General features: G+C 39.7%; 7 protein-coding genes and 1 pseudogene across 13 annotated transcripts; 5 read left to right on the plus strand and 3 right to left on the minus strand.

Annotated features, from left to right (window-relative positions):
• Positions 1–4,714: 4,714 nt before the first annotated feature.
• Positions 4,715–6,740, plus strand: TTLL1B (Tubulin tyrosine ligase-like 1B). 3 transcript variants are annotated; one of them, XM_065228028.1, is made up of 5 exons: positions 4,715–4,873; positions 5,180–5,752; positions 5,895–6,096; positions 6,171–6,511; positions 6,563–6,740. In XM_065228028.1, the coding sequence occupies exons 1-5, from the start codon at positions 4,818–4,820 to the stop codon at positions 6,714–6,716; spliced, it is 1,326 nt and encodes a 441-aa protein (XP_065084100.1). In that variant the 5' UTR covers positions 4,715–4,817; the 3' UTR covers positions 6,717–6,740. The 3 variants fall into 3 exon arrangements, with proteins under 3 accessions (XP_065084100.1, XP_065084101.1, XP_065084102.1); XM_065228029.1 differs by having other exon boundaries at positions 6,578–6,740; XM_065228030.1 differs by lacking the exon at positions 4,715–4,873 and adding an exon at positions 4,890–5,136 and having other exon boundaries at positions 5,191–5,752; positions 6,578–6,740.
• Positions 6,741–19,214: 12,474 nt separating this feature from the next.
• LOC135706301 (protein kinase C-binding protein NELL2-like) lies at positions 19,215–408,209 on the minus strand. Of its 5 annotated transcripts, none has more exons than XM_065227890.1 (14): positions 405,491–408,209; positions 146,918–147,040; positions 87,705–87,855; positions 86,876–87,167; positions 73,399–73,554; positions 73,104–73,326; positions 70,966–71,142; positions 46,882–46,995; positions 46,179–46,442; positions 45,954–46,119; positions 45,423–45,888; positions 45,128–45,361; positions 36,136–36,185; positions 19,215–22,802 (listed from the first exon to the last, which is right to left on the minus strand). In XM_065227890.1, exons 1-14 carry the CDS (start codon positions 405,582–405,584, stop codon positions 22,280–22,282), a joined length of 3,033 nt encoding a protein of 1,010 aa, XP_065083962.1. In that variant the 5' UTR covers positions 405,585–408,209; the 3' UTR covers positions 19,215–22,279. The 5 variants fall into 5 exon arrangements, with proteins under 5 accessions (XP_065083962.1, XP_065083963.1, XP_065083961.1 ...); XM_065227891.1 differs by lacking the exon at positions 46,882–46,995 and adding an exon at positions 69,589–69,708 and having other exon boundaries at positions 36,165–36,185; XM_065227889.1 differs by lacking the exon at positions 46,882–46,995 and adding an exon at positions 69,589–69,708.
• On the plus strand, positions 110,629–113,103 carry LOC135706423 (UDP-glucosyltransferase 2-like). Its single transcript, XM_065228031.1, has 3 exons — positions 110,629–110,813; positions 110,914–112,083; positions 112,143–113,103. The coding sequence occupies exons 1-3, from the start codon at positions 110,689–110,691 to the stop codon at positions 112,402–112,404; spliced, it is 1,557 nt and encodes a 518-aa protein (XP_065084103.1). The 5' UTR covers positions 110,629–110,688; the 3' UTR covers positions 112,405–113,103.
• On the plus strand, positions 200,324–205,565 carry LOC135706368 (uncharacterized; annotated as a pseudogene).
• Positions 408,210–437,440: 29,231 nt separating the features above from the next.
• Positions 437,441–438,349, plus strand: LOC135706386 (uncharacterized). Its single transcript, XM_065227994.1, has one exon. It carries the CDS (start codon positions 437,441–437,443, stop codon positions 438,347–438,349), a length of 909 nt encoding a protein of 302 aa, XP_065084066.1.
• Positions 438,350–455,836: 17,487 nt separating this feature from the next.
• On the minus strand, positions 455,837–475,902 carry LOC135706387 (uncharacterized). Its single transcript, XM_065227995.1, has 6 exons — positions 475,808–475,902; positions 475,580–475,753; positions 475,198–475,276; positions 474,937–475,135; positions 474,798–474,876; positions 455,837–456,011 (listed from the first exon to the last, which is right to left on the minus strand). Exons 1-6 carry the CDS (start codon positions 475,900–475,902, stop codon positions 455,837–455,839), a joined length of 801 nt encoding a protein of 266 aa, XP_065084067.1.
• An 11,434-nt stretch (positions 475,903–487,336) lies between these two features.
• LOC135706424 (WW domain-binding protein 4) lies at positions 487,337–488,704 on the minus strand. Its single transcript, XM_065228032.1, has 4 exons — positions 488,627–488,704; positions 488,492–488,564; positions 487,608–488,419; positions 487,337–487,548 (listed from the first exon to the last, which is right to left on the minus strand). Coding segments are annotated over exons 1-4 (1,092 nt in total). The 5' UTR covers positions 488,629–488,704; the 3' UTR covers positions 487,337–487,343.
• Positions 488,705–495,028: 6,324 nt separating this feature from the next.
• On the plus strand, positions 495,029–496,738 carry LOC135706425 (uncharacterized). Its single transcript, XM_065228033.1, has 2 exons — positions 495,029–495,184; positions 495,243–496,738. The coding sequence occupies exons 1-2, from the start codon at positions 495,092–495,094 to the stop codon at positions 496,215–496,217; spliced, it is 1,068 nt and encodes a 355-aa protein (XP_065084105.1). The 5' UTR covers positions 495,029–495,091; the 3' UTR covers positions 496,218–496,738.
• The last annotated feature ends 21,074 nt before the right edge of the window (positions 496,739–517,812 follow it).

The raw sequence follows: 517,812 nt of genomic DNA on the forward strand, positions 1-517,812 counted from the left end.
TTCCCAACATCGGTGGGTAGAGTAGCGTACCTATTTGAGGCAGGTACCGAGCTACCCTCACCACTGTTTTTCTTCTCCGCTTGGTCACGAAGTCTGCTCCGGGAGCGCTGTCTTCCCATCACGCGATGCGACCGACACTACTGACGACGTGACGTGCAGTATATCCATAGAGGTAACTCTAAGACCACTGGGTCCCGAAGAAAATCATTATTATTTTTGGCTCACTCAGTACCAGAACAACGGTCCCAAGCAGTCCCAAGCTATTTCACTCACCCCTGCATGTTCTGCATGAATCCACACACCCCTGATGTTATCTGTCAAACTTTCATAGCGAATCAAAACAAACATAGTGTAGTAATAGAATTTCAACTAGAATAGGGTACGTTAATCGTTTGCTTGGGACCAATAGGCTACTAAAGTGGTGAGCCAATTTAAAATCGTTAGTTTCGTATTGATTGTTGATAGTACTATACGTACATTTAAAATTAACCATCAATCGCAGAAACTATACGAATTATCGCGTATCTCTGTTGTTCATTACATACCAAGTGAAAACCTAATCATATATTGTCGTGGAATGTTGGCAAACGTATAAGATACTTACTTTACTTTTGCTGGTCCGACGTCCCTCAAGATTTGACCTGTATAACAAAGTTGCGCCAACTAACTCGGTCCCTGACTGCTTGTCTCCAATTTCTCGAGCATCCCACACTTCCTACATCTTGCTCCACTTGGTCTAACCACCTAGCACGCTGTACTTTTCTGCGTCTTGTACCGGCCGGATTTGAGGAAAACACCATTTTTGCGGGATTGTTGTCCGGCATTCCTAAGCACGCGTCGTTCGAAAACTCCCAGTGTTCCTCGAGCATTGTACATTGTCATATTTTTCATGCACAATAATTTTGTTTATTATATATTTGCAGTTTGTCAATTAGGTAGAAGACTGGTAGCCCAAAACTTTCCGCATTTGTGGATCATCCCGATCCACGTCCAAAGTGTCATGCATTATTGACAAATTGGCACAGCGGGTCGATTTAAAGGGAGATCTGGAGGCGCAGCGATCTTATTGTCATGATTGTCTGGTAGTTCACTCAAAAATGCTATAACAATCGCCAAGCTCGCTGTAATGTCACCAAGTGCCTCGTCACCCATGAATAGGCGCCTATGTCAGTGGTCTAATAACTCTTAGCGCGCTAATGGCATAGTTCCCCTGCCGCATAGAGAGTTGCCGCAATGATATTTGGTTAGCTAAGGTCAGTTATCTGACTGGTGGGAAACGGGAGCTTCAGCATTGACTATTATGTACGCATTTTTATGATGTTATCTAACAACAATGGTGTGTAGTGTTTACACGATCATGTTTCTAATTCTAATGTGTTGTAAATATAATTGAAAGCATTTGAAAAGTAAGATTCTAGTGTTTTGTATATCTAAAAACATTAGTAAACATCTACATTTGAAAACATTCAAACAACGTTTACTTTAAACGTTTTGTACATCTGAAAACATCAGAGAACAACAAACACGAAGTACAATTGAAAACATCCGAACAACGTTTAGTTCTAACGTTGTGTACATCTGAAAACATCCAAAAAATGTTTGGTTCTAGCATCGGGAAACATCTACGTTAGAAAACATCAGAATACATTTACATATAAAAACATCCGAATAACGTTTAGTTCTAACGTTTTTTACATCCGAAAACAACCGAAAAACGTTTGATTCTAACATCAGGAAACATCTACATTAGAAAACATCAGAAAACGTTTACATTTAAAAACATCCGAACAACGTTTAGTTCTAACGTTTTTTACATCTGAAAACATCCTTAAAACGTTTGATTCTAATGTCAATAGATTGAAATTTTTGACGTCAGACCGACATTAGAATGGCAAAATTTTGTTCCAAAATTTCTGATGTATACACCATGTTACGTTGCTTAAATACAACTAAATCATAATGTTTTCTAATGTTTGACATCAGGCATACATTTGATTTCGATGCTGATGTAGACATCAAAATCAAACGTTGGGCTAATGTAAATTTCTATTCGGGTGGCGATGCTTGCTATTACTCGTCGTATAACGGGGCAAACGGTTATCGCTTGCCGTGCCTGAAAGCCGAGGGGCTCTGCGATAGGTAGCTAATGGCTACCATCTCTACTCGAGGGGTATTGATACCGCACACTAACCACTCACCTGAATATAATCATATAGGTCAACACCACGACCGGGTTAAGAGAATCATTTACTGGAAGCTGTTTTGAAACATTTAAAAGTATTTATGAAACGTAGGTTCCACCCATGCCAGAGAACGAAATCTTCATGAAACTTCACCATTTTTCTCCGTTTTTCATCATTGTCCTAGTTTTTGTCGTCAATAAAAAAAAGGGTCGCACAATCAGAATAACATTATCAATCGATGCTCACGTTTTTGCACTTGTTCCGGATTGATTCCACTACTTTTCCGGCGGAAACGCACTATTAAAAATGTAAAAAAGGCGGTAAATGAAGGTTCAGTGCTGGCCATGAAAAATGTCAGTATTTTTAACAGTTGAATAACTTTTCATTTAAAAAAATGCACTCTGAAAATTACACGTCAAAATTGAAAGAAGCACTTTCACATCAAAACATAACTTTAGATTTACATATTTTCATAGTTGACACTGCGAGTTTTGAGAAACTTTCAATTTGAAAATACAATATTTTTATTTGAGCAATTTTTGTTATTTGTGTGTAGGAACAACACTGTTCATCACAGAAAGCTCTATCATTTACATGCATTAGTTTGTGAAAATACTTCGTTGAATGATTGATCTCGAATTTCATAAAACTTTCAAGATCGTAGACTTAGACAAATTAGTAACAAGTTAATCGATTTAGGAAAGGCGTTGGACCCATGCGAATCGGATTGCCAAATATATTTTGCAGCATCGAAAAATGCGATATTTAAAAATTAACTTCCTGATAGGTTAGGTTTCGAGACTAGTAGGGTAGAGAAATACTTCGGTCTAATCGCCCATTTTGGGCCTATCGAGCAGAAAACTTCAAATAAATCCATGATTTCAGAGTTAACAAGTCAATCATGCGTTTGGTACGATACTTTAATAAAAAAGTGGAAGATAACCTTTTTTGCTGTTTTATTTAGCATTCCGCTAACAACCCAATTTCATTACTTCATTATGATGGCTACCAAGCCTTTGGGGATTTTCCTTATTAGAGAGTTGTATAGATTTGTCTCCTTTAGCTTACTTAAATCTTTGGTTTTTATTAGTTAGGTAGGTTCCGATTCAACACATTGTAGTTTCATTTTTATACCTATGATCTTGACTTTTTTACCTAGGGGATGAGTACTTAAGGGGGTTAGATTTAGATAAGTTCTTTAGTGGGAATGACACTGATGAAGACTGCACATTGTAGTCGAAATACGTATCTGTCATGGATACCAAAATTAATTAAGTGGAATTAAATGGAAGATAACCTTTTTTGCTGTTTTATTTAGCATTCCGCTAACAACCCAATTTCATTACTTCATCACGATACTTTAGTTAATAAGCTACCGAACGAAGTCAATGAGAACGCATGGTATGAAGGTTTGTACCCATTATTCCCAAAAACAAAAGAAGCGCTCCGACCGAATCTATTTTTATCTTCATCCGATAGGCCGAAGTGTATTCATTGGCGTTTCAATTGCGTTTCAATGCGTTAGGGCGAGTTTAAAATCCGTAGGCCGAGTTTGGCGTCAAGAAGCAGTGTTGGACTTTTGACAATATCTCAACGATTGGTTTCTCGTTTTCAAATCTTACGGTACGTACGGAAAGGTAAATAAATTTGGAAGCCATCAGTAAAAGTAACATTCCGTTTGGTGCTAAACTGAACGAGATTAAGAAAGACTAAGTGCGGGTTATGCTTAATAGGCCGGAAATGGGGTAGTTAACCCTATGTTTGATGATTTGGCTTTCTCAGTCTAGAGGTAATCCAAAAGGCCACAATAAACGTTGAACAATGCCGAATTGAGAAAGCTAAAATCGGAAATCTTCCTGATCGGCAGTAGACAATACGATAAACTTTTTTTAGCCGATAAAATTGCGATTAGCAGTATTTTTTGCTCTATTCCTACCCTTAAACCAACAAATTAAGTTCGCAATTGCGAAGTACCCAGGGAAAAACCGTATCGCCACTAACGAGTCATAACAAAGCATAACAACGAATCTGCGAGTCCACGTGGTAATCATAGTAACACTTGCCGCGACGCACGCTCACCTTTTCGTTCCTCAAACGCGTCGGTATGTAGATCGCTGTGGAGTGGTCGCCCTGGAAGCAGCACCATGCACCCGTAGATGTTTATTATTTGAACCCATCATAGTGGAAAAAATACGTGCAAAAACAACACCCACAGTTCGTTTCGCAGCCAAGTTCAAATCCTGTGGAAATTGATTGACAATTTGCATATGTGCATAAAATAGGAGCACAATTCTGGCGCAGACTATACATATAGTAGCACTTTCGCTTGGCAGCTGCTGTGGCTTTCGTGACCCGAACTGCATAAATAACTGGGACGACGTTCTAGTTATTGCCGTTGCTGTAAACCACCGCCAGACCGCCAGGGATAGTGAAGGTATGTTATTCCAATCCGATTTATTGTTTATGATGGCTATGCTATATGCACTATTGTGTATTGTTTCATCGGCTGACTGGTACCGGAAATTAGATCATTGCGTGACTCTCGCTTTCTTCTGGGCTTTGGAGGCTTTGAACCTGCCTACCTAGTGCGGTCGCTGTGTGGCGTGGGTTTCCATAGAGTTGCTCTAGCTGGGGATGTCAACTTCGGAACCGAAGCGGGTTTCAACCAATTTGGCCACCATGTACGGCAGGTAGGTGTATCGTTGTGGCATGTCCCGGGAATGGCGGTCGTATAGGCCATTTTATGTATTTTCAATTGGAATAACCGCATTCGCTGTCGCTGTTGCATAAGCATAACCCAGCCGCGGTTTTCGAATTGAGGTAGGTAGGTCTCAAGTTTGGGGATGGCATAATTTCGGGCACGCTTCAGTCGAAGGGTGCCATTCGAGTGAGATTGACCTACCCTGGATCGTGGATCGTTAGATGACTACGAGATTCAAGAAGATGCGACGCGGTAAATTTGCTCCTAACCTTGAATTGTTTTGCACTGACTTCAGAATCGCTGCAGGACACGAACGGATGAAGATATGCTTCTGCACGGATTTGGACAAGTCGGTGCTGATCAGCAACTTTGAGAAACGAGGATGGGTTCAGGTGTCCGCCGATGACGATTGGAACTTTTACTGGGCTGGAACGGGGACGTGTCGGAATATTTTCAGCGTCGACAGCGGCTATCGGATGCATGATAACCAGTTGATTAACCATTTCCCGAATCACTACGAGCTATCGCGGAAGGATTTGCTGGTAAAGAATATCAAGCGCTACAGGAAGGACCTGGAACGGGATGGAAATCCACTGGCGGAGAAGACGGAAGTGAACATTCCCGGAGGTTCGAAGTACTTGTACTTGGATTTCATTCCGGTGACGTTTGTGTTGCCTGCCGATTACAATATGTTTGTCGAGGAGTACCGTAAGAATCCCCAGAGTACGTGGATTATGAAGCCATGCGGGAAGTCACAAGGGGCTGGCATATTTTTGATCAATAAATTAAGCAAATTGAAACGGTGGTCGAGAGAGGCGAAGACGTCATTTCATCCGCAAATCGGGAAGGAGAGCTACGTCATTTCAAGGTGAGTGAAATTGTGTTCATGCGATGTTTGTTATAATAATTCGGCTTGATTGAATAAGTTCTGGATATGGTGGAAGGATTCTTATCTTCAATCGTTTGACAATCTTTTTCTATCATTATTGGTGATGGTGATCCAACCCCAGGTACATCGAGAACCCTCTGCTCATAGGCGGCAAAAAGTTTGACCTCCGCCTCTACGTTCTAGTAACATCGTTCCGACCACTCAAAGCATACATGTTCCGGTTGGGATTCTGCCGATTCTGTACGGTCAAATACGACACCAGCGTCACAGAGCTGGATAATATGTATGTTCACCTGACCAACGTCAGTGTTCAGAAACATGGCGTAAGTATCGTACCCTATTCCCTAAACCTTTTCAATTACCATCAAGTACAAAAATCACCAAACACTCCTTCCAGGGTGAATACAACAACCACCACGGTGGAAAGTGGAGCGTTCAGAACCTACGTCTTTTTCTGGAAGGCACTCGTGGCAAGGAGGTCACCGACAAACTATTCGGCTCCATTACCTGGTTGATCGTACACTCGCTCAAAGCCGTTTCCAGTGTGATGGCAAGCGATCGGCATTGCTTCGAGTGCTATGGCTACGACATCATCATCGACAACACACTGAAACCTTGGTTGGTTGAGGTCAACGCATCTCCGTCGCTCACATCTACGACCGCCAACGATCGGATACTGAAGTACAAACTGATCGACAATATTTTGAACATCGTTCTGCCACCGGATGGAATCCCAGAGTACGAGCTCGCCCCCCAAAAACAACAACATAAGTCATTCAATTTTAAAAGGGAAATTTCTTTCAGTGTCCGATGGAACAAAATCCCCAGCCCGGACATGCTCGGCAACTTTGATCTGCTGATCGACGAGGAAATCGCTGCCCAGGACGATGGTGTCCCCAGCAGCAACGGCAAAAGTAGATCCAACAACAACCGGTGGAAATGAGAGTAAATTTAAACGTGCGTACAATTGTTTTCGGTTTTTCATTTTATTTTCCTTCATTCAGCTTTAGTTGTCCACTATTTTCTTCGCTTTCTAAAATGGCTCGCTTTTGGCTCTCTATTGACAATCGGTTTGATTGGCTAGTTCTTGCCATTTTTTTCAGTTTCAAATTGATTGATTCAAATGCAAATGTGCCACGAAAATGACTGTGACTCGTGACTTCAATAATTACAATTTATTTACTCTAAAATCAAATTGGCTTAGTAGATTTAGTTTATCTTTTGTTAAATATTTTTGTCTCTTTATTTTATCTTCTGTTATATCTTTCTTTCTCGGTACTACTATAATTGTGCGAACGTTTTCTTATTTGTCATTATTTTCCAAAATCTAAGTCTCACTCCGGATAGATGTTAGTTCATACTTACCGTTCCGTCTGTCTTGTATGTGAGTGGTTTCGAAATTATTGGAAACGATGTAGCTAATCAAACAAAAGTTGTGAAACAGATGTGTCTGTGTTTGAAGTTGAAAAAAAAATATATAGGAAGGGAGTGACTTGGATAGTTTTAGAAAAAATAAACTTGCATAAAATAGCCATAATTATTAATGTTTTGACTGATTAGCCAACCAGCAGATGTATTTAAGGATTTCTGCAGAACAATTTGCACATAGCTCGTACTAAATGTTTGATTAATCGATATAAATTATGTTTCTCTGCACGAACACAAAAGTTTATTTTATTCAGATGACATTTGTTCAAAGTCTTCAATTGGGCTTAATATTTGAGTCAAGTGTGTTGTAAATGTTTGATGTGTATGTGAGCCATATTCATGTGGACAATGTGGTCGAGGAAATCATACCAATGTTTTATTTATTCACAACGTCGGTGGTGAAGTCGTTGACATTTTCTAAAAATTAAAAATCTCTGGTCACGCATATCTTCGGAAGGGAAATAAAGCTGACCGATAGTCCCAGCGCATGTTTTGATTGGTGAAATAAGCCCTCTGATGTCGTCCAATTGCGTGTGAAGAAGGGGGTGGAAATCAGCTCTCAAACTGAAACCACCGACAAACCGACATGAATGATCATACAAAGTATCATCAAATTTCTGATCAAAGCACAAAACTGATATCTGCCGCCGTGTTCGCGAAAAATGTGTATCCTAGCCACGAACACACATACTAAATGTATGAGTTGGTTCGTGTCTAATCTATTCCGGGCAAAATATTTTTATCTAGATAACAAATTTCTATGGTTTTGACAGATGGGATCGCTGCACATTTGAATCCGCCGTTATGGATTCTCGATCAAGAGTTAAGTTTTAGTTTCATGTCGGTTTGTCGGTGCTGAAACCATCGGTTATTTTCCATTGAGGGCTGTTCCGGTACACAGAAGTCATCTCCAGTTATTAATTTATTTTCAAACTAGTATTGGGGCTACATTTAGTCTGTTGTCGACGCCATTGGAAGCATACATTTTGGGAATGGTGAAAATCAAGTACACCCTTTGTTTTGCCTATTCAAATGGAAGTGCGAAGCTCACCATGAGCGAGATTGCCAATTTCGTAAAATAATTCGATATGAATCCTGTTGGATGTAACGTACAGGATTGCGGAGGAAAAGGCAATCTTCATCAAGTTCAAATCTGAAACAAGTATGCATTATGGCCTGATGCGTAACCCAGAGCAATCGTGCTGGTGGTGGCTTTCTGGAAGTGCATCGTTGGACAACAACGGCAAGCAGGCATGGAAAATCATTTGCATTCATTTCGTGCATTCATTTGGAAGCTTTTTTCATCAACAGAGTTCCGTAAAATGTATGAAGCTATTGTAAGGTTTGATATTATAACTTTTGTGAATAACTCAAATATGTATATTTTATGCATGATGAACCAGTGCGAACAGAACCCACCATTGTTTTTCAGTGAATGTAAATTACATTCACTGAAAAATAAAAACATGTTCTGTTCGCTCTAGTTCGTCATACATAAGAGACTCAGATTTTAGTTAATTACAAGTTTTTCTTAGATAATAAGAAAACCTTATAAGCATTACTTTACGTAATTTGGTTGATGAAGAAGTTAGAGGCAAATTAATGTAAATGAATGCACGAAATTAATGTAGATGATTTGCCATGCCTGACGGCAAGGAAGCTGTGGAAGAGGTGTTTGAAGACGAGAACAGTGGAGAGGTGAAAACTGATTTCCAGAAACAGTAGCCGTCTGCTTTCAAGCATAAGAATGAAGCGTATTATTTTTACAAATTCAGGATAGTGGACTATACCGAGAAGGAGCGGATAAATGACGTAGAGGAAGCCAAAGAAAAACGGTTGCAAGAAGAAAGGTAGTTGCGGGTAAAGAGCCTGAATTTTATAAAGAGACGACATGTCAAAATTGGAACAATCGATTGTCTGTCAAAGTCATAGGAAAAGTCATTCCAATAGAGCAGAAGACCTGTCAAATGGATAAGATATCTTCTCGTTATAAATTCAGGCTCTTTAGTTGCGGGTACGGCAGAAAGCCATAGCAAACCTCAAGAAAACCTTTACCTTCTTGGAATACTCTGATTAACCCATAAATAATGTTTCTATGATTTTTTTTTATTATTATTATGAAACTATTCACCATTTCTCGGCTTCGTACAGTCGTTTTGGACATATTTGATCCTTAATAAATAAACTAACTGAAAAAGTAACAGGTTGTATCCAAGACAGGACCGTAAATTTGACGTAGGATTACGTGCTCGGTATCAATATTCGGCGGCTGTGTCAGGGAGACCACTTTTCCCATCACGGAAACGGCTCGTTTCCTGATGACAAAATTACAAATTTTCGTGCACAAAACGCACGGAATTTTTGGTTTATTCAATGCATAATTAAAAAAAGGGAAAATTTATTGGAGGAATTTCTTGCTAAAATTTTCCAATAATATGAATTTGAAATTTGTTTGCTTTTTTCTAGTGTCCCGGAGAAAACCTTACCTTAATTCGAAGAGTTTCTAGTGGATTGACAAGGTCATGTGGTATTCGGTCATTGCGAGAATTTTTATGTACCACTTCAATACTGTTACGCATTTGACCACAAACGTTTGGTTGCTGGGTACATTGTCAAAGGGATTTGGGGATGATGAGGTTGGCAGCAAGGTGAGCAAACATTCAATGAAAAATAACTCTTAAACAACAATAATTTATGGGGGTCCTGAAAAGGACCGTTGAATTTTGTCGTGATGGTTGAGTAATGCTGAGCTATTAGGGTGTACAACACGGAAGAGGCTGGCGAGCTGTTAATAATTGGAACAGCGGTTCACAACGAGAAACTGAATCCGTTGCGGTGCGCCTTCTTCCTCTTTCTTCGGTGAATCGAGGGCTCTTGAGGGCAGCCTTGATAGCTAGCTGCTGGCGGAGAGCCTTTCATTGTGTATTGGATAAAAATGTACAACGCCACACGCCAAAAGCACTGCTGATGCTGCTGATGACGACTGTACACCACCACGCGCGGTCATGGAATAAACGCCGTTCGGCGAGACCGGATGGAATTCGATTTTGAAATCTGTGTTAGGGGAAGCGCAGGCAATCAGTGATAATTGATAAAGTCTTAATTTTAACAGACTCGTAGAAAAATTTCATATCCATCATCTCCGGATCAAAATCAGACCATTTTCATGCCGCGACCGACTTTGGTTTTTTGAAATGGCATCCCCTATGTTGCCTTAAAAATCATAGTATGTTAGATTTAAACTTATGGGAACTGACATCCGATTGATGACCTTGACAAATGTCCAGAAAATACTCTTAAGCAAATTTAAGGTGGTCCTGAAAAGGACCGTTTTGTCGTGATGGTTGAGTAATGCTGAGCTATTAGGGTGTTCAACACGGATGAGGCTGGCGAACTATATGTTGTTTGGAACGAGGGTGACGCGCTTGACATAGATGGCCCACAGCGACACACGAACAGCTGCTGAATCCAATCAGTAGCGATGCGACTTCTTCCTCCTTTTTCGGTGATTGGACGCTCATGTAAGCTGCAGCACGCTGCTTGCGGGCAGCCTTTCGTTGTGTACTGGAGAACAATGTTCAACGTCACACGCCGAAAGCACTGCTGCTGCTGCTGATGACGACCGACCGGATACCACCACACACGGTGATTGAATAAGCACCGTTCGGCGAGACGGGATGAAATTTAATTTTGAAATCTGTGTTAGGGAAAGTGATTTTGATCACCATTTCAACAGTTCGAAATTTGTGTAATTTTCAATAGTGGACTATTGAAAATTGATAAAGTGTTAATTTTAACAGATTTAAGAAAAAAAATCTAATCGATTGGCTTGTTTAGAATTAAAATCCATCCGCTATTGACAGAGTTAAAAGTGGTCAAAACCTGACCACTTTTCGTAACGCGGTCGATTTTGGTTTTTTTTTCAAATTGCACCCCCAATATGTTGCCGTAACACGCAATTATACGTCAAAAAAAAAAAAAACAAAAAAACACAGACGATGCCATTGCCATTGCATATAGGGCAAACAGACACAGATGGATCCCTTTTAAGTTTAAGATTGTTTATCTGGGCACGTTCCCACTGGAACTAGACGAATAGGTGCGCAATGGGCAAGGTGTAGTAATAGTATATAAATACTTCATGAGCTTCTGAAGAAGGCCTTGGTTAAACGAACGGAACGTTGAGTCTGGATTAGATAAGTAATCAATATATTCTCCAGTAGTTCTTTAAACTCCATCAGAAGATTTCTGGACTCCTTTGAAATTCTCTGAACTATTCCTGAACTCAAGTTCACTAATAGCATAGAGTTAACTCTAAGACTAGAAGCTCCCGAAGAAACGTGCTCAACTTTTTGGCTCAGCTCTGGTACTATCTTCGGTCCCATGCTAATTGATGCACCCCTCGAAACATAGAAAAATCCACGAGCCCCTCATTTTAACTTCTCTTGCACACGCCTTGAAGTTCTCCCAGAAGCTCTATTTGAATTAATCCAATGTTCTGTTTGAGCCTCTCCTGAAGTTCCCCTTGAACTTCGCATAAAATCTCATTGGACATGTCAGAAGATCTCTTTCAATTTATCCGGAGTTCTGACTGAACTTCTCCCGAAGTTCTTTATCAACTACTCATAAGAGATTTATCAGAAGTTCACTCAGAATTTCTTTCTGAATTTCTCAGGGCTTCCTCCTGAACTTCGTCATAAATTTGCTCTGAACTCCCCTTGAAGCTACTCGCAACTTTTCCTCAAGTTCTCTTAGATCTGTTACACAATTTCAGTTGAAATTACTCTTGAAGTTCTCTCTGAAATTATGTTAAAATTCCCTCAAAAATGCTCATAAGAGCACTCAAATCTGTCGGAAGATCCCTCGGAAGCTGCTCTCTTTACTTATCCGAAGTACTCCCTCCTAATTTCTCGAAGCTCTTTCTAAAGTTCTCCCAGTGATTTTTCAGAAGTTTTCTCAGTAATTCCCTCTGAACTTCACCTCTCTGAACCTCTGCACAACTTCTCCGTAGCACAAATAAACCGTCGCGGAAGACACTTCGTCCATTCGGTTCTTCTTTTCGCATTAATAAAAGTATTTTTCGTTAGTGCAAAATCATTCTTCTTGTGTCCGAAACGTGCAGACCCCGACGGGCGCGAACATTCTGAACTTTAGTTTCAACTTATTCCAAAATTTGTTTTGAGCTTCTCTCTGAACTTATAAAAAGTTCTTTCTGACCTTGCCAGGAGCTCTCTATGAACTTCTCAGATATTTTCTCTGGAGTTCTTTCTGAAGTTCTCCTAAAATTGTTATATTATTATAAATTTATTAAAAACTTCTCTTCAAATCCACTTTGAACTGCTCCTCAAGTTCTGTATGAAATTTTCCTGTGTGAACTTCTCCTAAAGGTCTCTCTGAAATTATCAGAATGTTTTTTTTTCCTAAAATTATCCGAAGTTCTGACTAAACTTCACCAGAAGTTCTCTATGAGCTTCTCATAACTACTCATTAGATCACTCTTGGAATGGAAATGATGTTCAGAAATTGTCTCTGAACTTCTTCTGAAGTACTCTCTCAACTTTGTTTCAAGTTTTGTCTGATCCAGTTCTCAAGTTCTGTCTGAACTTTGCCCGAAGTCCTCTCAGATTATCCCTGAAGTTTTCTGAGACTTTCCTAACGTATCTCTTATATTTTTGAACTTCTACGTAGTTCTAACTGAACTTCACATCAAATCTCTCTGAACTTGTCAGAAAATCCATCGGAGGTTATTAATTGAGAGCTTTCAATGCCTGTGCCATTTTTGCATTATTATAATTGTACAACCCAAAAATTCCTAGACCGGTCCGAGAATCGAACCCAGCCACCTCCAGCTTGGTCTTGCTTTGTAGCTGCTCCTTTACCGACTGAGTTAAGGGAGGCCCCCAACTACTCATAAGATCACTCGAAACTCGTTGAAAGTTCATCTGTTAAGTTCCCTCTGAAGTCCTCTCTGAAATTATTTGAAGTCTGAATTTCTCCTGATTTCTTTCTGAACATCTACATCTCTTTCTCATCCGCTCCTTAAGTTCTGCCTGTACATTTATGAAGTTTTCTCTGCACTATTCTTGACGTTATCTCTAAATTTATTCAAAAGTTCGGACTAAACTAAAGGGTGGACTAAACATTTGACTAAACACTTGACGCATTTATTTTAATCGAGCATTTAAAATCCCGAACACCCCTCGTTTTGTAGGTGTGTGCGTGCCAGGGTCCTGGCTGGCGGCCATGTTTTTGATGCTTTCATCTGCTCTTTTCTTTCTGCTTACAACACAATTTTGCGTCCTTTTCCTTCGTGTACACGGATAGAAATCTCCTTATACCTTTTGGCAAATTTCTATTGCTGATTATTCATAAAATGTATTCCTGCTGATTATTCATAAAACTAATAAGCAGACGCCTTGCAAAAAGTTAATGAAGATCATGTGTCAAATGAAATGTATAAGCGGTCACACATACCTTTGATGCATTCTTATAGGACCTATGTGGTTTGTCTTATGGAATGCATAAGGCTGATGTTTTGGCAAAAATGTATAAATGAAACACATAAATAAAGTAATTGATTTTCGTTTCGTGTATATTTCAGGCGGGCCGTATTTAAATAAGGCCCGTGATCTTGCCTACTGTCAAACGTATAGGATTGATATGGGGTTGCCAGTCCCCTGGTGCGTGCAGAATGATGCCAATGAGATACAGAGAGAGGTGAAGCAGATCGTAAAATATTGTTATATTAGTAAACCAAAAAATCAACGTAAATGCAAGTAGTGACGTCACTAATTGCTTGTATCGTACATGGGTTTCACACAACTTAACCAATTGCTTCACCTCGGTAATCCAGCTCATTGGAATGATGCCTCTATTTTGATTTTGACATTTGGTTTTCAGTTATCGAAATGACGTCCAAGCAAGAGGAGTAATGCATCAAAATTTTGCACGCGTATGGCGAAAATCCGAACCACTTGCACACCGATTTAGCGAAGTTGACTTCAAACCGCTTCCTGGGCAGGAATTTTATACGGCAACCGGAAGGGGAAAGGTGGCAGACATTTTCAAGCATATGAAACTGTCGAGGTTTACTAAGAAATATCTGGTTGAACAGGCTATGTGTACCTGTGGCTTGAAAAGCGACATTTCTGACTGAACTTCTCCTGAAATTACTACCTACACTGAGATGAAAAACTACCCAAAATTAAGTACTTTTCCCTCAATTCTGGGGTTCAGCCCAATACCCCAAATTTGAGTAAATTGCGTATAGTAGTTTCCATTCAACACCAGCAAAAAAATTACCTACTCTTAAGTATATTCTACCCAAAATTAAGTTTAATTCACGTAAAATTGAGAATATGCAATTTACTCAAAAGTAACTTATTGGGCTGAACTATATCGTTGGGTCGAATCTCTCGTTCCTTTTTTGACAACAATAACGAGTGTAAGTGAGAGGCTGAAGTCAATATTAAGTAAAAAGAACTCAAATTTTGGGTAGTATTTTTTCTCAATGTAGTTAAACGACCACGCTGAACTTATCCAAAGTTTTCACTGCAGTTCATTTAACAATTCTCCCAAAATTGTTTCTGAATTTTCACAAAAGGTTTAATGTCTCTAATGGCCGTGTTAGTGTGCCTAATATTGAGCCCATCCATTTCGAAGGAAAGTATTTTTTTGACAATGTTTCATTAGCAACTAAAAATATCCATTTGTATTGCCCAGATGACGCATTGTTCTACGAAAAATTGAAGAACAGGAGGTTGGTTGGTTGTCTTTATTAAGGAGATTTTCAGCCAGATGCTGGTTCATCCCTGAGCGAAGAACAGGAGATTTTTATCAATAGGCCCAATCTTTACAACCATATGCCAACATTGGAGCCATTTTCCCAAATAATGAATTTCATCCATGATACTAAGCGAAATTTAGAAATATTTGAATTGTGCAAAGAAAGTGAATAAACTCAGGCACTAGCAAGGCGGCAAGGCGTGGTGAAACGAGCTACCCAGCAACCCGCTCGAATCTCCACCAACGTTGGGGACGCATTTACCCCATAGAATCCCACGCGCGAGTTCCGTGTTGGTCACCAGATCGGCTCAAGATCATCCGACGAGGGAGCCGCTGGATACAGGAAAATGAGGTTAGAGCTTTCTTTATGATACGATTGCGCAACGTATGAAGATTTGCTAGGGCTTAAATTAATTTTGTTCAAACTGCTAAATACCGTTAGCTAGAACGTGAAGTCACTGGTCAGTAGCCAGTAGTTAGTAGGATTGGTTTGACGTTAATGCATGGCATGAGAATGAGCATTCATGACCGTAAAATTCGTAGTTACTACCCCACGATTGACCAGATCTAGCCGGTGGTGTAATGGTAAGCATGATTACCTCTCACTCCAAAAAGCCTGGGTTCAAACCCAGTAGGCGCCGTCGGGATTTTCTTGAGACCTAAGTAAAGCCGTTGGTCCCCGACCCATGATTTAATGGGTCGATAGGTAGGGTCCAGGTGTGGAAGTTGGCCACGTCCTTACAACCATCTGAGAGAAGAGGGTTGTGTCGTGACTGGACCGAGGTTTCCAGCCTCAGTCACGGTTCCGCGAATCTGCTGCTCCATCTGTTGGTCCGCTAGTGCCTCTATCCCTTCTGCTGGTGCTCCTTTGCTGGTCGTCCGCTCTCTCTACAGTCTGTCATAAGAAAACCGTCAACGAGCTTAGCTACCTCATATTTATACCTATAGCCCTATAGCTATATCAAAATTCCCGAACCAATCAGATTCTGTTTACATACGGTCTATCACGCTTCACGCTCACTCGATTCTACTCATTTCGATTCCACACTAATTCTAACTTCTACATTCTTCCCTTCTCCTACTCTCTTTAATTGAGGATCGGGCGCAATTTATCAACCCTCTCGAGGGAATTTCTTCTACTTTCTCGGGGAATTTTATCAACCCTCTCGGAGGAATGTCTTCTACCTTCTCGGAGGAATTTCTATTACTCGCTCGGAGGAATTTCTTCTAACTTCTCGGAGAAATTTTGTCTACCTTCTTGGAGGAATTTCCTCTACATTCTCGGAGGAATTTCTTCTACCTTCTCGGAGAAATTCCTTCTACCCTGTCAGGGGAATTTCTTCTACTCTCACGGGGAAATTTCATCTACCTTCTCGGGAGAATGTCATCTACGCTCTCAGGGGAATTTGAACTGCCATCTTAGGGAGCACCAGTAGCATCCTCGCAAGAAAGAGGATGGTTCTCACTTACCGAGTTGCGCCATTGTCGTGACTGGACCGAGCTGGGTCAGCTGGTTGTTCGATGTAGTAACCGGACCGAGGTTTCCAGCCTCAGTCACGGTTCCGCGAATCTGCTGCTCCCTCTGTTGGTCCACTAGTGCACCTATCCCTTCTGCTGGTGCTCTTTTGCTGGTCGTCCGTCATTAGAATGCCGTCAACGAGTTAGTTTAAATGATCTTTATTTCAGTTTAACTTGGACGATTACCATATAAATTTTTTTTTTTACTAAGTGATTTAATTGCTTTCTTCATCTTTAGGTATGGGCAAAATTCAAAATTTGTTTTACAGAATTAGTCCTAGACTTAGTACACGGTCGACCACCTTGGTGGGATTGGTTTGAGCCGTCAACGAGCTTAGGTACCTCATATTTATACCTATAGCTATATCAAAATTCCCGAAACAATCAGATTCTGTTTACATACGGTCTATCACGCTTCACGCACACTCGATTCTACTCATTTCGATTCCACACTAACTCTAAAGGCCGGCGCACAATAGATACGTTTTCAGGTTTTTTTGACAGTTAGCCCATGCATTATCTGTCAAAAAACCCGAAAACATATGCAATGGGCGCCGGCCTTAACTACTACATCCGTTTCGACATCCGTTTTTACTAGAGACCGAGTATACCTCTGCATCTCAACGGTTTTCACGAGAAGGACATTTTTTGTTAGTTGTAATAGTGAATTAAATCTGTGTATCAATCAGTGATGGTATAATCATTAGCAAATTGATATTTTTCTGCTCTCAATATCATGCGTGATAATGCCATGATATTTTGCTCCATTATCATAATGGAGAAAAATATCATGCTTGATATTGATTATACAAGCTCCTTTGATATTGCGAGACTATTCACAACGTGTAAATTTAAAACTGAGAGTTGAATGGAGGCAAAAATGATTCCATTGCACATCGTTTATTTAGGAAGAGCAGGCTTAATAATGCTATCCCTTTTATCTGTTCACCGAAGCGACTGCTGCAACCTGTTATGGAAATTTCGGTTGCGTTCGGGTTTTTAGCAAAAATCATGAAACTCAATCTCACCACAGTTTGATGAGATTTGAAGGTGGTGAGTTTTGTTAGCTTGATATTCCGAGCTGCGATATCACAGCGTGATCTTGTTCTTTGGTGAGATTTGATTTTTTGATATTTTCCCAACATTGGTCTACACGTAACTTGAAAGAAGCGTCGATGGAATTTCAAATTGCTATTCGAGTTCCACGTGCCCTAGATTCACTTTGGAAAGCGATGCGATCTTTTATAGCATTGTAAGTGTTTAAAAATGTGCCCCGTAACGTGGGTAGATCACCTTTTCGTGGTACGTCACGGGATGTAAGCTCTACCACCGAAGCCTAGCACTGACTACTTCAAACTAGGGGAACAGAATTTTTCAGTAATCAAAGGAACGCATCTTAGTCCTTGTTACTTTTGATGCCTTGTTGATAGCGACAAGACTCGGCTTAGTCAACCGAAGATGAACTTGAAACAAGGAAAAAATGAGTTAGTTAGTCTTCATCTATGTGATTCCTAATCGTCTATTCGTTGTTCCCTAGTTTGAAGTGGTTAAGACTAGGATTCTGATGCATAGTCATTATCGGTGTTATTGTTTGATTTTGATGCAAATGAATCCGTTTTTGACTGACAAGAGGGTGCGGAGGGTGGAAGGTGTTTCAACACTCCGAAGGGTATGAATAGCGGGACCTTTCAATTAGAGTCGCATCCTTGCGATAAATGCAAGAATGACATTTGTAAAAAAAATCGAATACTTCATCATTTCTCAACAGTGATGGAGTAATACGACATGCACTAAACTAAGGGCACGGGATATAGTACAATAGATCAAATTAATGGTCGCAGGTCGCAGTGGTTTTAGGTCCCCAACAGAGGAAAAAAAGTGTTTGATACGGGGATATGACCCTATCAACTCAGTGGTTGTTAAAAAGGCTAGGGTTAGAACTCATGATCTTTTGCTCAGCTAGCAAAAACGGTCGCCACTAGGCCACTGAGCCTCATCACATCACAACAAACTACTGCGACCAAAACATGCTCAAGCTGACGACAATAAGCGACTGAAATCAATCCCCGACCCCGAAAGCCGTCATATTTCTTCCAAAAAAATCTTATATCGTGCCGTACCGGGTTCAGTAATCTATCTATTTTTAACGATATCCTCTACACTGGGCTTCTTGCATCACAAAACAAATCTACAGTCGATACCAATCGTTAAAGCCCAGTGACTTGAAGCTTCTTTCGCTTTTATTACACCCCCACTGGGATTTTACCCCAGCTGTCAGTTTAGTGTTTTTTGAGCACTGTCATAGTAGTTAATTGAGGGGTGGACACATAGTACCATTTGAGCACAACCATTTGTTCTTTGGTTACAAGTTCATTTATCAATTAAAGCTCATTGTGCTTCTTCCCTCTTGCTATACAAACCTTCTTTGTGATTACTAATCTTCTTTGATCACCATTTCGTTTTTTTAAGGAGTGAAGGTTCTTCCTTCTACAATATATATGATCACAAATGATTTAGTGCATATTTTAAAAATATGTCAAGACAATCACAAAAAAAAACAAAGCAAATCATCCACTCTCAAGTAAAAAAATAGATATTAGAAATCGAGGAGAGAAAGTGTGTGGGTGTGTCTTTGAAAGGGAAGGAAAAAAGCAACAAATATATAGGTACAGAATAGTCTTCAATGAAAAAGTCAGTCTGCTTCGTTGGATAATTGTTCATTTAATTGGCTTGTTTTTATTAAAAGAAATTGTTAAAATATATATTTAATATAAATATAAAGACCAAATAAAATTACAATTTTCTAACCACTATACACGGTTCTTTTTTGTTCATAATTGTTTCTTGTTTTTCGATTTTTTCTCCATTTTCTCAACATCTGTTGGATAGTATTTCTTTCGGTTTCGGTTCTCTGTGCCATCGAAAAACGGGTTGATTTCCTTCGGGTTTAGTTATTTCCTTTAAACCGATCCTGTTTGTTTTGCTCTTCTCGGTTTTCTAATATTTTGCTGGTTTTTCTTATATTTTTTTTTATTTTATTAACTAATATTTACAGGAATTTCTTTATACTCGCTAGGATTAGAAACTTAACTAGTGATAGTTACATGACAGTTAATAATTTATTTTTGTCCTACCATACAGTTTAGATCAATTTTTAGTGAAATTTTATTGTATGCTTTTCTTTATTACATTGTTTCATTATAGTTAATCTGTCGCTAAATACAACGCTAATTATCTCGCCAGCACTAATGCATTATCCTGCATCATCAAAAAGGCCAAAAACTTAGGAGAGTATTTTCAAATACACAGTCTAAAAACAGAGAGCATCGTCCATTGTTCTTTGCGTTGCAATCAATGCAAAAATCCACACCGGCACACGTGTGTGTGTTGTTTGTTGCTGTTAGTCAAAGCTTATTTTGCTCGGCAAAAAGGAAACCAATTAGAACACAGAACATTTACCATACTAGAGCTCGCGTACACTATTTACACGCACACCAAAAACGCAAATCGTGAGTCGAAAAGCGTGACGAAAGAAAAAAACGCTGCTGTCACACGAGACGAACACAAACAAACATCCTACACATAAATTTTGAGTAAATTGAGTTGGATTTCAGTTGTCTCTTTTCTCAGTTAGATTGGTTTGTTTTCGCTGGCATTTGACGAGCTTCACAATAAATTATATTATAGATTGTTTGTTGTTGTTTCTGAATTTTCTACATGCAACATTGCGCCTGGCTTCGCTAAAATACACACACAAACATACCGGTTCTTGTTTGCTTCGTTCACAACTGGTTCAAATTCTATACAATTGTTAAAACTACCAGTTATAACCAGTTTGAAATTTATACAGCATTTGCAATGTGGTACATCTGACAGAAGGAACTAATATTTTCTTTCTCCAATTTCTTATTTGTTTACCTTTTTGTGTTCGAAAACAAACTGACCTACAGTAGTAATTGGTTGCTTGCTTTTACATCTAACAGTATTAATTCGTTCAGTGTGTATGGGTGTGTGTGTGAGGGATTCAACGCCTGCTGCGTCAGCAGCATGCATGCGTAAAAACGACCATCTTTTTCATTTATTGTTATGTCATATCTGAGGGTTTCGAAACGTCATTGTTGTGTTTTTTTCTTCTTTCTTCTCATCTGTCACTGATTGTTTACAGCTAGAATTTCGTTCTTACTTCAACGCGTTATTTCATCCCTACAAATAAAAATGCACTTTCTTACATTACTCAAAATACCTTCCCTTTCGTTACCTTCCTAGCGAATGTGTTTGATTGTTTCATGTTATTTTTTTTTGTTTTGTTTACTTCTCTATTTATGTTTTAACAGAATTAAATGTAAGTGGAGAAATAATATGTTTTGGTACCGAAAATAAGACTTGGTAATAAATAAGTTACACTTAACCATTAACTGAAATTGACTAGAATTGTGACAATCGACCGGTTTCGAAATAGCAATAGAACAATTTGCGTTTTACGTTCGATTATAGCATTTTTTTGTGTTTGCTCTCGTTAGATTAGGTTCAATTTGTGTATGAGTGTATGTGTGTTTGCTTTCAGTATCATCTGTTATTGTTTTGTAACTTTTGTTAGGGCAAGTAAATCAGGGTTACGCTTTAGCCACGATGTTGCTGTTTCGATGGAAACAATCGTTCACGTCTGCACTGTAATAAATAATAAAAATCTTACAAACAGGATTATTCGCCATTTCATATTGTGGTTTAGTATTTAGGGCTTTTTACAAACTATTCAACTACTATGTACACTTGTTCAACTGTTTTTAATCATACTTTTTTCGACATTTTTTTTCGGTTTTGCCTCACACGTCAAAGTTGCTTTTCCGTTTGGTTTTAATACTTTCAGCGTCAGTAAAATTTTCATGTTCAGTTTCTGCGTTCAGGAATGTATGCTTCTGGTTTTCGGTTCGATTTTGTGGAGGTAAACGTTTCAAACTGTGCATCCCAAGAACAGATTTTTTTTTCAATACAGTCGAGTGTGGTGGAACGAATCACAGTTGGAACAGTTTACCCCCAACACAAATTCGGATCTGTTGCTGCAATTAAAAAACCGTTTCTGCTATATAGCTTACAACACATGACCGGGTGCTTTTGATTTCGGTTTCATCATTCTTCAAGCGAACTTTCATTGTTAAATTTCCTAAGCGTTGTTTTGTTTGTTTGTTTTTGTTTTGTTTTATACTAATCGACTTTTACTTGATGCGCTTGGTTACATTTTTTTTTTCGTTTCTTGTTTTGTTATCTTTGTTCGGGAGAATTTTATTTAAAAGAGAGAGACAGAGCAAGAGTTTGTGAATAAATGTAGAGAGAAAATACGCGACGGTAGATTTTGGATTTGGATTGAATTTGGTATAAAGTATTGTGTATTTATTTTTTGTCGTTTTGGGCGTTGTCTTGTCATAACCGTATTTTAGTTTTCTTCTTTTTTGTTTGTTATTTGGAGTTAAAAACTGTAGTAATTTTAAATTTTCTAGCTTTCTCGTTTGTTTAAAACTTTCCTATGCATGTGATTTGTTTTTGTTTTTCAGAAACTTGTTCAACCGCTAGTTCAAATTACAAAAGAATTGTACATGTAACTACACAGGTAAAACAGGTCTTTACATAAACATCTTGGAGCGCTTTGTTTTGAGATTTTTCAAATGAGAGGGGGACGAAGATGGTACATGAAGTTCTGGATTTCTAGTTTTGTCGATGGATCTCGATGTGGGAGAGGAAAATGAGGGAAGGATGGGGGGAGCACGTGCGATTTCATCATCAGATGATCCACGTGGTCATCTCATTGCTCTTGATGAACTTAGTTACCAATATACCTTCGGAGAGGTGTTGCAAACGTTGTGGTCTGGAGGCTACCGGTCGCTTCGGATGGTAGCGATCGCTTGAGTAGCTTCTTTGCTGCGTTTGACGGATTTCGAGTGTGTAACTTCGGTTGAAGTTGTGCCTCCTGCTGCTGGGTAGCGCTACTGCTGGATGAACTTGGCTTTGGTATTGCTGCTGCTGTAGATGAAGCTGATGAGGTTGATTGTTCTGAAGTTGTCGTAGCTGTAGCTGAGAGGAGGTCTGTCGCGGGAGGTGGTGGGATCTTCGTGGCTGTCGTTGTTCCGATGCTACTGCTGTAGTCTGCTGCTGCTGTTTGCGGTGATGTCTTTGGGGTCGTTGTTTGCGATGATTTATTATTAGAAATACTACCCTTAACACTATCATTTGCAGGAGGCCCTTCAATCTTTCGTAGTTCATTGTCATCACAATGATCATCGTAACGACAGGTGATCTTACCGTCCTGTGTGGAGATGGTGGATGCGCCGTTGATTTCCAGATGATGCCGTATTATGCCGAGGAAGATAACAATGGAAGGCGCGTTCGATTTTTTGCGTTGGATTTAGCAGTGTTTGGTGTGTGGTTCGAGTGTGGCAAAGTGTTGGTGGATCATCGTTGCAATGTGGTGGAAGATAAATTACATGTGTAATAGTCGCAGTGTGGTGTGGTTGAACGCAAAAAAACAAAAAAGTTGGAGAGAAGAGAGTGAAAATTAAAACCTGTATTTTTTGTACAATGTATGGTTGTTTTTTTTTGGATACATGTACTGATTTACGGCAAAGTGTTCAAAGTGAGTCGTTGGTGCAGTGACTCACGTTGAGCGCAGGTGAGGAAGATGGACGCTTGCTGTAACGAAAATTATTTACATTAGGAAGTGAAGAGGTGTTTCCATATTATTTTGAAAATGTATTGTCTGTGGTAAACTAACGTGCGCAGGAGAAAATGACGAATGAATTCTGACCTGATACCAAAATTTGGTATTGACCAGCATGAATACCAAAAATACCAAAGAATAATACCAAAAAATTACATGCAAAATACTTTGTAAATACCAAAAATTGATATTTGGATACCAAAAGAATGCCAGTGTGGTATTGTTTTGGTATTTCATTTTCATAATTTGGCAATGGGATGGTATTGTGGGAACATTTTTTTGGTATTATTGTTTGGTATTTTACCTCTTATGTCAGGTTCATGCATACCAATTTAAGGTATCGAGATATTCGTTCCGGTAACTGACACCGTCTGCCATTTTGTAGCGCTCTTAACCCTGTCTATGCTTACCATAATAGAGTGCGTTAGGAGATGAAGAAAGCACACCCCAGAAGAATTGGCGCTGGCTTGTCTTTCTGTTGGATTTCGATTTTCAATCACATACTGGATGCGTTTTTTGTGTGGGGTGTGATGGCTTCGTTAATCGTTTTCGTTATTTATTGGTGCATTGCTGATGACAGTAACTCAACATTAAGTTGAATTTTGTGGGGTTACACATTGAAAGAGTAAATTTTTTCTTGATGTTCCTCAAAAATCGACTCAAATATGGAAAAAATCATGGAAAATTTGACTTAGTTTACGAATTTACTCAAAGACTGGTTAATTTTATTATCGATTGTCCTCTCATTCGAGCTGATTTTTTAGAAAAAATCCAGATTAATTTTATTGACTTACTGACTAATCCAGTTTTTTGCATTTTTAAGTCGAATTCGACTAATTTTGAATGGCTCTCATCGACCGTGAGTTTGACTTTCTTCTTTTCTCCGCTGCACTGAACGAAAAAATCCGCAACACTTCGAGCCCTTTAAGAATATGCTTTCGAATTTTGGTTGATTGCAAATAAATCTAAGAATTTCATAAGGCTCGACTTATGAAAGACACGTTCGAATTTCATAAGCGTGACCAGAGATGCAAAATATCATGACACTCACTCGACACTCGTCAACGCATCAACCGACTATCGCTGACAGAACGTTTTGTCAAGCAGTGAGAGGTAGAGCCATGGCAAACAACAATCACCAGTAATGGTTGCTGCTCACAGGCAAAACGTAACACTCGCAGCTGATGATGTAAAGCATAACGAAAATAGTAAAGACTTCTGCAGTACGATGATGAGAAAAAGGAAAACGATAGAACAAATTGAAAACAATGCCTACGCATTCCAAGTTCAACTCGGCACGCCACCAACACACTCACATAAGCAAGCAAAGCAGCAACTGCTTCAAAACGAGCACAAATGAGTGTCGTGATTGTCGGAAATGACCAGATCGGTGATGGATCAACACCGAAGGCGACATTCACCAGTTGCTTTTTACTTCTTTCGTCAACTTGATGGATGGTCATGGAGAGTGCTTCGACAAGCACATTGATAGGAATGTACTAAGCGTTACTACCATCAGCTGTTTGTGATAGGTCGCAACTCTGAGCGTGACTTATATGATTTTCGTTTATTATGATGTAGCTGTTATACAACTCAAGAGCCACATGTGAAAAGGGCATACAAGCTTTTTGTAAACAAACACTTTGTAGGCCCTTTTCTCGCCAACCGTGGGTCGCCCACGCAAACCAGCAATATCATCGGGAAGGGGAAAGTGTCCCCTACCCGGTGAAGTTAAAAGTTTGCGTTGGTGTCATATGGGTGGCGAGAAAAGGGCATAAAAAGGTTTGTTTACAAAAAGCTTGTATGCCCTTTTCACATGTTGTTCTGGAACTTTAATCATTTCATTTTTCAAAGCGTTGGAAGACTCCGTAATCTCAACGTCCATGGTTCGGTTCCAGCCTGTACTGTTTTATATTTTTCTAAGGCAAGTCAATGAAATTCATACCGATTTCTTGTGGCTCAAATTCATAAGTGATTCTTATGGAATTCTTACGTTCTTTTGCCTCAGTGTATGGTTGAATTCGTCAATCAGCATCCATATGACTGTCATTTAAATAAAGGATGATATTCATTTGAAAATTGGCTGTAAAACATACAGCGCTCGGGGGACAACAATTTAAGAATATGATGTCTTGCAAATGCTTTCAATTAGATTTATAATTCGATTGTTTGTATTTTCATACTGAATTTCCACGAACAGCCATTCCATTATGGATACAAAAATCATTTGTTGGTAGAAAAAACTTCCTCCACAACGAAACAGACAATCTTCGGTTTCCACGCTTTACCAATATTTGTACCACCTCTGGTAGCGATGACTGCACTAAACGAAAACATCCGCAATACTTCAACTGATTATTGTATTGATCGAGCCCTTTAACAATATGCTGTCGAATTTCGGATGATTTCCTTATGGTTTAATTCGTCTTCAACTGATGAGCATCCACAAGACTGTCCTCCAAATAAAGGATGATATTTATTTGGAAATTGGCTGTAAAACATACAGGGACCAGAGGACAACATATTAGGGATAAGATGACTTGCAAATGTTTTAGATTAGATTATTAATTCGATTGTTTACCTTTCCATATTGAGTAGCCATGAACAACCATTCATCATGGATACAACAATTTCTTATTGGTCGAGGAAACTTTCTCCTTCCTCTACGAAATAGACAATTTACGGTTTCCTTGATTTACCAATGTTTGCATTACCTCTGATAGCGATGGCTATGCTTCCACCTCGTTTGTCTGCTTAGAGCAGCAAATGATGTTCGATAGAATTATTCACATCGTCGTTTTGAATGATTTGCGTTAAGGGGCTGAACCAATACCAAATCTCGATAACTTTTTCAAAGGGACGTATCAGGTTTTGTAAGCAATGCATTTGATCGTCGATTTGGCGTAACTGGTAGCTCGATGTTTTGGTACAGTGTGCTTTATTTATCGGTACATTTGGCTTCCAGTGGTTCCATTGTATGGCAGTATCGCCAACGGGTGCAGAGCGCTTCCATTGCAGTAATGGATGCAAAACGTGGTCAGTACTTACACACTCTTCACGAAACGGTTGCTGATGAAGAACAATGAGGAGGACCACACAATGGTTGCTGCCTAAGAGGAATAGGAGACAATGAGGGGTCTTTTATGAACCAATTTTCTGTCAAACGCGAACCAGCGCCTGATTGGTCGGGCGAACGTATAAAAACGCGAGAATTTTTACAACAGGGAATCTATTTTCTTATATTTTGACAGTCGACTGCGTCGCCCATAATGAAATAGTTTTGCACGGTCGTTTATGCGAGAGGACCAGAACACGTCACAGACAAAATGGAACCAGTTGTCTCCTCTTCCTCTTAGGTTGCTGCCGAGTAAACAGACGATCGAGAGTCTAGGCACTTAATATAAAGGTGACACACAAGGAAGTTAGTGTTAGTTTGTTAACTAAAATGAACTTTGCCCATTTTGTTATAAGAAATGCTCTTCGTGTTTATTAGCAAAATTCACATTGATTGATTGATCGATTGATTAATTGCGTAGGAAAACAGTTTGGCACGGAATTTGCCTTTATTATTGGTTGTTTTCTGTGTTTGGTTTCACTGGTAGTAATACATATAAATGTAACGAAATGCCTCGAACTTTAAAAAACATCTCTGAACTTTAGCGAGTTTTCGTGAAATTAAATAATATTCTTGGAACTTGTATGAAGCTTCTTAGACAGTATAGTTTAAATACTCTTTCGAGAAATTCAGGTTTGGGCATTTTTTAACATCCCTGAATTTATACATAGTTCTTTGAACCTCTTAAAAGTTTCCAGAATTACTACCAAGTGTACTGAATTTCTATTATGTTTAGTGAACTTCTACGATGTTCCTGAAGTTTTACGAAATTCCTTGAGGTTAAGTAAAAATCTCCGCTCTTCAACGAAGTTCCTTGATTTTTTTTTTGCAAAATTCACTGAAGTCCTCTAAAGTTTGCTATTTAACAACAAAGTCTGAAGAAGCTTTACAAAGATCACTGAACTTTCACAGTTCTCAGCACTCCTACGGAGTTAACTGAATTTCTATAAAAAATTAGCTGAACATCTCTAATATTCACTGAAATTTAATAAAGTTTTCTTAAATTTTATAAAGTTCAATAAAATTATACAAAGTTTGAGAACTTTTTCAGAATTTACTACACTTCCTGTTTCCTGAACATTAACGAAATTATCTGAACTGCAATGAAGTTCGTTGAAGTTGTAAAACTTTCCCTGAACTTTTACAATGTTCCCCGAATTTCGCCAACAACAGAAACGGAGATTTTGCGATGTCTTCAACATCTGTGCCAAAACACAGCATGGCACACTGTGTGACACAAGAGCCATTTTGACACGTAAGACACAAACAATATAATATAAAACGGCATGACTGCTGAGTGTAGACGTTTTGCAAATCGTTGCTAAGGTTGACTACTCGGTTGAATACTTTGTTTACTCAAAAGTGAAGCTAGTGAGATAATTTTTTGTCACACATAAAACTGGTAAAACAACGATTCAATCAAGAATTTAAGAACGACAAGCTGGTTTCTAGGATCACACAAAAAAAAAATTTTGTAAGTATTTTCTGATTTCGTGAATCGCTTTAAATCTAGCAAAACTCAATCCAATTCACAGCAAAAATCCCAGTGGCTCGTGATTTCATCCACTACAGCTTCTATTCGGGCTTGACTTCAATCAAGTTCATCCACATCATGGCCGGTCGAGAGGGTCTTGTCGAAACGGCAGCCAAAACAGCTGCAGCTGCCAACTATAGCGGTCTCCACACCGAGATCGTCTCGCTGGATATATCGAAGGCCTTCAACAGGACGTGGACTCCCCTCGTCTTAGAGCAGCTTGTCAACTGGGGTCTGTGTGGACTTCATCAAAAATTTCCTGACCGATCGTTTTTTCAGAGTCGCAGTTGGCAACACGAGGTCCCAGCTTTTCAGAGAAGAGACGGGCGTCCCACAAGGTTCAGTTATCGCCGTTACCCTCTTCCTTGTGGCCATGAACGGAGTTTTCGGAGAACTGCCGAAAAATGTTTACATTTTCGTGTATGCTGACGATGTACTTATCGTACACACTTAGAAATACCTAATTTTACACGTGACGGAATCCATGTTTGACATAAAATATGAGACGTAAACAAACATGTAATGTAAAATTAAGTGCTCCGAGACTGAAAAGTTCGTTACTCGACGAAAGGAACGTTTGATTGAGTTGAATCTCACGTCTATTATGACTCAATTTTATGTCAAAATTGACGCTCGTATATGTCAGTCTCAGAGCACCTAAATTTACATGATTTTTTTTAAGTGTGTAACTACCGGCCCAACAGCAGCACGTAACAGGATCAAGGCCCAGGCAGCAGTTTCCGCTGTAGCCAGGTGGGCCAGCGCGGTAGGTTTCCAGCTTTCGGCCATCAAAAGCGTCAGGTGCCACGTGCGTCCATCCCGGCACCGTGTCAGCGGGCCACCTATCAAAGTTCAAAGCCAGCCCATGTCACTGAAGAAGACGGTTCGTATTCTGGGGGTACTTTTTGACCGAGAACGACTACCGCAGTAGGATCAACTTGATCCGCACCATCTCTCGCCCCCACCGGTCTAACAATCGCGACACTCGTTTCCGGGTTGCAAGAGCCGTCATCGATAGTCGCCTACTGTACGGTCTTGAGATGACGTGCATCGCAAACAAAAAGCTCGTGCAGATACTAGCACCAACGTTCAACACCTACGTTTGGATTGTCTCCGGTCTTCTTCCGTCAACGCCCGCTGATGCCGCATGCATCGAAGCGGCTATTCTGACCTTCCGCCATCGTATAACCATAGAGGTAACTCTAAGACCACTAGGTCCCGAAGAAAATCATTATTATTTTTGGCTCACTCAGTACCAGAACAACGGTACCAAGCAGTCCCAAGCTATTTCACTCACCCCTGCATGTTTTGCATGAATCCACACACCCCTGATGTTATCTGTCAAACTTTCATAGCGAATCAAAACAAACATAGTGTAGTAATAGAATTTCAACTAGAATAGGGTACGTTAATCGTTTGCTTGGGACCAATAGGCTACTAAAGTGGTGAGCCAATTTAAAGTCGTTAGTTTCGTATTGATTGTTGGTATAACCGCAGCAATTGCAACGAGAGCCGCTGACTTTACAGCAATGACCTCCGGAAATGAAAGGATCTTTCTCCTCGATGAGGGGAACAGACTCCATGACTGCCAATTCGGAGCTCCCCCCAGTGGCCAAGGTCCACTGGTACGCAGACAAAAGTTGGCGCATACCTCCGACAAAAGTTGAGAGTCGGATAAAGAGCAGGTTCAAAGCTGGAGATAACTCTGCAGCGCTGAGGAGAACAGTAGCCAAACTGATAGGCTCGGACTACCCAACCCATGCCCACATATACACGGACGGATCGCTTTCCCAAGCCGGGGTCGGAATTTCAGCACCGATGAGTAGCAGCCTACTGCCACAATGCTTGGTTTTCTCCGCCGAAGCTGCGGCCATCTCGGACCGGCCAATACTGGTGCTATCCGATTCGTACAACGTGACACAAGCCCTTACATCTGAGACCCCGACTCACCCCTGGATACAGGCCATTGTGGAGGCCACACCTCCGAACATGGTGTTTTCCTGGATCCCTGGGCACTGCGGTATCCCAGGAAATAGCGAAGCTGACAGTCTGGCAGGATCTGGACCAGCTGGCCCCCGTTACACCGACGAAGTGCCACTGCAGGACATAAAGCGATGGATAAAGGGTGATACGGTCAAAATTTGGTCAATATCAACTTGACGTATTTCTTTCAATTTTGCATTTAAAAAACCTGAACACCCCTCATTTTGAAGGTGTGTGTGTGTAGAATGTTGCTCCTATTTTGATTTTGGAATTCACTCTTCAGTTGTCAAAATGCCGTCCAAGCAAGAAGAGCAGCGTATCAAAATTTTGCTCGCGCATCGCGAAAATCCGAGCTACTCGCACGCAAAGTTGGCAAAATCGCTAAAAGTTGCCAAATCAACCGTTACAAATGTAATTAAAGTGTTTGGGGAACGTTTGTCAACAGCCAGGAAGTCTGGATCGGGGGGAAATCGAAAACCGGAAGCCGCTGAGACGACAAAGAGAGTTGCCGGTAGTTTCAAGCGAAACCCTAACCTCTCTCTCCGAGATGCCGCAAATAAGCTGGGTGTATCGTCTACAACCGTGCATCGAGCCAAAAAACGAGCCGGACTATCGACTTACAAGAAGGTAGTGACTCCAAATCGCGATGATAAACAAAATACGACGGCCAAAGCGCGATCCCGAAGGCTGTACACGACAATGCTGACGAAGTTTGACTGCGTGGTAATGGACGACGAAACCTACGTCAAAGCCGACTACAAGCAGCTTCCGGGACAGGAGTTTTATACGGCAAAAGGAAAGGGAAAGGTAGCAGATGTTTTCAAGCACATGAAACTGTCAAAGTTCGCAAAGAAATATCTGGTTTGGCAAGCCATCTGTACCTGTGGCTTGAAAAGCAGTATTTTCATAGCTTCCGGGACTGTCAACCAAGAAATTTACGTGAAAGAGTGTTTGAATAAACGTCTGCTGCCTTTCCTGAAGAAACACGGTTGTTCCGTACTGTTTTGGCAGGATTTGGCATCTTGCCATTACGGTAAAAAGGCCATGGAGTGGTACGCCGCCAACAACGTGCAGGTGGTTCCCAAGGACAAGAACCCTCCCAACACGCCAGAGCTCCGCCCAATTGAGAAAAATTGGCTATTGTCAAGCGGAACCTAAAGAAGACCAAAAAAACTGCTAAGGGCGAGCAGCAGTTCAAGGCAAACTGGCTTTCTGCGGCGAAGAATGTGGACAAGGTGGCTGTACACAATCTGATGGCAGGGGTCAAGCGTAAGGCCCGGCAATTCGGATTTGGAAAAGCGGAAGCCTAACTGAATATTTTTCCTGAATTTTATACTAATTGAACTTGAAAAAGAAATTTAATTTGATTTTTTAAATAAACGATTTCACCGATTTACACGCGTTTTCCCTTGACCAAATTTTGACCGTATCACCCTTTAGTGGTGCAAAATGTGGGTAGCCTGGGAAGCAGAGTGGTGCCAATCCCAATCCCTCTTCATCCGAAGAATCAAAGAAACGACGAGCAAGTGGACGGATATGTCGAAACTACGGGACCAGAAGGTACCGGATTGTGTTTTTTTTCTAATTGTCTGTATTATTAGTCTTTTTACTGGAATCTGTTTTTATTGGTTCTATTTGAGTACATGTGAATTGTAAGCCAACTCCGTAACAAAATTTGCAGTCAGAACTCCCCCCCCTCCTCTGGGGCCTCCTATTTTATAGAGATGAACTAGCCAACGGCTAAAAATCTCTCTAATAAAGCCAAAAAAAAAAAGCTGCAGCGGATGCCTCCAGTGACCGACGGTTGGTCAAAAGCTACCTATGTTACAAACTGGTTGGATCCCGTGATCATGAAAATACAATTTATGCACCTTCGCAGTTAGGACGCAAATAAATATTTTAAGTCGCCTGTGGAGGAAATTTTGAAGAAGTCTGTTATCGTATCATCTAGGAATTGAGTAGGAAATTGTTCGTATATCCGACAAATTTTGACTACGCTGAGGCTGGGTAATGTATTTTTGCTAAATATTTTGTCCCTCGAAGCGTACTCCGAAGGATCAGAGCATGATTTTCTGCGAGAGTTTAGGTACATTTACAAGTTTGTTATGCAGAATAATTAATCAATAAAAAACAGCTTATCATAGATGCCGGCCAGATTCGTATACCGGTCGTGCCAAGGATCATCCGGGATGGAAACTTTTAACATTTTCCCATGCGTTTTCCCTAGTATATCCTTGCCAGTCATTGGTCTCAATTGATATGGGATTCTATGGGATATCCACATCAAGCACACCCCTTCCTGTCATCAAATCCGGTAATTTTGCAGATGCATCTCAGTCATCATCCTTCTTTTGAACTAGCTCGTATCAACTGTAAGGCCTTCCTTTAAATTTGTTGAACCTCTTAACGGAATACCTTTATGAAGAGCTTTAAGTGGGTTGGTTTATTTCCTTTAAATTCCGTTTTAATTTCTTATCTTTTGACAGATACGCGGATTTCGTCTACTACTTGCAGACTTCATCAGTGCCAAGTACTCAAGTACTTCATCAGTGCCAAGTGCCAAGTGGTGTTGACTACTTGGCACTGATGAAGTCTGCAAGTAGTAGACGAAATACGCGTATCTGTCAAAAGATAAGAAATTATAACGGAATTTAAAGGAAATAAACCAACCCACTCAAAGCTCATCATGTAAGGCCTTGTTCATAGTATCGAGCCGGAATCTGGTGGACGGGTTGAACTCCGTACATATTTGATGGCATCCACTTCCTCTCCCACCTCCCGATCTGCAAACGCTCTTATGAGAATGAAGAGAAGCTGAATGCTTGCCTTGATCCATCGGAGAAATTAAGAATGTAAACGCAAAAGAGTCATAACTCATGGGGTTGCCAAACTCATGGAATAGTGACACATTGATAGGCACACTTGGATTGAAACCTTGTTCGGCACAGCCCTTGGAACAGCTCAATCACTCGGCATGGTTCAAGGTGTGCAGAATTGAATACCCCTTGACATTTTGTGTTATTTTTTTTTTTATAATTTGCTTTAACTTTTAAATGCAGATTACTAAATAAAATTTACCGTGCATATATTTTGTCAGGTTTCTAAAATGATTAAACGAAGATTCGACAACAAGCTAAACAACTAAATTTTACTACCGGGTTGCCATAAGAACCCTTCGTAGTACCTCGTTATACTATGCTCATAAATAAGTCGTGCGTATAGAATATAGTAATGGCTGTAAATCTTCATGTTGAAGATGAATGACAAAGATTTGAAATTACGGTTATGTGAAATTATTACAAGCTAAAAGTCTGATGCGTAGAGGGGCTGTCAAAATCAGGTCATTTCTATATAACCCAATGCCGATGATGTTAAGTTTTTTTTTCTTTCATCGAACAATATGCTTCCTGTAACTTGTAAATTACACAGCAATTTTTTTGTAAATTTACATGTGCCACATTGATGTATTTTTACATGAAAGTATTTAATAATACATTCATTTGCATTGAATTTTACATGCATGTGTATTTTTACATAGTAGTCAAAAGATAAATTGAAATTGATTAAATTTTCAACGAACGATATAAATTTACATTAAATTTTAAATTTCAGCGTTAATTAATCGAACTTTAGATTGTTAAACGTGTAATTTTAAACTTGAAAACCTGCTCCAGTTGGTAGTAGAAAATAATAAAATATTTTGATCTGTGTATCAAATATTGAAAAAGTTTAATGAGAGAGAGAAGGATTAGTATTTTCCATTTAATTCCACTACTTTATTTGCTTATCCTTGACAGATACGCGTATTTCATCTACAATGTACAGACTTCTTCAGTGTCTTGTACTAATACTCGACTTCTCGACTCAGATGCAAATAAAGTAGTGGAATTAAATGGAAAATACTAGTCCTTCTCTCTCTCATTATACAGGTATTCCACTAAGACGCCCACATTCATCAGGATCAGCGAATCCAAACATATAAAGCAACCAACGATACAGACAAAACGGTTGCTACGACTACCATGACAAACTCGCTCTATAACATAGCTCGATCCGAGTGGTAAAAGGATAATGATATAATGCTTGCCTGCTTTGTTGCAATATACACGGATGAGGACATAGCTTGATATGAATCGAGAAAAGACATAACAAAAAAAAATCCCATTAACCCACGTGTATCATCTTCGGCTCTACTTCGTGAAGCAGTTTGCCAACAATTTGCTCGTTTCCTTCTACCGCCCCGAGTGAGTTGTGTCGCACGGACTGCTTGTCATGAAAAAGAACGAAGAAGATTATATCATTATTGCTTTGAACTTCTGACATAGCGTTATTATTCGGTTCGTTGATCGCTTGTCATTTTGTAATTTGGAGATATTTTTGATTCCTTGATCAGGATTGAAAAAGTTTGTTTTCTGAACTTCTAAACCAAACATACATGGAAACACCTCAAACTTACCCGTGAATTTTTAGAAATTTCCTAGCATCATCAGCAAGCATCGTCCATCTTCTTCGCCTCTGCCTATCTACATAAAACAAATTTAAATTGTTAAGATCGTTGTGGAATAGTTACAATTATTCGTGTATCATAGTCACCCAATCACTCACGTAGATGTGATGTGAAAAGTGTGTGTATCCTTAAGCAAGTGTGTGTTTAACCATGGATGTGCATTTGAACGGTGAACGTTTCTAAGTATCTAATTCATGAATTTTGGATCCGATTTTTTTGCACAACGATATCTATGCTCTTGAAGTTGAATTGGGATCGATTGGTGTTAATTTAAATTAGTTTTATGCTAGTTGTTAAGTCACTAATAATCGGTGCTACTAGTCGTCTATCCTATATATTTACAAGCATGCGAATAAATTCAACTGAAGTTTTAGTAATATGCTACAAATACAAACGCAAAGTAGTAACCGAATTCGTTGGAAACACACAAACACGTACTAGAGAAAACCGAAAATTGATTTTAGAACGAAACAAATCAAATTTTTGTTTTTGGAAGGAGAATTGATTTTTCTTCGATTTTGACTGTGATGAGAAATGTTGTGTAATGGATGTGTAACAATTGAGGGGGGAAATGGATCTTCGGGGGAAACAGGAAGTAAGCTTTATTCCACCAATCGGGTTTTAATGTTTCTGGTTGCTGTTGAATGATGCTAGATGAAACTGATCACTGATTGTTGGGGAGTAGAAACTTGTAGGACAAGACCACACTCAACTTAGAAATGGAACGTAAATTCGAAACGATTCAACAATTGAATGGGAGGCAAGTGCTTGGGGGGAGAAACACATTTCAGCAAGAGATTTCGTTGGACATGCTAATAAAAGTGAAAAGGAATAAAACTAGGCAAGCTCAAAGAAACGGAACTGGCGTCTCGCTCCGGGAGTTCCGCGAGCGAAACTGGTGCTCATTTTGGTGCTGGTGCTGAGTGATTTTTTTTTGTTGTTGCAAGAAAACGACTTTGCTACATTGATTGATTATTTGAAAATTGATTGTTTGCGAGAAAGGGGTGGCTGATGTATTTGTTTGAAGTAAAATAATTGTAACGGGTAAACGAAACAAGTAACGGAACTCAGGAAACAGAAGATTGGTTCAGAACTAAGTCGTAAAGTTAACGAAACTAAAAGTTTAAAACCAGTGTGGATAGAGGAAGAAAGGTAGTTTCTATATATAGCAGATAATCTATGAAGGTGCAATTTAGACTCCTTGCTGCGAGAAGGGGTTTTCAGTTATGAGTCGGTGAAATGTGAGAGAAAATGGAGTCAGATGTGATCATTTGTTGATTTTTTCGAATCCAAATTGGAAATTTACACACGCTCCCAAAAAAAGTAAATGAATTCAAACGAGAGCGTGCTCTGTGATAAATACAAAACAGTTGTATTTACAATTTTCTAGTTGTGGAAAAAGGTGATTGTGGAATTGCTAGAAATACACAAACATTGCTCATTTATGAATAAAAAAAGTGAGGTGAAGAAATAGAAAAGTGTGTTTCTGTGATAGAAGAGGAATGGAACGAAAAATGAATCAACCGAAAAGGACCTTCCATCCAAATAGCAAATCCGGGGAAGTCGCACACTTACGTGGGCAACTTCATCCATCGGAATCGGATGCATCTAGCAGAAGGTGCAGTACATAATTTCAGAAACGAAAGAAGCATTTTAAGAACCAAAAAATACACATTTGGCGGGAACGGAAAATTCGTTCAAATGATAATAAAAACTAAACGAAGATATACCAAACCATAAGTTCAAAAACGAATGTTAGTGTAGTTAAAGAGTGATTTTTTACCGATGCACACAACACGCGGAATTGCTCACCAGTTGGGCACAGTAGGGGACCTGGAATGTAATTTGTTCGCAGGTTACAGTGTTATAGGTTAATATTTTTCGGTTGTTTTTTTTATGAAGATGAAATTTATTAATAGTAAGTAATGGTTAAATAGAAACATGTTTGTTTGGGAATTGTTGGCCTCGTTTGTAGTGATTTGTGATATGTTTTGGGTGTCTTGATGAATCCGCTCATTACCTATTATATGTCATTTTAGTATTGGTCATAGACCTTGATGGCTCACGCAATTCAGACATTTGTATTTGGAACAGGAATGTAAGCTTCAATAATAAACAAACTAATAATGAGCCAAACTACATCAGTTTTCAATGACTAATCAATTTGTAGTAATATTTAATCTTTAGAACCCCATTAAGCCACATTCGGAGATGTTCCAGATGCCCCCGGGGAAGTGGCCAGAACTTGAATAGTACCAAGACCGGTTTTGCGAATCAGAAAATTGCATCAGCAATCAATTACTATCGATTGGAAAGAACATTAGAACTCTGCAGCCACATTTATCATGTCCAGACTTGTTCTGTACACCCCAGTGGAATTGACCAGGACATAAAAAGGAATCAAAACAGGTAATTTGACGCATCAAGCTGCATCGGCATTATTGAATCTCTAGGAAATAGTTTTGTTTGAATTGAGAAATGTGATAACCTATCTAAGGCTCTGAACCATTTGAAGAATTTGTTTTTAACTTTTGGTTAAAATTTGACAGATGGAAAGTTATCGATTAACCCTGCTATCCGAGCATGGTTATTTCTGACAGACAAGAAGATAAATTTTGACAACCGTGGCTCGAAAACCGGTCGAACGACAGCACAGGGATTTTCGAACATAGAAAATAACTTTCGAAATGTCACTTTTAACCACGAGTTAAATTTAACTCGGCAAATGGTTCACAGCCTAAGTAGATGTTACACCAACAGTATCCTTCTTTTTGCCGCAACGGAGAAGATGGGCGTGGCCGGCAATCGTTAATATCATGTCTGTTAATGTCTGTTCTGAACTCTGATTGGAAAGCTATTCACTCCCAAATAGTTTTCCTTAAGCAATCAGAATAAGAACGTTAATACATGACAGTTACCGGTATGCAATCTACGAATTACTCCGTTACAAACGCAACGCAACGCAACACCACTTCACCTATGGTGAATTCAGAAGTTATTTATATCATAGAAACAAGATTATTTTCCTGGTACATCAATCAAATTCTCGATTTTTTCCAATTTTTCCTGGTGAAAATAAAATCCCAATTTTCCCCCGGTTTACCGGGTTTGCCTGGTTCACTTGCCACCCTGATAACATCTAATGATTTCATAATTCCGAAAAAAAATTTCTGAGTGGAGCTTGAGTTCCAACAAGCTTGCATTCAACTACCTTTTGGCAGTCGACTTAGGCTGTGTCCCAACTGTCCAGTTAAATTTAACTCTTTAACCACGAGTGACATTTTGAAAGTTATTTTCGATGTTCGAAAATCCCGGTGTTATCGATCGATCGGTTTTCAAACAGAACTCAGCCACGGTTGTCAAAATTTAACTTCAAATCTGTCAGAAAAATTGGTGGTACAGTAGAAGTTACTTATTTCCTCTCCTTGACATGTCAATTTCCTCACACTAATTAGTTATTTTTCTGACTGTTTCTGAAATTTCCGTTAGGGATATTTTCGCATATGAAACACTTGTCTTTAATCCTCCGGTATATTCCCCGTGCACACTTTAATGCCCATCTCATCTCCGTTGAACATTTGTTATGGATAACACGATTAACCAAACGCTTGATCGCAGTGGGATACCCCAAGTAACATTTTAGGTTTTATTGAGGTTTAAAAGTACTCTACAAGTCTAAATCATGGTCTACAGTACCCTCATAAAACCCTAATTGTTACTTGGGAGGTAACCAATGAGCCCGCTAATTTGGATTGATTTTGTTATATAAAGTGAACATACGACTAATACAGGGCTTTGGCGCATTATTAGTCGGATTATTACTACACACTTAGAAAAATTAAAATTAATTAAATTTAGGTGCTCTGAGAGTTACATATACGAGCGTCAATTTTGACATAAATTTAAGTCATAACAGACGCGAAATATAGCTTAATCAAACGTACTTTTCATCGAGCAACGAACTTTTCAGTCTCGGAGCACTTAATATTACATTACATGTTTGTTTACGTCTTAGCTTTTATGTCAAAGATGGATTCCGTCACATGTAAAATTAGTTATTTCTAAGTGTGTAAGCAGGCTTGTTGGTTACTTGGGATTGCCCCCTCACTTTCTTTCCATCAGCATAATCGAAAATTTCATATTCAGAGTTGTGCTTTCACAAAATTAGAAAGTTTGGTCCATGTTCAATATTTAATCATAATTTGCTACGTCAGGCAATCAAAAATTCGTACATCCAAGCAGGATCATAATTTTATATGTTCATTGGATAGCTTAACGTCCGAATTTATCCGCCTCTTAAGCACATAATGGGGAACTAGAACTAAAATATTCAAAAATATATCTCTTAACCTTTTGCCATTCTTGCATTTACGCAAAGACGTCCAACCCATTTTCAGAGGTTTAATTTTTGTTAATCCACTTGGTGCATGAATTTTGCAACAAACAATAATGTTAAACTCTGCTTAAACATGAGAATGAATTTTAACCGTCCTTTTGGATCCCGTTTCAACGCAGAGACAGCCCAAAATCATCAAAATTCAGTTCGCCAAGCAGAATCTCACGAACACTACCGTTTAAATTCATAGGAATTTGACAGCTCTTACATCAATGCATCTCTCATTTGTATACAACAGCCGAAGTCCCTATTTTTTATATATTCTGCACAGAAACTACTTTCTAAGCTCCGCCCCTGACAGGATTTCCCACCGTTTTTTTTTATCAATGGGGCGTGACAGAAAGTACTTTTGTGCAGAATATGTAATAAAGGATGAACTTCAGATGTAGATCTAATTGCATATAAAGAGGTAACAGACATGTTTACACTATTTGGAAGCTGTGAGAGGTACAGCATACATGACATGCAAATTTTCTCTCAATTTGAAATTTTTGGCTCTTTTGACGGGTGAAAAACTTAAAATCAATTCATTTTAGGTTTTCATTATAAGGAGGAAATGTAAAAATAATATTTGTCGCGTTTCATATTATTTGAACGTGACCGAAAACAGTCTTAATTACTCTTTTTGTAAAATATGTGTGGTCCTTAAATTTTTCGATCTCCACAAATTCCACATCCTCTCCACCCCATCGTTGGTTGTCATCAAAGTGATCACGCTGACTGCTGCCATTTTACCACAGCGTCCGTCCGATGCGAAAATTTCTCTAGCCTGACTGCGCTGTTGTTCAGCAGAGCCAGAGGGAAAAAATCCACCTTTTCCTGATTTGCTCTTGGTTCTGCTTGCCACGCCGCCCGAAGCTTTAATGAGCGGAGGAACGACAGCAGAGCTCTCATATAGTTTTACAGGTTCCAGCAAAACGATGCGCAACCAAATGGTACTCGATTATCGACGGCTTGCTTTGCGGAGCACGTTTATTTCATGGAAACAGTGATAAAATTATCACTTTTTAGGTGTACATTTTTCAACGATTTTTTTTAGAGAAAATTAGAAAAGCATTAATTGTAGCAGACTGTGAGAGTTATTTCCTATCGATTGGTGTATTTGGATTTTAATTTCGTCGATAAATGACAAAGTTATAGGCGTTCAAAATCTTACATATTTTCGTGACGGTCGCAATTTTAGATTTTCGATTTACCCCCAGTACCTTCCTGTAAAACGTAGTCTACGTCAAAAAACCACGCTCGGATAGCAGGGTTATTCGATAACTTTCCATCTGTCACTTTTATCCACGAGTTAAATTTAACTCGCCAATTGGAACACAGTCTTAGTAAGCTACGACTTGCTCTAAACGCAACGCCATTTTCAACAACATTGAATTCCCTAATTGGCCCTATCTTAGTTAAGAAAAAATATCAATTTTCACCAAATGTATTTTCATGCAGGGTTAGAACATAGATTTTGTCACATGTTGGGTCAAGCACTAGTGACAAAACTGACTCACTTACCCTAGTTGTTTAACTGAATGATAAAAGCTCGTACATATTTGGTAGTTCAAAGTTAGTGTGTTCCAAATTTTATACAGTAGAATTCAGGTAATGAGCGGATTTATGTTGTAGAATAAGTGTTATTGTATTAGGTTGGCATTTGTTTCCACTTGTTTATTATTCAGAAATCCATGATACAAAAAAGGCTCATTCTAACAGCTATCCCACTGTTTACAATCGGAGACGCTTGGAAGTTTACGATTGCTGCTAAATGAAAAAAAGCCCACTGAAGGCTGAAATCAGAAAAGACGACACGTCACAATTGTAACAACCCGAGCAGGAACGAATATCCGGAGAACTTCGAGATTAGGGCGTAATTGCTTTTGTAAACAAACACGTCATTTGCCGATTTCTCGCGAGTTAAAGCTAAATTTAAAAACTAATAACACAAACAGATAGAGAAATAGTTCCTCTATCATTTGGTATAGTCTGTTTGCAAGATTGATCTTTTATTCGTGAGAAATCGGCGATTGACGTGTTTGTTTACAAAAGCAATCACGCCCAAATCTCAAAGTTCTCCGGATATCTCGATCTCTTAAATTGGATTTGCCTTTCATAAGAGGTAAAATAACAAAGAATAATATCAACAGAATGTTCCGACAATATCATTCCAATACCAAATTAAGTATGTAAATGCAATACCAAAACGATACCACACAGGCATTCTTTTGGTATCCAAATATCAATTTTTATTATTTTGAAAGTCAGGATCAACACTAAATTTTAGAGTTGGTTGGAAATGCTAACATGAAGCTTTAGTGTGATAATTTATTAGCTAGAGAATGATCTTTTTAGAAGAGAGTAGGTGGATAGTTCCGTTAGAGTACGGCAGTATGAAAATTGAATAGAAGTTGAAAATGAGCGAAGGGCCATTAATGCGACAGTTTTTTAAAGATAGACGCACATCTTTTGCCTAAACCGTACGATGTACGCGGAGACTTGAAGTATGTCTCCAAGTCTACAGGCAAAAAATGTGCGTCCCTCTTTTGCTCATAAACTGACTGCGGCTGTGGAATAGTTCTAGCGACGTTTTCATCACTACATACTTCAAGTCTCCGCGTACATCGTACGGGTTAGGCAAAAGATGTGCGTCTATCTTCAAAAAAAAACTGTCGCATTAATGGCCCTTCGCTCATTTTCAACTTCTATTCAATTTTCATACTGCCGTACTCTAACGGAACTATCCACCTACTCTCTTCTAAAAAGATCATTCTCTAGCTAATAAATTATCACACTAAAGCTTCATGTTAGCATTTCCAACCAACTCTGAAAATCGCTAACTTCGCGTATAAAGTAACATAAAACACTTTGAACTAAATTTTAGTTTCAGGAACAGAATTAGGTATTCATAGGTTATATTATCCTGCTCGGGAAGCGGTTGCCATCTGTCACAGCGTTAAGAAAATTCATTCAAATCCACCAGACAACCTGTTAAATGGATTACAAGTCGACTCTTTATCCAATTTAGCCTCGTTATGAGCGACCATGTTGCTCCACCGAAAAGAGCGATATCATGGGTTACTAGATTTTTGTCGACTGAGGAAACAAATACCATCCGGAACCGATAACTGTAATCAATCAGGTTTTTGCTTCAAACGGCTGTCAATTTTGGGGTCAATGTTCAGTGAAGCCTCATCTGCTCCACCTCTTTGCGTTTTCAAAGGCACAACATCTCACCGTCCAGTTGCAGTGCAGAATTGATAATTTCTAGACCAACAATTGAAATAGGCGGAACAACCAAACGTAAACAATGGCTTTAAATGCAAATTTCTCGAGAATCAAAACACATTCACGCAATCTAACATCAGCATCTGAAAGCGGACACTTCCTTTATCGAATGGCTTTGTTAATTTACGTGGGTGTATTTTGAACGTCGAGAAATTTCCGTTTAAAGCCATTGTTTACGTTTGGTTGTTCCGCCTATTTCAATTGTTGGGCTAAATTTAACTCGTAGCTTGCTTGTCTGCATCAAACAATAAGCATTTTCAACTTTGTACAGTAGATCTGCAAAATATCGTCAATACATGGCGATATTGACAAAACAGATTTGGGCGCTCATCTTTAAGGGAAGTGAACAACATGTGCAATTTTAGTAATAAGTTAAATTTGTAACGAGATTAAATTAATTATGTAAAACAATTCCATGGAGCCATTGAGGTGATAGATCTAGAAACCCGGGCTCTGATGCCACTTCGAATTTTCCAGGTGAGAATTATCTGCTATCGGAAAACATACGATCCAGCTTTCCATCCTCGGTAATGGTGGCCTGTTTGTATTAATAAATCGACTGTGAGCATGCATAAGGGCCTATACGCGATGATCGATTCTCTTCGTCGATTTTCTCTTTTGTTAATAACTCGCTAGATTTAATGTTTCTCGGTGCGTTTGCTGTTGCTTTTGATAGCCAATACATCTTGTTACTACTCTGCATTGAACAAATTCTAGAAAATTGTTTCGCTTAGCTGTAGCAATGCAAAGAGAAAATCGATGAAGAGAATCGATCATCGCGTATTCGCCCTTATGCATGCTCATGGTCGAAATGTATCCTTCACTGTGCTTTTTGACACTATCTGGATGTTCGAATGTTTACCCCTCCCTTTCCACTTTCCCAGGAACAGAAGAAAATGGAACAACATACGCCCTCCAGTTAGGCTGTGTTCCATTTGGTGAATTTTCACTTAAATTTGACACTTCGAAAATAAATTATGATGTTTGAAAATCCCTCTGTTGTTGATCTTCCTATTTTCGAGAAGGTGTTTGTCAAAATTGATTCCTGGTCTGTCAGAAATAAGTCTGGTACAATAGCAGGTTTATTTGAAAATTTTCCATCTGTCAAATTTAAGTGAAAATTCACCAAATGGAACACAGCCTTAGTGTCAAAAAGCACAATGAAGGATACATTTATTCATACAAACAGGTCGCCATAACCGAGCATGGAAAGTTGGATAACAAAACTGCTTCAAAGGCAATGATTTAATGCCTGAAATCGCAATAGTGTCTGAAATCGAGGTGGCAATGCGAGTGCATATGAAAGTGAACAAGTATCTACGTCCGTGACTGCCTGAATAACAGTAATGTGACACAGAATGCACGAAATTACCTTTTTGTTACCAGATGATTCTTTGTCATTGACGTAAAAATGAATGATATTTTGACGATTCTAGTGACGATGTCAAAGCTAAATTTATCAATATCGCGTGAAGCCTTAAAATGACAATGACAAATCTCAGAACTGGTCAGTTGTGTGCCCGAGAAAATGCAAAGCGGTGTGCACGGCCGTTGAATCTGACTCATTTTTTGAGTTCCGTTTTATCGAGTTCGCAAAAACGCAAAGCTGAATAAGTTTTCCTCGATTTTCATCATAAGTTGGCGCGTAGGGGAAGATTGGGCCCAACGCAAAAAATCTGCTATTTATCAATTTTATCTAGATGAACGTGTCATTGGGACGGTACTAATGGATATTTTTGGTCGCTATTGAAAATTTAGTCGATTACTGAATTTATGTATGGGCCCAAATTAGGGACATTTAGGCCCACATTACACCCATTACCCCTATATGATTAAAATCGAGGAACATTTTAATTGGTCTATGAATATACTCGTAGAACGAGTAAAATTTTGCTAGATTTCCCTCATAATCACGCAGATATTTGAGGAAAATCGAACGCAAACCTGCGTTTTTGCGAATTTGAGTAAACTGCACTCAAATTGGAGTCGGATTCATGTGCATGGACGAGTGCACTGATGGATTTGAGTTCACTCACTCGAGGAAACAGTCACACAAGCTGCGGGCAATGTTTACTAATAATGAACACTAAATGTTCATGAATAATGAATAATGAACATTTATTGTTCATGATTAGTAAACATTGCCCGCAGATTGTGTCACTTTTTGTCGAGCGAGTGAACTCAAATCCATCGGTGCACTCGTCCATAGTATGAGCAATGGCTGCTGTGATCCGCGTCTTTAAAGTATCACATGTTTTATGAAAAGCGCCTTAAACCGTTCGGTGCATGCAACTTTCGCGCTGGTGGTGATGTGAAATAGCAGTGATAGAATTAGCCATTCCTTTCGATAATCCTTTGAAGGGGATGTTTGATTACAATTCTGTCAGTTGATCTTCGTAACTTTCCAATACGAAGGCGTGTGCGTTGTGAATGTTGTTTATCATTGATGCTGCTGATGTAGTAAATGTGTAGGTATTTGCAAAAATCTCCTGCACTTTTAACGCTAAGCTCGATAGAATATTAGATACTGGAAACAATAATCACTAGCGATAGCTTTCCGTTCGTTGGAAAAAAAAACATGAGCGACGGAAATAGAAACGGAAATTTGTATGGCTGCGACTTGACAAAACATAAGTGTGGAGACAGAACACATGGCTAAACATCAGCAACAGGAAATTGTTAGCGAAAGGGCGTTAGCGATACACATCCGATTGATTATCGTTTATTCGGTTGGGTTCGATTCAATAGCAGTAATTAATATTTTTGGGGCTGGAAATTAATCGGAAGCTCAAAATTAGAAGCACAGCGAAAAAAAAACATGCCATTATTGGTTGATTAGTTGTTTTTTTTAGCCGATTAGTTGATCAGTTTTTGATGAGTTCAATGACGATAACGATGAACAGGAAACCGATAGAGCAAATCAATCCTAATCAACAACATTGACTTCAGTTTATGGAACGGAACGTAAGAAACGAACGAAAGAACTCAAAACGCTTTTCTGTTCTAGGAAGTTTGATTACTGAATGTTGGCTTTCCCGAGAAGAGAGGTTTTCTTATGGCTAGGATATGGGCGTTTGTTCGATGAAGCAACAAACAATCAACTCACCTTACAGGAACAGGTGGCACACTCTCTGGACGAGAACGACTGCCCAGAGGCGTAGATGTGCTGCCCGTACAGGCAGGTGCTCCCGGAGCCTCCGGTGATCCCGTTGGTGGTGGCGTTGTCGAGGCCGCACATGTCGTCCGGACATCGCGGGCAGCAATCGCCCGGTCCCAGTGGGAGTGGATTATCACAAGTCAGCGGTGGACACTCGAGCTTCCAGCAGTCGAATTCACCGTACTGTAAAGGGTAAGATTGTGAAGTGGACGAGTTCCGATTGGGTGGATTAGCGTTTACTTACCAGACACTCGCACGTCTGACACTGGTAAATCCACTGCTCTCCGCTGCGGAATGTCACATGCTTCAGCTCCTGGTGCTGGCAGGACTCTTTGGGATCACACTGCGGACAGCACAGGTCTCGCCCGCTGCCCCTCCGCCAGGACGAACAGTTGCACGGTGGTTCCAAGCAGCTGATTACCCCATTGGAGCAGGTGCAAACCTTGCACGGTTGATTCCGGGGCGAAATTTGGCCACCGTTCGGAATTTCACTGTCCTCGAACATACAACTTAACCTACACTCGCTGGCGCTGGATAGCACCATCCCGCTGGCACGTTCCTCAGCCGACGGACACACACACTCGAAATGTCCCTGCGTGTTCACGCACCGGGCCGTCGGATGACAGCTGTGCGTGTTCAGATAGCACTCATCTATATCTACACAATCTTTTCCTTTGGTTTCAAATCCAGGCTTGCATTTGCAAAAGTACCTGCAATGGAGGAGCATTCCGCGGTTAGTGACCTAATCTTGGGGCCTCAGATCAATCGACCTTACCATCCTGGCATGTTAACACAGTTCGTTGTCTCCTTACACCGGTGCACACCGGTCGCACATTCATCCAGATCCTTCTCGCAAGATTCGCCCATGTAGCCGGCACGGCACGTACACACTCCGGGCGCCCGGCATTCGCCCCCATTCAGACAAGTTTGATTGCACACCGCTAGATGGATGGATGAATTGTTCAGTTACCGTTTGTAACGGAGATCCCGATATACTCACGTTTACAGTCATACCCGTCGCCCTCGTAGCCAGCCTTGCAACGGCAGTGATACGAGCCGGCCGTATTGGTGCAGTCCGCATGCTGGTGGCAACTGTGCATGTCCGGCGACTTGCACTCGTCCACCTCGACGCAGTTGAACTTGTCCAGCTGCCGGTAGCCGGGCAGACACTCGCACACGTACGAACCGAACGTGTTGACGCAGCGCGTGTTCAAATGGCAGTGATTACCATCAGAACCACCTTGCTGAGCGCATTCGTCGATGTCTGCCGGACGGCGTGTGGTGGGAAAAAGAAATATATGTTAGCGATTCTTCGCCCGATTTGTCATTTGGCGCCACCGCCGAATTGATGACACCCGCGCACTCGCTCGCTTGCTCGCTCGCTGGAAGGATCATGGGCAACTTTCTTCGCTGACACAAAATTGCTAATCTCTTCCAGCTGCCCATGTTCCGTGGGAGCAATCGACGAGACGAGACGCGGCATGTTTCTCGGGTCGGTCGCGCCAAACTTAATTGGAGCTGATGTTTCGGGTTAGTATCACATCGTGTTGACAACGAGAAATCTCACATATTAAAATAAAATATGAACATTTTTTTTCGGGTTTATGGGGGAAAACGGTTCCGATGGGGGGTTAGGGTGGACACGTTTTTTTTTTGTTTATGAAAATGAGCAAGTATCATAAAACGCATTCATATATCTTCACCTTCTTTCGACTGAACCACTTCGTTTTTCTTTTTCTGTGAGTGTTTATTTTTGTGGTGTTGACGTCTGCCGTTCGTACCTCGTCGTCGTACTTTTTTACGCCTATGTGGAGTATCTAAATTATTGAATTATTTATTGAATTTTCTTAATTTATTAGATGCTTTTTAGAGCTGTGGCTTGTGTGTTTACTTATTTAAATATATTTTAAGGGGCGTCAGGAGGAGAGAGTGGAGCAGTATAATTGTTTATCGAGGAGCAGCAGCGGCAGTACCTATCACTTGTTATATTTACGATGAGCATATTAAATGAGGAAAGGATCTTGGTAAACGTCATAGGTAAAAATATCGTTCGAGGTGCTAGTCCTGAACACGCTCCTTAACTCGACATTGACGGGATTATTGAGTTGGGGACGTATATTTGAGAAACTTGTGCATACTAAGAGAATGAAGTCTCCTGGGTTGAGTGATGGCAAGTTGGCTGTGGAAGACTCTGTTGAGTCTGTAGAACTCCAAGCACTTTAAGAAGCCTATTATATTTTGATAATACGTCGTAAGTCACACATGATGTAATGAAATGATATTCCACGAATTTCCTGGGATTCATTTAATAAATCAGGATAGCGTACACGACTTTGTGTGCATGTTGAACATCAAGAGCTTAACTTCAGGATAATTTGGAGAACCCGAAATACTTTGTCTATACAACTATATATCCCGAATGACAGTTCACTCGCGTCGTTCGTCGGGAACGATTGTCTTGAGTCAAAGAGTCTGGATTTTGTTTTGTTTTGTGTCTTCAAGATTTTCTATCGGTTCTGCTTTCAATTGTGTGCCGAAATTATTTATCAAGTCTGTTTTTCATTGTTAATCAAATTATCGAGTGAAATATTAGAATTATTAATAATGGTTTATGCTAGAGTAGAGTGAATGAACATGAAAAAAGAGCAGCACAGTGTTAATTTTGTTTGATCTGACTAAGTGCATGGACAGGATGGAGAGCTGTTCATAAAATTAAGTTGTGGATTGTGCTTTCAAATCATTTTCATGAAGAAAGTTGTGAAAATTATTGAAATTGTGTTTTCATTGACGAATAAAAGCGCATATCGTGGAGCTAGGTTGTATTGGTGAGAAGAAGAGTAATCGGTGTGCAACATGAAATGTAAACGATAAAAGCATTATGAAAGATGTCGCACACGTACGTGGAACGAGACACTCACACTGCATAGCTGAAAATTCTCAACGTCTAGAGAGAAGATTGAGGTAGCGCAAACCGAAGGAGTATTCCCGCTTTTACATAGATGTTGCCAGATTTAATGTGCGGATTAAAAGATAAGTAAATTGTTTTTGTTTGATCGGCATAATTATGTTAAAATATGAAGCTTTATTTATAAAAATGATTAATGAATTTGAATTTAGCAAACTAATCCATGTCCAGCAAGAAGTGGCACTACAACAAGCATCATCGTCACTGTTTTTATTTCAATATACAGCATTTTCAGAGCAGGTATTTCAGCAACGAGGATGTCGAAACACCAGCTTTTTAGGGACCAGCCATAAATGACGTAGCATAGTTATTACCAACTTTAGACACCCTCCCTCCTCGTAGCGTATTTTGCTATGCCTAATACGTGACCGGTCACAACTTCTGAAACTAAAAAAAACCGTTCCCCATAAAATGCTACGTGATTTATGGATGTTCCCGTACAGCGTTTCGAAATCAGTAACGAAATAAGTACTGTATGTGTGAGAGAGTATTCTCCGCAGATTGATTTCGCGCGGCACTTTTCAATGGATCCTGTCTGCATTGATCGGTTCTCTTCATCGACTTTCTCTTTGAATCGCCATGGCCATGTTAAGATATTTCCGGAGATTTTCGACACACAGTTCCATAGAAGAAACAACAATCTAGCAATTCATAAAACAAATACGACAGGGAACATTTTTGTATCCGAGTTATTTGCGAAAGAGACGGTAGATGAAGATAATCGTTAAATGTGGACTGGTCTATTGAGGGGAGATTTGATCTCCGAATGGTGTTTATTCTTAAGTGTATATGTGTTGGATGGCCCAACCGGGAGAGGCGCACCGCTCAATGAAGCTTTCAAGTATGACTTTTATGCGTGTGTGAGAGTACTCCAATGGAATAGAATAAGCGTGAATGCAAACTGCGCTGTAAAGTCAGAGATGCATATGCCGTGTTCCCAGTTCAACAGATGATATAGATTACTAGTATATTAAAAGGTACTTCCGTCTTTACGATTAGCTCAGATAAAAGGTCATATAATTTGAAGCTGCTTATAGTTCTACATTTCAATGAAGTACAACGAGCAAAGCATCTTGGATGATGCACCACCGAGCTTAGTAACTGGCAAATACCATTTGAATTTTGAGGATTTCACCGCAAGGCACACTTAATTCAATAAATGTAGGCAGATACATCATATGTTGTTTGGCATTATTTCACTATCTTTTTGCGTTTCTAGATTTCATAATCAAAATTGACAATGTTTTTTTTCGTATCTAATTTGCAGTTAATAATAAGAAATTATTATCTATTTTATATTTAGCATGATGAAAATATACGAAACACATGAGCGTCAATCGAAGAACATCCATGCAACTTTTAACATAAATTGTATAACCCCATTTTTTAAATTGTTTTAGTAGCATAGAACCTGTCTTAAAAGCCAACTCATAAAAGTATCGATATTGGTATAATGCGAAAACGAATACATTACATGAAATTATATTTATTTTGTTCAAAATAATTAATTAATTGTTCAAATATTTACAAACAGGATATAAAAACGTCTGGAAGTAAACAGCATAGCATCATTGGAGATAATTTCAAATTGCCTTAATATAACCTTACATTACAGTGTAATAACAAAATAATTTTACTCTTACAGGCTTTTCACTATATACAACCATTGTTGATTTATTCATTAGTATCCTTGCAAAAGTATTGTTTCATGTCCAAATAACCTAGATTTTTCGGTCTATTGATTCATTGCTAAAAATAGTATCGATATTTTCAAAATATAAAAAAAAGTACAATTGTAAAAATTTAAAATCTACGTTATTCGAACATTTTCATGCTTATTTTCTCTTATACTTTGCAATTCACTATATATTTAATAAACTTCAAATAATGCATGTTATATATTTAAAATTATATTGTAGACTCATAAAATGCGGGGACGGGAGGGAGCATCAGAGTATCATTGAAGTTGTAACTGGACAATGGAGTGGAGTGCCAGCCGGAGTCTAGGAGGAAATGTTCTGTCATTTTAGATAGTTGCATTTTACTCCAACAGTTGCAATGAATTTGACGCGCTCTTCTCAAACAAACCATCCCGTGGAAAGCTTATCATGTATTGCGAATTTCGTGGTTCGTTTTGTTGGATCATATTGCTGGAAGGAGATTCTTTTATTCCCGCGAGTGTCGTGTAAGTGTATCTGCTTACGGGCCCGCCCAATCCTTTTTGGCCCTTCATACAGCAATATGTTGAATTCAGAATGATTACGAAATTTGATCTTGCTGTTAAGTGGAGCCGCATGCAGGGCAAGACCCAAGCTAGGATGGTGGCTTCTTACATACATACATACATACAACTATATATCCCGAATGACATTATGGATCTCCAAAAAGATCGACGAGTTCATAAATTTAGTTGGAATGGGCCTTTGATCAATACCTCTTTGAAGTTATACAACAACAAGCTATGAACCTCAGGATGATTTGGAGAATCAAAGAAAGTTTGATTACACAATTGTAGGGTATACGTCCCTAACCTCGGTCTAATATGCAGCCATAGATTACGTTTTTAATCATAACTCATCAATTAATTTACCTGCAAACGATATTCTACTGCTAAATGGTATGCTTAGATATGCTTATCATGTCGTTTGCTATCAGGAACCGCAAAAAGTTGAAAAACTTACTTTTTTTAAGACAAAAACTCACCAGGGAAATGTATGTAATATCGGTCTATTGTCCCCAAATTGGGTCTATTTATGGATGCAACTTCGTCCTATCCTGTTTGATTCTCAAAAAAAACGCTCTTGGTAACGTTTTCTTATGTATTTTTTTTTTATCACTATCACTGTTAACTTAATACTCTTCATTCCTCAAAACATTTCTTAGAGAAAATTTTACGAAAACTACATTAAATCACTCAAGTTAAAAATTAAAAATTAAAAATTTCGCTTATCGTCTTTCGACCGCAGAATATCTAAATCAAAACATTGTGATGTTCATTATACAGATTTGGCAGAAAAAATCTCCCTTCCTGTTCGTTCCTTATCATCCAAATGCAAACCACATTGTTGACGTTACTCTTATTGCTATATGCTGTCAAATGAATTTCATGGGCCAAAGTTAGGAACATAGAAAAGAAATGTGTCCCTAAAGTTGGGTCCATGATTTACTTGTGAAAACGTTGTTAAACAATTAAAATAAACATAAAATATTCAAACAGTAACTGTGAGTTTTACGTCTAGTGTGTATTATCAGGTAATTCCATTCAATAAATGCCATAATCAGGCCATTTGATGATCGTCAGTGCAACCTTCCCATCTTAACCTTAGAAGTCATGGCGGCTAAAAACTCCGAACAGAGTGATATTCTCAACCAGTTTTATTACTTACGAGAGCTGAAAATGTATTGAAATGTTGTGATATAAATTGATTTGTGTGTGGTACACATTTATCAACCATCAGTGATCAATATTTTCCTTATTTTTTGTGTAATATTCCTTAATTAATTATTTATTTGCGTGATAGGCCGAATGAAAGGACTAGACCCACATTACATACCGTAACCCTATATCCCAACATGATCTTATGAGATCCGTTGAAGCTCAATGGATTTCTATTGATCGGTACAGGATCATATCAAACGGTACTATTTACATAGAGAAAACTCTCATTGAGCATGTAGAACTTCTGAACTATGTTGTATTTCATGTAACTCTACTTCCTCATCTTTGGCTATTTATTTGACAATTCCACAATTTTAATCCGTTTCGGTCCGACATAAAAGTTTAAGTCTAAAAAATCGCCATGTCCTTATTTTTTTGAGATAAGGTAAACGTCCCTAATATCGGTCCCTTTGCATAAATTTCGAAGGAAGCATTTTGACGTAGAACTACTTCTGTGATTTCTATATGGGGGTACACTTTGTGAAATCCGAAAATGGAACATGTAACAAAATTATGAAAGATTTTGAACGGTAATAATTCAGCTGCCCCTGGACCAATTCCAATAATTTTATCTACAAACGATCAAATATATTTTTATACTACGCATCTGTTAAATCTAAGACTTTATCATTTTCTAAAAATGCTACTATTGAAAATTTCACGAATGTGCAACTGTTGCTTTGATAATTAAAATTATCACCGATTGCCTGCGAAAAGCGATTTTCCTAACACAGATTTCAAAGTTGAATTCCATCAGGTCTCACCAAACGGTGTTTATTCAATCACCGCGTGGTGAGTGGTGGTGTTCTCCAGTACACAACGAAAGGCTCCCCTCAAGTAGCTAGCTACCAAGGCTGGCCTCAACCACTGATCGGATTCAGTTCCAATGACCGTTTGTGGTGGTGTCCGGTCGTCGGCATCAGCTGCAGTAGGCAATGCTCTCGGCGCGTATCGTTGAACATTGTTCTCCAGTACACAACGGAAGGCTGCCTTCAAGCCCTGAGCTGCAGCCCACATGAGCATTCATAGAAGGAGGAAGAAGTCGCACCGCTATTGATCTGAATGCCAAGCGCGTCACCCTCATTCCAAACAACATACAGCTCCCCAGCCTCATCTGTGTTTAACACCCTAATTGTTCAGCATTACCCAACCATCACAACAAAACGATCCTTTTCAGGACCACCGTAATTTTGTAAAAGAGTATGTTTTTGGACATTTCAGGGGAAACATGTCAGAAAGGTCTAACTCGAAACGTAAACAATGACTTGGATCGTCGGTTTCTTACGAATGGCAACACATCCACTCAAACTAACTAAATCATCTGACAGAACAATGCTTGTTCTATGAGCTGGTGAGTCAGATTCCGTGGGCGTGTAGTCATTCAAGAGAAATCGACGTTCAAAGTCATTGTTTACGTTTCGAGTTATACCCTTCTGATATGTTTCCCCTGATTTGTCAAGGTCATCAATCGGATGTCAGTTCCCATCCCAAGTAACATTGCAAGTTTTATAGTGGTTTTAAAGCATGCTACAAGTCTAAATCATGGTCTACAGAACCCTCATAAACCAAAATTGTTACTTGGGATAACAAGATAGAACTGGAATTATGGCGTTACAGCTTTTTTAAACAATAATGACTTCTTTCAATGATGTCTTGAAAGTCAAGGCTCGCTCACGCAAATCAACATCACCATCAGGTAGGGTAAGTCTTCCTTTACCCTACGGTTATGTTGGTTTGCGTGGGTGTGCCTTGAATTCCTAAAAATCATCGAGAGGAGTCATTGTTTACAAAAGCTGTTACGCCCTAATTCCAGCTCTATCTAGATGTGTTTAAATCTAACATACCATGTACTTTAAGGCAACATTAAGGGTGCGATTTCAAAAACCAAAGTCGGTCGCGGGTCTGATTTTGATCTAAAGATGATGGATTTTAATTCTTAATACGCCAATCGATAGGAACTTTTTCTACGAATCTGTTAAAATTAAGACTTTATCATTTTTCAAAATGTCACTATTGTACAACTTTTGCTATGATAATTAAAATTATCACCGATTGCCTTCGAAAAGCGATTTCCCTAACACAGATTTCAAAGTTGAATTCCATCCGGTCTCACCAAACGGTTTATTCAATCACCAGGTGATAAGTGGTGGTGTTCTCCAGTACACAAAGAAAGGCAGCCAGCAAGCAGCGAGCTGCAGTCCACATGAGCATCCATAGAAGGAGGAAGAAGCCACTCCGCTATTGATCGGAATCAGTAGCTCTTCGGGAGTTGCTGTGTGCCATCCATGTGAAGCGCTTCATACTAAAGTTGTATAAACAGAGAGAGCTTCGCTCAAATTCCTGTTCCTACACAAAACACAAGCTTCTACTGCAGTTAACAAATAAGATTTATTATATAAGACCACGAAGTCCTACGTCACCATTGCATACAACCCCATAGGGCTGTCCCTTGTATTGTTTTGACAATGTTTCACTAGCAACCAAAAATATCCATTGGTATTGTCCATATGACGAATTGTTCTAAGAAAAATTGAAGAACAGGAGATCTTTACCGATGGGCCAAATCTTTAGATCCATTGGCCAACATTAGAGCCAGTTTTCAGTGCAAATGGGGAATCTTGTCTAGTTTTAAAGAAACATATCAGATGGGCTGTTTGATATAAGGTGCAGGGCAATTCATTCAGGCAATTTATTCAGCATCAGCTTATTCAAAATGGAAGCATTTTGTTCGAATAATCTTCGTCAAACGATCACCAACAATGGAGCAGATGGCTCGCACGATTTCTTCAGAAACATCGTCCCAGGCTCTTTGTATGGCTACCATAAGAGCGTCCTTATTGCTTCTTGGCTTAGCATTAGTCACCCTTTCTATGATGCTACACATCCCGAAATCTAGCGGGTTAATATCCGGAGAAGAAGGAGGCCACATTTCCTCCGACCAAAAATAATCGAAGTTCTGTTGACATGACTGCTGCGTGGGCAGGTGCAGATTCTTGGGTGAAGCAAATATCTGTGCCTGTGAACTCCGACTGGCCCCACGGCAACAGCTTCTGTTGTAAACAGTCCAGATATACCTCCTGGTTTATTATTACCCCATCCAGAATGCGAAAAACAGCAGATTTCTTCCCATTCGATGCAACTGCTGCCCAAATCATCACCGAAACTTGTTTTTGCACTCTGTGGACTGTGTGAAGTTGAGATCAGCCTGCGTAGCACTCTGTCATTTTGACGGTTAAATTTACGGCCGACGTCAAATAGCTTCTCATCCGAATAAATCACCACGACTTCATGGTTATCCTCGAGCCACTTCTTCAGGATTTTGCTTCTTTCCAGCCGCTTCTTCTTTGCTGCTTCTGAAAGAAGTTGACGTTGTTGCAGTTTGGAAGGATGGAGGCCAAGATCCTTTTAAACCACGGTTTGCATCGTCATACGCGACAAGTGATAGTCCTTTGATTCATAGACCTTACCGGATTCCAACGAATTTTGTTGGCCACCGCCAGGCATGACAAATCATTTAAATTCATTTTGTGCATTAATTTACATTCATTTCCTCTAACTTTTTCCATCAACAGAATTCCGGAAAATGATGAATGAAGCTTTTGTAGATTTTGATATTAGCCACAACTCTTGTGAGAAACTTAAATCTGCACCTCTTATGCATGACGAAATAGAGTAGGCAGAACTTGTTATTGTTTTTCAGTGAAAAGCAATAGTGGGTTCTGTTCGCTCTGGTTCATCAGGCACAAGAAATACAGATTTGATTTCTGAACAAAATAATATTAAATCCTCCAAAAGCTTCATACATCATTTTACGGAATTCTGTCGATAAAGAAAGTCATACCCCGTTCACATTACAGCCTATATCACGTAATAACGGGTGTTCAATAAAAAATGAGAATGATTTCAGTGCCGTCCAGCGCTCTTGTGAGAGCATCGCGACTAAGTTGCGTCGTATGGCTGACTAGGGCCCCTTCTCCAGTATTCATTGACGTTTTTTTGAAGAATAAACATTGAGTTTTCAATAAAAAATACTGAATCCGTTGAAAAAAATTTTTTTTTTACTAGTTATGACTGAAAAAATTCTCATTTTTTATTGAACACCCGTTATAGGCTTTAATGTGAACGGGGTATTAGAGGTAAATGAATGTTAATGAATATTCAAACTTAATGTAAATGATTTGCCATGCCTATCCACCGCCTTACTCAACGCCCGTGTCCAAATAGAACGGGGTCTTCCTGACCCAGGTCTTCTTAAAGCTCCACTTCCATCCTCCAATCGTTCTTTGGATCTCCGGATAAACTTTCGATTCACACCAAGCAGCTTGGTTATCTCACCGACCGACTTCTGTGTCTCCAGCAGCTTGAAAACTGCGAGACGCTTCGATTCCCAGTCCATATTTCTGTAATAAAGTCTGGAACGCGCAAAAAATGGTCGACTTTAAATTGGTGTATTTCTGTTGAAAATGTATAAAAAACCTGAAATGCTGCATTTGGAAGTTGAGTGTATACACAATGGTTGCTATGATGAGTTTTCACCGTTTGCTCTCCAGTTTTCAAAATGACGTCCAAGCAAGAGGAGCAGCGTGTCAAAATTTTGCTCGAGCAGCAAGAGAATCCGACGTTCTCACATGCCAAGTTGCCAAAATTGCTGGATGTGGCCGAATCGACCGTGAAAGACGTTTTAAAAGTGTTTGGGGACCGTCTGTCGACCGCCAAGAAGCCTGGAAGCGGCGGTAATCGTATTCCAGACGTGCAGCAACGACGAAGAAGGTGGCGGTGAAATAAAAGCGGAATCCTAACCTCTCCATCCGGGACGTCACTAGCAAGCTCAATGTCTCCCATACTACTGTGCAGCGGGCCAAGAAACGAGCCGGGCAAAACACGTCGGCAAAGCAGCGGTCCCGAAAGCTGTATACGAATCTGCTCACAAAGTTCGACTGTTTCGTCATGGACGACGAAACTTATGTGAAGGCGGATTTCAAGCAGCTTCCGGGACAGTAGTTTTATACCGCATCAGGAAAAGGGAAGGTGGCTGAAATTTTCAAAACCATCGAACTATCGAAGTTCCCGAAAAAATATCTCGCCTGGCAGGCCATATGCACGTGTGGTCTATAAAGCGGCATTTTCATTACTACGGGAACCATCAATCAAGAGATCTACGTCCAGGAGTGCCTGAAAAAGCGGCTGCTACCATTTCTAAAGCAACATAATAGACTTGTGCTGTTCTGGCCGGACTTGGCGAGCTGCCACTATGGGAAAATAGACGATCGAGTGATACGATGCGAACAACGTGATTGTGGTACCCAAAGACCACAACCCTCCCAACACAGCCCAGAACTCCACCCTATCGAACGGTATTGGGACTTGGTCAAACGGAATCTCAAAAATAAACTAATAAATCCATGGAAAACGAGCAGCAGTTTAAGTTTAACTGGCGTTCGGCGGTGAATAAGGTCGATGAGACCACTGTGCAAAATTTAATGGAAGGGGTTAAGCGGAAGGCACGGCAGTTCGGATTTTTTCAAACCAAAAGAATGAACGAACATTTTTCCTTTAAATATATGAATTGAACTACCAAAAGAAAAATAAGAAGATTGTTTTGATATGAATTTTGACTGAAAGAAACGATTTTTTGTCGACCAATTTTTGCGCGTTCCAGTCTTTATCACAATATCAAGAAACTTTTATCACGCTGATTACTTCCCAGGGAAACGGCTTTACACTTACGTTGAGAATCAGATACGGGCTCGAGTTTGTTTACAAATTTTTAACAGTTCAAACCAAGGGGACCGTTTGATTCAGCTACCGCTGACAATAGTTTGGAACTGATTCACATAAATGTCGTGGATCTGTTTGGGGATATTTCGATACTACAGACATTGTCCAAGTCTGGTTGATCTAGTAGAACAAATAATCTGAACTCCAGGACGATTTGGAGAACCTAGAACACATGGTATTCATGTGATTGTATTGCAAGTGGTGTTTATTGGTTCTATGAATCTACTTGGAAATTTTTCGAAACTACATATTTTACGCTATCCTTGGTTGATCTACACACTTAGAAAAAAATCATTAGGTGTTCTGAGAGAGACATATACGAGCGTAAATTTTGACATAAAGTTGAGTCATAACATACGCGAAATATAACTCAATCAAACATACTTTTCGTCGAGCAACGAACTTTTCAGTCTCGGAGCACTTAATATTACATTACATGCTTGTTTACGTCTCATCTTTTATGTCAAAGGTGGTATCCATCGTGTAAGCAGTGTAAAATTACTTATTTTTAAGTGTGTATTTCATGATCTGATTTGAGCTCCAGGTCGATTTGGAGAACTCAGAACATCTTGTATACATGACAATAAGTCGGGCATGATTCACATAAATACGATGAATCTGTTTGGACATATTTCGATACAATAGAGATTGTCCTACACACTTAGAAAAAGTGATGTAAATTTAGGTGCTCTAAGACTGACATATACGAGCGTCAAGCAGACCACTTTTTACCCTACCTGGCCTAGAAATCCACCGGTACAACTCTGACCATAGGGACAAAACAGCGCATATGACATTTTTCTATTAACCCATTAACGCCCAGTGGGAGATTCAGCAGACTGCGCAGAGTGAGCTTCACATTACTTTAGTGAATTCCGAAGAGTTCGGAGGAAAACTTTAAATAAGTTCTGCAACTCTCATGGGCAATCTAATAGTCCATTAAGTCAGCGGAAATTTCATCTTAATCAAGCTATGTTTTGTAAAATTAACATTCAAAGATGATACTGTTGGCAGGTCAGATCAAATAAGTAAATCAATTCAAAATCGAACGGCCTAAACTGAAAGGAATTTATTTTTTGATCATTACATTTTCAGATTGAATCTCAACACGCTGTTTTTATCAATAAACATTCCCGGCGACGTTCCCCCAAATACAGCAAACATCGGAACACGGGAACCCACCTACGGGCCGGTGCAAATCAAAATTAATTCACTCGCAAACACCTTGTTATTAGGCAACCAAATCCTGCCCGCACTTGGTTTCCGTCATCCACCGACCGCCGCCGATCGGCACCAAACTTTGTCACCCCAAAAATAGTTTATCTCACGTCGTGTGCGGTTTCCCCTGCTAATTATCCCGCACCGTCGTCATCTTCTTGGAAAGCCTGCCGGCGGTGGTGGCGTGATGTGATTCCCACGACAGACACGTTTCGCAAATAATCTCTTAATAATTCCGCCAAATAAATAAAATCACACCGAGCTCACCAGCACCGACCGAGGAGGTGGAGGTTAAGTGTAACGGTCGTGGTCAGATTTTTGGCAAACTTCGGCCGTGGTTTTTGCGACTGTTTCGTTTAATATTTGGTGGTGGCGTCTGATGGGAAAGTATAGCGCCAACAACAACGACTCACGGGTGACGCTATATCATGGGGTGCAAGTGTGTTGACTGGGTGACTTAATAAATGAGCTTGCTCAATTAGGTGAGACGTGAAATACCGACTCATTAATTTGTCAGAAATCACCGGGAAATCCGGTGCATATAAATTACCACGGATGTATGCATATGCGGTGGAAAAAAAATTGATGGGATAGATAAATATGGAGGGCCTAGACCGTGTCAAGTTAAATTTGGCGCGATCAAAGACTAACAAATGGGCAGCGTTGGATTGAATTATCATCACTCATTACTGGATGATTCGCGATCGAATTTGAAAACTGTTTTTTGAAATTTTGTATCAGTTTGTAGAACGTTACAGGCAAAAATTAGCCATTTTTTCTGTGTAAGCTAATCTGGAGCTAAAATTATTAGTTGGGCAAAGTTCAACTATGCAGGAAGGGGAAATTTACTCTACACTGGTTCGAATATGCGAGTTTCAGTTCCCAGGACAAGGGTATTACAAGTTTTTTACTTACAAAAGCTGATAGGCTCTTTTCCTATCCTAGTTTACATTATAAATGATGTAAAGTTCTGAGACATTTAGCGTTACATACTTAGAAATAACTAATTTTACCCGTGACGGAATCCATCTTTGATATAAAGGATCAAACGTAAACAAATATTTCATGTTAAATTATGAAAAATACGTTTGATTGAGTTGAATTTCACGTCTGTTATGACTCAATTTTATGTCAAAATTTACGCTCGTATATGTCAGTCTCAGAGCATCTAAATTTACATGATTTTTTCTAAGTGTGTAACTAAACACTTAGAAATAATCAACTAGGACTAGGAATCCATCTTTGACATAAAGGATAAGATGTAAACAATCATGAAGTAAAACTAAATATTTCTAAACTGAAAAGATCGTTGCTCGACAAAAAAGTACGTTCGATTGAGCTGAATTTCACATCGGTTATGACTCAATTTATGTCAAAATTTACGCTCGTATTTGTCGGTCTAAGAGCACCTAAATTTATATGAATTTGTATTAGTGTGTACGTGTGCACTATAAACAACAGAAATTTGCATTATTTTTAAAACGGTGTGTTTCTGGCGTTTTTCAAGGTTAATTTTCACGTTTGTGGCTAGCCCAGAAACCAATATTATCTTTTACGAATGTTAGAAGATACTGAGAGGTAAGCACATATCATCGGTAAAAGACGTGTGGGTGAGAAAATTTGCGAAAAAATTTACGGGAACCGGTGGGAACCGAACCCACAATTTTCCATTCAGTACACATGCATTAAAACGGTGGACTGGTCTACGGATGTATTTGGCTAATGACATTTTAGTTTCGAATCCGTTTCCCTCCATAGTCTTTTTGCGTTAGCGTTCTCCAATACTCAACAATGGTTTATTGTCGACGACCACTCAATATCTGTCGATGTGAACAAACACACCTTCGTAGAGCTTCAGAGAATTTTGGTGCTTTTTTTAAAAATTCGGGAAAACTATGAAGAACTGGGGGTTTGGGAAACTTCGTTAAAGTTATGGGAACTTTATTTTATTTGAATAAACTTCAGAAAAGTTCTATTTCTATATTCAGGGCACTTTTAAGACTTATAATAGATCTAATGTATGATGGGGAAATGGATCTAATATCGGCCTAAATGCCTCTAATTTGGGCCCATACATAAATTCAGCAACGACTAAATTTTCAATAGCGACCACAATATCTATTACTACCGTCCCAATGACGCGTTCATCTAGATAAAATTGATAAATAGCAGATTTTTAGCGATGAGCCCAATCTTAGATCCATAGGCCAACATTAAAGCCATTTCCCCTATCTAATAGAAACTACTTAAGACTTAAAATAGATCAGGAAATTCCGCAGAAATTCAGGGAATTTGCAGAAAATCAACGAAATCCTAAAGGGTTCATGGAACTTTTCAGAAGTGCAGTAAATTTCAATTAAATTCTGAGAACTTTGTAGAAGTCAAACGTATTACGTAGCAGTTCGACGAGCTTCGTAAAACTTGGTAAAAGTGCTGGGATTTTTTTTTTAAGTTCAAGGAACTCTGTAGGAGTTCAGCCAAAATTGTAGAAGCTGAAGCTCAGGGAGTAATGTAGAAATTCAGCATACTTCTTAGACCTTCAGGGATTGATTTGGAAATGTTGGGAACTTAGCTTTGTCCAGATGTTTAGGGAAATTCGTAGAAAAAGTGAAAGGTCCTTCTTGATGTTTGGAAAAGGTCATGGATGTTCTGAGATCTTGGTCGAATTGAAAGAACTTGGAAAAAATCATTATGGAACTTGGAAAAAGTTAATAAAGCTTCGTAGAAGTTGAGAAAATTTTCAAGAAGTAAAGATTAGGGAACATTTCAAGGAACATTAGAGCAATTTTTTCGCTCCTCAGTAATAAGTTGAACCTGCTGATCCTAAGTAACATTGATAGATTTTCTTCATGAATATATCCAGGCCAAAATGAAAAAAAAAAAAAAATTCAGACTTGACCTTCTCTGATCTGTATGAAACTTTGCATGATTGTATCTTATGGTCAATCATTCAAATTTGACTTAAATTTCAGCCGTTTTGACCTTGCATCGTAACTCGAAAACGTCACTTCCACTCGAATTGACGTTCGAGACAAATTCAAGGAATTTTAGGTACACAAAGTTTAAAATTTTAATAGCAAAAATTATCCTCGTAAATATTTTTATTAGTAAACTTATTAAATATGCAAACATCTGCAAAATTTTCAAGCCACTTAAAAATAGGCGAAAATCATAGAACAACAACTTTTGGACCAATTGTTGAACTATTTTTACACAATTGTTTGTATACTTTTGCTCAGAAAACAATTATTTTGACTTTTAAAATAGTTTTCTGGGCAAAAGTTTAAAAAACATTGTGTAAATGAAATATTTAAAAATTTGCTCAAGTCTCCAACTTAAAAATTTCGTGGAAGCTACCATTTTACATGAGCTTGTAATAAAAAAAAATCGAAAAATATTAAATTTGGGTTATTCAATATTATTCAAGTTGTAAACACTTTTTTAAATATTTTACGAAAACTTAGTTTCATTTAGATTGGAATTGACGTTACGTCGAATAAGTTATTTTGAATGTTTTTTGCATGATTCAAAATGGCCAACTGTCAATTAGACTGATGTAAAATTTTAAATTTTAGCTTCACAGTGCTCAAACGGTTAAAAATTGGGTCCTGAATAGCCTTCCAAAAATTTAACTCATTTAGTAAGAAACTAACATGGCACAAACCATTTGAAGTTTATATGGAAATTACTATGGGAAAACTATTTAATAGTCCATATCTGTCTCACAATTCACTACATTGCTCTGGATTAAATAATGATAGCTGAACTTGTAGGATATTTTTTCAGCTACAACTTTGTTCAAGACCACTTTTCGATTAAATGTAAGGAACAAAAGCACTAATATCTTATGATTATGCTCAATCAACTGTTCAGCAGGCAACATTGGTGTTTCTGGCGCGTAAAATAGAGCACAAAAATCATGGCCACACGGTGACTGAGAACGACTCCAATTTGAGTTTAGTTCACTCATAATCGCTAAAAGTGCAGGAACTCAGCGATGAGCAAATTTGTCTCATGGTTTCCTGTGGAAAACCTTAAAAATCTGCCGGAAAATGAGGAAATTGACGAAAATTTTATTCAGTCTCGGAGTAGTACCAAAAGACTGAGTGAATCCAATCTTTTCTTTTCTCAAATTCGGGAATTTTTCCCTGGAAAATCCTGGAACAACCTGTGAAAACATGAGACAAATTTTACTCATCGCTGAGTTCCTGCACTTTTGGCGATTATGAGTGAACTAAACTCAAATTTTGGTCGTTCTCATTCGTCGTGTACTTTGTAACACTGCTGAATACAGTGTTGCGCACAAAACAGCTGCTTGATCATGCTTATAACATTATCAGTCTGTTAAATATAATAACTATTTAAACTGACGTTTGGCTGAAAATCGATTTCTGCAAGTTGTAGCTGAGACAATTTTCCTTAAGAATAGTTATAAAACTTTTCAACAGAGTAATATGGAAAAGGCTAGAAGTCAATGAACAAAAAGTATAGTTTTCGCATAATAATTTCCATACAAACTTTGTTTGTGTCCAATCAGTTTCTTACCAAATGATTCCAAATATTAAGAGGCTTATCAAGACCCAATTTGAATCCACTTGAGCATTGTGGAGAGTAAATTTCAAAATTTGTATCAGTCTGCTTGTCAATTGTGCAAAGTTTCATACAAATCGGAGAAGGTTGCAAAAATGGTCGTGAATGAGACAATGAGAATCAATGAGAATTCAATGAATTCAATGAGAAAATAGCCCAAGATAATCTGTCAATATTCCCTACACGGCGAATGAGAACGACTCAAATTTGAGTTTAGTTCACTCAAGTCATAATCGTCAAAAGTGCAGGAACTCAGCGATGAGTAATATTACAAGGAAAATTGACGAAAATTTTACTCAGTTTAGGAGTAGAACCAATAGATTGACCGAATCTAATCTTTACTTTTCTCTTATTCGGGAAGTTTTCGTGGAAAAACCTGGAAAAACATGAGCGTTCCTGAGTATCTGAACTATATGTGATTTATTAGTTCATTTAAACTCAAATTTGGGTCGTTCTCATTCGCCGTGTAGGACCCTATGCATTGTTCTGCTTGAATTGCGTTGGTTTTGAAAAACATCGCTGAACCGTACGAGTGAAATTACCGAATGAGTACATTATCCATCGAGGAAAAAGCGTTTGTAGAGGTTCACCAACGTTTGAGTTTCCAATCTAACATTGTCAGTTTATCAAAAGTAAAAAGAAAAATCATTTGTGCCACTGGGAAACAGCAACAAACCGAGGTCCTACACGCCCGATCATCAGATTGAGGTTACAAAAAAAAAACATGCAGCTGTTTATTGTTCATATCGTCCAATTTTCATTCTCCAAAGGTCATTGAAATGTATTGAATGAATCTTACTTCGTTGGTATTTTGCTACATATTTGTTTCAAATGTTGTATATTAAAACTTTTCCTAAGGTTGCAACATTTTCGAAAATTCATGATTCTCCAAAATTATGGCCAAATTTTGAAATGAAAGTAAAACTCTTATTCTATGTCCATACAGAAAATGTAGTGAACATTTGGTAGAAAACAAATAGGAAATATTCACTACTACCACTATCATGTTGAAATTTGGCCGACGCAATTCTGAGAAAATCAGTCATGAATATTCAGTGTGAATTTTGAAAAATGTTGTAACTTTAAGTAAAGCTTTAGTAAACAGATTATGAAAATATATTGAGGCAAGTACCTACGAATGTTTATTCAATACCTTTAAAGTGACCATTAGAAAATGAAAATTGGACGTAAAATGGTCGGGATATAAACAATAAACATACTTCAAATCTCCTCGTACATCGTACGGGTTAGGCAAAAAAGTGTACGTTTGACTTGTACTGTCACATTAATGACCCTTCGCTCATTTTCAACTCCTATTCAATTTTCATACTGCCGTACTATAACGGAACTATCTACCTACCCTCTTCATAGACCATTCTCTACACACTTAGAAAAAATAATGTAAATTTAGGTGCTCTGAGACTGACATATACGAGCGTCAATTTTGACATAAAATTGAGTCATAATAGACGTGAAATTCAGCTCAATCAAACATTTTTTTCGTCGAGTAACGATCTTTTCAGTCTCGGAGCACTTAATTTTACATGACATATTTGTTTACGTCTCATCCTTTATGTCAAAGATGGATTCCGTCACGTGTAGCTAATGAATTATCACTCTAAAGCTTCATGTTAGATAGCATTTCCAACCAACTATGAACATTTGCATGTTTTTTTGGGGTGACCTCAAACTTTTGATCGGGAGTGCTCGCCAAATTCATTTTTTGGACTCTAATTTGAAATGGTTTTTCTCGTTCTAATTTTCTGATATATGTAGGAGAGGTGTATTAATCTGAGCGGATAGAAAAACTGCTAGAAGGTCGATTTAGACAAAAATGTGAATTGTCATGTACAAGTCATGTACATGTTGGCGCCCTGAGACCAACTCATGCACACTCAAACATATTACAAAACGAATATAGATTAAATTTTATGCATAAAATGCATAATGGTTTTTCAAAATTTATACATTGGTTCGATTAAAATTTTTGCCAAAACTATACTAACTCCGAATAACGGAGTGGAATTCAATCAGTTTTTACTAACATGATAGGAAAAAAGAACATTTGGATTCTCTTCGGAGCTTCGTCCCGGCGGATTTCTACTGAGCTTGTGATCAACTGGGCAGCTAGACCAACCGGTGAACACTCGTGTTTATTTCAGTTACCATGGAGACGTAATTTGTGATTAGCCCCGGTCCCTTTCAAATTGTATCATTATTTATGAACGGCATTATATTTGAAATGACGTTTCACATTCATCTAGTGATGTCCGATTTTCATTCGAATAATCGTTTAATCGATTAACGAACCGAAAAGTAAACTATTTATAATCGGTTAGATCATGCCGATATAAGCATTAACATCTCCACAGGATCATCACCGATCGTTTCAAACATGTGCTGCACTCTCATTGGTGGAAAAATGGCAGCACAGCGAACAAAAAATAATCGATTAGTTGTTAATCGAGTAATTAAAAAATGGGACATCTCTGATTTTGGTGTGATTGTTTTGATAAAAATGAGCGCAAAATTTCATCTCTTCCGAGGGGGCAGCAAAACCACAAAATTACCTTGAATACGGGAGGTTCTCATTGGATGAAAGGGACCGTGGAAGAGGACACTAAAATAGAAAATTTTTCTTCCGACAGTTTCATCTTAGTATTCATCTTTGGCTAGACTGCGTGAGCACGAGTTCATCCTAATGTACATCGAAAGTGTAAGTATTTTTAAATAATATCATAAAAATAAAATTATTAAAAAACCTTCCTGAGACAATTTTAATTTTTATTTGAAAACAATAATATTTACCATAAACAAAATAAAGAAGCGAAAAATACATTCTCTCGAATAAACCGTGTCTAAGTATATTTCGATTTTATACTATGGCACGCATAAACCATTTTTATAATAAGTTTGCATTCTCACCTTTGCGTCGGCACGGAGAGTTGCGATTTAGCGTAACATTTTTTCTATTTAGATTTCAATATTTTTTTAGTGCAGACAAAAGAATTAGTTGAAAGAATCGATAATATCGATTCAATAAAATACACTCGTGTTGCGATTCGGAACGTTTAATTTTACATGACATACTTGATTATGTTCGATAAATTACGTCAAAGATGCAATACGTCACGTGTAATAAATAGTTTTTTCTAAGTGTGATGAGTTGTTTCTAGCTTAAAAATGAAAAAAAGTCATGTTTAAAATACACATTTTTAACGATACAACACGCAATAAATAGCAAGCAAAATAAACCATATTACTGATCATGTCTTAGGTTGGTTTATCTTTTAAAATTGCCTTGATTTCAGCTTATTTGAGTATTTTTTTGTCGCATCCAGTGTCTGTTTTTTATCATTTACCATCACACGCAAGGAGTATCGCTTCAACCCAGTGTAGATGAATTCCGTTTCTTTTGAAAATTTTCGCTGTTCCGTACAAGCGAAATTAACAAATGTGTTCATTATACATCGACGAATATGCGTTTGTTGATATTCTCCAGTGCTTGATTATCCAACCCAAAATTATCAAAATCAGAAATGATCCTCAAAAGCAAAATAATCAAATTCATTTTGGGCAAAATGATTATTTAGAATATTGTCGACTCCAGAGCCTAAAACCGGGATTTTTTCATCAGTTCAGCTTGAGGCGAAAATTGCCATCGTTTGGTATGTTAAAACTAACACGGCACGTCCTTCAGCGCTATATTTGAGTAAAATGAAAATAATCATTTTGCATTTGATCCTCAAAATCATCCCCATCAAGATGAAGACGAATATTAATATTGACAACAACGGAAGCGATAATGAACATCCAGCCACGAATGAGCTGGAATTAGGGCGTAACAGCTTTTGTAAACAGTGACTTCTCTTGATGATTTCTTGGAAGCCATGACTCTCCCTGGCAAATCGACGACACAAATAGTAGAGGAAGACTTCTCCTACCCGATTGATATGATGGTTTGTCTTGGCGTGCCTTGAATTCTGAGAAATCAATAAGAGAAGTCATTGTTTACAAAGGCTGTTACGCCCTAATTCCAGCTCTATCTAGAAATGTAGACAACAATTCTCAGAGGTTGCCTTGATAAAGAGAATGTTGTTATGTCAAAATTCAGATTCATGCAGGTAGTTGGTCTATCTGTTAAGGTTGTCTTCATTTTCAGCTATGTTGAGTGTAGAAGGAATGATTTTTATCAGCACTGGTCGCATCACTTCAGATCGCTATGAAAAGTCATGATCGTATTGGCGTTGACGGCACCGTCGAAAAATCGTCTCTTCTAGAAAAGATTGACATTTTCTTATGGGATTTTTCGGTGGAGTGAAAGGATAGTACGAAGTCCGCCATGTTTCACGCACAGTCTGACGTTTGTTTATGGATTTTACCATAGGAGTAAAGAGCCACAGATTTGCCGTCAACCCAATTCCTCGTGTAATTTTTCTAAAGGGGAAACAGTGATGTCAGATTCCTTTGCGGTTAATTCTGTAGATGTCAACATTTTTGCAAGTGATGAGTAGGTGTGGGAATTTGGCAAGGGGCCATCTGTATAATTGGCTACGGATCTAAGGATAATTATTTAGATTTGGAATCGCTTGAGGGTTATACATCTTTGATAAGCATAGCATTAGGTATACGAAAAACGGGACGAAAGGGCGAAGAGGGGCAACTTTTCCATGCCCATTTCAATGTTAAATGAGAGTTTTAGCGTTTATACGACAATGTATGCGCTTCTAAGGTCACTTTGATGATTTTAGGCTGATTTTGGATTGCCATTCTGACATTTTATGGCAAGTTTGAAGTTTACACAGCAAAAAAATAATTTTGATATCACATCAAAGTGGATGCACTACAATCATGTCGAAAATTTCATGTAATTTTTATGACCACATAAATAAACAAATGCAGTAAAAGCAGCGTAATGTCAGTTCATGCATTGTATTAATGATAATTTTGTCCTTTTTAGCAAGTAATATTACACCATATTTTCGACATGATTGTAGTGCATCCACTTTGACGTGATATCAAAATTATTTTTTTGCTGTGTAAGTACATTTATCAAATCAGTTTTTTTCGATTCTAGCGCTGTTTTTGAATTTACAAGATTCTGCAGATTTGCTGAGCAGTCGGCTTTTGAGATCGTTTTCCAGTTTCCGAAGGTAGTTTAGCGTTTTTAAATCATTTTTATACCACTTAGCCACCGAAACTTTTTCTTCCCATGGAGAAAATGAAAATGTTAGGGGAAAATCACAAGTTTGCTGCGAAACACTTGAACTTGAATCATGAGTAATCAGGCGCCTCCATAAGTTTTCTAGGGTGACATTCTGAGCCGATTCTGGAAAATATGCTAACGAAGCTGAGTTTACTCTGTTCAAACGAATTGATTCAATTCAACCATGATTGACAGGGTTGTTGATGCAGCTAAAGGGAACGGTAAGGGAATATGCAAAAATGACGTAGCATTAAATTCAGACGTTGTGACCGGCCCTGTATAGCATAGAGCAAAATACGCAACGAGGGGGGTCAATAATATGTTCCATCATTAATGGATGGTCTCTAACGCGTAAATGGCCGCCTAATTACTACCATTTCCCGCCCGTTAGTGTCGTGGGTCGGGCAACCACTTTGGTGCGGAGCAGAACGAGAGAGTTACACGTTGAAATGATCCCGTGTCTGTATATGTATGAAAAGTGTGGTGGTAAGTGGGTTTGTAAGTGGCTTTCCATAGGAGTCGGGAGATGGTTATTAGAATTCCATGTTAACCCAATTTTCCCACTCTGCCTTTGATTGTGGTTACAATGATGATGGCGATGATGGCGTTCTTTCTGCTGTGCGCGCAGGTGAGTTGGGTGATGTTGAGGTTTCAGGGGTGAACTTTTCCATTTCGTTAATAATATGCTGTTCTCCCGTAGCTCTGGTATTATTTTTGGTAGAGTGTTAAAGAAGCATTTCACTCCACGAGTCCGGAGAGGGAAGGAGCTGAAGAGATTATGATTATTATGATGATTGTGGCTTTATTCTTTTTTTTTTAGTTGGTGGAGTTGATTGGTTACAATGGTGTTGATTAGAATGCAATACCTGGTGTGTTGGTTGGTAGGTGTTTGTGAGTGTGTAATGTGTGTTTGTTTAATGTGGTTCAGTTTAGTGTTGTTGACCCCCGACCTGGAGGTGTATTTTCGGGGCACGAGACTCAACGGTTAGAAGTGTTTCCTGTGTGTCACCTGAGTTATCGTTTTGTGTGTTCATCGAAAAAGCCCAATATGAGAAGGTTCTGTATCTCACCCGGATTAGATAATGAATGCGTTTTATAGGTTAAAGTTCACTGATGAGACTCTAATTAGGAATGATTTTGGTTTACGATAAAGGAGAAAAAAAAATAACAAATGAGATTTATTGTAGTTGATAAGATTATGAGTAAGCACTTACCAGAGCAATCATACCCATCTCCGTGGAAGCCCGAGCGACAGGTACACGTGTACTTGGTGTTAAGATTAAGACACGTAGCGTTAGTATGACATGCGTGACCCTTTGAGCAATAGTCCACTCCTGGAATTTCGATAGTTATCAGGCCGAAAGCGTTGAAATAGTAGCGGAGGTTCATTCAACCCCGGAGATTTGGCCGAAAGGGTCATGGTTATGTGGCGCGTTGGTTGTTTGTTAGTCCAAGATGATGGGAAGATTGTTTTGACGATGTTAGGTTTAGCAAGTAGTACATAGCCCAATTGGCGTTGATTTGTTATTATTTACGAAAGCACAGCACGCACAGCCAATTTTGCGGGATGATGAATTCACGATGGGATGGAATCGTTTCGTTGGAATGGAAGTGGCCAAGACAAACATTCAGCAGGGTAGCAGGGTGGTAGCAGAAGAAGCACGTCGTAAGGTACCGATTTTGTGTTTTGTGGTCCCGTTTAGGAGGACATAGTTTTTGAAGAAAGCAAGTTTATTTTGGAGGGAAAAGAGCAGAAACAAAACGGAAATCGATTAATATTAGTATACGAAACCTGTGAAAAGATTAAGAAGCTTCTTGGAGGTATTATTTCATGGAGCAGTTTGTTAGCATCCAGCAATAGGTCACAAATTAATCAAAGCGTTTAGGAACAAATTTTGGAATGATCTGTTTGAGATTCAGAATAGATTGTAACATCTTCTAACAAGCAAAAGTTGCACAATGCAGGAAGAGAAAAGAAGAGAAACGAGAAGAAATGAGAGACAATGTTAAAATACATTATACCAAGTACAGTGAGACCTGATTGAGAACTATATGAATCAACAGGGTAGGATTCAATGCAACGTATCTCTTCCGCGGGAATATTAGAAATTTCCTAATCAATTGAAACGTGTAACAATAACAATTTCTAATGGGACAGCATGTGGGCTATCGATCGTCCCGATCTTCAACAAATTTGGTATCGAAACTGGCCTCTCTCAGCTCGTCCTGCTCGACTTCATTGACCTCGACCTCATCGAGTAGTTCGAGTTGGTCTTGTTCAAATTGACGCTGGTTCGTTTCCCCTATGGCGAAACCAAACGATTCATGACTATTGCTGTTGCCGTTTACATCGGGTTGGCCAAGGATAGCGACACTGGATCGGAGCTGGTCCGATTCTAGGATAAGCAGTCGCCTCTGTCCCTGCTCCTGCTCCTCTTCCTCCTCCTGCTCCTCCGCCTCAACTTCCGTCTGTAGCTCCTCGTCAGTGCCAGTGCGAGCCAGCGTCGATGCTGGCCAGAATGAACCGTCGGCGTTGACCCTGACGGGATCCGGATAGTACTGACGGGGATACTGACTGTCGCCGACCATACCTTGACAATATTTACAGCAATCGTCCGGCACCGATATTCGCTGCTCCGTCGGGCACTTGGGCTCCGGACACTCCAGTCTTTCACACATCATATTGCCGTTTATGCACGAGCAGTTTCGACAGCCTAGGATCTGCTTCTCGCCGTGTTCATAGTCTTTCTTATTAATATAACAATTTTCTGGAAAGAGGAAGGTAAGTATGAAAAACTCGTTATTGAATGAAATGCATAAGCAAAAATCGCTTGATTTGTTGGGGTATGGTACGGTACCAGCGATTGGATGTCGATGATAAAGCTAATTGGGTTCTTTAATTTTGAAAAATATATCGGTTTCTGTACATCATCATACAAAGTACCACCGAGGGGCGCTAAGATGGTGATTGTTGCTTATGTAATCACACTTATTTAAAACAGTTCCAGCGTTCCAAAATTGATGGAATTTTGGATTTCGGTTCCATTTGTGATGCAGATTACGAATTTCCAATTACCTTAAACCCCCTAAAGAACCCAATTTGCCGATTTTCATAATCAGGTTTTATCTAACTCTTAAAGATACTATTTCGTTGTTCTGTTACGTTTTCGAAATAATGGTACACGTGGACAACATTTCACACACGGCCTTTGAATCTAACTCATATTTGATTTACGTCACTCATAGGACCGATTAAAATTGAACTCATATATGAGTGAAATTTACTCATATGAGTGTCTATGAGTGACCTATGAATTTGCGAATTTTAGTGAACTCAATCCAAATATAAGTTTTATTCAGTGACCGTGCAATCAATATTCCGTTGAACAAAACGTCAAAGAATAGTCGAAAGCAATTTCCGGAGGAGCTTGAATAATTTTAAGTCACTTCCTGGGTAATCCAGATGAACCATTGAGGAGGTCGGATGAGTATTCTGGTGGAAGTCAGATGAAACTATGCTTCAGAACATCCCGGCGGCGCCGACTGGGATTGAACCCAGGCCAGCTGACGATTTTCTTGAAAAGTAGTTTAGAATTTGGAAATTTTGCAATGTATCTTCTTATCAAATCGGGTGCTTATTAAAATTGATGGCATTATAGTTTTCTCGTTATATCCCAACGCCTTTTTTCTTCATTGTCTCAATTCAACATTCCTCACTTATCTTCCAACAGAATCAGCACTTTCCTCGGAATTGATACCGTACCATATATTCCACCCAACCAACTGTAAATCAGCAATAGTCATGCCGTTACGTTTCTCAGGAAATCTACGCTGGACTATTAATTCTCATTACCGAAACCCATCAAGCTCAATGCCAAAACCATTTCCTCCGTCGTCGTTCGCCGCCTTTGGGGGTGTCGTTGTATTATATCCAGGTAATCAGAAGTCCAACCGAACCAAATGACAGGTAGTTTCTAATGTCTCACTTAAAACAACAGCGACGACGAGGACGACGGTATCCGTCGCTCCCAAGAATGGGTTCCTGCTAAGTACCTTTACCGACCGATACCGAACTGGCCGCGCGATGATGACGATGTGAAATGCAAAATTCAAACCTCATCTCTCCGGACGACGAGTGGGATGCGTGCGGAGCGAGGAGGAGCACCGTAACGAGCGTATGACAATTTATTGACAGGTACACGATAGTTACGTGGGGGGGGGGGGGGGGGGGAGTAGCCCGGCTCCTGGCGGTGTATAGTAATGGAAGTTTATTGTGTTTGTGTGTGGGGCCGTAAAACTTTGAAATGCACGTACGATCGTAAAAGATGGTAGTATTTCATTCGCGTGTGCATTTACTCCCGGTGGAGGTTTATTAAGAGATATAAAATAATCTAGAGGTAATAAAACGAACTCGTACGGTGTGTGGGGGATCGAAGATCTACACGAGCGGGACCCATTCGGAGACTGTCGTCGTTGTCGTAGACGAACAACGCAGCACAATGAATTGTTAATTAATTGAGGCATCGTAAAATAAAGGATTAGTGTTTAGTCGTTTGATAATGATCGATTTGCAGTATCGTCGCCTTGCAGTGAATGCAGATGAAATTGGAAATCTTGTGCTGTAAACGAGGACAGAGTGCTAACGGTGTGAAATATGGTTCGGGAAATTGAATCTTGATGGGTGGTGACGAGAAAGGCTTATTCTACGATACATGGGAAGGATACTTACTTAAACACTTATGACAACATTCACCCTCCTCTAATACTGGATGTTTACACTTAACCTCTGGACATGGTCTTGGACCACACGTGACTTCACCACGCTCACATTTACACTGACTGCAACCTATATCCCATATATCACCATCGTTTTTACTTGTACCATTAATTAGGCATGATTTTTTACAATCACATTCCTCTATACTCGAAACGCGTTGCTCTGCAGCCACTAGCTAATGGAGAATGCACATAGGTTAGTCAAATGGTTTACAAAATCAAACAACAGTAGCGGATCCAATACTCACCCTTCTTGATAAATGCGTAATCATTTCTTTTAAATCTAGTAAAGCATTCTCTAACTCTAAGTACTGCCCACAGGTGGGGCATTGTGCATCCATTAGTTCACATTGTGATAAATAACCGTACGGGCCGGTGATAATACGTAAATCTTTTAAATCACCCTGTTGTTGCCATTGGTCGTCGTCGTTGTTGATGTTGATGGTCATGGTACAGCCAGCGAGTGTTTATGTTTTCGGATTGGTGGAAGAAACAGAAAACAAGAGTCCAGTTGGAAAACCGGAAACGATTAGAGACGGGCTGGAATTTTTGCAACATTATTTGGATTCGGTGGTGGAGCGAGGTTCGACGTCAGTAGGGTTACCGAACTAGCTTCTTATGTAACTTAAATTAGTAGGTTCTGAAATGGGTTTTTGTTTGTTTTTAAACTTCGGAGGTTACATGCTTTGGTGGAAGTTTGGTTGGTAACCCTACCGACCCGCTATGGTTTAAAACGTAAAATTTCACGACGAAAATCGATAACACAAAAACCACAAGCTCTAGGGGTTAGGTATCTTTAGGAGGGATTATTTAATAGAAAGGATTTATTTTCTTTAGAGTTTATGGTTTTTAAATAATCGATTTAGACCTCGAAATGTGGCGTCTTCGGCCATAACGCAACCCGCAGACTAATGTAGGTACAGTGCGAAAAATCATCTAAATGTCATTTGTTCCTATAATTTGAAACGCCTTTGCTAGTAAAGGTTAAACTCGAAAAAAATCCGGACACGAAAATCTCGTTGGGGTTCAAAAATGCTTTTTAAGGGGGTAGTCCACTCTGGCGGCATGTAAAATAGGTCATTTTCACGAATTTTTTTTGAGGGTAAATAACGATCAATTCAAAAAAAGAAATGCATGGTTTTGTCAATTGAAATGTCCTCTTTAATTGAGATTTTTTTTTTTTGGCGCGATTGGATGTCTCCTGTAGTCGCTGCACCAGGTTCCCCAGGAGACCTCCCGTCTGAGTCGTCGCAGGGTGGGACGTCTGGCGGTCACACCACTAGAGTCCACCAGTCTTGTATGTAGCCGTTTTTGATTTGGTTGAAAAATAAAAATTTGGCTACGTTTTGAAAAAAAAAAAACAGTCCGTTTTTGTACCCTAAAATTGGAGATAAAAGCTTGCACCAAAAATCCATTTTTGATTCTTTTGAAAATCGGCTACGCACAAGACTAGAAAAAAAGGTACTTAACTCGAAAATTCAATCGCCGTTTAAATCGAATGAGCCGTTTCTAAAATACAGCGTACGCTAATTTTGAAAACATCGTTTAGAGATAATCGCGGCAGCAGTTGGAACTACTAAGACACGCCGTTTCGCCGGTAACGGGCGGGTACTCCGAGCGCTCACCTGAGCGCGCTTGGAGCGTCTGGACACGAGTCCACTAATCGGCCTATAACTTTGGAACGATGTCACTTGCGGACTTGCGGTCAAGTCTATGTCAACGTAGACATTCCAAAGTATTATTTAAGCAAAAAAAAAGATTTTTTGAAATTTCCAGAGTGGACTACCCCCTTAATGTTCATAGTTCATTAGTAGGTATTATGTTTTTTGTAAGACCATTGTCTTCCTTCTTACCATAAGCCATTGCTCGATCTTTTTTTTTTTTTTTTTTTCTTTGATTTGTTTTCCGTCGATCTTGTTTTCCGTGCTGAGCACCAATGCTACCGACGCCAGGGAGGCAGCTCCCACACCTGGACCCTACCTATCGACTCATCAACTCATGAACCGGGGACCAACGGCTTTACTTCCCATCCGAAGGAAGGCGTGATCAGAGATATTATGCCTCAGAACATCCCGGCGGCGCCGACTGGGATTGAACCCAGGCCTGCTGGGGTGAGAATTGCTCGATCTTTTCTTCGTACATGCCCCATCATATTTTGCACGAGCCCTGTTCCCACTTATTTGGCTGCCAAATTTCATTTGCACTTGAAATCCTTCAGGTCAATTGCAGTTCCACCTTTTTTTCTTCAATATGTGCTTCAAAATTGACCAGTATCCCACAATTGGCCTTAGTTCCGGAGTATTGACCAAATTCATCTCCTTGGGAACCACTGTGACGCCATGTTTGCTGTACCACTGTTTGGTGAAATTTGAGTAGTGACAGCTTGCCAAGTCCGGCCAGAACAGGCAATCCACGTCATGCTGCTCCAGAGAAGGGAGTAGTTTTTTTTTTCGTAGACACTCATCCTGGTAAATTTGCTGGTTCATGGTCCCAGAAGTAACGAAAGTTTGGCTTTTCAACCCAAAACTGTAGATTGGTTGCCAGACAAGGAACTTTTTGGGGAATTTCCGGGGCACTCTTGCGGTCAACCGAGGTATAAAATTCCTGTCCAAGACATTTGATCTAAAACTGCCAGGCAATAGGTTTCGTTGATTTTCATTTCGAGCGTACAGGATCGAATCGTAACATGCCTTCTCCGGTGAAGCCATGATGTAAACAAATGAACTTATCCTGACAACCAATGCCTACTGTGATTATATAAACTCCTAGGTTGATTCGGTGAAATTTAGAAAAGAATTACTAAAAAATGCCGTAATGGCAGCGTTTTCAATGTGTCCGGATTTTTTTTCGTATTCAACCTTTAAGTGATAAAATAAGAAACTATTTATTTGTCTTAAATATATTTATATATTTAAATGGCCAGTGCCCTATTCCAAGTATCTTTTTTGTTTCATTATTATCCTGTCTTGGTTCAAACTTTTTGCTGATTTATTGACAGATTTAATAAAACACAATATATTTATCGATTCCACGTTGAAAACTTAAATAACTAAAAAAGTACATTTTTAAGATTTTTAACCTTATGATCAAAGTTCAACCTTAACCTGGAAAAATAAACGAATTATTAAAAAAAAAGTTCAATCTTTGTTCTAATAGCTGATGTTCTACGATTTTGGTAAATTTTGAAGTGTCCATTGTGTCCATTTCAGACAAGTTTGCATTTTTGATAATTGAAAGCTTAAAACTGTTGAAAATGTACCATTTTTTTAAAGTTGTAGTTTTCAACAGTTTATGTAAATTTTTGTTTCAGTATGTATTTTTGTCTGAAAAGTTCCAGTTTCCTCACTGATAAAATTTCAAAGATTGTTTTTATGTGTCCTACACATGATTTTTTGCAATGTGATCAACAAATGATATCTATGTGTCGGACAATACTTAATATGTGTACACATAAAAGCCATGTGTAATCACATATATTATTCATTTGACTCATAAATTTCATGTGTGCTTCTGGGTGGATTCTGTTTATGTGTAGTCACATGAAAATCATGTGGAATTTTACATGGAAATCGGTCAATAAAAATGTGTGGAATTCTATTAGTGTACAACTTTGTCTCAGACGTTATTTCGATGAGATGAACCTAGGGGGAATGACATATCCTCCATCATCAGAAAATTTCAAGTTTCCATTTTTTTTCTATTCCAGGCATTCCTTTTCGGTAGAGGAGAGTAGGTTGTGCGTGTGTTCGAACCTGACGTTTGTTTTTTTTTCCGTGGAGTTTTATATATATCTATAATCGGTTACTGATCTGGCCGTAACCAGGCCCAGGAGACAATTTCTAGTTCATCATTCTAGGTCCCTACTATTTGCCGCTGAGAAGCTGTTTCGAAGCTGTTTCGAAGCTAAGTAGAACCTCCACGAGGCGTTCCATCATTAGTTCCATCATTAGTTCCATCATTGGTTGAGTCGCAGCGTTGAACCAGACTTTTGGCCACGAAAAGGTTTGCCAATCCACATCAAAAATCGACTACATACATCCGAACATTTGTTTATTTCAAATCGAAGGAAGACATTCCGCGCAACTACCATAAACCGGCTAACCAAACTACGTTTACAATTTGGGCTTCTACATCAACACATGTCAGGCAGCCTTCAGGTTCAATTGGCTAAACTTGGTGAGTTCGTTCCATTTTGTGAATTTTTATCTCTTCAAACCAGTAACGTTGGGAGATCACCTTTTTGTGGGGCGTTATTGGTATAAGATCTACCACCGAACCCTAGTCGTGACAACTTCAATCTAGGGAATCAGTGTTTTCCAGTAATCAAAGGATCACATTCTAGTCCTTGTTACTTTTTATGACTTAATAATAGTGACAAGACTCGGGTAGTGATCAACGCGCCGTTATGCATTTATATATTGTATATTTCAAATCAAAAATATTGTTCATGCTCATAGATCCTTATCCTTTTCCTTTCTCTCTTCTCTTTTCAGAAAGCGAGTAATGGCGCTATAGCCATAAATCATAAAAGGCTAGGACAAGAGTTAGTGCTCATAACCCAACCGTCAAAAGAAACTGGAGCATCACTTAAGCATCACCAACCAATCATATAAATACCAAAATCGGAACGTACGGTACGAGATGTTCACGTTTCATCCATTTATTGGATTCTGAAGCATCGTGTTTAAATCTTTGATTTAAACAGGCCCGATGTTTTCTGAATCAGCTTGCCCCTTAAATGCTGCACAGTAGGCTCGACCATTTTGATATGTGTGACGCATGTTCGATGTGAAACATATATCAAATAGACAAGAAAAATGATGTAGGTATATGTATCATTTTCCAGAATGCTTTCAAGAACTGGCTGTGTTGGTGTTAGATTAGATTAGATTAGATTAGATTAGATTAGATTAGATTTTTACTATCCCAAGCATTCCTTTTCTAATTTTATGCAGCCCTGTCTATTTTTTGCAAGATATCCTGAACATCCCTGTTTATCCTTCTGTCTATTCCAGTCTATTATTTCTATCCTGCTTGCATGCCATAGCAGTGCTGCCTAGTCTCTTTTGAAATAAAATGCATATGAATGAGTGTCGTTCCCCCTGTTTGAATCATTTTCGTGCTATGATTTATTGAAAAACATCGAAAACGCAATTTTGAAAAATTAAGCGTGAGTCAAAATGGTCGGATTCTGACGCAAACGTGGTTCATTGCTCTAAGTGAACAATTATGCAAAGTTTCATGGAATTCGGAGAGGGAAAACTAAAATCCATTCGCCCGTTGCTACCAGCCGGACCGCATCCGCTTACTACATCGAGGTGTGGTAAAGAGTGACGTAAAATAAATGATTTGCTTGACATATGTTCGGTTTACAGGTATGTTCAGTGCTTTTGTGGACTTCTGATTCGTTCAAAGAACTTTAAATTTTTATAACGACCTTAGCTACTTTCAGATCGTCTACCTCACCAGTGACAGTTCAGATTATTAGAAGGCTAATAATCATATATCCGTCGACGAGTTTGCTAGTGCTGTTCAAGGAATCCTCTACAACAGTGTTTCTCAATCTATGAGTCTCGTCTCACCGGTGGGTCATCGGTGGCTGTCCGTAGGTGGGTCTAGACTTCAATTTTTTTTTAATTATTCTGGATTGAAAATTTTAAATCTAGGGATATTTTGGGTGATTTGAATACATTTTGGCGATTTTAGGCCTTGTGACGGTTGTTGGGCCAGTTATGATGCTTTCAAGATTCGCTGTTCTAATAAGTAGACTGATGCAAAATTTGAAATTTTCGCTCCACAGTGCTCAAACGGTTCCAAATCGGGCCCTGATTAGCCTCCCAAAACTTGAACTCATTTAGTGAGAAACTGACTTGGCACAAACCATTTGAAGTTTATATGGAAATTACGATGGGAAAACAAAACTTTTTGTTCATTGTCTTCTAGCCTTCTTACATATTGTAAACGTAAAATAGTTATTAATTGTTTAAGATATTGATAATCTTATGGCAAGATTAAGAAACTGTATTGTGGGCAACACTGTATTATGCAGTGTGACATAGTAGCCATGATTTTTGTCCTCTATTCTACGCGCTATAAACGCTTCAAATGGTTTGTGCCAAGTCAGTTTCTCACTATATGAGTTCGAGTTTTGGGAAGCTAATCAGGGCCCAATTTGGAACCGTTTGAGTACTGTGGAGCGAAAATTTCAAATTTTGCATCAGTCTACTAACCAGTCTTGTAAGCGGTCGCGGTAGTCGACACATTTTCTGTAACAATTGACTTTCTTTGATTCCGACACTTGCAAAACAAGCTATCGAATTACAGTACCAAACTAAAATGTCATATGACAGGCTCTGTCATACGACACTGTCGCCGAAGGCCGTCACGAATGTATGTATTTTAGATTTTGCTTATAATAACAGCTGTTGTGCTTGTGTGAATTCTGAATATAGCAAGCAACGATGTCTTAGTAATCACATTTCTGATCAGAAATGGTTTAATTTACACCAAATTGAGGAATTAGAACGAAATCATACATGTCATATGAAAGTTATTTGATAATTTTCTTTTTGCTCGAATGTTGTTCTACCGTTTGCGCTGTGTAAGAGGGACGACGATAGAGCATGAGAGTACGAATACAAACAGACTGTCACACATGACAACGAAGCGAGTGTAGTAAAAAAAAACGTCAACAGTTTCAACCCCTGATTCTAACGCTAGGTCATTGGCATTGATTTCTAAAGACATCTTTAACGTTTTATTTATAAATCTTTTTAGACGAATCTAAGTAATATTGGCGTTTCTACAACCATTTTGAGGCTATCAAAGTTATTTTACATAGGGGTAATGGCTCTAATGTTGGCCTACGGATGTGAGATTGGGCCCATCGCTTAAAAATCGGCTATTCATCAATTTTATCTACATGAACGAGTCATTGAGACGGTACTAATGGAAACTTTAGTCGATTACTGAATTTATGTATGGGCCCAAATTAGGGGCATTTAGGCCGACATTATATTGATTTCCCCTATCAATTATGGAGTTTCAAGGCCATTTTGGCAATTCTAAGACCATTTTTGGTCATTTGATGCCAATTAATAATGGACGCATTGGTGTAGCTAATGGTGGCGCCAAGAGGGCAAGGCCCCTTCTAGAATGTTCTAGCCCCGCCCCCAGAATTTTGTGTGGTTTTTTTTTGACTCACCAGTATTTTGCAAAGTTTGTCAAGTTCGATGTTACTATTTAACAGCGATTTATAAAATTGGACCATAAACAACGATTTTTTTTAAAGTCCTTTGTATCGACTACTCTGTACTAGAAGAAGCAATTTTGAGAAATTATATTATATCGACATATAATTGACAGCATAATAAGACGTCTTAAGGCTCTACAAATTCGCCCAGGGGGTTTTCTTTAACTCCTGCGAACTTCGTAAAACTTCAAGGAAAATCAAAGAAAAACGTAGAAGTGCAGCAAACTTTTTAGAAGTGTAGCAAAATTTGTAGAAGTTTTGCGAATTTAGTAGCATTTTGAGGAGCTACGTGAACCTTCATATATTTTGTAAGGGATTTTGAAAAAAATGAGGTATTTTTGTAGAGGATCTTAAAATAGTTCTATAAACTTCTAAGAACTTCAGAGATTCTCGCTTTAGTGGGTTGTTGTTCTACCTGCAGTTTGACAGGAGGCTTTGGGAACTTCGTTAAATTTCAAGGATCTTTCCAAATGTTCAAGAATATTTTAATCATAGGCGTAGCCAGAGGGAGGCTTTGGGAGGACAACTGCCCCCTCCCTAAACTCAGCTACACAAAGGCTTTCGGTGAAATGGCATTCGGCCAAATTTACCATAGTCATTTTTTTTCGCCCCTTCCTAGCTCAAAACCTGGCTACGCCCTTATTTTTGAAGATTATAGGTATCTTTCCAAAAGTGCAAAGATATTCAGAATCCTTCGTAGAATTAAGAACGTTTGAAAAAAAATAAATGGAATTTGGAATAAATTCAGGAAAATTTTGTAAAACTTAAGAGAGTTTTGAAAATGTTCAGGAAACGTTGCATAAGTTACAGGATATTCTTTCATATATCCTTCCTAGACAGCAGGAAATTTTTAAAAAGATCTCCATATAGGGGAAACGCTCCTATAGTTGCGGTACGTTAGAAACGTTAGTTTCCTATAGTTGTGTATGGAGACTCAATACACAACTATAGGAACCTAATGCTTCTAACGTACCACAACTATAGGAGCGTTTACCCTAGACAATATTAATTTCTCTGGATATTTAAAAAAAAAACTTCAGATTGATCAAGTTCTGAGGAACCAACTGTTTAAAAATTCAATGTTCTTTCAAGACTGTAGGTTGTTCCCGAAGTATTCAAAAGTTTTCCAGCTAATTGGAATCTTTAATGATGAATCTTATGGACATGTTTTTAAATTCTCTATATGAAAGATCCTTGTCTTGGTTAATTACCTATATTTTCAAGAATTAGCACTCCAGAAGCTGAATGCCGGGCATACATTTCAAAGAACGGCATCTTTCTTTTCGATGAAATGTATGCTCCAAACTCAGCTTCAGGATAGTTTGAATGCCTTAGCATATAATTAATTAAAAACACTGAAAAAGCTAGTGGTAATAACAAATTGGTATCGAATGGGTTTAACCAAAACTAACTTCATTTTAAATCATTAAAATCCTAATGCTGTTTTAAAAATAAATTTAATTATTTATTTATTATCTTATTAAATCCTCTCAACAATATTTAAAAAATTTGAAACGATGGGGAATATTAAAGGTCATTAAGGGTTGCTTCCGAGAAATTCAGTTCAGTTCATAGATGACGGTCAGAGAGAACTTCATGACAGTTACATTAACTGCAATAAAATTACATGAACTTTACAAGACCTTCAACAAGCATTTTGTTGTAGTTTCATGAACATCCGGAAAATTGTGAAAAATTGAGGGAATTTCCACAAACTTCCGGAAAATTCTGAGAACTTCAGGTGCGTTCGTTAAACTTCATAATAATTGCAGGAACTTTACAGGTGTTCCAAGAACAACGTCCAAAAAACTTCAATGAAGTTAAGAGTCCCATGGGGAAAAATTGCGGGAAGTTAAATGAAGTTTTAAGAACTTTTGGAAAATTTCGAAAACTTTACGTAAGTTCCATGAACAACAGAAATATTGCCCAGAACGTTCAGAACAGCATGGAAATATGAAGATCTTTAGGGTATGTTTCGATAACTTCAATAGATAGTTAGGACAGTTTCGAGAACTTCAGTGAAGACCCAAGAGCTTCAGAGAACATTGCCGGAACTTCAGGAGCTTAAGCTGCCAAAACTTCAAATGAGTTAAAGATCTTAAGGAAAGTTACTAAGATTTAGGTTAGCGACTGACAGTCAATTTTTATTTGTTATATGCGACAGTTAGAAGATACTGAGAGGTTAGCACATATCATCGGCAAGAGACGTGCGTGTGAGAAAATTTGCGAAAAAATCTAAGGGCACCGGTGGGATTCGAACCCACAATTCCCATTCAGAACACGGGTGCATTGCCAATTATACAACGGTGGACCTATGGTCTACGGATGTATTTGGCTAATGACATATGAGTTTCGAATCCGTTTCCCTCCCTTAGTCTTTTTGCGCAAGCGTTCTCAATAAACAACAATCGTCTATTACCGACGATATGTGCTTGTACCGCAACCACTCAGTATCGGTCGATGTGAACAAACACAACTCGTCTCTGTTCTACATCACACACAGTGATGGAATTCTCACCAAAATATCATTTTCGCTTGCGATACGTTTTCTCTTGGGAACTTTCCCTCACTAGTTTCACACTCCAATATTTCCTGAGCGAACTTTCTGGGATGAGAGAATGAGATATCGCGAACTTTTTTAACTCGAATCACCAACGTGAGGATACGAAAAATATCAGATCATTTTTTCTCTCTATCTCTTTACACCACATTCGTTCTTGAAAATTGCACTGCACATTTCACAAGGGAAAGATTATAGACAGAAAGCTATCCCGAGTAAATCAATACAATCTCTAAAGACTGATAAGTCTGGTACCTGGCTGTCTACTGGCGCCTGTTGTTTAAAGTAGCCGTTATCAGGATGATGTGAACAGTTTTGTGCAACTGATTGATTGGTGCATTGGTTTCTGGCAAAAAAAAATGAATGAATCAGCACAAGTGTCAACGCGACATTAACGAGGAACGGGGAGGGTAGTGTAAGATTTTGTGACTAGCAATTTTTATATTAAAACCGTTCCTCAGGATAGGGGGTTGCGGAAGGAGGAGCGCCTAATGTATCCTAATTTTCACGAAATACAGTTAATGCATGGCTCCTCTCATCACTAGTGTTCGTAATATCGTTCCTGTAAGCTCTTATGCAATAATTATATGCAGGGGGATGGTTGGGAATATAGGTGGTGGTGAACTTTTTCACTGTGCTATTACCAGTGCTGTAAATTCTCAAAATCATTTGAACATTTTTGATGAAAATGAGAAAAGTAGCTATTCGCTATCAAAGGGGACCTCCTCCGAATGGGTGATATCAGTTGTTTAGTCATTTGACGAAGGCATGGATCATTCTCATTTGAGAAACGCTATATATCATTCGATTGAGTGTAACCTACACACAAACGGAGCTCTGGTCGACATTCCGGCGAAAAAACTAAGCCAACCCGACACCAACCTAACTTCTATCAAACCCCAACCCGATGTTGACCCGACATTGACCCGACATAAACCCAAAATTGACCCGACATTAACACGACATTGGGTCGACATCGACCTTAAATTAGCCTTACATTGATCCGACATCGGGTCGACTTGTCTGTTCGGGACAATTTTCCTGGATTTCTTCCATACTCCACTGTCGTATATCAAATGATACTTATAGCGAATTTGTTTATTATTCAGTTCCAACCTGGATCGGGTATCAAGATCGGGTCTGCTTGTTTTCTTGCAAACGTCAGTTTGATCGTTTGTTTTTAAAACCTAGCTCAGGTTGAGGTTCGCACTGACAAAAAGTTCGGTTTCGCACTGGGTTGGAACTGGTTCCAACCCCGATAATAAACAAATTCGCTATTAGTGACTCAATTGACAGTGACAATGAGCTTCGAATGAGAAAGGGGCTCTTCAAATTATGGTAATGTGAGAATTCTGTGAGGGGATATTTGGTTGGTTCGAATCACGAGTACGTGTGAAATGATGTGAGATGGAGAGACGAAAGATCTTTCGCGATACGAAATGAAAATTTCTCTCGCTCTACGCTTTCATGAACTTTTTATCATCTCTCGTTCGCGAACTTTTTGTGAGAAGTTCCTTTGGGATTTATCTCTGCAATGAGCTGTGATAGAACTTTTTTTGAAAATGATTTTTCCAACACTGATCACACATGTTGGATACGGGATGTCCAATGCAGTATGAATAGAGCAATGAGCTGCTGGCCTCACCTCCGACCACCGGGCCATAGTGATGATTTATCATCAAATTAATTTTCGATTTAGGTTAGCGACTGAAAGTCAATTTTTATTTGTTATATGCGACAGTTAGAAGATACTGAGAGGTTAGCACATATCATCGGCAAGAATCGGAAAATTTTCTCACACGCACGTCTCTTGCCGATGATATGTGCTAACCTCTCAGTATCTTCTAACTGTCGCATATAACGAAAGTTACTAAGGTTCGGGTAGGTATGAAAATTCAGGGCGGCTTCATGATTATGCAGATAATCATGGGAACTTCAGGAAAATTCCGAAAACTTCAGGGAAATTCCGAAAACTTCAGTGAAGTTCCTAGAGCTTCAGGTCAATTTTGAGTACTTTAGTGCAGTCCTATTAAATTCAAGAAAATATCAAGAATCTTCAAGAAGCTTAAAAAATTAATGACAGTCTAGAGAACATGAGGAAGTTTAGAGAACAAGAAATATATTGGAAACTTCACAGAAAGAAAAGACAATCACGGTACTGAAGAAAACGTCGCGAAGTTTAGAGTTAGTTTCAGGGCAATTCCTGTAACATCAGAATAATAGTTAGAACTCAAGGAACGATAAAAGAATTTCAGGGCACTCGACAAAAATATAGGAACTTTGAATAACTGCTGAGGAATGAAAGGAAATACCAAGGATTTAGAAGAAGTTTCATGAACAGACTGCGTGATAGTAAGAAAACTTTTGTATCGTTTCGGGCACATCAGGTAAGCTTCGATAACTTTAAGGTGGTTTCATCTGCTTCAGGGTGATATCCAGAGAGCTTCAGGAAAGCGAAGAAAACGTCAGAGAATTTCAGAAAATTTGAGGAAAATTGTGAACACTTTAGAGAAGTTCCAAGAACCTCCCGGAAGATAGGTCTAGAAATTATCAGGGTACCCAGAGATTTAAGGGCTGTAATTTGAAAGTTGCTTAAACTTGAAAGAGCCAGAAATTTGCCATCCAAAGAACTCAGATCGCCAATATAAATCTGAAACCTACTTGAAATTTCTTCAAAAAATTTCTTGTGCAATTCCTATATTAAAAAAAAACTATAGCGTTCCATTAATTACTTCAAATTGGAAATTCAGACTTAGCAGCTTACCAGCACAGCATTTTTTGCGAGCTTGCTCAACAGTGCTCAGGTCAACTTAACAACTCCTTACTCTTCACAACTCTTTCGATTCGTATTGAGGTTCCCAACAACTGTGCCAAATTTGAACGGCTTTGGTTACGATCTGGATTTGCAGGAGAGCATTTTAATTTGGATGGGAAACGGTCCAAAACTGTTCAATTGCTTGTCAAAATTCAAAAAAAAATCTCAATTTTTACTAAATATGGGACTTAGATTGAAAAAAACCATACAGAAAAAATTCGTTCAAGACTGCAAAAAGTTATATTTTTTTTTATTCATGACCATATGATCCGCGCACCAACTGGGGGGCATTTAAGCTTGTATGCACATTTTTGCACAGAAGTCGAATCGATTTGCAGTTTTGGACGAAGTTGTTTTGTATAGTTTTCTCAATCTAAGTCTCAAGTTTGGTAAAAATTGAGCGATTTTTGAATTTTTGACAAGCCATTGAACAGTTTCGGACCGTTTGGCATACATTTTCCCATGCATATTTTAAAGTTCTCCTGCAAATCCATATCGTAACCGAATTCATTCAACTTTGGCACAGTTGATTGGGACCTCAATACAAATGTGGGGAGCCGGATGTTATGATCCGCCATATAAAGTTGACCCACCCTAGTGCAATTTTTTTCAGACATCTCATCGAAAGTTTTGTTTGTTTGCTGAGATTCAATGAATTTTTTTTTCGGAGGCTCATCAACCAAACATCACTTTTGCTGTGATATTAGAGACATTTACTTTCTGGGACCTCAGCTGTATTTATCTCGGAAAAAAAAACCCTACTCCTCAATTTTGCTGGAAAAAATATTTCATTGTCATTGTAACATCTGGAAGACAACCTGTTCCTATAGTTGCGGTAGTGGCTAACTTTGGTTCCTATAAAAGTGGAGTTTCTAATCGATTCCACTGTCATTGGAGGACTACCTCAACTGTAGGTGGTCAAAGGCTAGGCAAAGAAGTCAGTTTAATCAATTTCCGTTATCATGTGAGAAAATTAACCGGTTCAAATGTGCAATTCTGCCATTACTGGAACACCTACCATATGACATTTAGAATGATTTTTCGACCACTGTGCATCGTTTATAGTTAGGTAGTATTAATCGGGATCTGCGGGCTCACCTTAAATAAATAATGACTATTTGAGTTTCTTTGTCCGACGAATAATTGCATATTGGAAGCACTAAAATTTCTATCTGGTAAAAAATGTGTCACTCGTTTATACAGTGGATGGCAGTCGATGTACAGCTGCACCTCGGTGCCGCTGACCGTTAGCGCCACCTTGTGCTCGGCGTCGTCCGCGAGTCGATACGGAAAGGACTCGGTGTGCATCTGCGACACGCCCGCTGCTGTTATGTGTGTGTAATGAAAACGTATTTCGTCACGTCTTCCACTTGATTGTAATTCTAAATACCTTAACATTAATATTAATTATTACATTGTTTCGATTAGGATTAGAAAATAGATAGATTTCGATAGATTGATGCGATGTGAAGGCAAAGTAAGTGTTGGAAGGTAGAGCGAGGGAGGGACGGAGAAAGGACACATAATTGCAATAATCGTTGGCCTGTCCTGTGGGATTTGGACCAACGATTATTGCCATGATTGCTGGCAATCGCTGGATGGTGGGAAGAAAACATTAAAAATGGAAAAGAAATGGGGGATCACAAACGAATAAGTGAATAAGGAGCTAATGACGCTGGTGGCAGTTTTTATTGCAATGATTCTTCATTACCGAGTCCCCCTGGGGAAACGTTAACGAGGGGAAGCTTTTCTTCCGTTTTGTGCTGACAGTTGAAAATTTATTGACACCAACGTCTTTCGTTGCTGGGGGGACGAATGCCAGTAATGAAAGGGAACAGGGGTTTGTTGAAAGAAGGAAATGAGGGGTGGGTGGGCTGAAAGTTGGAAATGGAACATCAAACGATATCGAATTGAACGAGAAACCTACCTATTGTTTCCGTTTGAAAAGGAAACGATGGTCCCAGAGTTAGCTTGCTCCTGCTTCAGGACGACGGCAAACGTGAAATCTGGCGTCCGCTTCATCTGGTCCACGGCCCGGTGAAAAACCGACGTCGGAAGGACTAGATTTCGATCGCCACCTGGAATCATCGAGAAAGAAAACACATCGAAATGGATTTAAAAGCAAGAGTTCGTTGCGATAGATTCTAGGGCTGAAATGTATTTACAATCATCAAATGGGACAGTTCGCAGGGCAAAAACGTTGATAGCAATCGGCATGCGATGTGTGCTACTTTTGGAGCAGCGATGAATAAATTATCGGTTGCATGCTGGACTTCATTTAGGACGGTCTCCGCCTAATTCCCGGTTCTCTTCCGCGCACTATCTTGTGCAAAGTGCACCCGAACGCATGTTCACACGCGATATAATTTATTGCACCGGGGTGGAAATGAAAAATGTCACAACATCACATATCTGATGTTTTCACACCTAGATTTCAGCGGCCTAGAAAGACCGTTGAATGCGGGGAAAACATAACAAATTATTTCAATTTCAATTTTCTGACACATGTCGAGATAGAATTAAAGCTGAGATAACTCATTTGAATGGTTGCTTAATGGCTTAATCCCTGGAGCAACCTATTGTGAATCGAACCCACAGCTAGTGTCAAACCGCAGCACTTTAATAGGTAATCAATAAAAATGCAAAAAAAGCACAACCGCAATTGTACAAACCTATATATCCATGCGTGCATCGCAGGGAACTGTATGCAGTGTGGAGGCGTTATTAGTACTTAGATGACAAATGACCACACGTCCCGGTTGTAATGAGTATAGTTTTCGCCTTCTAGCAGCTCGAACGAAAGCGAAAAGGTAATTTGAATTTTATTGAGGTGATTTTTCACGCATTGAATTAAACAAGCTCGGCAATTCATTCACACTCGTGGCACCACCGCCGGTATACCGGAGCGATGTTGGAGCAACCTACAACTTTGTTTGGCTGCGGGGGAAACGACAATCGTGAAAGTCAAGTAAATTGTTGGTAATGAGTAGGAACAACTGTAAATCCAACCGGTCAATATCGATGAGTTTACATCAATAGGAAAAGTTATTGCAGTTCTTCGTTTGTTCGGATGGAGTTACGGGGTAGTTGAGAAAAGAAAGTGAATCGGCGTACTTGAATGCAGGATTGACACTGATAGAAAGTTCATGCTGAAATTATTCAAAGCAATAAGGAATGAACATTACCGACAACCAAATATGTAGTGATAACATTCGCCGCACAGTTTGTTTCAGCAGAGCAGCATGTGGCATGATGGAAAAATTCAAAAATATTCCTAAAGCTTGATGTTTTATGATTTTAATCAATATTTAAAATTTACTTTTTGTTATTGAAGTTTTTAACAGCTTTTGACAGAAATTTGTGATATTTTTTTCAGTGTGTATTTTTTATGAAAAGGATATCCAATTGGGTTCTTTAAGGGTATTGAGGTAAATGCATATTCGTAATCTGTATTAAAAATGGAACCCAAACCCAAAATTTCATCAATTTTGGTACACTGGAACTATTTTAAATAAGTACGATTACATTTGCAAAAATCACCTTATTAGCGCCCCTTAGTGTCACTTTGTATGGGAGCGAGCTGTCAGTTTGTCAGTTTAGTGTCAAACAGTGAAGTTATTTTTTTGCTTTAAATCTTGATTTAAAAATCGAGATGAAAGTGTGTGGATTCGAAAAAAATACATAGCTGTGCTCAGAAAACGAAGCTCTTTCAGATGATATATAAAAACAGATATATTTTTCAAAATTAAAGAACCCAATTGTCTACAGCTTTATGTCGGGCGGTTATGTGCTACGATTTATTAAAAATATCGAATACGCCATTTTGAATAATTAGGCTTAATTCCATCAGAAACTTAATTCAATGTCCCTAGCAAACAGTTATGTGAAGCTTCATGGAAGTCAGATTGTAAAATCATAAATTCGTTTATTTTTCGCTATTCGCCGTGGATTTGCTCTGCTACAACCTTCAGTAGCGAGGACTCAATTCAGTGTAGCGAATAATCGGTGTGTGTACAGAATCTTTGACAAAAGGTCGAAAGCTAAAAGGTTGAAAAGAGAGAAGGTCTAAAGACAAAAGTTCGGAAGGACAGTAGCTCGAGAGGACATGACCTAAGGGACAGATGTTCGAATGGACAAAAAGTCGAATCCATTTTTAAGAATGAGAAGGGTATATTGACGCATTGTCCAGCATGTCCATTTTTCCGTATTGGGTACTACGTTCACCATCAAATCCTATATACAGTGTATCGCAAAATTGAGCATACACCCTAGTGGACAATTTTTTGAAACATGGTGAATAGATATATTTTTTTAAATCTCGGCTTGTGGTTGAATAGATGTTTATTGATTTATCGCTATGGTTAGATTTAGGTTAGTAAGACGTTCGATTTTCAACTATTTACCTGGTGGAAGAATTTTAGTAAAATTAGTGGCAAATGATTGATCTTTAATATGATTAAAGAAGAGCACAATTTCTTAAAGTTAGGTTCATTTAATTTCATGAAAATAAAGAATATCAAGAAAAAAGCTTTTTCTTAAATAGCTCTAACTTTTATAAACTCAACCGAAAATAACCAATACTTTACCAATAATTGATAAATGTATGATGACTTAGCAGCCAAAAATGTAGAGACGTATCTTTACACCTTGTGCTTTTAGAGCCGTTTTTCTAAAATTAAACGACAGCTGTACGCTAAATTTTAAGATACACTGTATATCGTCTGACCAGTGGTGGATAAATCCGTTTTGCAGTAGACCGATTCCAGACAAATTCTCAAATCCATTAATTTTCGTATTTCTTTTTATGGCTGAAATTTTTTAGAAACGTTCCTCGTGACCAAAAATGCCTTAATTTTGAAAAGGGCATATAGAAAAATGTTAAGCTTATCTTCAGAAACTGTTACTCGAAAAATGTTTGTCCAATCGGTTGGGTACCTTCAGAAATGTTTTAGGGAACATCTGGAACTACTTAAAAATAATATCACTCTACAAAAAAATCACTACTTCTTTAAATTTAAAATAAAAACTTAAAAATCATTTTTCTCAAAAACAAGAGAATTTTTAGCCTCAGGGCCCGAGGAAAACAACCTTTGCAGCCCGTTAGAGACATCTTGGCGAGCCGAGATCTCGATTATTTTAATTTAATTTATGTGTTTTTAAACGGATCGATCTCAAGTTGTTAGGTCCCCATCGGTGTAACTCCATGTTCGTCTTTTTCTCCAGTATGTTGCGTAGTTCTAGATCAAGAGCACATTGCTAGAAAAAAACCTTGTGCTCTCAATCCCTACCCTGCCATCGGTTTGTTACAATTTGTTACCCCTAACCTCGAGATAGCCGCGAGTTATCGGCCCCCGCTTTACTAACGTTAGTTTTAAGTAATTTTGTAACCCAAACGATGAATATCGGCTCCGCAAAGCTCCGCAAACATTTTTCGAGTAACAGTTTTCTGAAGATAAGCTTATCGTTTTCTATATGCCCTTTTCAAAATTAAAGCTTGATTTAAAATAGTGATCCGAACATGCTAAATGACAAAAAATAATACGAAAATTAATGGACTGCGAATTCACCTGGAATCGCTCAGATATTTTCGAGAAACAGATAATTTGGTCCACATTCTTCTAAGACTAGGGAATCAAAATCAACGATTCAGATAAAGATAATGGCATTCTCATTTTGGTTACACGCATGATTAGTACAAATCCATAAATCACAATGGACAGTTCTGGAAACGATAATGCAATTATCATTGGTGTACCAGATCATGATAATATGAAATAGCGATAATCTCAGATCATCATCATCAGCTCTCGTCACTGAAAATTCCCCATTTAAAACAAGGCTAATCAAATACCCTATAATATGTGAATTTTCGGAATGAGGATGACGTAAAGAGATCGAAAATCGATGTTTGCCGCCATTATGAAATCCAAGATGGTGACCATCGATTTAAGAAAAACTGTCGAAAATTGATGTCCGCCACCATTTGGAAATGCAAGATTACCCTGCAATGTGGGTATTTTCCGAACAGGGATAGCATGCAGATGTAGAAAATTAATATCTGCCGCTATTTGGGAATCCAAGATTGCGGTTATTGATTTTAGAAACAACTTTTCCCTACAATGTGGGCATTTTTGGAACCGGAATGACGTGTAGATGACTAAAATTGATGTCGGCCGTCATGTTGACTAGTGTATTTGTCAGTTCTATTTAAAACCAAAGGCCGCCAAATTGGCGGTTGACATCGATTTTCAACATCTACACATTATTCCAGTTCCAGAAATACTCATATTGTAGGGTATTTAACAGTTTTTTTTTCCGAAACCAACGGCCGAGATGACGGATTTCAAAATGGCGACCTATATTGATTTTCAAAATATATGTGTCATCCCGATTCCAAAAATATCCGTATTGTAGGGTATTTTACCTCTAGAACAACTTTTCCGAAGGCAGCAAGTTCCTAGATTTTTAGATACATTACAAAGTGGTTGTTATCATATCAGTAGATCATCGTTTTTGTTGCTGATCATGATGTGTAACACAAATGATAATCCATGATCTTACTGTACACTGATCATGATTCCGATAACTAGTATTTTTATCGTCGGTAAGCATCGGAAGATAGCATTTTATTGATTCCCTGGACCCGTCATTGAAGCAAATTGATAATAGTTAGGAATGCTGCCGTTAGGTTTCATAGGTTAAACATAGCATTCGATTGCAATAAAACTGTTTATTTGGAATGAATAGAACGATATTGGCTATTTCTCGAGCCCTAAATTATGCGATATGAGGCGATAAAATATCGCATAAATTAAATTTAAAGTGAATTTCCAAGATTTTAATTGCGTAGATAGGGGAAATGTCTCCATTGTTGGCCTATGGATCTAAGATTGACCCCATCGTTAAAAATCTGCTATTTATCAATTTTATCTAGATGAACGCGTTATTGGGACGTTACTAATGGATATTTTTGGTTGCTATTGAAAATTTAGTCGATTGCTGAATTTATGTATGGACCCAAATTAGGGACACTTAGGCCGACATTACCTGCATTTCCCCTATATGGTAAAATATATGTTCTTGTAATGAATGAAAAAAATGTGAAAATTAAGAAAGGTCTAATTAGAGTACCACTAGGGTCAACAACTGTCCTAGTTGCACCGTTGAAAGTTAGTTTCAATTTGTAAAGAATTTCTACATTTTGTCCCTTACAGCAATAGCGATGTTGTGCAAAAATTTAATCTTTGACAAAAGGTCGAAGGACGAAAGGTCCAATGGACAAAAGGTCGAATGGACGAAAGGTTAAAGTGCACTTTGAGGGACACATTTTCGAAGGAACAAAAGGTCGAATGGACAAAAGGTCGAAATGGACAAAAAGTCGGCGCCGGTGGTGTAGTGGTAAGCGTGACTGCTTTCTAACACCCCAATGGGTCTGGGTTCAATCCCAGCCGAGGTCGGTGGGATTTTTCTGAGGCATAAAAATCTCTGGTCACGTCTTCCTTCGGAAGGGAAGTAAAGCCGTTGGTCCCGGCCCAAGTATGGTTGTGAATGGGTGCGATATCCTACGCAGGTGTGGAAGCTGCTTTCCTGCACATTCGGTTGCCGTCAATGGATGGCAATCGATGTCCGTCGGTGATTGGCACTAGATTGCGGAACAGAGACCGACGTTAAATAAATAAAAAGAAGAAAAGGAAGAAGAAGAAATGGGCAAAAGTTCAAAAAACCAAAAATTGACAAAATATTGTTAAGAAAATGTTCGCTCGGAGTTTAAAAAAACTGAACAAAAACACATCCCGTCATGATTCAAACAAACTTTTTAGAGAAAGGCAATTATTTTCCTCTTAAGTTGCCGTGACACGCACTGTAGCTCCCAACGATATGAGACAAAGGGTCGAAAGACAAAACGACGAATGACAAAACGTCGAATGACAGAACGTCGAAATAGCGGTGCCGCTGGTGTAGTGGTAAGCGTGATTGCCTCTCACCCCAAAGGGCCTGGGTTCGATCCTAGTACGCGCCACTTGGGATTTTCTGAGGCATACAATCTCTGATCACCTCTGAAGTAAAGCCGTTGGTCCCTGTTCAACGCATGATGTGTCGATAGGTAGGGTCCCCTAGCAGCACACTTGTCATTTAACTGTTGTGGTTACTTGTATGCACCTTATTTCAGTCACAATCAAGTTGCAGGACAACAGGTCGAATGCTTTCGGCAACGTGAAAGACAAAAGGTCGAGTGGAATAAGAAGCGAGACAAAAGGTTGAGCGAATAAATGGTTGAATGGTCCAAAGAGGACAAAAGGTCGAATGAACAAAAGCTCGAATGGACAAAAGCTCGAATTGACAAAAGCTCGAATTGACAAAAGCTCGAATTGACAAAAGCTCGAATTGACAAAAGCTTGAATGGCAGAAAATATCCTCTAATATAATCCGAGATGAACTAGCCTATGGGTAAAAATCTCACATAGATATCTAAAGAAAAAAGTAGAAAATAATATTTCTTACAAACAAACACAGTTCTTTCGAATAATAATGATTGTTATGGTTTATGCTACTGGGTATTAAGATGCTATTATCATTAAATTTCCTTCTTTTTACTACTCATTCTTTCTTATATATTTTGTTGAATCTTTCGGAACAGTATTCGTATTGGAAGGACTTTGTTATGTTTATTTTTTACAAGATGATTCAATCGGTTTACAAGTTTATTGCAGATTGTATAGTTTTAGTTTTAGTTACACTGATACTGAAAGGCTAGGATTGCACTATCAATATGTTGCCATCTTTTCATCACTGTTTGTTCTTTCATATAACCTTAAAATGTATCTATTTTGATGATTATTCATTTAATATTAAATGTAACAGTGTCTTGAGACTCATAGAGGCTCTGTGCCTACGGGAGAAGTCGTAGAAAAATTACATAATTCTTTCCATTTAATTAGCTATTGGTGTGACAAAGATGGTGAGTTCACCATGTTATATCTTCATTTTATTTCAGCAACCTTATCTTCCAGCTGACATAATTCCTAAATTCTCGAGACATTTATTAGGGGTCGTAGAGTTCTCTGCATCTCTCTTAAGTAAATGTACATACCTTTCCTATCCCTACCAGTTGTAAGGACGTGGCCAGGAAAATCCTTAACTGTTGGAGCGGGATACTATCTGTCCAGTAATAGATATCCGTCTTGTTCTTAATAGTTTTGAATTCGTACCACCTACGATATTGTGAAAATTGTTCGATGCTAATGCTAATGCTAATATTAAATGTAACAGCGTCTTAAGTCTGGCAAGTATTCTTTCCACTATTTGCCATCTGGTGAAGTTCGCTTCACAACAAAATGTACCGCCTCTTTGAATTAATCAGCGTTTTTCCCCTCTTTGAATCATTCGATGTTTTTTTCGATTCGACCTTTGTCTCCTTTTTCATAATTCGACCTTTTGCCCATTAGAAAATTGTCTCCCTTCTCATCACTCGACATTTTGTCCCTCTTTTCATCATTCGACCTTGTGTGCACTCGACCTTTTGTCCTCCTTTTCATCATTCGACCTTTTTTACATTCGACCTTTTGTCCCTTCAACATTTGCCCATTCAACCTTTTGTCTATTCAACCTTTTGTCCCTCTTCTCATAATTCGACCTTTTGACCATTCGACTTTTTGTACCTTCGACCTTTTGTTCTTTCGATATTTTGTCATTTGATGTTTTGTCATTCGACCTTTTGTCATTCGACCTTTTGTCATTCGACCTTTTGTCATACAACCCACAAGTAACCATTGGCATTGGATGGTTATTTTGCCTTTTTGGCTGAGCAGTGTTTGTAAGTTCTGATCGAGGGGTGTGACTCTATCTACAATGCAGTAAAGATTTTGTTTTGCTGTGGTTAGCTGCGCGCACGCTGAGTGGATAGAAAGAAGATTGATGACGATTCTGAAGATTTCCTGCAAAAAGATGATGCACGATGCAAGTAGATGCGAGAAATGAAAAAAATGATTCGATAGTGTGAGATTTTTCGGTCATCTAGAATTGAGATTTAAATATGACGCCCCCTCCCCTCGGTCCTGATGAGGGTCGTATAAGACATTTATATCGCCTATTGGTTATGGTTCAAAGATGGAAACATATTTGAGAGTTAGCCACCCATTTTATCCTCCAATAACTTGACCAGTTTATCCACCTTTCGTCAATATTGACTTTTTGTCCATTATGACCTTTTGTTCCTTCTACATTTTGTCCATTTAGACTTTTTGTCCCTATGAGTTCAATTCACTCTTTTGTCCCTTCGACCTTTTATTCTTCGATCGTTAGTCCTACAACTGAAAAAAAAAATATACATCCCACAACGACGAAGATGTATACTTATACAATATTCGATTAAACGTCCCACTTCACCTAATGACGTTTTACCTAATCGCATTCCGTCTAATGACCCATCATCCTTAAATGACTTAGCTGTGATAACCATACGGCACCATACCATAGCGGAATCGGTTCAGTTTTTTTTTCGGGAAAGAAACTCGAGCCCGTAACTATCTAGGTCTATTCACCAATGACACAATTCCTCATTTTTCCGTAGGTGCTGTATTCTGCCGTGATTTGGCGTTCGAACAAGTGACATTCTAGCCAATCAGTTCACGCCATCACATCGCTGCCCGTGCACGAGGAAATCTTCCGCCTATCGGTGGTGGTGGTGCTGCTGCTGCTGCTGATGGTAGCACAAAACATATGCAGTGTTGCAGTTTCGCCGCCCTTCTGCTTGTCGAGCGCTTCCTACCGCACACACATAGACAGCGCATGCAATATGCAAATTAGTGGATTAGTGACAGTGATAAATTGTGTTGCACCGAGATCGGAATAGTTTCTGCGACTAGTATCCTAGCAGCAACCGCAGCAGATCTAGAGTAGATGGCGCTCTAAGCCAAAACTCACCGCGGGTGGCATACAAGCAAGCGCCACTTGTAGCAAATCCGTGGCTGCTTCTGTTGTTCTGCATGTATGTGTGTGTGTGTGTCCGCGCGCGCTCCATGTGCATGGAGGAGGGATTTAATGGAAATTAGAATCACTTTTATGAATCACTTATATCGGAGTGTTCGTCCAGCTAACCAATCTATCTAGTCTATTCCCTCGAGCTGGCAAACGGTGACCATTGTGATGAACCTCGCCTTCCTCCATCCATTGCTGGCTTCACCGAGAATATTGAGACATCATTTTCAGGAAATTAAAACAAGCAGATTTATTACGGAATATGACAACCACGGGACAGAACCACCGCCGGTCGGTCGATCCGGGTGGCGCCGATTCTGAGAATGTCAGCCAGGGTGTTTAATGGATTTCGAATGGTGCCGTTTGTTTTCATTTACGGCTGTGGTAGTTGGCGGCTCGCAAAGACGTTTATAGATTCGGTTATGATATATGGCTCGTCAGATTGCATTGAAAGCGCACTTTGAGGATTTGTAAAGGTCTCAATTTATTGAATAATTCATTTCGAATTTATATGCAAATCGGGAAGCACGTCAATTAAACAAGCAATATATTATTTCATGGGACCCACGCACCCACAAACAAATGCCACGAGAAAGCACCCGAACCACTTTAATTCCCATCAAATGATTTAATGCCATTTTTAAGAGACATCCAACTCTTTAATATACTCATCAAATTTTTCACTTAGTAAACAAATGTCCCATAACTCACAATAAATCACCATCATCATCGCTGCAGCCGCCGATGTCGTGAGTGTGTGAATGTTTGCCGGTCGGTAGGTCGGTCACGTCTTCGGTCTTGCCCCTGAAAAATCCGGTGTGTAGTAGGTATGTATCGCACAGCTGCCGTTTTTCACCATCGCCATGTACCATGAAGAGTCAAGAAGTGGCAAAAATCTCAAAACAAGGCGGACGTGCTCTCGGATCACGCATTCATGCACGGTCCCCCCCCCTTCCGAGAGAGCGATAGAGAGCCAAGCCAAGGAACGGACGGGATTTGTTTTCAGCCATAAATCACTCCGACGACAGTAACGGCCAATTTCACCATATTAAAGAGACATCATATCACTTTAAGGCAGCAACAACAACAAAACGGTGGTAGCCAGAGTTAGCGTGAGGGCAAGGGAAATAGGAATAGGTGGTATTCAGGGTTTCCTGTTTTGTAGAAATTTGACAAACAAGATCGTTCAGTCTGGTCAAAGGGCCTTTTTAAGATTAATGCTCCTCTCCCGATAGCCTAGTGGTTATGGCTCCCTGACAATTCTTCAATTTCCAACTAATGGTACACAATACCCATTAGTTTTAAATTTAAGAATTGTCAAAGAGCGGTAGTAACTAGCAACATTTGTTCAAAACTGTTCTACCAAAAAATAGTAAAAAATATAATAAAGTCATCTTGATTTCTATGAAGGAAGGATATCTGTTTATATTGTGATTCCAGGATTTTGGAAACATTTAAAATACTTCACCCAACCGGGAAATGTAAGGTTAGATTATAGATTTGCATGAAGAGTATGCAGAATTTGCATTGTTTCACGACATGAACGCTGCAGTCCATTACATCTGTTGTATGAAACATATGAATAGGATGTAATAAATCCATCCTTACGTTGAATTTAAGGGATTTTTTTTTTGTGTTTAGGTTCAGTTGTTCAAGTGACCAAGTTTTTCCCAAATGTGGTCAGATTACTTCAGCACTCTCTCACTACGTCGCGCTATTGTTCATGTGAATGCTATATATCGAAATCCTGCCTATGTAGGATACTGCTGTCTTCGGCAAAGATGCTCAGGTGACCAAGCCCTTCCGGATGAGGATCGGGATATTGGATTTTAAACTAAAATTGAGTATTACAATTCATGGACAGCGAATATGCATTTTAAATCATGCAATATGACTGTCTGTCGAAAGAACTTCTATGAGAAAATCTTTTTAAAAAATAGACGCTCATCATGGAGATCTAGGAAAAAAAAAATCTATAGGAATTCTGAAGAGTATTCAAAAGAAGAATTGAGAAGAGCTTACCGAAAAATCTAATAAACTGCTTTCAATGCAGTTGGTAGCCTAATGATTTCTGGTGAAACATAAAGAAAGTGCTGAGGAAATTGCGAGAAATCAAATGCATTTTAAAGGGTGTTGCAAGGTAGTTCTGAGAAGAATCTCAAAAGAATCCAGAAGAGAATTCTAGGAGCATTACAAGGGAATTCTAGGCAGTGTCTGTTTTCATCATTTACCATCACACATAAGGAGTAGCACTTTAACTCATTGTGGATGAATTGCGTTCGTTTGGAATATCTTCGCTGTCACGTACGAGCAAAATGAACAAATGAGTTCATTATACATCAACGAATACGCGTTTGTTGATATTCACCATTGCTTGATTATCCAACCCAAAATTGTCAATATCAGAAGCGATCCTCAAAAGCACAATAATCAAATTCATATTGGGCAAAATAATTATTTTGAATATTGTCGACTCCAGAGCCTAAAACCTCGATATTATCAACAATTCCGCATGAGGCAATAATTTTCCATCAATCTGTGCATAAAAACTAACACAACACGATCTACAGCTCTATATTAGTGTAATATGAAAATAATCATTTTGCATTTGATCCTCAAAATCATCCCCATCAAGATGAAGATGAATATTGATATTGACAACAACACAGGCGATAATAAACATCCAGCCACGAATGCATACACGGTAAGAAAAAAGTGACCCAAAATTGAGTTCCTTTCACTCATCACGTGGCTTCCGTGGGGCTAGGTAAAATTAAGTTAAAGAAGAAAACTCAATTTTGAGTAATCCTGGCGTTGACCAAGTTGACAAAAAAATAATAAAACGGAGCAGACTGGAACCGAACCATGGACGTTGAGATTACGGGGCCCGTGTGTTGACCACTCGTCTATCAACGCTTGTGAAAATGAAATGGTTAAAGGCGCATGTTGCTTTTATAATAAACTTATATTTGAGTTCATTTATTATTACTCAATAGTTGAGTAAATTTTAACCAACGCCGCTTTTCTGATTCACTCAACGGCGGACCTCAAATGATAGAACCCAACGTTGAGTTTTTTTTAACTTAATTTTGAGTATTTTTTCTTACCGTGTACAAACAAATTTTGACTTCGATACTCAGAGGTTGCCTTGATCAAGATGTCATGTCAAAATTCAAATTCATGCATCATGGTTGGTCTATCTGTTAATGTTGTCTTCATTTTCAGCTAAGTTGAGTGTAGAGGGAATGATTTTTATCAGTACTGATTCCAAGGAGAAATCTCACCGAAGATCGATGTATGACTTTATGGGAATTTAAGAAAAATATTTGGGAAATGTTAAGGGAATTGAATGGTAATTGTGAGCATAATTTAAGGAGAATTTTAATACTCCGAACATAATGCCTCCGGTAAAATGTGTAACGGCAAACTTGCAATGTTTGAAAAATCAGCTCAGCCAATTATTGACGAATTTCAAATCTAAAGCGTCATTTGAAACTACACACTTTAGAGCAAGGTTGCAAATACTCATTTCAGCTAAAAGAATTTTTATTTTTAATTATGAAATATTTAGATGCTATGATCATATTTTGAATTGGTAAGATACAAGAAGAGGTTGCAAAGAACGTGTTTGACCTGTGTATTTCCCTTCATGAGAGTCACAATCAGCGATTTTTCACACACTCACTCACTCACTCACTAACTCACTCACTCATTCACTCACTCACTCACTCACTCACTCACTCACTCACTCAGCGATTAGCAAATCGCTGATTGTGACTCATAGAAAGCAAAATTTACAGGTTTTATGTTTCAAACGCATACTTTGTAACCTCTTCTTGTAAGTTACAATTAAAACATGTCATCATACCATCTTTTGGTTTTATATATTAGCTGAGTATTTGCAACCTTGCTTTAGAGATTCATTCGGTATAAGAAGATTTAAAATCCATCGATAAATTGCAGACCACTGATTCTTCAAACATTGGCAAATTGGCACATAACACATTTTACCGGAGGTATCGTGTTCGGAGTATTAAGAAGAATTTCATTGGAATTCTCAAGAGAACCTCAAAGAGGCCTGACTAGAATTCCACGAGCATTATGAGGAGGATTCTAATTTCAATTAATTGAAAGTGCTTCAAGTATGTTTAAGGTAATTCCCAAGATGAGTAGAATTCATAGATAATTCAGAGGAGAACTCGATAAAAATTATTGAAGAAAAATCCAATAGAATTCCAAAGAAATGCAGAAGAGATTTCAAAGGGAATTTAAAGGAGAGCTTAAAGGAATTCAGTTACACAATTTCTAGGGAAATTCTGATGATGTATGGCCATTAGACCGACTACCATTAGGCCGAATGGGTCACTTGGAAAACGTACAATTGAGAATATTTTAAGACCTTTGTTTGGTTTATGACGCTTTAAACATTAGAAAATCTTGAGTAGAAAATGTTATCAAAGTTCTGGATTTTTTAACATTAAAATATTGCTCTTAGAAAAAAAAGTTAATATTTCTGTATTTCAATCAAAAAAAAAAAATATTAAGATCTCTTTCTAAGAAATATAAATGAAGATTTCAACGATAGTCCTGAGTTCAAGATCAGCAACTCGGAATTCCTTCTGGGACTTGGATAAGATTTAAGAACTAAAACTTGAAGGAAATTCCGTACACAGATTCGGTTGACCCGAATTAGATTTTTCTTTCTTTCAAATATGAGCAGTTTTTATGAGTTTGAAATTTTACGACTGAGAGCAAGGTTAAAATTTTTCATAGTAGGGTTTCTTTCATGTTTCAAGAGCGGTTCTTTGGTTTGGTTTAAATCTCAAACAATAGAGATGTCATTTAATAAAATGTGAACAAGTATTAATATTTCGGCGTAATGTCATTTGGCATAATGACCCATTCGGCTTAATGGCATGCAATGGCCCATCACTATTTTGAAGAGCATTTCAATTAATGGAAGAATACGTGTTATCGTAACCAGATTCACACTATAAAGACTCTTAATACCGACAAAACAAAAATTTAATTTCCAGATTTGAGCAAGTTCTATGAGTTTTTAGAGACTTCGAATAAAATGTGTGCATTCTTATGCTAAGAAGAGTGTTTAATATCTCAGTTCAGCAAATACTCGGATATTAAAAATGCCAGACTTTTTTAAATTTCTAAATTAAAAGAAATCAAATGTTGATGACAAAAGATTTGGGCATGTTCAAATTTTTAAAAATCTTGAGCTCTGGCAAATTATTAAAGCTTAAGGACATTATAATTTCTTAGATCTGTGATTTAACGTAATATGCAAAATTCTGTACTGAACACAAATAAAAAAATAGCCTTTAATTTTATTTTTTGAATTGAAAATGATTTATTAAAACAAATTTATCTTTTTTAAATTTAATGATCACTTCATGCGAGATTTTCTTCCATATATTTCGAAACCTGTTGCGTTTTAGATCAAAATTACCATTTTAAAGATGCTATTTGAAATGTGAAGTGGAATCTTATCTTGTAAAGATCTGTTAATAGTTATTAAAATATAAATATACTTTTATTCTTCAAATATCTTGAAAAATCTTGTCTGCAAAAACAGATATCTTCAAAATGAAGACATGTCTTCAAATATGACATCTCTGCTTTATAATGAGTTAAGTTTGGGTTATACTAACCGCCACCTTTTTATATAGTCAGGATTAGTACTGTGATCCGGGGGCAAATTGATCACTTAATAATGTAAATTTAGATATAAATTTCTACACTAAACGAATTTGACAACGATACGGTATTAAAATCAGGTCTCTATCGTTTCGGCTTGATTATTTATCCTATTATATCGAAATTGAAATTGAAATTGATGAACCCCTCAAGTTACTTTCGAGTAAATTTAACTTTTATTATGAAATTGGGGTTCCCTGAAATCGAACCTGATGTTAAAATCTTTAAGCGATGCGTGTTTTTGTCAGAATTTACAAAAAAATATTTTTAATGATGCATAGTTGCCCCTTAAGGTAGGCAATTTATTTAAAAATCACTGTAAATTTCACAGAAAACTATGGATTTATCAATATTTAAAAAATTTTACCGTAATTTTTCAATAATTAGTTTAATGAAAAATAATCCCTTCCAAGTTAGGGATAATTTCACAGAAAACTATGGATTTATCAATATTTAAAAATTTTACCGTAATTTTTCAATAATTAGTTTAATGAAAAATAAAACCTTCCAAGTTAGGGATAATAACCCTATGACCGTTTTTTGAATGCTGTGATTGAAATTTATGCAGTAAAATCAATTTTTTTTTGTAATGATTAACTCGTCAAAGCATCAACTGAAAACGCAACCCATTATGACCAATTTGCCTCCGGATTACAATATATACAAATAAACATTAGTTTTACTTACTATAGACCCTCGCTTATTCAACTATCAACTTTATCCAACACTATACTATTCGTTAAGATCAAAATCTTGAGATACAATATAAAACCATTTCCGATCAAAAATAAACACCATCTAAACAGGTTGTCACTCAACTAATCTACTTTGCCGAAAATAGAGGTATGTATGTATGTATGGTCAGGATCATTAGGATTGAGACAAAGCAATAGCTTGCTCACTAGTTCTACTTAGAGACACATTTTTGGTAAAAATTATCCACGATCTGAAAGGTCTCGCTAAACTGAACAGCTTTGCCAAAGACGAGAGCTTTCCATAAGCTCATGATCAGTAGAAATGTGCCAAAACAATATTCAGCTCACTAGTACCTCCTTGTGAGCTAATTTTGAACAAAAATTTGAAAGGCATCATTCCAATGAACAACTTTGTCCAAAACGGGAACTTGCTATGAGGTGAGGATCATGAAAAACAAGGCTCAAGACAATATTTCGCTCACTAGCGCACCTAGTGATACATTTTTGGTCAAAACTATCTACCATCTGACAGGCCTCATTAAACTGAACAACTTTGCCAAAGATAATAACTTTTCATATATTCAGGATCAACAGAAATAAGGCAGAACAACAGTTTGTTCACTAGTGCCATTTAGTGATACGTTTTCGTGTAAATCGCACCGTCGATTGTTCCGGAAGAGATGAAGGGAGCACTTATTTCACCACATCCGCAAATCGCCTGCCAGATCAGGAACTTCTTTGTAAATTTCGATAATTTCTTCTTTCGAACATCCACCGGAACATCGAACTTAGACTTGGCAACGAAATATTCTTGCCTAGGAAGTTGACGTAAGTTTCGTCATCCATCACAATGCAACACGATTTGGTGAGCAACTTCTTGTAAAGTTTCCGGGCGCGGGTTTTCGCAGTGATGTTTTGCTTTTCATTCCGGTTTGGGGCTTTTTGCACCTTGTAAACATGTAGCCCAGCACGCTTCATGGTTTTCGAAACAAAACCGACCGACACCTTGGACTTTTTAGCGACATCTAGAGTTGACACGTTTGGACGGTTTTTGAACTGTTGCACCACTTTCCTGGCCATTGGACCACTTTTACGACCACTCCCTACCTTCCTTGGGGCACTCAGATGCTCTTTGAAGGTTCTTATCACACGAGACACAGTTGTATTTGCAATTCCAAGCTTGTTAGCGATCCATCGGACGCCTACGGATTTTGATTGTAAATGCACAAAATTCAGGGACAATTTCTTGTTTCGACGACATGACTGGAACTAATGTATGAATATCTTTGCAGCTTGACAGATGTAAACAATACACTATGAATAAGATTTACTAAAATTTTCAGGTTTGTTACTCATACGGTTCAAAAGATACAGAAGATTTTCGGTGTGCCATTTTTATCGAATACACCCTTTATGTGTTCGATACATAAAACCTGGCAATTTTACTTTCTAAGGGTCACAATCAGCGATTCTATCATCGCTGAGTGAGTGAGTGAGGGAGTGAAAATTCATAAAATCGCTCTGAATGCTACTCTCAGGAAGCGAAATTTAAAGGTTTTATGTGTCAAACTTATACTTTGCAATGTCTAATTGTATCTTATAAAAAAATATGATCGTAGCGTCAAAGATTTTCCGATCATATTTCCGAAAAACATTTGATTTGGTTTGAAATGAGTATTTACAACTTTGGAAATTTTAAAATGTTTGTAGTGAGTAAATATTCTTGTGTCCTTTAAAATGATGACATATAAATATTCAAATCTTGTATCGTGAATTCAATCTTCTGACCATATGGATTCAGAGACTGTTTTAAATACTTCAACTCCAACTCCTACTTCAAATCGGACTCTGACTCCGACTCCAGCTCAGGATCCGAATTTGATTGTACGGTTCTTGTGAAATAAGATAAGTTTAAATCTAATTACATTTAAAGCGATGCCAATTTAGGATCGGTACACTTTGTTTTGTCCGGTACAGCGCTCCTAGTGGTCGGTTCTGGAATCTTTTGACAGAAATTTGTTTGCATTGTTTTTTCTTGAAATCCTGTGCAAAACATAAAAAAAAACTAGAATGTTTTTTTGAATTGCCACGCTATGAAAGAAAAATGAAGAGAATTAATTCTGCACACAAGATATGAAAACCCGACATGATCGGGTACGAGGATCTCAAAGGAGTTGAAAATGGCCAAAACCGCCATCTATGAGTGGTGAAACGTTTTAAGGAAGCAATCAAGGCGTCGAAGCGATACAGTGGAGAACGTCATAAAGGCTTTCAAAGTGAATCCAGGACTTTCGGACGTGGATGTGGCCAACCAACTCGGTGCTGTGCGCAGTATTTTGTCCCACCGAGGCCCCGTCAAGCTTTGGCCAGATTTGGCGACTTGCCACTACAGTAAGAATGCGCAACAGTGCACAGTGGGCAATAATTGACAAAACCGCGACTAAATTGAATATCTCGGCTGCCAAACCGTTTCAGTCAACATGTTATACATATTCTCAAAGGAAAAACTCTGCTGAATCGATTGGTGGTAGTCTCATTGACCGGAGACTACCGAGATAGAGGGCCGGGATCAACCCGAGTTCCCGGTAAAGGTATTGTGATACGTGTAAAATTAAAAGACTTATCTAGGCCCATCCAGGGCACAAGCGCCATAAATTTTGCAGGCCAAACCTTGCTTGAAAAATGTCTCGCGAGGCAAATTTATCAGATAGGATGTCAACGGCATTAGCATGGTCCTATCCGAAGTTATCGTATCTAACATACCACAATGAAGGTTCGAAAGTAGCATTTGGTAGTAAGGATGTGAAATACATGGAGAAAGTGGCACAATATTATATGGATAGCGGTGTAGAAGATGAAGGGGATCCAGATTATCCGGTCAATCCAGATTATCTCCAGAGTTAAATACGCTTCACCATTTTTATAATGTGGCTACTTTATCGGTCAATCCAGATTATCCGGAGAAACAAGATATGGCCACTTTACCCCAAAATTTAAATTCTTTATTAAATTCGCTTTGATCTCATGATTCTGAACAATATGGAATAAACCACAAGGTTCTAGGAGAATTTTTATAATGTGGGCACTTTATCGGTCAATCCAGATTATCCAGAGAACCAGAATATGGCCACTTTACCCCACTATAGTTTCCATATTAGATACGCTTTGATCTCTTGATTCTGAACAACACAGAAGAAATCACAAGGTGCTATGACATTTTTATAATGTGGCCACTTTATCGGTCGTTCCAGATCCTCTTTTAGGCCAGTAGAGTTTCCTTGAGGGCATATATGGTGTCTTTACACCATATATACTTAGTACTATCAATGTCCAGTAATATATGTTAAGTAAAGTGTAAAATTATGTCGATAGATAGTGGCATTTCCTACTTTACCGGGAACTCGGGATGATCCCGGCCCTCTATCTTGGTACGCAAAAGTCTCCGGCCAATGATACTACCACCAATCGATTCAGCAGAGTTTTGACGTAGGACTACGTCTTTGATTTCTATATGGGGGTACACTTTGTGAAAACCGAAAATAGAACATGTAACAAATTAAGAAAGATTTTGAACGTTATTAACTCAGCTGCCCCTGGTCCAATTCCAATAATTTTATCACCAATAGATCAGAAATATGGCTACGCATCGATAAAAATGCTTCCGAATGTTGATTTTCAACAAGAAACTATTGAAAAACTGGTAAATGTCCAGCATTGTCCAGAAGCGTCGAATAAACTAACAAATCCACCAATTACCTACATGCATATGCTGCTTCCCCAGCACAGTCGTCAGAGAGTAGTAAGTAGACGAAACAAGTCGAAGTGGCATTCGCCTCCGATCCTCGGGAGGATGGAATTGCGTAATATTTTGCACAGTCATCGCCATATTCAGAACCAAATGCAAATTCTTCGAGATAACCAACATCCGTCGTCTGGCTCGCCGTCACGGTGTCTGACGTATCTCCGGTCTGATTTACGAGGTGTGCTGAAGGTGTTCCTGAAAAATGAGATCCGTGATGCTGTCACCTACACTAAACACGCCAAGCGTAAGTGGCCATGGATGTCATCTACGTTTTGAAGTGACAGAGACGCACTCTGTTTGGTTTCGGAGGTTAAATTTGGTGATTATGGCTTTGGCAACAAAACGGAAGAGTAGGAATAGAATTCATCTGCCTGTTTGTCCATATTCAGAACCAACGACCACACAAAATGCTCATGTAATCAAACTGGAAGCAGGGCTACAAATTATTTTGATCAACCTTGAACTTTTAATCGTCACGGCCGGATATTTTCTATGGAAGAAGCAACAATCTAGCATCTAATTCGACGAGGACGACAGGAAACATTTGTAAAGCCGAGTTATTTACGGAAGAGAGTGTCGATGAAGAGAATCGATCAATGTAGATAGGACCTATTGAAAAGGGACGCGAGATTTGTTTTCCGTACTGAGCTCCAATGCTACCGACGCCAGGGAGGCAGCTCCCACACCTGGACCCTACCAATCGACCCATCAGCTCAACCGGGGAACAACGGCTTTTCTTCCCGAAGAAAGGCGTGATCAGAGATGTTATGCCTTAGAACATGCCGGTGGCGCTGACTGAGATTGGACCCAGGCCTGCTGGGGTGAGAGGTAATCACGCTAACCTCCGGCTCCGATATCTTTCAAGGTGATATCACGGCGAGTGAGAACGATCCAAATTTGAGTTTAGTTATCTCAGAAATAAGAAATAAAATGCAGGAACTCAGCGATGAGTAAATTTGCCTCATGTTTTCACAGGTTTTTCCAGGATTTTCCAGGGAAAAATTCCCGAATGTGAGAAAAGTAAAGATTGGATTCACTCAGTCTATTGGTAATACTCCGAGACTGATTAAAATTTTTGTCAATTTCCTCATTTTCTGGCAGATTTTTTAGGTTTTCCACAGGAAACCATGAGACAAATTTACTCATCGCTGAGTTCCTGCACTTTTGGCGATTATGAGTGAACTAAACTCAAATTTGGGTCGTTCTCATTCGCCGTGTACGCAAAAAGCCAGTGTCGCTACTTGATAGCAAACTACTCATAATGGGAGAAGTCTTTGTAGCTTTTATACCACTTGGTTGCACATCATTCTGCTTTAACCTGAAAAGATATAAAAGAGCGCTGCTGTATGGCATTAGCTCATTTTCGCTTCGGACGGCGTGATGAACAGCAATAGCAGCAGTAGGAAGGTGGTGGCTAGTCCACTCCTTCACACCTAACAAGCAACAATTGACTGGTCGTGGAAAAGGTCTGGTAAAGGAGGCACCAAGCGTCATCGCAAAGTTCTTCGAGATAACCGCCATCGGTCGTCTGGCTCGCCGTGGTGGGATAAAACGTATCTCCGGTCTGAAAATGAGGTCCGTAATGCTGTCACCTACACTAAACACGCCAAGCGTAAGTGGCCATGGATGTCCTCTTCAATAAAACGGCCCTTTTCAGGGCCATCAAGCTAACATCAGTAAAGAGTTGGAATAGAATTTATCTGTGCTTGTTTGTCCATATTCAGAACCACAAGCCCCCAACGACCACACAAAATGCTCTCCAGAGTTGTAATCTTGTAACCAAACTTGGAAGCAGGGGTGCAAGTGATATTGATTAATTCTCTTAATCAACTTTCTCTTTGAAAAAAATTACTACAAATTTGGTACGCCTAAAATTAAAAAAACGGAAAGAGTTGAGATAATGGATAATTGATCAAATAAAAGAACTAAATGCTCTTCACATTTATTCCGTCCACTAGCGGTCCTACGTCAAGCTTCCGTTCGTGCCCCTAGGCACAGACCCTTCTACTTTTTTTTTCCTTTGAGAATATATATAACATGTTGACTGAAACGGTTTGGCAGCCGAGATATTGAATTTAGCCGCGGTTTTGTCAATTTTTGCCCACTGTGCAGTGGTATCGTGATAATCAGGCAAGACAGTGACAAGGCCCATACCCAACAGTAGCGTTTGACAGTAGGCAGTATGTCCCGGGCTCAAATAATTTATTTTGCTTATAGTCGCTATATTCATAGTCTGGCGGATAGAATCTCGGGAACCAATTGACCTGTCAAATAGCGGAACCAATCGAGCAGATCACGAGCAACAACAGAAAAGAGCAATCAGCTATTGCGAACAAAACTTCGGAAACCGCTTTCTCGTGACTCAAGGCTCGCCTACGCAAACGAACACCATCTTTAGGTTGGGGAAAGTTTCCCCTATCCGATGATGCTGATAATTTACCTTCGATTGGCAACGAAAGAATAATCAACGTTTTGTTTATAAAAGTTGATAATACCATTTCAATTGTTGGTCTACAATATATTGAATTGGTTCCGCTTTTTGATGAATCGAAATTCTATCCGCCAGCCTATAAATATAGCGGCTATATTTGCTGTGCTGGGCCCGCTGTCACGGTATAACATGTTTATAATAGAGTAGACGTCATTGAGAAAGGGATGAACCCCCCAAACTGCCCGGATTTCCACCTTATCGAAACGTATTGGGGTATCATCAAAGCTAAACTGAAGAAGAGTGGAAAAATGGCTAAGGATGATATTTCAATGTGAAAAAGCAGCCGGTTAGGTTGATCAGCGACTTGGGCAGAAGTTGATGGCACGTATCAAGCTCAAAGTTCGAATTTTCATTCGAGAGGAATAAAAATCGCAAAATCCATATTGTATATTTAAACTACAATAAATACATAACATTTTCTTCCAACAACGTTTTATCCTAAACCAAACAGATCTAGAGATACATCCGATTCAAAGCGTAGCGATTCTAAATTGGCAGGGCTTTATATAACTGCTGGATATTTTTCGGAAGAAGAATCCTTTAAGATTCGTTAGATCTTCTGCTAAACTAAAAATCGTCATTACATATCAATACTTAATGTTGTTCTGACCAAGAAATGCTTGCATTTCCCATCATAATGCATGACGATTTATGCTCCAAGCGTTATCTAAAATTAAAAGGCCCTGATCCCGGAGACGACCCTGAACAACAGTACACAAATATCGCACCATCGTGCACCATCAATGCGCTGTCACGTTTGACCGTCGTGCTGACGATGATGATGGTATTGATGATGATGATGACGATTGAAGTGAAAGACGGGCTGACCTCCTGGTCGCCGGGTACGTTAATTTATTTTTATTGTTATTATTAAATTTGTTACATTTTGATAAACGCCACCGGCTCCGCTCACCGACGACGCTGGGCACGACTTCGGGGAGGAATATTTCACGTTTGGATGAATGCGTTCGGTGACAGCTGATGTCTAAGCAGCCGTCAACCACCCACCCCCGGATAGATAACAATTTAAATCAATTTGGCAGTTTCAAAGGTACAGGGGGTGGTGGAGACGCACGGTGGTCCTCCGCCAATTGATGCGAGCCATGGAGATTTATTTTTGTACCCGGCTCGGTCGGTTGGTCACGAGTGAGGTACTGCGCCGGCCGACGAATCATGCCACCATCGTCTGCTGCAGCAGTCTCGTGCCGTTTGCGAAAGGAAACTGTTCCGCATTATGGAAAGCGTGATATTATGGCCGGTGATGGTGATATTTCTCGTCGTCGGTCAGCTGGCAACGATCGGTCGGGGTGCGAATATTCTCTACATCAGCAGTGTCGCATCGCCGAGCCATTTTCTATGGTTGGTTGGTTGGTTTGGGGTCCCTGCGGGGGTGCCGTAGATTGGTGCTCTAAATGGCGTGTGTTGTTAATTTTAACGTATGGTGGAATTATTTTTGCAGGAGCCAACGGCTGTTCGAACGCCTGGCCGAGGATGGCCATAATGTGACGGTGGTAAATCTGTACAAACATGGCTTTATACGGGGAGTTCATTTGCTAAAATTGGATGGCGTTATCGCTGACCTTTCCGAGGAGGAGGAGGTTGATTACGTCGAGTTTGGACAAATGAATCCTTTCGAGATGCATGTGTCGTTTGCGGAGTTGGAACTGCAGGTGTGCGAGCTGGCTATTAGAAACAGCGAATTCAAACGATTGCTTGAATATCCAAGGAATTTCCGGTTCGATTTGGTGATACACGACCACCTAGCTGGGCCATGCTTGTTATCACTATTACCGGCATTCAACTACCCGCCTCTTGTTCTGGCTTCAGCACTTGATCGGCTATCAACCACATCGTCGTCACTGGGAACTTTCTTCTTCCCAGGATTCATCCCAAACCAAGCATATGACGTTGCTGGACCTATGAATTTCTACCAAAGAAGCGTGAATTTTGTGCTGTCCTATTGGGAGCACTTTTTCAAAGAATTTGTCTACTATCCGAAGTTAGACAACCTCATCAAAATGAATCTTAATCAAACTGACAGGGTATCATGCTTGGAGAAACGCACATTACTAGCACTGTTGAATTACAATTCTCTTCTGGAGCCACCTGAACCGATGCTTGCGAGTATAATACCTGTTGGTGGCCTGCATATAAAACCAACAAACCAGCTTCCTTCAGATTTAATCCAAATAATCGACAAGTCATCAAATGGATTCATTTTGTTCTCTCTCGGAACCAACGCTCGTAGTGATTTGCTGGATACCGCAATTCTCCTTGAGATTATAGCATCAATGACAACCCTATCATCCATCACATTTCTGTGGAAGCTGGACACTGAGGATCGTCTTCCTGCGAAGCTCCCGATCAACGTGATCACTTCGGCTTGGTTCCCGCAGAACGACCTATTGGCACATCCCAACGCACGACTCTTCATCACCCATGGTGGATTGCTGAGCACTCAGGAGGCAACTTGGCACGGAGTTCCGATTGTTGGGATCCCCATCTACGCGGATCAATTCGGGAACGTCGATCAGCTAGTTCGGAAGGGAGTTGGACAGCGTTTGTCTCTTATGCAGCTTACATCTCATCAGCTGATCGATTGCATAAAAGATGTCATTCAAAACGAAAGGTATCCGTTTCTGATTGTCAATCAACAAATGGGAAGTTAACATGTTTTCCTCATTTTAGCTACAGGAAAAATGCAATGCTGCTATCAAAGTTGCTTCGCGACAGGAGAGAACACCCTCTGGAAACAGCGGTTTGGTCAATCGAATGGGTACTGAGGAATGCCGAAACCAGCCATCAGTGGAACCAATCACTAGTCAACTACGGATTCTTGGAGAAATATTCCTTCGATGTCATCGTGGCGCTTGTTTGCATTACAATGCTAACATTTACTGCCATGGTGTTTACGATTGTAGCAGTTCCGTGTCGGTTGGCAAAGAATTAAACGAAAATTGAATAAGCAGCTAGGTAAAACCCCAAAGATACCGCCACAAACATTAATTTCCTGACAAACTATAGGGAATAAAGCCTGTACCTACGTTCCAGCGGAAACCCGGAAGCTATGTACACATTGAATCCATGGGGAAATCCTTCCCAACTTATCGCTCATTCGATCTTTTCTCCCTTGTATCCGTGATTTTCCGGACCTTTTACATCGTTGAATGGAACCAATGGAACGTTAAAAAAAATGTAAATAGTATCATATCGGCTGGCGTTGTCGTCGTCTGGGTGGTACGAGTGGGGTGCACTGTAGCTATAGATATGGATGCACGCCAGCATATGTGGAGTAATTGAAAATACACAACCATACCAAATAGTGGATAAGCAAACGATGCCGACGGTGGATGGCATTAAATTGCAATGGAAAATAAAACCACATAAATCCATGCGGTCAGTGGTTAGATTTTTGATTAAAAATCAATCGAGCCCAGGTTTTACCACATAGTATCTTATACAGGGGGTTTTTGATATTCTAGAAGGTAGATGAAAAAATAACGTAATGTGCTTTGGGTTAGCAATGAAGTCGCTTGATTGTGAATTACATGTATTCTGTTTGGATTTTGAACATTCATATTCTGAAGCTAAAATTGTTTGCTGGATAGATCACACACCGTTAGGTCAGACTAGTGTCGGTTGCACGGCCATTGAATCCCAAATTCGTAAGAGCCACGGGACTGAGTAAAATTTTCCCCGAGCCTATTTCAGATGTTTAACAAATTTGATATCCAACGGTCGTGTAGGTCATACGGACTATTTAACTATTTAACTCAAAAGGATTTCCCACCTTTGCAAAACAAAAGGCGTAGTTAGGCATCTATATTTTGCCGACTGCTATTAGGTCCAACGCAATAACACCTAAGATCCTACTAGGTCAAATCAAATTTTGAAACTTCATCCATTCGGAATTTTTCATAATTGAAATCAAAAAGATCACAATAGCTAAAAGAAAGCCCAATTATACGAATTAACGTATGTATAGTTCATGATGCCAAAGCTATTTCCCACCAATAATATTTCACTTATTCATATCATGTCTTTGAATTTTTAGTTTTTGCAAGTCTCAGACACTTGAATGGCATTTTGCATCAACATGGCACAGAATCATGATTTTTCCCACATTCTGGGTTTTGCAATTTTTCTATGTCTATAATTGATAGGAATCCATGGAAATTCTGTCAATTTCCTTCTGGTAATCGCTTCAAATTTTACCCTTACAAATCTTGGATTTTTCTGCAATCCATTCCAGGAATTTTCCCCAGAAAACTCTTAAAAAATTCACTCTACAATACTCTTCGAACTGTTTATCGATATTTATCACAATTGAATATTCGTCACTATAATACACTTGGTTGCATTAGAGTTCTCCCACGAATTCTTCTGGAATGTAATTCTTGGAATGTGGCTTAAAATTGTCATGGAACTCCGGTGCGGTGTTCTTATTAACAATAAGTTTCTTTGCCGATTTCTCGTGAATAAAGGTTAATCCTCCATGAGTATCCAGCTCTAAAAATCAATTATTATTATTATTATATCATTAACTATGTGCAGAAATATCAGTCTACATGCCGATAGGCTCCCAAATACATATAAAGGAATTTTAAAATGATTTTTTGTTTGGTTTTATATGCGCTCTTGAATATGAACAAATATTGCTATGCCCATCGTCATAAAAAATCATATAGAATAAAGTTCACCTTAAAATTTATTACAAAAATGTTCTGGGCTTATTAGATATAACATTTGTAGCACCCATCATGTACAGTTTAATTTGTTTGAGAAAAACTCCGCCAAATTAATAAAAAAAATGTTAATTACGTGAGACAACGTAATCCAAACATTTAAAGATATTTAAAAAGTGCTGCAGGAACTTTTAAATTTTTTTAAGAATTTCAAGTATGATACGAAAATTTAACGGTAGTCCCAAGAAAATCTTTGAAGGAGTTTAACTTAAAGTAAATTTTAGCAAAGTTCCGAAACGTTACCCAAGTAACAATTTTGGTTTTATAACGGTTCTGGAGATCATGATTTAGACTTGTAGCATGCTTTAAAACCACGATAAAACTTGAAATTTTACTTGGGTAGGGATGTTACATGAACATCAGAAAAAATGTTAGCACATTTTTTGAGAATCAAGAAAATCATTTTCATCTATCTAGAACTCGAGAGAAAATTAAAGATTCTTAAACGTAAGTACCGACAGATTCAGAACAATCCCAAAGATTTCAGTAGATTTCACTTCAGTGAAGATCAACGAAATTCAGAGCAGTTCCATTAACTTCAGGAAATCTGCAAAAGTTTTTCAGGAAACATCGAGGCACTTCTGAAAATTTTAGAACTGAATCATGAATATCAGGAAAATTACTGAAGCCTATCCTCGTTGATCGATTCTCTTCATCGACTGTTTCTTTGGTTCACAACGGCAGCATAAACGAAATCCTCTCTAAGCTCAGAGCTCAGTTTGGCTGAAAATGATGTTAGCTTGCGCTTGAAACAACATACTGAATGGGAAATTCATTTGCAGTCGAAAGAAAAAATCGATGAAGAGAATCTATCAACAATGATAGGCCCTTTTCTCGTGTTGCGCGAGTGTTCCATTAATTTCTGGTAAATATCGGAAACGTTAAGAAAAGTTCAAAAATATAAAGATAGCCCAAAGAACTTCAGGGATGTTTAGTGCACTAAAGACAAATTCCGAAAACTTCACTGTAGATCCAAGAAACTCACAACAACAGGGAAGTTCCATCAACTTTTGAGACGATTAGAGATCTTCAGAGCAGTATCATTAATTGGGCATGAAAGTAAATGTCTAGAATTTAAGGAAAGTTTCATAAACAAATTGTGGGAACATTAGGCAAGTTACGAAAACTTTTGGAATATTTCCACTTTCATGAAACCGTAAGCCACCATATTGGATTTCAAGATGGCGTCGAACATCGATTTAGGGTCTCTTTACATAACTTTGATTCAAAAATATAAATATTGAAAGGTATTTGACTGTATTTCCCACCTCTTCTGAAATCGGTAGCCACCATCTTTAATTTCAATATGGCATCGGACAGTGATATCGGGTCTCTAGACGTCATTTTGATTCCGAAAATACCCATATTTTGGAGTATTTGACAGTTGTTCCCACTTTTTCTGAAACCGGAAGCCATCATCTTGGATTTCAAAAAGACATTGGACATCAAATATTCTGATCTTTGGACGTCATCACAACTCCGAAAATATCCATATTGAAGGGTATTTGACAGAATTTCTCACTTTTTCTTAAACCGGAAGACGCCATCTTGGATTTGAAAATGGCGTGGGCAGGCATGGAAAATCATTTACGTTCATTTCATGCATTCATTTACATTCATTTGCCTCTAACTTTTTTCATCAACAGCATTCCGCAAAATGTTGTTTGGAGTTTTAGTAGGTTTTGTTATTAGCTACAACTTTTGCCCATAACTCAAATCTGTATCTCTTATGCATCACGAATTAGAGTGGGCAGAACGTGTTCCTGTTTTTCAGTGAATGTAAAATACATTCACTGAAAAACAGTAGTGGCTTCTGTTTGCTCTGGTGCGTCATGCTTAAGAGATACGGATTTGAGTTGTTAACAAAAGTTGTAGGTAATAGCAAAACCAACAAAAGTTTGATACATCATTTTGAGGAATTCTGTGGATGAAAAAAGTTAGGGGCAAATGAATGTAAAAATGCACAAAATGAATGCAAATGATTTTCCATGTCTGGGCGTCAGACAATGATATTTGGTCTCTTTACGTCACCCTGATTCCGAAAATACCTATATTGAAAGTTAGTTTACAGTATTACGTCATTTATATGAAATGGGAAGCCGCCATTTTGGATTCCAAGATGGAGCTGGACATCGATTTTCGGTTCCTGGATATCAGAAGATTTCGAAAATATCCATATTGAAGGGTATTTGGCAGTATTTCCCACTTTTTCTGAAACCGGAAGCCACCATCTTGGATTTCAAAAAGGCTTCGGACATAGATTTAGATTTAAAGAAGATAATCGCGACTGGATGGATTCTTGATTTTGTCGGCGATTCCAGTAGCTTCAGGAAAACTGCAGAAACTATAAAAAAAAGTTTAAGCACTTCAAGGGTACCCAAAGAATTTTGGAAAAGTCAAGAGAACGTCAGAAAAGTAGAGAGAACTTGAGGAAAAGCTTTCAAACTCTAAAGTACTTCAGAGAAACTAGGTCTAGATATATTTAGGGATTTTCAGAGATCCTAAGGGAAGTTCCAATGATTTCAGGAATGTTCTGACAGTTTCAGGCAAGTCATGATCTGTAAGGGTAAGTTTTGATAAATTCATGGCAGATCCATCAACTTTTGGAAAATTTTGAGAACTCTCAAGAAGTTCCAGAGATTTTAAGAAAACCCAGAAAATTCAAATGAACTTGAGAAAACATCAGTAATGTTTTGGAAGCTTCAGAGGTTTTCAGGACAGCTCTATTTAAGAACATACCAAAACTTCAGGGAAGCTCGAGAACATCAGGACAGATCAGACAACCTTTGGTCAGTTAAATTAATATCAATGAAATTACTGGATCTTTGAAGGAGTTTAACTTTAAGTAAACTTTAGCAAAGTTCCGAAACATTACCCAAGTAACAATTTTGGTTTTATAACGGTTCTGGAGACCATGATTTAGACTTGTAGCATGCTTTAAAACCACATTAAAACTTGAAATTTTACTTGGGTAGGGATGTTTCATGAACATCAGAAAAATATGAGAACTTTTTTTGAGAATTCCCTTGATTTTCATGACCGATAACTTTAAAAAAGTGAGATTTTTAGCGAAGATTTGAGAACTTCTATTAATTTCATGAAAATTGCCTTATTCCGAAATATTGTTTTTTTTTTTTTTTATATCTTTATTAGGGAGACTTTCAGCCGTTGGCTGGCTCGTCTCCGCCCGAAATATTTAAGAAAGTCCAGAGTCAAAGGAATTTTAAGATTTTTAAAAAGTTTCAGGGATATTTCAAGTAATTCGAGGAAGAATCGAGAACTTCAGAGCAGTCCCATCAGCTTCAGGAAAATTTCAGAAAAACTTTCAAGTAGTTCCGAGGAAATTTGGGATAGTTCAAAAATTTCAGGAAAATCGCGAAAAGTTCAGGACTATTTAAGTAAAGACTCTTCAGTTTTACCAGGAGACTATCAGGAAAGATAAGCTTCTTCAGAGAAGTTTAGGTGAAATAATAAATGTTGGGAGAAGTTCCGCGAGCCTCAAAGAAGTTTCCAAACATCAAGAAAATTACGGGAACTTTATTCTAAACAATTCAGAGAAGTCTAGAGAACTTAACGCATTTAAGATATCTTTCGGGCAGTTTCAATAACAACAGAAAAGCTTCTTCTTCTTCTTCCTCGTATTTCAAAATTATTGTTTATCGCATATTAGCTTATTGCGTGCTCTCAACTTAGTGTTCTAGATGCACTTCCACAGTTATTTCTTGAGAGCTTTCGATGCCTGTACCATTTTTGCATTAGTATAACTGTGTGGCAAGTACAATCATACTCTATGACCAGGGAAGCCGAGAAATTTTCCAACCCGAAAAATTCCTAGACCGAACCGGGAATCAAACCCAACCACCTCCAGCATGGTCTTGCTTTGTAGCTGCGCCTTTACCGACTGAGCTAAGGGAGGCACCATCATCAGCAAAGCGCGTTGAATATTAAATTCTTGAATTTTGGTGAAGTTTTAAGATGTTGAAAAAGTTTCGTTAATTGAATGGCAGTTCCATGAACTTCAGAAAAATTTCAAGAACATCATTGAAAATCATAGAACTACGTTAATAATTTCAGGAAAATAGCGGGAACCATCTGGAAACTTCCATAAATTTCAAGGAAGTCCAAAGATGTTCAGGGAAGTTCCAAATGTCAGGAAAACTTCCAGAAGTTCAGAGAACTTGCAGTTGCAGTAATTTCAGGGAAAAAGGGAACAATTTTGAGATTCCCAAATTTTCTAGGAATCCGGAGATCTGCAGAGACATTTAGAAAAGCTCAGAAAAAATTGGAGAACCTCACAGAAGCTCAGATATTTTTTAGGGAAGTTAAGGGATTTTTATAATAGTTCCATTGAGAAAACTCAGCAAACTTTCAAGGCGTTCTGAGACGTGCAGTGCAGTTTTGTGAACTTCAGAGAAGATTTTTTTCGGCAAGTTCTTTGAACTTAAGCGAAATTCTAAACTCCTGTAAAGTTCTGCAAACCTTAGGGGCATTCTGTGAACTTTAGGATATTTTTGGAAAAAAAATTAAACTTGAGAGAACATTTTACGTACTTCAGTGAAGGTCTCCGAACTCAAGGAAAATTTTATGAACTTCAATAATGTTCTGTGAACCCCAGGAAATTCGTACACACTCCAGAGAAACAGAGAAGTTCAACAACCTTCAGAGAAGTTCATTGAACTTCATAGAAGTTCTACACACTTCAGAAAAAATCTATGGACTTCAGGTACGTTTTGCGAGCTTCAGGGAAGTTCAATGTCCTCCTGGTAAGCTCAACGAGCTTTAATAAGTTATGTGTACTCTAGAAAAAAAAAACTATATGAACTTCAGAAGCTCTGTAAACTCCAGGAAAGATCATAAGAGAAGTTTTTCAACAGTCAGGAAAGTTCTGCAAACTTTGAAGATGTTCTGCGAACCGGAAACGTCCTTCAACTGCATTCTCAGGGAAAGTTCTTTGAACTTAAGCGAAAGGCTATACTCCAGTAAAGTTCTGCAAACCTTAGGGGCGTTCTACGAACTTCAGGATATGTTTTGCGAACTTCAAACTTGAGAGAATATTCTACGTACTTGAAGATCACTGAACTCAAGGAAAGTTTTATGAACTCCAATAATGTTCTGCAAACCCCAGGAAATTTTTGCACACTCCAGAGAAACAGAGAAGTTTATTGAACTTCATGGAAGTTCTACTAACTTCAGGAAAATTCTGCAAACTTTAAAAATGTGATTGTTCCAATTGATGATTCGAACTTCAGAATTCTTCAAATTTTAAGAAATTTTCTGAAAACTTCAGGAAAATACTTCGATTTTCAGAGAAGTTATACACTGTAAACTGTAAACTTCCGGGACGCTTCAGGGAAGTTCAATGTCCTCCTGGTAAGCTCAACGAGCTTCAATGAGTTATGTGAACTCTTGCAAAAATTATACGAACTTCAATGAAGCTCTGCAAACTCCAAGAAAGATCATAAAAGATGTTTTTCAAAAGTCAGGAAAGTTCTACAATTTTTAAAGACGTTCTGCGAACCGGGAACGTCCTTCAACTACACTTTTAGGGCAAGTTCTTTGAACTTAATTGCTTATCCTAAACTCCAGTAAAGTTCTGCAAACCTTAGGATATTTTTTGCCAACTTCAAACTTGAGCGAATATTCTACGTACTTCAATGAAGATCACCGAATTCAAGGAAAATTTTACGAATTTCAATAATGTTCTGCGAACCCCTGGAAGTTCTTGCACACTTCAGAGTAACAGAGAAATTCAACTACCTTCAGAGTAGTTCATTGAACTTTATGGAATATCTACTAACCTCTGGAAAATTCTGCAAACTTTTCAAATGTGATGGGAACTTCATAGTTCTTAAAACATTTAAAAATGTTCTGAACACTTCAGGAGAATACTTCAATCTTCAGAGAAGTTCTGCACACTTCAGGAAAATTCTATGAACTTCCGAAACGTTTTTGCGAGCTTCAGAGAAGTTCAAAGTCCTTTTGGTAAGCTCAACGAGATTCAATGAGTTTTGTGAACTCTAGCAAAAATTATATGAACTTCAATGCATTTCTGCAAACTTCAGGAAAAATCTACAAACATAAGAAAAGTTCTTCAAACGTTAGCAAGGTTCTGCATCTTTTAAGGACGTTATGCGAAAATTTAATAAAATTAGAGAAGTACTGTAAACTTTAAGAGAAGTTTGTGAATTTCAGGATGATCTGCGAACTTCAAAAAAAGGTTAGGTTTCTTTATAAAAGAGACTTTCAGCCATTGGCTAAAGTTCATCAAAGTTCTAAAAACACCAGGAAAGTTTAAAGAACTTTATCGAAGTTCTACAAAATGCAGGCACAATTTATGAGCAGGGATTTCTATTTGAGTTTAGCTTCTATGAGCTGTCTTTGGGCGTCGGTGGAACAAAATTGCGATATCTCTTTCTCTTTTAGGTAACCCTTATGGGATGTGATAAGGGCATGGTTAAAATGAGCAGGGGGAGGGCGCAAAAATAAGATCTCTAAAAAAATATCCTGAGCAGGCTTTTTGATCTAATTTCCGTCCTACTACGCTTTACCTCTCTTTCACGGGTACGGGAACGGGTTTTAACAAGAAATGAAATGTTTCTATCTAAATTTATTTCCCTTTCCATAAGTGCCGTTAAATTTGATAAAGAATCACACATTGTTGCGATATTGTTAAAAATCTAACACTGTTTCTTGATTCCAAAATCGTCCGACGAGTTTAAATTCCGTCCAAACGCATTGAAACACCATTGGATTTTCTTCGTCCTACGGATGAAGATAGAAAAAGCGAGCTCGCTAGGAGCGCTTCTTTTGTGTTGAGAACAATGAGTGTAAATATTCACACACTCTAATAGGCGTTGTAGCCTGTGAACTAATGCATCGGTACAAACGTATTATTGATTTGGGCACGGGGAAATCATTGATATTATTGATCGTTTCTGATCGATAGAACGAAAATAGGCGATTACGACGAAGTAGTGCTCTACCCTATTCTTCTCTTGGTATATTACATTACATTCATTTCTTTACATTACACCACATAATGCAGACGCAGGTATTCTATGCTACACTAAATGAAATATTTTCCGCCTTATTCACATTCTAACGTGGATCCCCTATCAAATAAGTCAAAGATAACATCAACATCCCCAAATCACACACATTCAGAATCTTCTGTTTTGATCAATCGATGCTCCGTCCACCGACGACCGACCCAGAGTCGCTATTATTGTCGATATCGTCGTCGTCGTCGTCGTCGTCGTCGTCGTCGTCGTCGTCGTCGTCGTCGTCTTGGTCGTCGGTGTTGATGTTTGACAGTTCTGATGTAGTACATAAAAACAACAGCCCGTTTCATGAATGGGTGTCGTGCGGCATTATCGTGAAGCAGTGGAATTGGTGAGGGGGAGACGGTGGAATGTCAGGAATCCGCATGCTGCTGCTGCTGCTGCTACCAACGTCTACCAACAACGGTGCACCAAAACCAAAAGAAATCAACCAGATTGAGGTGTTTTATATACTACCCTACAGCAGGTTTCTAACACGGGCCTCTCTCGTGTTCTCTCGTGCTGCTCCGTCGGAACCATTGAGGGAAATATGCTGTGAGCGAATGTGGTTTGTCTCGGCGGGCGGTGGGACAAACGGACGGACGACTGTTGTAGGATGGCTTGAGGACGAAGGTAAGTGTAGTCACATGTTCACATGGTGTTTTCTCATTATTGGTGTTTGCGAGAGAGCTGCGGCTTTTGCGACGGAAATGGGTTGTGTAGAAGAGGAAAAGTTTCTGCGAGTGTGTGCGTGTTTGTGGAGAACCTATGCTCGAGAGGATTTTCCATCGAGAGCATGAGAGTACAGCTGTTTTGGTGGAGAGTGGCCGTTTAGGATAACGCCGGGTGAATCGTTGGGTGGTAGACTCTCCGGTTTTCGCTCTCCCGAGCAACTAGACCAAGCAGCCGTTAAACGGCGGCAGCAGCAGCAGCAGCAGCAGCACAGCGAGACAAGTAGCTGCCAGATAGACGACTGCTGATACATGCTGTGCTGTATGCTTCCTGATTTTGGTGTTGCTCTATGTTGTGGAAGTGAAAAGAGGTCATTGCATTTCCATTGATCGATTTATGAGAATTTGCCGTGCCTGTCGTTGCTGTTGTTGTTGTTGTTATCGTCGTTGCCACTGTAAGAGGATGCGGTCGGTCGGTGTACTGATTGACTGTAGGATGGACAGCCGTGGGCTCAGCCACCCTTCAAAAGGGGGTTTGTGTGTATCGTACGTTGTAAGCGATACTAGAGTTGAAGGAAAATTTAAAAAATAGACGTGCCAGAGGGTGGTCATTTTACGATGCACACATGTACTTGTACATATCTAGTATCGAGTAAGTGATTGGAAATGTGCATGCCTGTTGGGGTATAGAACCGTCCGATTGACAGAGCCGCGTTTAATTGCCTTTTAATGTGTCTATCGAATTGCGGGTGTGTTTCTCGTATTCTCATGAAATTGATGGCACATCGGTTAAACGAGGTGGCTGGGGATGGAGGGGTATTGCATGGATCGTAAAAAAGGCCAACTGCAGCGAGTTATGAGCATAGCAGTGTCAATTTTTGCATAAACGATTTATTGCTGAATCGATTTATGGTGGCAGGTCTGTGAATCGCTGAAATTAGGCATGGGTTCTTGCTGGGGATAATTACTGGTGCTGGTGGTCACAGGCAGCTGAACAGTAGTTGGAAACTTTGACAACAGTATAATATGGCGTATTAAATATGGGTAATAAAAGCAATTGTGTTTGGTTATTTATATTGCATTAGTTATACCCACTAATGGTTCGTAATAATATAGAATTATTTATTGATCTGACGCTTGGAAGTATGAGTCACATATTATCTTAACACTCTGAGAGGGTTCTGAGCACTCTCGATCCCTACGTTCACTCGTTCCCCAATGTGATGCGAAAATTACAGCAAATTCGGAGTATCGAATGTACACACAGAATAAGTCGAAAGCTACTGCTCTCTCTCATACTAAAATAGTCCAACACTGCCCGTAAACGACCTATTGAAAAATTATTGGAAAGACTATGAAATTAACTATGGTTGCATTTTCCAATAAATGATGAATGTGAATTATTTCCGAATTTGTTTGTTGTCTCGAAATAGATAGCCCTTCCTTTGGTTATGAAAACCGTAAGGTGTAACACTAGGATTATCCGATCGAATATTCCAATTCAAGTCCAACTCCCTGTGCATCCCTCACAAGTTTTTGCAAGATCTTGAGCGATGCATTAGGATTAGTGTTTCCTACCCGGAATATTTATCTTGGATAAACCATTTCTGCGAAATTTACCAAAAATCACGTTTCCCAATGCACAGAAATTTGTTACAATTTCAAAAGAAACAACCTAAGATGTACTTTTGGATGAAAGTTACATGAGTAAGCAGCGATATTTGCATGACATGGGGCTTGGATAAATATAGATCACCTCAGATTAAACAAAAACATTAATTTTGAACTAAGATACAATTATTTTAGCATTCTGACACATTGAAGAATTGTCTGGAGAAATTTGATGTCATTGCCGAATAAGTTTAATTGAGGATTGTAGTCTTCTTCAATTCACTTTCTTTCAGAATTCAGAGGAGAATTGGAAAGGAGTTTGACTAGAAGTTACTGGTAAGAGACGACTATACATACGATTGATAATCTCTTAAAAGTTAATCAATCAATCAAGCCGTCAGATAACTCTGAGAGAGCTCCACTTGAGTACTGCAGAATTTCAAGCTAGTTTGAAGATAGTTTCAAGGATTTTCCAGTGAGATCTCTAGAGGAAATTGTAAGCATTCCTTCTAAGAAATTCTTAGGAGAGTTTCTTGAGAATTACAAGAAACCTCCAAGCCATTCTCCAACGCCATTTTAAGAAGAATTTCATGGGAATTCTGAGGAAAATTCTCATGCAATTCTGAGGTGAAATCCAAGGAAATTTCGGAAAAATAGTTTTTTAAGAGCATTTCAAAACAAAATTTGCACGGCGTCTCTGGTAGACAACATTATAACAGAATCGCTAAAACACCCACCAAACAAAATCTCAGATGCTCGTCTTGAGTATGAGCATGAGCATGATTGACCGCCCATGGTTGCTACTCTGTTATTGCCAGATCAGCTGCAATTACACTGAAAACCAACAGATGATGTTTGGGACTAAAGGGTGATACGGTCAAAATTTGGTCAAGGGAAAACGAGTGTAAATCGGTGAAATCGTTTATTTAAAAAATCAAATTAAATTTCTTTTTCAAGTTCAATTAGTATAAAATTCAGGAAAAATATTCAGTTAGGCTTCCGCTTTTCCAAATCCGAATTGCCGGGCCTTACGCTTGACCCCTGCCATCAGATTTTGTACAGCCACCTTGTCCACCTTCTTCGCCGCAGACAGCCAGTTTGCCTTGAACTGCTGCTCGCCCTTAGCAGTTTTTTTGGTCTTCTTTAGGTTCCGCTTGACAATAGCCCAGTATTTCTCAATTGGGCGGAGCTCTGGCGTGTTGGGAGGGTTCTTGTCCTTGGGAACCACCTGCACGTTGTTGGCGGCGTACCACTCCATGGCCTTTTTACCGTAATGGCAAGATGCCAAATCCGGCCAAAACAGTACGGAACAACCGTGTTTCTTCAGGAAAGGCAGCAGACGTTTATTCAAACACTCTTTCACGTAAATTTCTTGGTTGACAGTCCCGGAAGCTATGAAAATGCTGCTTTTCAAGCCACAGGTACAGATGGCTTGCCAAACCAGATATTTCTTTGCGAACTTTGACAGTTTCATGTGCTTGAAAACATCTGCTACCTTTCCCCTTCCTTTTGCCGTATAAAACTCCTGTCCCGGAAGCTGCTTGTAGTCGGCTTTGACGTAGGTTTCGTCGTCCATTACCACGCAGTCAAACTTCGTCAGCATCGTCGTGTACAGCCTCCGGGATCGCGCTTTGGCCGTCGTATTTTGTTTATCATCGCGATTTGGAGTCACTACCTTCTTGTAAGTCGATAGTCCGGCTCGTTTTTTGGCTCGATGCACGGTTGTAGACGATACACCCAGCTTATTTGCGGCATCTCGGAGAGAGAGGTTAGGGTTTCGCTTGAAACTACCGGCAACTCTCTTTGTCGTCTCAGCGGCTTCCAGTTTTCGATTTCCCCCCGATCCAGACTTCCTGGCTATCGACAAACGTTCCCCAAACACTTTAATTACATGTGTAACGGTTGATTTGGCAACTTTTAGCGATTTTGCCAACTTTGCGTGCGAGTAGCTCGGATTTTCGCGATGCGCGAGCAAAATTTTGATACGCTGCTCTTCTTGCTTGGACGGCATTTTGACAACTGAAGAGTGAATTCCAAAATCAAAATAGGAGCAACATTCTACACACACACACCTTCAAAATGAGGGGTGTTCATGTTTTTTAAATGCAAAATTGAAAGAAATACGTCAAGTTGTTATTGACCAAATTTTGACCGTATCACCCTTTAACATTTATCCTCAATGTGTAAAAACTGGAGATCTAATATTTAGCAATACCAGCGCTGGCCGTGTCTGAATGAAGGTCAAATAGGGAATGGGAAGGAATGTGTTGACGTTATACTCGCTGCGAAGGAAATCGAGAAGTCCTCTGCGCTTCCACGAGAAATCACTGGGATGTTGGATGAGGGGAAAGGTTTGCAGCAGGGATCGTTTTGGTAAATTAATGCTGATAATGACGTACCTTAAACACAAATGGATATGAAGTATAAATAGATAAAAAGAAAAGATCTTACCGAAGGAATCAAGTGAACCTGCAACAAGCTGCCTCATAGTGTTTTACCTACTGTCCTCAAATCAGCCTTCTTCTTGACGTAATAGTACCAGCCGTAGACGGTCCACGGGGATCAACATGAACTGGTCCAGACTCTTTAAGAATTTGAAATAACCCTACTTCACTTCTGATAAAGTTTCAACGTTCGTTGATTGACCATTATTGAAATTCGATTTTAGTGGCGATTCAGAAGCGAGAAATTGGTTCTTGAGCAATGTAGTGAACTGGTTTGAAGCTTTCGTGCTCTCCTTTGAAAACTTCTCCATCTGACACGGTGCCAATTTGCAGTAGCTCGTTCCGCTCGGCCAGCAAACGGGAATTCATTGTGACACCTGAAAGCAGCTCCCTTGTTCTTGACCTCTGCAACTCCAATGCCAAACTTCGTGCACAATTTGGAACTCAGGTTCAAGACACTATTAAAAGCACTTTTATGGAAAATCATGCAGGAAAAATTAAAACGTCTATTTTCAACCGCAGCCTACTGCGATCACTCCGAAATCTCAGGTGCTCGTCTTTCATTTATAGCTAGTTTCAAAATGTTGTACCTATCAGGAGTCATTTTTCCATACAGTTTTTGGGCTGAAATGGGCAAAAAATTATTGTTTGGATGTGATTTACACTAAAACATGCGACAAAAATCAAAATCGTTCTAGATCCTCGATTGAACATTTCGATAATTGTCTCATATGAAAGGGGCAAGTGCAATCTTTCGTTTGGAGGGTATTTCAGTGATTCTTATTTTTTTCAATAATAAGGTTTCAGAGATACCGTGTTTGGAGAGAAATTATAACGAATATGTGAATACGAATATAAATGTAGAGTCAATTTCCAATTCCTTCACTTCTGGAGGGAATCTCTAAAGCACAGAATTCCTAATCTGTTGTAGGTGGAGAAACTTTTTTAGGAAATATGGGAGATAATTATACAATTATTGAATGGAATCCTGGAAGTAACGCAGTAAAGTAGGGCATGAATAAAAAATCCATAATTTTTAAAGACATTTTGAAGTTATCCTAAGGAAATCTTTAAATTAATTAGGTATCGTGATATAAGTTCCGACGAAATAATTTAGTTAACTCCATTGAACAAGATCCCAAATTCCCGAAATTCGATTCTAAGATTATGACTGTTTTCAAGACTCAGAACCTTTGACTGGTATCAAAGATTGTTTAAAGAGCCTGAAAACTGGTCATGATTAGGAACCTGAAATTTTTGAAAAAGTGTAACAGTGAGAAGTATGAGATCTCGAGATCTCAAACTCGTAAAAATCTTCTATACGCCGTATGTAAATTCAATGTCCCAGACATGGATAAATTTTCTAGATTCTGTGATATGAAACATTTTCAATGTTCTAAAATCACCAAAAATATTCAAAATGTCTAACATCAGACATCGAATTTTTTTTAATATTGCAAAAATTAACAAAAATGCACTTGTCTGAGGCTTAGAAATCGATTAGGATTTTCACTGGAATCATTTAAGAACATCTTCGAGGATCTTGCTCGTGATAAATTTTGGAAACTCTGGGTCGTCGTAGTTTATTTTAGATCTCAGGTAAAGATTGGATTCTCTCAGTATATTGGTACTGCTCTTAGACTGAGAAAAATTTTCGTACATTTTCCTTATTGTCCGGCAGATTTTTTAGGTTTTCCACAGGAAAACATGACGCAAATTTGGGTTAATCTCATTGGCAGTGTACACAACGCCACAGAAAGACTTCATCACCGACATCAGTGAGAGGAAAAGTCTAAGCAAAGTGGAGAAGAGCGTATGGAATTCAAAACTGAGTGAAGTTGGAATTTTACTTTTCTCTGTTTCTGCTCTGAGGTGGGTCCATCCCTGTCAGTGGAGGTCCCGAAGATTGTTCCCGTAGTAATCGTTTGGTAATCGAAATCGTGGCGAAGAAGCTGATGGAAGCCCTGCAGGTACTGAGGAAAGAGAGAATTACCGATTGTCCAGAAGTCGGTGATACTCACCTACCTGCGGCGTTATTTTCACCATGTTGAGTCTATAATTTTGCATGTGGATTGTGGCTTCTCTACTCGAGCTGGAGAAAATAACTAATGAATACCTAATTCTGACCTGCTACCAACAATTGGTGTGGATCAGAGGTAAAATACCAAAGAATAATAACAAACAATTACACGAAAAATACTTTGTAAATACCTTGTTATGAAACGATACTAGAAGGTAAGAATATGTATTTATGAGTGAGATATTTTGCGAAAATGCTGTAAAAAATGCACTGCCTACAGGTGAGAATCGAACCCACACCTCCCAGTACGCTAGACGGGCGGTCTACCACTATGCTACCGTAGGGTAGCATCAAGTTACCTCCATCAATCTTACGAAGCGGTGATATGATAGAGACGTCCCTAGTAAGCGGGATGTGATTCATCATTCTAAATACGAAAAACTAATATTTGGATACCAAAAGAATACCTGTGTGGTATTATGCCGGGCTCATCCATACTAATTTAAGGTATTGAGATATTTGTTCCTGCTCGGGTACTACCGGAGAAATGCTTCGTTTTATTTGACAGTTGCCGTCGTCGGGTTGCCATCAACGGGTGTGAATGGCAAATAGTTAGAACAAATCGATCATAAATCGTGTGTTGAAATGAGAGGAGCTAGGTGGCCTAATGGAGACCATTTTTGCTTACTGAACAGAAGAAGGTTCAGTCACATAAAGACTGTATAATGTATGTTGTACCGTTGTTTTTTTGGTAACATGGTTTCATTAGTTCGATCCAGTGTATCTTCACCGTTCCACTGTGGGACGCCCGGTCATTTAAAAAATAATTATTTTCTAATATTCTTTTTTTCAGATTCGTCGATAGATTTTAGCTTCAAAAGCAAAATGTCAGGATAATCCAAAAAGAATTGAATTTTGTGCAAGGCCGCTATGATGATGAAAGTCCGTTCAAAAACCGTAAATTTCGACAATTTTGTCCAAGAAAGTCAAGGGAGTTTTGGTTGTATTGAGGAGCCACACAAGGTTATCGATTTTGTCTAGATTTACTACAATAGATCAATTTACTGGTCGCAGTAGTGTTAGGTCCCGAACAAAGGAAAAAAAAAAATTGTCTAGATTTAGATGATGATGGTGATGATATGGAACTGTCACTCATTGTAGCAAGACACCTGTGAGTAGCTGTGGGCTGTACTCGCTGTTCAACTTGATTAAGTTTAATAACCTCTAATTTTACTCATTAATCTCCTTAATAAAGGCAACCAACCAACCAATTTTACTCAATCTGCCATTTTATGAAGGGTCAAAAACGGATTGGGTAGATCCGTGAGCAACATCGCCCACGTCCATCCACGGGATGGTTGGGAATCTCTTTTCAGCAGCAAAATCCTACAACCGGCCAAAAAACAAGCCATGCAACAGGAGGATGCCCCAATGAGTGGGGAGAAGAGCCCGCCCTCTATAAATAAAATGTTAAAGACAGGGAGTTGGCATTCCCACTCCCCCCCGTCAATTTCGCTTAAATTGAGAGGTTATCGAATCTGTCTAGTCTTAGAGCGCTAAAATTTTTTTAATTTACTATAGAAAAATCCCTTAGTAAACATTTTAGAACCGCTTATTTTTCCAATACCTTTATTTTGAACGGTAAACATGAATTCAGGAGCATCACATTAATTCAAAGGTATGTTCGTTACGTTTTTAACCAAAAAAAAAAATATTTATGACCGGTTTTCATGTGGCTTAGCCAACAGGAGTACCTAGAACAATACCTTGAACGGTATACTTAAATCTGTATTGAAATACTTTAAATGATGTTTAAAAAATTTGGGAAGTGTTTAAACATGAGCATAAAGTAGAGGTAACAGCCCTTGATAAATGAAAACGAAATGATCAATAATGAATATTTCACTGAAAATGAGTTCCTTGTACTCATTACAAACTAGTTGTTGGAAAATGGTCTCAATATTTTAGCTTTAAAACAAGAAGTTTAAAGCAAAACGATTTTTAAGAATTTTGAAAAAGTTGTCATGTTCTGCGTGATTTGATCATATAATCTATGGACGAATGAAATTTCAAGTGAAATGACTCGTCCGGATTGGCGTTTGCGTGCCTTTTGAAAACCATACGTTCTACATATATTGAGAGCAAATTTGGCAAATTTATAGCATCATAAAAATGTTTTTTTTTGTTTTTTTTTTCAATTTGATCAATTATAACTACTTTTTCAATTGTGTCCATGCCACTTAAACAGCAGTAAATAATTTTGGCCAGGTTTTTGCACTAGTTACTCCTCTGTGCATCGTCTGGTTTTGAATGGTAATAATAACTACTCGATTATAATTGAGGCTCGGTGGCCAAATGGTGACCGTTTTGCACTTCAATCATGTCGAAATTCTCTTGTAATTTTTATGGTTACAAAAATAAACAAATGTAGTAAAAGCAGCGTAATGTCAGTTCATGCACTGTATTAATAATAAATTGGTCCTTTCTGGCAAGTAATATCACACCATATTTTCGACACAATTGTGCATCCTTTTTTTTTGTGATATCAAAATTAATTTTTTGTTGCGCTCCTTTATCTTTATTCATCAGCCTCAATCGTTTTTCGAGACCATCACAGGTGGCACGCACTGATTCCATGACATTTCATCCTCCCAAAGTGTCTTGATAACTGCCTTCAACTGATCCAAATTTGAGATTTTGTGATCCTTCAGTTTTGATAGCATGTAGAACCAAACGAAAAAAAAACCTATGATCGGAGCTACTACACCAAGCGTGACATAGCTGCTTGCAAGGGATTCAGTTGGACTGATTTGGTGAGATTGTTCCATTTTTCTACTTTTGTCTATTTAAACTTAATTTCTATGAATGCGTATCGTTTGGAATCATTTGATTCGGATGAGACTCTTAACTTTTATTTGTTTACATTGTGTTTCAATTGGTATTCTTAAGAACTTCATAAAATAAGGTTTCAATATTTAAATTGAGCAGATCGACTAGCCTGGTGGCTGCCGCTTTTGCTTACTGAGTCGGGGATCCACATTGTAAAGATTCCCTATTTTCAGCTTTTTTACAGGCTGGAGTTGTTGTTTGAACCATTTAGTTTATCAATTTAATTTATCTGTATAACAATTATTCACAAGCATTCTTCCAGGTGAATTCAAGAATAGTTTGATGATGATAAATCTTCCTAATATTCACATTACAGTTATGACCCGATCCTGTCAATCTCTCCGCGCATCAGACTGTTATTTTTCAATAATTCCACATAATTGTAAATTCATACCTTCCTCCTTCAAGATGAATGTTTAAGATACGCATACTTTGCTAGCTGACAAAATGGGGTCATTGCTGTATAATTATTCTCTTTTTGCAGCCTTCATTCAGACTGGATCTATTGATTTAAATTATTTGAGTTTTCTTCCAGCTCTTTGATGACGGAACATCACTAGATTTATACTGTAATGATTCACTCTTACAGCTTTCACCCTGGTTTTGTCTGTTGATTTGATTTGTTTGAATTGGTTTTCAGCTCCTTGGTGTTGGCAGTCGCGGGCGATCAATTTTGCTCATGCTCATGCTCTAAGTTCATTTTCAGCATTTCGATGATGGAACGTCTTCAGATTTATATTATAAGGGGGCTTATTACGGATGTCACATCACGGTGAAAAGTTGTCACTTGTCGTCACGGTGAAGTGATTCCCATTTGATTTGTACGGTAATCACGGCTCTTATTCTGAGTATCACTTTCTTATCACCGTGTAGTGACACCCGTAATAAGGCCCAATGATACACCATTTGGTTTTGGCTTCGGGCAAACCCAAGTATAATGCATGATAACACTGATTCATTTAAAACCATGGTCGCATCACTTATCAAGGTGAATCCTGATCCAACGAACCCAACTTACTAACAAAATCTCCTTTTCTGTGTCTTTTGTTGGAAATTTCAGGGTTACATCTTCCTTATTGGGAGCTGAGGAGACATAGAGCTGCATCATATTCTATGTAAAATAATTATTATTTTCATTGCGGAATACCAGTTTTTTTTATCCATATAAATGTATTTTCATTATTACGTATTTTAATGTTCTGATATATTTCATTTCTCCATTACTATGTTTACTATATATATAAATAAATACTGGGTTGGGAGGGAGCATCAGGGTATCATTTGACCTGAAACTGGACGATTGGAGTGGTATGACAACCGGAGTCTAGGAGGGAATAAACACTATCATTTTCTTTATCCTACCGATTCGATTGTGATGGTGTGAATTCTACTCCAACAGTTTCAGTGAGATTGACGCGCCCTTCTTAACAAACCATCCTGTAGGAAGCTTAATAAGTATTGCGAATTGCGTTATTCGATTTGTTGGATCGTATCGTTGGAAGGAGATTCTTAAATTCCCGTGGATTTCGCGTAAGTGTCTCTGCTTACGGGTCCACCCCACCGTTTTTGGCCCTTCATACAGCGATATTGTGAATTCAGATCGGTAGCTCAAATTGATCTTGCTATTAAGTGGAGCTGCATACAAGACAAGATCTACGAAGGGATGGTGGCTACCTTACATACATACATACATGTAGAACCAAACGAAAAAAAAACCAATGGAATCAAATCCGGAGAGCTGGGAGGCATTCAGTCTTCGCCAGGAAATCCGTCAAATTGTGCCTACACCAGGCCTGAGCAGATTTTGCTGTGTGAGTAATGATCTCCTCCATAGAGCTGTCGTAGGTTTGAGACAACAATTCTCTCCAAAGCTTCCGTTTTATAATACACGGCGTTAATTTTTACTTCTTTATCGATGAAAATCAATGGTAGATTAACTCGCTTACAAATTGCGCCCCAAACCATCACTGAAGCTGCACTTTGAAATCGAGGTACATATATTTATTTGAGACGCAGGAATATTTTCCTTAGCTGCTGCCCAGGCCCAGTTGAGGCTGCTCCAGGACAAGGAATTTCTCATCAGAAAAAATGAATCTCATGAAAAGAGTGCCGCGATATTATCACCTTAGCTCTATCCAGCCTCTTTTGCTCGGATGGTTCGGAAAAACCATGAACTTTACGGTTTTTAAAGCCTTGAATCCAAGATCATGTCGCGTCGCCAAGCATCATCTATTCCCTGTGTGATTACAGGTCAAGAGGATCTATTACTATTACAAACTCCGTATATTTTTATAGAAATCAGTAACAGAAGCTTACATTTCCGAGTTGGGTATATGTCTTAATCTGGAAATAGATTGGTTCGGAGGTTTAAGGGCAGTGCGCAAAACAGTCAGGCTCAATGAGTGATTTTCATATAAGTATGATCAGCCATCCGTCTCATCATTCACTGCCTCGTGAGAGTCTAAATGATTGGGAAGTAAACAAGTCACTGACAGTAGAGCACTCAGTTAGTAGCTCAGTCAGCACGTTTATTCTTTCGTGATGGTACCCAATCCTTGTTTTGAATGACTGAGCGTACATGAGCTGTTCATGAGTGAACGATGCTCTTCTGCTACTGTTGGGTACAAACAATTGAATAGTACAATGTTGACAGCACCGAGCGCCTGCTCAGCAAGCAGAAGATAATAAATTCAATCCTAAACCCGCTCAATTAAAAAAATTGTAACTTTTAAAAGTTGTCAAAACGCCATTCACATTTACCAAACGGTATCCTATAAACTTCCTTGCTTACAAATTCGCTCACACGTATAATATATTGTATTGCACACTTAGAAATAACTACTTTTACACGAGACGTAACCCATATTGGACGTAAATAATAGAACGTAAACAAACATTCCATGTAAAATTAAGTGTTCTCAAACCGAAACATCAGCTATTCGACGAAGAGAACGTTTGATTGAATTGATTTTCACGTTCCTTTCAACTGTCGGTCTCAGGGAACCAAAATTTACATCAGTGCCAACATTTCAAAGGGGCGTAATTGCATTTGTAATTAATGGCTTTAGCCGTCAATTTCTCGCAAATAAAAGCTCACTCATGAAAATTAATTGCACCAACAGGTAGAAGAATGTTTCCTCTACCAGCTAGCATTGTTCATTTGGAGGAGTGAGCTTTTATTTACGAGAAATCGACGGCTTCAGCCATTGTTTACAAAAGCAATTACGCCCCTTTAAAATGTTGGCACTGACATGACTATTTAGTAGTGTGTGTGCATCACTGAAATTTCCTCACTTGGAAAGAATGCTCTGAAAATTTAAATTTAATATTGAATCCTTCTTTCTTCGCGGATTTCTCAACTCCAAGAATGATATTTCAATCAGAACCAAATAAATACTGAAAGCTAATTTCTAGCTTTTTCAGTAGAAAATTTGCTCATTTAGTTGATTGAAACCTCGTTTCGCTGCTTATCAGTAAGAATAGTTCTTTTGAGTAGGCAATCTACAAAAAATATGACACTATCCAACCTTCAACCAAAAAAGCACGACAATTACTTGAGCGGATGCAGTTCCACCAACAGTGAACCGCGTTGGTTGCCAAGAGAGCTTCTGACCACGCTTCAAAGTAGAACAAAAACTCTTTCCTTCGTAACATATGTGCCTGCCGCGGCTGATGTATTCGCCATCGGCAGCACAATAAACAATCAACCCTCGCTTTTTTTATCCATCCTATCCCTGCTCAGAGCCAAGCGCCAGCAATGTTTGCTGCTTTAAAATTAATGTCCTAGGTCAGTGTTTATTATCGCGTACATACATACGAATGTACACTGGAACTGTACGTGTTTGTGGAATGTCTGATGGCTGGCATCCTACAAACACACCGAGCACCAGGCAGATGGGGACGACTGAAGCACTGCATGTTTCCTCGCTTTTCCACGTGATTTTCACTTCCGCTGCTGCCACCCCACTTAGGCGAAAGAAATTATGTCTCGAGATAATGAAAATTTTATTTCCGATTTCTATCGTCGTCTTCTCGTACGGTGATGTGAGGTTCTCTGCCGGATATCCGAGAAGAACTCAAAAAATTGCTGCAAGCCAGGCTTGGGCTTGGTGTTGATTTGTGCCAAGAGTTTGCATTTTCGGGGGGTCCTGCAAAAGCACGAAGACAGCGAAATCGATTTTTCTTAGCAACCAGTCCAGTCCAGTCCTGGAGGGGTTGTTTATGGGCCAGCATTATACCGGCACCGACCGAATTCTAGTTTTACGAGCCAAGTGAGTTTTTTTCATCATAATTACAAGTTCAACACGAAGAAGAATTTTCGTAAAGGTTGAAATTTTCACGAGCAAAAAAATACAAAGGAAAATGCAATGCACGATAAGGAATGCTAACGAGGCTCAGTGCAGAGGAAGATATGACCTATCAGGAAAGCTTGATTTGCATTTAAAAAAGGAAGATAAACGAGGATGCAGAATGATACGTTGAACTGTGCGGAAAGGTCGGCGCTACCCGATATGTAATGGTAAATGACAAACCCAACAAAAGTGTGACCTGGAAAGCCATACGGCAGAGCGGAAATTACCGCTATGATTTACGATACACACTGCTGTAAATCTGTTTCCTCCGAAAGGCGCTGCCCCGGCAGTTGATGCAAGCTTTCAGCAAGTCCGGGCGCTAAAAACCGGGCCAGTTGTTGGTATTGTAGGTACATACAAATTTGATGTGGCCTTCTCCCATTGCGATTGCGACGTGGCGATATGGAAATGGTCGCCGCGGTTGTCTGACTTGTGTATGGGTGCTGCAGTTTGCTCCAGTTTGTCAAGTCATAATTCATTTCAGCATTTTTTGACGATGAATGAATATTTATAATTGTGTGCTTTATGAAGTACTAAACAAATTATGGTTCTTTGAATTCGTCCCCCCAAAAGAAATTTGTTCTCTCCAATATGACGGAGTGGTGGCATTTGGGTGTATTGGTGGTTGATCGTAAAACCACTGGCAAGCTATATGTCATACCAACTGCCAGGTGTCCAAGCGTGAACGACCCGAGCGGGACAGGACTTCACCTCGTTGCTACGTTACGGACGGTTGATAAACAGTTTTGGTGCCACGTGCTGTAACGGTTCGGTGGTTTTTCATTCAACAACAGTGTGGGTGTGGGTATTATTTTTTATGTCTAGTCACTGCACGGCGGTAAATCATCTCGATGGGTGCCCGTTTTAGTTTTTCTTTGGGCAAGAGAAACAGGATGGATAAGGACAATCGAATTCTGTTCGAGATCACTTTTGGCACTACAGCATTGAATCTTATGTTTCAAGTGCTGAAGATCCTTGCTTTTTAAGTTCAGTTATCTTTGTGTACTCAAAAGCAATGGGTGTCCGTTTTGCCTTATTAGTCAGCATATTTCTTTCATCGTTTTGTTATTATTTTTTTTTCCTTGATTTGTTTTCCGTCGATCTTGTTTTCCAATGCTACCGAAGCCAGGGAGGAGCTCCCACACCTGGACCCTACCTATCGACCCATCAACTCATGAACCTTCCCCGGTTCTTGAGCCTTACTTTCACCGAGATTCCAACAGCCGAGTAGTTCTGAAATTTATTTTCCTGAGATTCGGTAAAACAGTTGCCAAGACTCAGCTAACAAATAAAATGTTGCTGAGATCTCAGCAAACAAACAGATTTTTTGCAGATATATCAGCAAAAGTAGATAATCCTTATTAGAATTGTTAAACTAATTTTGGGTAACAATTATCAGTTTAAAAAAAATCGTTTATGTCTGTATTTTTAAAAGATTATTTAAAGTTTAACTTTCGCATCTTAAAGTCTGGAACGCGTAAAAGTTGGTCAACTTCAAATTGGTGTATTTCTGTTAAAAATGCAAAAAACCTGAAATGCTGCATTTGTAAGTTGAGTGTATATCCAATGGTTGCTATGATGAGTTTTCACCGTTTGCTCTCCAGTTTTCAAAATGACGTTCAAGCAAGAGGAGCAGGGTGTCAAAATTTTTCTCGTTCTCACACGTCAAGTTGGCAAAATTGCAGGATGTGGCCAAATCGACCGTGACAAACGTGTTTAGGGAGCGTCTATCGACCGCCAGGAAGCCTGGAAGCGACGGCAATCGTAATCCGGACGTGGCAGCGACGACGAAGAAGATGGCGGAGAAATATAAGCGGAATCCTAACCTCTCCATCCGGAACGTCGTTGGCAAGCTCAATGTCTCCCATACTACTGTGCAGCGGGCCAAGAAACGAGTCGGGTTGTCGACGTTTAAGAAGGTGAAGGTCAATATTTAGAATTCGTTTTGCTGGTCCTATGTTGAATAGTACTAGTCGCAGACAATCCTTGAAAAATACCAAAAGATTCGTATTCTGAGGGAAAATTTATAATAAATTTTTGCGAAGTTTTCAAGAAAACTCCAAGAGATTTCTGAAGAGATTTGCTAAGAAGGATGTCGGAGGAGAGTGTGGACTACCCAGACAACCGAAAGTCGTATGTACATACAGTCTCGTAAATTGCTACAGTTTAAGTCAACATCGCATATCAGAATGACTTACATCACTTTATGTTTAAATTAAAATGTATAGAATTAAAATTTCTGACTTATTTCCGATGAATGAATTTCCGATGAATGAAATTTTTTCATCGAGCTGTATCACAAATTAAATCGGATTACCATTGGCCTAGCTAATGGGGTGCCAAGGGGGCCATGCCCCCTCTAGAATTATATAAGCCCCCCAGAACTTTTCGTAATTTGTTTTTATTCACCGGTATTTTACCAGCTTGTCAGGATCGATGCTACCAATCTTTTTTTAAAGTCCTTTATGATGACTAATTTTCTTATGATCTGCACTAGAAGAAGCAATTTTGAGAAATTATATTATATCGTTCAAAGTGTTTTTTTTATGTTACTTCATATGCGAAGTTTGCGATTTTGAGAGTTGGTTGGAAATGCTATCTAACATGAAGCTTTAGTGTGATAATTTATTAGCTAGAGAATGATCTTAGAAGAGTGTAGGTAGATAGTTCCGTTAGAGTACGGCAGTATGCAAATTGAAAATGAGCGAAGGGCCATTAATGCGACAGTGCAAGCCAAACACACACTCTTTGCCTAACCCGTACGATGTACGCGGAGATTTGAAGTATGTCTTCAAATCTACAGACATCGGTATTTAATCGATGGCATAATCAGACGTCTTCAGACTTTACAAATTGGCCATGAGACCATGGAATTTTCTTTATCTTCTGGGAACTTCGTAAAACTCCAAGGACTTCTAAGAAGTTCAGGGAACATCGTAGTAATTGACGAAACTTATTAAAAATTCTGGGAACTTCATAGATCTACAAAAAAAAAATCGTAGAAACAAGGAACTTGGAAAAGTTCTGAAAGCTGTGTAGAAGTGGACAATTTATTTAAGTTTGAGAAGCTACCAAAAGATTCGTATTCTGAGGGAAAATTTATAATAAATTTTTACGAAGTTTTCAAGAAAACTCCAAGAGATTTCTGAAGAGATTAGCTAAGAAGGATGTCGGAGGAGAGTGTTGACTACCCAGACAACCGAAAGTCGTATGTACATACAGTCTCGTAAATTGCTACAGTTTAAGTCAAATTTCTGACTTATTTCCGATTAATTCCGATGAATGAATTTCCGATGAATGAAATTTTTTCATCGAGCTGTATCACAAATTAAATCGGATTACCATTGGCCTAGCTAATGGGGTGCCAAGGGGGCCATGCCCCCTCTAGAATTATATAAGCCCCCCAGAACTTTTCGTAATTTGTTTTTATTCACCGGTATTTTACCAGCTTGTCAGGATCGATGCTACCAATCTTTTTTTAAAGTCCTTTATGATGACTAATTTTCTTATGATCTGCACTAGAAGAAGCAATTTTGAGAAATTATATTATATCGTTCAAAGTGTTTTTTTTTATGTTACTTCATATGCGAAGTTTGCGATTTTGAGAGTTGGTTGGAAATGCTATCTAACATGAAGCTTTAGTGTGATAATTTATTAGCTAGAGAATGATCTTAGAAGAGTGTAGGTAGATAGTTCCGTTAGAGTACGGCAGTATGCAAATTGAAAATGAGCGAAGGGCCATTAATGCGACAGTGCAAGCCAAACACACACTCTTTGCCTAACCCGTACGATGTACGCGGAGATTTGAAGTATGTCTTCAAATCTACAGACATCGGTATTTAATCGATGGCATAATCAGACGTCTTCAGACTTTACAAATTGGCCATGAGACCATGGAATTTTCTTTATCTTCTGGGAATCGTAAAATCCAAGGACTTCTAAGAAGTTCAGGGAACATCGTAGTAATTGACGAAACTTATTAAAAATTCTGGGAACTTCATAGATCTACAAAAAAAAAATCGTAGAAACAAGGAACTTGGAAAAGTTCTGAAAGCTGTGTAGAAGTGGACAATTTATTTAAGTTTGAGAAGCTACATAGAAGTTAAGGGAATATTATTTTATTTCAGGGAAGCTCATTTTTGATCGGGAACCTCTATATAATTTCAGGGCACTTTTTTGAAGCCTCTTGCACTAGAAATAGTTGTGGAAATTACGTACAAATTCAAGAAATTTCGTTCGTAGAACTTCGCGGAAAATCAACGAGAAAGGTAAAAGTACAGCAAACTTTGTAGAAGTTTTGCGGATTTCGTAGTATTTTGAGGAGCTGCGTAAAACTTCAAATAAGTGTAAGGAATTCCTTTTTTGATTTTGCTCTAAAGTGCCTACAGGGTGAGAAAAAATAACCCGTGTTTTTTCGCTCAGTGTATAGCTCGAATTTGACAGATGCTGAAATGAGCACACCTCTGCCAATTGAGACCTTGATACATAATAAACAAACGCTTGTAGTTAAGTTTGAATCGGTTCACGTGTATTGCCGTAATGAAGTCTAGGCCACTACGAGGTGCGGTAATTAAGCTTTACAAACAATCGCAAACAGTTCGGGATGGTATAAAACGATACCATGAAATCGGAAATTTGGAGGACCGTTCAGGAAGAGGCAGAAAAAGAAGTGCGAGGACCCCTCAGAACCGGAACATACTGCGTCTTAGGATTAATCGAGATTCTAGACGGTTCTATTCGAAAAATGGCGGAATCATTGAAAATCGACCCAAAGTCAGTACGAACTATTCTACGCAAGGATTTAGGATTGCATTCTGACAAATTTTCGAAGAACCGTTACCTAAAAGACAGGATGAAAAGGAATCGGTACCAAAAATCCATGATTTTATTGAAGGATTTCGGCAATGGATCATTGCAATGAATGAATGGGCATCGTACGATTTTATTCACCGTTGAGAAGATTTTCACTGTTGAGCAATACGCCAGCTATTGCCAAAGGGGTCTTCTAATCGTACGAATGCTGCCAGATCACATCATCCAGCTTCGGTGATGGTTTGGGCGGCTTCCGGTAAAACAGCCGTAATTTTTATCGAAAAAGGCGTCAAAATCAACCAACTAGTCTACCAGAAGTTGCTGACGGACACAGTTGCACCTTGGGCACGTACGCATTTCGGTAACAACGGTTGGACATTTCAACAGGATTGGGCACCATCGCATGCAGCGAAAAAGACACTGGAGCTTTGTAGCAAACTTTTTCCTAGATATTTGACAAAAGATGAATGGCCTTCAAACTCTTAAATCCAATGGACTATTCCGTCTGGTCTATTCTTAAGTCCAGAGCCTGTACTAGTCTGTGGAGGAACTAACGTCCATCGTCGATAATTTCCCTAAGAGGTTGAATGCGTGTGAGTCAAAGGAGCACATTTTGAGAAATTGTTGTGAATATCATAAACTATGTTGGTGTATCTACATTTTCCATTTATATGTTGTAATTCAGTACACAAGCAATACAGTTATGACTAAATCATTACACACGGATAATTATTCCTCACCCTGTAGTACTCCTTCTGGGCTACAACCCTGGATTTTCGAGATTTAAAACAAATCAACTTTCAGAAGAGATTACTCCACAACCAAATAAACTAAATTTATTCGTGACCTTAGAACGTCAATTTGAAGTTTTTTTTAATTATTATTATAGTAACAACAGTACACAGACTGATTACCGGCAGCTATCCAAATTGTCAAAAAACGGCATATTTTCACCATGGGCGGGATTTTTTATTTCTTAATATTTTGGGGTCAAATTTTCACCACACTTTGGAAAACTCTTCTACTTGATGTTTTTCCAAGGTCTAATAATTTTGACAAATACTTTTTGAGATACGACCAGATGAGTGAGAGGTAGTTTTGAGCTTTTCTGGTGAAAAATTATTATTTCTTGAATTCCTTCACTTCCAATATTTTTTTTTGTTGAAAGTTGATTTTTTTTTAAATCTCGAAAATCAAGGATTTTAGCAAAATTAAAAAAAGGGTTTATTCAGAATGCCAAACTAAGCGTTTTGGCCAAGTTTGACTCAAATCGGTGACATCGACCACATGTGTTGTACCGTCTTGAACTGGAATGACCCGTATGGAATTTGGAATAAATGCAGGGAACTTTGTAGAAGTTGAGGAAATTTAGTAAAACTTAAGGGAGTTTTGTAGATGTTCAGGAGACGTTGTATAAATTACAGGATATTCTTTCAGACATCCTTCCTAGACAGCAGGAAGCAGTCAAAAGATCTTCACAAATACGAAGAATTGATACCCTGACCCTAGGCGACCAGTCATCCGCGTACACGTCAGCCTCCGTCGCCGCCGCCATTGTTTTGGCTATTACTATTGTCAAGCCCTGTCCAGTGGCGCCCCCGCCGGCCAGCCGCCACAATAGCACGCCGTGGTCAAAGCGACCACCTTTGTGTGGGTCGCTACCGAGCTACGGACGAGAAATACCACTGGTCACTGCACCGAGAACCCCCTTTCCGGCGAAATCCGACTTGCTTCGCCGGCATTAAGAGATCGCCTGGTCGTGGTCATTGCCTCGGCCCATGTAGTGGCCGCCATTACATTCATCTCCACTTCCGAAGCAACTACCAGCAGGGACGGCGTCCTCTGGACCATCGTCACCCCCAGAGTCTCACCTGCACCGTTGCTATCGTCGCCCACCGCCCACACTGTACCGGCGCCCTCTGGACCAGCGACACCTCCGAAGTATCGCCCTCCGCCAAATCTAATAAACAGGTATTTAACCGTTTCTATAGTGTTGGTTGAGTTCTCCCGTGTCCGAAAAGTCTCCCACGCCTATACGCCATGAGACCCGGAACCTACAAGGGTCTTGAGTAGCCACCCTGGAAGCTGCCGTTGCTCAAGACCAGCAGCTTGGGGCTTTGGGGGGTTCCCTTCAGGAACTCAGCGGTTCCTTTGCTTATAAAGCAGTCTTATACCAGCTAATTGAACATGATGGAGTCTTAAATGATGAATCAAGATTTTATGGACATGTTTGTACATTCTCAATATGGAAGACCCGTGCCGTGGTGATTTAGCTTTATTGTCAAGAATTAGCACTCCAGCAGCTGATTTCCGGGCATGAATATTTTCGAAGAAATTTATGCCCGGAATTCAGCTGCAGGATAGTTTGAATGCCTTAGCACATAAAAAAATCCGCTCTTTTTGTGTATTTAGTGATCAAATAAATCAAGAACACTGAAAAAGCTCGTGTAAATAATTTATTGGTTCCGAATGGGTATGACCAAAGCTAACTAAAATCCCAATGCTTTTGTAAAAATAAGTTCAATTATTATATAGTTACAAACAGGGACACAATCATTCAGGTTTCGAGTTCATTCTTTTCGATTAGAATTAAAGTTAAATCTTGCTTGACTCCGAATGTTAATTAGTCCGATGCATCGAATAAAAAACTGTTCTGGATAAATGCCTTACTACTTTCTTATCTCTTTAAATATCAAAATCAAGACAAATTGTAACCTGAATTTTCATAATTTATCGTAAGATATCGTAATGAAACTGGCGAGTTACAGCGAATCAAGACCTATCGATTAGGAATGATTTATTAAGTTTGTGCGGGTTGCTATTTGTGGCAGATAAAAAGTGATATCTCCGTAAATACAGCCCCAAGTAACCAAAAGTTCCGCATTCAACGATAAAACTCACTTCCAAGTTCCATAAAGTTCCGACAGAACCGTCAAGTTCCATAAAGTTCAAATAAAGTTCCGACAGAACTTTCAAGTTCCTTAAAGTTCAAATAAAGTTCCGACAGTACTTTCTTTTCAACCAACCAAAAGTTCTGCATTCAACGATAAAGGGTGATACGGTCAAAATTTGGTCAAGGGAAAACGCGTGTAAATCGGTGAAATCGTTTATTTAAAAAATCAAATTAAATTTCTTTTTCAAGTTCAATTAGTATAAAATTCAGGAAAAATATTCAGTTAGGCTTCCGCTTTTCCAAATCCGAATTGCCGGGCCTTACGCTTGACCCCTGCCATCAGATTTTGTACAGCCACCTTGTCCACCTTCTTCGCCGCAGAAAGCCAGTTTGCCTTGAACTGCTGCTCGCCCTTAGCAGTTTTTTTGGTGTTCTTTAGGTTCCGCTTGACAATAGCCCAGTATTTCTCAATTGGGCGGAGCTCTGGCGTGTTGGGAGGGTTCTTGTCCTTGGGAACCACCTGCACGTTGTTGGCGGCGTACCACTCCATGGCCTTTTTACCGTAATGGCAAGATGCCAAATCCGGCCAAAACAGTACGGAACAACCGTGTTTCTTCAGGAAAGGCAGCAGACGTTTATTCAAACACTCTTTCACGTAAATTTCTTGGTTGACAGTCCCGGAAGCTATGAAAATGCTGCTTTTCAAGCCACAGGTACAGATGGCTTGCCAAACCAGATATTTCTTTGCGAACTTTGACAGTTTCATGTGCTTGAAAACATCTGCTACCTTTCCCCTTCCTTTTGCCGTATAAAACTCCTGTCCCGGAAGCTGCTTGTAGTCGGCTTTGACGTAGGTTTCGTCGTCCATTACCACGCAGTCAAACTTCGTCAGCATCGTCGTGTACAGCCTCCGGGATCGCGCTTAGGCCGTTGTATTTTGTTTATCATCGCGATTTGGAGTCACTACCTTCTTGTAAGTCGATAGTCCGGCTCGTTTTTTGGCTCGAGGCACGGTTGTAGACGATACACCAAGCTTATTTGCGGCATCTCGGAGAGAGAGGTTAGGGTTTCGCTTGAAACTACCGGCAACTATCTTTGTCGTCTCAGCGGCTTCCGGTTTTCGATTTCCCCCCGATCCAGACTTCCTGGCTGTCGACAAACGTTCCCCAAACACTTTAATTACATTTGTAACGGTTGATTTGATACCGTTTAAAATTTTTAAAATTTTGATACGCTGCTCTTCTTGCTTGGACGGCATTTTGACAACTGAAGAGTGAATTCCAAAATCAAAATAAGAGCAACATTCTACACACACACACCTTCAAAATGAGGGGTGTTCAGGTTTTTTAAATGCAAAATTGAAAGAAATACGTCAAGTTGATATTGACCAAATTTTGACCGTATCACCCTTTAAAACCCACTTTAAAGATCCATAAAAAGCATCTAAAGTTTCAACACAACTTTCTGGCTACTTTAGAAGCAATAGAAAGCACACGTGGAACTTCAGGCTCTTGATGTTCAAAAAAAGTTACTAAAAGCATCCCTAAGCACTTCTCAGGAACATCAGGCAAGGCTGAAAACATGGCCACAAGAAAGTTCCGAATAAGTTCCTAACGCAACTTCTTGGCAGCTTTAATTTATCTTAAAAGTTCCCTGTGGAGCTTCTTCGCAACTTGAAAGTTTCTAAAAAGGTCCATCATAGCCCACATGAAGCAATCCGCACAAGTCTTTTTAGGAACAAAAATTAATGTACGTAAATATGAAATGATTTTATATTTATGCAGTGCATCCATTCCATCCAAACATAAACAATAAAGTGCAATTTTCTGGATTCGAACCCGTGTATTTGGCATGGGATCTACGAACGCTAGCCACTGCTCCACAAGTGTGTTGGAATACAACGCGGACAAACATCAATTTACAATTCATCAAGGTTTTGTGTTTTGTATTCAAGTCAGTCAGCTGGCACTGACAACTCCAACAGTAGGCGGGACAACAGCTCACTTTAATATATCTCAGATGGTGTAGCGGTTCGTGCTGAGGCGCTCACGCAGAGAACGACTGGGTTTAATTCTTAAAACAGCTTCAATACTACGGATAAACCAATACACTTCATACTTGCCTTTAGAAATAACTTTCATAAAGACCTGACCTTCATAAAAGAGCGAACTTAAATATAAAATTGGTGTAGAGGACAAACATCTTTTTTAATTATTTTTTTAAAAGTTCCGTTCAATGCTCTTCAATTATGGTACCGGACCTTTCAAGTTCTTATAACGACTTAAAATGAGGCTGCTTAGAATTCTATAGACCACCTTCAACCTAGCTGTTTAAACCACAAATAACCTTTTTTTATCAGAACTATTGGTTACTTGGGGCCCTAATCGAGATTTTAGGGGTTTTGGATGTTAGAAATCTTAAAATGCATTTATCTCCGTTAATTCAGCCCTAATTGCGATTTCAGGGGTGTTTAGGTGTTTGAAATTGCATGATTTCGGTTAATGTTCCTAATGTCGGCCTAAGTGTCCCTAATTTAAAAGGTAAGCATTTTTTAACATTTTTTCAATAGCAACCTAAAATATCCATTTGTATTGTCCAGATGGCGAATTGATCCAAGAAAAATTTAAGACTGTAAGATTTTTATCGATCCAGAGACCAACCTTAGAGCAATTTCCCCTACTAACAAAGTGCTACACTCGTACACATCCTGTTTTGCGAAGAAACAACCTCTAATCATATTAAACCAGGTTCAACTTAGATTTGCTTTGCATACTCTGTTAAAGGGAACGCAACCTCGCTTCCTGCATGAACAGAATAAAAAAAAATCATGCTAATTGAATTTCACGCGATGGCACTACAGCTTTCACTCAAGCAGGCATGGATGTTCTACAAAAAGTTCGATAGGTCGTGATGCGGGTTTAAAAACAGCTACCACGGTCTAGACTCCAGACCCCGTCTAGACCGTGTCCTGAACGCTCCCAGCCCGACAAACTTAAACGCTCATCGAATGTCAATCACTTAGGACATACCACCTCGCTTAGACTCGCGCAAAACTCGCGCAAAACTCGCGCGGAAGTGGGGGTATGGTGGTAGTCAATATGACTGATCGTGGCGGGGGATTTTGCTGACCTTCAACCGAAAGCGCGTGAAAATGTGTGTTTGGGGAAACGACTAGACAGCAACGGCACGCAGGCAGACAACCTTTGGGAAAATGCTGCCCCACTCGACGACCACGGAATGATGAATGAGTGAACCCCCTCCCGGAGGAGAAGGACGCGACTAATTTGTCAAATTGTTAGCTCGGGAATTTGTATGCGGTCGGTCGGTCGGTTGGTCGGCCTCTTTTTCAAACGTCCGGATGGTCCTTGTTGATGTGGCTACTCATATGAAAGGTCTATGAGCTGTGGAATGAGAAATTGACGGCAGAGTAATCAAGTTAGTATGGTTGTCAAAATGCAGCAGCTGTTGATGAGTTTGGAAGCCGGGGGGTTTTCCGTCATGGTCAAGGATATTGCATTAGGTTTGGTGGAGTTTTAGATGTGAGCACCCCTCGATGCATAACACATATGGAATATGTGAGTAAACTCTTTTCCCTACGATAGTGTTTCGATCGTTTTGATTTGTTTAGCCATTAGTCGTCATTTATCTATTCTGCCTCTCTCGATGCACAGGGAACCAAGCATGTATATTTACAAGAGTACTAATTGATGTGTACGTTTGTCATTAGGCTGCAGCAACGGTTGTGGACGGTGGAGATTGAGGAATACGGGGAAGACTAATTACGGGATTGACGACTTACTTTCGTTCCGCGCAGAACAACCGTGGCGGAGTGTAGTTCTTGGGAGTGTTCCAATGAAAGTGACAATCTCATAAATTTGTTCTATAAATAGCCGTTGTCTACCGATTGTATCAACGTTTTGCACTGACGACGTTAACGTAACTGTGTTTAATATGTATGGTGATTACTGTAATAAATTGATTCTAACCTGACAAATGAAATACCCTTTGATGTTGATACTCTTGTGTGACTGTAACCCCTTGATATTGGGATAAATTTGTGTGTAAACTTAGCGCGTCGAGCAGGTCGATGCCAGGGTCCAGTGCGCCACCTGTGGAAGGAGAGAAGAGAATTTCGTTAGTTTGATATTTTTTTAAGGAAACACGAAAGTGATCTCTATAAACTTCGAAACTCAATTTATCAACATCTTTCGTGTACGGTTTTTGGATAAGAATAACAATTCGGTCAAGTTAAAAACAAAATCCATCCATTTGGTATTTCCATTACCCAGCATGGTATCACTTCGGATTTTAAGTGTATCATGATCAAACAACATGATGGACCTGTCAGCGCTCTGACAAGCGGATCAAGATTTACGGCCTGTGAAAACGACTTTTCCGCGCGCCATGGTGCGCGTGTGTCACATAACTAGTCTCAAACTCTGAAGCCAGCCGCGACGCGATCTCTTGTTGACAAAACAACGATCGTTAATCTGGTGTGAGAAGGACCGAACGCGTTGGCGGGAGTCTTTGTGAAACACGAAACATCAATTGCTACGGTCAGTACGGTGATGAGCGCGAGATGATCGGACCGTTTGACACCCGATGATAAGCGTGTCATAAATGCGTGGAAATTATGTGCCTCAAAAGTGTTTCGGTTCGACGTGGATCGGTAATATGAGGCCCAAGTGTCCATTTACGGACGATGGAAATAGTTTTAGAAACAGTTAATTCGCTTGTTTTATTGTAAGTGGTAGCAACCAATCATGATGCTGCTGAAAAGGTGGTCCCTTTAGCGAGAAACTGAGTGACTGGTGGATATCGAATGTCGATTGTTGAGTAAATTATGCGTGTTGGAGTTGAAACGACCCACATGGATGTAGTTCATTCATAAAACTGATTTTTGATGCGATGGGATCAAAGAGGCAAATCAGGAAACCGTAAAATGTGGAATGATCTTTTTTCTGTTATGCAGCGATTGCTCAAGCATTGATGGCGTCGTTTTGCGTATCATTTTCAATGATAAATCAAAACTTTGCCGAAGAAAGCAACCATGTGTTACTATCTGAATCTTGAGATTTGGCACGCTGACTTTTGAGATAGTTTCAAACTAAATAATCCAATATCTCTTGAGCTCTGCCACCTGGACATCTTTGCTGAAGACAGCAAGTTTCTGTCTGATGAGGATTATCAGGTTTAGATCTTATTGCAGCTTAGATAAAATTACCGTTTCACTGTACACTAGCAACATCTAGTGCGTCAGCTCCAAACTAATGATATCATTAATGGGGGAATTAATGAATTCTCGGCATCCAGAGAACCGCTAGAACTGTAGGTGCTTCAAAAACGATTGCTGCTGAAATCAATTAACTTGAGCTCAAGGAATATAACAGTAATTCCACAGAATTTCCACACACAAATTCACTCCACTCGCTTAGAATTCCCTGAACTCCAGGAATTTTCATTTCTCCTGAAACTTCTATTTCTAAATGTACTTGGAATCTCCAGTGCACATAAATTTACACATCTCTAAAACTTAAAAAAAACTCTAGGAACTGTTGAAACTCCTGGAGATCCAAAAATGTTTTATGGTATAGTATACATCACCTAGTTTGTCTGCCATATCCACGTTCGAAAGTCCTGGATTCGCTTTAAAAGCCTTCATGACGTTCTGACGCAGTTTCCGGTCCACTGTACCGCTTCGACGCCTTGATTGCATCTTCCAGGAAACTGAAAAACGTTTCTTGAAACGTTGCAGCACTGCGCAGACGGTGGTATTGGCCATTTTCAACTCCTTTGCGATCCTCGTACCTGACCATGTTGGGTTTTCATATCTTCCATCGCGTGGCAATTCAAGAAAACATATTTTTTTTTTTAATTTTTGCAGAGGATTTCAAGAGAAAGACAATGTAAGCAAAGATGTAAAGTGTCAAAAGATTCCAGAACCGACCACTAGGAACGCTGTGCTGGACAAAAAGAAGCGATCCGATTCTAAATTGGCAGGGCTTTATTTCAAATTTGAGTTACGCTCTAGGGCCATAAACTGGAGCAATTATGCCATAGCTCACTCACCCTATTTAATTTAATTTTTATTTCTTAGAACATTAATTCAACAAACACCTAGCCAATAATCGGTCGATGAACAACAGAACAGAATTTAATTTATTTTAGAAGCGTCGACTTTAAGAATTTTTTTACCAAATTTACAACAACCAGTGGCGGTTAGAAAATCAAATTCCAAAATTTTCAATTCAACAATTAAAAAAAAAAACTCCATTAGTTTTGTAACTCCAAGCAATTTTTCTGTCCTTCAGAAACGTTCTTCATCGTCTAGATGCACTTCCGCAGTTATTAATTGAGAAATTTCAATGCCAACCATGAATTTGTATATATTGTGGTATACATTTATTACACTCAAACAAAAAATCGTATTTTCCGATGTTTTGCGAAGATAACTTCAATTGTTAACCAAAGTATGATCACTCTACAATTGATTATCTTTGATGTTACACATCAAGATTATCGACAACAATGATAATTCACTGCTATGAAAACAATCACAGAGTTATATATGTTGAAATCCCGACCATCTACGAAGCTGTTGTCTATGGCAAAATTGATCAGAAATCTGACACCTTTAGAATGGTGAGAAGATAAGTTCAGAATTCTGCTATAATGTGACGCTAGTCTTCTTCTTCTAAGTACCATGAAATCAGCTGAAATGTTCAGTAAATCATTGTGTGCATTTGTGCATTTTTACTGAACATTTCAGCTGATTTCATAGTACTTATTAACCTTTCTACAGCAGCTTTTCCGATGATATATGGTACAATTACACTTCAAAATGGTGCAAAGCGATGCATACGAAGGAGCATTTTCAAATGCTTAATGTACAGTTTTCTCTATTTTAGGGAGCGTACTTTAAATATTTACTGTGCATTTTAAGATTTTTAACGTATTTTGATCAATCATTTAAGGAGATTTTTTTTAGTTATTAAGTTTATTTTCATCCGTTTTATTGAGCAAAAGTAGGGCTGCCGTTAAAAATCCCACCACTATGCTGTGCTGGTGTACATCTTAAGTTCTCAAGATTACTATATTTCGTGTTGTTGATTATCTGGAAAATTGCAGTCTTCGATAAGGTTGCTCAGTTTACCAAGGCCTTCTACATGGTGGCTAAGCTAGTATAAAATTCCCTCCCTATGCGGTGAAAACAAGTATACGAACTTCCATACCCAAGAAGATAGCATATGAATATCTTAATTAGGTATGATAGCTTATTTTGGTATGCTTGAGGTATCGTTATCGAGTCAGTTATCGAAATATTTAGCAAAAAAAAAATCAAATAAATAATAAATTAATAAAACGTGATCTTTCAGTTTTTTTTACAATAACTCCTAAACTATGGCCCACTTAGTAATGGAAAAAAAAAACTCTTGCTTATTTCAGCGCTCCTAGTGGACGTTTTCGGAAGCATTTGATGTCTATTTGTTGAAAACAACAATAATATTAACAGTGTACATAAAACGCTCTTGTTTTGGAGACAGTCACCATTAAGGGTCCTGTGCACCATCAGCGGTGCAAAGGGCCAACGTGAAAGACTTCCATCCTGGGCGGCTGCTCCCTTTTGCCTTGACCGGGGCCCAGGTCAGATTCCTATCGACTTGCTTAATTTCCTTATTGAGGCTCCGCCGCCATGAGCCCCTGGGTCTGCCTCTGCTGCGATGCCCTGCCGGATTCCAATCCAGCGCTTGCTTGCAGATTTCGTTTCCGCCCCGTCGAAGTATGTGGCTGACCCACCTCCACTTTCGCTCTCGAATTTCTGTTGCTATCGGCTTCTGATGACATCGAAGATGGAGCTCAGCATTCGCTGATACACACCACGTCTCGCTGGCGTATAACAACACATATTCCACGTTCGAGTTGAAAATTCGGATTTTGGTGCGTTGACTTATCTGGTTGGATCTCCATACGTTTCGTAAACTCGCAAAGGCAGCCCTAGCCTTCATGATTCGTGCACCTATGTCGCTCTTGGTCCCGCCGTCCGACGCTATTTGGCTGCCAAGATATGGGTTACTTTCGACCTTCTCCACTGCTTGCCCCGCTACCGTAAACTTGAAAGGGTTGCCCGTGTTGATATCCAACGATTTGGTCTTGTTGACGTTGATGGTGAGACCCGCCGCAGAGGAGCGTTCGGCTAGGTCATTGAGCTTACTCTGCATATCAGGGCGCCGTTGTGCTAGTAGAGCAACATCATCAGCCAAATCGAAGTCGTTGAGATGCTTCATGGTGATAGGCTGCCAAAGCAGCCCACGATTCGGTTCACGGTCAATTGCACGTACCATGATCTCGTCGATTACGATGAGAAATAGTAGCGGTGATAGTATGCATCCTTGTCTCACACTAGCGACTACCCGGATAGGGTCGGACAAGGCTCCGTTATGCAGAACTCTGCATTTGAAAGCCTCATACTGCGATTCGATGAGGTTGACGATTTTATCCGGGACTCCCTTGCGTCTCAGGGCGCCCCACAGATTCTCGTGATTGAGACGGTCGAAAGCTTTTTGGTAGTCAATGAATACCAAATAAAGGGACTCTTGGAATTCATTGACCTGCTCCAGGATGATGCGAAGCGTGACAATATGGTCCACACAAGATCTTCCGGCACGGAATCCTGCCTGCTGCCGTCGGAGAGGCGCGTCGATCTTCTCCTGTATCCGATTCACGATAACTTTGCACAGAACTTTGAGAACAATACACAGTAACTACTAGGACATCGTTGCTTGCTATTTTCAGAATTCACACAAGAACAACATCAGCATCTCTTATTATGAGAAAAACTAAAATACATACATTCGTGATGGTCTTCGGCAACAGTGTCGTATGACAGCGCCTGTCATATGACATTTTAATTTGGTACTGTAATTTGATAGCGGAAGCAGAGGCAGTCGATTATCACAGAAGATTACAAGACTGCTTACAGGCATACCGCGCCAGTAGGCAACCAAATCGATCACTCAAGCAAAATACCGTTGTTAGAACCTGTGCTCGAAAGCTGTATGACAACCTGCTAACCAAGTCCGGTGGGTGCATACTTATAGATCATGAAACATATGTAAAGGCCGACTTCGGACAGCTTCCAAGACCAACATTTTACAAGCCGGATTCGCACGCAAATATATGATCTGGCAGAGAATTTGCAGCTGTGGTTTTCGTCGCTGAGAAAACGATGAACTCGGAGGTTTACAAAACCGAATGTCTCCAGAAGCGAATTCTTCCCTTCATCCAGTCACATGATGGTCCGGTGACATTTTGGCACAATGGTACAATGACAACGGAGTCCAGTTGTTATCCGCCCAATTGCCTCCAGCAGGCATGGAAAATCATTTACATTCATTTAAAGCATTCATTTACATTAATTTGCCTCTAAATTTTCTCATCAACAGAATTCCGCAAAAAGATGTATAGAGCATTTGTAGGTTTTGTTATTAACTACAACTTTTGCCCATAACTTAAATATGTATCTCTTATGCATCACGAACTAGTGCGGGCACAACTTGTTACTGTTTTTCAGTGAATGTGAAATACATTCACTGAAAAACAGTAGTGGCTTCTGTTCGCTCTGGTTCGTCATGCATAAGAAATACGGATTTGAGTTGTTAACAAAAGTTGTAGTTAATAACAAAGCCTATAAAAACTCCATACATCATTTTGTGGAATTCTGTTGACGAAAAAAGTTAGGGACAAATGAATGTAAATGAATGCACGAAATGAATGCAAATGATTTTCCATACCTGGCCTCCAGTCCAGGCCCATTGAAAGCTACTGGGCAATAATGAAGAGGAAACTGAAGGTTAAAGGTACAGTCATCAAAACGGCATCTCTGATTTAAAAATAGGTTTGACAAAATCGCCAAAACCGTGGACGAGACCGTTGTGCGCCACTTGATGGGTCGTATATCGTTCACACTTGAGTGAGAACCGTTTTCAAATCCGTTCATTCAAATCCGAAATAGACCCAAATGATATTGTTCCATTACTAACTGGACCATGATTTAAAAGAGTTATTGGATTGGTATTGAGAGATCTATAAAAATCTGGTATCTGTAAATTACTGATTAGTTCGATATGCGTAAAATATTTTTGAGGTATTATTTTTGATATTCTATCTATTATGTAAAGCTCGTCAATACCATATTTGGGTTACCAGTTATGCTATTTCCATGCCTGAATTTGGTATTAATAAGTTATTTCTCCTGATCGGATAATGTCCTATATGTCCGGGAAATTGCTGTAGTCGGCAAAATGTTTTACCAAGGCCTTCTGGATGATGGATATTCAAGTATAAAATTCTCTCGCGTTGACCTAGTGCACATGTGAACTTATAGTATGTAGCTAATTCACCATATGGAAAATGTTGATTATCATAACAACTATTCCGACGACAGGAACTTCCTAGGTGTTAGAATCTCGAGATGTAGCACATTTTGGTAATTCATATGAATACTAGCGTCACGTAGTGAGTAAATTTTTATCTAACCTGTTCACTATGTAGTAGGTCTTGGTTACATGAAGAACTTTACCCAAGACAGCAACTTCCCAGATGGTCAGGATCTCGAGATAAAGCATAAACTGGAAACTTACATCTCAGCAAAAATTTTAAGCGGAATAAAAACATATTCAGATCGGCTGATGACAACTGTCGCTTGAAAGTGGTTTGCAAAAACCGTTTGAGGATACGTCATGAATCCATTGACTCCCTTAAATCGTTCTACGTTACGCCCTTTTCACAATGGACAGACAGAGGAAGAAATCATCGATTACCTGCGTGAAGTTACGAACACCGATACCTCAAGGATCAATTGTGTGAAGCTAGTGCCCCGCAACAAAAACATCGAAGAATTAACATCGTTCAAGCTCTCCGTATCTGACGTTTTGGCTTCTATCGTCGGCGTCGGTGACGCTTTCTACTGGCCAGACGGAGTAGAAGTTAGGGAATTCCGTCCAGAAAACGACAAAGTCCAGATCTCCACCAAACCGACATGAAAGTAATGAATACCGATGTACCTATTAACTGCCATTTTCCTAGTTTCACAAAATCCATTTATTGTTGATTCAATTTTTGAACTGACCGTAAAACATCACTATTTAAACTATGGAGATATCAAAACTATAGTTTCAAAACATTCGATAAACTTTATGAAGCTTGCTTTGCATAATGCTCGCAACCTCTGTAGTAACGTAGAAAATTATCGATTACTGTTCGAAAAGTCAGAATTGAATGTTTTGGGTTTGGTTGAAACATGGCTCAAACCTTCTGTCACCAACAAATACGTTGAATTGCAGGGTTATAGAATAATACGATCCGACCGGAAATGTACAAAACGGAATCGTGGAGGAGGCATGGCTTTCTGCTTGAAGAAAAATATTTGTGTGGAATTGTTTACAAACCACCCGAAGTAAACCTGAACAAAATGAAAACGGCGTTTGAATTCATCTCAGAAACACTGGCTACTGAGCCTAATGTTGTGTTAATGGGTGTTTTTAACGTAAATATTTTGATGTAAATTCTTCCAAATGTCGTAGTATGTTAGACCAATTGAATACTCTCTCTTTTAAAATAGTGAATCCGGCACCCACACGCCGTCATTTGTTACCGTGGTTAAGAAGTGACAGCTGTTTCTGTGCGTTGCAATTAGTTCGGGATTGTCCTTTATATCATCTTTATGTTGAATGTTCGGCATGATTTCCTGTCACCCCGACTGGTGGTACTTTGTGGCAGGGTTGACATGCTTAATCCTTTGCACAAGTCGTCATTCCGTTAACAATCCTGTACTCGCTTGTCAAAATAGTTTTGTGCGCTTTTGTTCCAAACGTAACATATTTTTTTACACATGATCCTTTTAGCTTTGGCATTTAAGTCAAAATTTGAAAAAAAAAAACTGCAATTTTCGCTGAAAATGACCAAGTTTAACGGACTCGCAACGGTAATAGTAAAGTGTAACTACAACAGCATATAATACCTCGTACAGACTATGGCTTATATCATGTAATATAGATTGTCTTGCAATGAGCTCTAACATATAGGATTTCCAGTGAAAACTAGATGTATGAGTGCTCATTGCAAGACAGCCTATATTACATAATATAGGCCATAGTCTGTACGGGGTACAAGGCAAAGCGGCTACAAAATCGCTATATAATAGTTCACATTACAGCGTATACAGGGACCTGGCTGGCGGCCATGTTTTTGATGCTTTCATGTGCTCTTGTCTTTCTGCTTACAATACGATTTTGCATCCCTTTCCTTCATGTATACGTCAGGCGGGCCGTATTTAAATAAGGCCCGTGATCTTGCCTACTGTCAAACGTATAGGATTGATATGGGATTGCCAGTCCCCTGAGCGTATATCACGTGATATACGCTGTCTTGCAATGAGCACTCATACATCTAGTTTTCACTGGAAATCCTATGCATGAGTGCTCATTGCAAGACAGCCTATATTACGTGATATAGGCTGTAATGTGAACGGTGTATAATGGAACGTTTCATCGATATTGTGCGCATATTTAACAAAGGTGGCCGACCACTTCGTGACATTCTGGGAAAGTGTGCCTCCCAGTTGGTGGCTAACTACGATCCTGTGCTGGAAAACTCTCGGCGGAAGGTGCCAAAAATTGCCAGTACACTAGTAACCGTATTTAAAATGACATGATTACGTCGTTGCACAATGTAATGTTGCGAAACATTGCGAAAACCTTGCGAGGAAAACCAGTACCAATCATTGCAGATGAGACGAGCGATTGTGGCCACCTCGAGCAGTTGGCGATTGTCATCAGGTATATTGATAATGATCGGCCGACGGTAACATTCGTGGGTGTGAGACGGGTGTTGAAAACAGACGCGACGACCATCTTCAATGGCATTTCTGAGGTCCTAACAGCGATGCAGATTTCTTGGGAGCAGTTGATGGCAGTATGTTTTGACAGTGCTAGCACAATGGCTAGCAGCACTGCTGGAGTACAAGCCAACAAGGGGGGAGGTGGCTGTCAAATACCAACAATCGTCACCTACCTCGCATAACTGGTTCCAAACGTAAACAAGCCATAAGAAACCTACAGGATTTGTTTACGTTTGGAACCAATTTCATACAAGAATGATCAGTAGGCTGATTTGACAGCACGTCCCACCCCAGCAAGCCAAGTGTAAGGACAAAAACAGCAATATACTTTTATGAAGAGCTTTGAGTGTGTTGGTTTATTTCCTTTTAATTCCGTTATAATTTCTTATCTTTTGACAGATACGAGTATTTCGTCTACTACTGCAGACTTCATTAGTGCCAAGTACTCAACACCACTGATCAAGATTGGATTGATCAAGAGCAATATACTGTTTGTTCACTGCTATGCGCACTATTTGAACCTTATACTTGTCGACGCAGTGTGCATGCGAAAGGAGAATGCGATTCTTATTGGGCATTTATGTCGGTTTGTTGGTGCTATCACCACCATCTGACGTGACTTCAGCTGAATCCAACCACCAAGGCAACAAAATTGCAGCAAATGTATCATTTCGGTTATTATTGCAACCATTTGACGAACCGATCATCATCGACATCGTCGATGGGATTAAATTGCCAATTCCATTGGCTGACTGAAAGCAGTTTGCATTGCAGAAGACGAACCACCACCGGAGGAGCAAAAAATTAATAAAATTAGCTAAATTGAACAGTAGGGAAACATTGGTGGATGGACAGCACCATCCACCACGCACTTTGGAGTACTCCCCATCCCCAGATTAAATGAACCATAGAAAAAAAGCCCCTCCTTAACAAGATTCCTGTGCACACTAGTGAATAATATTAAGCGACTCGGGTTAAAAGGTTCAAATACGAAAGTTGGTGGTGGTGATGTCACTGCTGATTAATTGAATTATTATTTTGTTTCATATTTTGCTCCATCATCGTTTATTGAAACTGAGCAATTTGATGAACTTTCTGCTAATTTTTTATTCAGAGGTATTACTAGTAACGATATTTTGGAAGAGTTTGCGTCTGCTTCATGTGAATTTAATCGAATCATATTTGGCTGGCCGATCACAGTATGTTGAATTTAATAACATGCAATCCAATTACGTGCATGTTCTGAGTGGGGTTCCTCAGGAATCCATCCTGGGACCCCTACTTTTTTCTATGTTCATCAATGATATGCCCAACGTTTTATTAAATTGTAAATTTCACTTATATGCAGATGACTGTCAACTATACATCTCTGGCAAATTGAATAATATTTCTGAAACTATATCATTATTAAATAGTGATATAAAAATATCTTAAAATAGAGTGAACCTAATGGTCTGACTTTGAACAGTGCAAAAACACAAACTATTATTTTTAGATCTTAACGAACTGGTATTCAGGATATCCCATTAGTTAAAGTGGGGGCTGATATCATTATGTATTCTGACACAATTAAACATCTTGGTTTTGTAATGGATTGTAACCTCAACTGGAATGCTCAAGTCAATGCTATGTGCAGCAAAATTTATTGTACGCTTCAATCCCTAGTTTTGTTACGTCACTACACGCCTCAACATATCAGACTTCAGCTGGCTAGATCCTTGATCGTTCCGTTATTTTTGTACGGGGATATTCTCTTTAGCTTAACTTCTAAAACAAATACAAAGAAATTGAACTTGGTATTTAATGCCGTTACCAGATATGTATACGATCTGCGGAAATACGATCACATTTCTAACTTCTCTTATTTATTACTCGGGTACGATTCCGTCAACTACATGAAACTTAGAATGTGTATTCAAACTTTTAAAACTTTAAACGAAAGTCTTCGAAAATCTTCGAAACTTCTTTATTAACTCACAATCTTCTAGGTCAAGTGTTTTAACTATTCCAAGATGCTCTACACAGCAGCAGCAGCAGCAGTGCTTTCGGCGTGTGGCGTTGAACATTGTTCTCCAGTACACAACGAAAGGCTGCCTGGAAGCAGCGAGCTGCAGCCCACATGAACATCCATAAAAGGAGGAAGAAGCCGCACCGCTCTTCGTGAGTCGCTGTGGGCCATCTATGTCAAGTGCGTCATACTCAAGAGTATAAACAGAGAGAACCCCGCCCAAATTCCTATTTCTACACAAAACACAAGCTCCTTCTGCAGTTAACAAATAAGATTTATTATATAAGACCACGTAGGCCTCCCAAGTAACAATTTTGGTTTTATGAGGGTTCTGTAGACCATGAATTGGACTTGTAGAACGCTTTAAAACCTTGATAAAACTTTAACCATAAAACTTAAACATGAGTGTAACCATAATAAAAGTAACATAATCTCTACCTGAATCGGTGATTTTCATTCTCCACTGCGTAATTTCACAAGTCACAAGTATTTTATTACTGTTAAGCTGAATGCACGTAGCTGAAACTAAAAGTGGTTGGTTTGCTGCCGAGAAGCAAGCAGTGACTGAAATTTAAAAATCTATAAACCTAGTGAATCTTGAGGTTAGGTTAGATTAGGTTAGCTTTGCTAACAGTCGGAACCCCAAGGGTGCAAAGTGCGTAGCGATGCTACGATCAAGCAACAAGCGTTTCTCGGCAATGGCAGTTATTACGTGAATCTGTGAAGTGTGCTGGGATAAAGAACTCTGCGCGGAAATACCTCCAGGTATGCACAACCCTTCAAGCATTCATATGCACCGAATCAATCCTCAATCACCCTAATCCCATGTCGGAATTTCAATCAGGCTCATTTCCCATATACACCCGTCAACAACATCAACATCGAGATTCCAAACAATCCCCTTTGACCCCAAGGCATTAATCGCTTTCGATGTGCCAATGATCGCTAGGCGCCACCAGCCAACACAGGAGCGTGAAAAAGGTGACATCGCCGCCCGGCTCCGCATGTGTATTGAAACAAAGCCATGAAAAATTACACATCCCCCGGTCTCCTTCACCCGCGCTTTCAATCCCACAGACCGACCGACGAGGAGCGCCTGTCGACTGAAAGTGGCCCGAAGACATGTAATAAATTACTTTTACACATGTAGTTTTCGCCTGTCTTGCGCCGCATAACGCGTCCTGCGGCAGTTTCTGCATGGGAACGACACCAGTGCAAAAAAAGCACTGCGCGCCGGTCGCCGCCGAATTGACAATGCAAATAAATTAAAACGATTATTGTTTCGGAATGGTTTCGGCGGCACTGTCGAAAATCGCGGGCGGCTTCAGGTTGTCTTGCAAAGCAAACACGCTGTCACACCGTTCCGTTGTCGGTCGAATTCTTTTCCCGCGAACCTGGACTGGATGGGAATCTGTGGAACTAACCAGCAGCAGCAGCAGAAGCGCGGGGCAGTTAACTAACAAATTGGCAGTCATTTTGTTCTGTCCAAAAGTTGCACTGTGGCCCGACGGGGTCGGAATTCTATTGATGTGGTTGATTTACGTGGGTAATCAGTCAGCAATGGAGAGAAGCGGATAATTGATAGCAGTCGCAATTTTTGTCACGTTCCTAATGGTCCAATGGGAAACAGATTATCGATTCCAGCGAGTGGCTCCCCTGGAGAATATTGAGCAAGCATCAGCTTTTAATGAGCTGCTAGTTTTTATGAGCGAACGTGAACGGCATAATGCTTCTAGTTGGGTGGCAAGCATGCCTCCTGCTCTATGAGCGGAAAGTTTTCTGGGGCTAGACCGTTATGCGATATTTGAACTATTCTAAATCGAAGTTTGACGTTTAAAATCTTCTCAATTTTCGGTCAAGTGACATTCGGTCAAACGATCCAGAGCAATAACTGTCCGCTCGGCTAGACTGCATAAATGATAATTGCTAGATTCTTCTTCCATATCCAAACCCTACATAGCTAAATAGCCGACATTTATTGTTTTCCTAGATAACACTATTTATGGTAATGTACCTCTTTTTCTTTGTAAACAGACACCTTGGACAAGCATAGTGAAAGGTGTTCCCCTGATGGAGACACCACATGAAGAAGGAAAAAAAAAACTCTTAGAAGCAATTGTTGGGTCTATAATGAGAAAACAGTCTAGACGGGTTGAAGCTCGCAATTTTCCTGCACCGAAGAGGTCTCCCGCTTTCAGCACGCATCACGACGATCGATCAACGTGATAAGGGGCTTGGGTGGCCAGGAAAGCGATAGGGATAAGAAAGTCGGAAAAATTGCCACCCACTCTCCACCCCAACCATGCAGTGCTGGGTGGGGTGGTCCGTTTCGTACGTAGGCGAATGAAAATAACATTATAAATTATTGCAAAGGAAAATTCCAGCAATAGTTTTCCTTAGCTAGCCTGTCTGCGATGGGGGCAGTAGTGTAGTAACAACGATTGTACACGATTGGGATTACATAAGTGTCGCGTGTTGAACGTTTTTTTTCCCAAGAATTTCGTGTGTAATAATGGCTATTAGAACCTTGAATGGAGTGTGACAAAATAGCACTTTTACAGTGTGGAAAGCATGAAAGCCGATCATTAAGTGTTGGATTGAATAGCGTTTCCCTAATGAGGAAAAGAAAAGGGTACAAAGTGTCTTAAATTCAGTTAAGCCAATGATTTGGTTGAACGAGTTACATAATTATGTCTTCGTTACCATAAGCTTGCGAAATGTAGTGCAGTACTCAGACCAATTTATATGCAAAAACTCAGCACTAAACCACATAACAAACAATGAATTATGAGTTATTCATGATGACCGAACGTCCCGGTCCCGGTCTTAAAAACAAAACCAAGGATGATAAGACCGAGAAAGCTTCTGCTACTGGCGGCTGTTGCTGGTGAACGAAGTGTGAAACGATGCATAATGCAGCCTGAATTACGGGTCTGCACATTTATCTGTCGCTGAGTATGCTCAAATTTCACACACCATTAGCGATGGATGGTTTGTATTGTGCTCGCCCGCGTTTCACTCCTACCTCCCTCGAGGTGCATCAAGGAGCCAATGCTTCGCTTCAGTCCCTCCTTCTATGCTACGTTTGTTCGTTTCCTTCCCATGAACTCTCAATTTGGTCCGAAAAAAAAAACCTTGCTTTGCGTTGCGGTGAGGTGTATAAATTACTTGTTTACTTAGCAAATATTTGCGCACACGGAACACGGGATAACGGAGGACAATTTCTGGCTTTATTCAGTTTTTTTTTAGCAGAGGGGAAAAAACAGGGAACGAACCGTCCCAATAAATGATCATTGTCGGCTCGGAAAGCGAAGGCGTTCAACTGCCATAAGGTTTGCGCTCCACGTCACCAGATATTTGAAACCACAGAACACCGTGTCTGAGCTTGGACGGGCGACGATCGGGCGGTGAAAGAATCAATAAGCAAATGTTTATTGCTTATTCACACTTTGCTCGGGTTTTTGAGTTGACATGCACTGTTATACCGACTATGCTGGGCCTGGTGCAAGTTATGTTCCACCTGAGAGAGCGAGGCATCTTGTACCTGCCTTTTTTGGGAAAACGATACCACGCGTCGGTCGGGTTGCACAAAAGAGAGCATCCACCGAATGGAACATTTGTTCGAAATTGGCTTTCGAAAGCAGTAAAATGGCACATGCAAATACGACTTTGTTGTGGACAGGCTTGCAGCTAAAACCGCACGAAAACCGCAAGGAATGGACTGAAACGATGAAACGCGGTGTTGAAATGTGGGTATACGATTTGTTTTTTTTTTTACGACATGTTGTGGGCAATCAGCTTGTGCCCTTTCGAGTTCACAGATCATTTGGATTGGCTATCTGCATAAGGTTTGATGATTTATGGTCACATCGCAAAATGTGGAACATTTGTGCATGGAAGACGTGGGAGGCTTCTGGAACTCATCGAAATTCAACCATGAAGTCCGTTTTTGGGGATTGGTTTGAAGTAAATCTTAGGTTATTATTATTTATCAATTTATTAGCAATACACATCACAACAGGAACTATTATCGTACCCTTAACTAGATGTTAGTTTTCTAAAATTTCACATTTATATAGTTTATACCCATAATAAAATTAGAACAAATCTTAAATGCTGACTACGATATAGTCCAGCAAGACACCCTATGAAGCGAAATGGATGGGGAGAGTGAAAATTTCTACTCCCTGTCTTTAACATTTCGTGAATAGAGGGCCGGCTCATCTCCCCATTCATTGAAATATCCTCCTGTGGGATGGCCTGTTTATTACCGGTTGTATGATCCTGTTGTTGGAAGTTACTCATTTATCCCACGCATTCACTCAAACCAAATGGTGAGTGACAATCTGGAAGGAGTGATATACCTAGCTCCGGTCCTCACAAGTTCCTACCTCACGCCTCCTCGAGTCATATGATCACAAAAGACTGCCAGCTGAAACATGGACACAGCTAGTTGGCGTAGCCTGGGCAATGTTGTCAATCCGACAATAGCAGAGTGAGGAGGTGCGACGCGAAAACTGGCGCGGTAACCATAGCACGGTGATAGAGGAAATGCTTCGCCAACCCGAGCGTCTGTTCACCATGGAGGTGCGGCTCAAACAGCGTGTGACTGGCATCCAGCGGCTGAATAAGAAATGCTCTTCCCCGGAAGCTACACCTAAGATGGCAGCCCCATCACGGCGGATAGGAGACCTTAGGCCAACCACCTACTGTCTCTGAAACCTTTACAATTGTTACAGAAACCAACAGAGAAAGACATCGAACTGATTTAACGGCAATGTCTTTTAGCGCAAAACAACGGACACGAATTGGATCATGGAATGTATTGACGTTAGCCCAGCTCCGGTATTCGAGGTGAAAACGCTCCCCGCCATCGTGGAGTTGGTCTCCTACTTAGCGTCCAGGCAAGTGCTGCGCTCATCAAGTGGGAGCCTGTTAATGAGAGGATAATCGTTGCCAGATTTAGAACACGGGTTCGTAACCTTACCATAATCCAATGTTATGCGCCAACCGATGCTGCCGAGCTACAGGACAAGGATAATTTTTAAAGTCAATTGAATGCCGTCGTGGATAAGGTTCCAAAGGGTGACATCAAGATCTACACTGGCGACTTCAATGCGAAGATCGGCTCTGACAACACGGACTATGAGCGTGTCATGGGACGCCATGGTCTCGGCAAAATTAGCGAGAACGGTGAGTTGTTTGCAGAATTTTGTGGCAATAACGACATGGTGATCGGGGGCTCGCTCTTCCCCCATTGGCCAGTGCACAAAGTCACGTGGGTTTCCTGTGATGGACATACCGAAAATCAGATCGACCACATCTGCATCAGCCGAAAATGGAGACGGAGCCTTCATGATGTCCGTAATAAACGCAGTGCCGACAACACGTCTGACCATCACCTTCTAATCGGCGAAATCCGCCTACGCATGGCGCGGATCCCGCGACGGGAGGAGAGACTCGGGCGGCGGTTCAACACACGCCGACTTGAAGATCCAGCGGTAAAAAGGTCTTTTGTTGAAGAACTTGAGACTCGAGCTGCGGACGTTCCAGAAGGTGGCAGCGTAGAAGAACAATGGACGGCCATCAAGAATGCCTTTATAGAAACAAGCGAGAACAACTTGGGTGAGCTGCGCACCCAGAGGAAAGAGTGGATCACAGATGAAACCTGGCGGAAAATTGAGCAGCGTAGAGAAGCAAAAGCCGCGATAGAGCGGGCGAGAACCAGAGGAGCCAAGAACGAAGCCCGTAAACGGTACTCGGCTCTAGAGAAGGAAGTCAAGCGCTCTTGCAGACGGGACAAGCGAGCGTGGGTGAACTCCCTGGCCGACGAAGGGGAGAAAGCCGCAAACACTGGCGATATACGCCTCCTCTACGATATCTCACAACGCCTTCACTGACATCCTCAGGATGATCCCGAGGATGCCAGTGAAGGACACGACTGGACAATTGCTTACCGACCCCACTGACCAGCTGAAACGCTGGTTTGAGCACTTCGAACAACTTCTTCAAGTTTCGACGACCAACCAGCCATCAACATCTCGGCATGATCCGCCTAGGGTGCGGCGCATCACTCGCGTCAATTCCGAGGCCCCATCACTGCAGGAGATTGAAGTAGCTATCCGAAGCATGAAATCCAACAAGGCTCCAGGGGTCGATCGCATATCAGCAGAGATGCTCAAAGCTGACCCCAGCCTATCCGCACAAATGTTGCATCAACTATTCTGTAATATCTGGGACAACGCGACTTTTCCGGCCGACTGGATGCAGGGCATTTTAGTGAAGGTCCCAAAGAAGGGGGATCTGATTGTGTGCGATAATTGGCGAGGCATCATGTTACTGTGTATTGTTCTCAAAGTTCTGTGCAAAGTTATCCTGAATCGGATACAGGAGAAGATCGACGCGACTCTCCGACGGTAGCAGGCAGGATTCCGTGCCGGAAGATCTTGTGTGGACCATATTGTCACGCTCCGCATCATCCTGGACCAGGTCAATGAATTCCAAGAGTCCCTTTATTTGGTATTCATTGACTACGAAAAAGCTTTCGACCGTCTCAATCACGAGAATCTGTGGGGCGCCCTGAGACGCAAGGGAGTCCCGGATAAAATCGTCAACCTCATCGAAGCGCAGTATGAGGCTTTCACGTGCAGAGTTCTGCATAACGGAACCTTGTCCGACCCTATCCGGGTAGTCGCTGGTGTGAGATAAGGATGTATACTATCACCGCTACTGTTTCTCATCGTAATCGACGAGATCATGGTAGGTGCAATTGACCGTGTACCGAACCGTGGGCTGCTTTGGCAGCCTATCACGATGCTGCATTTCAACGACTTCGATTTGGCTGATGATGTTGCTCGACTAGTACAACGGCGCTCTGATATGCCGAGTAAGCTCAATGACCTAACCGAACGCTCCTCTGCGGCGGGTCTCACCATCAATGTCAACAAGACCAAATCGTTGGATATCAACACGGGTAACCCTTCCAACTTTACGGTAGCGGGACAAGCAGTGGAGAAGGTCGAAAGTTTCCAATATCTTGGCAGCCAAATAGCGTCGGACGGCGGGACCAAGAGCGAATAGGTGCACGAATCAAGAAGGCTAGGGATGCCTTTGCGAGTTTACGAAACGTATGGAGATCCAACCAGATAAGTCAACGCACCAAACGGCGCCGGTGGTGTAGTGGTAAGCGTGATTACCTCTCACCCCAGCAAGCCTGGGTTCAATCCCAGTCGGCGCCGCCGGGATGTTCTGAGGCATAACATCTCTGATGGGAAGTAAAGCCGTTGGTCCCCGGTTCATGAGTTGATGGGTCGATAGGTAGGGTCCAAGTGTGGGAGCTGCCTTCCTGGCACGTCGGTAGCATTGGTGCTCAGCACGGAAAACAAGATCGATGGAAAAAACAAACCAAAGGAAAAAAAAAAAGGTCAACGCACCAAAATCCGAATTTTCAACTCGAATGTGAAATCTGTGTTGTTATACGCCAGCGAGACGTAGTGTGTATCAGCGGAGAACATTCAAAAGCTACAGGTCTTCATCAACCGATGTGCCTGCGGTATATCATTCGTGCCTGGTGGCCTCACAACTGGATCTCGAATGCCGAGAGTGTGTGGGTCGGCCACACACTTCGACGGGGCGGAAACGAAATCTGCAAGCAAGCGCTGGATTGGAATCCGGCAGGGCATCGCAGCAGAGGCAGACCCTCATGGCGGTGGACCCTCAATAAGGAAATTAAGCAAGTCGATAGGAATCTGACCAGGTCAAGGCAAAAGTTGCACCGCTGGTGGTGCACAGGACCCTTAAGTAATTAAGTATACAATGGAATGGTTTTTTTCAATTAAATTTGATTTAATAATAGTAGTTAAAAAAAGTAATTATGAGTAGTCTACAAAGGTTTAAGCCTTGCTCACGTATTACGGATATAAAGGACCGAATCTTACATTTGATTTAAATAAATATAGAATTTTGAAGCTTATCTAGAAGAAGCCTTGAATTAGTAGTAAGTTTTCTGGCTGAAGTACTAATGTAAAAGGATGCTTTGTTGATCTGAATACTTGTGAATATTTGAGGTAGACAACAACAACAAACATATGGTGAACAAAGAAGTGAACGCCTAAGCTTTTTCACATTTGTATCGCTGTGAAGCGACTATAATCTGTAGAGGAAAATTATATCTGTAACTGTAACCAGATTGTTTTTCTTTGCTAATCTGGTTAAGATGTCATAATTAAGTATGAAATCGCCCAGCTCAAACCTTTCAAACCAAATCATCATCATCAACTTCATCAAAAATAGAAAATTTCTCTTAGGGTATCGACCTGAGAAATCCATGATAGTCCATGCGAATCTTCCTTTTGATAGCAGCGATAACCCTTGGAACCCGAGCTAACCTCGGACGACCTGTGGCCACCTTCGCGGATAGTTGTCCTTTCTTTTCTTGGTCTAAAACCCTTTTGAAGGTCCACCGGGACACTCCCACGGCGATTGAAATGTCTTTTTGCGACATTTGCGCGTGGGAAAAATCACGAATACGCTGCCACTTCGTCATGGTGCAACTGTCACACTAGTAATTTGTTTTCTTTTATACACAGCCTACTACGGTATCAGCTATAAGTTACGTGCATGCAAAGAAAACCAAGGCATTGTATGCACAGGTGAAACGGGAACCTTATTTGTACGATGGTGCAAATATTATCACGCATACGGTACTTGTTTGGCTGCGGAGTAATCCTTATTCAAAGAAATACTTTTCAAAAATCTAGAAAAAAAACAAACAGGGTTGTATCCCAGAGGGTTCCGAGCACTTTAGAGCAAAATTCAAAAAGACGTTTTCTTAGAATGTCGATATAAGCATCTGGGCAAAGTTTGGTTGAAATAGGTGACATTGGTATGCAGAGTTACCAGGGTTTCCCAACTGGTGGTCCGCAGCCGCAAGAGGGCCACGAAGTCTGTTCAGAGGGACCGCGAAGGTCTTTGTTTGTTTGGTCTAAAAAATATATGTCAAAAGTGACATTTTTTTTAATCGAGTGGCTTACAGTGGGAAAAAGTAAGTGGAGTTAATACCGATGGTGCTCTAGTAATGCTTGGTAACAAATCAAGATTTCAGAAAGAGATTATAGAGCTTGCTCCATACGCTACAGGCATTCGATATGCTCTTGTCAGCAAAAGCAAGACTCTGCTGGAACTAATGTTAAAAGTACTTGATTCTGTCATCAAAATTGTTAACTATGTCAAATCTGGAGCTCTGGATACTCGTTTATTCAAAGAACTCTACAAGTTAATTAATTCAGATTACGTGCTTCTTTTTTTTTCTACACTGCTGGTTGTCCAAAGGCAATATTCTCAACCATGCTTTTGAATTGAAGGAAGAAATAAAAATGTTCTTGAAAGTTCAAGGGAAACATGATTTCATTGCTAATTTTTGGTGTGGAAGATTGGCACAAGCGTCTCGCTTGTTCAATAATTTTTTGTGAGTTTTTTAGCCGATGGCTAGTTCATCTCAGGGGGCTAGCAAACCCATCTAATTTACTTCCAAGACGATCTTCAAACATTCAAGCAAAACTGGCCCCGAAAGGTTAGTATTGGAAATGTTGCCATGTTCCATAGACTCTGAAGTATGACTGACATAGGAGCGAACGAGCTAAATTCGGATCTTTAATCAGAACTGGAGTATCGATGTGAGCTGAGTTTCCCTGAGCTGATACAAGAAGATGCTGATGTTGTCCGCAATCCGTTTTCTTCCTCAATGGATGTGGAAGTTTTGATGAAACGCAGGATGAATATTTGGACCTGAGAAATGATTCCTCATCTCGTGATTTGTTCCGTGAAAAAGATTTGAACCAGTTCCATCTTCGTACGCACGTACGAGAGCAGATTTTCAACTCTTCTCCACATTAAAACCATGACAAGAAACAGATTGAACGATGGCGAAGATATGAGATTGGCATGATCACAAACGCAGTATCGTAACTAGTTTTGAGATCTACTTAAATTGCACTGTATTTTGAAATAAAACGAATAACTAACAGATCAACAGAATCTCAGCGTAATTCATACAAGGTACTTTTCACGGGGCCGCGGAACACCCAATTGTTCACAAAGGGGGTCGCGGAGCTGAAAAGGTTGGAAACCATTGCTGTATACACTTGAGCTGGAATGACCCGTATGGAGAGTAGAATGCGAGCAATGGTCAATTTTGAGGTAGGGCTTAAACAATAAATAGTCACGTCGGTCATAGCAAATCGAAACATTGAACTTCGCGTGGAAGTGGAACTTAATGAAGGCCTAAGTAGTTTTTCGTAGATTTTAGTTTTCGGATTTGAAAGATCTTCGGTTGCAGTGGCTTGCTTACTGAGCAGAAAATCGCGGTCCCTCGTTTTTTCATATTAAAGAGATTTATGGTCAAATTGCTTGTTTATCGTGTATTTTGCGAAACTTGTCGTCATCATCGGTGCCGGATTTGAATGGTTACAACAACAACTCGAGTAACGGCATGATGTGATATGAGGGGCTCGGTAGCCGTAGAGTGACCGTTTTTTGCTTACTGACCAGAACATCATGACTTTAATCTCAGGCCGAAGATTCGTCAATCGTTATATTTCTTAATATGACTGCATGGTAATAACAGCAACTCGAAATAAGCTCAGGTGGCAAACGTTTTTGCTTGGTCTCAATCTCAAGCTCCTTCGCGTTATATGACCGTTAGGACATCAATTCAGCTTATCGTTTACCAAAACGAACAATGCTGTAAACACAACCCTCTTACCCAACATCCCAGTGATTCATCGTGGAAGTGCAGAGGACTCCTCCGCCCTCACGAAAGCGTGCGGTCACGTCAACACATTCCTACCCAATCCTTTCTTGAATTCTAGTCCTAAGCATCGTTTATTGGTTCTCTGTGTAATTATAGCTGATCTGGCAAGAATAGAGCGGCAACCGTAGGTGGTCAATTATGCTCATGCTCATGCTCTTACCTTAATTTTCTCTAAATGGTCTTATACTTGCCACACCACTAGTAACTACTTTTATGACTTTCTCTAGACTTGCCGCTAGGGAAAGATCCCATATTACATCTGAAACAATTGTTTTTATTCCCGTTATAAAATATATTCCTGTTCAGAGATGAACCTAACCATTTCACTAAAGACAACCAACCAATCCTTAATGTATTCCCTTTGCACATGTAGAGGCCCAGCCCCGTAGGAATTTTCTTCCGGATAACAAGCTTAACCAAACGCTACATTGTGTGGATTGTGACCGGATATCACCGATGGGAAATCTTTCACCAGCATGTAATCAATGACTATACTATTTTCTACATTGAAGAAATGGCTTTCACATAAACCTTGGTCAAAAGCTCATTGATTTTTTCGTCGTTTTTACTGATTACAAAATTTTTAATTTCATCCATTCTACTTAACATTATTGTTATGCACGCAGTTGAGAACGTAGATGCTTGTTCACTTTAACAACCCCATGGAATTGATTTGTTTGATTGATTTAATTTTGTTACAATTTCCGCAAATAAAAAAAACTGCACATGATTTTCACTGACAATTGACATTGAAGACCATGTTCAGCTCGAATGAGCGACGAAAGCTTTTTTGCCATTATCATAGTGTATGGTCAAAATTTTGCAGTACTCGTTAGTAGGCTAGTGCATGACTTGACATTGTGTACATCCCCCCCCCCCACTGTCGTTCCAACAGCATAATCGAAAATGTGATGTTCCGAATTATGGTACAATGTGGTTACAAGTTACAGTTACTATATGAAACCGTAATAGCTCCGACGATGGTGTGTGGCTCGCAAGCCACGGTTCTTACGAAGCGGTCTAGGAAATCTTTAAGAAGGTACCAAAAGCAAATCAACGGTCAAATTAAAACACTGTGTCAGGTGGAGGATAACTCGTCTTCAAATGATGGTCCCAGATCGATAACAAAGTGGATCCGGATTCTTCAGTTAAGGTATTGGGGACACATTATAAGAAGACCTGAGAATCATTTGCTCAAGCTGGCTGCGGAGTATAGATTACCACACAAAAAGAGAGATAGACCTGCTTTTACTTGGTGGGATACGATTGCTCAGAGTGGGCTTCGTGGTCGTGCGGTTAGTGGCGTCACCCGTCGTTCAGGCGTATTGTGAGTGCTACGAAGTGAGGGTTCGATTCCCGCTCCAGCCGGTGGAACTTTTCGCAACCCGGAAATTTCCCTACTGGTCTACTGGGTGTTGAGTGTTGTCCGTTGTCTAGTGTTAAGTATTCAGTCTGTACAATCTCTGGTTGAAGACGGTGTCAATTGTCCAGTTGAGGAATGGTACGAATTGGCGACGACAAAGAAAAACTGGATACGAAACTCAAAGAAATATACAATTTTCCCGAATCTGAAACAGATGACGAATGAGGATAGTCTCTATCTAACCACCAGCATATAAAACTCAACAGCATATTCATTATCTTTCGGAGAGTGCATCGCTAAGATTTTGGATTACAGCTCTTTCTGCATGATGGGTTTGACATTTTCGCTCCGCAGTGTTCGGTTGAATTTGAAATCGGTTGACCATTTTATTTTATTTTTACACAACATTACAGTTTAATTAACACCCTTATTTTAGGACAGCGATCGAGGTCTCAACCCTTCAAGTCTATTTATCTACTTGGTTTTGTTGGGTTAAAAGTTACACTATTGTAGAAGTATGCAAATATTAGCAAATTTGTTGCAGTAAAATTTGTATCTTTCAGATTACGGCCGATCGCGACGGAACCTTGAAGACACCTCAGCGGGAGTTCTGCCATGCCATCTATCGTACATGTTGATTCTATCATCTTGAATCTGTTAACTTTATTGCTTGCACTTGAAAAATGATTTATTGTTGAAATTTGTAATTGATTATGATTTAAGTTGAAAAAACATAGAGGTTTTGTGCCTACGGGAGAAGAGGGAGTTAAACTATTTTCACTCCCGCGGGTTTTCCCCGCTATCAATAAAAAAATATATACAACACATCATAATTCCTCATTATTCAGCTACTGATGTGACAACGATGGTGAGTTCACCATGTTATATCTTCATTTTATTCCAGCAGACAGCAATTTCAACATTTATAAAAAAAAAAATCTACATATGCCATCAGCACTGACTGGGTGTATCCTATGGATTACCTTCCCTACTAACATAATTCCTAAATTCCCGAGACATTTATGAAGGGTCGTAGAGTTCTCTGCATCTCTCTTAAGTAAATGTTGGACTAACATACCGTTCCTATCCCTACCAGGACAATCCTTAACTGTTGGAGCGGGATATGTCTTTATCTGGGAGATAGTAATGCGTCTTGCTCTTAAAAGTTTTGAATTCGTACCACCTACGATATTGTGCAACTTGTTCGATGCTAATGCTAATGCTAATGCTAATGTGGTTACAAGTTACAGTTATAATTTTTGACTTAGACTACGTCTTACGGGAAGGTACAGGAGGTAAATCGAATATACTAAATTACGACCGTCACAAAAAAGTGTTAGGTTTTGAACGCAAATAACATTGTCATTTATAGATGTAATTAAAATCAAAATACACCAATCGATAAGAAATAACTTTACAAATCTGCAGAAATAAATACTTTTCCAATTATTTATTTCAAAAGTTTTGAAAAATGTGCATATAAAAAGTAACAAATTTAACACTGTTTTCATGAAATAAACGCTTTCCCTAGCCCAGTCTTCATAATCGAGTACTTTCTGATTGCGCCTCGTTCTGCTTGAACCTATAAAGCTATAAAGCGGCAAGCAGTAGCAACATCATCGCCAGCGGTAAAAGGTGAAAATTTTCCATGTTTCTGCCGTTGTGCGATCGAACAATCAGTCCTTCTCAGGATCACACATTTGTACCGAAAGAGTTCAATTTCTGAGATAAATTGGCGGTATTGGTCGATTTTCAGTGAGACCACAATATTATTTCCCACTTGGTTCCCGTCTTGAATATTTATCTAAATGTAATTTTTATAAAACACCCACTCCCTATAGCGACACCGGTGGTGTAGTGGTATGCGTCACTGCCTCTCACTCCAAAGCGCCTGGGTTCAATCCATGGGAAGTAAAGCCGTTGGTCCCCGGTCCATGAGTTGATGGATCGATAGGGTCCAGGTGTGGGAGCTGCCTCCTTCGCGTCGATAGCATTAGTATTCAGTACGGAAAACAAGATCGACGAATTTCCCTATTGCAGATTTCAGTATAAGCACTGAAATTATCAGACGGTACTTCTATTTATGTAACAGCTTGCAATGCCCCGCCACCATCAGCAAAATATCCTGGAAATCATAATTGAGGCGGGGCATAGCAAGCCGTTCCATATAACAATTCTCCAAGTAGGAGGGACGTACAGTGCTAATCTAAAAGCATAAATAGAGGTACCTATCTGGTTTTTTTTTCTGTGCAAGTTAATGAAATTTGTAATCTGTGATAGGGAAATCACTTTTTCTTATGCAAAACGATGGATGAGCGTCCACAAATAGCAAAATAAGTAATTTTTTCCTTAATCGGTTGCTAAAAGATTTACCGATAATAGATTGGAGAGATTAATGGCTAAGATGTTATTCACGATTAATTGCGAAATTTAATTAAAAATAGGTGCACAATTTTACTTTTTTTTTGCCTCAGATAGCCATGTTGGTTAAGGTACGGTATTACCAAGCCAGAGGTTCTCGGTCCGCTCTAGGATTTTTTTCGGGTTGGAAAATTTCTTCACTTCCCTTGGCATGGATTATCATTGTGCTTGCCACATGATATACAATTTCATGTATTAGAAAAGAATTTTTATGAGGTCCTGAAATTGCAGATTTACTAAGTTGTTGACTCCAATATGTCCAAAATAATAAGTTCCTTCAACTGTATTTTAAATCAATATCAAGAAAAATGCACGAGAAGATCACAAATCAGCTTAACGTAGTCTACGTTAACCATGCGGTCGTGTCAATCCCACAAATTGTTTTATAAAACGGAGAATCAAACCGTTGTCGTTTCGAAATTCTTGATCCCACAATCAATCTCTGCAGGACAAAGAAACACTTGAGCGAACAAAGTCACATGCAAAACATTGCATTGAAGTTGACAGTACGGTTTATGACAGCTAACCGGCCTTGCTTCGTCCATCAACGGTCCAGCACCAAAGATCCACAGCAAAACTTTTCCTTCTTACACTCTCCGGCGCTTGATTTATGACTCTTTGGTCTACTGGCTTTCCAACTACTCTACTCCAGCTCCAGGCGGCCACCAGAAGGACGCGCTCGACAATAAGCGACAACCGTCTACGGGAAATAAAATATCTGTGTTTCGCTTAACGGACAAGAGCAACGCATAGTCAATGCGATTTGTTGCCTAGATAAATCCCACTATAAATTAATTTACGAGGAAGTTAAATAGTAATCTACATCACACAAAACGTGATTCGCTTTGGTCTCTTTTGGGCTCCCAGACTGTGTCGATTGGTCAAGTCCTGCAGCGGCGCGTGGTTCTTTCAAGTGTAAAACACCTTCATTAGGGTCGTTAAACCATAATCCGCGTACTATCGTTGTCCCCGAGAAAACATAATTATTACGTTATTGGCAAAAGTTTATTGGTATCCCCGATTGCCAGCCGCCAGACATCATTCGGGTTTACCAATAGGTAGTTCAAGAAGCGCATCGCCTTATCTTTACGACTGATCCGACTCGCTTTATGGACCCATAAACTCCCCTATTGTCGACATTCCTGACTGCTGCTCATTTGTCTGTCTCGCTGCTCTTAAGAGATGTCAATCAGCGACCAAGGCAAATTATCTCCCCCGCGCCGAAAGGGAAAGTTTCCAATCCCAGCAGAAAGACAAAGCATCCGGAACATCAACAACAGCTCGCTAATTGAATCCACACCAAGCGTGAGAAATCACAATGCGACTGGCAGAAGGAGAAGGCTATCAGTTTCAATTTCCGTCCTCAAGAGACCGAGACACCCTCTTGAGGATCCTTTGGGTTTTTTCGAAACCTGTCTCCGGTTCGGTGCTTTTCTCCCCTTTGAGATTTTCAAGTTTTCAAGAGCCGTACCGAAAAGGGATTTAGGGAGTGCGTTTTTCGAGGGCCGTCTGTTCTGGCAGAGCTTGCGGTTGCGACAAATCCCTGTAGAGTCACTTTCCTCCGATGGAGGTGGGAGTGAGCAATTGGAGACTTGAGAACAGGGAAGCAGCTCAAGTGCGTAAAGCAGTACACTCCTGCGAGTAAAAAGGACAAGATGTGGGTATTGTTCGAAAGTAAAATATTTGCAGGAGAGTTCTTCCGATGCTGGTTTCTTTAAGGTTTTTTCCTTTTCTTTAGATTTAGATAGGGGATGGAAGGAATGCTAAGTGCACTCATAAATCGTGTGGAAAAGACAGTTCACTTGGGAGGCTTGGTTTGGACAGATTTGAGTATATGTTTTGTAATTTTAATTGAGTGCTGTTTGATCTTGGTTCCGGTGGAGTAAGACAGTTTTTTTTTTGTTTGACGTAGAATTTATATTCTTTTCTGACAGGACAATTATAATCGATCATTTTCATATATCGGGGATGCATTTTAATTAACGTTGAGTACTGTTTACCAACCAATTCATCATTCCAATTAATGCTACTTCAGAAAGTGTATGGCCGTTTACCATTCGCCCGAAACTGAAACTGATATTTAAATGATCACAGATTTGAAAAGTTCAACGACTCTATGCTCCTTAATTACATTTTGCATATAATTGGAATTACTTAAACTAAATAATGCGATACTGACCAGATAAAAATATGCTGCCTCCGGCAAAATTGTTTCAGAACACGAATTATCATATGGGGTGATGAACAGTTTGGTTTGGATTACATAATCTGTCATGCAAATAGTAACTCAATTGCATGATGTGTCTCCAGATGCAAAGTTTTCATACCTGTTGAAATTGCCGTTTTCAACATACGTGTCCCTTTTCTCGAAGTGAGCAGAAATTTATCCGTTGCCATTGGTTTATCCATTTTGATTCCAACCTAGCCAATTAACCCCCATCAAAAACGTTAATCAGCTTCCTGCGAGCTTGTCCACCGTTAGCTCCAAACTAGCCGTATGAATTATTGGCCTCCCCCTCGTGGCTGTCAATAAATCATAATCTATTGCATATTATTCGATCCCTGTATGGGGGGGAAGACATTTACGACAGCCCCATAGGAAATTGCTTTGACAAATGAGATTTTAATGAAAAGCGGCCGGGTGATTCAAAAAAAAAAACCATGCGGCACCGAGGACACGGTGGTCATCGTGCGTGTGTTGCCATTTCCCAGCATGTGCTCGGGGCGTCTACAACCGCAATTTTCTAAATCCTCAGGGTCGGATTTGAATGCGAAATTTCCGAAACATTCCGCCGAAGCAGAAGTTTTAAAATGTGGTGAAAAATGATTCCGAAGAGATTAGAGGAATTCCGAACATTCAGTCTCCGGCTCTGCTTGCACCGAACGGCGAATATGCTTCTGAGAACCAGTTTTCGGTATCGAATCTGCCAATCGAACAGCTTCCAGCATCGATTTAACGACGACGATGACGCTACCAACAACAATCATCCTACAGCGCCGCCAGAGCAGCTCATTACCATAACAGAGAGCGTTCCTTTTCGCTCCAACGCACAGAAATCGATACCCGAACGATATGATTCCTCCGTTCAGTTCAAAGGAACTCCATTAGCATAACATTCCGATAAATATTGGAATTATCAACCGCGGTGAACAATAGGTATTAGATAAAAAAAAAAAACGAACGCCGATAAGATTTGGGCAAACTCTCGCACCGGGACCCGAGAAGAATTCGGATGAGATTTCATGTTCACCCAGACAATGATCGTTTCGGTTGGACTTATTGTCCGTTTCAATGAGCTGCTAATCGGTGACCCATGCTGGGCGCTCGCTCCCACCCACAATGAGTGTGACTAACGAAAATCTATACAGGGCTGTCCACAAACTACGTAAACCGTTTTTGAGAGTTTTTAAACCCGCCTCCTCCAGCGCAAACAATCGCCCATACTCATTTTTGGAGTGTCTTAGGTGCCTCCGTGGTTTATGAATAGCCCCCAAGGGCCTTGGACGACATCGGATTGATTCACGCCGATAATAGCTTCATATTCGCAGGTGTTTCGATGAGCTGATGAAATATTAATTTGATTGAACGGACTCCAGGTCAGGCACGGCCGAGAGCAGAGGAGAACATGGAGTATGTTGATATTTTTACGACTTTTTTCGACATTGGTGCGTGGTCGGATCGTAATTTGTCCGATTTACAGAGGATTTCAGCGAGTTGGGATTATTGATTTTCGAATTGAGAGAGAGAGGGGATAGGTTTGATTGGTGCTGCTTTGGTTAACAATAGTTGATGTGCCTCATCTGACAGCTATTATACCGATTTGAGTGGACATCTAAATTGATGTCGGTTTGTAGCATTTGTGAACGGGTTTTACGATGTGTCACTATTGATTTATACATTTTTATGACTTGTTTGTGAAAAGTGCTGTGTGTTTTATGTAAAGTTATACGATTTGCTTATTTGATGGAATCTGTCAAGGATTTTACGAGCATCTTTTTGGCTGACAAAATTTGAAATAGCTGTCTAGCAAACGGAAAATTTTGCGAAACATGCTATAATTTACATTCATTGAATGATAAGTGGTTTCTACAGGAGGTGTAGGGTAAATGCCGGCTTTGGCAATATCTCTTTACCCATTATCGTCAGGGGATAAATAAATTCCTTGATCACTCATTTTGTGCATCATACATCATGTTTCAGAGAATCGTTTAGCCAAAATTGAGCGCTGAAGGATTTTGATAATAGGTAAAGTTATTGCCAAAGCCGTCGTTTACTCTACCTCTTCTTGAATTTTTACTTGTACTGGAGAAGATGTAAGAACACCGAGAGCTTCGAAGCTGAAGGGTTTACGTGGATATCTCTCTCTTTTACACACTTTCTGGTTTACCAGATTCTTTCACTCAGCAAACTGAATTTAAAAATTAAATTCCCAGCTGCTCAACATATTTTCCCGGTTTCATATAAACAGCAAAATATGGTAAGAAAAGAAATACCAGCATGATTGATTTCAGCTACTTATATCACTGGGTAAAAAAAGTTGCGGTTTTTTTTTAAATGCAAAATCAATTGATAAATAAAATGAATTATCAGAATTTTGAAAAGGTAAAAAGGTAAATGAATCATTAAACAATGACGATGTTCCTTAATAAGTAAACGTTCAGTAAATCATTGTGTGCATTTTTACTGAACATTTCAGCTGATTTCATGTTACTTAGTAACCTTTCTACAGCAGCTTTTCCGATGATATATGGTACAATTACACTTCAAAATGGTGCAAAGCAGTGCATACTAAGGAGCATTTTCAAAAACTTAACAGGATTCTCTATTTTAGGAAGCGTACTTTAAATATTTACTGAGCATTTCTCGACTACTTTTTCGAAGGGACGTATCAGCTTTTGTAAACAATGCATTTGATCGTCGATTTGGCGTAACTGGTAGCTCGCCCACGCATTCTAACAGTACCATTAGATAGGGGAAAATTGTGGGAAAAAGTGGTGTTAGTATGCGTGAGTGAGCTACCAGTTACGCCAAATCGACGATCAAATGCATTGTTTACAAAAGCTGATACGTCCCTTCGAAAAAGTAGTTGAGATTTTAAGATTTGTTCGAATCACTCAGTTTTAAAAACTTGTTTCTGTGCTCAATCTTTATTCATCACTACACAATCGCACAACGGGGACATATGCACTATGGCGGGTAAGTTTCTTGAGGTTTTACTCTCTTTCTAGCCTTCGCGGGTAAAGTAAAGTATTTTACGATAATCTTAGTTGATTTATTTATCACTTCACTAACTTCAAATAACTTCTAACTTTATTACTAATTAATACAAATAATTCAACTTCAATTTTATTACTCTTCTCTACTGGTTCACTAGCGGGTACACTTGATGATAATGATGATGATGGGCGTCGTGTTGTCACTTTTACTGATTATCAAGAACAATCTTGCTTCTGCTTTTATAACAGGTCGTCTTCTGTTTGGTTCGCCGGAAGAGTTGAATCGCAAATTTCCGAAGGGAGCCATTGTCGATGAACGAGATGGTTGGTGCTGACATGCCGCAAATATTCACACCTAGATGCCGTGACGATGCTATTTTCGTGAAGCGAACATCCTGGCCCCTTCAGAAATTACATTTCTGATAGTTGAATCCTCGCGTCACTATTCAAATAGACCAATGTAACATATCCACCATTTTGAGAAAATCGAAGTTGAAGTTCGACAGATTATTATTTTAACTGTTTAAAAACAATACATTTTGCAATACTATTTTTAATGTAGTCAGTAACGTTGAAAATTAAGAAGAAACGGTATAATCACAATTTTACTTTGAATTTCATGCTACAACATAGAAAAAACCACATAGGACGTTTTGACAAGTCGAGTTGTACATCGGACATGTTACATTGGACGATTTTTCTCAATGACATAATCAATGAGTGTTACATTGGACGTTTTGTCTACAGGATACTAGATTCCCTTTCACAGATTTCAGAGTATAGTACCTAACTTTAGAATGGCCCCGCCTTTGGAAAATGAGCACCAATCATGTTAGGCAGTCCGAATGACCGAAGTAACAATTATATACCCATCATTTCAAACTGTACATTGGACAATTTTTGATCGATGATTTTCTTAAATAAATGAAAGTAAATTTGGATGGGTGTTTTTGTATCACATACAATGATAGAAGAGCAATAGCTTGAATCGCTTAACTAGATTTGTTTACATTTGTTACATTGGTGACGCGAGAATCCTCGATCGAATTGATTTGCTCACGTTCGTGTTGTGGTTCCCATTGAAGATGTGTGACAGCTGTCACCGGTCGACTCTTCTCGTCTTAATAGGTCTTAATGATTCTCGAAGATGACGACAATGACATTGATGATCATCAGCAGCAGTAGAATGTAAACATGAAAAGGAAGACCCGGTAGAGGGTTTCGTAAATTTTATAAATTTGGACAGGTTCTTACCTTGTCCCTTAATTCAAAGGGCCTTGTATTTCATTTTAGGTGATCCGGACGGCTACTATCAACAGGAACAAGGAATAGGCCAGCATCTTGTTGCAAACCGTGAAGTTGGAATCCTGATGTTGCACTTGGACGACGAGTTCATTGTTGTGTTGATTCGGTAGCTGCCTTTGATGGTGGATCGATGTTTACTTCTTATGTAGGTGGAATAGGCAGGATGCAATTTTTTGCAACGGGACGAGTAAAGCGGCCGGTTGGTGTCTGAACGGTCACTACCCGTGTGATGCCATCAGAACCCGGATGAACGTCGACGATTCTGCCCATAGGCCACGACATTGGAGACGAATTTTCGTCCTTGAGGAGAACCAATTGATTTTGCTTGATGGTGATCGGTGGACTGCACCATTTCGAACGGGATTGAAGTGTAGCCAAATATTCGGATTGCCATCGTTTCCAAACCAGTTGAAAAATCTTCTGTGTTTGCTCCCACTGTCGCAGACGGTTTAGCGGAACTTCGGTGACGTCGGTGTCAGGAATAGCCTTGAGAGCAGATTCCACTGGCTCGAAATCGGACGGATCTTCGCTGAGTGGAACGATGGGACGAGAATTCAGGCAAGATTCGATTTGAACTAATAGCGTCTCCATTTCATCATGTGCCAGAGTTCGAGTGCCGAGTACACGGATGAAATGCTTCAGTGCAGAACGAATCGCAGCTTCCCAAAGTCCACCGAAGTGTGAAGCCTTTGGTGGATTAAAATGCCAATGGATTCCTGTGCTGGTGCATTCTTGTGCGACGGCCTGACGATACTCCTTACTGCGGACCAATTTTCGCAGCTCGTTGGCAGCTCCGACAAAGTTGCAACCGTTGTCACTGTAGATATCGCTGCACAGACCTCGGCGAGATACGAAGCGACGTAGTGCTTGAAGAAATTTAGCCGTACTCAAGTCCACGACCAGTTCAATTTGTACGGAGCGTGTTGAAAAGCATATGAACACTGCCACGTAGGCCTTTCGAGGTGCTGCTCGACGGTGTATGAGTTGCAACGAGATGGGTCCCCAATAATCAATACCGGTCACGGAGAACGGTCGAGACGCTGTAACGCGTGGCGACGGTAGTTCAGCCATGAATTGTTCTAGAATTTGCGGACGTGCCCTAGAGCAAGTGACTCAGTTGCGGTAAATGAATTTGGCAAGACTTCTGGCCCCTATGATCTAGTACCGCAGACGCAAAATGGCAATGATGAGTTGTGGAGCAGCGTGTAAGTGTTTTTCGTGGCATGAACGAACCAATAGCTTTGAGAGAGGGTGAGAAGCTGGAATGATGATCTGGTGCTTGCTATCGTAAGGCTGTGGTGCTTGCACGAGACGGCCACCAATGCGAATCAGCCGATCGTCCGACACAAACGGATGAAACCAGCGCAAGCGAGACTTCGCCGAAACGTGCATGAATTTCTCGAGATCCTTCCACTCCTCAATGAAGGTTTGTTGCTGAACCAATCGAATAAGAGTGGCCTCTGCTTCTTTCTTCTCATCCGATGTGACGTAAGTTAAATGGTTGATTGCTGCGTTTTGGCGACATTTTTGGATGAATCGACGACAGTAAGCGGTTACTCTGAGCAAGTCGGAGAACTTTGTCGAGAGTTGATCGACGAATGTTGGTTCAGATGATGCTGTGCATACAGTTTTTCGCTGTCTACCTGCTTCTGCTAGTGCTTCGGTGTTGGGTGCGATTTCGTGCTCCTTGATCGGCCAAGACGTTTGAGCGAGTTGCAGCCATTTCGGCCCGTGCCACCAGAGTTGATTGTCCAAAATATCTTTTGCTGCAATTCCTCGTGATAGGAGATCTGCGGGATTCTCTTGCCCGGCGACGTGGTACCAGGAACAATTTTGCGTAGCTTGCTGAATTTTCGACACGTGATTCGCGATGAAGGTGGTCCACGTTGACGGCGTAGCATTCAACCAGCTGAGAACCGTCGTCGAATCAACCCAGAAGAATGTTGCACCGGGTAGTTCGAGTGATTTCGTGACTTTTTGATAGAGCTGGGCTGCAAGAAGTGCCCCACATAGTTCTAACCGAGGAATGCTTTGCTGCTGGAGAGGTGCTACTTTAGACTTGGCTGTGAGAAGGGCTACCTTGTACGATCCAGAGTTGTCTGCCGATCGGATGTAGCAGCACGCGCCGTATGCGTGCTGAGAAGCGTCCGAGAAGAAATGGTATTGAACGAATGCTGGTTTTGCTGAGAGGATATAGCGCGTGATCCGTAGGTCGTTCAGAAGCGGTAATTGCGATGTATAATTATGCCAACGGTCCTTCATTGGCATTGGAAGCTCTTCGTCCCAGCTCCAGCTTCTTCCGCTGTCATCCTTCAACGTCCAGAGGGCTTGCATAAACATTTTGGCGGAGATAACGACTGGACCTAGTAAACCAATGGGATCAAAGAGGCGAGCAATTTGTGATAATGCTTTTCGCTTAGTTAGTGATGCATCAAATGAATCAGGTGGCAGCTCAATGCGGTACTTCAGCTGATCTGACGCAGGTTCCCAATGAAGACCTAACGACTTGATTTTCTGGAGCGATACCTTCCAGAACAGCTTCTTCGTTAGATGCCCACTTTCGAAGTTCAAACCCGCCTTCAGCCAGGAGTGCTTCTAGCTGCTGACGGAGCTTAGTTGCTTCTTCGACGCTGTTTGCGCCCGAGTAAAGATCGTCCACGTAGAAGTCCTTACGTAAGACTTCGGCTGCCTCTGGAAAGCTGTCCTGTTCATCATCTGCAAGTTGCAGGAGAACACGAGTAGCGAGAAAGGGCGTGCTTGCAGTGCCATAAGTTACAGTTAGCAGCTCATAGGTGCTCAGTGGTACCTCCGATGATGTCGTCCAAACAATTCGTAGAAGCGGAGTGTCCCGTTCGTCTACGAGTACTTGTCGGTACATCTGCTTGGCGTCACCGATGACCATTATTCGACGGATTCGGGAGCGCATGATGATCTCTTGCTGCACGGTTGGACCTACCATGAGTGCGTCGTTGAGCGATGGTCCCTCCGGAGTCTTGCATGATGCATCGAAGACGTTAATCGTTTGCTTGGGTCCAATAGGCTAGTCAAGTAGTGAGCCAATTTAAAATCGTTAGTTTCGTATTGATTGTTGGTACAGCTGTCCGTACATTTCAGAAAAAAAAACAGCTGTACGAGCACAGCTTAAAATGATAGATTTCAAATTTTTTGGTTGCTGGCTCATCAACCATGAATTGGTTATCTGTATAGTATTAGGCTGAAATACAAGGAACCAAAAATATTGAAATTTTGCTAATCGGTAGTCATAATAAAGATCTTTAAAATACCGCTGATTTTACTAAAACCCACCTACTATGAAACAAATTGAAAATCGACCGTTTTACTTAAATTACCCAAACTTCCTACATGCTCTGCCAATAATGTCTAAAGCTATACTGATAAATCAATAAATAGTTGTTCAACCACTAGCCAAGATTTAAAAAATCTATCTACTCACAGTCTTTCAAAAATTGCCCATTCAGGTGTACGCTCAATTTAGAGATAAACTGTATATTATTTAATATTTTGGAAAACTTTTTACCCATAGGAATGCAGCCTGATCACAAGTAACACAAATTAATCGAATTATGTTGAGTAATCTGCTTTACAACCAAAACCAGTCATATATAGGCTATGTAAACTGTTTTAAAACATGTGTGTTATTTAAGTAAAATGTAAATTATTCTAAGGACACTAGGCCAAATTGATAGCTTGAGCATAGACATGATTTAAAAAAAAAAACAATAACAGAATAACATTTTAATTTCAGACTAAGCATTTTTTAGATACATGAGAAAACTTTCATGTTTTCAATGAATAATATTTGACAAATTTGGAGGAGAATGTCAATGTAAAAAATTATGGGAAAAATTTAAAGGGAATACCTGTGGTTACTTTGAGAATTTTTTGCTTAATTTCCAGGTAATTTCCTTAAAAAAAATTGAAGAATTGCTATTGGTTCTATTTAATTTTTAGGATTATTTTCCAAAGGGTAGCTTTAATAGAGAATTATGGAGAGCATAAAGGAACTATCGCTAGAATTATTGAGAATACCAGTCTTGTATCATCGACCAGTTTTGGGACGACCTTCTACCAGTGATTTTACGGAAATGAAACAATAAATTCCCGATTTTTCAAGCATATTACCAATCAGACCCTATTTTCTCGAGGTTGTAGAAGAAAACATATCAAAATATTGTTCCACGTTAAAGTTCAAGTGGTAGAAAACGTCATTTTAAACTGCTCGAATGATGTGATCCATTGTAGTGTGAATTCTAAGAATTTTCAAGAGGGTATTCTTTAAGAGGTAGAGGAAATGGATGTAATGTCTGCCTAAATGCCCCAATTTGGGCCCATACATAAATTCAGCAATCGACTAAATTTTTCATAGCTACCAAAAATCTCCATTACAGGGTGTCCATTCAAATTCCATCTTTCAATTCCTGGATTTTTCCCGTTTAAAAAAAATCTACCTTAACATGGCGTTCAAAAAGAGCCCTTTAGAGATAGCGATAAAATTTTGTTAGCAGATTTCCTCTACAATATGCAAGGCTGGTAGTGAGTTTTGACTACAATAACGAAAAAAGTGACCAAATAGTGACTTTAAAGCAATAAAAAAGTGACCAATAGTGACATTTATTGATCGGAAAGTTAAGATATGGATCTAATCTGTCGTTGAATGCGATCCGCTTTGATAAATATTATTAATTCCCAAACCACCATGAGCATTTTACAAGCTTTTTTTTTTAAATAAATCAAATGGTTGAAGGATCTTATAAATTTGTTTTCGTAAAATCAGTATTAATTGGATAATAAATAGGTTAATTTGTAACCTCCATTTCCTCACACAGTACTCATTTTCTGCCACGACTTTTTGTAAACCAACTTTTGAATGAGTTGAATTCAGATTCAGATCGCGAATTGGTTGAACGAACTTCTGTTAAACTTCAAACATAGTTAAATTTTCATATATCTGGAACCTAGACAAATATTCTGGATCGTATAAATAATTATCATTATTATGGAAGGAGGAAAATTTTCTCGAAAAATCTCGATCTTCAAAAAAGTTGTAAGATTCTTTAATACATTTTAGAGATATTGGACATTTTTTTGTTTAATGCTAGTACTTAGTAATTCGCGATCTTTAATTCAAACAAATTAAGAAAGCGTAGAATAATTTACGATATGTTAGAACGTAAGTTCACAGTCCGAGAAAAATTTAATGTTTCTAAAATGTAGAAAATATTTCATGATTTTAAACATAGAATTTATCTAAAATCTGGGATTGCAAATTTGTTGATTCTGGACTTATAGAAAATACAATTTGATGGGCTTAGAAAAGATCTTTAAAAAAAAAGAAGATGTACATGATTTTTCGACGTTTGCCAATACTAAAGCTTCCGGCCTTCTAAAATTTATCGAAATTCAGGTCTTTGAAAAAATCTCTAGCGCTTGGAAAGATTCTTAAACCATTTTTCAACATATTAGGCTTGGAAAACTCTCAAGAGGACAAAGATATATTGGAACCCCATTTTATTTTTTTTTCGAAACCTCAGAAAGTTTGTGATATCTCGAGATCCTAGACAATGGAAAAAAAAATTGGGTATCCTGATTTATCTTGAAGATAACGGACTTGAAACAAATGCACTCTGGCCATTCTATTTAATAATTTAAAAACCTGTTTTTTGGTTTTTTTTCCAGTTGTCTAATCTAGTTTTCCCAGTTTAATTGAAACAGTTAAATATGGTAAAATACCCCAAGTACCATCACAAGTTTTATCGCATGATAAAACCCAAATCCTTACTTGAAGCATAAATAATTATTTCGCTTAACTGTTGGCCCTAAAAAATACAGTATGTAATATGTAAAGGGTGTCCACGATGAAATTGCCACACACAAAATTGATTCGCAAAATTCGAGTTTTCATCCGATTGCCATCAAATTTTCAGGGATTGAGAAATAACTATTAAACTTCATTTTACCATTTTACTCGTATTTTATTTACAGTCCATACGCAAATGCCCGCACCTTGGCCTTAACCCCGGCCATAAGATTCTGCACAACCTGTGAATCAACCGTTTTTTGCATGTAAACCCATACTTTCTTCAGTTCCTCGACTGTCTTCACTACCTTAGGTCGTTTAAGAAGGTGCTGCTTCATAATCGCCCAGTACTTCTCGATGGGGCGGAGCTCCGGAGTGTTGGGAGGGTTGAACATTTTCGGCACGAAATTGACCTTATTGTCCGCATACCACTTCAGCACGTCCTTGGAGTAGTGGCATGAGGCCAAATCCGGCCAGAAGATTGTTGGGACGTTGTGGGCCTTCAGGAGAGGAAGCAGCTGCTTCTGGAGGCACTCTTTTATGTACACCTGTCCGTTCATCGTGTTCTGGGTCACGAAAGGTGCACTCCGCTTCCCGCACGTGCAGATGGCTTGCCAAACCAGGAATTTCTTCGCAAATTTGGACATCTTCTGAGTGCGGACATGCTCCGGAACGCTGAACTTATCCTTGGCCGTGAAAAACAGGTTGCCGGGGATCTGTTTGAAGTCGGCCTTCACATATGTTTCGTCGTCCATGATGCAGCATTCAACTTTCGTCAGCATGTTGAGGTACAACTTCCTGGCACGAGTTTTGGCGGACTTGTTCTGCTTCTCGTCACGATTAGGGGCCTTTTGTACCTTGAACGTTCGAAGCCCAGCCTTAGTTTTGGCCTTCTGGACAAAACTTCGGCTTAGGTGCAGCTTCTTAGCCACATCCCTAACGGAGGCGTTCGGATTTCGGTTGAAGGCCCCAACTACGCGGTTGTGATTTTTGGTGTTGTACGAAATACTTTTTCCTTCACTTCTGGGCTTCCGATCGGTGGTCAACCGTTCCTCGAACCGCCTAATCACTCGCGACACCGTGGAATTCGCGATTCCCAACGTTTTAGCGATGGAACGATGTGAGAGATCCTTGTTCTCGTGATGAATGCGCAAGATTTTATCACGAACGAGCTGTTCTTTCGACTCCATTTCAGCGAGTTTTGATCACAGGACTTTAAAACTTGCAGGATGTAAATAATGCACTATGAACTAAATCCACCCAAATTTTCATTAAATTGTACCCAACGGTTAAAAAGTTAGAGCAATTTTATAGTGTGGCAATTTCATCGTGGACACCCTTTAGCAAAATCAAAATATGTTATTTTCAATTGAGGATTGGAATTGAAAAGAGAAATGCAAGAAATACCAATGATGATTTTTGAAATAATCTCAAAAGAATCTTTGCAGATTCCAAGAGGATGATTTGAGAATGCTTAGAAAAATTTCAAGGAAAGTATTTTTTTATTTATAGTAATTTTTACACTCTTGGATCATTCGTGCTTTATCCGGGTGAGATTTTAACTCATGATTTTGGAGTGAGAAGTATGAATTCAGATCTTTATGTTTAGCGTTAGCGTTGTTATGGTATACTTCGTAGATTGGATACTAGCGACACTCACGTCTCTTCTGAAATCCTCAGTTAGACTTCTTTCAGGAATAATGCTGGGGAGTAAACATTGGTTCCAATCTAAACAAAAGTAACAGAAGCATGACTGTCGCTATTCCCGGCCACGCCCATCTTTACCATAACTAGGGATAGGGAAGGAAATGTTGATGTAGTACTTACTTAACGAGAGGCCACCGACTTAGCGACACCCTCATAAGTACTACGGAGTTGGAGGGTTGGGTAGGGTATTCGGTTAGGATTCACCTCAAGTTGGCGATGCAACCAAAAGTATGTATTGTTTATTTGTTGTTTGTTTAATCTCTCGATAGCCGGCTATCGAAAGAACATATTCATCACTAAACAAGATCATGGATTTTAAGAGTCATGACGGAGAGCTTGGGATTAAACCCATGATTTTCTGCTCAGTAAGCAAAAACGATCCCTCCAGGGTCATCGAGCATCTCAGAACTATAACGCTTAGCGACAATACAGGACTGCGTTTTCGCTTGATATGCAAATAGTTTCCGAGGTTAATGTTCATTATCAAATATACAAATGATGGTGGCGACTTATTGTGCTGTGGAAGAGCTTGGGGTTAAATCCATGATTTTCTGCTCAGTAAGCAAAATCGATCCCTCCAGGGTCATCGGGCATCTCATAATCCACAGCGCTTCGCGTCAAGGTACGAATATATGGATGAACTATCTATTATTGAATAACTATTATTTACCATAATTACATGAAAGAAATAAAATATAAACTACAAACAAAACGTGACTACTAAATCTCAAAAAGATATTCTCACAAATGTATTTCACGCAACCAGGAATCTCAAAACCATTAGACGCTATAATGATACTCTGCACATGTTAGACACAAGAAGACCAGAAAGCAAGCGTCCGACACACAAAACCCGCCAAATCCACTTGCAGTCACAATCAACGATTCTACGAATCGCGAGCGCTCACGAATCATAAAACCGCTGACTGCGACACTCTGAAAGCGAAATTGATAGGCTCTATGCGTCAAACACCCGCCCTTCAATCCCCTCCCGCATTCATTAACACAAATCTCCATTACAACATCTAACGAATTCAAAACTCTGAAAATCACTCATCTATAGCAAGTGAGTGGAAGCAATCCTGCATGCAACCATGAATTCAGATCTTTATCAATCCCAGTCGGCGCCGCCGGGATGTTCTGAGGCATAATATCTCTGATCACGCCTTCCTTCGGATGGGAAGTAAAGCCGTTGGTCCCCGGTTAATGAGTTGATGGGTCGATAGGTAGGGTCTAGGAGTGGGAGCTGCCTTCCTAGCACGTCGGTAGCATTGGTGCTCAGCACGGAAAACAAGATCAACGGAAAAAACAAACCAAAGAAAAAAAAAAAAAAATAATCTAAACTTGTATGATATATGACGCTCCATTTATGTGCGGAAATTTACACTACTTTTTTTAGCTGTGTATGACACCATATGTATTCCAATGACACCATATGAAATTCTATAAATTTAGCTATCGTAGTAGGAACAACGACAAAATCACCGCTTGATCCGGGTGCGAACAGATTGAAAGTGAGAGAAAAGAATAATATGGAAGTTGTAAGCAAGAGAATATAATTATGTATGTTATAGTACAGTTGATTGATTCCAAGTAACATTACATGTTTAAAGATTTAAAGGATTCTTCAAGACCAAATTATGGCCTACAAGATCATTCCCTGTGCAATTTTGGGTTTTCCCGCATTTTTACCCGGTAAAATCGAATTTTCGGTTTTTTCTGGTTTTCATGGCCATTAGTACCGTCCCAATGACGCGTTCATCCAGATAAAATTGATCAATAGCAGATTTCTAGCGATGGGCCTTATCTTACATCCATAGGCCAACATTAGAGCCATTTCCCCTATATAGAGAATTTCAAATGTTATTCTGGGCCAACATTGCAAGGGAATGCCGGATGGATTTTTTTTCTGATTTTAGGAGCTTCCATCAAAAGCACTATTATTCATTCCATCATCATCAAGCATTATTGACAACAGGCGTCCACTGATTGCCTGAACTAACCGACATTGCTTTAATTAGACTAAATCCGAGCAACATGTAAAACATAGGGAAATGGATGTTATGTCGGCCTAAATGCCCCCAATTTGGGCCCATACATAAATTCAACAATCGACAAAATTTTCAATAGTGACCAAAATATCAATTAGTACCGTTCCAATGACGCGATCATCTAGATAAAATTGATAAATAGTATCTTTTTAGCGATGGGCCCAATCTTAGACCCATAGGCCAACATTAGAGCCATTTCCCCTATCATACGATTTTTACCGATACTATGGGCCATTCGTTATTGAAAGGTTAATTCACCAGCTGCTTATCACTGTCACAATATTGAACTAACAAATGTTTTCCCAGTGCTGCTGCTGCTGTCATTATTGTCTCCCACAGGCCGAACAAATAAACGCCAGGTCCAGACGGTGCAATTGAAATATTTATTACCTGCCATACCCGGTGTACAAAATGCGGCCATTCCTTTCCGTTCAAAGGAACCATTCGGTTCGTGTCAGTTCTGCCACCCACTCCACACAATCACTGCCGGGGTGACTATCGGGTGTCACCGTGTTGTTCCAGCCAACGGACGACAATGGGCGACCAACTGAACCGTCACGGGTGGCAATCTTACATTTTAATTGAAACTGTCAGAAAACGACACGCTACTATTGCATTGATATGTTTATGGCACACACGGTTATCGGACGGTAATTCCTATAAAAGCACATTTAGCGGTTAGGTTCAAAGGTGCTATCGGGGGTTTACATCTTTGTATTTATTACAAATTTCAATAATTGATAAATCATATGAAATCTCCTCGCTGGAAGTCCAAGGCAACACAAACCGGTCGGGCACTGTTCTCATTTTCGTGGAACTGAGTTCGATGTTCGATTTTCTCAACCAATCAATAAATTATGATAATTAATTATTCGAAATTTGGAAATCTCCAGCATTAATGAATTTAATCCAAAAGTGTCAAATGGTTATCAGATCCTATCTCTGGCCAACCAAGATTAAAGAGTTTCAATATACTTAATCTTGAACTGAACACGCCGCAACGTGCTCGTGATAGATCGCCCAGCAAATGCAAACCAACTGCCAAACATGTGCTGCAGCCGGCCCTCGCACTGCTGCTGGCACCACCGGAACCTGCCCACCGCGATAATTAAAAGCTTCGTCGCGCTCGTTTAGAGAGATTTAATCCCACGTTCGCCAATTTATCATTCTTGCACTTTTCCGCAAAGTTTAATCTCGTTTGTCCCATCTAGCCCATATGAAAACGGCTTCATCTCATCGTCACCGCTGGCTGCTGATCTCTGAGACGAGATAAATGGCGCGTGATGGAGGTGTCGCTGCCGTTGGATGACCGACGACGACGACGACGACGACGAGTCGAACGGTCGCAACATAATTTAATTTTGATTTATTTATCACAGGTCATTTACTGCCATTAGCAAGTTGATTGTCTCTGTGCCGGGTGCTGATGCTGATGGTGAGCATCTTTTCTTTCAACAACATTGTTAAGAAACTAGGATTTTTATGACCGTCAACTGTTTGTGAAACGTCCAAATCTGACACTTTATTGTCACAACATTTGGACCAGTTGAGAAGTTATTAGATGCAGCTTGAAAATTTAAGAGAGATTTTCGGCTTATAAACAATAAATTTAAAGAATCCACCACATCAAAGTGACGGGGCAGTGTCTCTGAAGTGGCTGCTACCGACATGAGTACGTGTGAAAAATTAAAAGTCACTGTGCCAAAATGCAAACAACAACATAAACGCGAAACACCGTCATCGCCAGCATCGCCGCCGTCGGTCGGCGTCTAGCTAACAACTACTGTGTCTGCTAGACGGGACGTGGTGGTTTCTATTCTGCCAAGAGGAGAGGCGATTTCACGATAGACATTAGCCCAACGGGCAAACCGGCCTGCCTGTGGGTGTGAACATTTAATCAAGTCACACTTTCGAGATGTTTTCATTCGCGATCGCTGGTGATTAATTGAGCTGTTTATTTGAATAATCAGTCAGGGCGGTAGCTGAAAGGAACGCATCGAAAGAATGGGATGAGGGAAATTGCAGAAATGAAAATTTGTGTTTGCTCTTTTGGAGAGCTCTGGGCAGAAGTATACGACTCATATTAAATGAAAGTTAGAGTATTGTTACATGTGAGTCTGAATAAATATTTCAGGATTTTCTTTTTTATTTTCTTCCAAACTTGGTATTGACGAATTCACGAACTGATGATTTTTTTTTTATTCCTAAGGATCCATTGGTTTAGAAATGGTTTGGTTCCCAGACTTCGAATTACATCAGGATTTTCTAGCTCATTTTCATACAGTTATGTTTTATGTGGTTTTGATGCGAATATCGTATTTATAGATCAATTTAGGATTTTATGACGTCAATTGACGGTTGGCATGCCTTTTCTGATTTTGGGGACATTAGAAATTTGTTAATTTAATAGACTCAAATGCAGGGCTGTTACAAGATTTTCTAAATTTGATCCGCGAAATCCGCGATTTCTCAAAAGAAATCCGCGACTTCAAGTACTAATCCGCGACAAAAAAAAAAACTGTTTTCATTGTCGAAAAATAGCATTACAAGCTTAGTGCTTATAGCATATTAGATGTTTGCCTGCTCTAAACTTAGTGTTCTTTGAAGTACTTTCACATTTTAATTAAGAGCTTTCTATGCCTGTACCATCCTATGTAGTTAATTTTGCTCTAGTTTTCTCAATTTTTTTTTCCGATTCAAACCAAACACCCTGCACATAATCGAGAAATTACCAGAGATTCATAAGTCACACTTGTTGGTCACGTCGCGGTTGTGTATTTACACGGATATTCCTTGGGTTCTGTCCAATGGTGATACATTTTCATATTTTTTTTTTATTTCTAATACTAACCTAGCACTTTTCGGTGTCAAATCATATTCGAATCGTATATATGTGACTTTGTGGATCATGTACGACTTATTACTATGTACATATACCGGAAATTATAGGTTTTCCAAATCGTCCAGGACATCAGTTGATTTGTTCTACTAGATCAACCACGACTGCAATAATGTCTGTAGTATCGAAAAATGTCCAATCAGATACAAAGCGTCTATGTGGATCATACATGATCTATTTCCGAGTAATCCAGATGTTGTAGGTTCTTCAAATCGTCCTGGAGTTCAGATAATTTGATCTACTTGATCAACCCAGATTGGGACAATATCTTTAGTATCGAAATATTTCCAGACAGATGCACAGTGTCTATGTGGATCATTAGACTGATGCAAAATTTGAAATTTTCGCTCCACAGTGCTCAAATGGTTCCAAATTGGGTCCTGCTTAGCCTCACAAAATTTGAACTACTTTAGTAAGAAACTGACTTGGCACTAACCATTTCAAGTTTATATGGGAATTACTATGGGAAAACTTATGTTTTTTTCATATCTATCTAACAATTCACCACATCACTGTGCTTTTAAAAATAATAGCAGTGATTGTAGCAAATTTTATCAGCTACAACTTTGTTCAAAACTACCTTTCAATCAAATATAAGGAACAAAAGTTATTAATGATTCAAGTCACTAATGTCATATGATTATGCTCATTCAACTGTTCAGCAGGCAACATTGGTGTTTCTGGTAAGAAGAATAGAGCACAAATATCATGGCTACTATGTCACACTGCAGAATACAGTGTTGCTAACAGAACAGCTGCTTGATCATGCCATAAGATTATCAATCTCTTAAACAATTAATAACTATTTAATTTGACATTTGGCTGAAAAACGATATTGAGCAAAGTTGTAGCTTAGAAAAATTCCCATAAGAATAGTTATAGAGCTTTTCGAAAAAGCAATATGGAAAATGGGTAGAAGACAATGAACAAAAAGTTTGGTTCTCCCATAGTAATTTTTATATAAACTTCGAATGATTTGTGCCAAGTCAGTTTCTTACCATATGAGTTTAAATTTTGGGAGGCTAATCAGAACCTGATTTGAAGCCGTTTGAGTACTTTGGAGCGAAAATTTCAAATTTTGAATCAGTCTAGTGGATCATGCATGAACTATCGTCATGTATACCAGATGTTTTAGGTTCTCCAAATCGTTCTGGAGTTCAGATGATTTATTCTACTAGACCAACCATGACTGGGATAAAGTCTGTAGTATCGAAATATGTCCAAACAGATTCATAGTGTCTATATGGATAATGTTTAATTATTTCCACGTATACCAGATGAACAAGGTTCTCCAAATCTTCCTGCAGTTCAGATGATTTGTTTTACTAGATCAACAAAGACTAGGATAATATCTGTAGTATCGAAATATCGATTTGGAAATCCTAGAACATTTGGCATACACGGAAATAGGTTGGCATGATCCACATAGACACTGCAAATTTGTTAGGGCATATTTCGATACTACAGATATTGGATTAGTCTTGGGTGATCTAGTAGAAAAATAATCTGATCTCCAGAATGATTTCAGAACCTATAACATCTTGTATACGTAACACATAGACATTTTGAATCTGTTTGGACATATTTCGATACTACAGACATTATTGGAGTCTTGGTTGATCTAGTAGACCAAATCAACTGAACTCCAGGACGATTTGGAGAACCTAGAATATCCGGTATACATGGCAATTACTCGCATTTATACGATTCGTTTATGATTTGACAACGAAAATTGCTATGTTCATATTGGAAAAAAGGAAAATGTCTCACATTGGACAGACTTCAGGGAATTATAATCCGGGACGAAAAGGTTACAATGAATTCCACAATTTTTGTCAGCACATCAGTCCCTTCGCGATTTTCGCGACATCATTTAATGTTTCCGCGATTTTCGCGACTGAAAGTTCAAATCCGCGACAAATCCGCGAAAATCACGAAATCCACGAAATTCGCGAAATCCGCGCCTGTTGTAACAGCCCTGCAAATGTCATAAAAACAACTCGACGGTGCCAAGTAACAATCAATACAAAAAAATAAATTCAAGCATACATATTATTTTGAGTTTTTCTTCCTGGGCAGCGATTTGATGGTGGTTTTCACCCATGCTCACAACTTCCTCCTTTTCTGCATCATTTTCTGTTTCTACTCTTCTCTTCGTTGTTTTATCTTTCAATATATATTTAATTCCAGAGCCTTTGTATACAACTAATTATTCACGTACTTGAAGCGGCCTATTAGCTGCTCTTTCTGGACTTCATCTTCACTTACTTGTTCTCCGCTACTCTCCTCGGCAATCGGGGTCGTCGTGTCCCTTTCGATTACATCTTCATCGAGCATCTCTACCCCGTCTTCCGTTTCCTTGTCACTGTTGTCCAATGATGCACCTTCAACCACTGCTGCTTTTCTTCGTCCTGGTTTGCTTTTCTGATTCCTTCCGGGTCTTCCGCTTGCATTCTTCTAGTTTGGTTACTGGTTACTAGAAGCAACTCCCCGCAGTGTGCCAAAAACCGATTTGGCACAATTTGAGCACACCTGAGCTCAATTTTTGGCACTGTTTGACATTCATTGTTTGAAATTGTCATGATCTTTAAAATTCGTTTTTATGACGTTTAACGTCTGTTCAGTAAATATAAATTGTTTTTATGGAACAGTTAGATGCCTACTGAGGGTTAAGCACATTTCAGAGACGTGCGTGTGACGGTAAAGACATTTACTTGATTTTTTTTGTCGCAGTATATATCCATTTTTATTTAAGTTTATTTATGGATGATTTCTTCTTCAATCATAGTTTATATTTTACCAATATAATCAGAAGATCTGTCAAATACCTCATTAACTTCACTAAATCACTACAAGTGCATCTACTAGGCCGGTGAAAAAGGGAGTTCTTACTTTTATGCTCTTTCTGGATGTACACCCACCTCATACTGACGTTTACTAACTGACACACAGTCTGACCAACTGAGGGCACCGTCAATCATATCTTCTAGCAAAGATTTACAGGTTATGATGGAAATTTTTGGCTAAGTGTATGGAAAATACGAAATCCACCATGTTTCAAGCACAGACTACCGTTTGCTTATGAGATTTTACCATAGGAGTAAAGAGTTACAGAGTCACCGTCAACGTCAATTACAATCAATATTAAAGGTTATTTTAAAAGATGATTGGCATCGAAGATATTTCAAACCTTTGCGAGTTGCAGAAGCGAAGGTTGAATCACAGTTGAAATAACGTTTAAAATCTCATCGCTTGTTCTAAAATTGGCGACGGACTGCACTCCGATGCTTTGTTAGTCTTTAATCTAGAGGTTCCTTGAATAAGCCGGTTTTGATTTTGCTCAAACTTTTTTGAACTTGTACTTTCTGACATGTTTAATCAGTAGCCATTGCTTCCATCGAAACTAAGAACCATCCTCTGGCTGAAAGTCTCGCTAATAAAGATAACCTAACCTCCATCGAAACGGAAAGTTAACTTAAATTGTTGTTACCGTTTTAAATTGTTTACAGCATTTATTGAAAAAAAATGAAGGGTTCAGATTTAGCCACCAGTGTTGGCAAAATCATCAATCAAATGATATTTTCCACTCTCATACGCTCTCAATATCACGCGTCCTATTGGAACAAAATATGATGCTTGATATTGCTTTATGTAAAAATTAATCTGAGAGCTTACTCGACACAAAAATGATTCCGTTGCACATCGGTTTGTTAGAAAGAGAAAGTATAGTTTGCTATCTCTCTTTATATAACACCGATGGCAGGCACGAAGCTTCTGCCGCTGGTATTGATGGTATTTTCGGGTTGCGTTCGGATGTAAAGCAAAAATCATGAAACTCAAACTCACCACGGTTTCGTTAGAATTGTGGCTGGTGAGTATTGTTAGATTGATATTCGCAGAGGCTACACACTTAGTTTTTCTACCGAGCTCGGTTGTGCAAATCTCGGCAAAAAAAGTTTTACTGAGATTGGATCAGCACAGCCGAGCTCGGTAGAAAAAACTAAGCGTGTACGATATCACAGCTTGTAGCTTGCTTGCTTCTAGAATTCTATTTGTTCATAACTCGCTTGCACTCGGTAATATTTTTTAATTATTTTAAAATAAACGTGTTGCCTTATGCACCTTGCAGAATTCTCTTTGGTTCCATTTCTGGTTGATAGGCACCGGCAGAACGAACCTTCTTCGGTTACATTTTTTGGTGAGCCTGAATAATAAAATTGACAACCGCGTATTTGCTATGATGGCGGTGATTGTCGAAAGCCCTGAATGTAAAAAATAAATACGTTTTTAAAGAAATAAATTATGCTTTAAGCTGATATCACTTACGTTATTTGACGTTAAAACATATTTTCCCTTTAGAGTTCCATAGAGTTCATCACACTTTAAAAACACACGAACGAATGGCCGCCACGATAAGCGTTTTTCTTTTGCAATTGACAATAGTTAAAATATAAAGCAACCATAAGCACAACATGTAAGCGTTGTACACATTGTTTACAACTTTTACTCGTCATGTTTTATAACAGTTCAATATGGACCATACCAGAAAGTGTTACATTAGAAAGTAATGTTTATTTAAGGTTTATTACATTCCATGAATCATAGTATAACTATTTTGTATAAAGTTAACATTACTGGTAAGATATAAGTAATGTTTGAACTGTTCTAGAAATGGTTATTTTTTATGCGGGTAATTAAAACTACGATACTGGTAGACAAACAAGAGAACATGTAGTTGAGTGTGAAGCGAGAATGCTGAATCACATCCCGCGTACGAGGGGAGTTGGACCGTTAGCAAGTTTCTAATTCTTATGAAAATTTTTCGAATGAATTACTAGGCCAAAAATAAATCTGACAGGGTGTCAACTTTTTAAAGAACCAGAAAAACCTAGAATTCAACGAACATTTTACTATTGCTCATTTTCAATTCCTCTAACTAAACAAATGTTAAGAACAGAAGGAATTGAAGAACGTCATACGATCAACTTAGGAATTTAAAAAGATTGCATTGAATCTTCCTTGATTTTTACTCATTGACCTTAAAAGTTATGGAGAAGTTTCGGTAAATAAATAAATTTTGAAAATTGTGTGGCTGTAATTGTTTTTTTTTTTTTTGGCGCAATGATATTGTTTACAGATTTTTGTCTTAGACTTTTTTCCGGAATCCCAAACTTAAAATAATCATACTTGGAGATTTTCTTGAAGAATCTGAATGGAAGATGATTATTTCAAGGCATTGGACATATTAAATTTTCCAAGATCCCAGATCCATAGATCCAAAAAATACATGATTTAGATCCTTGCAATTGAATGCATTTGATGTGAATTTCTAAGGAATTATAGGGATAGCTTCAATGGAATTCAGAGGATTGATTTCAAGGTAGTTCTGTTGAAACCCAGCTTATAAGAAACATGTGGAAAATTCCATGGCCGGTCTGAGATGAATTTTAAGGGAGTCTTTTTTAGGACTCATAGGAAAATTTAATGAAAACTCGAACTGAGGCATGTTTCAAGAAATGTTTAACTCTTTATTTTTCTTCTTTTTGAAAATTTCTAAATGAATTAGAACTTCATGAAAATTAAGATCAAAGGACAGTTTTAATAAAATTCTGTGAAGAATTTCACGAAATGTCTGGGATCATAGAAAAGGAATCTTAGTCAAAATTCCATACGATTTTTCGGAGTATTCAGTATATGTTTAGGAAGATTACAACTGTGAAACTTCAAAGGAATTCGAAGGAGAACATCATAAAAGTGTGACTCGATTTTCAAACTCGATTTGAAGAGAATTCTAAGGAATTTGTGAGGAGAACTGCAAATGAATTCTAAGAGGTAGTTGGAAGTAGAAGATGAATAATCCGAAAACAATTTTGTTAATAATTCTGCCGAGAAGAATTCCAAAACGAATTTCAGGAGAATATAATATTTAAAAAAAAAAATGGAATTTTTCCCAGAATTTGTTTATAATAAACTCGAGAATTCTTCTACGATTCTCGTTGAGTTATATGGTATTCTGAAAATAATTAAATGCATCTAAATTTCAGCACAATTCTACAAACTTAGAGCAAAAATGTTGAATTCGCGGACGAAAAATACACAGCAAAAGAAAAACACGTCAGCTTTCAAGCACGGCCTACTGCGATCCATAAACATCGAAAGCAGAATTCAGGCAAAGATGAGCTTCTTCAGCTTAAAATAGGCAAATTGATGAAAATATACAGAAAAATAATCTGACTTTTAATTGTGATATAAACATCTATGCGTGAAAAAAACAACTTCCTTTTCACACTAAATTGATTGTTGAGCGGAATCTAGCAACTTGCAAGAAATGTTGCTTACAAAGATGGATGATCGCATACAATATATGGAATATTTCAAAGTTTTGAAAAATGTTTCAAACCATGGACACTGGAAACTGACAAAAATCGTAGAACGAGAAAAGAACTTCAAATGTGTGTGTGTGTGTGTGTGTGTTTTTTTTTTAAATTTTCGTTAATACGCTTTTTTGTGTAATTTTCACAGAAAATGATATCCCAAAGTTGTTTTACGTTTTTTTTTCAATTGTTTCTCTTTACATAAAACATTTCAAAAGTTTGCATTTTTCAAGAGATTTTTTTTTAAAGAAAAATTTCAATAATCGATCAATAAAATTTTGAAATATTTAGGTTTCTTACATGTTTTTTTAAATTTTTACTGGAAATTACTTAACAAATTTTACAAGCTACAAAATGGCCGAATTTTGTTGCAAAAAGGTGTTTTTTTTTGCGTTGCGGTAAGCTTCCCCTTAATTTCTACATAGTATTTATTCGAAAATTTTACGAGGTTTTTTGAAAATCTATTAGGTTTCTTGTACTTTTAGTACGTTCCCTTTACATTTAATAAGTTCTTCGCGCTTTTACGAAGTTCTCTTATATTCAATTATGTTCCCCAAAAGTTTAGGAATCGCCCTTAATTTCTGGGAATAGTCAGTTTCATAAATCTGTAATATTGAACTCCTTCTCTCACCCAAAATTTTTAAAAGCAGCGGTTAAGACATGTGAAAACATCTCGTCGATCTCGTTGAAGATTTTTTGTAAATCCTGGGCTGAATAACTTCCACTTCCAAGTTGAAGCGTCAGCCCCCCTTCGGTGTTCCACTATAGTCCGTTTTTTGTGTTTCGGGTTGTTCCGTTCGAGACACTGAGCACTTGTTAAACCACCACCATAGTGCAGTCCCAAAACTTGTGTTATCAGTCCTTAGGGCTTCATCCTTTTGTTTATCAATTGTTACCCTCAACCTCGAGAAAGTCACAAGTAATGGGTCCCCACTCTATTAATTTTAATTTTAAATAATTTAGGTAAACAAATAAACGAACTATATACAAAATACTTCCACTTCATGTCAGAGATAACAGATGTCATAGTGGGAATTTATCACGATATCTCCGTCTCTTTTACGTGACTACAGTATTGGCCCGATTTTGTCAGCCCCTTCACGTACCAGACTTTTATCTTTCAATAATTTCACATTTTCGTAATTCCAAATCTTTCCCATTCATCTTCAAGTATTTTTTAGTGTAATGCGACCACTGGACGAGGCATTCTTGTTGGGTTATTCTTATGGAACGTGATGAAGGCATCGTAATAGTGAAAGATCCAAAGAGAGGAGAGCAAAACTGAGAGTTCACCACCTAAACAAAAATCCTGAGTACCACAAGTAACATTGCACATTTTATTAAGGTTTTAAAGCACTCTATAAGTCTTAATCATGGTCTACAAAACCCTCATAAAACCAGAAATGTTACTTGGGACGGCTCTGCGGGGAGAAGGAAGGCAGTAAAACGCGTGGAAGCCGGGGTGGAAGACGACGTAGAAGGGACGAAACTCGACTAGCGCTTCCTGATCCAATCTAACTCCAAGGCACTATACATAGGAAACGAGAACATTTACAGGGATAAAGGACGTGGGATTCCTAGAATTTCTTGTAAATAAGATAACACTGTCAAAATGGTTGCTTGATAGGTTTTGCAACACGATCATTTAAGTCGGAAAAATCTTGGTAAAGTACTGTCCTATTTGTAGAACGCTGTCCATTTAAAACATCTGTCCTATTTTTAGGACGATGGGCGGATATGATTCAACCTTTACCAAAACCCAAAACCCTCTCGAACGTCTTGTGGGCGAATATGTTACAATGGTAGTACATAGTAACTGTTTGAATGTTCAATCTTCAAGCTCTTGACAATCGTTATCTTTGTAAAGATTGTACTCGAAAAAAAATGCAACACTTTCTTTTGTGTATAACTTTTTATTGCATGGGTAAAATTGATGAAATTTTGAATTAAACTGGTTTAGAGTGTATTATTTACATGTGCAAAATCTCGTCACAATCTGTCAACTGGTTATCAGGATGGCTTCCAAGCAAGAAGTGCTTTGACAAAAAATTATGGGAGCGGTCGTGGAAAATCCAGGCTAGTCCCACAGGTGGACTGCGGGGCAGTTTGGAATCGACAATTCAACCGTGTCCCGTGTGGTAAAATCATTCAAGGAGACCCAAACGACCCAGCGGTGAGCTGGCCGGGGAAGAAAAGCGGACCGACCCCTTGAATGCAAGGAAGGTGAGGGATTACTTCAAGCGCAATTCGAACCTTTCGATACGGGACGTGGTCAAGAAGGTCAATTCATCCGTCTGTTGCTTCCAGCAGACAATGAAGCAGGCCGGACTTGTCTTCAAGGTAAGGAAGGTGCTAAACCGAACCGATAAACAGCATACGGAGGCCAAATCCCGCGTCAGGAAGCTGTACCGCGAGTGGTTGATGCAGCCAAAATGGATCGTAATGGATGACGAGACGTACATTAAAGCGAACGCCAAGCAGATCCTCGGCCTGTAATTTTTAGTCGGCAAGTCCCACCTGGATGTTCCGGAAGAAGAAGGTCGACAAATTTGCCAAGAAGTACTTAGTGATGCAGGCGGTCTGTGGGTGCGGCAAATTCAGTAAGCCGTACATAACGATCGGTAACATCAACAACCAAATATATAAAGAAGAATACCTCCAGAAGCGCCTGCTGTCCCTCCTCCGTTCCCACGAAGGTGACACTCTGTTTTGGCCGGATTTGGCATCGTGCCATTACGCGAAACCAGTGATGGTGTGGTAAGAACCCAACGATGTTGTTTTTGTGTCGAAGGAGGCAAATCCGCCAAACTCGCCAGAACTTCACCCAATAGAAAAATTCTGGGCGATTATGAAGGGCAAGCTCCAGAAAACAGGGAAGATCTTCAAAAATGACAAGGATTTGAATAAAGAGTGGATGAAAGTGTGTAAGAAAGATGGCGCAGGTGCTGCACATGATTTGATGGGTAGCGTTAAGTCCAAGGTGCGGGCATTTAAGCTAGCAGAAGGGGTTGAAAAAACCTACTTTGCAAAAACATAGCTAATATGTGTTTATTTATTCCCTGAGAGTTTCAAAAATATCCGACTTCAAACTAAATTTTGGTGATCATTTTTGTCTGTTGCATTTTTTTTTTCGAGTACAGTCTTTATCATTACTCTCAGTGATGTATTTATCCATGTAAAATTCGCTGCCTTACTGAGATGATCAACCACGTTGAGTTGTAAGGTGAAGTATTGATGTTTTACCTGGAAGTAGAGAAGAAGAAAAGAATACTGTTAGTTTTTTTTTTAATATACTCAGTTGAAAAACAAAATGGGAAATTACTTTCTACGAAAAGTTCTACCAACTGGGGAAACTGTGAAACATAACGTAAACTTATACGATTGACAGCGCATACCACAAGGCTAAGTAGCAATTCGTTACTATTTTTTTGGATCATATTTGGTAATGATAATCAACTTTTAAAAGTGTCCGGATTTTGGTGCACTACGGTACCTATTTCATTTAGACATATTTAGACGTCTTCATTAGCTCAGCCATACTCTATCGATATACCAGCATACCAACATTCCAATTGCAGTGCTCATCGAACCTTCGCTTGGCGCACGGTCGAAAACACAAAAATTGATTTTAATTCAATCAAACTTCATTATGCAATTTTCCGCCATGTTCCAATCTACGCTGCTGAAGTGCTGACATTGATTTTTTGTTTTTTGCAGACTGTGTCCCCGACCGTGCTCTTGAAAGAACGCTGTGCAGTCCCAGCTTGACGACTCAGAACCGGCAGTCGTGTGCACTCCCGTTATGTTAGTTTTTTGTTTGTTTGTTCATGGAGTATACGTTGCTTCAGTCTGTCGTCGTCGTTTGATTTCGCCGAAAAGGGTCAAGGATCAGTGCCAATCAATTGGACCCATTATCTACTACACCACGGAACAGCGCGAACGCCGGCCGGCTAGGAGAAATGCATTCCAGAAAGCCTGCCTCTACTGATCGTGGGAATCCCATGACGTTTCGGATTCGAGGGGTCTAAGTAAACAAGACTAAATTAAAACTCAATTGGTCTTCGATCGCCGGTCAGTTAGCAGGTAGGCTAATTTTCGTCATACAGAGCACGACCAGCATTGTATTTTCCAAACGGTTTTGAACAAAACATGGATTGTTTAAAATTGATTTACCTTTGATAAAGAGTCACAAATTGATTTAGTTAAAAATCTAACACTGCTTCTTGATTCCAATTCCGTCCAAGCACACTGAAACGTCATTGGATTCACTTCGGCATATGGATGAAGGAAGAGAAAATTGATACGCTAGGATCGCTCCTTTTGCTATGTCACTTTTGAACTAACCTATCGTTCACGTCGAAATCATTCATATATTTGATGTTTCTGCTCGATATGATGCAAATGGGCGCCTGTGCCGAAGGAGTGCTCTACCCTACAGGGCGGTTCGTTTGTTCATCATGCGGCATCAAACAAAGTCATATTCCTCGAATGCATATCAACGATTATGACGGTGTGCATGTGTGTGATGCAACTGTGGCCATCAGTTCTGGGATCGGAATTTCTTGTTTCCCAGAAGGATCCCGGGTGGGTCAGTTATGTGCACGATCGGAGAAATGAGTGTTCTGCCAGAATCGTTCGATAACTGAAAACCGGTTCCAATTTGCAGTCGGTGCAGTTTTTGAATTTGGCGAATGAATGCCAAAGGAAGAGGAAAACACGCACTCAAGCGAAATAATGATCCAATTCTAACACAATGTCAGAACGAGAGGCGCGAGTTCCGTTGATAATTCAATCATGTTGACGGTTGCCTCGGTTTTCCTTTGTAGAATCTCCGAACAAGTTCTTGAATTGGCCATGTGTTTGATAGTTGCTTTCTTGCAGTTTTATTTGATTTATGAACTTGTTTGTGTATGTTTGGCATTTCTTCTCCGGATGCTTTCATCGTACGATCGAATTCTTCGATTTCGCGGTAATTGAGGAGTGGTGTCAGGCAGCGGATGGCGTTAGCCATTTGGGCAACCTTGAACATTTCGAGAATGTATGTTTGCGGGTTTTTGCCGGCTGCAGAGGTTCAGGAATTCTACTGCCAGTTTGGTATGCGCTAATTGAAAGGAATAAAAACCAATTGTGCCATTTCGTTGAATTCCTGTCAAATGATCAATTTAATTACGAATGAGGGAACTTGTTCTGAGTGGAATGTCTTATTTGGATGGGAAATCGTTCTCACTAACATAGCTCAATCATGATTCTATCATCTCACTTACTAATCCTAATTCTAAAATAGAAGACTTGTCTGATTGGCATCATGACTTTTGCTAGTTGAGCAGATAATTATGCTCGTTGTGTCTAGTTAGAACACCGCATCCAGACACGGCGGATTCGTGTTGGGACCAGCGCAGTTGAAAACGAAAGTGGATACATTGAGTGTCGTGCACAGATGAATGATCTTCGCAGCAGCAGTAGAGAGTAAGTAGTGTCCGCGTGTCACGCAAGTGTTGATGTGAAAATAAACAAATCACAAGGGAGGCATCGTTTGAAATCGAATCTTTAGCGGCCGACGCCGGCGAAGGGTGCTGGTGAAATGAGTGTGTGATACTAGGGCTGCTTACTGGCGTTGATGTAACGAGTGAGTAGCGTAGTGACAGTGACGAAGCAGAACATGTGTTACTTTGAGTTTACTGGTACGGTGTTTGCATGGGTGATATTGCTGATATATGATTTTTTTTAGCAGTGCCAATTAGTGTATACTAGTAACTACACGTCAGCGTGATTATAAAAGTGTTTTGGCCATCGTCCTGGTTTGAATTCAGGATCTGGACCTTCGATTGTGGCCTCAGATAGGCTAGTCAGTCGAGGCATAGTATTACCAAGCCAGAAGCGACAGCTTCAATTCCAGGTTCGGTCTAGCAGTTCGGTAATTATTTGCATAATACACAGCAAAAACCTAATTTTGATATCACATCAAGCTGGATGCACTTCAATCGTGTCGAAAATATGGTGTAGTATTACTTGCCAAAATGGGTAAAATTATCATTAATACAGTGCATGAACTGACATTAGGGTAGATGTTTCAGTAGTTATAAAACCATATGCGGGCAAAATTCAAAATGTTGGTGCATAAAATATATTTTCTGTTGGACAGTCCGAAAAGATACCACCGCTTAGGGAATTCGTTAAAAATTGTATAATTTTTACAGCAATATTTACACATTCATGGGCTTTCGAGTGGGTATATGTGGTAGCAGTATGAATGTTATGAATAATAATTATGTGATTAATTGAAAATATTAATAAAATTTCGTGTTTTTCTCATGAACATGCATCCTCCACAATAGGAACACTAAAAAGAGAATTGTTCCTATAATAGTGTTACAGTCGCACTGGACATTTGGAGGTTAGAATAGAAGTTCGATATTTGTAAAAAAGCTGCTTGTAATGTTTATTATTTTATTAGCGTGCGCTACGACGAGAAGCTTAGTGTTCGATATTTCAAGTTGCTGTTTCGGATTTTTTAGATTAACAGGGCCAGGGTGCAGGGTGAGAAAAAGAAGTTTGATCGAATCAACAGAAGTGTTAACCGAATTCATAGTCTTTCAGGATGGACCGAAAAAAGAAAACAAAACGCAGTCGTAAACCACATTTCTATGTGAAGATACGTTGCAGCAGTGCATGCAAAGCATCAAACACGGCGAAAAATCTATTTATGCTGCCTGCAAAGCCTACGGAATTCCAGAATCAACTGGGTGGTTTTGCCTAAGCGGCAAATGGAGCTAAAGAACGACAAAAGGCCCTTCCACAGTCCTTCTGCCGGCGGAAGAGGATGAAATCATTCTTTGGTTAAAGGAGATGGAGCGTAAGGGGTTTCCGGTTGTCAAACAAAGTCTTATGTTTAAAGTTAAAGAGTTCCTCGAGCGTCCAAACCTATTCAAGGATAACATGCCAGGTAAAACGTGAATTATTATTAATCAAAGGTGATCAAAACGTTTTGTGTTTTTTTAGGTCGAAAGTGGTTTTCTCGTTTTTTGGCACGACATGACAACATTGCGTTGCGGATTCCGGAATCAGTAACTGCCGCTAGTTCAAAAGTATCGGAATCAGATATTCGAGGCTGGTTTGTAAACGTATCGGAATATTTGACCAGGGCAGGATTTCTGGACGTTATCAAAGATCCTCGCAGGATTTATAACGGAGACGAAACGTCATTTTTCCTGCATCCAAAAACGAAAGCTGTGTTGCCTACCCCGGGAAGCAAAAATGTGTACGAGATAGAGCACGCAGATGGCCACACAAACTTAAAAGTTATGTTCTGTTTTGGAGCTGATGGGACGGTTGTACCTCCAGATGTGGTTCTTCCAGTGCAAAGAATCCGTCCGGAAATCCTACAACAGTTTTCTGGAGATTGGGGTGTAGGGAAAAAGTCCAAATGCTTGGATGAACGTGGAAAATGTCATGCTGTATATCCGAAAAATATTTTATCCATACCTACTGAAGAACTGTGGCACTTTATACCAATACAACACGGATTACACAGCCAGCTGACGTGGCAATATTTAAGCAATTGAAAAATGCCTGGAGGACAGCTGTTTCTTAATGGCGAATGGAAAATTGGGGAGACATGTTATGCTTAAAACATTTTCCCCCAGTTCTACAAAAAGCTATCGATCAAGGAATTCGAGTATCCAGTATCATCAATGGCTTTCGCATCTGTGGCCTTTATCCTTGGATCATTTACAAAGGATCCAATCTCCAGAAAAGCTGAATGATCAAGAGAAAGTCATACGATTATTATATACAAAACTTCTGGAACCAAAGATATCACTCCTAACACCGAGTAATAACATTAATTGTAGTCAATCTGGTTTGACCGACCGTGATGAATTTGCTGCCTGTGATGATGTGGTGTTTGCAGATGTGCAGGGCCAAAATGATTCGAACAACTGCGCAACTGATGAAACCACCGGAAATGCTGATGATAATCCAAATGAGGATGGCGAGTACTCTCAGGCCGACAAAGTTATTCCGTTAGAAGATTGCACCAATGCAGAAAACATCTTTGAAGATGAAATGCAGTCTTGTATTGGAACGGTTACTTCGTTCGTGGATTGTACAAATAAACAGAGAGACAGAAAGAAGAAGACTGGTGATTTAGAAGATTTGGTGCAAACTCCTCCAACACCTAAGTGAAGCAAACTCAATCGAAATTACAGTCGTAAGCAGGGCCCAAAAAAGTCACTTTCAATCAAAAATCGTCAAGCGACGACGGAGTCGTCAACATCAACTTCCATTGAAAGTCATTCTGTCTTCTCTTCGAGCAGATCCCCTTCAACATCAACAGAACCACTTCCGATCAATTTTCATGCTGTTTGATTTAACTTGACTCGTGTTCATTTCGTCTTTGATTGTCAAATGAACAATTTTCACATTGAGCGAAGCTGTTTGCTTCAAATTCGGGCAGTTTTTCTGACTTTTCTTGATTGTTCACCCGGTTCATTTAAGCGTATGCGTATCAATGACGTTTATATAAGGTTCGGGTCAACAGGCAGCTTGCTGGTGTTAGAAGCAAAAAGATTGTAAACATTCCTGAGCACTCAAGTGACGACGTCACTCAACTATAACATTCCATACTGCGAACAGTTAGATTTACGTCACTGCCAACAGCTGTTTCGTGTAAAAAGCTAAACATTGCAATTTATCATTGTCGGATGGATTCTTTGGGTATTTTTGGAATCGGGGTGACGTCTAGAGGTCTGACCCATTTATAAATCCATGATGGCGGCTTCCGAATTCAGAAAAATTGGATAATATTGACGCCGACCCATCAATATCTGGGGTGGGATGTGCTGTCAAATCAGCCTACTGATCATTCTTGTATGAAATTGGTTCCAAACGTAAACAAACCCTGTAGGTTTCTTATGGCTTGTTAACGTTTTGAACCAGTTATGCGAAGTAGGCGACGATTGTTCGTATTTGACAGCCACCTCCCCCCTTGATCAATATGCACGGTTAGAAAAAAGTACCCAAAATTAAGTTCTTTTCACTCATCTCGGCACTCTAGTGCAGGAACCCAAAAGTAGGTAAAGCTGGTCAAAGTAATTTTCATTTACTTGTGTGCAGTTCGTATGGAATTTTCCACTGGCTTTTTAACCAAAAGTAAGTTAGTTGTACCCAACAGTAGGTATATATGATTATACTCAACGTTGGGTTCCCACACTTTTTACCCTTGGGTGGTTTTGCTCCTCCGTTTTTGAAAACATTGGAAGGAGAAAAGGAGACAAACTAGTCAAAAGTAGGTAAAAGTTAACTTTCCGTTGGGTTACTTTTTTCTTACCGTGTGAAGATTTTGGAATCGGGGTGACGTCTATAGAACAAAAATCTTCCAGTTTATAAAAAGTGGGAAATACTGTCAAATACCCACTAATATAGGTATTTTTGGAATCGAGATGATGTATAGAGAATGAACATCGATATCCGACACCAATTTGAAATCCAAGATGTTGGTTTCAGATTTCAGAAAAAGTGGGAAATACTGACGCCAACCCATCAATATGGGTATTTTTGGACTAGGGGTAACGTCTAAAGATCGAAAATCGATATGCGACGCCATTTTGAAAACCAAGATGATGTCTTCCGGTTCAACACAATGTGGGAAATACTGACAAATACTCATCAGTAAGGGGGTGATGCACATATTATGTCACGCTCTCAAGATGTCATCTAGAGAATGGAAATCGATCACCGACGACATTAAGAAATCCAAGATGACGGCTTCCGGTTTAATAAAAGTGGGAACTACTGTCAAATACCCATCAATATGGGTATTTTTGGAATCGGGATGACGTCTGGAGAATGAAAATCGATATTCAACGTCATTTTGAAACACAAGAGGATGGATTTTTTCAGAAAATGTGTAGAATACTGTCAAATATCAGTCAATGTGGGTTGGTTTGGAATCGGGGTTATATCTAGAGACCGGAAATCGATGTCCGACGCCATCTTGACATTCAAGACGGTGGCTTCCGATATCAAAAGAAGTAACAAATACCCTACAAATGGCGTCGAATATCGATTTTCAGCATTTACGTGTCGTCCTCGTTCCAAAAATACCCATATCTTAGGGTGACATGTTTAATGAAAACCAATGGCCTCCATCTTGGATGGCAAAATGGCATCGAATTTTGATTTTCGGCATCCACGCGTCGTCCCCGCTTCGAAAATACTCTATTGTATTGAAGTAATGAAATTGGGTTGTTAGCGGAATGCTTAAATAAAACAGCAAAAAAAAAAGGTTATCTTCCATTATTCCCTATCGTATGATATTTGACACTTTTTATGAAGCCCGATGGCCTACATCTGGGATTCCAAAACGGCATCGAATATCGATTTTCGGCATCCACGCGTCGTCCCCACTTCGAAAATACTCATGATATTTGACACTTATTTTGAAAACCTATGGCCGCCATATCGGATTACAAAATGGCGTCGAATATCGATTTTCGGCACCTTCACGTAACCCCCGTTCCAAAACATCCGTATTGTAGTGTATTTGAGACCTCGGCAATCGATATTGTGCCAATACTAAAGGGTGATACGGTCAAAATTTGGTCAATATCAACTTGACGTATTTCTTTCAATTTTGCATTTAAAAAACCTGAACACCCCTCATTTTGAAGGTGTGTGTGTGTAGAATGTTGCTCTTATTTTGATTTTGGAATTCACTCTTCAGTTGTCAAAATGCCGTCCAAGCAAGAAGAGCAGCGTATCAAAATTTTGCTCGCGCATCGCGAAAATCCGAGCTACTCGCACGCAAAGTTGGCAAAATCGCTAAAAGTTGCCAAATCAACCGTTACAAATGTAATTAAAGTGTTTGGGGAACGTTTGTCGACAGCCAGGAAGTCTGGATCGGGGGGAAATCGAAAACCGGAAGCCGCTGAGACGACAAAGAGAGTTGCCGGTAGTTTCAAGCGAAACCCTAACCTCTCTCTCCGAGATGCCGCAAATAAGCTGGGTGTATCGTCTACAACCGTGCATCGAGCCAAAAAACGAGCCGGACTATCGACTTACAAGAAGGTAGTGACTCCAAATCGCGATGATAAACAAAACTACGACGGCCAAAGCGCGATCCCGGAGGCTGTACACGACGATGCTGACGAAGTTTGACTGCGTGGTAATGGACGACGAAACCTACGTCAAAGCCGACTACAAGCAGCTTCCGGGACAGGAGTTTTATACGGCAAAAGGAAGGGGAAAGGTAGCAGATGTTTTCAAGCACATGAAACTGTCAAAGTTCGCAAAGAAATATCTGGTTTCGCAAGCCATCTGTACCTGTGGCTTGAAAAGCAGCATTTTCATAGCTTCCGGGACTGTCAACCAAGAAATTTACGTGAAAGAGTGTTTGAATAAACGTCTGTTGCCTTTCCTGAAGAAACACGGTTGTTCCGTACTGTTTTGGCCGGATTTGGCATCTTGCCATTACGGTAAAAAGGCCATGGAGTGGTACGCCGCCAACAACGTGCAGGTGGTACCCAAGGACAAGAACCCTCCCAACACGCCAGAGCTCCGCCCAATTGAGAAATACTGGGCTATTGTCAAGCGGAACCTAAAGAAGACCAAAAAACTGCTAAGGGCGAGCAGCAGTTCAAGGCAAACTGGCTTTCTGCGGCGAAGAAGGTGGACAAGGTGGCTGTACAAAATCTGATGGCAGGGGTCAAGCGTAAGGCCCGGAAATTCGGATTTGGAAAAGCGGAAGCCTAACTGAATATTTTTCCTGAATTTTATACTAATTGAACTTGAAAAAGAAATTTAATTTGATTTTTTAAATAAACGATTTCACCGATTTACACGCGTTTTCCCTTGACCAAATTTTGACCGTATCACCCTTTATCCGGATACTATGTTTTGATGCCTGACGACGCGACGCGTGACGAATCGAATGAGCCCCGAATTGAAGAGAAAGTGGAAAAAACGAAGGAAGCAGTTTTCGAGTCATTCATTGCGTCAATTGAAACAAGTCGTTGCTGCAAATGAAATGAACTGATGATCTTGACGAAAGAAACAAGTGAGAGCCAAGTCATGTTGAACAGGAGGAATGTTTGTCGTGATTCGACATCAAGAAACACAATGTCTTACACGAAAACGATATTGCTAGAAATGAAGCGATTCTGCGGAGGGTTCATTTTCTTTTCTTTGTTTCGAAAATGCAGAACCCTGGTCGTAAGTTCTTCCCTGTTCTGACAGCAGAAGAAAGATTGAACGAGATTCGCCGTTTGGACCAAGAAAAGGAAGACGCATTACAACTAAAAATAGAAAAGGCTGAACAGAAAAAGAAGGACAAGCAGCGCACAGAAGCTTTGAAGGCCGAAAAAGCAACGCAGAGAGAAGCAACAAAGAAAGAAAAAGCTGATCTTCGTGAACGGAAGTTTCAGGAAGTTCTGCAGAGGAAGCAAGAGCGAGAAAACAAGCGAAAGATGAATAAATTGGAAGTTGAGAACATGAAAAAGCAAAAACTTGATCTCTGACCCTAATCTAATCCCTGATCCATGTCCACATTATCAAAACTATGACCTTCTATGCTACCGAAAACATTCTTGTGTTACGTTTTTCATTGCATCATTCTACGTGATTCTACAACCCATAATCTCATAACTGTCCCACAAAAATAGAAAATCTAGCAAAGATGGGAATGATATGCGATTATGAACAGTCTAGGTCCCGTTTTTCACAAAGAAATGTAGTTTTCAGTCAATTTGAGATTATTTAGGCCGCTAAGCAATGAAGAATATAAGTGAATTAGATTTACCACTATTATAGGAACACTTTGCACTATTATAGGAACATTGCCACAACTATAGGAACACAGGCTTTTATCGAAAAAAGTTCATTTTCTGGTTTTTAGCACACAGATTGACAGTTTTTTGGTATATTATCAAAGCCAACATTAAGAAACATCTTACGCACATATATTTTACCTGTAAACCGGTAAACAGAACTTCTAAATTCAAGAGCCACATGTGAAAAGGGCATACAAGCTTTTTGTAAACAAACCTGTGTAGGCCCTTTTCTCGCCTACCAAGGATCGCCCACGCAAAACAAAAAACAACACCGGGAAGGAGACAGTTTCCCCTACCGAGTGATGTTGATGGTTTTGGTGAATGTAATATGGGTAGCAAGAAAAGAGCATAAGAAGGTTTGTTTACAAAAAGCTTGTATGGACTTTTCACATGTTGTTCTTGAATTGTTTTTTATTATTATGCTGCAGCATAACTCCACTATTACTGGAACATCTACCCTACGCTGCTTTTACTGCATTTGTTTATTTTTGTGGCCATAAAAATTACATGAGATTTCCGACAGTGCATCATCCTCTTGGATGTAATATTAACATTTATTTTTTTTACTGTGTATAGCTTATTGCGTGCTCTCAAACTCAACTGACCGGACCGGGAATCGAACCCAGCCACCTTCAGCATATTCTTACTTTGTAGCTGCGCCTTTACCGAGTGAGCTAAGCCTGTCGAGCATTCCGCAAGCGTGTTGAGGCTGTAATTGTGGCAAATGTAAATTCTATCGATGATTAACACAGGTTTGAGTTCTTACAAACATATTCCTTTTGAATAAATGATATTTTTCCGTTCCGTAAAATTTCAGATTTTTTGTTTGTTTTCACAGTGTTTAATGGTGTAAACATTATCACGCATAAGATACCTTACAGTGCAAAATGTTGTAATCTGCATCATCGAGCCATTTTTGAAGATTCAAAGTTTATGTAAGGATTTTAGGATGATTTTTAGGATAGTAAGTAAGATTTTAAGTTAACCCTTCTTCCCCCTAAAATCTAAAGAATCCCTTAGTAAAGTGTGGTCTATGTAGAATCTGGATGCCCATGCCCATTTCTGAAGGGATGAGCGAGAGTAGTAAGTGATCGAGCTGTGCTGGTGGTTCTTGTGAAGAATTTATCTATTTTTCAACTCGACACGGTTTTTTGGACTGTAAGCTGCTTTATCAATTACCACTGAAGATCAAACATATGGAATTCTACGCTCTGGATTAGCCACAACACCACCTTTAAACGATCAATTTTTGGCGAAATTTGTGATTGGATTCTATCGACCGGTAGCCATTGCTGTTATTCGTTTCTCGGGTTTGGTTCATCCGTCGTTCGTGTTCGTATAGTTGGAACTCACAACGTGTTCATCTAGCCTTTATGTTAATCACGTCAGCAAAGTAAACCAATTCTATTATGGTGAAAGGCAAAACAAACTCTTTCCTTCCCCTGGGGAAAGGCAATGACGGAAATGTGCACAAACGATCGCGAGAGGACCTGGACAAAACTGAAGATCAAGTAGAAAACTTTAATGATCTTCTAGCCCGTATGCAGGACATGTTCGAGAACACCAACGCGAAAATTGATTCGTGCAAGAAGGATCTGCAAGTGGAAATTTCGACGCTACGTGAAGATGTTCAGCTGTTCAAGTCGGAGTGCACCAGTGAAATCAACAGGCTCTCTTCATCAGTTACCAAAATGCGCGCTGATGTCCGGCAGATCTACGACCGAATCCGAGCTGTTGAAAAGTGTAACGATCTGCTGCTAGCTGGTATTCCATACGCTGCAAACAAGGACGTGAATGAGATCTCAAGAAGGATTGCGGTCGCTCTTGGATATGGTGAACAAAGCATGCCATTGATCTACGCTAAACGTTTGGCCAGAGAACAAATCGTTATCGGTGCTACTCCTCCAATAGCACTGCAATCTGCTTTCAAGCTGGCTCGAGATGACTTTTTTCGTCGGTATTTCTCTGTGCGCAACCTATCATTGATTCACGTTGGGTTCAATGTTGATAGACGAATCTACCTCAATGAAGAAGCTCGGAAAATCAAGGGTAAAGCTATCAGTCTGCGACGTTCGGGAAAATTGCATGCCGTATTTACCAAGGATGGATGTGTGTTCGTCAAGCCTGCGGTGGATGCTGAGGCAGTTTTGGTGCGTTCATTGGAGGATCTGTCCGAGCTATCCTAAAAGTTACCTTTCCTTCAAAGCTTTTGTTTCTCCTTCCAAAACATTTTCTTGATTCCATTCCTATGTATATCCGTCTCTTCTTCCTTCCTAAAAGTCAAAAGGGGATGGGGGGGATTGTTGCTGTTATCACTGTTGCTGCTTGATCTGGTTCCTGGTTGCTGCGGATACTGCTGCTGATGCTGTGCTGTTATTGTTGTTGCTGCTGTTGCTACTGATGTTTCCGTGGTTTATACTTTTCTTCACCTGAACCACTTCATAGTAATCAATGGATTGAGATGTTTAAGATATCAATGAAATGTTATTCGAATGCTCTATTTAATTATTGATTCCTGTGGGTTGGGCTGTATGACGCATTCGTGCTGGATTTCACTTCCTTTGGTTTCACTTGATGTTGGGTAATGATTCCAACAATGCTCCTGCAAATAGTTGTATTCCTCGTGTTGTGATGAACTGTGCTCTCAGGTCAAATAATTTAAATGTGTGTCATATTAATATCCAAATTCTTTGTGCGCGTCAATTAAGTAAGTTTAATGAATTCAAAGAGTGCTTTTATAACAGCAAAATTGATATTATTTGTTTGAGCGAAACTTGGCTTACGGCAGATATAGGGTTAACTACCCCATTTCCGGCCTATTAAGCACAACCCGCACTTAGTCTTTCTTAATATAACGCAGTTTAGCACTAAACGGAATGTTATTATTACTGATGGCTTCCAAATTTATTTACCTTTCCGTACGTACCGTAAGATTTGATAAAGAGAAAACAATCGTTGAGATATTGTCCAAAATCTAACACTGCTTCTTGACGCCAAACTCGGCCTACGGATTCTAAACTCGGCCTAACGCATTGAAACGCCATTGAAACGCCACTGAATTCACTTCGGCCTATCGGATGAAGATAAAATTTGATTCGGTCGGAGTGCTTCTTTTGTTTTTGGGAATAATTGGTGCAAACCTTCATACCACGCGTTCTCATTGACTTCGTTCGGTAGCTTATTAACTGAAGTATCGTACCAAACGCATAATTGACTTGTTAACTTTGAAATCATGGATTTATTTGATGTTTTCTGCTCGATAGGCCCAAAATGGGCGATTAGGCCGAAGTAGTTATCTTCCCTACCTGATTCCCTTATAGCAATTGATGGTTACAACATTGTTAGAAATGATCGCAATTACAGCCGTGGTGGAGGCGTATGTGTATATTATAGAAGTTTCTTGAAAAGTAAATTACTCTCTGCTTCTGAAATATTCGTAGGAACTGGTAACATGTCTCGCACTGAATTCATGTTTTTAGAGATAATGCATAATACTGCCAAGTTTCTACTGGGAGTTTGTTATAACCCTCCTAGGACAGGCTGCTCTGAAATCCTATTTGATAAATTATCTGATCTATCATTGCAGTATCAAAATGTATTACTATTGGGCGATATCAACACTAACTTTAACACAACTGATAGCCGATCTGAAAGATTTTAAAGTTGTCTAGATTTTTATGGCTTAAAGTGCATGAATACAATGAACACTTAATTTTTTTTTCAGGAGGCAGTTCGTTAATTGATTTGTTTTTAACAAATAACCCAGAATTTGTTGAAAATTAGCCGAACTGATGATGAATAAATCCGTACATTCCGTGACTATCGTAATTTGAACGTGTCGTCTCTTATGGCAGCTTTTGATAGGATCAACTGGAATCTTATTTTCAGTATAACTGATGCTGATTTGGCTGTAAATTTTTTAAACAAACATTTACTTAACCTGTTCAATAATTTTGTTTCAGTTCGTGTTTCAAAGCCTTTAAAAAAAACCCTTGGTTTAGCGATGAAATTGCTCGTACAATTCTAGAGAGAAACATTGCTTATCGAATATGGATTTCTGATAGAACTCCTTCTAATCACCACCAATTTAAGCGTCTTCGCTTGAGCTTGAGCGTGCTTGAGCTTTATTGACCGCCCACGGTTGCTACTCTGTTACTGCCAGATCAGCTGTAATTACACAGAGAACCAATAGACGATGCTTGGGACTAGCAATCATCCTCAATGTGTAGAAACTGGTGATCTTAAATTAGACAATACCAGCGCCGACCGCGCCCGAACACAGGTCAAGAAAGGAATGGGAAGGATTGTGTTGACATGACACTCGCTTTGATGGAAGCCGAGAACACCTCTGCACTTCCACGAGGAATCACTGGGATGTTGGATAAGAGGGTTGGGTTTGCAGCAGGGTTCGTTTTGGTAAACGATAAGCTGAATTGATGTTCTAACGATCATATAACGCGAAGGAGCTTGGGACTAAACCCACGGTCTTCTGCTCAGTAAGCAAAAACGTTTGCCACTAGGCAGACGAGCACCTTTTTAATCACCGAGTTGCTGTTATTACCATGTAGTCATATTAACAAATAAAACGATTGACGAATCTTGAATGTGGATGGGCCTGAGATTAGACTCATGATGTTCTGCTCAGTAAGCAAAAACGGTTGCTCTAAGGCCACCGAGCCCTTCATATCACATAATACCGTTGCTCAAATTTGTGTATCCATTCAAACCCGGAACCAACGACAACAACGAGTTTCGCAAAATACACGATACACAAGCGATTTTACCATAAATCTCTTTGATATGTAAGGACCTGGGACCGCGTTTTTCTGCTCAGTAAGCAGGCCACTGTAACCGACGATCTTTCAAATCCGAAAACTAAAAACTACGAAAAAGTACTTAGGCCTTCCAGTTCCACTTTCACGCGGCGTTCAATGACAAGGTCCTATCCAGGATTACATCTGAAAAATCCAAATCTGGCCAACTCCCACCTAAACCTGTTCTAATCCACCTGAAATGACTAACGAATGGAAGACTTTGACTACCCAGCCATGCAATCGTCTCATTCCGTGCCTTATGGCAACTTGATGATTCTATTGCGCTCATCTTTTGGCACCACCCAGGGGAGACTTGGTCCTGTACCCAATGCTTAACTTATCTCCATTCCACTCAGCTACTCGTAATCGTAATCGAACAGTTTGATAATAGTCACGATGAAATCAATGGATATTTCAGTTCTAATTTTACTATTGACCATGAATTACCCCCTATTCCATTAGAAAATGAACATGGTTTTCAGTTCTCACCAATTTCTGATAATGACATTATTATAGCCGTAAATTCTATAAAATCGAACGCAGTTGGGTTAGATGAAATTCCATTAAAATTTATAAAGCTTTTATTTCCCAATATTTGTTCAATTTTATGTCATATATTTAACCTGATTATATCCTCTTCCAAATTTCCACAAGCTTGGAAATCGTCCAAAGTAATTCCCATCAAAAAGAAAGAAAGAAATGTTAATTTGTCTAATTTAAGGCCGATAAGTATTTTATGTGCCTTATCGAAGGTATTTGAAAGAATATTAAAAAACCAAATCCAAAGCCATATTGAAAGATACAATCTCATGCACCAGTTTCAATCTGGTTTTCGCCGTGGGCACAGTACAACTTCTGCCTTTCTGAAAGTGCACGATGATATTCATTCGGTCATTGATAAGAAAGGTGTAGCTAGGTGTCACACACCAAGCTTTTAAAAAAGTTTCTTTTCAATTTTCGATTGCTCGTTCAGCTGTTAGTTTGATTCATTCATACCTTTCAAAGCGAATGCAAGCTGTTTTTGTGAATGGGACGTACTCCAAACAAATTCCTATTATGTCTGGCGTACCTCAAGGTTCAATTTTGGGTCCTCTGTTGTTTTCTTGTTTCATCAATGATCTACCATCCGTTTTAAAGCACTGTAAGATTCATATGTTCGCTGATGATGTACAACTTTACTTAGCCTTGGAAGGCGTACCTATGTCAGTTATGTCTGGATTTATAAATTCTGATTTGTACCATATTTATCAATGGTCGAACACTAATTTTTTGCCAGTGAATGCTTCCAAAACAAAAGTTATGTACCTAAAGTTAATAATAGTATCTTACCATCTTTGTTCTTAGGTACCGAAACATTAGATTATATTTAAAAGACGCCCAATCTAGGATTTATCATCCAAAATAACCTTGAATGGGACAGTCACATTAATAGCCAGTGCAGTAAGGGTTTTGCTGGCTTACGACTTTTAAGGCTTTCATCCAGCATGCTATCTACTCCTGCAAAACTGCAACTGTTTAAGTAATTGCTCCTCCCTCATTTCATGTATGGTGATGTATTTCTATTAAATGCATCTGCGCGAGCAATTGATAGACTTAGAATTGCGTTAAATTGTTGTGTTCGATATGTTTACAATTTATCAAGATTTTCTCGAGTTTCACATTTGCAGCATACACTAATAGGCTGTCCTTTCTATGAATTTATAAAATTGCGATCATGCTTAACATTGTTTAAAATCATAAATTTTCGTTCCCCTTCATATTTGTTTCAAAAACTTACTGCTTTCCAGAATAATCGTAATAGAAACTTTGTGATACCACGATACAATTCTTCACATTACGCCAATACTTTGTTTGTCAGGGGCGTTGGGTTTTGGGATCAATTGCCTAATGAAATCAAGAATATCAATAGTGTGGGTGAATTTCAGCGAAAGTGTGTTAGATGGTTTAACAGGAGGAATCAACAAAATTGTTAGGACTTTGAATCAGGTTAAGAATTGCAAGTAGTGTAAGCAAACTGATGAATTCGATGAACTATAACTAAGTGTAGCACCTAAAAAGGAGAATTCCTTACGCTACAATGATTTGTTTCAATACATAAATAAAATAAATATATATATTATTTTAATTGATGTCATATTTTTTTTTTAAATAAACGACACTTCCATAGAAGAATGCAATATTTACCAACGCAAATTCTGTATGTCGTAAATTTAGTTCATTGGACTAAATTCATTTTTATGTAACAAATTCATTGGAAACACATTGGATGCTAGATTGTCATTTATAGTCACATAAATCACGCCCACAAAATTATCATTGCACTGTTATAAAATTTATCCTTCTTCCTCAAACATAAACTTTCATCCACATGAGCTATAAATTTGACTAATGGTATTTTAATGCCATTTTTCCTGCTTTCATATCCGAATCGCATTCCCCCCGTAAATCGGAATTTTCCATATTTGTTTATTGCCAACTTTATGCAAAGAATCCCGCTGGAAAAAAAAAAGTGTACAGCACAGTCGAAATGGCAATTTAATTGAACCATACGCCCTCACACAACATCCCGATTAAGTTTTTCCTCTCGATTGATTCGGCCAGTTCCTATTGGTTATGTCACCGCCGTCATACACGTAAACAAAAGTTGTGACGACGGCGGCGGACGTCGAGCCATCGTCTTTTATTCCAGCCATTATACGCAGAGAAAGCAAACGCGCGCGTGACACTCCTGTGTCTGGACCAGTTTTTCCTATTCTACGATTTTTTTTGCGTCGCTGTCTTCCGGATTTAATCAGCCGCTCTAAATGCGTCTTTTTTTCATATTTATCTATCCACACGGCGGGAGAGGAAGATGGCGTTGTTCCACCCGCAGACGCGCAATACTACCACGAATAAATCATAAAATGTTTTCTTGCCGGGCTAGGATCTAAGGATGGGGAGTGATGGCATCCTTCTACGTCGTCCCCGAACATGTCTGGAGGAACGGATCTTAACGGTCGGTTGTTTTCCGGAATTTCCCATGTGTTGTGTGTGTCTTGTGTTTAGCCGCATTAGTTTTTATCGCTCATGTCAGGGAGCTTGTTGCTCGTCGACCGCCGGTGCGGGGTGAATGTCAGGAAGTCTGGAAAGTTGTTGACTCTCGAGAGTATCGATTAAGCGATAAAATAGCGATCGGATCGTATCGCAATTGAAATTTATGACCTGCCTGCCGACCGGAGTCAGTGCAGGGAAATAGTTTTCACAGCGGTAGAGTTGACAAATGGACTCGACTTCATCGTGACAGGTCGATGGCTATTCTTTGCGATCGCTCAACAGTGAGGAAGAATTCGAGAAAATTTTGGCACGCTTCCACAGCTCGGAGCGAAAAAAGGCCAGCCCAAAGAAGACATCACGTGGTTTTTCTCATAGATGATAATTCGGACAAGAGATTTCATTTTCCCTTCCGCAACGATTAGGAATGGCAAAAAGTCTAGCAGGAAAGCCATCATCGATGGGAAAAGTTTTTCTCCATCCAAATGAAAATCAACCAGTAATCATATATTGGCGATGGTTGCTATCTCTGGTTGTCCACCCCAGACATCCGAACGAGGAAGAAAAATGTCTTTGGCAAAGTAAAAAAAAAGTTTCCTGAAGAGCATCGATTCCCCCGACTGAAATTTGCAAGTTTATCAAAACCGTACGCATCCACGTCTCGGTGTGTGGTTTGTTCGGATCTCGCCCGGGCCAGAAAGGGGTATACTAGCTATACAGACACTATAAATCTGTTTATAGTCGCCCAATGGGCGCCATTTGTGCTATTTCACGAACTTCCTTCCGCTTCCGTTGGTGAGACACACGGATGCTGCGTGCGAATTCGAGTAATGTGTCTCGCCTCCATCAGGCATTGGTTTTCTTCCGCGAACAGACGGAATTGAGAATATTTTTCCTTTTCGCTTTCAATATATGCGGAAGATGACTCGACTGAATAGTTCGCAGTAGGGCTCGGGCGAGGTCGCTTTGTATGGAAATGAAGTCTTTAACCTCGGCTGCGGGTGGTTGATCCTACAACTTTGGGAAATCTAGTTCGGAATTGCAAATTTAAATCGGCTGCCGCTTATAGCTTTTTACTAATCAACGAAAATGCCGAGTAGTGGCATTTCCAGGCAATGAACGATTCGATCCTGGAGCCAAGTAGACTCTGTATGGTTGAAGTTCGAAGTTGTTGCCTTTGATTCAATTACTAGCTACTGCTAATATTAGAAGATCCATAAATTTCAACAGATATATCGTAACTGATGTTTTATGCAAACATTTCCAGTGTAATACATATATTTAAACAAATGGATTGGATTTTGATCTGCACTGGTAAGAGACTATTATTTATCCAAAATTGATAATAGCATACAATCCCACGGACGTGCTGTTTTATGCATCAAAATGAACTTCTAACTAATCATGTTTGTATTACTGCATGCATTAAGTTAACGATTTACATAGTTGGAGATGGTTACCTTCAAATATCAGACTTAAAATGATTATTTTATACGATGGATGAGGAGATCTAGCCGGCGCCGGTGGTGTAGTGGTAAGCGTAACTGCTTTATAACACCCCAATGGGTCTGGGTTCAATCCCAGCCGAGGTCGGTGGGATTTTTCTGAGGCATAAAAATCTCTGGTCACGTCTTCCTTCGGAAGGGAAGTAAAGTCGTTGGTCCCGGCCCATGTGTGTTGAGTGAATGGGTGCGATATCCTACGCAGGTGTGGAAGCTGCCTTCCTGCACATTCGATTGCCGTCAATGGATGGCAATCAATGTCCGTCGGTGATTGGCACTAGATTGCGGAACAGAGACCGACGTTAAATAAAAAGAAAGAAAAGGATGAGGAGATGCAAGTATAGAGTTTATAGTTCCGTTGGAGCACGGCAGTGCACAGTGGTCTAAAAGTGCCAAAAACGTGCTTTTTTTTTGTTTATGCAAAAACCGTCCACTTAAACCATATAGTGTCTTGGGAAAAGTTTGTGCACTTAAAAAGCCCCTTCTTTTGAGCTTAGCCATTTCATGATCAACCCACCTAGCAGGGAGATGACAAATTTACTTTTTTTGTTTATCGAGATAGCAAAATGGTGTCTTGAGCAAAGTTTTATACAATATAAAAAAAAAACATTTTTGCTGAAGACGTCAACTCTCTATCTCCTATATTTACAGAGATATGTCATTTTTTTGGTATGAGCCTTCATAAAATCTATTTTTGCAAACAACTTTTCAGGAAGTAAGTTTGTTCTACACTAATGTTTATTTTTAAAAATACGCAATTTTGTCTTGGGAAGCAAGTCCCTATCTTCAATATTTCTTATGATATTCAAGGTTTGGATCCAAAATTACCACTAATGATCAAAAGCTCAAAGTTGGGCAAAATTGGGCAAACCAGGTTGATTACATTTGAAACTATATTTAAAATGCTGCCCAATGCATACCAAATCATTAGTCTTCTTTAGTATTCTCTCCTGATCTGCTTATTACCAAACTATAGTAAACCGTGTACAGATAATCGTTTTCTTGCATTTATACATATAGGCTCCTTCATACGTCACTTACTATTGGTGTTGAAGGAAGAAAATTCGAATTCGGTTAAGTCGAAGTAGGCATGCAAAAAAGAGTAGGCGTTGCAAAGCCACGTGTGGTGAAAGTTTTGATTCCAAATTCTAAATTGTAGTGAGCGGTTGACAGGACAAGAAAGTGATTCGTAGTGTCTATTGTAGTAATTGGTTGACTGAATAAACAGTGGTTCTTGTGGCAGGTGACTGAACTACGATTGGTCTCTGTTCCCCCCGGCAGGTGATTCACAGTGTCTGTAGTAGTGACCGATTGATTGAACGAACAGTGGTCCTTGTTCTTCCCGAAATGTGATTCTCGGTGTTTGTTGCAGTAACCGGTTAACTGAACGAACATTGCTCCTTGTTCCTCCCACTATTTAAGTCCCTGTGTCTGTAGCAATGTGTCATTGGCTTTCGTGAGTGGTTGTATATAATTACGATAATGAGCTCTGAAATATCTTTTTTGGTTGCTTCAGGTAAGTGCAATTTGTTTGATCACTATTTGAAACGTTTGAAAATATGTGTTTTATTTTAAATATTTAGAAACTATTGACAAACGTGAGTTGTTTAATATTTGGAGGAGAACCGCAGGGAACCAAAATAAAAATTGGGTTGCGTAGCTTCTTGTTTCATCTACCGATGCATGAACCGATGGTGAAACAGAAGTATGCGACAATTTTGAAAGTGACGAGGAAATGGGTAACGATTAATATTTTTTTTTTCTTTGATATTAAATGAAACGGTTGATGAAGTATGACTATATTCAAATATGGGTAGAAATCATTTGAGGTAGTACATAATGTTGTTTTTAATGTTCATAAAAAAACAAGAATAGCACAGTTATACGGGAAGTCGTGACCCTATAGTTTGGTAATAAGCAGGTCAGCAGAGAATACTAAAGAAGACTAATTATTTGGTATGCATTGGGCAGCATTTTAAGCATGCTTTCAAATGTAATCAAGCTGGTTTGTCCAATTTTGCCCAATTTTGCCCAACTTCGAGCTATTGACCTTGGAAATAGTGCTAATTTTGGAACAAAACCTTGAATATCATAAGAAATATTGAAGATAGGGACTTGCTTTCCAAGACAAATTGGCGTATTTTTTAAAAACAACATTAGTGTAGAACATACTAATGTCAAAAAATTGCTTCCTGAAAAGTTATTTGCAGAAACTGATTTTCTGAAGGCTCTTACCAAAAAATGACATATCTCTGTGAACATAAGAGATAGAGGGTTGACGTCTTCAGCAAAAATATTTTTTTTAATATTGTCTAAAACTTTGCTCAAGACACCATTTTGCTATCTAGACATACAAAATAAGTAAATTTTTCATCTTCCTGCTGGGTGTATTAATCATGAAATGGCTAAGCTCAAAAGAAGGGACTTTTTAAGTGCACAAACTTTTCCGAAGACACTATGTGGCTTAAATGAACATTTTTCGCATAAACTAAAAAAACGCACGTTTTGGCACTTTTAGACCACTATGCAGTGTGAAAATTGTATGTAGAGAGTAGAAAGCGAGCAAGGATCAATCTTGAAGAAGGCACGAATTGGGTTGATAATCTCCTTTACCAAACTCCCCTGTTGGGGAGGGAATGTGAGTGGTATCTCCCCCTGCTACCACTGGCAAAAGAACTGATAGCCGATTTGCTCACGTACCTTCGATGTGCGGAAATAGCTCTATCGATTGTTTCACACTCAAGTCGTCCTCTGATAAGCATCTCCAACTTTTATAGTGAGGTTATTGTTTAAAATTTACATTGATTTTATTGCAATCGAACACCCACTGTTGCTACCCAAGCACCCATTTTGATTAAATAAAACAGCAAAAAAGGGATTATCTTCCATTTAAGTCCACTTAATTAATTTTGGTATCCATGAAAGATACGTATTTCGACTACAATGTGCAGTCTTCATCAGTGTCATTCCCACTAAAGAACTTATAAAAATCTAACCCCCTTAAGTACTCATCTCCTAGGTAAAAAAGTCAAGATCACAGGTATAAAAATGAAACTACAATGTGTTGAATCGGAACCTACCTAACTAATAAAAATCAAAGATTTTAGTAAAGTAAAGGAGAAAAAATCTATACAACTCTCTAGTAAGGAAAATCCCAAAGGCTTGGTAGCCATCATAATGAAATAATGAAATTGGGTTGAGCGGAATGCTTGAATAAAACAGCAAAAAAGGGGCTATCTTCCATTTAATTCTACATAATTAATTTTGGTATCCATGGCAGATACGTATTTCGACTACAATGTGCAGTCTTGATAAGTTTTTAAGTGGGAATGACACTGATGAAGACTGCACATTGTAGTCGAAATACGTAACAACCCAATTTCATTACTTCACAACAATTATGGTCTTATTATGGGTTTGAAGTGGTTTAAGGCTTAGAATACACTTGAAGATCACAATAAAAACAAAAATGTTTCTTGGGGTGCAATCTTATAAAAAAATCCTCAGGAGGTGAATCATTCTTACGAAGAATTGTATTTTTTACCGAAATAAAACTTTACCATTCTTATACCGTTTACATATTACTGGCGAAGAATATCGGAAAACCGTTGTCAGATGGTGAAATTTATCATCGGCTACATACCACCATATCAAATAGAAAACTGTCCGACTCGTCCGATCATCCGATAACTGGTATGACCCAGGCAATAAGCATTCGTTCCCAGGATGATATTGTAGTTCAGAGTGCATTTCAAGCTTATTTATTATCGCATATTAGCTTATTGGGTGCTCTCAACTTAGTGTTCTAGATGCACTTCAACAATTATTAATTGATACAATTTTTCCAACCTGAAAAATTCCTAGACCGGACCGGGAATCGAACCCAGCTCCCTCCAGCATGGTCTTGTTTTGTAGCTGCATCTTTACCGATTGAGTTAAATGAGACCCAACGCACTGTTTGATTGATAGTTATCCTACAACTTTCACCGTGATGTTTATGGTGGTTAGAAAGTTATTTATTTATTCCACTTCCTTGCAGATTATATCATTATTGCTTTCCACTTCTGACATAGCGTTATTATTCGGTTCGTTGATCGCTTGTCATTTTGTCATTTGGAGATATTTTTGATTCTTTGGGCATGATGCCTAATCGGGCCAGATCAAAGGATTTTCTTTGTGGCTTTTGATGAAGCGTAGCAATCGCTTCTGCAGGCACTCTTTCTGGTAAATCTCCTTGTTGATTGCTGTAGTGACGAAAGATTTACTCTTTCAACCCCACGTGCAAATTGCTTGCCAATTAAGGTATTTTTTGGGAAATTTCGATGCCTTCTTCGTCCTGAAATACCCAGCTGTAGCATTTTTGGCCATAGCATAATAGAAAGCCAGCCCTGGAAGCTGTTTGAAATCCTCCAGGACATAAGCAAACGTTGAGCCCGTGATTTTGCTGTCAAATTATGTTTGTCGTTGCGATTTGAAACCCTTTTTTAATTTATACGACCTCATACCTAAACGCTGTTTTCATTTTTGGACAAAAACTGGTGACATTTCGTATTTTACGAGCTACCGTTCGAACGGAGAGATTCGGGGTTTCCTTCAATATCCTCTTTCGATCCATGCTAGGATCAGCACGTCCAATGATTTTATCACTTCTCGGTTTCCTCTCAACCGTCAAACTTCCGAAAATGATTTGAGCACACCGTGAACAGTGGATTTAGGTAAATCAAATTTCCCGTATTGACAAGTCATGATTTGGATTACGTCCGTACAAAATCCGCTGGCGCACGTGTCGTTTCATGTAAACACCAATCATAGTCTCAGTCATTTTTCATTCAATGACTCCCAGCTATACTCCCAGCAAAAAATTTCACTCCTACGTGTAATATTTCAAAAGATACAGTGATTTGAAGGTGTCCGGATTAATGTGGATACAGATTTCGGGAAATACCCTTTCAATTGAAGAGCTTTAGATCACTGGGCTTGAGCCATCGTTGACTGCAGTGGTTTTCTGAGATGTACGCGGCTTGACAACCTAGTGGCAACCGTTTCTGTTCACTGAGCATAAGATTTATGGGTTCAATACTATGCCCCTGTATAAATATAACTAACTTTATAGTCGTGTTTATTTGTTTATTAGGCTTGAAAAGATCTCATCACTTTCAAAAGCGATCTTTATTTGTTTATTTGTATATTGAAAAATTCAACTGACAATTATTGTCTAAATGAATAAAACTTAAACTAAATAGTTACGGTCAACGGTACGGAAAAGGCCAAGTAACCGATGACGAAACACGTCAGCTGATACATTGAAGTCGAACAAATAAAAGAAGTTGTAGAATTGCCGGCTGATTGCTCGAATTGGCTCGTGTTGTGTATAATTTCGGCGCCGTGGTTCCAAAAACAGAAAGTCACGTTGACGAAAAGGCCTCTCAGGGGCATACATATTTAGTTGATCCAGCAATGTCACCCGTAAGCAGCTTTCCAGCGAACAGAGCTTGAGCGACCGTCCATCTCCCCTCTAATGGTTCGATTCCCAGGAGACGGCAACGCTCCTCGTACGGTGGCAAGTTTGTTGGGTCACACCAGTTGAGGAAACGAAGAGCATATCTCCCAAACTTGCGTTGAACGGATTCAATTTCTAGCTATCCAGCTAGCATGGAAAGGGCACCAAACAACTAAACTTAACTCCAATAAGGATCGCACAAGCGAGCAGTAGAGTGACCTGAGGCATAGCGGGTCACGGAACTCGTCGGCAATTTTGAAAATGAAGCCCGATTGTCGATTAGCAGTCTAAGGTAACGCCGAGATCCTTTATGTACTCTACACGAGGAAGACAGCGTCCGTAGAGAACATAGTCAAACATGATTGGTTTGACTTTTCGGTGATAGGAAATAATGATACATTTTTCGATGCTTAGACTCATCAAATTTCTTGAGCACCAGTCAGCAAAAATATCTAAAATATTCTGGATATCCCAACAGTCCGAAAGACTTTTAATAATTTCGTTGGTTTTGTCGCATAGAAAACGCGGCATCCTGATGGTATCAGAAAGGCGACGTCGTTTAAAAAGATCGAAAACAGTAGCGGTCCTAGGTTACTGCCTTGCGGAACTCCCGAGTTGCTTGAGAAAAAATACGATTCCGACGCGCCAATCTTAACCCGTAAATAGCGATTCACCAAGTGAGATCTGAACCAATTCACAGCCGTTGAGAGACGCTTGGCAAGCAAGATATTATGGTCCACCGTGTCAAATGCAGCTTTTAGATCCATATACGCAGCATCGACTTGCCATCCTGAATCCATGCATCGCAAACAGTTAGAAGTAAACTGCACCAACTGCTGGGAGCATCATTTACGATAATCTCGAACAGTGTTGAACAGGGAGGTGATTCCACGATAGTTTGCGACATTCCGTTTATCTCCTTTTTTGTAGACTGGGAACAGACAAGGAAGTTTCCAGCGGCAGGGGAACTCACATTGCTGTGCCGAGAGATTGAATAGCCTTCGCAAGTGGAAGGCAGAGATTGGCTACACAACGTTTAGAACTGATGACGGAATGCCGTCAGGTCCGGCGGCGAACGAGAGCTTCAGTTTGCGTGTTGCAGCTATCACCATGTCTTCTGAAATGCGCTGAATATCGAAACTAAACGCATTACGTGGCATCCCAACTGTAGCATCCAGCACTTGTGCCGGCGAAGCGGAAAAATCGTGGAACACTTGCCTGAAATGACGAGCAAACAAGTCGCCTTCTTCTCTTTCGCTATTAGCCGAGTCATTCCCGAGAAACATGGAACAAGGCAACCCGGATTCCTTCCATTTGGAGTTGACAAACGACCAAAAACTTTTCGGATTCGTTCGAAGGTTCGCTTCCGTGCGTCTCACGTGTCGATTATACACAGCAAAAAAATAATTTTGATATCACATCAAAGTGGATGCACTACAATCATGTCGAAAATGTCATGTAATTTTTATGACCACATAAATAAACAAATGCAGTAAAAGTAGCGTAATGTCAGTTCCTGCATTGTATTAATGATAATATTGTCCTTTTTAGCAAGTAATATTACACCATATTTTCGACCTGATTGTAGTGCATCCACTTTGACGTGATATCAAAATTATTTTTTTGCTGTGTAGAGAAAACGATTGTAATTTCGATAAGTACGACTCGATCCTATTGTACCTTCCCATTTTTAAGCCCCGCAATATTCAAATATTTTCTAAATAAAGAAAATTTGCGTTTACGTCAGAGTCTCAAATCTAAGCCAGTGAATCGGTTCATGCAAATTGTAAACTTCTAATAGTCTTGAAAATCTTCCCAAGCCTCCACCATCTACCAGGGTAAAAATACTTTTTACAGATTCAGATTGACTCAGTTCGATAAGATCGTAAAATGTGTGTGCTCAGCAACGAGGCAAGGAAATGCTACGCCTTCAGCAAACCACGAAAACGACGGCCCTTTCCAAATTTATTAAATATTGCGCCGGTTTTCTAAGCAAAGGGTGGCATTTTGTTATTATTTTCAATATTTCTTCACTTCAAATTTGAATTTAAGCTTAGCTAGAGACATCCTTAATTTCTAAAACTGATTGGAGTTCACTTTAAAAATGCCTTGAAATAATCACATTCAGATTCCCTTCGAATTGTTTGTCAAAAATCACATGGAATTCCTGCCACGATTCTTTTGATAGTTTGTAAGAATTTCCAGAACTACTCTGGAATAATGATCAGAATTATTTTCAGCATTTTCGTCCAATCCTCAAAAGTTTCGCTTTATCCATGGAATTCTACTCATAACTACTATTTCTATAATCCATTGAATTCTCTTCAGGTTTTCAAAATAATGAAAGTAATTATGCTGTCAGAAAATTGATATTTTCATTTGAATTTATCCTCAGATTCAGTAACTCTTGGAATTCTCATCACAAGTTATCTCAATGAATTCATGGAATTTTTTTTTAAGTTCATGTCAACATTTTCTTAAAATTGTAGTCTGATTTCCTTTAGAGTTCAGAAATTCTCCTCTAAATTTTTGTTGGAGTTCTCTTAAACTTTTTTTTTTAATTATTGTCACTTTAACACATTTTAGATCACTCATCGACTCGTCCGATGAACTCGTGATCTTTCTAAAATTCCTCTCTATAGAATTCCCTTGGTATTTTCCCAATCCTCATCAAATATCTCTGAAAAGTTCGACACATAAAAATCACATGAGAAACAAGTTCAAATGCCTACTTCGTTCCCTACCTCACTTGATGGATGAGGAGTTTTTATGTATTTCCTCAAATCCACATGCAAGAGAGTGCGCGTTTGAGTGAACAGTTAGTTCCTGAAATTGATTGAAACTTCCCATCTCAGAGCATCATCTTGAATTATATTCGAAAACATCAACATGCCCAAATATCAAATTTCCAAAACATAAAACCTACGAGTTTCTGCCGAAAAGTATCAGCCCTAATGGCCCTAATCTCATAATTACCAATTTGTCATCATAAAGTTCTAAGCCAAGTTTGGAGATCTACAGCATCTTGAACTATAATTCACTACATCTTTAGTCTATGACACTCTAAAACATCTCAGCAAAACCCTAGCGAATGCTTTCAAACAAACCAGACGACAATGTCGTCGTCGCACTAATCAACGACGACGACGACGACGCTTGGGCACATTTCTATGAACGAAGTTCCAAAACCAGTTTCGTTAAGTCATTCATAAGCGCACGGAAATTAGTATAAATACCGTGTCTGCGTCGCGCCACTATAGCAGACTGTGACCAGTCAGTTGGAATCTTCCCTCGCCCTTTCCCCCTTCGCCGTTGAGATGGTAAGCCAAAGTCTTTTGATGTTGAACATTTTTTTTGAATGAAAATCGTACACAAACATGCAAATGTGTATCACGACCGATCTCCTTCCAATTCAAGGGTAGATCGCCTTGAATCGAACGCCCCGAAGCGAAGACCTTAAAGCCACAAAGTGTCCCACCGAGTGAGCGAGCGGGAAAGGCTGTTAATTAAGGTGCAAGATTAATTGTCCCGATAAGTGCCAGAAAGTTTTCGGAGGGGGTTGTAAAGCAACGCAATGATCTGTGTATGTGACAAAAGAAAGAATTTGGATGCAAGCTGTGGGGTTTTCTCCTAATTGAGGTTTCGGAGTCCTGAGTCTCGCCTTCCAACCGAACGGTACTTATCCGTGTAGCTTAATCAAAACTACCCATGAGCACACCACACTGACCGGACTGGGATCGACGAGGCGAGTGCGAGGTGTTTTCAAATCAAAACGTCATAAATTTCACGATATGGTTTAAATTATTTTCTTGTTTTTGTTTACGATGAGCAGGTTTCTCGCTGGACAGTCAGTGGTGCCGACAAAGTACGGATTGCCCTAGCCGTCAACACTTTTTCCAGCCGAGCAGGGGTCGCTTCGAGTAGTGGCTACATAGCAAGAAATGGAAGCTGCATCGCTCTCGGTGACGTTACTGCCATATGTTAAATATGTTGCTCCCATCCTACTGGTTCCGACGATGACGATCGGATCGGATGGCGGCGATCCTGGTCAGCGCAGCGAGCGTGGTTTTCTGCTCATGTTAGTTACACTGGTGATCTTGTTTCGGTGGAACTATAAAGGTCAGTCCGATATCAAGATCTTATCTTTATTAGACGACAGTCGAGAGCTGTGGGAAACTTGCGGAGTGCAGAATCATCCGATACATGGAGATGATGTTTTGATGATAAAATTCGAATATTGAGGACAAGTTGTTGATTTCTGATTCGCTACACTAATCAAAGAATTCAATGTCAATGTGGATTTAGGTTAGTGCAGTATTACGCCGCAGTTATTATGCTTTATGAAATCTGCAGTGTGGAAAAATATGTCACATTTAACGGCCAACCGCTGTGCGGCATGGTGACCTTTCACCGTGGTTGCTTGATATGTGTTATTAGAACAGTTCCGAACGTAACACTTACTAATAGCAACCATTTCGTCTGCAACATTAAAGCAAAATGCTACATTATTTGTCAATGACCTTTCTCCGGCGTTTTGTTCCTTCGGTCCACACCGGCCCAGCGGTTCATATATTGATGTGGATTATACCAAGGCTCCGACGGCCTTTCACCTAAAATTCTAGCAACAATGTGTACCCACCAACCTCCGTGAACTAGCCGAAATCGTGCATCTAATTTTTTCTCAACTGAAACACAATTTCGACAGCGAACGTTTATTGTCCCTAGTCACGAAATTACCCGGCTCTAGTAGAATCCTCTGGAGTATTTCACATGCGATTTCTACTCCCGGCACACTGACTGACTGACTGACTCGCTCGAAAGCAAGCACATTATCAGCTCTTCCACTCAAGGGTTGCTTCTAAAAATGAAAGCAGTTTTGAAAAATAGAAACATCAGTTGGACAATTTCACTGCAAAAACAGCCATCATCATCACCACCGGTTGAAAGTTCGCTTGGAATGGAAAGCTCACGAAGCTCATAAATTTTTCCATCTTCGATCCTAATGCTGCGTCGGGTAAGGAGAAGATGTCAAGGGTGATGAAGGATCACCACGAGCCACCGCTGCTGCTCCGCGAATGTGCCGTCGTCATCAGAGCTAGGGGAAAAGCGGTCGGGCACGAATCGATTCTCGTAAATAATAAATTTGTCATCAGCAAAAGTGCTCTGGGCTCCGGCTGCCGCCGCGTGCAGTTCACTACTTTTTGTGTCTGTCCCTTTGAGGGTGAGTGTTGAATGTTGCAGATGGTGGCGGTGCGAAAGCTTTCGGTGTAATATGCAAGGTATAGGATTTTCCATTTTTTGTTGGTCAATATTTCAAAATTTACCGGTCGTGCATTCATTTGTAAAAGAAGAATCTTTAATTTCTAAGAATAATCTTAAAAACATCAAAATTACCTTGCAGACGCCTTAATGGTTTTAAACCGTCCGAAATGATCTTAAAACTGTCAATACGTGAAAATTACTTCTACATCGCCAGGATGGGCTTATAGACTAAACAAAACACACACACCAAAAAAAGGTTGGGGGAAAAATCGGTTCCTAAAAATAATGCAGCAGGTCCATCTGAAATTATCTTCCTTATCTAGTAAAATATCATGTTGGCAGAATATAACCAGTGCATCTTCTCTCAGTCAATTTGTTTTTGCACAAAGCCTTTTGCAGTAATTTGTCTTTTTTGAATATTGAAGGATTAAATTTAAACTTATTTTTTTTATTATTTTAATAACCTGGGGATGAGATTTTAACAAGTGACCGCGACGTGATAGGTATGGATGACCACTACACCAGGGCTCTGATGAAAATTTGAAAACTTCACGACCGAAAACTTCAAGAAAACTTGAGGAACATTACAAAAAATTCAGGTATGTTGAAAGGTCTTTTCGAAAGACCCGAGAGCTTCGGTAAAGTTCTGAAAATTTCAGTCAAATTGCATGAACTTCCGAAAAATTATGAGTACTTTACAGAAATTTACAGAAGTTGTGAAAACCTCAGTTCGCGTTTGGCTTTCAACGTTAGCAGTTCAGCTCGTGCCGTGTTCTGTGTGTGCATTTTGTCTTCCCTTTGTTTGTGCGTGCTGGCGTTCCGCCTCCCGGATGAATGTTGTCATCGTCGTGTTAGTGCGTTGAGGTTGTGTTTCAGAAATGCAATCGAAGTGTGCTGTGGCCGCTATTGGACGCGTGGGTTTTCGGTCGCTGGAGTTTTTGGTTCTGATTTCGGCGTTGGTCGCGAGTTGACCATCCTGCAGGAAGCTTAATAAGTATTGCGAATTATGTTATTCGATTTGTTGGGTCGTATCGTTGGAAGGAGATTCTTAAATTCCCGTGGATTTCGTGTAAATGTCTCTGCCTACGGGTCCGCACCTCCGTTTTTGGCCCTTCATACAGCGATATTGTGAATTCAGATCGGTAGCTCAAATTGATCTTGCTATTAACTGGAGCAGCATACAAGACAAGATCTTTGAAGGGATGGTGGCTACCTTACATACTTACATACTTTACAGAAGTTGCGAAAAATTTAGGAAAATTATGGAAACTTCAGGACCGTTTAATTAACTTTGTAAAAATTGTCGGAATTTTACCCATTTGAAGCATATCCAGTAATCTTTATTGAATTTGGGAGTCCCATGAACGTCAGGAAAATTGCGGGAAATTTTATGAAGCTTCGAGAATTTCTGGAAAATTAAAAAAAAACTTATGTTATGTCCATTAGCATCTAAAACATTTTGGAAACCTTTAAGAAGTTGCGTATAAATTCCAAGAATTTCAAACGAATATCCGTAATTTTTTAGGGAGTTCCGAGATTTTCAAGAACGTTCAAAACTATAGAAAAGTTTGAATACCTTTTACGTATGGTTCAGAACAGCTTCAGAGCAGTTCCATATGTTTCAGTAAAATTTTGAAAACTTCACTCACGATCAAAGACTTCAGGGCAGATGTACTAACAACACAGAAGTTGCCAAAACATCAGTTGAGTTTAAAGAACTTATGGGAAGTTCTGAGAATTTCAGAGCAGTCCAAAGAATATCAGAAACATTTCGGGAACTTCCGGTTGTTATAAAGAACTTCAGGGCAGCACCAGTAGATTCAGGAAAATAGGGAGAACCTTCAAGATGTTCAAAAAATTTAAACTAGTGCAGGTAACACCAAATAGGTTGTACAAGCCAGTTGGCTGTAATTACTGGACCGAAGGTTTTTCTTCGCCGTCAAAACGGCTGCCACAAGGCACCACAAGGGCCAGTAGAATGGCTACACTAGCTTGCACTTATTTTTGCTATCCATGACCAATGTTGCTTTGGAGGTTGCTACCTACCAGATGGGTCTGAGGACAGGGGCGTTAATGGTCGCGAATTGAGGCACCTCTCAACCAGCGCTAGTAAGGTGAACATGTCCTCGTAGGCAAGATTCGTATTGCCAATTTCCTTGAGGAGGTGGGTCTTCGCGGACTTCACCGCAGCCTCCCAGAGTCCTCCAAAATAAGGCGCGCTCGTGGCGGAATGAACTTCCACCGGATCTCGGGGTTTGCGCACCAGGAAAGGATATGATTTCGGTCAGTGGCGTCCTGCTTCAGCATTTGGTACACTCGATGCAAGGCGTGTGAAGCTCCTTTGAAGGTCATGGCGTTATCGGAGTGCAGCACGGTAATCTTCCACCTTCGAGCTATTAAGCGACGCAGTGCGGTGACGAATGCGGCAGACGTAAGATCGCTCACGAGCTCAATGCGGACGGATCGTTTGGAAAAGCAGATGAACATTGCCACATACACCTTCGTTGGACCTCGCTTCCGGACTGCCGATTTGACATAGAACGGCCCACAGTAGTCTACGCCACAGACGGAGAAAGGACGCGTCGGAGTGACACGGGATGCTGGTAGATCTGCTACAGTTTGCTGAATCAATTTCAGCTTGCTACGGAAACAAGTGATGCATTGATGGTACGTGCGTCTGACGAGGTTTCATCCGCCCAGAATCCAAAATTTCTGTCGGAGGGTAGCCAGTATTAAATGCGGGCCAGCGTGAAGCATCGTTCTGACTAACGATTGTTTGGCGCTTAGGATAATAGGGTGCTTGGTAGACTCAGGTAGTTCGGCATTGTCGAGGCGTCCCCCGACGCGGATAAATTCGAATTCATCAACGTAGGGCTTCAACCACTTCAACGAACTCGATTTCGTTACGTTTGTACGAGCTACAAGATTGTTTCGCTCTTCCTGGAAGTTATCCAGCTGCGCTAGTCGACAGAGGAGTCGGTCAGCCGAGTGGAGTTCGTCGGAGTTGAGTGGCTGGCATGACTCAGTTGTATTTTTGGACACACCTGGATTGATTGCATTCGAACGACGAAGAATTGTACGGTAACGAAGAGCTTGAAGAAATCGCAACCACCATGCGACCATACGGCGAAGCTGGGAAAAGCTGGAGTATTTGGAAAACATGAGAATCTTACGGCATTCTTGGGACACTATGTTGTTTCTTTCGTTGGGAGCGCTCCAGCAGGTCAAAGTTCAGGTGGAAGCTTCAACCAGGATGGACCATTCCACCTTGTGGAGAAGTTCGGTTGGATCCAATCCTCTTGAGATGTCCTCAGCGGGATTGTCGGAACCAGCGACGTGATTCCACTTATCGACTGGGGTAGCAGATTGGATTTGGCTCACACGGTTGGCTACAAACGTTTTCCAACGTCCAGGTGTACTGTATCACGGTGACGAAGTGACTTTCTTGTACAGCTGCGTGGAAAGATGAGCTCCGCACAGCTCTTGCCGGACTATCGTATGGCGTGCTGCTAGGGGCGAAACCTTTGACTTGGAGACCAGCAGTTTCACGGATACTTCTTGGATAGATTGGGCACGAACATAGCCACACGTTTCGTAGGCCTTGTCTTACGCATCAGCGAAGAAATGAAGCTCGATGCTGACGGTGCCAGTGATGGAACCAAATCAAGGAACTCGAATCTCACGAAGCAGGTCGATGGTAGTGTGGAACTTTTTCCAATCTGGTTCCAGTTTTGGAGGCAAAGGTTAGTCTCAATCATAGCGTTCGTTATCAAAGAATTTCAACGCCCAGAGACATTGCATGAAGAGCTTCGCTTTCGTAACAGTGGGACCCACAAGTCCCAACGAATCCAAGATTTGAGTCACGTAGGACATGATCCTACGCTTGGTGAGAACTAGAGGTGGGCACATCAGCTCATCTGGGTGAGCGGATCAGACCCGTCCAGCTCACTAAGGAGAGCCAATTCTTTGGAACAGCTCTTCAGCTCACATTGAAATTATTGAAATTTATACACAAATTCAAAGTCGGAAAAGAAATAAGTAATTTTGGTGACCATAAACCAATAGAGCTATAGAAGCTTAAAACTACATAAAATCGTAAAAGTAGTCTAAACTAAAAAATCCGTATCTTACAACAAGCTCTACTTTTTAATTGATTACGCAAAACCTGAACAACCAAAATGCGCACAAATGGAGCTAACAACATATCAGTAAAAGCAAAAAGTGTATCCGATAGAGCTACATCTATAACACACGCGAGGATATAATTAACTTCGTGTCACACGATGTTACGCTTTTTCTCATATGCTGTGCAATCCAGCCTATATTGATGTTAATTCCCCAGCAGAAATGCCCTCAATATTCTCGACATCAGTTCCAGATCATCAGCATGATCCGGGGAGCTGAATCATAAAAAAAAACGAGAAAAAAGATCCGAAGAGCAGGACGGGTCGAAGGGTAGGACAGATCCATAGAGTTCGACGGGTTCGAGAGCTGGTATCCTAAACAGCTCCCACTGAATCATTCGGGTCGAAGATTCAGATCCAGAACTGAGCTGTGAAGTGGAAAGCTGCATTTTACTTTTCGGTTATTTCCTTTTGTGAGGATCTTCCACTCTCCCAGAGAATGATGGGAGGAGTAAGTGATGTAGGGGACAATTGTATGGCAGAACGCACCAGCTGACTTTCATTTGTGTTTTTCATGGCATTTACGTAACTGTTTTGTTGTTTTATCAAGCAGCACTTCTAACATAGCATCTGAACTCAAAATCCTGCATGATAAATCAAAGAATTGGATTAAAAACTCCAAGAAAAACTCAAAATAAAATGAAAAGGTGCGTCCTACCCGGGGGTGCGTTATGTACAGTTCTTCCCTACATATGTCTCTCTCTCTCAATCATCCGCTTGGAAGTTTCCTTTACCGTTGATCCTATCAATTAGTAGGCACATGTTGTATTATGCGCGTATCTTGGTTTACCCGGTGGCAGTTCAATGTGTAAGTCCTTTTTTTAAGTTTCGCTATAAGTGACGGATTGAATGGATAAAGACTTGCGATATCAGTGAGCTGACGAGCTGCTGTGCCTTAAAAATGAACCGCGGATCATCAGCGCACTTTAGTGAATCGGGTCTTTAGAACAGCTCAGGAGCGGATCGCCCATCTCTAGTGAGAACAGTGAGCAGCCGGAAGAGGTAACCTTGAACCGAAAGATGTCGGTCTCGGGTTTCCAGATTAGACCGAGAGTGCTGACGGATTGTGGATTTTGCAGGTCGTGCCATGGCTGGATATATCGATCCTCCGGTAGAATATCTTCAAGGACTTCGATGAAGGTCGAAGCCCGCTTCTTCATAAGGATTCCAGCAGAATCGAGCATCGCTGATACTTCACGTCGAATTTGAATGGCTGACATCATCGGCACCTGACAGAAAGTCATCGACGAACAAGTTCTTGGCCACTGGTCCGTAGCGGCAGAGAATAAGTGACCTGCATCACTCGCCAATTTTTGGAGAGTTTTGGAGACAAGATACGGGGCAGAAGCAGAAGCCGTAGGTCACGGTCTGCAACTCACAGGTAGCTATCGATTCGGATGCATCCTTGCGCCATTTGATCCTGTGGTACGGTCGGTCTGCCTTTTGGAGAAGCATCTGACGGTACATCTTCTCGACGTTAACGTTGAGGGCAATGGGGTAGAAGCAAAACCGCATGACGAGTGACAGTAAATCGTCTTGAACGGCTGGTCCGACAAGAAGTAGATCGTTGAAGGAATAGCCCGATGTTGTCTTACATAATGCATCAAACACTACTCTCGTCTTCATGGTGGTACTCGAGAGATTGAGCAGTGCGGCATCGTGTTGTTCACAGGTTCGTTGAGCCATACCATGTGTCCGAGACGCTCGTATTCCTCCATGAATTGGTGTTAAGAGCTTTTATTCGCGAGAAATCGGTGATTGACCTGTTTGTTTACAAATGCAATTACGCCCAAATCTCAAATCACTCCGGATTTGCAAAAATTCTTTCTCGTACACATCTTTGTTGATGGTGCCGGTAGAGATGAAACTTTTGGATTTCCGGCCGCAACTACATATATATATATATGGGCTGCCAAACCAAATACTTTGTGGAGAATTTGTCCGGAAACACTCGGCAACGGCATTCCTTTGCATGGCAGTATAAAAAGCCAAACTCGAAGGCTGTTAAAAGTCTTCGAGCACATATGTTTCGTCGTCCATTATGATACAAGTACAATGGTACTACTTGGTATGTTTGTCGAAGGTTTAAGTCTGTACGTTTTTTGTTCATAAGTATATTGTATGGTGCACATGATGATATTCTAATTAATTAATTAATTTATCTTTATTAGGGAGGCTTTCAGCCTGGGGCTGGATCGCCTCCAATGATATTCTATCCCCAGGAAAGGCAAGATATTTTCGAACTCAAAAAATTCTTAGACTGAACCGGGAATCGAACCCAGGTATCTTCAGAAAGGTCCCAGGTCGATCCGGTCGATACCAATTCACATAGAATTCGAAAAAAAAAATCAAATGAGAAAACAACAATCGCACTACCGTCCATTATGTCCAAGCCTTTATGTATAGCATAACGTATGCCAAATGTCCCGTGGCCTTTACGCCACAGTTCCCAAACCCACATATTGTACCGTAAATCACCTCAGCCTCCAATCGATTCCCGCGAAACTGCTGAACTCGCTCTCTCGCATTCTCATCCATGAATTATGGCTGTGATTTACCGAAAGTTATGCAAAATATGTAATCACTTAAGAAGCTGCCCTCGCTGCCCTAAAATGGTCCTTAATTTTGCGTCCCACCGTACACGGTCTGCGTAGCTTCCCGGTGTGAGCGCGATCGATGAAATATTTCCACCTTGGGATCGACCCGAAAACATTTTTCACGCCGAAATTGCCACTAAATATGCTTCTTATCGATTTCGTCCCCATGACATGTGTGTCCCGCGTGTGTATTTACGATTCTACACAACTGTGTGCTTCGATGATCGTCCACCTCGGAATCCATTGATCGTGTGACCGGCTGGCGCGCGGATCGGGGCAACCAGCAACGTAACAAGGTGCTTTATTGATATGGCATTTTTTTTTAACGTAGGCAGCAAAAGCGTGTGAGTTGGTCACAATAATGTATTCACGCACGGTTAGCTGGTCCCAGCAGGTAGAGCCCAGCTTCGGGTAGCCTGACACAGTACGTCAAACAACATCGTTGCGGTTTCGAACAAATGGGTTGCCTAGCCACAGGTGGTACCTACCAATCCCCAGAAAAGTGCGATGATCCGAAGATCGATGCGGTGTTGGAAATGTTTGAATATGGGCGTTCGCTCCTGAATGACTGAAGCGATCAGCTTGGTTCAGAAGAATATTAAGTAACCCGAATGTTTGAAATAAGCAATTAACAGGTGCTTAGTCAATCTATCACATTCTATTAATAGCATGAGAAAATGTTGCCTGTTTCCAGAATTGGTGAAACATAACTTGTCCCACTGTTATCTGAAACGAACCTGATTTTGAAGCACCATAAGCTGCCATTATTTCACCATTTCGGATAGCACCGTGCTCTTTTTCGGGTTTCAAAAAGTCCCGCTGGCGCCACCGATGTCACCAAGCCCCACCAACGGATCCTTAATTATGACTTCAGCAAAGCAAAGCAGCTTGGAAAGCTCCAAATCTAAAATCGCCGCGTCACGAACCGACACCTCCGTTTCCTTAAAAAATAAAACAGCCCGGCAATCATGCCCGTTTCAGCACAAACACCAACATTGGACATCGTTTTAATTTTGCCAATCGGGTTTTGTCTCCAAGGCAGAAACAACATTATTGCCAAATATGCAAAACGAAACCCGGCTCATCGGCAAAGTGATGATTCTGCTCATTTCACTCCCATGTACATTCACTAACGAAGCCGATCAAAGCGGCTGGCGTGGTGGGGCTTTATGAATGAATTCATTTTGGCTCGATTCAAAACTGTAAAAAGTGCAAGCTCGGAACTTATTGTCCCGGCTGCGGCGGCGACGGCGGCGGCATAGCCTCTCAACCACCCACCCACACCGGATCGGCAAAGTTTCCAAGTTTAAAATCTCATTAGGAGTAATCATTAAGCCATAAACGGCGAGGATTGCGCGCGGACGGCGAGTAAATAATATCGACCGAGATTCACGGAGCGGGTTTTGCGCGTTCGTTCTCGTGAAAATCGGCGACAAACTTTACGGCCATCAACCAACCCGTTTGGGTTCGAGTTTTTCTACTCTTTCTCGGCAAGTTGACAATATGGAGATTAGTCGTTTTTACGACTCGGAGACGACCGGGTGGAAAATACACACCGCCCGTCGACGCTCGCACACGCACTCACAAGAGGCGGAAGATTCAGAAGGACAAAAATCCAACTCAAGTGGACCGTGAGTATGGCACTTCACGCTGTTCCACTCGCTCCCTAGCTTGCGGAGCAAGTTAAGGTGCGTAGGTGTGTGCAGGGACGGAAGGGATGGATCATAAAACGGAATTTAATTAGAGGCATTTATTGGTTTTTGAAGCACAGTGCCGGAAGATCGTTTTGGATTATTGCGGGCAGCCAGCATGGTGGTTTGTCTGGTTTGGTTTCTTCCACATCGACGCAAGGCAGAAAGGACAGGAAGAAAGGAGGAGGATTTCATTCGGTCAAGTGGATAAGATTTTTAGCGAAATTGAAGAGTATTGATTGCTGATGGCTTTTGAAATGTGTCTTCCGTTTCATGGATTTTGGGACGTAACGACGATTAATGGTGGCTGGCGAGAATTTCTATTCGAATGAATGGTGTGGCTTCAGCCTGCATTTTGTGTCGATGTATTATTATTATTATCTCTATTTAGGAGAGTGTCGATGTATTTAAAACTTTTCGTGGTGATTGATATCGTTTTTCAACAGGATTTTTTTTAATATAATAGATTTACATACCGGTTACCTGCAGATACTGGAGACAAGCAGGCACAATCAGAGTTTGTACAGCTGGTCTAATCTTGAAGCACGTTGTACCAGCATAAGGAAAGTATGGCAAGGCAAATGTGTCTTATTGATGTGATGACGACTGCAAGCAGCTTTAGTCCGTGAGTAAGAAGGTGATAGCTCTATTTCAGATCCTATTTCAGAATATCTAGAGTGTCACGCCCAATTCGAGGTCACTTTCGCATACCCCGCATATAAACATTACTATTATCAGATGGACAAGGGTTCTGTAAACACACTACCAGATCTTGAAACTTCACGTATTTAGTAGTAGTATAAGCATTTGTAAATGATTTATAATTTGAATGCTCTCACCAAGCTCCGGTTTCCAACGCCTTGTTTCATCACTCGCGATAATCAAAAACACCTATCGCTAGGGTCAGCTAACGAAAATATTAACCAATATCAGTCGAAACGTGAAACAAAAACCGGTTCTCATTACATCTCTTCCACTGAATAATTGGTAACAACCAAAGGGCTATTTAACTCTGCACATCGTAATTTGTGCCGAAAGCTGTGAAAAGCACTGTGCCGAACGTGTCGAAGTAGGCCGAATTGTACCAATCAAGGTGTCAATATCTCATGAGTTTGGCAACACTGAAGTCATAAAGATTTGTGATTGTGTTTACATTTTCAATTTAATTGATGGTTTATGACAAACATTAAGCTTCATTCTTATTTGAACGCGAGTGGAGCGGGTATTGAACGAGTACTGGAATCTATCCAGGCTTTTCGGTGTTCTATCAAATTCAATCCGTTCAAAAGAAACGTGTTCATTATCGAACCTGATTGATGGTGGACGAAATTTCCTCACAAGAAAAAATCACGCACTTGTTTTTATTTTTTTTTTCCTTGATTTGTTTTCCGTCGATCTTGTTTTCCGTGCTGAGCACCAATGCTACCGACGCCAGGGAGGCAGCTCCCACACCTGGACCCTACCTATCGACTCATCAACTCATGAACCGGGGACCAACGGCTTTACTTCCCTTCCGAAGGAAGCCGTGATCAGAGATATTATACCTCAGAACATCCCGGTGGCGCCGACTGGGATCGAACCCAGGCCTGCTGGGGTGAGAGGCAATCACGCTTACCACTACACCACCGGCACAGCTACTCACTTGTGTCCATATTGCACTTGAAAATGAGAGAATTGTTTTACTGTCGCCATTTGTTGTTTGCAATTCTGCACACTATAATCTGTGCCGCGAGATTTAGTTGTGCCGAGAGCTGAGACAAGTTCTACGCCAAACGTGCCGAAGTTGGCCAAAGTAGGCCAAAGTGTACCAATCATGACCCTGAAGTTATAATGGCTTTTGTAATTGTATTAACATTTTCAATTTCTTAGATGGTTTATGGCAAACATTAAGCTTCATTTTCATTTGAACGTGACCGGGCAGGGGAAGAGTAACTCGATACCATCCAACCTATACGGCGTTTACGCAAATTCAACCCGTAAAAAAATGTGCAGAAACGAAGGTGTAACCTGATTGATGGTATACGAAATTTCCTCCAACTGCCATTTAAATGTTTCCCAATAAAATCAAATCCAGAAATCGAACGGGCGAAAGACTTATAAAGTTGTGCTCAACATTTCAAAGGGGCCTAATGTATGTTATTAACAATGTCTTTAGCCGTCGATTTCTCTCGAATAAAAGCTCACACATGAAACCTAATGACACCAACAGGTAGATGAATGTTTCTTCTATCAGCTAGCATTGTTAATTTGGAGGAGTGAACTTTTATTTGCGAGATATCCACTGGTCAAAGCAACTTACAGTAAACACTGAAATATCTTCCCACTCCAGATCAGTCATACTTTGGAAATTGTTTGTGATCCAGATTAGAAATACTCAGAGGGAGAGATGGGCGAAGAGAATGTTTTGAGCCAAATGAGCTGCCAAAATCTGAGCCAATCGAACCCAAGTAACATTGCAAGTTTTATCAAGGTTTTAAAGCGTTCTACAAGTCCAATTCATGTTCTACAGAACCCTCATAAAACCAAAATTGTTACTTGGGAATATTCCCATTAGATTTTTTCCAAGGATTTCTTATTCTTAGTAGATTATATTTGAGAGTAATGCAATCGAACAGAAATTCAATAACCTTTACTGCCGGTAATCGCAAGTCAGTCCCATCTGCATTTTAATCAATTTTGAGTTAACATCATTATTCAGTTTTTCTTTCTATGTTTTTTGAGATGTGCTATTGAAAAAAGGTGGTTTGTTCAAGAAAAATGAAAAACAATACCAAGTCAAATTGTCCCACACCGAAAAGTAACTGCAAGTCAGTCCCATTAGTAAAAATTTGTTGGAAATGTTAAACAACACATCGCATCATGAGATTTGTCTCAAGACAGATTTTGTCCACTTCCCCTAGGGTATCTGGAACATGTCCTGATGGGGCCAATATAGTTCTTACGATACTCAGTTTGACCGCCAATGGATATGGCTTTGAATTCTCATGTGATTTGATGTATCGCTTGATGGATTTTGATTTAAAAAGGATTTATCACTTCCCCGGGGATACCCGGAACATGTCCGGTTTCGCCAACATGGTGCTTCTCACTGATCATGACTCTTATCGATCTTATTTTTGAATTCTCATGTGAATTATGTGAATAATCAATTGATATGTCGCATGGTGGGTTTGCCACGTTTATGAAAAGCTCTGGTCTGATGAAGACCCATACTCACCGGAATACGTTCCGGCCATTGCTCTGGAACCAGCAAAACAAATCCAGAAACATTCAATAACGTTCTATGGGACCATGGTATCTTTCTACTGTTCAATACTGTGATAAACTAATGCAGCATCGTCATGGAATTGTGACTGACTTGCGGTTATTTTTCTCATTGACGTTAAATGTAATCGCAAGTCAGTCCCATTCAGATTTTGGCCATAAAATAAAAATATCTCGATATTTTTTTCAATATTTTATGGTAAACATAGATGCATTCTATCACATTGTACGTTTATTTTTAAATTTATCCCTCTAAAATAAGTGTCAACTCAGAAAACTTGTAAAATCTTTGAGCGCCGTTTTCTCATTTCCAGTTTTTTACAGATGGGACTGACTTGCGATTATGGGCAGTTTATGTTTCGTGTGCTTCTCAAATTCAACTAGTTTTTGGAATCAAAAACAATATTCTAACTCTATTGATTAATTGGTCTTAGTTGGTTTATTACTGGCACCAAGAAATGTGCAAAATATTACGATGCAATTAATTATTATTTTGCACGTAAACACAATCAAAAATAAAAGTCATGTGAAATGCTGGCTTCTAGCAAGGGTTGCAAAATAATTTAGGTACAAATCCCTGCTGCCAAATTGTATTTTGTTTCCTCCGCCCATCTCTCTCTCTGAGTATTTCTAGTTTTGAATTTCTTGTTTTGACGACATGACTGGAACTACTCTATGAATAACTATGAAATTTGACAGATGTAAATAATTCACTATTTTTGGAGGCGAACCAGCCCAAGGCTGAAAGCCTCCCTAATAAAGATAAATTAATTAATTAATAATTCATTATGAATAAGATTTACTCAAATTTTCAGGTTTTTAACTCATACGGTTCAAAAGTTACAGAAGATTTTCGGTGTGCCACTTTATCGGATACTAAGAATTAAAATCGTTGAATAACACTTGTTGAGCACCAAATTGCGAGGGGGACGACTCTATCTACGATGCAGAAAAGATTGTGTTTTGCTGTGGCTAGCTGCGCGCACGCACAGTAGATAGAAAGAAGATTGATGACGATTCTGAATATTTCCTGCAAAAAGATGATGCGTGATGCAAGTAGATGCGACAAATGAAAGAAGATTTTTCGAAGATTGATTCGCTAGTGTGAGATTTGTTGAGCATCTAAACTTGATATTTAGATGAGTCGCCCCCCTCGCCAAATTGTTACCTGGGAAGACATTCTTCAGTAAATTCCATAGTAAAGACTGTGCTCGAAAAAGTGAGACACATTGATTAGTTTGTATATATTTTACCGTGTGGGTAAAAATTGATGTAATTTTGACTTAAACTAGCTTAGAGTGTAATGTTTACGCTGGCAGAATTTCATCACAATCTGTCAAGTGGTTATTGTGATGGCATCGAAGCAAGAGCAGATCCCCCCAAAAATCTTGTACGCCGTCGTGGAAAATCCGACTGCGTTCCACATTTGGGAATCCATCATTCGAAGATTTCCCGGGTGGTGCAGTAATTCAAGGAGACCCAGACGATCCAGCGGTGGGCAGGCTGTGGCAGAAAACCGAAGACAGCTGACCCGGTGGAAGGAAGGTGTTGAGTGTGTTCAGGCCCACGCACATTAGATCCGGATCGGACGCGTTGCGGTAAAATAACAGCTAAATCTATTGTCTAACTGTCAAATAAACGTCAACGAAACGCAAACGGATCTAATGTGGGTGGCCCTTTCAAGCGTCGGCTGAATCTTCCGATGCGGCGAAGACGGTGGATGTTTACATCTGGTTTGTCCACAAAACGATGAAACGTGCTGGTATTAGCATTGGGCGATCTTGAGGTAAGAATCGATCTTAGTGAATCGATTAATTTTTTGAAAATAATCGATTCACCGATCATTTTGAATCGATACATTTTTCAAAATGGCACAAACATGTTTCAAATATAACGGATCATAGGAAAGTTGGTGCAAATTAAGCCAAGTTCAGCCTAGAGCTGATATTACGTCACATAAGCTATCTGTTTTTGACTTTTCACCTATAATAGTCATTTAGTGTGATGATTGATATCATTTAGAAATAAATGTACGCACTACGTACGTATTCGAATTTAAAGTAAACCATTTGATAGTGTAATAAAAATTAAGTAATTGCACGAGAAAGCTCAAAGTTAAAACATTAAATGACTCACTCATTATAATCAAACATAAAATCAGTGAAATAGGTGTTTTGCATAAAGCTATAGTATAGAAAGCTTGAAAATAAGCCTATAAGTTTTATAAGACTAATGACGCTTAGTAACCACTTTGCCCTCCATTGTTAAGTAGAACCTTGTTCAATCTTCTTGGCATTGACTCAACCAAGCACTGACGAGTTTCCTTTAGTATAGCATACCACTCTTTTTAAACTGTGTTCCATAGTTGATCCTTATTTGAAAATGCTTGACCAGATAACTTTCTTTTAAGCTCGTTCCATAAATTCGATGGGGTTGATGTCAGGAGAGTGGCTAGGTCATGAAATAACTTAGAAGTGTGTTTCGGATCGTTGTCTTGCTGAAATGCCATACAAGAGGCATGTTCTCTTCTGCATAACGGAGCATAACCTCCACCATGATTTCTGTATATTCAAATCTGGTCATGATGGAATTAATACGTAAAATGGGACCTACTCCATACCAAGAAGAATAGCCCCAAACCACGATGCTACCACCTCCATGCTTTACGGTCTTTACCGTGTACCGCGGATCGAACTCTTTACCGGATGGTCTACGTGAGAATATAGTAAATGACTATTTAGTTTTTGCTCAGCATACTTGATTAGGTACACACATAAGTGTTTGCTGATGATGGCTGTGCTACTACAAATAGAGAGTAGCAATTTCAAATTTGTATGTTTTGTGGAAGCTGACATTTGTGCCTTTGAAGTTTCACGCTAAGGCTTCCTTAGAGCATGCTTGGCATACACAGTTTTGGTCACGAACTGCTCATTTGCTAATAACTTTGCACACAGTTGACGGAACATAGTTATTTTTGAAGCAGTAGATAGAATAGAGTGTAAGCTTGTAATAGATATGTAAAATAAAGTAGATTTTAATGGTAGTAGTAAGTTGTAAAAATGAGGTGAGAAATGCTCACTACACATCTCGGAATTCAAGTGTTAAATTGATTAGTGTTGATTCAAATGTTAAGCTTTACCTAATCTTCGCATATCTATAGTAAATTTTGAGCCTAATCTATCAATTACTTTAAAGAAAAATAAATTTCAACATCTGAGTGAAAAGTTATTACCAAATGAGCAGTTGGTGTGTACAACTGTGCATGCCAAGCATGCATTAGAGTATCACCTTATTAGGTTATAATATTCGTTTTATTGATATTTAATGAACGATTTGAATAAACGAAAGATTAACATATGAAACAAAACGATTAGATGGTCGGAGTGTAAAAGCATCAAAGTACGGAAAGTTCTTATTTCAGATATCCCAAAACTCATCCGAGAGGGATCCCAAGAAAGCTAATTGAGCCATGCGTTTTTCATTGAGCCGATATCGATTCTGAGTGGTTTCACCAGTTTTGAAGAATAGCCTCTCTGACGGAACACTTGCTACCATTCTTGATAAATAGTCTCGAGTAATGGGGTATACTATACATGGAGTATACACTACGGATTTTCTCCCATGCTCGAAAAGGATCGACAGAACGTGATAAAACAGGCTGATGCAAGAAATTTTGTAATTCTGCCGATATGCCCCATGGTGATCCAGTTATGACATAGCAGAGGACTTGGTTTTGTTAGGCGCACAGATGTGTACAATCATCGTATACTTTTTCGGTACTATAGATCTGCTCAAACACAATTTTAACTGCCCGAACGTGAGCTGAAGACTACAGGTACAGGTCAATATTAAATTGCAAATGCAAATGCACTGAATTTTTTTTTGTTGGATCGAAACCAAAAATCGAATGAAAAGGATCAATTCAGTTGATATTTGTTGTGTTTGAGATCGATTCAAAAAATCGATTAATCGAACCAAAATAATCGATTTTCTACAATACACGGTGGCAATACAAACAATATATTTTTTTTTCCTTTGGTTTGTTTTTTCCGTCGATCTTGTTTTCCGTGCTGAGCACCAATGCTACCGACGTGCCAGGAAAGCAGCTCCCACACCTGCACCCTACCTATCGACCCATCAACTCATGAACCGGGGACCAACGGCTTTACTTCCCATCCGAAGGAACGCGTGATCAGAGATGTTATGCCTCAGAACATCCCGGCGGCGCCGACTGGGATTGAACCCAGGCCTGCTGGGGTGAGAGGTAATCACGCTTACCACTACACCACCGGCGCCGTTAATACAAACAATACACGGTGGTGAAAACCCGTGCCAAGAAGTTTTACCAGGAGTAGCTGGCGAAACCGAGGTGCGTCGTAATGAAGAAGAAGATGGACAAATTCGCCAAAAAGTTCTTAGTTTGGCAGGTCATCTGTGGATGCGGCAAGATGAGTAAGCCGTACATCACGACGGGTACCATAAACGGGAAAATCTACCGGGACGAGTGCCTCAGGAAACACCTCTTACCCTTCCTGCGGTCTCACGGAGGCAAAACGCTGTTTTGGCCAGATTTGGCATCCTGCCACTACGCGCGGTCGGTGTTAGACTGGTACAGAGACAACAATGTTGTTTTTGTACCAAAAGACGTCAACACCCGATCGAGAAGTTTTGGAGCTGGCTTTAAAGAAACAGTGGGTAAAAGTATTATCATAAGTCGGCCCCACCTTATGAGTGGTGTCAAGGGAAAGGTGCAGGCATTCGGTTATGGAGCGGAGATCCAGTAAACCAATGAAGTAGAAACTTAACCATAATGTTGCAGCAACCACTTCTGAGTGCGGTTCGAGGTGTGGCACGGAGCCCCATCTTGTTGAAATACAACATTTGGCTTCGAACCGTACTGTTCTTTGATCCACGGAAGAACATACTTACTTAAAATCCTGATGTAGACCTCCGTGTTGACCTTATCGCCTTCTGGAATGAACACCGGGTCCATTTTTTTGCCATCGGAAGCCACCAATCCAAACACCATAATGCTAGCAAGATGCTTGGTCAGATACACGTTCTTGTGCTCGTCGGCCACGTCTTTTACTGGAAGAGAACTAATATACCGGTCGGTTCTGGCATTTGATACGGGATCGACGGTAAACATGCTCTCGTCGGTGAACAGAATTATCGGATTTTTTCGCTTAAGGAAGTTCAAGATTTTCTTGCATCGTTCGACTCATAGCTCTCGGATGCGGTTGGTAATCATGTGATTTTTTTCCGTGCCCTCGACTTCGCCCCGCAATCTTCCTTTACGATCTTCCGTGCCGTAAAGTCACTGATCCCGTGTTCCTTTGCCATTTTCCTTATTGAACGCACTGGATTCACCCGAAGCTTTCTTTTGATAGCAGCGATAACCCTCGGAACCCGAGCTGACTTCGGCGGACCTGTGGCCACCTTCGCGGATAGTTGTCCATTCTTTTCTCGGTCTAAAACCCTTTTAAACTCCCACGGCGATTGAAATGTCTTTTTGCGACATTTGCGCGTGGGACAAATCACGAATTGGTCTCACACACAATCATGTAAAAAATATTGGGCTCCGCAAAGCTAACGTATTTGAGCCTTGACAAATAAATGGATTATAAAAAAAAAAAAAATCACGAATACGCTGCCACTTCGACATGGTGCAACTGTCAAAATAAGTCAATCATTTTCTTTTATACACAGCCTACTACGGTATGAGCTATAGGTTACGTGCATGCAAAGAAAATCAAGGCATTGTATGCACAGGTGAAACGGGAACCTTATTTGTACGATGCTGCAAACATTATCACGCATACGGTATTCCCTGAAATCCAAGTTAATGGGATTGAATGTTTAAGTAATGAGATATTTGGAAATCTATTTGCAAAATTCTAAACATAAGGTTTGACGTGAGTTGAACGAAGAATTTGCAATCATAACTTGACATGCTTAGAGTTCATATAATTAAAAGTAATAAGCTTGACATGTGACCATTTTAGAATAGCGTTTTACCCTTCTATCGAAATATTTATAACTTCTCATGGTACTAAAATTCAAGGAAAATCCCTCACACTAGCACACGTGGGTGTCATTGGTTTATAATTGTATCAGCACTTGAATTTCCCACAAACAAGTAACTTTGGTATACCAGTCCGATAATCCTCCGCTTACATCAGCTCTAGCACTGCTAGCTGCTCCCAATGCAAACATTTGATCAAGCGAGCAAGATAGAAAACAATTGATAAAAGTCGACCACGAACGTAAGGACTCCAACCCAACCAACCAACCGCGGTTTGTTTACGATGACGGGGGTGACCTAAAATATCGACTACGGGGCATGACATGCTGGATTTATGCTTACTCAGGGATAACGCTATGGTAATTCACAACGTTGGTGATCCTTATCCAGCGGGGAAACGGTCGTGGGCAGACAAGCTTGCATGTGGGTTGTTATTATTTTTATCCTGACGGTCATATGCTTGCTCCTCGCGACAAGTGGGTCGGAATTTGCGTCAGTCAGTGCATAAAGTAGGTAGGCAGGCAAGTTGAAGTCAACAATCAATTAACGGATTAATATTTAAAAGAACCACCACCACCACCGCCAACTTCTCCCACCATGCGGTTCTTCTCTGAGAAAATTGTCGATGTCATGAATGTAATTGGATTAAACTAGCTGATAAACTGAGCTCGATTTGCGGGTACACGTAATTAGCCATCTTGGAAGGTGGCGACGCGTGGTTGTTCGAAAAAAAAATGCCCGTAGACATAAAAGGAGGGAAATGCAAACGTAATCGAAACGCAGATGTAGATTTTAATCTCTATTTTATGACGTCTTTTGCACGTTTAATTGAACCTTGCGGCTAGAAGTGGTGAATTAAATGTTAAGTACATATAGTTTCCATAGCAAGACGAAAACTAGTGCGGAGCAGATTTTAATCCCATGATCAGAGATTGATAAAAATTGAGTTGAAAGAAAGCGCTATATCGAAATTGACCATTCTCTTTATTAAGTCGCCAAACCGTCGTGTTTGGGATTCAGTTCAAATGGGTCATATTTTTCCAAAAATCCCATCAATATATCACACGCAAAGAGGCATATTTATGAAATTAAGCTAATTTTACCGTTCAATCCACCTCGAACAACGGTTGCAAAATGAAGACATTAAACTTCCAGATTCCTTCCCATCCCATGCTTTAAAACTCTCTGACGCCGGACACCGACCGGTCGTAGTGTAATCCGCAAACCATTTTTCCGACAAAGCATCATATATTGAAGATTGATGACAGCAATCAGGGTGACTCCAGTTCCAGTTCATGCATCGGTTCACAATCCGGCGGCGGCGCGGCGTCGTGACTGAACTTTTTCCTTTAAGTAAGAAACCACGAAAGGTGTTCCAGCGGACGAGCAGCGCCACCACCGCCGCCGTGTTAATAGGACAACTCCACTCGCGGGGACGGCGTCGACGGTGATCTTCAAAGCCGTTGTTTGGTGGTTGATCCTGTTTCCTGGTCGCGGTACCGACTAACCCAAAGACACTTTGTGCATGAGTGTGAGTGTGCAAGTTGTTGCTCTCCGGGCCCATCTGTGGGTCCGGCCCGCTAATCGCTAAATATTAATGTTTATTTTTATGTTCACTTTGCTAACACGTTTTTAATGTTTGGGTTTTGCGGTTGCTCTTCTTGGTCGTCTTGTTTTGCATGCGCGATCACCTTCGGGGGACAGTTTCAGCAATACGTACTGGGGTGGTTCAAATTGTTAATGATTCCTAATCAAATCCTGATGATTATTTTAAGAATTAAAATTACTAGTTGTTTTCAAAGATACGAACAAATCCTTAGGAAGTTAATGGATTACCGTGTGCTGTTGATGTTGATCTATAAACTAGTGACAGCGTCGTTCTTGCTTCCAATGAGCCTGAAGTTAAAAAAAAATAGTACCAAATATGATCGGAAAAGTTTCTTATTTAGACAGACATGCGAATCAAATTTATTTAAAGGCTGGTCAGTAGACTGATGCAAAATTTGACTTTTTCGCTCCACAGTGCTTAAATGGTTTCAAATCGGGTCGTGATTAGCCTCCAAAAGTTACAACTCATTTGGTTAGAAACAGACTTCGCACAAACCATTTGAAGTTTACATGTAAATTACTATGGGAAATCTCAACTTTTTGTTGATTGTCTTCTAGTCTTTTTCCATATTGAGCTGCAAAACAGCTCGATAGCTATTCTTATAGAAAATTTTCTCAGCCTCAACTTTGCTGAAGATCGTTTCTATGTAAAACGAGACAGGAAATAGTTATTAATTATTTAAGAGATTGGTAAACTTATGACATGATCAAGCAGCTGCTCTGTAGGCAACACTGTATTTTGCAGTGGACATAGTAGCCATAATTTTTGTGTCCTATTCAACGCCCCAGAAACACCAATGTTGCCTGCTGAGCAGTTGATTGAGCATGATCATAAGACATCAGCGCATTGAACCATTAATAACTTTCGATCCTTGCATTTAATCAAAAAGTGATCTTGAGCAAAGTTGTAGCTGGGAAAATTTCCTACAAGTACAGTTGAAAGTTTTTGAAGCAGACCGATATGGTGAATTATTAGATAGACATGAACAAAAATCTTGGTTTTACCATAGTAATTCCCATACAAACTTCAAATGGTTTGTGCCATTTCAGTTTCTCACCAAATGGGTTCAAATTTCGAGAGGTTAGTCAGGATCCGATTTGGAATCGTTTAAGTATTGTGGAGCGGAAATTTCAAAATTTGCATCACTCTACTGGTCAGGCACCGATTTGGATTGATCATCCTTGGAACCACCCTAATGCAGATGTGCAGTGGAGAGTGCATGCCGAACCATTCGTCTGGACATTAAATATGTAATAAGTTTATTTTCTCTGCCACGTTTCATAATTTGCCTCTTTCGAGCAGCACACCTTGGTCGGCTCATGAGGTGGTTTTGTTTTTCTTCTATTTAAATATGTCCTCCGACTTGGCAATTGGCGTCGATGGCACAGCTGACTGCGAGGTGTTGTTTTCACCTCATGATGTGGTGGATTTGGTATAAACAAGTGGATTTGAATGGTAGCGGAAGCGGAGGGTAATTGCAATTAGTTATTCGAATTGATAATGAGCTTTTGGATGTGGGGTTGCTAGTTACTGCATGAAGTAACGATATGGGGGTTCGTAAAAGTTTTTTTTATTAAGTACCTACCTCCTTTATTAGAGCAAGTAACGATATTTCTATGTTGTGGTTCATTTTTCCGTAGATAAAAACAAAACAAAAACCTTTCCTTAGTTTCCTGTTCAATATTTGTTTGATCGCTTGTATAAAAAAAGTGGCGCTGCCCATCACGTGCGGCTCTAAGCCAATTGACCGCCAGCGTGACAAAGCTGGGTGCGATAAGGTCAGGGTCTTGGAAGAATGCAGCTCCAGTCACAGAGCACAGAGCACAACGTCCATAAAATTCTTAACATGCTCTTTTGCAACGAGTAGTGGACTCTGCAGGAAATTCAATCCGTGCGCACTCAAGTGTTTAGAGATGAAATAGTTATAATTCCCCAACCATGTTGACCAGTAGTAGCGGCGGAGGTTTTACGACTTCACCGGGACACCACCTGCTGAGTGTGTTGAAATATGTGGAGTCATTTGAGTCGCTGTTGATCTTACCGGTTAACTACGGGATACTTTTCCAGCCCCGGCTTCGGTTTGACCGCGTTCCTATGGCAACAGGCACTGCCGTCCGGTCGATCGGTCAGAATGTTATGCCTCGCGCCGTCGGTTGGCATGGGTAGAGTTATGAACCCTTGAACGCTCCGCACTGTCACGGGTTGTTTGTTGTCATAGCAGCCACCGGTGTGAGCCGGCACACCGGTTGAGTAATTTGAATTTTACTACCCTTTTTCCCGTGAGTTTATCGTGTCGTTTTAGTTCCATGATTTGCAGTGCGGCTCAATCGTGTTGAAAGTCAATCAGGGTATTTATTTTATTAGATTTTATTTCATTTTGATTAAACTATGTACTCGAGCTGGGTGAAGGTAAATATACAGGTACATGGGTGCAAATGTGGTTTTCATGGCACTCGGTGTAACAATCGGGCGTTGATTAGAATTGCATTGTTGAAGAAATTTATCGATCGTAAACAGCTTAAGCAGTACAAGTTTTTACAGCGCAAATCATTCGCTACGCAGGATTTACGAAGCAAAATGTTTTTTTTCCCCAACGGGTATGTGCATTTGATGGCTACCGGTTGGAATATGATCCGATTGGAAGAACATCCAGCTTTAAACATTCACCGAGGGGCATTGGCGTAGATAGAAAATTTATCTGGAGTGGGCCAAAGGGGGGCCTGCTGCACTTTTTTTAATTTTGCATAACTACGGTTTATTAAAAACTCACTCAAATTGCGTCCAAGGCAACTTATTTTTGGGTACATTTTTTTTCTGTGACCAATAATATGACATTGAGGCATACTATTATTTTAATGATGAAACAATAAATTTGACTATATTTATTCCATAAAAACGACTGGGACCTCTATTGGCCTTAAACGCTTACTGATTTTGAACAAGCAATGATCGTTTGTTCATGTTTTTAGTAATAAAATCACAGTCCTGATCATGTAAATGTAAGCACCTCTTACTTAAGAAAATTCTCAGGGTTAGGTTGTTTCATGAATTTTGTAACTTGATTTTTTTTTTATTTTGAATATATCACCATCAGTCAAATCTCAGCCATAGGAACCAAAATTAAATTCTAGGAGTTTGAATTTTATAATTTTAAAAATTTCTGGCTGTTTCAAGATAAAGTGCACACAGAATAAATTTAATACATTTAGGACGTAGGAAAGTGTTCAAGATGCACAATTTTTTGACGTAGGACTTCGTCGGTGATTTCTATATGGAGGGACACTTTGTGAAATCTGAAAATGGAACATGTAACGAAATTATGAAAGATTTTGAACGTTAATAACTCAGCTGCTCCTGGAACAATTTCAAAATTTTTATCACCAATCGATCAGAAATAATTCCATGCATCGTTAGCAATGCTGTTGATTTTCAACAAGAAATTATTTAAAAAATGGGAAATGTCAAGCATTGTTAAAATGCGTCGACATAACTAACAAATCCACTAATTACGTACATGCATATGCTGCAGATGCACAATTCTTAACATTGTTAATGTTAAAATAAAAATAGTTTTGTGATCCCAAACCCATATGTTTTCAAGATTTTGTAACTAATAAAAAAGGATATCTCTGATACAGATTATAATCATAAATTCTTCGACAACAAATGTTAATAAAAGTCAATGAATTAAGATCAATTTTAAGACTAAGATAAAAATGCAATATCCTTCCTGGACAGTCATTTCATCAAAATTCTAGTACATCAATATTAAAAACAAATAAGAATTTAAAAAATAATAATAATATTAATAACAATTATAATAATAATAGTATGTTTGACCTAATCAAAAGTTTCAAAAAAACTCCTTCATAATCAGCTTAGACAAGTTTTGAATCTCCTGGTCTTCAAAATTCGTAATTCAAGATCTTAGGAAACTTACCTAGATTCTGAGACTCACAACATTTATCGAGAGAAAAATTAAGTAAAAAAGTAAAAAAATAAAGAAAAAAAAAAGAAAAAAATAGGAATCAAAAATTTCAAAAAAATCTTGACATGTGGCAAAAACTGTGAATAATCAGGTTATAATTTAATTCATCAGGTTTTGAAGATACCGGATTTTGAATGTTATGATTCTGATATTTGAAGTAAAAAAAAAGTAATAAAGCATTTATCCAGAACATTTTTTTAATTTTAAAACTAACTAACAAAATCAAGATTAAACTATATTTCTAATCTAAAGGAATGAACTCGAAACTTGCATGATTGTGTTCCTGTCTATAACTAGATAGTAGTTTAACTAACTTTTGGGATGAAAATTTGGGATGTTTTTAATATTTTAAATTTAGTTAGTTGTGGTTAAACCCATTTGGTATCAATTTATTATTTACACGTACATTATACAGGAAAGAGCTTTTACAGTTAATTTATTTAATCAAATACACAGAAAAAGCACGGATTTTTTTTATCAAATTTTTGACAATATAGCTAAAACACTAAGGCACGGGTCTTCCCTTTAGAGAATGTACAAATATGGCCATTAAATAAAAATCCATTATTCAAGATTCCATCTGATTCCATTAGCTGGAAAACTTTTGAATACTTCCTGATCAACCTACAACCTATAAAATATCCAATGAACTTTACTAATATCTTGGACTATATGGAGATCTTTCGAATATTTCCTGATGTCTAGGAAAGATGTTTGAAAGAATATCCTGTAACTTATGCAACGTTTCCTGAACATCAACAAAACTTAGGTTTTACACAAAATTTCCTCATCTTCTACGAAATTCCCTGAATGTATTCCAAATTCCATTTCTTTAAATTCTACAAAGATCTCTGAACATCTTTGCACTTCTGAAAAGACACCTAAGACATCTACAAATATTCTTGAACACCTAGAAAGTTCCTTGAATTTAGCGAAGTTCTCAAAATCTCCAAGAAGTTCTTGGAGCTTTTTTGGAGTAAGATCCCTGAAAAACTGCAACGCGTTTCCCTTAACTGGAGCCAAGATCTCTGAAGTTCTTAGAAGTTTATTGAACTATTTTTAGATCTTTTAAAAAATTCCCTGAACTTTTCAAAATTCCTTACACTTATATGAAGTTTTACGCAGCTCGAAATTCAAAAATCTTCTACAAAGTTTGCTGTTGAATTTCCACAACTATTCCAAGTCCATGAGGCTAAAAAGACCTGAAATTATGTAGAGGTTCCCGATCAATAATGAGCTTCCCTAAAATAAAATAATGTTCCTTTAACTTCTACGAAGCTCCTCAAATTAAAATGAATTCTCTACTTCTACGCAGTTTTCAGAACTTTTCCAAAATCCTTTTTTCTACGAATTTTTCTGAAGGTCTATGAATTTCCCAGAATGTCTACCAAGTTTACTTAATTTCAACGATATTCCTTGAACTTCTATTTGAAGTTTTACGAAGTTTCCACAAATTAAAGAGAAATTCCTGGGCTCATGGCCAATTTGTAGAGCCTGAAGACGTCTTATTGCCATCGATTAGATATAATATAATTTCTCAAAATTGTTTCTTCTAGTCCAGAACATAACAAAAGTAATCAGCATAAAGAACTTTAAAAAATCTTTGTTGGTGGTCCAATTTTATAGTAGCATTGAACTTAACAAGCTTGACAAAATACCGGTGAGTCAAAAACAAACATCAAAAATTCTGAAGGGGGCCTAGATAACTCTGGAGGGGGCCTGGCCCCCTGGAACCCTCATTAGCTACGCCAATGCCGAGGGGTGATTCATCGGTGACATTTTTTTTTTTTTCTCTGTTCGGGACATAACACCACTGCGACCAGTAATTGACATTGACATTAGACACTTACCATTTTCATGACACAGTTGTGGAAGGCTTTGATTTATTAAATTGTTTTCAAAAGTGACAGATGAAAAAGGAACCATTTAGAGCAAGGAGGAAGTACCATAGGATCAGGAACAGGCCATGCCAGGAATATCATGACTACCAGAAGATGCTTGGACAGCAAAAAGAACGATTTGGGAATTGGTTCGAAGATTACAACGCTCGGAAGTTGAGACAGATTTGGGAAGCACAAATGGCGGCTCACGATCAACTGCGGACGCTCAACATGTGACTGGACGAGGTGATTAGGCGCCAGAATCGAACACTCGGACTGCTTTCGGTTCAGGGTGGAGGAGGTGCGCCACCACCGCACGTTACACAACAACATAACTGTAAACGGGTGGTGCACCCAAGATCGCTTCCGGAAGCACCAGTCAGCGACACGGAGTTCATCTCCTCTTGTTTTATGTTGAGCTATAGTTGGCATAAACGTCGAAATTGCTTACACGCTTGAATACAACATAGCTGATTTAAGCGGATAAGTTTATATAGTGATCCTTGAGCGATCCAGCTATTCTCAATAAGTTTGAAGCCGCCATCCAAGCCATCTAGCGGGTTATCCAAAAACAGTTCATGTTGTCCTTAAACGGGCAATAAACGATATTTTTGACTCTCAAACTTCCAAAGTATATTTCATGGTAAAATGCTTGACATTCGGGACGAACAGAGTTCTTTGATATCCGCAGAACCTCACATAAAAGGTTAGAAAATTAGGTTTAAGATCTTAATTTTATAAAAGTTTGAATTCTACAAGTATTTTGATAATATGTTTTTGTGTCAGTGTTTGGAATGTATGAAAGCTGCGGTTGTGTTTTCTTCTTGTTTCTGAAAAATCAATGAATGCTAAGATTTCTGTGAACTGGCAATAATGAAACTTTGCGTGAAATCGACTCAACCAAAATTGAAATCAGATTTGTTTTGCTTGCGCTGTCAAAGTTCACAAAATTTTCTTCAATCGTGGCCATGGCCATCTTGGTCTTTGCCATAATGGTAATCGTCATATGTCAGAGAGGGGTGCGCAGTGGTTGGAGAAGGTAAAATCACGTACTTTATTAAATTGTGTGTAAACTATTGACTAAATAAAAGAGGTGTCTTCAGCGGTATTGTTCACTTAAACATTGTCCACAATTCTACAATTTCAAAATAATTTCGTGGCCTACCATGAAAAAAATAATTAAAAACCTTACTTTTTCTCCTAAAGAGATAGAAGAATACTTTTGTGCGCAAAGTTGTAGAGCTACTCAAAATATGAAACATTGTTGAAAATAAAAATCTTCTATGTCTAACAGATTAAGTATTATGGACCGTTTTTTGTGATAACCCCAAGGGGTAAGTCACTCAGCACATTGTGCCGGAATTATATTCTACACAGCTTGGGCACATCCATTGGCACATTTTCGGCATACATTTGGCACAATCTCGTAGGCATTAGATTGTTGTAAATAAAACTGGAGCACTGCTGGACAACTGTCATTGACTGTTTGTCCAGGAACATCTTCCAATTGCATATACACGAGAAACTCAGACCAGTAGTTCACTTATAGATCTAAATACGAAATGTAGGTTCTAGAGTGGACTCAAGAGGAAGAGACAGCTAATCAGATCTCATTAATACCCTTAATTTAAATAACGCTGCAACTCACACAAAACAAACTAAAGAAGTCTATTCATTACTCTCTAAAGTCGGTCTCCAACAATACTCCCTACCGGTTCCAAATCTTTCCGGCCGAAAGGCTGTATTTCTGGTCTGCGTTTGAGGGCATTAAAAATACTAAAACACAGGACTTTTATTACCCTATGGATCACAAAACACCGAAATTTCGCACATCCGCCACTTCCCGCGTCATCCTCAATCCGATTTATCCTTGCGATTTCAATCCAAAACATTCAAGGTATCAGAAATACCGGGGTGCCGGGATGGATAGTTTACAAACAATCGCAGCTTGCTCTATGACCGGCATGTGACGATGAAAAAACAGGTCTTCTCACTATCACGAGACGAAACTACCTATCATTAGCGTTCGTGTCATTTTTCAATAATCAAGCACTCATGAGAATAATTCTTGTGCTGTTTTGGCATCAACATTTCTAACTGATTTAGATGAATTTAAGAAAACAGCCGTATGTGATCGGTAGAGAGAATATATTATTAAGATTTCCTCGGTACAAGTAACTTTAATAGCATTAAATGAGCTAGTAATTACGATGTTTATAACACTGTCACGTTCTGTCATGACAAAAAATTCGATGAGATTTTGAAGAAATTTTCTATCATCGGTTTCTCATCCTATAATAGTGACAGAAGTATCTATGTAAATATCGTGTGAGATCTTTCATTGAAAATTACATTTGCCAGCCCTGATCAGCCTACTTGCGGCACATTGACAGAAAATATGACCCAAAATTTGTGTGCGGAGTGACCTACCCCTTGGATAACCCTATTAAATTTAGATTTTTAGATTTATTATTAACTATTTTCTCAGTGTGCCGCAAGTGTGCCGCAGGTGTACCGATTCGGTCATAGAGCAAGCTGCGATTGTTTGGAAAATACGAATATTAGAGGTATATTTGGCAACCCGGTGTTTCTGACAACTTGAATATTTTGGTTTCAAATCGTAAGGATAACATCGGTCTAGCGCCAACCAATGTCGAAAAAAGAAAATATCAACACAAAATACTAGGAAGGAGCAACCACCATCTGACGTGCGTGATTTTTTTCTTGGATGTGGATGTGGTTACTACCTCATGGGAACTAAAGAGCCTAAATTTATAAAGAGGCGACATGTCAAAATTGGAACAATCGATTGTCTGTCAAAGTCATAGGAAAAGTCATTCCAATCGAGCAGAAGACCTGTCAAATGGATAAGATGTCGTCTCTTTATAAATTCAGGCTCTTTAATGGGAACCAGAGGCAGACCAGATACCTAGCATTTATTGATGTGAAACGAAATGGTCTATCAGCGACCGGAAAGAGTTGTAGCCGATGGGGAACATTTTTGGAGACCAAATATAGAGGCTGATGAGAATGACTTCTGTAATTTGTTGTTTGAGTTGCAGCATTATTTGAATTAATGCTACTAATGGGGTCTGATTAGCTGCCTCATTGTCTCGAACCTAAGCTAGAACCTACATTTTAGATTTAAATCTATAAGTGAACCGAGAATTGAACTGCTCGTCTGAGTATATTCAATTAGAGAATGTTCCTGGATATACAGTCAAAAAGCACGTAATGTTGTGAACAACTTCAAAGAAATTTGCCCAGCAGAGCGGTTCCATATCATTAAAGCAACGAGTAATTTTCATCTTTTTTGATTTGCATGAAACCTTGCATACAAGTTTTTGGGGAAGAAAAACGCCGTTTTGCATACTTGGTTCGCCATTTTGAATCTAGCCTTACTTATGAGAAGGGCATATGAAAAATGCACATGATATCTTCAAAAAATTGTATCTCGGAAACGGTTTGTCCGATTGGTTTGGTGTCTTGGGCGAAGTTTTAGACAATTGTTGGTGTTATATGGAGAAAATATGCACGGTAAAAAAAAAAGTTTGGTATTTGTGTTTTGAACTAAAATATAAATTTTCCCTTTAAAGTGACATGTCAATAATTTTTTTATTATCCTTATGTTATAGCTGACTGAAAATGCTATCTAGTGCACAGTAGGTTGTTCTGGAGAAAAATAGGTTACAATGAAAAAAATTGTTTTTTTTTAAAAAATACAATTTTCAAAAAAGCTATTAAGAAAAGTCAAAAAAGTTTGTCACCCTAATTTTATGAAAGTACATCAAATTTGCAAACAAAAAGTACTTCAGTAACATTTTTCTAAGATGCACCGTTTAGAAGATATTACTGATTTAATATTGTTTTTTTTTTGATAACTTAATAAGTTTTGGCCCTTTTCGGATGTACTCCGTGTTTTTCCAGTTTCAAAAGTATTTTTATTCGGAAAGATTGGAAAATTTTGAGTTAAAATGACACTGACAGCTTAAAGATTCGAGTGAAATTCTCTGCCTTAAAAGTATTTTGAAAAACAAGTTACAAAATCCCATTATCAGGAACAATGATTTCTTCAAGTGATTTTTGGTGCGTTGTGCTGAAAATGTGCATTCAACTCTTGCATATCCCCTAACAGTTTAATCCATTTAAACTGGATGTGTTTATACTGTGCATATTTTCTCTCTATTGCCGAACATCGCCACAGACATCAAACCGATGAGACAACTCGATTTCGAGATACACCTTTTTGAGAACTGCAAATGTAAGCTCCTCAATTAGCAAGATTCAAAAGAGCGAATTAAGCTTATTTTTCAGGGATGGTGATTGTGCGCAATAAAAAATAACATTATATGTTGGATATCATCAGTTTATTTTTATTCCTGTATTTTTATAAAATTATTGTTTACACAACTTTCTTAACAATATTGAATATTTTGGCATCATTGTCAGGACAGTTTGAATAAAGCTTTGCCTTTATTGTATTTTCTGATAGAGGAAGAAATGAGTGGAATTTTAGAGTTCCTTGAATTGTTTTTGCATTATTATATTGATTATTTAGCTGCAAAGACATATTTTTGTATTCTTCTGTAGTAGAATAACAAAATGACAACTTTGTAAGTTCTTCTTCTTTTCGTTTGTTTGCCCAATTAAACAACTCTCTTGCAGTCTTTATCGGGTGTTCGCGTTCTTTGGCTAAACTTGCTCTGGTAGCCATGCGTTTTATCGTACCTCCAATAGCATCGCATGGACCTTTTCCGTGCGATGTTGCGAAGAAATGCCATTCAGCGTCAATACCATACTTTGACTTAAATTTACAAAGGCTAGAAAAGTTTTTTCGGTTTTTATATTGTGAAGCAGCACCATCTGACATAAAATAAATTTTTTTTATGTTTTTATTTTGATCAATTTGTAAAAAGTTTATCATTTTATCAATAAACAAATTGACAGCGACTGAATCATGTATTAGTTCTTCAGAAATTATAATGAAGCTAAAATGTTTAATTTGCATATTTTCAGTATAATATATTACGAAAGGATGGATTGTGGCCTGTTGCACGTTCCAATGGTGTGATTGAACTTCATCCTGCAAAACGAAGCTGTAATTTTCCGAAAAGTCACAAATAGCTAAAAATTCACCATCTTGCAAGTTTTGTTTTGTAGTTTTCAAAAAATTGGATTGTTCGGTTTTTACAAAATCATGCGGAATCAAACTTTCTGATTTTGAGCTGAAAAATGAAACAAACTCATCGGTTTGCTTTACAATAGTTTCTAAATCACATCTGTCAGTGGTAACCCATTGTTCGAATGAAAGCTTTTCAACAAAGTTTTCTTCCAGTTGTTTCAATAAACTGTCATCATTAACAATCTTTTCTGAACAGCTAATCTCTTATTTCCTGTCTTTACGCTAACAAAATCTCTTTGGCCTGGCATTGCACGGCTTATATCATCGTCCTCAAAAAAAAATCAAAACCAGTTCTTTTGTTTCATTACTCAAAGCTTTTCCAGAGCTTGAACCTTGAGATGAATCAAATACATTATCTCTTTCCTTTCTTGCATCTGATGCCATATTTCTACTGGTTTTAAATTCGTCTACAATTTTTTGTACTGACCATGATTTTGGCAACAATGATAAAATTGATAGTTTTTCTTGCCTTGTGGCTGAATTTAAAAATTTAATTTTCATATTTTCTATGACTTCATCAAACTTGTTTGCTTTTTCTGTTTTAGCGTCTAATTTAAAAAGATTTCTTCGTACACCTTCGACGATTTCAGCGCACTTTTTTTTCAGGATAGTGAACATTTTTAACCTTACCTAAATCTATAGGCGAAACACGAATAGCTGCTATTCCTCGGTTGAATATTTCGACGTCTACAGGCATCGTGAAGTCTTCATTTGATTTAATTGTGCTTAGCGTTGACTCTGATGGTATCGTGACCAAACTTTCATAGCTTTGCGAATCAGGTACATCAGGTATGGTCGAACAGTTGGCATCCTTGAGCCGCCGGCTACGCTTTGTTCCTCGTTTTGGGTGAGGTGAGCTCTTGAATCAATATGTAGACGGCAAGACGAACAAACACGAAAATCCTTGGTGTTCAGTGTGGATACCTTGGAAAATCCAATTGATTTTAGTTTTTGGATGATACCATCCGTGAGATATCGCAGCTCTTTCGAACACTGAATGTCTTTGAATGGGCGAATACATCTTATTTTACTCATTTTGTAATCTGTAACATAGAAAATATTTTCCAATTGTTAGTTTTGTACGAAAATATCACAAAACATATAATTAAAATGTGTATTTAAAACTTACCTTTGCACCAAAACGTGTTACACTTTCCTTTACAATTATTATGTTATCAAACAACACTGGATCTCGTTCAAAAACACAGGATTATGAGCTGAAATTACTATAATCACTATGCTACTAGCAACCTTTCTGCATTTACTGTTTGGTTTTCCCTAGTAGATACTGGATGAATTCAGAACCGAGTCAGACATTATTATACAGCTCACGGGTAGAAATCATAGAATGCTGGGTAAAGACTGTTGGAAGATAGGTAGAGTTGAACGCTCAGGTATCGTCGAACCTTCAGGTACGAGTTTGGAGAGTTGGAGCGAGGTAGATTTGCTGGCGTAGGTATATTGTTATTGAAGAAGATTGTAAATTGTATATACCTGGAATGAATAAAGAGTGCGGCGGTTGTTGATTGAGGTATCAGTCGGCAGCCCTCTAGTTTGATGGAAGGTGACTACTGCGTTCTTTTTATTTATTATTAAGGAACGGTCAACGACGGAGCTAGCCTCGTTATGGCCAGCGTGGCCATGGTGGACTAGTTCCAACAAAGACCATGTTTACAATCACCAACTGTACGTAGTACAGCTAACTGGTATCTGATTACCTGTATCTAATACTTGTTAGCACGTTTTCAGCACAACGCACCAAAAATCATTTGAAGAAATCATTGTTCCTGATAGTGGGATTTTGTAACTTGTTTTTCAAAATACTTTTAAGGCAGAGAATTTCACTCGAATCTTTAAGCTGTCAGTGTCATTTTAACTCAAAATTTTCCAATCTTTCCGAAAAAATACTTTTGAAACTAGAAAAACACGGAGTACATCCGAAAAGGGCCAAAACTTATTAAGTTATCAAAAAAAAAAAACAATATTAAATCAGTAATATCTTCTAAACGGTGCATCTTAGAAAAATGTTATCGAAGTAGTTTTTGTTTGCAAATTTGATGTACTTTCATAAAATTAGGGTGACAAACTTTTTTGACTTTTCTTAATAGCTTTTTTGAAAATTGTATTTTTTTAAAAAACAATTTTTTTCATCGTAATCTATTTTTCTCCAGAACAACCTACTGTGCACTAGATAGCATTTTCAATCAGCTATAACATAAGAATAATAAAAAAATTATTGACATGTCACTTTAAAGGGAAAATTTATATTTTAGTTCAAAACACAAATACCAAACTTTTTTTTTACCGTGCATATTTTCTCCATATAACACCAACAATTGTCTAAAACTTCGCCCAAGACACTAAACCAATCGGACAAACCGTTTCCGAGATACAATTTTTTGAAGATATCATGTGCATTTTTCATAGGCCCTTCTCATAAGTAAGGCTAGATTCAAAATGGCGAACCAAGTATGCAAAACGGCGTTTTTATTCCCCAAAAACTTGTATGCAAGGTTTCATGCAAATCAAAAAATACAAAAAATAAAAACTGGAAAAATTTCCCACTTGTTCGTGGAACCGCTCAGCAGTGCTTCCATTTTGTTTAATGATCCACCCAATGCTTATGAGATTGTGGTGAAGGTGTGCCGATTGATGTGCCGATTGATGTGCCCAAGCTGTGCCAAATCTACTTTCTACTGGTGACAGAATTCTGAACTAAACCGTGCATCATCCAATAGGTCTTGGGCATCTGAACATCTCGGCCAAAGGTAGCAAGTCAGTTCGTACACTGGTGAAGAAATTTCCAACAAAACTGGTCACCATACAATACGTCTTATAAATCAGATCAACTTTGTCAAAAACAGCAACCATCTATCTAGGTGAGGTTTCAAGTTAATGCAAGTAATTATAAGTAAAATTGTTTAGGTTTTCCAAATTTTATCTGAAGATGATTTGCCAGTTTAGAAAATCGATGTTTTTTGAAGAATAGTTTTTCTTTTTATGGCCGAAAGAAGGTTTTTTCCAAGTGCATTTATGACCGGTATTCCGGTTACAAGTAGAGTCAGATTCGAAAAATAATTTGTGCAAGATTAGTTTGTGAGACCACCGAAGTTCCACTTTATTCAACCAGTTTTACCACTATTTGATCCGGAAAATAATTAGCAAAATTGAGTGGTTGTTCGGTAAGAAAAATTTTCTGGACGAGATGATGCGCAAGAACCAGCGGGCTCTGAATAAAGCGATGCGGGATTTGGATCGGGAGAAGATGCAAATGGAACAGCAGGAAAAGAAGATCATCGCCGACATCAAAAAGCTGGCCAAAGAAAATCACATGGATGCGATGGGTCCGGACGCGACGGACTAAACATAACCACGAGCAATGACGAGGAACTGCATTCCAAACCCCATGATAAACAAGGAGCGGATGCATCCAACGAAACTTTTAAGCGCAAAAACCATTACCAACATAGGAGAAAATTCGTTAAGATCCTTCTATTGGATTGCATCCACGCTTTCTTCCACCCCTGTAGATTCGAGAAATGTTCCCATTCATTTCCAAGAATCATCTTTGCGGCAAATACAACGCAGTAGGTCTGGCCGTATTGATGTTTATATCATATCTCAGATATGCTGTAAACATCAATTAGACAAGAAAAATGATTAGACCTCATCTAACCTAATCATTTTCCAGGATGCTTTCTCGTACTGGCTGCGTTTGTATTATATTAGATTAGATAAGATTAGTAATTATAAGTATACAATTTACTCGCTGAGCCTGGTATGAGAATTTAGAACTGAGCTTCTAGTCGAGAGATGTTGACTTAAGCAAACCATTAGTGGTTAGTTTTTTTTTTCAAGTGAGAATAACGTCTTATAATTCAGAACCAAGGGGAACGACTCCATCTACGATGCATGAAAAATTGTGTTTTGTTGTGGTTAGCCCACGCTTAGTAGATAGAAAATAGATTTAAGACGATTCTGAAGATTTCCTGCAAAAAGATGATGTGCAATGCAAGTAGACGCGAGAAATGAAAGAAGATTTTTCGAAGATTGATTCGCTAGTGTGAGATTTGTTGAGCATCTAGAATTGAGATTTAGATGTGTCATACCCCTCGTTCGAAACTGAAGACAGCAAACTTCTATAGTATCTAGTCGTATTGTCAAGTTAAAGCAAGTAATGTCAAATTGCACACTAGCGTCACATGGTGAGGGAATTCTGAGCTGAGTTATCCATCATCCAATAGTCCTTATTCATCAGAACAGCTTTGTGCAAGACGGCTACCTGCTATCTAGTCGAAAGTGAAAGCAATAAGCAGTGAAATGGTATGCTAGCAATAAGAAGTTAAAAAGTATATATACTAGTGTGATGTATAAAATCCAATAAGTCTCTTTCATTTAAAAAACTTTTCCAAAGACAGAAACCTTCCATCAAGTCAAGATGTCAAGTTAAGCAAATAATTTATTAGTGCTACCTGGAAGAAAAATTCTGAACTCAACTGTTCACCTTCCAATAAGTCTTATGCGTCTGAACAGCTTTGATGAAGACCGGAACCGAGTGATGTCATGGTAAATTTGAAACTGGCTACTCATTTAGTATTAGAAATCAAAGATCGTAGCACCATTACATAACAAATTTTGAATCAAAGGGTGTGAAAAGAATTTAAATTCATCAATAAATGGCCAAGTTATAAACGTTCAAAACCTAACACTATTTCGTTACACATTTTTTTGATTTGCACCCCAGTATAGTTCACAAAGACGTAGTTAGACGTAAGAAAAAAACAATCAGTAGAACAGTTGGGAAATTTCCTTGCAAGAAAAGTTTCTCTGATTGGAGTTTTTTTTTAATTTCGACAAGAAAGTACCACCGGTCAGATCAACAAATGCTCTCCTGACCACAGCTCCGTGGGAACTGCCGGCCACTAATAACACCGGGAACTGAACCGAAACGAAATACGGCCATTTAATTTATTGCATTTTAAACAGCAATAAATAGTAATTTATTATCTCTCACTGCACCAAAACCATTCTGGAAGCACACTCTCACTCTCGCCTCGTTGGCGTGTAGAATTTCTCGTGTTACACATTTCTTGGAGCTATTATTTTTCAGTCAAGACAGAGCAACTTGTTCCCCATGATGGGTAATAGGAATCTCGTATTGTTTGTTATGCAACACATGTGTCCCACGAGGCGGTGGTGGGAAGAGGGCGGAAGGTGCCTGTGGAGACATCCCCGCACCAATGAGCAGAAGAAGGAGCCGAGAATTACTTAATTGCATTCCTCCGGTTTCAACGGGCGAGCGATGAGGTGTGCACTGCCCATCAACAGCGGGTTTCATTTGGCCCATTTGGTGAGAGTTGTGGGTTCTGGGATGTACCATAACTCCAAGGCAATGGAGCAGAAGTGAGCGAAGGTTGCACCGACCAGCGGCAACAAGATGCTGGAATGCAGTTGTGCAGCCGGTGAAGACTAAAAGTGCAACGCGAGGAGCTGAGCAGGAGGAAAAGCAATTTGAACATGGCTTGCTCGCCGGTCGGTGTTTAGACATGTTCGAAATTCTTACCTCCACCGTTCGGAACAGTTTTCGCAAGACTCTCACGAACCCAAATGAGCTTTTAATTGATGTTTTGAGACGGTCATTTCTGTGAGCAAAACAAATTAGTGCAGGATGTGCTGTTGCATGAAATCTAGATCTATCTGAGGACTTTTTCAGCTTCAGTTGATGTGTGTGTGTGTGTATTTCACCACCACGGCCAACCACTTCAATATAGCTTATCTCGAATGACACGACCTGTCTCGATAATACTAGCCGTGGTTTTTGATGCGAGTAACGAACCTCTCGAGTCAATAAGCCGACTTACGTCGGAGTTAATTCGGCGTATAAATCCGAAACCACCCCTGCTTATCAAAGTTGGTTCAACAAATCCCGTCCAGACGAGAAACCGTATCAACATGTCAATATTAACGAACAACTAAACAACAAAATGAAGTCGTCTCGAGTCGCCTCACTTGATTGCCTGTGCTCGCATTGACACGCGGTCGGGGACTTAACACTTAAGCCGCAAGGCCCCGTCTCTTCCCTGTATGTACAATGTGTACAATCGCCCATGTTTACGGGTATGAATTACGGCTAGATAAAAGCCATTCAGTGTTGGAGATCCAACCAACGCCGGACCGGGCCGGCCTTTCGGCATATTTACCAATAAAAAACCTCAGTACAGCGGCTAGCAGTCTATCTCGTTCCATCACACTCGAATACTTCGAAGAGATTACACGACGACGGTGGCCTTTCTCCCGGCCTACCGACCGAGAATCCAATCACAACATACATCAACTCGTTGCTCGTCGTCTCGTCTAAAGCTGTGAAGCGCCCTTCCACGCAATCCGCACCTTAAACACGTCTGGACGGACGGGACGGACGGAATCCCCGCCACACACTTGTTTGTATCGACTACATTCCCCACTCGATTAGAAGCCATACCCCCTCACCGATGAAGACGACGACGACGACGACGACAACGACCGTGTAGTGTAACAACATAATGGAAGAGTCCACACATCTATCAAGCCTGTCAATCCAATGGAAGTGGTATAAATCAACGTAATTAAAGCTGCTCTCCGGTTTTTCCTTTGCTGGTCCCCTCTCCCAGTCGAACTGCAGCTTGTCGATTTAGCTTGATCGTTTGATTGGCCGGACTCTCGGCGATGGGTTGGCTAGTCGCCGTGGGATTGTTCTCCCGCAAGAAGCGTGCCCAGGATGCTGTGTGGCACGTGCTGTGAAGCTGAGCTATTGTGTAGCTAAATGGTCGTTGAATCTATAGGTGTGATCAAAATATATATTTTGATGGGTGTCCTTACCTCAATCTATCTGTTAAACAACTCTCAAAACGTATACTAATAAAACAATTTTGGTTCCAATGAAGACCCTGAGCCTTTTGAAATTGATTTGAATGTAAACATGACCCTAAATAACGTTTGAAAAATTGTTGAACCGGTAAAAAGATAAGTTACGCGACGCCACATTAACTTTCTCAATCATTTTGAAAATTAAATCGGTTGGATTTGCATTGACTGACGTTACCTCTGAAAATAAGTGGTCATTTTTCATGAAAACTGCTTATTTAAATTACCCAACATACACACTTGCAAAAGATTACTGAAGTCAGTGAAATTTTACTAAGTTTATGAATTGCGGATCACCCAGTTTTTTACCTACCTACCCAGTTTTACCTATCGACCCATCAAATTCATGAACCGGGGACCAACGGCTTTACTTCCCTATGTTATGCCTCAGAACATCCCGGCGGCGTCGATTGGGATTGAACTCAAGCCTGCTGGGGTGTGAAGCAATCACGCTTACCACTACACCACCGGCGCCGCTGTCGCCCTGTCGATGAATAACAAAACTGTTTGTGATTTCTTTATAAATTTTATGTACGATTTAATGTTTTCACCAGGACCAGGAATTTTTGTTTGACCTGACAATGCTTAACAGCCTTCTAACCAATTTCGCATCTACATTTTAACACATATGCTTCCCCGTGAAGATATCACTTTAAGGGCTGACTAACCGTAAATTGGTACGCACAAAAAGACCATTACTTCGTGATTCAAAGTTACAACATTAGATGGTTACATTTCTTTAAATCTCGAACCTTCCTCTTGATTGAGCCCATCAGCGCCCGCACAGTGGAAGCGGACACTTGACTGCCCCGCCGCTTCGTCGTAGTCGCTGCTTTGAAATTGCCCAGTATTTTTCGATTGGTCGAAATTCCGGGCAATTCGGAGGATTCATTAGCTCAAAATCGATCTTGTTGGCAGCATACCAATCCATATCCACCTTGGAGTAGTGGCAGCTGGCCAAATCGGGCCAAAAGATGAATTTGCCCCTATGCTTGCAGATGAACGGCAGCACACGCATTTTCAGGCATTCTTCGATGTAAACATGGGATGTCATCGTCGAGGATGTGACGAATGGTTCCGTTTTCAGGCCACAACTGCAAATTGCTTGCCAAATCATGGCCTTCTTTGCGAACTTGTCGGCAAACACGAACTTGAATGTTCCCGGCACATCCCCACGTCCAGTCGCTGATGTAAAACTTTTTACCGCGAAAATCGAGTTTGACGTATGTTTCGTCATCGATCAAAGTGTGTTTCGTCAAAACACGGTCGTACAAGAACCTTGCACGCTTTTTGCCAACGGAATTCTGGTTCATGTGCCGGTTCGGATATTTACTGGCTTTGTACGACTTGTATCCTTCCCTGGCAACGATGTTCCGCACCGTTTGAAAGTTGGAGTTATACCGTCTGGCCACATCTCGGATCGAAACACCGGGGTTGGCTCTAACACACCTCAACACCTTGCTGCGCAGCTGACGATCCTGGTTCCAGTTTTTTCGTAGGGCCACTGATTCCTTTCCACAATAAAAGTTTCTTCACCACTTTAGCCAGCTTGGAACCGGGCCAAATCCGCATTTTCCAGAGTGTTTGTGCACAATATTGTTTTTCTTCTTTCGAGTCCATCCATTTGACTATATTTCTGAACGCGATCGACTACTTTGATCAAACTTGCAAAACACTTTTGTAAACAAACCACTGTCAAAGATTTTCGATTCCCAACAGCGGCGTGCGAGGGGCGTACCAATTTACTTTTAAGTCAGCCTTTACTTCGCGTGAAAAGGTTCTCATAAACAATCAGTGCAAGATATATTTTGAGGATCGTCACGGTCAACCTGAAGCAGCAGCTAAATTGCTTGAGAATTTTTAATAATTTCTGAAATAAAGAGACTGTAATCACAAAGATGATTATAAATGGGCAATATTTCAGTAGTAATAATAGATCTAGTAGTTAGACCTTGGGGCAAGACAGCTTTCGATCATGAGTATAATCGGAGTTAATTTTGAGTAACTCTGAGTAACTCGCATTGTTCAACAACATTTACACATAGCAACCTGGTTGTTGTGTGGAAACCGATGCTGTCAAGCAAGGATAATTCAGTGGCAACATTTCAAAGGGGCGTAGTTGCATTTGTAAATTTGTAATACGTAGTTCAACATTTTAAGCGGTGACCTTTCAAACTAAAGCTTAACCGAGAAGATATTTCGGCAATTGCACTTTCGTATAGCACGCTGCGAAACATTAGCAACCACCTAATACGGATTCTGATGGACAATCACAAGAAGGATTCAGGACAGTCCCAGAGGGATTCTGGAGAATCCCTAGAAGACTTCGAACAATCTTTGGAAGGATTCCAGTCTATCGAAAAGGGGATTTATGACGGAGGGACTCTGAACTAACCTAGAGATGATTCCAGACAATTTAATTATCAGAAAAGATTTCATACACTATCAGTACGACTTCCGGAAAATATCAGAGGGGACTTCGGGCAAACCCGAAGGGATTCTGGACAGTCAAAAGGATGATTTCAGTAAAAATTGAGGGGCATTCATGACAGTCCAAAGAGGCTTCCAAACAATCTCAGAATGGATTCCGTACAATACCAGGGAGATTCCAGACAATCTTAGGGAGGACTACAGCCATCCCAAATGGAGGATTCTGAACAATTCTAAGTAGCATGACAAAAAAGAGATGAAGAAATTCTTGCATCCCTTCGACGATCGCTCCTGTAAGTGTCGGAATAGAATCAACTATGAAGTTGCCCAAAACTAATCTATTATGACTTGGGATGAACAGCTACATAAAAGACCGCATGTGCTGAATGTGGGTCATCACAACAACACCAGGCAATGAAAATTTAACCCGTTTCTGATCATAATTTTCAACTGTCTGTTTCTAAGAGTATCAGGGGAGACAACTGAAGTTTCTAATGACAGTTAACCATTACTCTGACTTTTTCTAGCGAAATTTTTTTCCAGAGATTTATATCGATCTTCCATTATGCATGCTTGTACATCTAATTTTGCAGGTCACTAAATAATTATTAATGTTGAGTTTCCTCATGCCACAAACTAATTCCACAGAACAAGAAGCCTCTTAGATCTATTTTGCGAGGTTTAGTATTAATGTTCATGAGCTAAAATAATCTTCTCATCAGGTCAAATTCACGAAAAACTTCCAAGATCATCAATCCCTAGAAAGCAAAAGAGGTCCCTGGCCTGGAAAAAATCAATGTAACTTGGATCTTTTAATAATGAAAACTCAATATTGCCGTTTCATGGACATCATGCTATATTAAAGTTGATAATCTAATGCCAAATGCTAAATTTTCTCTTAATTGAAAATATTTAAACAAAAAATTCTGTCAGACGGTGGTTGTTTCCAGAACTTCATGTGATGAAAAATACGAGGCTACTTTGTTCATTTTTGAGTAAATATGAGCAACTCAAATTTACTCGCAGCAAATATACACAGATAAAAATTCTGAATTTTAATTGTGATTCATTCACGTAGACTTGTATTTCGTTTCACGCAACCGAGCAACTTGCAAACAATGTTGTTTTCAAAGATGGGCTTTTGTATACAATATATATATATATAATGTAAACGTATATGATATGTGACGCTCCATTTATGTGCATCATATTGAACAGAAATTTACACTACTTCTTCGAACTGTGTATTTACTCTGAGTACAGGTGTCTTGCCCCTTGGGTTAGACACTAATTTTCTGTACCCATGATAATCAAAAATATTTATCAAGGACATCATTTGTCTTTTAAATATTAAAACAAATAGATATCGTGTATTTTCTTCCAAGAGAGACTTCTATTTTCCCTACAAATGTCATTTCGATTTGAAGTGAGGTTTCGGGCAACGATTTTTAAAAAAAGATGTCGAACGCGTCACTTTAAAGAAAAAAAAAAATACATCTATTTAAGATTCTAAATGGTCGAAATTTTAGCACTAATGTGTTTGAGTGCCACAACTAGCAATAATGCAAAGTTTCATGCAAATCAGAGAAGGCTGAACCAATTTGTTTTTGCTCTTTGGCTTGGAACTGCTCTTTTAGAAGCATCTTTTATATTTTAAATATTGATCGAAGTAGGTCGCGCTGCGAAAATGACATGTTTTTGTTTTGGTGCGTCGTTTTCGTTCTAGTGAAAATGTTATAAATTTACAATTTCATTTTTTCCCTTCGGAAGGGAAGTAAAGTCGTTGGTCCCCGGTTCATGAGTTGATGAGTCGATAGGTAGGGTCCAGGTGTGGAAACTGCCTCCCTGGCGTCGGTAACATTGGTGCTCAGCACGGAAAACAAGATCGACGGAAAGCAAATCAAGGAAAAAAAAATCTAGATAGAGCTGGAATTAGAGCGTAACAGCTTTTGTAAACAATGACTTCTCTCGATGATTTCTCAAAAGTCAAGGCTCGCCTATGCAAACCATGATCTTCATCGGATAGAGGAAGACTTACCCTACACGATGGTTTTGTTGGTTTGTGTGGGCGTTCCTTGAGTACATAGAAATCATCGCGAGAAGTCATTGTTTACAAAAGCTGTTCCGCCCTAATTCCAGCTCTATCTAGTAATAACCTTTTACACATCAGAATGAATTGTGCATATGTTAAGAATCAACAAACCTTTTCAGGCGCAAAGGAGCAACAGGATCGAGCTGATAACGTTTCTTAATTCCAAAATCTGAAGCCTTTTTTGAATAATATGTTTAGGTAATGGGCAACAACAACGGACAGATAAACTACTTAAAGCTTCTATTTATTAAATGCTTGATATAACGATTGCCAGCAACATCGGCTGACCGTATCCTACTAACGAAAATCCACCCTTCCCATGACACTTATGAGGGGTGGTAGAGTTCTCTGCATCTCTCTGAAGTAAGTATCGGACTAACATTCCTCCCCTTTCCCCACCAGATGCAAGGACGTGGCCAGGACAGCTCTGGTCTGTTTTAGGGAGACACATCCTATATGTAAGAGGTAGTAATTAATCACAAATAACTGTCTAACAGCAATGGATGAAGGTGGGTCTCCTTCTTAACAACAGTTTGGAGCTCGTACCACCTACGACATTGTGCAACCTGGTTGATGCTATGCTATGCTATGCTATCTTTTATATTTTTAATATTGAATGATCGAAGAGTGCTGTGCTTGTAGATGGAAGCAAACAAATTTCCTCCACTCAAATTTTTGGATTTTGTGACTTCCCTGATTTCTAGTTAGTTTTTATTGATGTTCTACTTACTTTAAATACTTTCGTGGAATGGCTTGAATAGTAAAGTGATATTGGTTGGAGTACAGAGAAAGAGTGAATTTGACATTCTATGCAAGCTATACCACAAACCGGATTGGTTCATGTCGGTCCCCGTGAAGTGATCCGTCTACAATAGGGACTTCTTCTCCAACACATCAAGGCAGCTTGTTTGGTCCACTTGGCCAGATTTGATGAGTTCGTTCAATTTTGTTCTTTTTAATCTTCTCATACCTAATTTCGGAGTACAAGTGATATCGGTGGAGAAATCTACTAACGTAATCCCTTAATTCCCGAGGCATTTATGAGTAGAGTCTCTCTTAAGCTGGGCTTATACAGAGCAAGTTGAATTCAACTGACTTGAACGCGAATTGAACGTGTAAACCATGCCATTCAACTGACTTGATCAACTCACTAGAATTGAAAAAAAAAAAGTTCAACCAGGCTCAACTTTTCAAGCCATTTAAATTCCACTGAGTTGATCATTTGACTTGCCCAGTCCAAACCCAGCTTTAAGTAAATGTTGGACTAACATTCGTTTCCTATTCCCATCAGTTACAAGGACGTGGCCAGGCAATTCTTTTGGAGAGAAATCTGAGAAATAGTAATCAGACTCGGTTTATTATGTGTTCAGCAATAGATATTCGTATTTCTCTTAACAACAGTTTGAAATTCGTACCACCTACGATATTGTGTAACTTGGTCAATGCTAATGCTAATCTTTTGTATTTTAAATATTGATGGTACCTAGGAAATAAAAAATGTACAAATAAATAAAAATGACAAGTGTCATTAAAATTTTTGGAATTTACCAATAAAATGAAGAAATGTTCCTTAAACTTAGACGATTTCTGTGGAATTTTTTTTAATTGAACATTTCAGTACTTTTAGGGAACATTTCATATTTTAGAAGCTTTTTTAAGACGCTTGCCTGTCACTCCACTCCTCTACCTAAAAAAACACAGGCAAGACAGTAAATCAACAAGAAAAAGATTAAATGTTCCCTAAAAAATATTGACAAGTTCCCGTAAAACTATGAAATGCACCAATAAAAAAAAATAAATATTCCATAAAAGTAAAGTTAAAAGAATATTTCATCTTTTGAATTTATAGGAGCAATTTTGCTTATTGATGATGTTTCTACCTTTTTTTTACTGCGCATTTCAACTTTAATATTGCCACATCTACCTGTTTTTTTTTTTTTTTATAAATTTTATTGAACTTAATGATTAAAAAATGGACATAAGATCATCCCAAGTAACCATTCACCAATCCATTTAGTTTAAATACTTCAATTCAAAGTGTAAAACATTCCTGCTTAGTAATTCAGCTTTTTGCTGCTTTAAAAACTTTTAAAAGTCTGGCGAGAAAGTCAAAAACTGTCTTGTTTTATAAATAAATTTAAAGCAGCTCTCAATCTGTCCATAAAACTGTTCAGCAATTCAATTATTTCCGGAGAACTTCGAGATTAGGGCGTAATTGCTTTTGTAAACAAACACGGCATTTGCTGATTTCTCGCGAATTAAAGCTCAATCTCAAAAACTACTAACACAAACCGGTAGAGGAATGGTTCCTCTACCATATGGTACAGTTTGTTTGCGAGATTGTTCTTTTATTCACGAGAAATCGGCGATGGACGTGTTTGCTTACAAAAGCAATTACGTCCAAATCTCAAAGTTATCCGGATTTATCAAACTTCATTGCCAATTGTTTATTAATGTCTTTATAAAATACCCTTTAACCATGTTCAATCATTATAAAAGCAAGCATAAAACCATTTAGTTTTGAATGAGAGCAAAAGGCATATTATGTTGCTTTTTAGGCTTTTTAAAACCCCTAATTATTCAAATTACAAATGGAACTTCAAATATGGATCCTCATAGTGAATACTCAATAATAGCCAAATTGTTGACAAGGAAATCTCGAAGGATAGATGAAGTAGGATGATACATTCAAGCGATACTAACGACATAAGGAAAACAGTGAAGTGAGCGTGGCCTTCGAATTCGAAAAACATTGTCGAAACCGTTTAAAAACAGACCAGTGCAGATCTTGCGAATAGATGACGATCGGAATAACGTGCAACATTACCGACAGCAAACCACTAAAACTATCAGTTAGCGGAGATAAGCTGGATTCCGATCCATAGCAGCAATTTTATTCGGCAAAAGGGTCAACTCTTCGAAAAATTTCATCGAGTGTGTAACAAGAGACGTACAGTCTTTGAACGATTCGTCGAAACATTTGAAGTGTTGACAAAATAAAAGTAAAAGGAGAGCAGCAAAATGAAGCACATGTGATACGACAATGGAGTGATGCTCTTTAAGAAAATACCTGGTGATGGGCAATGTCAATGTCGATGGGCAATGTCAGATATATTTATCAGAAATATGTACAACACATAGTGGCAGGTAAAGGGTGATACGGTCAAAATTTGGTCAAGGGAAAACGCGTGTAAATCGGTGAAATCGTTTATTTAAAAAATAAAATTAAATTTCTTTTTCAAGTTCAATTAGTATAAAATTCAGGAAAAATATTCAGTTAGGCTTCCGCTTTTCCAAATCCGAATTGCCGGGCCTGACGCTTGACCCCTGCCATCAGATTTTGTACAGCCACCTTGTCCACCTTCTTCGCCGCAGAAAGCCAGTTTGCCTTGAACTGCTGCTCGCCCTTAGCAGTTTTTTGGTCTTCTTTAGGTTTCGCTTGACAATAGCCCAGTATTTCTCAATTGGGCGGAGCTCTGGCGTGTTGGGAGGGTTCTTGTCCTTGGGAACCACCTGCACGTTGTTGGCGGCGTACCACTCCATGGCCTTTTTACCGTAATGGCAAGATGCCAAATCCGGCCAAAACAGTACGGAACAACCGTGTTTCTTCAGGAAAGGCAGCAGACGTTTATTCAAACACTCTTTCACGTAAATTTCTTGGTTGACAGTCCCGGAAGCTATGAAAATGCTGCTTTTCAAGCCACAGGTACAGATGGCTTGCCAAACCAGATATTTCTTTGCGAACTTTGACAGTTTCATGTGCTTGAAAACATCTGCTACCTTTCCCCTTCCTTTTGCCGTATAAAACTCCTGTCCCGGAAGCTGCTTGTAGTCGGCTTTGACGTAGGTTTCGTCGTCCATTACCACGCAGTCAAACTTCGTCAGCATCGTCGTGTACAGCCTCCGGGATCGCGCTTTGGCCGTCGTATTTTGTTTATCATCGCGATTTGGAGTCACTACCTTCTTGTAAGTCGATAGTCCGGCTCGTTTTTTGGCTCGATGCACGGTTGTAGACGATACACCCAGCTTATTTGCGGCATCTCGGAGAGAGAGAGGTTAGGGTTTCGCTTGAAACTACCGGCAACTCTCTTTGTCGTCTCAGCGGCTTCCGGTTTTCGATTTCCCCCCGATCCAGACTTCCTGGCTGTCGACAAACGTTCCCCAAACACTTTAATTACATTTGTAACGGTTGATTTGGCAACTTTTAGCGATTTTGCCAACTTTGCGTGCGAGTAGCTCGGATTTTCGCGATGCGCGAGCAAAATTTCGATACGCTGCTCTTCTTGCTTGGACGGCATTTTGACAACTGAAGAGTGAATTCCAAAATCAAAATAGGAGCAACATTCTACACACACACACCTTCAAAATGAGGGGTGTTCAGGTTTTTTAAATGCAAAATTGAAAGAAATACGTCAAGTTGATATTGACCAAATTTTGACCGTATCACCCTTTATTCGGAGAACACTTGAAATTTGTTACTGCAATTCGGCCTTACCCATTTATTTTATTTTATTCCGTGTTGTGCATGTTCATCACTGTGACCATTACTTTGATCTATTGTGATATATTTCCCATCTGTCAATGTGTTCGTTATTGTGTTAATCTAAACGCCCTTCGATGCATCACTAGTTCAAATGTACAGCCGTCCACTTTACCGACGACAGCAAGGCTTGGATGGCCTGTGTAACGTAGACTTCAACTGTAACGGTCATTTGTCGTGTCCCTTTTGAGCGCACTCTTCGGGGGATAGCTATATCATGTTGCTCGAATCGAGGATCGACTGCTATTAAAAAAAAAATCATATTGCAAATCGGTGTTCAGTTCATTTATTATAAAAGCTCGTACGCAGCGAGTCGGACGATTTATTACAGGTACCATTGCAGAACAAAACCCAACCTTGCCAGACAGATCATATCGCACACACGTAGATCACCGGTGAAGAAGCACTCACTTCCTTACAACTTAGACACTCATTCATTTATCACCTGCCCGGTTCTACTTTTCCATTCATAAATTTATTCTTTGTTTACTCAAGACATTCAATCGATTAACCCCTTCTGAGACTAAACCAATCAATCAGTCGATCGATCAGCCAATACACGGGTGGTGGCGGCTGCGACGGCGTCGCGATCATCAATCAATCAAGCGTGCTCCCATACCCCAAGGGGATCCATTACTCACCTGATGATCGTCAGAGAGGAACCCCTCGGCAAAACCACAACCAGCTGTAAGTTAATGTTCCTAAAAAAAATCCGCAATAAAACCACAATCTGGTCGAACAATCGGCTGGCGCAAAAATAAAAATAATCCGAAACGCAAAACTCACATCCCAGACGGTAGCGAAGCGTGAAGCTTTCGGTTTGGTTAGCACCTGACTAAATGGATCATAAATGTGATTTTATGGCAGGTTAATTTGACTCCTGGCTTCGATGGCGATGACTAAGGTGTGATGATGGTTAACGGGTAATAAACGGAGTCAATTAGAAGGTTTAATTAATCTAGGCAGTTTCTAGATTCGACCTTATCGATTCCGGGCAGAGAGTTTGGAAAGTAACAATTCGGGCACTCAGAAATTCCCTTTGAAAATGTGTACCAAATTTGGAATCAGGAGTAACGGACACATTCACTTCGTGTTCGCTTGTGCCTCCCCCGTTGGAGATGATTGATCCATAAATAACCCACTCACTCCATTCTTCAAGGATAAAAGGCACTCGTGGCCTACAATCGCCAAGTCAGCACTTTGCGGCACAAAGTAACTCCTGCACCAAACGATACATAACCTACAATACAAAGCGAGCTCGAAACTTTTATGCCAACGTAATCTTCTTGCGTATTTTGTCCCCGCTACGAAGGGCAACGAGTAGGTGTTTCGCCCGAGAAAAAAAAGAATCGTGTCGTAAATCTCAAAATCCTCCTTGTGGCGTGAAGAAAGTGCCACGGCTAATCACCACTGTGCTCACTTTGAAGGCGGTGTTGGTTTTTCGGATTTGGCAAAGAGGCAAATTTATGAAACTTTCAGTCATCCTAGAGCCGATTACTTTCAGATCAGTTGTGGGTAACTTCTTGGTTCGGCTGGGATTCGAGCTTACTGGTTTTCAATTAATAAGAAGCAGTGGCACACGGAGAGCGGTCCAATCTAAGCGTACACTAATAAAGTGACAAATTAAGACGGCTCAGCTGGAGGTAATCCTTTCGTCATCGTATATTTTATGAACGAGCTGCAACTTTGCAGCTTAAGATAAGACACTGCTGATGCTTGCCTTGAATTTGATTCACTTGCTTTGACTTTTCAAGGAGTAATAAACCCGAAGATTTGCAATCGTTTGTGTTTTAAGACCTCCGCAGATTTGTTTCGCTTTTCACGATTTAAGGACTTGCTATGGCATCGCTGCTCCAAGCTCTCAATTTGTATCCATTTCCTTTTTCAGGAAGTGTTACATAATTTACGACAAAGTGTCGCTCCGGCGAAAAACTCCATGAACTCAACCGCACGGCAGACAGTGCACCAGAAGAGAATCCGAATCGCCGTGAAGTCTAGACAGTTTAAAACATTTTCCCAGCCACAACTGTCAGCAGCGCATAAGCTAGCAGATACCAGAGCGGAACATAAAACCTGGCCGCAGATATCAGTGAGCGCCTGGCTCGTTAGCACAACAACCGCACACGCCAATAGAACCAAATTAAAACTGTCACCTCCTCGCAACCCCCCGTGGCATCCCTCTCGGATCCACCCCTCAATCTTCACCTCTCAGACATGCCAGCAATAAAACATAGCAATGCTTAAATCTCCCACTGATTTGAACTTTCACACCGTCGTCGCCGTCGTTCGTCGCACGCACATACCATACTCCTGGTAGCTAGACGAAGCTAAACGGACGACGACGACGACGACGCGACGCTTTCGGTTCTGGTCCGCTGGCTTGCAAGCAAGGCAGGTCATCTACAAATCAATTTTAATTGCTGCACACACACACACACCCGCTCTCGTAACCACACATGGCCAGTGAGCCCAGGCAAGTGGGATTGAATTCGGTTTTTGCGAAATCTAAATTGCTCTACATAGTCTGGCGCTAATAAGCCATCAACTGTGTGCACAGCGAGCTACGTACCCCACTTTGGTTGGGGGTGGGCTCTCGATTAGCTGGCAATTTTACTGCATTAGTATATTGAATTATTTATGGCGATGTTAATTGGTGTTACAAGGAGGCAGTAACGGGAGTAGACTGATGCTGTGTTAGCCAGTCAGTGGGCATTTGAGAACCTTTGTAAAACATTGTCTACTGGGTGGAGCTGCTGTTGGACGTAGTTTTGGCCTGGGCTCCGGCGAGTTGAATTGGAATGTTATTTTAATTTATCTTACAGACTTGTGACTTGTGGTCGTAATATAAGCATAAGCGGCGTGTTCACATTTTTCACAGCCAGATTCCTAGGTTCGTTGATGATGGCAGATTGTCATAAGTAGTGTTTCCTACTAAAATGAACATTTCCTGTTTGTTGACAGACCACAGCACCCGGGAAATTGACATACTTATTAAAGGGTGAGTCGATAATTATTGCGACACTTTCAAACTTGCCCAGTTTCTCTTTAGAGTGTATTGTTTTCATCCGCTCAATTGTGCAGTTGTCAGTGATATTCCGATCGAAATGGAAGAAAATCAGCAAACCGTTCGCGAAATGATTTTGTTCACCCACAAGCAAAATCCTGGGTTGTCGCATCGCGCCTTGGGAAAACTGATAAATATACATCATTCGTCCATCTCAAGGGTCCTCCAAGGATTCCAGGAACGGATGACAGTGAACCACAAGCCAAAAGCTATACGAAAACCAGGAGCAACGAGAGAGCGCTGAATGCTGATGCGGGACTTTGCCAAAAAAACTTGATGTTTCGCTAAGTTTCGTCCAGAGGACCGAGAAACGATCCGGATTGAAAACGTACAAGATGCAGAACTTCCCAAATTGAGACGAACGCCAGCAAAATATTGCCAAAACGTGCGCCCGGAAACTCTACACGAAGCTGCTAACGAAATACCGAAATACTGTGGATTTTGTGCCGAAAGACATGAACCCACCAAACTGTCCTGAACTCCGTCCGATCAAAACCTATTAGGCCACGATGAAACGCAAACTTCGGAAGACCAAAGGAGAGGCAACGGCAAGGGGCAATCAACTCTGCACACTGTGCCGAAACACATCGTAGCACACTGATCGGCACGTTAGGGCACTCGATGATAAGTATGAGATAGAATATAATATAAAATGGCATCACTGCTTTGAGTTGACATTTTGACAAGCGTTGCTAACGTAGTAAACGTTTGTTTACTTCAAAGTAAAGGGGAAGTTTTTTTTTCAGATAATTTTTGTTTTATTTTCCAGCGCTAGTATCCTCAATCGTAAAAAAAAGTTGCACAATCGGAAGTATTCATGTTTTGGGCCAGAATAGGCCTGCTTACGTATTAACCCCAGATGGCAAGAGGATACGGTAAATAGGTAAAATATTCACACCAATGACAGTATACTTATTCTAGACAAATTAACATAAAATACTCTTGAAATTGCACTTATTTCTAAAACGGGAAACATTGAAGTCAAATACATTGTAGCATCTGTTAAAGATGCGACACACTCTCCGCATGGGCTCATTCCATCCGTAGTTGGTTCGTGAAAGGCGGTTGTTCAGGAAAGCATGCGATCGTAGATTACGGCGGCGGGTATTGATGTCGATACTACTCAGCAGTGTAGAACAGTCAATGTTTCCCTGAAGAAGATCACCGACGAAGCTCGCCATTGCTACGTTACGTTTGGCATCCAAAAGCTCTAAGTTGATAAGCATACAACGGATTTCATAGCTAGGCAGATTTCTAGGGTCATTCCAGCGAAAATGTCTTAAAGCATACCGGATGAATTTTCGTTGAATAGCTTCAAAGTAGGTCGCACCAACGTGAGGAAGCTTTGGATACTACGTATGCAACATGATCCTTGAAACTGAGCTTGGAGTCGATTCACGTTTCAAAGTTATGCCCGTCAGGGTGTAGTCATGGTGAAGAAGCGAACGCTTGCGGCTAAAGGAAGTTACAGAGCAATTTGAGACATTCAGTGACATGCGATTAATACGACACCACTCAGCGAAGACTTCCAATTGTTGCTGCAAGAAAATGGCATCACTAGGTTGTTTTATCACGAAGTAGAGTTTCAAGTCGTCCGTATACGATAGTTTAAGGCATTTCAGGATGGTATTGACGTCATTCATGTACAACAGAAACAGAAATGACCCAAGATGGCTACCTTGGGGAACGCCGGATGTCACGTAGAAGGATAAAGACACATAGTCTCCAATCTTGACAGACATGTTTCGACCAGTCAGGTAGGAGTAGAGCCAAGTAAGCAGGCCATTGTGAACACCTATCCTGTCGTATTTAGCCAACGCAATGTCATGGTTCATTTTGTCAAATGCTGCGGAGAGGTCTGTGTAGATGGCATCTACTTGATGGCCACGTTCTACTTCACGAATGATGAACGAAGTGAACGTAACTAAATTAGACATGAAGCCATGCTGATCCGTTGAGATACATTGTGCAAAACTTTGAATCAATTTTTCGAGTAAATCATCTCAAAAAGTTTGGAGATAGCACTTAACGAAGCTATTCCACGGTAGTTTGAAACAGCCCTTTTGCAGCCTGGCTTGTGGATTGGGAACACGAAAGACTCTTTCCAGCAGCTGGGAAAACCCCAGACATCAAGGAGAGATTGAAAACGTTGGCTAGAGGTGTCGCGAGAGCAGTCAGGCAGCATTTGAGGACTAACGATGGTACGCCATCTGGACCGGAACCCGTTGAAGTTTTTAGCTGCTTTCCGGATGAAATAACCATTTCGCTGGTGATAGAAAATGGATGGCTGGAGAAGGTTGATGGAGAGACGTCACTAGACGCAGCAATTACATCCTGAGTGCTGAGTCGTTCGTCGTTGAAAACACTGCTGAATTGTTTGCGAATCACGATAGAATCCACTTCCACTACGCCGTTCGTCATACTTGAGGGTAGTCCGCTTTCCTTTCTTTGGGCATTCACATGGCGCCAAAAGTTCTTAGGATTTGATTTCAGACGACGCTGAAGCTGGTCTTGCCGTGCATGGCACAGTTGGTTGTTGAGTCGCTTGTAATCCGTGTTCGCTTTAGAATAACATGCTTTCCTGGAATCGGTTCGGTGTTTGCTGTGCTTACGACCCTTTTATTTTTTTCAATCGCTTAAGCTCTGAATTCAACCAGGTAGGTTTAACTCATTCGCTACTGATTCGCTTAGGTACGAATTGATCGATTGCGTACAAAAGAATGTTGGCTGTCGTCGAGGTTAGAATCACAGTCACGCAGTGCCTCTTCACAGTCGTTATTTGAGAGAAAATTATTCATTTCGCTGAGTTGGCTTCGCCAAAGCTATAGAGGACGCTATCTACAGTGTCTTTGAAATTACGATGAATGTTGAGCTTTATGCTCACCAGCAGAGGAGGATCAAGTCTACAGTTTTTAGCAAGCGCAGAGGGGGCTGATATGATGGAACAATAAGTGCACATCTCCTCACTTACGAAACAGAGATCGAGCATGCGGTTGTTATGATTTGGAATTCCATTCATCTGTCCGAGTCGAGCAGTGCAATAGGCATCCAGCAAATCACATGATGCCTGACCAACCGACGAACATCCCGCACAAGGAAAGTGAAATCCGCGAGCATTGCGCTTCCAGCAGACGTCGCGTAGGTTGAAGTCTCCCAGGATGATTAAGTTGTCATTGGCGCCCATGTGCGAAACGATCCAATCGAGTGACAGCAGGTGCTTTTCGATGAGAGTACCATCGTTTACACGATCCGGAGGAATGTACACCACGCAAATGTAGAGGGTAGAGTCACGAGAAGTAATTGACACCCACAATAGCTCAACGGACGAATTTTCAAGAGGTGAGTTGTAGCAGGAACGAACGGCTAAAAGAACACCACCACCAGTGTTTTTACTGCTGTTGGATGGCGACCGGTCTTGGCGGAAAACGGTGTATGTACGGTCGAACAACTGACATGATTATGTATTGCCATTGAGTAAAGTTTCGGTAAAAGCGGAGATATCATAGCAGGTGTCACTGCATGCAAGCTGGTACTCTGCCAGGGAGCTGTTGATTCCACCCAGGTTTTGATGATACAGCAAGACATCAGATGACACTTGGTTATCGTTTCGACGGACTGCCGCTTGAACTTGGCGAGACGATTGCTGCGTCGTACAGGTGGTGGGGGGTTCAGGAGCTTCCATAAAGTCAACGGCGGTGCGTCTCATTATCCGAAGTCTTCCATTTGCGTGACGCGTAGCGATAGAAGAGATAGACAACTGGCCATGCAGCGTTGATCGATTATGAAATGACGAACTAGAACCAAGCAATGACCAACCATGAATTATCAGGAGCGGGATCATACTTGCCAGAAACGACGGGTTAGAAGACCCTGTCGCCAGGCCCGCACACAGGACCGGGACGGCTGTAGATTGCTGGCTGGTAACCGCAGCAGTTTCTCCCACAGAACCACTCCATTCTATGGACTGAACGATCTCGGAGATTCGATTGACTGCGAAGGATGGTAGCATCAGTAGATCTTGTAGTAGCAACATTAAGAAGGATGCTGCTAACAGAATTGTGAAGGTAACTACACCGGAGGTAACGCAGCCCTCGACGGAGCCAATCTGAAGCGCGGTATTTATAAACGCGATCTGAACCGCCAGCAGGGGATAAGTATGCAATTCCGGCAAAACCAAGTAAGGACGTTGACAACCGGTATCTAGATCCTGGACCAGCATTTGTATGCTGATGAAAATTATTTGATGGACGATGAGGATAAACGGAATAAAAGTTAAAAGTTGAGAGCCATGAGAAAGAAGAGGAGCAGCACTATTTATTTTTGTGTTGTTAATGAACAATCTCAGTTATTTCCTGGGTCTGCTGTTTATTTATTAGGGCGTTCAAAAGTTCAAAACCATGGACGCAGTCGATTGACTCTCCCTCCAAAACATGTTTAGCAAACTTAGATGAATTCAGTACCCAAAAGTTAAGGCTAACACTAGGAAGCAACTGAAGGTCTATTGCTGCTTCTACTATCACCAGTGGGAATTTTAGGTTGAATCCTTCTTGATTTCTAGGTTGAAGCATTGTCCGAGTACCATGATGATAATGTAGAGGTAAATTTTCCACTTGCCGGGTGGGTCATAAGTACAGGTTTCGGTGAACGTCTACCAGAATGAGACACGGTAAAGAAATTTCTTGTCCTGGATGAACAGCTTCTGCTATCACTCACCCTTCTCCTTCTCGTTGAGTTGAACTTAATGGTTGGCAACGGTCAGCGTATATTAGCTAACAGTTCCAACAGTGGCCGACGATCTCGCGCTTTCCAATCTTATCACTCGTTTGGAATCGTTAAAGGGGTATTTACACTTATGGGGTGTTTACACTTATGCTATTTCACTAGCGGTAATGAGCTAGCTACTAGCAAAAAAGCTCACTAGCATAATGTAAAAAGGGCATCAGCGTCTACCAGCATGAGATTTCAGGAGCAACTGAAATACGTGCTAGTTGACTAGTACGCTAGCACAGCGCTAGAAAATTCGCACGGATGTAAACACCCCATAAAGCAAGAGGAATGAATATTGTACAAAGAAAAACTCACATTCGTGTTATTTGATGCACGTTAAAAAGTAAAACAGGACAGGCACAGTGATTACCCTCGTATATACTACGCAATATACACAGTTATAGCAACAATCAATACGTAACTATCGATTTGAAATTGGCTCACTACTTGACTAGCCTATTGGTCCCAAGCAAATCGATTAACGTACCCCATTCTAGTCAAAATTCTAGTACGGCACAATGTTTGTTTTGATTCGCTATGAAAGTTTGACAGATAAAATGAGGGGTTAGTGGAATTTCCTATGTTTCGAGGGGTGAATCGATTAGCTTGGGACCGAAGAGAGTACCAGAGCTGAGCCAAAAAGTAGAGCTCGTTTCTTAGGGACCTACTAGTCTTAGAGTTACCTCTATGGTTATAGCTCGTTTAACCATCCATGCGAGCATGGCAATGTAAACAAACAATCTCAAAAGTCATAACTGCAGGGTTGCCAAACTCATGGGATACTGAGATCGACAGCTCGATAGCCACACTTCGGCACACTCGGCTCAACGCTTGCCTTAGCTTACGGCACAGATAAAGTTCTCGGTACAGCTTGAGGTGTGCAGAGTTGAATACCCCTTGGGCAACGGACGAAAAGGAAATGATGAAGAAGTGGAGAAAAAACTGAGAAAAACATTCCGGAAACGACATGATGATGAAATGTCGAACAATTTACTCAAACTCATCCTAACATTTAACCGACCTTACAAACGACATAAATACATATACGGAACTACTGTAACTATTCGGTTTCATTTGGACAACTATAGCCGATTTACCAATCAATCTAAAGTGTCGCAATAATTATCGATTTATCCTTTAATTCAGGCGGAACATTTGATAAATTTTAGGGCCATTTACACGCGAACCGAAGTACGCTCACGCAAACCAACAACATCATCGGATAGGAGCAACTCTCACCTTTCCTAAAGTGGTATTGGTTTGCGTGGGCGTACTTTGGTTAGCGTGTAAAAGGCCTTAAAAAGTTTGTTTACAAATGCTTTTGTGCTGTTATCAAATGTTACGCCTGAATTATTCGCTGCATACACCGTACATATTTACGTTTTTTGACAAAACTCAGGTAATCATGACCGATTCTGACGGAGTAGGTCTCTCTTTTTTTAATTCGCGTTGTTTTCAAAGACCAAAATATCATGATTACCCAAGGGGTAGGTCACTCCGCACACTAATATTGGGTCATCTTTTTTTGTCAGTGTGCCGCAAGTGAGCCGCAGGTGTATCGATTGTGCCGATCATAGAGTAAGCTGCGATTGTTTGTAAAATACCCATCCCGGCAACCTGGTTTCTGACACCTTGAATGTTTTGGTTTGAAATTGGAATGAGGATGACGCGGAAAGTGGCGGGTGTGCGAAATGTTGGCGTTTTATGTTCATAGGATGATAAAAGTCATGTGTTTTAGGGTTTTATCATGCCCTCAAAGGTAGACCAGAAACCTAACATATCGTGCTGTGGAAAGCAACGGTCTATCAGTGGCCGGGAAGATATGGAACCGGTGGGGAACATTGTTGGAGACCGACTATAGAGGATGATGAATAGATTTCTGTAGTTTGTTTTGTGTGAGTTGCATCATTATTTGAATTAAGGGTGCTAATGGAGTCTGAATAACTGCCTCTTTCTCTTGAACCCACTCTACACAGCAAAAAAATAATTTTGATATCACGTCAAAGTGGATGCACTACAATCATGTCGAAAATATGGTGTAATATTACTTGCTAAAAAGGACAAAATTATCATTAATACAATGCATGAACTGACATTACGCTGCTTTTACTGCATTTGTTTATTTATGTGGTCATAAAAATTACATGAAATTTTCGACATGATTGTAGTGCATCCACTTTGATGTGATATCAAAATTATTTTTTTGCTGTGTAGAACCTATGTTTCGTATTTAGATCTATAATTGAACTGCTGGTCTGAGTTCCTCTGGTATATTCAATTAGAGGATGTTGTGAATAACTTCAATTACAGTTATCCAGCAGTGCTCCCATTTTATTTACAACATCCTAATGCCTATGAGATTGTACTGAAGATGTGCCCAAGCTGTGCCGAATCTAATTTTGGTATAATGTGCTGAGTGACTCACCCCTTGTGATTACCTGATGTCGTTTTCGTTTTTGCAGTGTAGCACCGAATAAGCGCGAGTCTTTGACAGCTCAGCATCATTTGTTTGTAAACAAAGGTGCATCCTATATCTACACCCTAAACTATTTCGGTGTACGGCAGTGTAGCACCGGTGTAGCTACACCGCAAAAAAGAAAAAGACATGAGATTTGTCAATGATTATATATATAAATATTTACATGTCGTGCATTGCAGAATTGAATAATTTATCTGTTGAACTAAACTTCCGGCAATAGCCGAATGCAATTCCAAGGAAACTAAGAAAAAGAATTTAAGACACTTCAAGGGGTAACCAGACGCACTTTTGAGGAAATCGGAAGAAACATCAAGGAGATGTCGGATGAGTTTTCCGGTGAAAGTCAGATTAAAGTTCTGAGGAAAACAGGTAACCAAATCCGAGAAAGTCAGAAGACACTTCCAGCTGTCGGAAGATTCTTCTAGGATGGAATTGTCGAATAAAATTGGATGAAAGTTGAAAGCAACTTTGGTACGAAGTCAGAAGAATATCCGGGGAAATCAGATACAGCTTCCAGTGGAAACCGGTAGAAACCTCCAGGCAAGGCGACAGGAATTTCAGTGGAAGTTGGAAGAGACTTCCAGCAAAAGTCGAAATAAATTACAGTGTGGAAGTCGAAAGACACTTCCAAAGAAAATCACAAAGACTTCTGGTAAGTTGGAAGAAAGTTCCAAAAGAGGTCAGAAGATTCTTCCGGTAGAAACCATAAAGAACTGCCGTGTGAAATAGGAAACAATTTTCACTTCCAGAGAAGCCAGAAGGAATCCTAGGAGAAGTTTGATGATACTTCCAGAGAAGATGGACAAATATTTCTGGACAAGTTAGAAGAAATGTCCAGGAGATGATGACAGAAATTTTCGTCAACTGGGTTAAAAATCATATGTGGTCAAAAACTCAACCTTTTCCGATTTGCATAAAATTTTGCGTGATTGTGTGTTATGGGCAATCATTCAAATTTTTACAAAAAATCGTCAATTTTGGTAGCTGCTAACTACTAACTAATTTTTATTCCTTTACATTGTCTATTTAACCTACGTTGTGTTGGAAACATTTCATCTACAAAACTTGCATGCAACATTTGCAGTGCAGTACTAGAACTGCCAGCACTGCCTGCCTTTATGGGCAACAATCAGTTTGAGAACTGTCAAACTTAAATATTTCAAAAAGTGTATCTCCGTACCTCGTAGGCTCCAGTTGACGATTTCCTACTTCTGATCAATCACGTAAGAGTAAAAAGCGTCCAAAAGATTGCTCTTCAATGATCTCTGTATTTACTTAAGGAGGCCATGAATTCTTAATTCTTCTTTAAAAAACACCGGCCCAAGAAACGAGAGGCTACTGGGATTGAAGTTTGGTCCGTTCTTCACTCAAACTGGTGGTGATCGGAATGGATCGAAGAGATGATGGTTTTAGAATCTGTCCAGAATACTTTTCATGTTATCGGTAAACTGTGACTATTGCAAAGTATTTTCATCAGTCTAGATTCGGTAAGTGCCGCCTAGGGCTCCAGTTTACGAATTGACGTGCTACCTTGGCATTCGCAGAAACGAATGTACAGTGATATTCACCGTCAATTACAGCACGGAAGTAGACGACACATGCATACGCTGTTCCATTGCCGTCCACAAAGATGTGCAGTTGTAAATCTTCAATATATTCACAAGAATGCGCCTGGGAAATATATGCGTGGTACCTGAACTTTCAAAGTTACCATTGACACGCTATCTCACCTTTTTGGCTATATACAGCTGATCAAAGACTTCTTTCCTTTATTTTTCCGTTAACATTAATTCCATTATTATATGAAATATTGTATGCTGGGTACGGTAGGGTCCACCAGGACCCCTGATTGAAGCAAAATGGATGGGGAGAGTGGAAATGCCAACTTTATCATTTCGTGATTAGATGGCGGGCTCTTCTCCCCACTCAATGGGACATCATCCTACGATCCTACGATCAAGATTTTGGAAGGAGATTCTCATTTATCCCGTGGATGCACGTGGCCGGTGTTGCCACGGATTAACCCAAACCGTTTTTGGCCCTTCATACTATGGCAGGTTGAGTACAATTAGAGGTTATTAAACTTGATCAAGTCGAACAGTGAGGATAGTCCACATCTACCGAAAGTTGTCTTGCTACAGTGAATGGTAGTTCCATATCCATGATCATATACACACACACTTAGCAATACCTAATCTTACACGTGACGGAATCCATCTTTGACATAAAGGATGAGACGTAAACAAACGTGTCACGTAAAATTAAGTGCTCCGAGACTGAAAAGTTCGAAAGTACGTTTGATTGAGCTGAATTTCGCGTCTATTATGACTCAATTTTATGTCAAAATTGACGCTCGTATATGCCACTCTCAGAGCACCTAAATTTACATCATTTTTTCTAAGAGTGCAGCTGAACGGCTAAATCAAAGTTTGTAAGTTCTGATGAGACCCGTATAAGGCAGAAAGGGCCACTTATTTGGCATATTGGCTACTTGGGTTCTCCTAGATGCTTGAATATTGCTGAACATCGCCATCCTTCTAAAATAATGGCATCTCGTCCCAGCTAGTACACCAGATCGTTCTAGCTCTGGTTAATATGTTTCGCTTTGTATGGGTTACTCCTTCCGGTTGCTCTGATAAGCTTCGCTGTAGATAAATCGGCATCCACGACTCGTTTAAAAACCACTGATGAGTTGCACAACCATTTTACAATTATGAATCCGCCTTGTCCATGGATTAGTTTGACCTCTTGTACAACATTGCACAAATTTCGAAGCTTGGCGAAAAATAATCGACGTAGTGACAAAGCTGGATCGCATTTCAACTGCTCTGCGTGCATTGCAGCAGCATTGAAATATTTACAAATTTCTTCGAGCAGGGTGAACACGTGGCCCGAAGGTAGGCACACGTTCTTTACGAAAGTCTTAATCTGTTACCTTGAAGTTTCATGCCAAAGAAACAGTTGGCTACAACGATTCGCTCGTCGCATCTTAAGTTGGTGGAACACGTCATTTACATCGCCTACGACAACAACTATTCGTTCCCGAAAACCGTATAGGACGTCTGGTAGTGGTTCCACTAGATCGAAAAGCATGCTGTTTGGCCAACCAGAAGTGGTCCTTGATGATGTGGGCTCATCCGCGCTAGTGAACCAGCAGTAATGTAGACCGGGCATAAATCACTTCCACAGCTGCAGCTGAATTTTAATCGTCGCATAAAATTCCCCATCGTTTAATTTTGTGCTATAAACGACGAAATTGTTTTCAAGCTTGAACATTACTGATGTATGTGATATCGCGCTTAAATTTACATGAAATATCGTGTCAATTTATGCCAAATCTAGCGTTCACTACGTGTGCGCTATATATCGCAGAAATTAACATGAATTTTTCTAACGGTGTACCTAACAAACAATTTAGCTGGTAAAAAGCTAAATAAACCTGAATCTAACTGCATAAGGAAATGTTTGGCTCTATAAGTTGCTCTGCAGCTTAATTTTTTTTCTGGGTGGTAGAGGTAAAAGGGGCATAATGAGCATCCCGCACTACAGTCCCAAACCTCTAATTATTCGAAACAAATTAATTGGTAGTGATTAATGACCAATTCATTTGTTTCGAACTATGCCCGCCTTCCCCTAACTGTTCAGAATAGACCATAGCACAAGCAGAATCGCTCAATCGATTGGGTAAACAATGCGAAAATTAGAACTCGAAAAATACCTCATTTAACAGTGTAAGTCATCCGAGAGTTAATAGTTCCAAGTTATCACTACTACAACCAGTGGTCTACACACGAATCTTTTGATGATAAGCGAAACGGTTTCGGTGTAATTGATCCCACAATTAGAATTTAAGGCAGTATTCCAGTTTGTACCATCGTAAAGTTTTACAGGCAACTCGAACCTAGCGAAGTCTTCAAGCACTAGAAACAGGAAAGCCTTAAAACCCCTGTTTTCTAGCCATCGAAAAAAAAGACAGAAGGAAAAGATATTTGCTGCTGCTGGGTTCATGGCCATTCGAAAAATTACGAAGATTATCATATCTTCAGTTTTTGCATGGGTTGTGCTGAATGTCCTCTGAATCAAAGTTATGATTTTCAAAGCCAAACCTGCCGAAATGGAAGAATAGAGCGATTTATTCAATAGAATCGAACGGAACGTTTTAATAAAACCACATGGCTAGTTTTAGGTGCCAAAGTCTACCAAACTCACAATTCATTCAAATTTCCATCGAGCCACATTGCGTATTAGGTAGACACATCGGAAAACAACACGAGTCAACAGAAAATTATGCGGTGTTTAACATTTCTACCACCGCGTGTGCGTGATACATGTGTCCCCCAAAAATAAAAATAAATAGTAGTTATGTGTGATCTGCATGTCTCCGTTCAGCGTACCGCCACACACTGTACGTGACGGGCTGATAAATGTCACTGATTAGCTTCGTTGTCTGATTGAATCATTCATTTCAGCTATGCTACACCTTAAAGGGTGATACGGTCAAAATTTGGTCAATATCAACTTGATGTATTTCTTTCAATTTTGCATTTAAAAAACCTGAACACCCCTCATTTTGAAGGTGTGTGTGTGTGTAGAATGTTGCTCCTATTTTGATTTTGGAATTCACTCTTCAGTTGTCAAAATGCCGTCCAAGCAAGAAGAGCAGCGTATCAAAATTTTGCTCGCGCATCGCGAAAATCCGAGCTACTCGCACGCAAAGTTGGCAAAATCGCTAAAAGTTGCCAAATCAACAGTTACAAATGTAATTAAAGTGTTTGGGGAACGTTTGTCGACAGCCAGGAAGTCTGGATCGGGGGGAAATCGAAAACCGGAAGCCGCTGAGACGACAAAGAGAGTTGCCGGTAGTTTCAAGCGAAACCCTAACCTCTCTCTCCGAGATGCCGCAAATAAGCTGGGTGTATCGTCTACAACCGTGCATCGAGCCAAAAAACGAGCCGGACTATCGACTTACAAGAAGGTAGGACTCCAAATCGCGATGATAAACAAAATACGACGGCCAAAGCGCGATCCCGAAGGCTGTACACGACGATGCTGACGAAGTTTGACTGCGTGGTAATGGACGACGAAACCTACGTCAAAGCCGACTACAAGCAGCTTCCGGGACAGGAGTTTTATACGGCAAAAGGAAGGGGAAAGGTAGCAGATGTTTTCAAGCACATGAAACTGTCAAAGTTCGCAAAGAAATATCTGGTTTGGCAAGCCATCTGTACCTGTGGCTTGAAAAGCAGCATTTTCATAGCTTCCGGGACTGTCAACCAAGAAATTTACGTGAAAGAGTGTTTGAATAAACGTCTGCTGCCTTTCTTGAAGAAACACGGTTGTTCCGTACTGTTTTGGCCGGATTTGGCATCTTGCCATTACGGTAAAAAGGCCATGGAGTGGTACGCCGCCAACAACGTGCAGGTGGTTCCCAAGGACAAGAACCCTCCCAACACGCCAGAGCTCCGCCCAATTGAGAAATACTGGGCTATTGTCAAGCGGAACCTAAAGAAGACCAAAAAAAACAGCTAAGGGTGAGCAGCAGTTCAAGGCAAACTGGCTTTCTGCGGCGAAAAAGGTGGACAAGGTGGCTGTACAAAATCTGATGGCAGGGGTCAAGCGTAAGGCCCGGCAATTCGGATTTGGAAAAGCGGAAGCCTAACTGAATATTTTTCCTGAATTTTATACTAATTGAACTTGAAAAAGAAATTTAATTTGATTTTTTAAATAAACGATTTCACCGATTTACACGCGTTTTCCCTTGACCAAATTTTGACCGTATCACCCTTTACACCCAATACTCAATACCTCCACCGGGGTTTCACTTTCGATCCCCAACTGAACTGGTGGAAGCAACGGTTCCAAAAGTCCAATGTTCAATTTACCAAGTTATGAAATCAGGTCGAATAAATTATCCGTATCGAACCTTACAAGTTCAACGTCCTGCGTTGTAGCAGGTGGCTTTCCTTTGGAAGCAGTTAAGACCGCTGATTAACACCTTTTCCTGATGCGTCCAGCATAATCAGGTGCCTCCTGCGCCCTCATGTTCACAATAAAACCACGACACACCTTCAACTTGCCGACGGCTCTGGGCACCATATAAATGACCCCCATTGACTTAATTAAGTTTGTGCATTACACAACTTCCCCAATCTATCTATGGGCGCGGCAACGGCGTAGTTCGACAACCTGTGACGAAATGGGATTAATGGAGAAATTATTCCCGATCTGATTGTTGATGATGTTTGAGAACCCATTAACGACCCGCCACCGACCCGATAGGAACCCCATTTAACTTCTAACGAGCGACTGATGGCCATTTCTGACCTTGGCCGCACACTGACACTGCTGTCTGGTTGGCTCGGGGAAGAACACTAATTGTCCAAGACGGGCCCAGTGAATAATTGGTTGTCGGGGAGGTTGTTCCAGTAGGTGCATACCTCTCGCAAGACGGAAAGCGAACCTCTGAGGAGAGTCGGACCGGAGCTAGAACAATCGATAAATTAACCCGGGAGACCGGACCCTCCCAGGCCCATATGTGAATGTCGGCAGTCGGTGGCGCAAGAATGCATCATGGTCCCGGCTGGGCTGCAGCAAAGGCGGCGATGGCGTGCAGACACTTGATTCAAAGAGGTCACCGGCAGCAGCAGCAGCAGCAGAACCCATCGGGCAGGTCCGCGCGCACTAATTTCTCATTAAAATTCTTTATTTACATAATTTATTCGATTCAGTTTTCTCGGTCCCATTTCACGACTCTCGGTTTCTTCGGCTGACCTCCTCCGCGCCGGGGAAAGGAATCCCTTTCCCATTCACTGCGCTAGTGCTGTTTGTTTATTACACACGGCCGCTTAAAACAACTCAAAGTTGAGTTTTGTTCACTCAAATCTGCAAAAATGTATGTTACTCATAGGCTGAGTAAAATAAAACTTTTCGAATATGAGGAAAATTGAGAGTGAATTTGCTACGATTTACCTCATATTCGAGCAGATTTTGAAAAGCGAGGAAAAAATTACTCAGTGTATAAGTAACCTACGTTTTTGCGATTTTGAGTGAAAAACCACTCAACTTTGAGTCGATCTCATCGGCCATGCAGCAATCCAACGAAGACTGTCGAAGATGGGTGGTTAACATTTGAACTTGGAAGAAATCGTTTCAGCCAGCAGCGGCATGAATTTTCTGCTGCAGTTGTGCTAAATCAATTTCCCACAATTACTGATTTCACCAGTTAGCAGCAGTAGCTGCTGCTGCTGCTGCTGCTGCGACTGACTGAGCTGAGGATGGAATGATGTCGGCGCCAACTGACCGGCCCATTGCAGTTCGCTTGCAGTAGAATGAAGAGAATATTATTTATGTGTATGCATGCGGTTAGCAATGCGGTAATTATCATATTAATCTGATATTTGTGTTTTTGAAATATTTGCCCCGACATTGGTGCAACTATGTTGCATTGCTGAAAGAAAGGGAACGAAAATTATGCATGAGGACACAGATCTACGACGATGTGGAACTTGATACATTAAGCTTATTTTGCCTTGTTTCGTACACGAAGACAAACGGTTTATTCAGTGTATCATAAGCTTTATAAGATGATTTTTTAGAAGGAAATAACATGAATTTTATATAGTTAATTGTGCCATCCTCCATCAGAAAAATCATAGATTCTCCGATCTGATGTATAGATAGATCTTATGCAAGCACCATTTCCCAAATATTGAATTGTGGGTTGCCAACCTGGAAATCACCATATTTTCTCACTTTACACTTTCAAAAACAACCCGAAGCTAACTTTTGAAATAGAGAGGCAGATATTTTATTTGTGATGGGAAATTAGGTTGAATGCAATTCGGCCGAAGAATTCACAAAATCAAATGGATTGGTAACTGAAACTTGAAATATCATCCATACTTTCGGAATTTTCCAAATAATAAAATTAATGGAAGTGGTGGAGGATCGACTGTATCGTAAAATATTTATTTGAACGGCTACGCAGTTTAACAAAGACTGCGTAGTCGTTCAATAAAATAAATAATGTAAATTGATAGAAGGCGTAAACCATGCACAGTGGTCCAGGAATGTATTCTAGCCCGAATCATAGCAGACATTGGCTCATGGTATCCATATGCAGTCCGATGGAATCTTGGTTGTAGTAAGTATGATTGCCGCAACATCCTTTGAGGAACACGAAAGTTTCTGAACACGTTCTATTTGGAGATTTCACAATCGCTCATATTGAGACCAGACCACAGATGCATTCTCAAGTATGGGCCGAACTAAAGAGCAAGATAGTGCCTTCAAGCAGTGAGGGTATTTGAAATCTCGTGCAATCTTTGACGATTCACCTTAGAGATGATCGAGGAATAGTGAAGATTGAAGGTCAAGTTTGGGTCCAAAAGAACACCAAGATCAGTCATACGTTCTACTCTACGAAGCGTTACATTGTCAATTGAAGAGCTTGAAGACGATGACAATCCTCAGTCGAGTGAACCATGACGTTTAGCTTAAGATCATCTGCATAAACGAGCTTGCATTTAACTCCCACCCGAGCAGGAACCGATCACTAACCGATAACATATGAATATATTAATGTGGTATGATACCTTATTTTGGTATGCTTGTGGTATAAAACCTTGTTTTGATATTATTCAGTTATCTAAATATGTTGTATAATATCTAATAAATATCAAAATAACAAAATGTGATCTTTCAGTTCTCATACAATAACACCTCGAAGAGTTATTGTATTGGTATTAGAAGACCTTTCGAATAGCAAGCTATGGTATTCTGGCATAAAAAGCGTCTGGTATCCGTCAGTTATTATAATAACTGAATAAGTTAAATTCATAAGGTATTTTCTCCTGCTCGGGCAACAAAGCTGCTACATCGTTGAAGAATAACTTAAACAAAAGTGGACCCAGGTTACTTCCCTGGGGTACTCCAGAGATGCTGGTAAACGTAGAAGAGACACAAGATCCTAGTCGTACTCAAAGTAGTTGGAATGTAACCGCGACCTAAGTTGCTCACACGCTCCTACACAGATTTAAACATTCATTCACGTAAACTTGTATTTCATTTCACGCAACCGAGCAACTTGCAAACAATGTTGTTTACAAATATGGGTTTTTGTATACACTATCTGCAACATTTCATGAAATATCTCAGAACTTTACACGATTTATAATGTAAACTTAAATGATATGTGACGCTTCTTTTATGTGCATCATATTGAACCGAAATTTACACAACTTTTCGAGCTGTGCACGTACTGGTGAAATCCAAAAGATTAGTAGGTACCGATCTACAGGGAATAAATCTATGCTGGTCAGTTGAAATGTAGTTCTTCGAGCGATTCAGGACAAATTCGCTCAAGATGATCTCAAACAGTTTCAAAGCTAGCGGCGCCGGTGGTGGACCCCAGCAGGTCTGGGTTCAATCTCAGTCGGCGCCACCGGGATGTTCTGAGCCATAACATCTCTTCACGCCTTCCTTCGGAAGGGAAGTAAAGATATTGGTCCCCGGTTAATGACTTGATGGTTCGATAGGTAGGGTCCAGGCGTGGGCGCTGCCTCTCTGGCGTCGGTAGCATTGGTGCTCAACACGGAAAACAAGAAATATAAAGTTTGGACGCTGCCGAAAGACTGGTGATACCTCGATAGTTCTTAATGTCCCGTTTATTGCCAGCTTTGAAAACGACTGCTTCCACAATGTTGGGAATTTTCCTTGCTCAAAAGATGCATTAAATATGGCTGCTAAACGTTCTGCTAAGGCAGCTGGGCAACGGCAGAACACCACTGCCGGAATTCCACCAGGAGAGAGTGAGGTTTTCAGTCTCCTAGCTGCTGAAAGTACCATATCCCGAGTTACTTCGAATGTGCTCAGTTCCACTAAGTCACTAGGCAGGCGTATCAGAGGCAGCAGATTCAGCTTCAATGTCACTTGTCACATTTTTTTCATCGAAGACAGATGCAAAGTGTTTAGCAAACATCTCACACGCTTCGCGAAGAGAAATGGACTCTTTCCCATCGAGTAGCATGTTAGACGATATACTCGCATCTTTCCTTTTGCTGTTGACAAAGCTCCAAAAATTTCGGGGGTTACCCCGCAGATTCCACTGGACTCTGAGGACGTGTGATTCGTATAAGGCACTGTTGAGTTTAATGTAAGCGAAACTGGCACGCTTGAAACCATGCTTCGTGTCAACTGTTCTGCGTTACGCTCACGCTTCAGTACTCTAAGCTGAGGAGTACTCCAAGCTGGGGAAATTGGTCGTCTTTTGAGAGGAACATTTGATTCCAACCAATGTTGAATAATGCTACAGAAACGCAAGTCTCATCCACATCAATGCATTCAAACACATCGGCTCAGTCTTGATCAAAAAGATACTGCAGTAATGAGACATTCTCAAGATAGGCAGAGTTGATTGTGTAACCTTTTCGTACCTAAGCTTTTTCGTCTAAATAATAAGATATATAACGTAATTTCTTAATATATTTTGAACAAACAGTTTTCAATAGATCAATCTAGTTTTAGATTTTGCGAATTATGTCAATAATTCCGGTCTTATTATGAAATAACTTGGAAATGCATTGGGGTCAGTACAGCTATTAAGTTATTAAGGGAAGTCGAGAAATTTTCCAACCTGAAAAATTCCTAGACTGGACCCAGAATTGAACCCAGTCACCTTCAGCATGGTCTTGTTTTGTAGTTGCGCCTTTACTGACTTAGCTAAGGTGGGCCATGGTAAAACATATAGTAAAGCGTTTTGTATTAATAATCAATAAACCATTTTTGTAGAAAGCAGCAACTCTCCAGAATGCATAATTAAAGTGTTACATTTGTAATATAAGTTTAGTGCAAGTGTAGTTCAATTATTTTTTAAAAAATGCAAAAACATTGCCCAAGACAAATAATGACTAAAATGACTTGTTTCGGAATTATTAATTTCGTTCCGCTAGATTGCATTCCTAAACCACTATACAAACAGAAATAATTCATGATGCCAATATTCATATCCAATCTTCCAGTTTGGGAGGGATTTTTAAAATACATGAATTCAAAAAATCTATGTTTTATTGAAATGCTATTGACATCCTGGGAATTAATTCCCGCCCATTTCTCCGAAAAAATCATGTTTCTCAATTGTGTGAAAATTCCAGGGAGAAATCGTCCGGTGTCAGTAAGAAGAATCTTTCAGAGAAAGTCTGGATAAAACTCCCAGTCGTTAGAACCTCATTTCAAAATTCCCGGGTTTTTCCCGGGTTTTTCAGATAAATCTTAAAAAATTCCGGTCAGTATCCAGCAAACTTGTGTTTAAGCTCGAGTCCTCTCATGATATAAATGCAACATAATTTAAACAGTAACAGGGTCATGGAATTTTAAGGTCACTCGGATAAAAATTCAAAGAAGATCTGAATGAAATTCAATGAAATTTCCAAGAGAGTTATGAGGAGAACTTCTAGGATAATTTTTTGGTAATTCTGAGATGAATTGTATCGGAATTGTTAGAAGGATAGTAGTTGAATTTTTGGAGCATCCAAAAAGATTTCTAATTAAAATTTAGAGGGTTTTCTTCGGATAATAAGACAGGTATACTGAGAAAGATATAGAAGAGAATTTCAAGGAAGTTGCTTGAAAAAATATATAGATCGTATTCTGAGGATAGTTATAAAAAATGAGGAGGAATTATTAAAAAAAAAATCCGAAAAAAATTCCCAAGGATATCCGAAGAGAGTTTTGCGAAAACATCAAAGAAAGCTTTGAAAATAATGTCAAAGAATTCTAATCCTCAGAATAGTTCCAACGAAAATCGGATTCAAAGGAAATTTTAAAAAATGGTTTCAATGGATGATTACGAGAAGAGTTCCAATAGAATTTCCTGATTAGTTTATCACGATAATTATAAGTAAAATTCAATGGAAATCCTGGATTTTTTTCCTTGATTTGTTTTCCGCCGATCTTTTTTTCGTGCTGAGCACCAATGCTACCGACGCCAGGAAGGCAGCTCCTACACCTGGACCCTACCCTATCGACCCATCAACTCATGAGCCGGGGACCAACGGCCTTACTTCCCTTCCGAAGGAAGGCGTGATCAAAAATGTTATGCCTCAGAACATCCCGGCGGCGCCGACTGGGATTGAACCCAGGCCTGCTGGGGTGAAAGGCTATCACGCTTACCACTACACCACCGGCGCCGCTGAAATTCTGGAATTAATACCATGAAAACTCTGGAAAAAAAAATGCAGAAACATGGAAGAAGTTGCTAGTCTATTTCCAAGAAAAATTCAAAATAAAATTCCGGGACAAATATGACCAGCCAGCAGTGTTGGCAAAATCAGCAATCAATTGATATTTTTCCGCTCTCATGCGTTCGCAATATCACGCGTAATTTTGGAACAAATTATCATGCTTGATATTGATTTTACAAGCTCCTTTGATATTGCGAGACTATTCACAACGTGCAAAAATCAAGCTGAGAGTTGTCTCGACACAAAAATGATTCTGTTGCACATCGTTTTCTTAGAAAGAGAAAGTATACCAGTTTGCTATCTCTTTTTACTCTTCACCGATGGCAGACACGAAGGGACTGCTGCCAGCCGTTATGGAAGTTTCGGTTGTGTTCGGGTGTAAAGCAAAAATCATGAGACTCAATCTCACCACAGTTTGTTGAGATTTGCAGCTGGTTAGTTTTGTTAGCTTGATATTCCGAGCTGCGATATCACAGCTTGCAAAATCAACCGCAGTTGTTTGCTTGTTGATTTTTGTCTACGAAAATCAAACGTGATCTTGGGCGTTGGTGAGATTTGATTTATTGACTGCCAGCCAGTATCAGAAGAACACAACTTTCATGTGGACCGTACACGATTGCGTTTATTGACAATAATCGTATTGTCAATACATTTTATATTGACGTCAATACATCGGTATTGACAATATTTCTGTATTCACATCATCAATATTATTGTCAATACTTGTAAGTATTGACAATATTTCTTACCGTGTGGGGTTCGCTTCAGGATAAGTTGCAAGAATCTTCCGGATGAAATCAAAATAAATATTTCTGGGGTATGTCAGAAGATTCTTTCAAAGGAAATCAAAAGATACATCCAGATATAGTTAAAAGACGCTTCTGAAGGAATGCAGTGCCTAGTCGTTTTTGGCATCACAACCAGGGCCTCTATATTTCTTTTTCTGTTAAAGTCGAACAGGTTTGAAGTATTCTAGAACGTCAATCGGCGGCTACAAACAAATTTTCAATCGCTTGTCTCACTTTCTCCCGTCGCTGTCTGTCAAGCTTCAGTGAATTGGACGGGTGAAAGAGCTCATGATTTTGATAGTTTCGTCTTTCATGAAACACATCAACAGAGATTTCGCGGCGTCTATGACGATAAATGAAAATATGTACCGTTCCGATTCAAATTTCGGACGATTCAAATTTCGGACACTTTCATTTTTAATTAAATATTACATCCAGTTAGAAACAAAGTAATAACGTTAGATGATCGTGGAGGGCACTAGTCAAAAAAATTTAAAATTTACAAGACATGTGGATCATATTCGACCGAGATAATTAACTTTTAAAAGTGTCCGAAATTCGAGTTTAAGTGTCCGAAATTTGAATCGGCACGGTATTTAAAGCATTTCTCACATGCAAATATCCACATATTAATCTAGAAAAAGGTAACGACCACGGAACATAACGCATATTAAACAAATTGAAATAGCGGTGATAGAATGTCGGTGAAAGGGGTTGAAAGGCAGAAGGAATGTGATGAGCAAAACAACGACGAAAAATTCAGCCTTTCGTTCTAAACGTGCTTCTTTTTCATTTCCGTTTCGTGCTGATAGTCCAACTAGGTGTTATAGAAATGATGCGCTGAACACGTTGTATGAAAGAGGCAGAACTCGAGTTCATTTTAGAACTTCGAAAATGTAGAGTCCTAAACACAACCCCATCAGCTATTACTTTCCTCAGATAGGTATGTACTAGTGCTTTCTGGACATATTTTCAAGAAATAACACAGATTTCTTTCCAGAATTCTTCTAAAATGAATTTGAAATTCTCTCTAGAAGTTTGAAAATTTCTCTATAACAGTCCTAAAATTTTCTGCAGAACATTCATCTGAAGCTTTCTTTAATAAGTAAACATTTTCAAAAAATAATTTTGAATAGAATGACTAAGAATATGAACTCGATCTTTGCAAATGAGCAGTTTGGATTTCACCATAGTCATTCAACTACTCATCATCTCTTAACCCGAGCAAAGTTTGAGATCAAATTGAAATCTAAATTTGATGTTGTGATTTCGCTGATAATGATTACAAAGGATGCTGTCGTTTTGGTCGTTTTAACGGTTAAAATATCAAAAACGAGAGCAAAAAAAATCTTCCTGTGACATCACATTGAAAACTATTTCTGCTAAAGGGTGATACGGTCAAAATTTGGTCAAGGGAAAACGCGTGTAAATCGGTGAAATCGTTTATTTAAAAAATCAAATTAAATTTTTTTTTTTCAAGTTCAATTAGTATAAAATTCAGGAAAAATATTCAGTTAGGCTTCCGCTTTTCCAAATCCGAATTGCCGGGCCTTACGCTTGACCCCTGCCATCAGATTTTGTACAGCCACCTTGTCCACCTTCTTCGCCGCAGAAAGCCAGTTTGCCTTGAACTGCTGCTCGCCCTTAGCAGTTTTTTTGGTCTTCTTTAGGTTCCGCTTGACAATAGCCCAGTATTTCTCAATTGGGCGGAGCTCTGGCGTGTTGGGAGGGTTCTTGTCCTTGGGAACCACCTGCACGTTGTTGGCGGCGTACCACTCCATGGCCTTTTTACCGTAATGGCAAGATGCCAAATCCGGCCAAAACAGTACGGAACAACCGTGTTTCTTCAGGAAAGGCAGCAGACGTTTATTCAAACACTCTTTCACGTAAATTTCTTGGTTGACAGTCCCGGAAGCTATAAAAATGCTGCTTTTCAAGCCACAGGTACAGATGGCTTGCCAAACCAGATATTTCTTTGCGAACTTTGACAGTTTCATGTGCTTGAAAACATCTGCTACCTTTCCCCTTCCTTTTGCCGTATAAAACTCCTGTCCCGGAAGCTGCTTGTAGTCGGCTTTGACGTAGGTTTCGTCGTCCATTACCACGCAGTCAAACTTCGTCAGCATCGTCGTGTACAGCCTCCGGGATCGCGCTTTGGCCGACGTATTTTGTTTATCATCGCGATTTGGAGTCACTACCTTCTTGTAAGTCGATAGTCCGGCTCGTTTTTTGGCTCGATGCACGGTTGTAGACGATACACCCAGCTTATTTGCGGCATCTCGGAGAGAGAGGTTAGGGTTTCGCTCGAAACTACCGGTAACTCTCTTTGTCGTCTCAGCGGCTTCCGGTTTTCGATTTCCTCCCGATCCAGACTTCCTGGCTGTCGACAAACGTTCCCCAAACACTTTAATTACATTTGTAACGGGTGATTTGGCAACTTTTAGCGATTTTGCCAACTTTGCGTGCGAGTAGCTCGGATTTTCGCGATGCGCGAGCAAAATTTTGATACGCTGCTCTTCTTGCTTGGACGGCATTTTGACAACTGAAGAGTGAATTCCAAAATCAAAATAGGAGCAACATTCTACACACACACACCTTCAAAATGAGGGGTGTTCAGGTTTTTTAAATGCAAAATTGAAAGAAATACGTCAAGTTGATATTGACCAAATTTTGACCGTATCACCCTTTATCAGTGAGAGCAAACTGAAAACTCAATTTGATATCAATTTTTCCTGTTGATAACAAAACAAGTATTCAATTTGATGTTATGCTAAGGCAATGAAAACAAACCCGCAACAACATATATTTGAAGAGAAATGTACAGCAAAATGAAAACAAAATTTGGTATCAAATTTGTCAATTGCTTAAACTGAAATCAAATTATGATTTCAGTTTGATGTTGATATCAAAACTTGAATTCAATTTGCGGGAAGAGCTCCCAATTTAATTCGTTCAAACAAATCGGCAGGCTGCTCAACTGGAGTTGCTCTTCTAGACAAAAAAAAAAAAAAAAAACGTTCGACAGTGTTTGGCATGTACGTTTGATTGCTGAATAGAAAAAGTTTAATTTTCCACTTTATATTATGACAGAGCTCTGCAGGTAAATTATCAAAATTCCAAATCTTAACGACTACCTGTTAGAGCTGGAGCTTCTCAGGGTAGCATTCTTGCATAACATTTTCACTTCGGACCTCCCTGATTTGCCACAGGGTTGCCAAAATCTTTATTCGCTGATGACGTAGGCATTTCAGTTAAAGAAAGAAGTCTTCGAGTTATTTGCAGCAGACTGCAGAAAACTTAAGATAATTTGCAGTTTTTTTTTTTATTCTCGGTTGGATGGACACCCTGATAATAATTGTTTTTAGCTGTTCCATTATTGTGGGGTCCTATCTTGGGAAAGATTTCAGATGAAAAAAATACATTCAGGGGGGTATTTTTTCGAGCTAATAAACATGTTGTCTATAGTCCGTTTGTAACTTTGTGACAACCTACTATAAACTTAGGAAGTCTTTTAGCGTGAGTTCAGGTGACTTCCAGGGTAGATTCTGCTGAAGAAATTTCTTGGTAAGTCTAGAAGCATCATCAGGTTTTTTAAGACTCTAACTCCAAAGAACAGCTAGGATAAGACCACAACTTCAAGGATATGTCCTTGCCGGGATTCCCTTGATGACCTGAATGTCAATCAGAAGAATAATGATTCTAGAGCATAACTTAAAAAAAGAGTGCACAATCCACAAAACTATCGACAAAATTGTGAAATGCTTTTCAATTGAGTAAATTTTCATGAAACGTAATCAAATTATGTAGATTTCATATACGGATATGTAAATCCGTAGAAATGATTTAATTCAGAAGGTACTGGTTGAAATAAATATATTTCGAGACGTCAATAATTCACCTGTAGCTCCATGAAAAATAATTGATCAACATTCAACCGAAACAATAAGCTTAACTTAGTACTCCTTTTGAAAATTTTCCAAACGATAAGATGACAGCTCAGAGATATGAGATTGTATGTCCAACTGGTATAACATAGTTCAATTCGAGACAGTGTTGAAGACGAAAAACGATGACAAATGAGTTAAAAATATGTCTTCATATACCATTTTGCAACCTGCTGTGAATCTGTAACAGATAAGAACCCTTAAGATTCAAAACAAGACTCTACCTCTACGACGGGCACTCAATTATGCGATTTTATTTATTTTTAAAATGTGACAGCACATTAATAGAGTCACCTGACCATTGTTGCTCACTATATGCGATGACCATCAGCTATAATGGACTATAATCCTCCATTTCAACAGATAAGCCATTTAAAGGAACAGGTGCACCCCATTTGAATCTTCCGATTTTCTCAAACTCCAAAGACACACCGCAAAATTTTCCCATACACAACAACCGTATGTAAATCTCGGAACATGTCATAAATTTAACACGTTCCGATTAATGTAAACCCAAACAGAGCGGTTTCGGCGGCGGCACCAGCTTCCATCTTCGACCCCCAAATGAAGACAGAATTTATACTAATTTAATTTTAATACCTCCGACACGCATCCCTCGAGTAAAAAAAAAACGGTGAATCGGTGCGTAGGTACCACCGAAAAGCAATTCATTAAACAGCGGGGTGTCGAGAAAACCCTTGCCCAACACGCCGGTTTCCCTTCTGATTGCCAGGCAATAAGTCTTGTGCCAGTCACACGCATAATTTTACCATCCTCATTCCTTTAATTATTATAACGACAACGCCCGCAAGGCATCATCATCATCATCTGCTGGGCGGGAGGGCAGTCGAATGGAGGCAACAACGGCAAGGAGTGAGATTCCAGGACCATATCATAATCATCGTCCCGCATCCACCCCACCCCCCAATTGGCTGCCGTCGCAAATAAGGGGTGAGGCCCGAGCTATCAACGTGCTAATTATCATTTTCAGCAAATTAAATGGGGTGATTAATTGATGATAAACATCCGATAAATTTATGCGCAATTTATCTACGTTTGGACAGCTGGGGAATGGGAGAGCCGCCTGGGATTGATCTGTCTGCAGAGCTTCCTGGAACCACACGGGCGCGTATGAGACAGAGCAGCAGCAGGGCCCGTCCGGGGACAATAGGTTTCAATTACTCACGTTATTTATCATTCATTACTCGGCACCTGGATGGCTTTTAATAGGATTAAAATTGTTGAGCTCTAGTCGAACTAGCGATCGCAGTCGTTTCAGAAGCAGTAGCAGCTTAGTTAGTTGACCAAACAACAGAAGCTCTCGGCTCGGTTGTGTAAATGTAATCACCGCCACGCGTTGATCCCTAGAGATATGGTCGAACGACGAACGACAGAGTTGTTTAAGGAAATGCAACATTTTCTCTCCCAGTTCCAGTTAATACGATTAAGTTCTTGTCCAGTCGGATCAATGTGAATGTGACAGCCACAGCCGGTCAGTGGCATATACTTCAAATGCAAATTGCTCTTGTGCAAATTACTCCACATTGCATTTGGAACGCCAACCATTTCGGCATTGACGCTTACCTAGGTGAGAATCCTGATGAGGCTGTTTTGTGTGCAATTCCTAATCGGACCCTCGCTTTGATTGAACGGTTCCCTGACCTGTTCCAGTGTAATCCGGCTTGGGCGACCACGTACAAATGTGTTTGTGTGTGTATGTGCGATTTCAAAACAATGTCAATCGAATAGTGCTATAAAGTGGGTCAGTTTATGGTTTTCCGTTTGTTTTCGATTGAAATTGATTCGAATCGCACAAGAAGCGAACATATATGGTGGGCAGTATTAAGATAAGCTAATGTTTAAGGTTTATCCGTAGGCTTAAGATTTCCGTTTTCGGTCATTAAATATCGGTTTATAAGTGTTTGTCTTGAATTGTGCCAGGAGGGAAAAGGAGTGGTATTGAGGGGTTTTAAACTTTGAAGTGATGGGCTGTGTGCCTAGTCGGTATTTGAAATCTCTGGAAGGGAATTGGTAAATTGATTGACGACTTGAGTGAAAGTGTTGAACGCAGCGTTTCTCAATCTATGAGTCGCGACCAGGGTTGTTCATCGATAACCGTCGATAACGTCTGCAATGCAAATTCATCTTTGCCGACGTTGACATTGACGTTATCGACGGTTCTCGATCATCAACCCTGGTCGACTTGTTTGAAAATAATCCACTGAGGGAACCCTAACAATTTTTCACACTTTTTTTTCATCCTACACATCACGTAGGGTAGCAACAGAAAAAAATAAAATGAAATAGGGGAAATGTCGGCTTCGTCAATACCTTAACCGATTATCGTCAGGGTGGTAAACAACGTCCTTGAGAGCTCAACAACAGCAGTGACATCTGATGGAACATGAATGCAGAAGCTTGACAAAATGATTAATTTAGAGGATAAATCCAAGAGTATTCTGAACAAAATTTTAATACAGTTCTGACGTGAATATCTTGGGACTTCATATGATTTGTTAATGGAATTATGGAAGGAAGCTTCAGTGAATTTCAAGAAAACAGCTTTAAAATTTGAAGAAAATCTATGAATAAATTTCATGATTTCTTTGGATTGATATGCAGAGAACTTCTGGGCTGCTTTATAGAAATTTAGAGAAATCTAGAGAGAATCTTAATCTTATTTTAGAAGAATTCTGAAATTAACAGCTGTGAAGAGAAATGATTCGAAAGGAGAATATTCCAATAACATCCTGTAGTTTTGAGTGAATTTTCAAGGTAGTTAAAAACATTATTTTTTCGACCCAGGAATGATGACATACATTCGACCCAGGAATGATGCTGCTGTCTTAGTAATGACGCGTTTAACCTAGTGATCCTGGGTTCGGATTTATGTTTACTTTTAATGTATAACGCACAACTGGGAACATTTTCCAGAATTCCAGGAAAAAAACCGGGAAATTGCTAACTGAAAAATCAGCTGATCAAATACGTCTCATAAAATGCTTTATTGGATTGAACCAAATAAGGATAAAAACAAGAGTAAATTAAGAAGTTGCTGTTTTCTTTCGCAAGCAATATTTATTTGTTTGCTACAGTTTGAATGTTCCCCAATAATAATAAAAAAACATAAGCCAGCTCAAATTAAAGAATTGTTCCAAAAATGGTTTTTATGATACTCGGAACATATGTATATGTGGCGTCATTGAGTACCAGTTGTCTCTCTCATACCACCGCGAATCCAGTTCCGTACGACGCAAGGTCGGTTTTGCCTGAAAACAGCTTAAAACCGGCTTCTCGGGAAGGGTGAAAAATCATAATCACAGAAGAAAAAATGCCGAAAAGAAAACGAAATTATCGGCTGTCACTACCGAAGAAAAGAAGAAATTATCATGGCTACTTTTCACGAGAGATTTTCTCTGCTTGAACAAAGTTCTCTCTCTGTACACGCAGGCAAAAGAACGTAAGAATTCCATAAGAAACACTTATGAATCTTATCCATAAGAAATGAGTGTGAATTTCATTGATTTGCCTTATGAAAAATATTGTTGACAAAAAAATAATAAATCGGAGCAGACTGGAACCGGAAAATGGACGTTGAGGTAAGGGATCCCGTGTGTTGACCACTCGTCTTTCAACGCTTGGGAAAATGAAATGGTTAAAGGCGTATAAGAGCTACCTCTTGTTACCCGAAAATTATTCGTCACGTTATAAGTCACGCTTATGAAGTTTATATATGTTGTTCATAAGTCGAGCCTTATGAAATTCTTAGGTCTATTTGCCTCGGTGTACGGGTAAAAAATACCGTTTCTCTTCTCACATCAGCGATAATTTCGATCTCTGCAGCAACCTTATCCTTAACTTCCTTACTCGTGGTTTTGCTAGAAAATTTCAAATGTAAATCAAGTTTACAATTGTTTGACGTAGGACTACGTCTTTGTGGACTATTTTCCCCATTTTGTTTTTTTTTATTAGCTGTATCAAGATGCCGTATCACTATTGTTAGGAGTGATCGCCATTGTTTGACTAATAGAATTACCCCAGGAAGGCATTACACTTCGAATAACCGAATAACTACCGTACTGGGAGTTATTCTCCAAATGACAAAGGATTCTTTCAGCCCTTTGTCAAAAAACTTACGCCTTTTATTGGAAATTGCCGGACAGTGGCATAGAAAATGTTGCGAGTCTTCCTTTTCTATGTCACAGAAGCGACATACATCATCTTGAAGTTTTCCAATCAGCTTCAAGTGATAAGATCTTTTTTAGAAAGTTCCAGGATTTTGCGGGTCACAGAAATGTTTCGATTAATGAATTGCTTCGACTGCCTAGCAATGTAAGTGTTCTTCCAGTTTTCCTCCACTTTTGAAGATTCTCACGCTTCTAAGAGATGCAGCCGATAAGCCACAGAAGGGCTCTGGTCCTATGAACTTATGAGAAAATTCGAGTCTTGCTAGCGCATCAGCTCTTTCATTTCCTTCAATCCCGCATTGACTAGAAACCCAATATAAGTTGACTTGATTATGACAAGACAATTTTTGAAGCGCTTAAACACTCTCCCAGATAAGTTTTGATGTACATGTCGCCGATTTTAAAGCATTTAGAGCAGCTTGACTGTTGGACATTATGCATATATTTGAAGTTTTATAGTTTCTACGCAAACATATAATAGAACACTCTAGAATTGCTTGGATTTCAGCTTGGAACACAGTTGGCCATCTGCCCATAGGAACCGATATGTCTATCCCTGGGCCAGTTACTCCTGCTCCCACTTGATTGTTCAATCTTGAACCTGCTGTATAAAAAACAATCGATCCTGGACGAAGAATCCGAACACCAAATTGCCATTTATTACGCCCTGAGTCAACTACTTGAAAAATTCGATTGAAATTGTATTTTTTTTCTCAATCCAGTCTTCGTTTTTCCTTACTAGAGAGTTGATACTAACAGTTTTTAGAATGCTAAGATGTCCTCTAACGTCTCCTTCAAAGAGTTTCACTGACCTTGTAATCCTTAGAGCACACTTTTCAGCTTCTAATTGTACAAATTGATGCAATGGTAGCATATAGAGCAAAGCACCCAATGCCTTCGATGGTGTACTTCTCATTGCACCTGTTATTGAAAGAGTTGCTTACCTTTCGTGCTTTTCTAACTTTCTCTGAGCAACACTCTCTTTTGTTTTTGGCCACCAGACCAATGCACCATAAGTAACCCTGGGTTTTTGCCGAGTAAATCCAATGTATCATTTTCGGTTTCAGTCCCCACTGTTTACCGAACGTTCTTTTGCATATCCATAAAGCATAAGTAGCTTTGTTTATTGCCTGCTCTAGATGTATGTTCCAATTAAGTTTACTATCAAGAATTACTCCAAGATATTTAACAGTATTAGAAAGTTCTAAAAGTGTGCCTTTCAATCTTATGCTGTCTACTGAAAATTTCTTCTTTCGCGTTAATGGAACAATTATGACTGTATCATCTGCGAAGTTAACTATTTCCCTTGGCTTATTAAATTTTTGGGAAGATCATCAACTATTAAAGACCGCAATAGAGCTGATAACACGCCTCCTAGCGGGCATCCTTTGGTTGCTCTTACACTGATGAGTGAGCTTTCAAGGTTTGCTGATATTTCTCTTTTTGATAACATCTCATTGATCCAATTTACAATGCTTTGATCGAAACCACGTTTACACGCTGTAGTCATTGAATCGTGAGATCAATTATCGAATGCACCTTCAATGTCAAGGAATGCAGCAAGTGACATTTATTTGGCTTCAAAATATCTTTCTAGTTTTGTAACAACCGTATGGAGTGCTGTTACAGATGACTGCGAACTGATTTTTACTCAGAGGATTTCTAACTACACACTTAGAAAAATTCATGTAAATTCAGGTGCTCTGAGAGTGACATATACCAGCGTCAATTTTGACATAAATGTGAGTCATAACAGAGCAACGAACTTTTCAGTCTCGGAGCACTTAATATTACATGACATGTTTTTTTACGTATCATATTTCATGTTGTCATGCGTAGAATTAGTTATTTCTAAGTGTGCAGATATGATGACTTTATGTGTTCATCTATTGCTTTTTTCCCATTATTTTTAGCATAATAGACGATAAGCTTATTGGCCTGAAGGATCTTGGTGAAGTTTTATCCTTTTTATTAGCCTTGGGAATAAAAATAACCCGCACTTCTTGCCACGCTGTCGGTAAATACACACTTAGAAATACCTAATCTTACACGTGACCGAATCCATATTTGACATAAATGATGAAACGTAAACAAACATGTCATGTAAAATTAAATGCTCCGAGACTGAAAAGTTTGAAAGTACGTTTGTTTGAGCTGAATTTCGCGTCTATGTCAAAATTGACGCTCGTATATGTCAGTCTCAGAGCACCTAAATTTACATTAATTTTTCTGAGTGTGTAGCTTAATATTAAGCTTGCTTGAAATAGCTTTGTTAGAATAGGCGTTAAAACCGCTTTTCCCTTCTGGAAAAAATTCCATCCCTACCTGGTGACTTGCAAGGTTCAAAGGAGTCATTCGCCCATTCAACTTTTATTTCAGTAAAGAATTTGTTGGCCAAAGTGCAAGCATCAGCTCTTGTTCTGTCTAACTCAGTCGTTTCATTCAATATTTCATGAATATTCGTCCTGGTTTCATCAATACCAATTGCTATTGTCGTTGCGTTTTGGTCTGCGTTTTAATTGATAATATAACATGGAAAATGCATTCTCATCATCAACTCTAACGTTTTATTTGTAGAAGTAGTTAATCCTCTTTTTTCAAAGTGCCCAGCCCATTGGAATGATCTCTAGCGAGTATTTTCTGCAACCTAGCAGTTGCTGGAGTATTTTCAATGTTATCACATGTATGCCTCCAGTGTACTCTCTTTGATCTTCGTATTTCCTGATTATAAGCGGTGAGGGATTCCTTATATTTTTTACCACTGCAGTGTTCGTTTAGCCCTATTGAAAAGCTTCCGGGACTTTTTACGAAGTTTCTGTAGCCTGTTGTTCCACCAACATACATCCCTGTTTGTAGAGCTTTCCTTTTCGATGAAACCCTCATAAAAGGCATGTTGGATCAATCTTGAAAGATGTATAGAACTATTCACAAATTCTTCACAAGTGTTTGAGCTAATTACTATCATGTCTCTTCCTGCCACTAGCTCTGAATAATATAACTCCCAGTCTGTTTCCTACGATCTCTAAAAGTTTGCGTGAGCTGTTGACCATCTCACATTCAAATAATATTTGCTTGTGATCAGACAAAGGTATTTCGTCTGATACATGCCAATTTGTAACATGCCATGTGTAACGAAATAGTGTTAGGTTTTAAACGATTGTAACTTGGCCATTTATTGATTAATTTAAATTATTTTCACATCCTTTGATTCATAATTGATGCAAGATTTGTTTGCTCTAAATACTATAGTAATTTATCATTAGTAAACCATTGAAAATTGATCAAAGTTTTACGCCGCAATCACCAATAACGTGCTTGCTTGCAAGGACTATCGACAGAACAGATAGAGAGAGACGACCGGTTGCGAGGTTTTAGCAGAGCTTGCCTGCACGTTTTGCTTCAGATTGTCTGAGAAAGTTGTCACATTGTTAGACGCCGTACACGGCCGATGAGACTAACACAAAATTCAGTAGGATTTCTCTCAAAAGAGTAGAAAGAGAGTAATTTCCTCAAAAATCTGCTTGAAAAAAGAAAAAAAAAACGTCTATGAGTCTATGAGTACACTAGTACAATGAGATTTATTTAAAATTGAGTCGAATTTGACTCCAAATTAAAAAAAGGTTACTTAGGGAATGAGAAAATTTTCCCTCGATCTTCGATTCACTCAGGTATTGAGTTTTATCGGCTGTGTGGACCGGGTCATTTTTCGTCATATTCGAGCAGAATTTTGAGGAAAATTTGACTCGCTCAGTGAGTAACCCCTCGATTTGAAGTGAAATTTTCAGTAATGTCATGGTGGAACTGGTGACCCTCCAGTAAATGAGCTTTTGAAAAAACGAACGATTTCGGAGAGTAGGCTGTGCGTGTGTTCGAACCTGACGTTTGTTTTTTCTGTGGAGTTTTTTTTATCCATAATCGGTTGCTGATCTGGCCATAACCAGGTCCAGGAGACAATTTCTAGGTCCCTATCATTTGCCGCTGAGAAGCTGTTCCGAAGCCGAATAGAACCCCCACGAGGCGTTCCATCATTCGTCCCATCATTAGTCCCATCATTCGTTGTGTCGCAGCGTTGAACCTGACTATTGGCCACGAAAAGGCTTGCCAATGCACATCAAAAATCGACTACATACATCCGAACATTTGTTTATCCTAAATCGAAGAAAGACATTCCGCGCAACAACCATAAACCGGACTAGTTTATGATGATCTTCGTCAAGCTTCGTCTACAATTTGGACTTCTACATCAACACATGTCAGGCAGCCTTCAGGTTCAATTGGCTAAACTTGGTGAGTTCGTTCCATTTGGTTAATTTTTATCTTTTCAAACCAGTAACATTCGAAGATCACCTTTTTGTGGTGCGTTACTGGTATAAGATCTACCACTGAACCCTAGTCTGACAACTTCAAACAAGGGAATCAAGATTTTCCAGTAATCAAAGGATCACATTTTAGTCCTTGTTACTTTTTATGACTTGATAATGGTGACAAGACTCGGGTTCTATATTTCTTTATTGTATATTTCAAATAAAAAATATTTTTTATGTTCATAGATTTTACATAACCATTTTCCCTTTGTCCTTCTCCTTTTCCTTTCCCTCTTTTCTTTTCAGAAAGCGAGTAATGGCGCTATAGCCATAAGTCATAAAAGGCTAGGACAAGAGTTAGTGCTCATGCCCCAACCGTCAGAAGAAAATGGAGTATCACTTAACCTTTCTAGTTTTGATGCTTCCAACGACCAACCAATCATATAATTACCAAAATCGGAACGTACGGTCCGAGATGTCCACGTTTCATCCATTTATTGGATTCTGAAGCATCGTGTCTTCTTAGATGTTTTCTGAATCATCTTGCCCCTTAAATGCTGAACAGTAGGCCTGGCCGTATTGATATGTGTGACGCATCTTCGATGTGAAACATATATCAAATAGACAAGAAAAATGATGCTTTCAAGAACTGCCTGTGTTGGTCTTAGATTAGATTAGATTAGATTTTGAAAAAACGAACGGTTTCGAGAAATGTTTTGTGCTTAGTCAAAACAGTAAATTATGAATTTTGGGTTGTTATGAAAGATGTATAGATATTAATATTAGAAACATATTCAAGATTCCAAACAGAATTTTTAATTTTTACGATCGTCACGCTCACAGGTGAAATGACATTACGCTTCAGTTTCCATTTGAAACTTATTTATATAGCCACGAAAATCCAGTTTTACCATTTTAAAACAAACCATACAGGAATCAAACCATTCAACTCCAGCTTGGTTATACTATACATACCTCACATGCAGAGCTGCATCCTCCCATAGAGCAGTCAAAGCAATTTATAAAAACCGCTGAAATGGACCCAAGAACAAAGATCCTTTGATCTTCTGCTTATCTAAATTGAATTTGGTAATACATTACTATTCGTGTCACATCAGAACCCACAGACAACGACGCTGGATGTATCAAACTGTGAAAAAAGCTCTTACGTTCTTCAGTGTTCCACCCGACTCACGCTCGGCATCAGCCCCATAGACACACACCATATGATCGTCACTACACCAGAAAATATCGATAAGACCCACTTCCCTATCTTAATTATGTCACAGGTTCATCGCCGTTTGTTTGTTTTCCCAGAACCGGTAAAATTTCCGGGCCATCTTCGGCTCCGCTGCCTTTAGCCATTGCTTAATAATGCACCTCGTTGGCTGAATCCATCCATTCGACGGGTCGCTTTTGATGATCGCTGCTGTTGCTGCTGCTGTGTTGGTCCACGGTGGTCGTAAAACTCCCATTTTTATTCTTATATCCCCGATCGGTTGACAAACGAAACTGTGTGATTAATTAAAATTCTTTTACCGACCGCACCGATCACAGGGAGGGAGGAAATAAATTAGTAGCATATGATATGTATGCAAATGTGTGCATCTTTCCAAAAGTTTAGAAAAGGGAAAATGTACAGCCGATTGGGACCTAACGGGTGTCTTGCCAGCTTCGGAAATGCCTACCTTTATCAGAAGTAAATTGTTGGGTGCTCTATTTTAATGGACCTTACTATCAGAGCTTCCTGGTAGCGATGTAATTGCAGACTGCGGGAGAGCGAAGGTAGAGCTGCAGAGTGGATTTATTGAAGCAATTTGTCCGAGGAAATTTGATAGGAGCTGGAAAATTTACTCCCATTTAGGTGAACCATATGGATGCGAAGGATGCAATTAAAATGGATCGTTTTCTGCACCACTGACTGGTCTATTGGGTGTTCTTTTCATGCAAGCATTTTCTTCCTCAGAAGATAGTTTAGCATATACACATACCAGCACTTTTTCTCTATCAGGGGTGCAGTTTGTGAGTAATGATTTTCAGTCACGTGATACCGATTTTTCTACCTTGGTACTCTGTTTTCAAAGTTGTTGAACTTTAGCAATGGATCTCCATTATACATTGTATGTTGGAACATAGTTTTTAATTATCAACTGATTATGCATATTTGCAACCGAGGACGACATGAGTCGCACTGTCGGTGCATCGAAACTAAATGCCCAATCAGCCGTAAAATGTATCGATTTCTGGGCTATTTAAATTTTAAAACTCATTTTCCACCTCACTTAGCAGCAGCAGCAGCAGGCAGCAGCGCACAAGGATACCTAACACCGGACATCATGGACCGGCACGTGCCACAACTGCTCTTTCTGCTCTTACGGCTTCCCACTTCTCCCTTGCTATCGCACGGTTCTTGGTTAGAGGTAGAGATACCTATGAGGCACACTTCGTCTACCGAACCCGTACCGGCCAGATGTTCTTCTTCCATCATAATAAGGCAACGAGGAAAAAAAAAAGGTTTATTTTTATTGCCTGGAAGCCCAAAAAATTAACTCACAGAAATTGTATCCGATGTCGCTCGCAGGAGAACCCCAAGTTAGTCAACACCGTCGCATCAGATCACACGCACTTTTTGTTACCCTTTTCGTTTCCCTGTCGGTTGCGTTAAAATCGAGACATTCGATTTTCGATCCTGTAATAGGACACCGAGAGCACTTTGCTTTCTCTCCCAGACCTTCCCAAGCTCACTTCTCGGTAATGATGATGTATGGTCGTGCGAGAAAAGACGGCACTTTTGACATCCTTTCCTTATCCAAACTGCGCTACTGCCTCAAATATGCGTCCTACGTATTACTTACATGCATATCTGGAAGTAATAAGTTTTCGCTCTCGGGGGACTAATTTTCGGTGACAGCTATTTTGAGTAATGCGAGGACTAAGTTGTAAATGACTCGCGCTACCACCACCATCGTTGCGAGGTGACGACTTCTGAAGACGACGCGACGACGCAAGGAAGTGAACTCACACACGGTTTAGCGTGATGATACATGGTAGCACTTGGTGACAAATTATCGCACCCGAAGTGTCGAATTACACATGTACACTATTGGTGCGTGGGAAGAGGATTGAGGAATTGAGTGAAATATGTCGGGATAATAACGGCACATCGCTTGTTCTACAACGAGAATGCATGTAAACCGGAGAAACATTTTTTATTCGAGTGTACATTGTGTCATTAACTGTTCGAGCACCAAACTGGAAATGAACTCGACACTATTTTCAAAATGATGGACCTCGGATACTGTGTATCTGTTCTTTAATGGTTCAATACCAATTATAATTTTTGACGTAGGATTACGTCTTTCGGTTACATATTGGGGGTGCAATAAAAAAAAAAAAACAAAATCGACCGCGTTACGAAAAGTGGTCAGGTTTTTACCACTTATAACTCTGTCCATAGCAGATGGATTTTAATTCAATACAACCCGCATAAACGCGAACCATAAATTGACCTTACCGATAATGGTTATAAATTGTTTATAATCCCTCCTTAACTTTAACTGAAATGGTTTTGGAACCTTACATGAACGTTTGTGTGAAAAAGTTTTAACCTTATGTATTATGGTTTTTAGGAAGCGGACCTTACAAATAATGGGTTGTTAAGAACCATTACCATTTCAAATTCTTGTTTTCTCCATACATTTTCGGAAAGAGAACTATATTAGAACGTTTTTACTTATGGTTTGAGAACATTAATGGTTATGGTTATGGTAGTCAGTAAGGCCCATGAATGGTTTTGTAACATCGATCAACTTTATGTGGAATATATCGCGAATTGGTTGCCTGTAAATTAATAATTATCAGTTCGCGATATATTCCACGTAAAGTTGAGCGATAATACAAAACGATTAATGGACCTTACTGACTACCATAACCATAATCATTAATGTTCTCAAACCATAAGTAAAAACGTTCTAATATAGTTCTCTTTCCGAAAATGTATGGAGAAAACAAGAATTTGGAATGGTAATGGTTCTTAACGACCCATTATTTGTAAGGTCCGCTTCCTTAAAACCATAATACATAAGGTTAAAACTTTATCACACAAACGTTCATGTAAGGTTACAAAACCATTTCAGTTAAAGTTTAGGAGGGATTATAAACTATTTATAACCATTATCGGTAAGGTCAAGTGATGGTTTGCGCTTATGCGGGAAGCCAATCGATTGGAAAATTTTCTACAGAGCTGTTAAAATAAACACTTTATCAATTTTCAATAGGTCGCTGTTACAATGGTGATCATAATCAGATTTAAAAATTGAAATCCATCCGTTCTCGCCAAATGGTGCTTATTCAATCACCGCGTGTGGAGGTGTCCGGTCAATCGTCATCATCATCAGCAGTAGCAGCAGTGCTTTCGGTGCGTGGCGTTGAATATTCTTCTCCAGTACACAACTAAAGGCTGCCTGCAAGCAGTGAGCCATCAAAGCTGCCCTCAAGAGCCCTCGATTCACCGGAGAAGGAGTAAGAAGCTTCGGATTCAGTTGCTTGTCATGAGCCACTGTGGGTCATCTATGCCATGCGCGTCACTCTTATTTCAAACAACATACAGCTTGCCAGCCTCATTCGTGTTGAACACAGGTTTTTTCAGGACCACCATAAATTATTGTTGTTAAAGAGTTAATTTTAATTGAACTTTTGCTCGACTAACTGCCAGCCTCATCACCCCAAAGCTCTTTGATGATATACCCAGCAACCAAACGTATGTGGTCAAATGCGTAACAGTATTGAAGTAGTACATAAACATTCTCGCAACGAACGAATACGAGGCGTTTCCGTGATGGGAAAAAGTGGTTTCCCTAACACAGTCGCCGAATATTTATACCGAGCATGTAATCCTACGTCAAATCTGCGGTCGTGTCTTGGATACAACCAATTACTTTTTTTTCAAAATTTTCAAGAGGCTAGTGCTCTTTCAGTGTTGCAATTAACATTTCAACCATTTAGCATTCTGCTGGATATTTGTATTAGCTTTCAGAGGAAAATATGCAAGGAGAAATCAATCAGTTTCAACTTGCTAAAACGGCTTGTCCTCCGACAGAAAAAACATTGCAAATCCTCAAACTAAACAATCATTCCAACCACCATGTGACCTAACCAATTACATGAATAAGAAATGGAATCTACTATATACCTTGCAATTAGATGAAAACATCAGAAATCCGTTGAAAATTACTAAAGAATATAGCATAAATAGTGATCAAAGTGATTTCAATTTCAATGTTATGGCAACTGAATTTTGATTTTAAAATTCCTGGTTTTTCCCAATTTCACTGGTCAAGGATTCGAAAATTTCCCTGAAAGTTGGAAATTTTTTATAAAAATATTTATATGCATCTAATAAATTTGATTGTAAAATTTATTTTAATATTCTATTAATTTGAAATGTTTTAAGAGGTGAACCAGCCCAAGACTGAAAATCTCTCTGATAAAGCAAAACAAAACTTAAAACATTGGGAAAATTTAAACGAATTTCCAATCAAATTGATAGAAGCATGTAAATATTATTTAAGGTTCAATTTACTTTGATGCATTTTTTAAAAAATCAAAATAAGTTTTTTTCGACGCATTATTTTAGATTGCAAAACGCTCGCGTCATTTTGTGTAAAATATCAAAAGGAATCGAATAGTGCGAGCTTTTTGCAATCTGAAATAATGCGTCGGAAAAAAACTGCTTTTGAAATTTTCCAAAAAGCATCAAAGTTAATTGAACCTTAAACAAATCTCAAATTATTAGTTAAAATCATGTTTTATAAAACCGGGAAATTTTCAAATCATGAACCAGAAAGTTCGGGATAAAACCAAGAATTTCAAACTATAAATTCAGTTGGCACCCTGCAAATCACATTGATCACTATTTGTGTAATATCTTCGGTAATTTTAAACGGATTTACGATGCTACATCTTATTGGAAGTTACATTAGTTCCCTTTTTAAGGTTCAATTTGTCATTTCACATGGTGATTGGTTCGATTGTTTAATTTAAGGATTTTCAGTTTTTTTCGTGTTGAAGGACATGCCTAAAAATAATTTGTTTTTCAATTCAAGCCCATTTACCTGACAAAAAAATAAAATAAAATCAAAATTTTGATCTCAGCTTGATTTTAAATTCAGATAATTTATACATAATGTTTCAAAATCAGTTCGGTTCAATGAAAGTTGAATGTTGAAACCTTGAACCTTTTCAAACCACTGCAATGCAAAATTATTATGATTCTGAATAATTACAGATTTTTGTATAAATTTTAAAAAGTTCCCCTGAATCTAGTTCCTACAAATAAATTTTGAAGTTTTAAAATTCATATAAATAGGGCCTCTTTAATTTTTGTTTTGATTCTGCATGTTTTTGTTTAAAAGGCTTCCACAATAAAAAAAAGGTGGAAATCAATGCAGTTCGTCTAGAGCAGTTTTTGTAAAAACAACTGTTGGATTTTTTTTTTTTCAATTTTCTCACAAATGATTGCACTAATTTAAACCTTCTAAAACTAAAACTAAAGAGAAAATATAGGTCAAAATTTCAAAAAATCTTGGTCCGTCTAAATTTTGGTTTTACCGAAAAATCATTTCAACCTATTTTGGGTGAACAAGAGTGATTTCAATTACCTGCAAAATAACCATGCTTCGATACTAAAAATGGCTCAACGAGCAGATGACTCTACATAGACGAGACGAAACATGGAGAAACTGAAGGAATACGAAAAACATTCTTACCGAGTGCAAACTTCAAAATGATAGGTTCAAATTCTATTCAGTTGGCTTCATTTTATTTGTTCAAACATTGTATCTACTTGTTGCAATATCAATACCCGTATTTATTCATTTAAAGTAATGCTATTGACATAAAATTAATTTACCAACCTCCAGTATTATCCTGTGGAATTTAATTAAAGCACTAGAATTTTTTGATTAAAGTGTGTCCCACATCAAATTGCATCACGGAAAAAAACGCTGTAGAAAATTACCTAGTTGACCGAACTTTCAAACAATAAAATGTAACCCATTAGTAAGCTTTTGGTATATTTATTTCATTCAACTTCAATACCATAACCGTACGCTCGCACCTTACGCTTAACTGCTCTCATTAGGTTCTGTACAACATCTGGTTGCAGCTTCTTCTGTACGGAAACCCACTTTTTCTTCATGTCTTTCTCAGATTTGACCCCCTTGGGATGCTTCCGTAGTGCCTGCTTCATAATAGCCTAGTATTGGGCCTTAGTTCCAGTGCGTTGGGGGGGGGGGGGGGGGGTATGTTCTTGGGTACGAAAGTGTTGACTTCGTACCACTCCAGGACAACATTTGAATAGTGACACGAAGCTAGATCCGGCCAGTAGATCGTAGGGCCCTGGTGTTGCTTCAACAGAGGAAGCAGATGCTTCTGTAGATACTCCTTCAGGTAGATCTCCCCGTTTACAGTCCCGGTAGTCACGAACGGCGCACTCCGTTTGCCACATGAGCAGATCGGTTGCCAAATCATGTATTTCTTGGCAAACTTGGAATGTTTCTGCTTCCTTACTTCTTCCGGAACATCAAATTTGTGCTGGGCGGTGAAGAATAACGGAAGTCCGCTTTCACGTAAGTCTCATCATCCATGATGAGAAATTGAGGCTTCGTCAACATTTGGGTGTACAGTTTTCGGACCCGTGACATTCCCACCGTATTTTGCCGTTCACCACGATTTGGAGCCTTCTGCACTTTGTACGTATGCAGTCCCTCCCGGTCCTTGGCTCTCTGAACAAAAGACTTGAACAGACTCAACTTGTTGGCCACATCCCTGACCGAAGCATTGGGATTCTTCGTACAAAAGAGTTTGGTAAAGGAGATGAACAACCCGATTTTTACCTTCCTCAAAGTTGTCCTTGCACCCTTTCTACTCACTATATACAATTTTGACACTACCGTACTCTAACGGAACTATCAGCTCTATACTTTCATCTCCTCATCTATCGTATAAAAATTGCCACTTTAGTCTGTTATTTGGAATTAGCATCTATGTAAATCGTTAACTTTACGCAGCAGTAATACAAAAAAATAGTTAAAGTAGGTTTAAATAAATTATAGATAGCAAATAAATTATTAGCTTAGATAAAAACCATAAAAAAGCTTTGAAATGTATTGTCACAATCCGTCCAAAAATGCGTTTGAATATACATTGCACAGTAGACCAGGAATTAAATCTAGCAGAAAAAAATAACGCTCTGGGATTGCACCCAAACGAATTGACGTTCAATGAATTAGTTAGGACTACAATTTGGTGGATAACAGTAGTTCATGTTTTGGCCGTAAAGATGGCGCAGCGATACAAACTTTTTTATTTCGCAAGGTAGACGTTTGCTGTCTGGAGTAAAGCTGTAGAACGCAAAATTTTATGAAAAGTTGCCCAAGACGTAAAAGCTGTATATCTTGAAACAACTGCACACTTAGAAATACCTAATTTTACACGTGACGGAATTCATATTTGACATAAAATATGAGACGTAAACAAACATGTAATGTAAAATTAAGTGCTCCGAGACTGAAAAGTTCGTTACTCGACGACAGGAACGTTTGATTGAGTTGAATTTCGCGTCTATTATGGCTCAATTTTATGTCAAAATTTACGCTCGTATATGTCAGTCTCAGAGCACCTAAATTTACATGATTTTTTTTTTAAGTGTGTGCGATATACGAAGTTTTATGAAATTTGCCTGAAATTCATGTTTTAGTATTATATTTTGAACAATCGTTCAAATAATACTTTAAGCATTTTTCCTCTATCGGTACTGATCAATTAAATCATTAACAGATCAACGCTATTAATTTTAGAGTACTGCCAAATATATATCACATGAAATTTGAAAAAAATACACGATTTTCTGAATGGATTTTCTAAAAAATGTGCAAACGAACGCAATATGTCATGAATTATTCAAAATACAGATCAAATAGACTTAAATTCCTTACAATATTTTAGAGATATATTGAGATTTATTTGAGATATTTTTATTTGAATCAAACTATATATGTATTGTATTTAAACAAACACAACAATACATTCTAAAAAAGTTGACGAAATCATTATGGACGCTTATTTTTTTCCTGGAAATTATTGTTAAACAAGCTACAATTAATTAAAAAATGTTTTGTTTTGTAAATTTATTAACCGTCCCCAGAGAGCAAAAACATTCAAATTTGAAAGAGAAAATTATCTCTCACGAGCTCAATCTCTCTACATGCCATGTATTTTCGTGACACTCGATTTGTGATTTTCCTCTCACAGATTACAAAATAGAGTACCGTACACTGCAAAACATGCCTGGTAGCTCTAAACAGCAAAAAATTAATTTTAACACTACATCCAAGAGGATGTACTTCAATAATGTCGAAAATCTCATTGTAATTTTTTAATTTAAACTTTGATGTGATATTAAAATTATTGTTTGCTGTGTGTAGGGGAAATGTTCGCATCAGCAATACCTCAACTTCGAAAGGACGGACTTCGAATGTTAATCTAAATGCATATAGGGGAAATGTTGGCTTCGGAAATACCTTAACCTATCATCGTCAGGGGGTAAACAACGTCCTTGAGAGCTCAATTTTGGTATGTGAATACATTGTGTTTGAGAGCATATATTGACCCAATTTGAGTGCTCTAGGACTTTGTTTACCCCCTGACGATAATAGGTTAAGGTATTGTTGAAGTCAAAATTTCCCCTATATGCATTTAGAAAACATTCGAAGTCCCTCCTTTTTTACATATTCTACACAAAAGATACTTTCGCCCCGCCCATTCATGAAAATGGTAGGAAATCCTGTCAGGAGTAGCATTGCCAGTATTCCAGATTTATCTGGATTTTCCAGATTTTCAGTTGTCTGTCTGTGTATCTGACAGATCACGTATGTTTCCAGATTTTTATATATGTTCCAGATTTTCCAAGATTTTTAAAATGTACCGCTTTAAAAATATCATTGCAATTGATGGACCCTCTAATCAAAAAATAAAAAGCCAAACTTAGTTATTAAAGGCCATCAACGTTGGACATTATCGCAACATTATACGTGGAATTGTTTGCAATGTGTTGCAGAATCATGAAAGTTGAGGCCTTTTTTAAAGATTATTGGCTGAAAAAATCTTAATTTTTTTTTTTAAATATCGAGCTAGGATTTGTTTTTTGTTTGGAGTTTTTGTTTAGATTTTGGCTATATTTTTTTTTTTATTGATGTATTTATAAAAATCAAAATTTCATTATGGAGGAATTTTCCTAATTTTGGAATTTAGAGAAATCGAAAACTGTTCAGGATTGAAGACAATAAATTGAGCTGTGGAAAATAAGCAAGACTTTTGAATTAAGACAACCCCCAGGACTTACAAGTATGTTCGTGATATTTTTTAATTTTTAATTAATAAGAATTTTAAGGAGAATTTTAAAGGCATCTGATAATTTTTATGTTAAGTACTTGTGAATATTGAGTTACCTTTGCAGTCTGAAATAGTTTAGAATTCTAAGTTGGCCTAGATTTCGAAATTTTAAGGTAATTTTGAAAATAGTCTACAGTTAAGTGTGAGTATGCAGTCTGTGCAACCTCTGGTTGAAGACGGCGTCAATTGTCTTTCAAAAACTCTGATGTCAATTGCATGGAGATTTTGTGAAGAAAGCAAATAGTTAGAATTCGAAAGAGAAATCATAGAAAATTCTTATGATGAATCTTAAGGGGAAGTTAACCACTAAAAAAAAAATTGAGTTTCTATTTTTCAAAATATATTGGAAAAAGATACCAAACATTTAAAAAAAATCACATTTTTTAATTTTTTTTATGAAATTTCACGTGCAAAAATATTTTATTGTAATTTACCATGGCATAAAGTTGGACTCAAAAGCTACAAAACATCAACTTTCTGCTGAGATTCCAATATTTTTACATGTAAATTTTCACAAGAGTCTACGGAAGAAACTGTTTTTTTTTGGGTTTTTGATAATTTTTTCCAATGTTTTTAGAGAAATAAAAACGTGCCAAAAATATTTTTTTTATTTTCGGGGCGGTAAAGTTCCCTGCGAATGCTGATACGAATCGTTAGAATAATTTCAATTGAATTCTGTCCAATGTTTCTGTGGAGACTCATTTTTATACAATTTTAAGAATTTCTGGGAGACTTTTAATACTATTTTGGCAAAGTACTTGAGTACTTAGGAAATAAAGAAGAGGATTTCAAAACAATTCTGACCTTACCTACAAAGCAGTTCAAAGGATAAGTCGGAGGAAAATGTGACGGTCATTCTGAAGAGTGTTTCAAAGAAATTGTTAAAAATATTCTGGTACTGCATCAAATAGTAAAGACTAAATCGACTATTAGTTTTAAAAAAAAACATCCCATCAAAGTTGCTTGATCTTTGCTGCGTCAGAATCCTAAAAATATTTTCTGCACTATTTTACGAACAATTTAACTCAATTTTTAAATGCTGCGTAATGGATATTGAAAATTTTGGGTACACTGTGACAATATTTTTCTTAACTTTTGGACGATTTTAGCAATTTTTAACAAGTTTGCTTTAAATATATATTTTTTTAAACATGGAATTCCTTAACATTCAGGTACTTTGAATAAATTCCAGATGATCATAATGACCGATTTTTACGGGAGATTGCACATCACTTTGATTTCGCCAGCATTATGTTAAAAGCAGGGTTTTTTAAGCATTCCAAAGATTTTTCCAGATTTTATATTTTACCTAGTCCAGATTTTTCTGAAAATGACCTGGCAACACTAGTCAGGAGCGGGGACATGCTTTGAACTGCACTTTCCTCTGTGAACAATTTGAAAGAGATTTGAATGGGCACTATGGCGTTTTGTTTATTGCTTAGATACAATCTTGTAGCAGACACGATCGAATCCGGCTGCAAGCTAGTTCCAATATGTGCAAGGGTTCTATTGACTAAGTTCATAGCATTCTCATTAGATTCGTACGGAATCCCTAACAAAACAGCATTATTCAATACTGCTTTACAATCGGATTTATCCACGTTTGCCTCCAATTGGTGAACAAAGTTTGTTAACTCAGTGTGAGACTTAGTTAACTCACTAATCTTATGCTTCAAGTTCTCGTTTTCATCTTTAAGCGTTTTAGATTCTGATACGATATCATCGAATTTAGCCGATAGAAATTCTTGTGACTTCTCAATTGCTACAGTTACTGAACACACCTCGGATTTCACATTGACCATTTGATCTGCAACGGCGCAAAAGACTGTCACTTTCAACTCTGCTACTAGTGAGCTGATCATTGAGGATCTACCATCCTGCATTTCGACAATACGCTTGTATATTTCTGAGCAATTAGCAGTGCACCAATAATATTTTTGCATTTGAAATGTGATGCGGAAAAACAATACATGCAGATGATGATTTTATTTGAGTCAGCCACAAACGACTACGTCATCCATGTTGATATTTAACAGCTGGTAGCTGGCAGAGAAACAGTTATTCAACAACAAAGCACATAACTATAGAACAGAGAGTTAACAAACTGCTACGCATAAACTGGATAATCAATTTCAGTATTGGGGACTATTGCCTATCGCAGAAACAGAATAGACCATCTGACTGTATCGTTTACTAGAAAAGAATGAGAAGCGCTCTGTGAAGTTATCATTCAAACAGTAATCCTACAGCACCTTTTGCACTACGTAGCGATCAACGAGCCTTCCGTTTGGTATTCACCAAATCAGTTGCTTTTCTAACCACAGTCGTATGCTATCTAAGCATAGCCATACACAGCGAAAACTGGCCCTTACCTGTCACGATCGAACCACAACAGTGGGCAAAGTGACGTACTAGAATGAGCAACAGAGATCAATAGCACAGTGGTTTACGTGCCACAAAATCAGTGAGAGAAGGGTCACCACGACAGAAGTAACAACACTATACAATCTTCGACAATACAACAACACCACTTCCAAAATGTCACCTCACTTTCAATAGATCGGTCACCAAGATTGAAACTTTTTTTTCTGCAGTTGATGTTCCACCTTACCGTTTTGTTTTATTTTTTAAACGTGAACAAATAATTGTTAGCAACAACAAAATATCACATGTGAGAATTAAGACACTAACTTCGCACAGCTTTTAATAAGAAATATTGAAGTTAATAACATTTTGCTCAAATGTCTAATGGAACAACAAAGTTCTGAATATTTTTTCCAATCTAAATCTTAGGATTGATCCAAAATGTTTTTATTTTTTTTTTGCAATAAATCTTTCTATCTAAGTTTTAAAGATCTCCCACAATGGTCATAACCTAATTCATTCAAATTTGGCACGGTTGATGACCTCAATTCAGATCTTAAGAACTATTCAAACTTGACTCACCTTAAATAAATAAAAGAATATTAAGAGCTGCATTTGTTTAAATAAAATATATTTTAAATAAGACGTTATCCCCTTCGGTATCATATTTATATAAAAAAAAAACTATGTAAGAAAGAAGTAGAATATTAACTATGTTGTGCGGGTGACATATATTTACTCATTTGAGGAAGCAATTGAAAGTAGTGTGGATGTCACCCATGTATTAAGGCGAATATGTGATAGCCAAAAGTTTGATTGTGTTCTCTCCTTAAAACTCTGTAACTTTTCACGATGTTGTCAGATGAATATCATTCCAGGAGGGGTTTTGCAGTGTAATCATATTCAAATATGTGCCAGTTTGGATCAAATATTTACAATACCTCTGAAGATACTCATTAGAACATATCAAATTCGTTAAAAAAACATGGAAAAGTTATAGCTAAAAACAGATGTTCATGGATCGTCCGTAATAACTACTCCATTGCTTTATTATGTGAATGGATACAGGACTGGTGTCTTCAAAAAAAATTGTTTGAATTGTCATTTACTGCAACTTTGCCGAAGACACCAACCCTCCACCTCAACTTGTCAAAACACTTGATTTTGTGTTTAACTTTTAGGGAAATTAATCAACAAATGGATACCGTCTGAAGATAGGACCAGAGTTGCGACCTATCACAATCACGATCGCCAAACAGCTGATGGTAGTAACGCTTTGTACATTCCTATCAATGTGCTCGTCGAAGCTCTCTCCATGACCATCCATCAAGTTGACGAAAGAAGTAAAAAGCAACTGGTGAATGTCGTCTTCTGTTGTGATCCATCACCAATCTGGTCATTCCCGACAATCACGACACTCATCTGTGCTCGTTTTGAAGCAGTTGCTGCTTTGCTGGCTTATTTGAGTGTGTTGGTGAGTAAGCCCAACAGCTTCCGTTTCTTTGTTTGTAACTCACACAGTCGCACCTGCCGAGACGAACTTGAAATGCGCAGGCATTGTTTTCATTTTCTTCTGTCGTTTCGCTTTTTCTCATAATCGTACTGCAGAAGTCTTCACTGTTTTCGTTGTGCTTTTCATCATCAGCAGCGAGTGTAGCGTTTTGCTTGGTTTTACTGGTGATTGTTGTTTGCCATGGCTCTAACTCTCACTGCGTGACAAAACGTAAGTGTCATGATATTTTGCATCACTGGATAGGGCTCCAAAGACACTATGCACCTAAAATGAAATATTTTGGAGTAATTCCACGCGATCACGTTTTTCACTGTGTGAAAGCGTGACCAATACCACTAGCGCCGTGGGTTTGCATCCAATAGATTTCCGGTCTTGTAGAAAGTTAGTATTAGTTTGCATATAAACCGCATAGGTGGCACTTGATTCTATCTTTCAAACGGAGCGTTCTAGAGGAATGGTTACTTGGGTAAAGTTGTTCATTAGATAGTGCTGAGAAATTTTGTACAAGACCATTGTATCACAGAATAACGCGATATCAGCCAATTAAGAAAATTTAATTAAGAAATGGTAGAACTAACCAAATTTTAACAAATTTTGGGAGTTATTGTACTTTGTTTTGAAAGTATTTACAAAATTTTGGCAAAATAGAGATGTATAAAAATACCAATTACTCCGAATTACGGAAGGGAAATGGAGGCTGGTCACCTTCTAGATAATGTGATTCCTCAGGATGCGTTGGTATTAGTATAATGTTGTCCTCGTCGATAATGCGGAGGGTTAAAATTATTTATTCAATTAATTTATGGAATTAAAAAGTAGAGGTACGTTCGTACGAAATATCTTGGGTGAATACAAAAAATAATCTAAACTCGTATTAATCCGGAAATTAAAAATAATGAAAATCTCGACGAGTCCTTCAATATGAAGATAAAGCGCATTAAAAACAGTTTTCCACTGATCATACATATATCCTGCTTTCAAATTCACGGTGGTTTGAGAAGTTGGATGACAGGATTCTTCAATAATTAACTTAACGATGGTGGTTTTATGATTACTCGTTGTCATCTCCGTCAAACACCTGTCATCATCGTGAGAACTTCTATCAGGAATTCTCTATTGCTTACCCTTCAACGTGCTTATCTCTCGACGCCACCCATCTGACAGCTGACACCGGTAATAACAGCCCTGTCAGCCAGCTCAAAGTGTCTTGCAAAAGTGGTATTTACCTGCAATATAAAAACAATAAAAAACAATTAGTAACCTATCAATCAGTAGCTCACGCTAAAGTGAGCAGAGATAGAAATCATTAAATCTTAACGACCCAAACGGGTAACTACATTAGCTCGATTTCATTTAGGTAGGAGTTCTAGTTTCAACCATAATTCACTTGTCGCCTTGGCTGTGTCCGGTAAAGTGCTGCTGCTATTAACAAAACCAGTCAGTAGTTCATGTGGCAGGCTGACAGTAATACGACATGCCCAGATCGGTTCGTGCTTTAAAGCCTTAATATGGTTATGATTGATTTATTGTGAAGCCTACGGGAGAAACTAATTTCCAAACAATGCACTTCGACTCACAGACAGACAATTCCATTAGGACCGAGACCCTAACTGACCACGTATTGTGTATTTGTGCGTATATACCCCCCCCCCCCTCTCGATCCGTAACAGCTGGATCGTTTATCATTTGTTGTTCTAAACTGGGTCCTTGCTCTGGTGGCGGATGATTTATGCACAATTGCACGGTGCGCGCATTTCTGTTTCAGCTACTCAACTGCCGGTTTATTTATATGGTAATTTATAACCATCAAACCAGCGAGGAACTGGCAGGCTGTGAGCAGACAGCTATTTAAATATCAAAATAGTAGGATTTAATCTACCAGGCGCCTCCATGGTATGTTGGCATCCGCCTTTCAGACTGCCGCGCAATGAATGCATGAAGATGACGTCCTAGTTGCAACAACTGACCAATAACTATAGAATTATGTATTTCTTATTTCCATCGCTCATCACAAATGCAGTCATCTGACAAGGCATAACTTAATTAAAATTACACGAGTCCCTCGGAGTTCCATAAAGCACCCACCTCACAGACAGACCTGAACGAATTCAAAGTAAATATCAACAAACGGCATTGCCCGATCGCAAAGTGGATTGGCGTTTCAAGAATCTCGAGTGTGCTTCTAGAAGCAGTTCTCATAAATAGCAGCCCTCGATTGCCCCAGTGACAGTAACAACATTATTAATCATCGATGGCGATGACAACGGCGACGCACGACGACGGCATGCGCTACTTGAAAAGTGATATGTCCCAGAGTGACACTCTCAAGCAGATGAATGAACGATCTTGGTGGACACACACTGCAACATAGGAGATACCCCGTTGATTAATTTGCGGAAGTGAATTATAGCTTACATTGGCCACACTTTTAAATTTTCCATAATAAATTAATATAATTGAAATCCGGTTCAATTAAGCCAGGCAATAAAACAACTCTCACCGAAGGAGAGCAGCATCTTGGGGCAGCGATGGATGGGACCATCAACAAAATTAATGACTTGGGAATTACTTCCTTTGTTTTGGAATCAATAAAAGGCCTTACTGAGTGTGAAACTGGAACGATTTCGATTGGGTTTATCGTATATTGAGGACCTGATGATATCAGCTCATTTGATTACATAAACACAGTGAGACTGTATAGTTATGGTCGACAAATTGGGATCGGTTGTAAATGAGCTATTTTCCCCCAGTTGAGGTTCAAGTGGGATCAGGTCAAATCTCTGTCAACCTTTTTTTATTTTCTTGTTGAGGCTGCTGCGATATTCTGCCAGATTCCATTCCACCGCTTGCTTTCAGATTTCCGACTCACCTTCACTTAAGTTCCCGAATTCCTGGTAATATTGGCTTCAGATGACATTGACAATGCAGCTCAATGTAACCAACATATCCCGGGTACACCAATTGGGTTCTTTAACTATGAAAATTTTATCGAAATGCAAGAATTGAGTCAGCTCCATCGACCCAAATGACGTCATATGAGCATATTTCATCATTAGGTCCATGCAGCTGACTCAATTCTTACCCTCACACTTAAGCATTCAAAGCTCTCTATGGAACGACACAATGATGAAATCGTTTCGAATTCTAGCACACTTTCCTTCCTTTTCCATTGAGGCGGAACCATCCATCTCTCTTTGAAAGAGCCCAGTTCGGAAGGGGTGGTACCTACAGCTACCGCAGCCATCAACATCTTCCAAGCAGCGAATGCTATTCTCAGTTATAATCGGCCAAAGAAAATGTGTACTTTATACCCCTCGGCGGTGGTTTTCTTTGGGCTTCACGATTTTTATTGCGCCACACAGACTCAGCAGTGCAGCAACCGGAGGATACGGTGATTGGAAACAATAGAGTGAAAGTGGTGACGAGGATGATGATGATGATGATGACGACGACGAGCTGATGATGATAATGGGGATGACTATGATGATGATGATGTGGTAGGGACGTGTCAGAGCGTATAGATTGAAAGAAATTGACGGGAGGATTTTGCAAGACGAAATTTGCACCGCGCACTTTCGAGACGAGAGGGTGGTTTTGCACAAACGATGAGTGCTGCTTCGGGGTCGATTGGGATTAAGTGCCATAGGAAAAAAGGGGGAAATTTCGTTCGATTGCCACATAAAAGCCAAAGCGAGGATGTGTGAGGCTACGGATCATATGATTTGCTTGAAACGAATCAGATGGAAAATCAATAATCCTTAAATCTGGTTCGAATAGAAATTGAGCAGCTTCGCTGCGGTTGGACGAGATTTGAACACTTGTTACGTCTTTCTGGTTGTGCACTTCGATTCGATCAATCGGCTGGGAAACCGGTCAGCTTCCAACCGGCAGCCATCACATTTCGAATTCACATTCCCATCAAGACCGCGCAGTCAACCGTCCACTCGCATATCACGGCCCGTGTCTGTCAATGAATAAATGCATTGCTGATTAGCTTTACCGGAGCAGTCTTTGATTAATTCCGCTCCTCTGACGAATGTTGTTGGCTGTGTGATTGCTACCTTCGCTCACGTTTTCTATCTCCATCCCTATCGCTCGCCGTCCGTCATTGATAGGTTAATCTACCTGTAGTGATATCTCCGCCTCTATTATCGAAACGATTATCGGGTAGTTCCCCATCAGCCAATCATATTGAAACGTACGTGCGCACCAACGCAGTGTGCGGAGCCATTTTGGAACGCAAACTAGTCGCACTCTACTAAATACCTACTTAGTTGTGTGTGGTCGCAAATCTAGGTGTAGGACTACCAACCGGATCAATTTCCATGACAACCACAAGCCAAATTCGTCGTCAATGTAGCGGACACGGGCCAGGCCTTAATCTGCTCCACGACGTCATTCACAAACAGTGGTACTAACATTTGCATATGACAGCAAATAAAAGCAAAAACGTCTTCGATAGTGTTGGTGAGAGGTTTCGTGTTGATTACGGGGCGGAAAAATGATAATGACCATCGCGATTTTTTATGTATACGCGAGCGAATTTTTGTCACCACTTGTTTTACGAGTTTTTAACTTCTTTGACATACCGAGGCCTGCGGGGAACGAACAGGTTTCCATTTGAATGGAGAGCGATTCGATGAATGGCAATTTCATCGGTGGACGACGGTTGTTAAATGGGACAAAACTTTTGATGTCATCCATTTAGGCATTACTGTTGATGACTGAAGTGAAACAACATATTCCCATCGATACTGGTCGACAGGAATTCTGTTTTTGCGAATCTGCCAAACATTTTATTTTCAATGACTAACTATGACTCAACATAAGCCTTGAAAACTCAATACAGGTATACCTTGATACATCGTAACTGTCACACTCAGTTTTCACTTCCATCGACGATTTCTCGCAAAGGTCCATTCAATCACGCAAAGTAAAAGCACTATTGAACAGATGGGATGATTTCCCATCTTTTTTTTTTTGATTTCGTAAAGAAGAATTGCATCGACTGGAAATGTTTTCGGCAACGTGGGGCACACTTTTTGCCTGTAGACTTGAACATACTTCAAGTCTCCGCGTACATCGTACGGGTTAGGCAAAAGGTGTGTGTTTGACTTTGTACTGTCGCATTAATGGCCCTTCGCTCATTTTCAACTTCTATTCAATTTTCATACTGCCGTACTCTAACGAAACTATCTACCTACCCTCTCCTAAAGACCATTCTCTAGCTAATAAATAATCACACTAAAGCTTCATGTTAGATAGCATTTCCAACCAACTCTGAAAATCGCAAACTTCGCGTATGAAGTAACATAAAATCACTTTGAATGTAACAATTTAAGGATAGGATGACTTGCAAAAGCTTTAGATTAGATCATTAAATTCGATTGTTTGCATTACCATATTGAATTGCCATGAACAGCCATTCATCGTGGATACAAAAATGTAGTGTTGGTAGAGGAAACTTTTTTTTTTTTTTTAATACTTTATTATAGAGGTTTATAGCCATAGGCTAGTTCATCTCTTAGGTAGAGGAAACTGCCTCCACCACGAAAAAGACAATTTACGGTTTCCACGCTTTAACCAATGTTCGTATCACCTTTGATAGCGATGGCTCTGCTTCCACCTTGTTTGTCTACTCAGAGCAGCGTTGCCAGATAGACCGATTTTCAAACTTTATACAGATATACAGATAAGATTTCTCAAAGTACCGATTTTTGCGTTTTAATAATGATTTATACCGATTTTTTTGATTAATAATCAAAAAGATTACTGCCTGGCCGCACTGAATAATCAGAGGAAACTATTGTGAGAGACTTTTATCTCTTTTAAAATTAAAATTTTTGAGCCTACCCTAAAAAAAAAACATCTTTAAATTTGCCTTTGCTTGATAATCTTTCGACTAATGCTTCCATTTTCTCGCCATTGCGCATTGTTGGTTACCAAAGAGTCGAAAAACAGCTGATGGCGAGCGTTGGCCTGAATTGAAAATACACTAATGAATCGCCCCTCGGCTGATGGCTCATCTCAGTAATTTCTAGAACCCGGGAAATACTTTTATTCAGTAGAAAAATAGGCCCATCAAAACGTTAATTTTTGAACTTCCTGAAATTTCTTTTATCTTCCTTTTGAAGTTTCTTCCAACTTTACCCAGGAATTTCCGTCCATCTTGCGCTGTAAGTTATTTTCCGATTCCTTCCGGAAAGCTATTTCAACCTCGATTTCGACTTCCCTTGGAAGTCCCGTCTTCTGGTTTCGCTCGAAAGGTTCTTCCGTCTCTTTCCGTCATTTTTTTCAACTTCAACGGAACTTCAGAAATGCTTCCAGAGTTTTATTGCGGTTTCCATTAGTTACAGGAAAACTTCTAGAACTTTTCAGAAGTTCTGAATCTTCAGAATAGTTCGGACTTTTGGGTAGGTTCCGATAAAATTATAGACAGTTTCATTAACATCTGTTCAAATCCAAGAACCCGGGAATCTCAGGAAAGCCCAGAGAACACCAATGAACTTAAGGAAACTGTAATATTTTGGAAATGTTCACAAGCTCAAAGAACTTCAAACAAATTTAATGGTTTTCAGAAAGTTCCATTTGTTTCAGGAGAATTGAGATAACTTTAAGGAAGCTCTGAGAACATCAGGACATATAAATTTAAGGAATTTTTTCAGGGAATTTCCGAAAACTTCAGTTAAGTTCCGAGAGGTTCATGAAAATTTTGGAAACGGAAGGGAAGTTACATGAACATTAGAAAATTATGAGAACATCTACAGTTTCGAGAACTTAAAAAAAATAAGATATAGGGAAGATCAGAAAACTTTAATGCTGCTGTTCATTAATTTAAAAAAAAACTGAAAGCGTTAAAGAAGATCCAGGGACTTTTAAAGAAAATAAGAGATTTTCCGGTAGTTCCATAATAATCAGGGAAGTTCAGAGTACTTCGAGGATGATCAGAGAACTTCAAAACAGCCCCATTAACTTTATGAAAATTGCAAGAACTTTCAAGGAGTTCCTAGGAATTATGAGATACTCCGAAGAAATGTTCCGAAAACTTCATGAATATCAGGAAAATTGCTGGATCAATAGAGCATGTGAGAAACTTCAAGATATATTGTGCTAACATCCACCAGAAATCTATTTCTTCCAGATATTTTCCCACCTTCTCCTTGAAGTATCTTTCTATTCCGCAAGCCCTCTGGCGTCCGATTTTTTTTTCAAGAAGTTTCTTCCAATCTACCTTAGGAAGTTTCTCCCAGTGTCTCCTGGAAGTTTCTTTCGTCTTCTCCAGGAAGTTCAATTAAAGTTCTACCGTATGTATCTAACGAGTTCTCCCAGAAATTTCTTTCGGCTTCCTCTGGAAGTTTCTCCATAAGTCAATCTACGTAGGTTTTTTTTTTTCGACTTATTGGAAGGTTTTCCCGAGCTTCCCTCTTTTCCCCCTGGAAATGGGTTCTCCGGGATTGATTTCCGATTTCCATACTTTTCTGGCTTCTGGATTTTTTCCGAAAGTTTCTAAAAAATTTTGCCAGAAGTTTCTCAATATTTGGCTTCGAAGATCCTCATCGGATGTTTTTCGACATCTTTTAGAACTTTTTTCAAACTTCCTCCACGAGATCTTCTTTATTCTTCCTGTGGAAGTTTTGGCATTACTAATTCAAATATTTCCCAGGAATTTCTTCCGACTTACATGGAAAGTACATCTTTCGATTTTAGTCCAAAAGTTTGAAAAAAATTTAAATTAATAAAAATAGTGAATACCGATAAATACCGATTTTTTAATCATTTGATACCGATAGTCATGAAAACAATCTGGCAACGCTGAGTCTCAGAGTAGCAAATGACGTTCGATCGAATTATTTACATCATCGTTTTGAATTATTTGCGTTAAGGGGCTGAACCAATACCAAATGCATTGCAATTTAAGATGACTATCATTCTGCAGAGAGCATTACGCATTCCAACTGAAGACCCTATCCCTTTTCATAACAATGTTCATCCTGTATTCGAGAGGAAAATCATCTGATTTCAAAACAACCGTCAAAATTGGGCAACTACGGTGGTCTGGGCATGTCGTAAGAATGCCGCACAACGACCCAGTGAAAATGGTTCTCGAAAGCGACCCAAAGGCGACCTGCGGACCCTTCGCAGACTACGGTGCTGGCAACCTGTGGCCATAGATCGAGTAGAGTGGATATGACTTCTTCGGACAGTAGAGGACATCAACGTCTTAGCCTGATTGGTAAGCTAAGTATATAAATCATGGCGTAATACAGTAATGACCCGATTTTGTCAGCAACCTTTTGAAAATCTTTTCTAGTACTCCAGAGAATACTTTAAATATTTATTTTGAAGATGAATAAGAAAGATTTGGAATTATTCTTGTGTGAAATTATTAAAATATAATGGTCTGATGAGCGGAGGGGCTGACAAAATCGGGTCATTACTGAATTTTACTTGTGTAACTTTTAAGCTAATCATGCCATAAACATCTCTTGTATGATTGCTAGAAAGTAGTGTAGGGGAATGCGAGGGATGACAGCCAATCGGAGTAAAACAGCTACCCTCTGCATTATTCAAACAATCAACTCTTGAAATAGTTAAATGCTGTGCAGTTCTTAAAAATATGACTTGAAAATTTGGAAGCATCACAAAATTTACATATATTTTGCTGAAATCATTAAAATCTTCTAGAAAAATAAAATATGAAGTAGGGGATATGGATCTAAGATTGGGCTCATCGTTAAAAATCAGCTATCAATCAATCAAAACTCAATTTTATCTAGATGAATGCGTCATTGAGACGGTACTTATGGTTAATTTGGTCGCTATTCAAAATTTAGTCGATTGCTGAATTTATGTATGGGCCCAAATTAGGGACATTTAGGCCGACACTACATCCATTTTCCCTACTTAGATTTGATATGTTAAAGCTCTCTAAATTTTCTTGAAATTCATGATGAACTTCTTCATCATCTTAGAACTTCTCTACAAGTCTAGACTTTTCTAGTGTTTTACGTATTTTACTGATGTTATTCGTATACGTATTTTACTGCCCGAAAGATTTCTGAACTTCTTGAAAGTTCTTTAGACTTTCAAAAAATGTTTATGTATTTTATTAAAGGTCCCACTATTTTTTAAAGTTAATTGAATTACCATGAAGTTCCTAGATCTTCCTCGAAGTTCCCTTAATTTTTCTGAAATTTGAAAACTTTGCTAAAGCTTCTCTAAATCTTTCCCTAATCTCACATGAACTTCTATCGACTTCCGTGAAGTTTTCGGTGCTTCTTTGAAGGTCCCTAAAGTTTCTAGGGAAATTTTCCTGATATTCATATAACGTCCCTGAAGATCCCGCAATGACACTGAAGTTATCGGAACATTCCTGAAATTCTCGGCATATTCCATAAATCTTCAGAACTTCTTGAAAGTTTCTACAATTTTCCTAAAGTTCATTGGACTGCTCTGGAGAAGTCCTCTGATAATCCTCGAAGTACTCGGTACTAGACTTTCTTATGGAGACTTCAGAACTTCCTAAAGACACTGGCAATTTTCATTAAATTAATGGAACTGTCTTGATGGTATCTGAAAGTCTCCGCTAAAGTCCCCGCATTTTTTTAAGTTCTCGAATCTACCATTAAAACACGGAACTTCCCCTTAAAAGCTCTCACATATTCCTTATGTTGATGTAACTTCCTGATCGTTTCCAAAATTATCATGAACTTTGCTGAAGTTTTCAATTAAAGTTCCAGTGGTTTCCATTAAACTGCGTATTGGACTGCCCTAATAATCTCCGATCTGTCCTGATTTTTTCGGAGCTTCCCTGTAGTTCTATTAAATCTCCTGAAGCTATTGATTCTTCTTCTTCTTCTTCTTCTTCTTCTTCTTCTTCTTCTTCTTCTTCTTCTTCTTCTTCTTCTTCTTCTTCTTCTTCTTCTTCTTCTTCTTCTTCTTCTAGAATTTTAACGCTTCTGTAGTGAGTGTTTTTCCGGCTCTTAGCATAGTGTTTACTTCCACAGTTATAAATAGAAAGCACTCTATGCCAGCCATTGCATTTGAATTTGTAGATTGAGCGGCAAGCCCAGGGAAGTCGAGACAATTTCCAACCCCTCGACCAGACCAGAAATCGAACCCGCCACCTGCGGCTTGGTAATACCACGCCTTTACTGATTACGCTACCTGAGGTATCTGAAGTTCTTGGTGCTGTCCTGAAATAATTGAAGCTGTCCTGAAAATTAAGCTCTATGGAGTTCGCTTGAGTTTTCTGAAATTACCGGAGCTTCTTTAGAAATGTTACAGAGGTTAATGGAACTGTATTTAATTTATCGGTACTAACCCATACAGATCTTCAAACTTACCAAAAACTCTGGACTTTCATAATGTTACTGGAACATCCCTGAAATTATTGGACCCACCTTTACGGTCTCTGTAGATCACTAAGAATCTCAAGACCTAGCTTCTCTGAGATGCATGGAACTTCTTTAATGTTTCAATAACTGTCCTCAAATTTTCTCTTCTCTGAAGTTCCCTTGATTTCCCTGAAGTTCTCAGAACTTCTTAACAGATCCTGCATTTTTCCTGGAGCTTTTGGAACCGCATTTTGATGCGCACCTTTTCTATAAAAGGAGCGCATATAGATCGACGTTTCTCCAGCACTGTGTGGACACAGCAATCGACTACGGTGTCCTACCGGAGTCGTTTGAAGAAGTCGATCGGTGTCTGCAAACCATCGAAGAGGTGATATTCCGTGCCAGGGAGCAACACGTACCAGCATCCAGACAGGTGAGTCATACTCTGAACCTTGAGAGGCTTACCAAAGATCTGATCAGGCTCCGTAACACCATTCGTAAGCAGAACAATGTCAATAGGCTAACCAAAATTATCCAGGCCAGGATGGTGGAACTCCGAAATAACGATTTTGTCAACAAGATTCGCTCTCTCCCAGATTGTGCAAAACCATTTTGGAAGATGACCAAAATTTTGAAAAATTAGTCGTCACCAATCCCTCCACTTTTCTCTGTTGACCAGAACTCGGACCCATCCCTACTCATAACCCCAGTTGAAAAGGTCAATGCTTTGTGATTTCACATAATCTTGGTCAAACCATGGTGAGCCCTCATGAGCCTCCCGTACTGGAGGCATTGTCCAGAGTCGCTGACACCCCCGTAGTAGTGCATGATGAGAGTAGAATATCGGCTGTTAGAAGCACTAAAAACATGAAGGCCGTGAGTATGGATGGTGTAGTCAACCTCGAGTTGAAAAACTTGAGTATTGACTTTTGACGTAGGACTACGTCTGTGATTTCTACACGGGGTACTCTATGTGAAAACCAAAAACGGAAAATCTAACGAAATTATGAAAGATTTTGAACGTTAATAACTCAGCTGCCCCTGGACCAATTTCAATAGTTTTATCCTCAATCGATCAGAAATTTGCTAACGCATCAAAAACTAATAAAAAGGGGTAAATATCAAGCATTGTCCAAAAACGTCGACATAACTAACAAATCCACCAATTACGTTCATGCATATGCTGCTTCTCCAACAGAGTCATCAGAGAATCGTTTCTAGACGAAACATGTCGATGTAGCATTGCTGCTTTCCCAACACAGTCCTCATAGAGTCGTTAGTAGACGAAACAAGTCGAAGTGGCATTCGCCTCCGATCTTCCGGCGTGTGCGAATAAGGAGGATGCAATTGCGTAACATTTTGCACACTCATCACCATATTCAGAACCACAATCCCCCAACGACCACACAAAATGCTCTTCAGAGTTGTTATCTTGTAACCAAACTCAGAAGTAGGGGTGCAAGTGATTTTGATCGATTCTCTTCATCGACTTTCTGCTTCGTTAATATGGGATTGTCTAGTCCGATTGGCTGATCCAGCTGCCTAAACATCATCATCATCTTCCAAAGGCTTTAAGCCTGTACTACCATCAAGCCACCAAGATTTTCGAAAAGACTTAAATTTCTGAACATGTCCCAACTAAAATTCATATCAAAAGGTTCTTTTCAGGGCAATCATTGTCATACTAAAAAAGTATAAACAGAGAGAACCCCGCTCAAATTCCTATTCCTACACAAAATACAAGCTCCTGCTGCAGTTCACAAACAAAGATGAACCAGCCGATGGCTGAAAGTCTCTTTAATAAAGAAAGATAAAGATAAAGACTTCACAAATAACATTTATTATATAAGACCACGTAGTCATACGTCACCATCGCGTACAACCCCATAGGGCTGTCCCTTGTAGTTTTTCAACCATCTTCCCGTTATCTCCAATAAATGTTTGGAGCATGGCTACTTCCCTGCATGCTGGAAGTTATTCAAAGTGATTCCAATACTAACCGACCAGTGCCAAAAGCTATCGCCCCATCAGCCTCTTGTCCTCCATTGTTCGAAAAGTTGATACTCAGCCGTTTTCTGGCGTTTTCAAAGGATAATAACATCTTTCTCAAAGAGCAATTCGGTTTTAGGAAATGCTACTCTACAATCCACCAACTCGCACGGGTTACTAACATCATCAAGCGGAACAAGTCCGTTTCCAATACATCTGTCATGGCATTGTTGGACGTCGAGAAGGCGTTCGACAATGTCTGGCATGATGGCCTAGTGTGCAAGCTGCATCGACACAACTTTTCGATCATTCCAGGTCTACTTGAAAATGTCTCCTCTGATACGTTCAACGTTGCTGCAGGGGTTCCCCAGAGGTGGTGGTTTCCTGTCAATGTTCACAGATGACACCTCCATCATCTATAAGGGTCAACTGACCCGTGCTCTGGCGAGTAAACTACAATCAGGTCTGGATGTTCTGTCCGACTATTTCAAGAGCTGGAAGATTTGTATCAATGCAGCTAAAACACTAACCATTCTGATTCCACACTCGAATTCACCTCGGCTTGTTCCACCTGCTAACATCAAGGACCATCTTGATAGCACACCCATTGAATGGTCGAGTGAAGTAGTCTACCTTGGTCTAACCCTCGATAGCAAATTGCTATTCCGATCCCATGTGGACAAGACATCCACCAAGTTTAACATCTTGATCAGGTCGCTCTACCCTCTGATAAACAGGAAGTCTACCCTGTCCCTCAAAAACAAGTTTGCTGTCTACAAGCAGATCATTCTGCTGGCTATTGAGTATGGTATGCCAATCTGGGAGAGTTGTGCTAAGTGCCACCACCTTAAGCTTCAGAGGATCCAAAACAAACAAAGAGAACTCGTAATTCTGAGATTCACCACCTGCCCGGTCTTCAAACACTCGATGAGCGACAGACTTCTACGCTGGAAAGGTTAAGAGTCGCCTGTCTGCGATCAAACCACCAGATCATTCGTGATTTGGCAACCTAGTTTAAGTAGTTAGGCAGGTTCCAGTGCTCAAGTAGGTAAGTTATCAAATTTTTAAATTCAAACGAAAGCAATCCCATAAAAGGGTATCCTGTAAATAAGCGCTAACCGCAATCATCACATTAGAATAACCAATTCACTAGAACAAAGATGAAGAGCCAAAGGCTAACCAATTGAAGTATTTAAACCAAATGTTGAAACATAAAATAACAGCAAATAAACGTAAATTTTACTACTACTACTCACCATTTCTGTTGCCAGTTAATATTTACTTAGGAAATAATATTATCAATAATAATCGGTTTTGGAAGCTGATTACTCATCAAGTATCCATGAGTAACTACCATGACAAGCCTGATTTGTTTATTTATTTATTTGTTTATTCGTTTATTTATTTGGTTCTACATCAACAGACTGGGTTTAGTCCTAATGATGGATTAAGCAATACTAGGAAATACAATATAGTCAAGAAGTAACAAGCTGCAAAGGCCGTGAAGTCCAACTTAATTCCTAATTCTTAAAAATATATCACAGAATCTCTGACGCAGCGTCTCGCGTGCCAAGTGAAAATCAAATAAGGAAGCAACACGATTGAAAACCCTTTGTAGACCATTGATAGCACCATACGAACTATAGTTTGTACGACGAAAAGGTATCCTCAGCATTGCATTTTAACGGCGTGCTCGATTTGTTGTAGAATTGAAGGACAATCGATTCTGCCCTGTAGAATGTCTTCCACAAACAGGGCCTTTGTCGTATCTCTTCGACTCCACAAAGGATCCAGGTGAATTAACTGGCACCGACTTTCGTAGCTTGGAAGGCGATGAAGATCCCTCCAAGGCAATCGTCGAAAGGCAAACCAGATGAATCGTCGTTGAATAGACTCTACTCTTTGTACACTGTTTTGGTAATTGGGATTCCATACAGGGCAGCAGTGTTCTAACACGACTTCAAACAGTAGATTTCCGTGAAACTTCTAGCTATCCTGAAAATGAAGCCGAGCGTTTTGGATGCCTTGTAGATCACGTACGAGATATGCTGGCTGTATGTGAGTTGACAATCTAAGATGACTCCCAGATCCTTAATGTGATTCACACGATGTACGTCAACGCCTTCTAGGATATAACTGAATGTAATTGGATGTTTCTTCCGTGAGAACGTGATTACTGAACATTTTGTTGGATTTACAACCATGCGGTTCAGTTGACACCAATTAGCAAAAGCGTTGAGTTGGAGTTCGAGAAGGTGGCAGTCAGCAATGGCTCTGCGAACGACAGTCGTGGACCGTCGAGGACGAAATTAACGTCGTTGAAATACACAAGAAATATCAACGGGCCGAGGTGGCTACCTTGCGGAATACCCGAAGTGGCGGGGAACGAAGGAAATCAGCAGTCGTCGATTGCAACTTCCAACTGACGATCAGATAGATAGGATCCGTGCCATCGTAGGAGACTGCCGTTTATACCGAGCCTATCCAGTTTGGCGATCGCTATAGGATGGTTCAACTTGTCGAAGGCGGCTGATAGGTCAGTGTAGATGACATCTGTTTGCATACCCAAATAACAATTTTGGTTTTATGAGGGTTCTGTAGACCATGATTTAGACTTGTAGCAAGCTTTAAAACCACTATAAAACTTCCAATGTTACTTGGGTATGGTCTGTCATACTCTCCGTAATGTGCTCCTCGAGTGTTTGAAGACTGACCAGGTGGTGATTCTCAGAATTACGAGTTCTCTTTGTTTGTTTTGGATCCTCTGAAGTTTTACGAGGTGAGAAACAGAAGGTTGGAAGTAGTCGACCGCCCTGCCATGAAACCATGCTTGTCTTCATTTATTTATTTGTCTGCATCAACAGACTGTGTATAGCCCCAATGATGATTTAAGTAACTTATATAGGTAAATCAAAAAATAAAAACTAAGAATAAAATACATAAATAAAACACACAATCATTCACGGTTAACTGTGCCAGAAAAGAACGATGAGAAGTATCTTCGTAGCAGCTGTCGAGACATATGGAAATCGAAGATGCCCGAGACTCGATTGAACACTCGTTGCAGCCCTCCTATTGCACCGTTCATGCCATAGTTTGTGCGCTGAAGTGGCAATCTCAGCATAACGTTGTTACGTAGCGCACGGGGTTGGACGTTAATGTTGACTTGCCACAAGATTGCACTGCAATCAATTCTACCTTGTAAAGTGTCCGCAATGAACAGGGCCCTAGAGGTGTCTCTTCTAGTTCGGAGAGGCTCCAAATCAATCAGCTGGCAACGAGTTTCATAGCTGGGCAGATGAAATGGGGCTCTCCAAGGCAGCTTCCGCAGAGCGAATCGAAGAAAACGATGTTGAACGGACTCAACTCTCTCAGCACCATTGTTGTAGTTTGGACTCCAGACCACAGAACAATATTCCAGAATGGATCGCACCAAGGAACAGTACAGTGACTTCAAACAGTAGATATCGGAGAAATTCTTTGCTATCCTGAAGATAAATCCCAATGTCCTAGACGCCTTGTCGACAACGTACGAGATGTGCTGCTTGTACGTAAGTTGAGAATCCAGAATAACACCCAGATCTTTCACATGGTTCACACGGTCGATTACAGTGCCGATAAGTTTGTATTCAAATGTGATTGGTTCTTTCTTCCGAGTAAAAGTGATCACTGAACACTTAGTGGGGTTAACCACCATTCGGTTCAAATTACACCAGCTGGCAAAGACTTCGAACTGACGTTGAAGGAAGTGACAGTCCTCAATCGAGCGGATTCGTAGGTAGATTTTAAGATCGTCTGCATACGATAGTCGTGGGCCTTCGATGACCAAGTTCACGTCATTGAAGTAGAGTAAGAAAATCAAAGGTCCCAGGTGACTTCCTTGAGGTATTCTTGACGTAGCTAGATAGATATTGGACCGGTTGTCACCAATGGCAACCATCAGTTGCCGATCAGTGAGATATGAACGAAACCATCGCAAGAGGTTGCCGCTGACCCCAAGTATATGCAACTTGGCAATCGCGATGGCATGGTTTAGCTTATCGAAGGCAGCTGACAAGTCGGTGTATATGACGTCTGTTTGAGTCCTCTCTGCCATGCTTTTCGTAAGATACGATGTCAAACACAGCAGATTTGTGGAAGTAGAACGACCGGAAGTGAAGCCGTGTTAATCACCACTTAGATACTGCTTACAATGAGAGAGTAGAGGCTCCATGATAACTAGCTCGAATAACTTCGAAACTGCACTCAACGACGTAATTCCACGATAATTGTCCACATCCCGTTTGCTGCCCTTTTTGTGGATAGGAAACAGATGTGCGAATTTCCAACAAGATGGAAATGTACCACTCGAGATGGACAATCGAAATAGGTGAAGCATGGGCATCAGCAAGCTGGCGATATGCTTTTTCAGGAATACGGATGGAACGCCATCGGGTCCTGGATTGAAGGACGACTTGAGTTGTGATGCGGCAGTGGAAATCATCTCGACGTTGACATCCATCGCACCCAGTGTTTGACCGTACAGTGGAACATTACTAGCTGCTAGGGTAACGTGTTCGCTCAAGTGCTACTTGAAGTAAGTTCCATAACGACCAACTCGAACAGTTTAGATATGGCACACAACGATGTGATGCCGCGATAGTTGTCGATGTTTCTTTTGGATCCCTTCTTATAGCTGATTTCCAGCAGGAAGGAAACACCCCACTGGAGAGGGACATTTCGACTAGAGGGCAGAGAGGAGCCACCAGGCTATCGATGTGTTGCTTGAGAAATACGGAAGGAACTCCGTCAGGTCCAGGCTTAAATGAAGACTTCAGTTGCGAAGCCGCCCTAGTTATCATAGCGAGGTCGATGTTGATAGATACTGGCTGCTAGAGAAACGTGCTCGTCAGGTAGGTTCTCATCCGAGAATACACTCGCAAACTTGGTTGCGAACAGACGGCAAATGTCCTGAGGGGATGAAGCTTCTTCGCCGTTCAGTACCATAGTCGATGGAAGGCCAGACTCCTTTCGTTGCTCATTCACATAATTCCGTTGAACATCTCGTTGATAACGCCGATAACATTGGCGACTGATTTGTTGATACGCATGACTGATCCTCGCATAATGGTCCTTGAGTTGTAGGGTGTGGTACTTGGTGTATTTTCTTAGCGCGGATCTTTTGGAAGACTTTAACATACGGAGTTCACTTGTTTGCCAAGGATGGTGATTACCTTGTTTATGAACTTTTTTCGGAACGTGTCGCTGGTTGTCCATGTGGATAATTTGATCTGAAATCTTTCCTAGTGTGTTTTTAGATATTGCAGAAGTGTGAGCGTTTGAGCTTCGACCAATCATGCAAAAACAGTAGTGTAATGTTACAAAATTCAGCCCAAAAACAATGTTGAATTACCTTTTGTTCGAAATTGTTGCAACTCGAAACTTAATTTGAACATCGTTTTTCACCCCCAGAAATTTCTATACTCGCAGTCAATAGCAATAGCTATTTCCGGAGCAACAAAACCCATAGCATAGCGCATCCTTCTATCGGCTGGCACAGAGAGCCTTCGCGTAATAGCATAAAATATTGCCCCTAACCCTTCACCCTATACACACACACACACACACAAAACCTCAAGTTTATTGCTCTATCAAGTTACCCTCGGTGGAACCGGAAAGCGGCAGAACCGGCTCCTTTCCAGGACACACTGCTCTAGCGGTGCCATACAGTCATCGTTTGTCGTCTTATCCTTTTTCCTTCATGAATCTTGCCGATATCACGTGGTTCTTTTACACTTTACCCCCTTCTACGGCTGCTCGGAAGACCAAACGACAAACAAGAGGGGGGTTGAGCAAATATAACTTCTATTACTTCCAACTATCAACATCAACAGCAGCAACAGCGGCAGTAGAACGAATGACGAGGTGACTCATCGAATGGGGTATAATATCGATATAACGGTGACCAAGGTTTCGCGAAGGAATCTGTCGATGGCACCTCTGGCTAACTTGCCAACCGACCAAACGACGAGACCGAAGCGGAACTTCTAAGGTTTTTTAGCTCGATTTTAAAGTCTAGGTTAAGGTCAGTTCTCTGCCGAGGATATCTTCTCTATCGACGAGTGCTTCCGTACCACACCGGGGAACATTTTATACTTCCGTTCCACGACGGGGCCGTATTTTGCAAGTACCCTGTGTTACGTCAGGACTAAGCGGAATAATTTATTTAATGACGTAGAAAATTTTAAATGTTCTCTTAACGCTCCACTGGGCAGTGTACCGTAATGAAAACCAGCGGCAGAGAAAAGCCGGCCCAGATATGGCAGCCAATTGTACACTCCTCCCAACGAACGTTGCTGAAAGGCTATATTTAAAGGCAATTTAAGTGGGGGCCCGGTCAAGGTCAGTGGAGTATTTCGTTCTTGCCCGGAGTGAGTGGGAAAACTCGCGAATTGAGTCCTTTGGTGCCCTATGGCCCCGACCCATTACGCAACCTTCTGTTGCTTCTTCGCCAACAACGGCTGCGACGACGACGACGGCGGAAGTGGTGGCTATCATCGTTCGGCAGCTTCGATGCCGGTTTGGAAAGTAGCTAGAAAAGAAAAGCCTTACTTGCGGAGTGTGAGCTGGGCGCTATGACTGGCACTTTTTCAAGAGTTCAGTTGCTCGAATGGATGGATTCGAAATTTAAACAGCATGAATGAACATCTAAGTCTCACATTCCTTAAAATAGGCATTCGAAGGCTATCGCCGCAGATGAATGGAACGTTTTCGCACGCAAAAATCGATTCAACGATTTATCGATCGCTCGTAAGCGACACCACAATTATTGACACTTTCCACCGAAACAAAATCAACATTCTCCGACTGCCCCCAAAAGTTCGATATCTCGTCCAATTCCTACAGCGGACACCACCACACCATATCGCCGTCGTCGTGAGTGAGCCAATAGATTATCGGATTAGTGGGAAAACTGAAAGAAGAGTCTGGATTAATTAAAATTTTACGATACAGTTTTCGGCCCAGTCGGGGTGCCTATTTTGGAACGAGGGACATTTGAATTTTTCGAGCCTTCTTCTTTCTTTTGGCTCGAAGCCTTTGCCTATCTGGGTGTTCGATCGTCGTCATTCACCGAGGCCACGCTACCGAAGACGTCGTCGTCGTCGTCGTCGACGACGGTGAATTCATTACAGAAACGAAACGTGTGCGTCGTGTCTTACGCGATGTCTTCTCCTCCATACTACACTGGAAGCTGCTGCTGCTGCTGCTGATGATGATGATGCCACGAGGTGGTGTGATTCGGGCACGTTTGTCTTTTCCAAAACCGTAACGAAACACAACATTCGAGAGATGGGCCTAGGCAGATGCGACTCGACTAATTTATATCAGCTGATAGCACCGAGATGGAAGATGGCTATTATGAAAATTAGTTCGCTTTCTGGGTGAGCTCTCTTCTGGTTGTTACAAGCTCCAGAAAGCGAACTCTGTTCCACCGAAAAGTTTATCGTAGAATGTGAACTATTTATTGGATCCATAAAAGCCACTTCCGAACTGCAATCGGATTTTTGAATATATGTAAATTGAATCAACTGTTCCCAGCAGACCCATTCAAAACCGCATAAAATGGAAAATTCTCTACCCCAGCTCCCCTCCGGAAACTAAAGGAGGGATGGTTCTCGCTGCATTTGACGGGAATACGCAGTAACATATCCAAACAACCGCATCGTTTACCCTCGGGTGACAGTAAGAGAATGAGCGTTTGCATATGTGACCCACTTTTATCCCCCCCGAAAAATATCCGAGATGTGTACAACACCCTCGTTGCGGAAGCAGCAAATGGAGGCAGAAATTTCCGGCATAAGCTCCATTCCATTCGGATTCACACTCGAAAAAAAAAACGGTGCTATTGTTTGTGCAAAACGAGGCATCCTCCTACCGACAGTTGCTGCTCTTAATTACTCGGATATTGCAAAAAATTTCAATTGACTCAATCAATTCCCGTAGCACTCGAAGCGGAATGAATTTAATGGCATTCGGATCACCACCGCCACTCGTGATGAAATCCTCAATCCAATTCAATCGAAACTGTGCACCCTCATCCGGATTGCCATTGCATCATCCGTTCTTCTTTCGTTCATTTGGTACTGGCTTTTTTATGATCACCATCAGAATCATCGTACGATGCTGCACAACGAGTGGCTCATAATCCTATTATGGCGTGCTTAAAAGATTGTCGATACTTTCGAAGAATAGGAAGGAACAATTTCCATTCTATGCAGTTGTGTTCCTTTTCCAATTATCGCTTTTGTGGGTGATATAACGAAATTTATGCAATTCACTGTTGATTGCGATTTATAAGTATTGGAGCAACTGTCATTTCACAAAAATTTCGGGAAGGTCGGAAGCAACGCATGAAAGATCTATCGATCTACCAACCGCATGTAAGGCATATCAGTATTTATTTACCAACATTTGAAGCGGATTGCAGTAGCAGTTATTAGCACTAGCTTCAAACCATCAGTATTTAAGTATATAAGGAACATATCCACATCTCCACATCAATCATGGGAAGGGGATTTATGTTATTGGTAAAGGTAGCAGATCAGAATTATGTGATTTGATCGTTTGTATACATTGTGACTCTAACAACTCTATAATACGAAGGAGCCTGGAATTGAACTCATGCTATTCTTCTGAATAAGCAAAAGCGGTCACCACTAGGCCATCAAGCCCCTTACAGTATAAAACATTTAAAATAGAGCTTCCGCCGAGTTTTCATTATTATCGCTCGATCCCAATGGTGGCTTCAACTACAACTGCGCCGATTGGCACGTGAATTCAGGCATTAGTAGGAAAACGCCAGCAAAAAAAGCCATTTCGATTGAATTACCAACTTGGCAGGAAGGTTTTTAGTACGCAGCAATTTCAGGTAAAATGGGGCATTAATTTCCGAGATGTGTGTAATTGAAAATTCGATGTGGAAGTGCATGTATAGCCTACGTGGCGACCATTTGTGGACTCTTCAAGGAATCACCTTAAACATTAAAACTTTACAACTTTGTGCTTTTCTACAGATCATATATTTTATCGAGGTTTTAAAGTGTTCTACAAGTCTAAAACACGGTCTTCAGAACCGTCATCAAACCAAAATTGTTACTTGAGATCTATGTTTCATGAATTGAGCAAAAGGTTATTAACAAATGATCAATTGGTGTAAAAAATGAGCAAGCCAACCCTGCTGGCAAGATTCAGTCATGATTTCCAACCAGCAATAACAATTATTTTACGAATCAGTTCCGACTGAATTATTTTACATAGGTGCTTGGGATTGAAGCAGACCCCCTTCACTCTTTGGAATTTATTGAGACAGATAACAGCTTTCATTTTTAATGCAGATTACGAATATGCATTTAACTCAATACCCAGAACCCAATTGGAAAGTAATGATTATTTTAACGTAATTTATTAATAGAATGCGTGCTGCGTTGGCCAAAGAAGACTGCATATTTGATAACGTTTAGCAATGATTTCAATACGTTGCAATTCCAGTGGCTGGGGTGTTGGAATTATTTTTTTGAAAGAGGGAATGTTTTTCCCATGTTTACTTCTATGCTTATTAAGATTATTTTGAGCAACAGCTCCGCAAATCATCAATTACTATTATAGATTTGCATCTTTCTGATACCGGTGGTATAAACATATTACAAGCACATCATGATGCGCGAATGTTTTCTCAAGTGTTTCTGTTTCGTATAAAGTGGTAATGATTGAAAATCTGAGCAATCACAAACAAGCAAGAAGCTTCCTACCGCAGTATAATGATGATGACATCGAGTATGATATCGTCCTCTTGGCGGGGAACTCCCAATAGTTTCAATGTGCACTCAACAGATGACACTGCGATCACATAAGGGTGATAATTATATGCCTTGTATGAGGAATTGATTAGTAGGATATCTTGTTAATTAGATATCTTTGATTGAAGCCACGATTCTCTGTTCAGTGAGCAGAAGTGGTCGCCACTAGGTCACTACGCCCCTCATATCTCAACACACCAATTATGATTGAGTTGCTGGTATTACCATTCAAATCCGCAGACCCCCTTCACTCTTTGGAATTTAAAGAGACAGATAACAGCGCCAATAGGTTTGTGTTGTATCGTCTGAACCAGTTGAACTGCAGCATTGGAAGAAAACAAGAACACCAACATCTATGCATGTACGAACCACTGAGCGGAGGGTACAGCGCAAATCAAAACACGAAGCGGTGTCATCACTCAACTTTGGAAGCTTCAGTTTACGCTTTCGCTGGCGTTGACAAATACCTTCTTTATAAAATAGGAAAGTAATCATTATTTCAACGAAATTTTTGAATAGAATGCGTGCAGCGTTGGCCAAGAAAGACGGCGTATTTTATTACGTTTGTTTAGCAATGATTTCGATACGTTGCGTTTTTCGAAGTATACTTCTATGCTTATAAAGATTATGTTGAGCAACAGATTCACAAATCATCAATTTTCGATTACTTTTTCGAGGGGATGTATCTGCTATTGTAAGTAATGCATATTACTGATACCGGTGGTGATATTGGAAACTCGTTCACTTGAAAGCAAACCATATTACAAGCCCAGCTTGGATGTGTACTTGTTTTCTCAAGCGTTTCTGTGGCGTATAACGTGGTTATGATTGAAAATCAATGCAATCATAACAAAGTGAGAATTTTGCTATGGAAATATAATGATGACATCGATCATCTTCTTCCCTCGGCTGGCATCTGTCATACTGACACCTGTCATTTATTGTGTCCTGGTGGTGAAGTTGGCGGGGGACTCCCAACAGTTTCAATGTGCACTCACTAGATGGCACTGCGATCACATCAGGGTGGTGTATCCATTGCCTTGTTCGAGGAATTGATTAGTGGGATATCTTGTTAATTAATCTTTGAAATCCGTCAATGATGACGATGACGGCAACCAGGGATGCCAGGTGTATTTTAAAACAATCATCAACGGGAACGACGAAATTGTATTGACAATTGCGGACGGTGGGGAATTTCTTTAAAGTCAAGGGCAACTCGTAAAAATAAAGAGAACATCATTTGATTTCAGAAAACAGAATCATTTGATTTCAGAAAAGAAGTCTAGCAAATAGGAGTTCAGTTAACTTTGTAGAAGCTCAAAAAACATCGCAGACCTTCAGTGAACTTCAGAGCAGTTACTCTTCAAATTTCAGGAAACATCGCCTAATTTACATAGTTGAAGATGCTAATTTCAAATAACAGACTGCAGTGGTAATTTTTATACGATAGATGGAGTAGATGAAAGCATAGAGTTGATAGTTCCGTTAGAGTACGGTAGTGTGAAGATTGCATATAGATATTAGAATAGCGACTTTTAAGGAAGGTACAAATCGGTTTTTTCATCTCTCTTTACCAAACTCCCTCTTTGGAGAGGGATGGTGAGGGGTGTACCCACCCCCCCCCCCCCGCCACCACTGGCCTAATTGTTCACTAGGAGCAGTTTGCGCCGGAAGTTCAAAATTTGTACTAATAGTCGATGTTCTACGATTTTGACCACTTTTGAAGCGTCATTGTTGTTATAATTTTTGATAAGATTTCAAATAAACGTAGGTAGGGAAAATGTATATAATGTCAGCCTAAATGCCCTTAATTTGGGCAAATACTTAAATTCATCAATCGACCAAATTTTCAATAAAGACCAAAAATATCCATGAGTACCGTCCCAATGACACGTTCATCTAAATAAAATTGTTAAATAGCAGATTTTTGGCGATGGGCCCAATCTTAGAGCAACTTCTCCTATGTTTTGAAATTTGAAAAATGTTCTTTTTTTGTAATTGAAGTTTTTTTTACCGATTATTAGATATATTTTTTAACAAAAATTTGCGATTTTTTCATTGCGATTAGATGAGCCGTTTTCGTGCTTTGATTTATTGAAAAATATCGAATACGCCATTTTGAAAAATTAGGCACGAGTCATTCAAATATTCAACTGTTCAATTAAATGGAAATGACGTCCCCAGACATTCCACTAAGATTGCTGATTGATTATCTTGTTAATCATTTGAAAGATCTCCATTATGAATTCTAACAAAGTGCTCTTGTTAATGTGCCAACACTCTTCAGGTTGATCAAAATGAAGATCTGATGATCTTCATCTATTCAAACATTCAAAGGGTGGCTTCCCATTCGTGGTTGATCAGGAAGTATTTGGAAGATCTTCAGATGTTCGAAGATTTCATGAAATTCCTCTACTTATTTTTTTCAAGACTTCAGGGAGTTCATTTTGAAGATCATAAACGGACCAAAAATTCGAATGACGTCCTCACATGCTCTCTCTTCATTGAAGATTGATCAGGAAGTATTTAGACTATTAAATGTTTCTCTTGATCAAGAAATTTTTCAAAATTATGCCGTCGTAGTTTCCTGCAGGGGACAACAAGTCGAAGGATTTAAAGTCGAAGGACAAAAGGTTGAAGGACAAAGGTCGAAGGACAAAAGGTCGAATGGAAAAAAAGTAGGACAAAAGTTCGAAGGAAAATTGTCGAATGGATTAAAGGTCGAAGGGACCAAAAATAGAATTGATTTTAGATAAACGAAAGGTCGAATGGACAAAAGGTCGAAGGGACCAAATGTTGAATAGAACTTAGATAGACAAAACGTCGAATGGACAAATTGTCGAATGAATGTAAAGGTCAAAAGGCAAAAGGTTGAAGCATGTTCACTTTTATGTAAATATATGGTAAGAATTGTCAAGAATTATTTTGAATTTATAATTTGTTTTGTCATCTATTTTTGTATTTCAATATTGATTATCGTTCACGTTATTTATTTACCAATAACATTTATTCATTTTGTGGAATAACTACACGTTCACTTAAGTTAAACTGAAATCACTATTACAAATGAAACGTATTGTAAATCCGCATAAAAACAAAACGCTTGCATACAAGCTGCCTTTTCATTTTTTTTTTTCAAAATTCATTTTTACCGCCACTGGAAACTTTCAATAGTTTGTGAGACTCGTTGTAAAGTCCAAGGTTCGAATCCGAACCATTCTCTCTCGTAATAAAAATCAATCGAACCATAAATAGATTGAAGCGAGACAGAGTATCAGGTCAAATCGTGATCATAGTCTTCGCGGCCGGAAGTACGTCAATTACCGAAGTAATTAACGACTTTTTTAAACGACAAATCTCATCCACTGCGATGTTGAGTCGATTGAAACTCTATCTCTTTCTCGCTCATACCGTTTGATTAATCCGTCTTGCTTCAATCTATTTCTGGTTCGATTGATTTTTTTACGAGAGAGAGAATGGTTCGGATTCGAACCTTGGACTTAAAAACGAGTCTCACAAACCAGTGAACGTTTCCAGTGGTGGTAAAAATGCAGTTTGAAAGGCAGCTTGTATGCAAGCAATTCGTTTTTATGCGGATATACAATACGTTTCATTTGTAATATGGATTTCAGTTTAACTTAAGTGAACGTGTAATTATTCTACAAAATGAATAAATGTTATTGGTAAATATATAACGTGAACGATAATTAATATTGAAATATAGAAAAGAAGGCAAAACAAATTATAAATTCAAAATAATACTTGGCAACTCTTAGCATATATTTACATAAAAGTGACCATGCTACAAGGTTGAATTTGCCCATTCAATCTTGTAGCAATGTTGAAATGGACAAAAGTTCGATGTGAATAAACTGGTATAATTAAAATAAAATGGGTGGCTTACTCTCAAATTTTTCCATATTTAAATCATGAGCTGTTCTTTGGAAAATTAAGAAAATAAATAGTTACTGTGCGTGTCACCGCCTTTCTCTAAAATGTATTCCTACAAATCATGAGCAGATGTTTGGAATTTGCATTGTATTTTTATAATGTTCTTTTAAACTCTTTTCGAGCATTTTCTAAACAATATTTTGTCAATTTTGATGTTGGTTTTTTGAACTTACGTTCACTTCAATTTTTGTCCTTTCTCGACTTTCTATCCATTCGACCTTTTACCTTTCTATGTTGAATTCGATCTCTAAGTTCAATTCGGTATTCGATATTTTGTCCATTCAACCTTTTGTCCTTCTAAATTGAATTCATCCTTTTGTCCATGCGACTATTTGTCCCTTCGACCTTTCGTCCAATCGAACTTTTGTCCTTCAACCTTTTATCCCTTCGACCTTTTGTTCAATTGACCTTTTGTTCAATCGACCTTTTGTTCAATCGACCTTTTGTCTTCCGACCTTTTGTCTTCCGACCTTTTGTCATAGATTCGCTAGTTTAAGGTTCAATATTGAACGTTTCATGGATCATTTAATTTTTTTCAACCCAATTGTGAAAATCAGGGTTTATATTACAGGGTGGCAAGTGAATTTCTGATTTTAAATTCCTGGTTTTTCCCGGTTTTCCTGGTTTCCTCTATAAAAAATCCTGGTTTTCGAACAAAGCTTTAAATCTATCAGTTTTGCAGATTTCCTTTAATTCTTCTACATAAGAGAAATGTCTTAAGTACATTATATATGAATTGTTATGTTGAAATACTCCGTACTTTCTCTTGTCAATCACGTGTCCAGCACCTAAAGCAAGATTTGCGATAGATCAGTGCACGTAGATGTCAAATTTGACAATTTCGAGTGGTTTGTTTCGGTTCACATTCGTAGTTATCTGTTGCCATCACTTTTACTCTGGTGTTAAATGAAAGGGAACCAACAAGACCAAATTGTGAGGTTAGGGACCGTGCAGTGGCATCGCGTCCATATGTGCAACCTGTGCACGACACAGGTGTCAATAATTGAAAAAATGCGTTTAGATTTTTATAGATTTTATGGTCACATTATAGCTGTACTTCTTGACTCCAGACCACAAGTGACCATGAATACACTATTTTATAGTGTGGTTCAATTAAACCTTCGACCTTGGCTTGCTTCAAAAAGGATTAAATTCAGTTCGGATGGTCTGCCTAATCCCTAATGCATTGATTTCTAAGCATGTCGATAACACTACAATGACAAAACTCGTTAAATAGTGCACCTTAAAGCGAGCTTTTTTGGGTGGCGGGTGACAAGTTTGTGAATGGTCAAATGTCTGATGTAAGCCAAGCAGACCTTCTATCACCTCTTGAAACATACCACAAATTTTCAACAATACATGGCGGTTTGCACCACTTGTTGTATTTGTAGATTTCAGCACTCACGCGTCAAACGGGAGTAACACGGAAACAGCAGTCTGGTACGCTTTGGACGTTATCACACTTGCAGACCGGTTTGAATGTGTGAGTTTAAATTAGAAGAACATTTGTGATGTATGGGTGCCCAAAGCGTGCATTTCTCGTTGTGCACTTGGATATCTGATTGCAGAAAAAGAGAGTAATGGAGAAAGAGAGCGCAAAAGCTCGCTCTCACTCTCTTGTCAGTTGTGAATCTCTTAATTACCGATAGTTGCGCCGGTGCGCCTGTCAAAACTTATGAGCTTCCTCTGGCTCATTCTGATTGTGTTGTTCTGATAAATAAAGAGTTGATTAATTCATGTTTGCTACCCAGGGGACTATGAATTTTCTCTAGATTTTGACACTGTTTTGGAATCGAAAAAAGGTTTTCGGGTGTGTTTGACGGATATTCTTTGTTACACTTCAGTCGAAAGAGTTAAGGGCCACCCACATTAGATCCGTTTGCGTTGCGTTGACGTAAATTTGACAGTTAGACAATAGATTTAGCTGTCACTTTGCCGCAACGCGTCCGATCCGGATCTAATGTGCGTGGGCCTTTTGATGTAAACGAGAATTCAAGCTGAACATTGCATTAGGTCCTAAGTGACAGATTCTCTCCGTTGACTTTCTCTGTGTATCTCCATGGCCATGTAAAGACATTCCCAGCTATCTTCAGCAAACAGATCGATAATGAAGAAATGGTTATGTACTCAAGTTATTAACGAAATAGAAAGTCGACGAAGAGAATCGATCAATATTACTTAGGACCTAATGCAATGTTCAGCTTGGATAAGTTAAGTTTTGCAATTCTTCCTCCTTCGGTTAGCGCGAAAAGGGTCATACAAGTTTTGTTTATACAAGATGATAGACCCTTCAAATGTTACGTTAGGTAGAGATTAATATAGTAATTGAGAATATGCCCCTCGAATTCATGGATCATTGAAAAATAAAACCAAAACTAATATGTGGTCGTAAAGTATAACGAACTAAGTTCGGTGCACAGATAAACAAATGAGGCACGCGACACCTCTGGGACCGTGCATTGATGTATATGAGCTTTCATCGTATTTGCACTGAGGCTGTGTTCCATTTGGTGAATTTTCACTGAAATTTGATAGAAGGAAATTTTTTAAATAAATCTGCTATTGTACCAGACTTATTTCTGGCAGACAAGGAATAAATTTTTACAAACAACTTCTCGAAAATAGGGAGGTCGACAACAGAGGGATTTTCGAACATCTTAATTTCTTTTCGAAGTGTCCAATTTAAGTGAAAATTCACCAATTGGAACACAGCCTGAGAACATAGAGCAAAGTTGCGTTGTCATGACACCAGCAACGAAAGCTCTGATGCTTTTCTGCTCGATTATCAAAGTGTATTGAATATTGCTGATTCACATATACCGTGCCGATTCAAATTTCGGACACTTAAACTCGAATTTCGGACACTTTTAAAAGTTGATTATCTCGGTCGAATATGATCCACATGTCTCGTAAATTTTAAATTTTTTTGACTAGTGCCCTCCACGAGCATCTAACATTATTACTTTGTTTCTAACTGGATGTAATATTTAATTAAAAATGAAAGTGTCCGAAATTTGAATCGGAACGGTATCTTAGCATGCATCGACAGTTCACAAATAAAAAGAAGCAACATCCGCAGCTGTCAAACATAAACACAACCGGATAATAATTATGCCGGCGCCGGTGGTGTAGTGGTAAACGTGACTGCTTTCTCACACCCCAATGGGTCTGGGTTCAATCCCAGCCGAGGTCGGTGGGATTTTTCTGAGGCATAAAAATCTCTGGTCACGTCTTCCTTCGGAAGGGAAGTAAAGCCGTTGGTCCCGGCCCATGTGTGTTGAATGGGTGCGATATCCTACGCAGGTGTGGAAGCTGCCTTCCTGCACATTCGATTGCCGTCAATGGATAGCAATCGATGTCCGTCGGTGATTGGCACTAGATCGCGGAACAGAGACCGACGTTAAATAAAGGAAAAAAGAAGATAATAACTATCATTCTTCGAAGCCTCGGTTGAAGACAGATCGATCCCTCTTGATGCAATCGACCCGATCCGCTGGATTATCAATTGTATCAATCAGGCTATACTGAAACCACATGTAACGCTAGAATCTACTAAGTAATTGTGGAGACGGTGTCCTCATGAAATGAAATAGTCCATAGGTTGGTTGGAGGATCTTCTTTTGCCAATGCACTGAAAAGCAGTTTTAATTTATTTTTCTATTTAAATATTTTAAACAGTGAAACTATAAGACCCTGTGCTTTTTGAAACTTTTTTGAATGTAAAAATGACTCTAAATAACGTCTTCAAAACTGTTGAACAGGTAAAAAGTGAGGCTACGCTACGCCACTGATTTTATGTGTTGTAATGCGAACAAGGTCTTCAACTCGGTCTTCAAGGAACGATTTTGGTTCAGTGTTCGAAAATCTCAAAAGCAGCTGTCAGTGACGATTGTCAATTTCGGTTGTCAAATTTGACGCCAAATACTAATTTATCTCTGAACTGGCAATATACAGATATATTATTTTGCACGCATCACACATACACGTCATCATTTCAAACCGACATGCATCTGTAAATTATTATTTTCCTGGTTTTGCTTAAAAATTCCTGGTTTTTCCTGGTAAAACAAAATTCCCGACATCTTCCTGGTTCACTTGCCACCCTGAATATTATGATCAACGTCGAACGGATTTATTTTAGGATTCCGTCAATTTGATCCACCGGGTGGCGTTTCGATTTTTCTTAAACGCGTCTTTTGTACGAAATTCCTTTGGTTGTAGAATCGAACGAACAATTGATCATATTGTCGGGCAGTTTTGGGAAGACCAGTGGTATATTTATGTTTATTCAGTTATATATTTATATTTATGAGTATTCGTACAATGTCAACAATTTCGTACAATCATTCTTTAGAAATTAAGCGTTACAATTTTATAATTGTTTTGCAAAAATTTTCAAAAAAATATGAATCATTATCACATTATAAGGAATTTTCATCGGAGTTTTATGGATCATTTGGATGTTTTTAACAAATATTTTTTTTCTATGATTTGTTTTTCGTCGATCTTGTTCTCCATGCTTAGAACCAATGCTCCCGACGCCAGGGAGGCAGCTCCCACACCTGGAGCCTACCTATCGACCCATCAACAGTATATGAATAGCTCCTAAGCTTAATTTCAAGAGGAACATTTCCAGGTCAATGATGACCAATCGTTTCATACACCTAGATGGTTACAAGAAGGAGCCTAATCTCATGTTCACTGTGCTCATAAAAATGTCGTACAACTGAAGCTCAAAGGACCGCCTAATTGCATAGAGGGCATGACTGTTCCGGAAAAGGATTGTAGGAGGAAACCACGAAACATGAACTACAATCAAAAGCAGTGACCCAAATTCTCTTTTGAGCCGCACTGGACTTGTAGAACAAGCACTGAATACCATTTCACATTCAAATACAGCATTGACAACCAGCCTAGGTCAATCGTCTTGGCAACCAACCCAAGATGAATAGTTCAATATCCCATATTTCACAACCAGCCCCAGCACTTCCTGGGACACATGATCACGTCGTAGACAAAATACTAAATTACCGGGCGCCACACTACCAATCGATGCAAATTTATTGAACAATAAATCCTCTCTAATCACCTTCAATTATTCGCACATCATCTAGCACAATCGGCTTCGTTCGGTCAACTTGAAAACGACTCTTCTTCAAGCCGGGTGGGTACCGTTCCAAATGGTTCGGGCCGAGAGGGTACAACCGAGCCTAAGTGAGTGTGTAACCATGCAGGTCCGTTCAACTTCAGCCAAGTGGTCAATAGACAATTGGACGCTAAACTAATGCCTGTTGAGGTCCAAATAGGTGAAGAATGGCATGTGCATAATGTGCAATCACTTCTTCAGACTGCAGCTCAGAAAAATGGCTACATCAATCAATCATCCGAGCACCAAGCACCACTGCATATTTCCTGATCCACTGGACAACCGGTCGCGGTCGTTCGGGCTGGCGTCTGCGCTGCAGTAAATGGTTATCATTTGTGTCAATCTGTCTCCAAGGAGAACTCATGTCTGGAACTGGAAGAGGTTGTGGACTATATGGATTTATGAGCTTGAACGGAAGGGACATGTGCTAAGAAATTCTGTTGCAAAGTATCGAACGAGTGCAACTTTGTCACTTGTCAACTGACGAACGCCTACACCGGAGCGATTGCGTGACTGGAAATCTTCAAACGTCACCCTTTCGGTCGAAACATGGAAAACAGATATTTTCTAAATGGTTGCTCAAAACCTACCATTACGGAGGTGTTGTGTCACTACAAGTACACACAGGGCTTGTTTGAAAGGCAAATGCAAATTTCGCTCTCTTCATACGCAATGCACTCTGTGAAAGGCTATTATCTCGTGTTATTTCAACCTGATTTTGTCCCTTTTGTCCATTTCGGTGGAGCCACCGCAAGGAGCAAGTGGTTTTCGCTCAAGTATCAAGTTACAATAGCACCAACAGCTTTCCATCAATCTTCTCCGGAGAAACAGCTTAGTAAGATTTGTTATTACAGCATTTCGCAATCACAATAAACAAACAGTAGTGGAAGAACGTTCAACTGCAGCAGGGGCCGTGTTAATGTGCCACAGTGAGATATGAACGAGAATGCTTAGAAGCGAGGAGGACAATCCATTTGAAAGGCGATACTCGAGCGTTGAGCCGAAGGCAAAACAGTCCATATTATTGATGGTGAATTGAGCCGTTTTCGCCATGTTGTGAAATAGGACAAGTTTTATGATCCCCTACTCATCTATTGAAATCGAAGAGGAATATCATCGATGGCAACAAATTTCGCCTTACAGGTAGGTATGCAAATTGAGCTCCGCCAGAAAGGTGTCAAGTGGTTCCGTGTGCCGACGACTTGACCATACTCAACACAGAACGTTTTGGTATTGTGTGTGCCGTGAATGGGATAGCAACAATTTCTAATGGAATTTGGCCTTTTGTGATGGTTTATGAACATCGACTTAATTTGAATGAATGATTTCTGAGAAACTCCTGCGTTAAGATATGGCATCCGTCCCATAGACAATAAAACAGCAAAGACGAAAAGCGTATACAGGGAATTGCTATCTGGCGGGAGATTTTCATCTGCAGGCTGCGTTAGTGAGCCTATCGGTTCGATGATACATAAGTTCATAGAAACCGACCAGAAAGGAATAGCTAAATTATATCATAATTTTATTAAATTTTGTTATTAATAATAAATATTGTTTCAGAGTCCCGGTTGAATGAAAATCATCTACACAATGGACACTAAATTATTACTTTTTCGCACACTGCTAGCACACTAGCGCTAGCAAATCCACATAGATGTAAACACCATATTGACCGCTGGCTTGCTTGCTGCAGGACCCAGTGCCTCGCCGTCCCAAGTGGTAATGATCAGAGGCTTTAGTTTAAATGATCTTTATTTCAGTTCAACTTGGATGATTACCATATACATTTTTCTAAGTGATTTAATTGCTTTCTTCATCTTTAGGTATGGGCAAAATTCAAAAATTTGTTTTACAGAATTAGTCCTAGACTTAGTACACGGTCGACCACCTTGATGGGATTGGTTTGCTTTGTTTTTAAAATTTGAAGAGAAACTACTTAATACTACTATTTACAGCTTAAAACTAACCTATTCTACTATATACACTTAACCTACTATGTACAAATTGCTTATTAAAGCACGTTCAGAAAGATTGCATTGAAGGAACATGATCGCTTGGGTTTTCGAGGCGTTGATTTTGATTTTCCACGTGATGGCATAATCAGTAAAGGTGTCAAGGCATCGTTGGAGCTTGTTCGTTATTTCACGAGGCATCCTACCCTTGACGGCTATCGCGGTGTCATCTGCGAACAGGAAGAACACGCAACCGTCTCCTAGAGGAGGGATGTCCGACGTGTAGATGCTGTAAAGCAGTGGTCCCAGCAGACTCCCTTGCGGAACACCTGCTGGGATCGGAAATTGTCCCGAAAGGGAACTATTCAACGACACCCTGAACGACCTTTGCTGGAGGTAGTTACGGGTGATTTTCACAAGGTATGGTGGAAAGTTAGAGTTACAAAGCTTGTATATAAGTCCGTCGTGCTAGACATGGTCAAACGCCTTTTCGACGTCTAACAAGACCATGGTTGTGGACTTGGATACAGCTTTGTTACTTCGGATGTTATTCATCACCCGCACTAGCTGATAATTGGTGGAATGCCCCTTGCGGAACCCGAACTGTTCCGGAAGAAGAATGTCATGTTCCTCCACAAACTTGTTCAGTCGGCTGAGGATCAATTTTTCGAACAGCTTGCTCAGCGCTGAGAGCAGGCTAATCGGTCTGTAGCTTGACGGTAGTGAAGGGTCTTTCCCAGGTTTGCGGATCGGGATGATTTTTGCCACCTTCTAGATGCTTGGAAAGTAGTGCAGCTCCAAGCATCTGTTGAGGATGGCAGCCAGCACCGAGTGCACCCTCGGGCTGAGATTTTTCAACTCTAGGTTGAATATTCCGTCAAACCCGGGAGCCTTCATGTTCTTACTGTATTTCAGCACTGAGCAAATTTGTTCCTCTGTAATCCGTAACCTGGTTCTCGAGTGGATTTGGGATTTTGGAGCCAAGCAAATGCGACTGGGCAATGTGCTCCTCAATCGCATTGGCCTTCTCTTCGTTGGTGACAAGCCGTTCGTCATTGACTCTAAGTGGTGGAATGGACTTGGGGTGAGACTTCAGCACCTTGGCAACCTTCCAGAATGGTCTGGAACGGTCGTCCAGGTTCTGAACGAGCCGCCCGAAACTCTCGTTCCGGATTGAGACCATTCTGGAAGCGATCTGCCGATTCAGATCGACCATTTCGTATTTACGCTGCAGATCCCCAGTCCACTGAAACTGGCGTCTACGAACATTTCTGAGCCGAATCAAGAGTTTGGTGTGGGAATCAATTGCTTGAAACTTACCCCTCACAGGAACTCGTCGAACGCACTCTTCGTCAGCCACCGATATGGCTTGATGGAGACCCTCCAGGGCCCGGTCGATGTCCTCCACTGTGTCGAGCGGTGGGTTGTCGTCGATGTGGCGGTCGACCACGCGCCGAAACTGGACCCAGTTAACTCGATGGTTAACTGATGATGGCAAGGTCGTTCTTGAACTGCTGTGCTGTACCATTGCTAACGGTACATTGCCGGGGGCAGTAGGCGGCGATGAACCGGACGTTTCCGGTCGATGTTTCCACCTCTACGGCAACGGCCTCGATGGTGGAAGTGCGGTAGTGGGATAGGGTGCAGTACTTGATGCCTTTCTTGATGATGACCGCGACACCGCCCCCCTGGAGCTGGTGCGATCAAGCCAGACAATGCTGTGGTCAGGCAGCGAGAAGCTGTCACTGGTCTTGAGGTGGGTCTCGGTGAAAAGGCCCACGTCGATGTCGTGCTTGCGGAGGAAGTCTGCATGCTCAATGTTTTTCGCCCCTACGGAGCGAGCGTTCCAGTTGGCGATCTTTATGGCTTCACGGTCCATAATTAGCGACGAAGGAGATGATAGCTTGGAGCTGTTGTGTTCTTGTAGCGCAGGTGCGCTTGATGATGATGGCCTGGACCAACAGTGTGACGATCTCATCCGTTGACAGCGGAGAATCGTCTGAAGCTTCGCCGGTTGTACCGGCCAATCCCGGAGCAGGGGGATCCGTCGATGGCCCGGAGGCTTGACCGGGTATTGCTGCGGCAGCCAACTGTGCAGCAGCCAACTGTTGGTTGAGCGGGAGCGGCGGCAACACTGGAATTGGCCGTGGTTGGACCGGTGATAACGGAGGAAAGTTCTGCGCGTTGTTTTCCGGAACCTTCTCGCGACCGGGCTGGTTGTTGGACGAGGCCTTCTTCCGGATCTCGGCGTATTCGGCCCGCTTCGGACAGGCCTTACTCGTGGCCATGGCACGTGGGCGGCACCGCAGTTGGCGCATGTGGGAGCGGCTTCCTCGATGCTGTCGCAGTCGTCGATCTTGTGGTTTTTGCAGCATTTGATGCAGCGGCTGGCCATGCGCAGTTCCTGGTGCCGTGCCCGAACAATAGGCAGTTCGAGCACTGAGTGACGCCACGGTGGGTCGGCTTATACCGCTCCCACTTCACTACGATGTGGAACAGTGTGCGTGTCGTCTGGAGATCCTTCACGGTTGTGGAGTTCTTCTCCAGATGGACCTGGTAGACCTGGTCACGATACTTGATGGCCTTGCTGCGGGTCATCTTGTGGATTTCGACTGGCTTGAGGCCGTTCGCCTTAAAGGGTGATACGGTCAAAATTTGGTCAATATCAACTTGACGTATTTCTTTCAATTTTGCATTTAAAAAACCTGAACACCCCTCATTTTGAAGGTGTGTGTGTGTAGAATGTTGCTCCTATTTTGATTTTGGAATTCACTCTTCAGTTGTCAAAATGCCGTCCAAGCAAGAAGAGCAGCGTATCAAAATTTTGCTCGCGCATCGCGAAAATCCGAGCTACTCGCACGCAAAGTTGGCAAAATCGCTAAAAGTTGCCAAATCAACCGTTACAAATGTAATTAAAGTGTTTGGGGAACGTTTGTCGACAGCCAGGAAGTCTGGATCGGGGGGAAATCGAAAACCGGAAGCCGCTGAGACGACAAAGAGAGTTGCCGGTAGTTTCAAGCGAAACCCTAACCTCTCTCTCCGAGATGCCGCAAATAAGCTGGGTGTATCGTCTACAACCGTGCATCGAGCCAAAAAACGAGCCGGACTATCGACTTACAAGAAGCTAGTGACTCCAAATTGCGATGATAAACAAAATACGACGGCCAAAGCGCGATCCCGGAGGCTGTACACGACGATGCTGACGAAGTTTGACTGCGTGGTAATGGACGACGAAACCTACGTCAAAGCCGACTACAAGCAGCTTCCGGGACAGGAGTTTTATACGGCAAAAGGAAGGGGAAAGGTAGCAGATGTTTTCAAGCACATGAAACTGTCAAAGTTCGCAAAGAAATATCTGGTTTGGCAAGCCATCTGTACCTGTGGCTTGAAAAGCAGCATTTTCATAGCTTCCGGGACTGTCAACCAAGAAATTTACGTGAAAGAGTGTTTGGATAAACGTCTGCTGCCTTTCCTGAAGAAACACGGTTGTTCCGTACTGTTTTGGCCGGATTTGGCATCTTGCCATTACGGTAAAAAGGCCATGGAGTGGTACGCCGCCAACAACGTGCAGGTGGTTCCCAAGGACAAGAACCCTCCCAACACGCCAGAGCTCCGCCCAATTGAGAAATACTGGGCTATTGTCAAGCGGAACCTGTACAAAATCTGATGGCAGGGGTCAAGCGTAAGGCCCGGCAATTCGGATTTGTAAAAGCGGAAGCCTAACTGAATATTTTTCCTGAATTTTATACTAATTGAACTTGAAAAAGAAATTTAATTTGATTTTTTTAAATAAACGATTTCACCGATTTACACGCGTTTTCCCTTGACCAAATTTTGACCGTATCACCCTTTAATCTCGTTCATTAAGGTTGTGGAGTCCATGTCGTGGAGCCCGCGCAGCACCACTTTCAGCGGCTTGGTGGCCTCGACGTCGTGGGAGAAGTACTCCAGCTTCATCCTGTCCAAAAGGGCCTGGACTACGTTGTAGTGTTTTTTGGCCGGGACCATCAGTTTGTAGCCTTCCGTGCACCGTTGAATGGTGCAACGAAGGCCCTCCTTAATGTAGTAATCCACATTTTTCAAAAGTTTTTTTATGAAAAATTAAAAAAGTTTTTATTTCAGCAGATTCGTTAAGTTATATTCTATCGATTGACGTATTTGGATTGTAATTTCATCTATTAATGACCAAGCTACAAGCGTTCAAAACCTAACACTTCTTCACCATACATATTTTTTTGATTTGCACCCTGCCAGCGCCAGTGGTGTAGTGGTAAGCGTTACTGATTTCTCACCCCAATGGGTCTGGGTTGAATCCCAGCCGAGGTCGGTGGGATTTTTCTGAGGCATAAAAATCTCTGGACACGTCTTCCTTCGGAGGGGAAGTAAAGCCGTTGGTCCCGGCCCATGTGTGTTTGAATGGGTGTGATATCTTACGCAGATGTGGAAGCTGCCTTCCTGCACATTCGATTGCCGTCAATGGATGACAATCGATGTCCTTCGGTAATTGGCACTAGATTGCGGAACAGAGACCGACGTTAAATAAAGGAAAGAAGAAGGAGAAGAAGGAGAAGAAGAAGAAGAAGAATATTTGCACCCCAGTATAGTCGACAAAGACGTAGTTATACGTCAAAATGCTCCCATATATGTGGTTAATACCTCATGGGAACTTATCGGACCAGAGTATTTTTCAATCTTATCGGTTCGCCAGCCCATTAAGGATGACGCGGGAGATGGTAGGCCTGCGAAATTTTCCTCATGCTCATAGGATAATAAAACTCGTGTGTATTAGGGATCTGTAATGCCCTCAAAAGCAGACCAGATACCCAACCCTTCGTGATGTTAAACGCAACGGTCTAACAGAGGCCGGAAAGAGTTGGAATCGATGGGGACATTGTTGAAGACTGAATATCACTGCATATCACAAAAATCTTCTTATTTTTCTTTTGGTACATCAATTCATATATTTAAAGGAAAAAAATGTTCGTTTATTGTTTTGGTTTGCCAAATCCGAACTCCCGTGCCTTCCGCTTAACCCCTTCCATTAAATTTTGCACAGTGGTCTCATCGACCTTATTCGCTACCGAACGCTAGTTATATTTAAACTGCTGCTCGTTTTCCATAGATTTATTAGGTTTTTTTTTAAGATTCTGTTTGACCAAGGCCCAATACCGTTCGATAGGGCGGAGTTTTGGGCTGTTGGGAGGGTTGTGGTCTTTGGGTACCACAACCACGTTGTTCGCATCGTACCACTCGATTGCCTTTTTCCCATAATGGCAGCTCGCCCAGTCCGGCCAGAACAGCACAGGTCTATTATGTTGCTTTAGGAATGGTAGCAGCCGCTTTTTCAGGCACTCCTGGACTTAGATCTCTTGATTAATGGTTCCCTTAGTAACGAAAATGCCGCTTTTTAGACCATACGTGCATATGGCCTGCCAGACGAGATGGTTTTGAAAATTTCAGCCACCTTCCCTTTTCCTGATGCAGTATAAAACTACTGTCCCGGAAGCTGCTTGAAATGCGCCTTCACATAAGTTTCGTCGTCCATGACGATACAGTCGAACTTTGTAAGCAAATTAACAAATATGATTTACAGTAATGTTCCATTACATGCTCAAAAATTTGCAGACAATCCATTTGGCGTTCAATGATGATTTCTAAGACACCAACAATGGGATGCGTGGAGAAAACTCCATTAAGAATTTGTCAAATTTAAGAGAATCATGTAAATTTAGTTTAAATAGATAAAATCAGATACGATCTCACCAAGTTTGTCCAAATAAATCCACAGGAAGCATCCGTGCTATTGTTGCATTGTAGTTCCAATCATAGATGGTTCGCTTGATGGGGATCAACATAAACTAGTCCCGTCCTATGTAGAACCAGATTGAAGTGTCCAAAAGTAGTGATCCTCCGGCTTGGGATAAAAGATAAAGTTGAACATTTGTGTTTATGTGGTTATAAATATATTTCTAAATAAAATAAATCCACTTTCTTGACCCAAATCAATACCGAACTTTATTTTTGGAGTCTCATACTACAATCAACTGATCATCTAACGTACCATCATAAACATGGTGAATTACTGTTCCATTCAAACTGGAGAAAATACTACACTTCCGATGTAACCGAAAACAGCGGAAACCCGTATCACAGCTCCAACGACCGAAATTCCGTTGAGAATATATCTGGAAATATCCTTAGCTGGGCCGTAAATTCCTGCACTCGCGAACTTTTCAAGAAAAATGTTATCAAGTGGCAAAGCGCCTCCGGCGGAAAATCAAAAAAATATAGGCAAACAAGTTGACAACAGAAAAAAAGAAACACGACCGTTTTAATGCAGGGCACACTTCGATTCTTTTGAAATGGGCATTCACATTTTTCTAAAACAAAGGCCATGTTGGATTTTTTTTTCAAAATGGCATATTTGATATGTTTCAAAAAATTGTACCACAAAAACGTCACTTGTTATCAAAATGACGTCTAAGACAAAGTTGTAGCGAAAAATAAAGTAGAAAAAATATACACGGTAAATTATGTTTCATAATTTTCAGTCAAAATTCCAAAAAAAGTGTTAAAACATAGTAGTAAAGTAGTTGCTATAATTTTGATATAATACAGATTTTCTGTTATTGGTTGGTTTTTTGACTGGTATTTTTACTGGCTTCTCAGTCTTGTGAGAATTGAAACGGTTTATTTTTTCATTACCCGACGTTTGGGCTCTTATTTATTTGGCCAATTGGCAAAAAACTAAGAAAGCCTGTCAAAATTCCAGCATTTTCTGTTATCTTAATTACATACAGGATCTAAATTGTAACAACCGTTGTTATAAACAATCTGTGGAACAAAATAACACAAGGTAGGGGAAATGGATGTAATGTCGGCCAAAGTGCCCCTAATTTGGGTCCATACATTCAGCAATCGACTAAATTTTTAATAGCGTCCAAAAATTACCATTAGTACCGTCCCAATGACGCGTTCATCTAGATAAAAATGATAAATAGCAGATTTTTAGCGATGGGGTCAATCTTGAATCCATAGGCCACTAGAGCCATTTCCCCTACAATACTTTTATTATTTCCTTCTGGTCGGGTAGGCCCTAACTCCTCGGGCGATCACATTTATCTTGCTTCATTCCCGAAAACTACGAGTTTGCTATTTGATAATTCAGCCACTTCATATAGTTTGATTAATGTAGATTATTTTTATTGATACCTTATTTTTTTTTTCGAAATATGACCAATTCACGTTTTGGTGCGAAATAATGACTTGCTTTTTTTCCACTCGTCAAGCTCTCTCTTTTGCTGCAAATGTTTTTCTCTGCGAGGAGAGTTCCTTTCGTGACATACATCGTTGGATAATCGGATACGACTGGCTATCAAGAACTCACAACAATAAACACCCCCCGTGGTCTTTCACCAATTGTGCTGATTCTAACGGTTGACGTTTTTCCCATCAAACAAAACATGAACGAAAACATTAGTAAATTGAAAACTTCCAGCAAACGCAAAACTTTCGATAGCAATCATCCGTGAAATGGAAATTTGCCTTTCGTGCTCCTACAGTTTCAGTTCTGGCCTCTGTTTCTGGCAGGTGGGTGCACGAGCAGTAGCAACAACACAAACTTACCCAATAAATTAGAATACCAAAAATCTGCAAACACACGCAATCGAAATTGGAGCCGATAAAATTCGAAGCTTAAGAGTGCTGCAGGTTTTATCGAAACGTGGGCCGACTAGTGGCCACCCAGTCAACATGTCCGTTCGGTTTGGCAATCGATTTATATTTTCGTAAGTTTAATATGAGCCTTTCGTACTCAGTAGCTGGAAGCCGTCGAAGAGTGTGAGAAATTGGCAGCACAAAATTAATAATTTTTAAACACACGACATCCAGTTTTCGACTCGTTTGCTTGCACTTTCATTTCGCCCATAGGACCGGGACATTTTTCATCGCTTTCATTATGAAACCAAAAAAATAAATAAATCGTGTTTGGTGAAGATTTGCGGCTGAAAAAAAAAACTGCCAGTAAGATTAATTTTCAGTTTCAGAAAATTGTCAACGCGCGGCTGCCACTTCAAACATACGCATAAATCTTCGACACGATTTTTTTTTTTTTTACTTTTGGGACACTGGTAGAGACTTTGGTCTTCGGTCTCGTTTCGAGATTATAGAGATGGAGTAGTGAAAAAAAATACGCAAATGAAAATCATCATCGAGAAGTCGCACGGATGCCGCGAAATCTGTGGCAGTTGTTTCCGACGAAGTTTGGTCGCGAGCGTCTCTGTCGCAGTCTGTATCGTTGTCGGAATACATTTGCATGCTAATTAATGGATTGGTTGGATTCTGCCAATTAGTCTCTTCCTCAGAAACGGACCCCCGATGTGACGCGGGGGCAAAACAAACGCGGTTAAGTTGTTTATTCAAACGCGTGTGTTGTGACGGGAGTCGGTTGACCTTTTTTGTCTAAGCCAAGGGCTCATCTGGAAGTTGCTTTCCAATTCGATTCAAATTCTGATGGATTGTTCCGTTGTCGTTCAACTCGGTCCGGCTAGGTTGAATCCTTAAAACATGCACACACAACTCCCCCCAGGTTGTTTCACCGATTATGAAAGCCGACTCATAAAACATATAACCAGCCAATTATAAACCGGCCACTTCAGGTTACACATCCAATATTAATACACAAACACACCCTTTGACAAACGAAAAGCGAGACCGAATCCTTCATACCAGAGGGGGAGAAGCGAGGGAGAAAACTAACCATCTGGATCGGGTGGTCGGGAAACCACACACATGCTTCCCCATCGACAGGTGAGCAGAAACCTGGAATATTCCCTGCAACTTCAGCAGACGATAGTCGGTCAGGCCGGGTACTCCACACGGAAGTAGCAAACTGTATATAGCAGTGTGAGCAGAGAGAGAGAGAGAGAGACCGCTGCACGTTCGCTAGCAGTGGCGCTTCTAATGTAAGGCTCGACTCGTTCAAGTCGAGTGCCTCTCAAGAACGGGTGTCCCTTTTTTGCCCGTAATTCCCGACATATCGTCATGTGTCAGCATAATATGCTGACCTCTTTGCCACCACTTCCCCCCAGCTCCTGGACGTCGTCGTCTTCGGCGTCGTTGCCGTTGAAACACGTCTCACACATACAGGGTTGGCAAATGCGTCCCAGCGTTGCCGGTATTCTGGATTTGTCTGGATATTCCAGATTTACACAGAGGGATGTTTTAACATGCTCCAATTTTTTAAAGTAATTATACAGCTCATGCTCATGCTTCATCATGTTTTTTTTTATGGCAATACCTTTTATAATTGGAGGATTGGGAAATTGACTAGTTCCTTTAATCAACCATGGCCGATTTAGTAATGGAAGAAACTCTTTTGTCACGTAGGAAAATTGAATTTTCCTAGAAAGACCGTATGACGCGTGCTCAAAACGTACAGGGAAACCTTGACGACGAATCGGAAGCCTCAAAGTAAACGGCAGAGTGGAACTGTCAGCTCCATGGAAAGGTCGTGAGGTCCATCAGAAGAAACCCAGGTATGTCCGAATGCGATTTTAGTAAAAGTATGAAGCCGCCCGTGGTACAGCGCAGCGAATTACAGGAATTACAACGCTAACAGGCCCGTACCGTGGGTAGATCACCTTTTCGTGGTACGTTACGGGATGTAAGATCTACCACCGATTCCTAGCTCTGACTACTTCAAAATAGGGGAACAGAATGTTTCAGTAATCCAAGGAACACATCTTAGTCCTTGTTACTTTTTATGCCTTGTTGATAGTGACAAGACTCGGTTTTGTCCACCGAGGATGATCTTAAAACAAGAAAAAAATTAGTTAGTCTTCATCTATGTAATTCCTAATCTTCTATTCGTTGTTCCCTAGGTTGAAGTGGTTAAGACTAGGGTTCTGATGCATGGTCATTATCGGTGTCATTCCTTAATTTTGTTGCTAAGAAATCCAATTTTGATTGACAAAGGGGCGCACCTTTGGAGGGTGTTTCAACACTCCGAAGGGTATAAATAGCAGGACCTTTCAATTAGAGTCATACTTATGGACAAGCTTGCAAATGCTCATTACAGCTAAAATTCTATTTTTCGGATTTATGAAGCTATGAGATATTGTAATGATAATTCTTATTTACAAGATGCAAGAACAGAAGGTGAAGTGTGTGTATGACATAAAACATGTCAATTTTGCTTTAAGAGGGTCACAATAGCGATTAGCTGTAACGATGAGCGACGCGATGAGCGAGCAATCAGCGATCATAAAATCGCTAGTTGTGACCTTCTGAAAGCAAAATTGACAAATTTTATGTGTCATATACAAACTTTACCACCTCTTCTTGCATCTTACAAATAAAAATTATCATTATAGTATCCCATTGTTTCATAGTAACGAAAAATAGCGTTTTAGCTGTAATAAGCAATTGCAAGCCTGCTTATGGATGATGAAACCTATGTAAAGGCCGACTTCGGACAGCAGCCTGGACCAAAATTTTACAAGGCGAAGGCTCTAGGAGGTGTCCCTGGCAGATTCAAATTTGTTTTTGCGGATAAACTCACACGCAAATATATGGTCTGGCAGGGAATTTTCAGCTGCGGCCATTAGACGAAGGTTTTCGTCGCTGAGAAAATGATGAACTCGGAGGTTTACAAAATCGAATGTCTCCAGAAGCGACTTCTGTCCTTCATCCAGTCATATGATGGTCCGGTGACATTTTGGCCGAATCTTGCGAGTTGTCCCTACAGCCGGGAAGTACAACGATAGTACAATCATTGTACTACAATGATAAAAGAGTCCAGTTTGTTCCGAAAACCCTCAATCCGCCCAATTGTCCCCAGTCCAGGCCCATTGAAAGCTACTGGGCAATTATGAAGAGGAAACTGAAGGTAAAAGATACAGTCATCAAAACGACAGCTCAGATGAAAAATTGGTGGGATAAAATCGCCAAAAACAGTGGACGAGACCGTTGTGCTCCGCTTGATGGAAAAGTTCGTGAATTCCTTCGAAATCGCGTGAATTCCTTCGAAATGCACTTGAGTGAAAACCGTTTTTAAATCCGTTTATTCAAATCCGAAAATGATGATGTTCCATTACTAAGAGGACCATGCTTTATTAGCATCTCCAGATTCAAGATTAGAAAATTGACCCGGAACTGGATGAACAGTATATCTCTCTCTTTCATCAGGAACTGCACATGCTGGAGCTTCATTTGATTTAACGATTTTTTCTCTTCATTTAACTGGAGTATCTTCAATTTTAAGCGTATCCACCGTATCAACACCATCATAGTTCTATAGTTCTATTGTAGTAATGAATATATTGCTTTAAAAATAAAATATCAATTAAATAATATAAATTGATTTGCCCTCTCATCAAAATCTACAATTCCACAATTAGTAAAGGCCATTAACGATCATTGGACACTATTGCAGCATCGTATATCATCAGGAATATCAAGTTAATTATTGTATGTTTTAGGCTGTTGCCTCCATTTACGTTCGAAACTAATTCATTTACAAAATTAATTTCAGCATTTTGATAATTTTTGTTACTTCCATGAAAATTTTATAAGCTTCAAGATTTCATCAAATTTTCCAAATTTCAGAATTTGGATCATTTTGACGTAGGACTACGTCTTTAATTTCTATCAAACAAAAAAAAAATCGAAATTCAGACATGTAACGAAAAATCCCAAACACGGACGTAACGATAGAGCGCAAATCGAACACACGACACATTGCGCATACACACATGAGTGAGCTCATCGCTCGGTTGACCGCTCAACATTTCACCAATGAATGGAAGGGAGTAGAAAAGCAGCGGTAATAAAAACGCTTGCCAAACAAGAAAGGCATCAAGTACTGCACCCTACCCCACTACCGCACTTCCATCATCGAGGCCGTCGGCGTTGAGGTGGAAACATCGACCGGAAACGTCCGGTTCATCGTTGTCTACTGCCCCCGGCAATGTACCGTTAGCAATGGTACAGCACAGCAGTTCAAGAACGACCTTGCCATCATAACCCGCACCAATGCCCGCTTCGTAATCGGAGGGGACCTGAACGCCCGGCACGAGGCCTGGTGGAACTACCAGCAGAACCAGAACGGCCGCCTGCTATTCGACCATTCCCAGCATGGTCTCTATTCCGTCTGGTTTCCGGACGAACCAACCTTCACATCACCGACGGGCAACCCATCGACGCTGGACCTGTTCTTGGCAAACACCAGATTAGCCAAGCCGGTTGCCGTCAACGACCTGAGTTCGGACCACCAACCGGTGCTGACCGAGCTGGGCTACAACGTGGCCCCTGCACCGTGCCAGCGGAAGGACTACCATCGAGTCAACTGGGTCCAGTTTCGACGCGTGGTCGACCGCCACATCGACGACAACCCACCGCTCGACACAGTGGAGGACATCGACCGGGCCCTGGAGGGTCTCCATCAAGCCATATCCATGGCTGACGAAGAGTGCGTTCGACGAGTTCCTGTGAGGGGTAAGTTTCAAGCAATTGATTCCCACACCAAACTCTTGATTCGGCTCAGAAATGTTCGTAGACGCCAGTTTCAGCGGACTGGGGATCTGCAGCGTAAATACGAAATGGTCGATCTGAATCGGCAGATCGCTTCGAGAATGGTCTCAATCCGGAACGAGAGTTTCGGGCGGCTCGTTCAGAACCTGGACGACCGTTCCAGACCATTCTGGAAGGTTGCCAAGGTGCTGAAGTCTCACCCCAAGCCCATTCCACCACTTAGAGTCAATGACGAACGGCTTATCACCAACGAAGAGAAGGCCAATGCAATTGGGGAGCACATTGCCCAGTCGCATTTGCTTGGCTCTACAATCCCAAGTCCACTCGAGAACCAGGTTGTGCAGTGCGTCCAGACGTTAGATGCCTCCCCTTGTGCCGTCCCTCCAGAAGAACGGATTACAGAGGAACAAATTTGCTCAGCGCTGAAACACAGTACGAACATGAAGGCTCCCGGGTTTGACGGAATATTCAACCTAGAGTTGAAAAATCTCAGCGCGAGGGTGCACTCGCTGCTGGCTGCCATCCTCAACAGATGCTTGGAGCTGCACTACTTTCCAAGCATCTGGAAGGTGGCAAAAATCATCCCGATCCGCAAACCTGGGAAAGACCCTTCACTACCGTCAAGCTACAGACCGATTAGCCTGCTCTCAGCGCTGAGCAAGCTGTTCGAAAAATTGATCCTCAGCCGACTAAACAAGTTTGTGGAGGAACATGACATTCTTCTTCCGGAACAGTTCGGGTTCCGCAAGGGGCATTCCACCAATCATCAGCTAATGCGGGTGATGAATAACATCCGAAGTAACAAAGCTGTATCCAAGTCAACAGCCATGGCCTTGTTAGACGTCGAAAAGGCGTTTGACAATGTCTGGCACGACGGACTTATATACAAGCTTTGTAACTCCAACTTTCCACCATACCTTGTGAAAATCACCCGTAACTATCTCCAGCAAAGGTCGTTCAGGGTGTCGTTGAATAGTTCCCTTTCGGGACAATTTCCGATCCCAGCAGGTGTTCCGCAAGGGAGTCTGCTGGGACCACTGCTTTACAGCATCTACACGTCGGACATCCCTCCTCTAGGAGACGGTTGCGTGTTCTTTCTGTTTGCAGATGACACCGCGATAGCCGTCAAGGGTAGGATGCCTCGTGAAATTACGAACAAGCTCCAACGATGCCTTGACACCTTTACTGATTATGCCACCACGTGGAAAATCAAAATCAACGCCTCGAAAACCCAAGCGATCATGTTCCTTCACAGACAATCGCCAAAACTTAAACCGTCTCCCTCCTGTACCGTAATAATGGATGGTACAAGGGTCGAGTGGTCCGCTGATGTTACTTATCTCGGGATGTTGTTCCATGAGAAGCTCCTGTTCCGCTCGCACATAGAGAAAACCCTAGTTAAGTGCTCCGCCTTGGTTAGGTGTTTGTATCCGCTCATTTGCCGCAGATCTCGCCTCTCAAGGCAAAACAAACTGGCTGTTTACAAACAGATCATAGCCCCCGCGATCTTCTATGCCGCCCCGGTGTGGGAATCGTGCGCTCAGACCCACAGGAACAAAATCCAGGTTGCACAGAATAGAGTGTTGAGGATGATCCTAGATCGTCCATTCGACACAAGAATAGCAGACCTCCATCAAGAGGCAGAAATTCCCAAAGTAGATTCCAAAATTGATGATATGACAACTAAATTTATTCAAAAATGCAATCTTTCTGAACATGCTTTAATAAGCAATTTGTACATAGTAGGTTAAGTGTATATAGTAGAGTAGGTTAGTTTTAAGCTGTCAATAGTAGTATTAAGTAGTTTCTCTTCAAATTCTAAAAACAAAGCAAACCAATCCCATCAAGGTGGTCGACCGTGTACTAAGTCTAGGACTAATTCTGTAAAACAAATTTTGAATTTTGCCCATACCTAAAGATGAAGAAAGCAATTAAATCACTTAGTAAAAATGTATATGGTAATCGTCCAAGTTAAACAAAAATAAAGATCATTTAAACTAAACTAACGCTTGCCAAATCGGGTTCTTCGTCATTTACTTTCGAGCAACGGACGGATAAGCGGCGAATACGACGTATGAGTGAAACAGCACGCATCGCATCAATACGAAAACGACGGCGAATGCACCCACATCGACAGGAGGAAAGGCTTCCCGCAATAGGCAGCATGACTGGGTAGCCGTTTCCCGGTCGGCATCGACTTGCACTGGTGTGAAAGAGTCAAGTAGCGCTAGTTGTTCTTTCACAACAATCCAATTCAATGCTGGTCGGAGCACGTCTTGGTCTGGTGTTAATGCTGCCATATACTTGCAACTAGGAACGCTCTGACGAAAAACACTCCAAAAGGGATGAGCCTTATTAGCTATTCTGCAAGTATAAAACAGACTGTAATTAACCATTTAATTCGAACAGTTGAAAATGACGTTTCCTACCACTCGAACTTCGAAATAACACAATATTTTGAGGGGTTTTCTTCTAGAGCCACGAGAAAAGTAGCCAAAAGTAGTGTGTTTCATAGTAAAATAGTGTTTTGCTGGCCCAATTTTGTGAAATCGCTGGTAGAAAGTCACGGTAAAACTGCTTGACAAAGTGGTCCATTCAGTGAACATGATCAGCTGCAATTCCATCAGCTGTGGCGACAGTCGTCACAACTAATTTGAAAAACCCAGAAAGTGGACGCGGACATCGGAATGAAAAGCATCTCCAACGGCAACGACATCCTTCGAACGATACACAGCTGAGTTTGACTACAATGATCACCTGCGTAATGCTGCTGCCATGAAAGCCAACTGAGCACACTGTCTCTGGAGATACCCAAGCACACCAGTTTGTTCGCTTCGATCCAAAATGACAGTTTCATTTGCGACGGGGATGGTCACTACAACTGTGGTAGGACCCTGAAGGTTGCGGACATCGGAGGCTTTCTGAGTAGCTTCACCATCTTCCGCACGTTCCACTGCCGTCGTTCGATTAGGCTGATTACAACATTGATCACCTGCAAAATTTTAACCGCTGTGCAATGGTGTAAGCACGCCATTCCAAAAGCACCAGCATGTAAATCTCTTGGATCCCAAATGGCCTTTTCAGGGCCACTATATTTCTACCACAGACAAGCAGACATAACACATTCAATGTTCCTCACTGTAAAACATCGCTAAAACTAAAACATTACCGCCATCTGTTGAATAAACTGTGGTGGGTAGTACGCTGAACAGATGGCGGTAGTGTGTAAACGTCAAACGCAAGGAAATTGACTATGTGCACCACAGGTGGCGGTACAACCAACTACGATACTTTGAAATTGACCGTTAAATGCTTGTTCGATGAACAACTTGCGAGCGTTATGTATGTTGTCTGTGTTTCTACGCTATAGAATTTCTTTTAAGATCTCTAGATGGTGGGTAAAATAGGTTTACAAAATTGAAATATTTTTGAGCTATGGAGAGAAATAACAGCAAAGAAGCCGTGTTCAGAAAACCAAAACTAAGAGCAAACACGTTCGTTCCGACCACTGACGGCTTTTGCGCTACATATTCCATATCTTGGATGTAAAGTATTCATCACCTATTTCTCTTACCATCAGCCTATACTTCTTCTTATTCGCATTTTCAAGCTCTCAACTTAGTGTTCTAAATGGACTTCCACAGTTATTAATTGAGAGCTTCCGATGCCAATACCAATGCATGAATTTATATATTGTGTGGCAAGCACAATGATATTCTATGCCCAGGAAAGTCGGGAAAATTTCTAACCCGAAAGATTCCCTCGATCGGACCGGGAATCGAACCTACACTTACTGATATAAGAAAGTTATAATATCATCATTCAGAATTTAATGTCACAAAAAAAAAATAAATTACAGGTATCAATAATCACTATTTCTCATCAGCTACACGGTAGCCGTCCCAAACGATCAAAAGGACACACAAAACAAATAACGGCCCTTCTCAGGAAACGGAAAGAGCTAAGATAATAGATTATCGATCAATTAAAAGAACTAAAGGCTCAACATATTTATTCAGTCCACTAGCGGTCCTACGTCAAGCTTCCGTTCATGCTCCTAGGCACAGACCATTCTACTTTTTTCAAAAGCTCAAGGCTCGACAGTATGCTGACGGCAAAACCTTTTAAAACCATTAATGTTTTGCAGAACTTTTATTAAAAAAATTAATTGAAAATATTGAAGATATACTTTTTGATATATTTCAATTTTCATCACTTTTTTGAAATTTGAAATTACCGTGTAATTTTTTTCCAGAAAAACTTTAGTTTCCAAAACAACTTTGTCGCATACGTCATTTCGATCAGAAGTGACCGTTTTGTTCTACAATTTTCTTAAAAAATGTTGAAGACGCCATTTTGAAAAAAAAAAACAAGATCCAAACTGACCGAATTTTTAAGGTCATACACAATTATACAAAGTTTTATGCAAATCTGAGAAAGTTGAGTCAACATTTTTATTTGTTATCCTACTTGGCCTGGAACTGGCACAAGTAGCTTGAAAAATAACTTGATCAGAAAAATGTCTTGTTCCTAAAACCCTCACTGGTTATTCTGATTATATTTCCAATCTATGTTTCGTTCAGTTGAAGTTTAGTCCTTACAGCGTTTGTCCTCTTGGATGTTCGACTTTGAAATGATTCGATTTTATATCCTTTCGACCTTTTGTCTCTTCAGGCCTTTTGACCTTCTGATTTGTTTTATATATTCGACCTTTTCTCGCTTCGTCTTTTTGGTCATTCGATTTTGTCCTACATATCCGAATAAATGGAGCAGGCATTTTTAGATGTCAATATTCACTAGGCACTTTCGAAGTGAAATAATGTTTGCTCCACGGCCCTAGTGATAAAAACAAACACTTCCTTATAAAAAAAGATAAAACACAAACACTGGAATAAAATCCTGCCAAATTAAAAACATTGACAACATTAAATATTGACCCAAGAAATTAGCAAGCAATTTATAAAACTTCAGGAATGCTTCAGAAACTGCAAGGAATTCCAAAAACTTTAGGTTATATCTGAAATATTCAGAGAAGTTTAAAAAACATCAGGCAAGTTTTGTGAACTTCAAGATAGTTTAGAACTTTGGAAACAGAAAGAGGTTGTATCCAAGACACGACTCTAGATTTGACGTAGGATTACGTGCTCGGTATCAATATTCGGTGACTGTGTAAGGGAAACCACTTTTTTGCAGGCAATCGGTGATAATTTTGATTACCATTGCAAAAGTTGGACATGTGTGTAATTTTCAACAGTGACCTGATGAAAATTGATATAATGTTCATTTTAGCAGATTTGTAGGAAAATTTCCAATCGATTGGCATGTTTAAATTTAAAATCCATCCGCTATTGACAGAGTTATAAGTGGCCAAAACCTGACCACTTTTCGTAACGCGGTCGATTTTGATTTTTTGAAATTGCACCTCGAATATGTTGCTGAAAGACGTAATCCTACGCCAAAAGTTTAAAGATCTTTAAGGGTAAGTTCTCCGAACTTCAGGGAAGTTCCATGAACTTCACGAAAATTTCTTGGATGAAGCAAGATGAAGATAAAAGAACTTCAGGACCATTGGCGTAGCTAATAGGGGTGCCTAGGGGGCCAGGCACCCTCCAGAATTATCTAGGCCCTCCCAGATTTTATTTTTTTGACTCGCCGGTATTTTGTCAAGCTTGTCAAGTTCACGATTAATAAAATTGGACTTCAAACAAAGATTTTTTTAACCTCCCTTAAGTTGACTACTTTTCCTATGTTCTGCACTAGAAGAATCAGTTTTGAAATTTATATAATATCTATATTTAAACGATGGCATAATAAGACGTCTTCAGGCTCTACAAATTGGCAATGAGCCCAGGGTATTTCCTTAAACTTCTGGGAACTTCGTAAAACTTCAAGGACTTCTAAGACGTTCAAGGAACATCGTAAAAATTGAAGAAACTTAGTAGAAATTCTGGGAACTTCATAGACCTTCAGAAAATAATCGGAGAAACAAGGAACTTAGAAAAGTTCTGCAAACTGCGTAGAAGTGGAAAATTTATTTAAGTTTGAGAAACTTGGTAGAAATTAATTTCAGAGCACTTTTTTGAAGTCTCAAGGGCATGGAATAGTTGTGGAAATTACGTATTTACAAATTCAAGTTTTGCTCGTGAATCTTTGTGGAAAATCAACAAGAAACGTAGCAGTGCAACAAACTTTGTAACTTCACATAAATGTAAGGAATTTTAAAAAGTTCAGGGAATTTTGTAGAAGATCTAAAAATAGTTCAATAAACTTCTAAGAACTTCAAGGATCCTCGCTTCAATTTGGAATCTTCGTTAGAGGTTGTCACAGATCCTACTTCAAAAAAGCTTTATGAACTTCTTGGAGGTTTTGGGAACTTCGTTAAATTTCAAGAAATTTTCCAGATGTTCAAGAATATTTGTAGATGATAGGTATATTTCCAAGGAGAACGAAAAAAAGAAAGTTCGTGCAGATCAGTGCACCCAGAAGACTAGTCAGCAAACAGAACGTTGAGATAAAAATAATGCAACTTATCAAATATGAGATAGACCTTTTTTTATATAAAAGTGGGAAGGGATCTAATTGTACATAACAGTCATCGGCCCAAACGGTGCCTTATAGGCGAGAGGGACTTATAAATAAAGGCAATAAAAAGGTATATTTCCAGAAGCGCAAAGATGTTCAGAGATCTTCGTAGGATTACGAGAGATGGAATAAATATGGAATTTGGAATAAATTCAGTGAACTTCGTAGAAGTTGAGGAACACGTGTAAAGGGAGTTTTATAGATGTTCAAGAAACGTTGCATAAGTTACAGGATATAGAATTATGAAAAGTGATCTAATTTAGTTGCCTTTTATTTGCATTTGTATTCGAAGAATTTTTGCCTACAATCTGTATTATTGATAACTATTTTTTAGTTACAAAATCTTGAAAATATATGGGTTTGAGATCTCAAAACTATTTTTAGTTTCACATTCAGAACTTTGGGAATTGTTCATCGACATAAATCTTGAACATTTTCCTAAGTCATAAATGTATGAAATTTATTATGTGTGCACTTTATGATGTTGAAACAATATTTTATAAAATTATAAAATTCAAACTTCTAGAATTTAATTTTGGCTCCTATGAATGTCTGAGATTTAATTGATGATGTAATATTAAAAATCTAAAAAAAAATGGTTCTAAATTCATGGAATTACCCGAGGGGGGCGACACATCTAAATCTCAATTCTAGATGCTCAAAAAATCTCACACTAGCGAATAAATCTTCGAAAAATCTTCTTTCATTTCTCGCATCTACTTGCATCGCTCATCATCTTGTTGCAGGAAATCTTCAAAATCATGATAAATCTTCTTTCTATCTACTCTGCGACTGTCTGCGTACGCGCAGCTAGCCACAGCAAAACACAATATTTCCTGCATCGTAGATAGAGTCGTCCCCCTCGGAATTACCTAGCTCTGAGAATTTTCTTAAGATTGAGATGCATAAATTTATGAGATCTGGACGCTATGTGATTTCAATACAAAAAGCATGAACAAACGATCATTGCTTGTTCAAAATCAGTAATCCTTAAAACTCCCACAATCGAGGTCCCAAACGTTGTCATCAAATAAATATAATCAAATTTGTTAAACCTTTTAAATAATAGTAAGCCTATCATCACAGATGCGAAAAATTCAACAGAGCACCCCCCCCCCCACCTAGGCCCCCTCCAGATATTTTTTCTAGCAACGCCAATGTTCATGACAGGTCCATTACCTTAATAAAAAATTCAAGTACTTTACAAGAACTTTACGAAACTCAAAAAAACTGCAGCTAACCTTAATGATCTTTATGAAGGGTCAGAGAGCTGCGGGAAAGTTCAGAGAACTTTAGGAATGTTCCAGGAAAGTTTTGAGAGCTTCAACCTCGATTAACTTCGGGAAAGTTCTAGGAGCTTCAGGGCATTCCATGAACATTCGAGAAATTGTGCGTCCTTTTTAGGAAAGTTCCGAAAACTTCAGAAACTACAAATTTAGCGATCAAAACCATAAGAGTCTAGCTGCGACGATCGATTCTTTTCATCGTTTTTCTCTTTTGGTAATAGCTCTTCTGGATTAATATTTCTTGGTTAGTTTGATGTTGCTTTTTCTAGTTATTTCAACCTTAACTGTATTGGAATAGTTTAGGAAAATTGGTTCACTTGACTGTAGTAATGCGAAGATAAAATCGAGGAAGAGAATTGATCATCGCAGTTAGGCCCTTATGATTTTAAATACTAGATATGTTCTAGGAACAAACTTCAGAAAACTTCAAAGAAGATAACAGGCCCATGTACGTCAGGAAAATTTTCGGAACTTTCTGTTAGTTCCGTTATCATCAGAAAAGTTGGGAGAAGCTCTGAAAATTCCAAGAATTTAAAGGAAGTCCCGAAAACTTCAGGGTAGTCCTGAAAAAGATCTATGGGGAAGATCAAAGTCCTTAATATTAGGTTCCGATAGCTTCAAGGTAGTTCTATTGACTTACACAAATTTCGAGAACTTTAGTGACGGTCAAAAGCTTCAGGGCAGTTACATTTAACGCAGAAAAATTGCAGTGGTTTTACAGAAGTTGCCAAAATTTTATTTGAGAAGCCAGTTTTGAGAAGCCAGAAAAGTTCCGAGAGCTTCAGATAAATTTCCATTACATTCCAAGGGTTGTTCCATACGAGTTGAATACCATATCGATGATACTGTTATTAGCAGAGTGGATCAAGTGACGGATCTTGGTGTCGTATTGGATTCGAAGCTTTCCTTTCATTCCCATTATGCATCGATTAGTTCCAAGGCTAATCGTCAACTTGGCTTCATCTCTAAGATTGCCAAGGATTTCACGGATCCACACTGTCTAAAAGCATTGTATTGTTCACTCGTAAGGCCGATCCTAGAAAATGCTTCAGTTGTATGGGCTAGAAATACTCAGAGGGAGAGATAGGCGGAGAAAACAATATACAATACGGCAGCAGGGATTTGTATCTAAATTATCTTGCAACACTTGCTAAAACTTAGCATTTCACATGACTTTTACTTTTTATTCGATTTACGTGTAAATGAATAATTGATTGCATCGCAATATTTTGCTCAATTTTTGGTGCCATTCATTAACCACCTAAGATCAATTAATCAATAGAGCTAGAATATTGCTTTTGATTCCAAAACCTAGTTGAATTTGAGAAGCACACGAAACATAAAGGTGATTGAATTTCTGTTCGATTGCAATACTCTCAAATTTAATCTAGTAAGAATAAGACATCCTCGGAAAAAGTCTAATGGGAATGTTCGTTTGGCTCAGATTTTGACAGTTCATTTGGCTCAAAACATTCTCTCCGCTCATCTCTCCTTCTAGTATTTCTAGTATGGGCTCCAAACGACGTATCATGGAATCTAAGAATCGAGCGTGTGCAAAAAAGATTCATACGACTTGCGCTCAGAAACCTACCGTGGCGTGATCCTTTGAACCTTCCAGCATATCCCGATAGATGCCGTATGCTTGACCTTGAAATGCTTGATCGAAGACGTAAGCTACAACAGACTACGTTTATAGCTAAATTACTCAACGGTGACGTCGATTGCTTTCATCTTCTGTCACTGCTTGACTTCCGTGCTTCAGGTAGGATGTTCCGTCAACAATCCCTGATGCAACCGAGCTTTCATCGTACTCTCTATGGCCACAACCAGCCTATTTGTGCAATGGTTCGTATGTTAATATCCATCGAGTCCGCGTTTGATTTTGATATGTCCACACCTCAATTTGTGAATAGAGTAAGAAGACTGAACCTTATTTAAAACGAATAGTTTATTCATTAGGACAACTATTTCAGATGACTTATTAAATAAATTAATAAATAAAATTAATTTCTTTCAGCAAGAGCCTTCAAAGAAATTCATAAAAAAATATATATCATCAGGAAAGTTTAGAAAGCTTAAGAAACAAATTCGGAAACTTCACAGAAACTTCGAGAAATTCAAGGAACAGCAGAGATCTCTGGGAAGTTCGTAGATTTTTAAGGCATTTTCAGGGAAATTCTAGGAACATTATCAAAAGAGTATCGAGGGCTGTTTAAAGAACTTCAGGGTGGTCCTCACAAATTTTGGGAACCATAAAGAAGTTCCGAAGAATGAAAGGAAATTATCGAGGTTTTTAGGCAAATTTCAAGCACAGATGGCGGAATAATCAGGGAGTTCCAACAACTTCTATACAATTTAGGGAACTTCAGGGAAGCTATGATCACTTGAAGATGGTTTCATCAGCTTCAGAAAAATTGCAGGAACTTTTAAGAACTTTTAAGATCTTAAGGAATACAGAGAGAACTGCATGGAAGTTTAGAAAACTTCGAAGTAGTTTAGAGAAGTTGAGAAAAATTATGAAAACTTTAAATTAATTCTAAAACCTTCGGGAAGTTAGGTCCAGAGATCTTCCTATAGAACCTCAAAGACCTTAACGGTAGTGTCAATTACTTCAGGAATATCCAGAATACCGGAAAATTTAAAGTTAATTGTGTAGTGGTTAGCGTGATTGCCTCTCACTCCAATAGGACCTATTGGCTTCTAAAGTACCGCAAAAATAGGATTAATAATAAAAGGATTTTAGACCATTCCTGATTTTTCCAGATATAATATTCTAACTGGACCTGATATTCCTGAAAAAGAACCTGGCAACGCTGATGCGTCCAGAGCGGGGTGAACGCGTGGAGGACAAGCATACTAGCAGTAGCAGACAGACAGGAGCAAGTAAGGAAATAGCCGTTCGCCGCGGTTCCTTCGCCGTGGTTCGGTTCGTGCTCAGTGAATGGAAAGGTTCGGAATAAGATGCGATGAAATGGGAACCCACAGGAACAGGCGACGTCGATTTCTCTTGTGTAATCTTTTTACGCCAATTCACTCGTTTTGCCCTTTCGCCATACCTACATAGGCCTGCACTCATCGATGTTTCAGAAGCGTCGCCGTGCTATGGATTTGCAATGCTCGCTGCCTTCAGGAATGGCGATACACCGCCGAGAGAGAGAGGGAGGGAGAAATTCGAAACTCACGCGTTGCGTCGTCGTTCTCAGGCAGCTCGCAGTAGCCGTTATCGTACGATCCGAACCGGGTAATATGCCTGCAACTCACGCAATATCTCACGTGGTCGAATAACGATCTTGTTCTGTGGGAAACGGTGTGTTAGTTGGGGAATTTTTGGTCAAATTGAGGAATTTTCAGTGGATTGGAATCATAAGCAACTTAAACGCCGTGGGGTATGAGATTATGTAACCAGTAAATCTAAATCTAAATCCCAGAAGAAGGCATTTGAAATCAAATAAGTTCGTTTAATCAGAAGTATTTCTGATTAAGTTCCAGGCTCCTTTACCATATCCTACCTTCAAGATCATAGTTAGTTTAGTTTTCTTTATCATCGACTTCAAGATCTCTAAAATAGGACAGTTTCACACAGCCTTCTTCATTTTGCATGAAACTTTGCATAATTAGTTATGGAAATTCGGTCATTTTGAATCTCGCACAAATACTTCATACTGGTGTATACGAAATTTTTCAACTGACGTTTAACACAAAGTTGTAGGAAATGTGCACGGTAAATAGTAAAAACACAAACTTAAATAACCAAAATTTACTCTTTTAATTAATTTTTGAACATTTTCCATTGAAAAGCTTATGAAAAAGACTTTCTTCTATGAAATTTTCAATGTACTAGGGGAAATGACGGCTTCGGCATGGCAGACTATTTTCGGCAACCCAAATTAATACACTATTTTCACTGGATTTTCTTATGAAAACACTTCGCTGAATGCTTGCAAACGATTCTTTATGCTTTCAGATTCAATTTGACTATATTTTTACCACTGAGTAAAAGCAATCTAGCAAGGTTTTCTTGAAATGCAACACACGCACTACAAATTGTAGCTGATTTCGAGTTGCCGATAATAGAACAGCAGATTTACATGCAGTTCAAATGGAACGGTTGCTGAAGAAAAACTGGTTGCCGACAATACTCGCTCTCACTAGAGAAGATTGGAGCTTTGTAAAAGCATTTCAAAACAGTTTTTGACAATTCTTTCGACTGAAATTGTTAGAGCAGCTGGCAGCAAGAGATTGTAAACAAACCAATACTGCATATGTGTGCGTTCCTTAGAGAAAAAGGCTATAGAAAGAAGGTCGCTGCTTAGGTTGCCGAGAATACGTAAATTCCCCTATGTAACTCAAATTGCAGGAAGCGCCATTTCTGAATTCGCAGGATTTTGAACTGATTCTTAATTCTGGAATTTATATTTTTTTCTGTGTTCCAGATCATCAATATCTTTGTTAGTTTGAATTTTCTTGGAACCCTTCATATTTTTCAAGAGTTGGAGTCATCCTACAATTTCATCTACTTCTTTTCTGAATTCCCCTCAAGCAATTCAAACTTTTTCAATAACATTCTAGGCGATCTCAGCAGATCATAATTAGTGCGCATTATCTCTTGAAATCTCTTAGAAATCACTCTACAATTCCATAATTCCCTCAAACTAGTTATAGTTCTCAACAATTCGCTTAATTCGAATATTGTTTATAATTTCCATGGTACACCCTACAGAATTTCCCAAGCCTACTCATCTCAGCCATATCTGATAATTCACTTTAAAACTGCTGTGGAGGTAAGGTCAGAATTATCTTGGAATTCTATTCAATATTTCATCAGTTTTCTATGAAAAATACCCAGAAATTGCTGGATTTTCTTCATCTCGATTTCAACATTCAGGTCAGAATGCCATTGTAATTATCCTCATGATTTCTTTATGGACTCTCTTCAGCATTCCCATTGAATTCTTCTCAGATTTCCTTGCAAATGCTCCCAGTAATTCCAAACACTGGCTCACTTCAGAAGCGTTTTGAATCACTTCTGAATGCACTTAATAACTTTAGAAACGTTTGGAATCACAAAGCTCGAAATCATTTCGGAAAGCACTGAATTCCATTGAAAACTTCGGAATCATTTATAATATAACTAAATCCCTTCTAATACTACTAAATCTAATATTACTAAATCTTTTCGAAAAGCACTGCCTCACTGCAGCAATGTTCTAAATCACTTCGAAAAGTACTTAATCACTTTTGAAATATTCGGAAACATTTCGAAATGTACGAAATCACTTCATAAATGTTCAGAATGTTTCCCCACATTTTTAAAAGTAAGTAAGTACTTTCTAAAATGAATCAGCATGCTAAGAATTGATTCCGAATATGTTTGGGATGATTCAATTCTTATAGATGGGATTTCAAATACGTATAAAATTATTCAGTACTTTTCAAAGATATTCAGAACATAACACACATAAGAAGTGATTCAGTATATTACGCAGTGACTCAGAATATTTATAATAAAATCTAGTACTTTCCTGAAAGATTTAAAACCTTTCGGATTTTTTTTTTATTATAGTCACTTTAACACACTTGGGTCATTCGTGACTTGTCCGGGGGTGAGATTTGAACTCGTGACTTTGGCGTGAGAGGTATGGATGTTAACCACTACGCCTTTCGGAAATGATTCAGTGCGTTCCGAAGTGATTCACTTCTTTTAGAAGTGATTTTGCATTTGTATAAAGTGATTCAGTACTTTCCTAAGTGACTTGGAACATTGCTGAAGTGGTTCAGATCTTTTCGAAGTGATTCCGATCGTTTTTGAAGTAATTCAGTATATTCCGAAAGGATTTTGAATTTTTTTAACTGAAATTCAGCACTTTCTGAAGTAATTTAGAATTTTTATGACGTGATTTAATGTTTTCCGAAGTGTGATTCTGAGGTGATTCAGTTCTTTCTGGAATGATCCCGAATTTTTCAAAAATAAGTCAATACTTTCCGAAGTGATTTGAAACTTTTTTAAACTGAATCAGTACTTTTCTAATTTATTCTGAATATTTATGGGATGATCCAGTTCTTTTAGAAGTGATTTCGAATTTTTATAAAGCGATTCAGTACTTCCGTAGTGATTCAGGACATTTCTGAATTGATTCAGTATTGTTGGAAGTGATTCAATTTTTTTAAGATGTGGGATGTGATTCAGTACTTTCTGGAGTTATTGAGAACATTGCTGAAGTGTTTCAGCACTTTTCGAAGTAATTTCGATCGTTTCTGAAGTGATTCAGTACTTTCCGAAGTGATTCCGAATTTTTCGAAAGTAATTCAGCACTTTCCGAAGAGATTTAGCACTTAGCAGTGATTCACACTTTGCGAAGTGATTCCAAACATTTTTGAACTGATTCAGTTCTCTTAGAAGTGATTCAGATCTCTTAGAAGTGATTCCGAATTTCTTTGAAGTGATTCAGTTCTCTCAGAAGTGATTCTAAATTTTTCGAAAGTAATTCAGTACTTTCCGAAGTGATTTAGAACTTTTTTTTAAAGTAATTCAATACTTTGCGAAGTGATTCTGAACATTTTTGAAGTGATTCTCTTCATTCAGTTCTCTTAGAAGTGATTCAGTTCTCTTAGAAGTGATTCAGATCTCTTAGAAGTGATTCAGTTCTCGTAGAAGTGATTCCGAATTTCTTTGAAGTGATTCAGTTCTCTCAGAAGTGATTTTGAATTTTTCGAAAGTAATTCAGCACTTTCCGAAGTGATTTAGAACATTTTGAAAAGTAAGTCAATACTTTGCGAAGTGATTCTGAACATTTTTGAAGTGATTCAGCTCTCTTAAAAGTGATTCAGTTCTCTTAGAAGTGATTCAGTTCTCTTAGAAGTGATTCCGAATTTCTTTGAAGTGATTCAGTTCTCTCAGAAGTGATTCTGAATTTTTCGAAAGTAATTCAGCACTTTCCGAAGTGATTAAGAACTTTTTTTTTTTTAAAGTTATTCAATACTTTGCGAAGTGATTCTGAACATTTTTGAAGTGATTCAATTCTCTTAGAAGTGATTCAGTTATCTTAGAAGTGATTCAGTTCTCTTAGAAGTGATTCCGTCTCTAAGAAGTGTTTCAGTTCTCTTAGAATTGATTTAGTTCTTTTAAAAGTGATTCCGAATTTCTTTGAAGTGATTCAGTTCTCTTAGAAGTGGTTCTGATTTTTTTGAAAGTAATTCAGTACTTTCCGAAGTGATTTAGAACTTTTTTTTTAAGTAATTCAATACTTTGCGAAGTGGTTCTGAACATTTTTTAAATGATTCAGTTCTCTTAGAAGTGATTCAGTTCTCTATGAAGTGATTTCGAATTATTCAAAAATAATTCAACACTTTTCGAAGTGATTTAAAACTTTTTTTTAAGTAATTCAATACTTTGCGAAGTGATTCCGAACATTTTTTAAGTGATTCAGTTCTCTTAGAAGTGATTCCGAATTTTTCGAAAGTAATTCAACACTTTCCAAAGTGATTTAGAACTTTTTTTCAAAATAATTGAATACTTGCGAAGTGGTTTTGAAAGTTTTTGAAGTGATTCAGTTCATTTAGAAGTGATTCAGTTCTTTCCGAAGTGATTCAGATCTCTTAGAAGTGATTCCGAATTTCTTTAAAGTGATTCAGTTCTCTCAGAAGTGATTCCGAATTTTTCGAAAATAATCCAGCACTTTCCGAAGCGATTTAGAACTTTTTTTTAAAAGTAATTCAATACTTTGTGAAGTGATTCTGAACATTTTTTAAATTATTCAGTTCTCTTGGAAGTGATTTAGTTCTCTTAGAAGTGATTCCGAATTTCTTTGAAGTGATTCAGTTCTCTTAGAAGCGATTCAGTTCTCTTAGAAGTAATTCAGTTCTCTTAGAAGTGATTCAGATCTTTTAGAAGTGATTCAGTTCTCTTAGAAGTGATTTCGAATTATTCAAAAGTAATTAAACACTTTCCGAAGTGATTTAAAACTTTTTTTCAAGTAATTCAATACTTTGCGAAGTGATTACGAAATTTTTTTAAGAGATTCAGTTCTCTTAGAAGTGATTCAGTTCTCGTAGAAGTAATTCAGTTCTCTTAGAAGTTATTCAGTTCTCTTAGAAGTGATTCCGAATTTCTTTGACGTGATTCAGTTCTCTTAGAAGTGATTCAGTTCTCTTAGAAGTGATTCAGTTCTCTTAGAAGTGATTCAATTCTCTTAGAAGTGATTTAGTTCTCTTAGAAGTGATTCCGAATTTCTTTGAAGTGATTCAGTTATCTCAGAAGTGATTCCGAATTTTTCGAAAGTAATTCGAACTTTCCGAAGTGATTTAGAATTCTTTTTTTAAAGTAATTCAATACTTTGCGAAGTGATTCTGAACATTTTTGAAGTGATTCAGTTCTCTTAGAAGTTATTCAGTTCTCTTAGAAGTGATTCCGAATTTCTTTGACGTGATTCAGTTCTCTTAGAAGTGATTCAGTTCTCTTAGAAGTGATTCAGTTCTCTTAAAAGTGATTCAGTTCTCTTAGAAGTGATTCCGAATTTCTTTGACGTGATTCAGTTCTCTTAGAAGTGATTCCGAATTTCTTTGACGTGATTCAGTTCTCTTAGAAGTGATTCAGTTCTCTTAGAAGTGATTCAGTTCTCTTAAAAGTGATTCAGTTCTCTTAGAAGTGATTCAGTTCTCTTAGAAGTGATTCCGAATTTATTTGAAGTGATTCAATTCTCTCAGAAGTGATTCTGAATTTTTCGAAAGTAATTTAACACTTTTCGAAGTGATTTAGAACTTTTTTTTTTAAGTAATTCAATACTTTGCGAAGTGATTCCGAACATTTTTGAAGTGATTCAGTTCTCTTAGAAGTGATTCAGTTCTCGTAGAAGTAATTCAGTTCTCTTAGAAGTGGTTCAGTTCTTTTAGAAGTGATTGAGTTCTCTTAGAAGTGATTCCGAACATATTTGGAATTATTCAGTTCTTTTAGATGTGATTCCGATTCTTTATTAAGTGATTCAGAACATTTCAGAGGTGATTCAGTACCTTCCGAAGTGACTCAGAATTTGTCTTAAGTGGTATAGTATTTTCTGAAGTGAGTCCAAACTTTTCTTAAGTGATTCCGATCAATTCTGAAGTGAATCAGTACTTTTTTCAAGTTCTAAAGACGCGAATTATATCATCCCCATGCGTATTCAGCAGGTTTCTCAGCTTTTTGAACGATTTTTAGGTGATGATAAACTTTTTGGGAGGTGATGCAATATGCAAATGACTGTTGGAATCCTTTTGTATGTGACTCCATAGGTAGTGTGGATCAAGTAAGTTGAAAGAAATCTCAAGGCCAAAGCAAGCATCCATCCAGAATGGAAGTCTTTCACGTTGGCCCTTGTGCGCAGAATACTTGATTTAAAAAGAACAAATAGCCTTCCGTTAGCCAAATTGCAACATGTGATCGGCAACCAGGATGCAGTCCAAATTGTGTCTAAAGGGTTATCCAGAATACTATAATTTTCGGCATAAACTACATCAATCTTATAAAGTATCAATTTAACAGCCATCATATCAAACTGTACATTGCAATAGTTCCTAAACATTAAGTAACATTGATCGATTCTCTTCGTCGATTTTCTCTTTCGTTAATAACTTAAGCACATAACCGTTTCTTGTTGTGTTTGTCGTATTAGATGCTAGATAAAAGATTCTTTTATCGATCCGTGTGCTGAAAATACCGAAGAATGTCTTTACATGGCCGTGGACATGCTTGGCATACACAGTTTTGCTCACGAACTGCTCATTTGCTAATAACTTTGCACAGAGTTGACGAAACATAGTTCTGTTTGAGGCAGTCGATAGAATAGATTTTAAGCTTTTTATAAGTATGTAAAAAAAAGAGATTTTATGTACAGTAATAAACTGTATTTGATTTTGCGTTGCAAAAATGAAGTGAGAAATGCTCGCTGCACATCTCAGACTTTAAGTGTAAAAATTCACTCTTTGCATGTCTACAGTAAACTATGATCCTAATCTATCAATTACTTTAAAGAAAACTAAATTTCAACAACTGAGTGAAAAGTTATTAACAAATGAGCAGTTGGTGTGTACAACTGTGTATGCCAAGGATGGCCGTGGGGATACAAAGAGAAAGTCGACGAAGAGAATCTGTCAACGTTACTTAGGACGCAATGCAATGTTCAGCTTGATATTAAGTTTGTCCAGTGAAGCTTAAAAAAATCTCTGTGAAACATTCAAAAGCCCCGAATGTCAATGATTATCGATTCGATTTTACAAACTCTTTAAATTCTTAAGAGCGAAAATTCCCAACACGATACATAATAGTGGGGTGACTGTACTCGAAAGGCGATCTTCCCTTCTCCCATTGTCAAGTGTCGTTCCACGCAAATTCCAGCCATCTACCGAGTTGATTTCCAAATCCTTCCGCGATAGCACACACATGTAATTAGAGGATCCGCTCCGGTATCGTATTACACGGTTCATCGCTGCTGTTCCCCCCACCCCCCCCCCCTCCCCCACTGCTTCTGTTCCCTCGATTCGCGCATTTATAATGACTTGCCGCGATGTGCGCAACGGGCCTTCCTCCACCCATCAGACGGAAGCAGCACCATCACCACCACGACTACAATTTCCTCTCACATCGACCAAAGACGAGGACGATCAAAGGCAGAGCAGAAATTCCTTTGCATATACAACCGTTCCGTTTTTGGGAAGACATAATTTATGATTGTTTAGCATACCCGATTCCCAAACAAGCCTCCAAGAACAAGTACACACGCACACACACACACACTCACACACACACACCCATACACTGTCGGTTTTGAGTCGCTTGGACTGTAGAGGTAAATGTGTGACGTGGAGGAAAAATTCGCAAAGGCATGCGAAAACCGAAACATGCTTCTGCTTTGCGCGGTTCGATAGGAACCTAGAAGGTTCACATGTGCGTATTAGGGTGCTTCATTAAAAAAAAATAGGTTTCTTATAGGCTAACCCTCAATTTTTATTCATAGCCCCAAAATTTGAGTCTTTGAAAAAAAACATCGCTCTAACTTTGATTTTAATAGTCCACACGCTGAAAAAGATTACCAGGTGGTTAACAAGCCTATTCATGTTGTGTTGAAATTGGTGTTGTTGTCGGGCACATATTCAACTATCAATTTACCCTATTTTGGATTTTAATCACGTTGCTATCGTTACTGAATTACTGCCAAACTAATCGCAACAGGCTTCTTGATCATTGTTATAGCAACCACATGTTATTTTCTTAATTCTTCGATAGTAATCTCTAAACCTTCATCAATATTTACAATTTGTTGCAAACTGGAGCGAGGCCTGTAAAAAATTTAACACATTTTTGTTTTTTCTCAAAATGAAGCACCCTAGTGCATATGCTCGCGCGCATGGTGGTTGCATTGCGGCGCGATTGTGAGTGATATGCTGAGCAGCACGGTTCGCCTGGTTCTCAGTCATCATTTAATGCTGTCTGCTTTTGTTTTAATTTTCGCCATACACGGCTACTGATTACACTTTAACCCGGAGGGCGGCGCGCACGCGGAATCGGCTGATGGGCTCAAGCTCCGGTGCAAGTGGAAAAGAATGTTAATTGAGACGCAGTCGACAACAGGAAGAAGAGGGAGACAACTAGGTAGGTACCTACTACGGCCAGCAGCAGCAGCAGCAAGGCATTGATGGTCTTGTTTGCTGTACGGAGAATAAGGAACGGGGATGGAGGTGATGGTCCCAGCAGCGCGCGGTGGAAAACGAAGGAATCGCGTGATGCAACACAATGCTCTGGATGAGGTTTTCTTGTTAGTTTTCTGGGTCTCTTGGTAGCAGATGAGGTAATTTCCTCCTCTGACACCGACTGATCGTGCGACGGCGGTGGTCGTTTGGATAGGAGCGCTGACAAAAATGCTTGCAGGTTAGCAGGTTGTGAACATTTTTTCGATAAACATGACAGAACGTTTCAAAACTTATTAGAATTCTATGTACCTAGTCGGTTACTTTGGTGACTAGTCACTCACTGATGTCTGATGAGTTCAGGAATCCCAATCATTTTGATGTTCTAGTACAAAATGCTAAGGAATACAAAAAATATTAAATTGGGCATGTAAATAGATTTGCCGGAGGGCAACATGGTTCAAGATCAGGTGTCAATGAGATCAATCGTTGAAAAGGTTTACTGAGGCTCTCACAGTCCGGGTTGATGATCATTTAATTCCCGGATCTCAATTTCCAAAAGTCATGTGGAAGGATCCATCTCCTTAAGATTTAAATTCTGTGTTGCTCCTATCGCCACTATAATTTAAACGTAGACAAAGGTTGACCGGTTGGTACTAGTGGTTTAACTACAACATCATCCGTCAAATAGCATTCTTTAACTTGACTTTGAACGTCAGCCCTTTTAACGTAAGTTATGGCGAATTTGTTTATTATCCAGGTTGGAACCAGTTCGAACTTTAACCCGAGCCAGGTTCCAAAAACAAACGTTCACACTGACGTTTGTTAGACAACAAGCAGACCCAATCTTGATACCCGATCTAGGTTGGAACTCAATCAAAAACAAATTCGCTATTAGATACTCAGTCATACAATCTTAATTGTAAACCCAAGTTACCCACACAAAAATCTATGTCCCACGATCTTCACTAATTTCACCTAAAGAATCTTGAATATTTTTCTTAGTCAATGTCTGTATGGTACTTTTTTTTTTAATTTTAAAGCCTGAGATCTCCAAAACATATCCAATTATCTGTCCTTCTGTAAAGATCTTGAATTTTTATCAAAGTGTGGGAACTTGGAAATTATGGTTTGTTCCAAAATCTCAAAAAGAGCAGTTCTAGGCTAAATAGAAAAACATAAGAGGTCTCAAGCTTAGAAAAGTGATGCTTCAAAAGTAAAATGATATTTTCTAAATAATAAGAAAAATCAATTTTCATCACTTTTCGAAGCTTGAGACCTCCTATGTTTGCAAAGCCCCAGAATTTACTAAGCAGCTGTGTCATGAAATATTGTTGTGGTCACTAGGTCGATAGCTATTGAGCTGAATGGGTCATTAGGTATAGAATGGCAAAGAGTGAGAGATTGAATTAATATATGGTTTAAGAAATCTATAACTTAATAAAAATGTTGGAGATCTCGGAGTAAGAAAATGTATGAACACTCCATAGCTTGTACTAGCTGAAGTCTTAAAAAGTTTGATTAAGAAAATTTGCAAGGAGTTAGGATCATTGATTTTTTAATTGAATTTTTTATTTATAAAAACTTCACGACCTTAAATTTTGAAAGCAATTAAAAAAATTGGTGAGGTTGTGTACAAGACACGACCACATGGTTGACGTAGACTACGTTAAACTGTGTTGTGAAATTCTCGTGCATTTTTCTAGATATTGATTTAAAATAAAGTAGAAGTAACCATATGATTTCGGTCCTATGTACATATTTTGGATTTCCTACTTAGTACAACTTGGTTAAATTCAGGGCCTCATAAAAATTCGAATACATATTCTATTACATTTGGTTCCTAAATTACAATCGGATATCAGGTGATTCATTGAAGCGTCCAACAATGACCGTCATGATGGCTGATATTCCCTATCACTTCAAGATTTCTAGGACACAAGGACACAAATCTTGGACGGTTGTGACATCACTCATGAAATTGAAACTCCTTGTGTGCTGGACTGCAACAAACGTGGAGTTCTAGTTTCTTTGTTATAAGTTTTGTGAGAGTTGATATCTGTACTCTTGAAATTTTTATGTGGTAATGAGATTGAGCAGAAATAAGGTTTTCATAGCGATTCAACTTCAATGCACACAAAAAAAAACAGAGTGCACAATTTTTCATCAATGCTATGTAACATTTCGTAGTTGTTCGGGAATACCTCGATTAGCCATAAATCCCTCCCAATAAGTTCTCGGTACACCTTTTATCTACCGATTTAGCAAAAACAAATTACTAAATATTGCTGCTTTTTTGAAGATTTCGTTCGCGTTTTGTAGACACACATGCATCATTTGACATAAGAACACTGGGCGTTTCTGTGGTGGAAAAAAGTGACTTCCATATCTATCACAGATTATAAATTCGACAGTGAGCATACCACGAAGTAACCACGATGAACGATTTTCTCTTTTGTTAAAATCGCTTGGATTAACATTTCTCGGTGCGTTTGCTGTTGCTTTTGATAGCCAATACAACCTGTTACAGCACTACATTGAAAAAAAAAACTCAGATAATATTCAGTCTGAACTTTGCATTAGGTCCTAAGTAACATTGATCGGTTCTCTTCGTCGCCTTTCTCTTTCGTTAATAACTGGAGCACATAACCATTTCTTGTTGTGTTTGTCGTATTAGATGCTAGATAAAAGCTTCTTTTATCGATATGTGTGCTGAAAATACCTGGGAATGTCTTTACATGGCTGAGTGGATACAAGGAGAAAGTCGACGAAGAGAATCTTGTCAATGTTACTTAGGACCTAATGCAATATTCAGCTTGAATTTTTCCGCTTAGCTGTAGCAATGTAAAGTAAAAATCGATGAAGAGAATCGATCACTGCAAGTAGGCCCTTTTGAACGCTCACTGTCGAATTTCAGTACCTAGGACTGAAAGAAAAAGACCCAACGGTACCTCTAGTTATGCTAAGAGAAAAGCATTATAAGTCCCTCCTACTTGGAGAATTATGCAATCGAACGCAATGCAAAAAATCTAGGATTTTATAAGCCGTTCTATAGCATAGTTTTCCAAGTAGAATGGACTTTCATAGCTTATCTAAAAGCATAAATAGAAGTACCGTCTGATAATTTAAGTGCTTGTAGTGTAATCTGTGCAGGGAAATACTTTTTTCCCACCACAGAAACACCCCGTTTTCTTATGCAAAATAATGGATGGGTGTGTTCACAAAACGCACGAAATCTTTAAAAAAAATAATAGGGGAATTTACATATTCTCGTCAATCTAAGCAGCGTCCGCACTTCTATTAGCATTTTTTCAGCGTCACGCACATATATGACGTGTCTGTTTGTTAACATTCATCTGCTGCTTGCTTCTCTATCCATTCCAATCGACATAATTGTTCAAAACGGTTTGAAAGCGTTTTTACAACGCTCCAAACTTCTCAGGTGAGTGTGACTATTGTCGGTAGCCTCTTTTTCTTCGGCAACCTTCCCATTAGAACTGCGTGTTAACCAGCTGTTCTATTATCGGCAACTCGAAATCAGCCCCTTTTTGCAGTGCGTATTCTTCATTTGAAGATAAATCTGGCATAATAGGATTGCTCGGTCGTACAAATATAATCATATTGAGGCTGAAAGACTAAAGAATCGTTTAGATACATTCAGGGAAGTGTGTTGATGGGAAAACATAGTGAAATTATCGTTTAAATTGTGGTTGCCGAAAACAGTCAATGGGTGCCGAAGCCGACATTTACCCTATTTAGTTTTTTTAATTCAATCAATAGATCAAAGATGTACCGAGAATTAAATGGAGAGATTTCAAGCTAAAATGTTCTGATCGCGAGATATTCATGATCAATACCGAAATTTCCCATAAATATTCAACCCGTTTTGTGTGTGTGCTGCTGATTTTCACTGTTGCCCAATGCCTAGGGAACTTGCATAAATAACGTAGTAGTTGAGGGGGGAGAGAGGTTTCAGAAGTTGTAACTTGCCATGTATTAGGTATAACAAAACACGCTACGAGGGGGAAGTAAAGCCCTACAGTAAAAGTATGGACGTCTGTCAAAAGTTGTTCCAATCGAACCGTCAAAATCCACCGCTTTGCTCGATTGGAACAGCTTTTTTCAGTTTTGTGGTGACAGTCGTCCATGCTTTAACTAGAGGGCTTTAGGGGGAATGGGGTAAAAAAAAATACGTCATATATAGATGGTCCCTAATTTTACTTCCAAGGCTGTGTCCCAATGGGCGAGTTAAATTTAACTCGTGGTTAAAAGTGACAAGTGAGTTATAGGATAACCCTGCTATCTGACCGACTAGAAGTTACATTTTGGCAACCGTGGCTGAGTTCTGTTTGAAAACCGATCAATTTCCTGGATTTTCGAACATTGAAATGTCACGTTTAACCACGAGTTAAATTTAACTCGGCAATTGGGACACAGCCCAAGATGTATTTCTCGATTACTTTTTTGAAGGAACGTATCAGCTTTTGTAAACGCATTTGATCGTCGATTTGGCGTAACTGGTAGCTTACCCACGCATCCTTACACTACCATTAGATAGGGGAAATTTTTTCGAGCTATCAGTTGCGCCAAACCGACGGTAAAATGCGTTGTTAAAAAGCCGATATGTCCTTTCGAAAAAGTAATTGAGATTTGTAGAGCGCGGGATCGATAACGATAACACTCAGACAAGGAGGTTGATTCACTTCGGAGCGCTTGCGCCATCAAGGCAACGGCGCTACCAGCAGCCAGTGATCTCGACGGGAACGACGCACAAGGTTCGAGGTGCAAACCGCTGCCTTCCTACTGCTGCTGCTGCTGCTACCTTCACACCCGCCTTCCGAAGCGAAAATGAGTTGAGGCACAAAAGTAGTGCTGTTTTATAACTTTTCAGATTCAAGCAGCACGATATGCAACCAAATGATACTCGATTATGATGACTGGGTTTGGGGAGAATGTTTATTTCATGAAAACAGTGATAAAATCATCATTGCACAATTTCAACAGTTTTTAGGGAAATTTGGTAAAGAATGTATTGTAGCAGATTTGGAAAGTTATTTCCTATTGATTGGTGTATTTGGATTTAAATTTTATCCATAAATGACAAAGTTATAAGCGTTCAAAACCTTACACCTTTTCGTGACGGTCGCTATTTTAGATTTTCGATTAACCCCCAGTACCTTCCCGTAAGACGTATTCTACGTAAAAAAAAAACTTTAGAATTCTGCGCATAATGCCCTAAAGGATTCCAAGATGAACTCTAAGGAATTTATGGGGTGAACAAAGGTTATTCTGAACAGAATTCCTAAGTAATTCTTAGAATAATTCCATGGAATGAAGTAATGAAATTGGGCTGTTAGCGGAATGTACAAATAAAACAGCAAAAAAGGTTATCTTTCATTTAATTCCACTTTACTAATTATGATATCCATGACAGATACGTATTTTGACCACAATGTGCATTTTTCATCAGTGTCATTCTCCCTCATACTTAAAAATATTTAATCCCCTTAACCCTTTGTCTGTACCTCTAAAATGAAACTAAGTTAATTGCGAAAATCCTTCAAAACGGGTATTAAATAAAATTCGAAATATGTCTCAACTAAGAGGCAGGCATATCAAGAAGACTTTAGCATGCAAGCATGTCAGAGAAAAAATCGTTTTGATGAATAATCAAGATTGCAACAATTTCCAAGGGTCATATTGACCCCAAGATACAGAAAAAGGTTATGCACTCATCCCTTAGGTAAAAATATCAAGATCACAGGTATAAAAACGTGTAGAATCGGAACCTACCTATCTAATAATTACCAAAGCTTTAAGTAAAGTAAAGGAGAAAAATCTGTACCACTCTCTAATATTAGAAAAAAATAGATGAAAACTTCCAGTCCGCATCGTGCTCTCTTGCCGTGCGGATCTATTTGCTTTTTGTTGAAGGAAGTGTTACTACTACCTAAACCTACAACAAATTTAAACAGTACTTTTCAGTGCTCAACCTGTAAATATTCTACCTTGTTCAACTCTTATTCCTCTTCGATCCTTGTTTGGACCCTACCCGAGGTAATCCTTCTTGGATATCGATTTGGAAAATTCCTCTTCGATCCTTCAGATTCTTATAGTAATCTGCTTGGAAGTCGATTTGGATAAAAATTTACTGCCGCCATGGCGCCTAAACGCAAAAGAAAGGGGCAAACTCTTGACCCCCCTTCTGATGAAATTAATTTGAGTAATCAATTTGATTTGCTCACGGATGATGAGAATGATCCATCATCCAAGAAAAATTCTAGTAAACTTTCCCGGCTTAATGCCAAGAAGGAAAAGATTCCTCCTATTGTGATAACCACTTCCGATTTCCATGCTCTTCGCATGGAACTTTTGAATTTCGTGAAAGTTAAGTTTTCACTACAAATTGGACGTCGGGGTGAATGCCGTGTATTGGCTGAAACCTTGGACGGATTTAAATGTCTTCTCAAGTATCTTACTGAGAAGAAGCACAAATTTTTTACTTACGACACCAAAACTGAACGTGTGTTCAAGGTTGTCATGAAAGGACTGTCCAGTGGTGAATCCCTGGATCAGATCAAAGATGAACTGGCAAAATTACTTGGAGTTGTGCCACTCCAAGTAATCAAAATGAAAATGAAATCCCGTCCTGGCGATTCACGCAACGGGATTTCTAATGATTTTTATTTAGTTCACTTCAAGTCTAGTGAACTAAACAATCTTAGGGCCTTAGAAAAAGCTAGCCTTATGCTCCATGTCCGAGTGAAGTGGGAACACTTCAGGAAGACTGGAGGAAATTTCCAAAACCTCACCCAGTGCCGTAAGTGCCAGGGATGGGGTCACGGAACTAAAAATTGCTACATGCCAGCTAAATGCATGAATTGTGGTGATTCCTCTGACGCAAAGGACGACTGTCCTGTGAAGGAAGATCCTAAGAAATTTAAATGTTCAAATTGTGGTGAAAACCACAAATCCAATTTTTGGGAATGTAAGACTCGCAAAGCGATCCTACAATCTCGTTCAAAGCGACAGCTAGGAAACGCTCCACGTTTTCGACCAGGTACAAATTCCTCTGCTACTTTTATAGTTTATAGTTTTTATCTCTGACTACTTTTATAGTTGAAGCAAGAGCTGCCTCAGTACCAAAATGCGAGGTTAAATTCGATTCAATTATAATAGACGACGATCTTCAGCTCTTGATCCGTCTTAAAAATGTCCGTAGGAGACAATATCAAAGAACACGCGATCCTGCCATGAAAGTTATCTGGCGGGATTTGCAAAAACTAATTAAAAAGCGATTCTCTGCCCTGAGGAACACAAATTTTGAAAATAATGTTTCTAAATTAGACCCGAGTTCCAAACCCTTTTGGAAACTCACAAAAATTTTGAAAAAATCTCAAAAGCCAATTCCAGCGCTTAAAGAAGGTGGTAAAATTTTGATCACAAATTTGGAAAAAGCTCAGAAACTTGCTAAGCAATTCGAGAGTTCCCATAATTTCAGTTTGGGTCTTACTAGTCCTATTGAGAATCAGGTTGCTCGGGATTATCTGAATATTTTCTCTCGGGAAAATATTTTTGATGATTCCTGGGGGACTGATTTGGACGAAGTAAGGTCTATAACTAAAAAGTTTCAAAATATGAAAGCTCCAGGTGATGATGGAATTTTCTATATCCTCATCAAAAAACTCCCAGAGAGTACCTTGTCTTTCTTGGAAAAATTATTTAACAGATGTTTTCATTTGGCATACTTTCCTGATAAATGGAAAAATGCAAAAGTTGTTCCAATTTTGAAGCCGGATAAAAATCCAGCTGAAGCTTCTAGCTGCCGTCCAATAAGTTTGCTTTCTTCAATAAGTAAACTTTTTGAAAAGATAATTTTGAATAGAATGATGCTTCACATCAATACGAACTCAATTTTTGCAGATGAGCAGTTTGGATTTCGCCATGGGCATTCAACTACTCATCAACTCTTAAGAGTTACCAATTTAATTCGTTCAAACAAATCTGAAGGCCACTCAACTGGAGTTGCTCTTCTAGACATAGAAAAAGCATTCGACAGTGTTTGGCATGAAGGTTTGATTGCTAAATTGAAAAAGTTTAATTTTCCACTTTATATTATGAAATTAGTTCAAAATTATTTAACTGACAGAACTCTGCAGGTAAATTATCAAAATTCCAAATCTAATCGACTATCTGTCAGAGCAGGAGTTCCTCAGGGTAGCATTCTTGGGCCTATATTGTATAATATTTTCACTTCGGACCTTCCTGATTTGCCTCAGGGTTGCCACAAATCTTTGTTCGCTGATGACACAGGCATTTCGCTAAAGGAAGAAGTCTTCGTGTTATTTGCAGCAGACTGCAGAAAAGTTTAGATATTTTCTCTTCTTATTTACAAAAATGGAAGATTTCTCCCAACGCTTCCAAAACTCAACTTATAATATTTCCACATAAGCCTAGAGCTTCCTTTTTGAAACCTAGTAGTAGTCACATAGTCACTATGAACGGAGTTCCAATTTCCTGGTCAAACCAAGTGAAATATCTTGGATTAATACTTGACCAAAAATTAACTTTTAAAGATCACATTGAGGGTATTCAAGCCAAATGTAACAAATATATAAAATGTTTGTATCCTCTTATAAACAGGAAATCCAAACTTTGCCTGACGAATAAACTTCTAATATTTAAACAAATTTTTAGACCGGCCATGCTTTACGCTGTGCCAATATGGTCTTGTTGTTGCACTACCAGGAAAAAAGCACTTCAAAGGATTCAGAACAAAGTTCTGAAAATGATTTTGAAGTTGCCTCCCTGGTACAGTACTACCGAGGTACATAGAATTTCGAATGTTGAGACTTTAGAACAAATGTCCAACAAAATAATTAATAATTTCAGGCAAAAATCGTTGCAATCCTCTTAGATAAGATTTATACCTTTATACTTAGATAAGATTTAGTTTTAGTTTTTAGTTTTAAGATATCAATTGTTATACTGACATGCAGGTTTAAAAACCTGTTTAAAATACTGAATTGCCAAGACAGGAATAATGTAAAAACACTTAGGTATATATCATAACAATTAAGGCTGGTAAGTTACTGTAGTAACTGGAGCACCTAGGTTAAAATGAAATGTAATTTATTTTGAATTTGAAACAAATAAAGAGTTAAAAAAAAGATGAATACTTGAGAGGGCTACCAAACAAAGTAACCATATAATCACAAAATAACTTTAAATGTAGGTTCAGAGTGAGACAATGTCACTGAGAAACGATATGGTTAGTTGGGTATTCAGATGAAACTATTACTTTAAAAAACTAATCCTGGTTGTGTCTCTTTTTCGATTGCATGTAACACTATTTGATATTACTAACCGCACCGAGCGTTCATTCCGGGTGCTGAGCGAACCTGAAGAAGATGAAGACGACTATACAGGATGAGTGGTACTATAGAGCCCCTTCTCGGAACGAGTATATTGTTAATGGACCTGGTCTACCTGGTTTAAAAGGTAAAGTAGCTAGCACCATCTTCATCGAAATGTAAGTATTATTGTCAATAATCATAACAATCGGCTTGCATAAGTGATGATTCATTATATAACATATACATAAACATTTAAATACAAAAACAAAAAGGGATAGGAGGGTTCACCAGGGCACCCGATTGAAGCAATTTGGACGTGGAGAGTGGGAATGCCAACTCCCTGTTGATAACATTTCGTGGATTAAGGGTGATAACGGCGCCGGTGGTGTAGTGGTAAGCGTGATTACCTCTCACCCCAGCAGGCCTGGGTTCAATCCCAGTCGGCGCCGCCGGGATGTTCTGAGGCATAACATCTCTGATCACGTCTTCCTTCGGATGGGAAGTAAAGCCGTTGGTCCCCGGTTCATGAGTTGATGGGTCGATAGGTAGGGTCCAGGTGTGGGAGCTGCCTTCCTGGCACGTCGGTAGCATTGGTGCTCAGCACGGAAAACAAGATTGACGGAAAAAACAAACCAAAGGAAAAAAAAAAAGGATTATGGGTGGGCCCTTGTCCCCACTCATTGGGCCATCTTCCTGTTTGGTGTCTTGTCTTTTTGACCAATTGTACGATCATGTTGCTGGAAAGAGATTCATTACTGTCCCGTAGATGATTATAGGCGACGTTGCCTATCGATCCACCCAATCCGTGTTTAGCCCATTATACAGCGACGATCAACCTTAATAACCTCTGATTGTCCTCAAAATCAGAGGTTATTAAGGTTGATCAAGGCAAGCAGAGAAGAGAGTCCACTGCTATCGGACTTAGTTTCCGTGCTACAATGGGTGGTAAACCACTATCATGCATCATGCATGTGACGATTGTTTTCGGTTTACTGACTTTTTCAGCTGTTTGAAATCCCAGTAAAAAATTACTGACCTTAGTGAAATAATAAATGGGTGATGGGTATTTTCTTGTGTGTTTAAGGAGAATCCCATGATTAATCTGAGTAGAGTAATTATGGATAAAAATGTTTGTTGATTTTAAATAGGTTAATATTGAAACATTTGAAAGGTAACATGGCTCAGAGATCATGGCGATTTCAGAAAACAATAATCACAAACTTTTTAATAAGATGATGAATAAAAAACACATCATCAGTTTTAATAAACTTGTAATTAACTCTGATTTATGATGGTTTTATAACGGCAATGAAAAATCCATTGAGTATAAATATAGCATTTCAAAGTGTAAAACATTCCTGCTTAGTAATTCAGCTTTTTGCTATTTTAAAAACCTTTTATAGTCTGGCAAGAAAGTCAAAAACTGTTTTGTTTTGAAAATAAATTTAAAGCAGTTCTCAATCCCTTCTTAAAACTGCTCTGTAATTCAAGCATAAAAGTCATTATCAATTGTTTATTAGTGTTTTGATAAAATACTTTATAAACGGGTTCTATCATTATAAAAGCAACCATAAACGCATTAGGTTTTGCATTAGAGCAAAAAGCATTTATTATTGCTTTTTAGGCTTTTTAAAGTGCATCATAAACTCCTCAATTACTCTGTTTACAAATTGAGCTTAAAAGATGGTTCCCCATAGTTAATAAAAGCCAAATTTATGACAAGGAAATCTCGAAGGATAGACGAAGTAGGATGAAAAATTCAAGTCGATTTCAGCAAAATTTACTTCTTTAGAAGAACCAGCACACCATCAACGACTGACCATCTGACGGAGAAAAGTAAAGTGAGCGGGCCCTCGAATTTATAAAACATTGTCGAAAGTTGAAAAACATACCAGCCAGATCCAGAACATCCAGATCTTACGAATAATTGACAATCGAAATAACAACCGATAGCAAACCACTGAAACTGTTAGTTAGGATAGAATAGCTGGTTTCCGATCCATAGCAGCGATTTTATTTGGCGAAAGAACCAACTCTTCGAAAATTTCATTCAAGCGTACATCCCTGCATCGTTGGATGGTGCACTTCTGTAACCATCCGGAAGAAGGGGATCTTTTTCGGGAACGATTGCGCTTCCAGCTGTTCGAAATGCGAAATGTTGCAAAACAGTATCGCAAACTATCTGAGTAACTGCTCCCAATCCATCGGTAGAAAAGCGCAAAATGGCTTTAGATAAATACAATTCAGCCTGCAAGTTTTCTTCACAAAAGCCATTATAAAACCTTATGTATTTGTTAAGGATTTCTTGAAAGCAAAACAACTTTTTCACAAATGACCCATGAAAATTAGCTTTTATGCCACCGCCATGTTGCAATTAATTTGCTTTTTTTTAACAATCTTCGATTTTCAATCTATAGTTCCTTGGATGTAACGATATTTTGGTAAATTTAGCAATGAGCAAACGTTTAAATGCTAAAATCATAAAAAAAATCTCGGTCTAGCAGGATTTGAAGAATTTTTTTTTCACTGTAAAATAATTAGTCAAATCGACGTTTTACGAGGGTGGACTTATTTTTTTCGATGTTTTCACGAACATTTAATAAGGCACTTAAAAGTAGACCACTTAATGAGAACTATTGTAATGAATTTGGATATTCAACAAGATTTTTATACCATCAGTTTCTATTTTAATTATTTTGATAAGATCGGATTCATAAATACTTTTCTATCTTGATTGATGCGTTCCTAGTGGATTTAGCAAGTAGCTAGGGGAAATGGCTTGGAAAGAGTTTTTATTGTTGCTAAATAGCTTTTGTTGTAGCTTTCAAATGGTTCTCAATACGTTCGTCATACAACCTTTTGCAGTAAATCAATCTTGAACAGCTTCGAGAATACACCCTTCAGTACCTTCTCCAGGGTGGGCCAACTAGACATATTCTAGTCTTAATGAGGTTTTGGTGGATGCATTAATGACAAAATAGCCTTGACCAGAGTTTTATGAATGCTGTTTCATAGTTGCTTAGTAGTATTTCATAAAACTTAAAATGTTTCTTGGGATAGAAGCTAAAAATTCGAAAAAATTAATTTAATTAATCATAAATTAAGGTGTATTGATTATTCCGGGTTCTCCGGTCGAGTCCCCAGTTTTCCCAGTTGTGGATAGTTCCTGGTTTGCTGGCCACCCTACTAAAACAACTGCTAATTTTTGTCACATTTGGCCTAATGTTAATTGACCTAATGAACTCGTTTATCTAAATGTGCTCCCTGAATGAAAAAGCAAGAAAATCTATGCTCTAAACGATAGCAACAGCCACTGTATATTTCATTCTTAAAAAAAAAAGAAATGGCAAAACCCTAAAAGAGCTGAATATATTTCCGAACATTGAACTTAATCTATATATGCCACAATCAGAAGTCAGTTTTGATGCTTCTCTAATATGGCAATAACTCAGTAATTAAGAAAAGACATATTAACTTGGTTTTTTAAACATTTGAAAATGCTTACTTTGTATTAAGCCACCATTGAATCTTTTTCTTCCTAAAATGCGTTTTAATTGCCGAACATTCAGCAAATGTAACACCCAAGACGATCGATTTGAATAGTGCAATTCAGCATAAATCAATCCAAGTATATCATCGCACTCACCTGGACCGGGCAACAGCAGGATGGTCAGGATCAGCGCCAGCAACGCCTGGACACATCCCCAGGATGTATCGCTATTCCAGAGATGCTTGTTCATGGCAGAGCTACACGAGTCGCGGCTGCCTCAGCCGGTCGGGCTCCTTACGATAGAAATCCTTCACGTAGAGCACCATCACAGTTCAACCGCGCCAGGGCAGGGCAGGGGATTCTCGCTGACCCACACACCGGTCGAACGCACGGCAGCGGCCACCCACCAAACAGAAGTAGGAATCACCAATCACCCCGATTCGCGGTTTATTAAAGATTGCAATTATGGTTTAGATTTGCTAGAACACCAAGAAGAACCCAATCTTCTGCACCGATTCCGAGCTCCAATCACTTTGCACTTTATCGCACTGCGCTCGTTCGAAAACTCCGGAACAGACTGTTTGTCTTCACTTCCCACAGTTTGAGTGTAAATTGTAATGCACTGAAAGCGTACAACACCGATAGGTAGATAGTTGCGAATGATGGCTTATATCCTACTAACACCAAACTGCGTCAAACTTTAGCTAACTAAGCACTGGCTATGAACACTAGGTTTAGCGAAAAACGGTCGTTGCTCCTGTTCCTCGCAGAAAAACTGTCACTCGTTGGGAGGTTGGAGAAAGAAACACTTATTCAATTATCAATTCGCACTGAAAAATTTCCTCTAATTGAACAAACAGAAAAACACTCAAAAATCAAGTTTATTCTTATATAATTAACGTCCCACTGCGGTACAGAAACTGATTCTTCGTACTGTTTTTTCCTCGCCTCTCCTTTCGCTTTTTTATGTACACACGGCAACTACAGAACACGGGGACTAAAAGAAATAACAAGAGTCTATATAACGTGGATGTAGGAAAAAACTTTGCACAACTACACACGTAAATTGATTTTCCTTTTGCTTTCGATCGGATTTTCCGTCTCCAAAAAATTTGCTCGCAACACCAACTGGGGTAAAAGTGCCCGATTACCTAATTGTTCTACACACCAGCCGGACTTGAAACTTTTGAAGAATTCTGATTCCCGAAACGCAAACTTGCTTCCTGGATCCGTGATCTCTGAGGAGTGTTCGCACGCGGTTCAGCAGTAGCCAACTACTAATGAGCAACCAACACCAGAGGCCAACGACGGGTGCAACCGGCGAAAAGACGATCCTTCCTTCCTGGTGGTTCCGTTCGGTGTGAGTGATTCCTCTCGTGGGGCCGCCGGATTTTCCTCTCCGTGTGCTGTGGGCCAAGAAAATCCGTGTTCGTTCTCAGCGCGTTTTCCCGAGCGGGTTCTCTTGCCGAAATGGGACTCTCGCACTCTCACGGGCGCTCCTGCCTACCATCTACTCATGTGACTCACTACTGCCGATAGTTGTCTGTTGGTCGGCCACGGTAGGCCTGTGCTGTGCGCTCTTCCTTCCGAGCCTCCACTGCTTTCTGCGATGCGGTTCGTGGCCACTTCTGTTCAACACACCGCCCCGTGTCGACTTGCGACGTTCTGCTGGTGGTTCTGCTGCTTCTATTTTATCGCTACGGTTCAAGCCAAAACGAAGAAAAATTCTGCAAACACACACACGCTCCTCGGTTCGCGGCTACTCTCTGGTGTACCGTTCACGCGGAAGAAGGAATTTTCACTTTCCTCCCGCCGCAGTCACTGCTGTCTTGTCTAGATTTTAATTGAATTAAACCTTTCACGTCCCGTACTGTTTTGCCACTGCTACTGCTGGGCAAACGCCTTTGGCCAGGCAGGATTCTCTCGCACTCGAACAGCGACAGCGACGACGTAGACTACCGACGGCGGCCTAGGTCAATCCATTTAACCCATTTTCCATTGCGGGGTAACACTCTTCTCTCATTGACAACATCGATGCCTGACTGCTGCTGCTGCTGCTGCTGCTACTGCTACTGTCGACTACGTAGGTATTCACGGGGACGTTGACGTTGTCGGTATGAATCGACACGACGGCGCTGGTGGCTCGAGACGGCAGGACACTCTATGACAACGCATCCGCAAAAAACGAGTCCCCGTGCTCGCCACTCTGCTGCAGTGGGTGATTCCACTTTTGGGGAGGACAACTTCCCAACCTGTTTTCCTGTTTTGCTTCGGTTCTCGGGTTATGAGGTGCCTCTCAGCTGTGTGTTGTCCGCCAATAAAAAAAATCTTTTCCAACCAGGAGAGTATGCCCGGTTTGCGAAGAGAAAAATCAATTAAATCAGATGTCGCAATTTCCCACACGCATAACTCGGTCGTGTGACTTCCTTGGAGGCACGTCCCGTACAAACCAATACCACAACTACTGCTTTACATAATCCTCACCGCACAGGATATATTTTCTCACATCGAAGAAAAAAAAACGTCCTTCGCCACAATCCGATCTTCTCCACTGAACCAAACACATCCAAATCAAATCCTTCCGCAATTATAAACACCTATCAAACTCAGCTAAAACGAAACGTGTTCTGACACTGCACCGCAAAATTCGCCTGCATCACACAGCCCGGGATGCCCAATCCCGAAAAAAAATCAGAAAACTCACTATCCTTCTTCCTTGCAAACGTTTTCACGAATTCTTCACGAAAAACTGTGTGACTGACACTTTCCACACACGGTTCCAGATATCACTCAAGAAAATCCAGATTTCAAAAAAACACACAACAATCCTCAAACTCGGAGTTGCTCCCGGAGAACACCGTTTGAACTTGACGAGTTTAGCTTTGCGACTGACAGTAAAATTCGATATCGAACCGAGAAGAAACCCCGAGCGACGACGATAATGCCTATGCCTATACTCCAAAAGTCTACACACACCGCTAAAACCTTCATCATGCAAGAGCCGACACGGACGGATCCACGGTCCTGCCTGGCATATGTATGGCCACCTATAGTAGCTCAGCGAGCCAGTAGCGGAAAAGGAGACGATTAGGAGCAATCAACGGACAAACGGGGTTCTCTCGCAACATGCATGGTTCCGAGCATGGCGTTTTCGAGAGCGCGCTGAGAGAATGCCTATCAGCAACGGTGGAAAAAAAACGGAGGAAACCGTCGTCGTTGAAGGAGAGCACCGCGTGGTTGAATGTGAAACATGGCCCCGTTAATGTTGCATCATACGATGATGTGGTCTTGGTATGGGACGACGGACGACGGCTCGCGCGAATATGCTGAGCTGCTTCTGATGTCGATATGTTCATCGGCGCGGCGCGGTGGGAGAAAGTAGGATGCATGCGATAAAATGTCTCTGAGGTTGTGGCGTGACATGAGAGATGGACCTTGCATAGAGCCTGCTGTGACAACCGGAGCTAATGCTGAAACTTGCGTGCAAGTTTTATCAGACGGCTATTCGCGGGTCGCGAATAGTTTGGTGTCAGCAAGGGCCGACTTCTTCACCTGTGCTAAATGCTTGAACCAGGGTAAACCTGGTTTTAAATTTATGGACAAGGAAATGTGATTATCAGAAATATTAACCTTGAAAACTTCATGAGGTTTTGGACATCAAGATCATCAATTAGCTAATCTAACGTCAACACAGCAAGTTCTTGAAAGTATCCTGGAAAATGATTGATATACCTCCATCATCTTTCTTGTCTGTTTGATTTATGCTTCACATCGAAGATGCGTCACACATACCAAAAGGGCCAGGCCTAATGTGCAGCATTTAAGGGGCAAGATGAATAAAAAAATATCGGGTCTGTTTAAATCGAAGATTTAAACACGATACTTCTAAATCCAAACAAATGGATGAAACGTGGACATCTAGTACCGTACGTTCCGTTTTTGGTAACTATATGATCGGTTCGTCGTTGGAAGCATCAAAGCTAGAAATGTTGAGTGGTGCTCCATTTTCCTCTGACGGTTCAGGCATGAGCACTAACTCTTGTCATAGCCTACCATTACTCGCTTTCTGAAAAGTAGAAAGAGAAAAGAAAAGAAAAGAAAATAAGAAGGACAAAGGGAAAGGATTATATATACTCTATGAACATACGGTCAATTTGCTCCCGGATTACGGTTTCAAATTAAATCAATCGACTTGTTTTGCACCTATCTTCTTAAAAATGTTAAATAATCAGCTTTTGAAAACATTTTTTTGTAACAGTTGAAATTTAATAACAATGTATCCTGATGAATGTGGGCGTCTTAGTGGAATACCTGTATAATGAGAAAGAGAAGGATTAGTAATAATAGTCGAGTATTAGTACAAGACACTGAAGAAGTCTGCGTATTGTAGACGAAATACGCGTATCTATCAAGGATAAGCAAATAAAGTAGTGGAATTAAATGGAAATTTATTAACCCTTCTCTCTCTCTCATTATAATATCAATGTTTTCTAGTATTCCAAAACTATGAAAATAACGGTCATAATATTTGTTTTGAAATAGATTGGACTAGAAATTGAGCACCGCTTGGACTGTTGAAAGTGTAGCAACAATATTTGATGTGATTAGCTTCATAGCAGCATATTCAGCCAAAAATACATATGTACTAAGCTTTAAATTGGCAACCTTGCTCTTAACCTTCATTGGGTGTTAACTTTTTGGTGACGTATAACGTGTCAAACAGTACACGGCAGTGCTGTCTTGGTAAATTGAGAGCTGGTTACCCGCTGAATTTTCATTTGTGTGCCTCCGACATTGGGTGCGGTAATGCGCCCCTTTCACGAAAGTCCACAATTGTAAAGGAGGAACGTATAAATACATGTAAGCACTATTAAGTTGCTTTTAATGAACACTGACGTATAGGTTATTTTGTTTTTAATTAACTTGCCATAAAAATTAAAAATACTTACAGGGAAAAGAGTAATTCATACAATGATGATGACGATGATGGTCCCACCTCTTACCCCTACAAAGGTTTGAGCTGGACGATTTATCTTTAAGATAATTAAATATGACATTTTAACCAGGTTGGCAAACAAAATCGAACTGGTTTCCGTTACAGATATAAATTCCCTCTAGAGTTTACAGTTGCTTCACAGCGATATAAATGTGGAAAAGCTCAGGCGTCCACCTCTTAGTTCGCCTTTTTGTCCTCCTAAAATATTCATAAGTATTACAAACAATCAACAGTTAGTGAACAATCAACAAAGCATCCGATTACACTAGCAACCCCGCAATCTGATGCTATCATAATTTTCAGCAATGTCAGGAATGCTCTCGAACCCCTAACATTTGCCAGAAAGCTTACTACTAACTCAAGGTATCTTCCAAATACGCCTTAAAATTGCTTTACTTTTTTTTTTAATTAATCTACTATTAAATCAAATATTAAAATTCCATCACCACCATCGTGGCGAACAGAAATAGTTTTTGCAGTGCTACAATAATTATTAAAAAAAAGTCGTTATGACAGCTATCCATATAAAATAATCCGTTAGAGATAACTTCGTCAAGATACATAATTTGTCAAATCACTGGATAACTGTTCAAAAGACAGTTTTAACGTGTGAAATGCAGTGTCTGTTAAATTCTGTAAGTGTCGCTGAACGTTTGATATGTCTAGGCATCGAATTGAAAACATTTATTACTTTATAATATAATTAATTTTGTGAAGCACAAGTCAAGAAATGTGGTGTTCTTATTTCAACCGCGTTTCTAGTATTATATCTATGGAAATCACTTCCTCTTTCAATTCGATCACACAAATATCGAGGCAGCAAACCGTTAACTACTTGAAAAATGAACACCATAGTCAAATATACAATTCTTTGCTTCACCGACAACCATTGTAAGGCGTCTAGCATCAAAGTTGAGGAAGTGAATCTATTACATCTCAAAATCAACCGCATTGTTTTATGCTGCAAGCGCTGTAATCTCGATATTTGTGTTGCATTGGCCAGAAATAAAATGGAAGGGCAAAAGTCAAGATGAGGAGAGATGATTAATTTGTATAGCTGTATTTTACTGGCAATAACTAAATCGTTTTTCAGTCGACATAGAATTCCATATATCTTGGAAATTTTCTTGATGACATTGTCAATGTGAGAGTTGAACTTAAGTGTGTCATCAATAATCACGCCAAGATATTTAATCTCCCGAACGCGATCAATAGTCTCCTCATCAATTACAACAGGGACGTTCTCATTTACTCGATTCCGCGAAATTAGCTTAAAATTAGTTTTACTTGAATTCAATTTCAACTGCTTATACTTCAACCATCTACTTAGAGAACGCAAATCTTCATTCAGGTGTAAAACGGCATCATCTAAATCCTTAGCTGCAATGAATAACACAGTATCATCTGCAAAAAGATTAATGTCGCAAAATCATAAAACACGTCACAAGTCATTAATATACATAATAAATAACAGGGGCCCTAATACACTTCCCTGGGGCACTCCAAGGTTATTCCCCACGGGACTGGAAACAGAATCATTAAAAACAGTCCGTTGAGTTCTGTCAGACAAATAGCTTTCAAACCATGTAAATGCAGTACTCGTAATTCCAAAGCGCGTGATTGATCTTAACAATAAGAGCCTGAAAATTGTTTCAAAAGCGCGTTTAAGATCAAAAAACAGCAACAATCGTATCTTTACACTCCAAGTTATTTTTCCACTTCGCTAATACCAAATTCAACGCGATCTCACAAGAATGACCTTCCCAATATCCTGATTGTTCTGGTATCAACAAACTATTACTATTTAAATACTCCAACAGCTGGCCTTTAACAACAAGTTCTAAAATTTTCTCTAATGTGTGCAACGAAACTCTTCGGCTTTAATCGTTCCAGCAACTTTTTGAATAGGAACCACTAAGGATTCCGCCAAATTTGTGGCACATGTCCAGTTTGCAATGATTCATTAATGAGGTCCAGCAAGATGTGGCAAATGACATGAAAGCAATCTTGAATAACTCTAGCATTAACATTGTCTACTCCAGCCGATTTTCCTAATGAAAACAAATAACTCTTAGTTGTATAATTGGGTGAAACTAGGTTTAAATAAAGATTTCAAAATTGTCCATAACTCTTTGCTGTTGTTTTGATGCTGATCAATCTTCCTTTGAACATATTCACAACGAGTTTTCTTTATCGATTGTGAATACTTATTACGCACGATTGTGTACCTATTCCAATGATTGTCATTATTTGATCTACAACACTTTTTGTACCATTTGTCCCTTTTCCGTTTAAGACGCAAAAGATCCAAATTGTACCAGCTGTTCGAGTTCTTCAAAGAAACAAACTTTTGCTCAACTAGTTGTTTAGTACACGTTTTCGAAACGTTATTAAGAACAGCTGTAGATTCAAGTTCTACTGTGCCTGGAAATACCCGTCATTTACCGTATATTCATTTTTTTTTTTTTTTTTCATTAAAAAACTCAGCTAAACGCTTCAAATGATTCGAATTATGGTTATCGCGCCAATTAATATTAATATATTTAATTTATATTATTATTTATATATTTATATTTATATATTTAATTTACTAGAATCAAGGAATGTCTCAAGCCAGTTCTCTAAAACTTCAACAAAATGCTGGTCACTCTGCACAATCCAAACAATTGCTAGCTTTAGATTGTTGAGACTTAAAAACCAGATTCTAACCTTGACAACCATTGTTATATCCCGACATGGTTGTTTTACGGGGCCAGATTGTTCTTAAACCCCTTATACGTCACATCAAATCACATGCCCATTGGAGACAATTTTCCCAAAAATTTTTGGAACTTCTCTAGGGTTCCCAATATCTTCCATATATTTATTGATTGGAATTAAATATCCCGTAATTTTCTGCAAATTCCCGAACATCGTGTAAATTCTGTAAAGATTTTTAAACTTTTTTTTTCAATTTGTATCGGCTTTTTTATGCTTTCTGTAGCTCTCTGGACCAGAGATGCAAGATTTCTTTTTCAGACGTCTGCGAAAAATGTCTGTGAATTTCAGAAATTGTCTTTAATTGGGCTGCATAAAATTAGCAAAAGTTTTGGGCAGGGTTGGTTGGGTTAATAAAAATATGCGAAATTTGAAATTCTAGTAAATTTGGAAGGAATTAAACCTAATTGGAGTTGGGAATGCACCCATTTACGCCGTATACGATAAAAGCCATTAATAAAAAGATGAATTACGATTGCACGACAAATAAGGTCTTATCAAATTTGACTCATATTCTTGAAAACGTAGTTAACTCATAGACTGAGTAAAACTTTCCGAGCTTTTACAGGAATTTGTTTTCTAATATGAGTAGCATCTCGATGCACATATGAAATAAGTCTAGAATGAGTAAATTTTTCGTCGATTTTTGTCATATTCGAAAAGATTTATGAGGCTCAGCCAGTTTTACTCAATCTACAAGTAAAATACGTTTTCTAGAGTTTGAGTAATTAAAACTTAAATTTGAGTCGATATTATATGCCAGGTAGGGTGAAAATCCGTTAGTTACTTAGTCCTATTGCACGCCAGCAGCGGGGGAACGAGCACATCTTAGTGAAAGATGCAACTTTCCACCACCTATATATGGAGAAATTGACAACCAAAAGAGCAATTAATAAGCTTATAAATACGATTCTAAACACGTTGTGCTCAAAAAGTGTTGATGAATCAGGATTAGGGTTGCTGAAACGATTCAAATAGGAAGGAATCATCGAGAAATGGAGAATACTGTACAACTAAGCCAAGTACTATGAATTGACGCTAAACACTAACACTGTTTTAACAAATCTCGTGCAACACGAGAAAAGCGCCTATCGTTGCTGATCGATTCTCTTCATCGGTTTTCTTTTTGGCGAATAACCCAACTGCAAACGAATTTTCTATTGAGTGTGTTGTTTCAGGCGCAAGCTAACATCATCTTCTGTAGAGCTGTGCAGCGAGCTTAGCGAGAAATTTCTTTATGTCTCCGTGCTAAACCAAAGAGAAAGTCGATGAAGAAAACTGATCAACGAGGACAGGCCCTTTTCAAATTTTACGCGAGAAATACGGTTTTAAAATAAGGTATATCAAGCAACATATTCATTACATTTCGCAAAATAATTACACACCTGGGGGAGAAAAACTTGGCTAAATATAACACAATATGCTGATACCAACCTTTTTTATCAAGGTTTTAAAGCATTCTGCAAGTCTAAATCATGGTCTTCAGAACTCTCATAAAACCAAATTGTTACTTGGATCGTACACTAAGGTGTACCGAAAGGCTATGATATCACTTGAAAAACACAATTTCGTTCCAAGATCCGGAGAAGCGAATGGCATATACCAAAAGACTATCTCAACGGGATCGGAAAATGTTTCTGTATGTGTGTATATATTAGACTGATGTAAAATTTAAATTTAAACGGTTCCAAATTGGGTCCTGCTTAGCCTCCCAAAATTTGAACTCGTTTGGTAAGAAACTGACTTGGAACAAACCATTTCAATTTTATATGGGAATTACTATAGGAAAACTTATGTTTTTGTTCATATCTATCTAACAATTCACCACATAACTATGCTTTTAAAAATGATAGCAGTGATTGTAGAAAATTATCCAGATTCCACTGGGGAATTCGCAAAAGATTGATATGTCAAAAACTCATCATGTGACACCTCAAATCACATTAGAATTTTACTATAAGATAAGATACTATGGTGGACATATTCAGACCCACAATGGCCTCTTTCAGATGTACCGGGTACCCCCGGGAAGTGGATAGATTCTGACATGCGCTGAAATGCATCGTGTGGTACCTCAATCACATGGAACTAAACATAATGATTACTGTAAGTACTTATATTGATTTTCATTAAAAACTAATTGAAATTTATTTATGGAAGAGACAAAGTGCGTAACGGCTGAAATCGAGAAAGGAGCGGTGGATCGACTTGGATCATCGACGGATTGATTTTGACCAGCGGTTTTGGATGAAGCATCGGAACGATTTGGCAGCGCCTACACAAATATAATACTGAGACTCAGAAATGAAACAAACATAACTTATCGCTTACCTGATCCTTTGAAAAAAAATTGTTATGGGGTTTCCTCTCGGGTTCCCTTTGATTTTTCTCGATTTTTTCCACGACTCTTATTCAGGTGCAAAACGGCGAAAAAGGCTGCTTCGTTCAGCACTAAAACTGCACCCGGGGGTGGGTGTTTCTCGAATAAAAAGATGGAAAAGGATGGAAACATACTGTCCGTTTCATTCACTTTTTCAGTGACAGTGACTATAGACAGTCAAGTTACAGACTGGCCAACGTGAGTTGACGTAACCAAACAAACCGTCAAATCGTATGGAAAATGTTTCCTTTTTAATACAACATGACAGCACATTGACAGGTCTATAACTATGACCTTCTATTAAAATGACAGCTCGTTTGTGTGGTGGTTTTGAAAACGCGCTAATTTCTAATGCAGGTTGCAAAATGCATCGCACTTGTAATTTGATTAAACATGTAAAACAGGGTAACCAAATAAATTTTAAAATTGGGGGCGACCCCGGCGTAGTGGTTAGCATCCATACCTCTCACGCCAAAGTCACGAGTTCAATTATCACCTCCGGACAAGTCACGAATGACCCAAGAGCGTTAAAGTGACTTTTTTAAAACAAATAAAAATTTTCCTTGATTACAAAAGTCTTTAAATATCTGTGAAAAAACTAAAAAGTCTGTAAATGTCTGTAACAAGAAAAATGTCTGTGAGAAAAATAAAAGTCTATAAATTCACAGACATGTCTGTAAATCTGGCATCTCTGCTCTGGACTTCCCAGAAATTCTCTGGACTTTCATTAATTCCCTGGACATTCCAAAAGTCCACAAAACATTTTATCTTCCCTGAAGTATGCTAGAAAATTTCCCTTAAAATCTCAAAACTTTTTTGAACTTCTTTGGATTTTTCTGATGTTTCCAAAATTTACTAGATGTTCTCGGAACTTCTATTAAGTTGCCATGATTTTTCTAATATTCATTAATCTTTTCTGACGCTCCCGTTATTTTTCTGTATTTCTCGAAATTTCTCTGGAGTTCTCTTAATTTAATTGGAATTCTCGGAACTTCTGTGAAGTACGTTGGACTTAGCGGCACCGGTGGTGTAGTGGTAAACGTAATTGCCTCTCACCCCAGCAGGCCTGGGTTCAGTCACAGTCGGCGTCACCGGGATGTTCTGAGGCATAACATCTCTGATCACGCCTTCCTTCGGAAGGGCAGCAAAGCCGTTGGTCCCCGGTTCATGAGTTGATGGGTCAGGCACAGAACAGAAGTGGAAGTGTGAACGAATCAGTGTATTAAAAAGTGAGAGCTTGTCGATGCGCGTCACACGGTTCTATGGACACTCACACCAACAAAACATGCTGCCCATATAAACTGCAAGCAAAGCTAGCCTTCTTCCGCTAGGTGCGCTAGTGTTCACAAACATATTATGGAGCCACTTTTGGATCCGAAGTTTCACTTCTGTTCTGTGGTCCAGGTGTGGGAGCTGCCTCCCTGGCGTTGGTAGCATTGGTACTCAGTACGGAAACAGGATCGACCGAAAAGAAATCAAGGAAAAAAAATCATTGACGAATTATCTTGGTTCTTGGTTTCTTGGACATTTACGAGTATTTCAATGAAAAATTAATTTTACGGAGAATATGATGAAATTCTGAAAAGAATTTAAAACATAAATACTGATTAAAAATCAAAACAAATGGTTAATAAAACAACAATTTAATTTTGAGGATATATTTCTGATGATAATTCCACGATAATTTAAAACAGAGCTCCAAATGTATTAATCATCCTATCGAGCAGTTTTACCTTCTACCAGCGATTTTAAAAATTAAAAAAGCTCGAGTGTTAAGTAGGACACGTCATTTTGAACTGCTCGAATGGTATGATTTATTCTGAAAGGAATTCCAACGAATCGAATTCCGAATTGAAATCAAATCGAGAGTCAAAATCCAGTTTCAGACTTCAATAAGGGGTCCGCTGCTGGCAGCGAGCACCGAAGTGGTGGTTGTTAAACTAGGCGGAAGAGTTCTGCCTCTTTGAAAAAAACCTAGTAAAGTCTGGAACGTGCAAAAATTGGTCAACTTCAAATTGGTGTATTTCTGTTAAAAATGCATAAACTAACTGAAATGCTGCATTTGGAAGTTGAGTGTATATACAATGGTTGCTAGGATGAGTTTTCATCGTTTGCTCTCTAGTTTTCAAAATGACGTCCAAGCAAGAGGAGCAGCGTGTCAGAATTTAGCTCGCGCAGCAAGTGAATTTGACGTTCTCACACGTCAAGTTGGCAAAATTACTGGATGTGGCCAAATCGACCGTGACAAAGGTTTTAAAAGTGTTCGGGAAGCGTCTGTCGACTGCCAGGAAGCCTGGAAGCAGCGGTAATCGTAATCCAGACGTGGCAGCGACGACGAAGAAGATGGCGGTGAAATATAAGCGGAATCCTAACCTCTCCATCCAGGACGTCGCTGGAAAGCTCAATGGCTCCCATACCACTGTGCAGTGGTACAAGAAACGAGCCGGGTTGTCGACGTTTAAGAAGGTGAAGGTGGCGAACCGAGATTACAAACAAAACACGTCGGCAAAGCAGCGGTCCCGAATACGAATCTGCTCACAAAGTTCGACTGTGTCGTCATGGACGACGAAACTTATGTGAAGGCGGATTTCAAGCAGCTTCCGGAACAGGAGTTTTATACCGCATCAGGAAAAGGGAACTATCAAACTATCGAAGTTCCCGAAAAAATATCTCGTCTGGCAGGCCATATGCACGTGTGGTCTAAAAAGTGGCATTTTCATTACTACGGGAACCATCAATCAAGAGATCTAAGTCCAGGAGTGCCTGGAAAAGCGGCTGCTACCATTCCTAAAGCAACATAATAGACCTGTACTGTTCTGGCTGGACTTGGCGAGCTGCCACTATGGGAAAAAGGCAATCGAGTGGTACGATGCGAACAACGTGGTTGTGCTACCCAAAGACCACAACCCTCCCAACGGCCCAGAACTCCGCCCTATCGAACGGTATTGGGCCTTGGTCAAACGGAAGCTCAAAAATACTAATAAATCTATGGAAAACGAGCAGCAGTTTAAACTGGCGTTCGGCGGCGAATAAGGTCGATGAGACCACTGTGCAAAATTTAATGGAAGGGGTTAAGCGGAAGGCACGGCAGTTCGGATTTGGCAAACCAAAAGAATAAACGAACATTTTTTTCCTTTAAATATATGAATTGAACTACCAAAAGAAAAACAAGAAGATTTTTCTGATATGAATTTTGACTGAAAGAAATGATTTTTTTGTCGACCAATTTTTGCGCGTTCCAGTCTTTAGATCTGGGGGCCGGGGATCCTTCAATTTGCCCGTGTCTCCTTTGATTTTCCTGATGAAGAGCTCACGGGAGTTAATCCAGTCCCTATTCCAGGCTTCCCAAGTGATGCTAAAAATGAGGTCTGGGCCAGGGACTTTACGCGTGTATAGGCACATATATCTACCGGAGGAGGCGAAGGACAAAAATCGTTAATACAGTGCATGTACTGACATTACGCTACTTTTGCTGCATATGTTTATTTTTGTGGCCATAAAAATTACATGAGATTTTTGACATGATTGAAGTGCATCCTCATGGATGTAATATTAAAATTTATTTTTTGCTGTGTAGTGCCAGGAGGATGGCCTGTATCCATGGGTGAATGCGGTGTTCGGCACCAATGGCGGCTAAAACACTGGCTGAGTCGGTGGAAAGGGCGGTTGATTTACTTGACGGAGTAGAGATGACAAAGGAAGCAGCGAAGACCTCAGCCGAGAACACGCTGCACTGGTCTTTTTTTTTTTGCAAGGAGGAAACCTTCAAAAAGCCATCGTGCCACCGCTTGACACCGCTTGACACAGTCGCGGTGACACGGTGTGCGGTATTCTTACCGCACTAAAACCTCCTTGGACGCCTTGTCCTTCTCCCCCGGAACCACTTGTCGTATTACTTCGGAGGGGGCCGTGCATTACGCACCTCACTTTACCTCAGCTAACTGGCGCTTCCAGGTCGCTGATCGTCTCTCCAATTTGTGAGCCATTTAGCTCCCAGCGTCACGTTCTACTCGGTTATCCCCGATGGTGGATTCAGCCTACTTTGACGGAGAGTTCTCCCGTTTTCGGCTTTCACTTCCCACTTGTGTGAGCACATTATACTACTTTCTAGCTGGTCTTCTCCTCATTTTCGCTGCAGCGCTGACAAGATCTGCGTTACTGCTCTGCTTACGGCGTCAAAGGTGCCCTCCTCTCGACACATTTTTTCGACGACGTTCTCCGCGCTAAGGGCGAGCATATCCTCTCGAAAAGCATCAAATTTAGGACATTCAAAGACCACGTGCTCTGGTGATTCTTCCACATTCCCACACTCCGGACAGAAGGGTGACGTTGTGTGTCCGAACCGATGCAGGTACTTGCTGAAGCAGCCATGACCAAACAGGAGCTGCGTGAAGTGGAAGTTGACTTCTCCATGCTTCCTATCCACCCAGGTCGAAAGAATCGGTATTAGCCTGTGTGTCCATCTACCGTTCTCTGCTGCATCCCAATCCTGCTGCCACTTAGCAATCGACCCCGTTCTCACCATTTTTCGTACTCCTCTGGTTTCTCTCGTCATATAGCACTCGTAGTCCTCCGCCAAGGTGATGCCGATTGGGATCATACCGGCGATAACGAATACTGCCTCCATCGAAATGGTTCTGTACGCACTCACGACTCGCATGGCCATGATCCGGAACGTACTGCTCAACTTCCTTTGGTTCTGCTTCGTTTTCAGCGCTTCACTCCAGGCTGGACCTCCGTACCTTAGTATCGATGAGGACACACTGGCCAGAATACGCCTCTTGCTGCAGCTTGGAACAGAATTGTTCGGCATGATTCTGGCTATTACGTTGATGACCTTCGCCACCTTCTCGCAAGCATATTCGAGGTGGCTGTTAAAGTTTAGCCGGTCATCGATCATCACTCCCAGATACTTCAGCACGCATTTCGAAACAATGGTGTGCTCTCCAACGCTGCACTGGTCTGGGAGGCGGTAGCAAACCCTATAGCTTCGGGGCTAGAGATCCCAATGCCGACTTTACCCTAGAAAAGTGATCTGTCAGAGTAACTCGAAGCTATATCCTTTGTATGGGTGTTCGATTAGGTTACGGTGGGTCTGGGTAACGGCAAGGGGGTTGGAACCGGCCTTGAACGTTTGTTACATTGTCTGATCGATGGCAATTTTGGGCAGGTTACAACCCTGGACACTGGGGTAAGGTCTGGTTGGCAGTTCTGATAAGGAGTTGGTTGGCCTCCTCGAGGAGGAACACACCTTCGCTAGAACCCGTAGTCTTCTCTAGTAATCCGATGGTCCGGTGGCAGATGGTCATATCGATAAGTCGGTCAAAGAGGAGTATGCCGCCCTCAACGCAAGCAGATGTACCAAGGATGGATGGAAGTAGACCGGAGGTGACGTGGATGGCCCTTTGATAGACAGTATATAGTTATTTAGGGTTTCTGAATCGAGCTAACTTTTAGAATGACTTGAATAAATTTCTTGAGAATATTCTTAAGAAAACCAGTGAAGTATTCAAATGAAATAATCAATGTATTTAAGACTCCTGATAAAGAACTAAATTTTTTTATGCTTGGACATTTTTTAGATCTCGGTTTTCTTAAAATCTGAACGATTTTTAAACTTAAACTTATTCGATATTCTGGATATAGTAAAATCTTATCTGAAATATGGATTTATTTTTTAAATACCGGATATAGAGCTTCCTAGAGCTTAAAGTATTTTATCTCGTAGATGTCACTCCTCCAAAGGTGACACCAGGGTCGAACCACCTCATCGCTCCTATCACACTACGCCCCTGCAATGGCAACTGAAATACATGTTTGTTGCTGCTTTAAGAAGATAACATTTCAAAAACCCCCATCATCTACCACTACCACAAACAAGCCATTAGTGAACCACACTGAATCACGCCACCTGCGCCTACAATTCCTTTTGGGGTGGCGCTGCCCCCGCTGATCAAAATAATACCAAACGCCGCTGACGACCATTTTTCAATCGGCGCACATCTCTAACCAGTGCGCCATTTGATTGTTTGAGCATTGTTTTATCTTAAAATTCCCGCTAAAGTTCGATGTCTTCGGTAATATTGTTCAGGTGAATAGAATTTGTTGGAGTGGGTAGGTATGCTAGTAGATATGAAGAGTGGTTTCAATTTCGAAACAAAAAATGATCTGGTGGACATGGATTATCGATAACTCAAACCTACGATCGCAGCAATTTGTCCCAAAATAGCAACACAAATGGAGACCAGATACCTGGCGCTAAACGAAACGTGTGCAAAATCCGCCTCCATCTATCGACGACGATCCGTTCCAACGTGATAGACAACTCAACTTTATTGATTTCTAAATGGCTGATGACAGTTCTCCGCATACTTAACAACTCATCGGCGAGGCGAAGGTGATTCTTTTTGTACCATTTTCCAGTAGTGATCGACCGTTTCTACGCTCAAGAAACGTTTGTTTATGCAGAGTGACTAAAATGATACAGTTCATCAACGCAACGTAACCTGTTTTCCACAAATAGTCGTCGAACGACTTCACACGTTGCCGAAACAGGTCCTCTAGAGGCAAATTCAAACTAAGTGGATGTAGACCATTGAGAAACATTTCCAAAATATATTCCCAACAATTTATAATAAATTCAGATTGATAATTGATTCCGATTGCTTGCCTCCCAGAAGGGGAACGTTTGACCGTAACATTAACAACTGCTATCACGTGGTGGAGGTCATCCTGTCAAACGCGGTGAGTCGTATTTTATATCGCACTCGGACACGTGCTCGGATCGACCGTCTATTCCTTGGAATGAATTCCAGGAGGATGAAGTCACTAGCTGATGACAAGAAACAACATATGGTGTACACACCAGGAAGTACCCGGTTCTTCCGGGAACGATACAGTCGCACGTGTACGTTCTGAAAATGAGAGTACCTGCTGACTTTTGCAACTGATCATCGATCTACATGTAATCAGCACATTAGGTACATAGGGATGCTGTGATCATTATAGATGTGATGATTATGTGACTGTGCGAGAAGGAAGTATGTGATAGCATATGGTGATTTCAAGGTTTCCTATGCGGTTGACTCGATTAAGACGACGGCGATGCATGGTTAGAAATTGGTGCATAAATTATCAAGTATTTTTTTCTTTTACTCGGACGGTGCTGGTGACCAAAACATATGTTCCCCAAACAAATTAGTTCACCTAACTGGGTGAGTGCAACTATCGCATGGCTTTGACATCACCCGAAAAAGTGCCTGTCTGCCGTTCGCCTCTGGGGAATCAACCGAATCGTGACATATTGATACACAACGTCGGACCGTGCAGTGTGGGTCATGAAATTTGATTAACTTTCTTCTCGCATCAGATAAACTCCACCGGCGACACAAACACACGCCGTTGTCTGCTGGTGTTCTAGAAGGTTGCAGTGAAGTAGAAAAATAAAATTACAACCCTAATGTATGCGACACATGTAATCGACCGGTGAATTTCCTTTTTCCGAGAAGGATAATGAGCCGTATGAGTATGCCACCATCGCATCGGCCGAGTTTGGTCCCGTGAGTAGCGGGCCTCTCTAACGAGCCTTCTTCAACTATTCTATTATAATGAAGGGACGAGAACGTGCGCTGGTCACGGTAAACTATATAACCGATCGTGCCTATCCTTGCACATATACGTCTGTGCAATCCGATTGTGTTACTACGAAATCCAATCCAATAGAGCGTAATTTACAACTGAGCAGCTAATGATGATGATGGGATGTAATGTAATGTCATTTTGCTTTTCTTTTGCTCACATGCTTTCATACACCCCCTCGACCCCTCGACCAACCAGCCAGCGCAGCGCAGCGCGGAGGATTTCGAAAAAGTGATATTGTGTCACGCTGCTGTTGTTAGAAGGGAAATTTCCCGAGACATTCCAAGCGTGACACCAGGTGCTCCGAAATTTGCGCTGACAGCCTTGAACTCGGTCTTCTTGCTAGAAGTATTTATTAAGAGCGACCCCATTGTAATTTCATGATGTACCTTCTATCAGCTACAGTTTGAATCTACTATTGCGATGCAGTGTTGAACTTTGCCTAGGTTGAAAATGCTGTACTAATCGGATTTGATTTCCCTTCCCGACCGAACATACGGCGATTCTGACTAAAGTTTTTCCCTGTTTCAGCTTTGGCATAGTTGTAGATCTGCATCTACCTACCTACATCGTGTAACGACAAATCGAAACCCGGCATCTGAGAGCAATTTCTATATGCAAGCTACCAATTGGGCAACGAACGGGGCAACAACTCGGGGCCATTCCAATATGGTTCGGAGAGACCGAAAGTCTGGAAAATTAATCTATAATGCATTCGGTACGACTTAAAAGTGCATCATCCTGCCTCTGGCATCAACTCAGCTAGGCTGGTACTAGTCACCGCCATGCCACCGGTTGTCGGAGATAAAAGGACGAAAAGCAGTAGCACTTGGAAACAGGCGTATTCGAAAGAATATAGGGGAATAAAAAACTGAGAAAAGGATGGGACGTGTTCGACCTGCATCACTCTTGGTGAATGATAAATCAATAATCAAAGTGGACTACTGGTCTCGCCAGTACCTACTAATGTCGAGCCTTCCAGCTTAAAATTGAATGCTTGTCAAGCTAGCTCCTTTCCCCAACAAGGAGGGTACACAAAATACACGTGTCTATCATGGATCTTCTTCTTATTATTTGCGTTTGAGGCTTCTTATGCGAGTAATTTGCCGGCTCTCAACTGAGTGTTCTATGAATTATTAATTTTAAGCTTTCTAATCCAATCAAATCATGAATTTATACGCAGAGAGATTTAAGATATCTTGTGTTTTGATTAGCCTTTGAATTTTTAGTGAACATTGTATTAAGATTCTACTTAAATCATTATATTTCAGCAAATGAAAACGAATTTTGAATTTTATGATTATTTCGCAAAACCATATGTAATCAAATTATGCGATATTAGACGACTCTGTTGTACTTATCTTCACTGGCGTGCACAGGGTGGGGCAAGGTGGGGCTTTTATAAATAAGATTTTTATTTTCATATTTACAAAATTATGATATAAAATAACTTGATTTCTTGATAACTTGATTTGAAGATATAATAACTAAATACCTTTTATTGCGTCAACTCCTTTGATATGGTGCCTGAAAATTGCACCACAAAGGCGTATGAAGGGACGGTCAAAAAATTGCACCACAGTGGTGCATACAAAAAAAATCTGGTGTTAATTTTTTTTTTCAAGGAGCTTCATGGAGGGTTAAAAGAAGACGGTAAATTTAAGGTTGAAAAAAATCACCTTCGCGGTGGTAAATAGAAGGGAAAGCTTTTTATTGGATATTTCTGGCGTAAAAATAACATCAAGGTGGTGCATGGAGGGACTAATCAAAACGAACATTGGAGAAAAATAAAATGAATCGCGCTAAAAATTTGGAGGAGCACATTTAACTGAAAATTTCTGGTGGAAAGTTCGCTACACTGTGGTGAATGTAGAAGCAAGGTTTATTCATTCATTAGTCCGCATCGTGCTCTCTTGCCGTGCGGATCTATTTGCTTTTTGCTGAAGGAAGTGTTACTACTACCTAAAGCTACAACAAATTTAAACAGCACTTTTCAGTGCTCAACCTGTAAAAATTTTCTTATTCCTCTTCGATCCTTGTTTGGACCCTACCCGAGGTAATCCTTCTTGGATATCGATTTGGAAAATTCCTCTTCGATCCTTCAGATTCTTATAGTAATCTGCTTGGAAGTCGATTTGGATAAAAATTTACTGCCGCCATGGCGCCTAAACGCAAAAGAAAGGGGCAAACTCTTGACCCCCCTTCTGATGAAATTAATTTGAATAATCAATTTGATTTGCTCACGGATGATGAGAATGATCCATCATCCAAGAAAAATTCTAGTAAACTTTCCCGGCTTAATGCCAAGAAGGAAAAGATTCCCCCTATTGTGATAACCACTACCGATTTCCATGCTCTTCGCATGGAACTTTTGAATTTCGTGAAAGTTAAGTTTTCACTACAAATTGGACGTCGGGGTGAATGCCGTGTATTGGCTGAAACCTTGGACGGATTTAAATGTCTTCTCAAGTATCTTACTGAGAAGAAGCACAAATTTTTTACTTACGACACCAAAACTGATCGTGTGTTCAAGGTTGTCATGAAAGGACTGCCCAGTGGTGAATCCCTGGATCAGATCAAAGATGAACTGGCAAAATTACTTGGAGTTGTGCCACTCCAAGTAATCAAAATGAAAATGAAATCCCGTCCTGGCGATTCGCGCAACGGGATTTCTAATGATTTTTATTTAGTTCACTTCAAGTCTAGTGAACTAAACAACCTTAAGGCCTTAGAAAAAGCTAGCCTTATGCTCCATGTCCGAGTGAAGTGGGAACACTTCAGGAAGACTGGAGGAAATTTCCAAAACCTCACCCAGTGCCGTAAGTGCCAGGGATGGGGTCACGGAACTAAAAATTGCTACATGCCAGCTAAATGCATGAATTGTGGTGATTCCTCTCACGCAAAGGACGACTGTCCTGTGAAGGAAGATCCTAAGAAATTTAAATGTTCAAATTGTGGTGAAAACCACAAATCCAATTTTTGGGAATGTAAGACTCGCAAAGCGATCCTACAATCTCGTTCTAACCGACAGGTAAGAAACGCTCCACGTTTCCGACCAGGTACAAATTCCTCTGCTGTTAACAACGGTCAGCGAGGAACAAATTCTACATTCGTACCCGTAGGTACAAATATCTCCCCTGCTTCAAATGTTTCATCTGTACCTAGTCCCCTCGCTGCTAACAATGTTCAGCGAGTTAATGGAGCTACCTATGCTGCTATTGCAGCGGGTAGAAATCAAAATACTAACCAACGTTCTAACGGAAATTTTGACAATTTTGACTTAGGAAGCATTACTGCCCCCAAAATGGAATTTTTACAGAATTCATTAATTGACATGATTTCTGATATGCTTAAATCTAACTCCATGTTTGATGCTATTCAAACTGGAGTAAAATTTGCAAATAATATTGTCATGACTTTAAAATTCAGTAATGGATTTTAAAGCATTAAATATTGTAAATTGGAATGCTCGATCTCTTAAAGATAATGAAGACGAGCTATTTAACTTTTTGATAGTTCATAACGTGCATATTGCCGTTATAACTGAAACGTTCCTTAAACCTGCCCATAAGGTTAAGAAGGACGCAAATTACTTGATTTATAGAAATGATCGTCTTGATGGACCCTGTGGTGGCGTTGCCATCATTATTCATAGACGAATCAAACATAAAATTATTTCTTCATTTGAAACCAAAGTTTTTGAAACTTGGGCGTTTCTGTTGAAACAAAATTTGGACAACTTACGTTTATAGCTGCCTATTTGCCATTCCAATGCGTAGGCCAGCAAAAGAATTTTCTCAAGGGTGACCTCCAGAAACTTACCCGTCATAGGTCTAAATTCTTCATTATTGGTGATTTTAATGCAAAACACCGCTCATGGAATAATGCTCAAAGCAATTCCAATGGTAATATTCTGTTTGATGATTGTTCTGCAGGTTATTACACTATTCAATATCCAAACAGCCCAACATGCTTTTCTTCTGCAAGAAATCCCTCCACTATTGATTTGGTCTTAACTGATTCATGTCAACTTTGTAACCAATTGGTTACCCATGCTGACTTCGGTTCTGATCACCTTCCAGTAACTTTTGAAATATCCCAAGAAATAATTTCTAATCCCAACAGCTTTACTTTCAATTACCATAGGGCTGATTGGGAGCAATATCGAACATTTATGGAATATAACTTCGATCCAAACATTCCTTTGCAAACCAAAGATGAAATTAATTATGCTCTTGAATCTCTGACTACTTCTATAGTTGAAGCAAGAGCTGCCTCAGTACCAAAATGCGAGGTTAAATTCGATTCAATTATAATAGACGATGATCTTCAGCTCTTGATCCGTCTTAAAAATGTCCGTAGGAGACAATATCAAAGAACACGCGATCCTGCCATGAAAGTTATCTGGCGGGATTTGCAAAAACAAATTAAAAAGCGATTCTCTGCCCTGAGGAACAAAACTTTTGAAAATAATATTTCTAAATTAGACCCGAGTTCCAAACCCTTTTGGAAACTCACAAAAATTTTGAAAAAACCTCAAAAGCCTATTCCAGCGCTTAAAGAAGGTGGTAAAATTTTGATCACAAATTTGGAAAAAGCTCAGAAACTTGCTAAGCAATTCGAGAGTTCCCATAATTTCAGTTTGGGTCTTACTAGTCCTATTGAGAATCAGGTTGCTGGGGATTTTCTGAATATTTTCTCTCGGAAAAATATTTTTGATGATTCCTGGGGGACTGATTTGGACGAAGTAAGGTCTATAACTAAAAAGTTTCAAAATATGAAAGCTCCAGGTGATGATGGAATTTTCTATATCCTCATCAAAAAACTCCCAGAGAGTACCTTGTCTTTCTTGGTAAAATTATTTAACAGATGTTTCCATTTGGCATACTTTCCTGATAAATGGAAAAATGCAAAAGTTGTTCCAATTTTGAAGCCGGATAAAAATCCAGCTGAAGCTTCTAGCTACCGTCCAATAAGTTTGCTTTCTTCAATAAGTAAACTTTTTGAAAAGATAATTTTGAATAGAATGATGCTTCACATCAATACGAACTCAATTTTTGCAGATGAGCAGTTTGGATTTCGCCATGGGCATTCAACTACTCATCAACTCTTAAGAGTGACCAAATTAATTCGTTCAAACAAATCTGAAGGCCACTCAACTGGAGTTGCTCTTCTAGACATAGAAAAAGCATTCGACAGTGTTTGGCATGAAGGTTTGATTGCTAAATTGAAAAAGTTTAATTTTCCACTTTATATTATGAAATTAGTTCAAAATTATTTAACTGACAGAACTCTTCAAGTAAATTATCAAAATTCCAAATCTAATCGACTACCTGTTAGAGCAGGAGTTCCTAGGGGTAGCATTCTTGGGCCTATATTGTATAACATTTTCACTTCGGACCTCCCTGATTTGCCTCAGGGTTGCCACAAATCTTTGTTCGCTGATGACACAGGCATTTCCGCTAAAAGAAGAAGTCTTCGTGTTATTTGCAGCAGACTGCAGAAAAGTTTAGATATTTTCTCTTCTTATTTACAAAAATGGAAGATTTCTCCCAACGCTTCCAAAACTCAACTTATAATATTTCCACATAAGCCTAGAGCTTCGTTTTTGAAACCAAGTAGTAGTCACATAGTCACTATGAACGGAGTTCCAATTTCCTGGTCAAACCAAGGGAAATATCTTGGATTAATACTTGACCAAAAATTAACTTTTAAAGATCACATTGAGGGCATTCAAGCCAAATGTAACAAATATATAAAATGTTTGTATCCTCTTATAAACAGGAAATCCAAACTTTGCCTGACGAATAAACTTCTAATATTTAAACAAGTTTTTAGACCGGCCATGCTTTACGCTGTGCCAATATGGTCTAGTTGCTGCACTACCAGGAAAAAAGCACTTCAAAGGATTCAGAACAAAATTCTGAAAATGATTTTGAAGTTGCCTCCCTGGTACAGTACTACCGAAGTACATAGAATTTCGAATGTTGAGACTTTAGCACAAATGTCCAACAAAATAATTAATAATTTCAGGCAAAAATCGTTGCAATCCTCAATTGCAACGATTAATTCCCTTTATACTTAGATAAGATTTAGTTTTAGTTTTTAGTTTTAAGATATCAATTGTTATACTGACATGCAGGTTAAAAAACCTGTTTAAAATACTGAATTGCCAAGACATGAACAATGTAAAAACACTTAGATATATATCATAACAATTAAGGCTGGTACGTTACTGCAGTAACTGGAGCACCTAGGTTAAAATGAAATGTAATTTATTTTGAATTTGGAACAAATAAAGAGTTAAAAAAAAAAAAAGGTTTATTCATTTTTCTGGTGCATAGTTTGCATCGTTCTGATGAATGCAAGTTTCATTGAAAATTCATGGAGGAAAATTTACAGCATTCTGGTACATGAAGATGCAAAGCCTGAAAATTTCACCACAAAGGTGCATGGTGAAACAAACTTCCCTGAAAAGTTTTGATGCACCGTTCTGGTGAATGGAGGAGCATGCTTTCTTGAAAATTTCTACTGCAAAATTTACTTCGCTCTGGTGTTTTTCTGGTGGAAAACTTGCACTGTTCTGGTAAATAAAGGCACAAACTTTGTTGAAAATTAAGCTATATTGAACATTTCTGGTGGGAAATTTGCACCGTTCTGGTGAACGGATGGGTAAGCTTTTTGGAAAAATTTTGGTCTTAAATTTGCATCCTTATGCTGAATGAAGAACCAAACTTTAATAATAATTACTGTTGTAAAATGTGCACCATTCTGATGATATGAGGGAAGCTCCTTTACTGAAAATTTATGATGAAAAATCTGAAAATAAGGGCAAGCTTTATTTGGTGGAAAACCTGCAACATTCTGATGATAGGTAAAGCAAGCTATATTGAAAATGTCTGGAGGAAAATGCAAAAAGGAAATGGGCAGGTACTTAAACTTGACTTCCGAAGAGAACCTCAAGGGTATTGAATTCTGAGGACAGTTAAAAAAGAAAAGATTTCTGGGGACGATTCCATAAAAATTCTGCTAATAATTTCTAGTGAATCCCGCAGATAGTTCCAAGATAATTTCGAAAAGAATACCAAGAGAATCAAATTTTGAATGCAATTCCAAAGGGATGTTGAGAAAAACTTCAAGGGAATTCCGAGGATAATTTCATGCTCATTCTGGGAAGAATTTCTGAAGAATGCAAAGGAAATTCTTCTGAAATTTTAGGGGAATTTCAGTTGCAAGGTGTTGTGAGAAAAAAAAAGTTTTAAAATGTTCCGAGAAGAACCTCAAGGATATTCAATTCTTATGACAGCTCCAAAATATTTCTGGGGAGAATTCAAAGAAAATTCTGTGGATAATTTCTAGATAGTTCCATCATATTCATAAAATCATATTTTGAGCTAAATTCCAAATGGATTTTAAGACAAATTTCAAGCGACTTCCGAGGATAATTTCTAGCTCATTCAGTTCCAAGGTGTTGTGAGAAAAAATCACAAAAAGTTCTAAATATAATTCCAGTGGACATCTGAGAAGAATTTCAAAAGAGCTCTTAGGAGAGTTCTAAACAAATTCGTGAAGAACCTCAAGGATATTGAATTCTGAGGACAGTTCCAAAGGATTTCTGGGGAGTATTCCAAGAAAATTCTGCGTATAATTTCTAATGAATCCTGCAGATAGTTCCAAGATAATTCCGAAAAGAATACCGAGAAAATTGAATTTTGAGTGAAATTCCAAAGGGATTTTGAAGAAAAATTGAAGGGAGTACCGATAATTTCTTTCTCATTCCAGGAAAAAAAAATTCGAGGAAATTATTCTGAAACTCTAAGGAAATTTCAGATCCAAGCTGTTCTGAGTAATAGTCAAGAAGAGTTCTAAAAATAATTCCAGAGGTCTTCTGAGAAGATTTAAATTTCCATAAAGACTTCAAATGGTTTGTGCCAATTCAGGTTCTTACTAAATGAGTTCAAATTTTGGGAGGCTAATCAGGATTCTATTTGGGACCGTTTGAGCACTGTGGAGTGAAAATTTCAAATTTTGCATCAGTTTAATGTCTATGGAAACTGAAACGCCCTTAATATCCAAAAATACTGAAGCCAATTGCTTCTTGTGCGCAAAGGCAGATAGATATCGACGTGCAGCAAAAATTTGCGCCTTCTTAAGATCTAAAAGTTATTTGAAGACACCTTTGCTAAGAAATTCGAAATAAGAAAACTAGAGCAAAACAACTGTTTTTTTTTTTATAGAGCCACCCTAACTCAATTCAATAAAATAGCTCTCAATCGGCTCTCAAAAGTTGCTTGAAATTAGCTCAGCTATAGCTTTGCCGAAGAATGTATAGTCTAAAGTTTCAATTTCAGGCTCAAAACATATCATTCCACCTAAATGTTCATTCTGGACCACTGTGCAATGTTTGATTTGGATAAAACTTTGCCTCAAGATAGGTTATTATGTTTACTACCAACCGTCCATACATCGTGAGATGGGGGGTTTTTCTTAAAAAAAAATTTCGTGTCTGAACTGATTTTTTTTTTTTAACGTTCCATTTTCACACAAAACTAAACCAGTGAAGCTCAAAATCATCTCAGAACCCAATGCAGCTCAATTTGTGATTCAATTTTGTCTAATCAGCAACTAATCACTTGGAATAATCGAGAATTCCACATGAAAAGGGCTTATATCATTAGAAAATGATATAATTGATTATATTGTCCACTACTGATACATCTATAGCAACTTAGCATTCTTAGCTAAAATTATCCATAAAGAATTAGGCATGAATAAAATTTAAATTGAGATCTTCTTTTGTATCAACAACGATTTGGGAAGTTAACCTATCGCATCATAATTCTATATGCCCTTCTGTTATTTATACCTAAACCATTAAAATTATATATCTACCACTTAATTCTACCTATGAGCACTATAAAACTAAGGTTGATTTTATACAAGCAGCAGTCAATCTGATAACGAAAGTTGTGACGACAAGTTTTAGTAACATTATTATCATGGAGTAGTAAATTAAGACTCATTTGAAGTTTATTATAAGAAAGACAATAAACTTGAAAATGTTAGCTTCATTATCATATCAGAAGCAATGACTTATTTTTTACTGCAACTGTATCGCAGTTCAGTTGTTCATCTAAAAAATGATAGATTTTATTAAACAATCGATAGATTTTTCTAAAATTACTTTTATGTCAGATGGGGCAGCATCACAATACAAAATTAAAAAAAAATTGCTAGTCTGTGTAGATTTCAGTCAAAGCATGGATTAGAAGCAGAATGGTATTTTTTTTGCAACGTCTCATGGAAAAGGTCCCTGTGTCCCATTGGTGGCACTCTCAAGCGAATGGCAAAGAGAGCTAGTCTTACTCGAGATTATGGAAACACCATAACAACTCCACGAGAATTTTATAACTGGTCAGTTGAACAAACAGATAAAAATATCACAAAACTACGCTTCGAGTACATATCCACTGAACAGTACATCGAAATGTCAGAAGAACTCGAAGAACTATATAATAGCACAAAGACAATTTTTTCCTTAAAAGTGTTTCTCTCGCGATGCATGGACGGTTAATAGTAAACATAATTACCTATATTGAGACAAAGTTTCGTCAATTTTTTCGATTTTTTCGATTTCTTTCAATGTAGGTCTCTAAAGAATTTTTTTTTCAGTATTTTTTTCAATAATTTGGACAATCTCCTAAAAGTCATCCATACAACACATTTTTGTAGGAGTTGTCATTTTCCAAAATATTTTTTTGAAAAAAATCGGCAAAAAAGTTTGGCCCTTCTCAAAGGTTAGTCTAGATAAATTTTGGAAAACTAAGTATATGCAAAATGGCTTATTTAGTCAAGGTCCACACATCCAGAAAGTTTCATTGAAATCTGAGAGGGTGCTGCCAGCACCGAATACGATTTGGCGCGAAATGCGTCAAAAGCGCTTTTCGCAGTAAATCGGTGATAATTTTCAAACAAGCAACAGTTGCACATTCGTGCAATTTTCAATAGTGACCTTTAAGAAATTGATAAAGTGTTCATTTCAGCAGAGTTTTACATGCCATTCCAATCGATTGGCTCGTTTAGGATTAATATCCATCCGCTATGGACAGAGCTATAAGTGGTCAAAACCTGACCACTTTTCGTAACGCGGTCGATTTTGGTTTTTTTTTAAATTGCACCCCCAATATGTTGCCGAAAGACGTAATACTACGTAAAAAAATAACAGCTTATGCTTTAAAGAAGCAGTCAGCAGCAAGATAATTTTTAACTGGAGTTTTCAAACTATTTTATCTGTCAAAGAACAGCTCATGCTGTTAAGAAGGAGTCAACTCCAATAGAAAAATTATATGTGATTAATTCAATAGAATTTTTTAACTATTTTATTTTTCAAAGAACTACTTAACATATAAAGAAGTAGTCAACTTAAAGAGAAAAATAATTTGTCTCAGATCTCACACAATAGACATGGAGTTCTAGTCATAACCCTCAGAGTTCATCCCAAAACTCATTGGGACTTTTAATTCACTGTAGGTCATTTGAAAAATTGTGACTATGGCATGACCAAAGACTCCCGGGTAACTAACTCAGTAGCATGAGACCCCTGAACTGTGTCGCAGGGCCGGCATGATACTAGGTATTCGGAGGGGCTACGCGCGCAAAGTATGAAAACAGGAATATTCACATTTTCTATAACATTTATTTGCCCTTTTTCTGTGGCGTGTGGATGTTGGTTTTCACATATTTGTGTGGCGTGTAAGCGAGAGTTACACTGTTTCAGCAGAATCTCCTTCGGCGTCGCGACGTTGGCGTTGGCCCACACGGCCGGAAACTTGCGGCGCGAGAATGGCGGATCTGGTGGCAAAACATCAGCCACATACGGCTCAGCAGGCGTTACTGCCTCGTTTGACTGACAGGCGTCTTCCATCGTTGACAACATCGGCTGACCGTGGCATGGCCACCTTGGTCGAGCCGAGACGGGACCCTCCTTGGCAGTTAAGTCCCTGATGGACGATTGAGGATCATTAACGATTAGGCTCGGAAGCCATCTTGACTTCCGAGCCGAGCAGTGTAAGACCGAGGTCCTGCGAATTATTACTATTCAGTCAGAGAAATTTCCATCAGGATAATAAAAATCAATTACCTGAACGAAGGCAGGCTTTGCAGCCCAAACCCCATAAGGTGGGGGGAGGGGGGGTTGTATTATATATGCACTGCACTTCACGCTCAACTGGTCTATATGGACGCCTCATTAGAAGGTATCGATAACAATGCTTCCGATTGTTGATTTTCAACAAGAAACTATTGAAAAAGTGGTAAAAGTTCAGCATTGCCCAAAAGCGTCGAATAAACTAATAAATCGACCAATTACGTACATGCTTATGCTGCTTTTCCAACACAGTCATCAGAGAATCATTCCCAGACAAAACTTGTCGATGTAGCATTACGATGAGGCTCGGTAGCTCAGTGGTTACCGTTTCTGCTTACTGAGCAGAAGGTCGGGGTTCAATCCCAGGCTCGTCCCCATCCTTGCAATTTTTCACTTTTCTTATCCAATCCCCAACAAGATTTAAATAAAAACAAATTCTGTTTTACCCGATCGCATCACTTACCACACAGCCGTGAAGATGTTGAGGAATTCTCGGTAGTAACAACCGTGCAAGTTGCTTAGTTCTGATCATTCACGGAGGAGCAACTAAGATGGTCGGATAACGTTAACTCGACGGCAAACTTTCATTAATACCATTGTTGTTGTGGATGATAGAAGAGAATAGCAGAAATAGGAAAGTGACGCCATGGTGATTATGTTTTTTTACGATTTACCAACGTTTGTAATTATTTAGCATTAAGTCACATTGAAATCAAACCAAAACAAACTTAAGTAGTTAAGTCTAACACAAATTTAAATAACAGAAAACACCAACCGTCACCACAATAATACACTACACTGTACGATCGACCCACAAGCTATTGTACACGCAGAGATACCAGGCTTATTTTGAAAAAAACTGGTACAATCCGAAAAAAATGTCTGGCTAAAATCTGGCACAGCAAATTAACATAGGAAGCTGCCAGATTTAAAAAAAAAATCTGTCTGTCAGAGCTTAACTTTCTCTGGCTGTGCCAGATAAATCTGGCAACCTGGCAACGCTGTGTACACGCAAAACCCATTCAATGAAAACAAAGCTACACAATCCCACAGTGATGGAAAAGTTCGCAAAAAATCACTATGACTCGCGAACTTTTCCCTTGGAGAACTTCGTGAAATATCGCGAACTTTTCCAACACTGCAATCCCATCAGTACAAAATATAAAGCCAAAGCAACCGGTAGCAAACTCAAGTCGTTCCCTTTATTCCGAGCAAATAAGGCAAACCCCCTCAGTGCAGTAAATTCGAGTGATCTTTCGAAGTCCGAACCTTATCTCGGTGTTATCCAAAGGTGACAATAAATCGATCACGGGATCGATTGAAATCGTGAATTTCGAACGTGATATTCACAGTGGGTGACTCGTGGTGAAGAAAACCCACCACGGTTATACAAGAAAGAGCATTGTGATACCAGTGAAGTGTGCTGCATTTGATAACGGCGCCAAATGTTGACCCCAGTACGGAATGTGATAGTACGTACTGTGTGAGGAACAAAGGTTTGCAAGAAGTTCAAAGGCGAAGAACGATCGAATCGTTTCTATCTGTAGGATAGGCGCAACGTAGAAGTTGTGTATTTATCAGCTGTAGTGGTACATAGGCTCGTTCAATTAGCCAATTTGTTAAATTGATAAATAGCTTTAGGTGTGCTTTACAGTGTCGCACACACTTTTTGGCACGGTGGAAAACCTACAAAATTGATAGACCTAAATTGATTTCAAGCTTCCTACGATTGTGCGGTGGCGTTCTAGCGGATCCACGAAACGTATTAAAGGAGACTCGTAATCGCGTCGGGAAGGATTATTCGATTATTCATTACTAATTTACGTGATCTCTTTCGGTCGTTCGTTCGGTGTCCGTGTAGAAGCACCACCTGTCGCGACGGGAAGGAGCTATACGTACGAATATCCGTGGTGTTTCCGTCGTAATTCGCGGTTGAGCAGCACAACGTGACGGGAAGGATATATCGTTCGATTTCTTGTGTTGTTCACGTCATGCGTGCTCGGAGAAGCACCAGCTGTTTCAATGTCAGACGTTTGCTAACCTACCTGTCATGCAGCGTCGTGAGTTGATATCGCAGCGAAGTCTATGTTGGAACTGTTTCCGCCCGAACCACCAAGCGAAGGTGTGCAAATCAAAGTTCTCATGCAGATCGTGTCACGCTAAACACCACACGTTGTTGCACGACCAAGCTGCACCTCCAAAGGTGTTACCGAATCCTGCACCCAAGGTTGCTACCGCCGGCTCGTCGAATACACCTACGCAGCAACCAATTCTAACCACGTCAGCGAACGTGGGGACCGTTGGATCATCGAGTCCACCCAAAACGAACCTCTCTGTCCAGTCAAGCAGAAGCACGGTCCTCTTGGAAACGGTTGTGCTCAACATCGTCGACAAGCACGGTAAATAAATATCTATTCGAGCTCTTCTCGATTCTGCTGCGATGTCAAACTTCAATACCAAGAAGCTGGCAAATGCACTTGCCACCCGTCAAGCCCCGGTCGATGTCGCAGTAGCCGGAATAGGAGAATCTGTGAAGCAAATCAAGCGGCAAATCGCAGCAACGATTAAATCACGAACCACGTCCTATTCCACCACACTCGAACTCTTGATCATGAAAAAGCCCACGGCCAATCTACCAACGATTGCCATCAATTCCGCATCGTGGAACATACCAAAGGTTCCACTGGCCGATCCAACCTTCAACGTTCCAGGCATGATCGACATTATCATCGGTGGAGAGTGTTATCATGAGATGCACACTGGTAACCGCCTGTCACTCGGTGACGGTTTACCTTTCCTAATCGACACCCTTTTTGGATGGACACAGTATTTGGAAAAACTGCCATCAATTCCGCTGTTTCCCCACCCGCCTGCTACTTATCGACTGTCGATCGATCGCTCGAAACAACGCTTCAGAGATTCTGGGAACTCGAAGCTGTCGATCATGGCCTGGCGTATTCCACCGAAGAAAAGCAATGTGAAGAAATCTATGCCAACACTACCACCCGAACTCACTCCGGAAGGTACGTCGTACGCCTTCCTCGGTCCGAAGATCCGCAAGTCACCCTCGGCGAATCTCGAGCAATTTCCACCCGTCGTTTCCACAGTCTCGAGCGACGCCTAGAGAAAGATTCCGCCTTAAAGCAAACCTACCACGAGTTTATCGACGAATATCTACGCCTTGGCCATATGCGGAAACTCACTATTGTTGACGACGATTTGCCACACTGTTACCTACCACACCACCCGGTGTTCAAGCAGAGTAGTACCACCACCAAGGTCCGTGTGGTGTTCGACGCCTCCTGCAAGACCTCTTCCGCAGTATCACTGAACGACACGCTTCTCGTCGATCCAGTTGTACAACAGCATCTCGTCAACATTACCATTCGCTTCCGCTTCCATGCTATCGCCTTCGTTGCCGGCGTGGAAAAGATGTATCGACAAGTTCTTCATTATCCCATTGATCAGCAGTTGTTGCGCATCCTGTTTCGTCGTAATCCGTCGGATCCACTCGACACATATGAACTCCTCACGGTCACGTACGGTACCGCATCAGCTCCATACTTGGCAACTCGAACCCTGCTACAGTTGGCCAAAGACGAAGGAGACAAGTATCCGGAAGCCGTTCAACCTGTCATCGAAGATTTTTATGGTGATGACCTTCTCTCCGGTGCAGACGACCTGGATGCTGCTATCGAAAAACGTCACCAAATTACGGATATGCTTGCATCAGCTGGATTCCCATTGAGAAAGTGGGCGTCCAACGTTCCGGAAGCTTTGACTGGAATACCACTCGAAGACTTGGCAATCAAACCCCTCTTCGATTTGCAAGGTGACCAATCAGTGTCCACGCTTGGACTTGTTTGGGATACAAGAACGGACATGTTGAGATTCAACGTCGAAATGCTACTTCCTGCAGCGGTGCTTACAAAGCGTAAGGTAATATCATGCATCGCTAGAATCTTCGATCCACTAGGCCTCGTCGGCCCGGTTATTGCTACTGCTAAGATGTTTATGCAACGGCTCTGGAAGCTAAAAGGCGAGGATAATCAACCCTACGAGTGGGACAGACCTCTTCCATCGAAACTGCAAGAATAATGGAAAAGATATCAGGCCACGCTGGACATCCTCTCGGAACTACGATTTCCTCGTTTCGTTTCTTTCGCCGATGCACCCAGAATTCAGCTTCATTTGTTCTCCGATGCGTCAGAGTTGGCATACGGCGCCTGTTGTTACGTTCGTTCTGAGAATGATGATCGTATCCACGTGCAACTCCTGACATCCAAGTCAAAGGTTGCTCCACTCGCCACTAAACATTCCATCGCTCGACTTGAGCTCAGCGCTGCTGTGCTATCCACCAGACTCTTCCAGAAGGTAGAACAATCGATACGAGCCACGTTTGATGTTTTCTTCTGGACAGATTCTACCATAGTTCTCCAATGGCTCAATTCTACACCGAATCGCTGGAAAACATTCGTGGCTAATCGAGTGTCAACAATCCAGTCAAACACAGAAGGATATTCCTGAAAGCACGTTCCCGGAAGTGACAATCCCGCTGATGAATTATCGCGAGGCTTGACGCCTATTGATCTCCGTAACCAATCTCGATGGTGGAACGGACCATCGTGGCTCTCACAACCTCCAAGTCATTGGCCACACGCAAGCCTACCAGATGAAGAATACCCATCGGTCGCCGAAGAAGCACGCAAGGTTACATTAGTGTTACAACTATGTTCCCGCTATTCTACGTACAGCAAACTCCGTCGTATTGTAGCGTACTGTATCAAATACATCCAATCACTCAAGGCTGCAGTGCATAAGTCCACCGAAAACCAAACACTACTTCTCTCAACAACCAATCTCGTAGATGCTGATCATGCATTAGCCCGTCTAGCACAACAACAAACGTTCTGTGATGAGTTAGCTGAACTTCAAACCTCCTCCGTTGTGAAAGGTGCTCCGTTAAAATGGTTGAATCCTCACTAGAGTGACGATGGACTCCTCCGTGTTGGAGGCAGGCTTGAGCATGCTTGTGTATCAGAAGCAAGCAAACATCCTATCATCTTGTCAGCTAAACATCCGTTGTCTCGTTTACTCTGCGAACATTACCACAAGATTCTCCTCCACGCTGGTCCCCAGTTGATGATATCTACCATACGCGCGAAGGACCACAATGTTCGATCGTGGAGATCAAATTCGGATACCGGAGGTATTACTACCCGCTATATCTGATAGCGACACACCAATTTTTTTTTTTTTAATTCACCACTGTAGCACACTTTACTGGTATCACAATGCTCTTTCTTGTATAACCGTGGTGGGTTTTCTTCACCACGAGTCACCCACTGTGAATATCACGTTCGAAATTCACGATTTCAATCGATCCCGTGATCGATTTATTGTCACCTTTGGATAACACCGAGATAAGGTTCGGACTTCGAAAGATCACTCGAATTTACTGCACTGAGGGGGTTTGCCTTACTTGCTCGGAATAAAGGGAACGACTTGAGTTTGCTACCGGTTGCTTTGGCTTTATATTTTGTACTGATGGGATTGTGTAACTTTGTTTTCATTGAATGGGTTTTGCGTGTACAATAGCTTGTGGGTCGATCGTACAGTGTAGTGTATTATTGTGGTGATGGTTGGTGATTTAAGTATGTTTTCTGTTATTTAAATTTGTGTTAGCTTAACTACTTTAGTAGTAACCAGGTTTGAATTCATTGTGACTTAATGCTAAATATTTACAAATGTTGGGTGATATTTACAGATATTTACATGTGACCGTATACTTATCAGTGATCACAATAGAGGAAATCGATAGAGAATCGGCTTTCACCCTTCTGCTTCTATGCCCCTTGCAGTCGTCGTCACAGCAATGAAAACTAGCATCGCACCACTTTTGGTTCTAGGGCACTTGCTGGTTGCAATTTTAAGATCAGGATTGAATGAATGAATGATGATGAATGATGATGAATGATGATGATGATGGTCCCACCTCTTACCCCTACAAAGGTTTGAGCTGGACGAGTTATCTTTAAGATAATTAAATATAAACATTTTAACCAGGTTTGCAAACAAAATCGAGCTGGTTACAATTACAGATATAAATGTCCTGTTAAATATGTTAAAGGCATCAACCAAAAACATTCAAAGGTGTAACTAGTTATCAAAAGTCCAAGTATAGTCCTCGACAATACTTCCATTTACACGTGACCTGGGATTTACACGTTTAAGCTTCCGCAGTGCCAGGACTATATCCAAGGAAATGACTTCCAGCCAATCCTCTACTAATTCAAGGCTTTTGCCACAATTTCCACGTATTAGTCATTTATACCTGTATTCCGCGCGCGAGGCTCAAACCATTGTAGACTACTCAAAGCTATTTTTACTATTACTAAAACAAAATCAAAAAACTAAAAATCCATCATCACCATCGAGGCAAACAATGTAGTTTTTTGTATATGCTACACAAATTACTAAAATGTCTTGATGACAGTCTCCATACAAAATAATCCGTTAGTGATAACTTTGTCAAGATACATGATTTATCCATTCATAAAAATTTAACTGCTCAATAAACAGCTTTTACATGTGAAATGCAGCGTCTCTTGAATTCTGTAAGTGTAGTTGCACGCTTGATGTGTCTAGGCATCGAATTGAAAACATTTATACCTTTGAAAAATAATGAATTTTGTGAAGCATTATTCAAAAGATGTGGTGTTCTTACTTCATCCGCGTTTCTAGTGTTATATCTATGAAAATCACTTCCTCTTTCAATCCGATCACACAAATATCGAGGCAGCAAACCGTTAACTACTTTAAAAATGAACACCATAGTCAAAAACACAATTCTTTGCTTCACTGACAGCCATTGCAAAGCGTCCAGCATAAAAGTTGAGGAAGTGAATCTATTACATCTTAAAATCAAACGCATTACTTTATTCTGCAAACGCTGTAATCTCGATATTTGTGTTTCATTGGCCAAAAATAAAATGGAAGGGCAAAAGTCTAGATGAGGGGAGATGATTGATTTGTATAACTGTATTTTACTACCAATAGTTAAATCGTTTTTCAAGCGACATAGGATTCCATACTTCTTGGCAATTTTCTTGATGACATTGTCAATATGAGAATTGAACTTGAGTTTGTCATCAATAATCACGCCAAGATATTTAATTTCCTGAACGCGATCAAGTGTCTCATCATCAATAACGACAGAGACATCATCATCTACACGATTCCGCGAAATTACCATGAATTTAGTTTTACTTATATTCAATTTCAATTGTTTATACTTCAACCATCTACTTAGAGAACGCAAATCTTCATTCAAGCGTGAAACGGCTTCTTCTAAATCTTTAGCTGCAATGAATAACACAGTATCGTCAGCAAAAAGATTAATATCACAAAACCGTAAAACTCGTCGCATGTCATTAATATACATAATAAATAAAAGGGGCCCTAATACACTTCCCTGAGGCACTCCAAGGTCATTGTTAACGGGACAAGATACAAAATCATTAAAAACAGTCCTTTGTGTTCTGTCAGATAAATAGCTTTCAAACCATTTGTATGCAGAACCCGAAATTCCAAAGCGCTTGATTGTTCTCAACAATAAGGGCCTAGAAATTGTCTCAAATGCGCGTTTTAGATCCAAAAACACAGCAACAATCGTATCTTTATGCTCCAAATTTTCTTTCCATTTAGCTAACACTAAGTTTAACGCGGTTTCACAAGAATGGCCTTCCCGGTATCCCGATTGTTCCGGTATCAACAAACAGTTACTATTTAAATATTCTAACAGCTGGCCTTTTACAACAAGTTCTAAAATTTTCTCTAATGTGTGCAACATGTTGATGGGACGAAACTCTTCGGCTTTAATCGTCCCAGCAACTTTTTGTATAGGAACAACTAAAGATTCTTTCCAAATATGCGGCACGTGCCCAGATTGCAATGATTGATTAATAAGGTCCCGCAGAGTGTGTCGAATGACATGAAAGCAATCTTGAATAACTCTAGCATTAACATTATCTACTCCAGCCGTTTTTCCTAATGAAAAGCAAATATTTTTAAGTTCATCTAATGTAATTGGGTGAAAACCATTAAATCTACAATTACTATTAATCGGCTGTTTTATTTCGTCCGGTTCATTGATCAGTTCAATAGATTGATTGATCAGTGAAACGCTCTCGACGAAATAGTTATTAAACTTAGAAGCAATTACTGGTTCTGACTGTTCTAATATGCCATCAAAAGTTATGGTCCGCGATTTACAATTACTAGGCTTCATCAAAGATTTCAAAATTTTCCATAACTCTTTGCTGTTGTTTTGATGCTGATCAATTTTCCTCTGAATATATCCACATCGAGTTTTCTTGATTGATTGTGAATATTTATTACGCGCGACCGTGTACCTATTCCAATGATTATCACTATTAGATCTACAAAACTTTTTGTACCATTTGTCCCTCTTACGTTTAAGACGCAAAAGATCCAAATTGTACCAGCTGTTCGAGTTTTTCAAAGAAACAAACTTTTGTTCAACTAATTTATTGGTACAAGTTTTCAAAACGTTAGTAAGAACAGCTGCATCTTCATCTAAAGTTCCGGTAACTAATTGAAAATCCACGCTTCTCTCAACAAGATTCGAAACAGCTTGCTTCGAATATTTCCTCCAGCACTTCAATTTTACAAAATTATCGTTATCGTTAACACTGTCTAAAACATTAATTACTAAAGTTTCATGATCGGTTATTTTCAAATCAGCTTGAGTAACTGAACTGACAGAATCAAAATTAGAATAAACATGGTCAATCAAAGTTCTACTGTGCCGGGAAATACGCGTACATTCACTTACTAATTGTTTTAAATTAAAGAAATCAGCTAATTGCTTCAGATGGTTCGAATTGCTAGTATCATGCCAATTAATGTTAAAATCACCCGCAAGTATATTTAATTTACTAGAATCTAAAAATGTCTCGAACCAGTTCTCTAAAATTTCAATAATTCACTGTGATGCGATCAGTGAAAGCAGCAGAAATTTCCTTCCCAACTCTCTCGTGGAATCTTTTAATGGCTCTGAAAAGGGCCAGTTTTGTTAGATTTCGACGGAGAAATTAAGAGCGTTCCACGAATACGAGCTAACTAAGTCGACTAAGACCACGTATTCCTACGTCAACATTGCGTACAACCCCATAGGGCTGTGCACTTGTCTTTTGCCGATCATTCTCCATTTATTGGCGTCTTGCAGTGAACAAGCTTTCGCCACCTACATTTCGAAGTGAGAACTACTAGAAGGCCAAGTTTCCAAATTTTCCAAGTAAAACAGACGATTTTTGGGGCAAATCGGTCCATAAAGAAAAACTAATAATTACCCGTGGAAAATTTTGCTTGAATCGTGTAAGAAAACGTGTTTGAAAACTATTTATTATTATTTCGGTATGGATTGGAGATGTTTTCATGGCAAATTATGCATAACAAGTATGCACCCACAGGGAGAGGCTACCTCCTGCGCAGCTGCATTTTTCAGAAAATGGTAATTCTGTTCGATTTTCACTAAGATGAAAGTGAAAATTAAGTGAATTTACTTAGGAAAGGTTGTATCATGCTGGTGGCAATACAGATTGGTTGTATAGGACGCCAATATTCAATAAATGTTCATTTTGGTCTTTTTTAAGCAAACATATTGATACTCACAATTTTCGACGGAAAACGCACCGGAACTTGATTTACTCAACACTCTAAATACTATAAAATGGTGCTAGATGGTCTTCAAAGTGATAACAAGATGGTAAATCATCTTTACTTTGAGTAATTGAGCAATTTACTTCTGTTTACCATCATATTTACGATGCAGCATTGATGGAGCCGTGAAATGAAATGAATATATCTTATGAAAGTTCACCTGGAAAAGTCAAAGATGCACATCAGTCTGATCGTAAAAACGTTTTCTTCTTCAATTCGAATGTTTATTTTTTTTTCCTTTATTTAACGTCGGTCTCTGTTCCGCAATCTAGTGCTAATCACCGACGGACATCGATTGCCATCCATTGACGGCAATCGAATGTGCAGGAAGGCAGCTTCCACACCTGCGTAGGATATCGCACCCATTTAACACATATGGGCCGGGACCAACGGCTTTACTTCCCTTCCGAAGGAAGACGTGACCAGAGATTTTATGCCTCAGAAAAATCCCACCGACCTCGGCTGGGATTGAACCCAAATCCATCGGGGTGTTAGAAAGCAGTCACGCTTACCACTACACCCCCGGCGCCGGCTGTTCGAATGTTATATTGGAAGGATTTCACGCAGGCTTGATGAAAATTATGATTTAATGTTAATTTTCACGAATTTTATATGCAGTCTGTCAACATTATCATCATCATGCAGTGGCGACATCTGCGTTGAGCTTTTGCGGCAATCTTCCAGTAGCTTAAGGCTACACGGTTAGAAAAAAATACCCAAAATTAAGTTCTTTTCACTCATCTCGGCACTATAGTGCAGGAACCCAAAATTAGGTAAAGTGGGTCAAAGTAATTTTCATTTACTTGTGTGCAGTTCGTATGGAATTTTCCACTGGCTTTTTAACCAAAAGTAAGTTAGTTGTACCCAACAGTAGGTAAATATGATTATACTCAACGTTGGGTTCCCACACTTTACTACCCCTGTTGGGTGGTTTTGCTCCTCCGTTTTTGACAACATTAGTAGGAGAAAAGGAGACAAACTAGTCAAAAGTAGGTAAAAGTGAACTGGCCGTTGGGTACTTTTTTCTTACCGTGTACGATTTTCCTCCTTTTAGCACAGAGAACAGACATGGAGGCTCGAACAAAATTTCTCTAAAAACTTGTGTAAAGATTCCTATTCGACTTAAGCGCCACTAACGGCGACTTCCCCACTTAAAAACCCTCTTTGACAACATGATGGCGCTGGCGTTGCACAAATTACACTAGACACTAAGTGCTAGTAGCGCCAAGTGGCAATTTTCAACAGATAATTTATCGATACTAGCGCCAAATTGGTCGAAAGTGGAAAATTTATAGAGAAAATCAGGAGATGCTAACACCACGTAACGGCGACGTTCCCACTTATTTTACACAAGTTTTTGACCGAACTTGAACGTCTGTTCTCTGTGCTTTTAGTAACGTTCGAGTGTTTTTGCAGCGGTACTATCCCTCTCGCTACTGTGTGTGCCTTCTGGGTTTGTTCTTAAAATATGTGAATTTTCCAAACAACAACAATTCATACAGACGAAAATCTACGGATTGTAACCAACTGGTAACAAAATATTGAACGAAACTTTCTTCGTTGGTATTTTGCAATATGATTGCATATAGTCTATAGATTGCTTCAGGAAATACCTACATCGTTTTGGACATGCAAGGTCCGGCCCGGGGTGGAAATGCAGAGTAAACTCAAGATATTTGTAGAGTAGAAGACACGTGGAATGCCGTCAACAGGATTGTAATACAAACATTGACAAAGCTGCCGACTAGCTGAGCTAAAAAGAGGTACATGAGCAAATGAAATTGATCTTCAAAAATCTTTCATTTCACTGTAAAATTAAACCAAACTTCTCAATGAAAGCAAGTCAATCGCTCTCAGATGAATAGTCGTCTTACGCCAAACAGATTACTTTCGCCTTGAAAGCAGTAGCAACACCTCCATAAATCCTCCAAATCCCATAATCCCCTGTGCACATCCATCATCGTCGTGCAACCTTTCTCGACTCACTACTACTGCATCAAGCACCCGTTTTCGATTTGAATTTAATAAAATGCCACTTGAAATAATGACTATTAACCATTTGACACCACGTCGTCGTCGGCCAATAATGCAGTGTCAATATCGGCAGAAATGATTAAATGGCTCTATGATAGACTGCGACGCGGCGACGTACCGGCCGTTCGATTTCCATTCTCAGGTACCAACTAATAAAAGACTTGCACTGCTGCGGGATAGGCGAAAAAAAATGAGTCAAGCAACTTGTTATGCTAATCATGCTCCAACCGAGGAAACGCAATAAATTAACGTCTAATAGGTGTCGATAGAATAATTGTAGATCTGCGTATGTTTGCCCGTGGCCTGTAAGATCAGATAGGATCTGCTTCCATGGCTTCCACCTTCTCTGTCTGCGCATAGTTCGAGGAGCTCACCGGAGCTTCAAATTAATTTCTTCAGCCTTCAGACTGTCCAAAGCATGGGAAACCCAGCAGGAGAGCACCCAAAGCGTCAACATGACTAATGGGATGCAATTGTACACGTCGTGTCCCCAAAAAGCAGGAAACTCGCAGCTGCATACATTGTTTTGCAACAATCAAACAAAAATGGAGATGTCTCCATCCATTGATGCATAGCGCATAATATTGAACCTAGTGTGATAGCAAAGCGGCAGCCAACCACACCAGACTGCCGACGGGTGGCGCATGAAATTAATTAAGACCTTCTCGGTGCAAAATTGGTGCTATTAATTTTTCGCCAACGTGGCCAAATGAGGCGAGTCCATCATCATCGCACCACTGCCGCCGCCGCCACCGCCGTCGTCAGTTGGGGAGGATCGAGTTTCCTTCCTGGCGCAACTCCCGATACGATGGCAGCAGCAGCAGCAAGGTTGAAGGTCCAACGTGGTCGAAATCGGTGAAAATTGAATCAAGCAAAAAAGCGCTCCATTGAGTGAAAATCGAACCCGGTCGTTAGGACCAGCGACGTAGCACAATTTGAGCGGCGGTTTATTTCATTGAACCGGGCCGAAAAATTGCATAACTGCCCGTTGGTAGAAGTATATTTTGAACATTACCCGCAACGGTGATTTGACCATTTCGATTTTTGTGGGAACAAAAACTATCGGAAATTTTTGTCGCACATTCAGCAGGTTGACCCCCAGCTGTTACCATGCGGCTGCTTTTTCGATACGGTACGCAATTTTGTACTTTTGCAAGGTGAACCTTGGACTGGCAGCTTGAAGCTAGTCAGTTGGAAGATTGAAACGAGTGAGTTGCTCTAGTGCTGATGGGAATGCACTAGGACTCAAAGGATACGCGTAGCTTTCTATGAACAAGAGGACAGTGCATCTGTCGTTAATTTGTAAATATTCAAACAAGACAGAAGTTTCATGTCTTCCGTGAACTTACATACTTTTCCGACGAAAAAGATTTGTTATGATGCCCTCACAGATAATTGTTGTGTAGCATCGAGTTAGTTCCATAGTACCCGCAAGACGCATTGGATCGATAAAACACACAAACCATTCTGATCCCGATTCATCCCTTCTATTGCTATTTTATCCTAGCACATTCAGTCGGCGTCTGTATTCCATCCCCTCCTGTTGCGTCGCGCCTTTATTCGTCGTGTTTTCAAGCATGTCTTATCAGAAAATCTCCTGTCACAATCTGCGATCGCAAAACATTCTCCCCTGCTGCAGCGATAGATGTTTTCTAACGTGTAAAAGTAACTGCAACCAATTGAATACCGCTGAAGACTCGGTGTGAGCGGTGAGTGCCAGGTTTGTACTTGTATCTTAATTATGCTCATTAATTTGCATAAATAATTGACCGTGAAGGTGTAAGGAACTCCATCCCCGGTGCGGCGTGCAGAGAGGCGGTCGGTCAGCTGAGTTATGGTGGTGTCATTCGATCATATCCCGAGGCACCGGCAAATGGAAGGGGAGTCGAGGCGATAGAGTAACAATCTGATAAACTGTGGTAATTGATTATTGATTGTAATGGCTACGCTTGAAGTAACGCAATACGATAGGAAGCCTGCCCCGGGTTAAAGTGTCTCGTGTCTCTTAAATAATTGAGGCAAATTAAGATTCAAGGCCCTTACCAGTAAGGCATCAGCCGGACAAGATAATAACTTTATTCTTTACGATGTCGTTTGTAATATGACTTGCTGCATCACCACAATCGTCGTAAGGTGAGAGACCTGAACTTCCACGCTCTCGTTCGATATGAGCCAAACGAAAAAGAACCCCAAAATATAGAGCAAATATTTGCGATGGTAAACAGTTCTAACATTGCGGCTTACCCGGAAAAGGCATTCAAAGCGGAAAGAAGCAGAGCGGTGAGACGATGTGATCCATTTACAGCTCGCAGTCTAGATGTTATTCGGAGAAAGATAAACAGAACAGAGTCCCGAAAAAAAGGTCGTTCCCATGAATGCATGCATTGTCGGTTGCTTTCATGCTGTACGTGTTATGCAGGTTTTATCGAGACACAATCGATAATAGTTGTGAATGAACAGAAATGAGAATCACTATTTTATCAAATGCATTTCTCACCTGTCATTGTTAGGGTGAAGAATCGCATCATTCAGCCTAGTGTTCCATAACGAGGGTTGCATTATCATAATATTTTGATAGCTCTGTCTGTTTCGACTGATTCACATCAATTATGCCGGTTTCCGTGGGCCACTACATCAGAAGCTAGAGCACGAGGGGAAGCTTCAAATCGAGAGCAAATTGTTTGGGCTACCGTTTCCCTGGGCTACGGAATTAACGAGGTTTTGGAAAGCAAGGCACGTGGTTGACTACCAATATTAAAAAAATTCTATCAATTCAGTATATTTATCATTATATTATCATGAAATGAATATCTTCTCATTCATATAGGTAAACTTTACTGGCGAGACAACTTCATAACGAGGAGAGTACATCAATGCTGAACCTTTTATGACCATCTTAGAAAAAAGGCTTGATGATCCTGATTTCAAAATTTGTCACGGTGTGGTACAGAATTGAAATTTTAAAATGCTTCTATTTCTAAATTAATGCATTTAAAGGTTGAACACGAAAAAATCCGTGCACGAAAATCTTGTTGGTGTCTAAAAATGCGTTTTATGTTTCATAGTTCAATGTAACATCTATACATTAATAGGTATTATGCTTATTGTAAGACCATTGTTTCAGTCTTCCTTCTTACCATAGGCCATTGCTTAAACTTTTCATCCCTGTTTCCACTTGTTTGGCTGCCAAATATTCCATTTCCGCTAGAAATCCTTCAGGTCAATTGCAGTTCCACCATTTTTCTGCACTATGTGCTTCACAATTGAACAGTATTCCTCAATTGGCCCTAGTTCCGGAGTATTGGTCGGGTTCATCTCCTTGGGAACCGCTGTGACGCCATTTTCACTGTACCACTGTTTGGTGGAGTTTGAGTAGTGGCAGCTTGCCAAATCCGGCCAAAATAGGCAATCCACCTCATGGTGCTCCAAAAAAAAAGGCTGTAGTCTCTTCCGTAGGCACTCCTCCTGGTAAATTTGCACTTACTTGGTCCCAGAAGTAGCGAAAGTTTGGCTTTTCAACCCACAACTACACACCAAATTTAAATCGCTGTAAATCAGCAAAATTTTGCTGATTTTAGACTTGATGATATATCAGCAAATTATCCAGCAAAATAATGCTGCTGATACTTCCAGCAAATTTGAACTTCTGTCAAAACTGCAACACTTTACTGAATCTTCAGTGAATTTGTATTTTGTTTGCTGAAGTTGCAGCATAAGAATAGATGACAGCTTTTAACTGATTTTCCAGTAATTTTCAGCAAAATTTTACTGAATCAACAGCAAATTTATTCATTTTCGTTGTTACTGATTCTTCAGCAATCTTCGGTTTTATTTTGCTCTCCCAGCATGATTTTTGTTTTCCATTTTATCAATAATATTATTGAAACACGGTATAACAAAGCATATACGTATTTTATTGGTTTATTGGTTTAAAAAAATAACTGGAGCATGTTTGTTTTGCCGCAAAGGAAACCTGTAAAACCATAACGTTTTTAATTAATAAAATAGCTTAACCAAATGATTCCATTCCTCTTCCGTGAGTTTATGGACAACAATTAACATTTCCAGTTCAATTTTTACACGAAACTTCATAGCTATCTATAATTATAAAAAATACACATCGTGTCTGGGATCGCGGGAATTAAACAAAAAACTTCAAAGACCAAGTTGAAGCTTGTTGTCAGATAGCGTAGACAAGTTTTGCGTGATCTGTCATTTAAGTGCTTGGCTTACTGATCATCAGCAAATAATCTGAAATTTGCCTGTTTTAGTGGATTTCGGCAATGTTAAAAATACTAATACTGAATTCCAGCAAAAACTTATTTTACTGAACACATTTCAGCAATTTTTTTTGCTGAAACTCAAAATCGAAATTTGGTGTGTACACACCAAATTTAAATCGCTGTAAATCAGCAAAATTTTGCTGATTTTAGACTTGATGATATATCAGCAAATTATCCAGCAAAATAATGCTGCTGATACTTCCAGCAAATTTGAACTTCTGTCAAAACTGCAACACTTTACTGAATCTTCAGTGAATTTGTATTTTGTTTGCTGAAGTTGCAGCATAAGAATAGATGACAGCTTTTAACTGATTTTCCAGTAATTTTCAGCAAAATTTTACTGAATCAACAGCAAATTTATTCATTTTCGTTGTTACTGATTCTTCAGCAATCTTCGGTTTTATTTTGCTCTCCCAGCATGATTTTTGTTTTCCATTTTATCAATAATATTATTGAAACACGGTATAACAAAGCATATACGTATTTTATTGGTTTATTGGTTTAAAAAAATAACTGGAGCATGTTTGTTTTGCCGCAAAGGAAACCTGTAAAACCATAACGTTTTTAATTAATAAAATAGCTTAACCAAATGATTCCATTCCTCTTCCGTGAGTTTATGGACAACAATTAACATTTCCAGTTCAATTTTTACACGAAACTTCATAGCTATCTATAATTATAAAAAATACACATCGTGTCTGGGATCGCGGGAATTAAACAAAAAACTTCAAAGACCAAGTTGAAGCTTGTTGTCAGATAGCGTAGACAAGTTTTGCGTGATCTGTCATTTAAGTGCTTGGCTTACTGATCATCAGCAAATAATCTGAAATTTGCCTGTTTTAGTGGATTTCGGCAATGTTAAAAATACTAATACTGAATTCCAGCAAAAACTTATTTTACTGAACACATTTCAGCAATTTTTTTTGCTGAAACTCAAAATCGAAATTTGGTGTGTACAGATTGCTTGCCACGTAAGGAAATTTTTGGGAAATTTTGACTACTTTTTGATTTTTAATGCTTCCGGGGCACTCTTCCGGTCAACCGTGGTATAAAATTCTTGCGCAGGAATTTGATCAAAAACTGTCAGGAGCGGACAGACTGGGATTTTCGTTTCGAGCGTGCAGGATCGAATCACGACGTGCTTGCCACAAGGGGGGGGGGGGGGGGGAGGATGCTGGCAAATACGAACAATCGTCGCCTACCTCGCATAACTGGTTCCAAACGTAAACAAGCCATAAGAAACCTACAGGGTTTGTTTACGTTTGGAACCATACAGGAATGATCAGTAGGCTGATTTGACAGCACGTCCCACTCCAGGCTTGCCATGATGTAAATAAATGAACTTATCCTGCCGATCAATGCATACACGGTAAAAAGTTGTCACGTCTAATCAAAATGCTCTTGCATTTTTTTTTTCCTATGGTTTGTTTTTTCCGTCGATCTTGTTTTCCGTGCTGAGCACCAATGCTACCGACGTGCCAAGAAGGCAGCTCCCACACCTGGACTCTACCTATCGACCCATCAACTCATGAACCGGGGACCAACGACTTTACTTCCCATCCGAAGGAAGGCGTGCTCAGAGATGTTATGCCTCAGAACATCCCGGCGGCGCCGACTGGGATTGAACCCAGGCCTTCTGGGGTGAGAGGTAATCAAGCTTACCACTACACCACCGGCGCCGTTGTGCTCTTGCACTTGACTCAGTCTGTCATTCGGCACTACGAATCGAGGTGATTTATCATTGATTTTCAAGTTATTTGCGTTTTGAAACAAAGTGATTTGTCGTTGAAAAATATGTAATGTATAACACCTTTAAATCAAAATGATTATCATTTGAATCTTTACCACTGTTTTCATCTATTGAATTTGATTAGTTTTGCTTTTGGAAGCAAATGTCAAAAACGCATGACAAACATTACTGGCGAAGATGGCAAGGCAACAACAAATGAAGTCAAGTGAGAGAAGCGATAATGCTCCATCTCCACCCGAAATAATTTAAGTTCTAAGTGCGTGAGTAATACGAAATTGTTGCTGTTTTCAATAATAGTGTATTATTCAGAAAAGTTCGATTACAAAACATTGCCAAACTTATCAAATTTATTGCTCAATGCCTCGTCTTGCATATACTAAAAGCCTTGCGATGTTGTTCAATATCACTTGGAAACATGTGATCTGGGTAGTAATATGATATGGTCATATTTGGAATGACATATAACAAGGCTTGCAGTATGAACAAAGCGATATACACTGGAGTCGCTTTTTACGCGGTTTTTTTTTACACGGTTTTTTTTTACGCGGTTTTTTTTTACGCGGATTTCGGAATTTACGCGGTTTTTTTTTTACGCGGATTCCGGAATTTACGCGGTTTTTTTTTACGCGGATTTTGGTTTTTTTTTACGCGGATTTCAGAATTTACGCGGTATATCGCTTTTTACGCGTTTTTTTCTTACACGGTCTTTTTTTACTCGGTTTTTTTTTACGCGGATTTCGGAATTTACGCGGTTTTTTTTTACGCGGATTCCGGAATTTACGCGGTTTTTTTTTACGCGGTTTTTTTTTACGCGGGACGTATCACCCGCGTAAAAAGCGACTCCAGTGTATTTATTTAAACCCATTTTCAACAAATATTGAATCCAAGGATAAATTAGTTAAACTGAAAGTGACAGTATGGTTGACATTTCGAGTTCAAAGCACAGCACATTAACAACGATGTGTAATACAATCTAAATGAAGTGATTTGCTGTTGATTCCATCGTGCTTCGAATGATCTCTTCCAAGGGATTTACACATCGATTTGCAATGTTTGGCAAGTAGTGCAAATTCAACAGCAAATGCACGTGATGTTTTTTTTACCGTGTACTGTACTGTGATTCTATACACTCTTAGCACAGACAAACAGACATAACACTCGTAAGTTGTTAATTGAACGAGCATTTAACAGTCAATTTAAAAGTATCTTAGTTGGTAGTACCGTCACCTGTGGCGCGCATAGTCAATTCCCTTACGTTTTACGTTTACATACTACCGCCACCTGTTCAGCGTACTACCCACCACAGTGTACTCAACAGATGGCGCTAATGTTTTAGCAACGATGTTTTACAGTGAGAAATATTCAATGTGTTATGTCTGTTTGTCTGTGCTCTTAGCTTGATTAAATGAAATTAAAAAAAAAATAACTCAATGCCAATGGCAGCGTTTATAGTGTATCCGGTTTTTTTCGTGTTCAGCCTTTATATCTCGAGATCCTGGTAATCAGTGAAATTACTCTCTTCGGCAAAGTTGTTTACATATCTAAAACCTATACAGACTTCTGAAAAAAAATCTGGCATCCCTGCTCAGGAGCAAAAAATATATTGAAACTAAAAATGCAACCATTGGTAGCAGCGAACATAATAGCACAGACAAACAGACATAACACATTGAATATTTCTCGCTGTAAAACATCGTCGCTAAAACATTACCGCCATCTGTTGAGTACACTGTGGTGAGTAGTACGCTGAACAGATGGCGGTAGTGTGTAAAAGTCAAACTCAAGGGAATTGACTATGCGCGCCACAGGTGGCGGTACTACCAACTACGATACTTTTAAATTGACCGTTAAATTCTTATTCGATGAACAACTTGCGAATGTTATGTCTGTTTGTCTGTGATAATAGTATTGTTTGATTCAAATCATGAGTGTTTCGTCCAGAGTTTTGGGCTGTGGAAATGCTCCAGAACTTTTCAGTAATTTTATCAGATAACTTTTTTGCAGCTTCAAATCACCGAACGTTCAGTTGTTGAGATTTCAGAAAAATTTCACCGAAATCTTAGAAATATTCTAAGTGTGTTCACAGTAAAAAAAAATTAGTGGGGTTGTGTACAAGACACGATCGCATGGTTGACGTAGACTACGTTAAGCTGTGCAGTGAAATTCTCGTGCATTTCTCTAGATATTGATTTAAAATACAGTAGAAGTAACCTATGATTTCGGTCCTATGTAAATATTTTGGATTTCCTACTTAGTAAAACTTGGTTAAATTCAGGACCTCATAAAATGCGAATACATATTCTATTACATTTGGGTCCTAAATTACAAACAGATATGTAGGTAGGACTTTCTTCAGTTGATTCCTTGAAGCACCCAACAATGGCCGTCATGATGGCTGATATTCCCTATCACTTCAAGATTTCTAGAGCAAATTGTAACTCCTTGTGTACTGCACTGTAGGAAACGATAAGTTCCAGTTTCATTGATGTATGTTTTGTAGCTCTCACTGATATTTGTACCCTTTAAATTTTGAGGTGGTAATGAGATTGATCAGAAATTAGGTTTCCACAGCGATTCACCATCAAAACGTTTAAAAAAATGCAAACACAAAAACGGGGTGCACAATTTTGCACCAATCTTATGTCGTAGTTGATCGGGAATATCTTCATTAGAAAATGGTTGGAGAGAATCGATCAAGGCAGATAGGAACTATTGAATTGTTCGTCTAGAATTGTAAAAGAAAATCGACGAAGAGAATCGTTTATTGCATGGGCCCTTGTACATGCTCACTGTCGATTTCTTGGTGCGTTTGCTGTGGAAGTACATCAGGCTGTGTCCCAATAGGCGAGTTAAATTTAACTCGTGGTTAAAAGTGACCGATGGAGTTATCGAATAACCCTGCTCAGTGTTGGCAAAATCAGAAACCAAAAGATATTTTTCCGCTCTCATGCGCTCGCAAAATCACGCGTGATATTGGAACAAAATATCATGGTTGATATTGATTTTACAAGCTCCTTTGATATTGCGAGACTATTCACAACGTGCAAAAATCAAGCTGAGAGTTGACTCGACACAAAAATGATGCCGTTGCACATCGTTTTCTTAGAGAGAGAAAGTATAGTATGCTATCTCTTTTTACTCTTCACCGATGGCAGACACGAAGTGGCTGCTGCCAGCCGTTATGCAAATTTCGGTTGCATTCGGGTGAAAAGCAAAAATCATGAAACTCAATCTCACCACAGTTTGTTGAGATTTGCAGCTGGTGAGTTTTGTTAGCTTGATATTCCGAGCTACGATATCACAGCTTGCAAAATCAACCGCAGTTTTTTGCTAGTTGATTTTTGTCTACGAAAATCTAGAGTGATCTTGGGCGTTGGTGAGATTTGATTTTTTGATATTTTCCCAACACTGACCCTGCTATACGAGTTTGGTTATTTCTGACCCACTAGAAGTTTAATTTTAGCAACCGTGACTGAATTCTGTTGGAAAACCGATCGATCGAAAACACCGGGATTTTCGAACATTGAAAATAACTGTTTTAGCCACGAATTAAATTTAACTCGGCAATTTGGAGTCAGCTCATGAAGCATTTTTTGATTACTTTTTCAAAGGGACATATCAGTTTTTGTAAACAAAGCATTTGATCTTCGATTTGGCGAAATTGGTAGCTTGCCCACGCATGCTAACACTACCATCAGATAGGGGAAATTTTCCCCTACGTCTCTTCGAAAAAGTAATCGAGATTTGTAGAACGCGTTTACGTTATCACTCAGGTTAGGTTGATCCACATCGGAGTGCTTGCACCATCAAACGGGGCTCGCTGCCAGCAGCCAGCTCGGCGTGAACAACGCGCAAGGTTCGGGGTGCAAACTCGTGGTTGACAGGAACCGCTGCCTTTCTACTACTGCTGCTGCTTCCAGTAGTAGTAGTTGTAAAATTATGTTTATTTCTGTTGATTATGATAGTACATTGATTTAACATTTTAATTGATTAGCCTACCTGGCTCTTAAACTTTGCTTAATTTGATATTCTAATTTAATATAAGTGTTTTTCAGCTAGTTTACAGAATACCCCTTTGGGGGTGTGTGTTGAATTGAGAAAAGTGAAAACTTACCTAACTACGAGTATAACTTAACTTAACGTGCTAGATCACGTATGATCTGATAATTTGACAGGTGTCTCTGAACCTTTCCAGGATGAATATTTACTTTCCGTTCTTCTAATGTCTGAATTCCAGCCAGAAGGTGGATCTCAGAATGTCTAGTCCGCGAGGGACTGTTTAGGACCATCCTAAGGATCTTGTTATGGATCCTTCGGAGATAAAGGTAATGGCATTTGGCGCAACTCTCCCAGATTGGCATCCCGTATTCTATTACGGGAAAGATGATTTGTTTGTAGACAGCAAGCTTATTTTACAGGGATAGAGTAGACCTGCTGTTGATGAGTGGATACAGTGATCTTATCAAGATGTTACACTTGGTTTTGGTTTTGTCAACGTGCTCCCTGAAAATCAGCTTGCTGTCTAGTGTTAAGCCGAGGTAGACTACCTCTTTCGACCATTCCACCACTGTGCCGTCCAGGCAGATCTTATTATTCACCGATGGAACAAGTCTGGGAGATTTAGAGTGTGGAAATATGATGACCTGGGTCTTTGCCGCGTTGATACGGATCTTCCAGCTGTTGAAATATTCAGACAGAACGTCCAGGCCTCTCTGAAGTTTGGCAGTCAGAGCTCCGATGACCCTACCCTTGTAGACGATGGATGTTTCATCTGCGAACAGAGACAACGATCCACCATCAGGGAGAGCCGGCATATCGGAGGTGAACAGGTTGAAAAGAATGGGGTCAAGGATGCTTCTTTGTGGAACCCCAGCACCGATGTTGAAAGCATCCGATGTGATGCCATTCCGAGAGACTCGGAACGTCCTGTTCGATAGGTAGTTGTTAATTATCTTCACTAGGAAGATTGGAAGACCGTAGTGCTGCAATTTGAAAACCAGGCCATCATTGTCGAACGCTTTTTCAACGTCCAACAACGCCATGGCAGATGTTTTCGAAACAGACTTGTTCCGTCTGAGGATGTTTGTTACTCGAGTCAACTGGTGGACGGTCGAACGACCTTTCCGAAAACCAAACTGTTCCTCGAGCAACAAGTTGTTTTCTTCGGCAGATGTTAGGAGCCGGTGCTAGACTGCTCTTTCGAACAGTTTTGATAACCCTGAGAGAAGGCTGATTGGTCAATAACTTGAAGGAGAGAACGGATCCTTCCCAGGTTTCCGGATGTGTATGACTTTATGAGTTGAGGCACGGCAGAACCGCTGTTTTATAGCTTTTCAGATTCAAGCAGAACGATGTGCAACCAAGTGGTACTCGATTATGACGACTGGGTTTGGGAAGAACGTATATGTCATGAAAATAATGATAATATTATCACTTTTTATTTGTAAAGTTGTAAACAGTTTTTAATAGAAAATTAAAAAAGCATTTGTTTTAGCAAATTTTGAGAGTAATTTACTTTCGATTGGTATATTTGTATTTTAATTTCATCAATAAATGACAAAGTTATAAGCGTTCAAAATCGGTCGCAATTTTTAAGACGTAGTCTACGTCAAAAGTTGCTGAATTTTACAGCACATCAGATGCACATAGGTCATTCCGCTGGTTTTGTAAAATTAGGTATTGCGGTGGACACCGATTTCGCGAACAAGGTGACATCCGTAAATGTAATACTGTATCTGCTTTTTGCCATTGCAACAAGGGGGATTAAACTCCCCGATGTATTCAAATTGCAACAAAAACTTATTTTTTTTAACTCTTTATTTGTTCCAAATTCAAAATAAATTTCATTTCATTTTAACCTGGGTGCTCCAGTTATTACAGTAACTTACCAGCCTTAATTGTTATGATATATATCTAAGTGTTTTTACATTGTTCCTGCCTTGGTATTTTAAATAGGTTTTTTAAACCTGCATGTCAGTATAACATTTGAAATCTTAAAAATAAAAACTTAAACTAAATCTTATCTAAGGCAACAAAAACTTATGTTAAATTTATTTATATCTGAATAAATCCAATTTATCCAATATAATAGCGCTCAAATCTCTAAAATTAATAATATCGTTTTTTATCGATCACATCTCTAACTATAACATGAAAGATAACGATATTTTGAGGACGACGAAGGAGGATCGTTCCTTCGCGATTCAATAGAGATAGCTTAAGTGTGATGGCGTCAGTGATTTGTTTTCATCAGGAAAATTTTCCGCAATGAATGCTTTTTTCCTGATGTAAACAGTGTGCGTACGATAAACTTCAGCAATCTCTATGTGCTATAAACAATGTGAATTTGTCGTCTCTTTCGAGCGCTGTTATATAGAGCTTTTTGACGTTTAATCGACGCACACTACTGTACCATTTAAAGCGAACGAGTGCGAGCAAGAGGGAAACAGATTAGTGGGAAAACAAACCGTCCATTCATCCATGTGTGCTAGATAGAGAAAGATGATCAATCGTCAAAAAGGTCTATGGTTGACGGAGTGTGAAATCAAACTATGTCAGAACACAGCGGAAGAACGAAAGAGATGAAAAATTCGCATTGTCTCATTTCAATAGAGAAAAAAAGAGCGCGAAAAGATGTGGACGAAGGTCTTTCAAGTCGGAGGCGAAAGAAAATCAAATGAAAAGAATTTCGGTCGATGGCTGAATTTTGAAAGAATCCGATGAGGAGTGGAGGACCAGATCTTACGAAAGAAATGCATGGGTTGAGAGCATCATACGTGTAATGTTCTTAGATTATTTTAAGAGTGTATTTAGGTGATCGAAGTTAGCCTTCGATTTCGCAGGTCGAATGTCGACAACGGTATCACCAACACAAGGTTGTTTAGTTCACTAGACTTGAAGTGAACTAGATAAAATTAATTCGAATTCCCGTTGCGCGAATCACCAGGACGGGATTTCATTTTCATTTTTAATACTTGGAGTTGCACAACTCCAAGTAATTTTGCCAGTTCATCTTTGATCTGACCCAGTGATTCACCACTGGGCAGACCTTTCATGACAACCTTGAACAGACGTTTAATTTTGGTGTCGTAAGTTATAAGTTGATGCTGCTTCTCAGTAAGATACTTGAGAAGACGTTTGAATCCGTCCAAGGTATCAACCAATCGAAGATATTTAATTTACAAGATATCCCACTAATCAATTCTTCGAACAAGACAATGGATCCACCACCCTTATGTGAACGCAGTGCCATCTGGTGAGTGCACATTGAAACTGTTGAGAGTCCCGCACCAACTTCACCATCAGTGCTCAATAACTGACAGGTGTCAGCATGACAGATGTCAGCGCGGACGTTAATGATCAGCCGAGTGAAGAGGACGATTCTAATATGGACCAACAGGTCTGTGCCATAAAAAGGGAAGAGGACGATATCATCCTTGATGCCATCATCATATCATCATATTGCGATAGCAAGATTCTCACTTTTGCTCCGATTTTCAATCATTACCAATTTATTCGCAACAATCACACTTCCAAGCTCGCATCATGATGGACGTGTAATAAGTTTTGCTTTCGAGTGAAAGAGTTTCCAATATCTTCATCGGTAAAAGTAAGATGAAAATCTCTAATAGTAATTGATGATTTGCAAAGCTGTTGCTCAAAATAATGTTTGTAAGCGTAGAAGTAAACATGGAAAAACATTCCCTCTCCCTATAAAGTATTATTCCAACACACCAGCCACTGGAAATGCAACGTATCGAAACTATTGCTAAACTAACGTAATAAAATACGCCGTCTTCTAAGGCCAATGCAGCACGCACTCTATTCAAAATTTACGTTGGGATGATGATTACTTTCCTATTTTTTAACGTTAGAAGGTATTTTTCCCGTCAGACGAGAAAAGGGCCTATCATTGTTGATCAATTCTCTTAATCGATTTTCTCTTTCGCGAATAACGCGACTGCAAATGCATTTTACATCGAGTGCGTTGTTTCAGGCACAAGTTAACACAATCTTCTGTCGAACTGTGCTGCGAGCATAGCGTGAAATTCGTTTATTTAGCCGTAGTAATTCAAAGAGAAAGTCAATGAAGAGAATCGATCAACGAGGATAGACCCTTTTGAAATGTTACGCGAGATTTGTCAACGCCGGTAAATGCAAACGCAAACGGAAGCTGCCGAAGCTGAATGAAGACGATGAGTGATGACATCGCTTAAGCTGGGTTTAGACTAGGCAAGTCCAATGATCAATTCAGTTGAATTCAATTAGCTTGAAAAGTTGAGCCTGGTTCAACTTTTTTTTTTCAATTCAAGTGAGTTGATCAAGTCAGTAGAATGGCATGGTTTACACGTTCAATTCGCGTTCAAATCAGTTGAATTCAACTGACTTGATCAATTGACTTGCCCTGTCTAAGCCCAGCTTTAGTGTTTTGATTTGCTCTGTACTGGCAGACTCAGTGGTGTGGGTCTGTACATGCAGAGGTTGGTGTGTGTGTTTTCATCCAACGCTGCACGGCGAATGAGAACGACTCAAATTTGAGTTTAGTTCACTCATAATCGCCAAAAGTGCAGGAACGCAGCGATGAGTTAAATTTGTCTCATGGTTTCCTGTGGAAAACCTAAAAAATCTGCCGGAAAATGAGGAAATTGACGAAAATTTTATTCAGTCTCGGAGTAGTAACAATAGACTGAGTGAATCCAATCTTTACTTTTCTCAAATTCGGGAATTTTTCCCTGGAAAATCCTGGAAAAACCTGGGAAAACATGAGGCAAATTAACTCATCGCTGAGTTCCTGCACTTTTGGCGATTATGAGTGAACTAAACTCAAATTTGAGTCGTTCTCATTCGCCGTGTGCAGTTCATAGAGGTAACTCTAAAGCAAACCCCACACGCATCAATATATTGACGCGAAGGGGAATTATTGACTATAATATTGATGATGTGAATTCAGAAATATTGTCAATCTCGATATATTGACGTCAATATAGCATGTATTGACAATACGATTATTGTCAATAAAAGCAATCGTGTAGGGTTCACTTAAGACTATAGAGATCTCCAAGCGCAATCTCACGAACACTAAAATCCAACATCCATATATAAAAATGAAGAAGAAGAAGAACCAAAAAGGTATCGTGATATCACAACTACTTAAAAAGGTAGCGCGCGGTCTCACGCACACTTTTGCGCATCTGGAGAACTCTATAAGGTCCAAAAAAAACGTGCTCAACTTTTAGGCTCAGCTCTGATACTCTCTTCGGTTCCAAGCTAATCGATGCACCTCTCGAAACATAGGAAAATCCACGAACCCCTCATTTTATCCGTCAAAATTTCATAGCGAATCAAAACAAACATTGTGTAGTACTAGAATTTCAACTGGAATGGGGTACACGCTTATTCTGGTCAACTCGTCGAACAACTCAAGTCGAATGTACTCATCTCAGCGGCAAGTATGGCTACTCAAAATTGAGTAGCCTTAAGTTGACTCACTTTTGAGTAAACTACCTTCTCACGTAGACTGAGTCAAATCCACTCGCCGGTATTTTCAGTTGCGGAGAGGGTTTTTGTTTTGATTTTCATTCAAGGAAATGGAAATTGCTTGCTCCGGATTCATTCTACCGGAGCAAAAAACGGTTCAACACCGTTTCCCTAAGCAATTCGTACTTACCTGAAGGCATTTCAGCCGGTTTTGAGTTACATTTTCTATGAGGTTTCCTCCGACATGACTGGCATTTTTTCCAATTCCAGGATTTTGCTGACTGAGCGGCTTTTACTCAGTTTGACATTTCTCGTTTACTCAATTTTTGACAACTCGATACATCGGACGAAAGTGAGTACGATCGACTCGCCTGGTGAGTAACCAGAAGTTAGCGTGTACGTTAATCGATTTGCTTGGGACCAATAGCAGGGCTGGTAGTGAGTCACTTTTTAGTGACTTGGTCACTTTTTTCAAGCCAACCACTAAAAAAAAAGTCTCTTTTTTAAGGTCAAGTCACTAAAGTAACTTTTTCTTGTAATCAGTCACTATTTTCAACTATTTTAGCGTGAATTTATTTCAATATTGATCATTATTTGCTTTGTGACGTTTAATCGTCTTTCTCTATCTACTGGCTATCTACTCATTTTTCTAAATAAAATTTCCTGAGTTTTCCAGGTTTTGCCAGAACATTAACGGATAAATTCAAGGCTTATAATAAGAAAGCTTTTTTTTTTAAATGCGTTCAAAATATGCTTTTTCTGGAAGATCAACAGTAATTAACCCAAGCGTTTTTAAGACATGGCAATCAGTTTGAAAGAAACAAGTTTGTAATCAAATCCAATGAATGTTGAACTTAATTTTTCACTGTTCACAGTTTAAAAAAACGTACTTAATTTGAGTAAGTCCATAAACAAACTGCGGGAACATAAGGGAAGTTAACACACTGAAATTATGGGGAACTTACTGGGAGCTTTAAGATCCTCAAATCGGTTCTTTTAACATTCTAAAATTTTCAGAAACTTTTATGAAGTTCCTAGAATTTTAGAGCACATCACAGGTGTTTAGCAAACTTGAGAAATACAGAAACCTTGTTGAGGGGTATTGTGCAAATTTAAAAACATCTAAGCACCTCAGAAAAGCTAGATCTAGAGATCTTTGGGGAATTTCAGATCTTAAGAGCAGTTCCCATGACTTTAGTTCAGACTTTTTAGAGCAGTTTAAATATCTATAATCGTAAATTTAGGAAAATTTAAAACCCTCAAGATGTTCCGAGAATTTCAGGGACCATCAGATAATTTATGAAAACTTCATAAATATTTCAGGAGCTTCACAGAAGTCCAAAGAATTTCAGGGAAATTTATCTTCAATAGGATTGAGAGTTTTAGGGAAGCTTCAAGAACAACATGACAGATCAGAGAATCAAAGGGCAGTTCAAATAATTTAAAGATTGTAGATTGTAGATTGTAGAAACCCTAAAGAAGTTCCAGAAACTTCAACAAAGCTCCGATTGAACTTCTGGAACGTGATAAAAAGAGAGTATTTTAAGGGTGTTATATCATGGAAATATCAAGAACTTTAAAAAATATGAAAGTTTAGCTAAGTTGATTAGAGAATATCAACGAAGTTCCATTCATTTAAAAAAAAAATGCGAGGACTATTTTATTTAGCAGCGATAAATATCTTCAAGAAATTCCAGAGAACTTAGAATTTAGATAGTTTCCTGATATTCAGCGAAGTTCCGAGTACTTCGAGAACGATCAAATAGTTTCAGAATAATCCCATTAACTTTGCAGCGACTTACAAGGAATTCCGTTGAATTATGGGGTGTTCCAAGAATTCCATGATTGATCTGAAAACGTCAGGGAATTTTAAATATATAATATATATCAGAAAATATGCCGGACAAACAAATTTAGAGAACTTCAGGTAAGCATAGTTCAGGGAAAATAAGTGAGCGTTTTTAATGGTTAGAATACTTAAGGAAAATTGTCCAAACTTCAAGGCAAATCAATTAATTTCAGTAAAGTTGTACTGATAAATTGAGGGCAACCTAGAGAATTTTAAAGAAATTCGTTTAGGCATTTTTAATAACACCCGGAAAGTCTTACCTATTGAAGAAGTTTTAAATTAGTGTCTATATTTTAATGGAAGTTTCATGAACTTCAGAAAAATAATGAGAACTTAAGTGAAAATCATAAAACTATACTAATTATTTCATTCTAATTCCATGAAAATTGCGGGAGCACAAAAGTTCCAGAAATTTAGAAAAACTTCGAAAAATTCACCGAAGGACAGTGGTATTCAGAAAAATTTTGAGAACTTCTTAGGAAAAATTTGGGAAGTTCTCAGAATAGTCCATTTCATATTCAACGGAAATTTCGATGAGGATATCCTTGGAATTCAATTTTCTTTTAGTTTTTAGCGGAATTATCTTGAAATTCGCCACGATAAGACACCCTTTGGAAAGATTATCAGAATATCCATTGAATTCATTTCGGATTTCCTTTTGAATCTCACTTGGAATTCTACTCACATTGAAAGTCTCCTAAGAATTCATTGGCATTTCGACTCACAATTTCCTTAGATTTCTTCTCATAATTTGTTTGGAAAACTCTCCTGAATTTATTTTCCGAATTCCTTTGAAGATGTCCTGGAGTTATTCTCGGATTTAATTGTAATCCTTCTTTTAGTATTTTCAAAAAAAATCCAAGGACTTATGCTCCGAATTTGTTTTCTCCCACACTCTTTATGGAATTATTCTCAGAATGCCCTTGGAATTTTCCTTTGAATTTCACAGGAGTTGTGCTCCTCAGAAATTCCTATGAGTTTTCAATAAAATTTATTTTTAATTCAATTCAGGATCACTTTTAAGTCACTATTTTTACAACTAACAGTCACTATTTAGTCACTTATTTCTTCAACATGGTCACTAAAATCACTATTTTTGACAGCAGTGATGGCTACCAGTAGTCAAGTAGTGAGTCAATTTAAAATCATTAGTTTCCACCGGTTGGTTCAACGTTGTCTCGTCGTAAACCTTTTGGTGCTGTTATACATACATTTATTTGTACAACATCACATTTAAGATAAGACATAATCAACAATAGTACGCCACAATACTCGGTTTGCGGCTGCCGCTCTCCATCCTCGGTCATGCCCAATGCTCGCTAGATCACGCTCTACCTGGTCCGCCCATCGTGCTCTCTGCGCTCCACGCCTTCTTGTGCCAACCGGATCAGTAGCGAACACCAACTTTGCAGGGTTGTTGTCCGGCATTCTTGCAACATGCCCTGCCCACCGCATCCTTCCGGCTTTGGCCACCTTCTGCATGCTGGGTTCGCCGTAGAGTGCAGCGAGCTCGTGGTTCATTCTTCGCCGCCACTCACCGTTCTCCTGCACACCGCCGAAGATCGTCCTTAGCACACGTCGCTCGAAAACTCCGAGTGCTTGCAGGTCCTCCTCGAGCATAGTCCATGTCTCGTGTCCATAGAGGACCACCGGTCTTATTAGCGTTCTGTACATGGTACATTTGGTGCGGGGGTGAATCTTTTTTGACCGTAGTTTCTGCTGGAGCCCGTAGTAGGCACGACTTCCACTGATGATGCGCCTTCGTATTTCACGACTCACATTGTTGTCAGCCGTCATTAAGGATCCAAGGTAAACGAATTCCTCCACTACCTCGAAAGTATCCCCGTCTATCGTGACATTACTTCCTAGACGAATCCTGTCATGTTCGGTTCCGCCTACTAGCATGTACTTTGTTTTTGACGCACTCACCACCAGTCCGACCTTTGCTGCTTCGTATTTCAGGCGGGTGTATAGTTCTGCCACCGTTCCAAATGTTCTTGCGATAATGTCCATGTCGTCCGCAAAGCATACAAATTGACCGGATTTCGTGAAAACCGTACCCCGGCTGTTGAGCCCGGCTCGTCGCATTACACCTTCTAGAGCAATGTTGAAGAGTAGGCATGAGAGTCCGTCACCTTGTCGCAGTCCCCGGCGAGATTCGAATGAACTGGATAGTTCACCCGAAACCCTTACGCAGTTTTGCACACCGTCCATCGTTGCTTTGATCAGTCTGATTAGCTTCCCAGGAAAGCCGTTCTCGTCCATGATTTTCCATAGCTCTGTGCGGTCGATACTGTCGTATGCCCTTGATCCTCAACCTGCACATTCTTTCGTTGATCGGCCACCAACCGATCACGCGCTTCTGCATTTCGCCCATCACGATGAAAGCTGTGCCCAGCTCGCGTGTGTTGCCGCAACTCTGGTAGACACCTCCTGCAGCGCTACGATACCGAATCCGCGGTCCTTCAGTAGATTGGCGAGTATTCGGGTGCTCCCGATGAAATTGAGAGATCGACAGCTCCACGTGCCGAGTTTCCAATCGCAAGTCCTATTTCGTCGCTGGGGTCGTTGCCGTTGGTCTCGGTTCGTATTCCTCTGTTGCTGATTTTCCGTTGCAATGCTTTTTTACGGCTGGCTCGCAGGGCCTGACACCAACCCCTAACTTTCCGGAGGACCAGGGTGCACAGTTGGTGCTGTTATCTGTGTCTATAAATTCCAACGAGTGACGGGGGTCTGCAGCCAATACACGGAATTCACCTAGACGGCCGATTTGCAGTGAAAACTTGAATTTCACGAAGTTCAAAAGTTCCGTGCGAAGAGCATGGGTGAATCTTTTTCTTTTTGGCATTCCCACCGGAAAAATTTATTTGAATTTTTCCTGGATGATGGATCATTCTCATTGTCCGTGAGCAAATCAAATTGATTGCTCAAATTAATTTCATCAGAAGGGGAATAAGAGATTGCCTTTTTCTTTTGCGCTTAGGCACCATGGCGGCAGTAAAACGTTTATCCAAATTGACTTCCAAGCAGCTTACTATAAGAATCTGAAGGATCGGAGAGGAATTTTCCAAATCGATATCCAAGCAGGATTACCTCGGGGAATAAGAGTCGAACAAGGTAGAAATTTTGCAGGTATATTGAGCACTGAAAAGTGCTGTTTAAATTTGTTGTAGCTTTCGGTAGCAATATATCCTTCAACAAAAAGCAAATAAATCCGCCCGGCAAGAGAGGACGATGCGGACTGATTGCTCTGAATCCTTTGTTTCCCCGGTTCAGTGACAACTCAGCTATTAATCAAAATGTTCAAAAATTAGATTCGAATTTATGGTTGGTTTAAAATTTTACAGTGAGATAACAGCTGCTATAGACAGGCTTAGTGTTTTTGATGTATTTACGTTTTTTTAATGTTTGGAAATTAACTTGGTGCATATGAGGGTAGGGAACTGGTTTTAATCAGTGGTTTTATGATTCGTGAACGCTCACTGTGAGTAAACGCTCACGAATTTTAAATTAACTGATTCTGACTCTCTCATCACATACTTTACAACCTCTTCTTGTAACTTACAGGTACAAAAAATCTGTTTAATATCCCATTGTTTTATAATTCCGAATAACATTTTTTATAACGAAGTGACAGCCGATGAGAACACGTCAGTTGTTGAGTGAAAAAATCTAAAAATCTGGGGTTTCTCATTAGATATTAGCCGCGTGCAGATGCAGCAGAGGAATCCTGCTGATTTGGTCCAGTTTTTATAATTCGATTTTTAATGTCGATGCAGCAAACTCCAGGCGAAAACTAAAATAGAAAACCTTATTAAATTTATTCCTATCACGCTCTCTGATATCCACGCGGCAGCATGTTGATCCGCCCGCTAATGGGAATTGTAATTTGAACCCAAATGATTGTTTATGGCTGCTCGCGACTTTGCGTGTCGTCGATCGTCAGCTACCAAAACGTGATCATAAATCCTAATCAGTTCTGTGTGTGCTTTTTTTATGGACTTTGCATTGAGTCCTACCGATTTACTCACCGATGATGGTGGTCGATTAATTTCGGGCTTAGAAAAGTATTTAAAATATGCAACTTCAACACTGCAAGTTTTGGTTTTGGAAGTGGACTCCGTCTATTGTTTGCCACGCTGCTGGTTACGCAGAAGGCCGTTGTCAAAAGTTGATTTACGATGGCGAATTGTTTCAGTTTTGTTAATGATATTCAAATTTTGGACGAAACGTCAGTAGTACACTTAGGCTGGCGCCTCTGGCGAAGTGCTTCTCGCATGCGTCGTGACGGGTGACATTGTTGTCTCTGGTTCCCGGTATTTCGCGAATCCAAATTTAATTACCATATAATAGAGCCCAGTTGTCACCATATGTTGGCCAGCGCATCGGCCGCGTCCCCGTCTGGCTACTCTGGTGGAATATTGAAAACTGAATCCGCATTGATGGTGTGCAAGTTGATCTGATGTCATGCCAAGAAGAAATCCTTTAAAGACGTCAAAATAGCAATTTAAATTAAAATTTTCCCAAGAAATTGGATGATTCAAAATTTGTAACCTGATACGGTAAACAAAAGTTGTCACCTAATTAATTCCAAGTGAAGCAGTCCGTCACCCTCCGATAGACGTTATGGATGAGTTAGTAAGTATTTAGTTTTTGCCTCCCTTGCAACTCAATACAGAATAGTCAGCGAATGCTCTTTCTCTTTGCATTATAGGTTCCCAAAAAGGAGAAAAATTGGGGAAGTCTCGAAATCTGATACGTCTTCGAACCAATTTGACACCAACACCTGCTGGTAATTAGTCGTAACTCGACTAGTATCGAGCGCTTTTGTGCCCTTCCTACCAACTGTCTCAGAGGGAAAGTAGGATATTAATCACGTGCAACGAGGGTCCAAACTGCTTTCTTTCGTAATCATGTGTGCTCGTCTGTCAACATCACCATAATGCGGGGCTTGTCGAAATCGCTGGAAAACAACTTCCCGTCGCGAGTGGGACAAATTGTCCTGGATTCAACTGCTGACGACTGCCGCTGTGCCGCCGCCGTAGCCTTGACACTAGATCCTCACCGTCAGCCACCTACCGAGTGGCGACATGGAAATTAGTTCTGACGAAGGTACACAAACGAACGACATGTCATGTCGATGCAAGTTGCCGAGCCCAATGTCACTCGCAATTGTATGCCGTGGCTCAATAGAAGAAATCAATAATTTATTACTTATGCGGGCCACCCTCCTTCCCCCCACACTATTGATGTGTCGAACCCATTACTCTGTCAAATATGCGCTACCGCTAGAGTTGCCACGATGCATCAAGTCCCGCCGACGACGACATGGCCGGGTTGGTCGTCGCGCCATAGGACGCTGCTGATCTGATTAAACGGCTTGACAGTAGTCCTGCCACATGGTGCCACATCGATCTCTGGACTGTGGACACAGACAACCTGCCCCCGGCCTGCCCTCTACCACTGATACTGACTTGTTCACACACAGTCGGATTCTACAACTCTCGGATACTAGGATAATTGCACTATGTACTAGCAATGTAGTTCTAGGCAAAGAAGAAAAAAAAAGCCGCCAGTAAGGTCATATTTCATTGCGCTATTATCCCACCGGGGAATGATTACATAGTTTTCTCGCAACCAGGCAGCCAAGATTGCTACATCATATGGTGTCATCAAGATGGAACTGCGTGCTGGGCCGACGAATAGACCCAGCCAGTGTTGATAATGAAGACATTCTACTCAACAACAAAAACCCGCATTTCACGTATTGTATACAATCAGTCATAGCTCTGAATGTGATGATCAGATGTTTCGATTAGAATTCCAGTTCCAACCGATTCCGGTTTGGTTTGATGCGTGTGGCAATATTGCGAGTGCAGTACACCTTCATCATGCAATGTGCAATTGTAGCGTACGGTTTGTAATTAATTCTGTCTAGAAATGGTAGTGGCACAAGTATGTAAATCCAATACTCTTCGTTTCAGTTTTAACTGATTTGCTGTCATCTTTGTTATTCGTCCTTGTTATTCCTAAAAACTTGCACTTCACAGATTCCACTTCCAGTTGATCTACACCATGATACCATGCGATTAGTTGGTTGGACAATGAAATTGCATCAATTTATAAAGTATATGCATCATATTTCAGTCGGACGGCATCACTAAACGACTAAATAAATGTCATATAAAGTAAGTTTATATGAGAGCTTTCATGCACCATGACATTAAAGTGCCATATGTTGGCCTTATTTGTTTTCACCCCAGATTTTGTTGCGAAATCATAAGTTGTTAAAAGTAGAAATGGTGTTGAAAGTTTGGGCTACAAAATGATGAGTTGACAGAATCGCGAGCAATTTCCAATGATCGCGATTTTGAATTATTCCTTAGCCAAGATTTGTTCAATTAAAATTTTTAAAAGCCTGACGATCCACAAAATAAAATCAAAATCCAGGGGTTACGTTTAGTAATAAAATTAAGCTTGTTTTACCTGGGAACACAACAGCGGTCTTATCGCAGACCTACGGAAATGTCTATAAATTCGCTACACTAATTTGCTATTGAATTCACATTTGGAATATGATAATACATTCCTAGAAAACAAAAATGTACCTTTTTTGGGAAATACTCTCTTAACCTTCTATATGTGAAAGTTAGAAGATGTAACGGTTCACGCGTTACGAGGCCAGAATCAGACAACTTTCTCCACTTATGCGCCAAGCAAGCGGTTATAATCTGCTTGCATGTGGATCAGCAAGTTTTCCCGGTGAGACTCCTCAAGGCGAGTCTTTCTGTTTCTCAAATAATCCCGACAACTCGCTTCGCAATCTACCGTCCCATTCGCAACCACAAAAGAAACCAACGATGGGAAAGATGTATCGACCAAAAATTAAACAACAAGTTGATCAACCTCCGACTTTCTTTCGGTCTGTCGCTTGTGCTATTGAAATCTATTCGATATTACTTGCTTGAACCTCCTGGATTTCATTTTTTTTTTTATTGCTAGTGTTTCTCACCTTCTAGGCCTAATGTTTTTTTTTCTAGTTTAGCTTGTGCGGTTCCGTTTCTAAACTGCGAACGTTTATTAAAAACTAAATAAAATCTCTGACCTGGTTGATCCTGCGACGGATCGGCGAGTCCTTACTCGGATGTCCTTCCTCGATGGTACTGTTGCATACAGCCAACGGCTGGTCAGTGAGCGAGTCTAGCCACCGACGATGAGTGAGTCGATCGTATTCAGCGGTGTACTAGCTGGGACCCTAATGCGAACTGGCAGTGCCACCTACCGGAATCTCGGCCGTGGTGTTGCAATCCTCACTGATTCGTACCGCTGTATCGGCGTTCGATCAAGGCGGTACCAAGTTGAACTATTGGAGAGTGTGTGTCCGTGGAAGCGGCGGCGAATGGATCATTTTATGTTCCAATTGCACAATTCTACCGGCAGAGGGACACAACAACGCCATCTGTTGTTTTTGCTGCGAACCTCGAAGCTTCCTCCAATTCGTCACAGATGGCACTGTATATAGTGAATGTATGTAAAATAAAGGGCCTAACTACGAAAGATGCTCACCTTAAAATATGTTTGCAAAAGTTTTATTTACTGTAAGTTTTAGTTCGTCTTATTATCTCATGAATGTTAATGTATTAACACAGACAAACAGACATAACACTCGCAAGTTGTTCATCGAACAAGCATTTAACGGTCAATTTAAAAGTATCGTAGTTGGTAGTACCGCCACATGTGGCGCGCATAGTCAATTCCCTTGCGTTTGACGTTTACACACTACCGCCATCTGTTCAGCGTACTACCCACCACAGTGTACTCAACAGATGGCGGTAATGTTTTAGCGACGATGTTTTACAGTGAGAAATATTCAATGTGTTATGTCTGTTCGTCTGTGGTATTAATTTTCATTTTCTGCATAAAATCAAGCAGCATTACAGTAGTTTATTCCAAAATTGAGACATTGGAAAATAAAAAGTTTGTCTAGGACCTTTGCATAGTTGCAATCAAATATATACCGATTAATAGCTAAGAATCAAAATAAACAAAACCAATCCGAGCTGAAATTCAAGAGTGCGGAAAGTCGTCGCGTGACAATGGCACATTTCTGCTGTGTTTGCGGTATTAAAAGGCATGCATCTATAGAAAAAATACGTTTGCATGCCTTTCCGAAGGAATCTGACCGGTTGTCAGTGTGGTTATCGAACCTAAATCTGGATAGAGTTCCTGATAATATTTCGGCAGCTCGAATCTGCAGCCAGCACTTCAGCAATCATCAATATGAAACAACTGTTTATCCTAATGGTAGGTAAATGTACGGCATCGCTCTTATTTAAAAAGCTTTAGAAAATGTTCATTTACTTATAGGCGATTCATTTACCAGACTCTCATGTAACGCTTGTCCCGATATCGTTTGGATAAACGAAAAAAATCAACGCAAAAGTTTCAGATCAGTAGAGACTCAGACTGATATTACATTTTCTCTCGGAATGGAACACTGTGATCAATTTTCGTTTAGTGCACCACAAGCCGCTGTAAAACTTTCATCTTGTGTAGTTAAATTTATGGTATGCAACTAATTCGTCAATCATTATTCCTACACAGAACCTAAAAAGTAAATCGGATCCCGTATCTCTGCAAAGTCTACCAAATGAACCTACTAAGAAACAAAAAACTGTTGAGGTATATTTTTTCGTCATTTAAGTTACTTTACTGGTGATTTGTAATGTCTGCATATATTTCAGCTATGCATTGAGATGTGCTTGGTGGATTTGCGTGAAGATAACTCTCGTTTAAATTGTTCTTATGATGACACTTTTCTGCACACGTTTGTATCCGATTTTCAAGAATCGTTCGAGGGAACAGGAGCACCAATGCATTTTGAAGATTGTGAACATGCTGGTATGGAGGAGATTGAACTGGATGATGAATACTGTGTAGGAGAAACAATCTTATCTGACAGAAGAGAGGAGTACGACCAAATAATTTTTGATCTTGAGAATTCCAATCAGCAGTCCGGTTCAGATTCATGTATGCAACCGAATATCGAAGCAAGTTATTCGATCATCGACGAAGCTGACTCTAAATCTCGCACCAAGGATTTTCATCCTTTTCACACACTCGGTTCTGCAGTAAATATTGATTTCATAATACAAGATGAGCTACATTATCTGACAGGATTCGATGAAAATCAGTTTGCATATATTCTTTGCTTAGCCTCAAAGATAAATGGTATGAACTGGCCATGCTATACCATGAGCATCAAAAATCAGTTGCTCATTACACTAATAAAATTTAGGCTGAATTTTGATTATACATTTTTGAGCATTATGTTGCGCGTTTCAAAGCAAATGATCAGCAACATTTTTAAATTTTGGCTTGAACTTCTTGATCAAACTGTTAACTCGATTGATTTTTGGGACCTGGGCGAAAAAGGAGACAATGTGTACAGAGCTGTGATTGATTGTACAGAATTCAAGATTGATAAACCCTCTGAAGTGCTGAAACAACAAATCACATGGTCCACATATAAGCACCGCAACACATTCAAACTCATGGTTGCTATTGATGAAAATGGGCTTATAATATTTGTGAGCCCATTATTCGGCGGTTCAGCAACAGACGATACAATTGTTGAAAAGTCTGGACTATTGGATCTTTTAGAAACAGGTGATTATGTTCTTGCTGATAGAGGATTTGAAAGCAACGATATAATGGAAGAGAAAGGTATCATTCTCAATAAACCTCCTTCGAAGAAAGGGCAGCTTTCAGAAGCAGACGTGGCCAATACTCGAGCCATTGCCAGTCGTAGAGTAGAAGTAGAAAGATTAATAGGATTAACTAAAGATAATCGTATTCTGACACAAAGAATAAATCGGTTTTTATTCCCGTTTGCTAATAAGATAGTGAATGTTATCTTTAAATTAACTAATTTTAAGCGACCAATTTGTAAAGGTGTTTCCCATTTCAAAAATACTGAGTAGCTTCGTTAATGATTTTATGTTTTGATAAACATAAAACATTTTGATGTTTAATTTTTATATTCGCTATTTTTTATGTTTATGTAAATTTTTATATTACCATAAAATTGTTTGTAATGTTGTAATTGATTAACACCTTCCCGCAGGGCACGGGAACTTGTTCTGGAGCCGCCACATGACCAATACAATCCTGAAAGAAAATATGGTCTTTCCTTTGTTTGTGTTTGTTCCATGCCAAACTTATATCCGCTACTCACAAAAGGGGGCATCATAAGGAGACGACTGGTTTTAGCCTATATTTTTTGTATGACACTGTATTGCTGTAAATCAGATACATAAGCATCAAGACAGAGCCATTTGAGTATATTAAACTCATCCCGGTCGATTAGTGGTTAAATAAAATAGACACAATAATGGGTTGGCAGCTCTCTGATCTATTTATAACATGAACCAACAAATATTACAGATATTGAATAATTTCGTTTCAGAAGATATTGGAGTAAAAACAATCTCGAAGGAACAGGGTCAAACTTTAATTCCAAACCTAATACAAAACTGTTCACAAAAAAACATTCTTGTAATACTTGTCAATCTGATCAATAGTTGATAAAATGTACTGGTGGTCAAAATCAATTTTTTCTGTTTTAATTCCTTCCAAAGTATAGACGGCAAAAATGCATGATTCAGCATTAGTCACATACATTTGATATTGAACTTGTGAGTAGTATGGATGTCTTCTTCTTAGTTTACCATCCTTGTCCCAACATGAGGCACTCAATGGAGACTGATTTCTAACGCTATATGGGCACTTAATTTCTAATACAATTCTTCGACATTCGCTTATACCATCTGGAGAGCCAGCTATATAATTACGGTGTTTATCGATGAACAATCCACGCTTGTTAAAATTATATAGTTCATGGGTTGAGTTAATCATATTGAACACAATGTCTTCTTTCTCTTTGCCCCATGCTAACTGTGGGAGGTTGAATCCACTAAGATCGTCGAATTTTTTTTTTTTGATGGCACCGTACTGGGGGCTTTTAAATCTCTTTCGCTCGTTTCCATTGCTGTTATGATACTGTGTATGTTTGAAGCGGTCAATCTCGATTTACGATGCTGGAACCACACAGCGGATCCAGATTGTTCCAGCGTTTGTTTCTCAATGGCATCTATTTGATCCTCAGACACATAATTGATTGAGTTAACATAATCCTCAAACGGCGCCGTTACATAGTCATGATCGTGGAAAAGGGCTACCATATTACACATGCGATTACTATTGAAACTGGTATGCATTCCGTAATTTATGGAAGCATCGACTGCAAATTTAGTAAATTCGGCGCTGGGACTGCAGCGTACAGAACTTGCAGCGCCCGAGGGATTACCAGTTTTTGATGCAAATAACTCATCAATCGGCATGCCTGACATTTGCTCGTCTTCTAGTTTTGGAGGTTTGTGCCACTGCTGCAACTCCGACGTACACGAAGCACCAGTAAAAATCGTACCTAAAATAGCAAGTTTACATGTTAGTTTTTGCAACTATAGTTTAGTAAACGAAAATTTACCTGTTTCTAAGTAGCACTCCAAGCAAAGCAATAAGGCAGCAACATGTTTACAGGCAGCTGAATTTCCCTGTCCTGCAGGGCATGTGCAAGTACATTTGGAAATGCTTGCGATTGCGAGCTCAACTATTACACAGTATAATACTTGCTTCTTCATTGCAGCCTTACAAAAGCTGCGAACTTGAAGACCTCCCGCAGATGTCTGAAATTGCGTTTATTCTAATATTTAAGCTATTCTTGTTTACATTATTCATAAGTACCTACTTTTCCAAATCCAACTTGTCGCAAATGATTCGCCACATGCAGTTTTCGGCCCTCCTTGAAACTGTTGAGCGCATTATGTAGATGGAAGTACCATAGAGGTAACTCTAAGACCACTGGGTCCCGAAGAAAATCATTATTATTTTTGGCTCACTCAGTACCAGAACAACGGTCCCAAGCAGTCCCAAGCTATTTCACTCACCCCTGCATGTTCTGCATGAATCCACACACCCCTCATGTTATCTGTCAAACTTTCATAGCGAATCAAAACAAACATAGTGTATTAATAAAATTTCAAATAGAATAGGGTACGTTTATCGTTTGCTTGGGACCAATAGGCTACTAAAGTGGTGAGCCAATTTAAAATCGTTAGTTTCGTATTGATTGTTGGAAGTACTGCTTGATGGTTTCAAACGTTAGCCACTTAAGCTGTTCAGTCGGGAGGTCTTCCATCGCATTATATTTCTTCATATTCTCAAACGCGCTACTATCTGCTGCAGGAACTGGAGGAACAGCAACAAGAGTTGAGTTCAGGTTGTGTTTGTTCCAATTTTCGAGCCTAAAAGTACATCTCATTGTAAAATACTAAAATTTTCATTTAACTATCACTTACCTTTTCTCAAGCACTTTTTTATTTCCTGTTCTTTTTGCGCCCAGTGCAGCAAGCTCATCACGCAGAACTTTTACGGTTTTTTTGTTTGATTCCATTATTATTTGAAGTGATTTTTATGTCCCGAACGTACAAAACGATGCACCACAAGATTTTTGGTAGTAAACAAAACCAGCTGATCGAAATCAAAATGTCATATACATTTGACGTCCATCGGGTGTGTTTGACAGAACATGTCTATGCTGGCGCCATCTCTGAGATATTTTGGTTATTTGGATGATGCATTCGACGGCCAATTAGCCAAGCCATAGTTGGTGGACTGAACCGACACTCGAACGTGTCGGGCAAAAATAGCCGAGCAATCGATGGTGCGTATCCTTGTTGGCGTCAATCGAAATTCGCACCCGGTGGCCTGATGATATACGCGGTCGACTTTTGCACCGAATTCCCTTCGAGCCGAAGAGAGGCTAAATTCGGCAGTTGGCTTCCGAATTCCTCTCGGGAAGGCGTGGATGACCTTCGAATGGCCCTAGAGGGGCGAATGCTGGCACGACGACGAGGACAGGCCTACAAGCCGCCGAACTTCTGATTCGTCCCTAGTGTAGCGTGACAGGTCGCTATTCACTACACCCGGTGGGAACACCTTCACTTGAAGGATGATTGGTGTCCTTCAAGGAGAATTAATAAACGTTCGCATTACAAATATGAAAAAAACGTGGCACTAGCACATAGTTAGGTGGTATTATATAATGCAATATTACCTGCGGCTCGAGGGAATAGTACCCGTGTGGCAAAGCACAGCAGTACGGTTTTTTCTAGTCTTTTCCTAATTAAATTAATTAAATTTAGATTCATTTTCCAAAACTACATGGTATTATTTTTTTTTACTCACTATTCAATTAAAAAAACTAATGCACAAGGGCCGTTTAATTTTCTTTTTTTTTCCACCTTTAACTTTTACTGAAAATATAATTCTAATTTCAAATTTAATTTCATTTAATGACACTTGTCCAATAACACTCACTATAGTTCCTGATTGGCATTCACTCACTGCTTTAATGCACTAACTGACTTTTTTCTGGTACGTCTGTTCTATTCGCCGATCAGATAAAGAAGAGGTTGATCATCGCCTCATGGTATCTATTCACCCCAAACTTAACCGACGCGGTTTCCCAGGCTTTTGTTCTCTCGGAATGTACATAATCAGTACGTCCTTAAGCTGGCTATTCGTTATCATTTCTTAGGTAGAGAGAGATGAGCCAAATAGGATTACACAACGAGTTGTTTTTTTTAAATTTTGTGGTTCAACCTCCCACCACTAGGGGCGCTCAGATCAAACGAAAGTGCAAGAATAACCCTTGCTATTCCCATGCTTCAAATTAAATATTCTGCGGCATGGGGCAAAAAAATAAAGTAAGTTGTACATAATTTTAGCCTGGTATCATTTTGTAACATCGTTACAAAGAAACTGAGAAGTGAGCACACAGCTGCAAAAGAAGTGTGTGTGAGAAAATTCGCAAAAAAAATCTAAGGGCACCGGTGGGATTCGAACCCACAATTCCCATTGACTTCTCGATACAAGATCTCACTAATACCAACAATCAATACGAAACTAACAATTTTAAATTGGCTCACTACTTCACTAGCCTATTGGCATAGAGGTAACTCTAAGACCAGAAGGTCCTGAAGAAACTGTTATAATCCTGATATGGGTTTCAGTAATTTACTTCAGTGAGTAATAAACACGACTACATTGGTTTACAGTCAAAGTAAAAAGACAATATATTTTCTCTATTCGATACATAGCTCATGCCCTGCTCCACTCATGCGACACTCAGGTTCAGTTCGGCTTTGAGAGCCCTACCAGCGGGATTATCCATTTTACCGAGTGGACCTTGCCACTACAGCTCCTTCCTCCTTTAGAAAAAACTCTTAAAAATTCAAAATGAACCTAATCAAATAGTTACTAGTTCTTGAGTCTATTTCTTAACATATAAAATAACTTCAGAGAGCAATTTTCAATAAATGTGCTTGGAAATCGAAACTTCAATCAAATACATGCGATAGAACATTTAAATTCTTATGATACATTACAAAAACTTCTTCTATTCAATAGTATACAAAATCTTGTCTTCTTCGCTTCCGCGGATTCCTTTTACTACGCCTATCCTGCAAGATTTCCTGAAAGATTCGATCATTCGCTTGTGGTACCTTCAGGTACCACCGTCTGAGTGGGTTGGACATCCTCCTCAAACAAAAAGGAGTCGGCAGCGAAACCGTAAAAATCTGAATCGGAATCTTCAGACATATCTTCCTCGTCTCTTTTCCGGTTATTGTTGTTGCGTAAACCAGTGCTGCTGCTTGGCTCTGTTGTAGGCTGTATCGTACTCTCTCCATGTAAAACAAAACGACGAGAATAACGAGGGCGAGAGTTTAAAGGGATCTTAAGCTGACGCTTATGTGCGGAAATGATCCGGCCGCTTAGTGAAATTTTTTATGTCTACAACAGCTTCTTCCCTCTCGTCATCATCCATCATGGCATTCCCACGTTGATCTGGCACCATTGGTCGGGAAAAGGTGTTCCTCCATCCACTGTAGAAAATATCTAACCAGCTGCGACCCATCAGTGGCACAAAGTCCTTGTCTCCCTGCAGGACGATTAGATAAAGTTCTCCCTCGATTCCATTCAGTCGTACCGAGACCCTTACTTTCCCCAAAATGCTAAGTCTATTGCCATCGACCATGTACAGCTTTTTACTACTGTCTTCGATGGGGCATTTTCTAAAATTTCGTAGGAAAAACGTCTCGGAAATCACGCTCTCGGCGGATCCACCGTCAACCTCCAGAGTCAAACGCCTTTTCTGGACCAATGCTTCCACGTAACATGGGTCGTTCACTCTACTTTTAGCAGCAATCATCATACAAGGGGATTCATCGTCATCGGTATCGGAAGCCAAATCCTCTTTCAACCGCTTAAAAAGGCCAGATGATTAAGAGGACGGAGGTTTAGGAGAACCAATGAACTTGACAAAAGGTTTGTTTTTCCGAGGACTCTTCCTTGGACTCCTCCTCTTTAACCTAAAGCAGTATTTTTTGTGTGTCCGGTCTTATGACAAAAGGAACACGTAAAAAGCTTCTCTGGATTACTGTTTCCATATCTCCTACCCCCGCTCCTGCTTCTAGAATAATAAGAACGGTCGCGGTCAAAGCTCCTGCTTCTAAAACGGGCAGCTTGCTTGGGTGGAACACGCTCTATGCCTCTGCCCAACCTGGCTACTACACTGCCTCTTCTCTCTTCATCACGGTTCACGAAACGAGTCCTGTCCGACGACAACTCCTGGTTCAATATCAACTTTTCTGCCTTAGCAGCCGTTAAGTCATCCTCATCAAACAACCTCTTTTGCAATTGTCGATCATACGTTCCGATCACCAGTGCATCACGGATGGCACGATCCTTAAAACCCCCAAAATCACACAATTCAGCTAATTGCTTCACAGCAAGCACGAAATCCTCGGATTTCTCGTGCTGCCCCTGTCTCCGGGTCCAAAATTTATAAGTATGTATGACGTCAGAGTCTTTCTTGTCATACCTTTTCTTCAATTCATCAGTAATTTGTTTATAGGTCAAATCTTTAACAGCCGGCGCCGGTGGTGTAGTGGTAAGCGTGACTGCTTTCTAACACCCCAATGGGTCTGGGTTCAATCCCAGCCGAGGTCGGTGGGATTTTTCTGAGGCATAAAAATCTCTGGTCACGTCTTCCTTCGGAAGGGAAGTAAAGCCGTTGGTCCCGGCCCATGTGTGTTTGAATGGGTGCGATATCCTACGCAGGTGTGGAAGCTGCCTTCCTGCACATTCGATTGCCGTCAATGGATGGCAATCGATGTCCGTCGGTGATTGACACTAGTTTGCGGAACAGAGACCGACCTCTGACCTGGGAATAAAAGCTTAACCTGATTAAAAACCTCGGTGCCGCAAACGGCCAAAAAGGAAATCTTATATTTATCAGCGGAGTAATTATTATGTTCAAATAAAAACTCCAACTGCTCCAAGCAGGGTGATGAGTTGAAAAGACACCTCGCACTACGACAAAAGCAAACTCACCCGAGAGATCTTTATTTTGTTTTCACTATATACCGCTTCTCCCACTTCGCAAAAAAATACAGTTTCTGACGTTCGCACCTCCACCATGCCATCACACCAGAGAATATGAGTGATCACTTGGGAGCACCGTAGAGAGTTCGTTTGCTTCACCGGGGAGAATCACCCCGGTGAAGACTTAAGTTGTTAGTTTGTTGCATACACAGATTTTTTGAAGGTTACTTTTTCCATTAACGTTCAGTATGTAGTCAATTTCGTTATAATTTTTTGTAAAATCATAATGTACACATTTTGGAAATGCGAATACGGGAAGTGCATCAGCGAAATTTGCTTCTGTTTAGTCGACGACAGATATGAGACAGATATGAGACAGATATCGATTAGTATCATAGCGGGAGTCGTCGATGGAAGGCACTTGGAATGCCGCAGCAGCTGCAGCGAAAATGGAGAGAGGAGTAGTGATCTAGCAACACCATAACACCCGATGAATATTGACGAGATGCGGCTTCAAGTTGAATACCATGTCCACTTTGAATGTTTTTCCATTTGCCTTGCAAAGCAGAAAATTCACAACCACCTTTTCGGTACCGTTGTCAAACCGCACTTTTTTCTTCGTGAATAATTTCGCACTTTGTCTCCTTGTATACGTTTTTCAGTTTTTTTTATTGATGTTTTAACTCACTCACGTAAGCTCTGCCAGAATCTTTGGAGAAACAGTAACGCCTTAGCGCTGCCATCTTTCTCACGGAAGTGAGTGTATAAACAGACAAACAGAAAACAGTCAACTCTCTCACTCTCTCGTGCTGTGTCTAACAATCTCTCCAGTGGTGCCAGGATAAATCTCCGAGCAGACAAGCAGAGATTCACCCAAGAGAATGATATCTCTCGCACCCGGGTGATTCTCCCTAGAGAATTTTCAACCCTGCCTTCAAGGATGCTGGGTTATTTTTAAAATAAATCAATGAATTTGTTGTCATGAGTGATGTGATCGATGATTACGATTTAGACACAAATAAAAAAAGGGTTTAGCTTGGGATTGAATTCGCGACCTTCTATTTGGAAAGCGGAAACGGTAACCACTATTCTACTGATTTCGTCTTGTTGTTAAGCTGAATCAGTGTTGTGAAATAATGAATCTAACACGTCGTTTATAAAGCATTTATAAAGCTTGTGATTATAACATGGACACATAGTACGACATGGTAAGAGGTATTGTGCTGATTGTATTCACCTTAATTCAGCAATATTGTAAAGAAATGCAATGACATCTAATAATGGAGCTAGAACCATTTATTAGACGTCTAATAAAGCATGTTATTAAATGAATTAACAGTCTAATTAGCACGTCAATGTATGTGCAAATTACACTCATTCAGTTTGTTATTAGAACAAACATCTGAAGTTGAATCGGGAAGACAGTCAACGTATACAGCTTTTAATAAGTAAATTAATCATATCAGAGCGATCTCAATGAGGTGTTTTCTGTACATATATTTGACAACCAGTTTTATTCAGCTTTGTACACTAGACTGATGCAAAGTTTTCGCTCCACAAGTCTTAAACGATTCCATATTGGGTCCTAATCATCTTGGCACCACGGTGGTACCATAGAGGTAACTCTAAGACTAGAAGGTCCCGAGATAACGTGCCTCAACTTTTTTGCTCAGCTCTGGTACTCTCTTCGGTCCCAAGCTAATCGATTCACCCCTCGAAACATAGGAAAAACCAATAACCCCTCATTTTATCTGTCAAACTTTCATAGCGAATCAAAACAAACATTGCGTAGTACTAGAATTTCGACTAGAATAGGGTACGTTTATCGTTTGCTTGGGACCAATAGGCTAGTCAAGTAGTTAGCCAATTTAAAATCGTTAGTTTCGTATTGATTGTTGGTGGTACCATAGAGGTAACTCTAAGACTAGAAGGTCCCGAAATAACGTGCTCAAATTTTTGGCTCAGCTCTGGTACTCTCTTCGGTCCCAAGCTAATCGATTCACCCCTCAAAACATAGGAAAAACGAATAACCCCTCATTTCATTTGTCAAACTTTCATAGCGAATCAAAACAAACATTGCGTAGTTCTAGAATTTCGACTAGAATGGGATACGTTAATCGTTTGCTTGGGACCAATAGGCTAGTCAAGTAGTGAGCCAATTTAAAATCGTTAGTTTCGTATTGATTGTTGGTGGTACTATCATAGAGGTAACTCTAAGACCACTGGGTCCCGAAGAAAATCATTATTATTTTTGGCTCACTCAGTACCAGAACAACGGTCCCAAGCAGTCCCAAGCTATTTCACTCACCCCTGCATGTTCTGCATGAATCCACACACCCATGATGTTATCTGTCAAACTTTCATAGCGAATCAAAACAAACATAGTGTAGTAATAGAATTTCAACTAGAATAGGGTACGTTAATCGTTTGCTTGGGACCAATAGGCTACTAAAGTGGTGAGCCAATTTAAAATCGTTAGTTTCGTATTGATTGTTGGTACTATCTTCGGCCCCAAGCAAATCAGTGTTGTACTAGAATTTCAACTAGAAATGGGGTACGTTAATTGATTTTCTTGCGACCAATAGGCTAATCAAGTAGTGAGCCAATTTTAAATCGTTAGTTTCCAACCGGTGCTATTGGTCCCAAGCAAACGATTAACGTACCCCATTCTAGTCAAAATTCTAGTACTACGCAATGTTTGTTTTGATTCGCTATGAAAGTTTGACAGATAAAATGAGGGGTTATTGGTTTTTCCTATGTTTCGAGGGGTGAATCGATAAGCTTGGGACCGAAGAGAGCAATGACATTTATATAAGGTCTGGGCCAACAGGCAGCTTGCTGATGTTAGAAGCAAAAATGTTGTAAACATTGCTGAATATCTCCGAACAGATAGAAATACTTCACTGCCAACAGCTGTTTCGTGTAAAAATATAAACATCGCAATAAAATACGAACACCACTAAACATTTGCACATTTCACTAACACCAATAAGCCCTTTGGCCCAGACCTTATATAAATGTCATTGCGAAGAGAGTACCAGAGCTGAGCCAAAAAGTTGAGCACGTTATTTCGGGACCTTCTAGTCTTAGAGTTACCTCTATGCTAATACAACCTAGCTAGTGTAGCTGTGTAAAATCGATTTGTTTATTATTTTCAACCACGAAATCAGCTGTCAAAGTGTTCGACTTGACAGCGGTTTGTTTTCTATTTTCAACCAGTAAAATGCATGTATTAGTGAAACTGATCACTAATACTAACAGTGGTAGAGAACTATATTGAGTACACGGGTGCGTTCCTTTAGTTCCTTCCAGCAGCATTGTCGTACCGTGGAGCGAGATTGTGCGCGATGAAAAAAGAAGAGCTGCATTGCTTCTCGGTTACTCGGAATTACCGGTGAACCTGGTAATGGGCTGACCGATCAACCACTTCTCCGTATCATTTTTTAACTTCATGGTACTATTGTATCCAGAGATGACAGCACAATATGTTTATAAACATTGAGGTAAAAAAAATCTGGCAAATCATACTATGAAATATGCCCTATCAGCATACTTGCTTTTCTGCTCAAATCAAGGTTTATCTGAAATCTGAGTTCCGAAAGCCAATTTCTGTTTTAGTGGTGTCATCAAATCGACTTGCAGTCTTCAACAAAGTTGTTTATTATAGTTTTAAATATAACATATTTTAATGTCATGCAAATCGGTTCATTAAGAAAAAAGTTAGTATGATTTTAGTGGGTCATCATTTTCTCCCATACTAATTTGACAAAAATCCCGAACAAATTTGAAATCGTTGGCGCGACCTCTTAACGTTGACCAATTTAGCTGATTCTTTGCACAGATGTTTGTTTTTGTGTTACGAACTGAACTAGGGGGTGGCCTATCAAAAATATCAATCTTTTTCCAGAATGAAACACCCTAATGTAGATCTTGACTAGTCAAAACGTCCTATTTTTTTCTATATTGTAGCTTGAAATTCAAAGTAAAATTGTGATTTTACCGTTTCTACTGAATTTCCGACGTTATTCAAAATGGTATTGCAAAATGAATTGTTTCTAAACAGCTAAAATAATAATCTGTCGAACTTCAACTTCGATTTTCTTAAAATGGCGGATATGTTACATTATACCCCGTTCACACTACAGCCTATATCACGTAATATAGGCTGTCTTGCAATGAGCACTCATACATAGGATTTCCAGTGAAAACTAGATGTATCAGTGCTCATTGCAAGGCAGCGTATATCACGTGATATACGCTGTAATGTGAACGGGGTATTAGTCTATTTGAAAAGGGACGCGAGAATTAATGGATCACATCATACGAGCAGTTTAAAATGACGTTTGCTACTACTCGAACTTTGCCGTGGAATAATGGTTTGATATTGTATCTTCAAGAACCTTGAACAAATAGGGTCTTAGGGACTGTTCATTAACTATGTAGACAGTTTTTTAGGATTCTTGCCCCCCCCCCTCTTCCCCTGCGTAGACAATTGCCCATACAAAAATTTTAAAATCTGTATGGGCCGTGGATAATTGTCAACCCCCCCCCCTCTAAATTGTATACGTAGTTTATGAACAGCCCCTTATTAATATTATATATTAAGGTGGTTCGCTGTGAGATCCTTATTCTCACTACCACTTCGAAACTTTAAGTGCACAAATATCAGCTTCCACGATACGTACTACAATGAAACTGTTACTCTACGTTTGCTGCGCTGCAGCATACATGCAGTAGCAATTTCAGGTGAAATGGAACTCTAATTTCCGAGATGTGTGTAATTGAAAATTCGAGGTGGAAATGCATTTATAGCCTACGTGGTGGCCATTTGTGGACTCTACAAGGAATCACCTTAAGCTCGAAAAATCTGCCATTTTTAAAAATCTCAAAAACTGCTCGAAAGTATGATTAATTCTATATAAGGCCGTTCGCAATGCTGAGTTTCAAAATTGTTTTAAACTACTCGTCAATTCTATAATTTGAAACTGTCAAAAATAAAACTGCAACACGATCAGCACAACGCACAGTTCTAAAACATGTTTGTTATCATCAAGTTCCATAAACTTTACTGTTCTCTATGAAGTTCTCCGTTTTTTATTTGTGGAGCTCTTCGAAACATCTTCAACACATCCAAAGAAATTTGAAACAGAGTTCCATTCGTGTTTCAAACTCGCTCAGAAATAAAACAGAATAGTCGAGCAGTTGCAAATCTGGTGCAAAATAGTGCTCGAATTATGAAACTGCAACTCAGCATTGCGAGAGGTGCGTTTCTGTTCTAGTTTCAAATTGAAACAGTCCTTAGGCCGTTCGCAATACTGAGTTTCAAAATTGTTTTAAACTGCTCGTCAATTCTATAAGTTCACAGTTCTAAAACATGTTTGTAATCATCAAGTTCCATAAACTTTACTGTTCTCTATGAAGTTCTCCGTTTTTTATTTGTGGAGCTCTTCGAAACATCTTCAACACATCCAAAGAAATTTGGAACAGAGTTCCATTCGTGTTTCAAACTCGCTCAGAAATAAAACAGAATAGTCGAGCAGTTGCAAATCTGGTGCAAAATAGTGCTCGAATAATGAAACTGCAACTCAGCATTGCGAGAGGTGCGTTTCTGTTCTAGTTTTAAATTGAAACAGTCCTTATAAAATACAACAGCATTGCGAACGGCCTAATATGAACGTCTGTATTCCATGGATAAAATCGTCAACCGCATCGAAGCGCAGTATGAGGCTTTCACGTGCAGAGTTCTGCATAACGGAGCCTTGTCCGACCCTATCCGGGTAGTCGCTGGTGTGAGACAAGGATGTATACTATCACCGCTACTGTTTCTCATTGTAATCGACGAGATCATGGTAGGTGCAATTGACCGTGTACCGAACCGTGGGCTGCTTTGGCAGCCTATCACCATGGAGCATCTCAACGACTTCGATTTGGCTGATGATGTTGCTCTACTAGCACAACGGCGCTCTGATATGCAGAGTAAGCTCAATGACCTAGCCCGAGACCGAGACGGCTAATACATAGGTGTAACAGTCGGAAGAAGTGTTAGTTTGTTTACTTAAATGAACCATGCCCATTTTGTTATGGCATGTTTGCTATAAGAAATGCGCCTCGTGTTTATTAGCGAATTTCACATAAAAGATTGATTAATTGAGTAAGAAATCAGTTTGGCACGGCATTTGTGACCAGCATACACCTTCCGGTAGTGTGAAACAGGTCAAAAACTGTTCAAATCCGCAGATAAAATTTTTGTTTTGAATTTCTGTATAGCAAAATAGTGAACTTTTCGTGAACATTAACGGCAAAGAACTCACCAACACTGGGAGACTGTGAGTTCCTGCCCACCTGTCATTTTCCATCGTGGACCTAGCCGAACGCTCCTCTGCGGCGGGTCTCACCATCAACGTCAACAAGACCAAATCGTTGGATATCAACACGGGAAACCCTTCCAACTTTACGGTAGCGGGGCAAGCAATGGAGAAGGTCGAAAGTTTCCAATATCTTGGCAGCCAAATAGCGTCGGACGGCGGGACCAAGAGCGACATAGGGCTGCCTTTGCGAGTTTACGAAACGTATGGAGATCCAACCAGAAAAGTCAACGCACCAAAATCCGAATTTTCAACTCGATCGTGAAATCTGTGTTGTTATACGCCAGCGAGACGTGGTGTGTATCAGCGGAGAACACTCAAAAGCTGCAGGTCTTCATCAACCGATGCCTGCGATATATTATTCGTGCCTGGTGGCCTCACAACTGGATCTCGAATGCCGAGCTCCATCGTCGATGTCATCAGAAGCCAATAGCAACAGAAATTCGAGAGCGAAAGTGGAGGTGGGTTGCCCACACACTTCGACGGGGCGGAAACGAAATTTGCAAGCAAGCGCTGGATTGGAATCCGGCAGGACATCGCAGCAGAGGCAGACCCAGGGGCTCATGGCGGCGGAGCCTCAATAAGGAAATTAAGCAAGTCGATAGGAATCTGACCTGGGTCCAGGTCAAGGCAAAAGCGAACAGCCGCCCAGGATGGAAGTCTTTCACGTTGGCCCTTTGCACCGCTGGTGGTGCACAGGACCCTTAAGTAAGTAAGTATTCCATGTTTGGGGCGGCTGATCATCGTCGTTTTATCGTGCCAGCGTGCTCTCGATAGCTCTAAACAGAGCTATCCCCGATGGTCCTCCGGAAAGATCGGGCAGGCCCAGTCATTGCAAATAATACTGAAGGAATTACGGACGACTTATGTGTACAGCAAAGGGCACCCAAGCCTTAGCTTTACTGGTAAAGTAATCATATTACATATGTAACGTGGAATGCAATAAATGAACGACTAGAAACCACCACATTCCAAATAATCGTCCCAATTTTGGATCGGGGGCAACTAGGGAACTGTGATATATGACAAATAACCAAAAGATCAATCATATTCCCACTAAACCTGATATATTCCAAGCTCATCAATCAACGTCCAACCTTTGCCGGGCGCTACGGTTCACTTTTCGCTTCTTGAAGAATGTATCGTTGAGGACGCTTTTCTCATCCGCCGGAATGTGGCTGATTACCTTCTCCTTGAACTTTTTCTCCGGGACTTCTGGCGCTGCACTCGGAACGTACAGAGGTTCAGGAACGGTGGGTAGTCCCAAATCGACTGGTCGTTCTTCCCTGCAAGGAAAAACCGAGATTTTCAACTATTCCCAAGCTGAGAAAAAAATCTATCTTACCTGTGGACAACCGACTGCCATCTCCCGTACGGTCCGGCAGCAGCATCCAGAGCCGCATCCTCCTCCTGCTTCTGCTTTTTGTGGTCTGTGATCGTTTCGATTTCCTCCTTTACCCGTCGATTGTGTTCGAACATTTTAGCCATTTGTTCACGTTTCAACTTGGCCGCAATCTCCTGAGCATTATCTACCTCATACTTCACCTCCTGCTTCAGGGCTTCCTCTTGCTTCTGCTGTACCACCAATGAAATTTTCGAATACTCCTCTTTCTTCATAAAGCCTTCCTTCGGTGGTTCCCAGACCGATTCGTTTGTCTTGATGTGCCAATAATAGGTGTATCCTTCGTCAGTCACCGCTTCGACCCAAAGCGATCCGTGTCCCATTTGGCTGATTTCTTCGAGGCGCTTCTTTTTGGCCGCTTCTACTATGGCAGCCGCAGTCGCCTTACTATTTGCTGGTCCCTCTTCGTCACTAAAGTCACCCGGAATGTAGAAGGGGTCTGCTTCGCGGCCAATCTTCTTCTTGGGAACCCTTGGACCTACACTGGGCCCGGCTGTGGCTTCCGCTTCTCCGATGGCAGCCGCCGCTGCGGCAGCTTCTGCCTTCTGCTGTTCTGCCAGCGCCCGGGAACTTATATCCGCTCCTGCTGTGATGTCCTGCATGTAGGCCTTCATAGCGGCATCGTTCATCTTTCGCATTTCGGTGTCCACTTTGCTTTGCTCCTTCTGAGCCTTGTAGCTGTTCCGACTGATGTCCGAAATACGTTTCTGGACATTCTGCTTATGGCGGCGACCACTTTCGTGAAATTGAATGCTCTGGAAGGAAAAATTACTTGGCTTGTTAGCAATAAATTGCAAATTACTGCCTAGGAATGCTTCCGTACTTACAGGTTTATTGTCCGCAATCCAGCATTGGCAAAAGTCGCAGTATTTGCGGTCATTGGACTTCCAGTAATCTGTCCTGTATGGTGAAAAAAATATGCACTTAAATATGGAATCTTGAATGATATTTGGATAATATACATCTTGAAGCACTTTGTATGATAAATAGAGGAGGAAATTCAATATAATTGCAGAACAAAATTCACTGAACGAGAACGTTTAAAAACACAAACTACTGTTTGGAAAACATTCAACTGTCAAACCACGAATCTAAACATTGATGAACCCGTTACTGAAATACATCAACAATGAGAGAGGTGGATGGGGTGGATCTCGTAAAAAAAGGTCTCTAACGCTTTTCGAGCAGTTCAGGTGAAACATATGTCAATCAAGTCTCAACAATCAATACGAAACTGACAATTAACCACTTTATTCGAGCACTTAAAATGACGTTTACTACCACTCGAACTTTGAAATAAAACATTATTTTGAGATTTTTTCTTCTAGAACCTCGAGAAAAGCAGCCAACGTTTCATAAAAAAATCTCGATGAACATTTCAAATGGTCCTATCTGCTTTGATCGATTCTCTTCATCGACTTTCTCTTTCGTCAATAACTCAGCTGCAAAACCTTTCCCTGTTGTATTTGACGTTTTGGACGCTAGATAAGAACCTCCTTTATCAAACTATGTGGTAGAATTACCGCGAAATCTGTTTGCATAGCAGTGGTTATGAAAAGAGAAAGTCGATAAAGAGAATCGATCAAAGCAGATAGGACCATTTGAAATGTTCATCGAGAAATATAAGTTATTTGGTCCAGTTTTGTGAAATCGCTGGTAGAAAGTCACGCCAAAACTGCTTGACAAAGTGGTCAATTGTATTCTCATATCAACATTCTCATTTACAACAGTGAAACAAAGTTTCAGAAATGGTTTTCTATTCCAGACCGGGGTGGGGAGAGTATTTTGTTTAAATATATTTATAAAGAGCATTTATGAATTTAAGGCTCTAATGTTTCAATAAATAGTAGCATGAAAGATTTGAAATGCAAAATAAAATTGCTGATATTCCAGCAAAATCAGACAACAACAAAATTACTGGACAACCAGCACCAACTGTCAAATCTGATTGCTGAAAACTCCAGTAAGCATTATTTTGCTGGAAGAATTACTGCTTGGTGAAAACCAGCAGGTTTCTAGCAAATTATATATACAGTGTAGTTTTTGTGTGGGTACACAGCAAAAAAAAAATGTAATATCGATCAACGTAATTCAAGCTGATGTATGAAATAATGATGTAATAGCAAAACGCAGATACAATATTACATCAATGGATGTAATTTTGTTCGCAAAATCGATGTACATCGTACAATGTGATATTACACAACCGATGGATTGACCTGGTTGCAGCAGTTTCGATGTAATATTCAACAACTTTTTTTGCTGTGTAGTAGTGAATTTTGTTCAGTGCAATCTGGCCGAGAAATTGAAATAAAATATACAAAAAACAAAAACCAACCATCAATCAGTTTCAGAAGAATATCGGTTACTTGTCAGTGGATGTGGTCCATTTGTCAACTTGTCGCTCCCAACTTAGTTTACTCATTTTTGAGCAGCTTCACTTTTGACAGATATGAGTGGATCCTACTTACATTTTTGAAGTTTGAATAGTAAGATGGGTATTTTTCAGTTATCGTGTTTTCATATATAAAATCACACCATCAGTACCAACATATTAGAAGGACCAAACTTGAAAATGTGATCAATGACTTTTAGCATCGATTTCTAGTGGAATCATTAACATTATTATCATAGAGGTAACCCCTAATAAAATTGTTATGGTTATTTTGCTTAACGACGTGTTCTGGGTATCTTCCAAACCATTAGTGGAAAAGTTCAATTATTTGGGTTATCGTTCGTTTATGGTTATTTTTTATTATTTTTGTTATTTTGTTATTTTATTTATTTACATCAACAGGCTGGATGAAGCCCCAATGATTTAAACCTTATCAACTATGGAAAAAAATACATTCAAGCATGGTCATAACCTAAAAAAAAAATACATTAAAAAACGTATATCTTATAGTCAATATCTTAACTCCTGCTGGCGAAAAACAGAAGAAAACTTTCGACGAAGCGCATCACGGGAAAGATGAAAGTCAAAAACAGATGCAACTCTGTTGAATGTTCTCTGCAGTCCGCAAATCGCACCGTACGCTCCATAATTTGTGCGACGTAGAGGCAGTCTTAGCATAAGGTTATTACGAAGCGGTCGGGGTTGAACATTCAGGTCAATTTGCCTCAGGATAGCCTCACAATCTGTCCTTCCTTGTAGGATATCGGCCACGGTAAGGGCTCTGTTTGTGTCTCTTCTAGTCCGGAGAAGTTCTAGGTCGATAAGTTGACAACGGCTTTCGTAGCTTGGTAATCGAAACGGATCGTTCCAAGGCAATCTACGCAACGCAAAACGAAGAAAGCGACGTTGAACAGATTCAATTCTCTCGGCACCGTTGTTGTAGGTTGGGTTCCAAACCGCTGAACAATACTCAAGCGTCGATCGAACAAGCGAACAATAGAGAGATTTTAGACAGTAGATATCAGTGAAGTTTTTAGCTATCCTAAAAATGAACCCTAAAGTTCTTGACGCCTTATCAACAACATATGCAATGTGTTGCTTGAATGAAAGCTGCGAATCCAAGATCACACCCAAGTCTTTCACCTGATTCACGCGTTCGATTGTCGAGCCAAGCAGGTCATAGCTAAATATTATCGGTTGTTGTTTTCGTGAGAACGTAATAGCGGAGCATTTGGCTGGGTTCACTACCATTCTGTTTAACCAGCACCAACTAGCGAATACATTCAGCCGACGTTGAAGAAAGTGACAGTCAGCAATGGAACAGATTCGTAGGAAGATTTTGAGGTCATCTGCATATGATAACCGAGGAGCTTCGATGACCAGATGTACGTCGTTGAAGTACAGTATAAAAATCAACAATCCCATGTGACTTCCCTGAGGTATACCTGATGTGGCGAAGAAGCTAGCTGATCTGCAATCTCCTATGGCAACCTTTAGTTGGCGACCGGTAAGATATGATCGAAACCAACTCAGAAGATTACCGCATACACCGAGCCTGCCGAGTTTAGCAATCGCAGTAGCATGGTTCAACTTGTCGAATGCTGCGGATAGGTCTGAATAAATAACGTCCGTTTGAACCCGATCCGACATGCTTTCGGTTATATACGATGTGAGACACAGCAGATTGGTAGTTGTAGAGCGGCCGACAGTAAACCCATGTTGATCAGCACTCAAATACTGCTTGCAATGGGACAGCAACGGTTCCATAATCACTAGCTCGAATAGCTTCGAAACGGCACTTAACGATGTAATTCCTCGATAGTTATCCACAGCTCGTTTCCTTCCTTTTTTGTGGACGGGAAACATGTGCGCAAATTTCCAGCAAGATGGAAATATGCCACCTGAGAGAGACATTCGGAACAGGCGAAGAAGTGGAATTAACAAGCTAGCAATATGTCTCTTCAAAAATACAGATGGAACTCCATCAGGTCCAGGATTGAAGGATGACTTGAGCAGAGTCGCGGCCTTAGAAATCATTTCTGCATTAACATCAATTGCACCCAGCGTTTGATCGTTTACTGGAACGTTCCTGGCAGCCAGGTTAATATGGTCGTCAGTTAGTGTCTCATTAGTGAATACACTGGAAAACTTTTCGGAAAAAAGGTGGCATATATCCTGAACAGTGGCAGCAACTTCTCCGTTGAATTCCATAAATGATGGGAGGCCGGATTCCCTGCGTTGCTCGTTCACGTAGTTCCAAAAGGATTTCGGGTGTAGCTTAAGTTTGCGCTGGATGCCTCGTTGGAAATTTGAAAAGCATTCACGACTGACTCGCTGGTACATGTGATTCAGCCTCACATAATGTAGTTTCAGAGGAAGCGTGCGATACTTCGTAAATCTTCTCAATGCTGCTCTCTTGATTGACTTCAACCTACGTAGCTCTCTCGTTTGCCAGGGAGGGTGAGACACTTTGTGGTGAGTTCTTTTCGGGACGTGTCTGTCAATGACATATGCCAAGACATGTGAAAAGGTTTGCGCTGCAGCCTCAACGTCATCTGGATCAAGGATGTTCTCCCATACCATGCTAGACAATACATCTATGATGCTACGGTGGTCAGCTTTACGGAAGTCATAAGAAACCGTAGCAGTATAGTCGCCAAAATCACGCACGAGTTTGTCCTCAACAGTGACAATTAGAGGAGGGTGATGTGGAACTAGCTTAGTTAGTGCACAAGGAGCCGAGGAAATTGATGGAGCCCTGTCCTGTGTGCTCACGAAGCAGAGGTCCAAACTACGACCATTTTCATTAACTACATTGTTAATTTGAGAAAGCGTCGCTGCGCTGTAGTTGTCGAGAAGGCTAATAGCTCCTGCGTGAAATGTAGAGCTATCAGGATCTGGATACAGGAATCCGCTATGAGATGGACTCCACGAAACGCCTGGCAGATTGAAGTCACCAAAAATGAATATCTCATCAACTGGAGTGGAACTTTCGACAACTGTGAAAACTGACCGACAGTGAGTATCGATGAGTTCATTGTCGCGGACTCGATCAGGTGGAATGTACAGAGCGCATAGAAATAGTGTGCGATCACCCAGATTGATGGCTGTCTTAGGGACTCTAAGACCACTGGGTCCCGAAGAAAATCATTATTATTTTTGGCTTACTCAGTACCAGAACAACGGTTCCAAGCAGTCCCAAGCTATTTCACTCACCCTTGCATGTTCTGCATGAATCCACACACCCCTGATTTTATCTGTCAAACTTTCATAGCGAATCAAAACAAACATAGTGTAGTAATAGAATTTCACCTAGAATAGGGTACGTTAATCGTTTGCTTAGGAGCAATAGGCTACTTAAGTGGTGAGCCAATTTAAAATCGTTAGTTTCGTATTGATTGTTGTTATTATTACCAGTAGAATCTGATTTAAGCAATTTATTTTTTTAATTTTTGGATTATTTAGTTTGCTAGTATCCCTAATAAAAATTGTATGGTTAATTTGCTTAACGACGTGTTATGGGTATCATCCAAACCATTTGTGGAATAGTTTAATGATTTGGGTTATCGTTCGTTTATGGTTATTTTTTATTAGGGATGAGTTGTCATTCGTGAGAAACAGAGGTTTAGAGTATATGATAACATTTTCTTATTAAGCCCTTGTGACAGGTTATTGTTGAAACGCAAAACGAATCACTCTTTTTCAGTACCGGAGAAACTGTCACTGGAAAATTTTGTTTACACGCTAACTTGAAAGTACCCATTAAATGAGTATCTTGTACTCACTTTTTGAATTTAGTCTGAACTGTCAAAAAATGAGTATTTACAAAAATGCAAAATCGGGTACTTTTTCCTCATTTTTGAAAATATCTTCGGCAATTTAAAAATGGTTAAAAAAATTCATTAATAATTCAATGCAAAACGTGACGCCATGTTTGAGCTGCATCGAAGTCTCGATCGAAGTAAACAGTGCTAATTTCGGATAACTAAAGTATGGAACAAATCTTTTCGGTGTGGTATTGTGAAAATAGATGATCCAAGATACTTCGAAAGGATTCGAAAAACTGGAAGGTAAGGATTTTTCCCGTTCCACGAAAGACTTCATGCAGCTTATTTCATTTACCGTTTGAACGCTCACATCTTATAATTTATTACCCCCAGAAACCTGTCCTGGATAATGCCCCTTTACCAGCTGTCGCATCGATGGACGTAAAGCGGGTGTAGGAGGTGGATACGGCTGAGGAGTTGAAAATTCCTTTATGGGAGCATGTTGACAAAAGAAGACCTCATGCAAACTTGAATCAGCTGTCTCGAAGTTGTGATGTGATTTGGCTATGATCGGGTTTTTTTTAAATTGCTGAATAAACAAAACTTAGTGTTTTAGGATTTTATTCAAAAAACTCCAATCAATGATTTTAAAATGAACTTAGAAATATCTATGATGACAAGGAGCCCCATGAAACAAAATTTTCGATAAAATGGGTACTTTTTACTCATGTACAGAAAAAATGAAGGGGTAAAAATACCCATTTTTTGAAGTATTCGGCGAATACTCATTAATGAGTAAAGTCAGTTTTACTCATTTCATGAGTTAAGCCACTTTTCTTCAAAATGGGTAAAATTTTACTCATTAATGGGTACTTTCAAGTTAGCGTGTACAATTTCGAAATGTTCACGGCGAATGAGGACACCCAAATTTGAGTTTAGTTTATTTATAATCGCCAAAAGTACAAGAACTCAGCGATAAGTAAGTTTGCCTCATGGTTTTCTACGAAAAAAAATTTACGAAAATATTATTCAGTCTAGGAGTAGTACTAATATACTAAGTGATCCAGTCTTTATTATCTGGAAAAACCTGAAAAAACATGGGGCAAATTTACTACTCGCTGAGTTCCTGCACCTAATGTGATTCATGAGTTAACTAAACTCAAATTTGGGTTGATCCCATTCGCCGTGTTGATGGCATTATTTTTCCACTCTCAACACTTTAGTTTTAAATTTTCTTTAAAAAGTGCTTAAACCCGTGCAAAATTATGGGTTTCGTCGAAGACGAAGTGGACGAGGTGTCCCGCTTGTGTTGCAATGTACTACCCGACTCGAAGCTGGTCACCTGCATGAGTACCCTGGTAAGTAGATCTTAATCTGTTAGTACTACTGTTATCTCTGGGTGATTTTCTACTGCAGATTCGTGTTGATATCTATCAAACCGAATCCCGCCAGCTGACGGCCTGTCTGCGGTTTCCCGTTGACTATCCTCGCAACAAGCTATTGATGGAGTTCAAAAGCAAGACCATGTCCCTTACGTTCCTGGAACGGTTCACGAAGATATGCGACGAAAAGGCACTGGAATTTGGCGGTAAGCCACAGGTGATGAAAATGCTTAAGTTTGTAGATGCATATCTTCGGGAAAATCCTCTTTGCATCGTGACGGAGGAAATCTTCAACATCAAAACGTTGCTGGCGGGGACGTACGGTGAGTTGAAATTGCGACAGAAAACATCCTGCGTTGGTCTGACGGCGAAGGGCGGTTCGCTCTACTTCAAGGCAAAATTCCACGTTCCGGAACAATACCCAGACCAGAGGATTCAGTGGGAAGACTTTGATTGCAACCTTCCCCCGCCGTTATTCCGATTCGTCGATGGGCAAGCCAAGGAAATTGCCCGTCAATGCGTTGAACCACCGCTGAGGCAGCTGAAAAATAATCCGGTGTTCACACCGAAGCCGAGCTTGGAACGAACCCTTCGATTCATAGTTGAAGCAATGAAGGGTTTCCCGCACGAACGGTGTCCCGTTTGCAATGAGCATTCGCTTCCGCAGGACTCGGCTGATGTGATACTTTCCGAAGAGGACGACAAGTACGTCATTCGAATGTTCTGCGGACACGTTTATCATCAGGAGTGTTTGAGGAAATTCATGAGTGAACCTCCGTTTCCACTGGGTGGCAAAATTTGCCCGGCGACGAAGAAACATCCCCGCTCGGATAGGCGTGGCGGTGGTAAAATGAAGGCCAGTGGCGGCACAGCTGGCAGTGAACTCTGCCAGCAAAGGGTAACGCACGACAAGTGGGGGTTGAATGACGTCAAATCGGCGGAAGCCAAATGGGCCCACCAGCAGGCAAGGATTCGCGAGCTGGAGGAAGTGATAGATTTTCTGCAGTAGTTGTTTTTGGTTTTCATTCATTCTATAGAACATAGGAAAGGAAAAAAAAACTGTGGCTCTCTGATTTGTGAAGGAAGAAATTCGGAATTTAAAACTTATCTTCTGTTTTGTTAGTCGCGTAGCGTACCTCTTGTTTGTAGAAACTGATCAAATTTATACATTTTGCCGACTGGGCATCATCCGGATCGTAACCAATCGCTATTTAAAGCCACGTTGGATATCTTAATAAGCAATGCATCGCTACTGTAACATGTAACATAAATGTTGTACAAGGTATAGAAGAGAATATAAACTGGATAGGAATTAAATGTGGTCAAACAAATTATTACTTGAAAATTTCCCACGGAGCTAATCATAATCTATTTTGCTTTATTTTTTAAAAACTGAGAAAACAGAGATTAGAACTTGTGCTAGGTAGGGTCTGTCTACAAATGACGTCGTATTTTAGGGATGCCACGTCTGCAAAAGTTGTGATTGTAAAGTCCTGTCGGAGGTTTTCTCATAGATACCGCTAAGGTACACCATCCCGAATCTGAACTGAATAAACTATAAAAACTTATATACATAGCTATTCAATCAAGAGAACTAAGAAAAGAAAATTGCCCTCGCGAATGTTCTTAGAGACGATACGAAATTTTATTACATTGTGGCCAAAATCGACCAATCGGTCATTTGCCACGTAACGGACTTAGTGTCGAATCCGCCGGCGGAAAATAAGTACAGTGCGGTGAAGAATCGTTTGATCTCGCGTTTTCAAGTGTCTGCAGAAGGAAGGTTGGAACGTTTGCTGAGTTCCTGCGATTTGGGTGATATGCGGCCAACACATATGCTCGCAAAAATGCAAGAGCTGGCAGCAGGATTAAACGTAACCGATGAGCTCTTGAAAATGTTGTTGAAATGCCCCCAAACGTTAAAGCCATTCTCACCATCAGTGACGGAACTATCGGTAAATTGGCGGAAATGGCCGACAAAATGTTGGAATCTTCGTTGTCCCACGTCGCAGCTGCGTCGATGCCCACTGGAAACAACGATATGGAAGAATTGCGAGGCCAAATCGCGGCTCTCACTACCGAAATTAGGCACATCAAGGCAAACCGCTCATCCCGTAGCCGTTCGACATCGCGTTCGAGTCGAAATGCAAGCGATTTCGAAATATGCTGGTTTCATCGCAAATTCGGTGGTCGCGCTCTCAAGTGTCGAGACCCGTGCCAGTTTAGTAACCAAAAAAACTAAACTCCCGTTCACCCGAATCGGCGGGGGTGGACGGAGCTCCGGAAAGTCGCCGTATTTTGATATTCGATCGTACCAGCAACACAAAGTTTCTTATCGACACCGGTTCGGATGTTTCGATTCTCCCAGCTTCAATTCGTGAGCGTTCGAATGGAACAGCACCTTTCGACCTCCATGCTGCAAACGGTTCCAGAATTAAAGTTTACGACAAACGATTTCTCACGGTCGATCTTGGTCTACGTCGGAGATTCAATTGGCGCTTCTTGATTGGTGATGTAGGTGTTGCGATTATTGGAGCAGATTTTCTGGCGTCGTACGGAATCCTCGTCGATCTTAAACACCGACGGTTGATTGATGGACTTACTAAATTATCTTCTATTGGGGGTATAATAGACACAACTGTTCACACCATAACCGTGGTCGCCCTAGATCATCCTTTCCGAGAATTATTGACTGAATTTCGAGAAGTGACGTTGCCAACTACAATTAAAACAACGATCCAGCACGATGTCACCCACTACATTCAAACGAAAGGGCCTCCCATAGCAAGCGAGTGTCGTCGCCTCGCCCCAGACAAACTAGACGCTGCTAAGAAGGAGTTCCAGGTGATGAGTGAGCTGGGGGTAGATGCCATCCGTCTAGCAGCAGTTGGGCTAGTCCTCTCCATTGCGTCCCGAAAAAGAACGGTCAGTGGAGATTCGTCGGTGATTACCGTGCTTTAAACCAGGTAACTGTTCCAGATCGCTATCCCGTACCACATATCCACGACCTGTTGAATACGTTTCAGGGCAAAAGCATTTTCACCACACTGGATCTCGAAAGGGCGTACCATCAAATTCCCGTGGAAGAATCAGATATTCCGAAGACGGCCGTCATAACCCCGTTCGGGCTTTTCGAATTTACGAGGATGCAGTTCGGATTGTGCAACGCCAGCCAAACCTTCCAAAGATTTATGCATCAGGTGTTTGCCGATATGGATTGTGTTGTGGTGTTTGTAGACGACATCTGCATAGCTTCGTCGACGGAGGAGGAACATTATCAGCACGTACGAGCAGTGTTCGAACGACTCCGATCTTACGGACTTGTGATAAATGTTGCCAAGAGCCATTTTGTGGAACGAAGTGTGGAATTTCTTGGTTACCTGGTTAGCAAGGATGGAGTACGTCCCCTAATAAAAATTGTATGGTTAATTTGCTTAACGACGTTTTCTGGGTATCATCCAAACCATTTGTGGAATAGTTCAATGATTTGGGTTATCGTTCGTTTATGGTTATTTTTTATTAGGGTCCACTTCCAAATCGCGTCGATGCCGTCGTCAAATTTCCACTTCCGACGACTGTCAAAGAGCTTTGAATGTTTCTCGCACTGGTTAACAGTTATAAAACGGTTTATTCCTCATGCCACTGACACCCAGATCGAATTACGGAGACTTATCCCAGACAACAGAAAAAACGATTCCAGGATGCTATCATGTACAGAAACCGCCGAAAAAGCGTTCCAGGAATGTAAAACTTCGTTAGCGGACGCCACGTTGCTGCATTTTCCCGATGCTACAAAACCGCTAAGTTTGCTCATCGACGCGTCGAACACAGCAGCAGGTGCGGTTCTCCAGCAGTTAGACGAAGGACGGTGGAAGCTATTGAGCTTTTACTCCGAAAAATTTTCGCCAGCGCAGCTCAAGTACTCAACGTTTGGTAGGGAGCTTACTGCGATGAAAATGTCCGTACAGTACTTTCGTCACCTACTTGAAGGAAGGAAATTCATTATATTCACCGACCACAAGCCACTCACAACAGCGTTAACTTCAAGTCTAAATTCCAGATTGCCGCACGAAGAACGATATCTACAATATATATCCCAATTCACCAGCGATATCCGGCATATCAGCGGGGAATTGAATGTTGTTGCGGATGCACTGTCAAGAATCGAAGCAATCAACGTTCCTATGGCAATTGATTACGAAACGGTTAACATCAAGTTCACTGAAACTGGAACCTCGGAAGACCCCCCTGGCATCTGTACCCTTGTATTGCGACGTTTCACAAAATAAGGTAAGGCCGTACATCCCCTTGCAACATCGCCAGGCAGTGCTGAAACACATCCATGGATTAGCACATCCGGGAATTCGCTCTACTCGTCGATTGGTTGCCGATCGATTTGTTTGGAAAAACATGAATAAGGACATCAAGCAATTTGTTCAGAACTGTTTATCCTGCCAGCGTTCTAAGGTTCATCGACATACGAAAGCACCAATCGAAAAGATTCCCCTACCGGATAGCCGATTTCGTCATGTGCACATGTGAATGGATATCGTTATCTGTTAACAATCATAGACCGTTATTCTCGGTGGCCGGAGGCGATTCCATTACACGATATGACCGCCGAAACAGTGGCTCGCGCATTTGTCGATACGTGGATTGCACGCTTCGGAATACCTGAGACTGTAACGACAGACCAGGGAAGGCAATTCGAGTCGGACCTTTTTCGTGAGTTATCAAGAGCGATAGGTTCAAAACATGTTCGAACGACAGCTTACCATCCAGAGTAAAATGGTTTGGTGAACACTCAAGGTGTCCATAATGGCAGTGAGTCAAAAACATTGGACTGCTGAACTTCCTATAATCTTGCTTGGACTACGAACGGCTTATCGATCCGATTTCGGATGCTCGGTAGCAGAGTTGCTTTATGGACAGACGCTGCGTATACCCGGAGAATATTTTGAGTCAACAGACGAATATAACGATCGCACTGAATTTGCAAAACAACTGAAATCCACTATGCGCAAATGGAAGCCTGCTGACCCAAACCATCATGTCAATCCGGCTGTATTTGTAAATGACGAACTCCAAAAGTGCAGTCACGTGTACGTGCGAATAGATGCTGTGAAGAAACCACTTGTGCAACCGTATGAAGGGCCGTACGAAGTAGCTGATCGTCACGAAAAGTTCATGGATCTTCGAATAAATGGGAAAGTTCAACGAATCTCAATCGACCGCATCAAACCGGCATTCATCTGCGATCAAGGAGTGGATTGTCATCCACAGGACGATAAAAATACGAAAATCACACAATCAGGACACAAAGTTAGATTCCTGGTGTGACTGGGGGGGGGGGACTCTGTGGTGCTTGGTATTGCTTTCAATCAGCGCACCCCTCGTGAGCGAACAGAGAAAAAGAGGAAGTGTCAGAGTTGTAAAACACGTGAGACAATAAAGAGCTCCTTGAGATTGTCGATTAAAGGGTGATACGGTCAAAATTTGGTCAAGGGAAAACGCGTGTAAATCGGTGAAATCGTTTATTTAAAAAATCAAATTAAATTTCTTTTTCAAGTTCAATTAGTATAAAATTCAGGAAAAATATTCAGTTAGGCTTCCGCTTTTCCAAATCCGAATTGCCGGGCCTTACGCTTGACCCCTGCCATCAGATTTTGTACAGCCACCTTGTCCACCTTCTTCGCCGCAGAAAGCCAGTTTGCCTTGAACTGCTGCTCGCCCTTAGCAGTTTTTTTGGTCTTCTTTAGGTTCCGCTTGACAATAGCCCAGTATTTCTCAATTGGGCGGAGCTCTGGCGTGTTGGGAGGGTTCTTGTCCTTGGGAACCACCTGCACGTTGTTGGCGGCGTACCACTCCATGGCCTTTTTACCGTAATGGCAAGATGCCAAATACGGCCAAAACAGTACGGAACAACCGTGTTTCTTCAGGAAAGGCAGCAGACGTTTATTCAAACACTCTTTCACGTAAATTTCTTGGTTGACAGTCCCGGAAGCTATGAAAATGCTGCTTTTCAAGTCACAGGTACAGATGGCTTGCCAAACCAGATATTTCTTTGCGAACTTTGACAGTTTCATGTGCTTGAAAACATCTGCTACCTTTCCCCTTCCTTTTGCCGTATAAAACTCCTGTCCCGGAAGCTGCTTGTAGTCGGCTTTGACGTAGGTTTCGTCGTCCATTACCACGCAGTCAAATTTCGTCAGCATCGTCGTGTACAGCCTCCGGGATCGCGCTTTGGCCGTCGTATTTTGTTTATCATCGCGATTTGGAGTCACTACCTTCTTGTAAGTCGATAGTCCGGCTCGTTTTTTGGCTCGATGCACGGTTGTAGACGATACACCCAGCTTATTTGCGGCATCTCGGAGAGAGAGGTTAGGGTTTCGCTTGAAACTACCGGCAACTCTCTTTGTCGTCTCAGCGGCTTCCGGTTTTCGATTTCCCCCCGATCCAGACTTCCTGGCTGTCGAAAAACGTTCCCCAAACACTTTAATTACATTTGTAACGGTTGATTTGGCAACTTTTAGCGATTTTGCCAACTTTGCGTGCGAGTAGCTCGGATTTTCGCGATGCGCGAGCAAAATTTTGATACGCTGCTCTTCTTGCTTGGACGGCATTTTGACAACTGAAGAGTGAATTCCAAAATCAAAATAAGAGCAACATTCTACACACACACACCTTCAAAATGAGGGGTGTTCAGGTTTTTTAAATGCAAAATTGAAAGAAATACGTCAAGTTGATATTGACCAAATTTTGACCGTATCACCCTTTAAAAACAACAAGTTTTATTCGTTTTATTTATTCGCGGTCCGCGTTCGCGCCCCACACATGTTTCTTGTTTGGCCATCAAATGGAGTTGGTTCTAGCTGACGACCCCTGCGATGAGCGCACTTTCCCTCTTTGAGGTAGGTTGTTGAAATTTTTTTAATAATTATTGAACAAGTGCGTTCTTCACGGCCTGTCTGGAGATGTTGTACACTCAAAAAATATTGAAATCTAAATAGATTAAAAGTTACGCTAAATCTCAACTCTCCCTCCCGAGCATAGCATGGTATAAATAGAGAGAGAGAGAGAGAGAGAATAGGAACTTAGTATATAAATGCTTTATGTGTGAGAATGTATTAAGAGTGAGAATATGAATGATGTATAATGGAGAATTATTAGCCACATGTATTTTCGTTGTTCTTTAGCGTATTAGCTTCATATTGATTTACTTTTTAAAATTAATATTCATGTTAAAGAAAATCAAGGATTTATTCAACATTATTACATCTAAATTAAACATCACAATCATGTAGATAAAGGATGAGGATTTTCCATGTTCTCCATGTACGAAGGTAATGTCGGCCAAATTACCACTTCAACTAGAACATGACCTTCACTGATAGGTCTGTCAGTTCATCGATGAGTAAACTTTATGCCAGGGTGAGGAAATATGGTTTGATTACTTCTCCGGCTCTCGTACCGAAATTAGGCATCGTTGAAGATGCAAAACAAATAACACGTTCCTGCAGCATTAAGAGCTTATACAGCATGAAAAATTTATGTTGCTTTCTATAAACAATCAAAACTTCGCTTGGTAATAGATCACACTTGTTATGAAGCTACTACATACCTTCAACACCGGCTCGCTCAGAAGCACTCCAACAATACAAAATATAGAGCTGCCTAGGAGGATAATGATTTTGGAGATTGTTCTCTAACGAAAAATGTCCTGCAAACAAGGTCTGGACAAACGCGATTGATGGTTTTGTGAAACTGTAAAATAATGAACATTTACTTTTTTGATTTCAATCAAGCTCAAACCTTACCATTTCATTATATGAAATTGTTTCTCTTGTGCTATATTTCTTAATAACTTCTTCAAAAGTTTTCCGGATCCAGTTATTAATCTACGAGGTTTTATCGTTTATGATCAAAACAGTAATTTGTCCAATTATTATGCATAGCGATTAATACTGTCATTGTATTCAAAGTCACGTATAAAGAAGATGCTAAAATTGCTGAAAAAGCCAGGTTTCTACATCTTAACTCTAAAGAGATATTATTGATTTTCTTTTAGGACTACCTTAATATTGGTTTTTGGGTTAATTAGTGCTTTTTTCAAATATGATCATGTTCTAATAAACTTTAGACGTCATTGAAATACACAACTTTGCTGAACACATCTTGACGTCAATGTGATATACAGCCCATCAAGCGTTTTGTGACGTCATATTCAACGGTCCGAAAAGAGAGTAGGCGGGCCCTAGCGAAGTCTAAAACCGATTATATTTGGAAGATTACCTTATATACTAAGTAACCTGAAAATTTAAGCGTTGGGTATCGAAGAGTACCTAGACAAATCTCGATTTGAAATAGTCAATGTTATATCATCAGGTCAGCACTTTTTTTTTCAGTTACCGTTTGTGATCAGCCCCGATCTCTTTCAAATTTTCTCATTATTTATGAACTGCCCTCATATTCGACATGACGTTTCACATTCATCTAGTGATGTCCGATTTTTGTTCGAATAATCGATTAATCGATGAACGAACCGAATAGTTAAATATTTGTAATCGGTTATATTGTAACCGATTAGTTGCAATGTCCTAGATTTTAATTTGTGCATGTTGTTTTAGGAAACTGTAGGGATTTTTAGTGTCAGTGTTGGGTTAGTAGGATTAATAGGACTGTTGGTAAAATTGCTGTAACGGAAAAATGTACAAATTTGTGTTAAACGCTGTCCAGACTGGAGAGTTATAACATGTTATAACGGTTGTCAAATAATTGCAACACAGAAACCACCATCAAGATAGCGCTATAACATGTTATAACTCTGTAGTCTGAACGTACTATTAGTAGGATTAGTTTGAAATCGATATTTTTATAGCCATAATTGGGCGAGACAGGATTCGAAAGGGTGTTGTGATCAACTGTGGTAGGAAAACTGAATAGGAGAAGGAGATGGTATGGATGGGTGATGATAAGCTACAAGGAGGAAATAAGGAACGGATGGAAAACTGGATTGTAAAAGGAGGGTTTTTGATATCTGGGATAGGCAACCATTGCGGAGAAGTAAACTGGTGTTCTTGTTACAAAATGTAAATAGATAGTAAGTCTAAAGTACAAAAGTGAACCGAACAAAGTGCTTCAAAGTGCAGTGAACGACATTTTTCTATTTCTGGTGTTCGTTCAGGACCTTTTTTATGTTCCACGGACAGATCCTCACGATCGGCACGTTTCGATCAAGTCAGTTACGACTGTCTTGGTCTAAAAGTCAAGGACCTTCCACTCTCCGGCTTGATAATCGCCAGACAGGAGAGCATCCTCGGACGCGGTCCTAATTGAAAAGGAGGAAAACCCTTCTCGGCTCAACCAAGGTGGCCTTGTCACGGTCAGCCGATATTTGCCAACGAAGGGAGACGCCGTTGACCCAGAAAAGGCTATTTCGGTAGCTGCAAAGGGATCGCTACATTCCCTGGTTGTGAACCGCCATCGCAACGTGCAAACCCAAGCCTTCCAATCCGCCATTTTTGTGACCACAGCTCCAGTCTCCAGGAGCCATCTTCCAGACCAGTCGAAGGCACCGATTCGACATGGTCGACAGACTGATCAAGCCACGGGCCGCCATCGCGGTCAAACCACGTCGCCCTCAACAAATGCACCATCCGCGAGCGCTCGCCATCGTCCAGCACCGGTGCATACCAAAGCAGCAAAAACCCATAGAACACACAAGAACAATAGTCCAATGAACTCAAAATCCGCACCATAATTCCAGTCAAATAAATTACTAGACTTTTTCCACCCTTACTTTAGCTATAGACAAACAAACATAACTCTTAGAAGAAAATTCTTCAAAAAATATCGCTGAGTGTATTTTGCAGGCACACTAGCACCATAGAGGTAACTCTAAGACAAGAAGGTCCCGAAATAACGTGCTCAACTTTTTGGCTCAGCTCTGGTACTCTCTTCGGTCCCAAGTTAATCGATTTACCCCTCGAAACATAGGAAATTCCACTAACCCCTCATTTTATCTGTCAAACTTTCATAGCGAATCAAAACAAACATTGCGTAGTACTAGAATTTCGACTAGAATGGGATACGTTAACCGTTTGCTTGGGACCAATAGGCTAGTCAAGTAGTGAGCCAATTTAAAATCGTTAGTTTCGTATTGATTGTTGCTAGCACCCTCTATCATGCACATTCACAAGCATGGTTTTGCAACCGGAACATCCTTCGTTCATGCAATTTTTTCACTAGTTGCTTTTCCCTTGTTCTGTCAACGCGTCAGCTGTGTTGAATAAAAACAAAACAGATGGAAGTCAGTGATGTTAGTTCTACGAAATTTTCCGTAGGTGTATAGAATTGATTGAATTTTCCAGAAATACGAATCCTTTGGAGAAATTCTCAGAAGCTCAGTCCTTTTGAAGGATTTGCTTTGATTGTTTAGTGTGATTTTTCTTTCGCTGGAAACACATTTTTACACGTGGTAATGCATCACTAATGAATGCGCTTTCTAACACCGCTCATTACTTTAATGTGTACATAGCAAACAATAAAGGGCGAACACGAAATTATTGCGACACATTCAACAGGGCATAACTTTTTTACCATTGGGTAAAAATCAACCAAATTTTGCACACTTTCTCATTGATGTGTATTGTGTACATGCTGTCAAACTCGAAGTCGTGTTTTTCGATTCAACGAAAATGGAGGTGAACCAACGCGAGTTGAGAGAACAAATTCTTTCCAAACACCTGGAATTTCCTGACCTGTCGCACCGGCAGTTGGGAAAAATGTTGAACATTCACCATTCAACCGTCTCCAGAGTGTTGAAGCGGTTCCAAGAGCGGTTGACGTTGGACCACGGCAAAGGAGCTGGAAGAAAACCGGGACCGGAGAACAAAAAGACGGAGGGAAAGGTGAAGCGGATGATTAAAGCAAATCCCAACGTCTCAAGCCGTGATTTGGCTAAAAAGATCGGCATGTCGCAGAGCTACGTCCAGAATGCAAAGAAGAGAGCTGGACTACATACATACAAGGTACAGAACTTCCCAAACCGCGATGAGCGGCAACAATCGACGGCTAAAACTCGGGCACGGAAGCTCTACGAGAAGATGCTGACAAAATATGGCTGCTGTGTGATGGACGACGAAACGTATATAAAAGCCGATTTTAAGCAAATGCCGGGGTTGGAGTTTTTCACCGGCAAGAGCAAGTTCGATGTGGACGACAAATTTAAGAAGAAGAAAATGTCGAAGTTCGCCTCCAAATATCTCATTTGGCAGGCCATCTGCTCTTGCGGACTGAGGAGTGAGCCTTTCGTGACAAAGGGCACAGTAAATGGCGAGATCTGAGTGCCTCGAGAAGCGCCTTTTGCCGTTCTTGCAGCAGCACGACGAAGCTCCGCTATTTTGGCCAGATTTGGCATCATGCCACTATTCTAAAAGTGTCCTGGAGTGGTATGAGGCCAATTCTGTCCATTTTGTTCCAAAGGACATGAATCCGCCAAACTGTCCGGAGCTGCGCCCGGTGGAGCAGTACTGGGCAATAATGAAGCGGGAACTTCGGAAGAAGACAGTCAAAGACGAGAAGGACATGTTAAGAAGGGGTCTGTCGAAACCGGGTCATTACTATATATGTCTTCATTGAGATGCCTTGGTCCCCTTATCATTCTCAAGAGCTGGCATCTACCTAAGAGAAAAGGAGACAATACGGGGGCGAAAATGAACCACTTTTCTGTCAAACGTGAACCAGCTCCTGATTGGCCGATTTCATGTGTGTAAGATAGAGATAGAGATAGAAATAAAAAAGGAAGAAACCAATTGTCACCTCTTCCTCTTGAGCATCTACTAAATTGACCTTAAAAAGAACTGGCATCACTGGTAACTTCAAAATGTAGTGGCTTGCTTAACGCTTCAGTGGCGCAACCATGACAAATGCAAGCATATTCCCAACTTAAATCTTATTTGCGAAGAATGTGTTGGTGAGTGTTATGTCTGTTAGTCTATGCATTAGCTTTCAATTAATTTCACCATCTCTATAGAAATCCCACAGTTTCTGCACACTTTGCTGCGCGTAGCCCCTCCGAATTACCCAGTAACATGCCGGCCCTGTGACACAGTTCAGGGATCTCATGCTACTGAGCTAGTTACCCGGGAGTCTTGGTTGAGTCCGAGGGGACGACTCTATCTACGTTGCAGGAAAGATTGTGTTTTGCTGTGGCAAGCTGCGTGCATGCTGAATAGATAGAAGAAGATTAATGGCGATTCTGGAGATTTCCTGCAAAAAGATGCAAGTAAAGGGTGATACGGTCAAAATTTGGTCAATATCAACTTGACGTATTTCTTTCAATTTTGCATTTAAAAAACCTGAACACCCCTCATTTTGAAGGTGTGTGTGTGTAGAATGTTGCTCCTATTTTGATTTTGGAATTCACTCTTCAGTTGTCAAAATGCCGTCCAAGCAAGAAGAGCAGCGTATCAAAATTTTGCTCGCGCATCGCGAAAATCCGAGCTACTCGCACGCAAAGTTGGAAAAATCGCTAAAAGTTGCCAAATCAACCGTTACAAATGTAATTAAAGTGTTTGGGGAACGTTTGTCGACAGCCAGGAAGTCTGGATCGGGGGGAAATCGAAAACCGGAAGCCGCTGAGACGACAAACCTCTCTCTCCGAGATGCCGCAAATAAGCTGGGTGTATCGTCTACAACCGTGCATCGAGCCAAAAAACGAGCCGGACTATAGACTTACAAGAAGGTAGTGACTCCAAATCGCGATGATAAACAAAATACGACGGCCAAAGCGCGATCCCGGAGGCTGTACACGACGATGCTGACGAAGTTTGACTGCGTGGTAATGGACGACGAAACCTACGTCAAAGCCGACTACAAGCAGCTTCCGGGACAGGAGTTTTATACGGCAAAAGGAAGGGGAAAGGTAGCAGATGTTTTCAAGCACATGAAACTATCAAAGTTCGCAAAGAAATATCTGGTTTGGCAAGCCATCTGTACCTGTGGCTTGAAAAGCAGCATTTTCATAGCTTCCGGGACTGTCAACCAAGAAATTTACGTGAAAGAGTGTTTGAATAAACGTCTGCTGCCTTTCCTGAAGAAACACGGTTGTTCCGTACTGTTTTGGCCTGATTTGGCATCTTGCCATTACGGTAAAAAGGCCATGGAGTGGTACGCCGCCAACAACGTGCAGGTGGTTCCCAAGGACAAGAACCCTCCCAACACGCCAGAGCTCCGCCCAATTGAGAAATACTGGGCTATTGTCAAGCGGAACCTAAAGAAGACCAAAAAAACTGCTAAGGGCGAGCAGCAGTCCAAGGCAAACTGGCTTTCTGCGGCGAAGAAGGTGGACAAGGTGGCTGTACAAAATCTGATGGCAGGGGTCAAGCGTACGGCCCGGCAATTTGGATTTGGAAAAGCGGAAGCCTAACTGAATATTTTTCCTGAATTTTATACTAATTGAACTTGAAAAAGAAATTTAATTTGATTTTTTAAATAAACGATTTCACCGATTTACACGCGTTTTCCCTTGACCAAATTTTGACCGTATCACCCTTGAGATGCGAGAACTGAAAGAAGAGTTTTCGAAGATTGATTCGCTAGTGTGAAATTTATTGAGCATCTAGTATTGAGATTTAGATGTGTCGCCCCCCTCGGTTGAGCCACTAAATTTGTCGAACCTCTTAACAGAATCCCTTTATGAAGAGCTTTGAGTTTATTTGTGGTTTAAGTGGTGTTGAGTACTTGGCACTGATGAAGTGTGCAAGTAGTAGACGAAATATGCGTATCTGTCAAAAGATAAGCAATTTAAAGGAAATAAACCAACACACTCAAAGCTCTTCATAATTAAAGTTAGCTTTGGCATCATTAATTTAATTTATTTCGAGCAAGAGGGCACCGAGCGGCTACTTTCTACCAGAGCTGTGGCCCCACCAACGAGCTGGGAACCGGCTTTGTAGTGCTGGGTAAGATGCGCCAACGCGAGGATGTGCAAGTTGAAGATTAAGGGCCGTTTCTTCAACTACAGCATCATCAACGTACACTGCCCACACGAAGGGAGACCCGACGACGAGAAAGAAGCGTTCTATGCGCAGGTGTACGACGGTTGTTCGCAACGGGACGTCAAAATCGTCATCGGCGACATGAACGCTCGGGTAGGACGGGAGGCAATGTATAGACCGGCAATCGGGCCAAACAGCCTGCATGCCGTATCGAATGACAACGGCCAACGATGCGTGAACTTTGCAGCTTCTCGGGGTATGGTACTTCGAAGTACCTTTTTCCCCCGCAAGGATATCCACAAAGCCACCTGACCAACACACAGAAAACCAAATCGATCACGTTCTAATCGATGGGAAATTCTTCTCCGAAATTATCAACGTCCGCACGTACCGCAGTGCGAACATAGATTCGGACCACTACCTAGTTGCAGTATGCATGCGCTCAAAACTCTCGACGGTGCATAACAACCGTCGAAGTCGAACGCCGCGACCCAACATTGAGCAACTACGGGACGCCGGAGTTGCCCAGGACTACGCGCAGCAGCTGGAAGTTGCACTACCCACGGAAGAGCAGCTTGGCGCAGCTTCTCTTGAAGATGGCTGGAGGGACATCCGTTCAGCCATAGGTAGTACTGCTGCAGCGGCACTAGGTACTGCAATCCTGGACCAAAGAAATGACTGGTTTGACGGCGAATGCAAGCTGTTAGTAGAGGAGAAGAATGCAGCACGGGCGAGAATGCTGCAACACCGCACGATATTGAATGTGGAGCGATACAGACAAGCGCGGAACAGACAAAACTCGGTTTTCCAAAGGAAGAAGCGTCAGCAGGAAGACCGAGATCGCGAGGCGATGGAAAATCTGTACCGTATAAACGACACACGGAAGTTCTACGAGAAGCTAAATAGTTCGCGCAAAGGCTACGTGCCGCAAGCCGATATGTGCAAGGACTTGGACGGTAACCTTCTCACGAACGAGTGTGAGGTGATTGAGAGGTGGAAGCAGTACTATGACGAGCATCTCAACGGTGATGTAGCAGAAAACGAAGGTGGTACAGCAACAGACCTTGGAGCACGCGCAGAAGACGACGAGCTACCGGTCCCTGATCTTCAAGAAGTTGAGGAGGAGATCGGTCGGCTGAAGAACAACAAAGCAACTGGTGTAGTTCAACTACCAAGTGAGCTATTAAAATACGGTGGTGAAGCACTGGCTAGAGCGCTGCACTGGGCAATTGCCAAGATTTGGGAGGAGGAGATATTACCAGAGGAGTGGATTGAAGGTGTCGTATGCCCAATCTACAAAAAGGGCGACAAGTTGGATTGCTGCAACTACCGCGCGATCACACTGCTGAGCGCCGCCTACAAGGTACTCTCCCAAATTCTATGCTGCCGTCTGTCACCATATGCAAGAGAGTTCGTGGGGCAATACCAGGCAGGATTCATGGGTGCCCGCGCTACCACGGACCAAATTTTCGCGATTCGGCAGGTTCTGCAGAAATGCCGCGAATACAACGTTCCCACACATCATTTGTTCGTCGATTTCAAATCCGCATACGACACAATCGATCGAGATCAGCTATGGCAGATTTTGCACGAGTACGGACTTCCGGATAAACTGACGCGATTGGTCAAGGCGACGATAGATCGAGTGATGTGCGTTGTTCGAGTATCGGGGACACTCTCGAGTCCCTTTGAATCTCAAAGGGGGTTACGGCAGGGTGATGGACTTTCGTGTCTGCTGTTCAACATCGCGTTAGAAGGTGTGATCAGAAGAGCTGGGATAGACACGAGTGGCACGATCTTCAGGAATTCCATCCAGCTTCTTGACTTCGCCGATGACATTGACATCATGGCACGGAACTTTGAGACGATGGCGGGGACGTACATCAGACTGAAGGCTGAAGCTAGGCGGATTGGACTTGCCGTCAACGCATCAAAGACAAAATACATGAAAGGAATAGGTTCTAGGGAAGACAATGTTAGCCTCCCACCTCAGATTGACGGTGACGAAATCGAGGTGGTCGATGAGTTCGTGTATTTGGGCTCACTGGACTCCGGATGACGCTCCGATCGAATAAAATTCGCCACCGCACGAAGTTGACTGTCTACAAGACGCTGATTAGAACGGTGGTCCTCTACGGCCACGAGACCTGGACTACCCAACTAACAATGTTCACAATGTAAACGCTTTACTCATTTCAATTATACAGCCTCAAGCTGTATTCAAACGTTATACAATATGAGGAAACCTTTACTCAACCTCTATACAAGCAAATCTGGTGAACTTAGTCAGCTACTTATGACTGTTGGAGCGGTCGGAAGAAGCTCGTATTGCATATCCATTAACGCTTCTATACAGCTGTTATCCTGCTGTTTAGTTGTGTGTGAACTTGAAAGGCGCTTATTCAACCTTTTTCCGGTTATCCAATAATCACTACACAGCTTTCTCTTGAAGCCGGGTTAAATACTGTTTACGCTTTTGACGTAGGACTACGTCTTTGATTTCTATATGGGGGTACACTTTGTGAAAACCGAAAATGGAACATGTAACAAATTAAGAAAGATTTTGAATGTTAATAACTCAGCTGCCCCTGGTCCAATTTCAATAATTTTATCACCAATCGACCAGAAATATGGCTACGCATCGATAACAATGCTTCCGAATGTTGATTTTCAACAAGAAACTATTGAAAAACTGATAAATATACAGCATTGTCCAAAAGCGTCGAATTAACTAACAAATCCACCAATTACCTACATGCTACTTCCCCAGCACAGTCGTCAGAGAGTAGTAAGTAGACGAAACAAGTCGAAGTGGCATTCGCCTCCGATCCTCGGGCGCGTGCGAATAGGGAGGATGGAATTGCGTAATATTTTGCTCACTCATCGCCATATTCAGAACTAAACGCAAATTCTTCGAGATAACCACCATCCTTCGTCTGGCTCGCCGTGGCGGTGTCTGACGTATCTCCGGTCTGATTTACGAGGTGTGCTGAAGGTGTTCCTGAAAAATGAGATTCGTGATGCTGTCACCTACACTAAACACGCCAAGCGTAAGTGGCCATGGATGTCCTCTTCAATAAAACGGCCCTTTTCAGGGCCATCAAGCTTACATCAGTAAAGAGTTGGAATAGAATTTATCTGTGCTTGTTTGTCCATATTCAGAACCACAAGCCCCCAACGACCACACAAAATGCTCTCCAGAGTTGTAATCTTGTAACCAAACTTGGAAGCAGGGGTGCAAGCGATTTTCATTGATTCTCTTAATCAACTTTCTCTTTGAAAAAAATTACTACAAATTTGGTACGCCTACAATTTAAAAACGGAAATAGTTGAGATAATAGATAATTGATCAATTAAAAGAACTAAATGCTCTTAAAATTTATTTCGTCCACTAGCGGTCCTACGTCAAGCTTCCGTTCATGCCCCTAGGCACAGACCCTTCTACTTTTTTATGAAGGAATTTATTGAGTTTATTTAGCTGTGAATCAAATTAATCGAAATTAGTTACAACAAATCATCACCAAATTATTTACCCTGCACCCGAACCTGGAATCGAACTCGAGACGACCTCATTGGCAAGCCTTGACACTACCAACTTCGCTACGCCAACACTTTGAACTTATGTAAACAAATCAACATTCCCTTCTACAACAAAACCGCTGAGTAGAGGATTTATTATAGTGCACATGAATCACTTTTCTCGACTAGTTATAAAAGAGCAGAGTAAAAGCTGTAAAACTGCACACGTCTAAAAATAAACCTAGTTGACTGTGAAAATGTTTCCGAAGTTGCTCTAACACAGTTTATAAGCTGATTACAGGTTGTTTAGTTGTTGAAAAAGCACTTTTGATGTTTATGTTATTCAGCAAGAGTGGTTGGTTGTGTAGAAGCCATCAAATGAGTAATATATTCACTTTGTTAGCTTTGTTTTGCAGCTACAAGTTAAAAGTTGATTAGTGTGTGTATATAAGTGACATTAGCGTTTATTGGCTGATGTTATTCAGTGCGACTAACAAATTGAATAATGGTTGTGAGAAAGTTGAGTAAACGCTCTCCAAAACTATTTTGCTAGCTTTTGCTTGTAGCTGTATCTGCAGCTTCTTTTCAGCTACTTTACAGCACAACACTGGAAAAGCTGGCTTACAAAGCTGAAAATGTTAGTTGGGTATGCTCGTGGAGGACCAACGTGCCCTTGGTGTTTTCGAACGGAAGGTGTTGCGTACCATCTACGGTGGAGTGCAGATGGATGATGGAACGTGGAGGAGGCGAATGAACCACGAATTGCACCAGCTGCTGGGAGAACCATCTATTGTCCATATTGCAAAAATTGGGTGACTACAGTGGGCTGGGCACCTCGTTAGAATGCCACACGACGACCCAGTGAAAATGGTTCTAGAAAGCGACCAAACAGGAACAAGAAAAAGAGGCGCACAGCGGGCAAGGTGGCTCGACCAAGTAGAAGGTGACCTGCGGGCCATGGATCGAGTAGAGTGGAGACGACTTCTTCGGACAGCAGAGGACAACAAGGCCTTAGCCTGATTGGTAAGGTAAGTACGAAAAAAAAGTGGAGCACGAGGATCAGTTTCATGAATTGATCACTTTTACGGTTGTTCAGAATCTACCGGTGAACCATCCCGTGGTCTCCAGGGATCATATTTTGGTCACAACTCTGAATTAATTTTGATGAGACGTCTATGAGTGGCTTGGGAAAAAACCACGGAGCTACAGGATCAGTTTCATCAATTTGTTTTTGTTGTCAAGAGGACCAGCTGCACAGAACAAAAATGGAACTTCAGATCCAAAAGTGGCTCCATATTATCTAGCGGTTGAAGGCAAGCTTTGCCTGCAGTTTACATGGGCAGCGGGAAGGGTTGAGATAAAATGTTTCTTTCAACTAAATCAAATCCAAAAACATCGAATAGAATTTTTGAAAATATCTTTAATATAATATTTAATAAGTCAATATAATTGTAATGTTCTTAAATTTTGTTTTTGAGTTTTTTTTTATAATTCGTTTTAATTCATAATTTGAACCATCACCATCGTTTATAATAGTAATATGTATGCATTTGTTTTGTATTCTTCTTTTGTGTGTGTTTGTCCATAGTTGGTTTCGCTCATGCGCACTCTCCCTAAATCTTTGCTGCTTGTCTTATTTTGTTTTTAATTGAATAGATTTAGCTTACTCTTCTTTTTTTTGTGTGTGAAGTTTTTGAATGTGTTTTGTCCCTTACTAGTATTAAGTTTTAATCATAAGTCGACCACGAAAAGATGACCGTGAAAAAGTTGTTCATGTAGTTTGTTTTTGTTTTATATCTTAGCATTCCGATTGAGTACAACAAAGAATATCAAAATGTTTCGTTTGCCATTGCCAAAAAATAACTAACAGGTAACAAAACTCCAAAACAGAAAAATCAGGTCTTCCTACATCCAATAATGCATTTGCTAACTAATTTAGATTAATAAGAGCGCTTTTGTTGCATTTATCTTCACATTTTTTTTTTGATTTTGATCAACTTGAATAACAAATCATCAAAGAATGAGCCTTTTCAACAATACACACTTGCTTGGGTATCGATTCATCTTTGTTTCGCTTTCCTTTGATCTAAAGTAAACGTTTTTTTCCTATTTCTACTAATCGCCCACGCTGGGTTGTTGTACGAAACCGAATCGATTTAGAAAGAAAAAAAAGAAAAACAAATTGGAGCCACATTTCCTACTACTCGATAACACTTAACCGCTAGAACGCACTTAAAATAATCTTTATGCAAGAAAAAATAAATTTCACAAAAAATATACCTTCAACAGACGCAACAACAAAAAAAATACAACCTATATATGCATGTATAACGAACGTCAGATACAAACAAAAAACCGTTTTGCTAATAAACATTAACTCCTATTACTGTGTGCTTGCGTCTCTCGTTCTCTCTTTTTTTTTTCATTTTCGCAGTATTTTTGTTCAATCCAACTATAGTTCTAATAAAAATCACATGTAGACGGAATGTTTTATTAAATCGCGATTCTTCTTTGTTTTGTTTGTATTATTATTTACTGTCGCTTGCGGCTTAAAATTAACTGTAACACTCGATTTCTCGTTCTTGAGTTATCTCTTTGTTGTCTTGTGTGTGTGTGTGTTTTTTTTTTCATCTTTTTCTCTTTTCACTTTATCCATCCACCTCTTTCTCTTCTTGTTGCAAGAGTAAGTTTTTTGTGGTTTAATTTAAACATTAGCTTACAAGTCAATAAAATTACATTTTTTTTTCTTCATTATGTTTTAAACGGTTGTTTTTTTTTGTCTCTTTGTATATTAATAATCGCTTACTTTGTTTTAGTTTATAAGTTCTCTTTGCATGCTATGATAATATAAAAAAGTTTCTAACTCTGGTTGTTTTTTTTTATTCTTCTCTATAACTGTTTTGCATGTTTTGGTTTCCTTCGGCTTTGTCTTACCTTCCGTGTTGCTTCTCGATCTGCTACTACTTTCGTTCTATTTCCACTAGTTATAAGGCCTGTTTTCTTTTTAAATGTTGGTTTCCGTGAAATTAAGCTATTTTATTTCACAATTTTTCCCCTTCTTTAAAAATTTGTTTGCTTCATTTTTGCTTGCACTATGTTTTTACTTTTCTTTATTTTTTTTCTTTGAAAATATATTTGTGTCTATCTACTGTTTTTTGTTTGTTTGTTTACATCCTGCTAAACTTTGCTTTAACTGCTTTAGTGTTACGTTTTGTTTTTTTTTTTCCTATTTCTATATCTCCTGTCATTCATTCTTGGTTTGCGTCTTGAACCCGGTTCCATCCGACTCTTGTTTCCCTTATCTTTTTTTGGTTTCCTGACTCTAAGTGTCTGTATGTGTGTATGTGTGTGAGTGCATATCGTGTTTTTTGTGTTATGTGTAGTAGTGTATTCCATTCCTCCTGCCCAAGAAGCGAAGCAGGTGAGGTGACTTTCACTTTTTCGCCCAATCGCTCGCACATCTTTCGCTCTCTTTTCCTATGTTCGATCGTTTCTCTCGTTCCGCTTTGTTTACATCCTCATCAGGGAAGGCACCGTTCTTTGTAACGTCATTCTAGAGGGTTTGTTGCTGGGTGTCAATTGAGGGGATAAATGTTTGCCTGTCGTCAATTTTGCGTGCCTTGAAACGGTATTTACACTTCTTAGCCAACGAATTATTTATTTTTTAAGAAAACTTGAATTGAAAGTATCGCCTTTTTTATGCTCTCTAATTGCCAATAGATTTGTGTGAGTGTAATATTTTTGTTGTGTTTTGCCCTTAGCTGGTTAGCCAATAATGTTGTGTAGACTTGTGAAAATTTTGACATTTTATTCGTTTAACGAACGATTCGTACAATTGCTGGAAAGCTTTAAGAGAAAGAGTAAACGTTATGTATTTTTTTTTTCATTTATTTTGCTTAGATTTTCTTACTATGAAAATGTCGAATATTTGTTTGTATTTTCCTTACAATGTGAATTTTGAATTTTGAGTAACGTTTTGAATTTTTTTTTTGAAATTGAATGAAATTATGTTATTTTCTAAAATCCTGCTCCAGTTCCTATCGCCTTGTATCCGTCGAGTAAAAGAAAACATCTATATAAAATTTTGTTGGTTTTTGAACATCTTTCGATTAAATTGTATTTTTTTCCCGTGATTAGGTACCATCGATTTTGTAGTTTTCCGTCTTTTCCAATGTAACGTGTTTGTGTTTGTGTTTGTTAGTGGGGAAGGTAATGTCATTTAGTAAAATTTGTTCCTTAAAACTGTATCCAAATGTTGGTTTTCCGTTTTCTATGACTTTCGTTAAAACTTTCGTTAAGTTATAAATAGGGTCCTTTTTGTAGACTATTTGTATTGTTTTTGGTTTTTTGGTATAGTGAAACGGTGATTATGAGCAAATTTTGGTCCAGAAAATAGATTCTCTTTACACTGTCGTTAATTGTGGAAGTGTTGGAGTGGCTTCTAGTCAATTCGCAGTGGGCATTGGTGGTGCTCGTGCTCTGATATATTGTTTCCTCTATTTGAACTATTGGTTTTCTTCTGTTTACTCCCAGTAACGATGGTTTATTTTCTGAATTTTTAAGTACCTTTTCTTCTCCTGTTTCGGCCATTCATACAGCTATTAGTGAAAGATTTAGTTTGTGTCAATTAATCCTATCCTGGTCTAGAAGATAATATTACCTTGCTTCACCACTGTCAGCTACTGTTTAGCATTTCATTTTCATTTTACGATTTAATAATCAATCCTTAACTCCTCTCAATAACAACAACAAGAAGATGTATATAAATATAGCTATATCCTTGTAATGGTTTCAGTAGTTCCATATCGCCTTACTTGAACCCATTTGAATTTGGGGCTCCGCCTTGTCATTGCCTAATAAACTCTTACTACAGACGCAGTATTTAACCTAACAAAAAAAAATCTGTAAATATAACTGTTTTTCCGGCAAAACGATTTAACTAAAAAAAATACACAAACAAAAGAAAATCTCTACACACCGTATTCGCCGAATTCCACTTCTATATATATATATATATATAGACTATACACAACAGAACGAAAATTTCTACCAAACTTAACGAATCCTTGTCCTACAGCTTAAATA

Source organism: Ochlerotatus camptorhynchus, unplaced genomic scaffold (genome assembly GCF_037179485.1).
Source record: "Ochlerotatus camptorhynchus isolate MF236.1 unplaced genomic scaffold, CSIRO-AGI_Acam_v1.1 ptg000277l, whole genome shotgun sequence".
In the NCBI taxonomy this organism is placed as follows: Eukaryota; Metazoa; Arthropoda; class Insecta; order Diptera; family Culicidae; genus Ochlerotatus; species Ochlerotatus camptorhynchus.

Bases quoted from the DNA above. Each gene is read 5' to 3' on its own strand.
- LOC135706423 (XM_065228031.1), top strand. From the start codon at position 110,689: ATGGAAAGCGTGATATTATGGCCGGTGATGGTGATATTTCTCGTCGTC. The intron at 110,814-110,913 runs GTTGGTTGGTTG...TTATTTTTGCAG, and splicing joins TCGCCGAGCCATTTTCTATG to GAGCCAACGGCTGTTCGAAC. The intron at 112,084-112,142 runs GTATCCGTTTCT...TCCTCATTTTAG, and splicing joins GATGTCATTCAAAACGAAAG to CTACAGGAAAAATGCAATGC.
- LOC135706424 (XM_065228032.1), bottom strand. The intron at 488,420-488,491 runs GTAAGTACGGAA...TTTTCCTTCCAG, and splicing joins GGATTGCGGACAATAAACCT to AGCATTCAATTTCACGAAAG. The intron at 487,549-487,607 runs GTAAGATAGATT...TTTTCCTTGCAG, and splicing joins TGGCAGTCGGTTGTCCACAG to GGAAGAACGACCAGTCGATT.
- LOC135706387 (XM_065227995.1), bottom strand. From the start codon at position 475,902: ATGGAATCAAACAAAAAAACCGTAAAAGTTCTGCGTGATGAGCTTGCT. The intron at 475,136-475,197 runs GTAGGTACTTAT...ACGCAATTTCAG, and splicing joins GACAAGTTGGATTTGGAAAA to ACATCTGCGGGAGGTCTTCA. The intron at 456,012-474,797 runs GTCAGGCATGCC...CATAATCAACAG, and splicing joins AAACTAGAAGACGAGCAAAT to AAATAAACATAATTTTACAA.
- LOC135706425 (XM_065228033.1), top strand. From the start codon at position 495,092: ATGGGTTTCGTCGAAGACGAAGTGGACGAGGTGTCCCGCTTGTGTTGC. The intron at 495,185-495,242 runs GTAAGTAGATCT...TTTCTACTGCAG, and splicing joins TCACCTGCATGAGTACCCTG to ATTCGTGTTGATATCTATCA.
- LOC135706386 (XM_065227994.1), top strand. From the start codon at position 437,441: ATGCGGAAACTCACTATTGTTGACGACGATTTGCCACACTGTTACCTA.
- LOC135706301 (XM_065227889.1), bottom strand. From the start codon at position 405,584: ATGAACAAGCATCTCTGGAATAGCGATACATCCTGGGGATGTGTCCAG. The intron at 73,555-86,875 runs GTGAGCCCGCAG...TGGCAACAACAG, and splicing joins ATAGTCATTATTTATTTAAG to GGTGATTTAAAAGATTTACG. The intron at 73,327-73,398 runs GTGAGTATTGGA...ATTCTCCATTAG, and splicing joins TTACGCATTTATCAAGAAGG to CTAGTGGCTGCAGAGCAACG.
- TTLL1B (XM_065228028.1), top strand. From the start codon at position 4,818: ATGTCAACTTCGGAACCGAAGCGGGTTTCAACCAATTTGGCCACCATG. The intron at 5,753-5,894 runs GTGAGTGAAATT...ATCCAACCCCAG, and splicing joins GAGAGCTACGTCATTTCAAG to GTACATCGAGAACCCTCTGC. The intron at 6,097-6,170 runs GTAAGTATCGTA...CACTCCTTCCAG, and splicing joins TCAGTGTTCAGAAACATGGC to GGTGAATACAACAACCACCA.